General features: G+C 55.5%; 2 protein-coding genes and 3 long non-coding RNA genes across 10 annotated transcripts; 3 read left to right on the top strand and 2 right to left on the bottom strand.

Annotated features, from left to right (window-relative positions):
- Positions 1-356: 356 nt before the first annotated feature.
- On the bottom strand, positions 357-50,152 carry CERK (ceramide kinase). Its single transcript, XM_081796298.1, has 17 exons — positions 50,126-50,152; positions 48,773-49,175; positions 25,423-25,536; positions 24,975-25,097; positions 19,641-19,766; positions 17,966-18,029; positions 17,543-17,688; positions 11,723-11,797; positions 10,263-10,415; positions 8,142-8,247; positions 7,401-7,477; positions 6,586-6,791; positions 5,759-5,967; positions 2,736-3,957; positions 2,428-2,676; positions 1,944-1,995; positions 357-1,842 (listed from the first exon to the last, which is right to left on the bottom strand). Exons 1-14 carry the CDS (start codon positions 50,150-50,152, stop codon positions 3,885-3,887), a joined length of 1,902 nt encoding a protein of 633 aa, XP_081652424.1. The 3' UTR covers positions 357-1,842; positions 1,944-1,995; positions 2,428-2,676; positions 2,736-3,884.
- A 1,116-nt stretch (positions 50,153-51,268) lies between these two features.
- LOC132677246 (uncharacterized) lies at positions 51,269-58,149 on the top strand. The gene is made up of 3 exons (XR_013556598.2): positions 51,269-51,750; positions 52,734-52,939; positions 54,483-58,149. It is a non-coding gene; the product is annotated as an uncharacterized LOC132677246 (long non-coding RNA).
- Positions 58,150-60,824: 2,675 nt separating this feature from the next.
- On the bottom strand, positions 60,825-74,615 carry LOC132693579 (uncharacterized). 4 transcript variants are annotated; one of them, XR_013556597.2, is made up of 4 exons: positions 74,430-74,615; positions 71,723-71,869; positions 70,872-71,009; positions 60,825-64,682 (listed from the first exon to the last, which is right to left on the bottom strand). It is a non-coding gene; the product is annotated as an uncharacterized LOC132693579 (long non-coding RNA). The 4 variants fall into 4 exon arrangements; XR_013556596.2 differs by lacking the exon at positions 60,825-64,682 and adding an exon at positions 66,746-67,250; XR_009616877.3 differs by lacking the exon at positions 60,825-64,682 and adding an exon at positions 68,469-69,172.
- Positions 74,616-74,672: 57 nt separating this feature from the next.
- TBC1D22A (TBC1 domain family member 22A) lies at positions 74,673-395,091 on the top strand. 3 transcript variants are annotated; one of them, XM_078449286.2, is made up of 13 exons: positions 74,673-74,896; positions 96,114-96,170; positions 96,970-97,298; positions 102,854-103,030; positions 160,201-160,271; positions 172,391-172,519; positions 175,422-175,484; positions 194,666-194,780; positions 256,887-256,996; positions 277,751-277,826; positions 305,697-305,824; positions 359,534-359,629; positions 394,557-395,091. In XM_078449286.2, the coding sequence occupies exons 1-13, from the start codon at positions 74,835-74,837 to the stop codon at positions 394,683-394,685; spliced, it is 1,542 nt and encodes a 513-aa protein (XP_078305412.2). In that variant the 5' UTR covers positions 74,673-74,834; the 3' UTR covers positions 394,686-395,091. The 3 variants fall into 3 exon arrangements, with proteins under 3 accessions (XP_078305412.2, XP_078305413.2, XP_078305414.2); XM_078449287.2 differs by having other exon boundaries at positions 74,674-74,896; positions 96,970-97,271; XM_078449288.2 differs by lacking the exon at positions 102,854-103,030 and having other exon boundaries at positions 74,674-74,896; positions 96,970-97,271.
- A 149,478-nt stretch (positions 395,092-544,569) lies between these two features.
- Positions 544,570-551,269, top strand: LOC132695447 (uncharacterized). Its single transcript, XR_009617815.1, has 4 exons — positions 544,570-544,668; positions 545,249-545,483; positions 549,775-549,832; positions 550,748-551,269. It is a non-coding gene; the product is annotated as an uncharacterized LOC132695447 (long non-coding RNA).
- The last annotated feature ends 12,687 nt before the right edge of the window (positions 551,270-563,956 follow it).

Consider the following 563,956-nt stretch of genomic DNA (forward strand, 5'->3'; position numbering starts at 1 on the left):
CTGGGGAATTTTGTGTGGGAAATGATGGAAGATTTAGACTTGTGCAGACCCACCTCCCCAGCGGTAGACGCAGTGGATGGGGTTCTGCTCCCGGAAGCGGAGAGGAGGGCACACCTTCTCGAGGGGAAGTTTATGTCCCACTTTTAGCGGGGACGGGGCGGGCGGGGGGCAGGAAGCTCCTTCTGCATTTGCGGCCCGATGGTCTTCGGCTCAAAACAATCCTATGCCAAAGTGTGTGTCGTGTGCGTCCCCTCCCCTCACACGGACAAAGGGAACAGCACACTGCAAACAGTCACCTCTGTGGAGGGGCGGGGAGGGGAGGGGTCAGCCCATAAGGACACACAGGGACTCTGGGCCTGGCCGGTAGGTAACACCGTCGCTCATTTTATTCTTGCTCTTTAAATTGTACATTGGTGTTTTCACAAAACATGCTCCGCTTTGAAAATAACAGGAATTTATAAAAGAAAAAAAAATTCTGCCCGACGTAACTTTATTTCTGTCTTCTCAAACGTGTCAGAGCAAATATGCCATTTTCTAACCTCAAAACCCGCAAGATTAAAAGAAAATGAAGCCACCTCTTCCATCGGTCCTGCCCCCGTTACACGAGATTGTACAAGGAACAAAGTCGAGCCTGCCCGCCGAGCAGGTGCAGCTTCCGAGGTTCCTCCTTGGTAGTCAGAACAAGCGGGAAACGGGTCAGGGCATAACTACCGCCACGGTTTTCTGCACCAATGAGTCACACAGGAAGTTAAAGCCTAGACTAATCCTAGATGATCCTAAGTCCTCACTAACCAGCTGTCAGTTCTGACGTGCACATGTTCGGGCTCCGTCTGGGGCCTTCGTGAGATCAGAACCCCCTGCCCACATGGGAATGTCTGGAAAGTACTTCCATCCCGTGTAGAGATTATCAAGGAGTGCTGGGGGGTGTTCACACAACCACACGCACCCTAAGAACCGTCCCAAGGCCCGTGATGTCGGCACAAGGTCAGCCCCTCCGGGAACCGTGTGGCCCGCTTTCTCGGTGAACGTGAACTGTGGACTCCGGCCTGGACTGTTTTTCTAAAACCGACAATGGACTTCAGACCAGTACTGTTTTAGGAAACCTCAAGTAACACAATCCACAGAGCGGCTGTGGGCGGCCGGGAGCCCCGCTGGGGAGGCCCTCGCGCCCCTGCTCAGACCTGCCAGTCCTGGGTCTGGTTTCTTCCAACCAGCAGCAAGCACTGAGAATTAGTTTTCATACCCAGACTTTTCACCCACCCGCTAATCATTAAAACATCGGATTCGCACAATCGCTTGATAATGTGATCTTATTAAAATAAAAAAGCCAGTTAAAGCTACCCTTTTTGTCTGACCTGGGATTGAATGATAAAATAGGAAATTTCATGTATACTTCAAAATATAAATGCTGCAAGTAAATTCTAAAAATATATGATGTCTGTTAATGCTAAAATGACTACTTGTGCCTACGTGAGGTCAAGGGCACTCGTAAAGCACATGACGGCTTGTGAACCGCCTCTTGTAACAGGCTTCCTCTCTCTTTGCAAACCAGAGTTCAAGCCTCATCTTGTATTTCAAATAAAGCTATTTTCGATGCATCTCCCATATAGCCAAGCATAAATACAAAGGAAATGGGGCCACAAGCATGCACGAGGGCCACCCTAGGACCGGTGGCCATGCCTGCAGGGAAGCGCCAGCCACCTGTAGGGAACCCCCGGCCTTTGCAGGGAACCCTGGCCGCCTGTAGGGAACCCCCGGCCACTGCAGGGAACCCCTGGCTGCCTGTGAGGAACCCCAGTCACTGCAGGGAACCCCTGGCTGCCTGTAGGGAACCCCTGGCCGCTGCAGGGAACCCCTGCCGCTGTAGGGAACCCTGGTTGCCTGTAAGGAACCCCTGGCCGCTGCAGGGAACCCCCGGCCACCTGTAGGGACCCCCCGGTCACTGCAGGGAACCCTGGCTGCCTGTAAGGAACCCCCGGCTGCTGCAGGGAACCCCTGGCCTCCTGTAGGGAACCCCTGGCCACTGCAGGGAACCCTGGCCGCTGCAGGGAACCCCTGGCCGCATGTAGGGAACCCCCCGCTGCCTGTAGGGAACCCCTGGCCACTGCAGGGAACCCTGGCCGCTGCAGGGAACCCCTGGCCGCATGTAGGGAACCCCCAGACGCCTGTAGGGAACCCCCCGCTGCCTGTAGGGAACCCCTGGCCACTGCAGAGAACCCCTGGCCGCCTGTAGGTTGGAACCCCTGACTGCTGCAGGGAACCCCTGGCCGCTGCAGAGAACCCCTGGCCGCTGCAGGGAACCCCCGGCCCCCTGTAGGGAACCCCCGGCCGCCTGTAGGGAACACCCGGCCGCTGCAGAGAACCCCTGGCCGCTGCAGGGAACCCCCGGCCGCCTGTAGGGAACCCCCGGCCGCCTGTAGGGAACACCCGGCCGCCTGTAGGGAACACCCGGCCGCCTGTAGGGAACCCCTGGCCACTGCAGGGAATCCTGGCCGCTGCAGGGAATCCTGGCCGCTGCAGGGAACCCCTGGCTGTCTGTAGGTTGGAACCCCTGGCTGCCTGTAGGGAACCCCTGGCCGCTGCAGAGAACCCCTGGCCGCCTGTAGGGAACCCCTGGCCACCTGTAGGGAACCCCTGGCCACCTGTAGGGAACCCCCGGCCGCCTGTAGGGAACCCCTGGCCTCCTGTAGGGAACTCCGGCCACTGTAGGGAACCCCCGGCTGCCTGTAGGGAACTCCGGCCACTGTAGGGAATCCCCGGCTGCCTGTAGGGAACCCCCGGTCACTGCAGGGAACCCTGGCTGCCTGTAAGGAACCCCCGGCCGCTGCAGGGAACCCCTGGCCGATGCAGCTCCAGCACTTCAGCGGAAAACTATCTAAAATCCTAACCCTGAAGACACCATTTACACTATTCTGGCTGAAAAGGACAACAGTTTCAATAAATATGTAGAACTGAACGTGAAGAAAAGCTCCAGTCGGGACCACATGTATAGACCCGGGGCCTGCACCAAAGTAGCCCCCGGGACTCGGGAGCCCCACCGCCAACCAGGGCAGGGTGCCCGGATGTCAAGTGAACACAGCATTCACAGAGTGAATTTTTTCCTACTGCGTGCCAGCTTTTCTCCATGCCACCCCCCGCCCCCCCCCCCCACCGCCCAGTGTGGCCATAAAGCGTTGGCACCTAGCCGTAAAACCGATGCCGTCTCCAGGACCCGTGATTGTTCCTGCTGACCAGCCGGATTGTCCCAGAAACACGACTGTGATGAAAGCAAGGACCTGGGTTTTCAAGATAAAGTGCCACTCCTGTCTGTGTCCCCACAACAGTGCTGCACTCGCGAGGTGTCCCCGAAGCAGGGCTATGTTGCATTGTAGTTGCCCGGGACAGAGAGAGTCCGGAAGTTTCCTAAGCAGAAGCTCAGATGAAGGCAAAATGAAGGCGACCGACTACTTTCCGAAACCCAACCACAAATAACTACAGAGTAAGTCGTGCGATGTGGATCAGCGAGCGGGGAGACCCCCATCCGGATGGTGTGACCGCACATTCGCGGTCCCTAAACGTATTGGGCAGAGCCACCGATGGGCCCTTTGAAAATCTGCACCGTCGGCGTTGTTAAAACCTAAGAAGCCAGCGCCCCCAAACTGGTAAGTGCCATTGGCTGAGAAGAAGTTACGTGAAACGCAGCCCAAAGAGTCACGTAGAACCGAAAATGCCAGGTATGTTCACAATATTGTTGACGAAGGTATTTTTCTAAAATCAAGATTCAACTATCAAAAATAAATTTCTAAATTTAAATGTGTATATCAACGTAATCGGTCTGCAGTAATTTTCTTAAATAACGGTCACGGTTCCCAATCACGGCAAGGCAGGTGATGCGTGACAGCGTCTCAGCTCTGTGACTCTTCCTTAGGGTTTTCCTCGATTCCTCGTGCAAAGAGACGAACCAGCTGGCAGTGGACCCTGCAGAGACAAAGGGCGCCGTGTCACCCCCAGGGTCCCCCTGACCCTTGGCCCCACTGCCGGTCAAGGGTAGAGGTGGGGTGGGGGTCTCATCCTGGCTGTCTCTGGGCCCAACCCTGTGGTGACAGGGCAGCTGAGGGCAGCCGAGGGCCAACAGAAAACCCAGGCACCTGTAGACCCCGCTTTAGCAAAGTGACAAATCCCTGGGTGACTGCTTTCTCAGCTTCCAGGCCACGGAGAAGATTCCGTGCAGGGCAACCCCCCTTGTCCAGGACGTGCGGGATGTTCAGTCGCCCAAGAGGAGGGGGCCCCACACCAGCCAGAGCCCAGGGGGCTGAGGGGTGGCCGAGGTGCCCTGGAGACCCCCGCCTTCCGCAAGCACCAGGACAAGAGGAGCCAGAGGGACTCAGCGGTCAGCGTGGCTGTCCGGTCCCCACCGGCAATGCCTCCTTCCCCAATTATTAATGACGTCACAGCCCCCTCTGAGATGTTCAGTAATAGGGGTGCCTGGGTGGCTCAGTTGGTTAAACACCCAACTCTTGGTTTTGGCTCAGGTCATGGTCCCATGGTTCGTGGGTTCGAGCCCCACATCAGGCTCCGTGCTGATGGGTGTGGAGCCTGTGTGAGATTCTCTCTCTCTCAAAAATAAATGAACAAAAAAGATTTTTTTAAAGATGTTCAGTAATAAAAACCCCATAACTAAGTCACCTACTGCTCAAGGCATAGTGATATTTATCGTGATATATAGCATATATTTCATAAAAGAATGCTTTTCCTAATTTTCAAAGTATCCTGTTTTTCCAGTAAATCCCAAAGCCAGCATCAAAAATAATTCTGTAACTTGTAAAATGTGTTGACAAAAGCCGAATCCTGGCGGGCTTCCCTGTGGTCCTGTCCCCGCCCCTTCTCCTGGGATCTGAGCTGGGCAGTCATGGCCACACTGATCGCGCGGTGGCCACAGGAGCAGGTGCGAGCAGACGTGCGCCTCGATGAGGCTGAGGCTGCCTCTCCTGACGGCCTGGCCGGATGCTGATGCAGGAGGCTCGACACTGCACATCCCACGGGCTGAAAAGCCATTTAACATCGGGATTGTACACAGCGATGTGCACGTTATCGGAGGTGTGGGTGCGGGGCTGCAGGCCCCTCCGTGTCGCCTCCCACGTCGTCCGCACTCTGTCGTCAAGGAGCGCGTGGCCTGGCCTCCGTCAAGGCGGCTAGGCTCGGCCCGACATGTGCAGACAGCACAGGACCCTGGAACTTCACTCCATTTTTACACCTTCACCTCGTTCAACAGCCTGATCGACAACTTTCTCCGCACTCGCGCTCCCTCTGGGCGTGTGACACGTGTCATCAGATGGCAGACCGCCAGCCGGTCTGCAGAGGACCCCCTGCCCGAAGGCCAGCGGCCGGAAGAGCGCGCCTGGTGCCTGCCCCCCGGAGGCCACGAGCCAGAGTCCAGCGCCGGCCGCAGACGGGGCTCCCTGAGGCCGGAGGGGCTCCCGGTGGACCCGGTGAAGGCGGACGGCTTGTGTGTGTAATCAGGAGAACAGAGAGAAAATGCCAGAGCAAAGGGACAGAAGCCGGTGCTGGGGCTCAGGGAGAAGAGAAGATGGCGACACGGCGGGGGGCGGGGGGGGGGCTTGGGAAATCGCGGGAACCGTCCACACGCGGGCATCCTCCCCAGAGTCCGGTGGCGGGGTCTCGGGCGCCGGCTGCGTGGACACGCGCGCGCGTTTACAGTGCACCCTCACGCTTGCGGTCCTGGGGCCCCTGGAGGCGCCCTCGGGCCACCGTCACTCACCGGACCTCGATGGCGGAGCTGCTCAGGACCTCCCCGTCACAGTTCCACGAGCTGTTGGACACAGAGCAGCAGCACGGGGGGTGGTCGCTGCAGATCTGCCCGAAGCGCGTCTTCCCCCTCTCCTTGAGGTCGCTGTCCTCGTCCTCCACGTGCTTCGATACAAACTGGAATTTCCTGACGCGATAAACTTCGACAAAAGCGAAGTCAAACTGCAGAGAGACACGGAAGGGGCTGGCGCTTTAACAGGCGCTTTTGCGGGGGAGGCCCGTCCGTGCCCGGCGCGCCCGCAGCTCGGACACGAAGCGAAGGCCGCCGCCCGCCTCCCGGCGCGTCCACGGCGACCGGCGCTTTCTCAAGATTCTGGGAGTTCCCTGGTAGGGACTTGTAGAATTCTTCATCTTTTTAACAAGCACTATTTTGCAAACCACATAAAAATACCATTATGCTAGACCTGAAACGCGATGTAATTTAAAAAAAGGAAAACACATCTTACTACAACCAGAGGCCAACCCACACTTATCTCGTTAGAGTTGGGGTCTGCCGTTGTGTTAACTACAAGGATGCCAGCGACTACGGAAAGGTTTGCTAGAAAGGGGTTTGTGTCTTTAACGAGCTCTCAGAAGGAGCAGACGCTAGGAGCTTCCACTGGGTGAAACGCAGACCAGAAACCTGACCTTGTTCCCTGGGACTCGGCAGCGGGTTCCTACGGCACGGCAGTCAGGGATCACCCGCAGGGACGCTGCCCGCACGGACGCTGCCCGCGTAGACGCTGCCCAAATGGACCCCGCCCGCCAGCGCGGACGGGGCAGGGCGAGCGCCCCACTCACCTGGTCGTACTGGTTTGTGTGCCTGACGAGAAACCTCAGGAAGTTGAACCGGGAGCACTTCCGGATGAGGATGAGGTCGGAAGACCCGTCCCCCAGGTGGGCGGCCGGGGACAGGCCCTGGGGACTCCGGGGACAAGCACAGGACATGTTGGTGGCGTTGATGGCCAGGAACTTCCCGCAGACGACCTTCCACTCTTCCACCTCCTCTGAAGCAGAAAGAGGCATCGCAGACGGCACGTCACATGCGGGCGCGCGTCCCGAGACCGTCCCTACGGATCTCCCGTGGACTGACCCTCGGCCCCAGCACACAGGCCCTGTGCCGGCCGCCGTGCCCGGAGGGTCGCCTCCGAAGGGGCACAGCTGTTCCACTGGTCCTCACATGGGGACGTCTGAACAACTTAGAGCGGGGGCCTCCGAGCCTGGCCTGTCACCCGATTCCGTGTCAGCCGAGAATAACTTTCACCTTCGTAAGTGGTTTACAAAATTCCAGAGGAACAGTATCTTGTGACACACGAAGATTACACGAAACTCTAACGTCAGTGTCCACAGCTAAGTTTCTGGAACGCTGCTGCGCCCACCCCCTTCCCGGCGCCTGGCAAAGCCCACAGACCAGAGTATAACCCTTGACAGGAACTGTCGCCGGCCCCCAGTCCAGAGCAGCCATGTTGCTGCCCGGAGGCGAGCAGAGAGGGACACACGCGCCCACCGACAAGGGGGGGGACGCGCAGCGGGAAGACGCAGCACCCTCAGAGGTTCCACAGCTTAAAACCCCAACACACGCGGCAGTGACCGTGAGTCCGCGGCCCAGACATTACCGGTGTTCTCCAGACCGTACAACGACCTCTTCTGCTCCTCCTCCAGCTGCTGTTTGCTCTGCCTGCACACGAAGCATCTGGAAGACAAGGACGTCACCGCCCTTCCTGAGGCACGCGGCCGCGACAAGGGAGCGCACGCGCCTGGCAGTTCTCCCCTTTGCACGTGAGTTTGAATTCTGCAAGTCAGATCTTTTAAAACGTACGCGCGCCCACGCGTCCTTCTGCAGAGCGTGTACGCGCGTGGCTAAGAAGCCAAGGGCATCCCACACGGCCGTGGCGCTGGCGTGCCGAGAGCCAGCTCGGCTTGGCCCCGAGGTCAGCAGAGCGCTGGCTGGTGACGTGCCAAGCCAGGCGCAGGTCGCTCAGCACAGGTGACCCAACGGTCGTCTGTTCCAGGCGGTACCAAGCAAGCGGCCAGCTCGGAACTTCGTCGTCAGCCTGGGCTCACCGTGCAACGGTGCGTGTTCACGCCAGGGAGATCGGCGCCTCGGCTCGGCTCAGCAGCTCTGCCTCTAACTGTTGTGACCTGTGGCCTCAGATTCTTCATTAAAGAAGGAAAGGGGCTCGGGAATGTGTGGGCCCGGAAGCCGTGCGCTGAGCTACGCTATCGCCGGGCACGCCAGAACCACGGTCTTGCATCTACGCTTAGAAGATACGTGTCCCCGATAGCAGCACACCCCCAAGCAGCCCAGCTTTATTTCGCGCCCTCTGCAATAGAAACACACGGAAGAATGTGCTTACCCAGCACGGCAGGGTTTCCTGTCCCTGGGAGACCCCACTGTGTGCCGCGCTGGCAGGAAAGACACTGTCCCTTCGTAGCAGTGATGTGACAGGAAGGTCTTCAAACCTGGGAACGGAGCACAAAGTAAAGCAGCCCCAGCGTCATTTTCTGGCCATGAGACCACCAGCTGCACCTGTTCCGGGACACAGCGCCACCCCCCCCCCCCGCGGCCCCCCAGCTGCACCTGTTCTGGGACACAGCACCACCCCCCCCCCCCACGCCCCCCGCAGCTGCACCTATTCTGGGACACAGCACCCTCCCCGCGCCCCCCGGCAGCTGCACCTGTTCTGGGACACAGCACCCTCCCCGCGCGCCCCCCCCCCCCCAGTTGCACCTGTTCTGGGACACAGCGCCCTCCCCGTGGCCCCCCCCCCCCAGCTGCACCTGTTCTGGGACACAGCGGCCCACCCCCCCTTGCCCCGTGCCACCAGCGCATCCCAAGACCTGTGTGATGGGAGCGGTAAGGGATCGGGCCATGCTGGGCGCCAGGTCACCAGGGCTGCCTTCAGCGGTGGAGGTCTCTGCCATCAGTGACCCGTCCTGCCTGCCCGCTGATCGCTGCAGGGCTGGCATGTGGCAAAGCCCCTGACATATGGAGATGGCCTCCCCGACTCGGTGGAGGCTCATCAAAGGGCAGGGCCACCTCTCTGCTCCTCCCAGACTGCTAGGCGACGCTCCCACGTCTCCCTGGCTCGGCCGCCCAAGGTCACCCAGGACCAGTCTGGCATCCGGGAAGAACGCGGACAGTGACGGTCCAGGGCAGCACCACCAAGGACTGTGTCCGGCCCATCTGGAGGACTGTGGCGTGCTATCCGCTCTGAGCGGGCCCGGCCGGCCTCGAACCGGCCCCAGCGGGCACGGGATGAACCTGAGCAGCTGACTGGAGAGAGCCCAGCAGGACAGGGGAGTGGGGTCTGAGGGTGCCCTGGGCCACAGCGGGGACCCTGCCACGTCCTGCAAATGTAACAGGGACACCACTCCCCTGAGCAAGATGCCGGGCTGGCGCTGGCCATGGTCACATCGGGCACGACGGGGACACCGCTGAACCCGTACCCACCCCGGCCTCCCACCTGCTCTACCAGCAGCTAGCGTGTGGCTGGGCATCTGGGATCAGCCCAGTAACTACCTGCCCCGTGGAGAAACCCCTTCCCAATGCCCTGGCGCCCACCTTCCTCCCTCTACTTCCTCCGTGGGTGGCACCCTCCCCCCGGGACGACCCTCCAGCTTGGCAGCTGGTGAAGGGCAGGGGCTGGCCGCTCGACCTGCAGAACGGTCTCTCTCCCGGATGGCAGGGCCCCATTTCTGCCCGTCCTTGGACGGACACGTGAGTGTCCCGCTGGCCCTAAAACGGGCCTCCTCTCTGCCTCGAGAAAAACCGCTGAGCCTCTGCAGGTCTCTGTGAGTTCCAGGTGGGGATGGAGACACAGACAGGACACACCCTGCATCCTAGCGGAGAGGAGACCGTGGGCCGGGGTGAGGCCCACGGGCTCGGGAGCGAGCGGCCAGCTCAACAGCAGGTAATCAGGAAGACGGCACGAATCTTACCCAGATTCTTTCTAATCCCTCATTCTTTTTCCTAATGACGGTTCGGGGAGATACATTACTTTGGAGTTTCTTGCGTTTTAATTGCAAAGCGATACTGTAGCTTTGATTTAAACAGGCCTCTGCAGTGCCTCAGACCCAGCACATTACTATCCGTTTCTCTCCCAAGAAAAGGGTTCAGATTTTAATACCTGGGGTTCTTCGACTTAACTTACTACCGACTGACCCAAAAGCAAACCGGAAAGGGCGGTGGCCGGGTGGGTGACAGTCGCCAAGCAGCAGGCGTGCCCACTCCAGACCCCGCCCCCGTTCAGACCCCTCTGGGAAGGTGACACCGCCTGAGGAGAGCGGACGGTCACGGCTTGGCACGGCCGCAGTGCCTTCGCGTCGCTCTGCGATCCCGAACAGGAGAACCGGTCTGTGGCCCTGGGGTGTCCGCCCTGCTCTGCGGGCGCCCGGGGCCCCTCACCAGCAGGGCACCCGCCTCGAACGGGCGCTCTGCAGGCGAAGGCAGACGCCGTGTGCCAAAGCAAGGCTACCTGAGAAGTCGTATCTGATGAGCCCCATCCACCGCTTCTTCTCACTGTCCTTGATGACGTCCCCGTAGAAGCCATAGCCCAGCAGGGACACGGAGTAGCGCAGCAGCGTGCTGTTGTGGTGAACCGAGGACACGTCCATGGGCAGTGAGTCCCCTGCGGGAGAGACACGGTCCCCTGGCCACCTCCACACTGCGCCTCCTCAGCCCCTCGACGGCACGGGCGGGCCCAGAAGCACCCGAGCGACTAAGACGTGCAACACACGGAAGGCGGCCACGGGGACGGTCTGCACGTGGGCCCTGGGTCTCCTGTTCCTGATTCCGACGACAGGACTTGACTAAAAGGTCCACAACAGCTTTGGGAAGTTTCCCGGCAGGCACGGAACCACAGTGGACCCACGGGGCTCGTTCAGTGCCGCTGCTGGGAAACAGGGTGGATTTGACGGTGAAGAGGGGCCCACGTGCTAAGGAAATCGAGAATGGGCTATGCGTAAGCAGCACTTCCGGGGCCCCGTCGTCAGGGACCAGGAGGGAGCCATGTGTTTGCCGGGCAGGGGCCGTGGCTGTCTGAGCAGCTGGGGCGGCCATTCCCGCCCTCGGGGCCGTGTACACGGGAGCGCAGTAAATGCCACTTGGAAGGGGCATCTCGGGTGCCACGGATTCGGGCCTGGGAAAACCTGTCCCGATGGAGATGAGGGGCTGAGTCCTGAGCAGAAGTGAGAGCAGAGGACCGGCGAGCGTGAGACGTGTCCAGGACAGAGGGTCAGCCTGACCCCGCACATGGGGATGCCGAGGCAGCTGGTTGGGCCACGGGGTGCCTGTGACCCCTGATGGGGGGCCCCAGAGGGCTCTGAGCAGGGTTTGTGGGGTTTTTTGTTTTTTTTTTTTTTTACGTTTATTTATTTTTGAGACAGAGAGAGGCAGAGCATGAACGGGGGAGGGTCAGAGAGAGAGGGAGACACAGAATCGGAAGCAGGCTCCAGGCTCTGGGCCATCATCAGCCCAGAGCCTGACGTGGGGCTCGAACTCACGGACCGCGAGATCGTGACCTGAGCCGAAGTCGGACGCTTAACCGACTGGGCCACCGAGGCGCCCCTATGTTGATTTATTTTTGAGAGAGAGAGACAGACAGACAGACAGAGCATGAGCAGGGGAGGGGCAAAGGGGGAGGGAGACACAGAATCGGAAGCAGGCTACAGGCTCTGGGCCATCATCAGCCCAGAGCCCGACGCGGGGCTCGAACTCACGGACTGTGAGATCGTGACCTGAGCTGAAGTCGGACGCCCAACCAACTGAGCCACCCAGGCGCCCCGGGTTTGTGTTTTTGAAGGACCCCCTATGGCCGTGGGAGGACAGGACAAGGTGGCAGGGAACCACAGCACACGCAGAGCTCTGCTGGCGGGAGGGCCGGGGCCATGCCCAGTGAGGTCCACGAGTCTGCCGCGTGCATGGAAAGGGACCTACCCACGATGATGTGCAAAGCTGATGTCTCCGCGTCATTCGTGCCGACCGTGGAAAAACACACACAATCTGTGGACCCTGAAGTAGAGAGAAAAAAAACGTCCTTCATATCATCGTATTAATTAAACACTCAAGGGGCGTCTGGGTGGCCCCGTTGGCTAAGCGACTGACTTTGGCTCAGGTCATGATCTCACGGTTTGTGAGTTTGAGCCCCGTGTCGGGCTCTGTGCTGACATCTCGGAGTCCTCAGCCTGCTTCGGATTCTGTGTCTCCCCCTCTATGCCTCCCCTGCTCACGCTCTGTGTCTCTCAATCATAAATAAACGTCAAAAAAATTAAAAACAAACAAACAAACTCTAGTAGATTTCCAACTAGGTGGACTCTTCCTTTTGGCCCTGGAATAGATACGGAAATAAAGACGGATATAATCCGTCCACAAAATGAATGTTGGAAATACTGACACTGATTTGTCAGAAACACTGAGACTGGGGGTGCCTGGGGGGCTCAGTCGGTTGGGCATCTGTCTTCAGCTCACAGTCCATGAGTTCGAGCCCCGCGTCGGGCTCTGTGCTGACAGCTGAGCCTGGAGCCTGCCTCTGCTTCTGTGCCTCCCTCTCTCTCTGCCCCTCCCCTGCTTGCGCTCTGTCTCTGTCTCAAAAATAAATAAAAACATTAAAAAAAAATTTTTTTTAAAGAAGCAGGTTTATAGGGGCACCTGGGTGACTTAGTAGGTTAAGCTCATAGCTGAGTAGGTTAAGTTAGTAGGCTCAGCTCATGAGTTCACGGTTCATGGGTTCGAGCCCCACATCGGGCTCTGCACTGACAGCTCGGAGCCTGGAGCCTGCTTCCGATTCTGTGTCTCCCTCTCTGCCCCTCCCCCGCTCATGCTCTGTCTCTCTCTGTCTCTCTGTCTCTGTCTCTCTCTCAAATAAACATTTAAAAACAATGCAACTCTGAGACCGGACTTCCATAGGACCAGCCATCCCCTCACAGAGTCTGCGGAGCCTGTTCCTGAACTGTCCCGGGGAACAGAGCCCCCGAGAAATGCGGGTGGCAGTGGTGGCCGGGCGCGTAGCTCAGCGCTCCGCAGTGAGTATGAACCCCCTGCACATACCAGCGGCCACGAGACCCAAAGGACTCTGCCCTGTGCAGACGCTGCCAGCGGGAAAGCGTATGCAGAGCAAGGACAACTCGGGAAGACCCCGGAAAAAGCCCCGTGGAAGCCTGCCCCCCAACACCAGCACCCGGTTTCACAGAACGCGCCGTGACCCGTCCCTGGGTCACAGGGGCACGGCAGCTGTCACCTGACAGACATGAGGGGACTCCGCTGGCCATGGCGGGCACACGCCTCACGCTGACATGCTCGGCTGCACATTAGGGGTGACCTCGTGGCACCCGGCCAGTGCCTGGACCGCCAGGTCCTCCCTAGGTGTGGCCCGGTTCTAACTGGGTCATAATCCAGGTCACTGTTCTCAGCCCGAGCGGGCGGAGACTCTCCTGGGGTGCTTATTTACAACAGGGTCCTGAACCCCACTCTCCCGAGATCCTGACCCAGCAGGTCTGGGACGGGGCCGAGCAACGCGAAGTGTAACACGTCCGCTGAAAGCCTGGTGTAGATTTCCTAACAAAGGGATGACAGGATCCAGAATGGCACAGTTTCGTCACCGACACCACACCCAGCACAGACCGAGATCCATCGGGAGGAACCAGCGTTAACGGGCAGGGGGGCCTGGACGCCAGCAGGGGCCACGTCTCTGCCCTTGGGCCCCGGGACAATCTGCAGGTCTCCCATCGTAAGTGATGTCCGACGCAGCCGGAAAGTTCCAGGCTCCCGACAGACGTGTCGGGTTGCAAGCACCCTCCGGGGTCTCTTCGAGTAACAGAATCTGGTCCAGTCTGTGATCCGAGGGGAGGCTCTTAATTATGTAATCTACGCTGACATGTGGCTTCTGGATGTTGGTAAGTTATATAAACACGTGCATATTTATTTTTCACCAATCTTAACCTGAAGACTTCAGTGACACCTCGTTCCAAAAATGAGCCAAATACACATTTTTAAATAAACGTTTAAGATTATAGGAGTGACTAATCTTTTTTTTTTTTTTTTTTTGGGACAGAGAGAGACAGAGCATGAACGGGGGAGGGGCAGAGAGAGAGGGAGACACAGAATCGGAAACAGGCTCCAGGCTCCGAGCCATCAGCCCAGAGCCTGACGCGGGGCTCGAACTCACAGACCGCGAGATCGTGACCTGGCTGAAGTCGGACGCTTAACCGACTGCGCCACCCAGGCGCCCCAGGAGTGACTAATCTTAATAAAAATCAACATCAACAGCGTCCACGAAAAGCCTCGCGGTTTCAGACTCGCCCACCCGCTCACTCGTCGTTAGAGTGAAGGGTGCTCGGATAATATAAACAGTTTCGAGAGCACAGACTCCAAAAGACCTAGCTAATTAATTTGAACCATGCCCTGAGGTAGTCCTTCACACCCCCAGAACTTTCCAGAACATCCGCAGAGCCCACTCGCTCCCCTTGTGTGCCCACGGCCCTGTTTACTTTCCTGGCAAGCCATCCCTCATCACAAGAGCTGAGGAGACCCCCACACTCGCCTGCACCTGCAGGGATGTAACGCGTACGGTCGGTGGGGATCCTGCAAGGACCTCCAATAAAAACGCAGAAGCCGGCGTCTGGCTTCTATCCTGCACCACAGCCTATAAACCGAGGCCTCTGAAGCCTGTCCCTGTGTCTGGGCCACCCCGTACAGGGGGACCCCACGGGGGAGCTCCGAGTCTCGAGAAGGAACCTCGTGGGGCTGGAAGGGCTGCGAGCGTGGGACGCCCTCTACAACCACAACAGAGGTGGGCCCGTGCTGTTCCCAAGCTGCCAGAGGCGTCTCGTCTAGGGAGGCGTGGGCGGGACAGGGCGAGGCGACCGGCCTTTCTGGTCAGGCGTCCAGGGTCCGGGCCTGGGCCGGGCTGGGGTGTGGCCCCCATTTCTGGAGCCGGAGTTCAACGCAAACACCTTCTATCCAGGTGTAAGTTGGACGGAAATGTGCTTGTGTTCCAGGATTTAATTCTAGATCCCGCCATCGCCCTGAACGGGCAGGACGCACCTTCTCTCTCGGTCACCCGGGTCCTTTGGGCAAAGAGTGGGGCAGGTGAACACAGCTTCCGACGGTTTTCAGGGATCGTTTTACTAAAAGGTCAGATTTTCGAAGGAGGGGACTGCTCAGCCTCCCGCCTACTTGGGATCCTTCACGGGGCCGCCGCCCCTCGGCCGGCACCTGCCACCTGCCCCTTTCTCCCAGGAGGCCCCCGCCCCCCGAGGGCAGCACACCCGCAGCCAGGCCCCCTCCTGCCCTCACCACACTTCACTCCGGAAGGCCGTCCAGAGCCCCCCGTCTGCAAGGGCGTGGCCCCTGCCACTGCTCGGCTCTCTTCCTTATTCACCCATGTCTGCGTCCCCACAGCCCGCGCACCCGGCCTTGCTCACTCCTGGGCCGCAGCCGGGCCGAGAACGCACGGGCACCGACGGACTGGGTGAACTCTGGCGCAGGTGGAGGGACCCGGGCGCCGGCAGACAAGTCCACGCACACGTCCCGGTCCTCACGGGTGCCCCCAACACCACTGTTCCCTTCTAGTGTTCTGTCAGCGTGCCTTCAACAGCTCGACCCTCGGGTCCGACGTAACTCCCTGGTCATCTCCTCAAGCCTGTGGCCCAGGCTTTAACCAAGAGGAAGGCCCAGCTTCCGGCCGGAAACGCAAGGTCTGGCTCAGCTCAGGCGTCAGGACGTGGTTCTGGCATCATCGGCCCCCCACGCTGAGCCGCGTCCCTCCCGAGGCGCTGGGGCCCCACGGGGCAGCACAGGGGCAGTGACGGGAAGACGCCGGGTGGAGGGTCGGCTGTCTGCGGCCTCGCTAATACCTCCAAATACTCCAGCGGAAAGAGGCTGAATTTAGGAAACATCAGCTCGGGACCCAGAGCGGCTGCAGCGGTGGCCTCCAGCATGCTCTGTCCCGGACCCCCCCACACCACCCCCTCCTCCCGACTGCTCCTCAGGGCCCCCGGGAGCCCCGTCTCGGATCTCCATCAGAACTCTTGCCTCGTCGTGGCCCCTCCCCAGGCTGCCAAGTCCAACATCACGGGGTCACCCTGGCCACCTCCGTCACCCTTGGTTCCTTGGGCTCGCTCTGTGCCCAAGTCACAGCCGCCCACGGGGCCACCGACCAAACCACGGGCGTCCTCCCTAGGCCTCGGGCAATGGCGCCCTGAGCAGAGCGTAGGGGGTGGTCTTCGAGCCCACGCAGACGACACTGCCCACGGGCCCATGAGACCTCTTCCCTCTGTGTCTCACCGCAAGGCCCTCGGGACTCGAGCCCCGTGCTGGGCCCCTGTCCAGGCGCCTCCGTTACCCCAGTCCTGGCACTCCTGCCCCACGGGCCCCCCTCCTCAGCGCACAGCTCATTCCCATCTGCCCCCCGCCCCAGCTGACCCCGTGCACGGCTGGCGCCTCGCCTGTCCCCTCTCAGAACGGCCCTGGACTCCCTGCAGAGAGAAGCCGTCCCGGCCGTTCTCCCTGAACTGTTTCCCCGCAGCGCCCACGCTTCCTCGTGTGCTGGGGGCTCCTCCGTGGGCAGAGGCCACACCCGTCTAGTTCACTGCACCCCAAGGCCCAGGGGGCGCAGAGCCGGCCTCGGTCCGTCCTCACATGCCTGATGCAGCTGCACGGGCTCCCACGAACGTGAACGCTCAGAGCTTAGAGTTTTAGGTATTAGAGCTACTGCAGGCACGTGGTGATAAAAGACATCGAGGAAAAATAGTTTGGCACGTGGACAAACAAAATTCACGTAGCCCAGAGCAGACCACATTCAAAGTCCAAAGCCAAGCCCAACCTGAGAAAACAGCTGAGACCTAAGCGACCGAGAATAAATACGTTTAACACACAAACACCGTCAGCCGGAAAAAGACAAGACTCTTCCTGACTGTAGGGTGGGGCAGAGAGGTCTCTGAGTTCCCACGATCCGTGCCCTTCTGGGTGACCTTGAGACCCCTCATCTGTGGAGGATGGCGGCACCTCCCTCACAGAGCGGTCGTGACCACGGAATTACAGGAATTACATGACGCGTGACATGGGGATATTGCCCAGACCCTGGCCCGCAGCCGGCCTGTGTCAGTGGGGACACAGGGCGGGGACACAGAGCGCAGGGCAGAAGGCGCCTCATCCCCGTGGCCTTGTTTGCAAAGCCTTAAACCAACAATGCCCAGGCTTTGCTTGGCTTAGCACTGTCATTTTTCAAAGAACTAGGCACTTCCTAGAAAGACCTAAAACCCGCTGAGCTATGTCTTTGGGACACAGCCTAGGGACCCACGGGGCTAACAGGCCCGGCTCCCTCCTTCCCGGCCCCCATTGCACGGGCCCTTCCCCCAACCCCAGCGCCCCCAGGTCTGGGCTACAAGCCACTTCTAGAAGACCACCTGCTTTCTGGGGTCCTTCCCTCCTCAGTTGCGCTCTGGGGTCCCAGTGCCCCCCGTCCCCCCACCCCCTTCCCCTGCCATTCGGCAGTCCTTTGAGAGCCAACTGTCCCCCAGCTGCCAGCTGCTGGGCGCCTGTGGGAAGCAGGTGTCGGGGGAAGACAGGACTCCCCCAGGCACACATCAGCGGTCCTTTCCTCCGCCATCAACTGTCAACAAAGCCTTCACCCATGTGCTGATAAAATCCCCAGCTCGGGAACAGAATGAACCTGAAGGGAGCTCCATGCCCCCGGGGACGGGGACGGGGATGGGACGGGGACAGGGACGGGACGGGGACAGGGACGGGACGCCCTACCCGCGGGGATGATGCCGATCCGGAGTGGGCTGGGCACCAGGGCTGCCCGGGGCTGGTTCTGGTCCACGCCGGCGTTCCTCTGCGTCCTGCCAATCAGGCCGTGCAAGACCTCGCTGAACATGCCGTCTCCACCAACGCAGACGATCCTGCAGGGGACACGGGCGTTAGGGTCCCTTCTGCTGTCCCCGCAACGCCGTGCTCTCCACTGCTCAGAAAAAGTTAATCTGCATATGCAGGTAGTAAGACGGAGAAGGAAAACGGTCCACGGTTGTCTCCCAGACGCAGGAGAAGGTGTGATGGAAATTTTCTGCAGTTTCTGGTTTTCTATAGGAAGCAGGTTTACTTTGACAATCAGGAAAAGCAAGGGCAGAGAGCGGACAAAACTAAGACAGGTGGGGAGGGCCTGAAAGGAACCTTACTCACCCGTCGTATTTATCTATGTTGATCTCGTATAAGCTCTCCTTGGCCTGATTAGCACGTTCGGTGACTACGGGGAAAAGATAGTATTTCATTGTACGGTTTACGTTTGAATCTGAGAGTCTGAGTTAACATAAGAGGCAAGCAAATCATTCTTTTAAAATGAGGTCCTAGACTCAGGGGGATGGAGTGGGGGTGGGTGCCGAGCCCAGGCGGAAGCAACCCTCGTTCAGGACGCATTCCTCCGGGGGAGACGCTACCTTCTTCTTGCATCTAACTGCCAACAAATGGTAACTTTTTGGAAAGAGATTTTATAGCTTTTCCTTATCCAAGTTAGCTTGAAATTTTAGAAAATACCAAGACATAAAAGAAAAGAAAAGAAAAGAAAAGAAAAGAAAAGAAAAGAAAAGAAAAGAAAACGTCAGCCCATATCTATATACTCAACGTAAGACACAAAGACACAACTGAAATTGTGCTGTGCGCGCAGACTTATACCCCGGTGTTCCCGGCCCTGACCGTTTTCTTAAGTGAAAAGCTCTCCGTAAAGACCACGTTAAAGGTCCGCCCGCTGTCCCTTCCGTTTCGCCACACTCGGGCAGCGGTACCTCCACGTTTCCTGTCAGCGGGCATTTACGCGGTCTCAGTGTGCCGCTCTTACGGGACGTGGCAGTGCACGCGTGGGCACTTCTGTGCATCCGACTGCCGTCCTGGGGAGGACTCACATCTGGGCTCCTCGCCGACCCCCTAATTTGTAAGGCTCTTCGCCCGCACTGTCAGTGGCTCTTTAACACGCGTGTGCAGACCCCAGAGCACGGGGTCCGGGGAGGAGAACCCCGGCTTCCTGCACCCGCCCGGCGTTGAGAATCTGCACTAAAAACCACATCACGTTTCTTAAAACATCACTCATTGGTGAAATTACTTCTAAGCCTTATCGAATCACTCGTCTTTCTTCTTCCGCGAATCTTCTGTCCGTGATCCTGACCCTTTTATCTTCTTCGTGTTTCTCTTCTATGCTAAGACTGGGCCAGAGAAGTATACATTCTTTGTTTTGTACTGTTCCCATTCTGGCATAGAAAACAACGTGTTTTATTTTGTTTAAAATAATCACATGATGGGGCGCCTGGGTGGCTCAGTTGGTTAAGCGTCCGACTTCGGCTCAGGTCATGATCTCACGGTCCGTGAGTTCGAGCCCCGCGTCGGGCTCTGTGCTGACAGCTCGGAGCCTGCAGCCTGCTTCGGGTTCTGTGCCTCCCTCTCTCTGCCCCTCCCCCGCTCCTGCTCTGTCTCTCAAAAATAAACATTAGAAAACAATTAAAGCAAAAATAAATAAAATTTTAGTAAGTTTTTTTTTTTTTTTTTTTTTTAAAGTGTGGAGGGGCGCCTGGGTGGCTCAGTCGGTTAAGCGTTTGACTTCAGCTCAGGTCATGATCTCACGGTCTGTGAGTTTGAGACCCACGTTGGGCTCTGTGCTGACAGCTCGGAGCCTGGCGCCTGCTTTGAGTTCCGGGCCTCCCTCTCTCTCTGCCCCTCCCCCACTCATGCTCACTCGCACTCTGTCAAAAATAAATAAACATTTAAAAAAATTAAAAATAAATAAATATAATAATCACATAAGATAAAAATCTTGTCTAGAATCATTCTCAAACACACCTACGTATTTAACGGAGAATTTATACCTTACCGATTATTTCGGTGGTGATGGACGCTAAGGTAAACAGTGGGGCCACTTTCCTTTCATATATCCGCTTGCCTTGTCCTTTCCCTCCAAACGGATTAATAAACACCAGTAAATGCTTTGGTCTGGATGCTACAAGACAACAACAATGCGTAAATCACAACGGGTGTGGCAAATACTCTCTCCGAAGTACTGTGTTACTGAACAAAATCAAACCACGATGGTGTGAGAACTCTGAGCAGTACTGTCTGGGAGAAAGTATTTTTAAGTCAAAGAACAGCACGGAAGGGCTTCTTCATCTACGAGCAGGGAGAAGGGCCGGCCTGTGAGAACGGGCTGAAGCTGTGCACATCTGCAAGGTCTCCCAGAAGCCCCCAGAACTCAGAATTCCGGAAGGCGGCAGCAGCCTCGCCTGCTTCATGTTCAGGAACGTGGGTCTGCAGAGAACAAGAAGAAACGGATACACGGAACAGAGCGCCAGGGGAGACAGACAGACCGACAGGCACAGACAGAGCCTGACATGTAGTCCGTGGAGACGGACAGACGGCGAGACACAGACAGCCCCCCGGTCCCTGGTTCCAGTCCCGTCCAGAGAACCTCCCCACGTGGGTCACGCCTGTGCTCTTACAGCAGCTCCCACATTTCTGTTGGGGTCAGTTCAAACAGATTGTGATACTTAAAAACCCAACTTTACTAACAAATCAATCAACGTGGCAAGAAAGTACACATGCCCAAGAAAACTGAAAACCTAAGTCCCCACAGATGTTCCCAACGGGGCCATTCACAACAGCCCCGAGCAGAAATATCCCAAACGCCCGTCGACCGACGACCGACACACCAGTGGTCCAGCTGCACAATGGAATGCTACTCGGCCATAAAAAGGCACAAACCGCTGGCATATTTACCAGCACGGACACATCTCTAACTCATTCCGCGGAGAGCCCGAAGCCCTCGAAAGGCCCCCGCCACACGATTCCATTCAGAGTGATCCTCTCTGCGCTGATGGGAAGGATCGTCAGAAGACTCTGGGGTGACGTGAGTCTCACAGGGAGGGGTGTGGGGTACACGGCACCTGTATGTATGTGTCAACGTCACGGATTTAAACTCACGGTCTGTCCGTCTCGCTGTACGGAAATTCTAGCTCAGAACTGTAAACAAATGTTCATCTCTAATTAGTGAGGCGCCCGCTGAAGTGTTTAAAGGCGAAGCACCCCACGTCCATCACTTAACTCTGAAACTCAGCGAAGAACACTATTAACTACTGGACAGATCCACAGACATCGACAAAGCAGATACAGCAACATGTTAACCACTGTAGAATCGAGGCTTTGGATATGTGTGCATTCACTGTACAATTCTTGCAATTTTTCCCTTCTGTATGCTTGAAAATCTTCCTGATAAAATACTGGGGGGGGGGGGGGGGGATAACACACAGTAGAGAAAATCAACAAAGTCAGAAGTTGGTTCTTTGAAGAGATTCATGAAATTGGTATTAATAAAGCTGATAAAGAAAAAGGGAGAAGAGATAAACTATTAATTACCAAGAGCAAGAAAGGGGACATTATTCCAGAATCTGCACATATTACAGAGAAAGTGAAAGGATTGTGAATAAACTTATAAATTTGGATAGACAAATTTTCTGAAAACAAATACAATTTACCAAAGCTGGCAGAAGCAATAGAAAAATCTGACGAGTCTGATATTTAATAAAGAAACCAAAGTCATTAATGAAAACCTCCCAAAGAAAGCCCAGGCCCAGAGGGCTCACCAGTGAATCCTTCCAAGTTTTTAGGGAAGACCATAGTCCCCAGAATCACATAAACTCTTGCACAGAAGGACCGAGCACCTCCCAGCTCCCCGCACGGGGCCACCAATGCCTGACAGCGAAACCAGACAAGGGCGTGGTCAGAGGGGAGCTATGGGTCGATGTCTCCCCTCAGCCGAGGCGTAGAAATCCTGAACCAAACATCAGCAAGTCAACTCCAGAAATACATAGAAAAAGAGTAACACGTCATGACCAAGTTGGATTTCATAGGAATACAAAGGCATCTGTACAAAGAGAAACCAATGTACTTAACACACGGGCTCCAAAAGGAGACAATCACACAGGCACCCCAACAGATGCAGAAAAAGCATTCATCAAATTTATCAGTTAGTTATGGCTGAAGGAAAAACAAACTCCTAAAACTAGGAATTTGAAAAGAACGTCCTTCATATGTTTTTACCTGTTTTTAATTCCTTTTTCATTTTTACTTTTTAAGAAATCTCTACACCCAACGTGGGGCTCAAACTCATGACCCCGAGATCAGCAGTTGCCCGCTCCGCCGACTGAGCCAGCCAGGCGCCCCCTTTAATCTGTTTTTTTAAAAATCAATGAAAAACCTAAGAAACATCATCCTTGACAGTGAAATGTCGGAAACGGCCCCGAGAACAGGACTGAGACGACCCTCCCCACGCTGGGATCCACACCAGGGCAAAACTGTGAGAAAGAGAACCAAGACGGATGAATGAGAAGGGTCATTACTCACAGCTGACACGACTGCGTTTGAAGAAACTCCAAAAGAACCATCAACCTATTAAGAAGTGGACTTAGCAACGTCACTGGACACAAAGTGGAAATCCGTTCAAGTTCTGCACACACGAGCCAAGTTCGTGGAGAACAACATGGCGGTTCATGGCGCGTGGGGGGAGGGACGCTCCTTCCCTCAACGGCATGGGGTCGAGCAGACATCTGTGTTTAAGTAAACCCTGACCGCTCACCTAACACCACACACCCAAATCAATTCTAGGTGGATTCTAGGTCTCAATGTGAAAGGTAAAACAAGGTTCCGAGGAGAAAGTATCTTCATGGGTCTGGAGTGGACAAAGATGTCAAATGGGACCCAAACTAACCGTAGAGCAAAACAAAACAAAAAGATAAATACGTCTACATGAAAATGAAGGATGTCTGGGGCACCTGGGGGCTCAGTCGGTTACCCGTCCGACTCTGATCTCAGCGCGGGTCTTGATCTCACGGTTGGTGAGTTCGAGCCCCATGTTGGGCTCCATGCTGGGATGAAGCCTACTTAAAAAAAGAAAAAAAAAAGAAAAAAGGATGTCTGTCCATCAACAGACACCAGTAAGGGACTAAAAAGGCAAGCCACAGAATGAGAAATGATGTCAGTAACTCATAAATCCAATAAAAGATTTGGACCCATGACATACAAAGAATATCCAGGTAACATTAAGAAAAGACAGACAAGCCAACAGAAAAGTGGACGAGAGACCCGAACAGCAGACTCCTTACGAAAGGGGATTTCCGAATGGCCCAGAAACGCAGGAGCGTGTTTCTCAGCCTCTTTAGCTATCAGGGAAATGTAAATTAACCCCGTAACGCAAGACTCGTAACACCCACCCAAACGGCTACAATTATTAAGGTGTGGGCAAGACTCGGGGCAACCAGGACTCTCGTATTCCGCTGGCGGGAGTGTCGCCGTCTGACGCTGTCTACTGAGGTGGCACATACGCCCCGGGGGCCACTCGAACCACCAACTCCACTCCCGCACGCAGCCAACGGACACGCAGGCATGTGTCCACACGAGACACGCACCAGAACGTTCAGAACATACAGGATTGTCTGCAACGGCCCACACCGGGGAGCCAGCTCTCCCAGCGACCTGCCACAGTAAAATGGATGAGTAAGTGGTCGGACACGGAGGGCCACGCCATCAAGAGAACGAGCAGCTGACACCGCACGCACAGCGTGGGGAAGCTTCACAAACTGACACTGAGCCAGCCAGCCAGACACAGGAGCTCTGCAGAGCACGGTGACTCATCAGCTGAAGCCGGTCGTTCAGAAGCCAGGCAGTGATCACCCCGTGGGGGAGCGGGGGTGGGGTGCCTGCAGGGGGCCCAGGGAGCCCCGGGAGCTGGCGGTGTTCTGGATGTGGATGCCGGATACTTGCTCAGAGCGCCGGGTGCGTGAGAGCTCCCGGGCCACGCGCTCCGGATCTGGGCGCTTCCCTGCGTCTACACTACCTCCAGTAAACACTACAACAGACGGACACAGAGTTAGCTACAGAGTAGCTGAAGTAACAGAGTCCCGGAATTCTTGTCCACACCAGCGCCTGCGACGGGCGTACAACTGTGTGCGCTTTCCTACCAGTTACACGGGAAATAGGTGCCCGCCGTCCAATGGGGGGCAGGTTCGGCGAACTTCCTCTTGAGGTCTGAACCTACAGAATCGGCCCGAGTCTACAGACTCAGAATCTCAGGAAAGCGAGCAGAGGAAGCAGGAAGGGGGCAGCGGGGACGAGGAGGACGAGTCTGGAAAGATGGAGGACAAGGCGGCAGACGGACGGGGGGCAACTTCCGCGCAGACTCACACAGCGGGACGGCCCTTGTGCTGGGAGATGCGGGGAGAGGTCGGGGGTCACCGGCCCGGCAGCAGGTAAGGGAGGTCACGTCCCGCGGGATTAGATGGCGGAACGCAGAGTACCAAAGGCACCTTTTCGAGCGAGCAAGTCTCTCTGCAGCTGGTGGGCCTTCGACACATTATAATTCGCTTCTTTGATCCAGAAGCCAAATGAATCAAAGAAGACCGAAAACAAACCTACCCACACACGGTTTCTCTTCTACAGTGAAAGAAAGCCTGGACCGAGCTCACAGAACGACGTGTTAAGATTATAACCAAACTCGGGGCGCCTGGGTGGCGCAGTCGGTTAAGCCTCCGACTTCAGCTCAGGTCACGATCTCACGGTCCGTGAGTTCGAGCCCCGCGTCAGGCTCTGGGCTGACGGCTCAGAGCCTGGAGCCTGTTTCCGATTCTGTGTCTCCCTCTCTCTCTGCCCCTCCCCCGTTCATGCTCTGTCTCTCTCTGTCCCAAAAATAAATAAAAAACGTTGAAAAAAAAATTAAAAAAAAAAAAAAAAGATTATAACCAAACAGGACTCCAGACAGAGGATGAGCTGGCATCTTCCGCGTTCCAAGGGGCGACCGACAGACTCGGGGCACAGGTGTGCACAGGGGCGCCCCCACGTCCCTGGCTCACTCCCCACATCCACCGGGAACGTAGCTATCACCCTCCCCGCTTCCCAGAAATAGAACCTGAGGCTCAGTGGGCCCAGGGGCCTGTGCGCGCCCCCCCCCCCCCCCCCGCCACCTCGCGGCCGGTCAGGGAAGGCCATGCTTGGGGCAGCGCCCGGTGCCAGGCTGGTCCCGTAACTGGTAAAGCTGGTATGTTTTTAAGCCACCCCAATTCAGCAGCGCACTTGGTTACGGGAAGGTGTGCAAAAGGCAGGGAAGCAGCCACGATCACGGGGTCCCGCGCGGGCCCCGGCGACCGTGCCTCTCTCCACATACTCAGCTTCTCCAGCAGCTCCCACAGCGTCTGCAGCCACAGGTGACACAGCGGCTCCTCAGCACAGCAGAAGGTCACCTGCGCCCACCTCCAGCGGTGACGTCGGGCCCTCTTCACGCAGTGCACTGCGGAGACAGACAGCGCGGAGGGTCGGGGGGTCACGGAGCACAGCCTCGCGCCCCGTGTGCAGCCTCGCAGCCGGGCAGGGTCCCCGTGCCGCCCCCGCCTTCCGGCCTATGTCTCAGTTCTCCTCACTCGTGTTAAAAAGCAAAGAAAGTCAAAGCTGGTCAAGACATTAATCAAAAGGAGATCTTGGGAAAAACTGCGTAAGGCAGTCTCTGCGAGACCAAGCAAAGAAACACTGAATTTGTCGAGCAAGTGACGAAACCGTGGCCTTCTGGGGCATCTGCGCGCAGTCCCCGGAGACGCGGGACGGATTCGCTCCATCACCTGTGAAAGCGAAGGGCTTCTCCATCTTCTGCCATTTTCCGCGGCCGTAGTGTCTGCCGTGGATGTCCGTTTCTTCGACGGTGATGATCTCAGAGACGGGCACAGAGCAGGCATCTGGAAAGACCACAGCCTCACGTCAGACGACTGCACAGAATTCACACAAACACAGAAGTCCAACCCGAAATGCCGGGAACGCTCTGCTTTCACATTCTCATTAGAAATCCAGAAGTAAAGAAAAGAATCGTATTGTAGGTTTTGAATCGGCGCTAACTGCGGGGGGTCGACGTTACCAGAGGGTGGGGCGGTTCACCCAACAGAATGGAGACCGCCAACTTTCCAAATGATTTCCTCCGCTGCCTTCCCCGGCTGGAGACTGTGCTAAACTCGGGAAAAGAGTCTCGAGACACAGTGTCCTTAGTCTGGCTCAGAGGTCTAACTAGGGAGGAAGCACATGGCAGGAGCCAGGACACCGGGGGTGCCTAGAGGGTGAGGGCCCCTGGGAAGCCAAGGCGGGGGGAGGGTGGGGGCTCTGGAAAGGCCTGGGGGGGTCCAATCGGATGCGGGAGGGGGACCCCTGGGTGGGCCTGCAGAGGACAGCGGCGGATGCTGTCCACCGCGGGAAACCCAGGGAGAGGCCGCCTCCAGGTAAAGGGCCCAGGAAAGCCAAACATGAGCACAGCGGTGGTGGTAGGGGGAGGGGGGGCAGGGGGAGAGAGCAGGCAGTAACAGAAACCAGAGCCTGGGACACTGGGAGGCCAAGGCCCAGGACAGCAGGCCCTGGTCTGAACAGCCTCCGTTCCGGAAGCTCCTCCGTGAACTGCTGTTAAGATCTACCAGCAAGAACGTTATCATCTGCGGTTTGGTCCCAGTGTGGCTATGAGACCTGCAATCTAGCCGAAGCGCTATAATTTCTGTAACAGCCATGTGAGTGGTGCTGCTCTGACACCCCAGGACCTTTACATCGTTGTGAAGTCCTTGCCCTCAGGGATCGGGGTGTAAGACCAGGGAAGGCAGCGTCTGGATGGGCTGGGGCCCCTTGAGAAGCCTTGGGGGGCTGGCAGGGCCGGTCCCCAGTGGGGTCAGAGTGGCCAGGACCACGGGGAAGGGACACTCTTGCAGAGGAACCAGAGGTGGGGCCTCAGAGGGCGGCGTGGGCTCAAGGTGCCTACCAGGCCCCGCTCCCGGACACGGGGGTTGAGCGGGGTGCAGCTCAGGTCGCAGCCCTCAGCGACGCCTGTCGCCCCGGCCTCCCTGCAGGGCACCCTGCGTTCACCCTGCCTTGGCCGGAAGCCGTGGCTCTCTCCTCCCCACTCCCCCCTGCCCCCTCTGTGGTCGGCGTCTGCTCAGGGCAGGGCAACACCTCCCTGCTCATCCCACAGCCTGCCTCTCCACGTCCTCCTGCCTTCCAGCCCTGCCCCGCCCGGCACCGGGCACCCATCTCCCACGACAGGAGTGTCTGGGGTCCAGCTCTGCACGGGGGACAGGCCGGGCCCACGCAGGGAGGAGTCGGGGGCTCACCACTCACGACCGAACGCTCACACGGCGGTCTTCTGAGACCACCGAGAACAAACATCAGGACCTCCCCACCCCCGCACAGTCACTGCGCTCAGGCCCGTCTGGTAAGAAACGGCAGAGAGGAAACTATACGAAGCTAAGTGCGCACAGTAATTCGGACTAACGCGCTTCTTGACGTTCGAACAAACGGCTGACCGACTTAAGAAACTGCACAACAGATGAAGACAACAGTCATGTCGTGCTGGTGAATTAGTAAAAGTTACAAATGACTCACGGGAGAACCCACTGAAAGGAGTCTACACGTTAATAATTCCCAATCCTGCCGGATTGGTTTCACAGACCCGGGGGACCACAGGAGGGCGGGCGAGACGTCGCAAACGCCACCACGCGCTCAGCTGCCGGCCTCTCGAGTCCCGCAGGCAGGGTCACGAGCCCGCTACGCCCCACGCACCAATGACAGTACCTTGGCTCTGACAACCCCATGGGCACCACGTACGGTCCCCGCCGCAGGCCCCACCCCGCCCTCCTACAGAGTGCAGGGGAGACGACAGAGGGCACGCCGTGCTGACGTCGGGGCCGATGTGCAGAGCAGGGGTGCCCAGGGCAGGGCTCAGGGTCTGAACAGACACTGGAATGGGGCCAGGACGCGCAACTCAGAAGGCGGCCTGGGAGAGAAGCAGGAGCCGAGGGGGAGGGGAGGGGAGGGACGGAGGGATGCACAGAGGGACAGGGAGCTTGTGCCTCCGAGGCTGGTGGGGCTCTCACTCGGGTGGGCTGGAGCTCAGAGGGCTCTGAGCAAAGGGAGACCTGGTCTGACGTGGCTCTGCTCCTGGGTAACTGAAATGTGGGGGAAAGGCCAAGGGACAGGACACAAGGGAGCCTTTGGGACGAACCTCCGTGTCCTCTGCTACATTAAGCCTAGTTGCCTGTTCCCTGGGTGAGAACAAGACAGAACTATGAAAGCAGGACCCGCTGTTTTCCCCGAGTATTGTTCTCACACGGACACAGAGGAGTAAACAGAACCATCTTCTCCAAAGAGGGACCGAGACCAACGGAGAAGTAAAAATCCCTGTTATCAGGGAGCCTGGGCGGCTCAGACCGTTGAGCATCCGACTTCAGCTCAGGTCATGATGTCACACTTCATGAGTTCGAGCTCTGCATCGGGCTCGCTGCTGTCAGCATGGAGTCTGCTTGGGATCCTCTGTCCCCCTCTCTCTGCCCCTCCCCTGCTCATTCTCTCTCTCTCTCTCTCTCCCCCTCTCTCAAAACTAAATAACATGTTAAAAAACAAAACAAAACCAAACCCTGTTGTCTGCACACTTCACTGAGGATTGTCAGTAACAGAGTACTGGGTCTGGCCTAGAGGCTGCCCCTCGTGGGAACCCAGGAAGTAGGGCCTGGTGGCCGTGGCCGTGGACCCGGAGGGCGGGCTCTGCCTGGCTACCCGGCCCTGCCAGTAACCACGTTAAGCTGGTAGCGTTTCACGACCGTACGTGAGTGAGGATGACATCATCAGACCCCTAGGGATTTAGGAGGTTAAGTAAGATCAGGGGTGAGAAGGGCTCCCGTCCCCTCCTCTGTGCTCAGCTGAGGACCTGCACTGAAACGCCCTCAACGCAGTGGCCCGTTTCTTTTCTAGTTCGATGCACAGGTGCGAACCACGGGCCGGAGGCTCTGTTCTTTAAAACTTTCATCTCTAGTTAGGAGGCGAAGGACTCCATCAAGAGTCTGAGAAAACAGATAGCACGTCCCTGCAGGACACAGAAAATGTCACCCGGCTTCCGTCCGTCTCCTCCGAGGTCAGTCCCTGGGGGCAGCAGGGGGACCACCGTGGTCCTCCGAGGGCAAAATGCCTCCACGTGCTGGCCCGGCGGGGCATCCCGGCCCAAAAGCGTGTGTTGCGCGCGAACACGCAAAGCGCGGGCAGGAACAACAATAAATCGGCACACGTGTAACACCGGGAAGAGTGTCTTGCAGAGCTTAATGGGAATTTGGGGCACTTGTCATTTTCCACATGATGCTACCATTTCTCCAACGTTCACTTGCGCTTTGCACACTCTCCCGCTGCCTGTGAGACCAGAGAGAAAAGAATGGGCTTCTGTAAGAGTGTGCAGCAAGATGAGGTGACAGGCAGGATGAGAGTCCTGCCTCGAAGAAGGGTGATTTCCTGGCCAGACCGGACCTGGCTGGTGGCCAAGTCGCTGTGCAGCAACGTCCCCGTCAGGACTCACGAGACAAAGACGCGGGGGCCCAGGGCACATGCTGGCTCGTCCCACAGCCTGGCCTGCCCCCTGCGGCGGCCCCCCCCCCATCAGGGACAGTAGTCCCGCCTGACCCGGACCAGGATGTGCACTTTCCTCGCCGACTCACCAAGCATTTTCTGGGTGGAATCACCCTCAGGGTCTTACCCCTCATCACTGAGTTCTTCGAGCTGATCGTGGCCCTGTCTGCAGAGGAAGCAGTGGCCGAGGGTCACGGGAGTCACGTTTTGCTTTATAAAAGTAACATCCTGACGCCTCCTTTTAAAAACTTTTGAATGGGGCTGCCTGAGTGGCTCAGCTGGTTAAACGTCTGACTTCGGCTCAGGTCATAACCTCACGGTTTGTAGGTTCCAGTCCCGCGTCAGGCTCTGCACTGTCAGTGCTGATCCGGCTTTAAAGTTTTTCTCTCCTTGTCTCTCTGCCCCTCTCCTGCTCGTGTTCTCTCTCTCTCTCTCAAAAATAAATGAATAAACTAAAACAAACAACAACAAAAAGCTTTTGAGGGAAACATGCTTTTGGGATAGGTATCTCCAAAGGACTAGAAGATTCTGGAAGCCACAAAACTTCCCCAGACCAGGGCTTCTCACGGGCTGTCCTGGGCTGGATCTGAGCAGCATCCCTGGGCTCTACCCAGGAATGCCAGGGGCGCCCCCAACATTGCCAGATGTGAGCCAGTGTCTCCTGGGGTCACCATCACCCGACAGGGAACCAGTGCCTTGGGGCATCAATGCGCTTAGCAACCTGTTCTTTAAACAGAAATACAGGAGGGGACAAGGGCCGGTGTTGGGAGCACAGGGGAAAGGCGGGGGCCGCTGAGCGCTCTCGTATATCACAGACCCTCGTGGGGTCTCAAGTACGTGTGTGTGTGTGTAGGTCCCAGGGGAGCCTCACACACAACCTTCGAAGCCTAAACCTATCTTCTCTACTGTGCTGCCCCTTTCCAGAAACGTCCTTCCCTGCTGTGTCCCCAAGTCGGTGAAGAGTGCCCCATGCTTGTGCTCACCTGCCCAGCCATCCAGGACCCCTTGTCTCACTTCCTCTCTGCCCCGGGGTGGCTCCCTGCCTGGCCCCTCAGGCCCCCGAGGGCGCGTAGACGCAAATGTCTACGGACGGCACCGCCCCGTCCGAATCTTCGCCGGCTTCTCCCACCAGGTCAGGACCGTGTTCAGACATCCTGCTGCTCACCGTGCAGGTTCATGCAACACCCTGGGCCAGGGGTGCGGCTGTCGGGGCCCCTCCACCGTCCGCCTTCCTGGCAAAGCCCGCTCCCCACACCCTGCCTCCCGTCCCGGCATCCGCACGAGGCAGAGGCAGCACATACTCAGAACGGCTGCTGGAAATGAGCACAGATCCTCCGAAAGGAGCTGGAGATTTTCATCCAGAGCTCAGCCGAACCCTAAAGGAGCCGTGCAGAGACCCCACGGCATCACGGGTCTGCTTTACAAGGCCTCTGCTGGGCTAACTCACCACACCGAGATGGTCTCTTCGTTGGTGACGCTTACAAATGGCTGAGATGGGAAAGGAAGTCCACCTGGGTGGGCACCGCCCTCTAACAGGACTGGAGCCAAAGCTGCGACCCAGCGGGGCCGATGGGCACACGGGTCCTCTGCACCCTGCTCCCGGTGGGGGGGGGGGGGGGGGGGTGGCGGCCACAGCCACCGACAGGGGCCACGGCATCTCGCGTGTTCAGGTGAGACCACACAGAAATCGGAAGCCGCCTGGGTCCACCGGGAGAGCCGGCACGCCCCGGTTCGGGGATGGTTCCCACGGCCGGTGCCATGGTGGGGGGGGGGGTCCCCCAACGTGATTAGAGAGAACAACTGAATGATCAAATGTCCGGGTGCCACCGGATACCTCCTGGCAGCCTGCCAACAGAGCCTGCCTGCGCAATCTTCCGTGGGCTCCCCAGGCCCCGTGGGAACTGTCTCCAGGCCGTGTGTGTGTGTGTGTGTGTGTGTGTGTGTGTGTGTGTGCAGCCGGGGGCAGGGGGACTGGAGGCCACACTGGACACAACAGCCTGCTCATCCCCCGACCTCTGGCCCTGTCTGCCCACTCGCCACTCCTGGGGGACGCTGGGCTGGCACACGGACACACGATTTGTTCTGTGGACACGCTGTGGCTTTAGTCACTTGGTCCCGCCAGCCCAGCTCTGTCCCCCTCAATTGCCCTAAACCTTCCCCAGGCCTCCTGACCTTGCCTAACCTCACACCCTCTTGCTTCAGACGGTAACAGAATGTTCCACAAAACCATCCAGAAGACCTACCCACTCATGATGGCTTGGACATAACTTCCACGAAAATATTTTCCCGTCTCCTCAAACTGAATTTCCCAAGAATACATCGTTATGCCGCCAGACAAAAAAAAGTTTCAAACAAAGGAGGCGCTGTCCCAGGGGCACGCTGAGCTGGAACCCGCATCTATGTCACAGACGCGTCCTGGGGACACCTGACCTCAGTGCCCCACAGCAGCAACTCAACAGCTGGCAGTTGAAGCGGCGTTTCCAACCTGGCAGATGAGTCAGTGATGCTCCGAGAACCTGCATTCCGTCACGGGCGTGGCCCAATCCACATCCTGAGTCGGCGTGAAACATTTCAGAAAGAAACTTCCATCGGGCCAGCAGACAGAAAACTCGCCACGCAACCTGACATGCGGTCGGCAGCCGGCTCGTTCCAGACGCCTGCACCTGCCGCTTCCCCGAGGCAGGGGCTCTGCGTCCGTGCGCCCCCGTGGGGAACACTGGAAACCAGCCCCCTGGCTGTCCGTCCTGGTGCTAATGTGGTTTCAGTTAAGTCTGCTCTCGAGAAGGCTGGATTTGGATCCCAAGAGAAACAGACTGTTTTATTACCCTCTACAGATATTGCAAATTTTGAGAAACAGACGTTCCAGTAAAGTTGATCATAAACAGAGAACTAAAGAGATGCTATTTATTAATGTCAACAGACTCTCTCTCCGTGGAACGGCACATGTTACTTCCGCAGTGAGAGCACTTGCAGAGAGAAAAGCCCAAGGACAGAAAGAGCCATTTGTGTTCGAAGAGTAAAGTGGAGAGATGTGGGTGACGGGTCATTAAACCCAGACGGTCACCGCGAGTTCGTGGGACAAGGGACCCAGGGCAGCGCCGGCTTTGAGGAATCAGCAGAAGAAATATCGGCCATAGGCAATCACGATGTGATGGAAACACACGGGTTTTGCTACAAGCGTTTTCTTCCTTGCGTCCTCCCCCACCCGGGACGCGAAACCGCCAATCGGCACAGTGTCCTCGGAGGTGTGCGACCAAGGTCTAGTTTGGCAACACCCTCAAACGCTTGGAAGTGAAATGTCAAGTCGCATCGACTTTTGCAAGGCTGTCAAAACTGAGCAAGTTCAAAATAAAGGAAAATACAGAAGAGGCACGTTTTCAACCAGATTAGAAAGAGAAAACCATACGTTTTGAATACGTATTTGGTATTTTTATTCTACGCCATTAAACATTTTATACACCGATCTCGGGACAGGACACTCACTCTACGGTCTTCTTCACTGATGATGAATTCTACCACTTGCCCAACATGACAAATTCCAAAGTAGCACAGAATGAACTTACGAGGTTGCCCTGGAGTGCGTAACCCCTAACCAGCGTGCTGGGGAGATACACACGCCCACCACGAACACGGCTACCCGCCTCACCCAGGGTTTCCCACTTCGCAGCCTAAACGCCTCCCCAGCGAGGCCCCCTCCCTTGTCCGCACACACACCCTGCCCCTGATCGCTGTGCGCACACACCAAGGCATATACGCGGTCATCTCTCTGCCGCCCTGCCAGGTCACAGCTCCCTGAGGACGAGCCTGCCGATGTGCCCCCAGGGGTCACCCCCTCACGGGGGCCTGGCGCGGTCTCGCTGTGGGACGCGGACCCACTGGCTCTACGCCGGGGGCCTGGTAACACGGCAGTGAGCCTGGTGGTTTGCGAGTGCAGTTGTGTGCTAAACGGGTACGTGCGTATAATCCCCACAACAACTCAAAGGGTAAATACGGTCCTCGCTTTTCAGACGACTCAGCAGGAGGCCTTGCCCAGGACCCTAACCCTAACCCCAACCCCTAACCCCTAACCCCTAACCCCTAACCCTAATCCTAACCCTTGTCCCAGTCACAGACGGTGAGCAGCAGGCCCGGGACGAGCCACCGAAACGCTGGCCTCTGAGCCAGTCCTGCCTGCCCGCACCGGGTCCCGAAGGGCCCCCACCTCAACCCCTGGGCCCGACCCAGGCCACGAGGGGTGCAGGTGAACAGCCACAAACCACTCAGAAGTCGGCGAGGCGGCTTTTTGCTAAACAATAACTTAGCAGCCAAGTACAGCAACCTGTGTTTGCGTCTTTAATTCTGAAGGACTCACGCTTCATTTGTAAGAACGTCCTTGTAAATACTACACTAGGGTAGGTCATTTTGTTAGGCTTTGCACATTTCATAAATAATCCGTCTCCTCAGCTCCTGTGACCCAGAACCTGCTGGCTGCCACAAGTCCCCCCACTCGCCCTGTCAGCCCTCGGCCGGACTCCGACGCCCAGCCTCGTGCATTCAGTCCATCGTGACATCTTCTAATAATAAAAAAGCAATTCATCTCAAGGGCCACTGGTACTGGCTCAAATATTACAATGATTACAAACTGAAAAAAATGTTCTCACGCAATAAAGTCCTTTTCCAAAATGGCCTGAAATGTTGCAACCAAATCCCGGCTGAAAGTCTGGGCACTTTGCCGACGGCGGATATGATTCCGCTGTGCCTCCCTTCACGGGGAGGGTGGCTGTGTGCTGACTGGCAGTTAACCCTCCCTTAAGGGTGATGAGCGAATGGCCACCACATTCCCAAAGCGGCACAAGCGATGCCCGGGGGACAGCCAGCCCTGTAGCATCCTGGCAGGGCCCCCAGGGACAGCCGACAGGGCTCTGCCCTCTGTGATCTCCCCAGCCAGGTCCGTTCTGTCTGTTCCACGGTGCTCACCGCAACCCGCTCGACTGGATTCGCTCCACAGTCACGACCCCGAGGAGACACCGTGCCTGCTGTCAATCAAGTTCCCGTCCCAAGTTCCCAGACGAAACGGAGCCCACACAGCAGCCTCGCACCCAACAGGAGGGGGACTTCGTGTGTGTCACGGGGGTGGCCCATGTGTGTGAATGCACACACACACACACACACACACACACACACACACAGATGGGGCAGGGTCGTGCCGGTTGGAGCGTCCCACTCAGTAGGGCCCCCGCAGACCCCCAGGAGGCCGACGAGGGACCAGAACAAAAGCAAGTTCACAATCAAGGGCAGAGCTGTGCTCCCCGGCCCCATGTCTCACACCAGGCCCCGTGCAGGAGGCCGCAGGCGGACAGGCCAGAGCAAGCCACTGCACCTGCTCTCGGCACCCAGGGAGCGGCCTGCCATCCCGGGGCAAAGTCTGAACCTGCCTGCGCTTGGGAGGGAGGCAGGTGGTGGTGAGGCCCAGGGGAAGAGTCACGGCCCATGAGCCCCCGCGCACCCACCCCGGGGAGCCCGAGCAACAGGGGCCGCCCCGGGGACCGGGGCCCAGACGTCCGGGCAGGCCGCACCCGTGCCGACTCCGTGCTCGGTTGTGCACGACGTGAACACGCTTCCTTGGGACACCCACTCGGCACACGTTTGCTGAAGGAACCTGAGCTCCAGGACAGGGCGTCCGCCCACAGCTGCCACGGGGACCCAAGAATACCACGCGGACGAGCGGTCACTCTGTCCCTGGCCCTCCTGCGGCCACATCCGGGCCCGCACGCTCTCTCCGACCGTTCCACGTGTCCTGTCCCCGCACGGCTCTTCCAGACGGCGCGGTGCTCCTTGCGGGCGGAGGGTGAACGCCGCTCCACCAGGGCCAAGACCGGCCTTCCTGGGAGTCCGCGGGAGTGGGGACAGCGGCTTTCCCGGTGCCCTGTGTGCTGGCGCCTCGGGACATTCCTCAACGTCTGCTTCGGTCTGACAACGGGAGCGGGAAAGCGCCTGCTGGCACCTCCAGATAACTCGCGCCCAGGGTCACTCCGTGTCGCAGCATCTGGGGAAACGGCGTCTCGGGCGGGCCTCTAACCAAAGGGCCCTGCAGCGACCGGGCGTGGCCACCCAGAGCCAGAAGACAGCGTGCGGGTGTGACGGGGAGGAAGGGCGCAGTCACACGGAGGCCCCTGGGGAGGCAGGCCCAGATGGTTTTGCAGAGCACGGCCGCCTGCCAGCTCCGGCCCGCGGGAGCACTCCAGCGCGTGACCCTCCACGACCGCCCGGGGCGGGCACGATTACAGCCCCCGCCGGGCAGACGGGCAACGAAGCAGCAGGGAGTGACCTGCTGGTGTGACCGCACGACCACGGACCCAGAGGCCTGGCTGCGAGGCTACAGACACGGCCTGGGTCCCCGGGTACCTCCGGGGGCTCTGCCCCCACCGCGGTCGCCCTCCCCCCCCATTCGGCACCTGCCCTCGGCACCTCTGCAAGGCTCCTCCTGACCACAGACTGTCCCCCGGCCCTGCGTGGCGTCACCGGCAGCTGCGCATCAGCTCAGAGCAGGGAGAGGACAGGCTTACGTGGCCTCCACGGAAGAGCGGAACGTGGATTTCTAATGGGGACAAAAAGCACGCGGAGGAAATACAGAAATGCGATCGGTTTCCAACCTCTCTGCGGGCGTCACAGGGCATCTCCCGCAGCATACGTGTCAAGGAGGAGATTTTCCACCACGACCTCGCCAGCGTGGACAAGCTGTGGCCTGCCCAGGGGAGGCTGGAGGGAGGTAGAGGGGACAGACGGACGGACACTGTGTGAGCACCTACTGCGTGCCTGCATGTGCAGGGCCTGTGGGACCCAAGGGCCCCCGCCCACCTCAAGGCCTCAGGCCCGCTCACTGCACACAAGGAGAGGCCTGAAGTTTCGATCTTTACGTGATCGCGACCTGAGTCAAAGTCGGACGTTCAACCGACAGCCAGGCACCCCCAGAGTGTGTCTGGGGACACATCGTGACTAAACAGAGTCCGTCCCCCATTGAACCCACCCTAACCTAGTCCCAGGACCCAGCCTGGGGGGTCACGGTCTGCCTGCACCACGCACATGCAGGGACCCTGTCTGTCCACCCCTGTGGCACCCAGCAGACGCCTGTGGATGCTCGCAGAGGAACCCTCCCTGACAGTCTCCAGCTTCCTCCCGATCCCACCACTCTCCTCACCCTCTTCTGACCCGAAGCCAAGCCCGCCTCCCGCACCCAGCTTTCCCACACCAGCCAGCCCGCAGCACACCGTCCCCAGAGGGACTGTGTGAGCCCCCAAGGGTTCCGGCCCTGGCTCTTCCCCACCCTGTGACCTGGGCCCCGTCCACACCTGTGTGGCCTCTACACTCCTCAGACCCTGGGCAACCCTGGGTGAGCGTCCCCAACCTGTGACCAAAGGACCGAAGCCTCAGGGCCCGGCAGCAGCTGCCCACTGAGGACCCGGCAGATTTCCGCTCCAAGCACCTGCTGTGTCCGACCCCACCGGCTACAGAGGCCAGTTGGGGCCCCAACCCCGGGATCCACACCCTCGCAGGTGGCTGTCTCTGCAACGGGGACAATAGTGAGATCACCCCGAGGGCTGTGGGGAGGGTTTCGTGAGGCACGGAGCAGGGTGAAGGCTCCCAGTCCTGGAGGGGTGGGGGAGGCCCACAACCCGTCTCTCTGTCTCCCACAGATCAGGACTAGGAGCTGGGGACAAGACGGGAGAAAGACAACTCACTGAGAACCCCAAGGGCAAAAGGCCAGAGAAGCCGCCCCTGGAGAGCGAGCGGTGTGGGGCGGGAGTCTCCCTCTCCTGCTGGTCTCTAGCTGCATGCGGACAGCATGATACCTGTCCACCTGGGCACAGGAGCCCAAGCAGGGCAGAGGAGAGGGCTGGAGAGGGTGTCCTGGCTCTGGGTGTGAACAGACACACGCCTGGCTGCTCAGGTGCGGAACAGGCAGGAAGCACGGACGCGCCGTGGGACCCAAGCTGCCACACACCCCAGCACCGGGCCCCAGCCTCCCCCGTGTGACAAACGTCAGCGCGGCTCCCCAGCAGGATGGCAAAGGCCTCGAGCGCCAGACTGACGCAGAAACCCCTCCCACCGCATCAGACGCCCTGGGCATCCAAGCCCAACCTCGCCGAGCACCCGTTCAAGAAAATTCTCCGAAGGGTTTTAACAGGACTCACGGTCCTACAACAGGATATTGAAATGTCTGGAATACAGATTAATCAACACACCAAGAACCAGGAAATGCCGACATTCTCCAGGGAGAAGACAAGGCACGCCCAAGCTGAGGTGGCCTGGATGCTGGAGGTCGGGTAATGACTCTCAACTTGCCCTGGCAACCCTGCTCAGCGAGGTACAGCTGAGATGATCGGAGAGACAGCAGTACTCGGGAGAGAAAAAGAAACCACCTGAAGGAAACAAATGGAGAATACAGCATTAAAAGTACAGTATCTGAAATAAAAAGTCCACCGACGGGCTCAGTAACCAAATGGTTAGGATACAGCAAAGTCAGGGGAGTTGAACATAGGTCAGTAGGAATAATGCATTCTAAAGAACAGAGAGAAAAAGTATTTTTTTAAAACTTTATTTATTTTGAGAGAGAAAGAGAGAGAATAAGCAGGGGAGGGGGCGGGGGGGTGGGGAGAGAATCCCAAGCAGGCTCTGCACCATCAGCGTGGAGCTTGACATGGGGCTCAAACTCATGGCCCTGGGATCATGACCTGAGCCAAAACCAAGAGTCGGACACTCAACCGACTGAACCACCCAGGCGCCCCAAGAAAAAGTATTTCTAGAAAATGCACAGGGAACTGTGCTTCTGAGAATACGGACTAGGTGCCCTTTTCCCCGTGCCTCCTCCTGAGTCAGGTATGACAGACGGCAGGACTCTGGAGGGTAGGAGAAGAAGGGAGGCTCTGGGACCGTGGGACCCAGGGAGGGACCCAGGGAGGGACCCAAGGAGGGACCCAGGGAGGGGCCCAGGGAGGGACCCAGGGAAGGAAACGGTGCTGAGTTCCCTGGGTTTTCCTTCTGCCTCACACATCTGGTTGAAGAATCCCGCAACTTGGAGACGCCAACGGGCACAGGCACAAAACTCCAGCAAAAGCCAGAGGACAAGGGAAAGGACAGAACAACAGCATGACAGGAAACTTCTAGACCAGAACGGCTCTACTCCAGGAAACACACAGAAAACACTGGCCCCACCTGCACACACACTAATAAAGGCTGACCAGGAGCCTGGACTTCCATGGAGGAGTTCACGAGGTCCCCCAGCGCTCCCAGCCAGGGTGATGTGAGAGAAACCCACGTAGGCAGCTGGAATGTTCATCCAGCCAGCTGGTAACAAGCCTCACTCCCCCAGGAGACAGAAAAGGAGCTGGACTTTACCTCCACCCGGCAGGAGCCAGGTGCCCTCGGCCTCCTTGCTGGGATGGTGTCAGAGAAGACACAGTGGGGAGTCAGGACTTTGACCACCCACCCAGATCGTGGGAGACCCCGTAAGGAGTAGTCGCAAGGCATCCCACCCCTCCCAGCCGAGGAAGTATCAGTGGAGGGCTGGTGGGGGGCGGAGAGGACCCCCACCTCACCGGCAGCAATGAGGGACCCCTCCTTGGTTGCCAACAAGGCCAAGGGGAACCTGGACTTCTTCCCCCACCTGGCAGTAACTAGCCACCTCTTCCCTGATGGAGCAGTGTCAGAGAAAGCCAGCTAAAAGAGAAGATTTAAATAAGATCCAGTCTCATTACGTCGTACAAGAATGTCCAGGTTTCAATAAAAAATCAGTCACCACAGTAAGAACTGGGAAGTTCTACAACTGAATGGAAAATGACAGTCGCTAGAGGCCAACACTGAGATAGCACAGACACTGGCAAGCACTGTTTGAGCAGATGAGAACATTCCCTGAGCAATTACACATGGAAAGCCAACGAAGGCCTACAAAGACTCGGCAAGGGAAGAAAAGATAAAAAATGAACCAGACAGAAATCTGAGAACTGAAAAATAAAAACACAATAACCAAAATAGAAAGCAGGGGGGTAGACTTGAACACAGAATGGAGGGACAGAGAAAAGAATCAGTGAACTGAAAGATAAAATGATGGAAGTTACTCAATTCGAACAACAGAGAAAAATAGTTTTTAAAAAGTGAACAGAGCCTTGGAGACCTGTGAAATTATAAACAAAGATCTCATGGTTGTGTCACCAGTGTCCCAGAAGCAGAGAGAGATGGGTTTAAAAAGTATTTAAAAATAATGGCTGAAAACTTCCCAAATTTGTAAGACATAACTTACATAACATAAAAGACATAACTTACAAAGAAAATCAAACCAAGACACATCACAAACTTCTGAAAATCACATCATAGTCAAAGAAAAAATCCTAAAGTCAATGAGAGAGAAACAGCACTTTACCTATAGGGGGAAAAGCAATTCAAGTGACAGTGCATTTCTCAGCAGCAACCATGGAAGTCCAGAAAGAAGTGACAAAATATTCTTCCAGTGCCAAAAGAAAAGAACTGTCAACCCAGAATCTTATACCCAGCAAAAATATCTTTCAGGGATAAAGGAGAAATCAAGACATTCTCAGCTAGAGGAAGACCAAGAGAACTTGCTGCTAGCAGACCTTTCCTGAAGAATGGCTAGAGGAAGCAGAAAAGAAAAAATATGGACGGATCCCTGAAAAAAAGAAAGAGAAAGAATATGGTGAACAGAGATAAAGACAAATACAACAGAATTTCCTTCTCCTTTTTTAAATGTTTATTTATTCATTTTTGAGAGAAAGAGAGAGAGAGACAGAGAGAGAGCACAAGCTGGGGAGGGGCACAGAGAGAGGGAAACAAAAAATCTGAAGCAGGCTCTAGGCTCCGAGCTGTAAGCACAGAGCTTGACATGGGGCCTGAACCCACAAACTAGGAGATCATGACCTGAGCTGAAGTCGGACGCTTAACCGACTGAGCCACCCAGGTGCCCCAACAGAATTTCCTTCTTTTCTTGACTTTCCTAAATGATGTTTGAGGATTGAAGATAAAATTGTAACACTAATGTGGTTCTAAATGTCCGCGGAGGGAAAAATCAAGACACTTATACAATAAAACAGGGGAGAGTAGGGTGATGCAGAGGTAAGCTTTCTATATTTTACCCAAACAGGTAAAATGACAGCACCAGCAGGCTGGGGAGAGTTACATTTACATAAACCAACACTGGAGACAACCACTCAGAAGCTACACAAAGAAACGCATTAAAAAAAACAATACAAATTGGGGTGCTTGGGTGGCTCAGTCAGTTGAGTGTCTGACTCTTGATTTTGGCTCAGGTCATGATCTCATGGTTCACAGGCTTGAGCCCCTCGTCAGGCTCCATAATGACAGCATGGAGACTGCTTGGGATTCTTTCTCTCCTCTCTCTCTGCCCTTCCCCCTGCTTATGCGTGCGTGCATGTGCACTCTCTCAAAATAAATAAATAAACGTTTAAAAAAAGAATACAGACTGTGTTCACTTCAGCAGCACATACACTAAAATTGGAACCAAAACAATACAGATATTTTACAACAATATAAAACTAATAAAGATGTATAGATAAACCAAAACCTAATTCTAAAAAAAAAAAAAATTAAGTAATCCACAGGAAGGCAGGAAAAAGAAAACAGAAAAATGAAAATCAGAAAGAAAAACAGAAAACAAAATATAAAATGGCAGATTTAAACCCTAACATATCAAAATTTACATTAAGAAGACAGAGATTTAAAAACATGACTTAACTGTATGTGGTCTAAACTCACTGCAAATCTACCAATGGAACAGGTAGAAAGTAAAAGGATGGAAAAGACACACCATGAAAACATTAATCAAAAGAAAGTAGGAGTGGCTTATTAATACATAAAGTAGACCTCAGAACAAAGACAATTACCTGAAACAGAGAGGCATATTACATAATGAAAAAGGGTCAACCCCAAATGAAGACATAGCAACCTGAACATGTATGCATCAAACAACATAGCAGGAAAATACATAAGGCAAAAACTGACAGAACTACAAGGCAAACTAGAGAAGTCCAGAATTATAGTTGGAGACTTCAACAATTGATAGAACAATGAAACAGAAGATCAGCAAGGATATTAAGAACCAACCAACACCATCATCAACCAATAGGATCCATCACATTTCTCCAACACCACCCCCCCCCAACAATAGCAGAATACACAGTCTTTCCAGTGCCACGGAACATGTATCACCATAGACTACATCACTCTGGCACGCTCCTTTGTTCTTGTGCTACTTCAAACTTTGGTGGGGTGTAGGCAGGTTTGTGTGAAACTGGTCAGAGAGAAAGGAAATAGACCAATTTTGATGCCCAAGGCCAGTCTGCACAGGGATGTACCATTTCTCAGAAGAAGGATGGGCTTTCCGCTTACAGAGCAGGGCATGGTGGGACCAGAACCCGAGTGGGTGTGTTTCCCAAACTGCAGTATCGGTTCCTCCAGATGACTAGATCTGTTCACTTGTTTGTTTTGAAGGATAAAATATTTTTTGTCATCTGGATCAGCTGCTTTTACAATACATCACATGGTCATTCCCTGTTCACAAATAATGATTTAGAGCAGGGTCAGCAAGCTGCAGGCCAAATTCAGCCAGCTGCCTGCTTTTATAAATAAAGTTTTATTGGCACACAGCCACGTGAATTCACGCACACAGCATCTGTAGCTGTTTTTGTGCTAAACCAGCAGAGCTGAGGAACTGTGACCCACAAAGCCTAAAACATTTGCCATCTGGCCCTTTAAGAAAGCATTTGGAGACCCATCTTAGAGCAACAGATAAAAGTTAACCTTGAATAATCTCCGAAAAATTACCATTTTTACGACCACGTTCAGCTACTGACAATCACGGTGGCAAGGGCCTAAGGGGACACTTTGGGAAGGCCTGCTGTTTTCTGACATCCGCTAAGACTGCAAAGCTGCGCCCCTCTTCCTATAGAGGCTCGTACCCAAATCTGGATTCTTTTTTTCTGAAATAGGTAGAGAGGATTGCCATTCATTCCCTCTTCAGATAGACTGAGATTCCTCCATATCGAAATGTGCAGGTCACTGGCTTTATATAATCTGACCATCTGCATTGCTCGTGCCTTCGCAATGGGGCACAAATAAGATTTCCACAGCACACGCTGGGCGGGCATGGACCGCGGAGAATTTGTGGGCTTTGCACAAACTCTTCTGATTCCTAGTCACTCCCCATGGTTTCAAACCCACTCCCCTTCAGAGAAAAGCAAGGGCTGGCTCTTGTAAGCAAACAGAGCAACAAATCACTACTGGAAGCCCCCCCCCCCCCACCTTTTCCTGCTGGTGGGACCCGCTGTGTCTGTGTCCCCCACCCCCCTTGCTGCTCAGCGGGGAGCTCCTGGAGAATGGGGTTCGGGGGCGAATCCAGAGGACACAGGATTCTGCCCTCCAGGAGAATGCAGGGGAGGAGACAAATACAAACACAAATGTAAAAAGCCCAACTCACCACACAAAGCAGAGGGAAATAACTAGCAGAGAGGTACAAACCGGGCTGTACGAAACTCAAAAGAAAAAGATCGCCGAAGGGCAAAGTCCCAGCAGGGCCAGGCCTGGAAGGTAAGATTCAAACCCGGAAACGGGAAGGAAAAGCCTCTGGCAGAGAGAGGCGGTGCTGAACCAGAAGGCAGCAGGTGGAGTGGGGACCATGGGGTCAGATCTGGAAGCCTTGAACGCAAGCCCAGCACCAGCAACGGGCGGCCCGTGGTGCCACGGAGCCGCGCACATGGGAGACCCTTCTAGAAGAGCAAGCACCAATGGCCGTCTCCGGCGTGGAATCAGAGGTCGCCAGAAACTTGGAACCGGGGCTCAAGAGAAGTCAGGATGCAGAGAAAGCACTATGTCCGCGCGACGCCGATCACGCCGACTGCGAAGTCAGGGTGACTGTAGGAGTGAGGCTCATGAAACGGCCAAAGGCAGAAACCAACTTCACTGTCGGGAAGTCTGTTATGCAAAAATCTGGACCGTTAGAGAAGAAAAATTAAGGGGAGGGGGGTAGGAGTAAAAAATATTAACAGCATCCTAATAAACAAAGAGAAGGTATTATCTTCTGAAGGATGAAAGACAGTTTGTTAAATACTAGTGTTCTTCCTTGAGGTGACTGATCAGATGTGAGATGGATGGGTCACGTAATAGATCATTTTAAGAAATATTTTCAAAACATCGCCAGATGAATCTCCCAAAGCGGCTCACACACCCGTCACAAGTGGCTCCGTTCTTTATGCCGCTTTGGCTTCAGTATCTACCCAGATGCTCGTCACCCAGCCCTGAATTGTTTACTTGTGTGAACGGCCTGTATGCGTTCTCTGCAATGGATTTTTAAAATCAATTTTTATACGTTTAAATGTTTTCTTGGGGAGCCTGGGTCGCTCAGTCGGTTGGGCGTCTGACTTCGGCTCAGGTCACAAAATCGAGGTTCATGCGTTCGAGCCCCATGTCGGGCTCCATGCTGTCAACTCAGAGTCTGGAGCCTGCTTCGGATTCTGTGTCTCCTTTGCTCTCTGCCCTCCCCCCACTCATGCTCTGTGCCTCTTTCTCAAAAATAAATAAAAACATTAAAAAAAGTTTTTTAATGTTTTCTTAATTTTCACCGTCTATCATATTTGTTGCAAATAACATCCCCATCATTTTTTAAATTATGGAGTCTTACCAAAAATATTTAAGATTTTTATTTATTGAAATAATTCAGATTTTTCTGTAGGCATTCTGGAGTTCACCTTGGTTAGGGAGGTCTTCCCACATTCCAACACTGTAACTTATCCTCTGTTTTCTTGGACTAATTTTTTACATGAAAATCTTTAATCCATCCAACTCTGATTTTGAGGAACTTTTACATTATCAATGAATGAAAAGGGCATTTTGTAATGTTCATGTAATGAAACACTGCACGACAAAGAAAAATCATGTCTTTAAGATATGCCAGCTCTCTGTTCCTAAATACACACCCAAGAGAAAAGAAAGTATACACCCCCCCAAAAGGACTTTTATACAAATGATCAGCATCTTTATTCATGCAGCCAAACACTGGAAATGGCCCCCAAATCCACACAGTGAATTAACAAACTGGTTTTACTCAGACAACACAGTATTACCTTGTGATAAGGAGGAACCGACCACTGATCATTGTGAGTGCAAAATGATTAAGCGAAACAAAGAAGCCAGAGACAGGAAGGGCACGTATCACATGATTCCACTTATAGGAAATTCTATTAGAAGTCAAATCCGTCCCCGGTGATAAAGCAGGGCAGAGACCGAGGGATGGGGCACAGAGGAAGGTTCTGGGGTGATTCGAAGGTTCTGTATCCTGATAGGGTGATGTTTCGGCAGGTGCATACACTGATCAAAATTCCCCAAACTACATCCTTAAAATGTGTGAATTTTACTGTATGCAAATTATACCTCAATAAAGTTGACCTTATATATTAAAAAAAAAATTTATTTTAATGTTTACTTATTTTTTTTGAGAGAGACAGAGACAGAATGCGAGTGGGTTGGGGACAGAGAGAGAGGGGAGACACAGAATCCAAAACAGGCTCCAGGCTCCGAGCCATCAGCACAGAGCCTGACGCGGGGCTCGAACCCATGAGCTGTGAGATCGTGACCTGAGCCGAAGTCTGCCGCTCAACCGACTGAGCCACCCAGGTGCCCCTAAATATTTTTTTATGTTTATTTACTTTTGAGAGAGACAGACAGAGAACGAGCCAGGGAGGGGCTGAGAGAGAGACACACACACAGGATGTAAACCAGGCTCCAGGCTCCTGGCTGTCAGCACAGAGCCCCACACGGGGCTCAAAGTCACGAACCACGAGATCATGGCCTGAGCTGAAGTCCAGTGCTTAACCGACTGAGCCACCCAGTCGCCCCAATAAAGTTGACTTTAAAAAGTCATATTTTAAGTGAGTAAATAATACTATAGAAAACATTCTACACTATATTTCCCCAGCTTTTCTTTCATGCATATTCACATAGACAGAAACACCAAATAGTATTCACTGCCTGAGGGTAAGACTAAGGGTAGTTTTCGTGTGCGTGCCTTTCTGTCTGTGTTTTCTAGATTTTAAACTTTCCGTGTCTGTGGCTTACCTACGTTTTGCCTGGCACTGCACAGGCAGTATTAGAGACACGCTTTATAAATACAGCAGTGACCCGACCAAGGAGCTCACCATCAGCCAGGTGGGGCCATTGGGAAGAAGGAGAGGGTTCTCTTCTCCTCCAACCATGGAGCACCAGCGGTGTCCACCCCCCACCACAACCCCCCGGGACACACACACACACACACACACACACACACACACACACACACACTCTCCTGCCAGCCCTGACCCTAAGGGAACACATTCAGAGTCTGGGGGTATAACCCAGCTATAGCTACAGTCTGTTTCAAGTTCAACTAGCACGACCCCCTTTGACACACGAGGTCTCTGCCCGGTTTCCTGTTTTCAATCAGCCCCACTTCCGACCAGGCTGGCACCCAGGAGCACTTGCTCTCACGGCACGCGCCCTTAGGGGCAGTCCGCTCTGAGACCAGATAGCTCTGTCCCCCAATTCCCTTGTCCTCACCTCATCCTCGTCTCAAACACCGGGCCACGGAGAAAAGAGCACGTGCCTGGATCAAACCCCCAGCTCCCTTTTGTACACCTTTTGCCTCTGGGAGCAATCAGTTCACGGCTTCCAATTTTCATGCCTGAAAACAGGAGTGACAGGGGCGCCTGGGTGGCTCAGTCGGTTGAGCGGCCGACTTCGGCTCAGGTCATGATCTCACGGTCCGTGAGTTCGAGCCCCGCGTCGGGCTCTGTGCTGACGGCTCGGAGCCTGGAGCCTGCTTCCGATTCTGTGTCTCCCTCTGTCTCTGACCCTCCCCCGTTCATGCTCTGTCTCTCTCTGTCTCAAAAATAAATAAACGTTAAAAAAAAAATTAAAAAAAAAAAGAAAACAGGAGTGATATTCTCGAGACACAAGAGGATCGGGTGAAATGACCCACGTGGCCGCACCCCGCGGCCCTGACGCGCCTCCCCTCTCTGACCTCTCCTGTGGCCTGGTGCACGTCCTGACCCTACTGACCTCCGGCATGCAATCATCTGCCACGGGCCTGCTTCCCTTTTGCGGGCGCGGAGAAGCAAAGAAAACCCAACGAGCTGGCACAGCAGTTTCTGTGCTGCTCACCCAAGGCGGTGGCTGGTGTCGGAAAACAGCGACGGAAACAGGCCTCCTCCTGGAGGAAGCCCCCCCGGCCAGGGCGCCCGCAGCCCCGGCCCCTCCAGGGAGAAAGCTCCAGACGAGCCCGCACAGAGCGCCTTCACCCTCCGTAGATGCAAAACAATACCTCTCCCGAGAGAGAGAACCAGCAGCCAGCAGACCGAAGGCGGCACGGCCCCCACGCAGGCCCAGAGTCTGACCACCGGAAACCAGCTGGCGAAGGGTGGCTGGCGCTAAATGCAGGCAACGAGGGACTTCCCACCTGGACAACCCACGGGGGTGGGGTCTGTCCAGTGTCCACGCGGCGCTGAGGCTTGATGGGGCCACACTGCCAGTGGCTGGCGGGGACCAAGCTCACGTGTGGACCACCTGGGGGGACAGTTACTTAGATGCCCCATAGCTGGGTCTCTCCACGTGTAAAGTACGAGAACACCTGCCCGGCTGGGGCTGTGTGTGAACACGACACGCGTGGAACGGCAGCGCGATGGCCGCACGTAAGGGACCCATTCTCGAGCCCAGAGATGTACACAGATGCTCAAAGCCCTCGGGGCCGGGCCAGGCACCGTTAGAGCAAGACACGGGGCCCTGGTGGGTGGTGCAAAGAAGCCCCGGGGTGATACCTGATGCAAGACATTTCTCCCAGAGGGACATCAGTAAGATCACACAAGAGTAAACTCTCAGACACCCAGCCAGAGACAGGCTCTCTGCAGACAGTGCTTCCGGTGACCCCAAGGCCGGAAACCAAGTGTTGGCCATGGGTCTGAGGCCGCCCTTGACCTCGGCCTCGCCTGTTTCGGCTCGGCCCACCCCTCCTCCAACCCGTGAGCCTCGCAACCTCAGCGTCAGGAAGCACCTGGAGCACCCCAGGGTGTCCCAAACTCTGCCCACGAGAGAATCTGCCACCCCCATCCCCAATAATCAAAACAATAAATTGCTGTCTCTTGTGCAGTGACTTCAGTGGACTGCAAGCCTGGACTCTGCTGCCCTCACTCAGCTTACATGCCTCACGCACACCCCGCCCTGCTCGTCCCCCACTCCTGCCTGACCGAGGCCAGGAGCCCCGGAATTGAGCTCCCTCTGTTCACTCTCAGCGGATCCTTTAAGAATGTTAAGCCGGATAAAGCCCTCACAGCCAAAGAGGAGTCCCATGTCAGCCCCTGGGATACCTTGGGCTGACATCCACCTCCCGCCTGGTTTTAGGGCCCTTACTCTTCTTCCCACCTGGACAACCTCTCCCCCAGGTGCATGGGTTTCTCCGGCTCTCTGCTCATATGCCGCCACCTAAGTGAAGGCTGCTGGCCCCACCCATACCCCGGTGATGGGCCTCCACCGGCCGGGGTCTTCTCCTCAGACACACGTGCCCCTGCAGGTGCACCCCTCTGGCTTCCTTCCAGGGAAAATGACCCACTGCGGCAGGGACTTTTCCACAGGCACTGAGCCAGGGCTAGGATACCACCGCACCCTCCCCAACAGGCCCCGGATAACACTTGCACAAGAGAATGAATGAAGTGGAACACACCCACACTGGCCAGCCCGGGTTTCTGGGCCTTTGAAGCCTCCCCCTTCCCACTGTCCAACACAGCCCTCGGTAATCCTCCTCCTCCCTCTCGGGATCAAATGACATCTCATTAAGCCTCTGCCCTCCCTCTGCCAGCAGACAGCTCTGCCAGCGAGCCCCTGGTCCCTTCTCCTTGGGGAGAGTGTCCCCTGGGCCGGGTGTGTCCTTTCCATTTTTATCCAAATTACACTTCTCCGAAAGGAGAAGGCCTCTGAAGGTCATGTGTCCAGCCCGCTGTACCAAAACCCACTCCCACCACGCCTCACCCCCCCCACCCCCCCGCCCGCCCCAGCACATCCCAGACGGAAGGCCCCGAGCCCTCTCCTCCACTCTCTACAACAGCAACCCCCTACCCTGCAAGGCTGCCTCCCGGGTTTGGACCCGGGCGAAAGAAAAGCGTCGGTCCTTGGGTTAAACCGAAACCGAGCGCGGCGCGCCGGCGCCCCTCGGGATCCATCCGTAACCAATCTCACCCAGAAGGTGCCCTTTGGATATCTGCGGGCCCGTCTGCGCGATGCGGCCGCGATCGGGAGACGCGTCCCGGGCCGCAGCCCTCCCCGCCGGGGTGGCATCCGCGCGAGGGACCAAGGGCGCCGGGTCTCCGGCCCTCCCCGCCCGCACCGCCCCGACTCGCCCTTTGTCACGGGGTCCCCAGAGCGCACAGCCCCCCCAGGGCGCCGGGACGCGCCCCCGCCCCCTCCCCGGCCTCCCGCGCCCCCCCCTCCCCCCTCCACGCCGGACCCGCGGGCTGCGGCGGCGATACTCACCCGCGCCGGGGGCGCCGGCTCCGGGCCCCGGGCTCCGCCACCAGCGCAGCAGCGCCCGCGCGGGGTCCAGGCTCACGGCGCAGCGCTGCCGCTTCACCCACAGCACCGAGCGCAGCGGCTCCGCCGCCCCCATCGCGCCCGTCGCCCGCCGGCGCCGCCTGCTCGGCCGGGCGCGGCGCGGGGCGGGGGCGCGGACGCCGAGGGGCGCGGGACCGTTAGCGGCCCCTGGAGCCCGACCGGGTGGCGGCGGCGGCGGCGGCGGCGGCGGCGCGGGGGCGGGCGGGGCGCGCGGGGCGGGCGGCGCTGCGTCACCTCGTACGCAGGGCGGCCGCTGGGACGACGAGGGGGCCGGGCGGGGGTGGAGGGGGCCGGGAGGGGGCAGGGGAGGGGGGAGGGGAGGGGCCTAGGGTACGAGGAGCGGGGCCGAGGGGTCTTGGGAGCTGCAGGGAATGGGGGACCGAGGAAGGGCGGAGTGGGGGGAGAGGAGGGGCCGGGCGTGGGGAGAGGAGGAGGCCTGGGGTGCGAAGGCGGGGGCCGAGGGGTCCTGGGAGCTGCAGGCGGGGGGGACAGGAAGGAAGGGGCTGGATGGGGGGACAGAAGGAGGGGGCCTGGGTTGCGTGGGCGGGGGGCGGAGAAGGGGTCCTGGGAGCTGCAGAGTGGGGCCGGGGGGGACCGGGGAAAGGCCGGGTGGGGGGAGAACAGGGGCTGGACGGGGGCAGAGGAGGAGGCCTGGGGGGCGGGAGGGGGGGTGGACGGGAAGGGTCCTGGGAGCAGCAGTGGGGGGACGGGAGGGGCTAGGCGAGAGGAGAAGAGGGGCTGGACAGGGGATCGAGGAGGGGGCCTGGGGTGCGAGGAAGGGAAGGGAGTCGACCCGGGGGCCGTCTCTAGGGAGCGGGGAGCATTTGGAGGGCGCTGGTGCTGGTCCGGGAGGAGGTGGCTTCCCTTTGCGGCTGGTCTCTGGGTCCGGGTCACAGTTGCCGCGTGCAAGGAACTCAGTAGCCCCTCCCTGGCGGGTCGTAAAGACAGGCGGGGTCTGGGTGGCCCTTCCTCCCTTGGCGCAGAAATGCTGCCTGGGCCGTCTGCGGGGGCGGCGGGCAGGCTTGGCCCTCCAGGTGAGCCCAGGGCACCTAAGGCCATTCGGGATGCCGTGTGGATGGGCGGCTAGAATTTCGGCATCTGGTCTCCTCTGGGATCCCTCGTTCTCTCCAGAGCCGAGCTGGCTCTATCTTCCTCCTTGGAAGTAAGCTTGAAGGCCCGGACAGGCACCCATAGGAGGTGCCAGCCCTATTGCCCCCCTCCCCCCACCACTCAAGTTACCACCGTCTCTGCTTATAGGCCCAGCTCCGGGGTTACCGGGAGGCAGGCGCTGCCCTCCCACATTCCGGAGGGGGACACTTTTAGGCTCTGGGGGACTCAGCGGTAAGGGAAGAAGCATGTGAGGCAGGCATCTCCCCCGGGACCCGGCACATCCAGGCTGAGGATGGACTGCCCCTGAGGAGGCTTGCTGGAGGAGGTCTTCCTCCTAAAGGCCTGGGAGAGAGCCGGGCGGCTGGGGGTGGACAGACGGCTGAGCAGGTCCAAGGATGGGGAGGTGCCCTCCTGACCTCTGTGCCCCCAGGGTCTTTCCCTCATGGCTGGCCCAGCTCAACCCTTCCTTCTCCTGCGTAACCCTTCCTTCTGCTCACCCCTTCCTTCTCCGTGCGGGCGGCTGCCGCAGCCCACCCCAGCAGGGCTCTGGGCCTGTCCTCATAGTGTGTCTGCTCCTCTCCACCCAGCTCCAGGAGGACACGGACACGTGTCTCCCCATAGCCCTAGCGCTGAGACGGTCCCAGCGTGTAGGAAGCACCGGTGTTTGTTACGTGCACACATCTGCCCCAGGTTCACCAACCAAGAAGCTGTCAGGCAAGCTGAGTAACTTGCCTGAAGGCACAGGGCTCAAAGTGACAGAGGTCTGACTGCGGGGGGGCCCAGGACAGCCATCTGCCTTTCTCTCAGCTCTCCCTGCCCAGCCCCGTGTCTCCTTGGCTCCTCCTGCAGGGCCTCCGCTGCAGATGGCGGAAGGGTGGGCCACCGTGCCTGTGCTTGGCACCGGGTGGCCCCAAGTCAGGTATGACCCCGCCGGCTCCCTGTGATTCGCTCCTCACCAGGAGCCCAACCCCCACCCCCTCCCAATCCAGACCAGGTGCAGGGAGAGAGGGTAGGGCAGAAGGCGGGGTGTGAGTCCGAGCCCCACCCTTGGGCAAACCGTGCCTGATCTCCAGCCCGGTGGGGTGGACGAAGGAAGGCCTGCCCGGCCTCCCTCCCACGGCTGCTCCTCTGAGGCTCAGGAAATGCGGATGGGACGCTGCTCTGGAAACCCTGCCGCAGGGCCTGCCGGGGCCGGTGTCCCAGCTGCAGCATGCGAAGGATGGCAGGGAAGTGTGGGTGGGCTGTATGCCTACCCGTGTACGTATACATACATGGGTATGTATACATACGTGGGTATGTATGTGGGTGGGCTGTATGAGGCTGTATGGCCTCGGAAATGCCAGCCTCCCTCCCAGGGCCTCCTTCTGTGGCTTCTGGGGGCTGGGTTCCTCCTGCCCCTCCCAGGTTATTTATTTAGAGACCCTTTAATGCCACACATCAGCCGTGAATTCAGGCCCATAGCCAGAGATGACTGGGGCCCCACCTCTGCAGGGTGGAGGGCAGGGGGGGCGTGGGATCAACTGCAAAACACTGACAAGGCCTGGAGGAGGGGCCTCGGATGTGACTGTTTGGACACAGGGCCTTCAAAGAAGTAATTCAGGTAAAAGGAGGCCACCTGACTGGTGTGCTCACCAGAGGAAGTGTGGACACACGGGGAGACCAGGAGAACTCACACGCGTTGGGTCCGCCATACGAAGAGGCTGGCGGCCTATGAGCCAGGGAGACAGGCCCCAGAGGAAGCCAGCACGCCAGCACCTTGACCTTGCGCTTCTAGCCTCCAAACTGAAACTGTGAGAAAATACGTTTCTCCTGTTTAAGCCGCGCTGTCCGTGGTGGTTTGCAGCCCCTTCCGCCCTGGGGGGCCTGGAGTTCTGGGGCTGGCGAGGAGGGACCTGGCCGGGGCAGGACCCCTCGCTTGTATGCAGGGGAAGAAGGAAATGCAGCGAAGGCCTAGTTGGCAGAAGACAACGCTTCCTGCAGTCGGCTGGGTGAGAGGAGTGCCGGGCAGGGGGTCAGAGCCCATGTGAGCGCTGTGTGCCCGTGACGGTGAGCGTAGCACTGGGGCCCCGAAGCAGGTGCCAGGCCCCTGCTGTGTGCTAAGTCCCGGTGGGGCTGGCGCGGGCGAGCTCTGAAGGCACCCAGCAGAACAGCCAACGTGAACCTCCAAAAGGCCAGGGCGACCCAGCCCTTGGCACTGGGGCTGTGCCCTCAGCCCCCCTGATGGCCTCCTGGCCCCCTCTCTCACCTCTGTCCTGGCAGGAATGCCTTTCCAGCGCTGGCCCAGATGCCGTGCCTGTAACGTCTGCCTGGGAACCCCCTACTCGGCCTCTCCTTTGCCCCCCCTCATGCCACAGAACCCCCAAGCAGCTCACCCCGTGAGGCTTCCACTCAAGCTGCCCCTCGTGTGGCCCCAGTCCCACGTGTGGTGCTGCAGGACAGTGTTGGTCCCCAGGCCGTCACTGGCCCACTGTGTGCATGGCTGGCCCCAGCCCTCCACGGGGGCTAGACATGCCCTGGATGCCAGCGAGGCCAGAGGGCATGCACTCAGCCGCTCAGACTCTGCCCTACCACCTGTCCCTGTCCCGGGTCCGGTCCGCAAGCTTGAGCTGCAGACATCCTGAGCAGCAGCGGCCAGCACCCACCACCCTGTCCACCGGCCGGCCCCTCCTGGCCACCAGCACCGTCTCCCACAGAGCCTCTGACCTACTTTGCCCGTGTCCCAGAAGCCGCCGGCCTCCTTTACTGTGACACAACCACCTGCTTATCTTTCCAGGCTTCCTCCCCAGGAAGTCAGCCACGTGACTTGGCTCTGGACTGCTGCTGGGTGGGGCGGGGGACACTTGCCCCCGTGCACACCGGCTGCCAGGAATGCCGCCCTCTGCCCTCCGCCCTCAAGGAGGGGCCTTCCAACTATGGCCTGTCGAGGCCGATTGCCTGGAAGACACATCCTGGGCCCAAAGAGGCCTGAACGCGTAGAGGGTAAGCTGATAATTTACAAAACGTTCGCCCTCGCGTTGCACACACACGTGACCCAGACAGTAGCGGCTAGAAGTGGGAGTTAGTTACCCCACTCCACAGATGCAGAGACTGAGACCCACCGAACTAACCTCACCTGTTCGAGTTATACAGAAAGGGAAACGGAGGGGTGGGTGCTCCAGGGTCCCACTGGTGTGGGAGAGTCTGAAACATGAGAACAGAAGGCCCAGAGGAGCTGCAGCCGGCACCCTCAGCAGGCATCGCCCCCCACCCCTGCTCCGGGCGCCCCGGTGGGGCCTCTCTGTTCCACCCCCCGGGGCATGCCGGACCTGCCCCCCGAGGAAAGCCCGGAGCAGGGCTGGAATAGAGGGTGGCTCTCAAGGGGTGGTGGCCACAGGGTGGATCTGAACTGGAAAGCCTGGTGAGGTGGGGCCGGCCGGCCATAAAGAATACCACAGGGGGCAGGGATCAGGACTGCTGGCATGTCCGGGAGCTGTGGGGAGTGCCACAGCAGGGGGAGGGCCCCAAAGGCCGGGCTCGGGCTCGGTCTGGATCCTGTGGGCTCCCTAGGCCTGCCAGGGTGACCGCCTCCATTGGCGGGGTGCCTAACACTTCCTGGGAGCCTAGGGACCAGGGTCAGGGGGCTCCAGGGGCCGGCAGGGGACCTGGGAACGGAACAGGGCTGTGGGGCCCTGAAGGCCATCCTTGCATCCATGCTGTCCCGATGGGGGGCAGACCAGTCCGCTGTCTCTGGGGGGTGCTGTTGCTCAGAAGCAGACCCTCCCAGGGAAAAGGCTGGCTCCCGTCGGGTGAAGTCTGGGGCAGTTCAGGGTGGGAGATCCCTCCTCTCCAACCCTGAAGCCAGAAGGAATGTGGGCATCCCAGTGGGCCTGAGAGTCAGCTAAGATTGTTGGGGAGGGTGGGGGATGGGGTGGAGGGGAGGGGAGCTGAGGCTCAGGCAGTGAGGGCGTCTTTCACAGGCGAGCCTGCCTGCCCAGGGCCTGGGGTCAAGTGTCCACTTCTGGCTGGTGCAATGTGGCCTTGGATCCTTTTGGGGGGTGCAGACTTGGAGACAGGTGCCGGGGAGAACCCCCGGGGTGGCACCTGTGACCCAGGGAGGAGCCCTGGTAAGGTGGAACAGGGGTTGGGGCGGGGAAAACCTGACCTTGTGCCCAGGGCTTCAAGGGACAGAGCAGAAGCCGTAAACTATGATTTTCAGACAGATAAGGAGAGGCGGAGAGTTCGCTCTCGCAATGTTTGTCTTTTTATATGTGCGATCTCTGAAGGAATTGAGAGGGAAGGAGGCAGTGATCTGAGCAGTGGGGGTGGGGGAGGGGCCCTGGTAACTCCGTAAACGGGGCCGTGGTGGGGGGGGGGGGCAGGGCACAGGTGGGTCTGGGGACAGGAGAGGGCAGAACGGGGCTGCTTTTGGAGCCTGCTGCACGGCCACCGCCACAGAAGGAGAAACATGCTTCAAACGAGCCCACAAAGGTATAAATAACACCTTCTGGAGGAAAGAACAAACAGTCTGTGTTCGATCCAGAAGTTTTGCAGCCCGGACACAGAATAGAGAACTGAGTCCCCAAACGAAAACATGAAGGAAGAGAGAGAAGAACGATCCCTGGAAGCCTCGTGAACCGCAAGCCGATCTCAGAGGACTGCTGCAGTCAGCTACTGTGGGGCCAAGGCACACCCCCTGAGAGACTGCCGGGCAGCGAGGACCCCGTCCACGGACGCACAGGCGGGGAGGGCGGTGGGGAGGATGAAGGTCAGGCCAGGGCTGGCCCCTCATTCCATCTGCGTAGACAGAAGCATGAACACCAGGGAGGAGAAAGTGACCAGCCTGAACCTCGGGCGTGACGTCTGGACCCTGGGAACGGGGTCAGCTCAGGGCACCTCCTTACGGGGCACTTCCGACGGGGAAGCTGAGGCCACAGCCTCTGAGGAGGTACAGGAGTGGTTCAAGCTCACTGAGCCCTGCTGGGTGCCAGGTACCCCACCTTGCAAGCTGAACCAGACAAGAAAAGGAGGGAAGTTCCGCCTGAGTCTGAGGGCGCCTAGCAGAGGGTCCGGCCTGACCCAGGGGGTCAGCAAGGCTTGGGAAAAGCGTGCAGAGTTGAGCTCCGGAAGGAGAACGAGGGCACACGGGATTGGTAAATTAAAGTCCTAATAGAAGGGTGCATCTCACAACTGCAGAGCTTAGCCAGGGAACCGGAATCATGGAGCCCTGTGGCGGCAACAGAGTCTACCTTTAATGGATACCTCACTCTGTGCCAGTAGGGCCCCCGGGGGACCGCGTTTGTGGGAGATAAAGCCAGTGGTCTCATTTTACAGATTGGGGACTTGAGGCCCAGAGGGGCAATCTGCCACAGGAGCTGGGCTTTGAGGCTTTGTCTGAGCCCAAACATGCAGCTTGTTGTGTCTACGGGCAGGCTCCCAAATCAGGGCGGGGGCCAAGGGTGGGCTGGCCCAGGCTGGGCTGGACCACTTCGGCGTTTTGATTGTTTTAAGGAAAAGTTACTTAAGAGACAACCAGTGCCAGAAGGACACTCTGACCCTCCTCCGTCCCCCTGAAAGCGGGAAATCCATTTCCCTCTTGGCAGGTACGGTCCCTGGACCAGGAGGTAAAAAACCACCCTTATCACCAGAGATAAGAAATCCAGGGCTCAGAAGGCTGTCCGCGCAGCGCTCGTTACTTCTTGCTAACGTACTCCCCCAGACTCCCCCAGAGTCTGTTGAAAACGCCGTCTAACTGCAGCCCCCCCAGTTCCATTTTCTTTGTCCTGCCGATTCCTCCCAGGTTTACGTCTCTCTGAAAAGCGTAAGAACTGCCCGCCTCGGTCATTTCCTGAAGCCTCAATTTCCTTACTGGGCCTCCCTGCGCACGTCATAAAACTCTGGGGTTTTTTTTTCCTGTGAATCTGTTTCCCGTAAATTTGATTCTCGGTCCAGCTGGAAGGCCTCGAAGGGCAGAGGAAGAATTTTTCCCTCCCCACATGAGAAACCGAATCACGACAGCAAGATCTTTTTTTGTTACGGAAACATCCAAGAAACCCTCAACCAAATGAAAAGATAAACCAGAACCCCCTTTAAATGGTTTCTCGGGTGCCCTAATAGCACGGGGCCCAGGGCTTTGTTCACGTGGTGGGGGGAAGTGTCCCCCACGTGGGGCATCTTCTCACCAGGCTGCCATTCCTAGGTGAGGGGACAAGGGACTTTGGCAGACAAACCACATCTAGGGAAACTTACAAGGCTTGTTATCTTATCTCCAAAACTCCTTACAGGAAACTCCTGCGATGAGCTGACATTAAAAATTCCATCTAGATCCGGGGCACCTGGGGTGCCTGAGTGGCTCAGTCGGTTGGGCCTCTGCCTTCAGCTCAGGTCACGATCTCACGGTCTGTGAGTTCGAGCCCTGCGTCGGGCTCTGTGCTGACAGCTCGGAGCCTGGAGCCTGCTTCCGATTCTGTGTCTCCCTGTCTCTCTGCCCCTCCCCCACTCATGCTGTGTCTGTCTCTCTCTCACAAAAATGAATAAACGTTAAAAAATATATAAAAAGTTGCGTCTAGGTCTATTAGGAGCATTGTTACACAGCCCAGGAAAGACAGAGTGTTCCCACAAAATTCCTGGAACTGGTTGGTCTCTCTGCTTCCATTGAGCATCCAAAGGGATCCTTTTTAGATGGAAATCCAGATTACGTCCAAATCCCTCCCTGCTGTCTCCAGGGCTCTCCTTGCTGGCTTACCTCCTCTCTGCACCTGGTTTACCGTTCCCCAGCCAAATCCTCTCCCTGATATTTCTTGAACAGCCAAGCATGATCCCACCCCAGGACCTTTGAAAGTGCGCGTTCCTCTTCTGTCAACATTCTCCCCACCCACAACCTCAGCCGGTTGCACGGTCCAGATCTCCCTTCGCTCCTGTCTCTGCTTAAGTGTCAACGGAGGAGGACATTTCTCTGGGGGAGAGACCCTATGAGACGAGTAGGGGGCTTTGGGGGAGCAAGGTACAGAGCCGGCCAGTCCTCCTATGACTGGCCTCCACCTGCTGGATTCCAAGGAGCCCTGTGGATTGGGCCTTGGGACTGGTTTTATCCACATGCTTCCTTCCCAGTCCCTAGGAGTTCATTCCACTGCACTTCCCTTGCAAGAGTCTGGCCTTTGTTCCTGCAGATGTCACAGGCCTGGTGTCAGAGAAGGGGACAGAAAGCCAGCAGAGCCTGGCACGGTAGGCAGGTCAGACCCGCCTGAGGCTGCTGGAGACAAAGGTGGGTGGTGAGGCTCGGAAGAGGCATGGGAGGTGGCAGGTACAGGCTGGGAGGTCTGGGAGGCCAGGGGCCGCATCCTTTTCCTCCTTGCGTCCTTGGTGTTAATACAGAGCAGGGCCGAGTGTAGCAATTTGCTAAGATGTTGCGAGCGAGTGAAAATGCAAGCACAGGAGAGTCAGTGGAGCAATTTTAAGTTGAGGCAAAGGTGAGTTCAAAGCAGGGGTTACATGTAGAAACACTGGGACAGACATTAGGGAATGGTGGGGACTGAGGCAGACCAGACAGCAGATTGTTGGAAGCTCCCAGAGAAGCCAGAAACCACATTTGTGTATGTGCGTATATGAAACCTTGTGACTTTTATTATTTTATTATTTTTTTAATGTTTATTAATTTTGATGGAGAGAGAGACAGAGAAGGGAAGGAGCAGAGAGAGAGAGAGGGAGAGAGAGAGAGAGAGAGAGAATTCCAAGCAGAATCCCGCTGTTGGCATAGTGCCTGACGTAGGACTCGAACTCACGAACCGTAGATTGTTACCTGACCTGAAATCAAGAATTGGACTCTCAGCCGATGAAGCCACCCAGGTGCCCCGAAACTTATGAATTTTAAATGTTGGCAACTAATTCCAATCCAAAATATAAAACACTAGGCAGGAAAATAAAACCCAGATGCAGACCAGAGGCATTCAGAGACCAGCCCGTTTGTGACACCTGGCTTGAAACCACAGGAGTTAGGCTAGACATAAAAGGTTATTAGTTGGGGTGCCTGGCTGGCTCAGTCAGTAAAGCGTGCGACTCTTGACCTCGGGGTTGTAGGTTCAAGCCCCACGTTGGGTGTAGAGACTGCTTAAAAATAAAGTCTTTAAAAAAATGGTTATTATTCGTTGATAGAGACTGATGAATACGTAACAGTATGCATATATTCCCAAACAGTGAAGAAACAAAATCATAAAGAAAAGGGTTCTAGAAGTGCGAGGAGAAAATAATGGCATGAATGTACCTTGTGCATGTGGATCCAGCCAGCACAGGGGCAGACACGCTTAGTGACAGGCGCAGAGGCCCGTCTTGCTGTGGCTCAGACTGGCTTTATCAGGAATAACGCTGATAATCTGACCTGTTTTTGGCTTCTGCGTCTTGTCTCTCACTTGGTTCTGAATGTGGAGGGGGTGTTCTTTGCCAGCCCCCCACATCCCAACCCCTGCCTCTGTGTCTCCTCTGGGTAGAACTCATCGCACCTTCCGTGGGGCACACTGTCTCATCATAGACTTCTATTTCAGCCCGAAAACCTGCGTCCATTCATTTATTTTCCTTCTCAGGGGTGAATTCCTCAATGGCAGATACCCCAACGAGCTGCATATTCACTGGGGCCCGGTGGATAAATCTCTGGGCTCTCAAGTGCCACGACTGATTAGTGATGTCTGTCACGGGTAGGGAGGGAGCTCCCCCACGGGAGGCTGTGTTGGGTCAACTCCCCGGAAAGCTCCGGGGTGCAGAGTCTGACGGTGGCCTCCGTAGAAAGGCTTTCACGAGACAACAACAACCGTGGCAAGACTGAGATCTGAAAGAGCCTCTATCCGGAGAATCATGGATGAGATAAATCAAACCTGTATCCTGTACCAAAATCAAAGATTTGCAAATGGCCAATGGGCACATGAAAAGATGCTCAATATTAGGGACATGTAAATCAGAACCACCGTGAAATATCACTTTACGCGCACTGGGATGCTGCGGTAAAAAAAATGGGAGCTAACAGGGGTTGGTGTGGACATGGAGAGATTGGGGTCCTCGTGCATTGCTGCGGGGAGGCAGAGGGGGGCAGCTCCTGAGGCGGCAGTTTGGTGGCTCCTCGAAACAGCAGTAAACAGAGTTACCCTACGATCTGGCAATGATCTGAAAGCAGGGACTCGAACAGGTACTTGTAGGTACGTGTTCACGGCAGCACGACCACAACAGCCAACGGTGGAGACGACCCAAACATATGCCAACAGACGAATGGAGGGACCAAATGTGGTGTATCTACACGTGGTGTGATCCTGTTTAAGTGAAGAATGCCGAAGAGGCACATCCATGGGAACGGAGAGTAGAGGAGTTGTTGCCAGGTCTGGCCCGGGGGACTAGGGGAAGCCTGTTGGTGGGGACGGGAGTGATAAAAACACTCTAAAACACACAAAAACGCGAATTTCCTAAATGTCACTGAATTATGCACTTTTAGTTGTATTTATTTTTTTTTTAATTTTTTTTTAACGTTTATTTATTTTTGAGACAGAGAGAGACAGAGCATGAACAGGGGAGGGTCAGAGAGAGGGAGACACAGAATCTGAAACAGGCTCCAGGCTCTGAGCGGTCAGCACAGAGCCTGACGCGGGGCTCGAACTCACAGACCGCGAGATCATGACCTGAGCCGAAGTCGGCTGCTTAACCGACTGAGCCACCCAGGCACCCCTAGGTATATTTATTTTTGAGAGAGAGAGAGAGAGAGAGAGAGAGAGACAGCAAGTGCACTACTGGGGGAGGGGCAGAGAGAGAGGATCCCAAGCAAGCTCTGCATTGTCAGCGCAGATCCTCACGTGGGGTTCAAACCCACAAAACTGTGAGATTGTGGCCTGAGCTGAAACTAAGAGTCGGATCCTTAACCTTCTGAGCCACCCAGGAGCCCCTACACTTTTTTTATTTTTATTAAGTTTATTTAAGTAATCTCTACACCCAACATAGGGCTCGAACTCATGCCCTGGAGATAAAGAGCTGCCAGGCGGCCCTGAATTGCATACTTTAAATGGTGCTCACGTGAGCGGTTTCAGCTGTGTTTTTCTGCCGCTGGCATGGTGGTTGGCAGTGAGGAGCCCTGGGGTCCCCGCCTGGCTGTGCAGGTCCAGCGGGGGGCCCAGCCAGGGTCTGCAGCTGATACTCCAAGGGCTTCCGTGACTTCCGGAGCCCCTCTGGCCCTCCCCCCTTCAGACCAGCCAACAACCCACCCGGCCAGGAAGGCGCCCCACCGGGCGGGCACCCAAGGTTACGCAGCCTGTCCCGGGGGAGCGGCTCCCCAGGCCTGCCTGCGACGTTCCCCACCCCCGCACCCTGGTGAATCTTTCCATTTCGAGTGGGCGGTCGTCCCAGGCTGCCCTGATCCAGGTTTCGTAGCCTCCCCCAGGCATGCAGCTGGGCCGCTGGGCCCCTGGGCCCCAAGCCGTCCAGCTGGGTTCATCTCGGGTGGCGCTGGCTGGGTGACCTCATTAGGGTCTGGAGCAGAAATAGAACAGGCAGCGCCAATTAGTGGCTGCACGTGAGCCGCGGGCCGGCAAGTCCGCCGCAGCCTCCCCGCACGTTTGTGGGTCATGGAAAATTCCACACGCAACGTTCTTGCCCTGGTAGGTGGGGTGCTGAGGGAGCCCCGCCCCTGGGGACACACCCAATTTTGCCTCCTGCTTGTCCACAGGCCAAGGTTGAGGGTGCGTGGAGCAGGGGAGGCGCGACCCCCAGAGACCCTGATTCGCTGGGGTGGGGGGCGGGATGAGGGCCTGCACATCCCCGCTCTCCCCAGCTGATATGGAGGTAGGCGGTCCTCAGGCCGCTGGGCGAGGCACAGTGGGGTCCCGCCTCGCCCCGTCCCACCCAGGGTCAGGAGGCCAGGCCCCGAACCTGCTCTGTACCTGGGCCTGGGGGCCACCTGGTCACCGCCCAGCCCCAGAGGCCAGCTGGCGTGTAGCTGCCTGCACGGGGCCTGGCGGAGATCCTGGCTCCGTGTTGCTGCTGCTGCTGAGAGCCAGCCTGTCTCTCTGGGCCAGAACTCTAGCCTCTCGGACACACAGGCAGCTGGTGTGGGGGGAGCCCTGGCTGGGTGCTGAGGGACATCTTCTGGCCCCGGGCTGCTCCGGTGGCCAGCCAGGCGGCCTTGGGCCATTCCCCTTGCCTTGCTGGGCCCCACTTCCCTTCAAAGTACACATGGGGGCCAGAGAGACTCTCAGGGTCTTTCCCGCCGACACGGGGGCCTTGGATGTGCTTTTCTCTCCCAAAGGCTCCCCCACGTTCAAAGGGAAGCATGGGTCTCAGCGGTCAGGGCCCCAATAGCTGGGCCTCCCTGTGGACAACTGCTTGGGGAGGTCAGGAAGTAGAGTGGTGTTTCTTGGGATTGCCCCTCTGGTTTTCTGCCCCTTTAGCCCCTGCGGTACCCAAGAACCAGGGGTGGGAGCCTGAGAGAGAAACCCCTGCATTTGTACCCCCCTTCCTTCTTCTGCGGCGACTGCACCTCTCTCCCCTTGGTTCTTCCTCCCCTTTGGGGGGTTGCTTACTCTCAACAGTGGAGGGGCCAGTAAGCCCACACCAGCTGGGGGATCAGGGATGCCAGGACCCAACCCAATTCGGCCTTAAATATATTGCTGGTTTCTGAGCCTCAGCTTGCCCATCTGCAAAATCGGGGCGCAGAAGAGACGTGTCTGAGACGCCAGCCGGCTCTGACACCCTAAGGCTCCCAGCCTGCCGCTCTCTCTGCACGGTTTGTGACTTCCCTGGAAGCCGTAAGCAGGAAGGGCAAAGTCTCCAGGTACACAGAGCCTGCTTTGTCGGCTGCTTAAACTCCTGCAGGAAAGAATTCACCCTTTCATTACGCTCTTCTTCCAACAAGGAAATGGGCTTAAGCCAGCATGACCATGAGTCATAGCGTGAATCCAGATCCACGGGCAGACATTTAAAGGATGCTCCTCTGCCGGGCTGCCCCACCCATCCCCACCAGCACCACCGGCCGCAGACAGCCTCCCAGTCAGGGTCTGCCTGTCCCGCCAACAGCAGGGGCAGGAATTTCAACAGGAAAAGTAGGTCTGTGTTGTGTGTTGTGTGTTGTAGTTGAGAGCTGGGAGGAGTCCGATCTTTAGAAGAGGTGCATGGAAGAGTGATTACACCCCCATTTCACAGTTGTGGAAGGTGAGGGCCAGAGAGAGTCTGGCTGTGCCCGTGTCACACGGAGTGGGGGCCGCCTGACCCCAGCCAGCTCTCTGGCTGCACCTGGAGTCACTGCCAGGTTTCAGTGAGTGATGCCAGACCCCCCCAGGGGGATGCTCAGGAAAGGAGGGGAGACGAGCCTCGCAAGCTGTGGGCCCGGGCAGCCGGCATGGTGCTGGGGCTGCAGGAGGGGGCAGGGCCGGGAGGCCGGCACGGCCGTCCTGGGTGGCTCAGACACTGTCCAGGCCCTCCTTCCAATTTCCCTGAACCTTCAGTCCCTGACACCCCTGGACCCCTTGTCCCTCCCCCTGGGCCACCTGTGGATGTGATGACTCAAGCCTGACTCTCAGCTCCCTGCAGCCTCTGCTGTGCCTCAGGCAGGACTGTCAGACTCCAGGTGTGGCTGAGGCGGGCAGCCCAGGAGGAGCCTCTGGGGTCAGTGGTTGACAGGATGACCGAGGAAAGCAGGAAACAAGTAGGGCAGGGAGGGGAAGGCATGTGCTCGGCCGGGAGCCAGAAAGCCCAAGAGCCCCCCCCGTGACGCGGGGCCACAGCCCCACTCTGACAGCTCCCAGAACCGAACCCTGGGCTGAGAGCTTATGAGGGCAGCCCTCCACCATGCACCAGCCATGCACCAGCAGCTTCTCCGAGGCTTGAAAGGACAGAAGGTGCCCTTCAGTCTCCCTCCTTCCTTCCTCTTGCCCTCTCTCCCTGACTCCCCACCTCTTCTGTGTAGCTCCTTCCTTTCTCCCTCGATCTTTACAAGAAGCCGGTGAGGCATGCAGGATGGGATTATGGCCCCATTTTGCAGATGGGTAAGATGAGGCTCCGGCCACTTTCTCCACCTCCCTTCCCTCTGTATCCTACCAAGGTAAATCCTGAACCAGGAATAACATGTTTGGGCCTCAGACCTTCCTGAGTGGAGACACTTCTCTTAGACTGGTCACCGATATCTATAAACCACGTGGTGCAGCTGGGGAGGAAGAGCTCTCCCGGCCCCACAGCCATTGCCCCTGGACCATGGAGCTGGGGTAGAGGTCCAGGAAAGGGGGGAAGGGTTTCAGGCCCGTGGGGCCGGGACATTGTGGGCCTAGTTCTTGGCGTCTCCATTTTCCTCTGGTCACTTCTACCCGGTTCACTTGACAAGCACGTCCTGAATGCCCAGCCTATTGCCACTGACCAATTGGCCCAGAGACGGCCAGGTCAGGTGGAGTGGGAGGTTCTCGCCCACCAGGGACCCCGCAGCCAGAGGGATGGGGACTGGTCACAGACGCAGCCTGCTCTAGGGGGATGCAGAGGAGGCGTCTCGGGGGCATCGGGGCCCCGGGGGTGTTACCAGCCCGTTGGTTGGGAGGGTGCATTGTGGACCACCAGAGACCCCGCCCTGTGCCTGCTTGGCTGGCCTGGGTTCTGCCCCTGCCCGTCAGAACCCTCTGCACACTGCTTGTCGTTTAAGGCTGGGGGTGGCGGCCCCCCGTCTTGGCCTCCCTGGCTGTCCCTGTGCCAGGGGCACAGAGCGGGCTGAGGGTTTGGGCTCAGGTGTCCCTGGGCCTGGCTCCCACAGGACTCCTGGGACTCTGTCCAGGCATCTCATTTCAAATGCGGATGTGTTCCTCTTGACCAGGCACCTCTCCAAGCGAGGCTTACGCATTCCTCAATTCTGGCCTCTGCTCATTCCTGGCTGGAGGGTGGCCCAAGTCTTTCCTCCACTCTGCGCCATCTAGAGATGGCTGGTAAATGGTGCAGCGAAGGGATTGGCCGCCTTGCAGAGGCTCCTTGCTCCCTAGTGTCCGGGAGGTTCCCAGTCTTGAAGGTCCAGGTGGGCTGGGAGCCAGGAGACGTGGGACACCCGGGCTGAAGGGGTGAAGGGGGCGGGGGGTGGGAAGTCGGAGGCAGCCCGGAGGCACTGAGTGTGCTGTAGGAGGGGGACAGGGGAGTTCCTGCACTGAGGTCCTCCCGGTTGCTGCCCAAGGCTGTCCCCTGAGGTCTCGCCTCTGCTCTGCCTGCTCCATGCCTGGGACACTCAGCGATGGAGGGGCTGAGGCACGGCAGAAGTCCCTTGGACGGTACCCTGGGGTCACTTCACAGCAGCTCTGTCCTGGCCTCGGCCCCTTGGGCAGGTGCTGCCTTCAGATATGATACTAGGGAGCCTAACTTCCCTAGAAGGGCTCACCCTCGTCCCCCCGCCATGTCCCAGGGGATCTGGTTGAGCAGCCACTCTCCTCCTTTGGAAGAACCAGCCACATCTGCAGGCCATCCCGGAAGTAGAAGGATGGCAAGGGGTGGCGGGTGCAGACCCCACGGCGCCCCCTGCCCCTTATCTCAGAGCTGGGCAGATTAATTTTTGTTCAGTTCACTGAGCACCTGGGCCGTCAAGAACAGATAACTGTTCAGGAGCCCCGCGGAGCACTGAGCATGACAGGAGTGTGTTTCATGTCTGTGTTGGTGCATCTCTGTGCTCTCTGGTGGGCACAGTCCCTGCCCCTTGGATTGCTCTTCCTCCCTGTGCACCTGCTCCCATCGAAGTTTCTGGAATGTAATGTTCATCCCAACCCTAGAACCAAGAGGAAACGTTTATTAGACGATGGGGCAGGACAGCAGCCTTTGCAAATAGTACTTTCTGCATTGAAAACTTTGAAACCTTAAATTCAGTCCAGCGAGCGTGTTGGGAGCGGCTGGGACGATCAAGGCACAGTGTTGGGGGAACGGCGTGCCAGACCGCACCTTTTGGGACAGACGTGCAGCAACTGTAGGTGTGACACGTGACTGTTCCCGTTTGCTGAAAAACGCTGCTGAGTGGAGCAGGCCCACAAGAGCCGGCAGGAGGCATTTTGCGGTTTAGCGGAAAATAGGTGGCAGTTAATTAAAACGTAAAAAAGTGTATTTATTTTAAAAAAACTGGACTGTTTCCTATGGATGAAGTTTTGGGGTGATGGTTGGGGGGGTCTGGAGCCGGTGGCCAAGAAAGAATTCTTCAAGATATCTTTGGTGCAAAAAGGCGATTTTATTAAAGCACAGGGACAGGACCTGTGGGCAGAAAGAGCTGCACTGGGGTCGTGATGGGTAACTGATTGTATATCCTCAGGTTGGGAGGGGGGCAGGGATAGGGTAGGTCTGTAAGGAATTTTGGAAGCAAGGTTTCCAGGACCTTGAGGGGCTGGCTGTTGCTAAGGAAACACCACTTTTTACCGTCTAGTAGAACCTCAGTCATGAGACCCTTCAGATGTAATCAGGGGGCCATAAGCTTAGAGTATGAATGCCAGCATATACCTTGGGGGAGCTGAGATAAAGGAAGTTTCCAAAGGAATTTGTTTTAAATGTTTATATTCATTTTTGAGAGACAGAGGGAGGCAGAGTGTGCACGGGGGAGGGGCAGAGAGAGAGGGAGACACAGAATCCGAAGCAGGCTTCAGGCTCCGAGCTGTCAGCACAGAGCCCAACGTGGGGCTCAAACCCAGGAACAGTGAGATCATGACCTGAGCCTCAGTCGGATGCTTAACCGGCTGAGCCACCCATGCACCCCTCCAAGGAATTTTTATTTGTTAAAGTAGACTTACAGGGTCCTCGAGGTTGGGGTAATGATAAGCCAAGATTCCCTTTCGCCCCCAGCCGAGTGTCATCATCGAGGCAGCTGAGCTCCTAGAGGGAGGTCACTTTGCCAGTTTCAAGGACTTGTCAGTGGGCTGCAGGCAATAAGACAATTTTAATTTCTCATTTGCCTTAGTTTCCCACATCTCTGTGGCAAGCACTTAACCCCTGTCCTTGGTTGTTGGGCGGCCAGGAGTGTCTGAGGAATATATCACACAGATGCCACCTGAGGGGGGGGGGGGTTCTGTTAGCCTGTATTTTGCCCTCAGCTCGCCCCAAGTTCCCTCATCACTGTTGGGGTCTTTTACTTGCGTATTTATAAGATTTCCATATATTAACACTGTGTCAAGCATGGTACATACATTTTGTCCAATTAAAAAATGTTGACAAATCAGTCAACATCTTTAGGTGATCAAATCAGTCTGTCAACGTGGGTCCTCGCTTGGGTGGCACAGTAGACTTTGGGGTTCCTCCCCAGCATCCACGCCACCCCTCCCTTGTTGGGAAGCAGTCACAACATTTGGAAGGACAGACTCCCATCACCCCTTTGGGGTAGACCATGCCAATGGTGGTGTTCCCTGGCCACAGCGATTGGCTCAGGGGTAGGCACATCGTCCAAGTGGGCCTACAGAGGCATCCCGTGACCTCCAGGGGTCATGGTCTGGCTGTTCAGTCCTTCTCCAAACTTCCATTCACTTCTGGGCTTGTTCCTCTGCACAGACCAAGGACTTCCCTTTTCAGTGTAAACCCACCCGAGCCAGATTTTCTTTCCTCTTTCCTGCACCTGCCAGCATCCTAACTCATGCGGAATTCAGCCCTAGGAAGTGGGGTGTTGCTAGGGGTAGACCCTAAACTCTAGAAATGGCCAAATTGAGGGAGGGAGGGGGCAGGAAGGAGGACCCCTCTCTTTCATGGGGGTAAAATGGGAACTTTTGCTAGATGTCATGAAATATGGTCGGCCAAGTCATGGCCCCCAGAGCTCTCTGCATCCTCCCCCCCCGCCCTGAACCTGTGATTGTTACTGCATATGGGAGCTTGCAGGTGTGATTAAGTTAAAGGCCCTGAGATGGGGTGATGGCGCTGGGTGATCTGAGCAGGTCCTCGAGAGCAGGGTCTGGGAGGAATTGAAGTGAGAAGAGAGAGGCTGGAGCTTTCCAGATGGAGGCAGGGGCCACCAGCCACCCATAGTGGGCAGCTGCCAGAAGCTGGAAAGGCAAGGAAGCAGGAGCCTCTGGAAGGAATGCCTCCCTGCCGACACCTTGACTCTAGCCCTTTGGTGAACCTGCATTTGGACTTCTGAGCTCCAGCACTGTGAGGGAATAGCTTGCGTTGTTTTCAGTCACTTAGCTGGTGGTCCTTTGCTCTGGCAGCCCTAGGAGATCGGTACAAGCCAAACTGTCCCCTCCTCACTCAGGCGCGCGGGCTATGTCCCTGGAGACTGCAGCACCAGGAGAGTCAGCCGGCGCCCTCACAGGGTGGAGGGGCCGCGGCCCGTCTGGTAAGCTCCCGAGAGACACATCGAGACATCGTAAGCCTGAAACTGGCCCAGGTGAAGGCAGAGAAGCCAGAAGATACAAGCTGGCTGGGAGGGATCCTTTCTGCTCCTCCAAGATGGCCAGAGGTCCAGAACCCCAAGCCTTCACTCCAAGCCAAGCTAATGCCAGCTGAGAAGGCAGGCTGCTGAGTTAGCAGGGAAGTCCTGGGGCGGGGGCCAGGAGGACACCCAGCCCGGCCCCGGGCCTGTCCCCAGCACCTCCCCAGAAGCGTGACTCTGACCCAGAGGGCATGCCCTCTTTTTATGGGGTGCAGCTGGGGCGCAGTGCGCAGCAAGGTGCATACACCCGACACTTCAGCACTGAGGCTATCGGTCCCGTGCCCTCGTAGCGGAGACCATCAGACGGTGGGTGGGTGGGGCGGCTAGGCTGAATACCACACCCTATCGCTAGGAGACAGAAATTTCTGGTTTAAATTCTACCCGCTGGTAAGATTTTGGGCTTTGGATCCCAGCCCTTGGACTTGACCAGAGGCAGAGTGACTGAACTTTACCAAGATTTTAGGGGACGGGTATTGCTGTGGGTCATTTTGTACTGGGCTCTGTTTCCTTTTCTGCAAGGCGGGAGGTGTTAGTGTTCAGTGTGTAACTCAGTCTGAGGTCATTTGGCCACAGGAGGCCACATCCGACCCCAGCAGAGAGAGCGTCACATCCACCAGACGTGTGGTGGTCACTCAGACTGAGACTCAGCGGGCTCCCTGTGGGGGCGGGCACTGCACGCTGGCCGGCCATCTGCGAAGGTGAAGTGCAGGGGAGAGGAGGACGGGGGGGGGGGGGGCTTATAGGGGGAGGGGGCTGCAGGGGGAGGGTGGTAAGGACCGGGTGACAGAAGGGCTGACCCGCAGTGCTGTGTGTGGGCACTGCTAGTGTTCTCAGCGTGCTCTTGTCTCCTGTCTCTGCTACACAGAGGCAGCTGGGGGCCTTTTCTGCCTTTATGGGGTGCAGCTGGGGCACAAAAAGTGAGATTAGAGAGACAGGGGAGAAGGCAGCGGGACTCAGACACTTTGCAGCCAGCAGAAGAGGCTTGGCTTTCGCAGAGGGCGATGGGGTCCCTGGAGCATTTGGGACAGGAGACTGCCACGTTAGGACATCAGGACGTGGGCTGCAGAGGTGTGCAGAGGTGTGTGGGTGGGCGGGGAGGGGTGGGATGGGAGCAGGAGACCCTGCTGTCTGAGTCCCAGGTGAGGCTGGGACCCTGGAGGCCCTGCTGTCTGAGTCCCAGGTGAGGCTCAGGGCCCTCCTGCCCCGGCGTCTCCCCCGCCACCCCCCCATGCCCTTGACCTCTCCCGCCTTGAGGGGCACCGACTGATACTTCCCCAGCCAGTCGCCCTCCTCTCTGCAAACAGAAGCTGGAAATTGTCGTGGGCTGGGGCCTGTAGCTCGGATGGGCAGTGACTCCTCCCCTGGCCACACAGGGGAAGTTCCAAGGAGTCCGGCCAGCAGTCCGCTCTCCCTAGTGATTGGGGCTGACTTAGTTCTGGCTCACAAGGAAGCCGGCTGGGGGGACTGCCCTTCCTGGATAAAACAGGACTTCTGGAGAGATCTTTTATCTTTTTATTTTTTTTCTTTGGCCTCCTTCCCTCCCTTTCTGGCTGGGATACTGGCAGGAGCACATGATAGATGGAGTTGTGACACCATCTTGTGACCATGAGGCAGCAAGCCTGAGCTTGGGGACATTTGTCTCATCTGAGACAGTGGACTTGAGGAATTGCTCCTGTAGGAGGCTTACTGGGGGATGGGTAATTTTTTGTGTCAGTTTGACTGGCCGTGGGGTGCCCAGATTGAGTATCATTCTGGGTATATCTGTGATGGTGTTTCCAGATGAAATTTGAATTTGAATTGGCAGGCCCAGCAAAGCAGACCCTCTTCCCAGCGAGGGTGGGCCTCAGGCAACTCCCGATGGCCTGAAAAGAGCACAAGAGGGAGGAGGGAGGAGGAGGAGTTAGGCTTTTTTCTGCCTCACCGCCTGGGCTGGGATTGATGTCCTCTTTCTCTGCACGCACACTGGGATTACACCACTGGGGCTCCTGGCCGTCCAGCTTGCAGGCGCTGGGTCGTGGTGCTTCTCGGCCTCCATGATTGTGCAAGCCAATCCGTCATAATAGATTTCCATTTACGCCCCACCCCCGCCTTGGTTCTGTTTCCCTGGAAAACCCTGACTAGTACGGACAGTGCTATGCTGACGATGTACTTGGGAGCCACATTGGTCAGGGAGGGAGGGACACAGGGCAGGACTGGATGAGCAGAAATTGAGCTACATGCAGGCACAGTGGCCTCATCTGGTCCATCCTGCCCGGAGATCCTGGAGCCCGGACAGCCCTTCAGGGGTGGCTTGAGCTGAGGACAGAGGGCTAGGTCTTTGTCTCTTCACACCGGCCAGTCACCACGCGTGTGGGATGTCCTAGGGGTGAGGCAGCTTCCTCGGACAGAGGACAGATGGTCCCCAGGGAGCACTCAGCTGGGCGTGGGCAGCACCAGCACTATGGCAGTGGGGACGGGGTACCTGGGTCCTGGACGTGCACCCCAGCGTCCCCTACATCCCTGAGTGGCTCAGCCGCTATAACATCGCAACAGCTTCTCCCCGCTGGCCTTTTTGTGGGCAGGAAGCAACGTTCAAAGCACCGCTAGGCCAGCGTCCCTTTACTTTTGGTCGAAGGCATCATCCAGGGTAAGCCTTGGACCTTGGGGCACTCCGGTGAGTGAGAGAGAAAGGAGGCAGAGGGCACAGCCTGAGCAGTGAAACGGGTGTGCAGTGACATGACTCGGCCCCGAAGCTTCCCTCCAGCAGCAATGGATGCCACACGTCCACACTGACGGGGGCGGAGGCTGACACCCCCCCACACCGCCCGTCTTTACTCGTCGCTTTCAGTGCTGGGAGCTGATCGCACGCTCTGTAAGATGGGAGTCGCTGCCACTGTCCTCCAATATCCATCCCACCATCATTCGGTAACAGAGCTTAGGATAGGTGGGAACGGACGCCCAGCCAGACCACACTGCCTGGCCTCCCCTGCATGTAGGGTCGTCACGGGGTATGTGAGTGGAGGCAGTAGGGGACAGCCATTCATGGACATGTCCTCTCTGTGTGGCATCTGACCTGTTGACAGGAGGCTCTGTGCAACCTCATGCTGGTGCTGGGGACCCGCTTACGGCAAAGGAGGTGGGGGCGGTGAGCCCGTGGCTCTGGGACCCATCGGTCCCCTAACACACCACATGGCCCAGAAGCTGCTGGCCCAGCGGAGCAATGAAGCTGCCTTTCAGCTCAGAGTTGATAGCCTGTGAGTGGGGGCGTCTGACATGTGTCTCCTCTAAGTATAGACTTGGGTGCGGGAAGCAGGGGGTGGAGGCAGGAGTGGGTCTGCCCACCAATGCTGTCTCCAGGGGAGTTTGTCCGGTTCTCACAATCCTGACCTCTTCTAGAGGGCGAATGCTTCCAGAAAGGGATGTGGTAAGAGTCTGATTCAATGTTGGGTCACGGCTCCTTGTGCCAGAAGACTAGCAGGTCAAGAAAGGGGTCTCCTCGCGGCCACCGGAGGAGGTAGGGATCCTGCTGCCTGGGGACGGGGGCGGGGGCGGGGGCGGGGGGAGAACACGTCTGGCACCTACCTGAGCCTGCCTCTCTGCCCAGTTTTGATGGTATGTGGACAAGCACAGCAGCCGTGACCTGAGAAGGGTGTGTTGGCCGAGGTTCTAAAGCCTCTAGATGAGAGATGAGAGTCCGGGCCAGTCCACCAGGTAGCTCATCTAGAACAGGAGAGATGCTACTCGGTGGAGGGAACCCACAGTGGTGAGGGCAGAGGGGCAGGAAGTGGAGGCACAGGGTGAGCAGCTGCTGTGGCCCCAAGATTGCATCAACCTTCCTCTTGTAAATTTCCACAAAAGGGAGCAGCCAGAATCCTGGAGACGCTCTTCCGACGGTGACCCCTGTGGCTGGTGGGTCTGAGGGGCACCAAGGTGGACCGTGGTCGGCATTACGGCGTGCTGCCCAGATTCGCCCCTCAGAACGAGGGCTCTCATTCCCTCCGTGGCTGGGAGTATAGGCTGCCGATGGCCCAGAGAAGTCCCTCCTGGGGAGCTGCCGTCAGCTGTGGGCTACCCCCTCCCTGGACGCAGCCCCGTGCAGACTGGCTTGTGCACGGTGCAAAGGCTCCACCCTCTGGTCTCAGTTCAGGACGTCCCTGTAGGGCCAGGTGGCCCCTCACCAGTCAGCCTCTCCTCCCCAAGCAGCAGCCTGCATGCAAGGGCCTGTCTCTCAGGGAGCCCAACCTGTGTTTCCTAGAGCCTCACCGAAGCCTCGCCCGTTACCCAGCACTCTGGTCTTGTCTTGTGTCCCTGCTGCATCAGTGACGCTCCCTCGACCTGGAACCACTCCTTGCATTTTGTCCCTTCACCTTAAACAGCAGTCACAGATCTGATCGATTGTCCTGACCCCGCCAGGCCTCCCTGTGAACACTCACCACTCATTCATTGTTGCACGAATGCAGGCTTTTCCAAGAGTCTGCTCACAGACACAGCAGTGGAGGCTCCGTAATCATCACGTGTTGTCAATCCTTTCGTCGACATCCAGAGAGTCATAAATAATATAACAGCTGAATACACTCCATCTGCCAGAAGAAATAAAGCGTGATAATAGCATTGAAGCCCCCTGAATGCCTTACTGATTAAAGTCCCCACCAATACCCAGAGGAAACCACTCTCCTGAATTTGGTGTTTAGCATTCTTTTAGTTTAAAAAGATGGCGTTAAATACCACATGCATTCACGTTCAACGTTTTTTCACTCAATGTTGTGAAACTCGTTTATGTTGATGTATTTATAGTTATTTTCTTACCATATAGTATCCTATTGGGTAACTATGTATCATTTATCAATTCTCCTATAGATTACTTTATGATTTCCTCCCTCCCCCCAGCAGTTACAATGAACGTTCCTGTCTTTGCACACATAGGCGAGCTGCTCTGGGGTGCACACCAAGATTGGAATTGCTGGGTTGTAGGGTATATGCGTCCTTAGCCGCTAGAAATTGCTGGATAAGCTGTCGAGAGTTAGTGAATCAATTTCCACTCCCACCAGCAGCGAATCAGAGTTCATTCCGCACTGCTCACAAATCCACATCCTCACCAATTTGGGCACTGACAGGTTTTAAGTTTTTGCCCATCTGTCCGGGGTGAAATGTCACGTCCTTGGTTTTAATTTCTTTTAGTCTAAATCTTAGTGAAAGTAAGCTTCTTGTGTTCGCTGCTCAGTAATTATTTGTTGCACAAATGAGTACGAAAAGCTCCACTCATTCATTCTGTGTTCACGCATCTGTCCTCTGATGCCTGCAGAGACCCCATTCCTACACCCTCCATAGGCTAGACTTTGGCTTACATACCTGGCCTTCTGCCAGACGCTCCTTTCACATCCTATCCCTACCATGCCCTCTGGCCCAAAAATCCATTTCTGGAGCTTGTCTCGTTGCTCATGATGCTGACCTATTCCTGTGACTTTGCCCTGGCAGGTCCTCCCATCCCCTTGTCTGGAGACGGATCTGTCCTCTAACCTACTGCTTGGCTGAGGCTGAGGACTTACCTCTGTGACATCAACCCAGTTCATCCTCAACCAGTCATAAACCTAGGTTGCAAACAGGCTGAACTCTTGCTCTCCTGTTCCTGTCGTGGCACTGCTAACCCTTTTGCTCAGTGGGTCTTGAAGCCTTCATCAACCTTGGTGTTGGTCTGGCTCCTTCTCCTAAGAGATGTGAGGCAGGAAAGCATCCTCAAGCTACAGGGATAACCGATCTAAGATGTCATAATTGCATCCAACCAGTTGCTAACTACTGTCCATTTTTCCTATGTAAATTCTACTTCCATCATCTTTGCCCTGGCACCTTGCAGACTCTTGCAACAAGCTGGAAAAGCCGCTGAAAACCCCTAAGGTCTCCAGTGATGTCTGTAGGGGACCCCTGATACTGTTAGGAGCCAGTCTCCTGGGGGGATTTCTGAGGCCTCGGGGCTGTACAGCAGGGAGAAATCCCTGGGGCCTTCCTGAGCTCCACCAGTTGAGAATCCCAAGAGACTGCCTGAGGCCGTGTCAGGAAGGAGCCCCTGAGGATCCACTGAAACTTTATTAGATCTCTGGAGATTCTCCGAGGTCGTGTAAGGACAGGATCTCCGGAGGGTTCATCAGGCTATGCAGCACAGGGGTCCTGAGAATCCACTGAGGCTGTGTCGTCAGGGGATCACCAAAGATCCATTGGGATCGCACAAGGGAGAAGATTCTTGGAGAGTTTCTGTGGAGACTAAAGGGGATCCCTGGAGAGTTCCCACAGTAGTCATTCACCCAACAAACATTTCTTTTTTATTAAAAATTTTTAAACATTTATTTTTGATTGAGAGAGAGGGTGAGCAGGGGAGACGCAGAGATAGAGGGAGACACAGATCCGAAGCAGGCTCCAGGCTCTGTCTGAGGTGTCAGCACAGAGCCCCATGTGGGGCTTGAACTCATGAACCATGAGATCACGACCTGAGCTGAAGTCAAGAGCCGGACGCTTAAAGAACTGAGACACCCAGGCGCCCCCAACAAACATTTCTAGAGGGAGAAGACACAGGCCCCACCCCGCAGGATCTCACAAGCCACCTGTGGAGACAGATAAATGTTGCAGGCCGGGTGCTAGCAGCTGCGAACAGCCCCGCTATCGCCAAGACAGGTCTAAGCCTCAGTGTGGCCAGAGGGAGAGAACCATTCTGCTCTTCCAGAAGGAGGCAGCCAGTTCCCGGGGGTGGTTGGCGCATGGCTGAGCACGCACACAGAGCACCTTGTGCAGCATCTTGCGCTTGGCAAGCGCAGAAGCAATGTTGATTATCGGCAAGGGAGGCAAACTTTAATCAGAGAGCATAATCAGATTTGTGTTTCACAAGAGAACTGGCGGAGGCGTGTTAAGGGGCTCCCCAGGCGCAGTGCCAGTCTGCAATGCCAGACTCCTTGGTCTACGGCCAAGGGAAGGTAGTGCTAGCAGCACAAGCAATTTCACTTTCCGGTGGCTACGTTAAAACAACAACAACAAAAAAACGTTAAAGAAAACGAGAAAATAATTTCAGCAATATATTTTACTGGATCCAATATACCCCAAATATTATTTCACTATGGAATCAACGTGAGATTATTTTCCCTCTTTGCTTCGTACCGACTCTGAAACCCCGGGCGTATCTTTCTGCGCCGGGCTCAGCGCGCCACCCCCGCCGTCTGGTCCAGCAGCGGAGCCTGGAGGCGGGCGCGGGTGCCAGCCCGCCGCCGGGACAGCACACGCAGGCCCACAAGCCACCGCCACCGCCACCTCGCTTCCTCCCCGGCGTCGCCCTTTAATGCCGTCAGCGCCCGCGCCGTGCGTCACGCGCGCCTGGGAGGGGGGCGGGACTTCCGGATGCGCGGAGGCACAACTTCCGGAGAGAGGCGGAAGAGCCTCTGGGCTCTGGACTCCGGAGTCCCGGGACGTTTGAGGGGCTCCCCCGGGGTACAGGAAAGGGTCGCCGGGGTCGGCCGGCTGCATTCCAGGTGTCGGGGCCGTGAGTCCGAGGGATGAGGAGGGGCCATGGCCAGCGACGGGGCCAGGAAGCAGTTCTGGAAGCGCAGCAACAGCAAAGTCCCGGGCAGGTGGGTGTGACGGGGAGGCCGGGTGGGGGTCAGGGGTCAGAGGTCAGGTGGGCGCGTCGGCCGGCTGGGCTGCGGGTGGAGTCGGGGTCTGGGGGCGGGGGTGACCTGGGCTGGGGGAGGACCGCGGGGGAAGTGCGGGGCGTTGGGGAACTGGGGGCGGGGGGCCGAGCTTAGGGTCTGGGAGGCGACAGGGGCTGCGCGAAGCAGCTTCGAGGCTTGAAGGGAGGAGGAGGGGGAGTCGCCGGCAAGTTTGTCCCGAGACTGGCAGTCTCCCTTCTGCGAAACTGCCGGGCTCCCTGGGCAAGTCGAAAGGCACCGGCTCGGGTCGTGCTTCGAAGAGTTCGGTGGAGTCCGGAAAGTGGCCCCGGGCTGTGCTCTCTGGGACGTCGGTTTCTGGAGGGGGCGTGGCGGTTTGACCCACTTGCGTGGCCTTCTCGTCTCTCTTGCGGACGACTGCTTTTGCCTTGAGCAAGGATTTGCTCAAGTGGATTTGGGACTCCCTGTGAATTTCCATGTATCCCACTTTCTGGCCTCAAAACCAACTCCTTTCTCGAGTCAGCAGCGGGAAGCAAATTTAAACAAAAATGAAAACAAAAACAGAAACAAACAACTGAAGTGCTTGCAAAGACCTGGGTGCACCCTGGAAGCTGTACAGCTCCAAAGTCCTGGTTGGCGTGTCACTGATCCCTGGCCGGGGCCCCTAGGGGACGCGAAGACGTGACGGGGAAAATGCTTGGGATAAAATCAGCCGCTGGTGAAAATAGACTAAACAGATTTCAGGATTTCTGAACACGGTTTATTCCATTTGGAAACTAAGGTCTGACCTACTGAAAATGAGGAATGTGTGGTGTTCGAATGACTGCATGTGGAGCCATTTATAAGCACAGCTCATCTGTAAGTGTTGTATTATAGGCACTGTTGTTCGTAAGCTTTGTAGTTCATTGTGTTCAGTCAGAAACGTGTATTTTTAGAGCTATTTGGGAGTTGGTAGAAGTGAGTTACTGTTTGCCCTGGCCCAGGGACTTGGGAGGGGATTGATCACCCGAGGCGGCCGGAGATCCTGTTTTCCTCCCCAGGGCTGTGCTTGCTTGGAGCCTGTCAGGGTCCGAGATGATGTGAAAATTCTGCGATGGCAGAGAATAGGAGGTCCCAGTAGTGACAGAGGCAGATGCTCTGGGACGTGGAGTCCAGGGAAGCTGAGCCACGTGCAGGAGAACTTCTGTGTCCCTTCTGGGTCTTTCTTGAGGCTTTGGTCTGAACAAACTCTTAACGGCCAGCTGAGCTGTAGGAACGTGGGGCTGCTGTGTGGAGTCGTAACGGCGAATACGCTTTGGATTGGTGACTGTCTCTTGGTCATTTGTCCTTGCATTGGTTGTAGCAGTGTCCCCCTCCCCCCAGATTCCTCTCTCTCTGGAACCTGGGAACGTGACCTTGTTGGGAAAGTAGCATCTTTGCAGAGGGACTCAAGTTAAAATGGGGTCAGAGTGGATTAGAGGGAGCCCTTGTCCAGCGACTGGTCTCTTTCACGGAAGAGGGCAGTTTGGACGCGCGGGGAAGACGTAGGGAAGACAACAGGGAAGAGGAAGGCAGACGTGGGAGCCGTGAGCTCACAAGCCCGGGAATGCCAAGGCTTCCTGGCAACCAGCAGGAGCAGGAAGAGGCGAGGAAGGGTCCTTCTGTGAGGATTTTAGACAGAGTGTGGCCCTGCCAACCCCCTGATGTTGGACTTGAAGCCTCCCAGACGGCCAGGATAGATTTCTGTCGTGGTGTGATGGCCACAGGCAGCTAACATGCCCCCCTCGGCTTTCTTCGTGAGATTCTGTGTTACCGAAGACAGGCTTTCGTCGCCCTTGGGCTCTGGCGCTGTGCTGGGTCTTAGGCATTTTGGAGAGTGGCTCCCTCGTCGGAGTTTCAGCGTTGGAGTGGAGTCTGGGAGAACTGCCAGAGGCTGTGAGTGCGGAGGGCAGGGCACCGAGGAGGGGTTGGGGCCCCTGGCAAGGCCTGCCCAGCCGCTGCGCGCCCCGTGCCTCCCAGGGCCCTGCTGCTGTTGCCGGCAGCAGGCGTCGCCCAGGTTTGCCCTCTTCCCTCAGCGGCTCACCTTCCCGTGGTCATCACTTGGCACACACTCGGGCTTTGCCTGCACGGGCACAGCGCTGTCAGAGCTCCTGGCGGAGTCCTGTGGCTCTGCCCGTCCTGTCCGTGGTCCCCATGATTGTCTGACGCTTTGAGTGTGGACATGAGCCCAGGGAAACTCCACGGAGGAAGAACAGACTCACCACCCAATACAGGGCTGTTAGGGGGTCATCTGTACGGCACAGCCCTTAATGTCCCTTAGTCATGATCCCCTCCTCATGCGTCCTTGTGACAATAATGGCTGGTGGCCACGGAGCACTTAGTGTTTGCCAGGCAGTTCCTGGTGCCCCGCAGTGTTGCATCTCCTTAGTGTTGTAGAGTCACAGAACGGTGCTCTGTCCTCCAGCTGACGCTCCCTGGGGGCAGGCTTGGGTTAGGGCCCTTGGTTGTATCCCCCCCCGAAGTGCCATGTGGGGGAGCAGAGTAAGGCCCTTTATAACCCGACCCCTGCCCAATTCTTTAGCCACATCCTGCAGCCCTCCTTGCTTTGACCTTTGCCCTCAGCGGTGCGGACAGGCTTGCAGGTTCCTTGGTGTACCTGCTGTGTGATGCCTCGGTCGGTTTCATGCCGTCAGAGCGGACCAGAATGTTCGTTCCCTCTCTTTCCTCCCCTTTGCCTGGCTTATTCAATTTTCTTAACTTTCAAAGTTCGCCTCCAGCGTACCTCCTCATAAAGCCTTGTGTGTTTTCGTGCAGCCTGGACCAAACCTTTCGTGCGTCAAACCCAGCATTGTTGGTATGGGTTCTTCTCTGGACCGTGCGCTCTGCGAGTCTCACGACCGTGCCTTGCTCCCCTTTGCATTGTTAGTGATGATTGATGGCGGTTGATTCGAACCTCCTTCCAGATTAACCTCGAGGGAATAAGGGATTTGGGCAGGGGCTCACGCTGCGCGAGAGGTGGTCTTGCCGGTAGGCGCCCACTCTGCACACCTTGGACCGTAGATTGTCTGTTTGGCTGGTGCTTTCTTAGGGATTTCTCTTCTGGTTGAGGCAGGATGTGTGATGTGGTGGAAAGACCTCTGGCTTGGTTCTGTGGTCCAGGTTTAGCCTATTTTTCCTGTTACCTCTGTGTGACTTTGACCAGGTCATGTCACCTCTGGGGCCCTCGGTTTCTGCACATATAACCTGATGAAGCTGGGTTAGACTTAAGTGGCTGGGACCTCCAGGCACATATTTGTTTGGTCTAGTCCGATTCTCACTCTCTCTCTCTCTCTCTCTTTAAAAAATTTGTTTTAAATTTTTTATTTTTGAGAGAGAGAGAGAGAGAAAGAATGAATGAACAAATGTGAGTCGGGGAGGGACAGAGAGAGAGAGGGAGACACAGAATCCGAAGCAGGCTCCAGGCTCTGAGCTGTCAGCACACAGTCCCATGCAGGTCTCGAACTCCAGAACCATGAGACCACGGCCTGAACTGAAGCCGGACACTTAACCGACTAAGCCACCCAGGTGCCCCTCGTTTGATTCTCTTTGATTCTCTTTGATGAGCGTGAGAGAAGGCCTCTTGGACCAGCTTTGAGAGTTTGAAAATTTGTTCATTCACCAGGTATTTGTTGAACCAACACTCTGTGCCAGGAACAGGTGCTAGAGATACACCAGTGACCCAAACAGATCTGAACGTGTGCTCTCACAGGGCTTACACTGGAGCAGGAGGGGCAGAGAATAAATACCATGACTGCATTAGGGGAGAGTTACCCCAGAGAAGACGGTGGTTGTTACTGAAATGTACAGCAGAGAATTGGGATAGACCCTTCGGAGGCAGGCAGGGAGAGTGGGGAGGGTCTCACAGTGACAAGGTGGCTGGAGAAGCCCTCACCGAGGAGGTTGCATCTGAGCAAGATTTGCAGGAGGTGAGTGCACAGGCCCCTTGGGTGGCTGGAGGACCGTGGTCCGGGCAGAGGGCGAGAGAGCGCAGAGCCCCCTGTCAGGAGTGACCCCGGCGGGTTTGGGACGAACAGGGGGCCTGATGACTGTAGCCGAGGGAGGAGGCAAGAGAGTCACGGGGCACGAGATCTGGCTGGGGGTGGGGGCGGGTCTCGTGGTCACAGCGAAAAGACGTGGACTCTCAGTCTCTTGTTCTGAAGTGGGGACACTGGAGGGTCTTGGCAGAGGGGCGGCTGGAGCTGCCTCTGGTCTGGCAGGATCACTCCGGCTGCTGAGTGGGTGGTAGGTTAGGGGCCAGGAGGGCAAGGGCAGCGGCGGGGAGACGGGTTAGGCTGCTGGGAACACCCGGGTGAGGGATGACGGTGGCGCGAGAAGGATCAGTAAGTGGGTGACGGAAGGTTCAGTCTCTGACTCTCCGGGGCCGGTTCTTTCCGGGGCCGTCGATTCGCTTGGCTCCCGCGGGGTCTGGGTTGCAGTTGGCATTCTCGCCACGCTTCGCTTGACATGCCAGGAACTCGTCGCACGCTGGCTGTGAGAACACAGGCAGCCTTTCAGCGTGGGCCCAACGCTCGCTGTCCCGGCTCTGCAGTGTGCTCGGCTCGCGGGAGGGCGTGCGGGCAGCTGGGGCCTGTGAAGGGTGACATTTGTGAGTGGGATGGCGGCAAGCAAGGCCCGGTTTGAATATGGCAAGGCTGTGGGTGCCTGGGGCGGAGCTGGGGCAGAGGGTGACGCGCGGTCCAGCCGCCACAGCCCGAGGAGTCCCTGAGCCCGTGAGACGTGAGCTCCACGGTCATCTTCACGGGCCACCGTCACTCATCAACTGAGGGGAGGATTTGTCGGGATCACCCGTTCATTCAGAACGTCCTTCCACGTGCCAGGTACCACGCGGAACCGAGAGAGGTGGCTCTCAGGCCGTGGGCGAGGGAGACCGCACGTCAGTTCGCGCGGTGCGAAGGGCTTCGAAGGCAATCCCGGGGGAGTGTTTGCAGAAGAGCGGGACACCGCGTGAACGGAAGGCCGTGCCCTCCCGGGGGAGGTCCTGCCTAACTTGAGGTGGCGCCAGCCCGTAGAGATGCAGGGATGTGGGGGCGGGGGGCGTCAGAGCACGCCTGCTGGGACGGGCGCGCTGTAGGGACGCCAGGGGCCGGGGAGCGGCACACCGGGAGGGAAGCACTGTGACATGAGCCTTGGGAGGGGTGTTGATCCAAGAGCCGTGAGGAAGCACCGAAGGGTGTCGCTACGGTCCTGTCATCCTCCTTGAGGAGAGGGCGAGAGGGTGAGGGTGAGGGCAGGGGCTGCCGCTGGAGTCGAGTACGTGGGCTCGGGTCCCAGGCTGCAGGCGGGGCTCGCGGGACGCTCTGATGGCCTCCGTGTCGGGGGCTGAGGTGTTCACCGGGGTTCTGGCCAGAGGGATGGGGTGTGGTTGGCAGAACAGTGGTCCCCAAAGGTGTGCACGTCCTCCTCCCTGGAACCAGGAACCTGGAACCAGGTCGCACGGCAGAGGAGAGTGAAGGGTGCACATCAGCTGACCCAGAGACCGCAGATTCTTCTGGATGACCTGGCGGATCCAGTGGGATGCAGTGAGCTCTTCAAAGTGCTCAGAGTCAGCAGGAGATGAACTCTGGTCTGCGGTTGCCAGCTCTGAAAACGGAGGAAGGGGCCACGAGCTCGGGGGGTGTGGTGGCCCCTGGAAGCTGGAGCATCCTTCTCCTGACAGCCAGCAGGAGCCCCATACCTCCAGCCGCAAGAAACTGGATTCTGCCAACAGCCCGAATGAGCAGGGAGTAGACTCTCCCCAGAGCATCCAGAAATGAACACAGTGGCCAGCACCTAGACGTTAGCCTGGTGAGACCCGCCTGGGACTGCTGACTGTCGGACTTTAAGATAATAATCGTGTGTGTTTAAGCCGCTGTTTGTGCGAGTTTGTTACGGCGGCCACGAGGGCCCCTAAGCGGGGAGCGGGAGGATCAGAGAAGTGTGCTGGGGGGATGCCGGGTGGGAAGGGCTGTAGGTAGCCCTCTGCACCTGCCCCTGCAGTCCTGCCCTTGAGTGTGGCCGGGTAACTCCACCAGTCTTCGAGGGTGGGCTGGCCCCTCTCCGGCAACCTCTGCAGAGTGTGCTTAGCGTCAAGGGGCTGGAACGAAGCTGGGACGGCCCTCCCTGCGTCTTGTGTGCTCTTGGGTCCCAGACTTGGCTGGAGGCCCTGCCTCTTTTCCCAGAAGCTCTGAGCTGCTGCCTTGACCAACTCTTGCTTGTGTTTTTATTTTTCTTCGTTTATTTTATTTAAAGAAATAAATATTTTTTTTGATGTTTATTTTTGAGAGACAGGGAGAGTGAGAGAGAGACAGAGCACGAGCAGGGGAGGGGAGAGAGAAGGAGACACAGAATCCGAAGCAGGCTCCAGGCTGTGAGCCGTCAGCACAGAGCCCGACGTGGGGCTCGAACCCACAAGCTGCGAGATCGTGACCTGAGCTGAAGTCGGACGCACAACCGATTGAGCCACCCAGACGTCCCTCTCTTGTTTTTAGAAACCTGTTTATTTCCTTGTTTGCATTTTTGTTTTTGTTTTCAGCGTCTATTTATTTTGAGAAAGAGAGCGTGTGTGTGCGCACAGGAGGGGCAGAGAGAGAGGGAGAGAGAGACTCCCAAGCAGCCTCCGCACTGTCAGCGCAGAGCCCAACGCGGGGCTCAGACCTACAAACCCTGAGCTCATGACCCGAGCCAGAGTCAAGAGTGGGACGCTCAACCGTCTGAGCCACCCAGGCGCCCCATCCTTGCTTGTATCTTTGACGTGGCCATTTGGACCGCGTGCCTGCTTATTCCTCTTTTTCTGTGTTGCAAGGAGCGGGGGAGTCTGCCCCGGCGGGGATTCTGTCCCGTGGGCGTGGGTCTCTCTGGTCTCTTCCGGTGCAGAGTCCTGTGCACAAGTGGGTGGGTTTTTGCTGTGTACCCGGTTCGTTTTGATTGTGTCTTAGCAGTCCTCTGTCGTGTTAGTTTGTCTGGAAATGTTTTGAAAAATAAATTTGATGTGAATACATATTTGTCTACTGCGGCGAATCTAGACTCTTATGGGTTAATTTTAAGTGAGGCCAGAAATGATTAAAAAATAAATAAATCCCTGATGATTTTGATTAAAAGTTAAAAAAAAAAATGAGAACAGAGGGAAGTCTCCCATTCCCCGAGTGCCGTGAAGGCGTGGTTGGAGGTCACGGGTGGGAATGGGTAGAAGGGCCCCGGGAGCCCGTCTCTCTGGTTAGGCAGTCCCCCAGACCGCCCCGGTGTGGCCCTGCCCTGCGTGTGGTGCAGATGAGGGCAGTGGTGTCGTGACCCGGGCAGAGTGGGCGACACCCGGCCCCCCTGCCCCGTCCTCTCCGGCAGCCCTGTCTGGTGACCGCTCCTCAGACATGCACGACGTCAGTCTGGCCCTGCGGGCCCTTCGGGGCACAGCGTGGGTCCCGCTCGGGGCTGGGCCGCACACGGGACCCTGCAGACCTGCGGGTGGGGGGAGGCCCCGCGCCCGGCCCCGGGAGCGTGGACGGATGTCCCAGGGCAGGGTTTCGTGCCGCACCCCGGATGGGGTGGCGTGGGCCTCGTCGTGACCGCGGCGCTGGTGCCCGGCCCCTGACGACGCAGCCCGCCTTTGGGCCTCCGCAGCCGGGGGATTACGGACTGGGAGCTGACCGCCACTGCCGCCTCCGGGCCCTGCCCTCCCCGGCTCTCTGGGGACCTGGTGCCCGCGCTGGGACTCGCACGGCTCGGGGCTCTGCGGGAGGGGACAGCAGACGAGATGTGGCGGGGTCAGGAGGCCCGGAGGGAACGGGGGGCAGCCTGGGTTCTTCCCATTTGTGGGACTTTCATTCTGAGTGCCCCGGTCTTTCTGTTCCCCTGTTCTGACACGCCGTTCCCTCTTCTCTGGGGGTTAGCGTGGAAATTCCGGGGTGCTTGCTGAGGGCTGTCAGCGAACCCAGCTGGTCCGAACGGCGTGCCGTCTTCCTGCAGGTGTGGCACCTGCACGGCTGGGGAGCACGCACGCCAGGCACCGAGACAGCCCTGCCCGCGTTGGCCTCTCCGCGTGGACAGCAGTGCTGAGGGTGGGTCTGTCCCAGGCCCGTGGCTCTGGGCGTGTCGTTCAGGGCAGAGTCCTTTCTCCTTCCACGGCTCCAGACGTTTCTGGGCTCCTGACTGCATCAGCTTTGTTCCCCAGGGCGCCTCCCAGGCTGTTCTTGCGCGTCCTGGGGTGCGTCCTGGCCCTGGGGTGCGCCCGCCGCCCCCGCTAGCCTGGCCGCCGTCCGCTGGGGCCAGACCGTCTGGACACAGTTCTTCAGTGTGCCGCGTGGCGGCTCTCCCTTGTTCCTGCCCACGCCCGCTGCGGTTTTGAAACGGCCCTTCTTTCAGTGAACGTTTGTGCTGAACCAAAATACAGAAAAGGGCTTGCTGGCTCTAAGGCTGACGCCCGGAGGAGACGGGCGGCGTTTAGTTCCTGCCTTCCGCACGGGCTCCTCAGCCAGGGGGACTGGGATCGTCAGAGGGCATCGGGCATGACGTGCGTGGAGAGGCAGGGCGGAGGACGGGGTCTTGGAAAGGGGACGGGTCCCTCGGCGCCACTGTGGGCCTCGGAGGCAGGACGCAGCGTCGGGGGTGCCGGTGCGCCCGCTTCTCTCGTTTTCTCGTGAGCCTGTTGGCACGTGGGGAGGCCGCCCGTCGGCGGGGCCGTCCCTGGTGCTGCTGGGGTGGGGGCCTGGCGCCACCTCCCCTGTTCGGAGAATAGGCTGCCTCCGTGGACCGCAGCCGCCCGTCACTCTTCAGCCTGGCTGCCGTGGCGTGGAGCGGCCGGTGACGGCTCGGTGGCTGTGTGCCGCGTGTTGTTTGCTCTTTAGAATTACGCCCTCTCTCGGATTAGTTTTCTGTCCCCAAACCAGTCACTAGAGCCGTCGTGGCGTTTTAGGTCTCGGCCAAATGTGACTCCGTGAACCGCCCTGACGTTCGGCGGCTGTGACAGGGTCGGTCGGGCCCGGGGGGGTGCGCGAGCGGGTCAGCGGGCGTGCCGAGGGAATGTGCCCTCCTCTGTGGAACCTAGCGACTTGGTCAGGTTTGCAGTGCCTCATCGTTCGGACATTTGTGCGATGAAGCACGAAATGTCGCAGGCGGTTTTGGGATGCCTTCTGTGTGCCCACCAGACCCTGCAGCTGCGAGGCCGGCGTTTGCCGGGGGGGGGGGGCCGGCCCCCAGCCCGGAGCCCGTGGGGTGTGGTGTGATTCCCGCAGCAGTGTGGGCACGGGAGGCACCTGCTGCTGGAGGGTGGAGGTGACCTCAAGCTGGACCTTGAGGGACCGTCACTTCCTCTGGTCCCTTACGAGGTTGTGCGGGTGCTCTGTAGACACGGCCCGGGGCCAGCCTTCTTGGCAGTGAGGGGGCCCAAATGAGGGCCCGGGTGAGGGAAAGGCGGACAAGAGCACTCCCGGCGGGCACCTGATGGACGGGGACGGACGGCCAGACGGAGAGCGCTGGAGGCCAGTGCTGTGACGGGGGTACGCTGGCCCCAGCCGGGGGTGGCCATGTGGGGAGGGGCCGGAGGGGGGCAGAGAAGGTTCCGGTTGTTCCCCGAGGGCAACTGGAAGACCTCGCAGACTTTAAGCTGGGGAGCGAAGCGGACCTCTGACTGGCAGAGCCGAGGCTGGCTGGGGGCAGCTGTAGCTCTCTCTCGGGACAGTGACAGAGGGGAGAGTGTTTCAGGGTCTAGGGGGACGTGGAGACGGTCTGAATGCGGGTGGCCTGCTTGAGGGAGGAGGGGAGGTGGCCCTCGAATCCTGGGATAGCCGTTGGTGGAGAGTGAGTCGCAGAAGGGGTTGGTGACCTGGTCCGGAGAAGAAACGGAGCCCTGATCCAGGGCGGTGGGGACGGCGGGCGTCCCAGGGAGGGCGTGAGGGGGTGCAGGAGGCAGGGGGGGCTTGTCCGCGTTCCTGCCTGGTTGGCGCTGGGTGTCCGGGGCTGGACACTGAGAAGTGGGTGTGAGGTGTGGCCGTCGGGGCACAGCTGCGCTTTGCGGTGGACCCGCTGATGCGACGTGGGGAGCGTGTGGCTGGGTGGGCGGTGGTGCCCAGAGGCAGCGGTTTGAGAACCCTTCGCCTGCGGGTGGGCAGGCAGTGTCGGGAGAGGGCGTGGTTTCTGGTCCAGTGGGAGGAAGGCAGGACTGGGGAGTGGAGGTCAGGGACGCGCAGAGGAGTCCAGACAGGCTGGCAGGAAAGGGGGTGCGGTGGCGTGGGGGGTGGAGAGAGCAAGCTGGAGGCCAGGTGAGGGCGGGATTGAGGGGAGCAGCCGCGAGGGGACGGGCGGGGAAATGGGGCTCAGTGGGGGCTGCCACACTGCCCTGTCCTGCCGACCCCAGAGCCTTCTCCGTCCTTCTTCCCATTTCTGATAAACGCACGCTGCTTGTGCTTCGGTGGAGGGATGGTATTGGCTCCGGGCGTGCGACACAATGATTTGACACAAGTGTGTGTGTGCGTGTTGTGAACCCGTCACCACAGTCTGTCCTTAACGTTGGTCACCACGCATGGCGACAGATTGTTTTTCTTGCGATGAGAGCTTTTAAGATTTACTCTCTTGGCAGACCCTTAAAAACTGCGAATAAACTGAGGGTTGATGGGGGGCGGGAGGGAGGGGAGAGGGGTGATGGCACTGAGGAGGGCACCGGTTGGGATGAGCACTGGGTGTTGTATGGAAACCAATTGGACAATACATTTCACATTAAAAAAAAAGATTTACTCTCTTAGCAACTTTCGATTATGCGACACGGTGTTATTAACTACAGTCCCCGTGCTGCACGCCATGTCCCCAGGACTTACTGATCTTGTCACCAGGAGATGGAACCTTCTGCCCACCTTCCCCCCTTTTCCCCTGCCCCCCCCACCCCCGGCCCCGCATGTCTGACAGCCACCAGCCTGTTCTCTGTACCCATGTGTTCGCATAGTGCTTTTCTCTTGTGAAGGAAAATTTTACTGTAAACATGCTCATTTCCAAGATCTGTTTCAAGAGACGTCCACGAAACAGCTTGCTGATTGGCTCAGTAATTGCCCAAGTCCCTGCTGGGTTTTGGGGGCCACAGGGAGCTTGACAGGAGACAAGTCTCTGTCCCTTTCTCAGGGGACAGAGCGGAGTGGGGTGGCATGGTCGTTGGTGGTGGGACAGCACAGGAGATGCTCTGGTCTGGGTCCGTGGGGCCGCGTGTTCCCTCCACGGGACGGAGGGTTTCAGATTGTGCCGCGGGGGCGGAGGGACATTGTTGCTGCTGTGTTAATGGTGCTTCCTACGTTTTCCTCGGAAGCCCTCTAAAGTTAATTTCCTTGGAAAACTTACTTCTTCTGAATATTTTATAAACCTGGGGAGCATCACTGTGTGTTCGGATGCGTCTGATGGTAAATCAGTTGCTAATTTAGTTCGTATTTCAGAAAGCTGCTGGTGAGCGCAGTGGGGGCACTGAGCCACGAGCCGGGGGCCGGCGGCCGGACCTGCCTGTTGACTTTACATGTCTGCGCCCCAGGAAGCATTTTGCCCTAAATGCAGCCATAGGATTTGTCGTTCACTTTCTGACGCTTAGGACATTTCTTTCCTCTCATGCTTCACTGGCTCAGGGCCATTTTCACCCACTGCGTTTTACATTTTTTTTAAATATATTTTTAATGTTTGATTATTTTTGAGAGAGAGAGAGAGAGCGCGCAAGAGAGAGAGAGAGTGAGCATGAACGGGGCAGGGGCAGAGAGAGGGAGAGAGAATCCCAAGCAGGCTCCCCGCTGACAGGACAGAGCCTGACATGGGACTCAAACTCACGAACTACGAGATCATGACCTGAGCCAAAGTCCGATACTTAACCGACTGAGCCACGCAGGCACCCCTCACCCGCTGCTGTTTAACCTTTCATTGAGAAAATGCCGTTCTGGCCCTGTTCTGTCTGTTTTGTTTCACAGCCGAGGCCTTGGTGTAGGGGGTCCACGTTAAACCAGAATGCTGTTTGCCAGGAAGCGCAGGAGAATCACCTTTTTTTTTTTTTTTTTTTAATTTTTTTTTTAACATTCATTTATTTTTGAGACAGAGAGAGACAGAGCATGAACAGGGGAGGGGCAGAGAGAGGGAGACACAGAATCTGAAACAGGCTCCAGGCTCTGAGCGGTCAGCACAGAGCCGGACGCGGGGCTCGAACTCACGGACCGCGAGATCGTGACCTGAGCCGAAGTCGGACGCTCAACCGACCGAGCCACCCAGGCGCCCCGAGAATCACCTTTTTGTCAGAACCTGGAGGCCTCGCGGCATTCCTCCTTCCTCCCTGACTTCTGCCCTGGGACTTTGAGCTCATTTCCCTATTACCTGTGTTCTAGCAATTGTCTGCCATCGAGGCAGGAACAGGTGCGGGCTGTCACTGGCTCCCTGGCATCTTTCTAGCACCAGTGTTGGGCCGGACAGTGTTTGCTGAGTGGCTCGAGTGAAGTGTGCTCTCGACGTGAAGACCAGGCCCGAGCACCTGGCTGTCCACAAGCGGGCCCCGGACCGCCCTCGATTCTGGTTTTTATTAAACTTTCCCTGAACTGTGTCGTAAAGGCGGAGAGGCTGAGTCCTGAGGAGCCTGCACTGATGTCAGGGGCCCCGTCTCTTCTCTGGGCCTCCCCCTTCTGACCAGTGTCCCCAGCCTGTCCTCACCCGTGACCGCCTCCGACGAGAGGCGCCCCTCGCTGCCAGCTCCTGCCTGCGGTGAACCTCGGCTTCACCCCGTCTTCCTCACCTGCCTTCCCCTGCCTGGTGGCTTCCAGCGGTGGCTTCCGCGCCTCATGCAGGAGGCTGTGTTGGGAACTGGGGGGTGTTGGGGGGGGTCCCCTTCGGGCTGCCCTCCCCGGCATCTCTCCACCCGTGTCTGGGCCGTCTCTCTCACCTGGATGGGAGCCTCGGTCAGGCCACAGGGTTGGACTCCGTGACACTACGTTCGTTCTGTTTTTCCATTTGAGCATCCTTCCTGGCCGCTGGGTTGTGTGGTCATCGGGATTCATGCCCATCCGCCCGGAAAATACAGCTGTGGCTCCTGCTGTTGTCTGCTGGTCACACGTCCATCCTTCTTAAGTCTCACTGTCTTAGTCTGGGGGTGACGCCTGGTGTCGTTTTCCCCTGAAGCTGTGGCAACGTTTGGTTCTGTGGCGGTAGCCTCGCGGGCCTGTGTTGTTCGGGCCTGTTCGGAGGTCTGTGGGTGACGCTGTAGGCCGGGGGCCCGTGCGGGATCAGGCCTCCCCCGCGGCACAGCCACCTTCCTGGGCATCCGGTCCGGGTGGAGGGCCCCGCTGGTTCTTCCCTGCCCTCCTGCCCCCCTCCCTCCGTGCGGCATCTCCACGGAGATCTCATCGGCACGTCCTGTATTTCCCCTGCTTAAAGCGCACAACGCAGTATTTTTCATCGGTTTACGGAGTACGGCCACCGCCGCCGTGAACTTGAGATTGTGAGCTGCACGCGCGCGGGAGCCCCTCGCTCACTAGCAGTGACGCCCCCTCCTTCCCCCCCCCAGCCCCTGGCAGCCACAGGCTACTTGTTTCTGTAGATGTGCTTCTTCTGGACGTTTCTTGCGTTTGGAATCATGTGAGGTGCGGCCCTCTGTGACTGGCCTCCTTCACGGAGCGCGTTTTCGGGGCCCGTCCACGTCGGAGTGTGTGCGTGTGTTCGCGCTACACGCCTTTTGGTCACTTGATCGTGCCCCATCGTGTGGGGGCGGCCCCGCGTGAGCCCGGCGCTTGCCCACTGACGGGCATTTGGAGTGCTTCTGCGTTCTGGCTGCCAGCAAGAGGACAGTCACAAACAGTACTTCCTTTGTGCCCACGGACGTTTTCATTTCTCTGGGCTGCATTCCTCGGAGCGGAAACCCAGGGTCACGCGGCAACTGACCTCGGAGGACCCCCGGCCTGTCCTCAGAGCGGCCGCCCCACTGTGTATCCTCTCGGCAGCGCAGGAGGTTCAGAGCCTTCCCGTTCTTGCCAACGCTTGTGTCCCCTTCCTAATTTTTGCCAGCCTTCTGGGGTGACACGGTCTCCCACTGTGGTTTCGGTTTGCGTTTCTCTGACGACTAAAGCTGTGGTGCTTTCTTTTGAAAGGCTTCTGTGCATCGTGCAGCCAGAACAGGGGTGGCCGGGCGGGCCTGGGGCTGGCCAGGAACGCGTCCTTGAGGAGCGCTCCGCCTTCTGGCCCTCTGGGTGGCAGAGACGGAGCTCCTGGCAGCCTCGCGGGGAGCACGCCAGGCCCGCCACCCGGTGTGAGGAATAAGCTGTTACACGTGTAGAGTTGAAGCCACTGGATTCTGTCCCTGGACCCAGCTCCCCTCTCCACTCACCCCTACCCACTGTCACTATTCTGAATTTGTTTTCCTTGCGCGCGGTAGGAGTTTTGACCACTCGTACACGTATCCAAAATGAGTTTCATTTTCCGTTTTTAAAACTTTGTATAAACGGGGCGCCTGGGTGGCTCAGTCGGGTAAGCGTCCGACTCCAGCTCAGGTCACGATCTCGTGGTTTGTGAGTTGAGACCCCGCGTTGGGCTCTGTGCTGACAGCTCGGAGCCTGGAGCCCTCTCTGCCCCTTTTCCGCTTGAGCTCTGTCTCTCTGTCTCTCTCAAAAAGAGATAAACATTAAGAAAACACGTTCTGTAAATGATGTCATACTGTCTGTATCCAAGTTACTCTTCACTGGTATGTTTATGAAGCTTACCAACCTGATGCTTGTCGTTCTTCCTGTCCGTTGTGGCTGGTACTCCTGTTAAATGTATATGTTCCCGTTTGCTTATTCGTCATTCAATTGATCATGGACATCTAGGGTTTTCTTAAATTTTTCTTTTCTTTGTAGTATCACCGATGTTGTGGAATCTGTCTCCCGTGTCCTTATGCCAGGGTTTCCCACGGTGTGTACCTGGGAGTGGCGTTGTCGTGTGTATCTGCTTTTCCTCAGGAATCACTAGGGTCCTCTCTAAAGCAGCGAGTTACTGTAGTGTTTCAGAGCAGTGCAGTTTATTAAAAAGCTTATTGGTTAACATATTTTTTAAAGAACAATTTCATTATGTGAAATGAGGTGGGTATGTTAGCTGCTATTTTTTCTTTTAAAATGGTTTTAGCCGAAGCCTGTTTTTCTTTTTAGCTACGCAAGAGCAGATAAAAATGCAATTTTAATAAGATAAAAAGTGATGCCTTTTAATCTGAACCTGAACTTTGTTGGAACATTTTCTGCTCACTAAGCACAAGTGGGGTGCCCGTGCAGAATTCATGTGTGTGCGCTGTCCCGGGAGGGGAGGGGCCCGAGGTGTGCGGTAAAGGGCAGGACTCGGGGGAAACGACGTGCTCGCAGTAGGCCGAGACCACTGCCTGCTGGCTGTGAGCTGTGTGCGCGTGTTGAGACATAGGGAGTGGTTCAGGGGAACAAAGTGGATTGAGGGTACTGGTGGGTGCGGTCTGTGGGTCACTCTGTGGCACTCAGGCCGCTGTCATCCATGGCCGGCCCCTTTTCTACGTGTTCTTAGGTCTGGGACGAGGGAGCTAGAGCTCAGCAGTTACTGGGTTAGCACTGTGCCGGCTTGTCCTTATTGGACCTAGGACTTGAACCCAGGCCCTTTGATTCTAAGACTGGAGACTGACCGACTTTCTTTTTTCTTTTTCTTTCTTTCTTTCTTTCTTTCTTTCTTTCTTTCTTTCTTTTTCTTTTCTTTTCTTTTCTTTTCTTTTCTCTTTCTTTTTCTCTTTTCTCTTTTCTTTCTTTCTTTCTCTTTTCTTTTCTCTTTCTTTCTTTCCTTTTCTCTTTCTTTCTTTCTTTCTTTCTTTCTTTCTTTCTTTCTTATGTTTATTTATTTTTGAGAGAGAGAGGGCAAGCGAGTGTGCACTGGAGGGGCAGAGTGGGGGGGAGAGAGAATCCCAAGCAGGCTCCATGCTGTTGTGGGGTTTGATCTCATGAACTGTGAGATTGTGACCTGAGCCGAGATCAAGAGTTGGACGCTTACCAGCCTGAGCCACCCAGGAGCCCCAAAATTGGAGACTTTGTACCAAGGTCAGGGAGGCCTCCAGGATATTTCAGGAAAGGGACCGTGACCGTGACAGAGAGGTTGTGTTTAATCCAGGCAGGCTGATAGGTTTCCTTGAAAAGGAGCCCACGGGTTCTGTCAGGGATCAGGGTCAGTTCATTCATTCAGACCAGTCACAGTGGGGATGGCTCGTCTCTGTTCCATGGTGTCTCAGGTGTCACCGGAAGGTCCAGCGGCTGGGAGGGAAATCAGAAGAAGGCTGGTCACTCATGCGTGTCGCGGTTGATGCTGGCCATCTGCTGGGACCTCACCTCAAGCCGTTGGCTCTGGTGCTTACATGTGGGCTCCCCCTGTGGCAAGTCTGGGCTTCTTCAGAGCATGGTGGCTGGGTTCCGGGAGAGAACCCGAGAGAACCAGCTGGAAGCTGTGTTGCCTTTCAAAAAGATGATATGTTTATTCAGATTCACATACAATGCCGTTCACCTGTTTAAATTCACATGGGACGGGGGCGCCTGGGTGGCTTAGTCGGTTAAGTGTCCGACTTCGGCTCAGGTCATGATCTCGCGGTTCGTGGGTTTGAGCCCCATGTCGGGCTCTGTGCTGACAGCTCGGAACCGGGAGACTGAATCGGATTCTGTGTCTCCCTCTCTCTCTCTTTCTGCCCCTCCTCCACTCATGCACTCTCTCTCTCTCTCTCTCTCTCTCTCCGTCTCTCTCTGTCAAAAATAAACATTTAAAAAATTAAAAAAAAATTCACATGGGACACCACTCACTCATTTGAAGGGTGAGATTCAGTGGTTTTGCAGTGTATCCAAAGACTTCCCGTAACCATCACCACTGTCAATATCAGAGTGTTTATCACCTCAAAAAGAAGCCCTGTACTCTTTGGCTGTCACCCCAGCTCCCCATCCCTCACCCCAAGCAACCACTAACCTGCCTTCTGTCTCCATAGATTTCCGTTCTAGGCATGTCACATAACTGGGGTCATGTAATAGGTGTTTTATACGACTGGCTTCTGGCACTTAGCGTAATGTTTTCAACGTTCTTCCTGTAGCGTCGGCACTCGTTTCATAACCAAATACTATTCCGTCGAACAATGTTCCGGTTCACCACGTGTTTGTTCTCATAGAACATTATAAATGCCAATTCACTTTTTTATCTTTGTAAGTAAACTTCAACGTTCTTAAGAGTTTGTAGTGCTGTGTGCTTGTCTTTGCCTGCCTGGGACTCCCCGTAATGCCCGTCACATGGTGGTAGCTTTCAAATGTTTATTAAATTCTGCCGAAAAATTTTAGGATATAAAAGGGAATGATAAAAAAAATTGTTTTCAGTGTTTATTTATTTTTGAGAGAGAGACGGAGAGACAGCACAAGCAGGAGAGGGGCAGAGAGAGAGGGAGACACAGAATCCGAAGCAGGCTCCAGGCTCTGAGCTGTCAGCACAGAGCCCGACGCGGGGCTCGAACCCACGGACCGCGAGATCGTGACCTGAGCCGGAGTCAGACGCCCAACCGACTGAGCCACCTAGGCGCCCCTTTTAAAAGGGAATATTTTATGTAATTGAAGTGCTGTGCCACAGGCACAGGAGTGGAGGAACGGATGGACGGCTGAAAAAATGACCCAGTATAAATGCCGCATTTCGAAGATGGTGTCCTCAAACCAGTGGTGAAAAGGATAGGTTTTTGACAAATTGCATTGGAACAGTTGATTATTTTTTAAAAACAGTTTTCTTACACAGTACATAGCAAAATAAAAGAAATTCTAGGTGGCTGAAAACTTAAGGGTAAGAAACGAAACCATGAGGATACGGTGGAATACTTACGCCCGCTCGGTAGGTCTGGTGGCTGAACGTTCCTGTGCTTCCTAATTCCTAAACCCGTGGGAAGCCCTGACCCCCAGAGTGAGGGTGTTAGGAGGCGGGGCCTTTGGGGGGTGGGGAGGTCCTGAGGGTGGAGGAGTCCCACGCCCACCGGGGTGGGATTAGGGCCTTTATAAAAGACACCCCAGGGACCTCCCCTCCCCCGTCCCCTGCCCCTTCGCCTGTGCCATCGCAGCCAGCCGCCTGCCGGGTGAGGACACAGTGAGGCGGCACCTTCTGCAGCCCGGAAGTGCTTTGATCTTGGACTTCCGGCCTCCAGAACCGTGAGGAATAAATGCCTTTGCTTATAAGCTGCTGCCCCATGTGTGGTGTGTTTGTTAGGGTTGGAATGGGCTGAGACAGTGGGGGTGGGCCTTTGTTTTTAATCTTAGAGTGTGTGAGCGAGGAAAAGAGGTTGGGGGCTGGGGGAGAGAGAGAGAGAGAGAGAGAGAGAGAGAGAGAGAGAGAGAGATTGAGAATCCCAAGCAGGCTCCACACTCGTCATGGAGCCCAACACGGGGCTCAATCCCACGACCCTGGGATCATGACCCGAGCTGAAATCAAGAGTCAGCCTCTCAACCACCTGAGACCCCCGTGCCCCTGGGGTGGTCCTTTTGGGGTATAGTCGTCAGAGCAGAGCCCTGGGTAAAGCATGAAAGTGAGGTTGACTTACCAACATAGACCTTTGAGCTTCCACAAACCAGGCAGACGGATTTGTCACCTTGTCTGTCACCATTCTGTTCTACGTTCTGGCTTTCTCTTGCTGCTGTGACAGATCACCACAAACCCATTGGCTTATAATACCCACGAATTATCTTACGGTTCTGGAGGTCAGAAGTCTGACCTGGGGTTGGTGGGCTAAAAGGAAGGTGTTGGCAGGGCTTTCTGGAGGTTCCAGGGAGAAGGCGTTTCCTTCCTCTCTCCGGCTTCTAGAGGCTTCCCACGAGCCTTGGCTCGTGGCCCCCCTTCACCATCTTCGTAGTGAGCAGTGTAGCCTTGATCTGAGCATTCTTCATGGCCTCGCTCCCTCTCAGAGGGCGGGAAGGCTTTTAAGGACTCGTGATCGGATCGGGCCCACCTGGCTCGCCCAGGCTACACCCGACATTTATGTGTTTGATTGCGTGTGCAGAGCCCCCTGTGCCGTGTGAGGGGACACATTCACAGGTTCTGGGATTACGATGTCTTTAGGGGCCACTGTTCTGCCAGCCACACTGCCTGAATGACAAGAAATCCTCTGTTTCCAAAAAGGTTTTTAGGGTGCAGTAGGAAGACGGCGAACGCCCCCTTGGAACGACGGACAAAGGGCCCGAGTAGGCGGTTTACTGAATGGAGTAGCACAAGCGAACAAAAGGGTTTCAAAATTGTTTAACCTTCTGAATGACTGGGGGGACACACAGGCAGCGTTGGGAGCCCTTTTCTCCCATAAAATCGGCAGTGATTTGTTCGTCCCCCCGGCTGCCGTGTGGACAGTACGCATCACGGTGGGCAGCGCTTCGGTTACGACGCGGTTATGCGGTGGGACAGCGAGGTTAAAGGTGATGCTGTCCAGGGAGGTGGAGCGGGCATGGGTCACCTGGCGCTCATTCTGCTGTTACCACTTTTAAAACCTGTCAAACGTTGGAAGTAATTACAGGTTTACAAGGAGTGGCAGAGAAATTTGTGCCCTTCTCATCACGTTTTTGAATCTGATAGGGCGCATGTATGTTTTTGCACGTATCAAAGGTCAATATAAGGTCATATATAAGGTCAATAAATATAAGGTCAATAAATGCATTTACGTAAATTGAAAGGTAACGATACGGGGAAAGGGTCATGGCATGTTGCTGAGCGAAAAAGGCTTGCATTCTGCCTTTAAAAATGAAAACATTGGGGCGCCTGGGTGGCGCAGTCGGTTAAGCGTCCGACTTCAGCCAGGTCACGATCTCACGGTCCGTGAGTTCGAGCCCCGCGTCGGGCTCTGGGCTGATGGCTCGGAGCCTGGAGCCTGTTTCCGATTCTGTGTCTCCCTCTCTCTCTGACCCTCCCCCGTTCATGCTCTGTCTCTCTCTGTCCCAAAAATAAATAAAAAAATGTTGAAAAAAAAAAAATTTAAAAATGAAAACATTCTTCTTTGCGTGAAACGCCCCGGCGTCTGCCTTTGTTTTTGCGTGTGCGCACCGCCGGCCGGCTGCTGTGTCAGTGTTACTGTGGTTGTCTCTTGCGTGCGGACGGTGACAGGAGGTCTCCCTGCTAGCGGCTGGAAGAGCGGGCTCTGTTTGTTTCATTTACGTAAGTGGGAGCCCGAGGGGGGCGGACGGGTGGACTGTGCTCTCTCATCTCCCTGTTCGGCCGCGTTCCGGGCTGGTCCGTATCTCAAGGTTGTTTCTCACCGTGGCACGAAGGCCGAGGAATCTCGAGGCCTCCCGCCTGAGTTCCAGGCAGGAAGAGAGGGAACGGCTGCGGGCCAGGGGTGTGTGCCGTGAAACCAGGAGGGGCTGCGCTACCTCTGACTCACCTGCGCTGGGTCACCTGGCCTTCCCGGCTGGAAGCCCCCCCGGCCCAGGAGGAGGGGGTGTGGGTCGGGCTGCTCAGCTGACCACCCTGCTCGCCTGCCATTTTCCAAGTTTATTCTGATGAGCCGAGGAGTTTTACGATAAGACTATTACGTCTTTAAAAGACTATGTTTTTTAATTAAAAAAATTTTTTTTAATGTTTATTTTTGAAAGAAAGAGACAGAGCGTGAGCAGGGGAGGGACAGAGAGAGGGGGAGACACAGAATCTGAAGCAGGTCCAGGCTCTGAGCTGTCGGCACAGAGCCCGATGTGGGGCTCGAACCCACGGATCGTGAGATCGTGACCTGGGCTGAAGTCGGACGCTCAACCGACTGAGCCTCCCAGGCGCCCCTACAAAACTACATTTATCTTCTCTTTGTAATTCTGCGTTTTGTCTTTAGACAGAGTGGTACCAGGTGAGAATTTCCAGATGGGCATGTGGTCATCAGGGCTAAGTCCTGCCGGTGGCACCCGGCCGGAGAGCAGAGGCTGCCGGAGCTTTGGGAGTAGCCCCCAGCCCTCCGTGGCCTCGCCACCGGTGCTGCCTGGGGCCCCGGGCCGAGGCCCATTTGCAGGGCGGGCTGAATGCCCCGTTGTTTGTGCGTGCGGGCTTGTGTGGCAGCATTCATCCCTCCCGGACGGGCCCTTGGGACCCGTGGCAGCTGATGGAGAGTTGCTGCCCTCAGGCTCGTGTGTGGGTCGCTGGGAACTGGTCCTTTTCCTGAGTCAGTGGTGGGCTCTCGGGGAGGCGGAAGAGAAGCTAACCGGTCTCCCTTCTCTTTTTTAAACAGCATCCAGCATGTGTATGGCGCCCAGCACCCCCCCTTCGACCCACTGTTACATGGCACGTAAGTGAGGCCTGGACTCAGGCTGCTTTAGGCACGCTCTTGGGCGCCGTGGTGGCCCTCCGGCTCCCTGGGATTCCTGAGGGGGAGGCGAGCGGTCTTCCCTTCCGCAGACACGCGTCGGGGCCTCGCACGGCCCGTCCTCTGGAGGAAGGCAGACTTGGAAGCCCGGCCCGAGGTGGGGGAGCCTGTGCGGGAGAGCCCGGGGCTGGCACCCCCTGAGCTGGTGGGGCAGGGCCTGGCTCACGGCGGTGGGTTTACTTCCTCGCCCTTGGCCGCACTCTGCGTGGCCGCCTGGGGCCTGCTGTGCCCCTGGGTCTGGGCTCTGCCCCAGAGGCACGCGAGAGGCACTGTGGCCCCGCAGGACCGCGCTGTCCTTGTTTAAGGACCTTGTGGAAGCTGTGCTCTCTCCAGGTCCGCGTACCAGAGGCCTGTGTTCTGTGGACAGCCTCCCCGGGAGGTTTGCAGGCACTGGCCAGCGGGAGGTTTGGGGAGCAGGTCTGAGTGTCCTTACTGTGCATTGCTGCGTTTGCTCCCAAATCGGTTCCGTACGAGGGCCGAGGCTGCTCAGCGTGACTGGCCCTCAAAAGCCTCTCCTTCCTGCCGCTAAATCCTTACGAGTCTTCTTCTGGATGCTTCTTTGGATCGTGTTTGCTTTTACCCTCAGCTTTACCCTCAGCTCAGCTGAAGCGGAACCCTCACGTGTGCACTGTCCCACCGGGGGGCTCCTTCCTGACGGGATCTGGGGGGGATCCTCTCGGGCCTCCGGGAGGACAAGCAAAGACCTGCCTTTGCTTCGCAGCCTGCTCAAGGCCACGCCCAAGGTGCCCACCACACCGGTGAAGGCCAGGAGGACCAGCACCTTCCAGGAGTTTGAGAGCAACACCAGCGACGCCTGGGACGCCAGCGAAGACGACGATGAGCTCCTGGCCATGGCGGCCGAGAGCCTGAACACCGAGGTGGTCATGGAGACGGCCAACCGCGTCCTGCGCAACCACAGCCAGCGGCAGGAGCGCCGCAGGCCGCCCGAGCCTCCCGCGGTGCCGAGCGGTGACCTCCGGCTGGTGAAGTCCGTCAGCGAGAGCCACACATCCTATCCTGCAGGTGGGATGGGGGCACCGAGCAGACGGGGTGCGTTTCTGAGAGAGAAGGGGCCGGAGTCCTCTCCCGGTGGGAGATTAGGCGGGTTCCGTTCTGGGTGCGGCAGGAGCTCCCTGCGTGCCCGCGGTGGACTTTTCTTTGCCCTCCCAGCTGAGCGCTTCTCTCCTCCGAGTGCGGGGGCAGGGTATGTGGCTTTTGTGGCTGGTCGTGGGAGACGTGGCTAGTGCAAGGCCCCGGGGGACCCCGTCTCCCTCCTAAGTGCACCCCGGTTGTTCCGGGGGTGACATTTGCAGCCGAGGGGCCAGGCTGCTGGCACGTTCAGAGCCTGCACCTCTGTCGGCAGCTTCCAGCGATCCCCTGCCCCGGGTCAGGTACACATGGGCGTGGGGCTGGGGTGGGGTCCGGGCTTTGGAGTGGTGAGTTCAGGTTATAAACTGAAGGATGGGATCGGCGTGTGTCTGGTACCCTGTGCCTGGCTCTCCGTGGCCTTTCTCGAGATTGCTGTGGTTACTGTGGTTCTTTTTGTTTTCGGGGGCCTGTGATGTAAGACAGCAGGTATTTGACGAGCTTCTGGGATGGTTCAGGCACCGCTCTCAGGGCTTGGGAGCCCCCAGGGGAGTCCTTGCCCTGGAGCGCGTTCTGGCGGGGGGGACGGACACCGACCTATTCATGATCGGCAAGGAGGCACGGAGTGTGCGGGGAGGTGACAAGAGCCAAAGGTCAAAATAGAGGCGGGGCACGGTCGTGAGAGCAGGCAGGACCCTGGGGCGGAATCACAGGTGAGGCCTCGGGGCGCCTTTCTGAGAAGGTGCGGGAGGGAGGCGTGGGCACCGGCAGCAGAGGGGCCAGTGCGACCACGCCCTCACTGGCTCCCCCTCCCAGGCTTGTCCCCATACGCTGGTGAGGGCGGCCTCAGGTTTCCCTTCCGGCACACCCGGAGCTGGTGTCCGTACCTGGCCTGTCTTCAGAAACCCTTCCCACGGGTTGATTAACTTTTGAGATGCCGCAAGTCTCCTTAGGTGAGAGTGTGGTGATCAGTTTGCATATTGGAATCTGAACTATTTTTTTCTAAAATAGAGTGAACTTCAAAGTATTTGAGCCTGAACATGAAAGTCCGGGTAGGGCTTCCACAAGTGGGTTGGGACTCCCTGTGACCGATGGACCGTCCCTGTGCGCCCTCGGCCTGCGTGCGTTGACCGGCTCCTGCATGCGCACCACCCCCCCATGCGCACTGACCGCCCCCTACATGCTGACCGCCCCCTGCGCTGACTGCCCCCCACTAACCCCCCCCTGCACTGACCGCCTCTGCACTGACCGCCCCCGCACTGACCACCCCCTGCATTGACTACCCCCTGCACTGACTGCCCCCTACGTGCTGACCACCCTCTGCACTGACTGCCCCCTGCACTGACCTCCCCTGTGTGCCGACCGCCCCCCATACTAACTGCCCCTGCACTAACCGCCCCTGCACTCACTGTCCCTGCACTGACCACCCCCTGCACTGACTGCCTCCTACGTGCTGACCACCCCCTGCACTGACTGCCCCCTGCCTTCTGACCGTCCCCCTGCGCACCCTCAGCCTACGCACCTCTTGCTGTGGGCAGGCACCCCGTGCTCCTCTGCCCTTTGCTGTGCTGATGTGAGCCATTGAGGCATCTTCTCACGTCTCGGGGGCCTGGGTAGAGCCTCTGTAATACCCGCCGTCCGAGCAGTTGCTGGAGGGGGCCTCAGCACCCCAGAGATGTGGGGCCGGTGTTGGTCAGTGGGGTGGCTGTAGCGAGAATCCCATAGACCAGATGGAGTATGAACAGAGTTCTGGAGGCTGGAAGTCTGAGATCAGGCCACCAACATGGTTGGATCCTGGCGAAGGCCCTCTTTGGGTGCGGACGGCGGTATCCCCACGTGGGGGGGGACCAGAGGGGGAGACCCACCGTCTTGTGACTCTTACGAGAGCGCTAATGCCACCGTGGGAACCCCAGCCTCCTGACCTCCTCTAAACCCGATCACCTCCCAGAGGCCCTTCTTCCTAACACCATCCCGTCGGGGGGCAGGACTTCAACGTACGAACTTCGGGGTGCAGAGCATTCAGCCTGTGGCCACGTGCACGGTTGGGTCCAGCCAGGGTGGGGGGCCTTGGCGTGGCCGCCTCCTGTAAAAGCCACGTGGAAGGTGCTCCTGGCGGCTCGTGCTGGGGGCGGGGGCCGATAACTGCAACTGCCCCCTGCCTCCCCCTGCCTCCCTCTGCCTCCCTCTGCCTCCCCCTGCCTCCCCCTGCCTCCCCCTGCCTCCCCCTGCCTCCCCCTGCGTGGGAGTGCAACGTCTTTCCTTTGTCTGCTCTGGGTGAAAACCCCCGTGTCACGATGGCAGCCGGCATTCGTGGACTGTCCGCCATGGCCACGTGGCAAGGCCTGTGGTGGGCCCTCATCATGGGTGGACCCCGGCAGACTCTGCAGCTGCTGTAGGAGCGAGTTTACGGGGGAGGCACGAAGTCACACGGCTTGCCCGGAGTGGCGGTCTGCGTGGTGTGGCGCAGGGCTCAAGCCCCTGGCGTCTGACTCCAGGGCCTGCCGCCAGCCGCCGGCCTCGCTGCCTAGGGTGGGGCCTGTCCACCGGCGAGTCCAGCCCCAGGGGACTTTGCTGGTTGTGGCATCTGGGGCAGGGAGTGGCTGCTCCTGGCGTGGAGTGGGCGGAGACTAGGGCTGGCTGCCCCCCCTCCCCCAAGCCCCCCGCACCCATACGCAGTGCCGAGGTGGCCTCTTAGGGCGCTGACCCCCCCGGGGGGCTGGCAGTGGCGGGCAGAACCCATGGGCCTGTGTCCAGTCCCCTTGGTGGCCCGTTTGTCGTCGGGATGGCTCACTCTGTGTCCGCGCCAAGACGGACACGTCGGTGCTCGTTCCTGCTCGACCGGGCCCCGCCCGGAGGTGTCGACTGGCACTGGTGGGAGTCTAGTGGGGAGACGCGAGGAGGTGAGTCTTTCACCTCCGAGAGCGGGACGGGGCCTCAGAGTGGTGGATGGGACCCAGAAGCACCCGGGTGTAGAAGTCCCGGGTTTGTCTTGTTGAGGAGGGCCAGGGGCATATCATGGAAGGTTTCAGAGAGGAGGTGAGATCCGTAGGGTTTCCGGGAGGGTGAGGCTCCGGGCTCTGGCGGGGAGGTGCCGGGTCGGCTGGCTTCCCTGTGGGGTCGCGTCCGTCTTCACGCTTCATCTGTATGCTTTGCGGGTTCCCCAAGGGCAGGGACCATGTCCCACTCCCTTTGTTTCCCCTTGCTGTACCGGCTCATTCCGTAAATGTTGCTGAGGTACGCGGGGCTGTCCTCGGGGCCTGGTGACCACGTGCTGTCCCTGCCTCCACACCCCGCCCCACCCTCGTCCCTGCATGGGCCACACGGCCGCTGTTCAGGTGAGGGACCTGTGAATTCCATGTGACGAGAGTGTGCGTGGCGCGGTGCTGTGCCATTGGGAAAGCCCGGGACGCTACATTCCACGGGGCACGGTCTGCTCGGAGCGCTGCTTGTCCTTGCCACGGCCAGCATTCGTGTCGGGCGCCCGTGCCTTTACGGCGCGTCACCGTGGGGCACGCACGTCACCTGCTCAGTGTCTGCCCCTGAGAGACGGCGGCCTGAAAATTCAGTGCTGTGCCGCGTGGCGCTCTCAGGCTGGCCTTCCCGGTGCCTGTTCTTTACCTCTAGGCCGTCCTGCCTTCCTGAGCAAACACCTGAGAGATCTAGACCTGGAGTCAGGCGCGCTTGCTTGATTTAGGCTGCCGCTGGCTTCGTGGCAAGGTGCGTGTCTGCCGGGAAGGGGGCACGGCCAGGTGAGGTCTGTGTCGGTCGCTGACCGTGACTGAGCTGCGAGCGGGTAGTGGGTGGGCCCTGACTGGTGAAGGTTAGACCCGCTCCGAGGGGCCCCGGAGGGGGGAGGCCGACGCGTTTGCCACTCACGGTAGCAGGGGGACCTGGCTGTCGGCCTTCCGGCTTCCTGGGGGGACCTGCCGTCGCTGTGCCTTCCAGACCCCACCTGCCCCATCGTAGAGTGACCGGATGTGTGCTCCGTGCAGGAGTCAGTGGTCCTCACGTATCCTCAATGTGGGGCTTGAACTCAAGAACCGTGAGATCGTGACCTGAGCCGAAATCGAGAACCAGACACTTAACTGACCGAGCCACCCAGGTGCCCCTTGTCACGTGTCCTCATAAATCGCACTGATCCTGTCCGGCCGCAGAGGAGTGAGATCAGCACGCTTAGTTCTGCGATAGAAGGGGGACTGTTCTCTCTGCCCGTTGTTTTTCCTAAAGAATCATGACACGTAGCTCGGTGATAGATTCTGAGGGTGGCGGTGTTGGGGGGGGGGGGGTCTGAACATCCCGCCACTACCCTCCCCGTTCCCTCCCCCTGCAGAGCCCTCCCCGAGGTGGGCCAGCGGGACGCCTCCTGCAGGTGAAGGGTCAGCCCTGAGGAGGGGCCGGGAGGTGCTCTCACCATGGCGCCCACTTCTGTGGGCTTTTCTGGAAGCCTGACTGGGCCGGACTCTGCCCAGAGGCCGTGGGCCGCCTTGCTGCCCCGTGGCCTGAGGGTTTCTGTGTGAAGCCTTCCCCATCTGGGTTTTTAGGGTGATGGGTCCGCTCTGCCGACGGGAGGGACAGTGGGGGTCCTCCAGTCGCTGCCAGCAGCCGGCATGCACGCTTCACGTGTCTGTCCCTGGCCCCATTTCATTTCCTGGAGCTTATTTATCCCTCTGCTTTAAATCTCATTTTTGGAAGGTGTGAACCCTCGATGGTATTTAGACCTGGGGGTGTGCACCCGTCACTGCGTTTGCTCGTGGGCCCCTGTTGGTCCCGGTGGCTCTTTGTGAGTGGCCTGTTGGGCCTTGGGCTCTCTCCTGTGGCTGTTCCCGGTCCTGGCTTGCTGGGTTTCGTGCACTGCTTCACCTCGGTCCTGTGCGTCCAGTCGCGGGGTCGCTGGGCCTTCGCGCGTGGTGGTAGGTACTCTGGGTGAGGGCCAGGCAGGCCCGCAGCCACTGCCCCTCCCCTACGTGTGGTGGGCTCTTGCTTCCTGAGCTTTCTCTTGGTGAGGGTCCCTGCCCCACCTCCCCCATGGGGCGTGGGGAGATCTGGGAGTCCTCAGTGCGTTTGTGGGCCTTGTTCCCCTCCACGTGTGACTCGGTGGTTTCCTTCCATGCTCAGGCCCGGGGGACCCGCATCCTTGCTCGGTGTCAACAGGTCCTCGGGCGGTGTCGCCTGGTACGCCTGGCAGGCCTGCTTTGGAGGACCCTGACCGTCGGTCTGCCCTGAGGCACGTTTTCTGGGCATCACCATTTTGCCTTTGCGTGGGCATGTCCGTGTCGCCGGTGAGGTGGCCGGGCGTCGTGGGCATCCTCTAGTTTCATTTCATTGCCCAAGAAACCCGGGTCTGCACTGCCCGGTGACGGGAGGAAGGGACAGCGGTGACACAGTGGCGCTCACCGAGGGAAAGTGGCACAGGTGGGGCCTTCTTCATGGGGAATGGCTGCTGGGGCGTCCGGGAGGCCGTCCTCACCCCCTGCGTGCGCGCACTCTCTCTCTCTCTCTCTCTCTCTCTCTCTCTGCAGAAAGTGCCAGCGACGCCGCCCCTTTGCAGAGGTCCCAGTCTCTGCCGCACTCGGTGACCGTCGCACTTGGCGGGACGTCAGACCCCAGCACCCTCAGCAGCTCAGCGTTAAGTGAAAGAGAGGCCTCCCGGCTCGACAAGTTCAAGCAACTTTTGGCCGGTCCCAACACGGACCTTGGTAAGTCCATCACTGGTGGAGGGCGTGTGGCTGTGCCGCGTTCTGGGGTTACCTCGTGAGGACGTCTGTTTGTGTTGTCCTGCCAGCGAGTCCCGAGGAGGAGAGTCGTTTGTCCTTATGCTTTACTTTAGACGCGTTTCGGTAACTTGCTCCCAGCGCGGTTGATCTGGGATTTTCTGTCCTTTCTCCTTTGTGCTCCCGTGGAGCTCCTTCGGCTTTTGGAGCCACTCTCGTTTGCTCCGCAGGACCAGCCAGGCTGACGTCCCCGCTCTTCATAGTGTTCATGGGGCGCAGGGGTGGTGACCGGCGTCGTGACTGCTGCTGACCTCGCACCTTCCTCTGGGGGCTCAGGGTCGGTGTGGTGTGTGACAGGCCGTGAGTGCTCGTGGGGGGGAGGAGCCAAGGCAGTGCTCGGGGGGCAGGCCAGCAGGGGACAGTGCAGTCCCAGCCTGGTTCCCGGGGGCCATGGGAGCCGCGTGGGGGCCATGGGAGCCGCACGGGCTCTGAGGCACGCTCTTGCCTTGAAACCTCTCTGCTGGAGTTCACTTGCCTGCCGCCTGTGAGCTTTCCTTTGTACGTCTCGTCTCTGTGGAGTGTCCCTCCGCATGGGGCGTCTCGCTGGATGTGGGCGCTCTCCGGAAGGCGGGATGTGGCCGCCGTCATGAGATGGCTCATAGCTGGGCAGGTGCCAGGGTGGCTGGCCCCGGGGCTGGCGCGCCAAGGCGGGCGGCGTCCCACTCGGCCAGCAGGTGGCGCACGAGGCACGCGGCTGGGCTGCAGGGCCTGGGGGAGGCCGGGTGGGCGGAGCCTGGAAGCCGAGCGGCCCTGTCCACCAAGGTGCTCCCCTCTGCGTGCAGAAGGGTTGTTCCCCTGCACACAGAAGGGTTGTGTGCTCATTCTGTTGATGGCTTTGTGCGTGCACGTGTCACACATTCACGCAGCACCGAAGAACGTGCGGCGGCATGCCCGCCTCCCCCACCGCCTCTGCCTGCCAACTTCTGGGCGCCATCTTCCAGACACGGTGGAGGCACGTGATGTTTTACACTTGCTATTTTCATGTGATTTCAGATTTGCAAAAAAGTTGCAAGAGCGGTCCAGGCGACACCCACGTTAATTCCCCAGTCGTTTGCATTTTGCCCCTTTTCGTTCTGTGTGTGTGTGCTTGTGTGTATGCGCGTTTTTCCCAAACGTTGGAGTTTGAGTCTGTTGGACGCATCGCATCCCTTTCCTCCTGAGAACGTCTGTCTCTGCGTGTTTTCCAAGCGCAGAGACTCTGGGTGTAACCACAGCACTGTTGCCAGAGTCGGGACATCGCACGTCGATACGGCGCTCTTCTCTCCGCCACGGCCCACGTTCGCATCGTGCCTGTCGTCTCGGCGATGCGCTGGCTGTCTTCTTCCTCGTCCCTCATCTCTGGCGGCCTGGAGCAGCGTCCCAGCCTCGCGCCGTGTCCCCGGGTGTCGGTGTTTTGGAAGAGGGCAGGCCCGCTCTTCCGTGGTGTCCGTCAGCGTGGCTCGTCTCGTTTCTGCGGGTGAGATTCGGGCCCGTCGTTGGCAGGAAGGTCACCTAAGAGGTTTGTGGTCTCGTCGCCATGGCAGGAGGCCACCACTGGCTTGTCCCAAGTGGATGAGTCCCGTCCGGTCACTTGGTTAAGTTGGCGTCTGTCCGTTCCACTGCTGGAAGGTTCCTCTTTTCCTTTGCTAATTCAGAAGTAATTTCTAGAGAGAGACTTTGGTGTCTGCGCATTTGCACGACCAGTTTTCTTTCTTCACACGCGTGGTAATGCTGCTCTGCCCACGCCTTTGGACTTCACGGTGTATTTCCTGCGCTCGTGCTGACGGAGCGCCCGGCCTGTGCTCTGCTGTGCGGCCTGCCTATCTGTGGTGCCTCGGGACTCGTCACTGTGCCTCGTCACTGCTGTTACTACAGTGGGCTTGGGGACAGCCTGTCAGACCCCACGCTAATGACCGGGCCACTCGTAGAGCATCCCGGGTGTGGGTGCGGCAGAGGGGAGCCTGGCAGCTGGGCGGCCGGGGTCTAGCCCACCACGGGGCGTCAGGTGGACCTGGCGCGAAGGAGTCCGCTCTCAGGGTTTGAGGATATGCCTTAGCCACTCGCTTTTCTAGCCCGCCAGCACAGCTGTGCCCCAGAGGCGGTGCGGGGAGGTCGGGTCACGGAGGGAGGGTGGGGATGCTGAGGACACTGCTCTCCGGCCCCCGGAGGGAGCGAGCCCGGTCCTGCCCCCGCTGTCCTCGTCGGTCCTCCCCGTGGCGCTGGTGGGGCCGGGTGTGCAGATCCAGGGGACGATGTGTGTGCGGTGCCCGAGAGCGTGCCCGCACGGGATGGATGCCGACCGGTGTGGTCGGTGCCTTGTTCTGGTTCGTTTGCCTTGGGCCGTCTCCCTTTAACTTGATTTTCCGGGCACTGACGTACTGGTCACTGTGTGGTCACTGACGAGTCAGGGTGGTTTGCTCACGTCCCCCTGGTTGAGTTAAGCGGTCTCTAACAGTAGGCGGCGAGGAGGTGGTCGGTGAAGACGAGCTAGGTCTGACGGGAGGTGCAACTCTGGTTCAGGATCGGGGCCCCCGTCAGGCTTCTCACGGACGTGGTCACGGACGCGGCTTGGGGAAACCAGAGTCCTACTTAGGAACAAAGCGGTCACGGCCTGTCGGCAGAGGGGCCGCGTACGGGCAGGATGAAAGGTTAACATGTACGAATGAGATTCTTTTGTTGGGCTGGTGGCCTTCCGAGCTTTTTCTCTCTTCAGCCTGCTAGTTAAGTATTAAATCTAACACCAAGAAGCTAAAACCACAGCTTTCAAATTTAAACAATTACTGGATTGGTGTGTAGCGGCAGGAGAAAACACAGCCAGTGAATTGCCTGTTTTTATAAGGCATTTAAGATAGCTTTGGAAGACAGTGGAATATATTATCTTCACATTACATAAAAGACATAAGTGGCAAATATTTGCCAATGTTGGAGAAGCAAATCACTGATGTGAGAAGTGCCCACAGAAATGATTCTACCTGCTGAATGTCATTTCGTCGGCGGAGAGCTGTTTCTCTTTGTTTAGCTTGTGCTCGGTTATGAGCCTGGGGATGAAAGTAGCAAATAGAACTTAACAGCTCATTCTGCTCTTAGCATTGACTCAATATTTACTTGTGCAAAAGGCTGCCTGCTTTGAAGCCCGAGAAAATGACACTTGGAGACGTTCGTTTTTATCGCGTGCGGCTGCGTGGGAGTGGGATCGGGCCGTGTGCAAAACACGCGGGTCCCGAGGCCCGCGGAGCCAGCGCCTCCCGGGCGTGGGGCCTTGAGGTCAAGGGTGTGAGGCGCCCGGCCCTGGCACTCCGGGTGTTCAGACGCGAGTAGAGAAGGAGCGAGGCCGGGTGCCCGGACTCGTAGTTCCAGTGAGCACTGAGGCTGGCTCGAGGCTGGCGAGCGTCCGAGTAGGAGGCAGGGAGGCGAGGCGGCTGTTGGGAGGAGGGGGTCTGTGGAGCTGTTCACCCCGGAAGCGAGACTTGGAGTTAGCTGTCCCCACGGGGCCTGGGGCTGGAGGACAGTCCCGCGGGGCCGTGATGGCGGGACGAGGCAGTTCAGCCCCAGCGTCAGGCCCTGACTGCGTGACTGGAGAAACGAGGTCCACCCTGCGGGGTCTTGTGACCAGGAGGTCATTTACGTGAAGTGCCCGCATAGTTCACTCGAGTGCTCTTGGTGTGGGCGCTGGGCAGAAACAGGGAGCCAGACCCCCGGGGCCCCGCTCTCCAGGAGCTGACATTCCCGTGTGAGGAGACAGGAAGGCGGGCACACACACACGCACATTCAGGGCGCTGGAAACTACCAGAAGGTGCTAAGTGCACGTGGAGAACAAAACTGCCGAGGTAAAGGCTGGGTGCTGCTGGAGATGAGCGGCCAGCAAAGACCCTTGGGAACAGGCTCTTTTGTTTCTTCATTTCTTTATTTAAAAGTTTCCTTATTTATTTTGAGAGAGAGAGAGAGAGAGTGATAGCCAGCCGGGGAGGGACACAGAAAGAGGGGAGAGAGAGAATTCCAAGCTGTCAGCATGGAGCCTGACATGGAGCTCGAACTCACAAGCTGCGAGATTGTGACCTGAGCCAAAATCAAGAGTCGGACACTTAAACGACTGAGCCCCCCAGGTGCCCCTGGAATAGGCACCTTTAAGGGAAGGTCGATTTGAAGGCGGGGAGGGGTCTTCCAGGGGCAGCCAGCTGCGGGACAGGGCACCCAAGCCCTGAGGCCCAGGGCCTGGTGGGGGAGGGCTGGGAGGGGGACAGAGGCCAACAAGCAGGAAGGGGCAGGTCCTGAGGGTGCCGAAGGCACAAAGGAGGAGCTCAGCATGAAGCCTCTGGAAGGTTTTGAACCAGGGGAGCAAAGCTTGGCACGGGGCATCTGAAATTTCTTCCATGGAAGAAAGATCCACGGAAGATTTCCAGGCAGGGTGTCGCCAGCATCCTGGGGCTGCGGGTGGGTCCTTGGGCAGCCACTTGGGAGTGTGGAGGGGTAGGGAAGAGATCAGGGTAGTAGACTTGGGAGGGGGCCGAGGCTGTGGGCTGGGGGTGCCGCAGGGCTGGCGGAGGGGGGTGCTGGCGCCTGGTTGGACGTGAAGCCGGGTAGACTGGGGAGCAAGGCAGGCCCAGACTGTTATGGTGGGAGCCTAGGGCTGTAGGAGGGGGTGGCTGGTACACACAGAGACGCGTTGTTTCACTGGGGACACAGAATCAGGTGCTCATGAAACAGAGCCAGGGAGAGCAGTGTGTCCAAGTAACTGCCCACGTGCTGCCGTTTTGGGTGCTTTCTTTGTGCTGGTGCAGCGCTCTGTGCGCGTATCCGTACGTGTGGACGTTCCCCGGCTGGCGCCCCGTGCGTGCGTCTGTACGTGGGGACGGTCCGTGGCTAGTGCTCTGTATTCCTCCATGGGGACGGTCCCTGGCTTGGCAATAGTTCAGTTTACTGTTTCCAGACTTTACGATGGTGCCAAAGCGATGCGCATCCAGTGGAAGTTGTACTTGGAATTTTGAGTTTGATCTTTTCCTGGGCCAGCGATCCGCGGTTCGCTCCTCTCGTGATGCTGGGCAGCGGCCACGGCTCCCGTCAGCCTCTTGATCGCGAGGGTCAGCGGTGGTCCGCCGACGACCGTTCTGTCCCTCACTTTCTGCACGGTGTTCGAGCAGTTACACAAGGCGGTCAGCGCCCTGCTGTGGACTGGGCTTTGCGTTGGCTGGTTCTATCTCACCGTAGGCTGATGTGAGCGGCCGAGCACGTTAAGGTGGGCTGGGCTAAGCGGTGGTGCTCGGCAGGTTAGAGCATTGAATGCAGAGACGAGTCAGAATGTGTGGCAGTGGCCCTGACCCCGACGTGCCGGCTCTCTGCTCCGGGCGGGTCTGGCCCTGGTTGGCAGCTGAGGAGGTTGAGACTTGGGTGCAGCAGGCGGGCCCCGGGGCCCTACGGTGAGGTTCTGGGGGGTGGGAGCCGGTCCCGATGCAGGCTCCCCCCGCACTTATTCCCGGTTAGCGTGGCCACCGGCCTTCTCGGTGCTCTTCAGAGGCCTGAGGGAGAGGGGTCTTTTCATTCCCCAGGGCCTCCTCAGAGAGCCTGGGGCAGAGGGCTTGCCCTGGGTGCTGCGGGATGACTGCAGGCTCTGTGGCAGGAGGGCGCTTCTGCTCTCCCGGGTCTTGGCCGTGGGCCGGCAGTGCCCCGCATCGCCCTCTGGTGGCCAGGCACCGGCCCTGCAGCCGGAGCTGCGTCGCCGCAGCAGTGCACCTCCGAGCAGCGTGTCCTCAGGGCGAAGGTGGTCTTGGGGATCTTGGGAAGGCTGAAGGGTGAGAGGGGCAACAGGAGAGCTCCAGCCAACTCCGCCTTTCCCTGGAGTCTGCCTGGGGAGGATGACACTGGGAGCTACCCAAGAGCAGAGACCCCGCGGGGCGGGGGGTGGGGACTAAGGGCCACCTAGTCTTTGTGGTTTGTGCAGCCTCCTGTAGCAGTGACTCTCTGTGTTCTGTGCAGGCCACCCCAGCCGCGCGCTGGTCTCAGACACGTGCTGCTTCTCCCCCCTGCCCTGCTCCTCTCCTCCCCTCCCCCCTTCCCCCCTCGTCTAGCTCTGACCCATACCACCCGCACCTCATCTCTCCTCTCCTCTCCTCCTGCTCCTCCCCCCCAACCTTGGCCTCTGCTCCTGCCCCCTGCTCCCTCGTCCCTCCCCTGCTCTTCTCTCCCCGCTCCCTCCCCCTCTCTCCCTCCCCTCTTCCTTCCCCCCTACCTCATCCCTCCTCCTCCTCCTGCTCCTCTCCCCCTGTCCCACCCTGCAGCCTTCCCTCCTCCTGCCCCCTGCTCCCTCATCCCTCCCCTGCTCTTCTCTCCCCGCTCCCTCCCCCTCTCTCCCTCCCCTCTTCCTTCTCCCCTACCTCATCCCTCCTCTTCCTCCTGCTCCTCTCCCCACCTTCAGGGCCTGACCTGACCTGGCCCTTCCTCTCGGGCCTCCCCGCCTCCCAGGCCTCGGCACCACCGTCCCTCTGCCCCGGATTTCCTCGTGACTCACTTCCTCCAGGTCTCTGCTCAAGTGTCACCTCGTCACGTGGATCTCTCGACTGAACCGTGGGCAGCGTCTGCCTGGTGCCCTCGCCCCAGAACGCCTCACCCGCTGTGGCGCCTCCTCAGCCGGCTCTGCCTTCCCGCAGAGCACCCTTCGCCCTCGGCCCGCTGAGCGACGGCTGGACGTTTCTGCCCTCCCTTTGGGCACACCTGGTCCCCTCCCTCCGCTTTTGTTCCTTGAATTACTCAGTGACTCCCGCTATCTGAACGATGGTGCCGCAGCCGCACCACACGTCCTGTCACCGCGGGCAGCGTTCCTGCTGCTTGCCCTGTCAGTTCCACCCCGCCTGCCCTTCAGAGCCTTTGCCCCGCGTGGGCCCCGCTCTCGGCCGGCCGTCCTCCCACCCGGGTCGGGGGCCGCACGCCTCCTCCTCGGCCTCGTTTCTCCACCCTGGCGCTTTTGTGAGCGTCACTAACACGGTGTTGTGGGAGGTTAGAGAGATGGGAAGGAGGATAAAACCGACCGGCAGATTTGCCACTGTGGGGGCCCCTGGCGGCTCGGTCAGTTGAGCGTCTGACTCGGGCTCAGGGTGTGATCTCCCGGTCCGTGGGTTCGAGCCCCACCCTGTCTGTGCTGACGGCTCAGAGCCTGGAGCTGCTTCGGATTCTGTGTCTCCCTTCGTCTCTGCCCCTCCCCTGCTTGCTCTCTGCCTCCCTTGGTCTCTCAGAAATAAATGAAAAATGTTAAAAAAAATCTCCACTGTGCCCGCATGCTGAGCGTTGTGGTCTGTGCGTCCTGCCAGCTGCCGAGCTCCCCTGGGAGGTACTCCCCACGTCGGCTCCCCGTGTCATCGCGGCCTTGGGACGGGAGCACGAGGGCCCCGGGGACACGCCGCCCCCGGCGTCCTTCCTCCAGGCCACGGGTCCGCCGTGGGCTGCGCGTAGTGGCACCCCGCTTGGAACAGACCAGACCGAGTGTGACGCGGCGAGAGACGGTACTTCCTGCAGGATCGCGAGCAGAGCAGACCCGCAGTTTGACAGGAGACCTCTCCGGGCTCGTTCAGGGAACTCTGTTCAGTGACGGTTTTCTGTGGGTGATCCTAAGAGCTAATGTTAAAAACGCGTTCGTGAGTCTCCTTTACAGACTTAAAAGTCAGTCTTTCACACGTTTGTCTTTTCACTCCGATACCTGGCTTTGTAGGGTTGGATGTTGGCGGAGCGCGTGACGGGGGTGAGGCCGCGGGACCTGCTTCCTCTGTGAGGGTGAGCGAGGGGGGCGGGGGGCCTACACGCAAGAACCGCTGCTTGCGCTCTGCAGCTGTGACGCAGCCCCCCCGACCTCTCTGCCTCTCATCGCGGCTCAGGTACCCGTTTCACCGGCCGACGCGGGGTGCCTCGCGTTGAGGGCTATCAGTGAGCACTTGCGTCGGCTGCGGGTGACAGAATCAGACTCGGGGACTTCGAGACAACTGGGGTTTAGTTTTCTCCACGTGACGCGGGGGGAGGTGGCTTGTTGGCGTTGGCTCGCTGCGTTGTCATCAGCCATCGAAGCCGGGGGCGGCAAGATGGCGGTCACCGTCTCGTGCGAGGTGAAGGGCGGTCACCCCAGCACCTGGATTCGTATCAGGAAAGCAGAGTTTGGCCAGAGCTGGGTCACACGTCGACCCCTAGCTGCAAGGGACCCTGACAAATGAGTATCTCGTGCGGCTCAGCCGTCGGCACTTTGAAAGTGGGGTTCTGGTAGCAGGAAAGAGGGAGGGATGGGTCCTGGGTAGACAGCCACCCCCGTGCGTCGCTCAGATGGATTTGCAGGTTTGCGTCACCTCCCCGGATGTCTAGTTCCCTGAGGTCAGAGGCCGTGTGGCTGGTACCTAACCCTGTGCCTGATGCACAGTAGGCCCCAGAAGACCTTACAATTGTCTCACGCGCTATGCAGAATAGTGGGTGTGGAGGGAGCCGATGGGCACACTTTGAAGTTCACGGGCAGACACAGCCTTTAGAACGAGCTCTCCCCCGCCCTGAGTTTTCCCCAGAAATGGAGCGGACACTCTGAAGGGCCACAGGCCATTGCAAGCGGGGGTCTAGCTCTGGAAACGGCAAAGAAAATGACGTTTTCGTTTTACGATGGTTTGTGCTTTCTGGAGTCTGTTACGAAAAAGAACGACCACCAGCGGGATGAGAACTGGTGTGTGTCGAGCCGAGCCGAGCTGAGAAAAGAGCCGAGCCGAGGACGGTTGTAAAAATGCGTTAACTCAGGAAAACGTGCTGATGCCTTCGGACCCCCTGGGGCTCAGGGTGTGAGGGGGAGCCGTTCCCCGCGGACGGAGAGGTGACGGAGCCTGAGTGGGCACAGCTGGGGTCCGTGGCAGGCGGGTCACAGCAGGGTCTGGAATGGCGTGTGCCGACTGCGGGCCCGGGAGCCCTAGCGGAGGACTCGTGTCGCTCACGGCCCTCGGCCCCAGGTGCTGCTTCGCTCCGCCTCGCAGAGGCGGCGGGCTTCAGGGCTTCGGTGCGTTGAAAGGAGGGAGTCTGGCCCTCGCTTGGCGTGATGATGCCGTGTCTGAGTCCGTTCCGGCCACGCTAGCGGAACACCGGACTGGGGCTTCTAATGACAGATGTCTGTCTCTCACCGTCCCGGAGGCTGGAAACCCAGGGCCCAGGTGCCGGTCCTTACGTGGCCGCGGTGGGAAGGGGGCTCCCCGGGGCCTCTTGTGTAGGGACCCTGACCCCACCCTGGGGCGTGGCCCTCAGGCCCTGCTCGCCTCCCAGAGGCTCCACCTCTAGACCCCGTCTTGCTGGGAGCCAGGATCGAACATGTGAATTCTGGGGCCACCAGCAGCCACTTTGCTGGATGAGACGCAGCAGTGCTGGGTCACTTGCCCACGGAAGTACCTCCCCAGTTTGGTGGTGACCGTACGTGATAGATGGAGCTGGCGGCCTCCCGTCAGTCCCATTTTGCAGACGAGGAAACTGAGGTTCGGTAAAGGAGGAGGACGTGCCTGAGGTTAGGGCTGACTGGTGCCCGCGGTCCTTGGGTTTCTCACCCGGCTCCCTTCGCCCTGCTTGCCGATGTGCCCATGGTGAGCCCCAGGACACAGGACCTCCCCTCTAGACATGTGGTGTGGGAGGAAGTCATACAGGGTTAAAGAAAGAAAACAGGAAGAAACATCTGGCGAGTGGGAGCGGAAGGCTCGGGAGATGAAGGATAAATCAGTGCGGCCTTGCACCTGGATTTACTGGGGAGAGGAAGTTGAAGTTCAAGTCGGCAAGAGTAAGGAAGGCGCTGGGCTTTGTGGAGGGAGGCGAGGAAAAGCACCTTTATCCTGGATTTATTGTGGGAGGGGAACGTTGCCAGTATGGCTCTGGTTTGGTTTTTAGCCAGCTCTTGAGAATAATATAAACGGAAGGCTTTCTGGTAAAATCTTAGACTATGTGCAAATTGGTCCTAAAGGGAAACAGTTCAAGTTTGTTAGAACGCTTAAAAAGCCAATGTCATTTTCTTAGGATAAGTTACTCTAAAAAAATTAGGTGAGGATATCTTTTCAAACCCACTTTTTTAAAAAAACTTTTTAATGTTTTATTTTATTTTTGAGACAGAGAGAGACCAGAGCAGGGATGGGGGAGGGTCAGAGAGAGGGGGAGACACAGAATCCAAAGCAGGCTCCAGGCTCCGAGCTGTCAGCACAGAGCCCGATGTGGGGCTCAAACCCACGAACTGTGAGATCATGACCTGAGCCAAAGTCAGGAGCTCAACCGACTGAGCCACCCAGGTGCCCCTTCAAACCTACTTTTAAACCCATGATGTAACTCGTGTGTCTGTCCAGGGTCCTAGAAGGGAGAGTCGGCACAGCACGGAGGGTGAGGAGCCCACCCCCCGCCCCCCCCCCCCCCCCCCCGGCAGCCTGCCACCCGCTGCTGACTCAGCACCTCAGCGACAAAGGACATGGAGAGCAGGGCCCAGGCTGTAGGCCCCACGAGGTCCCCTCGCGCTTTGCCGTTTGCCAGCAGAGCGGCCTCGGCAGTGTTTTCAGGCTTCTTTGACTTTACTTTCTTCACCTGTAAAATGGGTACAGCGACCCTCGTCTTGGAGGCTTGACGTGCTAATCCCCAGAGGTGGTGAGTGCAGCGCCTAGCACGCGGTGGGCCTGCCCTCCTGCCTGTGCGGCTTTTCTTCTCCCTCTGCCTCCTTCCCCCACTGTTGTCTTCCCCACTGAGGCCGGGAGGATGCAGGTCGATTTGTTACCTTTATTTCCAGTTAATATTGTATCGTAAGCCTCTGCCATGTGGCTCAGTCTTCATAACCGTTGTTTTTAATGGCTGTATGATGTTTTAGAAATGATCTCTACTTATAAAGGTTTTATTAAAATTGTGTATCTGTCTAAATCAGCATTTAATTTGTATGTCTAATCAAAACCTAGGCGTTTAATGTAAGTATTCAAAACACATAATATAATTTACGCTAACAGAATCGCTCTTTGGTGTTCTGGACGAGAGGAGGGGTAAGAACGCACAAGAGTTTGTCACTTAAAGTTTGGAGACTGGTCATGTTTAAGTTTTTGTTTACTAGTCTTAAATTTTGTTTTTAACATTCAGTTTTGAGAGAGAGAGAGACAGGGAGACAGAGAGACAGAGCATGAGCAGGGGAGGGGCAGAGAGAGAGGGAGACACAGAATCCCAAGCAGGCTCCAGGCTCCCAGCTGTCAGCACAGAGCCCGACGTGGGGCTCGAACCCACGAACCGTAAGATCATGACCTGAGCTGAAGTTGGATGCTTAACTGAGCCACCCAGGCGCCCCAACTAGTTTTTTTTTTTTTAATTGAGAAAGCTACATTATGCAATGTTAAAAAGCCCAGGTTTGCCCCCGAGGGCGTCCATGACCGATGGATCTCCTCCCCCCCGCGCCCCCACCCCCTGGTGCCACAGCCCCTCCTTGCTACCTGCTTTCGGAAGCGTTCCGTGCGCGCAGGCAGCCGTGCAAAGGCGTGTGTGCGGGCTCCTCCCCGGTTCTTTCCGAAGTACGAGTGGAAGCGTGCTCACCTCCCGGCCCTCTTTCTCACCGCGTGCGTCAGGGCTCCTGAGAGCAGGGGGGGTTCAGCGCACGCCCAGCCTTCTCTCCCTCCCAGATGGCAGAGCGCAGAAGGATCGTCGTGTGTTCAAGGAGCACGTTCTTTCTCCCAGTTGAGCTGAACTCCACGGAATATACAGAGAAGCATCCGGAGGCATGCTCGGTAGCGTTCGGCGTGTTCACGAGGCCACGTTACCAACACCTCGTGTGGTGTAAACACAGAACGTGTAGTCAGTCGGAGTTTTTTGGTAGAACGGCAGTGACGGAATTGGGGATGCTTTGTTCTGTCCGCTGAAGAGATGGCTCTGCCACGGCCCTTTGGGTCGCCCTGTTCGGTGTACCCGTGGTGAGGCGTCACTCGCCCCGGGATTAAGTTACGTCCTGGAAACAGGAATCATCCGCCCTGTGACTTCGAGCCCACATGCGGGCTCCCGGGCCGGCTCAGACGCGTATGCCTTGTGTACTGGTTCTGGGATCACAGGAGGCTCAGACCCGGGCTCAGACCTGGGTGTGCGGTGGAAACTGTGGTCCAGGGTGGGGGGCGGCCCTTGCAGGTGTGGGCCCCTGAGCCCTGTCGCTGCCCTGTGTGTCGCACATTCTTGGTGCACGGAGCCCTCGCAGCCGGCGGGGGTGGCAGGGCCTTCCCGTGTCAGAGCGAGTGCCCGGTCAGAATTAAGCCTCGACTCTGACTACGGAGTCCGTGCGCCTGCAGCTCGTGGGGCCTTGGGTCTCGCCTGGTACAGCGGGCCAGGGCTCTGGGACGGGTCACAAGGTAGCCTGTTCACCTATTTTAGGCCCCTCAGGGTCATTGCTGTGGTTGGGAGATGACCCCCAGGTGACTTTTTACACGCGTTTAACAACCAGTCTTCCGGTGGCATCTGAGGATGGGGGAGGTGACGCCCGTGCTTCTCCCAGGGCCGCAGGGCTGCTGGTGTGCGTGCAGGGGCCTTCCCGGGGGTCCCCTCTGTCCTGTGCGCTCCGTGTCCCGTGTGCGGACGGTGCTCTGACGGCCGGCAGAGGCGTCTCTCTGACCCACGTGGGCCATGATGCTGTGATGCATCTTGTGACTGTGTGTTTACAGTCTTTCCCACAAGCAGAAGGTCAGTTCTTTGGAGCTAGGTGGCTTCTGTGGGAAAAAGACCTTTTACGCACTATTGATCAAACCCTTCCTTTTTGTCGTCCTCCCCTCAATACGCTGGTTGTTCTAGAAGTTTATGATGCGGAGAAGGAGGAAATATGGAATCAGAAACGGGCATGGGACCCCTCCACCTCGTGCCCTGGGCACGCCCGCTGCCTTTTCCTGACCGTGGGAATGCCCGCCATCTCTGCTTTGAGGCTTACACCCTTTGTCCTTCGGTTTTGCTCCCGTTAATGCCTTTTGTAGAAGATGTGGCCTATTGAAGTGTGCTTAGCAGATGTTTGTTGGAGGAGGTTATAGTGGGGTTAGGTGATTTGAACTTGCTTTATGGAGTGTAGCAGCTGACTGTCACTTCTTGGTTGGCCTGTGGAGGGGAAGGTTGACCTTAAGGAGGGGCGATTTTATCCCCGGTCTGCTGCCGAGGGGCTGGGGCAGGGCCCCCGCATCCCCAGGCTGTGGTGTGACCTGTGATCAACCTCGGTGACCTTTGGCCTCTGGGGAGCGCGTCCATGCTAGGTTGTGTATCAGGGTCTGGTCGCTCGGCTGTGGTCCAGGACGTGACTCGTTACTGAGCTCCGCGTGTGCAGGGCAGTGAGTTGACCTCAGGTTCCTACGGATGCTCGACAGTGGGCGTCTGGATATGCGACGTGCTTGTTTTGGCGGGGTGCAGGTGGTCACTGAGGCCACCGTGGAAAGGCTTCGGTGCCTGTCACCGGGCCGGCCAGGGAGGCCGGTGAGGAGGTGGTGGGGGGACAGAGTGTGCTGGCGCGTCAGAGGCCTTGTGGGCTCAGCCGTCCTGCCCTTCATCCAACAGAAGTTTAGGGGACACTTGGCAAGTACCAGCTCCCTTGCTGGACGGTGACGTCCCTCCACTTGACGGCTGTGTAGGATCCCGAGGGCCACGTCTTGCCTTGCGGGTGTGATCTCAGTGGCCGGAGGTGGGACGAGGCCGCCCCAGGCTGGGGGACGGGTGCGAGCCCGGCCTTGAGGGAGGAGGTGTGGAGGTGGGGCAGTGACGACTGCGCGTCAGCAGAAGCCACACGGCCACCTGGACGGGGCTGCCTGCGGTCCCCGGCCGAGCCGTGTGCGGCTGTAGCGGCCGGGCGCCGGGTCTCAGGGACCGCAGAGGCGGAGTCACGGCGTCGGGGGCAGCCGGCCGGCACAGCGCGTGCGCGAGGCTGGGTGTGTTTGAGGGACCTGTGTTCAGCCTGCCGCACCGCAGGCTGTCGGGTCTTGGAGAAGGCGGTAGCAGTGCCAGGTGGGGCCCCGGCTGGGAACCAAGGCACGCGGTTCTGGGGCAGCCCCGGGGCAGCGGGAAGAACACGGGCCGTGGAGGGGAGGGGCTGAGAGCCTGGGTTCAGATCCCGTCTCTGCCACCGTCAGACCTTCTAGTTGCTTGTTTCGTCCTTGGCCTCAGTTTCCTCCTCAGTGAAGTCAAGGAATCGGTGCGGCTGTCGCAGAGGTCGGGAACTCTTGACGCGTCGACTGTTCTGTGGGTAATTGGGAGCCATGGGAAGTGTTTTGGGGGGGAGTGGGCTGATCAGAACCGTGCTTTGGGGAGGTTAATCTGGCTTCTGTTCCTCTGTGATAATCGTGCTGTAGGGCTGCGAGTGACAACGTACGGGTGACACTGAGATTCAGCAGCAAGTGAATTAACCGTGCTTTGAACCGTAGCTCTTTGGAACTCCCTCGTGCTGTTTGTGGGTCTGATGGAAGCTTTGGCTCCCCTGCCCTCCTCCTCCTCCTGCTTTCTCGGGGCACCAGCCCTTTCTTCTCTGCACACCCTGTGCTCACAGCAGGCTCAAATATAATGAGGCTGTTTGGAGCCGGCTGCTAGTGGGGGATCGACATGGGAATGTGGGAGCGTCATGTATCACGAGGATCACAAGGGGCCCCTGTGACGCTGGCTGTGCGGCCCACTCTTGTCTGTCACCGTGTTGGATGCTTGGCCTCGGATCCTCCTCGGCCACCCTGGCCCAGCGGGCGGGCCCACCCCTGCCCAAGCCGCGGGCCGCTGTCCTTCTGGCGGCCCCGAATCCCGCACGCCGTTTGACCGGCTCGCGGGGGCCGAGACCTAACGTTTCCGTGAGTGTGGATGAGGAATGAGCGGAAGGCACACCGTGGTTTCGTTTTAAAGGTGCAGCCAGGTGACTCGGTACTTTGGAGCGAGTTTCTTGATCCGTGTTTTATCACAGCACTGTTGTCAAATTTGGAAGTGCCACCAACTTACGTTTCCTAGTCCTCGTAAACTTAAATTTGCCTGTTTCGACCTTCTCTTAGCTTTGATCTCTTCTTGCTTTGGTTCTTTGTAAGCCATCTGACAGTTTTGGTGGCGCTCAGCACGTCAGCATGTCCACAGCGGATCCTGCTGGCGTGGGCACCCCCCCCCCCCGCTGCCCCGCCACTGCCCACCCCCCACGGCCCCCCGGTGCTCCCCACTGCCCCGTTCGTCTCTCCAGCAGCCCGGAGCTCTTTCTGTGTGCCCGTCGCTTTCATTTGGTTGTCCCTTTACTTTAATGACCTTCTAGATCAAACTATTAAATACTTCACTGAAGTACACTCTTTTCATCCATTTATTCATGGTTATTTCCTCAATAAAATATATATTGAATTAGTAAGACGAATTTTCTTATGTGTGCCAATTCTATCAGAAGTCATTAAAACTTTTCTAGATTTGGACCTTTTGTGCTTGAAAATTCTATCCCCATTACCTAAACCAAATACTAAAGTGTAAAATCTATTTAGCAAAGTCATTTTTTGATCTTTAGTATGTAGCATTTAATTTATAGTTATTTTCAATGAGATTTTAAATTTGCTTTGGCTAGTGTGCCTTTTCTTTTTTTTTTTTTCTAGACCGAGAAATCCTATTTTCATTTTAGCTTTTTATCGTCTCCTCCATCTTCCTTGGGTGGAAGAAGAAAATAGTGAAAATTATTTTTGATTATTTTATCCCATTAAAATACATGGTTGTACCAGGCTCGGCAGACAGAGCCCGGAGGCTCCTGCTTCAAGGGGAGACAGATGGGTTGCAGATACTTACAGTGGAGTGCGGACAGGATTGGGGCGTGCGTGTGCGTGTGTGTGTGCACGCGCGTGTGTGAATCCTGTGGGATGTAAGGAATTATACCTGGGGTTCCAGCCCGCCTGGGAGCAGGGGGTCCAGAGGCACCGGAGTAGCTGCAGGGAGGGGTGAGCCTCCCCCACCCGAGGAGGGGCACCTCGTGGGCAGGGGATGGGATGTGGATACTGAGGCGGCATGTGGGAAGGTGCCTGGGTGGGCACCTGAGGCCCAGTGGCACAGGCGGAAGATCCCCGCAGAGCAAGGGCTGGGAGCCTTGGAGGAGCCCGAGTGGGCAGCCCGAGGCTGGTGTCGGTCTGTTCTTTTCTGGACCCTTTGCACATTCAGATGCATTCAGATGGCTCCTGGTCGTCCTTCACTGGGTGTTCGAGGGGCGGGAACAGAGCGCGATCTGGTGGAATATTCAGTGTGTTCATCTTTGATATTGAGTATAGTTTAAAATAACAAACGTCCAATGTTTAAAGTTTAGTACGCGCAGCGAACGATGGCCAGAAAGAAAAGCGCCTCGGGTGAGGTGTTCAGTGGCCGCCGTGTGCCGTGGGTGACACTGAGTTGTGTCGGGCGTTTTCTCGTCTTCTCACCACGAGCCTGCGAGGTGGGGGTGGCGTTCCCCTGGTTCTGCAGGGAGGAAACCGACTCGGGCTGGGACACGTGCCTCCGCTTGCTCGATCAGCCCGCACTTAGGTGTGTCAGGGTGTCGAGGGGCCGAGCGTCGTGTCTCCTGGGACGGGATGGCCATGACGACGCGTGTGTCTGTCTCTTCCTTTTTCAGGCCTGGGACCCAGCGGTGCAGCTAGCTGGGCATCGCACTGTTTTTACTTCCCGTAAACGATATCTTTCCCCTTGACACCAATGTTCTCTGAAAGCGCGGCTGTTAATGGCTGTGCTGTGGTCATTAAGTACGGGCGCTGCCTCCCTTCGCTGGCAGGTGAGGCGTTTCTCAGGCCATTTCTCTGTTGTTTGGGCATTTCGCTCGCTGTCGGTTGCGGTTTTGTTTTTCACTGATTGTCATGACCGGCCCCGTGAGGAATGTCCCTGAGTCGTGGCTCTGGTCACCTTCCGTGCTTCCCAGTGGAGTCCCGGGCCGGAGCTGCTGTCCGTGGGGGAGTGTCGTGGGTCACGGTGTCATCCTGCGTGGCCCTCAGCCCCCTGATGGTCCCGTGTGGTTCGACCGCATCGCCCGGCGCCCTTCCGTTTCATCCGCATCTGCGGCCGTGACTTGAGGTGCCCGGGACACAGGAGTTTGTGCCGAGCCTCGTGCTGCTCCTCTCAGAGCGCGCAGTCCTACCGCCTCACGTCTCACGGGCGCAGGTGGTTCCGCTCCAGCCTTTCTGGGTCCCTCCCTGCTCTCTCGGCACTTTTAATACGTTTGCTGCCCTTTCTGAATCCGAGTAGCCACTCACTCCTTCCCCAACCCATCCTCTCAGTCATCTGCTCACCGGTTTACCCACTCGTTTCTCTGGAGGACCCTTCCTAAGCATCTACGTGGTGCCCGTGAGAGGCTGGGGAGGCGCACTGGACGTGTGGAGGGGCTGGGCCCGGGAAGGAGGCCCTGGGCCTCGGGGAGGCAGGGGTGGAAGGCCGAGGGACGGGGGCCCCGCGAGGACAGGGCCCTGCAGGGAAAGGTGTGGAGCTGAGATGTGCCCGCGGCTCGGGGGTCCGGTGGGAAGGTCGGCTGAGCCTGGGGGTGTGCGGGCCTCGTGCCCCTGTGAGAGACGAAGCGTGACAGCCGGCTGTGCCCAGCGCTTGCAGGGAGGGCTCTGGAACAGGGAAGCCGTTCGGGGTTCCTCCTCAAGCTGTGTCCCTTCCCTGCTCTTGGTTCTTTCAAGATGTCCAGGTTCTCTGCTTGGTCGCGCCTCCCTCTCTCACCTCCACAGGCCGCGCTGCCCCTCCTTCGGCGCGGTCTCCTGCCTCTCCCACGACCGTCTGGGGCCCCTCTGCCTCGGTCTCACACACCGGTTTGGGGGGGGTCTCTGGGGAGGCTCCGCACAGGCCTGGCTCAAGGCCAAGCTCTGTGCCGTTTCGGCAAACTGCAGAACCACTGTGGTGGTCAGCCACCTTTCCTGCATCTCAGACTCGAATTCTCCACTGTCGTCAAGGCGCCGAGGGAAGCTGCCGGTCTCCAGTAAGATTAGGTGTGCTCTGTGCGGGACTTGGAAGAGAAGCAGTCCCGCTAGAAGCTAACCCCAGGATCACAGCATCGTCGGCGGGACTGGGTTTTCAGTAGGGCCTGTGCGATGGGCAGCCCAGTAAGGAACCCAGTTAGTACCTGGCCTCAAGAGGCCGGCGGGTGAGGCAGCCGTGTGGCAGGGGCCGGGACGACATCATGATCCCCGAGCGTCCCCAGAGGGGCTTGGCCGGCATAGGCTGCGCACGTGTTGAGGCGGAAGGTGAGTGGGTCGGGCTGGCTGGCAGAGGTCGAGGGGCTCAGACAGGTCTTGGCCGGCTGGTGGGGGCTCAGAGCTGCATCCGCCCGGGGCACACGCACTAGTCACTGTCTCCTGGGGGAGCTTCAAACAAAATACAACACAGCCAGCCCCTGGCCTCTCCCCAAGGCGGACCTCAGAGTCCTGGCTTGTAACTACTGCTCCGGAGCGAGGGTATCGGGAAAACCGGTGCCAGGAGTTTTCAGACTGTACCTGGAACCTTTGTGGCCGCAGCCGTGCGGATCCGGCTGCAGTAGGCTCTGGCCGGTGACAGGGCAACACCGAACCTCAGTACTTGACCGAAACGCACCCCGTCAGCGGTCACAGTTCGTCAGAGGTGTGGTAGAGAGTAGAAACCTCGTGTTGAGATAAATAATACATCGTATTACAGAAAATGGGAAAGTGCAGGGAACCGCTGTGGAGAGATCATCACCTGTATCTATGTCAGTGGTCCCTCCTCCTCCCTCATGTGGTCATCGTTTCTGTACCTCCCCGCATCTGAGCTCACCTGTGCAGGGCCAGTCCTCTCTGGAAGGTCAGGGCGGGGCCGTGAACTCTCGGCGCGTGGGGGAAGCCACGCGGCGGGATGCCGGGGCCCTGGCCGTGCTGCGTGAGGTGCAGCCTGCAGCCAGACAGCTTGGCCTGAGTCCTGGCCCCGTGACGCTGGGCTCACTCACTCCTTGTGGGGAGCTCTTAGAATGATACCTGGCGCTGAGTGCTTCGTAAATGTTCGCTGTGACAGTTATTGTCATTGTCATGGTCACTCACGGCTCCCCTCCCTGTTCCCCACGTCCTCGATTTAATTTAATCAGCCGACTGTACCTCTGGTCTGAGTACCTGCTGTGCACCAGGTGCTGCTACGGTCCGGGAGTGCGGCGGTGACCGGGACCAACAGGTGCTGCCCCCGGGGAGGCCCACCTGCACAGGGGGGAGTGGGCCGTGCTGCTGTGACTCGGGGGACACAGGCGTGGGGGCCGGCAGCACCACCCAAGGGACAGGTGCCCCGTGAGCCGCATGTGCGATGCCAGAACCGCGCTGAGGACAAAGGAACAGGTGAAATTAATTCTAATGATAGATTTTATTTATCAACCCGACATACACGAGATATTATCTTAACACATTACACAGTTAATATACAGTCAGTATAAAACTGTGAACGAGATAACGTACACTCAGCTGTTGGTGCTGCTTGAAATCTGGTGTGTTTGTCACACTGAGAGCACGTCTCAGCTGGGCCACCTTCCAGGTGCCCAGTGGCCACGTGTGGCTCGAGGCTCCCACCCTGAGCACCCAGGGCTGGAGCGGGTGGAAGGACGGGCGTGATGGTGGCCGGGGTCCCGTCTGGTGAAGTGACGTGAAAGGTGTGGACTCGATGGTGCGGAGTGGGGCTGGGCGGAGCAGGTCGGCCGGGGGGTGGATGTGCGGCTCCTTCGGGGGGGGCTCGTGAGGCTGCACAGATGGCCGAGCTGACGGGCTGGAGGCGGTGGGTGGGAAAGGCCGTCGGGAGTGCTGCCGGGGGCCAGGATGTTCACCGAGATGGGCGCCGTGTGGAAAGAAGTCGGGGCTCGGATTGGGGCCCGTGGAGCCCGCGTGTCTGTGCCGGGCTGGGATGTGCGTCCTGCCCCACCGCTCCTGCCCCTGACCGGCGCGGGGAGCACACTTCTTCTTAAATAGGCATTTGTGTGTGTGGCAGGCCTTCCAGGCGTTTTGGAGTCTCAGGAGGTTCCCGTAGAGCCGCGTAAGTCACCAAATTTGCTGCTAAACATCTCTGCGCCCCCCGTGCCCCAGTTCTCTGTACCCCCAGCGATTTCTTCCAGCTGCTCTTGCCTCCCCAGGGTCCGGTTTTCTGCTCTGTCCAACTCTTGGCGTCTGTCGGCCTGCTTCCCCTCCCTGTGGGCTAATTGTCCAGAGAGGGTCCCCCCTGCCCCCCGCTGCCCCCCCCCCCCCCCCACCCCAGGCTCCAGTGTGGCACACGGGGACCAGCGGTGACTTCGCCTTCTGGCCTGTGCCTCATCTCCACTAGATGCCGACGTGAATTATGTAATCCTGCCTTGCTAGAAAAGATTAGGAGTTGTTTTAAATAAAAATTGCCCTTACGTGACGCCTGGGTGGCTCAATTGGTTAAGCGCCTGACTTCGGCTCAGGTCACGATCTCACAGTTAATGTGTTCGAGCCCCACATCCGGCTCTGTTGTCAACGCAGAGCCCGCTTCAGATCCTCTGTCCCCCTCTCTCTCTGCCCCTCCCCTGCTAGCTCTTTCAACAATAAATGTTAAAAAAAAATTGCCCTTACATATTAAATACGTGATATGAAAAAGCATTTTTACTGTTTATTTATTTAAAAAGTTTACTTAGTTATCTTGACAGAGTGCGAGAGAGCGTGTGCGCACACGCTCACACACACGAGCAGGGGAGGGGCAGAGAGGGAGAGAGAATCCCATCGGCTCTGTGCTGTCAGGATGGAGCCTGATGGCAGGGCATGATCCCACGAACCATGAGACCATGACCTGAGCTGTGGTCAAGGGTTGAGTACTTAACCGACTGAGCCACCCAGGTGCCCCTGAAAAAAGCATTTTTATTTATTTATTAAAAGAATTTATTTTATTTTATTATCTTATTGTTTTTAATTTTTTATTTATTTTCTACAGAGAGAGAGGGAGAGTGAGCAGAGGAGGGGCAGAGAGAGGGGGAGAGAGAGAATCCCAAGCAGCCTCCTCTGTCCGTGCAGAACCTGATGCAGGCTTGATCTTACAAACGGTGACCTGAGCTGAAACCGAGTCGGATGCTCAACCATCTGAGCCCCCCAGGCACCCCTGAAAAAGCATTTTTTAAAACAAAAGGTCATCTAGGCTGTGAAAGACTTTGGTGTTCTTTCTTCATTTAGCAGTAAGTCACAGCTCTTTTCCGTGCTTAAATATTTGCCTGCAAGCAAACCTTTAATAACCTCTCAGCGTCCTGTCATTTGGATATACCACAATTTATTTGGCCGCCCCCTATTGTTACAGATTTGCTTTTTCCAAGTTTTCCCCCCTAAGTGCTGCCTTAAATATCCCCATGCTCACATCTTTGCTCTCATCTCTGGTTTTTTCTGGGGATAATTACTGGATGTGAAATTATTGCTTCAAAGGATATGCCTATTTTTAAGACTTGATCAAGTTTATTTTTTTCACATATTACGGGCCATCTGTATTTCTGCTATCAGTGTTCCGAGCTGCTCTCTCTGGGGTGGCGTTCCTGAGAGGGCTTTCCGTGTCCGGGTCATCAGCCTTCGGTTGTGCCGGCAGGTGGGTGGTGGGAGCCCTGGGGAGCGGTCAGGCTGTGTGCCCGCGGGGCTTAAGGCCCCTGGCATTTAGTCCTGATGACGATCCTGCCAAGTAAGCCTTACCAGGCCCGTTTTACCGTGCAGACGGTGAGGTTCCGACTTTTCTTGTCCAAGGCCACGTGGCCAGGCTGCAGTGGAATCGGACGCGGCCCGCGCAGTCTGGCTCTGGGACCCTCTCTCTCAACCTCAAGGCAAGTTCTGCTTCGAGGGAAGGGCAGCCTGAGTCACCATATGCCTCCTACCGAGAACTGCAGTGTTTCTTGTTTACTCTTCATTTAATGTTTCTCCGCGTTCCACTTTGTGTTGAGGAAGAGGCCCCAGCAATTTTTTATTGCTTTTTCTGCCCTTTTGGACACCGAGTCGATGCTCTTGCAGAGAGTCCGGGCCCCACAGATGTGCCTTCAGCTGCGTGCTGGTGCATTTATAGAGTGACAGCCCAAGGTCCCACCTCTGCCCCTGGGCTGGCTGCCCTCCCACACGGGGTTGGGAACGCAGCTTGCGGGCTGCTGGGGAGCTTGAAGGGACAGAAAGGCTGCATCTCCTTGATGCCAGAGGCTGGACGCACATGGCGCTGGCCCGCGAAGTCTGCTCGCGCATCGTAACGCGCGTACCTGTGTTTGAACGTCGAAGGTGGTGGCCGGCGCCGTTTCAGAAGGGAGGGAGGATGACAGGCGTGTACTGTGATGGGCTTGTAGGAGGGGCTCAGCCCGGCTCCCTTGGCAGGCGATTTCTCTAGCCTGCTGGATGCTCAGTGGCTTTATTGAAAGACAGCACACCACCTTGAGTCCTGGTGGTTTCAGAGTCGGAGTTTCTGTTCACGGAGTTTCCTGAAATCCCTTGATGTGTGAACGCGCACACGGGGTGGGTCTGCCTGCCTTTCGTCTCTCCCATGTAGGTGTCGAGCAGCTTCTAAATCCGGAGGCGTCTGTCTTCGAGGCTCGTCCCCTCCCCCTACTCCGCCACACGCCCCTCTCCCCGGGTGTGGACTGATCCGGGACATTTCCATGTGGGAATCGTAGTGAAAGGAGCCTCCAGCTGTCGGTCTCTTACTGCCCTGACCTTGTGTAGCTAAACCCCGGTGCTGGGCTTGCACAGGCCTGTCCGTGCCATCCCACACGGAGTCCTTGGGACTGTCCCTCCTGGGCCGCCGAGAGGTGTCCACCAGGGGGAGCGGGCCGCATGGCTGGGAAGGGGGCGCTGGCGTTTGCCCGAGTCCACCGCGGTGTCCCGAATGGCTCCTGGCTCCCGGGCAGGCTCAGAGGGTTGTTGAATGAGTAAATGAAACCACAGAGCCGCTTTCAGCTTTGTGTGTGTGTGTGTGTGTGTGTGTGTGTGTGTAAGACAGATGAGCTCACTGTAAAATCTGTTTTTCTTCCTTTGCCAGAGAGTCATCAACAGAGACTCTTTTCTCTGTCGTGTTGTAGAGTTGATTGACATGCTTCTTTGTGCCTGGAAAGCAAATTATGTTAAAATGTTCTTGACGATCTATTTATAAGTTTCACGATTCAGCAGCACTATTTGGTCATCGTCTGTGTCCTTAGGTGTCCTTCCTGCACACCCGCCGCCTACAGGTGCGCGAGGCCTGCCGCTTTCCGTGACCCTGCGCCTGCCCTCTGGGCTGCAGGGGGTCGGATCTCGTTCCTTCTCCGCGTGCTTCGTCGTCGGGCACACCGCGCTGTGTCACCGCCTGGGGCTAACTGAGTCTGTGTTTGCCGGGCTCGTGTGCAGGCTGTGAAGAGGCTGGGGAGAAAGGAACACACCGTGTGTCCCCGTGGTGAAGCTTTTTCCCCATGGCTGCAGATCGGGCCTCTCAAGCGTGGCCCACCCCCCTCTCCGCCCCACGTCGCCCATTCCCGAGGCTCCAGCTGCCCGCAGCCCCTTTCGAACCTCATGTTCTCCTTTCTCAGGGAGCTACATCTTGGACACCTATACTGAGTGTTATAAGTGACAGCCTTCTTACGTCAGAGAGAGGCCCAGCTGCCAGCCGAGCATCCGAGCGGCACAGGCGGTCGGCCTGCCCTCGTTTCTGCCCAGACACGCTCGTCGGCGTGCTCAGCCTGCGCGGCCTGGCCGGGCGTGGGGTCGCGGCCTCAGGTGGGCTTTGGAAGCCTGGTGGCCCAGCCTCCCCGTGCAGCTCCGGGGCTCTGAGAGAGCCGGCCCGAAGTGCCTGGGTCTGCAGCCCGACAGGCCACTTGCCGCTGGGGAATCAGCGGAGCTTGGCCGGGATTTGCTGCCTTATCTGCACGGGTCTCGGATCAGACCATGTGAGCATAGTTACAGCTGCTCTGCCGTTCATCCTGCGAATCGGGTGACACGGGCACCCCCCCTTGTGCCTCCCCTCCTCCCGACGACCCCGTCAGTCATTAGGCCAGTGCCGTGCTCAGGACCGTTGCCCCGGAAGACACCCTACGGGTCTTTCCTGTGACTTTCATAGCCTTTCACTGAGAGTAGAAGCACCTTGGGGGTCGGGGCCGCCCTGGGCTCCTTGTGACTCTTAAACACAGCGTGGTTCTTGTATGGCCCATATTCCGCTTGTATTTTCCTCGTCTGCTTTTTTTCTCCCATAAAGATTATTTATTTATTTATTTGTTCATTTTTTATGTCTTATTCTCAAGTTAGCTAACATACAGTGTGGTCTTGGCTTCAGGAGAAGAACCCAGTGATCCATCTGTTACACACAACACCAGTGCTCGGCCCGACAAGTGCCCTCCTTCATGCCCGTCACCCGTTGAACCTGTCTCCCTCACCCCAGCCCACCCCCATCAACCCTCAGTTTGTTCTCTGTATTTAAGAGCCTCTTACGTTTAGTCTCCTACCTTGTTTTAATATTACTTTTGCTTCCTTTCCCTTGTGTTCATCTGTTTTGTGTCTTAAATTCCACACGTGAGTGAAGTCCTATGATATTTGTCTTTCTCTGACGACTTATTTCACTTAGCATAATACCCTCCAGTTCCATCCATGTTGTTGCGAATGGTAAGGTTTCATTCTTTTTGATTGCTGAGAGTATTCCATTGTGTGTCTTTGTACGTGTATGTAGATATATATATATGTACGTACGTGTATACACTACATTTTCTTTATCCGTCGATCATTCTGTGGACATTTGGGCTCTTTCCATCCTTTGGCTATTGTTGATAGTGCTGCTATAAACATGGGGTGCATGTGCCCCTTCGAATCAGCACTCCTGTATCCTTTGGATAATTACCTAGTAGTGTTATTGCTGGGTCGTAGGGTATTTCTATTTATTTAAAAAACATTTTTTTTAACGTTTATTTTATTTTTGAGAGAAAGAGACAGAGCGTGAGGGGGAGAGGGACAGAGAGAGAGGGAGACACAGAATCCGAAGGACGCTCCAGGCCCCGAGCCGTTGAGCACAGAGCCCGACGCGGGGCTTGAACTCACGAGCCGCGTGATCATGACCTGAGCTGAAGTCGGACGCCCAACTGACTGAGCCACCCAGGTGCCCCAGGGTAGTTCTATTTTTAATTTTTGAGAACCTCCACACTGTTTTCCAGAGCGGCTGCACCAGTTTGCGTTCCCACCAGCAGTGGGAAACGGGTTCCTCTTTCTCCGCATCCTCGCCATCATCTGTTGTTGCCTGAGTTGTTAGTTTTAGCCATTCTGACAGGTGTGAGGTGGTATCTCACTGTGGCTTTGATTTGCATTTCCCTGACGATGAGTGATATTGAGCATCTTTTCGTGTGTCGTTTGGCCACCTGGCTGTCTTCCTTGGGAAAGTGTCTATTCATGTCGTCTGCCCAGTTTTTCGCTGGATTATTTGTTTTCTGGGTTTTGAGTTTGGTTAGTTCTTTATAGATTTTTGATACTCTATCTGGTATGTCATTTGCAAATATCTTCTCTTAATCCATCGGTTGCCTTTAGTTTTGCTGATTGTTTCCTTTGCTGTGCAGAAGCTTTTTACCTTGATGAGATCCCCCAAAAGATTTCACTTTTAAGTGATCTCTACATCCGACCTGGGGCTCGAACTCATGACCCCAGGATCAAGAGCTGCATGCTCCACTGACTGAGCCAGCCAGGCGTCCCCTTGCCTTGTCTGTTTTTAAGATTGTGTGGAGATGAGAAAGTATTGAAGAGGGAGCAGGCCAGGAGACTTTCCAGGGGACTGTTGTCCTCTTGGACATTCATGTGCTAGTTTGTTTGTTTATTTATTTAGAGAGTGCGAGTGGGGGGAGAGGGACAGAGGGGGAGAGAGAATCCCAAGCAGGCTCGTACTGTAAGCGCAGAGCCCAGCGTGAGGCTTGATCTCGCAACCCTGGGATCAGGACCTCTGCTGATATCAAGAGTTGGATGCTCAACGGACTGAGCCACCCAGATGCTCCGTTCATGGCCTGGTTTTTTTTTTTTTTTTTTAACATGTTTATTTCTTTATTTTTGAGAGAGTATAAGCACAGGAGGGGTAGAGAGAGAGGGAGAGAGAGAATCCCAAGTAGTCTTCGCGCTGTTTGCACAGAGCCCTATGTGGGACTTGAACCAACGAACTGTGAGATCATGACCTGAGCTGAAATCAAGAGTCGGACACTTAAGTGAGCCACCCAGGCGCCCCATGACCTCGGGTTTAATGACTGTTTCTTCCACAGCTCTGCCCTGGTCACTATAAACCTGCTCCCGGCCGCTGTGTGCACTCACGTGTGTGCTGACTCTGGCCTGGACGTTTTGGGAGTCTCCCAGCTGGTCTTACTGTGTCATTCTCCTCTCTCTACCCATGTTCCACATGTGATCTTTTTACCGGTCTGGCCACGTCAGCTTCTGCTTAAAAGCTTTGATAGGCTCCCCCCAGGAGTGCAAAAGTAAAGGTCGAACTTCCAGCCTGGGCCTCTCTCTCTGGTCTGGGCCACCCTCTCTGGTCTGGGCCTTTCTCTCTGGTCTGGGCCACCTTCTCTGGTCTGGGCCACCTTCTCTGGTCTGGGCCTCTCTCTCTGGTCTGGGCCTTTCCCTCTGGTCTGGGCCTCCCTCTCTGGTCTGGGCCTCCCTCTCTGGTCTGGGCCTCCCTCTCTGGCCTGGGCCTCCCTCTCTGGCCTGGGCCTCCCTCTCTGGTCTGGGCCTCCCTCTCTGGCCTGGGCCTCCCTCTCTGGTCTGGGCCCCTCTCTCTGGTCTGGGCCTCCCTCTCTGGTCTGGGCCTCCCTCTCTGGTCTGGGCCTTTCTCTCTGGTCTGGGCCACCCTCTCTGGTCTGGGCCTTTCTCTCTGGTCTGGGCCTCCCTCTCTGGCCTGGGCCTCTCTCTCTCTGGTCTGGGCTACCCTCTCTGGTCTGGGCCACCTTCTCTGGTCTGGGCCACCTTCTCTGGTCTGGGCCTCTCTCTCTGGTCTGGGCCTTTCCCTCTGGTCTGGGCCTCCCTCTCTGGTCTGGGCCTTTCTCTCTGGTCTGGGCCTCCCTCTCTGGCCTGGGCCTCCCTCTCTGGTCTGGGCCTTTCTCTCTGGTCTGGGCCTCCCTCTCTGGTCTGGGCCTCCCTCTCTGGTCTGGGCCTCCCTCTCTGTCCTGGGCCTCCCTCTCTGGCCTTGGCCTCACTCTCTGGTCTGGGCCTCTCTCTCTGGTCTGGGCCTCCCTCTCTGGCCTGGGCCACCCTCTCTGGTCTGGGCCTTTCTCTCTGGTCTGAACCTGCCCTCTCACCTCATCAGGGGCTGTTCTCTGCCACTCCCCTTACCTCCAGCCACGCGGGCTCATGTTTGCTGTTTGGATGTGCTGTTCACACGCACACACGTGTGCACGTGCACACACACCCACACCCTCACATCGAGTGCACATGTCCGACCTGCTGGGCCCTGTTCTGAGTGTTTTTTACGTACCGTAACTTACTCTGTGCTCACAACAAACTGTGCGTTAAGTGCCGGTCATCCCCGTTTCGGAGGAGGAGCCCGAGGTGCTGGGGTAAGTGGGGTCCCCAAGGTCGAGTGCTCACCAAGCTCCCTGACCGGGACCAGAGCCAGGGCAGTGTCCTGTTCCTGTGCAGTGTGCAAGCGCCTTGCTCTGCTCACGCAGTTGGGGTCCCCCACCCTCCTCCCTTGGCCGCCCGCCTGTGCCCCGTCCGGTCCCAGAGCAGGTGGCAGCCGCCCGGCCCGCCCCCCCCCCTCCCCGCCCCGGTGGAATCACCGTGCGGTCAGCGGCCCCGCGCTCTCGCGCTTTCGGAGCTCACAGTCCACGTGGCCAGTAGGTACTTGGGAAGCTCAGGGGGCGTTTTGAGGTTCTTAAAACACACGCTTCAGAGTTGACCGTCCCTGCTGGCCTGGCGAGAGCAGGGACCTCGTGAAGAATGTTTTGCCACAGCCTCTCTTGTGCTCGGCTCTGTGACTTTGAGGAAGTCACCTCTGCTTTTGCTGCTGATTAGAGACCAAACTCGTACAACTGACTTACTAGTAGGGAGAGAATACATCTACTTAGCGTTGCTGCCAAATTAATACTGTATCTGGAAGGCCAGAGAAGAGCCAAGTTAAGAGAATCTTCCTGCATAATTTATGAAAGACTGAGTCATAAAATAAGCATTTACAGTGGCCTGTTTGCCCGAGGTAGGGAGCGATAGCGTGGCCATCATTCACAGCGATGGAGCTGGTGGCGTTTATGTGCCTCCACAGGTCTCCTGGCTCCTGTGCTCCTCATAGATTGCCGAGGTCATCTCTGGCCTCTCGCTCCAAAATTGGCTCTCTTCCTGTTGGGGGACCAGAACCTTGAAGTGCAGGGTTGTGTGCTGAGACGGAAACGATTTTGCAAAACCCGAGCGTGTCGGTATTTCTCAACAGTGAAGCGTTAGGCAAACCCCCACAGGTGAACGGATACAAACCCCCTCTGCTAGGCACCGAGGAAGGGTGGGGGAGGAGCACAAAGAGCAGTGACACGGGCCCAGGTCCCGGGGCGCTGCCGGCTGCCTGAGGGACGGGCTGTATAGCTGTCACTATGGATGCGGCGCCTTGGGTGATGAAGGGGTCCGGCACGGGGACACTCGGGTGTGGGGCAGGGCAAGGGCGACAGGGTGACGGCACAGGTGCACTGGGGCAGGAACTGGTTCACACAGGTCCTTGGTTTCCAGCCCTGAGAGTCTGCCCCAGAAGCTCCCCGGGCCCCTTCAAGCTTTTGCCGGGATACAGCATGTCCTGTCTGCTCACGTTCCATTGGCCAGAGGGTGGCATGTGGCCAAGGCCGACCTCAAGGGACAGGAGCGTATAATCCTCACGGGGAAGGGAGCCCTCGGGAATTACGATGCAGCCTGCCAGGCAGCCTGCTGATGAATTTTAGGAAGCTCATTCCGGTGGCGGCGTGGAAGAAGGTGTGCAGAGGTGAGGCTGGATTCAGGGTGAGTCTAGGCAGGGAGTGACGAGGGTCACGCTGTCCTTGTGGGGGCGGCGAAGAAAGAAAAGACTCGAGAGGTGTCTCAGAGGGAGGTGGCGTCACCAGGATGTGGGGGCCGCGGGTGAGCAGTGGGGTCGTGTTGCTGGGTTTGGCACTGGTCGCTCGTAGATGATAGACGGTGGAGGGCGAGGTCGTGGAGTGGCACAGGCAGGGGTGAGGCACAGCGCTGGCAGAGTGGCCCGCGTGTTTGTGGGAGGACAGACCCGGATGTTGAGGACCGGCTGTGGGGGCGGGGGGCGCTGTTTTGGGAGTCCTGCAGAGGATCTCACTTGGTTTCCAGCAAACTCCGCAGAGTAGATTCTCTTGGTCGTTGTCATGTTTAATAGTTGAGGGAACGGAGGCTCACGGAGGTCAAGGAACTTGCCCCGAGGTCATCCGGCGAGTGACGCGGAGTCGGCCGTTAAGCCGCGTGTTTGGGGTACAGAGCACGCGTCCCCCGCAGCAGGCCGTGTTCCTTTTCAAGCGGGACACTCCTAGTGTCCTCTGCTTCAAGATCATATCTAGTATATAATGAAATTTTGTTTAGTGCAGTTTTTCAAGTGAGTTCACACCCATGGTCTGATTGGAGAAGTAATTAGTATTCAGATTAGAGCTTACCAAACAATTCTCTGATATTTGAGCATCAGCAGAGGAGCAAAGCAGAACTGTGTTGTGATCTTTGATTTATAGCTGCCTGGGCCCAACAGGCTCTGGGCAGAAGGCTATAAATAAAATTAAAATAAATGGAAACAATGCACCTATAAATTGTGTTGCAGGAACCTCCAATTGCCTTTTAGAGGAAATCCCCAATAAAATGCTGTTTGGCAATCCATTTGGAAGAGAAGGGGCCATAGATCATCGTGGCAGAGAGAGTCAGGAACGTGAAGGACAGGGGACGGCGTTGGAATATTTTAAATATGGAAATCAGCTGACCACTGAAACTTGCCGTTCAGTGCTAACCGTGTCGGAAAGTCCTGGTAGTCAGTCGAAGGCACAGGATTTCGAGAGGCAAGCCGGTATTTCTGTCACTCCTTTGGTTTTTTCAAGTCAGCCTCTGGGCTTGTGTCCTAGAGGACGGCGGAGGCCCACAGAGACGCGAAGCTTGGGACTGTGGCCGGGAAGGCTGCGCTGGAGGCAGGTGCCCGGGGAACCTGGGGTCAGGCGCAGAGGAGGGGCCGAGGCTCGGGGCACGAGAAGTCACCTGGTCCCCCTTTGGAAACCCTGCTGTGCTCCATTTAACGGAGGATCAGAATGTCACAGTCTATGCAAAAGGGTACGTTCTCTCTAAGAATAGGTCGTCTGTTTTAATGAAGTACTGAAATATTTTAATAAGACTTAAAAAAAAAGTCTTTGGGCTCGTTCTGCATAGTTACATAAATAACCACGTAAAGGAAGTCTATCTGTATTGCCAGTTTCTAGATTCCCAGTGCTGACGACTTACGGAACATGTCACGGAGTGGCTGCGCGACGGCTTTCTCACCGGCCACGCGTTCCCAGGCGAGCGTTTCGGAGCCCGCCTGCCCTTCTGGGGTGTGGCGGGCCCTGCGGAGGGTGTGCGGGAGGGGGGTCTTCTCTTGGAGAGCTAGTGTGCGTGTGGACAGCAGCCCCAAGAGAACGAAGCACACGGGTGGCCTGAGACCCCACCCGAGTGAGAAGGGGCCCCCGGGGCTTGGCTGGACTCGAAGAAGGGGCGCCGGATGCCCGTGGAGGCCGTGGTCTGAAGCTGGCAGGTTCGAGGGAGGACACACGTGTGTCCGTGTCCCGCGTGTGTCCGTGGGTGCTGGCGTGGCGGTGCTCAGAGTCCCTGTTTGCTGTGGCCGCTGCCTCGGCTGCCGGTGCTCGTGACAAGGCTGCCCCGTGTGGACTTGAGGGTCACAGCTCGGGCCCCGCCGAGTACGTTCCTCAGGTTGGCGAGGTGTAGCTGACACCAGTACTGGGTTCGTCTCGGGCGTACGGCACGCTGACTCCACGTGAGCGTGCGTTGAGGGGCGGTCGCAGGCAGGCTGGCCCCCGTCTGCCACCGTCACACACGGGTGTGGGGGTGTTACTGCGTTCCCGGTGCTGGACTTCGTATGTTACTGCTGGAAGTTCGCACCGGGCCCCACTGTAAGTGTCCTTGACTGTAGGCGGACAGCTCACAGCCGGAGCGGCCTGGGGGGCCCTGAGGCAGGCTGCCCATGAGCTCCCGAGGGCCTTCCGGGGTGGGCGGCGGAGGGCAGGGTGGGCTGCACGCTCCCTGTGGTCACTGCCCTCACCGAGTCCTACGGAGCATTCCTGTGCCGGGCCAGCGCTGCCCCTCCCGAGAGCTACCCGTCCCTGGGGCTTCTGGGCCCCCGGGGGGGTGGGCAGTAAGACTCAGGGAGCCACCGAGGAAGGCAGAGTGCTCAGAGAAGGGAGGAGAGGTGTGGCCAGAGGGGTCAGGGGACGGTTTCGGCTCCTGTAGGAGGAGACAGCGAGTGGTGTTTCATCAACAGTTGGCCGAGGGTGGCTGGAGGACCGAGTAGCCTGGTTTGGGGGGGACATAGTGGCTGCATCCTAACTGGACACAGCCCCACCCCCTCTGGGTGGACGCGGCCCTGCCACAGAGGGGACCTGGGGTGCCGTCTCCCCTCACTGCCTCTGCCGGGTGCCTTCACACTTGTGTTACTCGTATTTTATTCAGATCGCGTCTCGATATTCCTGGTGCCCCTGCAGAGGGCTTCCGTGATGTCGTCATTTGGCCCATCAGTTTGAGACAAGCACGGACGGACTTGGAAGTCACGGGTCTAGGTATTTTCACTGCAGCTTTTCAGACTTCTTGATCCGAACCGTGCTCTGCCAGTTTTACATTTTCTGGCATAGTCACGAGCAGCCCAGAGCCGAAATCCCAGGCTCCCTTCTTCTGGGTCACTCGAGACAGAGGACCATTCGGATGTGGAACGTTATTTGGCCAAAATGCAAATAGGCTGACCAGTCGTTGGGTTTGGGCCTCTATGGGATCCAAGACGAGTAATTTATTTTTAACACTTTATTGTGAAACATTCAAATGCAGAGAGAGGCTGGAAGACTTGTCATCGATCACCCATGTAAGCCACCCTCTGGAGCGCGTTCCATTTCTCTCCATCTGTCCATCCATTAATCCATCTTTTAGAAAAACGAATTCCAAAGTAAGATGTTCATGTCATTTCACCCCTAAACACTTAAGCATGTGTGTCACTAACTAGACTGATTGATTTATTTTTGGAGGTAAAAGTTACGTTGTGAAATGCTGAAACCTCAAGCACAAAACTCAGTGCGATCAGATTATAGATTTTCGCCCTCACCCCAGAAAGTTGTCCAGGTGTGTTTTTTGCAGTGCATAGACTGTACAACCGCACATGGCAGGCAGCCCTGGTGGGTGAGCGTGGAGAGGAAGGCCATGGTGCCTGGAAGGGTTTGCGTGCGGGGCTGCTGTCGGGAACCGAGGGGCGGCGCGGACGCTTGCCTGTGTGCCTGCCCAGTGCTCCAGGTGAGTTGAGCCGTGCCTGGGGCGCGTGGAAAACAAGGGGCCTGAGTGAGGCGGACGGCACGTGCTGAGGAGACAGGAGGCGAGGACAGAGCAGGGAGGGGGCTGGCACCCCTGCGGACCGGGAGCGTCCACGTGGCCTCGCGGATGCTTTGTTGGTGGGAGATGCATTCAACCCCGCCTCCTCTGTGGGGTCACTGTGCATTTCGAGACACCCCTCCGTCCTTCCTGGTTCTGCAACTTTGAGCAAGTGCTTGACCTCTCCAAACGTCCTTTGTGTGAGATGGTCCGTGGGGCGTGGGCGCACGGTGTGCGGGCTGGTGGCCATCCCGGCAGGATGAGGGGAGTGAGGTCCTTCTGTGTCCCTGCCTCCGTGTCCCCATCTGTCAAGTGGGAGTCGCGATGCTGCCTGCTCCCTGGGCTTGCCCTGAGCGTTACGTCCACCGAAGCGCATGCAGGCTCTTAGAGCGGTGCTCCGTGTTAGCTGCCGTTATTCTTGTTACCCTTACACGCGGTTGGATAGTGATGGCGGTAGCCGCCTGGCAGAGATCGAGGCGACAGTGGGTATGAAGTGACCGGCTCTGTAAGCCGCTCGTCCGGGGGCCCTTGGCTCTGTTGTAAAGCCGTCCTGCACGCCAACCACGTCCTGTCGCTGAGCTGCAGAAAGGCATCCTTGTTATCTGCACGCGAGAGAGCTCACGGTGTGGCCGTAGCACGTTGGGGGTGGAGGCTCTGCACCCAGTCGGAAGTGATTTGGTGCGGAGAGCGTCATTGTTGCAGGCTTGACCCCTAGACCCTCCTGGAAAGGAGTCAGGAGCGGGGCTCTGTTGTTCACCATCTGCTTGTTCTGAAGGGAAGGGGACTACTGTTGACGGTTAAAGGAGGACGGGTGGGGAGTGGCCTGGCCGACCGGGGCGTGTGGCAGCCTACCTCTCTGGGATGAAGGAGGCCAGACTCCTTCGTGTTTCTGCAAGTAGATCGCGTCTCGTTCCGAGGAGCTTCGCCTGTGAGAACCACGCTGGGTTCTCGGGAGGACGGCAGCTGCTTCCCACCCCTCGTAGGGACAGACGTGCCCGGCGGGCATCCGGGGAGGTGGGCCGGCCAGTCCTGGGAGGGCCGTGCGGTCTCTGTCTGTGAGAGCGTAGGCCCGGGCGGGGCTGGCCGGCCCGGTGCGGCGTGTGCGCGTGAGCCCGTGCGGGGACGCGCTGGGGACAGGCTGGGTTCCGCGCTCTTCTCGTACAGCTACACGACATGCCGCCAGGAGTGCTGGGGCCTGCCTCTTCCCCGCCCCGCCGTGGCCATGCCACGCAGGCCGTGGCCGCTGGGTCCTCTGTTCGCTGCTGCTGAGGGCAGAAGCCTTCCTTCCCTCCCCTCTTTCTGAGAAGTTGATGAGCTCGTGTGACAACCCAACGCATACCCATAAAGCCCTGGGGCCTCCCTTTGTTTGTAGGTCCCCGGATGCTCATTAAGTGCTAGCCACAGTCACGGAGCTGGCGCGGGAGCCTCGTGAGCCTGAGTCTAGTGGGTCATCGGGTGCATAGCCCCCGGCGGGTGGGCCTGGAGGTGGGACGGGGCGGGCAGGGGACCTGGCGGAGCTCGTAGGGGGCGGACGGTACACCAGCCCAGCACTGCCAGAACCGGCCAGGCGCGGGCGGGGCCGAAGGTCTGCGACAGGGTTAGGTTGGGCCGGATGGTTCCGCGTGGTTCCCGAGGGCCCTGTTGCTGAGACCTTACCTGGTCGTAGGCTTTAGGAAGTTCCGCTCCCACTTGCCGGCACTGCCGCGGCCGACGGCTGAGCACAGGGAGGCAGGACTCCGGTCTGAGCCACGTGGCAGGCTCGTGGCCCCGGCGTGGCTGTAGGCCGGGGAGCTGTAGGAGAGCTCTGGTTGGGTCCCGGCCCACCCTGGGGGCGCGGCGGCCTCGTGTGGCACAGCCTGTGTTGCGCAGGTGGCTTCCCGCAGCCACACCCTGCTTCCTGAGCACCTGCGCTCCGGAGCCCTCCGGTGCCCAGGCGCCCCGCGTTCCTGGCCTTGGACTCCTGCCTCACCTTCAGACGGCTCCCTGCTCTCCGGACATGGCCGTGTTGGCCAGGTGAGCAGTGCCTTCAGGTTGCTGGGCAAGGAAGAGAACAGCGTAACAGGGAGATATGCAGAGTTTTAATTGAGGAGAAAACCCCAACTTTCTAATGTCAGCTGATTACGTTCATGTTTCTCTTTGCTTCAGACTTAAGGACGTCTGTGCTCAGGCACACAGTCGTGTCTGACGTTACTCTCTGTCTTCTGCTTGTATTCTGAGTAAGCCTTTTGTTCCATTGAGAAGATTAAGGGCAGTATTTGGTTGAAAAAATTTTAATGAAGCACCTAACAGAGCTATTATTCATTTTTGAAACAAGTTGCTGTGGTTACCATAGTAATATTAAACCTTTTATTAAATATTTTTCTTTTGAGTCTGTAGTCAGTTTTTGTTAAATGCTGATGGGGGAGCTACAGATCCACGGACCTGGCATCTGGAAAGAATTTTCTAGCTCCGTTGAGTTAAATCATTCAAGGAATTTATGTTATAGGAACATAAAGCTTATAAATCTAGTTTATCATATCTATCATTTAATTGTTCATGCAAGCCAGCTCTTCATGTAGCGATTTACAGTAATCTCAGTGAAATAACAGTTTTGTGTCACAAAATGAATAATGCACGCAAAGAGATTGTTGAGCTCCTTAAAATCATTATGCTCAAAATATTGGGCTCTTTTATTTGAAAGTGATAGAATGACGATCATGGACCGGTTGCAGGCTGGGGGCTTCTGAGTCTGTCGTTCTTGTGCAGGTGGGTCGCCAGCTCGCAGGACGGGAAATCGGGGACGAGCCGTGTCGGGGAGGACCGTGCACCTCACTGCCGTTCCCCCGAGAGCGGGCTGTACGTGACCGAGGGTGCCGGGAGGGTCGGGGTGCTGGCCTAGAGAGCGCAGCTGTGTTTAAAACAGGAGGTGCTTCTCGGCACCCTTCTGCCGTTGGGTTTCTGTGCAAGGCGTGAGCCACGGAGCGCGAGCGTGGAAATCTGGACGGCAGACTGGGCCCCGCGTGTGTGTCTCAGCAGCACGCGCACGTACCGCGTTTCGTTGTTTTGTTGTTGTTTGTTCCGCGACGAGGTGACGAGCACCAGGTGCCGTGGTCTTCCGGCTGCAGGGACTGGCGAGCGAGGGGAGGGCTGTCGTCGGTAGCCTTTCTCCCTCGCGCGCATTTCCCACTGGGCGTGGCGACGTGGCCTCCTTGCCTGGGTCCGAGACCTCTGAGCAGATAAACGCTGCGGGGAGTGTGGGGGTCTCAGGAGGCGGCCCTGGGGCCTGCGGTGGGGGCCGCATGTGAAGGGAGAGGCTCTCTCCTCGGGGAACCCGAGTGTGATCGGTCACTGTCAGCAGGGCTGGGCCACCTTTACCTTCTCTCACACTTTAAAACAGTCATCTTACGGAAAATTTCAGACCCACGCAGAGGTCGAGACAGCAGCACGCTGAAGCCGGTACGCCTGTCCCCCACGTTCCCGGGACGCTGCCACGATGGCCTTATCTGGCCCCTTTGCCTTCTCCTCTTCCTTCGCTGGAGTGTTTTCAGCGCGGGTTCCAGACATCATGTCATTTCACGTGTCTGTGCTTAGGTGTGTATTCGCCCCTCCCCACCCCCCCAAATATGCTCTTTTAAGACCATAGTGTGGCGGAGCGGGCCTGGTGGGCAGGCGCATCCTCCGCGAGTCCCGTGTGGGTTCCAGGGTCCAAGGTGGGCGGTGGGGGTCCCGGCCTGCCTTGGGAGGCCCTGAGCCGCGTGGTCTTGGGTAATTGGGGTTGGGCACGAGGCTTCACAGTTTGGAAAACCACTTCTGTTGGTGAGTCCTTCCTTGTGTTTGAGACCCTGGCTCGGGTGGGCCTGACCGAGAGGCATTGTTACGGCTTGTGGCTCTGCTTTTGAGGTTTGTATTATCATATTTGAGGAACGTGGTAGGAGATACTGCCTTGTGGGGGTGGGGGGGGGGCTGGCAGGCACAGTCACCGGACGGAGGCCGTCCCATGTGGTTCTGAACGTCAGAGGAGCGTCGGTCTGCAGTGTCTGCCATTGACGTGGCTTTTTATTACCGCTTTTGCTAGTTTAGGGAGAGTGGGAGAGAGGGAGAGGGAGAGAGAATCTGAAGCAGGCTCCACACTCAGCACGGAGCCCGACATGGGGCTCGATCCCACCACCCTGGGATCACGACCTGAGCGGAAATCAAGAGTCAGAAGCTCCGCTGACCGAGCCGCCCGGGCGCCCCTGCGAGCGGCGTGTCTAATAGGTTCCGAGGTGTCAGGATGGGTTTGGTCTCCGGTGTTTGTCGTTTTCCCCATTTCTGTTTTTCAAAGATACCTTCAGACATCGGGGTTTATCATGAGCGGTGGCCTTATGCTGCCGCGTCTTTTCTCCTCACCGTCTCTCCCCTCCCTCCCCCACGCTTACGTGACCCTGGGGAAACTGCTGGGGTCTCCTCTCCATCTTCCCTCCTGCCTGCCGGCTGCGCTGATGGAGTCTGAGGTTTCTGTTTGCCCAGGTAGGCCCTTTGAGTCCTTTGTCACAAGACGTACCGGATAATCCTGTACCGGAGGCGGCCGGGCTTGGTGTGGCGCCCTGTGTTTGCAGAGGGGACGTGGGGTTTGAAATGCAGTAGGTTTAGTTCCAAATGGACGTTTGTAGGGGCACCTGGGTGGCTCAGGCAGTGAGCGTCCGACTCTTGGTTTCCGCTCAGGTCGTGGTCTCGTGGTTCGTGGGATCCAGCCCCGTGTTGTGCTCTGTGCTGAGTGTGGAGCCTGCTTCACATTCTCTCTGTCTCTCTGTCTCTCTGTCTCTCTGTCTCTCTCTCTCTCTCTCTTTCCCTCTCTCTCTCCCTCTCTCTCCCTCCCTCCCTTCCTTCCTTTCCCCTGCATATGTACATGCTCTCTCTCTCTCTCAAAACAAAAACAAATGGATGTTTATATATAAAACATGAGAAACTATGTAAAAGGATCTTCTGATGGCACCTGGTGAAGCAGAAACTAGCAGAGCATCCAGGGGGCTCTCCAGGGAGCACCCATGGGGGGCCCGGAACACTCTCCCTGCGGAGCACGTTCTTTTTGGGTCTGGATCCCATCGTAGGGTGGCCGAGGTGGGGAACTAGCTGGGAGTGTGGATTTGGTCTAAGTTACTTGGAAAAGGAGCTCTGCTGACCGAGTCGCTCTGAGGCATTTTCCTTTGTCTTCAGCTCTGTGGTTCTCACCCTGGCCGCCTCCCAACCCGCTGTGGGGGAGGGGCTCGGAAGAGTTTTCCGGGGGAACTGAGGCCCGCCTCCTCCCCTGAGCATAAATCCCCTGGTAGCAGCCTCCCACCACCCAGAGAGCAGGGAAGGCGGGATTGCGACCGGAGGGCAGCGAGCAGAGAGCCAGCTGGAGTGGACTCTGGGCCCACAGAGTGGTCGAGACCGCCTGCCACGAGTTCAAGGCTGGGTGCGTGTGCCGGCCGGTCCTCGCTGCACGGTGGGCTGTGGGTCCCCGGGGCAGTGGGGGGTGGACCACTGGTTTGCAGCCTGTGCATTAGCTGTTCAGACCCAGCTACAGGCCCTGGCACAGGTATTTCTGGCCTCTTCCTCGGTTGGCATGGCTGCACATGTAGGGTGAGGTTTATGCTGTTACTGTATATTACCTTTTTATCGCAGACTGTTTCTGTTGCAAATAGTCGTAAATATCGTTACAGTCTTGTCTGCACGATGACGTGTTCCCCCAAGTACACACACACTTGGGTTGCGGGGCTGAGTGGTTTGTATTTTCCCTGGATGTTTTCCTCCGAGCGTGTTTCAGCCTCCTGTGCTCACGGCTCCCTTTCCAGACTGGCGCATCTCCGCGGCATCAACGTGGCGTCGTTGTGTAGGACCCCGGTGGGGACCCTTCCCCACTGAATGCCCTCTGCCGCCCCAGCTGGCCGGATTGCTTACCCTCGTGTGCACGGTGGGGGGCGGCCTCTCATCAGGCGCTCGTGGGGGTCACACACCGGAGTTCGTGCATCATTCTAGGCGGGGGGCGGTGGCGTGCCTTGTTCTTGCGGCGGTGGAACGTTCTTTCTTCCGGGACACAGGCCCTGTCTGCCGGTCCTCCCCATGGGTCTGGCTCCGGCTGCCCGAGTGGAGGCCTCTGTCCATGTGGCACGTGCTCCCAGATTGTGGGTGGCCCCGTGCTACTCTGCTGCCCCCGGGCTGTGACAGCAAGGCCTTCTGCTAACCCGGCTTCCCACTGGCCCAGACCCAGTTCTGTGAGTTTCCTGAACTGACCTGTGGGGGCGAGTGGGCCCGTCTCCTCCCTCCATGTGGCCTGTGGCCTTGGACGCCTTGCCTCTTGGGACAGCTGCCGTGTGTTGTTGGCCTCTCTGAGCCTGCCGTCGTCTCTGTCAGAGATCAGTTCCCAGGTCATCATGCTGGCCGGGGCGGCCAGTCCAGATTCAGCCGCCGCGGGCAGCGGTGACAGCCAGAGCCGGGGCTCTTTGTTGTCCCTGCCTCTGCCCCCCAGAGGCATCTCTGTGGACACGATTCCCATTCGACCTCTCCTTGTGCGTTTCTTTGAGGCTCAGCAGAAAGTTATGAGGCTCTTCTGGATTGTTCTGTCTGAAGTTGGGACCCTTTCTTCGGCTGCCTGGAGCTCGGTGGTGCAGGCCCCGGACTCCTGCTGTCCTTGTTTGTCCAGGCGCCTGTGGGCAGCACCTTGGAGGGCCTTTAAGACCAAGAGCTTAGCAGGCAGACATCTGCGGAAAGCTAGAGCCGAGGGAAGGAGGGCTTGCCCCTCGGTGGGCGTCCTTTTGGGTTTCCGGACCCCCCCCCGCCCCGGACCCTCCCCCCAGGCTCCCCCCTTCCTACCTTCCTCCTTGCCTTTGTTTCTCTTGGTCCTTCACACCCCACCTGCGCCCTGGTCACGTTCCAGCCGGCTGATGGTGGGCGGGGTGGGAAAGGTGTGCTGTAGGCCGAATGTTGTGTCCCCCCAAATTCATATGTTGAAAACTTAATTCCCAGGGTGATGGTGTTAGGAGGGGGTACACTGAGAGATGGTTAGGTCATGCGGGTGGGGGGCTGAGAGCTGGTTAGGCCATGAGTGGGGACCCCTCATGAATGGAGTCAGTACACTTATGAAAAAGGCCCATGAAACCTCCCTTGGCCCTTCTGCCATCCCTGAACTGGGGAGAATGTCCTGATATTGGATGTCTAGACTCCAGAACAGGGCAAGTACGTGCCGTTTATACAGGACTGTGGTTTATCAGCCCCCGGTCTGTGGTGTCCTGATGGGGTCTCCTGAGCACGCCAGACGTGGCAAATCCAGGATCTGAGGCCCCTCCTGCCAGAAAGGTGCCCATCACCTCACCCTGGAAGTGTGGGCGGAGGGGGTTCTGAACGTTTGCACGATGTCAGTTCAGTTCCACCGGGGGTCTTCGTGCCCTGCACCTGTGTGACTGCACCTGCGCGGCCGGCTCTGATCTCTGCCAGGACTTTCCCTCTGGCTGGGAAGATGTCATCTGGGGGTTTTGGGGTTTCACTTTGCAGCTGCTTCCTGTTGTGGTTTGAGACACAGAAGCGTTCTGGAAGTGCTCTTCTCCTGCAGCGTGGATGTGACTCCCCACTTTGCCGAATCTCCTCTTCTGGCGGTCCCCAAATGTGCGGCCTTTGCCCAACGGTGCCGGAGAGCTGTGTGGGGGCTGTTAGGTTGGTTCAGTTTCCCGTTCTGTAGGTGGAGGCAAGGAGCCCGCGGAGTCCGTGTTTCTGCAGATGTGGACTGAGCGCGACCGTGGCCTGCGCTCTTGCTCTCCGGGCTCCGAGCTGCGGCGCTGGATGGCGTGGTCTGCTCAGAGCGGCCGGGTGCCGCGCTGGGGACAGGGCAGCTCCAGAAAGCCAGCGCTGTTCTTCTGCCCGAGCGACGGCTTTCGCAGCCTTCGTTTTGACCTGAAGCATTTTGCCCCAGAGAGCGCTTCTTGAAAAGTGTTCCTCCCTGGATTTCTGTGACCCCCGCCATCCCTGAGGGCTCCCCTGTGACTCCATTCTGCTTGTCCACCTCTAGCTCCGCGCGTTGGCCAGAGTGCGCTTGTCAGCCCGTGTCCCGTAATAGCCTCTCCCTTGATCCGGGGTCCCGCACGCTCGTGAGCTGTAGTCCGCGTCTGCCGTCCTCTGGGGATGCCCCCTGCGGTACCCTTGCGCTTCCTCCGTCTACAAGGCGTCGAGTGCCGTGCCGTAGAAAGATCGTGCCCTTGGGTTTAGAGTCTGGCAGCTGGGCCTCGTCCTTTCATTTGTAAAACGGGGCCGAGAAGAAGCTATCCGGGCGCAGCCCTGCTCCGTGGCGCCCGCAGCTGTCACCGAATACTGCTTCTGATGTGCTTTCTGTCTCCTCCTCTTCTAAACCAGCTAGCCTTCCCACTTCCGGTTCGACTCAGAGCTGTCCCTACCGTCTTTTACCCGGGCGAAATTTGGGGTCCTTGTCACACCGTCGTCTCTCTGTGTCTCCGTATCTACTGACGCATTCTCATTCGTGCAGGAGATTCCTGCGTTCTTCCTTTCCATCTTTCCTCTTGTCTTTGACGGGCCTGCTCTGGTTCAGACCTTTATTATTATCTCTGCCTCCTTGTCTCCCTCTTTCTCTGTGACACGTTCCGTGTACTGGCAGGAGGCGAATCAAATTGAAACATGGCTCTCCCTCGACTTGAGCAGCTCCCTGCTGCTTCCAGGACAGAGGTCAGACTCCTGGTATTTAACGCCCTTCGTAATCAGACTCCTAATTACTTGTTCATCCTTTTGCTCCATCCAGACGGAGGAACATACTGATCCCGGACCGTCGATTATTAATCTCTGCCTCAGACTCATGAATAGTAACTCTTAAAACGTATGCCGAAGTACCAGATTGTCTGACGGTGTCCCACAGACAGCAGTACAAAGCAGCTAGTCCAGAAGTGCAGTAACAACAGCTAACGACAGATCACCTTTTCCTCCTGGAACGTGTCTTTCCTCCCATTTTCTTTGATCTCGGTACCCCAGGAAGCCTGTGCTGCCCAGAGTACCAGAGGCAGCACCTGAACACAGGTTGATCACAGCCCAGAGATATTGGAGGTGCAGGTTCACCCCTGTCGTCCTGGCAGAATTACTCATGTTCGATTGTTATTAATTACGCCCTCAAGTGTCTACCTTAAACCGTGTATCACATGGTCGCCCTGCCTCTGCATAATCATAACGAAGAGTACTTCTGTCCTCTCGACCCCCGTGTTTGCACCTGTGTCGGAATGCGTGTGTGGTGACGTGCCCATCGCAGCGGCTCCTCAGACTTTCCTAGAGCCCTTATTCCCCGCCCGTCTCCCTTGGCAGGTGTAGGCTTTCGTACCGTTAGTTACCTTTCTAGCTCCTGGTCTGTGCAGACGTAATGGAAGGAGTTAGGAATACAGGGGTGTGTAAGCTAGAACCCCTGTCCCTGGGGAGCCCGTGGTCAGGGTGCCGACAGACTCGGACCCAGGTAGAGCTCGTGCTGGCATGAACGGAAGTGAGTGCCCAGAGGAGGAAGGGGTGAGCGCTTTGGTGTGGTGGAACGGCACGCGGGCAGGCTGGGAGCCAGGGCACGATCCCGGGACTCGGTTTCACGGATCAGCACCAGGCATAGCCCCACGTTCTAGGCGAGAGCACCTGGTGGTACCAGGCGAGGGCCCCGGCACGATGACGCAAGCCTAACTGTGCCACGCGGGCTGGCAGGGGTTCCCTGTCACTTTGCGACTGTCCCTGGGTCTTTCACTGCCATCGGAGCCTTCCTTCTGGGCACTAACACGTGAAATTATATGCAGGGGACGATGGGATTATGTTGCTTTGCCTTTGTAATTACATTGCATACTTATCTAAAATTAATTGAGCTTATCACCGACAAGACTGTCTTCAGCCTTTCTGTGGGCTGCATCCAGCTTCCTGTCTGGTGGATTCCTCAGTCCTGTGCGACGTTTGGGGGTGTGCTCCTGGCCTTTGGGGTGGGGGGACTTCCTTGGCAGAGCTGGGAGGGCACCCACCGCTCTTTCCTGCCTTTCCTTGAGGGTGTTTGGTCCAGGGGCTCCTCCAGAGTCAGTGAGCAGGTGCAGGTGGGACGGCGGCCTGGAAGGGGTCATGAAAACCTCAGGGTCCTGACCAGACGCATCCATCCACGTGGTGAGCAGCTCTCCCGGGGGCCTCTGTGCGGCGGCCCCGTTGACATGAAAGCCTCGTGGCGTCTGAACGACTGTACTTGGTGACCCCGGTTTTGTTATTGACCTTTTGCCTTAAGAAATGGAATAATCTGCTGCCGGGTGGTATGACTGGCAAACACTGCTGACCGAGAAGGGGGTGGAGCTGAATCTCATCACGTGTGTGTGTGTGTGTGTGTGTGTGTGTGTGTGTGTGTACATTTCAATGCAGGAATTAATAGGAGGCTGAGGGTCTGTCTCCAGTGGGTCTGCTGGAAAGCAGAGACGCAAACGTCCAGCTTCTAATTTGCTTTGAAAGGATTTAGATTTTTAACATCAAATAGCAGTAGCCTTTCCTTTAATGAAATGCCACGCGACCCTGGCTGTGGGATCAATGGTATTGAGGGGAGAACGGGCCTTGGGAGGCCTTGTGAAGTGACAGCAGGTGACTGGGCTCTCTTTCAAGGGCGGGGGCGGGGGCTGGCTCTGGCCACAGGACACTCTCCTTAGTGGCGCTTTGCTTCTCCTTGCTGTACATCTTGAAATGCCACTTTTTCCGTCAACATTTTTAATTTCCTGTGGGTAACCAATGGATATAACTCTGAGTCCATTCTCTGCTTTTGGACATTTATGTCATATATTTTTTTAAATTTAGAAACAATGGTGCAGTGACCATCTTTATGTGTAAGTATTTATTTGCATTTTGGGTTATTTCTTTGGGACAGCTTCCCAGAAACGGCGTTTTGGCAGAGAGGGTGTGGGCAGTTTCAGCGAGGCCAGGATGTGAGCCGACGGCCTCTCTCCTGTGACACCTAGTCACAGAGTTGCCTTCGACCCTACCTGCTCTGCGAAGGCTACAGCATTTCGCGGGTTCTACGGATGCCTGGGGCCCTCAAACAGAGGCCTCCGTGGGCAGCACTAGGCCATGGCATCCTGTGTTAGGTCAGTCTACAGGCGCTCGCCAGTGAGGAACAAGAACAGAGTAACACAGCCACTTGGGAGGGCCTTTGCCAGGTTTTCAGTTGGTGGAATGAGGTGGGGGGTTTCTGGGAGGGGCTCTCGTCGCTTTTCCACCATCCTGCTCTCTGCGGAGTGTGGGGGGCCTTCCAAATTCAGGTCTTTCCTTCCCCAGTTCTGCTCAAAAATCTACACGCCAGAATCCATGATTATCCTCCCGCAACAGAGCCTCCTTTGTCCGTCTTCTTTAGAAGGCAGTTGGGGTTCTAAATAGCGTTTAAAGAATTCCTTATCAAAGGCTCTTTGAAAACATTTTTATGGAGATATAATCACCTGCCATACAATTCAGCACTGAAGTGTATGACTCTGTAGTTTTTGGTTTGTTTGTAGAGCTGGGTAGCTGTCACGACAGTACACGGCAGAACTCAGAGAGAAGCCCCGTACGCATCGGCAGTTGTCCTCCTCCCTCAGCCCCAGGCAGCGCTGGTCCGCTTTCTCTCTGCGGACTTGCCTGTTTGGACATTTCATAGACAGGCGGTCCCCGACTCAGCGTGGTTGGACATTACGATGGTGCCAAAGCGATGCGCATCCAGTGGAAGTTGTACCTGGAATTTTGAGTTTGATCTTTTCCTGGGCCAGCGATCCGCGGTTCGCTCCTCTCGTGATGCTGGGCAGCGGCCACGGCTCCCGTCAGCCTCTCGATCGCGAGGGTCAGCGGTGGTCCGCCGACGACCGTTCTGTCCCTCACTTTCTGCACGGTGTTCGAGCAGTTACACGAGGCGGTCAGCGCCCTGCTGTGGACTGGGCTTTGCGTTGGCCGGTTCTATCTCACCGTAGGCTGATGTGAGCGGCCGAGCACGTTAAGGTGGGCCGGGCTAAGCGGTGGTGCTCGGCAGGTTACGTGTATTAAGTGCATTTTCAACTTGTGATATTTTCAAGAGACAGTTGGCTCACGGGGGTGTAGCCCCTTCACGGGTTGAGGAAGATCTGTAAGTGGAATCATGTGACCTGTGGCCTTCTGAGAATGACTTCTTTTATTTAGCGTAATGTTCTCAAGGTGCTTCCTTGCTATAGCGCATGTCCTGCAAGGTTCTTTTGGTAGAGTAGTACCCCCTTGCATGGACAGGCCACGCTTTCTTCGTCCATTCATCACTGGATGGCGCTTGGGAGGGTTTGCACATTTTGGCTGTTATAGTACTGCTCCCGTGAGTGTTTGTGGTCACGTTTCTGTGTGGTTGTGGCTGTGTCCTCCTTTGTCTTGGGGATGCAGCCAGAGCGGGGCTGCCGGCTCCTGTGGTGACTCAGTGGCTGATATTGGAGGAGCTCTCGTTTTCCCAAGTTGCTCGCTGTGGCCGTCTGAGTGGGGGTGGCTGGCGTCTTAACTGTGGTTGTCATTTCCCTGATGACTAATGATTTTGAGCACTTTTTCTTTTCTTTTTTATTTATTTTGAGAGAGAGAGAGAGAGAGAGAGAGCATGCATAGCAGGGGAAAGGCAGAGAGAGAGAGAGAGAGAGAGAGAGAGAGAGAGAGAATCCCAAGCAGGCTCTGTGCTGTTGATCTCATGACCCTGGGACCATGATCTGAGCCGAAATCAAGTGTCTGGTACTTAACTGAGCCACCCAGGTGCCCCTGAGCACCTTTTCATATGCCTTTTCGCTGTGTGTATGTCTTCTTTGAAGAAATATCTGTTAAATATTTTGATCCATTTTCACTTGGGTCATATGTGTTTTTATTGACATCCAAGACTCTTGGCACTGAATCTCCACTCGTTGGCTGCCTTGAGGATCAGGCTGGGGGGCTGGCGGGGGGGCTGGCTGGCTCCGGGCCAGTCAGGCTGTTTCTGCGGCAGCCACCCCCGCCCCACCCAGCTGGGCAGCAGGCCCTGTGCGTCCCTGGTGTAGCCACACAGGGCCTGAGTCCCGGGTTACATGTTTGCGGTGAAGTGGTCACGGGTGAGCATATTATTGTTGTAGGCAGGCCTCGAGGCATTCCAGCTGCTTCCCCTGCTGATTTGCTGGAGGAGAACTCTCCTGCAGGAGAGCAGTTGAGGGTGAGGACGTGCTGAGCTGCGGAGTGGGTCTGCCCTGCAGGGCTGGGCAGGTGGCCTTGAACTTTGCAGATGGGAGGGCCAAGGAGGAGCAGGACAGGTACCGCCCCACCCCATGAGGGGAGAGTTCCTTTCCTGGTCTCCCTGAGAAAGTGACTTCTGCTTTGTAGGACTTGTTTTTCCCACTGTGAATACATTGGGTCCCTTCACTGATGTGAATTATAAAAACAAGGGGAAAGAATTCTATTGTCATCCACTCCTCATGGCGGTACTAAAACCAGCAAAACCAAGCAAAGGACCAGAGGCAGATGAGATTACCAGAATCCTTTCTGATGTAAACACACAATCCTGTACCGCATTCCTTTCCAGTTCTGATGTGGCCCGTGTCTTCTAGCGAATAGAATTCTTCCTGGAAATTTGTTCCAAAATCCCGTGGGGAGGAGTCCCATTTCGCCTGGCAAACGTGCTGGAGCACCTGTGAATTAGGCCGTGAAGAGGAGACGCACTCTGTCTATTTTGTACGTTGGACGAGTGCTCTGTGTGGCGGTGGGGGGTGGGGGGCGTGAGAGGAAGGTGGTTCCTTGGGGGAGGTGTGGCCAGTCCAGGCCCCGCTTCCTTGGAAGAGCAAGTAATAAGCTTCATTTTTAGAAATGTGTTGTTATCTTATTTAAATGGACTTAACTGTTAATCATGGTGCAGCGTCTAGAATAAAAAGGCATCTCTGTTTTGGTGTTTCAGTCCTTTTTAAGCATTTCTGTTTCGGGGGTTGTGAAACGGAGCGGCACAGCCAGAGTCTAGAACGCAGCTGACCCGCCGTGTATTTTCTTGCCAGTGGCTTGCAGGCTTTTCTGTCTGTGAGCAGAGGAGATGGTGGGGGTCCCCTCTCCCTGTCTTTTTCAGGGCTTTCAGGATTGTGGCCACACTTTACCTCTTGATAAAAGAAAGTACCAGGAGGGCACTTTCTAATACTGTGCCAATTGTGCAGATTTTCACAGTTGAGCTGTATTTATTGCCTTTCTACTCTGGAAGTAGAGGGGTTGGCGTCTAATCCCCCTTCCCCTCAGGGTAGTTAATGTCACAGTTTCTGGGAAATTGGGATTCATTGTGCCGTTCTGACCGTGACTCGGGTTCCCGACTGAGCCATGAGGACCCGTGGTGTGTAGCTTTCTGTTTTATCCGCAAGTTGTTAATCTGGGGGGTGAGAAGGGGCGTCCTAACCGCCTCCTGTGCCCGGGGAGCAACCTCCTGCTTTTCGCTGCCACCCAGCCCTTTCTGGGGGTTCCAGATCGTGATTGGCTGCCCCCTTATTCCGCCTGTCCTCCCCTTTGCAGGCGGTGGATTCAGCCTTCCCTGTTCTGGTAAGCTCCCACCCTGGCCTCCTTTCCATCTTTCAGATTCTTGACGCCATTTCTGGCTTGCTCTGTCTCGTCTTTGTTGTAACCTTATTCCTTTACTGTAGTGTTGGTGAGGTCTAGGGTGGTGGCAGTTAAAATCTACCAGGTTTCAACTTGGCTTCAAGGTGCCTCTCAAGCAGCAGCTCCCTGGGAGTCTTTCCTGATGTCTCCCTTCTTCCAAGAAGAGGCTGCCTGTACCTTGGCGTCCCACGTCACCTGCACACCTGGATGGGGTAGCACCGTTTAACGCTTGCATTGCTGATTTCTTCCTCTTCCTCTACATGCCAGTGAGCCCCTGGAGGGTAGGAACTGGGTCTGATTGTACTCTCTGAGGCTAGCTCAGCTCCCGGTTGGTGGTAAGTGGCGATCGATGTTCCCTGGGTAAATAAGTGTGTATAATAGACTCTGAGTAGGGGCAGTGTCTAAGTGGCGTTGGCCCCGGAGGCATCTTACACAAAGTGGGTGCTCGATAATTGTTGATCAAGTGGGCTGATTTATGAGACTTTCCTGGACTGTGGCTTCTGGGAACAAGAAATGTGCTTGTTTTACAGACCCTTTTGCTGGTGACTGCTCAGCTTTTAGATTAGATTCACATTTAAGCTTAAGTGATTGTAATGTACATGCATTTCTTATTCTTTTTTGAGATGTTTATTTATTTTGAGAGAGAGAGAGAGGGAGAGAGAGGGAGAGAGAGAGAAAATCCCAAGCAGGTTCTGCACTGTTGGTGCAGAGCCCAACATGGGGCTTGATCTCATGAACCTTGAGATCATGACCTGAGCCAAAATCAAGAGTCGGACGCTTAACCGTCTGAGCCACCTAGGCGCCCCAATATCTTATTTTTATTCATTGTTTCTCCCAGCTTTTATTTCCATAGAAGATTTTTCCAAAATTAGAATTAAAACTAGTTAAACAGAGATGACTGTTAGAAAGAAAAATAGCTTTAAATTCTGGCTTTTCTGGAAAAGGTGCTTATAATTACGAGTTCTTTGCATATACAGTTTTGTGACAGATTTCTGGTTCAGTCTCAAATGTGATATTTTACCTCCAGTTAGGACGAATGGCTCCCACTTGCTTCATGGTTTGGGTTCACATGGAGTGCTGACTAATTACACCAGGAAGCATGGCAGACGACTCTTCTTGTGCTCGTGGAACATTGTCACCATTTCCAAATGCCCTCCCGTGTAATGTCTCTGCTCTTTGGGAAAATTCTATGACTTGGGTGAGGGTGTTACTTTTAATTTGTTCCGTGTTTACAGAGGAAGAAATGGGAGCTCAAGAGATTAGAGGGCCTCTCTGAAGCCACACTGATTCTTGTTGGCTGTGCTGGGCCTTGAACCCGGGTCTGCTGAGTCCACAATCAGTGTTTGTTCTTATGTGTTTCTCTGCTAGCCGTTTGCTTCTTTTGGTCATGGGGTGTCTTGCTGTGGCAGTTTTCTAAGTGGGAATCTTATTGAGAAGTAAAGCCTTATGGTACACATGAACATGGAATTATGATATTGGTGTTTTCATAAGAATATTACAAAATTTTAATTTTCAGAAAACAACAAATTCACTGTTGTGGAAGGAAGACATGCTCTTTATTTCTCATTCCCTTTCTGCTTATTACAATTTTTCTTACATTTTAGTTTTCTCTGTTAGAGGATTAGTGGTTTTATAATCTGATTCTGAGAAATACAGCGATAGCTAAAAGGAGAGCCAAACACAAGATTTAAACAGGAAGACTCAGGCAGTTGAAATAAAAGGTGGAAACAGTATTTGCCATGCAAGTAGTAATCATAAGAAAAGTAACTTACTTATAATAATACCAGAAAAAAAAAAATCCAGAGAGAGAGACAAAGAGGGATGTTTCATAACGATAAAAGATTCAACTCATTAAGTTGATGCATCTTTCCTAAATGTATGTGCACCCAAAACTACAGCTTCATAATACATGAAGCAAAACTTGACAGAAATGAAGAGAGGAAGAGGCAAGTTCACTGTCATAGGCAGAAATTTTAGCACCCTTCCCTGAGTAATTGGTAGAATAGGTAAATTAAAACATCAGCAAAGATGTGGAAGATATGAATCACTAAAGATGTGGAAGATACATACCGCTGTCAGCCAACTGGATCTCCCTGATTTAGCCACCACATGTGGATGACTGCATATACCAGCTAAAGAATGCACATCTTTCCAAGGACATATGGCACATTCACCAGATACACCATATGCTCTACCAAAGCAAGTCATAGTAAATACTGAAGGATTGAAACAACACCAAGTTCATCTGACCAGATGCTTTAATTTAGAAGTCAGTGTAACAAAAAACTACTCAGGAAATCCTCAAATATTTGGAAATTGGTCAACGTACTTCAAATTAACTCTGGATCAAAGAAATCACAAGGAACATGAGAATCTATTTGAACGTAATGATAATCACCATGCATATGAAAATCTGTGTGTTGCTAGTAAAAGAGTGCTTGGAGGGAAGTTTGGTCTTTAAATGTTTATCTTAGAAAGGAATCAAGGTTTCAAATCAGTGATTAAAGCTTCCACTTTAAGAAGGTAGGAGAAGAGGAGGAAGTTAAACAACACCAAGTAAAAGAAGGGAAATAAAACAAGGGTGGAAATCAGTAAATTGGTAAGTGGATAAACAAGGGCAAGAATCAAGAAAATCTGGTTAGTTTTTTTTTTAAAGACCAATAAAAACTTCTAGTTAGACTTGATCGATGGAAAGAAGAGAAGACACAAATTACCATTACCATGTTGTACTGAAAGAGGAAGCATCACTACAAATCCTACAGACATTAAGAAGATAATAAGGGTGTATTATTTGCAACTTTATGCCAATAAATTCAAGAATTGACATGAAATGGACATAGTACTTCAAAGACATGACCTCATAAAACTGATAGCAGAAGAAAGGGAAAACTTTAATATCCCAATGTCAATTAAAAAAATTATAATAAAAAAGCCTCACACAAGGAAAGATCAGGGTCAGATGGCTTTCCTGGCAAATTCTATCAAACATTTAAAGAGGAAATAATACCAATTCTCCAGAAGCTCTCTCAGAAAAGAGAGGAGGAGAAACCTTCTCAGCTCATTTTATTAAGGCATCATAACCCTAATACCCAAACCTTATAACAAAGGCATTGTGAGAAAAAGAAACTAGAGACCAATATCCCTGATGGCTATAGCCAAAAAGTTCTTCAAAAATACATTAGGAAGTTGACTCTTGCTTCAGTCCATGAAGGATTAGCTGCCAAAGGAATTTCTCCCCTGTTGTAAACAAATAGAAACTTAGACCAATAAACTGAACCTGGGGAGTCAAGGAGTCAGGAAGGGGGTTCTAGGAGGCCAAGACAGACTGCATGGGACACAGTATTCCACAGAGACAGAGCCCACATATCTGCAGAGGGGTCCCATCCAGTCCTTGGTGGAGTGCTGGCCTGTTCATGGATGGGGTCCAATCCATGAGGTGGGGGAGAGAATCCTCATGAGGCAGTGAGTTGAATAGTCCCCAGAGCTCATACAGGTGCTGACTGTTGGGTGTTGCTGGCTGTCACTTGCTGCAGGAACCTGGAACTGAAAAGTCACTCTCTTTAGCAGCTGAAGCGGGGGGGGGAGGGGGGGGCACCCTGTGTGCTCAGGACCTGAGCACTCTGTAGGGGCCTAGTGCAGGAGAAAAACGCTCCAGAGGAGGTGCGCACTGAAGAAAACCCAGCACCCACACTTGCTGCAGGAGCTGCGTGCCAGGGAAGCAGCCTCTGCAGGAGACTGATGAATGAGGCATGTGAGAACTTGGGTGAAAAAACTCCTTTCTCCTTTAGTGTCCCTCCTTCACTCTGTACTGAAAAGGATGATGTCATGCCAGCCAGCCAAGGAGAAGTATTTACAAGACCCAGTTCCATTATCACAGAGGCAGTAAATTGCTAACTGGCACATCTGGCATTAAAAAAAAAAAAAAAGGCATGCCACGAAACAGGGAAATAGGACCTGGAATCAGAAGAAATCTCTGTCATTAGAAACAGGTAAGATTATGAACGGTTCAGTAAAAAGATGGGGAAAAGATTTCAAGATACGCACCATAGAAAGTATAGAAATGGCCAATAAGCTCACGAAAATCTGTTTAACGCTCAACATCGTTAGTCATCACAGAATTGCTAATTAAAATGTAATGAGATGCCTTTAATGCTTACTAGAATGGCTAAAATTAAAGACTGACAGCACTGAGTTTGACCGGGATGTAGAGCAGTTAAAGTTTTTATACATTACTGGTGGGAAGCGTAAAATGGTACAACCATTTTGAAGGACCACATGGCTTTTTTTTTTTTTTTTTTAAATTTTTTTTTTCAACGTTTATTTATTTTTGGGACAGAGAGAGACAGAGCATGAACGGGGGAGGGACAGAGAGAGAGGGAGACACAGAATCGGAAACAGGCTCCAGGCTCTGAGCCATCAGCCCAGAGCCTGACGCGGGGCTCGAACTCACAGACCGTGAGATCGTGACCTGGCTGAAGTCGGACGCTTAACCGACTGCGCCACCCAGGCGCCCCACTTTTTTTTTTTTTTTTTTAACCAAGGTAAACACGTATCTGTCGTATGATCCGGCAATTCCACTCCTTCACGTTTGCCTAATAGAGATGAAAACAGAGACCCACAGAACACATGTCCACAAGAATGGTCATAGCCGTTTTTTCACAGTGGTGAAAGCTTGTGAATAAACCAGCTATCTGTGAATATGGAAGCAAATTGTGGTATATTCATAGAGTCGATTAGTATTTCTGCCATTCTCGCAAAGAATAAACCACTGGTACGTGCAACATCATGACTCTGACGTGAGCAGATGAAGCAGAGCTCGAGCAAGTACCTCCTGTGTGTACTATTTATGTGAATGTCAAGATCAGACAGAGATAATCTATGACCAGAAAGGAGCTAACTTGGAGTGGGGGCAAAGAATTATAGAAAAGGCTGCTAGAAATGTTCTGTATCTTGTTTTGGGGGGGCTACATTCATCCTTTTTTATTGCCTGTAAATTATATGTCAGTTAAAATATGGGACCCCACTCGCCCAAGAAAACCACGTCTAAAGGGGGTAGAGGAAAGACTTGGGCGTTCTTCTCTCCAGCACTTACCACCAGGCTATTGCAAGGCACTGCCTCAGGATGCGCAGGAAGCAGAATCGTGGCGTCTGACCTGCAGGAACTCGTCAACCACTTCTGGGAGGTGAGGTAGATGCTCAGATACGGCACTGAAGGTGGGCCGTTAGGTGCCCTGGCTCCAGTTGTTCCTGGCACCCATGGAAGAGGGAATTGGGTGTTACTGGAGTGGAGAGGAAGGCTTCGTAGGTCTGGCAGAGGTGGAGCTGGTCCTGGGAGGTTGGGTGGATTTTGAAAAGTCGGAGGTAAAGTTGGAGATGCCACGGGAACTTTGTAGCTTGGTAGGAACACAGCAGGGTACACACTGAAAGGCACATCTTCCACTGTCCTTGAGCCATTCTCTGAAGGCCTCCCCCCGTGGCTGGCTATGCTTCCAGGCTCCTGTGTCCACCTACAGAAGCACTCAGGGTGTCTGCCCTCTGCTTTCTCTTGTTCTTTTTTTTTTTTAATATATTTTTAAGGTTTATTTATTTTGAGAGAGAGAGAGAGAGAGCGCGCGAATCTGAGAGCATGAGCAGGGGAGGGGCAGAGAGAAAGGGAGAGAGAATCCTAGGCAGGCTCTGCCCTGTCAGCACAGAGCCTGACGTGGGGCTTGATCTCATAAACTGTGAGGTCATGACCTGAACTGAAACCGAGAGTTGGACGGACACGTCACCAACTGAGCCACCCAGGCTTCCCCCTGTTCTTCCATCTCCACAGACTCACTCCATATCCACCCAGAAAGGCGTCCATTCTTTTCCGTGGCAGTGTCGTCGTCCAGCGTGTGGATGTAACAGTGTTTTAATCATCTCCCTGTTGAGGACAGACACTCTGATTGTTTCTAGTTTTTGTTACGACAAGGCTCCAACGAGCACCCTGTGTGTAACCCCTTGCACACGTCCCCGTGGAACAGATTTCTTCAAGTGAGGTTGCTGCTCAAATGTTACATACCTTTAAAACGTGACCAATAGAAAGTTCTGTTCGTATGCACTCCGACCAAACTATAAGAGAGTGGCTATTCACCTACAGTCACATCAGTACGGGTATACTCATTTAATATTTTATCTAATTTGCGACAAATTTCTTGTTCTAATAATGTAGTTATTTAATCACCATTGAGATTATGTGCCTATTTTTGTGTATGTACTAGCCACTTCTATTTCCTCTTCCATGAATTTTCCAGTTTTGTGTAGATTGATCATTCTCTTGTATGTATTCTTTATGTATGAGTGATGTTAACTTTTTTGTATGATACGTATGTATTTTTCAAGTCTGTCTTTTTTTTTTTTTTAACATTATGGTGTCTTTCATTGTGCAGCCATTTTAAACTTTTGTACTGTTAGTTTGTCAACCTTAATTATAGTTCTAGGATCTGTGTTTTGCTTGGAAGGCCTTTCTCCCATCTGAAAGTAGCACAATATTCCTGTATATTTTCTTGTATTTTTATCTTTCCTTCACATACATGTGCTCACACGCACACACACATGCACACACTCCATTCAGGTCTAAGGATTTTTAATGTGTATTTATTTTTGAGAGAGACAGAGCATGAGCAGGGGAGGGTCAGAGAGAGCAGGAGACACAGATTGTGAAGCAGGCTCCAGGTTCTGAGCTGTCAGCATAGAGCCTGATGTGGGGCTCGAACCCACAAGCCATGAGATCATGACCTGAGCTGAAGTTGGACACTTAACCGACTGAGCCACCCAGGCGCCCCGGTCTAAGGATTTTTAATCATTTGGAATTTTTTTTAATGTTTATTTATTTTTGAGAGAGAGAGAGAGAGAGAGCGAGCGCGTGCAAACAAGGGAGGGGCAGAGAGAGGAGGACACAGAATCCAAAGCAGGCTCTAGGCTCTGAGCTGTCAGCACAGAGCCCGATGCGGGGCTCGAACTTACAAACCATGAGATCATGACCTGAGCTAAATCGGACACATAACCAGCTGAGTCACCCAGGTGTCCTTGGAAATGTTTTTGTGGTAAGATACATGGTCTGATTTCCTTTTCTGAAAATAAATGCCATATTGTTTGGACACCATTGACTGATGGGCCCCTTGATCTGAAATGCTGTTGTAATCATAACTAAGTGCAGGTTTGATGTGAACCATTCATCGGTTCCATTGATCTCCCCAGTGTCTTAAGAACTGTAGCTCTCTTACACATTTTCTTGTCTGTTAATACAAGTCCGTTCGTGTTATTCTTTTTGGAAATCTTATTGGCTGCTGTTAAGCATTTGCTCTTTCAGATGAACTAGTGCCAGCGTATCAGGTTTTACAGCACACACGGAATATCCCCCTGGGATTTTGTTGGCTTGCGTTGACCTTAAAGAGTTTTTAAGTGGTGGTCGACAGCACTGTAATATTGAGGCAAGATCCAGCAGTGTGTTCGGTCCCTGCTCTTCTTCCCCTGTCCTCACCCGAGCCGCCGTCCCCCCTACACTGGGCTTCATAAGCAGCCCACCAGTGTCCCTCTGGTCTCTTCTTCACGCCGTGGCCACGGCTTTGCATTAGTTCTTTCCTGGACTGAGAATATTCCCCTTCCAGCCCCTCTTCCTTCAGTAATGTCTCCTCATCTGTGGGTCTTTCCTCAGTTGTCATCTTCAGGGAAACCTTCCTAACAAGGTAGAATTTCCCACCTGTCCTTTCACCTCCCAGCCCTTACCTCTTGTTCTGAGCCCAGTTGGAATTTCACACTTGCTCTGTCCTTGGGGTGGAGGTGGGTCCTCTGAGCGCAGGGCTTTGTGTGTTGTTCCCTGGTCCGGAGGAGGTGCTCATTAAATCCTTGTTAACGCCAGTGAGCTTGGTGTTTTCCTCCATTTCTTTAAGTAGAACCTCACAGTTTTCTTCATATGCTATTCTCCATTTCTTGTGAAGCCTTATGCCTGCAATATTGTTTATTTTGTTGCTGATGGAGAAAAGCTGTTGATTTTAGAATGTTCTTGTATCTGCCCGTCTTGCTGAACTCAACCCTCATTCCCGCCTCTCTTTGCTGGCTTTATCCTCAGGCCAGTTGGGTGACAGTTGGCTGTAGCCCCAGCCTCACATCTGACCCTAGCAGTCTTCAGAGGGAGCAAGAGAAGGTTGCCTCCAAAAGGTTTCTGAAGAGCCAGGAGGGGCTTTCTCCTCAGCTTTGCTCTGCAACAGCCAGTCAGTTCCAACCTTGGGGTGCTGGGTTCAGCTTCCCTCAGGCTGACTCCCCTCATTACCAGGGCTGCGGGGTGGGGTGCTGGTGGTCACTTTGCACATCCGGGATTCCGCTAGAAAGGTGGAGGGGCAAACAGGCCCTGGGCGAGGGTCTACACTGGACGTCTACCGGAATGGTCCTGTGACTTTCCCATCAAGCCAGTTTAACACCTTTATAGGTACGAGATTTCCCGACATGGAGCCGTTTTATTCCTGGAGTTTTATTCCTGTGTGTACTGTCCTTTGAATACCTGGCTGTGTTTTGATCTGCGAAGATTTGTTTTGGACCTTTTGTCCATATTCATGAGTGAAATTTGTCTGTGTTTGCAGGAAGCCTTTCTAATAGGGGAAGTTAATAGAGTGGAAAGATTCTGGGCTGTGAAGGTCACTGAGTTCCTGGGCCCCTGTGGCCGAGTCCCCCGACCTCTCCGCTCCTTGCCTACCCAGTAGGGTCACAGCCCTGCTTCACTCAGGCTGTGGCAAGGAACAAATAGCGCCTTTGAAAGCTCCTCTTACACACTGACGCTTACACAGACTCAGAACTTGGCCTCACATGTCTGTTCAAGGCACCATTTTTGTGAGTTTCCTTCATGAGGAGACAGGTTCAGAGAACATTAGCAACGGAGATTTCTCTCGGCTTTCTTCATATAAACCATAATCAGAAAACCAGACTCGTGCAGGAGGAGAGGCCCTGGGAACATGACTGGTAAACATTACATTATTGGTGTTCGGATATTAGGTTCCTGCTTTTCATAATATCCTCAGGGTGCGGGGGAAGATTCGATACTTTCTGAGATTCTGCTGTAAAGTGCAAGTTATTGCTGGTACCGTCGCCCAATTATTCTGTACTTATTTTACTTAGACTTTAGTAATTGGAAAAAGATTAGATGTCAGGACTTTGTATTTTGTTGATTATATTACCAAAGTCTCTTTAATCGTTTCTTTTATTCCGAGTATTAATCATGAGCTCCTAGCTGTTAGGAGAAGAGCCTGATGGTAGATTCGTAACTTAAAGGAGAGAAATAATTACTTCAGTTTCAGTGGGACTGACTGAGTGTTGATACACCTGCAAATTGAAATGTGTTCTCTATCCATTCGGGGCACGTGGCTGAGACCTTGGGGAGACATAGAAGGTCACGTGGAATTCAGGGGCCGATCTCCCCACCCGCCCGGCCCCTGCTGTGCCCTCTCCTGCCCTCCGGAGGCTCCGGACATGTCCTTGACCAGCCCTGCCTCTCTTTGGGTATTTGTGATGGCAACAGTGACTTGTACTAGTCTACTTGGAAGACTGTGTTGTCCTTGATGTGTGCATAACATGGCTTCACCCTTGATCGGTGCTGTATGAACACAGGCTTATCCCCGTGAAATAATTTCTTCCAAAAGCAGTCTTGGAGCCAAGCGCCTTCTGTTCTCCAGCAGTAAATGGTGGGAGTGAGACAGAATGCGGGAAGGACGGGAGAGCTCAGAGGGTGGTTAAGTTGGGGACAGGTGTCGGTGGTAGGGGTACAGGGAGACGGAGGGTGGGAGGGAAGGAGGGGGCATGTGGACTCTGGACTCACTGCTCTAGGGAGGAAGGTGTGTGGTGCCTCACCTGTCCCGGCGAGACTGTGGGGACACTTGCGATGCGTTTAGCAAACATGTACTCTGTGTAACTTAAATGCAAACAGGTGACACTTAGCTCTGCGGGAATAGAGGCGACTTTGCGTCTCTTGTATATTGAGAACAATCATTATCTGAAATCTTTATCACTCAGGTTTGTTCTGATTTCGTTTATGGGGCCTCATACCCCGCCGTAACATTGATGGAATATGTTAAAGCCCCGTGGGGAGTTTGTGGACTGTTTGTAAACCCTGTTTTGTCTCTTTGTCAACAGAGGAATTGCGGAAGTTGAGCTGGTCCGGAATCCCTAAGTCGGTTCGTCCGATTACCTGGAAGCTGCTGTCGGTAAGTCTTCCTGGGGCTGCCTGTCCTGGCGGCCAGGCTCCAGGCGTGGCCCGTCGGCCGCCCAGGCACGCGCCTTGCCTTTGTGGCAGTGATCCGGGCCTTTGTCTGAGCTAAGGTGACATTTTCCATCTTTTGCTTAATTTCAAGCTTGGTTTGACAAGGTTGGCAGAAAATGAGGAGAGGTAATTATTTATGACAGCTGTATTCTTTTTCTCTGATTTTATTATTCTGAAAATCTGTAATATTTTCAAACGTGTGATATAGAAAGGATTGAGCACAGAAGACTGTTTCAGTTCTGAGGAATCCATCACAGCGAAATAGGTTTGACAAAGGTGGTGGGTTTTTTTTTTTTTTTTTTTTTTTCTTTTTCTCTTTTTACGTGTTAGTGGGGATGTTAGACGTAGTCTGCGTTTCTGTGATGGAGGCTGGGGTTCTGGTTCTAAACTGCCCGTTGTGGAGACTCCTGGAGGAGGTCAGGTGGACGGGGTGGGGGTGGGGCGGCCGCCAGAAGATTCCCGGTCCTTCACTCGGGTTAATATCGGAAGTGAGCTGGGCCCTGCTGAAAGCTTGGGAGTAGTTTATAGACAGCTTTCTTCTCTTTCCCTTTTTAAATTATTTTTGGAGTTAAATCAGTGGGGAACTCTAAGTGTTTACTCTAAATTGGGTTTGACTTTTCAGTATTTAAAAGACTCTTTCTTGCTAATGAGTCTTCATAAATTTGCAGCTTAGTACCTCGTAATCCTAAATGCAGATACAGCTCTCAACAGTGAATATTTATTGATTAAATATTCTCTTGCAATTAAAATTAGACCTGCTACAATTGCTCATGTTTTTGTTTGGTGTTTGTTATTTTAAGCATTTGTATCTACTTTTCCAAACGTCCTCCAAGATAGGTTGCAAAGTTTTGAGATTGAACTGTGGGAAGTTTTGATGAAAACACGTTTAAGACCTAATGGTACAATTTTGTATTTAATTTAATTTAATTTGCTGCCTCTAGGTGGAAAGCCTTCACGAATGCTTCTGTCCCCTTCCTTTCCTTCGGTTCTCAGTCTGCTCGAGTCGTGGTTAGATACCCTGTGGTCGGAATGGGAGGGAGGGTGTAGGTGGGTAGAGTCTGTAAGCGGGAGTGTCAGGAAAGCCAGGGAAGGAGTGTGCGGGCCTCCTCGGGCATGTGTACCGCGTAGCCGCTTAACTGATGACGGGGCCCCTTGCCTGGAGACAGAGGTGAATCAGATAGTGGCCCTGCCACTAGGAGGGGTTAGGGCTGGTCAGGGCTGCAGCACCGTCTGGGACCGTGTGCTGCGGGGTGCACGGGGCTCAGGCGGTCAGGAGCGGAGTGAGCGCCCAGGGAAGGCTTCTCGTTTGCAGTCTCTGCAGGTGCTGTGAGGTGGGAAGCTGGGGACCGGGCAGGACAGAGATGAACTTGGCAGTTCTAGACCTCTTTGGGTTTGGGTTGATGGATGAGTTAAAAACAATGTGTGTGGGGGGGTGAGTGGGCAAAGCCGGTCCTTCCAAAGTTGGGGGGGGGCACCAAAAAAGGGAGGGCAGTCCCAGGATAGCGCAGACTCACCTGTGTGGCAGGCCAGGCTTCTTGTGGGAGCTTCTGGAACATCTTGAAGGGTGTGTCAGGGTCCTTGTGTGTGTGTGTGTGTGTGGGGGGGGGGGGGTTAGATGCAGATGGGATTGGACAAGCAGGGGCCAAGGTGGGCAGGCTCCCCAGGAGTGGCTGGGATTGGTGACGAGTAGGGGCCAAGGTGGGCGGGCTCCCCAGGAATGGCTGGGATTGGATGACCAGGGGCCAAGGTGGGCGTGCTCCCAGGAATGGCAGGGAGAAGGCTCGGATGGGGCAGGGAACCGGGGGCAGCCAGGGACCAGGAGCGGGTGAGTCCTGAAGGATTTGAGTGAGGGGTGAGTCGGCTGTGTTTCTGGAATGGGAGAGTCAGGAGTCTCTCGAAAGGTCTGTTGGCTGGTTCCTTCATTGATTTGATCGTATTTACCGAGCACTTTGTGGCTCTGGCACTGTGTTGGAGCTGGGAGATAAGGAGAGAAAAGGACCAAGTCCCTGTGCCTTATGGAGCCTGCGAAAAAGAAGAGGAGTCCCTGCCCTCCTCTGTCTCCCCCAGGGCAGACCGGGGTTTTACCGCACGGGAAGGATCCTGTTCTCTCAGGAGTCTGGGCCCCCAGTGCTCTGCTCACCCTGTGTCTCAGCTTGCTTCACAGCACTTACTGAGTGCTTGCTGTGTGCCAGACCGTGCACACGCGAGAGATGCTCGCAGATGCGGTGGTCTCTGGGTGCAGGACCCAGGAGCTGGTGGGTCCGTATCGCGAGCAGAGCCCGGTCGGGAGGAAGGGTGTGCCGGGCTGCTCTGGGTGCTTGTTGGAAGGAAGAGACGGACAGCCGGGTCAGGGAAAACCCCCCGGGGGCGTGGGTGGAGGCTTTGGGGGGCCTGTGGCCGCTGGAGCAGGAGCCAGTCGCTGCCATGGCACTGTACTTGTCACTCAGGGAGCGTGTGCTCACCTCGACTTTGCCGTGCGCTGGGCCAGGCAGGCGGTGATGTCATTCAGCCGTCACGTGCCCACACACGGTCCCTCTGGGGGTGACGACGGGCTCTGGGAATCCAGGTTGAGGGGTGCTAATCAGACATGGGTGTGGGTAGGTGGAAGGAGGCCAGCATCCTGGGGGCTGTCGTCTCTTCGCCTCGAAGCGCTGACCCAGGAGCTGCCTCGTGGGCCTGTCCTCGTCTCCCAGTTACTCCCAAGCGCACATCATCGGTATGTTTCCTGTCCTGGGGGATTTGGGGAGCACGGCGCAGGATGCTGACCACTCACTTCTGACTCAGCAGGTGTTTCCCACGCGTCTGCCCTCAGCCGGCAGACCCTTTGCAAGTGCTAGGTCACAGGAGCATCTTGGAAAATGGAGGGGAGAAAACCCAGCAGGCACTTCCGGGCCATGGGGTACAGGGAAGTGTCGCCCCAGTTAAGGCCACTTTTCAGTCTGTCTCTGAATCAGAGGCTTCACATTCCACTCTCCTGGGCCCGCAAAGTGAATCAGAGCCTTGGGGTGTACCCCGGTTTGCACCAGTTCCAGCCTACCCCAGGCCGGGCGGTGGGGGTGGGGGGTGGCGGCTGGGACCTGGTGGCTTTGGGCTGCCCTCTTGACCTGCGCTTTTTCGTTCTGGGTGCACATCAGTGTGACCTGGGAGTTGGGGAAACATTGGTCTCTGGGTCTCGCAGGGTTGGAGACGGCCGCTCTAGGACAGGTGGGTGCCATGTGGGACAGGCACACAGGGACCGGCTGGGACCTGCACCCAAGAAGGCAACACGCCTGGGCCGACGTGCCTGGCCTTGACCAAGAGCGTCCCGGAGGCCCGACTGGGGCCCAGGTGGGGTCCGGCTTGTTCCAGCCCTTTTGCTTCCGGGACCCTGAACCCAGGATTGAGGAGAATCTGTCGTTTGTCTCGTGAGCAAAGACAACCCAAGCTGTACTTGAATGTGAACCTACTTCCAGACCTGGGAGACGAATGACTTTTTTCCCCCAGGATGTTCACGACTTGTCGCTACAAACCAGGATTTGTCCTGGTGGCTTGTTGAAGAGCACGATTCTTAACTGATGAGTAGGAAATGGTACTTTAACAAAGAAAGATGGGAAGCTTGGCTCCTGTCATTTGTGGGGGACTGGCATATACTCTGGTCTAGAAATACCAGGAAGCCACCATGGATGCTATTTAACATTTAAATTCCATGCAAGTGCGGCTGTGACTTTTTAAAAATTAGCGCTGTCAAAAATCATATTTTTTGGCTCATTTAAAAAAAAATAACTATTTCAGAAACATCAAACAGAAACTAATTAAACATTTAACATTTACGCTAATGAACAGGATGGTTAAAAACGAGAAGTGAGGGGTGCCTGGGTGGTTCCCTTGGTTAAGCACTGACTTCGGGTTCAGGTCACGATCTCCCGGTTCGTGGGTTCGAGCCCCACGTCGGGCTCTGTGTTGACAGCTGGGAGCCCGGAGCCTGCTTCGGATTCTGTATCTCCTTCTCTATCTGCCCCTCTCCTGCTTGTGCTCTGTTTCTCTCTGTCTCTCAAAAATAAATAAACATTTAAAAAAAAGCCCCAGGGGCGCCTGGGTGGCTCAGTGGGTTAAGCGTCTGACTTCGGCCCAGGTCACGATCTCACGGTCCGTGAGTTCGAGCCCCGTGTCGGGCTCTGTGCTGACTGCTCAGAGCCTGGAGCCTGTTTCAGATTCTGTGTCTCCCTCTCTCTCTGACCCTCCCCCATTCATGCTCTGTCTCTATCTCAAAAATAAATAAACATTAAAAAAATTAAAAAAAAAAAACAAAAAAAACCCCCAAAGAACCCAAGAAGTGAAATGCTGGTGTCATCATGTCTCCTTGCAGTATGTTGAGGTCGGTTTGCACGTGAACCTGGTGGGAGGGAGCGATTGGATGTTTGTGTCACTGGGACGGTTCCGACGTAAGTATATGCGTGTATTGTTTTACATTTATGATTAGTGTTTTTATGGCATGCTAATACGGCAATTAAGTTTTCCGTAGTTGTGTCATTTAAAATTCATTGCGTACTTGAACATATTTCGTTTGCATAATTTCTAGTCTGGCTTAATTATCGAGAGGCCTCAAGTTGCATATGTGTGTTTTCCTTTCGGAGTGAGTGTCAGGAGTGTGTGCGGGGCTTTTTATTGCCCGTGCTCCCACCGTGACACGCTTGCCTTTTAGAATTTCTCTTCCAGTAGTGAAGTTAGAATCTGGGGGTTGGGAGAATGCTCGAGTCCTCGTGCACGGCCACGAAGAGTCCTTCGGTGGCACCGCATGTGACCGCTGTAGGGCTGCCCACGCCGTTCCCTGGCTTGTACCCCCCGTGGCCCCGCTGCCCTGGCCTGGCACACAGGGCCTGCCGCCCGGCCACCACGCGCCTGCCCGCGCTCCTCACCCGCCAGGGGCGGAGGCAGCCTGGATACAGTGCCCCCCGTGTGCCCTGTGCAGTCATGTGACCATTCTCAGGGCGTTTGCTCTGTCCCTCCACTCTGTTGTCTTCGCCACCACCAGTGCCAACCCCAGACCCACCCAGACCGAACCCAGAACTGTGTACTGGCCGATCCTGTTTTTCATGAGGTCTCTCAGACATCCTCCTCCCTGGGCGCCCGGGGCCGTGGCCGTCCCTGGGGAGTGGTGACATCGTTCATTCGCTCAGCGAGCCTGCACGGGGAACCTGTGGTGCGCCCCTCGGTGTTCTGGGCGTGGGGGGCCGGAGTCCCTGTGAGCACGGGTCAAGAACCCCCTGCGGGAGCTCGAGAGACAGAGTAAGCGACATCTCTGTGTCTGAGCGTCTCTGAGAAGCTGAGTCTGGAAATACCTGGAGCCCGGGGAGGGAGGCCGAGGTCAGAGTGCTGACTCAGACGGGGCGGGGCAGGTCTGTGGGGGAAGCGCTGTCTGAAGACGGGTTACCCGCCGTAGCGTGGTCGCAGCGCTGACCAGACAGCCGCTGGAGGGAGCTGAGCTCCAGTGACAAATTGAGGCAGCCGCAGCCACGTGTCTTTGGTCCGGTGGATACGGCCTCGGCAGGGGAGGTGCTCAGGGGAGAGTTTTTGGGGACTCAGGCCCTGGAGAGTAGACTGGAGGAGGTGAGAGGCCAGCCTTGCTTCCCCGGGTCAGGGGCTGCTCCACGTCTGAGGCCTCTGTCTCAGCTGCCCAGCCCCTCCTGAGCCCTGGTGTGGAGGGGGGAGGGTCTCGGGCCCAGGGAACAGGGTGCAGAGAGAGGCCACAGGGGCCGACGGCAGCGCAGGGAGGGCGTCCGCCTCCGTGCAGGGGCGCGATTCCCGGGTGTGCTGGTGGGAAGGTTGAACTTGCCTTCCCGTGGGTTCCTGGGGCGGGCACGAGTGCAGGGCTGCGTTCAGCATCTCTGCTTCCCGGAGCCGAGCCCAGGGTCTGAGGGTCCGGGACACAGGCAGAGCCCAGGTGTGTGTGTGTGTGTGTGTGTGTGTGTGTGTGTGTGTACGTGTGTACATGTGTACGTGTGTAGATGACCCCGCGGGGTGGGGACCTGTTCCTGAGTTTGTGCAAAGTGAGCCCGGATCCCCCGAGAAGGGCAGCATCAGGTAAGGGCCTCTCGGGCCTGGCTTTGGCTGCAGTCCGTGCTCAGGCCCTGTAACTCGGCTACGGTGACCATTCTTGAGCCTTTACTCTTCCGTCAGTGACAACACCGCCAGCCCACCCACCAGGCAGGATTCAAGGCAGTGCTCCGGGCAGCTCCGCGCCTGGTGAGCAGTTGGGCTTTTTCTTACTCAGCTGTGGCCGTGGCTTCCTGGGGATAGGAATTGTTCTTCCTGCCAGGTGATGGCCACGGGGACTGAAGTCACAGTGAGGTCAGATGGGTGCGGTCACTCCTGGTGCTTGCCAGGAGGATGGTCTCTGACATGACGAAGCAGTGCCCTTCCTCGGGTCTGGCCATTCCCCCTGGGGTGGGAGGCCCCCTGGCAGGGACAGGGCTGGGTCCCCGACAGGGAGAGCGCCCCGTGCCGCATGGTGCCGTCAGAAGAGGTCTGACTGTGGAGGCGCCCGGGGCGGGCGGTTTCTCACGCAGGACCTGCGGCAGGGGTGCTCCGGGCACGCCTGGCACTCCTGTGTGCGCCTGGGTTATCGTTGCCGTCGCCGTTCCGAGTGTGTGAACCCATCTGCCTTTAGAACAGGAGCATCTCTCGTCTGGCCAGAAAGTAGAGGCACGCACGCGGGAGCATAGCCACCCATGCTCAGCGGTAGAAGCTCCCACCGTCGGGGTTCCCTGTGTTGTCAGCGGGACCCTCTGGCGAACCTGCCCCTTCCCGACCTGTTGGAGTTGAGGCAGGTGCCCCTCGTCGTGCTGCTGAAGGGCGGGGGCTGGGCTCCCAGACCGGAAACTGCTGCCGTCCCTGGTGGGTTGCTTGGGAAGAAGCATCGGGAGCCTTCAGTATGCCCGGTGTGGCCTTGGACGAACAGCTTGCTTGTGGGGATTTTGCCTCAGGAAGAAGTCAAACGTGGCTCAGAATACCAGACAAGGGAAAAGATTGTCACCCTGTTCAGAACGAGGAAGGTTGAGCATAAACACGTGCAAACACAGGTACATATGGCGGAAGGCCTTCGGGTTGGCAGACTTTCTGGAAGAGGCTGGGTGGCGGTGTTGCAGGGCAGATTTCAGCGCCTGGTGACTGCTCAGCTCTGCCGATGTAGAACACCAGCAGCCCCGCATGGTTCGGACCCGAGGACAGCGGTTCCCAGCGTGCTGTCCTGTGCCGGCCCTGCCGGAGGCCACTACTTAACGACGTTGGGGACACGGTCGTGATTTCAAAGTGCGATGTGTACGCATGGCAGGTTGGATGAAGGACATTTTCTTACAAAGGGCACGAGAAGGACTAATCATAAAAGATTAATAAATGGGGCCACATTAAAGCTAGGAACTTGCCTTCATCAAAAGACATCATTAGCGGGAAGAAAAGGCAAAGCACGGGGAGGAGGAGTAGAGACTTACGGAGGACTCCCCTGTGGAGTGTGACGTGCCTGCAGATGAATACGACCCAATAGAAAACCAGGCTATGCTCGTCCACGCGTTTCCCGGGTGTGGACGCAGAACAGCTCCGCCAGTCTTCTGGGAAATGCAGAGCGAAGCTACCTTCTTTTTGTCTTTTTAAAGTTTATTTATTTTGAGAGAGAGAGTGAGCGCACATGTGCATGAGTATCAGAGGGGCAGAGAGAGAGGGAGACAGACCCAACCAGGCTCCACTTAGCACAGAGCCCGACTTGGGGCTTGAACCCATGAACCTCTAGATCACGAACTCGGCCGAAGGTAAGAGCTGGATGATTAACTGACCGAGCCACCCAGGTGCCCCAAAGCTGCCTTCTGACAGAGACCACTGCAGGCCCATCGGGATGGCTGAAAAGAAAAAGTTTGTCAACACCGAGTGCTGGCAAGGATGTAGAACTTGCCACAATGCCTCCAGTGGGAGTGTAATCACTTCGGAAAATTCTGCAGCAGAACTTATGAAAGGTGGGCATGGCCAGTGGTTCGCCTCTTCGGTAAATATCTAACAGAATGCACGTCATGGGCCGTGAAGGGCAGGAACGAGAATGTTGAGAACACAGAGTGGGAGCAGTCCACATGTCTGCTGACGGTAGCATGGGATTTGTACGCGGGAACGCACAACAGTGAAAGCTGTTCTTAACATCTTCCAAACATGAGTGAGCTTTTCAAATGTAATGTTGAGTTTGAGCGGCCAGACCGAAAAAATGATTCCATTTGAAGAAGGTTCAGAAATAGGCAACATTTACCCGGTGTTAGAAGTTAGGGACTTATTAGCTCCGGGGAGGAGGTGAAGGACAGTGGTTAGGAGGCTCCCAGGGGCCTCGAGCCATGTGTGGTTATGATAATTCCTCCCGCCGTTTGGATGGCGTGTGCTCGCGTGTTATATTCCAGTATGTGTTTATGGACAAGAGGCTTAACGGTGTGACCCCGGTGTGTGAAAGCAAATGTATGCAGGAGTGTCATTGAGAATCGATGCTCCTAGAAATGCCTCGGGGAAGCAAAGGGGACGGATGTGCTCGCACGACTGAGAAGACGTGGTTGGATTCAGGCCGACCTCGTCAAGGCCAGCGACTCTCCCAGCTCAGCTCTGCAGGTCGGCTCTTTGTGACGGACCCACAGCCTGTGGTTCTCCCGCATGGCCACAGGGCAGCTGCCACAGCTCCAGTCTCTGCACATTCTCCCCGATTCGCAGGAAGAAGCAAAGAAAAGCCGTGGGGCTTGCCTTCTGTGCCTGCATTGGGTCCCCTGTCTGCCTCTGAGCCTGTCAGCCCCTGTGGCCAGTGGGGTGGCCCATCAGGGACGCTCCTGAAGGAAGGGGTTGAGAACAGGGATGTGTGGTTCCTGGAGGATCTTCGGGGCTCTGTGGAAACAAGGGAGGTATAGATGTTCAGCAGCAAACACAGGTCTGCTGCAGATGTGGGAGCATCTTAAAGGCGGAAAATACCACGTGGGATTTATTTGTTCACTTGCTCATACATGAATTCACTTAATGAAAATTTGGCTGCCACGTGGCTGGCGCGGTGAGGGGCTGGCTCTGTGGGGGTCTCGTGCCAGGAGCAGCTGGAGCCCTGAGGGACCAGCCTGGCCTCGGGGGTTGGGTCAGGCGTCCTGAAGGAGTACCGTCGAAGAGACGCTGGAGGGATGAGCAGGAGGTAGCCAGGTAAAGCTTCAGAACATCCAGGGAAGAGACCAGGAGGAAATCTTTCCTCTGTAGGACAGAAGAAGCACTCAATATAAAAGAAACACTTTGTAAGTTGGATTGCATGGAAATTTAAAACTTAGGCTGTTTGAGACAAGGAGGCAGGGCCCAGATTAGGAGAATATAATCTTAATGTGTATTCGCTTCTAGAAGACAGAACCGTAAAACTCACTAGGAAGATAACCTGGTTTAAGAAATGGGCAAAAGATTTGAACAGACACTTCACCAGAGAAGAGAAGCAGTGGCGGCTGGGCACGTGGGAAGATGTTGAACATTGTTAATCATCGGGGATGTGCGATTAAAGCCACTCAGTAGAATGGCTGATATTTATTTTTTTAAGATTTCATTTATTTTATTTTATTTTATTTATTTATTTATTTTAATGTTTATTTATTTTGAGACAGAGAGAGAGACAGAGCATGAATGGGGGAGGGGCAGAGAGAGAGGGACACAGAATCCGAAGCAGGCTCCAGGCTCCGAGCCGTCAGCACAGAGCCCGACGTGGGGCTCGAACCCACGAACCGTGAGATCATGACCCGAGCCGAAGTCGGACGCTTAACCGACTGAGCCACCCAGGCACCCCGATTTTATTTTTTTTTTAAAGTAATCTCTATACTGAGCCTGAGGCTTGAACTCGCAGCCCTGAGATCAAGAGTCACATGCTCTGACTGAGCCAGCCAGGCACCCCCAGAATGCTAATATTTAAAGATGGACAGTACAGGGTGCCTGGGTGGCTCAGTCAGTTAAGCATCTGACTTTGGCTTGGGTCACGATCTTGCGGTTCATGGGTTCAAGCCCCACATCCGGCTCTGCTGACAGCACAGAGCCTGGAACCTGCTTTGGATTCTGTGTCTCCCTCTGTCTCTGCCCCTCTCCTGCTTGTGCTCTGTTTCTCTCTGTCTCTCAAAAATAAATAAACATTAAAAAAATTAAAAAAAGAAACCAATTTGACAGTAAATTTCATATATTAAAAAATAAAATAAAATAAAATAAAAAAAAATAAAATAAAAAAAAAATAAAAACCTTTGGATTTAATCAAAACAAAACAAAAAAAAAAAAAAAAAAAAAAATTAAAAAAAGAGAGGCACCTGGGTGGCTCAGTCGGTTAAGCGTCCGACGTCGGCTCAGGTCACGATCTCGCGGTTCGTGGGTTCGAGCCCCGCGTCGGGCTCTGTGCTGACGGCTCAGAGCCCGGAGCCTGCTTCGGATTCTGTGTCTCCCTCTCTTTCTGCCTCTCCCCCACTTGCGTTCTGTCTCTTGTCTCTCTCAAAGATGAGTAACTATTAAAAAATTAAAAAAGAAAAGACGGGCAATACTATCAGAGAGGGTGTGGAGCATTTGAAATTCTTATCCTCTGTTAGCTGGAGTGTGAAACCACATCATCTCTTGTGAAAGGTCTGGCAGTTTGTTAGGAAACGAAACGTGTACATGCTCAGGGAGCCAAGGCTCCACTCCTAGGTGTTTAACCACGAGAGAGGAAAGCTTGTAGCCATAAAAGCCTTGTACGAGAATAGTAGCAACAAGCTGTATTCATAGTAGCCCCGAACTAGAAACACCCCAGACGCTCGGCAGGAAGTGAGTGGCCAGCAGGCCGCGGGGTCTCCGTGCGGTGGAGAAGTGAGCCGAGGGATGGGTGCCGGTCCCCTCGTCAGTTTGGAAAAATCGCAAAGACGCCAGGCCGAGCGGACACAAAGCGCGGGTCCCCGAATGATTCCATTTGCGTGACGTTCTAGGCCAGGCCGGGGCGGTCCGCGAGGAGTCGTGCGGCTCCCTGGGCTCTCCTGGTTGAGAGGGGGATGAGCACAGGGGAAGGTTTTGGGGAGACAGAGATTCTCCACGTCTTCACGGGGGGGCCGTAGTGACGCAGCTGTGTACCCTTGTCAGATGTCATGGAAGGGTTTACTTGAAAGAGGCACATTTCATCTTACGTGTGACATGTCGGTAATGTTGATTTAAAAAGCAGAAGCAAAGAGGGGCGCCTGGGCGGCTGTCGGTTAAGTGTCAGACTCTTGATTTCGGCTCAGGTCCTGATCTTATGGTTCGTGGGTTCAAGCCCTGCGTCAGGCTGTGCGCTGACGGTCTGGAGCCTGCTTGGGGTTCTCTCCCAAGCCCTCTCCCTCCGTCTCTGCCCCTCCCCTGCTTGGGCTCCCTCTCCCTCTCCCTCTCAAAACAAAAAAATAAACTAAAAGCTAAAGAAAGCAGAAGCAGCGAAATAAAAAGCACGTACAACACCGACAGTCTGGCCCTGGAGACTGGGCTCTTCGTGACCACCCTGAGCCGCCTGGTCCTTCTGGGTTTGAGTTCACTTTATGTCCTGGGATTGCGGCTGCCAGTCGCCCACGAGTCTTTGGAGAGAGGAGGAAATCTGCATGAGCGACGATCTCTCCAGATGTGCGTACGTGTGTGTGTGCGCGCCCACACATGCACATGCCTGTGTGTACGTTGTATGTATGCATGAGCACACACGAGCACCCGCATGTACTCTGGTCAGAAGACCGTGCAGACTTCCGAGTTCTCTGAGGCTCGCGAGCCGTTTAGAACCAGAGGTTCATCTCAGTCCTGTTCTCGAACAGCACGGAGTTCAAGCCTGGCTCCCGTCTGACGCCCACTCCTGTGGCCACGGGTCAGGTTTGGCGGGCGTGGTGGAGGCTGTGAGCGTCTGAGCCCGAGCCGCCCGTCCGGTGCCTCGGAGGCCGCCTCCCTGATGTGCTTCGTGTCCGTTTCCGCTTACCGTCCTCGTCCCCCTGTTTGGGAGCGCCACACCCAGTTAAGACCCTTTGGATTTCACACTTTGTGAGTCGGCATTAACCGTACCTACTTTTTGTTCTTGTTCTTTCTCTCACCCAGGGTTACCTTCCTGCCAACGTGGAGCGAAGACCAGCCACGCTCCAGAGAAAGCAGAAAGAATACTTTGCGTTCATCGAGCACTATTACGACTCCCGGCACGACGACGCTCACCAGGACACCTACAGGCAGGTGGGCGCCTGTCCCTCGCTCCACGTCCCGTGAGGGGCCCTGGCCTGGTGATGGTTTGCGGGAGGGGCTGTTTGCTCTGGCGCGTTCCTAACCGGGCCACGGATTTGTGTTTGCTGACGAATGAACAAGTGACGGTGTGCTCCTGCTGGTAGTGCTTTGCTCATCTCCGGTTCCTTCTATAAAAGTGACGAGGATGTTTTTAATTGGAGTTGCAGAGCGGATGCCCGAGGTCCCCTGCTGGTGCCCTGACACGTGCCTCGGGAGCCGCCCGGCCTTTCTTGTGTCAGAGAGCTGCTCTTGGGCCCGTAGGACCCGGACAGGCATGTCGCTGGACCGATCAGAGGAGGAGAGTCTCCGTGGGCTTTGTGGGCCCTGACTCTCTGGGGCACGGAGGGGTGGGGTGTGGGTAGACGAGAGCTGACTGGGCAGCTGGACTGGGGGGGTGCAGTTCATCTCCAGCAAAACGTGTAGCCAGGGTATCATTTCTGCTCCCTCGTTGAACACAAAATGGTGTAATTATGGCTTCTTGAACAGTTGACAGTGTGTATGAGGGGAAGAACCCTTACATTTGATTTATAGTTCAGAGTGCATTCAGAATTTGCTGTTAGAAAAGCTCATTGAGGACTTTGTCATTCTTGCTGTCTTTGTAATGTGTGAAATGCAGAATGGTTTGTGCTGCATTCATTCATTCGTTCATTCATTTTTGCGCTGTGTTTAAGCAAAAAGGTGGTTCTTAACTGATAGCTCTGCTTCCTGTTTCTTCAGTCAGCTTCTGACTTTCCCGAGACACGTTCGTACTGAATATTTCCTTTTGGAAACCCTCCTTCTAGGTGAAGGAGCCTTGCCGAATCTTTCTGCCTCAGGTACGGGCTCTCCACATCTCTTCGTCACTTTGGTGTAGATCTGTTACACACGTCCCAAGACAGGCCTTCCCTCTGATTGGTGACCAACAGTTCTTTAAGGGAAATGGATTCTGAGAAGATCTTCCTCATGGAGGGGAAATGGTCGAGCTTGGGGGGCGAGCGCCATGCGAGAGAGCAAGGACCCGGGAGAGGCCCTTCTGGGGCGGGGCCCTTGCCTCTGGCTCCTTGGCGCTCCAGGGCGCAAGGCGCTGCTTGCCTGGCACCCTGAGAAACGGATTTAAGATAGATTGCACTTGGATTTGGTTGGGGCAATAGTAGCTTGCCTGCTTTCTCTTTCTACTTCACTAATTCTAGGGAATGGTTCCACTTGGTATTGTTTTGGATGTGTTTTTGATACATTTTTATTCGAGGAAAAGACTTCCAAAGGATGACACCTAGCATCTATCTGTGAGATTTACCAGACTGTATTCTGTTACGAATTTCTTGAGGGAGAGTTAATTAAATACAGGTCGCATGTGTCTTTATTCAGTTACGATGATAGGTAATAAAAAGCTTCTGTGTTGTTGTGAATTCCCCAGATGTTTTTGCGATAACATCGCGGAGAAAACCGTAATCCGCGGCAGTGATGTCGGCTCGCTTTGCCGCCAAGCAGGCCCGCCTCGCGTGTCCAGCCCCTTCCCGTTGGCACAGACGGCAGGTGTAGGTACGGTGCCCACTGGCCCGCCCACCGGAGTGTGATGGCACGGGAGCCGTGTTCTGAGGGTGGCCCTTGAGGGCGCCCTGGGGCAGGGGACGTGGTCGGACTAGGGTCGTCTGGCCCCCGGTCTGGACTGCACCCCTCCCTCTCGGCACTGCCGCCCGTAGGCCCACGCTTCTTCCATTCCTCCCCGTGTTGCTCAGGGGGCGTGGGGCTGATGGTTTCCTCCGGGCCGTCTCCTGCCCTCTCTCGCTTTCCTGCCCGCTGTCCTTCAGTGCCGCCCCGAACACCGAGTCCACTGGCCCCCGGGCCCCTCCTGGTCCTCTCCCCGGGCGGGTGCTGCCGATGGGCTGCTGGCGCCCGGGTTCTCGCCGAGGGAAGGGCTCCAGGCAGGGACCCGTCAGTGGGGAAGCAGCCGCCACGCCTCGCATCGGCGCGGTTGATGGCCTCCACCTCAGGTGGTCTTCACCAGGGAAGCCTCCGGGGGATGTGGCAGGCACCTTCTAGACAAGGATGCTGGGCCCCGGGCCTCAGTCATGGTGCCCAGGCTGTCGTGCCCGTGAGGCAGAGCGAGGATGCTGTCCTGTTCCCGTGGATAGTGGAGTCCTTGTGGGCACGTACTGACGGGAACGAACCTGAGCATTGGCTCCTTCTCGGCATTACGATGTGCACGTCTTCCTTCAGCCTCTGTGGCCTCCTCCTGGGTGACTGGGGACGGTGACGGTGTTGGCCAGGGGCGGACGTGCCCGTGGGACGTTGGGAGCCGGCCCGTGGCGCCAGCTCAAGCCCCGAACGTTCTTACTCGCTGCTGCTTGGACCTGCGGGTGTCGTCGTCTGCCGTGTCGGGGGCTTCGTTAAGGCTCTCGGGTCAGGCGGCGCGCAAGCAGGGATCGGCCGATGCTGGCAGAGGTTTTTGAGTGCTTCCTTTGAAAAGTGCCCCGGGTCCCCACGGACTCTGTGAAGTGGAGAAAAACGTGGCCTGGGCGCCAAGAAGAAGCTGTCACGGCCGAAAACTCGTCCGCTATTGATGTACCTGAATTGCTCCCGTGTCCGAGGCCGGGAATCAATGTTTGCTAATTGCTATGGATTCTGTTACTAAATAGCCGAGGGCCCGCTCTCTTCCTGATCGGGCAGCACGTGTTTGCGCGGGAAGCGTCGGCAAGCCCTCGTGCTGGGCCCGTGCGGCTAGAACCTGCCCCCTCGAGCACTCGGCCACGGGGGAGTCGGTACTTTCGGGGCGGGAGCGGGTTCGAGTCCCGGGTCAGTTCATCGCCGATGAGCACTGCTCTTACGCCGACATCTGTCACCTTTGGAAATAACACCTCTCTCCCTGCATCCGCAGATCCACATAGACATCCCTCGCATGAGTCCGGAGGCGCTGATACTTCAGCCCAAAGTGACCGAGGTAAGAGCCAGGATCGCAAGTTCCTGTGGACGGTGTCTCCCTGGGTCGGGGCGGTGGGTGCCCTCGGAACTAGCGACGTGGTTTGTGCGGTTGGGGTGCTTTACCCACAGCCCCTGTGGGGTGGCCCTCGAGAATGTAATCACGGGCAGGAGTCGCTGTTCTGTGTGTGGCGTTGACGCGTACGGAAGACACGGGTAGGCGTGCGTGCAGTGCGCGCACGTGTCCTTCCCCACCTGCGGGGAGAGCCCCACTCACGTCGGACCCGTGGCCTTGGAGCCGCCCACGGTGCCTACCCTGCTCTTGAAGGGCCCCCGCGACGTGAGCGGCCCCCTGACTTTGTGATCCCGTGACCTCAGCCCGTGTCCCGTGGCCTTCTCTCTGCAGCTCGTGTTTTTCTTCCACATCATTTGCTAACATTCAGCTCATCTGTGTGTCCTCTTGGGCGATCGTCCGTCAGTCAAATACTGCACACTTTCTGTGGCTTTTTCCTGTCGCCGGACGTCTGGCTCGTCTGACGTGTTGTGATCAGGCCCTTCTCTGGGGCGTTGAGAAGTAGAACGGTTGTGCTGGGGTGGGGGTGGGGGTGAGCCCGGGAGCCTGTCAGGCCTGGTGTCAGTGTGCTCCCGGGGGAGCTGCCCTCCTCAGACGCTCGCCTGTGGGGTGTTCGAGTCCCGCACTCCGTGTCCATGCTCTTCGTCCACGCACCGCATCCACGGTCAGCGTCCATGCTCCTTGTTGTTCTAACTCTTGTCCACACTCCTCGTTCCATGTCCCCCTCACTCTGGTCCACGCCTTGTGACCACGCCCCTCGTCCTCCTCATTCCTGTCCCGCCAGCGGGCCTTCTCCTCCTGGTCGTCATCTCCATGTCTCTCCTTACTGGTGGCCGTGATCTCTTCCTGTGTTAATGTTTCCGTGGTCCCTTTTCGGGGGGGTGCTGCCCTCTGTCTTTTGCCCATTTTTCTTGTGGGCGGTTGATCTAGTTTTTTATTGGCTGCCGATCCTAATGTGTTAGGGATTCTAAATCTTTGTCAGCTTGCACGTCACACGCGTCCTCTCCCATCCTGTGGCTGCTTCTCACTTCCTTCTGGGTGGCGTTGACGACCGGAAGTTCTTCGTTTCAGTGCGGCCGAACTTCACGGCCCCTTCATTTCTGGTTGGCACTGCTGTGCCTTTCTTGAGAAATCTACACGTACCTTGTGTAGTCAGTCCGCTCCCATAGGTTCATCTGAAGCTTTGCTCGTTTGTCCTTCACACTCCCGTTTTTCATTCGTATGTACTCACCGGCTGCTTACAAGGTGAGGTCGCCCTCCAGTGAGCTCTCCCCTGAAGTGACCTGTCAGGCCCGGCCTCAAGTGTGGCCTCCAGCTTGTCTCCCCGTGTTTGCAGCGTCCCTTCTGGTGTGCGTCCTCCTTACGCCTGCATACGTGCGTCTTTGTTCTCTGTCTTGTCCTAGAATTCAAGGGGTCTTCCCTCGACACCCACCTGCCGGCGAGTTCAGCCTCGTCCCGAGTCCCACGGCTGCCGGGGCCCTGGTGCCCGTGGTCCTCTCCAGGCCTCAGGCCTGTGCGCTCCCACCCGACTCTCACAGTCAGACTCCCGGGACTTGCTTGTTCCGTTTTTGTCTTTACTGTCTGTCTGATGCGCAGAATCTGTAGATCAGATGGGGGGAATTGACGTCTTTATGGAATCCTCTTTGTTGTCGTGAATATGCACCGTCTGCATTTTTAGGCCATTTGTGACGCCTTTCAGTGTACCTGTAAAATTTGTCCCGGGAAAGGTCTTGTGTGTGTTTTATTAGATTTATTCTTAGTTATCACATTTTTTTGTTACTCTCGTAAATGGTATCTCTTTAAAGTGGAATGTTTTTTACTTACGGTTTGAGACACTTGTTTGCGTCTTGAGTGCTCCGGCAAACACACTTTTAAACTCTCCTGTCTCTTATATGCTTAGTAAGTTTGTTGAACGAAAATCCTGGATTATGAAAGCAGAAGTGCCTGTGGATTATAGCACACAAAAGGAGAGAATTAGTTTCCCACAGAAGCAGGCGTCTTGAGGCGGTTGCTTTTGATGGTCCTTCTCAATGGTTGTGCTTAACCGTATCTGCAAAACGAGGGAGAACATATCATGACCTCTTTTTTACTTATTTTTTTTAATGGAAAATAGAGTCTGCCACAGACCTTCGGTTTACCGTCATTTTTATATTTTTCCTACCACTTGACACGTCGCTCGTAGAGGAGAGCTGGCAGGGTCGTGGCGGCTCGGCTCAGAGGGGTCTGCCGCAGACAGCAGGCGGCCTGGCGGGACGGGGGGTGCGTTCCTGTCTCCCGCACGGGCTCCCCCTGGCGGTGAGGCGGCTTTGCCGCTGTGCTCGGCGTCACCCCCTGGGGCCCCGGCTGCCGCTGTAGCTTCTCCGCACCGCGTTTCCCTTCCACGTGCAGGAGTGAGGAGGGCGCGCCCGTCCCCTTACCGCTCTTCCCTAGAAGGTGCTCCCGGTACCTGTGCTTCTGTCCCGCGGGCCGGAACTTAGTCACGTGGTTGTACTTGACCGTCTGGAACCGGGACAGCGTGACTCGGATTTTAGCTGGTTCGTGTGCCTCGCTGACGTCTGGGCCTTCTGACCGCCCAGAAGAAGGGTTTCGGCACATCCCCCATCTACCCACACTTTCCTGTCCCTCCAGTAGGGGATGCGCAGTCCGCTCGGTTCGCCACCCGCCCCCCTCCCACACAACTGTCCGCTTCCTCCTGTGGGCTTTCTTGAGGTCTGGTGGCCGGACAGTAAAGTGTACCCATTGTAAGTGTGCATTTAGATTGGTTTTGACACCTGTGCTTGGGACTATGACAGCCCCTTGAATCACGATAGAACACTTCCATCACCCTGCAAAGTGGGCTCGCTTCCTTTGCTGTCAGCCTCCTGTCCCCACCCCTGCCCGTGTAAGTCCTGATCTGCTTTCCGTGTCTCTGGAGCTTTGCCTTTTAAGAATTGCGTGCAAACGGAATCCCACAAATTCCAGACTTTCGTGAGTGCCTTCTCTTAGTGCTTAGACGCGCGTGCACGTTGTCGCACTGCTGCTGGGTAGGACGCTGTTGTCGGACGTGTCCTGGCATGGTGACCCGTTTGTCGGTTGGTGGACACCTGGGCTCTTTCCAAGTGTGGGTCTTCACACAAAACAATGTGCTACAAACCTTTGTGTGGAGATCTGGTGAAGGCCCCTGCTCGCCCTTCTGCGGCGAGGACCTAGGAGCAGGGTGCTTGTGTGGTGTGAGTGGGTGTGTGTCTACTTCATTAGAGACCGCCAGACGATTCTCCAAGGTGGCTGTGCCGGTCGGCGTGCCCGCCAGCGGTGCGTGGGAGGGCTTGTGCTGTATCCTTAGCGGTACTCGGTACCGGCAGGCTTTTTAATGTCAGCCGTTTCCTGGCGGGCGTGTGATGGTACCTTGCGGGCTTATAACTTGCCTTTCCCTGGTGACTGGCGTGTGTTGTTACGTGTGCTGGTTTGCCACACGCGGGTCTTTGATGGAGGGTCCGTTCCGTCTGTTGCTCGCCGTTGAATTGCTTTTAGAATCTTCAGCCTGCCTGTTCTCTGGGCTAGCTTGGCCCGGAAATCCCTGTTTTATGGGAGCTCAGCTAGATTCAGGGGCCTCAGGCTCGCCTACCTGCCGAGAGGGAGGCCTGGAAGTGAGCAGAGCGGATGGAGTCGGGCTGGATGGCCGTCACCCGGTGGTTCTCGGCCAGAGAGCAGAGGCGCAGCCTCGGTCGGGGGGTCACCGCCCCCCGCCCGTCCCCACGGTGGAGCGGGCCCCAGGGGACAGCAGGCCTCCGCGGTGTCTGTTTCGGCCGAGCTCTGGTGCGAGAGCTGCACGTGCCACAGAGCCAGCTGCTCCGAACAGCTGACCGGATCCCCATCTCTCCCTCGCCCGTGACCCCTGAGGGTCTGGGTCCCTCTGGGCCTTCAGACCTTACCTGGGAGGTTGCCTCATCAGACGCTCCACATGCCCGCAACGCTCTCCTACCCCATTCACGCCTGGTGTGTGCGGCCTGACTGCTTGTTCGTGACGCCACTCGCTCACCCTGTTTGTCGGCTCCCGGAGAGCAGGGCTGGGGCCCTCGCGGTGACGGTGCCCAGAGCATCTCCTGGAACCTCATGGGAGTCAGAAGATTTTGTCGAAATTGGTAATTACTGTTTTCATCCGATGTCATTGTTTGAAAGTAAAATTCGTAAGTTTTTGGCTGCTTGTTTTTTTGGTCTCCTGTCCGGTGTTGAGCTCACTCAATCTGTTACATGAAAACACACAAGTTCTGACCTGTGGGCCCGTGGCTACCATGGAGGGTGCAGTGAATTTATTAGGGGAATGATATTCAAATATCCCTATTGGGCCTTTTCTACTGATAAGTTTACCGTCTACCAAGTGACTTTTCCTTCGTGGTTATTATATTATCTGCCCTCTGGTTATCTGCTTCTTAGAGCAATGTCACAAATTAGGGAAATAAGATGCTTTTTCCAGTTAGCCACGGAGAAGCGATGTCTCGTTACATTTAAACAGACGCGGAGGATAATGAAACATGCAGGCTTTTAAAACCACATTATTTACGTGCAATTCTTAGAATTAGCGTGACGAGCTTTCCATGGCCCTGAAGGATGGGCATTTTCTAGGCGGCAAATAGAAGCAGTCGTTCAGAGTGGACTCTTACTGCGACCGTGCGCTTGGCGTAGACTGATTGTGCCTGGAGCCGCGTGGGCCCGCCCACAGCAGGGCCGGTGGTGGCCGGGAGGAAGACCGCCTCTGGAGGCCCCGGAGTTGGCTCTGGGGCCACATCGAAGTGGGTTTCTGACGCTCGCATCTGGAGGACCACTCCTCAGCAGCCCGCTGTGCTTGGCCGGCCCCCTGACCCCCGACCCCCGTCTCAGCTGAGCAGGCCAGCCTCACCTGCTCCTGCCCCGGTGACCCAGGAGCGCCCTTGTGTCTCCCGCTCCAGCCCCCGGGCGGGGTTGTGGCAACTGCCCTTTCAGAGTCCCTGTCCCGTTAGACCACCCTCGGAGGGGCGGCGGCCTTCACGCCCGTGGTCTCCATCCCTGCTGCCCGGCAGGCATCTGCTGGTGAGAGTCAGTGCATCTGTGAACCGTCTGCTGGGATTCTGGCCACGGCTGAGGCCCCCGCTATGTCTGCTAGGACCGCGCAGGCTGTGAGGGCAGGACCCGGGGCCCTTGTGTCCCCTGGTCCCCGCAGCCTGGTGCTGGGGCAGCGGATGAGCGAGTGGCACAGTAGAGCACACGCTCGTCACGTGTGGCCGTTCTGCAGGTCCTTCCACGTGCCAGGTGACACCGGAGGGTCCTCACGGCCTGGATGCGCGTGGGTGGTGGTTGGTGTCCCACCTGTCCACGGCCTCTCACCCCTCGTCTCTTTGTTCGGGCTCCTCACTGGGCCTCTGCCCGCCAGCGGTGGGAATGCGGTTTGCGAGAGCCCAGGGAGTACTTGGGTGTTTTGTAATCAGTCCACCGAAGTCTCCTCGGACATGTTTTGGGAATCGGGTCCGTAGATCTTTCTTCTCCTGTCTCTTTGTTTTTCTGGTAAAATCTACCAGTGCAGAGGGATTTCTGTAACGTTTATGTTCACATTTAAGGAAATAATGAAACATTAACGTGTAGGTGCCCACCGTTAGCTGAAGAAAGAGCAGGAGCTAGCATCTGTGAGGTCCCCTCTGTGTCCCTCCCACACGTCTCCCGTCTCCCAGCCAGTGACTGTCTTCCTGCCTCTCTGTATGGTTTTATCACGTGTTTATATGCGTATGCATGTTTTTGCCCTTTATGGTTTTTATTTTTTAATGGGATTATTCTAAGTATATGTGTGGTTGCCCTTTATATGGCAGCATTTGGTGTTTTTTTTTCTTCCCCCCGCATTTGAGAGAGAGAGACAGACAGACAGACAGAGTGCAAGCAGGGAAGGGGCAGAGAGAGAGGGAAACACAGAATCTGAAGCAGGCTGCAGGCTCCGAGCTGGCAGCACAGAGCCCGACGCGGGACCTGAACTCACGGATCGTGAGATCATGACCCGAGCCCAAGTTGGACCCTCAACTGACCGAGTCACCCAGGCACCCCAAGACAGCATTTGGTTTTAAGCGTTACCCGTCAGTGCCTGTGGTTGGAGGTCACTTCTCAGTGCTGTGTTGCATTCTGCTGCTCAGTCTGTGCACTGAGCCCTCCAGTCTCGTGTTGCTCGAGCATTTGGGCCAAGTTCATCGCTGTGTGTTTTCTCAGGGCGTCGCTGTGCACGTGCCTCTGTGCGTGCGTGAACGCGTGCACCTGTGTGTGTGTGTGCACGCGCGCGCGCGTGTGTGGAGAGGCCCCGGGGGCGGGTGCTGGGATCGCACTGGGTCACACCAGGCGGTCGTGCTGGGGGAGTGTCCCATGCTGACCCTCACCACCACATGGGACTGTAAGGCCGGGTCCCCCGCTCTGGCCAGGGGTAGGAGGTGCGTCCCGTTGGGCTTTTCACTTGAACCTCCGTGAGTGCGGATGAAGTGAAGTATTTTTTCTTCGGTTTCTTGCCCATTTGTGTTTCTTCTCTGGTGAAGTGCTTCTGTTCCCTGTCCCTGGGGTGCTGGTGTCTGGTTGGTTCTGCCGACGGAAAGGAGTTCCTGATCTGTTCAGGGCGCGGAGTCCGTCGTGGGTGTGGATGCACCCGGGCGCCCCCTTCAGTTAGTGGCTTGTTCTTCACTCGTGGTGACGAGAAAGTCTGAATTTACCGCCGCCCGTTCCCCCGTCTTCTCCTTTACGCGTATATGCTTGTTTGTGTCCTAAGACCTCTTTTTCAACCTCGAGATTTCAGAGAAGTCTGAGCTCTCTTCCCAGAGTTTTGAAGTTCTGCCTTTTACATTTAGCAGCACAGTCTGTTTGGAATCCACTCTGCGTGGTTCGCCGCGGTCGGCTGCTTTCTGAGCACACGTCCCTCCAGGAGAAGCCGCCCGCGCCGATCAGCTCTGTGCTACATCAGAATCCCGCACACGTTGGGCTCCTTCTGGGCTCCTCTGGGCCGCCGCTCCGTGTGTCCATCGTCCCTGTTCCGGCTTCCTCCTGTCTAGGTGTCCTGGTCTCGCTGTCTTGCTGTCTTGCAGGCCAGGCTGCCCGAGCCTGGCTGTTGTTTATGGGCCTTCGTATAAATGTGAAATCAGCTCGTTATAGCTTCGTGTAAATTCTGGAAGTCACGCCGAATCTGCCGATCAGTCGGGGAGAACTCACATTTTGTTTCTGTGTTTGTTTAGCTCTCCTGATCTTTTATTTCTAGACAGTGTTCTTTTTCTTGTCTTGCATTGATACTCTCTAGAAAGGCTGTTGACTTTTGTCAGTGAACCTTCTACCTGGCAAGTCTTACCTTGTTCCCCAATTCAAGTATTTTATGTGTAGATGTGGTTGAGGCTTTACAGAAGTTAATCGTATTACTTTGTGAATAATGGCAGTTTCTTTTTTTCTGTTTTGCTATATATTTTTCTTTATTTGTTTTGTTTTGCTGTTTGTTTTTATTGTTTTTTCTTTTTTTTTGCTGGCTCAGACTTCTTACCACAACCAAACACAGTGGGGGAAGCAGGTATCCTGCTGTCACTCCTGGTCGCGTTGTGCTGACTTGGGATATTTTCTCTAGGCATTACAGGTGCTCTTTATCACGTGAGGGATGGTGCCTTGCTCGTGGTTTTAAAGTCACAAATGGTGCTGAGGTTTATCAATTCCTTTCCCTGTCATCTGATAGGAGAATACATTTTTGCTCCTTTATCCTCTAAATGTGGTGGATTTTATTCCTGGCCTTCCTGGCACTGAGGCGACTGATCCGAGGTAAACGCGGGTTGTGTGGGATGGACGGGTTCAGTGACTTCAGGAGCAGGTAGGTGGCCGTCTCACGGGCCACCCTGCCAGAGGGGAAGTCTGGTGGCTCCTGTGTTTGAAAAATGCTTCTTTCTGACTGGCCCCCAGTCACTCTCGCCGCTGTGACATGTGGCCATGTCGTGTTGAACGTTTGGTCAGGTGACAGTGGCACTGTGATGTTGTGTTTGACAGTGTTGCTGCTTTTCTGTCCTTCAGTTTTGAGCGTAGTGAGATGTCTGGGTCGGCTCACCTATCAAACACCTGCCTTGAGCACAGAGCGTGGGGCATAAATCGTCACATTTGAAGGAGGTCAATGTCGAGTCATTCAAACGCCACACCATTGCTGGCTTTGGTGCTGGCACCATTGCTGGCTTTAAGAGAGTCCTACGTTATTGACCACGTTGCGGCAAATAATCAGGGGCAGTCCTGGTGTATATTTTACGTGATAGGTGGTTGTCTTTTATTTATTTTTTAAAATTTTAATTAAAAAATTTTTTTTAATGTTTGTTTTATTTTTGAGAGAGAGACAGAGTGCAAGCAAGCAGGGGAGGGGCAGGGAAAGAGGGAGACACAGAATCCGAAGCAGGTTCCAGGCTCCAGGCTCCGAGCTGTCAGCACAGAGCCCGACTCGGGGCTCGAACCCACGAACCGCGACATCATGACCTGAATGGAAGTCGGACGCTCAACCGACTGAGCCGCCCAGGTGCCCCAGGTGGTTGCCTTTCAATGCTCATTTTGGATTTGTCACGGGCTCTTACTTGGTGTGTTCATCAGGTGTTAGAACTCACGTGGGGGCGGTGTTCCTTGGGTCGTGTTGCAAACACTTGCCTTGTAATAATTCCTTCTTTCTGGGCCACGTTGCTCCGGGGTTTCCGGGGACGCGGCCCCCGCAGCTCTCCCAGCACAACTGCGGATCTGCTGTTGCTCTCTGCCCAGAAGTTATCTCCACGGTGCTTTCTGTGCTGTGAAGTCACACAGCTCACGTCTATAGTGCCGTGTTTTCAGATTTCTGAAATCAGAGTTTTGTGAGTCCTCGTGAGCACAGCGACGTTTTCCATTTACGTGGATTTCATTTTGTAGAATGCAGAGTGGCTCGGCGCCCCGAGCGCCCCAAGCGCTGCCCCGGTCCCACCTGGGGAGCCGTGGAGGGAGCCGCAGGTTTGCAGAGTGGAGCCGGGCAGCGCTGCCCTCCCAGGAAAGGTACTTCCAAAAGTACCTAAGTTAAAGTTGGAACTACTTTTAATGAATTCCTGCTCTGTAACAAAGACGAGAACATCAGGACCGTGGGCAGAACTTGAATAGCCTGTAAGACCCAAGGCGTGTTCATTGTTTTTTTAAATTTTTTAAAATTTTTATTTAACATTTATTTATTTTTGAGACAGAGCATGAATGGGGGAGGGTCAGAGAGAGAGAGGGAGACACAGGATCTGAAACGGGCTCCGGGTTCCGAGCTGTCAGCACAGAGCCCGACGCGGGGCTCGAGCCCACGAACCGTGAGATCATGACCTGAGCCGACATCGGACGCTTCACCGACTGAGCCACCCAGGCGCCCCGCAGGGCGTGTTCATTGTTAGAGCCGATGCAGCTCGTTCTGGTTTCACCCAACATCTCGGTACATGGGGCATCCTGCCTTTATTGTCCTGTGGCAGGTGATACCGCCGCTGAAGCTGATGGCACGACATTGACTCCACATTTACTCGGGCCCGTGTGCTGTGACCGCCTCTCTCCCCCTCCCCGGGTGCTCCTGCCTGCCCTGCCCCCGCTAGTCCTGTGCCAGCCAGTGCCACCTTTCTTGCCACAGCCGCTGGCAGGTCACCCGGCCCTCTGGCAGACCACGCTGTGGGGCCGTGGCCCCCTGAAGAAGTGCCGGGGGGTGGTCCGTGTCCTCAGCATCGTGCCGTCGCAGGGCAGGGTGCCTGAAACAGTAGAGACGCCATCAAGTCCCCAGGAAACCCGGCGTGTGTGGTGCCGAACGTTCTTGCCGTGCATGGAGTCCGGGAAGACAGCCCCAGGGAGGGTGCTTTGTGGGGACGCTTGAATTTGGAGGTGAATTGCTGGTGGTCCCCATTTCCGAGTTCTGGGGAGCGTCCATGTCCTGACCTGGCCCCTCAGAAACCTTGTGGGAAGAATGTTCCCAATCCCAGCCGGGGCCGCCCTGCCTCCCTGGTGCACCCACCTTGTGCAGGCAGGCAAGGCAGGCCTGGGCTGGGGTGCCTGTGGTCCGGCAGTGTAGACGGGGCTCTGCCGGAGGATGAGCTAGAGCCCCAAGCCCAGCTGCCTGGGCACGTGGAGGGAAGCTCCTGTGGCAGTGCCCCGCGGCCTCCCTGTGCGGGCCCCGGGGGCCGGGCTGGCCGGGCGCTGGCTCCACGCTCCTGAGGCCGCTGGCCAGCTGGCTGGGCCTCTCCTCCCGATTCCTGGCTTGGCCCCTCTGGCTTTTGATCCTTGATTTTGGTGAACTGCTGTCTCTTCTCGCTTTTTGCCCTGGGGGACTTCGCACTAGCTCTGGCCTCTGGGGGCTCCTCTGAGCCTGGGCCCCGGGGGAGCTCTGGGGAATCGGGCTCTGTTGTGGGGTCTGGGGCAGTGAAGGGTCTGGCGGTGGCCTGGAACGACCTATTCTCCCGGCACCTCCCTCCTTAGGGTGGGGTGGCGGGGGGCATACAGGAGTCATTTTTCCTTGCGGTTGTTCCGTTGCTGTTGTGGGGGCGCCTCGGTAGAGGATGAGACACGAACGTCCCTCACAAGATTTCTCTCGGATTCTGCTTTTAGCTGAGACCGTGTGAGGGAACCACAGGGCGCTGGGGCTGGAGAAGCCGGCAGGAGCGAGTGCCTGCCCCCAGCTCGTCTCCAGGCCCGTCGGGGGCTGTGAATTCAAGGGAACTGGTGCTTAATCTGTACCCCTTTGAAGGGTCATGTTGTGAACTTTGAAAGCACCTGCTTGGGAAAGGTGATAGGAAGGCAGTTCCTTGTGATATCTTTGACCAGCCTGAGAGCAAAAGCTTGGAAAGGGCTCCACGCAGGCTTTGAACAGGAACCGCAGGTGTTTGATGCGGGTTAGGAGCCCGCGGCCCGCGGCGTGGGGAACGGGGTCCTTTTTCCTCGTGACTCGCCCTGAGCAACGTCTGATCTGTGGGCGGCTCATTATGATGGCCATCAAATGGCAAAATATTTTCGGGGTGACCCTCAGAGGTCCGGTCCCGATGTGCTCACGGTCACGTGCGCTTTCCTGGTCTGTGAGGCGGTGATGGATGCTCAGGCGGGGAGCACTGTAGCTCGAGCCATCACAGATCTTGTTATGAGCTGGGCTGAGGTCGTCGAGGTGAGCTGTCGGTGGGGGGGGAGGCAGTGGGGGCGCTGGGGCCCCGGGCACGGGACGATGTCAGGTGAGTTGGGGAGGGAGTTCTGAATGATTCTGAATGACTTGGACTCAAACCTGTGCTAGTTTTTGTGATTTTAAGCGAAAGCAAAGCAGGGGTGCCCGGGGGCTCAGTCGGTTGAGCGTCTGACTCTTGGTTTTGGCTCAGGTCGTGACCTCATGGTTTGTGGGTTCGAGCCCCATGTTGGGCTCGGCGCTGAGAGCACGGTGCCTGCTTGGGATTTCTCTCTCTCTCTCTCTCTCTCTCTCTCTCTTCCCCTTCCTTGCTCATGCGCACGTGTGCGTGCGCTCTCTCTCTTTTTCTCTCTAAATAAATAACTTAAAGCAAAGGAAACTCGTAAAGTGTTTTAAGGCAAAAAAAAAAAAAAAAAAAAAAAAAACAAACAAACAAACCAGGATAAATCCTAGTAAGAAGAAGGAAAGAGAGAAAGCAGCCCTCAACCCGATAGCTGCACATGTCGTGTCTGAGGAGGCCTTGGCGGCCCGGCCTGTGGTCGTGGCCTTCCTCCCTGCATGGCCTCTGGCGGGCGAGTTAGTTTTGCTGTCTGCAGATTTAGGTCTGTCCCTGGGGTCCTGCAGCAGCCCTGTCTCCTGGGGCCACTGGGCCCCTGTCCCATTCCGGTTTCTGCAGCCAGCCCCCCTGGATGGGAGTGGGGATGGGAGCCGGAAGGGGGGGGCCTGCCCACTGCTGGAGCCGGGGGAAACTCTGCGGTGTGGCTGGGTTCACGGGTGTGCCTGGGGGCCCTTGGGGGGGGGTGCTGGGATTCTTGCTGCCCCACGCTTCCTGCAGGCCCCCTCTGCCCGGCTGCGTGGCGCCCCTCCACACGACACCGTCCTCAGCTTGCAGGCGGCTGGGACTTAATGCTGCTCTGGTCCGGATCTGTGGGCTCCCAGTGGCACCAGACGTTCTCTCTACGCGGAAATCTTTTCTGCATTATTGCAATTAACGGAAAGCTTTTCCTTGGGGGTCTAGACGAGGCTGATCTGTGTGTCACCTTGTAAAAGAGATGCTTCTGCCTGCCACCGTAGAGGGATGGCTGCCGTCTGGCCCCGCTGCCGGCGGGATAGGGCGCGTGGGACCGGAGCTGCTGGCGAGGGCTGGTGCGGGACCTCGACTTGCGTGGCTTCCTGGCGTGTCCCTGGCGCGGCAGGACAGTCTGACGGGATGAACAGACGCTGAGGGACGTGTAGGCCAGCTGTTTACCTTCTCTTCCCCCTTTCTTGCCGAGGAAACATAAATCCGTGTTTTTTTTTTTATTTTTTTATTTTCTGAATTAATGGCTGTTCCAGGGAAATGGCTCTGGGTGCCACTCTGTAGGGACAGCAAGAACTGGCAGTGCTCGCCCAGAACAGACGCCGGTATGTGGGTCGCGTGAGCCTCCTCGTGACCAGGGGACGTGACTCGGTTGGCGTGGACGTTGGCGTGGACGTCAGCGTGCGCCCAGCACCGCGGTGGCCTCTCGTGCCGCTGTCTGCAGTCAGGCCAGGTGGGCCTGGGGGCGGCACGTTCCCTGAGCAGGAGGGTGCTGGGCGCTTCCCGAAGGCGGATCTGGTGCCGAGGGGGCGGGACCTGGTGCCGAGGGGGCGGGACCTGGTGCCGAGGGGGCGGGACCTGGTGCCGAGGGGGCGGACGTGGGCGCTTTGCCTGGCACTCACCTGGCGCAGCCTCCACAAGCCCCCACCTTGACTCCTGGCTCGGAGACGGGACCGTCTCCCCATGAGGAACATGAACTCCGCGCACGGGACCAAGCGATCGTGCGCGGAGAGATCTCTGTGACTCGGCTCACTGGCTTCGGAGCCCTGTGCTGTCCCCTGCCTCTGGGCGCGCCCAGCTTGGCGCTCTGCCCCTCCTCCCTCCTGAAGAAGTCGTCATCGGCCTTCACTTCCCTGTTTGCCTGTCGTCTCCTCTTCCAAGCCCGCCGGCACCACACGCTGCCCGCACCGCTTCCCCTCGCTGGGGCTGCTTCGCGCCTGAGTCCGTTTCTCCTCTCCGACAAGCGGGGGGCCCGAGGTCCCGACTGGCTGGCCTCTGGGAAGCTGGGTCTGGAGCATCACTTGATGGAGACACGGAAGGGAAGGAGCTGGCCGAAATCCCGGGCTGGCCCGAGCCGTTACCGGAACGGGAAGGTCGGCGCTCATCAGCGGCACAGGCTTTGGAGAGCAAAGGCACGCGGAGGGTCAGATTGAAGGGTGGGGGGACCCGGATCATTCACGCCTCCGTGAGGCCAGCGAGGGTTCTAGGGTTTTCCTCCGTGCCTGTCACGGGGCAGGACTGAGGGCACAGCCGTGAACGGGATGCGGGAGGACCTTCCTCGGGGGGGATCCCGCGGAAGTGGGTCGGGGCGCAGGCTGGGAAGAGGGGTGCTGTTCTGGCTGGGCTGGTAAAGGAAGCTGTCTCTTAGGAGGCGGCATTTGAACTCACACCTAAATGCTGGAGATCGGGGGTGCCCTGGGAGGTCGGGCTGCGAGCAGGGCGTTGCGACAAGTTCGAGAGCAGAGGCCGCGAGGGGGACAGAAGTGGCGGCTTTGGCGAGCGAGGACCCAGTGGAGGCGATGAGGTGGGGGAAGGGAGGGGCAGGTCAGGCTCCTTGGGGTCACGGCCAACAGTCTGCATTCACCCTCCCCGTCTTGGGCAGACAGCGTGACTGACGGACGGACGGACGGCGTGGCCCGATGTGTCAGCAGCTCCCTCTGCCGCCCTGGGGGGTGTCGAGTACGGGGTGTCAGCAGGGAGGCCAGCCGGGAGAGTGTCACAGGGGACCCGACGTGAGATGACGGCCCCTAAGCTGGCGGCCGTGAAGCCGAGAGAACGGGCTGGGGCCGGACGCTCTTCGGAGGCTGCTCTGGGGGTGAAGCCACCAGGAGGCCCCTGCTGTCCGCGGCCTCTCGGCCAGACCTCTGGGGGCAGTGACGGCCTGCGTGTGCTCAGTGGCGAGCCGGATTTGCGTCCGGTGTCCCAAACCTCCCCGGGCGGTGCTCTTTCGGGATGTTAGCCTGCCTGACGTGGTGAAAGCCATTTTTGTTCACGACTGAGCCATTTGTCCCTTTACTTACACGTTACCGGGATTAAAGCCTTAAAAGTATAATTTGCAGGTTATCAAGAGAGATCAAGGGGAGTTAAATCTAAATAGTCCGAGCTAACTGATGGCTTTCCTTGATGGGAGAGCTGAGTTCCTAAAATGTCCCCCCCAAAGTGATACAAATACGGAGCACTATCCTCAAGGGTGTGAGCGTGTGGGCCGGCCCGCGTCCCCGGAGCCCGCACGGCGGTGCAGATTGGAGGGCCGGGAGGGGCGGGGGTCGGCTCCTTCACAGACGGCGCTTTGGGAGCCCTCGAGCTGCGTGTTTGTGTCTGAGCGGCCGCACTGTCGGCTCCCGCTGCCGCCTCCCTCGTTCGGCCGTGTTCGCCGGGCGCGTTTGCCCCCGGGTGCTTTCCTCGGTTCCCTCACGCGGTGTCCAGTGGAGCCCGGTCCGTCTCGGGACGGCTTGCTCGAGACTGTGCGTGAGAGAAGCTTTGGGGCTGAGTCAGGAGCCCGGGCCTGCGGCTTTCTCAGTCCTCCCGTGGCCGCCGGGCTGGGAGTCACGAGGAGGCCACGCCAGCTGCCTGCACGGGTGCTGGGTGCCCTGGGACGCCTCGGGTCCCTGCACGCACCCTGCTGGGCGGGGCTCGTGGGGCCTCCGCACCCACTTGTCTTCAGTGCCTGGGCTGCCGGGGGAAAGCGTGCATTCGTGCTTGTGAGCAGGTTTAGGGGTGTGCGCGTGTGCGTGAGAGAGAGAGGGGAGAGAGAGGAGCTCTCTGAAAGTGTGGGGCGGGCTTAAAGGGTGGGAGGGCTCCCGTGCTGATGTCACCACCTCCCAGGTGAGGCTGCAGAGCAGGAAAGGAGATTCCTGCGTGCTGAGCTCTGGCTTCTCCTCCAGGCCACACATGCGCACACGCGCACACACACACACACACTGTGTACCCGTACATGCATGCCCATGCACCACACACCTGCGTGCACACACGTACCACATGCCCATGCACACGTGTACATATGCACACGCACCTCACACCAGCGCCTGCACGCACATGCGCCACATGCAGGCACGTACCCCCTATCTGTGCACACACACGCGTGCACACCAGGCCCCTTTAATGACCAGGTCCCCGCTGGGCCTTGGGCAGGTGGAAAGCAATTAGATGCAGTTTGCTCCCCAGGGGCTCCTACACCTTGCACGCTCTTTTCTTGCTAAACAAGTAACATTTTTTGATGTTTTTCTCCTGTTAGATGTACATGTGAAAAAAGGTGTACCGGTGGTGGCATTTCATAAGCCTTGCGAGGCCGCCGTTTAGTTGCACTTCTGGCGTGACCCCTGGCTCTGCTGCTCTGGGTAAAGTGCTCAGCCCGTAGTGCCTCAGCTCTCTCGTGTGTGTTAGTTGTCTGCCCCTGCGTCACAGCATCGCCACAAACCCAGTGCTTAAAACAACACACACTTGTTCATGTCTGTTGTCTTATGGTTCCTGTGGGTCAGGAGTCTGGGCGTGTCTTAGCTCGGGGTCTCCCCGGGGGCCAGTCAGGTGATATCTGGGCTGCCGACTCACTGCGGCTCGACTGGGAAAGGACCAGCTTCCAGACTCACGTGGCTGCCAGCAGGATTTGGTTGCTTGTAGAGCCGGGGCCTCGGTTTCCTGCTGATTCTCGGCCGCCCTCAGCCGAGAATGGCCCTTTCCATGTGCGGCTCTCAGTGTGGTAGCAGGGAGAGCGTCTCCTGGTGGGATGGGTTGTGCTCTCAGGTGACAGAATTGTGCAAAGCAAGTCACGGGGCTGTCCACACTCAAGGGGGTGAGGTCACACCAGGAGGTGGGGGACACAGGGCCATCTTGGGTCTGTCTGCCGCATCCTCAGAAAGTGGGGGAGTAAGCATACCCACCTCCAAGATTAGGGGGGCACTTGGGGCACCCAGGGGCTCAGTCGGTTAAGCGTCCGACTTCGGCTCAGGTCACGATCTCATGGTCCGTGAGTTTGAGCCCCACGTTGGGCTCTATCCTGTCAGCTCAGAACCTGGAGCCTGCTTCGGATTCTGTGTCTCCCTCTCTCTCTGCCCCTCTCCCACTCACACTCTGTCTCTGTCTCTCAAAAGTAAATAAACATTAAAAAAACATTAGAAAAAAGGACTAGAGGGGGATTAGAGGAGCTAACTGAAGGTGGTTGGGATGATGAGCATTTAATAAACGTTAGCTACTATCGCTGTGAGGTTGCTTTCTGAAGCCCACATACGCACGGTGGCATTCGGGGCCGTCCCCAGTGGCTCCTTCCTGCCCTCCTTCGCCCTCAGTGGCCCCCAGAATGCACTCGTGTGTTTCTGCTCTGTCCGTCTGTGCAGACCATACCCTTGTGGAGTCCTTCCATCCACGAGTTTGTGGGGCTGACGCGGGTCATTTGCTCCCAGCCCGCCTCAGGCCTGGCCGTCGTGTGACAGCCACAGAGGCTTTTGCTCCGGCCTGAGGCCTCTGACCTGGCGGGCACTGCAGACACGGCCCCTTGCGCTGTGTGGGTGTCCGTTGTGGGTGCCCCGGCTCCTCTGGAAACTTCTTCTAGGGCAGGCTGACCTGTCTCTGGGTGCCCTGCGTAGGGGACAAGGGCCACGTCGGCAATGACTGACAGGTGGCCTGAGCCCCATCCTTGGGTGCCCCTGGGGCTGTCTGCGCAACACCCTCTGCAGGGGTGAGGGCCAGAGCAAGTACAGTCACCTCTCTCGGCCCCCTTGCCTCACCTGTGGCTCTCAGGTTGAGGCTGACCAGTGAGCTGGTGGTGGGAATGCACCTTCCCCGCCAGGCCTTGCGGTTCTTGGCCGTGTTGTGACTGAGCACGCATGCAAGCGAGTTTCCCACCCTGCTGGTCATCTTTGCTAGAACTTTCCAGCACGGGATAGAAATCTGCCAGTGAGCTGTACGCATACTTCTGGGTTTTCTTAGCGAGGAGAGGCCTAGCTGGCCTTCACGGCAGCCCAGCTGGCCACACGCTCTGTGTGCTAAAGTGTCGTAAGTGTGTCCCGCTTGGCTGTTCCCGCTCGGCTGTTCCCGCTTGTCCCCGTGTGGCCTGAGCTGCTGGCTCCGGGCCCTGAAGCAGGCTTCCCGCCCAGTGGTTCTGGGGGCAGCCGAGTCTCCTCACGCTGGTGTGGTCTCTGTGCCTTGGCTTCCGTAGCCTGTCCCCACCCCGTCCACGGTGAGGAAAGGCCACGCACAGTTGTGACGCCGTCTCAGGCTTCCCTGGTGCCCGGGCGGGGCTGTGACTGCTGAGAGGTGCTAGGGTCTGCGAGAGGGGTCCTGTCCCGCGCGGACCCTGCTCCGTGTCCGTCCTCTGTGCCACCGCGTGGACTCGTCCCGCGTTGCTTCCAGCCTCAGCGGGTGATGTGCCGTCGCGGGAGCACGCGTCAGCCCTCTGGTGTCCGCGCAGGAGAAATGCCGGATGGTTCCGTGGGCCAAGCGACTTTTGTCTTTTGCTCTTGTTTGAATATTCTTTCCAGGTCTCCCTGGAAGGCTGTTGGTGTAAGATGGAAACCGTGTGTGAATGCGTGTGCGTGAAGGTGTTACTCATTCGGCAGACATTTATCTGCTGCCCAGGGGGACGGGCTCCGTGCCGAGGTGCCCCTCCACTTACGTGGAGTGGGCCCCGTGGGGGGCGTCCCAGGGTGGGCCCTGATTCCAGGGCCAGCTGTGCTGCGCGCTGACCGTGGGCCCTGCGTGAGGAGACTTCCCCGTCCCGGTCCCGGGCCCCCCGCTGCAGAACTGGCTTGGTAACTTACCCACCTGGGGACGTAGACCACCAGGTCAGTGATGTCCAGGCGGGACAGGGGTTTGCCTGCTTGGGGGCAAAGCTTGTTCTTGTTCTGCGGGCTCGACTTGTTTGGAAACGACGCGGCTCATGCTTGTCATGCCTGCGCCCCACGCCTTCGTAGCATGAGGCCCGTTCAGCAGTTCTCTCCTGTAAGGAGAGAGAGGGGGCTCAGCTCCTCCTGTGTCCTTGGCCTGGGTCCTCGAACGGCTCGTGGGAGTGTGTGTGAGGGGGAGCTGCCGGAGTAGGGCGTCGCGGGTGGTGATCGCTTTCCAGGGGTTAAAAAAACCTCTATTAAAACAAAAATCCCCGAAACCAAGCGCGTGGATACAGAGAACGGATCCGTGGTTGTCAGAGGTGGGGGTGGGGGCGAGATGGGTGAAGGGGCTCAAAATAAAAGAAGTCACGGGACGTGATGTGCAGTGTGGGGTCTACAGTTCCAGTGCGCTGCATACGTCAGAGATGCTAGGAGATCTTAGGAGTCTTATTACAAGAAAAAAAAACTTCTAACTATGTACGGTAACAGGTCGTTAACCAGGCTTGATGGGGTGAGTGTTTTGTAATATTTACAAATATGGGGTCACCGTTCAAATATTATAGACCTGGAACTAGTATAATGTTATACGTTAGTTCTACCTGATTTAAAACGATGTGTTTGCCTTATGAGGGAAATTCAGAGCATTCACCCACACAACTCCCTCTCCCCTCCCACCTCCCTGCCACACTCCCTTCCTTCTCTCTGTCACCCATCCATCCAATGTGCACCTGCTTCTCATCCCCCCCTCCCCACCCTCCCCATCCCTACACCACCAAGGGGGTGCTCCCTGAGATGGTCCTGGGCAGCCACGTGTCCCCTGTGCCCACGGGCGTGGAGGGCCAGCTGTCCCCTGTGAGAGTCAGCTCGTGCGGGAGGGCAGCGCCTGGGGGTCGCCGACAGACGGCAGTTGCTTGTGAGTCGGTAAGATATTCAGATAAATTGGAATTTTATGAAAAAGTCAAGAAGAATTAGTATTTTTTAACATTTTTATTTTTAATATCAGGGAAATATTGGCCGTGTAGCTTTTGAGTGAATGTGCATACATTTTAAAGTGTCTGACGTGTTTACTTTTGGCTTTACCACCTGTTCAATTTTCTTGCAGATTTTTGAAAGGATATTGTTTATTTGGGCAATCCGTCACCCTGCCAGTGGATATGTTCAGGGGATCAATGACCTCGTCACCCCTTTCTTTGTCGTCTTCATGTGCGAACACATAGGTAAGACCACATCATGATGCTTTCTCTCACAGGCATTGACCATGAACTTTGGGGGCCTTACCGTGTCACTGTGTGTAATTACACCCATATTGAGAATTGCTGTTAACGTTATAATGACAGCTAATAATGGAGACTAATAGTTCTCTCATTTCTGCCAGCTTTAAAACAAGTCTCTAAATCCACTTGCTTAACTACTGGAGACGTTAAGATGCAGTTTTTATCATTGCCATGATCTTTTTTGATAATACGTGAGGAGAAGCGCGATCTCTTTGAGCAGTGTGGTTTTGTTCTGATGGCCAGAGCACCGCCTTTCAGGGTGTGCATTTGAGTGGATCGGGTCAAGGGGATACGATGGTAGTCGAGTGTCCGGCTCACAAGCCAAAACCTGGGTGGACCCCCTTCCATCACGTTCTGCGGCACACTGTCTCCTTTCTACCTTTGATCTACCAGTGACGGCTCGTTTTATGGGAAGTTTAACGACATGCAGATCAGCCGGTTTAATGGAGACCTAGGTTGGGTGATGGGGTTTCTCTTTGAGGTGTGCGTATTTTTCTCCCATTTATGTTACAGCGGCCAACTGTAATGTAACCTGCTTTGAACATATGTTACGTTAAAAACAAAATCGTGATTAGAACCTAAGTGCGGGATCGATGTTTTAATTTCTCTGTGGGTAAGAGATAGACAAACACCGAAGGAGGGATTTCCTGTTTGGTTATAGCGTTTTTACTTAAAACCGATTTTTTTTTTTTTTTTTTTTTTCCAACGTTTTTTATTTATTTTTGGGACAGAGAGAGACAGAGCATGAACGGGGGAGGGGCAGAGAGAGAGGGAGACACAGAATCGGAAACAGGCTCCAGGCTCCGAGCCATCAGCCCAGAGCCTGACGCGGGGCTCGAACTCACAGACCGCGAGATCGTGACCTGGCTGAAGTCGGACGCTTAACCGACTGCGCCACCCAGGCGCCCCTACTTAAAACCGATTTTAATTTGTCCCCGCACGAACCCTCGTGACTTGACGTTTGTCTGTCTTTATGAGATTGTGTGTTTAGCCACTTCAGTCTCCAGTGTGCTTCAGATGCTCGTCGTCGCTGTGCTCTGAGAGATGAGGTCTGGCCGGGAAGGATTATCCTCTCAGGACGAGAACGTGCCCATTCAGTGCATTTTATTGCAACCTCTCACACTTTGTTTGAGTTGCTGATTGCATAGGAGGACTTTCCATTGCTAAGCGACTAATGAGAACAGCCTCCGCTCCCTCCCTAATCATCTCTTAAGTAGGGGAGAGGCCGGCTGCAGAGAGCAGAGAGCACTCGCCTTCCTGCTTCTTACTCCCTCATTTGACAGATAATGAAAATGTTCCTAATGATCCTAGAGCAGTAGGACCTGTCGGTAGACTTCGGAGTTGTTAATTGAAAGAAGAAGTTCAGCTGAGATGTGATTAGAGAATTGATATTCTGTGCTAAATAGACCGTTTAATTAATGTGGTAAGTGAGTTTGTCTTAACTACTTTACCACCAACTTGTGTCGTAAGACCCGAGCGATCCTGTCTGCATTTGCCTGAATTATCAGCGAGATAGGGTGAAGGGACATGGGATAATCGTCTGGAAGAGAGAGGAACTGGGGAAAATGGAATTTGTGTCCTCAGTTAAGCTCAGAGAGACTGTGCCTGCCTTCCTGTACCGGCCCTCCCCCCACCAGCATACGCACGCGCACGCGCACACGCTGAGTGGATGTACAGGGTGGTTTTGGAACCCTTGTGTGAAACACACCATTCATTTCTGGCAGTTGACCATGTCGTTAAGTGCACGTACTGGACTTTTGGGTCCTGGCTTTCAGATACGATTGGTGGACTTGAGTCCTTTTAGGTCTTGCCGCCCAGGCTTGAGAGCGTTCATCGTGGCGGTCCAAGCGCACGTCTCGTTACCGTGTACAGCCTCATGTCTGTGTGAGTGGCCTGGAGCTCTGCCCAGCAGCCTCCTGGGCAGAAGTGCGGCCATTCACAGAGACCTTCCCGGAGCGTGTGCCGCAGCGCTCGTCTTGTGCAGAGCACCGGGGTGTGGAGACCATGTCCGTCCACGTCACCGGTGTCACGCGGGCACCTTCTGGCCCTCTGCGGGGTGGTAGGGATGCGGTTCCCTGCCCCCTTGGAGCCCGTGGTTCCAGCTGGAAGACAGGTTTGAAATGCGTCACGAAGACATCGAATGAAAACGATCAGATCTTTATGTTGTCCCGAGGTGCCAGGGGGTGCAGGCTAGGGGTCGGGGGAGCCCTCCCAGATGGTGACATTCCCAGTGCGCCTTGTGGGATGGGCAGGGGTGTCCTGTGGAGAGAGTGGCGGGGGTGCGGTGGAGCGGCCGGAGGAAGTGGTGTGATCTGGGGACGGTGGTGACTGAGGACAGACAGAGCCACTGGGGGACACTGGAAAGTCTGGGTGAGTCCCAGTGTACAGGAGCACGGGCGAGCCCCCGGTGGCATGCAGCTAAAGGGTGCCGTGCTCAGGTCCTGTCTGGCCTCGTCCACTCTGGCCATGGGGAGGTGCTCTGGGGTGCTCGCAGGCGGGTTGGGGGGCGCACACCGTCAGCCAGCGGGTTGTGTGCTGTCTTGTGGGGGGTTTTAAGCAGGTAAACCTTAGATACTGCGCTTACTGAATATCTTGAAGCTAAGATTTTTCCTTCCGAGGGTGGAACTTGGTGACAGGATCCTGTGGCTTGGATTCCTGAGCGTCCCAGCAGGACTTTGGGGTCAGCATCCTGTTCTAACACGACTGTCAGACTCTTGAAGTGCTGGTGGCATGGGGAGTAGCCGCATGTGACCGCCTCCCAAAAGCTGCACTTTACTCATTTCTCGGGGTGGGCCTGTGTTGCTCTGGTCTTCCTCTCTTCTGAGCGGAACTCTGGGAAACGGTCCCTGTTAACCGAGGGGATGAGAAGCCCTCTGGTGTGAGATCCGTCCAGGGGCCTCAGGCTGTGCCGGGCAGCACTGCCAGGCCTGATAGGAGCTGGACTTTTACCCTGGAGTGTTTGTTGTGGGTCCCCAGCTCCGGGCCCGCTGTGCACCTGCTGGTTCACAAGGGAGGAGGGGAATCTGACACAGAGCTCCAGTGACCGCGATGTCCCAGGCGGGGAGCAGGCATGGGGAGCAGCATGCGTCCTGACTTTGCAGGTCCTGAAAGAGAGGGATGGGAAGTGAACGGCAGCTTGCACATCTGGGGCTGACAGACGGGCTCTGATTTGGACCTGGGCTCATCAAGTAGATCGAGTGCTTCCTGGATGTTCTTGGCAGAGGGTCGGTTCGTCTTCATCAAGAGGCCGGCCAGGATGATGAGGGACAGGAACAACTTGCAGAGAGGAAAGAAATGCTCAGGGAACACTGGAAAACCGGAAGCAAGGGGGGAAGCAGGCGCAGCCTGCATATGGGACGGCGTGGAGGTGGTCCAGTGGCCCTGACTGGTCTCACGGGGCCGTCAGTGCCACCCTGGGGTGGATCAGAGACCCATGCCACCAGCTGAGGTCTCCTTGCGGAGCACCTCACGCCCCTGGGGAAAGGCGGTTTGGTCCCACTTTCAGACGATACACATCCCCAAATGCAAGTTTAGCACACGTACATGTGCACGCTCACACAGGCACACACAGACACGCGTGCCCGTGCACACACACGGTGCCCGCCGGCCACAACCTCTCCAAGTAAACGTGGAACAGATCCTTGACTACCTTCGAATGGGCCCATCGTCTTGGGCGGGCTCTGGAGGTGCCGTCAGCCTCAGGAAGGAAGGTTGGGGGAGGAGGTCAGGAGGCTTCTCATGATCTCAGAGGTAGGGGTAGCAGGGTGCAGAGCTCCTCCAGACGTGGAGCGTGGTAAATATAGACGCTTAGGCGGCACCAAAGCCAAGGGGCTCCCCGTGAGTGGGGTGTTGCAACCGGAGTGTATAATGTGCTCAGAACAGTCAGTCATGGAAGAGGGCTCTGTGCCAGGAAGGTTTGGGAATTTATGAATTTAAGGGGTTGAAGCCTCAGGGGTAAGAAGCCATAGGCACACGAGTGCTGGGTTTGCTGCACGTGCGTGAGCCGTTCTAGGTCTGAGCCACGGCTGGGAGCCCGGTCTTGCAGATTGCCTCCGTGACCCAGAGGCCTGGCGGAGCGCACGGGGCTGTCCAGCCCGCACCCCTGCTAGGGGTTTCGCCTCCCTCCTGAAACAGCATGGGACACGTTCTTGTTGTACCTTTTGGAAGGTCACTACAGCTTTGGCCTTAGTTCAGGTCCCCGAGGAAGGCAGGTGTAGGGTGAGGCTGAGAGAAGACGGGACAGGGCACACAGCGAGGCATCGCGGGCTGACGGGAGCGGGCCCAGAGGCAGGCCGAGGCAGGGCCGGCCCCGTGAGGCGGTGAGGGTGACGCAGAGGGCGTGGGGGTGACTGGAGCAGGGGAGGAGAAGTCTGGCCTGTTCCCGGGGTCCCGGGCACCAAGGGGGATGTGCTGTCACTGTCCCGGACAGGCTGTAGCCCAGAAGCAGGTGGTTGAGAGGCGAGACGACGCCTGTGGGCTAGGACACGTCTGTCTGGAGCGTGGGAAAGAGGGTTGCGTTGGTGGCGGTACTGGGAGTCGTTGCCCTGGCGTGGCTGCTGAGCGTCGCGGGTCTGGAGGTGCTTCTCCAGGGGCAGAGCCGCACGTGGGACCTGAACGTGGCGGCCGTCCTGCTGTCCCGCGGGGAGGTTTGCGGCTCTTTCCCATGAGGGAGTCTGGCTGCCTGGGTTCAGAGCCGGCTTCTGCCCCTCACCCGCCGCACGGGGCCTTTGTGTAGACGCGGGAACTGGGGACGGAATGGCACCGATTGCCGTGGTTGCCGTGTGGCCCGAGCGAGTTCCCATGTGAAGAGCTCAGAGCCCCGGGTGCGAGTGCTGCGTGTCCAGGAAGTGTGCTGCTGCGGCTGTAGTTGTCGTGTCCCTTCGCTACCTCGGCCCGTGGCTTTCCTCCTTGGGTCCACGTTCCGGGGACAGAAAGGGGGAACTGGTGAAGGACACAGGCCAGAGGCCAAAGGGCCCTGTCAGTGGAGCCTGTCGGTTCCTAGGGCCTTCCCGAAACGGCTCTGCTGGCTGCAGGGGTGCTGCTGAGCGAGACTCTCGCCGTCCTCCTCTGGAGGGCAGGGGACGGGAGGGGCAGCGGGACAGGCGGGGATGTGTGTGTGCCACGAGGGACAAGGGGCGGTGGTGGAATCAGGGAAGAAGTGGTTTTAGAGGCAGGAAGGAGGCCTGGGGCGACGTGTCCCCCAAATCAAGGGAGGGGACAGTTTCAGGGAGGCAGTGGTCCGTGAATTCCGGTGCCACTGGGGTGCAGCCTGGGGACTGACCGAAGGGCCGGCCGGTGAGGGTGGTCTGCCCAGACCGGGCCGCAGAGCGGTGGCCGGTCGGTCTGGACACAGGTTGAGCGCCCTGCGCATGGGAGTGGCCGAGCGGGAGCCCCTCACCAGGAGCGTTGGACGGGGTCCTCCGCGGGCCTGTCACGTCCTTGGGTAACTGGCGGCTGGCCTTATTGATCTGGAGTTGAGCTGCGACGCTGTGTCGGGCTCCGGTGTGCGGCACGGCGATTTGGTATCTGTGTGGGCCGTGGGATGATCACCGCCGAGGGTCTGTTTGCCTCCGTCACCACAGACGGTTCCAGAATCGCTTTTGCTGGTGATGAGATCTTTTCCGTCTCTTGGCATAGCGCCTTTCAGATAACGCATCATAGCGTCAACTGTGGTCCCTGTGACTTTATTTCGTGGCTGGACGTTTGTACCTTTGACCCACCCTTCGCCCATCCTGCCCCCGCCCCTGCCCCAACCTTCTTTCAGAGAACTTTTCATCGTGGAAAGTGTTCACATCTGAAGCTCACAGAACACTAGCTCGAGGGAGCTCCACGTACCGTCTTCTGGCTTCGAGGATCGTCCGCGGTCCACTTTCCTTGTGTCCTCTGCTTCCACCCGCCCCTGACCCCCACCCAGTCACTGCTGTTACTCCTGTTCCCTGACCCCCACCCAGTCACTGTTGCTACTTAAAAAACAGCTTTATTGAAATATGGTTTCAATACTACAAAACTCACCCACCTTGAGTGAAAAGTTCAGTGGTATTTAGAATATTCGCACAGTGCAACTATCACCACAATTTAAGAATATTTGCAGCATCCTCTACTGACGGGGGCCGCTCCCCGTCTGCCCCCTCCGCCAGCCCCGCGCGAACGCTGATCTGCTTTCTGCCTACGCAGGTTGCCTCTTTTGGACGCTTCGTGTGAATGGAATCGCACGATGTGGGACGTTCAAGGTCCACACGTGTACCATGCGTCAGTCCTTCAGGCCTTTTTGTAGTCAGATGACCTCTCCTTATACTATAGGACACATTTTGTTTATCCCTATTTCCACGGATAGACGTTTGCGTTCTTTATTCTCTTTGCTTATTGTGAATAACGCTGCAGTGAACCTGTGCGTGCAGGTTTTAGACTGAACGTGTTTTTGTTTCTCTTGGCTACAGACCTTGAGGTCATAGGGGCTGTGCCATCTGACACCCCCGCCCCCCTCCCCCCCGCCAGTGTGGGAGGGTTCCCGTGGGCCCACGTCCTTGCCGCCACCGGTACTGCGTTTTATTTATCAAATGCGGTGGACGTTACGTTATGTCCCCTACTCCCGCTGACCACTGGGAGTCCCTGCCGTGTTCTGTCTCCTCTCCTCGGAGCCCTGTCGGTTCGGCTCCTTGAAGCAGGGACTGTGTCTTCTGGGCACCGTGCTTGGCACAGAGTGCAAGTTCAGCACGCCCCGTATTGAGCCGGGTCCCTGCGGAGTTCTGTGCGTTGGTTGGGCAGTTAGAAAACCCGCTCTTCGCGACAAGGGCAACCTGTGCCTCTGTCTCTTTGCAGCTGGGCAGGGAGGGCTGGGGAAGAGGGCCGGGGAGGGCTCCATCCCTGCACTCACCCCTCCCACCGGAGGGGGCGCTGCTTGGCTTGGGGAGAGTCTTGCACCGGCCCGGGCCCCACTTCTGTGGAGTCACGGTGGAGGCACCATGTCCGCTGTTCAGTGACTTCCCGTGGTGAGCCCTCCTGCACGCCGCCTCCTGTCCTCGGCTGGGCCTTGGGGCCGCCCGCGCCTCTTCCCTGGGCTGCTGGTTGGGAAGCAGATTCGGCTCCAGTGTCTTTCCCTCTAGGTGTGGGTCCACATGTGGGTCCTGCTGGATCTGCCCGGGGGGGCGGGGGTAGGGCTCCCCTGGCCATGAGCCTGAGCTGTGTTTTTCCACCTGACCTCTGGGTTGCGCCCCTGATGGTGGCTTGTTACTGACTTCCGTGGTTCCTGTGCCTGTGTGTGTCCCTAGCAGGCGAGCACGGGATGGGACCGGCCTGCATCGGCCCTCCGGGGTACCGGCTGTTTGGGTGTCGTTCCTCTTTTTTCTGTGCCTTGTAATTGCATAGTCAAGACTATATTGTATATAAAATTCTGTTTTGTGCTTTTTCCCCATTTAACCTTACAATGAGCTTTCCCTTATAGTATTAAGAAATCTTTGTAAAGATCATTTCTACCTCTCGCACATAATATTCTATTGAGATAATACAACATAATTCATGAAACCCTTCTACTGTTGTTGGACTTTTTTTTTTCTTAGGCTGTTTCCCTCCAGGCATGGTGTAATTTTAAAGTACAGCCTGTGTTTTTTCAAGCTGCAACCGTCATATTCCTTTCAACAGAAAACGTCAAATTTGATTTAAAATTAAGAACCATCGCCTCACCTTGCCTTGTGCAGTTTAAGCACATTCAGTTGAAGTGTTTGCAGCAGAGCAAAACCCAAGCAGCAAAACCCAAGTAGCATCACCCCCCCCCCCCCCCCCCCCCACACACATCTGTGCTGTTATGTTTGGAAACGGTTCTGGCACATCGGATGGACACTCAGGCTGGTTGCTTACGGATTGGGTCCCGCGGGAACAACGGGCGGGCGGCGTCTTGGACGGTGAGGCGTGTTTGTCACTTGGTTCTTAGTGTCAGCACTTGTAAGCTCTGATCAGCTTGATTTTGTGTGTCGTCTTCTCTTAAAAGAAATTAAAGCAAGTGTGGGAAGGAACTGGAATAGACAGTGTATTTACTTAAGAATACTGAGAACGTGTATTTTTATATTCCCATATGTAAGTCAGAATCTCAGAAGTATAGGTGGTTTTTCAGCCTGTTAGTTTTTCCCAGAGAAGAGGTTCAGCACGCGCTTCGAGGGGACCAGGGTGCGTGGGGCTGGACCTCGCGGACAGCAGCCGGGAAGCGAGTCCCCACAGCCGCCCGGGACACGTGGGGTTTGCGACTCACTGAGCGGTAGCAGTGTGGCCATCCTCTTGCCTGTTTCCACTCTCAGGGTGTGAACTGGGCTGTAGTGACGATGGGGAGAAAGTTGCTGCTACTGAATTAGTTTTGGAAATCGTTGCCCTGACTTCCCTTGTTTGCATTTGAGTCTTGTCTCCTCGCACTTCGGTTTCTCCACACGTTCCGTGAACCGGAGCGGCTGCGAGGCGTGCCTCCTGCCTGGCTTCCTTAAGTGTTCGTCGTGGCTCGGGTACCTTGTGTCCTCAGTTGTTCCCAGAAACCGTCTGAAGATGGGGTTTCCTGTGGCAGTTCTGGTTCCAACGTGGGGGCAGGGGGCCCGGGAACCAGGCTGTTAGTCCCGGAAAGGGGAGGGTGTGCGTTTTGCGGCCCCTGCGGTGACGATCAGGTGCCAGGTCCTTGCAGAGCCTGTGACTCATGTGGAGTCCTATTTTCTATGTAGAAACATGTTGATAAATTAATGGATTTCTTGTCAGAAGTTAGAAAACTCAGTAACAGTGTGGGTCCACGTCCCAGAAGCTGTCACTGGGACATTTGCTAATTTCTTTATGGTCTTCTTGTCAGTGTCCTTTTTTTACACGGTGGCAGTTATGTTATGCGTGCACATTTTAATATTGCTTTTTGCTTAATATCTAAGCATTTTCCAAAGTCACTCAACTTTGTTTGAAGTGTCCTTTTCACAAGTAGGAACACACGACTTTCAGTAATGGGTGGGGAACGGGACAGAAGGTCAGCCAGCAGCTAGGAGGAACACGAGCAAACCGGACTCCCGCTAGACCTAACAGCGGCAGGACACACACCCTTCTCAGGCGCACGCGGAACAGACCACGTGCCGGGCCATAGAGCGAGCCTCGGGATGTTGGAGAGGATGGGGGTCCTACCGAGAGCGCTCTCTGACCTTAGGGACACTCGGGTGTCAGTAACAGCGGGCAGTGTGAAGAGACTGACATGGGAATACGCAGTGTGTCAGAAAAGAGATCATAAGGGGACTTTGAAGCACGTCCGAGATGAATGAAAATGAAGACACAGACGTACAGGACGTGGCGACAGTTGGGCTTCAAGAGAACCTGTGGCTCTAAGTGACTATATTAGAAAGAACATCTCAAAGCACGACCTTAACTCTTTAATTTTAGAAAGCATGAAAAGAAGCGCAAACACGCTGAAACAAATGGAAGGAAACAAAGACTAGAGCAGAAATAAGTGAAGACTAGAAAAACAGTGGAGACGATCAACCCCAAACCGAAGTTTTGGGAAGATCCAGAAATATCCACAAAGTGGGCATACTGTTGGCTAGACTGGCCGAGAAGAACAGAAGGACTTGTACCGCTAAGGTCATGAGTGGTCTTTTTAAAAATTTAATTTAATTTAATTTTTATTTTTTTATTTGATTTTTCATTTTTTAAAACTTACATCCAAATTAGTTAGCATCTAGTGCAACAATGATTTCAGGAGTCGATTCCTTAGTGCCCCTTGCCCATTTAGCCCATCCCCCCTCCCACACCCCCCTCCAGCAACCCTCAGTTTGTTCTCCATATTTGAGTCTCTTATGCTTTGTCCCCCTCCCTGTTTTTATATTATTTTTGTTTCCCTTCCCTTATGATCCTCTGTTTTGTCTCATAAAGCTCTCATAAGAGTGAAGTCATATGATATTTGTCTTTCTCTAATTTCACTTAGCATAATACCCTCCAGTTCCATCCACGGAGTTGCAAATGGCAAGATTTCATTCTTTTTGATTAGCGAGTAATACTCCATTGTGTGTGTGTATGAGTTTCTTTATCCATTCGCCCATCGATGGACATTTGGGCTCTTTCCATACTTTGGCTATTGTCGATAGTGCTGCTATAAACGTTGGGGTGTGTGTGTCCCTTTGAAACAGCACACCTGTATCCCATGGATAAATGCCTAGTAGTGTAATTGCTGGGTCGTAGGGTAGTTCTGTTTTTAGTTTTTTTGAGGAACCTCCATACTGTTTTCCAGAGTGGCTGCACCAGCTTGCATTCCCACCAGCAGTACCAAAGGGTTCCCCTTTCTCTGCATCTTTGCCCAACATCTGTTGTTGCCTGAGTTGTTAGTGTTAGTTAGCTATTCTGACAGGTGTGAGGTGGTATCTCATTGTGGTTTTGATTTGTATTTCCCTGATGAGGAGTGATGTGGAGCATTTTTTTATGAGTCGGTTGGCCATCTGGATGTCTTCTTTGGAGAAGTGTCTATTCATGTCTCTTGCCCATTTCTTCACTGGATTATGTGTTTTTTGGGTGTTGAGTTTGAGAAGTTCTTCATAGATTTTGTATACTAACCCTTTATCTGATATGTCATTTGCAAATATCTTTTCCCGTTGCATCGGTTGCCTTTTAGTTTTGCTGATCGTTTCCTTCGCTGTACAGAAGCTTTTATCTTGGTGAGGTCCCAGCAGTTCATTTTTGTGTTTGTTTCCCTTGCCTCCGGAGACATGTTGAGTAAGAAGTTGCTGTGGGCAAGATCAAATAGGTTCTTGCCTGCTTTCTCTTCAAGGATTTTGATGGCTTCCTGTCTTACATTGAGGTCTTTCATCCATTTTGAGTTTATTTTTGTGTCTGTGTAAGAAAGTGGTCCAGGTTCATTTTTCTACATGTCGCTGTCCAGTTTTCCCAGCACCACTTGCTGAAGAGACTGTCTCTATTCCATTGGATATTCTTTCCTGCTTTGTCAGAGATTAGTTGGCCATACATTTGTGGGTCCATTTCTGGGTTCTCTATTCTGTTCCATTGATCTGAATATCTGTTCTTGTGCCAGTACCATACTGTATTGATGATTACAGCTTTGTAGTATAGCTTGAAGTCTGGGATTGTGATGCCTCCTGCTTTGGTTTTCTTTTTCAAGATTGCTTTGGCTATTCGGGGTCTTTTCTGGTTCCATACAAATTTAAGCATTGTTTGTTCTAGCTCTGTGAAGAATGCTGGTGTTATTTTGATAGGGATTGTATTGAAGATGTAGATTGCTTTGGGTAGTATTGACATTTTAACAATATTTGTTCTTCCTGTCCAGGAGCATGGAATCTTTTTCAATTTTTTTGTGTCTTCTTCAATTTCTTTCATAAGCTTTCTATAGTTTTCAGCATATAGATTTTTCACCTCTTTGGTTAGATTTATTCCTAGGTATTTTATGGTTTTTTTTTTGTGCAACTAACTGTAAATGGGATCGATTCCTTGATTTCTCTTTCTGTCGCTTCATTGTTGGTGTATAGGAATGCAACCGATTTCTGTGCGTTGCTTTTATAATCTGTAACTTTGCTGAATTCATGAATCAATTTTAGCAGTTTTTTGGTGGAATCTTTTGGGTTTTCCATGTAGAGTATCATGTCATCTGCAAAGAGTGAAAATTTGACCTCCTCCTGGCTGATTTGGATGCCTTTTATTTCTTTGTGTTGTCTGATTGCAGAGGCGAAGACTTCCAATACTATGTTGAATAACAGTGGCGAGAGTGGACATCCCCATCTTGTTCCTGATCTTAGGGGGAAAGCTCTCAGTTTTTCCCCATTGAGGAGAATATTAGCATTGGGTCGTTCATATATGGCTTTTATGATCTCGAGGTATGCTCCTTCTATCCCTACTTTCTTGAGGGTTTTTATCAAGAAAGGGTGCTGTAATTTGTCAAATGCTTTCTCTGCATCTATTGAGAGGATCATATGGTTCTTGTCCTTTCTTTTAGTGATGTGATGAATCACATTGTTTTGCGGATATTGAACCAGCCCTGCATCCCAGTTATAAATCCCGCTTGGTCGTGGTGAATAATTTTTTTAAAGTATTGTTGGAGCTGGTTGCCTACTATCTTGTTGAGGATTTTTGCATCCATGTTCATCAGGGAAATTGGTCTATAATTCTCCTTTTTAGTGGGGTCTCCGTCTGGTTTTGGAATCAAGGTAATGCTGGCTTCATAGAAAGAGTTTGGAAGTTTTCCTTCCATTTCTATTTTTTGGAACAGCTTCAAGAGAATAGGTGTTAACTCTTTCTTAAATGTTTGGTAGAATTCCCCTGGAAAGTCATCTGGCCCTGGATTCTTGTTTTTTGGCAGATTTTTGATTACTAATTTGATTCCTTACTGGCTTTGGGTCTGTTCAAATTTTCTATTTCTTCCTGTTTCAGTTTTGGTAGTGTATATGTTTCTAGGAATTTGTCCATTTCTTCCAGATTACCCATTTTATTGGCATATAATTGCTCATAATATTCTCTTACTATTGTTTTTATTTCTGCTGTGTTTGTTGTGATCTCTCTTCTTTCATTCTTGATTTTATTTATTTGGGTCCTTTCCTTTTTCTTTTTGATCAAACTGGCTAGTGGCTTATCAATTTTGTTAATTCTTTCAAAGAACCAGCTTCTGGTTTCATTGGTCTGTTCTACTGTTTTTTTTGGTTTCGATAGCATTAATTTCTTGTCTAATCTTTTATTATTTCCCATCTTCTGCTGGTTTTGGGTTTTATTTGCTATTCTTTTTCCAGCTCCTTAAGGTGTAAGGTTAGGTTGTGTATCTGAGATCTTTCTTCCTTGTTTAGGAAGGCCTGGATTGCTATATACTTTCCTCCTATGACAGCCTTTGCTGCGTCGCAGAGGTTTTGGGTTGTGGTGTTATCATTTTCATTGACTTCCATCTACTTTTTAATTTCCTCTTTAAGTGCTTGGTTAGCCCATTCATTCTTTAGTAGGATGTTCTTTAGTCTCCAAATATTTGTTCGTTTCCAAATTTTTTCTTGTGGTTAATTTCAAGTTTCATAGTGTTGTGGTCTGAAAATATGCACGGTATGATCTCGATCTTTTTGTGCTTACTTAGGGCTCGTTTGTGTCCCAGTATATGGTCTATTCTGGAGAACATTCCATGTGCATTGGAGAAAAGTGTATATTCTGCTGCTTTAGGATGAAATGTTCTGAATATATCTGTTAAGTCCATCTGGTCCAGTGTGTCATTCAAAGCCATTGTTTCCTTGTTGATTTTTTGATTAGATGATCTGTCCATTGCTGTGAGTGGGGTGTTGAAGTCTCCTACTATTATGGTATAACTATCGATGAGTTTCTTTATGTTTGCGATTAATTGGTTTATATATTTGGGTACCTCCACATTTGGCTCAAAAATGTTTGCAGTTGTTAGGTCTTCTTGGCCTGTAGACCCCTTGATTATGATACAATGCCCTTCTGCATCTCTTGATACAGTCTTTATATTAAAGTCTAGATTGTCTGATATAAGTATGGCTACTCCAGCTTTCTTTTGTTGACCATTAGCATGATAGATGGTTCTCCATCCCCTTATTTTCAATCTGAAGGTGTCTTTAGGTCTAAAGTGGGTCTCCTGTAAACAGCATATAGATGGATCTTGTTTTCTTATCCATTTTGTTACCCTGTGTCTTTTGATTGGAGCATTGAGTCCATTGACATTTAGAGTGAGGACTGAAAGATAGGAATTTATTGCCATTATGATGCTTGTAGAGTTGGAGTTTCTGGTGGTGTCCTCTGGGCCTTTCTAATCTTTGTTGCTTTTGGTATGTATATACACATAGATATCTATAGATATATATGTATGTATGTATATGCATATATGTGTGTATATATGTATTTTATATACATATATCTATAGATATCTACAGATATATGTATATAAATTTTTTTTTTCATCTTTTCTCCCCTCAGAGAGTCCCCCTTAAAATTTCTTGCAGGGCTGGTTTAGTGGTCACAAACTCCTTTAATTTTTGTTTGTCTGGGAAACTTTTTCTCTGTTCTTCTATTTTGAATGACAGCCTTGCTGGATAAAGAATTCTTGGCTGCATATTTTTCTGATTCAGCACACTGAATATATACTGCCACTCCTTTCTGGCCTGACAAGTTTCTGTGGATAAGTCTGCTGCAAACCTGATCTGTCTTCCCTTGTTGGTTAGGGACTGTTTTTCCCTTGCTGCTTTCATGATTGTCTCCTTGCCTGAGTGTTTTGTGAATTTGACTATGATATGCCTTGTTGATGGTTGGTTTTTGTTGAATCTAATGGGGGTCCTCTGTACTTCCTGGATTTTGATATCTGTGTCTTTCCCCAGGTTTCGGAAAGTTTTCTGCTATGATTTGCTCCCATAACCCTTCCACCCCTATTTCTCTCTCTTCCTCTTCTGGGACCCCTATGATTCTGATGTTCCTTTTTAATGAGTCACCGATTTCTCTAATTCTTAAGTCGTGCTCTTTTGCCTTAATCTCCCTCTTTTTTTTCTGCTTCATTATTCTCTATAAGTTTGTCCTCTATATGGCTGATTCTCTGTTCTGCCTCTTCCATCCTTGCTGGCGCTGCGTCCATCCGTGATTGCAGCTCAGTTAGAGCATTTTTCATTTCATTCTATTTTTTTTTTTTACTTCTTTTATCTCTGTAGAAAGGGATTCTCATCTACTTTCGACTCCAGCTAGCATTCTTATTATCATGATTCTAAATTCTGGTTCAGACATCTTGCTTGTATCTGTGTTGGTTAAATCCCTGGCTGTCGTTTCATTGTGCTCTTTCTTTTGGGGTGAATTCCTTCGTTTTGTCATTTTGAAGGGAGAAAAGGAATTAATGAGGGAGAAAAATTAAAATTAAAAATATAAATTAAAAAAATATTAAGATTAAAAAGTTAAAAACACACACATCTACACATTCAAAAATAGAATAAATGATGGTAGATCCTAGGTGTGTTTTGGTCTGGGTGTTGAAAGTGGTTTGACAGATTAGAGAAAAAAATGGGGGGGGGGGGGAGAAAAGAAAAAAAAAGAAACTGTTTGAGAATTTGAAAAAATGAATACACTGAAGTAGACTAAAATGAGATGATGGGGTAAAATAGAATATGAAAAAATATACACAAAAGTAAAGAATATAGTAGAAAAAAATTGAAAATATTTTTAATAAAAATGAAAAAAATGAATTTTTCTTTATTCAAGAAAAAAGAAACAAAAAAGATAAAATAGATAAAGAAAACGAAAAAAGGAAATCGTTTGAAAATTTGAAAAAGTGAATACATTGTAGTAGACTAAAATAAAATGATGCAAGTAAAATAGAATTTGAGAAAATTTACGTAAAAGCAAAAAATATAGTAAAAAAATTAAAGAACAACATTTTTAATAGAAATTGAAAGTAAAAATGAAGTTTTTCCCTTTCTGCATTCAAGAAAAAGAAAAACAAAAAAGAGAGAAAAAGAAAAAAAAGGAAATCGTTTGAAAATTTGAAAAGGTGAATACACTGAAGTAGACTAAAATAGAATGATGGAAGTAAAACAGAATTTGAAAAAATTTACACAAAAATCAAAAATATAGTAATACAAATTAAAGAAAAATATTTTTAATAAAAATATTGAAGATAATAATGTTTTCTCTTTCTGTATTCAAGAAAAAGAAAAGAAGTATAAAAGAGAAAAAGAAAATTGAATAGATGGACCTGCTAACAGATTGAAGTAGGACTGAAATTACTTCGTTTTCCCCTGGAAGTCAGTCTATGTAGCGCTTTATAGTCCATAAAGTAAGCAGGCGGTGAGACTTGTATTCTTTTTTTTTTTTTTTTTTTAAATTTTTTTTTTTTAACGTTTATTTATTTTTGAGACAGAGAGAGACAGAGCATGAACGGGGGAGGGGCAGAGAGAGAGGGAGACACAGAATCGGAAGCAGGCTCCAGGCTCCGAGCCATCAGCCCAGAGTCCGACGCGGGGCTCGAACTCACGGAGCGTGAGATCGTGACCCGAGCTGAAGTCGAACGCTCAACCAACTGAGCCACCCAGGCGCCCTGAGACTTGTATTCTTGAACAGCGAAGTTGGCCCACTTGGGCTGGGCTCAGTGTAATGGCTCCGCTCTCCACTAGATGGTGCTCCCAGCCTACTGGGGTGGATTGTTGTGGCGCTCCTAGGTGCTTATGCGCATGCGCGGGAGCGGTGAAAATGACGCCACCCAGCCACCCGGTCTGTTCTCCCAGGTCAGCACTGGTCCTCTGTTGTCAACTTTCGTCCACCTCCCACTTCTTCACTCTCTGTAACCCGGCCCCAGGCAGCCCCTCTCTCCCAAGTTTTGTCTCAGACGTGGCTGTTTTTCCTGGCCCCTTCCTTCTGAAGGACTGCGGCCTTGAACCGCTCTGCCCCTCTGCGGGAGGGTCTCACCCAGCAATGGCCGAGTGAGCAATGGCCTAATGTTGGCTGCACCCAAGAACGCCCGCTGGGCCCTGCTTCTGCCGGTTCCCCGAGACTGCGGCCAGGTGCCAGCCCGTCCCAGAAAAAGCTCACGAGACAGTGTAGCAGCAACGTTTCAGGGATTATGGGAAATCACAACACACATCTGGCACCAGGCTTCACCCTTAACGACCTTGTTCCGGCACCAGAGAATGTGGCGGCCTTCTGGGGTCTGCTGGGACCAGGTGGTTTCAACAGTCTCCACCAAATGTCCTTCCAGCAGTGGAACCGCTTCTCCCCGTGTGGCTCGAGAACCTCCCGGACCCCACTCTTTTCCTGGGGATTCGCCCTTCCCACCAGAGCACCACCAGGTATCGAGCTGTGGAGTTGCAGCGTTTGCACTCCCTTTGTTTGTAGTCTTGATGGAGTTTAAACCCTCTCCTTTCTCCTTCCTTTCTTCTGTTTTAGTGTAGTCCCTGCGACTGTTTGCAATTTTCCACTTTCTCTCCAGCTGCTTTTGGGGAGGGGTGCTTTTCCCGTATTCTCTCCCCCCTCCCCGTCCCCAGTCTCTGTCCTCTCTCTGTTCACAAAAGCACCTCCCTTCCTGTGCCTTCTCGCTCCCCAAGTTCACCTCTCTGCACTACGTGCCTACTGAGTTCTGTGGTTCAATTTGTGCAGATTGTTGTGTTAATCCTCCAATCAGTTTTCTAGGTGTGTAGGATGGTTTACTCTTCGCCTGCTGTATTTCATGGACGCGAGACACACAAAAAACTTCCATGCTGTTCCGCCACCTTGGCTCCTCCCCAGGTCATGAGTGGTCTTAAACACAGCGAGCATCGAGGGGGTACTCCGAACAGTTCTCCAGGTTAGGTGATGTAGGTGTAACGGAGATATGCTTAGAAACACACAAAGTACCAAAATTGGCTGTGATGGTTAACTTTGTACCAACTTGACTAGGCTGTGGTGCCCACTTGTTTGGGTAAACACCAGTGTAGACACTACTGTGAAGGTATATTTTAGATGTGATTAACTTTCAAGTTAGTAGTTTTTTTGTTTTTTTGGTTTTTTTTTAATTATATAGTGAGGGAGAGAGGGAGAGGGAGAGGGAGAGGGAGAGAGAGAGAGAGAGAGAGAGAGAGAGCGGGTGAGTGCACACACACAAGTTGCAGAGAGGGGCCAAAGGAGGGAGGGAGAGAATCTTAAGCTGGTTCCATGCTCAGCATGGAGCCTGACTCAGGGCTTGATCCCATGACCCTGGGATCATGACCTGAGCTGAAATCAGGAATCGGACTCTCAACTGACTGAGCCACCCAGGTGCCCCCAACTAGCAGTATTTGAATAAAGCAAATTATCTTGCTTGACGTGGGTAGGCTTCACCTAATAAGTTGGAGGGCTAAGAGCAAAGACAGGGAAGACTGAGATTTCATGAAGAAGAAGAAATTCTCCTTAAGACATAGAATGTGTCTGAGTTTCCAGCCCACTGGCCTGTCCTGAAAATTTCAGACTTGCCAGTCCCTATAATTATGTGAGCCTATTCCTTAAAATAAATCTGGCTTTCTCTCTGTCTCAATGTGTGTGTGTGTGTGTGTGTGTGTGTGTGTGTGTGTGTGACTATGACTGTGACTATGTCTATCAATGTTAGTATTGGTGTATAAGAGCAGTATATATGAGGTTGAATTACTAATTTAAAAACCACACACAAAGAAAAGTCTAGGACCAGATGACTTCAGTGGTGAATTCTGTCAAATATTTAACAAAGAATTAACACCATCCCTTCACAGACTCTTCAAAAATAGAAGAGAGGGAACACTTTTCACGTCATTTCACAAGGCTCCTATTATTCTGATACCAAAATGAGACAAAGACGTCACAAGGAAAGAAAACCAAAGACCAATATCCCTTCTAAAGTTGGATGTAACTATCCTAGGGGTGCCTGGGTGGCTCAGTCGGTTAAGCGTCCGACTTCGGCTCAGGTCATGATCTGAGGTCATGATCTGTGGGTTCGAGCCCTGCGTCGGGCTCTGTGCTGACAGCTCGGAGCCGGGAGCCTGCTTCGGATTCTGTGTCTCCCTCCCTCTCTCTGCCCCTGCCCTGCTCACGCTCTGTCTCTGTCTGTCTCAAAAATAAATAAAGTCATTAAAAAAAAAAGTGAATGTAACTATCCTCAACAAAATACTGACACACTGAATGTACCAACATCATAAAAGAATTGTGCATCACAACCAGTTGGGATTTGTCCTAGGAGTGCTTCGTTGGTCTACCATGTAAAAATCAATGAACGTAATACACTGGATTAACAGAGTAAGGGACAGAACCCACATAATCATCTCAGTTGAGACAGAAGCAGCATTTGACCAAATTCAACACCCTTTCATGGTAAAAACTCTCAACAAATTAGGAAAAGAAGAACTTCCTAATAAATAGCATGCGTGAAGACCCCACGCTTAACAGCGCAGTTAATGGGAAGGACTGAGATGGGGAGTAGGACGAGGGGTCTGCACTGTCCACTACCCTTCCATGTTGTACTGGGTGTGGCCCGCACAGTTCAGCAAGAATATGAAGCGAAAGGCACCCAGAATGGACTTGAAGTATAACTACCTTCCTTTGTAGATGACAGATCTCGTATGTGGGACATCCAAAGGAACCCACTAAGAAACCATGGAAGCTAATACAGGAGTTCCGCAAGGTTGGAAGTTACAAGATCAGAATATAAAAATCAGTTACATGTCCACACACTTGCAGTGTAAAATCCAAAATAAAAATATGAAAACAATTTCATTTACATTAGCATCAAGTTGCATAAAACAGGTATTAATTTAGAAAAAAAAAAGTACAAGATTTGTACTTTGAAAACCGTAAAACACGGTTATAAGTTATTAAAGGTTCAAGTAAATGGACAGACATCCCACATTCCTAGGTGGGAACCATAACAGTGTTAAGGCGGCTGTCGTCCCCAAACTGATGCAGAGGTTCAATGTAATCCGTGTCAAGACCATAGTGGCTTTTTAGCAGAAAATGACAAAGTTATCTTTAAACTTATATGGAAATTTAAGGGACCCAGAATAGCCAAAACAATACTGAAGCAAAGTTACCGATATCGAGGGGTACCTGGGTGGCTCAGTCAGGTTAGCATCCAACTTCGGCTAGGTCATCAACTCACTGTTTGTGAGTTCAAGCCCCGCGTCAGGCTCTGTGCCGACAGCTCGGAGCCTGGAGCCTGCTTCGGATTCAGTGTCTTCCTCTCTCTCTGCCCCTCTCCTGCTCATGCTCTGTCTCTCTCAAAAATAAACATTGAAAAAAAAGTTACTGATATCAAAACTTACTACAAAGCTACCATAATCAAGAAAGTGTCATCCTGGCATATGAATGAACAAGTAGATTAATGGAAAAGAATTGAAAGTCTGGAAATAAACCTTCGGATTCGTGGTCAGTTGATTTTTGACAAGGATGCCAAGGCAATTAAATGGGGGAGATGGTGTTTTTCAACAAATGTTGTGGGGACGGCCAGATCTCTACTTTCAAAAAAAGAAAAAAAAAAAGTTCCGTTCCTGCCTCTCACCCTATACGAAGACAAAATGAATTGTAGACCTACGTGAAAGAGCCAGTGCCTCAAAACTTATGAGAAAACATAGGTTAGATCTTCATAACCTTGTTGGGTCATGGCTTCTTCGACACGACACCAAGAGCAAAGTGACTAAACAGAAGTGCCAGCATTTGGACCACACCAGAATGAACACTTTCGTGCTTGTAAACAATACTCTCAAAGATAGTGAAAACACTTCTTCAGAATGGTAGAAAATATTAGCCAATCGTCTATTTGATAGGAGACTTGAATCTGTAATAACATAACAAGGAACTCATAACTCAGTAAGAGAAGAATCCAGTTAAAACACGAGCAACGTATTTGAACAGACGTTTCTCCAGAGAAGATACGTAAATGGCCAACAAGGACATGAAGAGATGCTTGGCATCGTTCGTCTTTGGGGACTGGAAGTCACACCAGAGTGAGAGAGAGAGAGAGATACACATGCCATTTCATACCCGCCAGGGTGGCTAGAATCACAAAGAGAAACAATGGCAGATGTTGGTCAGGATGTGGAGGAATCAGAAGTCTCTTGTGTCGTGGAGGGGAGCGCGAGGCTGGTGTAGCCTCTCTGGCACACAGGGGGACATTTCATCGAGGAGTGGGGCGGAAAGTCGCCCTGTGACCGGCCCAGACGGTCTCATGAGAGCATCGTTCGTTACAGCCGATGGAAACGAGAAACCAGCCGCGGCGTTCATCAGCTGATGAGTGCGTCAGCGGAGGGCGATCCACCCGGGCTGTGCACCCTCACTGAGCAGGAGAAAAGCAGGAGGCAGCGACTCGAGCTGGAACGCGGGTGAGCCTGAGCACAGCCTGCTCCGTGAGCCTGCCTGACAGGGTCCACACAGAGCAGGAGTCCACCGACGGGAGATGTTCGGAGTAGCAAATTGATAGAACGTAGACACGTGGTTGCTTGTGTCTCGGGGACAGGATGGGGGGGGACCGGGATCGACTTTTAATGGGTACCTGGTGGAAAACGTTCTAAAAGTAGGTGTGACGGTCGCACAGTTTAGCGAACTGACTACAAACCACGTGAAGCGGCTGTGTTGTGTGGTATGTGAGTTGATTCTCAGAAGGCTCTTTAAAGAGACAGTAGAGAGGCCCTGTCGTCGTCTGTCTGGGTTGTGATGACAAAATAGCAGTGGGGAACTTCCGGCGACAGAAATGTATTTCTCATAGTTGTGGAGGCTGGACGTGTGCGATCAGAGTGCCAGAGCGTCTCCCTTCCGGTGCAGGCTTCTCTCCTTGCTTGCCAGCCGACGTCCTCTCTCCTCGCCGTGTCCTCCCGTGGTGGAAGGACAAGGGCGCTCTGTGGGGCCTTGTAGAACACTGATCCCATTCGTGGGGGCCCCTTCCTTGTGACCTAAGCGCCCCCCCCAGAGGCCTCAGCCCCTAACACCTTCATCTCTGGGGGCCGGGATTCAACGTGTGAATTTTAGGGGGGCAGAGACCTTCAGACCATAGGGGGGCCCTTGTTCCCGTGAGAGGGGATAGGATAGCTTGGTTGGCAGTTTTGTGTCGCCGAGCATCTGTGTGGTTTCTGCTTTTTCACTGTCATTGCGAACAATGTAGAAACTTCAAATTCTTTAAAAAATTTGTTTATTTTTAAACGTTTATTTTTGAGAGAGAAAGAGAGAGAGAGGCAGACAGAGAATTCCAACCAGGCTCTGCTCTGTACAGAGCCTGATGCGCAGCTCCAGCTCATAAACCGTGAGATTGTGGCTCAAACTCACGAACGGTGAGATCATGACCTGGGCTGAAATCAAGTCAGATGCTTAACAGACTGAGCCACCCAGGCGCATAAATAAATAAATGTAAATAAATTCTTGATTGCATTTTGGATTATTTTCTTGTCACACACTCTTAGAAGAGGCAGTTCGCATCATGGTTGCGGGTATTCCCAAGTCTTGAGAACGTTTGTGGGGCCGTTTACCAGGAAGCTGCTTGAATGCCCAGGCCCGTCTCACTCTGGCTGTGGGGTGTTCTGAACATGAATTACTAATAGTTCCTTGATACGATAGCTTGAGACAGGCCCTGCGTCTCTGTCTGTGTGCTTACACATGCCCTGCATTCATTATAGGTTCTTTAGTATTTACACGTGAGCCTGTTCGACACGGGCCAGAGCTCAAAGATGTTAAGTGACTTGGCGAATTAATTGCGGAGCCAGGAGCAATTAATACACTCCAGTATTGACATTTGAGGTTCCAACCTGCAAGAATCTTATTCAACTGGACTCATTAGCAACTCAGGAAACACCAGGGCGTGTGTGTGTGTGTGTGTGTGTGTGTGTGTGTGTGTGTGTGTGTGCAGGTGTGTGCAGTGAAACAGCAGTTGGGGCGGGTGGGCACCTGGTGCCTGTGTTCCTTGTGCGTGTGTGCGTTTGTGTTGCACAAGCCCACGCTTGCCCAACAGCTCCAGGTGACTTTGCACCCCAGAGGGTTTGCCCCCGGGCCCCTGAAGCACTCGTGTGCCCACGCGGACGACTGGTGGAGTCCACTGGCGCAGTTTTGCCGGAACTCGGTGGGTCTGGAAGCTGTGTTCTAGAATCAGCCAGGTCTCTGATTTATTTGCACGCGGCAGGGACAGACGCCGGTGTTGCTTGTGAACGGTGAAGTGGAACCCACACTGGTCTGGGTTCCCCTGGAAGAAAACCAGCCCTTTCTTCGGCGTTTGGGCCTGTTTCTGGGACCTTGCTTCACATCGGCTCGTTCCTGGCATTGTCCTCGCCTCGCCTCGCCGCCCAGGCCGACCCAACCTAGCCTTCCCCCCGTTACCCAAAGCGGTGGCTTGCGCAGCCTTGTGTGTATGCGCTGGTGATACCTGGTGTTGACGGAGCACTGGCTCTGGGCCGCGTGTTTCCGTCCGCAGTGGTGGGCGGGGTTTTCAAATCAAAACCACCTTCGAAGTCGCTTAAGTCCCTTGCACTAGGGGCCTCTGACGCTCCAAATCTGAGAATTGATCCATCTTGTTTCTCCTTTCACTGAAATGAGGGAGCACAGACCCCGTAGCTTGACCGGTGTGGGGTCACCCGGTTAAGAAGGGGCCCTTCCTCTTGCGCCCTCCCGCCTCCACCAGTTTCCTCGTATTCAACTTACCATTTAATTCACGTCACCGTGTGTCTCTCTAAGTTCTCAGGACGGCCTTCTAGGGTTGGCATTGCTGCCTTGAGTTTAGAGACAGGTGTGGGGAGCCCCTGCCCCACCCAGCAGCTCATGCTGGTGGCCCCCGGCCTGGGACAGCTTCCCGGGTTACGGGGCAGCCCAGGTCTGTTCGGAGCCGGCCAGGGGGGTGCTTGGTGATATGAGTGTTGTGCCTGCAGCCGGCCGTTTGCTCAAAGGGCTCCTTCCCCGACTTACAGCTGTCCTGGTGACACACTGCCAGATCCTTCCTCACTCCAGGGTATGGCCCTCAAGGCCGAGGTAGTGGGACTGTATCCTTGTCAGTTGGGGCCTTTGTACAGCCTTTTAAAACCCTTCAGGGAACGGGTTCTGTGTCCTTCCCACGGAAATGCATTTTCACATTTTTAAAAATGAATTTCTCTTCATTTCCTGTTTTAAACTGCAGTCATTGCTGAAGTGGTTCTGGCCAAGAGGAAAAGAAGGACTGTGTGCCCTCGTAATGCAAGGGTGCGTGATCCAATAGCCAGGACCTGCGGTAATCCGGCCCAGTGCCTTGGGCAACTCGTAAGGGTGAATTCACCCACTTCGCAGGCAGCCCAGGGTAGGGGGTGAGCCGTATGCTCGGGGTGGTGGTGTCGTTGGCCGTGCCGGGGGGGGTCGTCCCCCAGAGGGACAGCTGGCCCCGGGCACCGCGCCTCAGGAGTTTCAGGGACCCCATTTCCTGGGCCTGGGCTGGGAATCCCCGTGTGCGTCGAAGCCTCGCGTGGCGGCGTGGACTCACTGAAGGCTTTGCCACGTACATTGGAAGGACCTTGTCCTTTCTCCCACAGACAGTCGTGTCCTTGGATTTTTATGATGTGCTCCGTTAGAATCGGGGACTCGCGCGATAGTCCCTGTGTAACACACATCAGTTGCTGTCCTCTTGCTGTCGGTGCCCCGACGTCTTTCCAGTTTATCAGAGGTTATTCGGAAATTACCAAGACCATTTTCAGGGCAAGTTCTATTTTCTTGATGGTGGCTTACCAAATCCTTTCACGTGTACGTACCTGCACGCAGAGCTGCTGGCGGGGTGATACGGCGTCCTCAGCGTGCTGGGTTTTGTCCTGTGTGGCCCCGGATGGTGGGCCGCAGTGGGGAGGCCGCCCTGGAGGGTGCCGGCTGAGGGTCAGGCCGTAGAAGGGATCCGGGGGTCCGGGTCTGTGGTGGGACGGTCTGTGGGCAAGGCCTGGGCTCCACAGGGCAGCCCGAGGGTACCGGAGCGGCTGACCAGCCAGGCAGGTTTATAAGCAGTTGGCAGGTGCAGTCACCAGCACTGTGATGGAGCTCGATTTTGAGGGGTGGTTTTACTCGTTCCTGGCTATCGCATGTTATCTGTTCTTTTTATTTTGCCTGTAGAAGTTTCTTTGGGATTTGTTGCAATTGATGGCCTTGGGTTATGAGATCCTTATGATATCTTCTGTGACCTATTGTTCTCTATGTTTCCAATTCCCGTCTTACAACTCAGGGAAAAAAAAACAACAAGAAAACCCTGCTTGCAAATTGATTAATTGTGAAGGAATACCTTATTCTGATATGACTTCTTTCCAGACTCATACGTGTGGGCATTCGTGAGTGTACAGAAGGTGCCTGAGCTCTGCCAGCCCGAGCGAGGCTCGAGGAAGGGCCGTAAGCGTGCTGGTGATGGGTTCACCGTGGCAGGCGACGGTGTGCTGGTCACTTATCACTACGACAGGCGTCCTCGTGGGACCCGTTTCGCTGTGAGCCTGGCAGGCTGCCCGAGGCCACCCATCAGGTGCCCCGCGTGACCGGGCCGCCACCCTGGACTGGTGCTTTCCGCCGGTTCGCTGCCCGTCACAGCAAAGCAGCAGAGCGGCTGGCGAGGACCGCGGTGTGGCCTTCTCTCTGCAGTGATGTTCCCGAGTGACGCTGGCCGGGGCCGTCCGCTGCCCACGCACTCGGCGTCCGGCGTGAGTGGCGCGCTTGCTGGGGAAGGAGTGTCTGGCGCCCGGGCTCCCCCACGTGTCTGTCCCTCCGGCCGCTCTCTTGAGGGTGGGCGTTCTCGGTTTCCACGAGTGAGGCCATGGTTTTAGTGCCCTTTCACGGCCCCCTTCTCGCTCCGCGTTGTTTTGAGAGGGGATGTTGGGAGACGGGCAGTTTGGTGGCCACGCTGTCCTTACCTACGTGCATTTCCCCCTCCTGACACTTTTATTTCCTGCCCGAGGCCTGCCAACCTCCCATTCCCGTCTTTGAGCCCCGAGCATCCGGCGCCTGGTCGAGCAGGCGGCCTTCTTCCCAGGACCGATTTCTCCAAAGAAACGGGTCAGACACGATTGCAGCCACAGCATCCCCCTGGACAGTGAGCAGGGGTCGGGTGGGGACCAGTTAGTCCCCGGGCGCCGGGTCACTGTGGCAGGCTCAGGTGTGTGTGTGTGTGTGGGGGGGGGGGGGGGGCGCTGTGTGCCCTCCGCTCTGGGTGTCCTGCAGGCCTCCCTGGCCGGGAGCTTTCTGGAACCCTCCGGAAAGAACTCAGCCCGGGCAGGCAGCGCGAGCGCCTACCCAGCGGGCCCGTGGCGGCCTTCAGGCCTCGTTTGCTGACCCCTGCTGCCAACAAGGCCCGCAGACAGGCGGACAAGCGGAGCGTGAGACAGGCCTGAGCTAATTATGGGTCTTTCTGTCGGATTCCGGACAGGGGCTGTCAGGTAGCCACTCAGCCCCGGCGATGGCTCCCTGAACAAAGAACAAAATGTGAGGAGGGGGTCTTGCCCGCGGAGCTCTCTGGCCGTGGATGCGCAAAGCCGGCGGAGCAGAAAGTCAGTGCTGAGCTCTTGCCGACCTGCCAAGAGAACGCGTTACCCTCTCTGCCCCTCACAGGCCACTGTGCACTATTAGGCTCGACTTAGGGACTGTCTAAAGTTTTGTCACATTCTGCAAGCGTGTGATCCTCCCCCAAGATTACTATTTACACCTTACGAACAGAGCGTGGGGTGGTTTCGAGGGGGCCGAGTGGGGTTCTCTGGTGGACCTGTGATCAGGGCTGAGGCTGCAGACGTGTTCTTTAGTTTTGAGGATGGGTATTTAACCTTCTTCCGTATACCTGTTTCTGGGTGTAACTGAGCATTTCAAGCTATTCGTAAGGTTTGATATTTGATGACTTCTATTCAGAGATCAAGAAGAAAATGTACTTATTTTTGAAAAAAGCAAAATTCGTCTTATCACAAAAGTACTAACTAGGTCCGTTGGATCTTTTTATAAATCGAAGACATGGTGTTAGATCTTAAGGATCTTAATTTTTTTCTGCATCTTAAAACATTTTGCTGTTTATCATCCTAGGAGTTGTTTTATCACTATTCATCGATTATTCTTAGCTGTGGTACAACCAAGACTAAAACAGGAAGAGAATGGAAGAATAAGATGGAGTCATCTAGAAGAATCATGTAGTAGTGAAATAAACCATCCCTTTAATATGATCTTTCAGTTTTCTTATTGTGTCTCCCAGATGATTACAGTATCTTTCAAGAAGGTATAAGAGAAGTCTGGAGGCATTTTTGTAGTCTTTTTTTTAACGCTTTCATTGAACATAGAACACTTATTTATTTATTAAAAATATTTTTCTAATCTTTAGTTTTGAGAGACAGAGAGAGACAGAGTGTGAGCAGGGGAGGGGCAGAGAGAGAGGGAGACACAGAATCCGAAGCAGGCTCCAGGCTCCGAGCCGTCAGCCCCGAGCCCGATGCGGGGCTGGAACCCACAAAGTGTGGGATCACGACCTGAGCCGAAGTCGGACGCTTAACCGACTGAGCCCTCCAGGCGCCCCTGCACGTAGAGCATTTAGAATTTTTTGTTTTCCGCCTGTCGTGATGAAGAGGAAGGCGGCAGAGGAAGACCCTTCCCTCTGTGCCGGGAATTGGAGGTTGGGTGCGGAGAGGCGGGGAGCACCGTCTAGACGTCCCGGCCACGTTCAGTGATGGCCTCTCAGGTGCAGGTGTCCGTGAGCTGATGCTAGAATTCTCAGGACGTGAAGGAAGCGTGCTTTCTCGTCCACTTAGTCCTTCAGCAGGAACGACTTCATCACATAATATTCTGTGGCAAGTGTGAGGACGGTCCCTCCTGCTAAAAAGATATGTCCATATTCTTCTATTTTCCATGATTTCTGTGGGTCTAACTTGGGTGTCACTGACAAACTGAGGTGATTGGAAGGGGAAAGAGGAAGCCGTGTAAATGCAGAAAATCACTGGCTGATCACTCTACTCACTCGGTGTCCACAAGTCAAAAGTGAAAATTCTTGGCAGTTGTGCAGCAAAGAAGGTGGCCGTCTTCTCTTCAACAAAATTGAAAGCCACAACAACTTCGAAAGTATTGAATTTTGAAAACAAATACCAGGAGACCTACAGGCAACAATCCGGTAAGACCTTTCGGAGATGCATTTGAAATCTCGGGTTCTGATTGGGTTTGAACAAAGCAGGTGAAAGAACCAGAAGCCGGGACACGTCGGGACCTGTGGGAGAAGACGGTGGGACCTGGGGCCGTGGTGGCGTTTCCACGGGGTAAGAGCAGGACGAAGCACGAGTTCCGACGAGCGAGGCGCCGCGGGGGAGGAGTCTGGACGTCGTCACCGGTGTTTCTGATACCGGCGTTACCGCCCCGGGCCTGACCGGGGTGAACAGTTGCTGCTTGCGGGGGAGATTGCCTGTTTCGCAGCTAGGAAAGCGTGGGGAGACTTGGGCATCCTGTGTTTAGCATCACATTAAGATTCATACAAAGGTTTTTTCCCCTCCGTCTTTTTTTAATTCTGTGAATTCTTTGTAAAAGGACTCAACAATGCGGAAAAATGAAAAGGGTCTATTGGACTCCGATGACGAATGATGGGTACGTTTCCTGATGTGCTGTGGGTTCCTGGAGGGCCTAGTGAGTAGTCTCCGCGGGGTCCCCTGGGGTGTCCGAGAGCCTTCTGGAAATGTGGATTTAGAGTCACTGCAGGTCAGTGTCAGGTGGGCTTGAGGCCTCTGACGTGGCCTCCGATGTGGCCAGGCTCCTGAAGGCAGTGGTGACCCCCGGTCCTTGTTTCTAAGACGGCGAATGGCAGAGAGGGCTTGTGTCTCCTTCCCGAACTCAGGTCAGAGCTGGTGACCCTTTTGGCTTTGGAGGACCCGGGTGGGTGGTCCTCTGCAGACAGGCTACTTCCTGTAGGGTTGGGGCCTGTGTGTGCTTTGCAGACAGCCAGCTGATTCTTCACAGTTAAACACTGGTGTCGTGCTAAGTTAACTTACAAAACCCGGACCTGGATGGTCGGCCCTTTCTCCCTCTTCTTCCCACTCCCTGGAAGAAAAAGGAGACCTTAGGATTGTTTCAGCAGGAATACCCACTCCGGGCGTGTCAGGGGCTGTGCCCAGTGTGGTACGTGGATTCAGTCTGGAAAAGGATTCCGTGTTGCAGCCGGGAGAGCCAGACTCATTAAGTGAAGACACCCGGCCAAGGTCATGGCGCCTTTCAGCAGGTTGGACTCCAGGCCTGGGAGGAGTCAGGGGTACTGTAGAGCTTTCGTTGTTCCCTTTTTCATTTGGAAATCAGGCTGCTCTGGATGCTGGTCACGTTAAATATCAGCAATGGAGCCAGCTTTGTTTTAAATTTGTTTTGAGCCGTTTCTTTCCTCGTTCTTTATAAAGATGTCTTACTGACTTCTGAAGGCCCCAAGCATCCCCACCGCTGCTGGTCTCTTTGGGGAGTTTCAGGGACTCTCTTGTGGGTAATTAGAAATGGTTACTCTGTTCACACTCGTGGCTGCCTGGCTATGCCATTAATGTCAGGCGTGTAAGGTCGGGCTTCAATAATAAGAATTGAATAGTATTCAAGAAGGATTCAAACGACATTAATATTTAAGAGGCTTTTTGGATCCAGAAAGCGCCCATGAAACCCTTCTGGATATAATGTATACAGCACATGTCAATTAGGAAGACGGACAGGGCACGCTTGGCTCCCCGTCCGCAGAGGCTTACTGCGAGCGCTCGGCCCGCCAGCCTCCCAGAGGCGTCCTCGCCGACAAGTCGTGCTTTCTCTTCCTTTGCCGCTCCTGAATAGATCTGTGTCCCAAGCAGAAAGGAGAACCAATTTAATTACTTATGAAACTTTTCCTTAAGGGCGATGGAAATATGAGGAAGAAATGAAGTGTCTGTCATTGGTAAGTTTATTTCAGGGCCGAACATGAGACAAATTCATTTCATTATGAAGATTAGGTGTCCGTTGGTTGATGAAAATGCAGACAGAGCGTGCACACAGAGGTACGTTCACCCAGAACCGCAGGGTGGGAAAGCTTTGTGCTTCTGGGACGGAAGGCGAGCGTGAGTTCTGACGTCGCCAGGAGAGTGGCGTTGAACAGAAGCCAGAGGACGTCCGCAGGTGTCAGAGCAAAGGAATTAGGAAGCTGATTGTAATTAGGAGGAGAGACACGTCCTCGAGGGGAGCCGCCTGCCTCACTTTCGGCGGAGGCTGACCTCCCAGCCTCCCCGTGGGCCCCTGTCTCCGTGTGACTAATGAGCCTCGTCGCCCCCCGCACCAGAGCTGGCAGTGGCGGGCCGCCTGGCATCGACCCCGTGGCCCTTAGCCGGGCACGGGAGCTGCTTTGTGTTTTCTCTGCAGGCGACACAGCTTTGCAGTGAGCCTCCTTGAACACAGACCGGCTCAGAACAAAGTTGTCTCGTAGCTGAGGCTTTAAATGTCCACCCGTCAAGGCCATCGGAGTGGGACAACGGAGTTCACCACTGGCTGGCCAGGACCGGAGCGGGACTGGGATTGAAAAGGGGACAGTAAATCAGCTCTTCCTGCCCCCTGCTGGTGTAGGCAGTCCGGTCTGGTGACTGACTGATCAGTCCATCCACCTACTTGCCTACACAGGCACCCGGGTCTCTTTTAAGGTGTGTAATTCAGTGGCTTTTAGCGCATTCGCAGAGTCGCGTGACCATGACCTTTTCACATCTTAGGAAAAAACCCTCATGCCCATCGGTGGTCAGTCCCCAACCCTCCTTCCCCCAGCCCCTGGCAGGTTCCAGTCTACCTTCTGTCTCTGTGGATTTGCCTACTCTGGGCGTTTCGTACAATGTGTGGAATTGTGCAACACGTCCCCTGTAGCGACTGACCTCTTGACCTAGGTCGTCTGTTTGAGGTTAATCCAGGTTGTAGCGTGAGTCAGAAAGCCAGGCCGAATACTATTCCACGGTATGGGTAGGACCGCATTCTGTCCATGCAGCAACTGAGGGACGTTTGGGTTGTTTCCACAGTTCGGCGGTGACGGGTAGCGCCACCGTGAGTGTGTAGGAGTTGTTTGTGTGGTCGCGCGTGCTCACTTCTCTTGGGCGTATCCCTGGGAGTGCCGTTGCGGGGTCCGTGGTGGCTGGGCGTGCACACGGGGCGCCGCCAGGCTGGTTTGCAAGCAGGTCGGAGCCCTTCGTGCTCCCCCAGCCGTCCTCACCCGCACTCGTTAGTGTCTGTCTTTTCCATTACCGCTGTGCCAGCAGGCCCGAGGGGTGGCTGGTGCTTTTGATTTGTATTTCCCTGGTGACGAGAGTGTCTTTTCATGTGCTCATTAAAAACATTTTTTTAATGTTTTTTTAAATTTATTTTTGAGGGAGAAACAGAGAGGGCAAGCAGGGGAGGGGCAGGGAGAGAGGGAGACACAGAATCCAGAACAGGCTCCAGGCTCCGAGCTGTCAGCACAGAGCCCGACACGGGGCTCAAACTCACGGACCGCGAGATCGTGACCTGAGCCGAAGTCGGCCGCTTAACCGACTGAGCCCCCCAGGTGCGCCTCAATATAGTGGCATTTGATGCAGATTGGATTCATTTAAAAATATTTTTAAAATTTAAATTCTTTCACTAACATTAAAGTCTACACACTCCGTGCTCTTTTTGGTTTTTAAAGAAACTTTTTTCTTTCTTTTTTAAGATTTTTTTATTTTGAGAGAGAGAGTGAGAGCAGGGGAGCAGTAGAGAGACAAGGAAAGAGAATCCCAAGCAGGCTTCGCGCTGTCTGCACAGAGCCCAGCACGGGGCTCTGACTCACGAAGCCTGAGATCCTGACCTGAACTGAAATCAAGAGTCAGATGCTTAAGCAAGTGAGCCACCCAGGCGCCCCTAAGCCAACTTTTTTCATTCCTTGCTTTTTAACCTCACAACTTGCAGGAATTGGTGTCAGATTTTGTAAAATTAAGATACCTTCTTTTTCGTTATTATTACTTTTTTCTTTTTAAAGGAAAACATATCTCAGATACAAAAATTTGATTTATTTTCTAAATCCCCAAAACTGAAAATATAGGTTGTTTTGTGTTTTTTTTTTGTAGTATAGGTTGATTTTTTAAGATCAGGATATACATTTGCATAGAGAAGATTATTTGTGTCATCTTGTGCCTGAGGCTGACTGCCGGACAGCTTCGGAGGGAGAAGCCACCTTGTCGAACTTTACAGCTTCGTGCTTCCAGCAGCTGAGTGTCCTCAGAATCCGCGGGTTGGCTGTGACTTTGGTTTTAAAAGTCAAAACAGTTCCTGTCTTCTGGTCTCCTTGCGATTTCAGTCAGTTCCATAGATTTCCACGAAGTCCCTCCCGGCAGTCACATCTCAGTACCGAGACGTGTTGAGTCGGGGCCTTTACTCTGAGGTAGTTTCATTTCAGGAGGGATCATTGGTCCTTTACTGTATTCAGTTGTTCAGCAGGTCCTGAGAATCAGAGATGGCACTGGTTGTGATGGTGGCCGCAGTGACGGTGGAAGCTGACCTTTACTTGGCACTTACTTTGCTCCAGGAACTTTTCTTTTTAAGTAGGCCTCACGCCCACCGCAGAGCCCAGTGAGGGGCTTGAACTCTCGACACTGAGATCAAGACCTGAGCTGAGGGGCGCCTGGGTGTTCAGTCGGTTGAGCGTCCGACTTCGGCTCAGGTCGCGATCTGACAGTTGGTGAGTTCAAGCCCCGCGTCGGGCTCTGTGCCGACAGCTCGGAGCCTGGAGCCTGCTGCGGATTCTGTGTCTCCCTCTCTCTCTGCCCCTCCCCCCTCTCGTGCTCTGTCTCTCAAAAATAGTGAATAAATATTTTAAAAAGTTATAAAATTGGGGCGCCTGGGTGGCTCAGTCGGTTAAGTGTCTGACTTCGGCTCTGGTCATGATCTCGCAGTTTGTGGATTCAAGCCTCACACGGGACTCTCTGTGCCGACAGCTCGGAGCCTGGAGCCTGCTTCAGATTCTGTGTCTTCCTCTCTCTCTGCCCTTCCCCTGCTCGCGCTCTGTCTCTCTCTCTCTCAAACGTAAACATTAAAAAAAAAAAAAAAAGATCTGAGCTGAGATCGAGAGTTGAACACGCAACCTGTTGAACTACCCAGGTGCCCCGTGCCAGGCGCTTTTGCAGACCTTTCCTTGAACTGTCTCACTCCTCCTCAGGTCAGGGCTGCTATCCCCAGGTTTCAAATTTGCAAATCGAGGCACGAAGAGATTCAGTTGATAAGGGTCTTCATCTGATGCTCAGAGCTGGCGTCCGCACCCGGGCTGTCTCCTGCTTCCCCGAGGGTATTTCTCTCTCCTGGGGAGAGGTGCAACCAGACATCTGAGATCAGAGACTCCAGGCCACCTGGGCTGCGTCCTGGGCTCTGGATTCTTCCTCTGTCTCTTCTGCGGGCCCGCGTGGGGCCAGAGTTCATAGGGGTTCCCTCTGCCAACGCCCAGTCTTTATGGATGACATTCTGACTTCTCGCTTGCAGGGGTGGTTCCTGCCCTCCTGCCGGGCTCGGGGGTTCTGGCCTTCAGCAGGAGGGATTGAGGCACTGAGGAGGTGAGTAACTCGTCCACACTCCTGCAGCTCAGACCTGGTTGCAGCGAGCTGTTTCTTTTTGCTGACTGTTCTCAACACGTTACGTTAGATTTGTTTTTCTGTTGAGTACAGCAGAACTGTGACCCAAAGTACTTCAGGATAATTTTTGTCCCTGGTCGAAGCCACACCACTGTCCCAGGCAGTTCCAGGCCTGGTTTGAAGGGCAGTGTTGTTCACAACACCGTCTGACCTTAGGCTCTCAGTCACCCTTCAGAGGGGTGGACACGGCTTCCAAAAATGAGGGAAGGCGTGTTTTTGTTGAATTTACCGACCCGCTCCGTGGAGGCATTGCGGTTCACTTCCTCTGTCATAGGCCAGCAACATCCTCGAGCGTGCCGTGGAAGCTGCCTCCGTGGCCAAGCCTGTGTGGTGGGTGCCTGCTCGGGCCGCCGTGTTGTGGACACGCTTCGCCCCAAACGTTCCCATCCTGACCTGCAAAGAGTGTGCCAGGTGGAAGAGGGAGCGGCCAGAACATACAGACGTTCCTCCCCCGAGACCGAGTGCGGTCAGTGAGGGGCTGGGGAGACAGTGACCCTGACGTGCTGGGGCCTAGAGGTCTCCCACCCTGTCTACGGCTCAGTCAGGCCCTGGGCACCTAAGGACCCTCTGCAAATGGAGCTGTGCCGTCAGAAAGCCCGGTGGAGAGCAGATGACAGCATTACGATGGCAGGGACAAAGGTCGCCTCGCTGTGCTGGCCCGCAAAGCGCTCAGTGCTGCCCGGGAAGGGCCTCGTGGACGGCGGGCACAGGCCCTGGTGGTGGGTGCTGTGAGGTTTCACAGGTGGTTTTCGTTTGGGACGAATGTGTTTCATTCACGCAGTCTGCGCCCTGTACCGCTTTGTCCCCAAGAGCACAGCACCGAGAGCGAGCCCTGGGTCTCCTCTCCAGCTTTGCCTTCACATGAGCCGGTGGGGCTGGGTCAGGAAGACCACGTGTGGCGGTCCCCAAGGCTCTCCTGAGGCGTGATCACACCCCTGCTCTTCGGCTGGCGTGTGATGTGGCCCCAGCGCTCCCTCCTGAGCGGTGCGTGTCTGGCGCCGTCCAGCTGTGTCGTCCTGTTCTGGGGTCTGCGTGAGACAGTGGCCTTCCCCAGGAGGAGTGGGCCTTTGTCAGAGCACTTCAGGCCCAAGGTCTGCAGGCGCTGTGGGGCCGTGAGTGCTGTGCGGACGAGATGGTGTGACCTGCCAGGTTAAGGGACCCGTGCACCAAGTTAGGGGTGCTGCGGGGCGCTAGGTCCCTGACGCACGCCCTCTGTGGGTGTCTGCCCAGTGAGTTGACTTTCTGTAGGGGATGCTGATTAGTGCCCAGTTTAAGAGGGGTGCACTTGCCATATCAGCTGGCTGTCCCCGGACCATCTGTTCTCCTGGGGTCGTAGCGCTCTATGGACGCGGTCCGTGGACCCTCCTCGGTTACGCTGGGCTTAGGTGCGCGAGTTTGGACCGCACATGCTGTCTGAGGTCATGGTCCCCAGCGTGCCGCGGCTCTCACAGGCACGGCCCTCCTTTAAGAAGCTGTGTGCGTTACCCGGGGGCGGCGGGGTCTCTGGGATCAGTCGCTTCCCTGACCTCACCTTACAGGCGGAGAAGAAAGGGCACGAGTGGGTGCATTTACCCAGGTGGCTGTGGGCAGCGCGCAGGCAGGCCTCCAGGTCACGGCATCCTCGTCGCAGTGACTGAGTGTTACCACATTTTGGGGCCTTGTGGAAGCCGTGTCTGTCGTTCACCATTTGTCCACCTGTCTGTCCGTTACGTTGCATCTCCTGGTTTTCTTCCGACGTTGACTCCACCCCTGTTGTGTGCAGCTCTCTCTCTCCCCTCTCTCCCTCTACCCCTCCCCGTCTCTCTGTGTCTACACAGGCATACAGATTGACCTGTGTCGGGCTTGGGGGTGGCCGGGGCCTCCTGCCCAGGGAACACGGCCAGAGGTCACGACGACGAGTGACCCTCTGCCTCCTCAGCCTGTTCAACAGCGTGGCTGTTCTCTCTGGCAGTTCTGCCAGTGTCTTCCATTCCGTCGCTACGTTGGGGGACCTGCTTGCTTAGATCTTTCTCCTCAAGAGAGACCCAGAAAAATTACCGGGGCTTCAGACTCCTGCTCTCACCTGATAAACTCGCCCTTTAGTGCCAGCTGCGGGAGAGGGATGCTCTTTGTGCCTTGCGCAGGCGAGGCGTTCGGAGCCGCTGCGGGTTGTCTAGGAAACGGGCCTGTGGAGGGCTGCGAGGAGGAGGGGCTGGAGCTCCAGCACCAACGAGGGAGAGCGGTGAGACCGTGCAAATACAAGTAACGAAGTGCTCATCCTCAAACAGAACAGTGCAGGTGAAAGAGGGAACGAGAAATGAAAGCTTTTTCAGCAGAAGAGCTTCTCGTTATCATTTAACCCTGAAATTGACAAGGCAGATGCCATTTTTGCTTTGCTTCCCGCGCGGTTGGTTCTGTTCCAGAACAAGACTTCCGTAAGGAAGCAGGAGCAGGTTGGCCCTAAAGAACTCTGGAGTAGCTGCCTGTCAGCGTCCTTTGTGCTCCCAGCTCGACTCTGCAGGAGTCCCCACGCTCGGTCTTGCCCCCTCGCAGTTTGTCGTCCACACGCTCCTGTCTGTGGGGCAGGGCCACCTCCGTCGGCCCCGGTCACAGTTGTGGGCCCCTGGCCAGACGTCCACCTCCCGCTACGTGCCAGTCCACACGGAGTGTGCGAGTCTGCTCTGTGGCGGTAGTCGCTTGGCTTGGGACTCCTTTGATGGGGTACGGAGGACATCTCCTCCCCGTGACCTGTGTCTTTGTGGGTCAGAAGCTATGACTTCTCAAGAAGAAAGGGAGAACCGTCATTTAAACTGAGCCCGTCCCTGCCACCAGGAGACCCCGTGAGACAGGGGAAGGCTCCTTTCTTCCCGGAAACACTTCTGTCTTGCAAACACTGCTGAACGAAGGCCTGCAGATGGGTTCCGGAAGTCAGAACATCTGGGAGATACACGTCACGGACGTGCTTCCCTCGTACAGGTTCAACCTGATGTGCCGGCCCGACAGACAGACACCGGCACGTGTACGTAGGCACGTGAGACTGGGCACGGTGAGCGGTTTGTCCGCAGTTCACCGAGGGAGCGGGTGCCCTGCAGGGAGTGCGACACGGGAGCCTTGACACCGAGGACTCTTCCCTGGCCCGTCTCGGACCTCAGTGAGAGGGAAGGATAGGTCTCTTCGTAAAGCATGGTCTCTAAGTGAGTCAGTTCTCATCTGCCGTTCTGAGCAACGGTGACGATTCTGAGGTGGCCCAGCCGGCCTGAGGGCCCACACAGAGGCCTGTGTGGCCAGAGAAGTGATCGCCAAGCCGTGATGGCCCAGGTCCTGTGGGATGTGTGAGCCATTGGAAGGGCATTGGGTTTTGATCCGGAAGAGAGTGGGTTCTAAAAGAGTGTGAACGTGACTTCCTCTGTAACAAGGGAGGAGCCGTGTGGATCCCCTGTGACGAGGGAAAAGGGAGGAGCTGGGTAGATCCTCCGTGATGAGGGAGGAGGGGAAGCCAGTGGATCCGGGGAGAGCGGCGAGGTCAGGGAGCTCACCCAGGTGCCGGCTCGGAGCACGGCGGTTGGATTTGAGTGGTTTGGAGGTCGACCTGAAAGGGTTTGCTGGGAGGTGGGATGAAGGTAAGAGAGCATGTGGTTGCGGATGCCCCCACGGATCCCCGCGCTCGCGGGACGGATGGTAGCGCCGCTTCAGGGAAGGTGGCCAGGGAGAGGCTCCGGCTTTGGAGAGACATGGGGAACCCCGCCTTGGATGTGCCCCGCGGGTCCACGCGAGGTGAGTCTTCTAGAGGCTGATGCGAGCGTGCATGGAAAGTCATGGAACAGCAACCCCTGCAAGGCCTTGCCTCTCTGTCTGGTTTACGGCGCAGGTTTGGTATTTCCGCCCGTTCGTGTTCCCGTGAACACCTAGGATGGGGGTTTGTGGTGAGGGGTGTGTGGGAGCGCACGTGCACATCCGTGGGCCAAATAAGTTAGCGAAGTTCCAGCCCCGATCATTCCTGCGCGCGGCCAGGGCCTGCCCGCCCTCTGCTTCCCCGCCCTAGCCTTGCCGTCTGCCAAAGAGAGGCGATACTTCTGGCTTTTCTTCTTGTTGGGAGGCTAGTGATTGAGTATGGTGCAGTGCTGGGAAGTCTTTGAAATAAAATCACAGAGTGCGTGTGCACTATTATTATAGCTCTGATGGTATTTATATTTAAATCATTATGATTGCAATAATAATACACCATTTTGCCAATAAAACACAAAACCACTTCAGAAGAACATTCTGAAATGATAGCATTTTCTGGGGCCGGGCAGCGGCATCTAATTTTGGGTCTCCACAGTTGGTTTTGTGATTCATGTATTATGGATTTGCAGAGAATAATCCCGGCTGGGCGGCCCTGCCCAGGGCAGTGGGCGTGGAAATGCGCGGTTGGTGCGATTGTACCGGGAACAGGGGGACGTCAGCATTGACACGGCAGTATTTCACTGGGGCTGGGGACTGTCACCACCCTTTGATGCTGCCTTTGCGCCCGCAGCGCTTGACTTTGTGACAGTGCGTCCTGAGGGCCACCTGCCTTTTGTCAGCTGTCCAGTGAGGCGGGGATGTGGGGCGGGCAGGCGTCTTAGCCGTGACTGATGGGCTTTCTTTCGGATCCATACCAAGTTCATAAACCTGATTTATAACCGATGGACGTGTGCTGCTTGGAGCACAGGCTGGAGTGCAGAACCGTTTTTAGTGGGAAGTGCTCCGGGGCCCGAGACGTGCAGGTGGTGACGCTGGAGGCCGGCTGCCCCCTCCCCTCTCGTTTCACTGGGAATCGCTCTTGGCTTCTCGGAGTTGGACCAGTTATCGCATTTAGCTGGAATCTCCGAGGAGACAAAGAGGGGAGAGGAGGCTGTTTAATATTAATTTTGGAAACTGAGCCCGCGTCCTGTGGGCGTCCAGTGGGGCCGTCGCCACCAGAGGCTCAGTGATGTCACTAGTGACCGCCCCTCCTTGACCTTTGCAGCTGATGTGACCCTCCGTAGCTTGTCCTTTTGCTGACCACTCCCTCCTCAGAGCTTTCCCGTTGGCCAGCTCAGGATGGCGGTCCTCTTGGCCTCCCCGCCCTGGTGTCCCCTAACCCCTCCCCCCCCCCCCCCCCCCCCGTTGCCTCAGTGCTGGGCTGTCAGAGTCCTCTCCGCTCTCCTGCTCCACTTGGGTGGCCTCTTGCCTGTTGGTGGCTTTACCACTCCCATGTTGTCCGATGTGGTGGTTTTTGAGCAGGTTTTGGAACCTCCTGAAATGATACCAAGTACCCCACGTTTGTTTTTCTGGAGAGGGGAGGCGTCGTTTTCGGCAGGCTTGGATGGGGGAGGGCTGGCCTGCAAGCTTGAGACCTAGCGTTCTCAGCTGCTAGATTTTAAATCGGCCCCAGCTCTGCTCCCCTGTGTCCCCTTGCCTCCTGGGCCCGTCCTGCTAGGTGCAGGAGTCGCAGTGTGCCCTTGGGGACGATGCAGCGTGCCGTCCCACACCTGCTACCCGCCGGTGTCCTTTGGCTCCGAGCAGCTGTCCCGTGCCCCATTTGGACACCTCAGAGGGGCCCTGCCCTGCTCTTTCCCTCCCCCCTCATACTGTCCGGGTCTTGCCCATCCTGATCTGACTGCTGGATCGGGACCTTCTCCTTACCTGTCGCCCTGCCTCTGGCCTGGCTTCTCAGCAGCTTGGCCTGGCTTCTCAGCAGCTCGTCCTGGCCCGTGTTCCCAGACAAGCTTTCATCCTGTGGGAAGGGGCATGACCTGCCTCAGCGGCCCTCACTCCTCCTGGTTACACGGCCTCCGGGGCTGTCCCTGCGGTCGTCAGGTTGTCACCCTGGCCCCTCCCGCTGGTACACCTCCCCTGCCAGCTTCCTGGCCCGGCTGTGACAGTGCCCCCCTGGGTGCTAAAGGACCCAGGTGGGGACAGCTTCCGTGTGCAGAGCCACCCGCACCCTGGGTGCACTCCCCTTCTCCACAGTGCTGTTGCCCTCAGGGCGCTGCCTGGGACCACGAGTGTCAGGGAGGCCCCCAGCCCTCGTGGGTCACTGTCTTGGTCCCACAGCCGGAGGCCCAGATGCAGTGGGACGGCTGGCCCGACACAGGGCTCCCCTTGCGTGCCTTCCTTTAGATTGAGTTCTTTTTATGAGTCCGTATTATCTCCTGGGTTGGCTCTTTACTTGCATACATGTCTTTTTAATTTTTTTTTTTAACTTTTTAGAGCTTGTTCTAGGGTTTACAGTACATGTTTTCAACCTGTCACAGCCTAGCTTCCAATAATACTTTACCACTTGATGCACAGCGTGAAACTTCACAGCATCGTGCGCCCGCTTCCTGTCTCCTGCCCCACGGGGCTCGTGTGTGTATGGCCCGCTGTCGTAGGGTTTGCTTGTGGGAGTTATCGTTTGTTTTTTTACACAAACTTTAGATTTTAGAGCAGTTTTCGAGTTGTAGAAAAGTGTAAAAAATAGTCTGAGAGTTCCCTCTGCCTGTTGACCCTGCTGTTAATGTCATACCCGAGAACATTTGTCTCAACTGAAGAATCAATATTGGGAGATTATTATGACCTATATTTAGATTTCCTTGGTTTTTTCTCATGTCCTTTTCCTGTTCCAGGAGCCCATCCGGGAAACCACGTGACATCTGATTGTCATGTCTCCTCAGGCTCCTCTAGCCTGGGACAGTTTTTCAGATTTTCTTGGTTTCCAGTGACCTTGACAGTTTGAGTACTTGCCAAGATTGGTGTGCATTGTCCCTACATTGGGGTCTGTCTGATGCTTTTCTTGTGATTAGACTGGGGTTATGGGTTTTCGGGTGGAACGATGCAGAAGGAAAGTGCCCTTCTCGTCCCATCCCGTCAAGGGCACGTGCTATCAACATGATTTATCGCTCTTGGTGTCGACCTTGCTTGCCCGGCTGAGGTGTGTTTGTCAGGTTTCTCCACAGAAAAGTTACACTTCCTTCTTCCCCTTTCCCTCCTGTCCCCTCTGGCAGGCGGTCACAATGCACCCACACGTCCTCCTTCGTGTCCTTGAGGGTACAGTGTCTACACAAGTTATTTAGAGTTCTTCTGCAAGAGAGATTTGTTTGTTTTCCCCATTTGTCAATTGATTCAACCATTTACACAGTCTGGACTCATAGATTCTTGTTTTACGTTTTGGGTGTAGTCCAGGACTGTGCCGTTTTGTTGCTCATACTTGTTTTTTTAATGTTTATTTTTGAGAGAGAGAGAGAGAGAGAGAGAGAGAGAGAGCGAGCACGAACAGGGCAGAGGAGGACGTAGGATCTGAAGCAGGCTCCGTGAGCACAGAGCCCGACGTAGGACTCAAACTCACGAGCCGTGAGATCATGACCTGAGCTGAAGTCAGACGTTCAACCGACTGAGCCCCCCAGGTGCCCCAGTTACTCACGCTATTTCCAATTTGGGCCCTGGGTGTCCTTTCTGTTGGCGCTGGGGCCCCTCCGTGCACGTGTGGTCGTCCTCCCAGGGGCCCGGCTCCTCCGATCGGAACAGCCTCCCAAATCCAGATCTGTGTGTGTGGTGTGCCCGTTGTTAATTCTCTTCAAGTAGGTTGTAAGGCTGGACAAATAACCTGTTTTCATTTACCCCCATCTTTGTCATTACCCGTCTTCTTCACGTCTTTGTGCAGCTCTGTATTTCTACCTGGTATCATGTTTTTCTTCCAGAAGAACTTTCTTTAGCCCTTCTTGTACTGTGGCTTTTGTTTGTGTGAAAAAGTGTTGCTTCTCTTTGTGACTGATGTTTTCACTAAGTAGAATTCTGGATGGACATTTGTTTTCTTTCCCTCCTATAATGACATCATTCCATTGTCTTTTGTCCTGCATAGTTTCTGTGGGAAATCTGCTGTGATTCACATTTTTGTTCCACTTGCTAGAAATTCATAGAACCCCTGGAAGTTAGCCAGTGCCGGTGCGAACATTTATCGAGTGCTTACTTGGATTAGGTGCTTTGTTTCCCGTGGCTCTGCGTGTGCGCGTCTCCCCAACCCCCTCGACAGGGAGGTGTTGCCGATGGCGGTAAAGCTCATAGGAAAGAAGCCGAGGGTTGTGGAGATGAACGGGTCTGCTCACGGCTGCTTCCAGGAGACACGGGGCCTGGCTGCCCGACCCCCGAGCCTGAATCCTAACCAGCGCACTCCATTCAGACCGTGCAGAAGCTTGAGGAGCAGACTGAGCTCATCCGCGTCTGGGTAAAATGCCATTTCCGTTCTTGGACGGGCTAGGGCATTGCAGTGTGGGAGATGGGCCTGTGCTGCATTCCCGCTCAGCTTTTCACAGGCTTTGTGACTTTGTGTGTGTCCTGTGGCCTTGCTGGCTTTGCCTTTTCACCTCTAAAATGGGTGAGGGTGGCCGGCTGCCGTTTGCTCTGGGTTAGGACTCAGTCGTGTGGCCTGTGGCACGTCAGCTGCATAGCGCCTGGCTCTGCAGTCAGCCCGTGGAGGGTCTCTTTGTCGGGCTTTGCTCAGGGCACATCGGTTGAATCGGTGAATTGAGCGTTTGCTCAAACCACTTCGGTTTCCCCGTTCGCGGCCTAGAGTTGCAGCTTACGGTGCACGGCCCAGCGTCCTGCCTCTCACAGCACCCTCCGATCGGCTCCTCCTGCCGTGCTTGCCTATCCGGATCGTGGCCCTAGCAGTGTCATTTCAGAGCGCACAGAGTGGCTTTCTGTGGTTCCTTACTCAGATACAGAGTGCTGCCCCAGAGCCGTGACCACGGGCGGGCCCCTACCTTCCTCCTGCCTCGTACCTTCTGCCTGTAGTTCTGAGAACCTGCTTTGTGGTCATACCAACCTCAGGGCTCCTGTGAAGTGTACTTCCTTTGATTAAAACCTTACTTCCTAGAATCATCTGTATTAAAAAACAACAACAAAACCCCATAGACCTCATTTAATAGAAAATACCTCATAAACCATAAAGCCCTGGGTAAGCATTTGACGTTTTCATCTGTGCTCCTGTGTGCCTGTCTGCTCCACAAACATTTTCAAGTGCTTTCCCTGGGCTGAGCACCACACCGGGCCCGGGGCCCCGGTTCTTGGGGAGCTCCCAGTACCCCAGTGTCTGCAAGCAGATTGCATGGTTGCCCTTCACTACCGGAGAGACAGTGTGCTTGCTCTGGGGCTGTGAGTGGTGGGCGGGGCAGCCGTCCAAGGAGGGTCTCGGTGGAGGAGGAGAAAGGCGTGAGGCAGACAAGTGGCACCCGTGAGCCCTGGGGTCCCGGCATGGGGTCCTTGCTGGTGGCTGGGGTTTCCTTGTGGGGACCCAGGGAACCCATGGGACAGTAACTACTCGGGAGATCAGTTGGTTGGGTGCACATACCTTAAAAACTCTGCCTGTTTATCATTCAAGGCCTGAATCTGTGGGCTCCCTCCTCCATGAAGTCTGCCTAAGCCTCCCTCCTCGGAGGCCAGCGGTCTGGTTGCCTCTCTCTCCATCCAGCCTGCAGCCAGTGTACCTAGGGCACCTGCAGGCTGTCCCTCCCCAGGTCTTTGGGAGCCTGCACTTTATTAGGCAAGACCCACGCGAACACAGATAGCTACACGATTACTGGATGACAATAGTGATAGAGATTTTCCAAAGGAGAACAACAGGCTTGTGTGGGCTTGTGTGAATGTGTTTAGTAGACAGGGGGGCGTTCAGTGAGTCCCCCAGGCTTGCTGAGTCCCGTCCCCACACTGCCGGATGTCACCAACACCGAGCAGGCAGGGTTGTTGAAGATGGATGGCCGCTGGCCGCGTGTGGCCCAGCGCGTGGCATCTGGGTCGTGATTGATGAGGGGAAAATAGCATGGTCAGTAGTTAAGTCTTGCCTTTTGTCTCAGTCATCTCTCACTTCTAAGTCCCTTGAAGGGAAGCCCCTGTCTCTGCACCTGCTGCAGCCCCAGGCTTGGGGTGGAGAGGGGGAGTGTGAGGCACCAAGCCAGGGGATTGGAGGAGGGGACAGGCCACAGCAGCTGGACCGGGTTAGGTACTAATGTCTGCCTTCAGCTGACTGGCTGGACAGGACTGAGGTGGGTCATCTACATTGCAGATCTCATTGAAAATAATACTGTGCAGTTGAATACAGCAACTCCTGAATAATTTTTGCATAAGTTAGAAACATGTTTCAGAATGTTCTATCCAAGTGAGATGGGGATGACTGAGCCCCAGGGAAGGGTAAGTAGAGCATTCTGGAATATCTAAGGAAGAGTTTCTGATCTGCTTTGGGAGCGAAGGGGTTATGCTTGTAGTATTTTATTGAACCACAAAATGTTATTTATAACCCATGTCAGGGGCAATTAAACTGATTGATGATTAAGAAAGTTTAATAGTTGAATAATAAGATGTGGTTCTTGACAGCTATTTTTTCTCGTTTTGGAAGCATATTTTATGAGTCTAATAAGGGTGTGGAGGATGCGCTGTGGAATATATTGTGGTGTAATTATGTGGCGGTGATACAATATTCCGGGTAGTGTTAGGTGCTACGTTACTTACAAAAATTAAAATACCAATTATGGCTTTTCTGATTCATTATTGAGGTGGTGTGTTAATTTTGACTTGCCCCAAGCAGGGTTAATTAGTACCTATTGACATATTTGATTAAAAGTCCCCTAATGTTGAATTGAATAAGAAAGGTCAAACAAATAACTTGTTTTCTCTGGCCACCCCGGCATGGTTTCAGAACCTTCCAAGAGCCTACCTGAAGGGTTTGCTTGGATTGGTAGCTCCCTCCGCACCCTGGGGCCACTGAGGCCACTGAGGCCTGCCCTCTATTATTAAAGCGGCCCTTGCCTCTCTCCTTGGTGCCTGCCAGGGTTTTGTGTGGTTGTTTTTCTTCTGTGGATCCTGAGAAACTTAACAGAAACCCATGGGGGAGGGGAAGGAAAAAAAAAAAAAGAGGTTAGAGTGGGAGAGAGCCAAAGCATAAGAGACTGTTAAAAACTGAGAACAAACTGAGGGTTGATGGGGGGTGGGAGGGAGGGGAGGGTGGGTGAGGGGTAGTGAGGAGGGCACCTGTTGGGATGAGCACCTGTTGGGATGTTGTATGGAAACCAATTTGACAATAAATTTCATATATTGAAAAAAAAAGAACCACTTCTTAACGTTTGTAAAAAGCAGACGTATGGTTAAAAAATGCTTTTTAGAAAAAGCAGAGATGTTACAAAGTCGCTAACACAATGACTAATAAACTAAAAGTGTAGCTTTGTAAGTAATGAAAATGCAGATTGAACCAAGGAACGCAGTTCTATTTTTGTCTATCAAATTAGCCACTACTAAGAAGGTAATACTCGGTGCTTTCAGGTGAGGTGAGATTGACACCCTGTAATCTTCCTGTGGAACTTCTCTGGGAAGCACTTTGGCGCTCATTGGAAGGCCTGGTCGGAAGGCCGGTGCCTCCTTGTCTGCAGGAAGTAGGGAGAGATGCCGGGGAGACTGGCGTGTGGGAACTCACGCCGTGGCGTTTGGTCCAGTAGGAGCTGTAGACGGCACCGATGCCCAGCCTTCAGGGGAGTTCCAACCAGTTGTGGGTCAGCGATGTCCATGCAGGTTTAAATCTGACTTCCTAAGAAATGCTTTTTCTTTTTTAATGTTTATTTTTGGGAGAGAGAAAGAGACAGAGTGTGAGCAGGGGAGGGGCAGAGAGAGAAGGAGACAGAATCTGAAGCAGGCTCTAGTGAGCCCGATGAGGGGCTCAAACTCATGAACGTGAGATCATGACCAGAGCTGAAGTCGGATGCTTAACCGGCTGAGCCACCCAGGCGCCCCAAGAAAGGCTTTTTCAAGAAGGAAAAAGTGACCAGGGTATGAATAAAAACGATAGGACAGAAAGCTTTATAGGTAGTCTCCATTCTGGGTTATTAAAAAAATGTGTGTACATATGACTATCATGGACTAAATTGTTTTCCTTCCCCATATTCATCTGTTGGATGTCTAAGCCCCAGAACGTCAGAATGTGGCTAAATTTGGAGAGAGGGTCTTTACGGAGACAGTTAAGGTTAAGCGAAGTCATAGAGTGGCCCTAATCCAGTATGAATCGGCCTTGTAAGAGGTCAGGACACAGACACAGACAGGGACCACCCTGTGAAGACGCAGGGAGAAGAGGGCCTCCTGCAAGGCGGGGAGGGACCAGCCCTGGTCACTGTGGGACCTCTAAGCCTGCAAGGTAACGAATGTCGTGTAAGCCGCCTGGTCTGCGGGACTCTGTACGGTGGCCCTCGCCACCGAATACAGTGACGTGTACCAAGGGGTCAGCGGTGCCCGCGTGGCGTATTGATGGATGCTTCGCCCTTCCTTTGCGTGCTTTTCTGTGTCCTCCGGATTATTTACAAGAATCAAGTGTCGTCACAGAAGCGTTGTTAGGAAGGTCGCTTCCACGTCCGGATCGTGAGCTGGAGTGAGCTCCTCTTTTGGAGGCCAGCCTGGTCACCCCTGAGGGGGACTTGCCCGGGGTGTACGTCACGTCTGCTCCAGCCCCGAGGCGGTCTGATCCTCAGGGTGTGGTGTCGGGAAGGCACGCGGAGGCTGTTGTCCGCGGGCCAGGCCGGCGCTCCGTTTGGCGAGGTGGCAGGTGGCGGCACGGCCACCAGATGGTGAGCGCGGCCCAGTGGTGTGAGGGAGGGTCTGCCGGGCTCTGGCGGGGCGTCGCTCCCCTCCCCTGTCGTGTGAGGGCTTCGCGGGGAACCCTTGTGCACCCTTGAGCTCTGGCTCTCTGGGAGCTGAGATTTTCTGAGATTTACATCCTCTCGGTTGCCGAGGCTTGGAGCCGGACCCAGCCTGAACCGGGTCCCAGAAGGATGCCGGGGGTTGGTCCGGAGGAGAAAAAAGGAAGCCTGAGGAGGCGGGGCCGCACCGGTGGGGCCCGGGAGGTGAGGCGGGGCAGTCGGGGGCTCCCTCTGGCATCTGCAGGGAAGCATGAACACTTCATGGGATGGTCGCGGGGGGACGGGGGGAGTGGTCTCCAGCTTCTAGCCAGCCATGTGGCCGGTCTAGGCATCGAACGCCGGGGTCTGTGGGACCCATTGAGAGCGCCCGCTCTTCGCCTGTGCACGTGACAGTTTAGAGACAACGAAGGCCTGGCAGTGGAGGCCACAGTCGCTCTGTGGGTGCTGATGTGGAGCCCCGGGGAGGCCGTCCTGCCGGAGGGTGGCACGCGCCCACGCCTCGGCCGAGGGACCAGCTTGCCTCCGCCAGAAAGGGCCGGCCGTCCCTGTGAGGCGTGGGCGGCGTCCCTGACAGATGCTGGAGACGGGCGCTCTGTAGAAGGAGCTCTGTGCCCGTCCCCCCACCGAAAGGGCCCCCACAGCTCCTGCATCCCCGGCGGGAGACAGTGCTGTGATGTGGCAGGGCCGTGGGAATGCCGGGACACGAGCCCCCAGAGGTGGTGGTGCAGTGCGTGGTAGCTCGTCAGCGGGTCCTGAGGGCACCGCGCGAAGGCCTTGCAGTTCCTTCCGTGTCTGTCCGTGCCTGGGGTCCCCTGGGGTCCCCTGGAGCCAGAGGCTTTAAACCCAGATTCGGTCTTTCTGGTTCCCTTGTGGCGGGGGTCTGGGGGCCGGCAGAGCTTGCCACCCTGGCCCTCCGCAGCGCAGTGCCCGTGGTCCCACTGTGTCGTCGGGTGGGGGTGGGGCCCTGGCCGTGTCCCGCGGGCGGCACTCGCGCCGTCGGAGAGCTGTGATTTACGGGCCGTTGGAACTGGGCACGCGTGTCCACTCGGCGTGGCCCCTGCTCCCGCCATCAGGTCCCTGCGGGGCCCCGGCCACCAGCTCTTCGTGTGTCGGCTGCGCCATGTGCCCGGGCCCTTCCCTCGGGGTTCCAGGAAGACAGCACCTCATGGCCCCGTGCAGCCCCTGCCCCTCCTTTGACTCCTCCGAGCGCGAGAGGAACAGTCACTCCTCTCTGGTGACCAGAACCCTCTCCTGCCCTGGCCGGGCTTCTCGTGCACCAGAGCGGCAGCCGCGCCCCCTGAGCGTTTGGGCTCTTGCACGAACCCCACGGAGAAAGAGGATGCTTTCCTTTGAGCTCCACCCCGGGTCACTTTTTCCACCTGACTGGAGTGTGGAGCTTAGTTTTTAATTAAGTATGAAACGAGATCTGTATCGGCTGTGGCCCACTGAGGCAGCCCCACGATGAGAACGTGTCCTGACTGTCCCCTGCTACCCACCCCGCCCCCCAGCCCTCAGCCAGCATTTTTCTGCTGCTCCTTGCACTGCAGGGCCTGGGGGTCGTGGCCTACCCTTTCCAGGTCATACGATGAAACAGTAAAGGGAAGACGGCCCGGAAGCTATGTGAGTGACAGGTGGGGCATTGGCTGGGGCTCCCGTATGTCGGTTTTGTCACCGTCTCTGTCTGCGGCCACCCTGCCAGGAGGGAGGGGACAGCTGGGAATGGGTGGTGGTGGGGAGGAGACGCCTCGTGAGTGGGGGGGCTCCTTGGACTCAGCCGCCTGGGGGACGTGCACTGCCCTGGAGGATGGGTGTGGGCCGGTGCGGCCACCCCTCCCCCGTCTGCGAGGCCTGCGGGGGCCCAGGCTGTGCCCCTGTGGCCACACACAGGCCGGGGGCCTCGGAAGGGAGGGCCCACCACTTCACTCCCCTACCCCTGGCCTCTCTCTCTAGCGCTGCAGCCGGGAGCTCACGTGACCCTGTTCCTGCGCCGCTCGGAGCCGACCAGGGCCCCCCTGTCCCCACAGCCTCTTTCCTGAGCATCCTGGCACCGTCACTGTGCTCACTTGTGCTTTGGCGCATTTGTGTGGTATTTTAGTTTTCTGGCGTATTTCAGGTCTTAGGTCCTTTTGAGCATCAGCATGGCCTTGGCCTTTTCCGATTCCCTCATCGTATTGACCTGAGTCCACGCGTGCCTTCGGATTTCAGTTGGCTCTGTGGTCCTCAGAGCAGACTTGCGTTACTTCGCCTTCCGGCTCCACCCCCGGGCACCAGATGCCTCCGTGATGTCCACAGTCTCCTTGAGCACTTGTCTGCCCACACGCGGACCGTGGAGGGTGGTGTCAGAGGCTAAGACCAGGGTTTGTCTCCAGTGCCTGGAGAAGGAGAATCCCAGTGGCAACTGGCTGCCGGGGACCGAGCCTAAGACAGGTCGGGCACCTCGACTGCTACTTGTGATTGAACCGGTTCTCTCCCTACGACGACTGACAGGAGAGCCGGGTGGCCCGTTTCCTGCTCGTTGGCAGCATATGTCGCTGTGACAGAGGTTGAACGAGATGCAGCGTTGGGCCAGAAAACAGAAATCTGTTTTCTCTTGGCATCTTTGTGACACTTGGCTCCAGGGCCCTCCCACTGACCTGTGTGCAGGTGCGGGCACAGCACCCGGTGAGTACCCTGTGCCCCCCGCTGAAAACAGCAGGATGACCCTCTCCACCGAAGAAAATACATGTTGTCGAAACAACAAAAAACTCACGCCTCCTCCTTCCTAGCCGGAGGAGAATCTCATACTGTCAGTGGGAAATGGCCAGAAAGTGATTCAACACGGATACAGGCCTTTGAGGCTCTGCTGGGGGTCTTCGCCCCTTCACTTGCCCAGAAGCTAGTGCTGGTTGGGGTTGGTTCACCTCTTATCCCAGGTAGTGTTCGTGCTGAGTCCTGCCCTCTTCTCTGCCCTGGAGAAAACACATACTGGTCAGTACACGAGAACAGTCTCACTTTCAAGAAGCCGGTGAAGGATTTCAGAAAACATAGTGGATGGCCGTCGGGCGTCACCTGAGTGGTGCGGACCCGTGCTTGGGCTCGCCCGTGACCGCGCCCGGCCTATCGCCTGCAGACCGCAGTGGGTGTCTGTGACATCGTACCTTCACACGGCAGTCAGATCTTTAGGTCTGAACCACCCGCTGTTAGGCCCAGCCACTGAGCTTGTACCCCCGTGACACAAATACAGAAACTGTGTGAGGTACAGCGTCGGAAGTTGCCAGATTGCCCCAGGGTTTGTAACATCTGGTGCTGCGTCCTCCATCATGCGTCTTCCAATCCAGGTACAGACAGGACAAAGAAGCCCGAAAGCCATTTCTCAGGCGGTGTGGTTGGTGGGGACCCAGAAGGCTGTGAACCCGGCCCGTCGGTCAGCGACAGTTTTGCGCCACAGGGGCTCCGCAGGCAGCAGGCGGGCTTGCTCAGTTCACGGAGGGCTGACGGTGCTGGGGTCTGGGCACCGTCGTCCCTCCGCGATGGCCAGGGAACAAGTGTGTGCCCCGCAGAGTTTGCTGGTCAGACGGGGTGAGTGTGTGGGGACCGTGACAGGTTAACCCGGCGCTAGTAATGTGGGTCGCTTAGTCTCTTGCGGGTTTTCCACAGCGACTGGGCTCCTGCATGTTTGGTGAGGGGCCCAGGTGGAGCGCACATGCCCGAGCCCGGTGGGTGGCCTGGGGGAGGTGCTCTACGATGTGGTTCTGCCCGTGCGGAGTGTGCTTTCCCGAAGGAGGCACGGGTGTCTGAACCCCAACCAGGGAGGGCCCTTCCCGGGGTGAGGAGAACCCTCCTCCTGCTCTGTGTGGCCGCCACTGGGGACCAAGTGAATCAAGAATGACTTCAAGGAACAGTCACAAAGACACTTGCGGACACAAAGTCATACTTCACCGCAAAATATAGAAATGCACAGTAAGCCTCGTTCTCTTGAGCTGTTTGTGCCTTTGCGGTGAGCGGAGATGGGAGAGATTGGTGGGGACGGTGGTCTTGGAGGACGCGGGCTGTAGCATGAATCGCGAGCCCTCCTTGAAAGTGTTCCCCAGTATCTGTCAGGAGCCCTAAAATGCCCTTACTCTTTACCTGCCGATTTCATTTGACATGTCTGTCTCGAGGAGCTGATTCTCAACGTGGATCACATCCTTCCTGAATGAAGGACGCTCACGGGGCATTCCTTGCTGTAGGAAGGGCCTGCCGCGAGTAGGGCTGTGGCCCGCTCACGGGGCAGCGCTGGTTCCACAACCTCCTGCCCACCTTCCTAAAGCAGGGCTCCAAGTAGTGTCCACAAATTGGAAAACTCTCATTACGAATGTCAGATCTCAATAGCATACAAATTTATCTTTGCAGGGCAACTCTAGTCCTGTAAAAGCTGAGCGAAAAGTACGCGCAGAAAAGATCGTAACGCAGCCCTGGGCCCCGCTGTTCCTGAGGCCTGGGTGCTCGTGCTGCAGCCACTGTGTGGTGGTCTCCCGGCCAAGTTTGTTGGCTCTGAATGGAATGGCCACGGAGCCTCAGTTCCCAGTGTGCTTTCTTTTTACCTTGAGGGAAATAGAAACCTCCTGGATGCAACGTGCTCTGTGGGCTCCAGCAGGAGGGGCTGTTGAGAGCCCACTGTGATGCCAGATCTTCGGGACTGGAGTGTGGGCGGCGGTTGCTGGTAGAGGGGGGAGGGGACCCCTGCCCCGCCTGCCCCCCCCCCCCCCCCCCCCCGCCTCTGCCGCCGTCGGCTGCCGATTTCCTGGCAGGTGCCGAGGCGTTGCCTCTGCTGTGGGTTGGAGCCCTGGCTCGGTGGCGCCTGTGTAGGAAGGCCGGGCAGCTTGGGACACACGCTCTATCCGCGGGCTTCTCAGGGCAGGCAGGGGGCCCGCGGAGCTGTGTGCACATCAGCCGACTGTCGCTTACTTAGCAAGGGGTTTCTTTGTTGGCCTTTTCCAGAGTCGTGCCTTCTCGGCCTGCGGCGGCTGCGCAGGCCCTCCTGACTCCGGTGACCTGTAGCATTCGTGGCGGCCATCAACCGGGGAAGGGAAGGGCCCCATATTTTCAATGAGGTTGGCATGTTCTTTTCAGGGGGACACGTTTCTTTTTTACTGACAATTCAGAGTCACACAGTGGATACGGTTCTTTAGAGCAGGAGTAGGTTTCAGAAAAGGCAAGGAAACATCCCATTTTGCTCTGACCTCGTGGTCCGGTGTGCAGACCGCGCGTCCAGATTTTGTTTGTCGGTGCCGCAGGCCCTTTCCATGGTAGTGTTCCACCGGTTGGGATAGTCACAGTGTAAGCAGTATTTTACTCCCCGTTTATGGTTCATTTGCTGGCTGTAACACAGAGGGAAGAATGTGCTGAAATGTATTAATTCCTGATTGATGGGCTGCCAGGGCATTGCCAGGGCTGCTGAAATCGTGGTTTGCCAGCCTGGCTCCTGGCAAGGCCGTGCCTGGGGAGTGACCACAGGCAGCCTTTACACAGGCGTGTGGGAATTGCTGCGGGGGCCATGGCCATAAACCTCATTTTAGTCTTGGTGCGTGAAAGCCAGAAGCTGGGCACTGGGGAGGGCCACGCCCCCGTCTAGCTGTGAGCTGGGTCAGAGGACTCCCAACTGGGGTGTAAGTAGCATGAAGGCACGAGTGGGGTTTGGGAGTTGATGTGTCTGAATGATTTATCGAGGACCAAGCATGGACAGTGAAAGCAGCTTAGTCTTTTGTCAATGGCCCCAGCCGGCATTGCCTTGTTGGAGCTGTCAGCGAGAGCTGGAGCGTCCATCAGTTAGAGCAGCGATCTCTTCCAATTAGCCGGCACTCTCAGATCCTACATCATCTTCGCAAGAAAGGTACTTGCAACATGGCTTTGTGCAAGGGAATTTCTTGGCTTCTTGCTGTGTTATTGCCCGTAAAGTGTGATGGCATCTTACGCAAGTAACCTCCCATTTCACCATCCAACTCGGGGGGCACACGGGTGGCCTGCTGGTTCTCATTTAGCACCAGGACTCGCGCCTCGGAGCCCAGTCCCCAGCCAGACTGTGAGCCGTGCACGCGAGGGCCGGGCCATGTTCCGCCACGTCCCGCTGCTCCCCTCGCACGCCTGGCACACCATCTGGGCTCAGTGGAGCTCGTGGCTTCTCAAGGGCTCTGACGTCCTCTGTCAGGTGGTTTTTCAGAACCCGTTTATCGTTTCCTTCACAGACGATCTGTTTCCCATTACTGGTATCGCAGTGGGTATTTTATTTTATTTTTTTTAACGTTTATTTATTTTTGAGACAGAGAGAGACAGAGCATGAACGGGGGAGGGGCAGAGAGAGAGGGAGACACGGAATCGGAAGCAGGCTCCAGGCTCTGAGCCGTCAGCCCAGAGCCCGACGCGGGGCTCGAACTCACGGACCATGAGATCGTGACCTGAGCTGAAGTCGGACGCTTAACCGACTGAGCCACCCAGGCGCCCCTCGCAGTGGGTATTTTAAACGTTGACAGTTGACCAGTTTATGAAACAGGTGAATGCTGTACCTCATTATATGTTTTTGAATGTGTTTACGGCTAGTGCTGTTGACCATTCTTTATATTCTGAGGTGATTTACTTTTATAAGTAACTTTGTCGGGTAGTTTTCAGCAGGCTTATGTGTTTTCTCATTGCATAGTAATTTTTGGTAGAGTTTTCCCAAATGCAGATGTTTCCCCAATTTGTTATACTTTCTCATTCTTTTCCTACTTGACATCATTTAAAATTTGTATGTGGTGACGTAGACCCGTTTTCCTTGTGTCCCGGGCTTTTTCCTCGAGAGGGTTTTTCTCACCTGCGCACACGAGCAGTCAGGCGTCTCTGGGGCTGAGACTGCAGTCTGGCTGTCATCATCACCCTGGGTGAGATGTCTGCTCACATGTTTGGGTGACATTTCAGCATGGGGAGCACCCCACATGCACCCCTTGACCCCCCTGGAGGTCGTGCACCCACGCTTTCAGGAACGCACAGTCTTGTGCCGGTCAATCTTTCTTTCCATTTGGCTGCATTATTAATGGTCTGAGTGAGACAGCATTTTGCTGATTGATTTAAAGACCCATTTATCCTTCGAGGAATTATTTTTGACTTAATTAGGTGAAGGGAGTAAATCAGTTTAATGGGTTGATTTATGATCAGTTTGCGCTCTCAGATTATCATGACTCAGGCAAGCTTACTGTCTGTATAAATGTCTGCCGTCTGCCTTCTGAAGGATGGGGGTCTTTCCGGTCCTCTGATGGCAACACAGCCCAGGAAGAAGGTAGCCTGCCCCTTTCTACGTGTGTTTCTTTGTGTCCCTAAATGCTGTGACTGTATGTGACTGAGCACTTCCGTCCTGTGATCCAACGGGAGGTCCCCAGCGCCTCTGGCGGCCACTGCGGGCTCTGAGGACGCGCGTGTCCGTGGAGGTGTGGAGTGCGGGAGGCGCGGGGACGGGGTGAGGCCCGCGCACCGGGACGCTGGGCTCACACGTGCATCCCGCTTCTCCGAGACACCGTGTCTGCCGTTCTCCGAGGCAAGCTCAGCAGCCGGCAGAACTTTCTGGGGCCGTGTCACGTTAGGAAAGAGTTTGGCCTTCTTTTCAGAGAACCCTGGGCTCTCGGAGAAGGGCAGCGGTTAGAGCCTGTGTGTCGTGCGTGATGATGTTTGCGCGAGCACTCCCTACAGTGTGGACACTTGTTGATCTCAGCGTTGTCATTGGTAGAAGTGAGTCATGAGTGAGACTTGCTACATGGTCTTGAATTCAGCAGTAATTTGGATTTTTTCTCTTAACTGGAGAAATCAGGATTAGACTCTTTCCACCCGTTGTTTATGGAATCCCTCCTTCCTCCACCGTGAGCTCTTGGCTGGGTTCATTCACGTGCTCAGCACATGTTTATCGAGTACCTGCCGTGCGCTGGGCCCTCGCGGGGGTGCTGGGGACCTGGGGAGTACGGTTCTGCTCCCAAGGGACGCTTCCCGTTTAGCGTAGGGGGAGCACGAGCAACCACCTGGCGTGTGGGGGTGCAGCTGGTGACCCTCGTGCAGGAAACACAGAGGACGGTGGTGCACATGCTGGTGTGCCAGCGTGGGCCTTCTGTCCTCTTCTGTCTCATGGTGGGGGGCTGATGGGCTCTCTGGCAGTCTGTCCTCACCAGAGGGGCATCGGCAGGGGGACCCAGACTCTCCTTTGGGCCTCAGTAGTGGTTGGGGTTTGTAGACTCTGCTTGGGAACGTCTCCACCGCCTCTGGCCTGCTTTTGTTCCCACGGCACTGACGCCAGATGGGATCCCTTCTCTGCCCGCACCCCTGCTGGCAGACGCCCGTGTGAGGAGTTACCCTGATGCGCACCCATCTCCAGGGCTCCTGCTTCCCTCCAGCAGGAAGCCCAGCTCTGGGGCCCGGCACCCGGGGCTGCAGGATGGTGACCCTCACGAGTTGTTCCTGCCTGGGTCACGGGGACGCCCCACGGGTTTACTGCCTGGGTCTTGGGGACGCCCCCCCGGCGTACTGGCTCTTGCCTCTCCCGCCTTCCCATACGCCGCCTTCTTCCCCTTCCTGGGGAACGCTTGATTCCACCATCTTTCAAGGCTTAGCCCCAAGGCCACGCCTGCCAGAGCCCTGCCTGCCAGGGGGCGAGGACTCTGCTCTTTTGAACCTGCCGTGCCTCCCACCTGTCCCTTGTCACACTGCTCACTTGCCCTGTGGCCAGTTTTTCATTTACATCTCTCTACAAGTAAGTGGTCACCAGGCATGGTAAGTAAGCCCGGTAAACGGAGAATGGTGAATCAGGAGTCAGTGGGTGAGTGGATGTGTCCCCGGCTTCCTCTGGGCTTCCTGGTAGCTTGTCCTCCGCCTTCCCCGAGCCCGGCTCCTACCGTGCAGGTCCTCCGCCCATGTTAATACGGCCCATCGGTACTTCAGCCAGTAGCATTTCGGGCAACAGAAACTCCTCCTCGCAGCGTTATTAAAAAGTCAAAGATCTAGTCAAGCCAAAAGACTGTTGTGAAATTAAAATTCTTCCCTTTACAAAAATGACATTACAGAAGCAAGGATCATTAAAGAGACAGACTTTCCCTTCGCTGTCTGCCTCGGTACCCACGCAGGTGCAGGTACGGTCAAGGGCGCTCCTCTGCGTGGAGCCGGTAGCAGGGCGCCCCCTATGGATGGAGGGGCAGCTGCCCCCCCCCCCCCCCCCCCCCCCCCCGCCTGCAGTTTGTGTGTGGGGCTGGGGACCCCTGACTGCGGCCGCATTGGGGTGGAGGTTGGTTCTTGTCGTTGGGGCCCGCCTGGGGCCTGAAGACTGATGGGTGGGTGTGGCCACATCATGCCATCTTGCCTGGCCTGTAGTGAGCGCATCGTCCTTGGTTTGTCCTTGACTTGTGACCATCGTCTGCTGCTGTCCCATCGTGCGCTGACTGTATGTCTGTGGGCTACAGGTTTTCATCCACATAACAGAATTGGGACTTCTGATGGTGGCTTATTCGTAACCTTGAGTTGAACATTCTTTATATTAGCATTAAACATTCGTAGTGCTGAAGCAATCTGATCATAACATCAGTTGTTTTTGCTGAGCCACGGAGTTCTGTGAATTTACAGTCTTGAGTTGCGGTACCGCTCTTACCATAGCAGGACTTTCCCCTCCGCCTTGGAACCCAAGTCTATGTAATTAAGTGCTAAAACCTCCATCACCAAAGTGTCAGGGTTTCAAATTTAAAACTCCCAAGTTGGGCCGTGCGAAAGATTAGACCGTAGAGTGATTCCAGCGAGCTTATGAAGTAGAGAGTATTTTTGATTACCAGTTAAGCTCCTAATTACGTGAAGAGGTTTATTGCAGGGTTTGTGCGATGCGGGTGATTAACGCAGTCATAACAGCCCCGGTGTGCTCCCCTCCCTAACCTGCGCTGCTCACCAGCAGGTGCCGGCTCTCACCCGCGGCTCATGCTTTGTGAGGCCGGCGGCCACACTTACCTCGGTGATCCATGCCGTGGGGTCCCTTGAAGTCACGGGGTCTGTGTAAATTTGAGGGATTTCTCCCTTTGTGATTACCAAGCCGCCCCGTTTGGTTCACCGCCAGGGAGAGCCTGGCCGCGTGCCGGGCCTTTTTACTTTCTCGTGCTCCCTGGTCATTACAGGATCCCAGCCTGTGCTACCGGGGCCGTTTCCGGGACCCACGCTGATGTTTCGGGGAGGTGGGCAGGCGTTGTCGTGGGAGCGGAGCCTCTGAGGAGGGAGTCCCCACGCGACCCAAAGCTCCAGTGAGCCTGTGGTGGTGACAGGCTCTTTTGCCCACCACAGGTTTTGTGACCAGGGGAGTGCTGTGGTAGCTGTGAGGTTGTGCCTCTCTAGAGTCATAGAGGCACAGGTTGTCAGTGAGCGGCGACGGTCCCTCCCTCTCCTTGCAGAGTCGGAGGCCTCCGTCCGTGTCTCGCCCTGCCTCAGTGAGAACGAGAGGCTGACCGTGGTCGGCCTGACTCCGTTCCTGGCCAGGCTCGGCTGCTTCCTGGCACGCTGGTCTCCTGCAGGCCTTTTGTCAGGTGGGCATGCTCACCTCCGCAGGCTGTTTCAGATGCTGTGGGCCTTGGCATAGGAGGACACTCTGCAGACTCTAAGAAGCGCTCCGTGCCTCGGTGGTGTCGGGCGCCATTGCTGTTGGTGACCAGCCTCATCACCCACATCCTTAGTTTGAGCCCATCAACCTGCCTCTTACTTACCCGCTGACCCTACCAGTTCTCTGGGTGTGGAAGCATGGACGAGAAATTTCTGCTTTTTGTTTATCCAAGGTAGTTTTTGGATATTGCAAGGTAGTACTTATATCCCATCGTGGTGTTTTCCTTACCAGGCTGAATGTTCTCCATTCTTTTACGAGTTCCTTATACCTACCCAGCCACCCACCCACCTGTCCATCCACCCACCCAGCCACCCAGCCGCACATCCACCCATCCACCCACCCACCTGAAGCACCCATCCACCTACCCACTGAATCACCCTCCTACCCATCCACCCACCAATCCATCCTTCCACCCAGCCAGCCACCCACCCATCCATCCATGCACCCACCAAACCATCCATCCATCCATCCATCCATCCATCCATCCATCCATCCACCCACCTACCCACCCACTCACCCACCCACCCATCCATCCACCTACCCCCCCACCCACCCACTTATCCACTGACCCATTCACCCTTCTACCCACCTACCCACTAATCCATCCATCCACCCAGCCAGCCAGCCAGCCACCCATCCATGGACCCACCAATCCATCCATCCATCCATCCATCCATCCATCCATCCATCCACCCACCCACCCACCCACCCACCCATGCACCTCCCTACCCACCCACACACTTCCCTATCCACCCACCCATCCACTGGCCCATCCAGCCACCCACCCACCCAGTCTTATGGGATAGTCATGACTGGCTCTGGATGTGCTAATTGTGCAGTGCTGTTCACACTTTGTAGGATGGGAAGTACTGAATGCCAGCAGGTCCCCTCACCCTAATCATTCTGACCCCCAAATGCTCCACAAGCTTCTCGGAGCACTTAGAAGGACAGTACCACCACTCTTGGGAACTTCTTCTCTAGGGATGTTTATCTGTAGAAAAGATAGACCTTCGTGAAACCATCCTCGCTGCTTAAACAGTATTTTTCCCCCTATTACAAAAGTCGTAAGTGCTATGTGAAAATTTGTCGCTCTATTTATTCTCTACCCTTCTGTAAAGAGTAAAGAGTGGTGGTAGTTATCCCCTCCCCACCTTTCCCGGGGGCACCACAGTCCTGTCTCTGGCATCCTTCTGAGCAGCGTTCTCTGCATGAGTGTATGTACGACATGCAAAGGCGGGAGTTTTTGATAGAAATGGCGTTGTTGATAAAGATGGGATTATGTTACAAATTGCGTTTTCAACAATAACATGGCAGGGTAGCCTTTTCAAAGAATTTATTTAAATTGTCTCTTAAAGCCTTTTTATGACTTGAGAAGGCGAGTGAGATATTCTAAAGTAGACGGCTGTTTTACATCTTGTGCCTTCACGTGTAGTTGTGGTCCACGTGAGGCTGCTGACCTGCCCCGGGCTGGCCGGTGCCTTGTCTGAGTCCCCAGGTGCCACTTGGGTGAGCTGGGGCCATGTTGGCCTCCCTGCCGCCCGAGGCTTGGGGACCAGAGCTTGCCCCTTTCTCAGCTCGCGGCCCGTGGGGTGCAGGGCTCGGCCCTGAAAGGTGGTGTGCGGACAGCGTGGGAGGAGGACTGGGTGGTGCTCCCGCGGTGTGGCACGTGCTGGTGGTGATGTTCGTGCTCACGGGACAAAGTAGGACACAGGGTCTGGTCCAGTTTCAAATGAAACAGGGTGGCCTAAATTCCGTTAATTTCCGTCACGTGTTGGGCATAAACATGGCTCGCGAGAGTCCGCGCCACCCCTCCCTGTCCTCCCGGGGCCTGTGGTACCACCTGGCTGGGAGAAGGCCGTGGAGGGCGTGGAGGGGCCAGTCCAGGGGTGCTCTGTGCGGCACCCACCTCCCGTGGCAGCTGGCAGCCTCCGGCAGCTTGCGGGCTGTGTGGCGTGGGTCAGGATTAGCCAAGCCCAAATCCACGTGGCCCAGAGGGCTCGGCACCCCAGAGCCCCTGCTCTGGCCAGGCCCCTGCGGTGTGGTCTGGGGCGCCCCTCCATGTGACAGCAAGTTCTGCTTGTTCTCTTTTTTCCTTGAATGTACCATTTCCTCCTTTGAATTGTTTCTTCTTTTGAACGGTGGGATTGCCCGGAATCCTTCTACTCCCGTGGTTTCCTCTCGTTGGCGATCTCAGCGGGCAGTGCGCCTGGCCTCTCCCCTGTCACTCGGCGTGGCACACGTTTGGGGGCGACGTCCTACGTGGCACAGGCTCCATGGCTGCCGGCCCCAGGGCTCCCCGGTGGCTCCCCGTTCAGGTTCCCTCCCCGCCTGGTGCCCCTCCTTGCCCCAGGGATGTGGAGACAGCATGCCCCGGGGGAGGCATGTACCTTTGGGTTAAAACCTGTCACAACCGTTGGCCATTTTGGGGTCTTGACTCAGAACCTGTGTCTGCCCCGCAGTGGTGAGGCTCCCGGGGCTCACGGTGGATGGTTTGGTAAGTTTAGTGTCCCACCGACAGGACCTGTCTAAACGTGCTGATTTTGCTCTTGGTGTGGTCCGGGCTGTGACCCCAGAAACCGCTGGTGCCCGGTCTCCTGCGGGGACCCCCAGGGGCCGGCAGTGCCAGCCTCGGGAGTTTCTGTAGTCGGCTCTGACCCTGTGACTGCGGCGTAGGGCTTCTGGAGTGTTCTGTGCCGCCCTCTGTGCCTTCCCCCATGTGGGCGGGTGACTTCCCTGGGCGGGTGGACATTTAACTCACTGTGATAATGAGGGTCATTTCCATTCTCTGAGCTTTTGGAAGACAGATCGGCACAGGGTTTCTCTGGGTTAAATGCCGTTACCTCATCACCTTGAGGAGTAACAAACGGCCCGTTGTGGGAAGTGACACGTAATGAGGCTGCCCAGCCGACCTGATGTTGGATGAAGCAGTAAGCCAGCTGAGCAGACCAGAGAAGGGTCTCCGAGGCTCGTGCGCGTCAGCCTGCCGCCTGTGCCCTGTGCCGGGGGCCCCGCTGCCCTGGGAGCCAGGGGAGGGCTGGAGGCCAGGCAGGCTTTGTTTCCCTGCTGTGACAGCTGAGGGGACATCTCGGTGCTTTGAAGGCCCTCCAAAGAGAGACTGTTGAAGGCAGACATCTCAGGAGGAGTCCCCTGATGATCGTCACGGAGCCTGCTCCCGGGACTGGAAGGTAACGTCAATCTGCTCTAGTTTGGTGGGATGTTGGATTGATTCCGCCCAAGCCAGAGGAGGCCACTTACACTCGTGCCCGCGAGCTTGATCTTTCAGCAGGACGGCGTCATGTCGGGTAGACCTCGTGCGCTTGGCCAGTGAGCCCCGGGAGACCCAGTTTCCTCCTCTGTAAACAGGCGGAGCGGATGCCTCCAGACGTCCCGAGCCAACGTTTCTGCGGTGGGGCTCCGTCGGAGGGTGTGCTCAGGCCAGACGTTGGCCTGCGGGGACAGCCGAGCGTGAGGCCAGGCGCCTTGCCGGGCCGTACCGGGGTGAGGCAGAGGGGTGCCCGGCTGTGGGAGGGAGAGTGTCAGCCCCGCGGGGCAGCTGGGGACAGTGCACGTGTCACGGGCACGTGCAGGCTGGGAGGAGGGAGCTCAGAGCCGGCCCGGCCAGCCTGGGGACTCTCCTCAGCACATCCTGTGTTGGGAGGGGCTCTGGACTTGGTGGGGGGGCATTGCCTCTTACTCATCTCTGCACTCCAGGCCCTGGCGTGTAGGGACAGTGCCACCGCACAGAGATCACTGCTGTGTGTTGTCGCATGACCCCGGTGTGGGGACAGCCTGGTGTCCCACAAGGGACAGGGGTGGGCAGTGTGGCTCATGCGTGCATCGCAATGTTGTCCTACCCAAAAGAGGACTGAACAGAAGGCTGGCACAGGCTGCGGCCTGGATCCGCCCTGGGAACTCGGTGCTGAGTGATAGACGCCAGCCGCACGGCCCCTGTGCTACGCGGCCCCGTTACCTGAAATGTCCGAGCAGGAGGACCCACGGAGGCAAGGCACCGATTGCTGGTTGCCAGGCGCTGGGGGAGTGCCTGCACATAGGCTTGCTTGGGGGTGGTTGAGAATGTTCTGGAATTACGTGGTGGTGACGGTTATCTGACTCTGGGAGTACGCTAAAACCCACTGAATCGTGTGCTTTAAAAAGGTGGATTTTATGGTACATGAACCGCGTTTCCATAAAACAAACCCCAAACCAACCAGAACACAGAAGGGCTTGTTGAATGAGCGAGGGAGTTGAACGGGTGAGGGGGACGGAATGACCGTCTGGTCACAGTCCCTACACACATGCTCCTGGGCGCCCCGGGGACTGAGAGCACGGTTGGCCAGGATGCGTCCTCATGAGCGTGAACCCTGTGGGGCCTGCCTGTGGAGACCCGCGTGGCCCGCGTGGAGGGCCTGGCCTGGCTTTGGCACCCGGACCCAACCCCCCCCCCCCCCCCCCCCCGGCCTGTTTTTGCCATCGTGAGTGTCACTGCGAGCAGGGAACGAGTGGAGGGTGGTTCCGGTGGCTCTGGCGCGAGGCGAGGCCGTGTCAGGGAGCCTCCGAGGAGCCGCTGCTCGAGGCCTCGTGCAGCGCGAGCCCCAGCGCCCTCTGGGAGCGAGCGTGGCGTCGTGGTGCCGTGGGGGGTCGCGGACGCCGGCTCTGGGCCGTGCCCGCTGTTTGCGCCCCGTTTCCAAGGGTGCAGCGCCGGTGATAACAGACGGGTGACGGAGGTTAACGAGCTCGTCCGCGTGAACAGCGGAGAGGAGCGCCTGGTGGCCAACACCTGCTCAACAGGTGTTAGCAATTATTACTCTTATAATTATTGTCATTTCTGCCCACTTCGAACTTTCTAAATATATTCTCGGTGGAATTGCTTCTTTTCTTAAAGATTTGCCTTGCAAGGATGCCGTGCATGTTGGCAAAATAAAACAAAAGTAAATAAAAAAATAGAATACTCAATTTTTGAAACATTTAGGAGTTTCATGCTGGAGGATAGCAGTTTTTATAAGGATCTGAAATTAGTCCTTTCAAACTTCTGATAAACCATTTCAATCAGGCATCTGTTTTGCATTTTAAAAGTTTTTTTTTAATATTTAATTTTGAGAGAGAGAGAGAGAGACACCAAGGGCTCGAGCGTGTGAGTGGCGGAGGGCCAGAGGGGGCGGACAGAGGATCCGAAGTGGTCTCTGTGCTGACAACGAGCCCAACGCGGGCTCAAACTCACAAACCGTGAGCTTGTGACCTGAGCCGAAGTCGGACGCTTAACTGACTGAGGCTCCCAGACGCCCCACGTTTAAATTTTCTCTCTGGGTTTTTTACCCTCGAAGAGAGAGGTTGCTCAGAGCACCGTCCCCTGTTCTGCACACACATCCTCCGCTGCTTCCTGGGTGTTCGCCTGCAGCACAGGGGCTTCCGCCCAGCGTGGCTTTGGAAACTCTAACCTTGGAAACCTGGGTTTAGAGAAATTATTGTCTAATGAGTACGTGACTGTGTGAGAAGCAGGATTTTAAACACCTTAAGAGAAAACTTTCAGATCTGTGGCAGGAGTAAGTAATCTATTTTAGGCCCTCTCTGATTAGGATGCAAAATGCCTGAGAAGCAATAATTTACAATATATTAATTATGTTAATTAATTGGAGAAGACTCAGAATATTAATTACCTGCAGCTAACTAGGTGTTAAAATTGAGAACCAGTAGGTGATGAGGGGGAACACTTAGAGGCGTGTAGCTGGAGCCGGACAAATGGGCCCCGGCCCGACCTTGGGTCTCAGACCGGCCCCGCCCCTGCCCCTGCCCCGCCCTGTGGCGTGTGTCCCATGGGTTAACTGTCTTTTCCATGCTTCCCGGCCCACAGAGGAGGAGGACGTGGATGCCGCCGACGTCTCCCGCGTGCCCACCGACGTGCTGCGTAACGTGGAGGCCGACACGTACTGGTGCATGAGCAGGCTGCTGGACGGTATTCAGGTGAGCCCCTGCCGGCCCGGACCCCAGGCAGACGCCGCTCCGGTCTGAAACCAGGGCCACCGGGAGCCCTGGGCCTGCCACCTGCCTCCGTGCCCGGCTTGGCCGCTGCTCCCCTCGGAAGCCTCCCTTTCTACACCCGGGCGCGTGTCTCCTCTGCGGGGTGACGGCTCGTGAGAGACCCCGTGCGTGCGCATCTGGAGACGGTGCCAGCAGCAGGGCGCGGCAGGGCTCCTAGAGGGTGGGGCTGTCCCCTCGCCTGCAGAGTCTGCTGCCCGTGACGCCCAGTGGCACCAGCACCAAATGTAGGTGAGCCGTCCACACGCTCAATGAGCCGTTTCGCCGTCCACACGCGGAGAACTGGATTCAGGGCCGCCCGCCCTTCACAGGGCACACGGTTTAGGCCTCAGCCTCTCCCCTGTTGCCCTGGGCCTAGGAGCAGCTGGCCCTGAGGGGTCTGATCGTCCCAGGAACCGCAGCTGGGCCTGGTCCCACAGGAGGCGCAAGCTGCCAGAAGCCTGCCCCCCGCGGTCGGGTCTCTGTGGACTTGGTGTCTGTCAGACCGATGGCTGGGATTTCCCCAGAAAGGCTGTGGGTCTCCCCGTGCTGGGGGTGGTTTTGGGAAAGTGGTTTGGGCGAAGAACCCCACGCAGAGCAGGAATGAGGACTGGGGCCTCTCGGCGTCGCAGGAAGTGGCCGAGGACACGGACCACGGCCCGTCTTAGGCGCGTTGTGTGCCTGCACACCTTTCCTAGATGCGTGCTTTGTGCTGGGTGCCGCACGCCGCCCTGGGGAGGGACGGGAGTGTCAGGCTAAGGCCTCCCCGGAGCTCAGTGTGGGACACAGGGTAGACCCAAAGGGGTGTCGTGAGGATATTGAGACGTGTGCTCCTGAGGACCCGATTCGGGAGGGCAGTGAGACCTGGAGGGTGACGGGGGCGGTGGGGGAAAGGCCGGAGCAGGGTTTGGCTGCTGGAGGTTTTCCGAGGGACCCCACGGGCTAGGTTCATCCCAAAGACGGCTGCCCCAGGGACGGAGGCTGTGCGGGCGTCTGCGCGCTGTGCCGGGACCCCTTCTGTCACAGCTGAGTAGGGGCACTTCCACCTGAAGAGAGAAACTCGTGGGGTGCGCTTTTCGGGCTGGGCTTTCCTGACCGTTGTCGCGGCGCCGTGCCCGACGCCCGTACCTGCGGAGGCCTCAGCTCGGCTGCTGGCTTAGAGGTGGTCCGAGTGAGGCTCCCACACGGGGGGGCCTCGAGAGTGGGGCCCGAGGCTTAATTTGAGTGAAGTAGCCAGAATGATTGTGCTGGAGAGGACAGCGTGGGTTCCCGTTACCTTTGATGACCGCGGAGTGACAGAGCGGGGGAGGGTCCTGCTGCAGTTGAGGACCAGGAGCCTTGTTTGCATCTTGCGGAGAAAAACCCGCCTGCCGTGTTCTGGCCCAAGCATCGATGTATCATTTCCCTACATTGTTTGATGTTTTCATATGTTTTGGTCTTTTTCCCAAAACTGAAGACATTTTTGTCCCTTTTCGAAAACAGATTGAATCATAATGTGAGACTTTATCGATTTCAAATGTCACTTTTCTGACCTTGAGGGATGGAATTTCTGCCATTTAAATGCAGGATCATCCTGTTTATGTTTGTAAATAAAGTCAGTTCACCCTGGAAGCGACACTGGCTTTTCATTTCTCACCAGAGGCTTGCTGTCTGATGAAGGGGCTTCTCGGCAAGGGTGGCCTGTGCACGTGCGTTCACCACGCTTCGCAGGCCGACGGGAGCCACGCGACCCTCCTGTGGGCAGTGTCAAGGGGCCCGGTTACCAGCCCCAGGGGGCTTGGGGAGATGGGTCATTCCCTGAGTTGGGCCAGCTCGACTGGGGGACTGTTTTGTGTGTGCTGGTGCCCCTGCTCTCTCATTCGTACGAGTGCGAGGGTCTGAGTTGACAGGAGCGGGAGGAAGGACGGACCGAGACATGAGCGCCCTGAGGGGCTGGGAGCTTCTGTCGCTACCCGACCCGTGGCATCACTGGCTTCCGCTGCCCCGCTCCCTCTCTTGCTCCTGGACCTGCCCTGTCCTCGTCACTCTCTGGAGACGCGGGGGCCGTTTTCCTCCAGCACCTTCTCGTCCCTTCACTGCTCGGTTGTCGGATTGAGAACACCGTGGGGCTTTGTTAAGTGCAGGCTCTCAGCTTGGTTCCCTGCATTTTAGGAAGTTGTGTGAAATCCACAGGCCAGAGAGGCTGCAGGGACGCAGAGTCGCTGGGCCAAGTCGGTGCAGCGGCTCCCTCACCAGTGATTGGGCTTCCCGTGATCGGTGGCAGTCACAGCGGGACAGGGGTGAGGCAGTGACGGCCCAGCGTGCCCTCGGTGGTCCTCGGCCTCACAGCAGAAACGATGTCACAGCCCTGAGAGAGCCCACGCAGAGAGATCCCTTGCCAGGGATCAAGGAGCACGTGTTGGGACCCACATTTGAGCCCTGAAGCCTGTGGTTTTCTACTCTGCTGTATGACCGTGTCCAGCTAGAATCAGGGGAAATGACTGCCGTCGTGCTGGATAAGTTCTAGAGGGCAAACGCCACATCTGCTCATTTTTCTGGAGACGTAGCTGTGGTTTGGCTCCCCTTGGGGCCTCGGTCTGAGACTCTGTGCTCTGCATTTGGCCACGGCGTGACACACACCCGCCCTGTACAGGTGCCGCACGCCGTCGCCTACCTGCTGTCCCCGTGGGATGTGTCTCCTGGTGGCCAGGGGTGCGGCCAGAGGACTGCCGATGGAGGACGGAATTCTAGGGGTTCCGGGGGTGGGGGGTGGGGGCTCTGGCCCCAGGAGGACGGCAGACCAGGACCAAGGAGACGCCGCTCGCTCCCAGCATGTGCCTGGAGGCGCTGGGTGATGTTGAGCCAAACTCGGCTGAAATGCGTAGACTCACTAGACTCCTCGGTGAGGGGAGTCCTCCAGAAACGAGGAGTAATGACCCCACCGGTGGACGCTAGTGAACTTGAAGTGAGTTATCAGACACGGTAACGCCTGAAAGTTTAGGTGTTATTGCCCTGGCCCGGTGTGCAAGTAAGACAGAACTTCTCGTGTGTGGGGAGTCTGGGTGCTGCCCAGAAACCGAGGGGACACAGTTCTCCTGTCGAAGCTCTCCAGCTTCGTGTCTCAGTCTTTTTTGTTAATTTTTTTTACGTCTATTCATTTTTGAGAGAGAGAGAGAGAGAGAGAGCATGAACGGGGGAGGGGCAGAGAGAGAGGGAGACACAGAATCTGAAGCCGGCTCCAGGCTCCGAGCCGTCAGCACAGCACAGAGCGGGGCTCGAACTCACTAACTGCAAGATCCTGACCTGAGCTGAAGTCGGACGCTCAACCGACTGGGCCACCCAGGCGCCCCTCGTGTCTCAGTCTTAAAGAGTCCTGAATTGCACAAAGAGCTTTTACCCCCGTGGGTTAATTCTCACAATCCTTAGTGTGTTAGAAACTCAAATGGCGATAATTTGAAAATATTTATTAGTTTATCCAAAAATAACAACGATGAACGCGTTACATGCTGTTATAAGTAACGTATCTCTATGATGAACTAACGTTTTCACAATATAGCTATTTGGAGGACAGGCACTGTGTTTCTTTGTGGTAAGACTCTCTGTAACGTGACTGAAGACCGTGGCATTCTCACGTGTGCTTCCGTGCTCAGTCTGTTGTGATGTGTTGTTTTTGATGGGACTGTGTGAAAACAGCCCAGCCGCACACAGGCAGGTCGTTGGAGGAGGGAGAATTTTCATAGTCCTTTCCGACGACCGTGGACGTTTTCTCTTTAACACTGTGACGCGGCTTGTCAGGTGGCAGCTTCCTAAGGTAACTGCCGTGTGACATCGGAAGCCACATCGGTGAACGTCTTGTACCAAGTTACGTTAAAATCCATCGGCCTGTCCTGCACTCTGAGCGGATGTTTTGCCCGCGTGCGGTTCTGTGACATCAGACGTTGGCCATTTGGAGAAGGTCGGATGTTTGGGGTGTGCAGATCTGGACGCCGACACGCTCCCCCACATGGCGTCAAAAACTCCCGCCTGTTGTATTTACTGACGTCTTATGAGAAGATCCTGTTGAACACAGAGCAGCCAATAAAAGTTCTTCAAAATTCTGATTTGGGCTTAAAAGCTCAACTATTATTATCGGCAACAGATACTGTAGATTGTTTTCGTTGAAGCGACAGTCTTTGTTCATTCTTGAGAAAATGTCTGCCAAAAACCCAAGTTTGAATAACCAGTTTGCCTGTTAGTCATTTTTTGCTAGTTAAAAAAAAAATGACGTTTCTTGAAAAATGTATCTAATTCAGCTCACAGCCCACATAATTGCACCAGGTGCTTTTTGGGGAAGAAGTCACCATTCTTTTGGTTTTCTGGTTCTTCCCGCTTTGCCCTGTGGAGTTTGGAGAAGATGTTTACTCAAGGGTTGAGATTTGGTGCGATTGATCATAAAATTAAGAACTTTTCCTACTTCATCAAGGACATCCTTAAATGAAATTGCCTTGTATTTATCTTTTTCACCGAGAGCTGTTAATTATTATTAACAGCAATAATAATTGCTGTTATTAGGAACGCAGCTTTGATCCCAGAGACCACTTGAAAGGGTCTCCGGGACCACGACACTTGGCTGGCCGCCCTGGAGAAACGCTGCCCGAGGGGCCGCCCCGCCCTGTGGTTTTCCCGCAGAAAAGCCCCCTGAAGACCAGCTCACGATAGAGAAAGCATGAGACCCAGAAGGCGTGTGCCGCACACACACAGCTGGCACCGTGATTCGGAGGAGGGATGTACCCCAGGGACCTGACGTCGACAACAGCCATGGGAACAGAACCGAAACACGTGGAGCTTTCAAACAATGCACGTGAGGAATAAGGCTGCGAAGAAACAGATTTTAAAAAAGAGCCCAGCAGAACTTCCAGCAACCGAACTTGCCGTGGTTAATGTTCAAAATTCCGTAGATACAGCAGAAGAGAGGATTCGTTAATAGAATGACAAGGTGCTGGGGTGGGGGGGCAGTACTGAGAGAGGGCACGGATTTGGAGGAGAGGTTTGGGCACGAGAGAAGGAACAACAGTTCAGGAATGGGAAAACACGCTGCGGGAGCCTCCTTGGGTGGCTGGTGGTAGCCGGGAACTTTCCAGCTGGAGGAATTAAGGTACCGCACCTGGAGAAACGAGTGAAGCCGCTAAACACGGGAGGTCAGAGAAGACATTACAGGATCAGCCGGCGACGGACAGGTGATTCGCTTGGGCGGACGGTTCGATGGGAAACAGGCCGCATCTGGAACAGCAGAGGCCACAATGAGGCGGGGCGTGTTTGGTGTCCTGGAGGAGAGTAGCTCTGAGGCCAGCTTGGATTTACGAGCGGGATCCAGCTCCATGCCACTTATGAGACCCTCACCTGAAACCTAGGATTACACGACGGCAGCAGGGAAGGGGTTGGGAGAAACACCACAGGTCAGCACTAACCAGGATAATAGCCAGCCAGGCAGTGGCGTAGCTCTTATGCAGCTATTAGATGAAATAGATTTTAAGGTGGGAAGCATTATTTGGGATAAAGAGCATCACTGCCGAGGGATAAGCGGATACATGTACCGGGGAAGACGCGATCCTGAACGTCCGCTTTGACGACATTTTGCGCGTGCGTGTATGTAACTGTATCTTGTGAGTATGTGCGTGGAGGGCCGGCGGGGAAGAGGAGAGGCGGAAATGAGTAAGGAGCGCTAGAAGACGCTGCCCGTGTCAGACGCTGTCTGAGTTGTTTGCATTTAACTGTTCGTTACCTCAGTTTCCCTGCAGCGTGTCTCTGAATGTCTCTCACGGTGGGACTGGTAAGTTGCAGAGTTGGGCTTCAGACCCTCGCAGCCTGGCGCCAGGTTTCCTGCCCCTCAGTGACTGGCAGGTCAAGCGGACGAGAATTTGAAAGATCACGGCATATTTGCGCCACGGACTTAATGGGTTGAGCTACTGGCCACGTGTGGAACATCATACCTCCATGCACAGCGAGCTCGCGTTCTTACAGCAGGCGTGGCACGTGAGAAAAATGGCCAGCTGGCTGTTACCACGGAGCACTGGGTGGGGAGATAGGCGCTCCTGCTGGGAGTGGACTCATCGGACTCCCTGGGGAACAGGAGAGCGGGCCCGAGTCCACGGCTGGGCAGCTGGGTCGGCTTTGGCAGCTCTGAGAAAGGCCCATCATTTGGTCGTCCCAGGTCATTTCCTGCTCACCCGTTTCTGACGGTTGGCGTCTTCCACTAGGTTTTGTTGAGAGCACGTTTTTTCGTTTGTTTGTTTTAAATGCTTATTTATTTTTGATAGTGTGAACAGGGGAGGGGCGGAGAGAGAGGGAGACACAGAGTGTGAAGCAGGCTCCGGGCTCCGAGCTGTCGGCACAGAGCCCGACGCGGGGCTCGAACCACAAACTGTGAGATCGTGACCTGAGCCGAAGTCGGACGCCCAACCGACTGAGCGCCCCAGGCGCCCCGAGAGGATGTTGTTTTTATTGCGGGGCATTGGTGCTGGGAGAAGAGAAACACCCTCAGGGACGGTGTGTTGGGCCAGGTGGCGGTGGGACGGGCAGGGAGGGCTGGGCCAGGGGAGAGCGCCGGGCAGGCTCTGCAGGCCTCGTCCGCTGTGGTGCCGCCGTGAGCACCGTCAGTGGGGTGGGGGCGGTGGGGTTCCACGCTGCCTCCTTGGGGTCGCTGGGGAGGATCTGCGTGTTTCGGGGGTTGCTGTGACGGGGGGGTGCCACTGGCAGTTGGAGGGCAGGTATCAGGGTACTAACCGTCAGGCAGGGCACGAACAGTCCTGCCCGGGGAGGAACCTTCACAGTACCCCATTAAGAGATGCGACGTGGAAAGAAGGCTGGGTTTACAGTCGGCACATCTGGGCAGATGTCTTCGGCTCGTGTGACCCGCTGGTTACTCTGATTGATGGTTTTGTCTCGAGAAGCGGACGCAGTTATGAGGAAATCCTCTGTCTGCTGGTGAAGCGGGTGGCTCGGATCCGCCCGGTGGAGCGTGCCGTGGGACGTTTCCACAGCGCGGGAGGGTGGCCCGGGCAGGCTGGGCGCAGACGGGGGTGCCACCGCGTGCCTCTTCTGTATCTTCTCGGCTTCAGTGGTGACTGTCCTCAGCGCTGGGACTGTCGCCGCGGGGTCCTTCCTCAGTCGTGCAGTGGCTGTGATTGTAAACGCCTTTTCGAGATCAGATGTTCTATTTAGGGAAACGCTCCATTTCATTCTCCTCCTCAGTTTCTCTTCTTCCACAGCCGGGCTTCTTTCTGCCCCTTTCTGCGTTGTTGCTCTTGGTGGGCCTTGTTCTCCGGGCGCGTGAGGCGGCCGGCCAGGGAGATCTGCTTTTCGAAAATAGTCTGGTGGGCCATTATTCCTTACAGTGGCTCCCCTGAGTGTGTTTCCAGCGGTCTTTGAGATCGGTGGCCAGGCGTGGGGGAGGCGTTTTTGGCGTGGCTCATAGGAGTCCGTCTGAGCCCCTCTGGGCCGATGGGCAACCTCTGTACGGGGGACTGCCTTCCGGCACGATGCGGTGTCCGTGCCCAGGGGCCGGTTCCGGACGTGGCTGTCTGCTGGCGGAAGCTGCTGGCGGGGCAACGCGGCCAGGGAGGCCTTCCCGCCTTTTGGGGGGATTCTCCTTGTGCTTTTACCCGTGTGTCTTTTTTTTTTGTTTGTTTTTTTTTTAAGTTTTTTAAAAAAATGTTTTATTTATTTTTGAGAGAGAGAGCATGTGTGCAAGCAGGGCAGGGGCAGAGAGAGATGGGAACAGAGGATCCAAAGCGGGCTCTGTGTGGACAGCAGTGAGTCTGATGCAGAGCTTGAACCTGCAAACTGTGAGATCATGACCTGAGCCGAAGTCAGATGCTTAATGGACTGAGCCACCCGGGCGCGCCCCCCCCCCCCCCCCCCCCCCACGCCGTGTTCCCATCTCACTAACAGCACCAGTACCGGGCTGTCGGGAGCTATTGCTTGTTGAATTACGGCTTCCCTGTTTGCCTCCCCTGGAGTCACACTATTACTCTTGGATTCATTACTTAACAGGACAGCTTTTTTGAGTAGAAAGGAACTGTTGCCTTTTATAATTAGTCATTTACATTTCGTATCCTTGGGGAAGAATCATTCAATTCTGAGAACTGGTTGGTGGCACGGGGGAGTGATGGGGATGCTGGGGAGAGGGACCGCATTATCCTGGAACTTGTCGGAGAGAAGGCGGGGGAAGCCTGTCAGGGAAAGTGACGGCCCCAGGGGCTGCGGCGCATTCTGTCCCTCAGATGCAGCCATTGTGCGCCAGCTGTTGGCGGGAACACCAGCGAGGAGAAAAGGGACAGACGTATCACGGGAAAACAGAGCGGGTACGGGGAGCCCTTGGAGAGCTTCATGCTCCAAGAAGGAGAGGGGCCCACGACCGGCTTGGAAGGTGGCCCAGGATCCTTAGAAATGAGCTTTGACAGCCAGAGCCCGGGGTGGCCAGAGGTCTGGGGACATTGTTCTTTCCCAGCTAAGCTCAATGGAAACCCCAGAAGCGAGGGGCTGGTCTGGTGCCTGGAAAGGTGGCCGAGGGGAAGGCGGTCCACTTGGCCCTGATTTGGTTCCATTTTCTCCCGGAAGGAGCGGCAGGGCCGTCATGCGGAAGGACGGAGAGGCGGGCCTCGTGCCCAGCCCCGTGGAGGGAGGAATGAAGAAGGTGGCCCTGGTCCACGTAGACGTGTTCCTGTCTCCAACACTAGATGAATCATGCTCCGTGTGGGGGAGAATCTTGAGAGATGGGATTTTAGAGCCCTCGCCGATAAAATTGAGAATTCTTGGCAACATTCTGGAAAGGGTTATTAAACAGAGAAGACTGTGTTGGTTACTGGGCTGCAGCAGAAGATTCATTAAGAATGAGTCATTGAGCAGCAAACAATTTAGAAATGAAAATTAAAAAAAAAATTCAATTCACAATAGCATTGAAAAATGTAAAATCTGTGTTGTTGCCTGAATGAATAGTTCATCCCTTTTAATTACCAAGTAGTGGTTCCCCGTTCGAAGAGATCCCGGCCTGTGTGTCGGCCCGCCTCTCGGTGCAGGCCGAGGCTGCTTCCGGCCTTTGGCTGATGCGAGTACACCTTCTGTGAACATTCGTGGGCACGTCTTCCTGCTTGGCGTGCGCTCCGTTTCTCTTGGGTCAGCGCCCAGGGGTAGGCTTGGCGGGTCATGCTGTGGGGGTGTACTTAGGACCCCCGGAGGGGGCCCTGCTGTCTCGCACACCCAGCAGCGGTACATGCGAGGTCGGGCCGCGCCTCTTCTCAGCAGCACCGTCCTTCTCTGGCTTCTCTGCGTGTGCTGGATGGCGGTCTTCTGTGAAGTTACGTGCGTGTACGGGGCGCCTGGCTGGCTCCGTCAGGGGAGCATGGGACTCTTGATCATGGGGTCGTGGGTTCAAGCCTCACGTTGGGTGTAGAGATTGCTTAAAAATAAAATCTTAAAAAAAATTCTTTTTAAAAAAGATATGTATGTGTGTGTATAGAGAGTGGGGGGGGGAAGTGGGAACGTATTTTCCCCAGGTTGGTGGTAGATCGCTCCTTTTTTTTTGAAAACGGTTTTTCATGATCGGAAAAATGTAATTTTGGCGAAGTCGAATTTATCATTTTTTTCTTCTTTGGTAATTGTTTTCTTTGTGTTCTAACTAAAAATCCTTCCCTACTCCCAGGATGCCAGGGTATTCTCTTAGGTTTTTCTTCCAGAAGCTTTATAATTTTTGGTTTGACTTCAAGGTTTATCATCTAACTTGACTTAATTTTTCTGTATGGTGTGAGGAAGGCATCAGAGTTTATTTTTAAAATGTAGGGTATCCTAGTTTCCTAGTTAACGTAGCACATTTGTTGAAAATAGTTTCTTTGCCCCCAAAATAGATTGCTTTGGTACTTTTTCTGCAAATCACATGATTGTGTAAGTGTGTGTGTATTTTTGGACACTCTTCCTGTTCCGTTCTGCTAATGGATCTTTACGCCAGTACATGCTGTCTTAATTACCGTAGCTTTTCTCAAAGTCCAGTAGAGAAAGTCCTCCAACTTTGTTCTTTTTAAAATAAATTGTCACGCATATTTTTGCTCCTTTACATTTTTATATAAAGTTTACCGGCAGCCACTTCCTACCAAGAAAGCCTTAAAAAAGCAATAGGAGCTGGGGTTTGAATGGGATTATGTTGAATCTATATGTCAATTTTCCCAGAATTAATAGTATTAACTATATCGAGTCTCTTAACATAGATAGACATGTTAAAATTTATCCTCACAAACATTTTGTGGTTTTCAGTGTATCTTGTTAAATTTGCTTCCAAATAGGTTGGGGTTTTTTTTTTTTGTTTGTTTTTTTTTTTTTGATGCTACTTTCAGTGGTATAACTTTGTTTGTCAATTTTGTTTTTCAGTTTTTGCTGCTAGTATAAACCAATACAATTGGTTTTGTAACCTGACATCCTTTTCTAGCTAGTATTGTTGCGTAACAAGTTGCTCCAAATTTCTTGACTTAAAGGAACTGATTTATTTTGCCCACAAGATGCTTTTGGTCAGGATTTCAGTTAGGGCATGGCATGTAGTGCTTACCCATGTGCCACAGTGTCTGGAGTCTCGGGTGGGAAGACTTGAAAGTCGGCACAAGTTGATCCCTGGGGGCTGGAATCACCCAAAGTCTCACCCATTTACGTGTGAGTATCTGGTACCTGGGCTTGGCAGGGGGGAGAGGGGGAGGCTTGATACAGGGGTGGCATGATCACATAATAAAAGAGCATGTGGGATAGGAGACACTGTCGTGGTCACTTTTGGAAAATGTAATGTGCCACACCTTTCTGGTGATCTTGCTAAATTCACTTAGTCATTCTAGGAGCTTTTTTGGTAGATGCCTTAGGAGTTTCTCTGTTCACAACCATGTCATCTGCAAATAAAGAGAGTTTTACTTCTTTCTATATAACATACATGGCTTTTCTTTTTTTCCCTTTCTTGCCTTGTTGCATTGTCAAGGTCCTCAAGTGATGAGAGCAAACTTTTTTACGTCCTCCCAGATACTGGTGGGGAGGGTGAAACATTCAGGCTCTCAGCATTAAGTCTGATGGTAGCTGTTGGCTTTTTGTGGATGCCCTTTTTTGGGTGGTTGCTGACAGTGCAAATTCCACAGACAAGGAGTCTATATTTTTAATAAGCACCCTGGTTTATTTGAGGAATACTGGTAAATAATGGAATAAGAGGTTGAGGACAGAATTCTTAAAATCTGATAGAAGAAGATGAGGACAACAGATTATAGTTTGCTCTGCTGAGTCTTTTAAATTATGAATTGGTATTTTGTCAAGTGCTTTTTCTTCTGTTGAGATGATCATGTAATTTTTTTGTTTATTCTGTTAATGTCGTAAAGGGCCCTAATTATTTTTTAATTATTAAGCCGACCTGTGTTCCTGAGACAAACCCCCCTTTGTCATATTAGCTTTTCTCTATGTCTCTGGATCTTCTTTGGTAATATATATTTAAAGATTTTCACATCCCTTTTCACAAGGAATATCGTTTTCTACTTTCTTCCCTTCTAATGTCTTTTTCTTTTTTCTAATTAAATTTTATTTTTTAATTAAAAATTTTTTAATGTTTATTTATTTTTGAGAGAGAGAGACAGAGTGTGAGCAGGGGAGGGTCAGAGAGAGAGGGAGACACAGATTCCAAAGTGGGCTCCAGGCTCCGTCCGAGCTGTCAGCACAAAGCCCGACGCGGGGCTTGAGTCCACGAACCGTGAGGTCGTGACCCGAGCTGAAGTTGGACACTTACCGACTGAGCCACCCGGGCACCCCCTCCTTTTTTTCCTTTAATTTTTTAAAATGTTTTATTTAAAAATAAATTTTATTTTTAAAAAATGTTTTATTTATTTAAAAAAACTTTTTAAATGTTTATTTATTTTTGAGAGAGAGAGAGAGAGAGCGAGAGAGAGAGCACAAGTTGGGGAGGGGCAGAGAGAGAGGGAGACACAGAATCCAAAGCAGGCTCCAGGCTCCAGGCTCCTAGCTGTCAACATAGACCCCAATGCGGGCTTGAACCCACAACTGCAAGATCATGACCTGAGTCGAAGTCAGTCGCTCAACCGACTGAGCCACCCAGGAGCCCCTTAAATGTTTTATTTATTTTTGAGAGAGAAAGAGAGACAGAGAGAGAGACAGAGAGAGAGTATGAGTGGGGGGAGGGCGGAAAGAGAGGGGAGACAGAGGATCCGAAGCAGGCTTTTGCGCTTGACAGCAGTGAGCCCACGTGGGGCTTGAACTCACGAACTACACATCATGACCTACTGAGACACCCAGGCTCCCCATCTTTTTCTTTTTTAGCATTAGGGAAATGGTGGCCTCATGAAGTGTTTCTATAATTTCTGAAAGAGTTTGTGTAAGTTTGCTATTATTTCTCTTTTAAATATTTTATAGAATTCAACAGTGAAGCCATCTTGGCCTGGAACTTTCTTTGTGGGCAAGTTTTAACTATAAATTCAATTCCTGCTTTAGGTAGGGCTCAAGATTTTCTAGTTATTTTCTTGTCAATTTTGAAAATTTGTGTCTTTTAAGGAATGTGGTCATTTTAAAGAAATTGTCCTTAATTCTTTTTTTTTTTAATTTTTTAAACATGTTTTTATTTTTGAGAGAGAGAGAGAGACAGAGCACAAGCAGGGGAGGGGCACAGAGAGGGAGACACAGAATCCGAAGCAGGCTCCAGGCTCTGAACTGTCAGCACAGAGTCCGACGTGGGGCTCAAACTCACATTGGGGTCATGATGTGAGGTTATGACCTGAGCCGACGTCGGACATGCCGACATCGGATGCCCAACTGACTGAGCCACCCAGGTGCCCCTATACTTCTTAATTCTTTTAATGTCTAGGGGAATTATGGTGCTATCTTTCATTCCTAGCGTTGATAATTAACTTTACTGCTACTTGTTTTGGGATCTGCCACATGGTATGCCTTGGTTAACGTTTCATGTGTCCTTGGAAAGAACTTGTGCTCTGCTTTGTTGGGGGGAGTTTCCGTAAATGTCAGTTGGGTCAGGTTGATTGATAGTTAGTCTAGTCTTCTCTGCTTTTACTGATTTTCTGTTTACTTTTCCTATCCACTACTGAGTGAAGACTTTTGAAATTTCCAACTACAACGATTGATTTGTCTCTTCTTTAGTTTTTTCAGTTTTGCTTCACATTATTTGAATGTCATTTATTAGATACGCACATGTAGGATTAGGCTTTAGGTTTTCTTGATGAATTTGTATTTATTATTTTTGTTTATTGCTTAACCTTTTTTTTAAATGTTTATTTATTTTTGAGAGAGAGAGAGTGTGAGTGGGTGAATGGCAGAGAGAGAGAGAGAGAGAGAGAGAGAGAGAGACAGAATCTGAAACAGGCTCCAGGCTCTGAACTCTCAGCACAGAACGCGATGTGGGGCTCAATCTCGGGAACAGCGAGATCATGACCTAGGCTGATGTCGGATGCTTAATGAAATGAACCACCAGGCACCCTGTTTATTATTTTTTTAAAAATGTTTTTATTTATCTTTGAGAGAGAGAGTGCATGCGTATGCACGCATCCACGGGTCGGGGTGGGGCAGACGGGGGGAGAGAGGATCCCAAGCAGGCTCCACGCTGACAGCAGAGAGCCTGATGCAGGACTTGAACTCATGAACCGTGAGATCATGACCTGAGCTGAAGTCAGACACTTAACTGACTGAGCCACGCAGGTGCCCCTATTTTTGTTTATTGATATGAAATTCTCCTCATTGTTTCTGGTTGTGCTCCCTGTGCTGGAGCCCAGTCCCTCTGATATTAATACAGCCATTCTGCCATCCTTTGTCTTAGTCTTGGTGCGTCTTTCTTACCCCTTTGCTTGTGATCTACCGGCATCTTCTTGGTTAGAGTGCATTTCTTGTTCATTACTTACAGTTGGATTTGCTTCCTCTTTTTAAGTGTGTTTACATACGTTCATAGGATGTTTCCAGTGTAATTATCTGTATGGCTGGTGTGTAGGCTGCTATTCTGCTCTTTATTTTGTATTCATTTTTCTTACTTCCTCCTTTTTTCTACCTTCTTCTGGATGAATTGAGCACTTTTAAAAATTAGTAGACTTAAAAAAAAGTTAACGGACTTTATGTTTTAGAGCAGTTTCAGGTGTACAGAAATACCGAGCAGAAAGTACCGTTCCTGTGCACTCACCACCTCCTGACAGACACGGCTTCTCCTAGTATTAACGTCTTGCATTAGGGTGATGTACTTGGTACAGCTGATAAGCCAGTGCTGGTTTATCATTATTAGCTAAAGTCCAGAGTTTACGTCAGGGTTCTCTCTTGGTGGTGGACATTCTGTGGGTTTGGATGAATGTCTAATGGCACGTGTCCACCATTACAGTATCACATAGAGTGGTTTCTGTGCCTTAAAAATCCCCTGTGCTCCAGCCCTTCACCCTCTCTTCCTCTCAGACCCTTGACGACCGCTGCCCTTTTTACTGGCTCCGTGGTTTTGGCAGAATGCCAGCCAGTGGCTGAAGGCGGGCATTTACCATCTTCCCCGTTTTTGGAGTGGCTGGCAGTGGGAGCACTGGCCGCCGTGTCTGGGCTGAGGGAGGGAGCCACATCTTCACCACTGTCCTGTGACCGGTGTCACCGTGGAAGGGTGGGTCCAGGTTCTTGAGGTACAGTGATGACTCATTTAACATCCCCAGCGCCTTGTGAAGGGGCCCTTCCTCTCTCATTTGTAGATGAGAAAACCGGAGACCAGAGGAATTAAGGTCGCAGGAACCAAGGGGGGAGTTGGCCTCACATAATGGACGACGCCCCTCCACCTGAGTGTGGTCTCCCGGGGCGCTCCGTCCTTGCCCTCGTCCTTCCCCCCCTCTTCTCGGAGTGTGTAATGAGGACACGGAGGGTGTAAGTTTCAGCATCGCCTCTAAGCTTGCAGGGACAGCTAATGTGATAGATGACATAATCAACATTCAGAATGAGTGCAGCTGCCTGGAATGCCACCCGAGAACCAATCAAGTGAGCGAGCGCAGAGCAATAAATGAAAAGCCCCACGTTCAAGTTCAAAAACCCAACCAGTCGTGCGGGTCGTTGAAAGCAGTTTGGATACTTCGGGGGGCCTGCGTCCAGTGAGGGGCCCTGGTCGTCCTTTGGCCTGGATCAGGGCGGTGGTCTCACACCTGACACCCCCACGTCCGCTCTGCCCCTCGCAGCCACAGGCGTCTTCCAGAATGCGGATCTGGTAACCGCGGTCCTCCCCATGTCTGGGTCCCTACCTTCGTTCCACAGCTCTGCTCCCACGTGGTCTCCCAGCCTCGGAATGGTCGTCTCCTGCCCCACCACAGCCTCCCCTCTGCCCCTCCAGCTGTACTGGCTGTCATATAATGAGGACTCCTTGGTCCCCTCCTGGGAGGGTGCCCTGCTCTCGGCTGCTGCCAGGGCCGTCCTGCACCCTGCTCCCTTTTTTCTGCATCTCTGCTCAGGCCTCACCGTCCGCCTGGCCCCCAGGAGAGGCTCCCTGTTCTGCGCTGTGATGGCAGGAGGGACTTCCCGGATCACAGTGAGCCCGTCACATGCGCTCGCATGGCCTCTGTGACGATCATTTGCTTGACTCTTCTCTCTCTGTGAACAGAAGGGCCCTGTTTTTCTCCCCGACTGTGTCTCCCCGAAGACCACCCGGAGGTTCACTGCCTCCCGGGACTCAGTACATAGGACTCAGGGCCCGGCTTCCTTCCAGGGCCAGCATGTAGAGCAGAGCCAGCCAAGCGGGGGGTGGGGGGGGGGGCACAGAGGCAACAGGGGTAAGCTTCCTCGTGGCCTGCCCTGGTGGAGGTTAACGCCCCCGGCGGCGAGTCCTGGCGGCAGGTGTGAAATGTCCTCCAGGGAGCTTGTCAGAGACTCCGTGCTGGCTTCTCTTGAGAGCTCGTCACCTGCACACCCTCTGCCTGGCATTTTTCAGAATTCCAGACTCTGGAAGGAACGCAGTTCAGCATAAGCTACACTGTCAGTTGAGGCACCCTGGGCGTTTCTTCCTTGTTAGGGAATGATGGGAACACTCCCGAAACACTCAGGCACCAGCCGAGGGAGGGAGGGCTGGCCTTGCACACAAGCCTGTCTGAGGACGGCAGTCCCATCTGTGCCGGGACTCGGCGTGTCGCCTGGCCCACGGCAGGATGCAGTAAGTGGTTCCTGGGGCAATGAAGGCGCCTACAGTCCGACACCGTGGGGCCGTGTATCGGATGCTGCATCCTTGCGGTAACTGGGGTGACGTCCCGATGGGCGAGCGCCGAGCGTGGCTGTGGCTGCCACATTTGCTGTCTCACCTGTGTGCTGCCAGGGCCCCCGTGGGACACTTTGTCCGAGGCTGTGCCAGATGGCCTGGGGGCGCCAGTAAGAGGTGAAGGTCACAGAAGTCTTTCAGGCGGGTGTTTGGGGAAAGGGCTTGCCGAGTTGTTTGGGGGCAGGTCCAGGGGGGTGAGGAGGGTGACATGGTTTCAGAGTAAGAGGGAAGCCAAGTTCTGGGAGGCGGACCAGGAGGCGGGGCTCTGGAGGCGGGGCTCTGGAGGCGGACCAGGAGGCGGGGCTCTGGAGGCGGGGCTCTGGAGGCGGGCCAGGAGGCGGGGCTCTGGAGGCGGCCAGGAGGTGGGGTTCTGGAGGCGGGGCTCTGGAGGCGGGGCTCTGGAGATGGGCCAGGAGGCGGGGCTCAGGAGGCGGGCCTGGAGGCAGGCCAGGAGGCGGGGCTGGTCCAGGGCACAGCCCCTGTCAGGTGCAGGCGGGGTTCCTAGCGCCCCTGGAGCTGCGTGCCTCAGTAGGTGGGTGCTGTTGGTCCTTCCAGCTGAGCCCCTGTGAATTTAATTTTCAGCTCTTCCCTGAAGTGCTCCTTCAAAACATGCTATTCTCCTTTTCTCCTGAAGAGCACAGGAAGTGCTATTTGTTATTGCCAGAGTGTGAGGTGGAAGGTAGCAGCAGATGCGAGGGCCCCCCCGTGTGCGCCTGCTTTGATGGTTTCTTGCGAACGCATACTTTTCCCCCTGTAAACATTCCCCAAGAGGTCACTGTATTCCTCAGACCTTTCTTCCTCCCGCCAGTAAGTTTTGTGTATTGTATTCTTTTTGAAAGACATAGAATCAGATCTCAGTTTGGAAGGGTATGAATGTTTGCTTTTTGTGAAGGGAGTGATATCATTACTGTTCACGTTTCTATCAATGTGTAGCATCTCGTGTGCCCGTTCACCGCGTCACTTAGCAGATGTGTTCTGCACAAAGTGCGTGTGCAGGTGTGTGTTTGGACCGGGTGCTGGGGGTGGTGTCCTGGCCTTGAGCAGGCAGAACCCGGGGTCTGATCAGAGGCTCTTTTCCTGTGGGGTCTTGGGCTGCGGGCACCCCCCCGGGAGGGCATGAGTGCCACGTGCCTCCCAGAGGGGCTGTTACTAGGGTCGCAGAATATTCCTCTCCCCGTACACCTGGACAAGCCTTCAAAGGCTGCCTGGCTGCTGAGTGGGGCCATCCACAGCCTGGGCCCCCTCCGCTGACCGATGTGGTCTCCTCGCTGGGTGCTGCCCTCCGAGCTCCATCTTGTCATCAGGGTCAGAGCCTGTCTGAAGGCCGGTCTTCTCTGCCTGTGACTCAGATCCAGAATGCCAAGCCCCTGCCCCATCAGTCTTTTCTGGTCCTTTTAAAATACAGATTTTTTTTTTTTTTTTTTTTTTTTTTAATTTTAAAGGCTCTCAGCCGTTCTTCTTTTCACGTTGTTTGGATTTCCAAGAAAACCTATCTTCCCTACCTGGGTTTTGAACAAATTGAGAAATAAAACAAAATAGTGGCAGATGGAGACTGAGGAATACCTTTTATTTCTTCTAAATGAGAATCTTGAAATCCTATCTCAGTGTGAGAGCCAAATAAACTGGCCGACTGAATCCCAGGCTTACTCAGGCTTACCCACCCCGTCGGAGCCGACCGCCCACGCGGTAGAGCCACCCTGGGGCGCCGAGTGGAGAGCTTTCCTGGGGAGCAGCCTTCCTGGGGGACTAGCTGGCTCTGAGCGGTGGAAGGAGGGCTGAGCCCACAGCCTGTCTATTCTGCTGGGCTTGGCTGCCGGGCTTAGCAGTTGAGAAGTTGCCTCTTTGCAGCGAGTGTTCTGGGGATAGAGACCGTGCAGGAGTGGCTGCGGCTGAATTCCCCGGAGGAGGGGAGGAAGTCCACGGCCCGGCCCGTGAGGACGTGCCAGCTCGAAGTGAAGCTCCTGCACCTTCGACTGTTCTCCTGGGACCCCTGGGGGAGGGTGTTGGAATGTGCCCTTGATGACTCTGGAATTTGCCAGAACTGAGCGTTAACGAAATGATCCGCAAGGCGTCAGAGTCACTCTGCAGTTTCTTCCTCATCCTGAACCATACCCAGGTCTGCTGTTGGCCCCGGCTCATCAGAAGTTCCGCTGGGCAGTTGGATGACAGCCTATAGACTTCCAACCAGGCAGTGCGCTCCAAATTTGAATATAAATTTCCTTCTGTTATCCAGTTTCCAGGGAGAAATGAAGTCTTGAAGGCTACCCCTTGCAAAAGCTCAAGTCCAAGCCCCAAATTTCTTTTCCCTGTTACGCTCTGTCCTTAATGGGTGTTGCTGCGTCGGGACGTGCACGGCTCCTTCAGGCCCAGGAGTCCTGCTCATTAAACGGGAGTCCCTGACAGGCCTCACTTCTCCAGAGCTCAGGGTTTAGCAGGACACACAGGCCTGTCACCAGATCTTGGAGACGGTCATGCCAGGCACCCGAGGGGCCCCCTCGGGGCCCCCTCGGGAGCGCCCATGTTTTGTGCCTCGGTGTTGCTCTGGGTTAGGTCGGTGCACGCAACTCTTCGTGGTCTTGCCCTCGCAGAGATGCCCCGGCTTGGAGCCTGGAGCCTGTCACTCGAAATCCACTTGGGGGACATCGCCCGGTGAGCGATCAGGGCCGACTCTGTCCATTTTCCATGTCCATGGGGAAAAAACCCTCACTGCCTTGTAGGCACTTTTTTTTTTTAAAAGAGAGAGAGAGAGAGAGAGAGAGAGAGAGAGAGAGCGTGAGCAGGGGAGAGGGGCAGAGGGAGAGGAAGAGAGTCCTAAGCAGGCTCCACGCTCAGTGCAGAGCCCAGTGTGGGGCTTGAACTCACGACCCTGGGATCATGACTTCAGCCCATATCAAGAGTCAGACGCTTAACCAACCGAGCCCCGAGGCGCCCTTCATCCTTTTATTTCAGTGGGTCCCTGGGGCCCCAGTAAAAAACATCGTCCAAACCTCCCGTATCCATTTCCTGTTGCTGCTGTAACAAATCACCACAGGTTTAGTGGCTTAAAAACAACACAGGTTATTTATTATCTCGTGGTTCTGGAGGCCAGGGTTCTGATGTGTGTCTCTTGGGGCTAAACCAAGGTGTGGGCCGGGCCGCATCCTTCCCAGAGGCTCCAGGGAGAACTCATAACCTTGGCTTTTCCCAGCCGGCGCCCTTGGCTCCGGCCCCTTTCTTCATCTTCAGAGCTGCCATGGCGGGTCGAGTCTTTCTTGTGCTCACACAAACTCTCCTCCTCCCCTTCTACTTGTCAGGACCCCATGACCACAGTGGGATAACTCCTCATGGTCAGTGGATCCACACCTCCGTGCCCTTTGGCCGGCTCTGGACATGGACCTCTTTGGGGTTGTCTCTGCCTTGCCTGTGTGTCCCCGTGTGAACGCTTGTGCCTGTGGGAGCCCAGTGGCTCTTCGGAGGGTGACCGGAGGCTGGCTGGGGCCCCGTCCTTGTTTCTCGCGCCTCTGGTGCCTTGGACCCGCCAGCCTTTTCCCCTGACCTGGTTTCCTGGTCAGGAAGGCCTAGAAGGCAGCATTATTCTCACGGTATGGATGACAAAACGAGCCCCGAGAGGGGATGTCGCTTGCCAAGGCCACACAGCTCCTGAGTAGTAGAACAGGGCTCCCTTTCCAGGTCCGTCTGACCGAGGACTTGTCCCACTCGATGCCTTCACCTTCTTCACCCGGCTTCACTAAGAATGGTCTCGCGCTCACACTCTCCTCGTGCAGTGGCTGTGTCGTTGGCCCTTGGACCGTGGGCATGACGCCAGCACCGTCGGTACCAGCCCGGCCACCGTTCCGCACCTGCTCCTGCGATGACACCGAGTCCCTCCTGCCCGTGCACCAGCCAGGCAGCGGCACCCAGCATGCACTTCTCAGGGAGCCTGTTTGTTCACTGTGTGTTTAATGTTTACTTATTTTTGAGAGAGACAGACAGAAAGACAGAGCTTGAGCAGGGGAGGGGTAGAGAGGGGGGGAGACACAGAATCCGAAGCAGGCTTCAAGCTCTGAGCTGTCAGCACAGAGCCTGACACGGGGCTCGAACCCACAAACCGCGAGATCATGACCTGAGCCGAAGTCGGCCGCTTAACCGACTGAGCCACCCAGGCGCACCCCTCCCCGCACCCCCCCCCTTTGTTCATTTTAAATGTAAACGTCTACATTTACATAAAGAGATGCTCCAGTGAATACCCCTGAGATGGGTGTGCCCACCCTCTGATGTCAGGAAGGGGCTGGACCCGACCTCGAACCGGATTGCGCTGTGTGTTGGCCTTGTGACGCGGTCTGGTGTGTAACACGTGAGTCTAGTTGGGGAACTCGTTCTGCTGTGAAAGTGTTCACCTTTGCTCCACTGCCTTTTCCCCCTCGGAACGTGTGTTTTATTTTCTACCCATATGACAGCCGCTGTTATTTTCCCCGTAGGACAACTATACCTTTGCCCAGCCTGGGATTCAAATGAAGGTGAAAATGTTGGAAGAGCTGGTGAGCCGGATTGACGGTAAGCCCACTTCCTGAGCACCCACCTCCCTGAGGGCCATGCGGGGTGGGCGGGGGCGGGGGGAGGTGGGCGCGAGGCTTGGGGCTCGGGCTTGGCCCCCCGGCCCGGGCGATGCTGTCCTCACTCAGCCCGTGGGGCCCGGCTCCCCCAGGGCAGGGCTGGGCATTCTTCTGGGCCAGAGCCTCTCCCTTCCCATGATTAAGGCGACGTAATCAGAATTCAGCGCAGGCACTTTGCAGGGAATAATGAGCGCGTACCAGAAGCGGGCAGATCTCACTCCTTATTAAGCCCGATGATTGTCATAATCTGGGCGACAGCATGGTTGTTTACGGCTGTCCTTTGGCACTCTGTTCCCTGCCTTTGTGCATCATTTTGCTACCAAGGATGCTGGCATAATTTCTCCATGGAATCCAATTAATTACCGAGTCTGGAAGGAACATCTTTAATATTATGGAAAAATTACAGTGTGTGCTCGGCCGTTTTAGATTATGTTTTCATATTTAAGTGGGGGCTTTGAAATACTTTTTACGTTCATTCTTTAAATAATTTCCCCTATACATCATAGGGGAACTGCCTGTGATACTGCAGCAGCAGAGTTTAATGAAATGAAAGTTGGGAGATAATGCCTGCCCATCCCGGGCATATTCTCCTGACAGCTTGTTACATTAACGAACAGAGCATTAATGAAGTGATACCGAGCAGAACCGGGCGTGGATTTGTGACGCCAGCCGGTCAGCGGTGAGGTACAGAGAAGAGAAAGGCTCTTTCATGAAGAGCCTCACGTGAGCTTTGCAGGTGACTTCACCGAATGTGTCGAGAGATCGTACTGTGCTTAGGATGTGATGGGGTGGTGGGCGTTCCAGCCATCACCCCCGGAAAGGCACTCGGTTTGGGGAACTGTTGGATGACATTATAAAATGGGGTCATACAAGTTACAAACTCCATTCTGTTCCTTGGTTGAATCTGATTTTCGACGATGGATCTAATGGTTATTACCCGATTTCCATACGATGAAGTTTTTCACGGTTCTTCCAATGATACTTTATTGATTCAGTATATTTAGCTGCTTTCCAACCTGTCTGTTCAAAATACTGTTTCCTGCTTCCGTAACTGCACTCACTCTTAACCGTGTGACGAGATCTCTGCGAGGTGGCTGGGTTTTCCCCACCAGCAGCTTCCCGGCTGCCCCCAGTCTCCTTACGTTCTTGGAAACAGGATTTGCAGTGGATGTGAATTGCACATCCTTAGCAGCTTCTTCTCTTCTTGTGTCCCTCGGAAGCGTATTTTATGCTTTCCTGGAAGTTGGAAGGTTGTATTTAGTGTTCATCTGTTCCCGTGCTGCAGTTTGGGGAGACACTCGGATTGATTTTTCTCCGTCGCTGTGGTTTAGAAAGAGGCCCGTTGCAGATTTTCTGGAAGATTGTTTGAAAGAGCAGCAACGGTGACCAAAGGAATCCCAACCAAAGGTGTGCTTTTTCGTTAATCACATTTTTCAGCATAATTTCCGAGGAGGGCACTTGATCCAGCGGTTTTTTTGTTTAAAGGATCAGTTCTTCATGACAGAGAAGATTTGTTTACATAGTAGGTAACACCATGTAGCCTATCTGCAACTGTTGCTCTGATGAAACCTGAAATCCCCAGATGACCTGTAGATACCCAGGCTTTCCAAGCAGGAAGTGCACATGGTTGGCAGAGGTCGGGCCCTCTGGCCGGTGGGCACCAGGACCCTCACAACTGCTCGGGAGGAGAACCTGCCAGCCTCAGCTGCGTGAAGGTCACCCTCCCCCCGTTTCATTGCTCACCTCTTAGAGAGAGAAATTGTGGACTTGGAACTTTTGCAGGGACTGTAAAGATTTTATGAAGGGCAGGATGTGTTAGGAAGGCAAAATTGCTTTAAAAAAAAAAAGCTAATGCCTCATTTCTGCATTTTGGGGAAAGGACGGTGTTTATTTCAGAACTTTTTGGCACTTTGGTGAAGGAGCACACCTACATGGGCTGGTTGATTAAGAAGGTGAAGTTAATTACACGGATAAAACTGGAAAATTCAAATTCACCCGGTGGCGGTGGGCCAGACGATTTCAGCCAAGCTGCCCACTGCACAAACTGGAGAGGATTTGTTTTAAAGCTAGCAAACAAACGGGGAAACAAGAAAGAAAAGAAGGAAGGAAAGAGAAAGAAAGAAAGAAAGAAGAAAGAAAGACAGAAAGAAAGAAAGAAAGAAAGAAAGAGAGAAAGAACATAAAGGAAACGTTTCTCAAAAGCATTGAACTGCCAACAAAAAGACAAAACTTGCTGGCTACATTCTAAGAGAATTCTGGAGCCCGGAGAGATGAGCCCAGCACTGAAGGCTGCTGTTATTCTGGGGGCATCTGCTAATCTGGAAAAATAGTCCCGGCTGGAGTTGTTCCTTTGATATCTCCTACAGTGAGTGAGTTCAACCCAAACCCTAGCTACCCAGGACAGAGAATATGAGAAATGCCTGTAACTGTTCTGGGACCAAGCAGAGGGGCCACGAGGGGAAAATTGGAATCGGTTCTCATACAGTCTCGTAATCTTGGTTCACGTCACCTGGGAGGACCAGGGTTGTTTGAACCTCAATCACGGTACTTCTCTATGGAGGACTCACAGTGCCTAAGAGAAGCGAGGCAAACTCTTTCCTGGAGCAAGGTCCCAGAACTGAATTCTTTCATATAATATGATGTGCATCCAATCAAAGCTTATCACCTATTCGAAACTCCTTAAGTAAGTCCAAGTAGAAACAACAGGTAACAGAAACTGGTCCACAAAAAAGGTTGTGCTTTTGTAATTCTTAGGCATATACCATGAAACCGTTATCCTTACTCTGTACAAAGAAATAAAATCAAGTAAGCTTGAAAGCTTGAAAGTGTCTGCAGGGGAATAGGAAACTGTATAATTTTGTCCGAGAGACTTGAAAAATGACCAAATAGGATTTCTGGAATTGCAAATGTGATAATCAAATTAAAAGCTTAGTGGTTAGAAACAGATAAAGAGAACATTAGTGAACTGGAAGGTGGTTGGAAGGAAATAGCCATAATAAAACCCGGAGGGTAAGAATATGGAAATCACAGAAGGCAGGAGATGTAGAGGGTGTGGGCAGGAAGCCTGATGTACATTTGTTTGGAGACACAGGGGGAGAAGAGAGAGAATGAGTAAGACTTTGAAGAGATGGTAAGTTGAGATATTTTCCAAAAGTACCGAAATGCACCAGTTCACAGACTTAAGAGACCAGTGGATCCAGAGGAGAATTACTAACGGGAAAACTGCATCCTCATGAAGTTTAATGAAACTAAAGACAAAGTCGTAAAGCATCTGGAGAAAAGTTATTTTCTAAGAACGGCTATTTGAAAACTGACTTCTCAACAAAGATATGAGAAGATAGCCTCAACGTGCTTCAAGAATGTAACTCTAGAGTCTTCATCCAGCCAGAATATCTGTCAGGAGTGAATGGGGAATTCCAGAAGGCCACCTGCCTGCGCTGTTTTGCGCTACCTCTGAGAAACCGTGCAAATCAACACGCGCAGCAAATAAAAGCACACACAAGCTACTCTTGCAGCAGAAGTAGAACTCAGATCCCCTGTAAGTGGGTAAATCATCGTCCAACCTCAGCCTGTGGGGAGGGGCAGGTGGTCAGTGCGAGAAGTCTCTGGACAAAGGAGAGGGTTATGGCACCTCAGGAGAAAAAGAACCACCGTGCCCTCTGCTTCTCCGGGACGATTAGATGTGAACTCTCACACACGGTGTACGAGTGCACGGCCTGGCTCCAGAGGTGCATCGAGAACGCACATTGGCCAAGCCTCTAAAAATCCGGGTTGGGTGGAAGCCGAATGTCACCGTTACGGTCACGACAGGCTCACCGATACCTTGTGAACAAACAGCCTGTACATCTCAGCAGCCTAAACAGTGAGCGCATCCCTTGTGGCTTGGCCGGAGGTCCCGCGTTGTTTTCACTCTGGCACTCAGGCTGAGGCTCAGCTGCCATCAGGAGTGTTCCGCCCAGTTCCCGTGATGGAAGGAAAAGCATTCTGGGGAGGACTCACAGGTGCTTAACGCTTCCGGCAGTAAGTGGTTCCTACAGCTGTGCTGTGTCTCGTTGGCCGAACCAAGTCATGTGCTGTGACAAAAGTCAGGGGCAGAGGGAAGCGGAGAGCCCAGTGCCATGGTGGACAGAGATGCGCGTGCACCAGCACAGACGTGCCCACGGGCAGGAGCACGTGCCCTCAGCGTGTCTGTTCCCTGCTTACCACGTGATGTTTGTACGTAAAAGCATAAGTTCACGCCAATTATTTAGAAATTTGCTGCTGTAATAACGAACAGAGGTTAACACTCGTGCAGCGAGAATCTCAGCACGCGAAGCACCTTCGGGGATTTTTGCCCCACCTCACACCTAGCATGTACGTGTATTTGAAAGAAATGTCACATTTTTGCGGCATATTCAGATGATGTGCCTTGTGCGTTTATTGTCCTTATGTCCATTACCTCTGATGGCAACTTGCGAGAGCCCACGATCTCCAGTGAACCCCAAGTTCGGCCTCTGCGCCCTTCCAAAGGCTGCATTCAGAGCCCTGTGGCCGAAACCTGGGGGCAGCCGCACCGCGGGCTTTGTTGTCACGCATCTTTGTGTTGTAAGATGATATAAGTTGTTTTTAATGTTTATTCATTTCTGAGTGAGAGAACACAAGCGGGTAAGCAGCAGAGAGAGAGAGAGAGAGGGAGAGGGAGACACAGAATCCGAAGCAGGCTCCGAGCTGTCAGCACAGAGCCTGACAAGAGGCTGGAACCACAAACTGTGAGATCATGACCTGAGCCAAAGTCGGCCGCTTAACCGACTGAGCCACCCAGGTGCCCCTGTCATAAGATGATATAAATGAAATCCTTGCCACATCTTTTGTTTAAAAATCTAAGGGAGAGCCTATGTCATTATTACAAAAGGAATATTTCAAGATACACAGCATTAGCAGGTTCTGGGTATGTCCGTGTTTGTTTTTTTCAGAAGACTTAAAATCAGATCCTAGAGAATTGCTTCATAGATTAGTGTCCCGTGGGGCGCAAAATGGGCACAGAAAGGGAAGCCAGGGGATCGTTCCTGGTGATGGGCTGGCCTTAGGACAGAGCCGGGACTGTCATCCGCCCTCCTGACGGCCCAGAACTCCTTGCTGTCCCCGGGGCCCTGGGTCTGCTCGGCTCTGCTCTGAAATTGTTTCCAGAGACAATAAACCCAAGAGACCCCAGTGGGCCAGAAGGAGGAGAGAAATCTGGTCGTCATTCAGCCAGTCTGAGCCAAGATCTTCGGCAGATGTCGGCCCAGAGATTTCCATCTTGGGCGTTAGGCCTGTCTCCAGGCTGCTCGGGAAGGCCAGAGCCAGCCACCAGAAATGGCCCCGCTCTCGGCATTCTGATCCAGACCATGCCTTCTTTCCTTTGGTGAAAAACAGATAAATCCTTCCTCCTACCTGGTCTCAGCAGTGCCAGATTGAGCACGTGAAAGTAAGCGCCCGGGTAAATTTGAATTTCACATAAATAATACCTTTTTTAGCATAAGCACGACACCCACTGAAATTCAGATTTCACTGGGCCGCCGGTATCTCCCCGGGCAGCTCTATGCCAGCTGAGCTCAGCGCGGGGCCACATCAGATCGAGACCCGGTCCCGAGCCCCGGGCTGCCTGTGCGGCTGGGGTCACTGGTGGTGGTGAGAAATCCTGCCTTACACAGGCTATCTGGGCTATCTGAAATTAAAGATACGTGCGTGTACGCGCACACACACGCCCTCACACGTACACACCTACGTCTCCCCCAGGTGTGGTTCCTTCCTGACGTGGTTACTGTGTCAGTACTTTCCGGGTTTCTCTGGAGCCCTGCTGATGCTCAGCACACGTCCCCGTTGCCCGCCGTGTCAGAGCAGGGCCCGCTTTGTCCTCCACCAGGAATCGTCCCCTGAGCCGTAAGCCGCCGCGCTCGCTGGACTTGACGCTGCAGATGTGCTGATGCCGCCGGCCGCTGGGCGGTTTTCACACGCAGTTGTTCTCCTCCGTTAGGTTCGGTCAGTTTCTGACCCCCGAATTGTGATTCTCTGACAGGCTGATCTAGGAGCCCTGGACCGCCCCCGTGAGTGAGCCCACCGTCGCGCAGGGGCTCACTGCCCTGGGGTGCCGGGGTTTTCCTGTGCGGTCACTGTGGACGTGACCTTTTGAGATCCGCTGGCCCAGGGCTGTGCAGGACGCGTGCCGTGTTGACCCGTGTCAGTCGAGTACAGGCGGTCTCGGGGGAGGCCCGGCCTCTCCGCCTTGAGTCGCTCAACCGGATTTGCCCTTCGTCCCTGCTGCCGCGATGTTCTGCCGGGAACAGCAGCTGGATGTCCAGGCGCGGCTTCCAGACCCTTCACAGGATGAACCAGCCCCCCTCCTCCGGCAGCTCCAGGCCGGCCCAGGCGGACCCTTTGCTTTCCGTCAGTCAGTGCACGTGGTCCCAGCTTCCGCTCCGCTCCTGGCTCTCGTCGTGGCCTTTGCCTGAAACCGTCTTCTCCCCCTGCGGCTTCTGTCCCCCGCAGCCAGGGTCCTAGCACTCCCTCTGAGCACCACGCACACAGAAAGCGGCCGCAGGAGACGGAAGGAGTTTGCTGCGTGGAGGGGGGTAGCCGGTGTGGAGCGAGTGCCAGACGGGACTTCAGGGAGCCGAGAGTAGGGCAGGTGACCAGTGCCCGGAGCCGGAGATCGTGGGGTGCAGCCTGGGAAGCACTTTGTGAATCGTGTGCTCGGTGACCCCACGTGCCTGTCATGGAGGGGAGTCTGCAGGAGACCCCCCCCCTTGGGCCGGAGCCTGGAAAGTGTTGCTGACGGTCCCGGGAAGAGGCCATACCAGCCCAGGCCCAGGGCAGGCCTGAGCTCCTGGGTCCTACAGAATTTTCTCCTGTGGGCGCCTTCAGGTTTTGATCTGTCACTGAGTATTCCGAAGTGTGCCAGCACTGTGCCACCACCAGCCTGCTGTGCACAGGGCACTCTTGGGGGGTGTGGACCGTGTGTCCAGAGCTCTCTGCAAGGTGTTCGTGCTGTGGCATGGGGGTTGCATGCTCCTGGTGGCAGTGGCCAAGTGTCAGAGGACAGGCATGTTGTGTGAGCATGAGGGAGAGGCAGAGGGTCCCTGCCCCTTCCTCTTCAGATTCCAGCCAGAGGGACCGGAGACCAATGGCCAGCAGGGTGTGGCTTTGTGAAAGGGGCCTTGGTCACTCCCGCAGTGGCTCCCCCACAGTGTTGGCCTGGGGACCCTGCCTGGGGCCTCTGCCTGGGGCCTGAGCCAGGATGGGTCTTCTCATCCTTTCCTTGGATCTCCTGTGGCCGGTTGGCATGGGGGCTGGTCTGTAAAGCAGACCCTGTGCCCATTTGACTGGTCTGCTCCCACAGAGGGTCTCGGCACCTCACCTGGTCGGAAGCTGCAGCAAGGAGGGGGCCCGGATGGGCCGGGGTGGGGCGCGAGTCTGCAGGCCTGAGCCTAGAAGGCAGCCTGTCCTCCTGCCGGGGGCTTCCTGCATGAGAGCGGGAGCAGGGCGAGCCCTGGCGCTCTGAGTGGCCCGTCCCTGCTGTGGGCACACGGAAGCCCTTTGTTCGGGGCGTGGTTTTTGGTGTTTGGAGAGGAGCAGGCAAGCTGGGGCACGTGAGTGGGCGCATCCCCGGGGGTGAGCAGGCACACACGTCTTGGGGGGGTGGCATGCGGGCACACACCGAGTGGGCAGGTGGGCACACCCCCGGGGGGGGCAGGCTGACCTCCAGCTGCAGGGTTGGACGAAAATTAGGTCCCACAGTTTTGGTCCCCCGGCGAGGGGCAGATGCTGGTCCCGAGCAGCGTGGGAGGCCGGTGAGAGGCCTGCGGGTTAGAACAGGAAGATGGGAGAGCCCCGTTGGGGCTTCTGGGAAAGAATGCTTGACCACCCCGGGTCCTCCTGACCGCTGGTTAGCAAGTGTGTGCCCTTGGCGGCTGACCGTCTCGGGCCCTGGCTCCGGCTCGTCCCCCACGAGCCCTCAGCGCGCCCGGACGTGGAGGCCCGTGTGCTGGAAGCCGCGCTGGGCGTCGGTGGCCACCGTCCCCACTGCCATCTGTATTCACTGCCTCGCCGTGGTTAGGAGCGGATGGGCTGACGCTTCTTCGAGTGCTGGCAAGTGTGATGTGGGGGCTCCGCTTGGCCCCATTCACCTCGTGGGGCAGCCAAGGGCCCTGTGTGCACTGGCTCCCTGCGCGGGCCCCTCCGTCTGGTCCCTGGGAAGCCCGTTAGCGAGACGACACAGGCCGAACCCAGGAGACCGAGGGTGGCTGTGGCCATCAGTATTTTTTAAATTGTACACTTCCGCCCCGAGGGAAGAAGATGCCAGAATGCGTCCTCAGAGAACAGCTCTCCCTTCGTGGGCATGGCCTCATCTGCTTGTACGTTTCCCCTGTCCTCTGTGTTTTAATTTAGGGTAAATGTGATTTTAATGAAATTTCTCTGAAAGCTGTCTTGACTACATTGTAAGGTTAAAATTGACTTATTCTTTCAAGATAGAATTCAGTTACATCTAGTAAACTAGATTCGGCTTTATTACCATCCAAGTGAAAATATTTTTATTACTGCTACAAGGTAAGCAGTCGGAGAGCAGAGAATAAATCAACAGCGCGGCCCCGGCCGTGGAACCTTCGGCGTGCGACAGTGAAAAATAACAAGCTTCCTCTCCCCCGCTCGCGTCCTCATTAGGCCCCGGGATGGTTGGTGTGAACATTCGCAATGATAGCGATATTTCACCGGAGACACGGGAGCCTGGCGACCGGCAAGGCACACGTGTGGCGGCAGTGACGTCGGATACGGGGGTCGTGTGTTCGCCCAGCGAGGCTGAGTGTGCCGCGTGGGGCCGCGTCCCTGTGCCCGTCTCCCTGGCTCGGGCCAGGACTCTGTGCCCGCACCTGCTGTCTAACTGGAGTATGTGCCCAGGCTCTGCTTCAGCCTCTGTCACACACCTGAGCGGGGCCTCCGCGGTTGCTAACGGTGGCCGGCGTCTGTTCGGTGGCTGCCGTGGACCAGGCTACATCCTCGGGTTTTTACCTGTGTTACCGTATTGACTCCTCACAGTATCCTCCAAAGCGGTGGGGTACCGTCCCCGCTGTGAGAGCCAGGGCCCTCTCGGCCGCACCCGCCCCACAGGCTGGGTGAGCTCCATCCAGCTCCGTGTCCCCTCCAGCTCTTCCTGTCCTGGGTTGGCACTCAACACAGAGAGCCGTCCCAGCTCTCTCCCATGTCGGACCAGCAGTGTCCTGTGGGCCCAGAGTCCTGCCTGTCCCTGCCTGCGCCCCAGGATTTCCTCGGGAGCAGCAGCCTGCAGCCGTGCCATGGTGATGCCTGCCACCAAACCACCCCCCCACCCCCCCGCAACTCGCACGCGGCTCCTCTTAGGACTCCTGGCCAGCGTCTGGTGCCATCGGTGCCCCACCTGTCACGCCATCCCATGGAGGAGGTCGGAAAGTCTGCTGTGCTGTCTCTAAATAAAAAGTGGGTCCCTTCTCCTGGGTTTGAGCCTGTGCTGGAGTTCTCACCCAGAGATCCCAGCAGGCAGCACGATGCCCGGGGTGCAGACCGTGCCCACCTCGTGGTGGTGTGCTGACGGATAAAGTGTTTCCTGTAGCATCTTGAACATGAGGGCTCCCGCGGTGTTCGAGGCTTTGAATTGCTTCCATGTGGTCTTAGGGTCGAACTCTTGGTTTGCAGAGCGGATGTTTGTGGGGCGGTGGGTGAGAGCGGTCTCTGGGTGCTTATGTACTCACGGGTCTCCCCTGTGGCTCTCGTTCTGCCTGAGACTCTCCAGTCCCTGTCCTTCTTCCCTTTAACTCATGGAAGGGGGATCTGGGGTGTGGACAGGCTCCGTAATTTGTGCCACACGACCGCAGTGTAATTGACTGCTGGTGATGTGACAGGAAAATACTGGGTGTGTGGCACAAGTGACTGGGTAAGAGCTGACTGTCTCGTGATCATTGAGGTTTGTCTCGCTCGATGTAAACGTCCCCCCAGTGGATGGAGCCAGGCCCTTGCTTTCCTGTGACCCGCTGGCCCCTTGGATTTATTGGCTTCTCCTGCTAATTGACCATCATGCTGGTTGCAGGGACGGTGCTTTCTCTTTGGAGGACCCTTGATGTGATAGATTTCCCACCACCCCCAGAGGTTGTCAGTTTCATCCGGGGAGGGGCACCCGCCAGAACTTTGAAATACTGAGCACCACCGTGAGACACAGGAGCCGAGTGGCCCAGGGACTCAGAGGGTCCCTGAGCTCCGAGCCCCGCAGCTGTCGCAGCTGGAGACCAGGCAGGTGCCGGACCTCCTCTGCTCTGCCCTCACCCGCACCTGCCAGCTGTAGGTCCCAGCTCCCCCCCCCCCCCCCCCCCCCCCCCACCGCACCACTGTTGTCTCTGGACCTTGGATTTGGGCCTGTAGCCCCCCCTGCCATCTCCTGGGCTGCAGTGATGTGTCGGGAGAATGGGGCTGCAGACTTGTCACTTGGGGACCCTCTGTGACCCCTTCTGGCTTCCTGCTCTCTGTCCCAAAACCTTGCTGCCTCCGGCCCTGTGTGTTTTCCTTCCCATTTAAGTTTGTTTTCAGGTGTTACCCCTGAATAGGTAGAGAGGGATTTACTTTCTTAGAACTAAGGGACACCTCTCCTCCCACGTTTGGACTGCAGCGGCCCAAGAGGGTCTTGGAACTAGGGACCTGAGAACAGAGGGGTTAGCTTATTTTTAAAGAACTTCCTCGATGTGTGGATAGGTTTTGACAGCTGAGGGCACTCTGTCCTGTGTTAGAAGTTGCTCTGGGAGTTCTTTCTTCCAGGCCTGCCCTCAGCACGGAGTCACAAGACTCTCCCTGTGCGGGGCAGGGGTGGGGGGGCTCCGAGATCATGTGGCCACACCACCCAGCCTGCCTTATGGCCCCTGGAAGCCATCGCCAGCCCGATGTTGGCCGGGCTGAGTGAGGGTGGGCCAGGGAGGGGTCTACAGCTGTGTTTTCAGCCTCCCTTTCACGGGACAGTGGAGGCCGAGCCGACGTGGCGGCCTGAGAGACGCCGTCTCTGTCTGTTCTGTGCTGTCTCTGTGGCTTTCCCAGGCCTCTCCTTCCCGGAACCACTCGGAGATGCCGTCACTGGATCACCAGCATCGCCGTCAGCGTTACACTCTCAGCCGCTCGAGCGGGGAGCATGTTTACACCGGGAGGCGGTGATGGCCAGCCAGCGTGTAATGAGATGCAGGCACGTGAGGCCTTCTGAGCTCATGATTTAGATGCTTTTCTCCTTAATGATGATATCTTTGTGACCCCGCATCCTGAGATTGATGTTCCGGGTTTATTGCCAAACTGAGACTAGTTAATTAAATTGTAAGTAGAGACTTCCAAATAAAGCGATTCTCCTTGACCTTAAGAAGAAAAAGTTGTCTTGTTTTGAATGTAGGCCATCAAATCTGGTTTTGAAATGATTCCCCAAAGTCATTTTTGTTCGTGGTTACGGGTTGCTGGGGAATGGGAGTGGTTTTATGTCCCTTAATGTAACGGACCAGCGTCCCTCTCAAAACCGGGACCGGAGGCAGCCCTGTGGTGGGGCATTTCCCCGCCGGCTGGATGAGGACCACGGTGGAGGCCACCTTCGCCACCAGCTCTTCCATAAACGGCAGTGGAGCACTTCCTGTCTTTACTCTCCGTGCCCCCCCCCCCCCCCCCCCCCCCGGGGCCTCCACGCTCGGCCGTGGGTCCCTGGTGGGCCCAGCCTTCAGGGCCGGGCGCTTCCCCGTGTGCCCTGTGGCCCCTCTTGGCCATGCACCCCTGTCACCGCACAGGGGACGGTGCAGGTGAGTATGTGCCTGCAGCTCACAGCTCAGACCTCCCCCCCTCTGCTGGGTCCCCCCGTCCGAGCCCTGGCTTCACCTCTGTGGAGGAGGTCCTTCTGCGTTCTGGATTGTAGGGCAGGATGGGGAGGGGCGGGGGCTGCTGCCAGGCAGGGGGCGTGCAGGCCTGGGGCCATCCAGCAGCTTCTTACAGACGCACACTCTGTGGTGAAGGCCACCGCTCCCGGGGTCCACGGCGCGGCCGCTCCCGGGCTGCCGGGTGATCCGTGCCGAGCGAACCGCTTCCTGCTTTCTGCAGTGCTGGCGTCGGCTTGAGCTTCTCAGGTCCCCTGGGGAGACGCCGCTTGTGTGTTTCCGTCTCCTTCCTCAGATGTTTCTTTCTGTCCCTTCTCTTGTACTTGCGTATTTGCCGCCTTCTGTCACCGTGAGGTCCTGGCAGGAGGAGGGGTGGATGCAGGTGCTACTGTCGTCCTGGTCCCGGACGGAGTACCCTCGCTCGGCTGCCCCCCGCATCTGGCCAGATGTGCCCTCAGAGGGCTCACCGCTCACTCAGCTCTGCCTGGGTCCCCAGCGCGCTGCTGAGCAGTGCACGCTCCGTATCCCGTTTGTTCCTGGCGGCCGGTGAGGTGGGAACTTAACAGTGTCTCCACTTGACCGTTGGGGAGACAGGGAGGAGCATGGAGTCTGAGCCACGCAGATGAAGGGTGGGGCCTGTTGAGTTTGGACCCCTCAGGTGTTGCCCTGTGGCCGGTGAGGCGCCGTGTGTGTGCGTGTGACGGCTCCAGTCTCTGGGTTCTGCCGGGAGAGGACCCCCCCCCTCCCGCCAACAAGGGTGAGCCGTGTGCCGTGGGTGTGTGTAACTGGGATCCTGGGGCGCTGCAGCCCCTGCCCCGTGGGCACGTGCTGGCACAGGGCAGGAAGGTGTGGACCAGCGGTTCCCCCCGTAACGCGATCGTGCCAGGGACGTTGGAGGTGCGGCAGGCCGTTGCTCGACAGAGGGGAGACGCGGCCTTTCTGGGCGTTCCAGGACTTTGCCGTTTCTGAAACGGGCACGTTCGGGTTTGTTGCTGGTTTGTTTTCTTTCCAGGGTGTCTGTTGTTTTCAGCTCTTCTGTTGCTTCCTGGTGCCGACACTCAGATTTTGGCAGGAATCCGTAGACGTGTGGGAGGGAGCTTCTGGGGACACGTGGGGCAGGCCGTCCCGTGTCCAGCGACCTTCACTTTGGTCGCGGGCTGAACGGGTGTCTGCTAGGGTGCTATGAGCTCACACTTCTGTTTGTGGTGAGAAGTGACCGGCGAGGAGACCCGGACAGCGCGGCTCTCCCTCCGGCCCCGGGCCTTTCCGCGGTGCTTTGGGTGCCTGTAGGTGAGGATTCGTTTGGGCCGGTCACCACCGGGGCTGCTGGCTTGTCCGCTTTCCTGCGTTCGCTGGTTGCCCTCCTGCCGTAAGGAGAAGCTGTCCCCTTTCTCCCGTGCGTGTGTGTTTGAGCTCGGGGGTCCCGTGTTCCGCCAGCTTGCAGGTGTGTCCCATAATAAATGATTTTGATGCTCAGAATTTCCCAGCTTGTCGTAGGAGGTCCTTTGGGAAACATCCCCCTGAATAGGAGGGGACCACAGAGGAGCTCCAGCGTGGGAAACCATGGTTTGTGTGAGCACCCCGTGAGCGTGTCCTCTGGCCGTGTGGGCGGGGGGGAACCTGGGGTGCTATGGCTGGTGAGGGAGGGTCGTCTCTGCACCGGCGTTGGAGGGGGGGATTGGTGCTGTGGCCATGTCTCCAGCGGCTGGCGGCAGGCAGGAAAGGTGCTCCCCGAGAGCCTGGGGGGACGGGGTCCGCGGGTGTCTTCTGAGAGGCAGGGTGGGGGCGGCTATGGGCACCCCCTCTGCCTGCGGCTGGTGTCCCGGAGGCAGTGGGTGTCAGGGCACAGGAAGTGATGCGAGGGACCGTTCACGCTTCTGTGTCACCGGTAAGAGAGCAGAGAGTAAACTGCAGCTAGCTCCTACTCAAGGCAGTGGCAGGTAGCTAGCATTTTTCGGGTATCTGGGGTAGGTTTCCAGTACTAGGAACAGGGGCAGACTCCTTCTGTGGAGGGGATGAAGGGCCTCTTAGGGCTTCCACTACCACGATGGATAAAACCCTCCCTGGAACGTATCTTCTTTGACAAAGTCATTTTAAACACGTTCTGGCTATTTTTTAAGAAAGGGTGTGGGGGCGCCTGGGTGGCTCAGTCGGTTAAGCGTCCGACTTCAGCTCAGGTCACGATCTCACGGTCCGTGAGTACGAGCCCCGCGTCGGGCTCTGGGCTGACGGCTCAGAGCCTGAAGCCCGCTTCGGATTCTGTGTCTCCCTCTCTCTCTGCCCCTCCCCTGTTCATGCTCTGTCTCTCTCTGTCTCAAAAGTAAATAAACGTTAAAAACAAAAATAAAAAAAAAAAAAGAAAGGGTACGGAAGTCAAGTGCTTAGGTAAACTTGGCCTGCTTGTTGTATATCTGCTAGGGTTCTTTTACCAAGTTCACTGCTTAGTATCTCGTCAGCTTTGGGGTTGTTCATGAATACTGAAACAGAACAGAACAGACGCAGCCCTTGAGCCACCACCGTGTCAGGGCAGAAAATCAGCCCCTGATGCCAAAATCAGACTGCTCCACACGCCCCTGCTTCCCGTGGACCGCGGGCTCCTGGCCTGGGCCTGGGCACCAAGCTGTGTCCAGCGCCATTCCTGGGAGGCTCAGGGGCCGGGCAGGCCAGAGCAGGGCGCCCCCCAGGGCCGTTGTGGGCTCCCGGGCATGGCGACAAGGGCCGGGCATGGTGACACCGTGGCTGGTCTTCCTGCCGTCTCTGCCGTGCGCAGCTTCCCTGCACCAGTAACGTGGCTGCAGTCACAGGCCCTCAGCCTTGGGGATGGTTTGGGGAAGTGGCTTCCTCCTGTATTCTGTCTGTGCCAGCGCCCTGGGCTCGGCCAAGGCTGCTCGCCTCCCGGCAGCTGTCATGCCTCAAGTGCAGTTTTTTATTTTATTTTATTTTATTTTATTTTATTTTATTTTATTTTATTTTATTTTATTTTATTTTATTTTATTTTATTTTTCTATCTTATTTTGTTAATTTAATTTAATTTAATTTATTTTTTATTTTATTTTATTTTTTATTTTATTTTATTTTATTTTTTATTTTATTTATTATTGTATCTTATTTGTTAATTTAATTCAATTTAATTTATTTTTTATTTTATTTATATTTTATTTTATTTTATTTTATTTTATTTTATTTTATTTTATTTTAAGTATTTTTAAAAAGTGTTTATTTTAATTTTGAGAAAGAGAGAGCAGAGAGGAGGAAGGGACGCAGAGGATCTGAAGTGGGCTCTGTGCTGACAGTAGAGAGCCCGTTGTGGAGCTTGAACTTGTGACCTGTGAGATCGTGGCCCAAACTGAAGTCGGACGCGTCACTGACTGAGCCACCCAGGCATCGCCTCAGGTGCGGTTCTGACCGTCATCTGGGGACGCCCACGACCCTGCATGAACGCTGGGGCTGCCGTTTCAATGGAGTCTGGTGACACTTGGTGGGTGTCCGCCTCAGGAGGTGCGGAGGAGGCACGCTGGATATCAGGCTTCGGTTCTAGACGCGCTTGAACCGGGACACGGGTGCAGCCTGGCGGCGTTGCCTCGGTGTCTCCCGCCCACGGGTTGTCGGCATGAGCAGTGGCCTTGGCGGTGGGCTGGGAGAGGGAGCCGGAATCGTGTGTGCACGAGCCTGGACACTGGGCCCCGGGGCCCCGGTCCCTCACCTGTGTGTACGTGGAGGGCGCGAGCACGCGGCGTGCTTGGCTGTCTGTCCTCCCCCCTCCCTCCTCCTGGCTCCCCACCACTTCCTGTGGACATCGGCAGCCCGTGTGCTCCTCGGACACTAACTGCCCTCACGGTCCCGGTCAGCACCCCTCCCCGCCTGGTGCGCACGTGCTAACGTGGGGAGGCAGCGCCGAGGCCGCGTCACTGAGCCCTCCGAGTGGCCGCCCGGTGAGCCGGGCACCTCGGCCCGGCTCCCTTCTCTCCCCAGGGCTCCAGGGGACCGGCTGTTCCTCTGAATGGGGACGCAGCTGACTTCACACACTCGGCAGGCGTCTGTGAAATGTCCTCTTGTGCCGCGTCCCGGGTGTAGGCGGGTGGGTTAGCGTCCTTTGGTGGGGAACTTGACCCGGTTAGACGGCGGACTGAGAGAACAACCTCGCGCCAGCTTCCTGGTTCTCGCGAGCTGTCGGAGGGGCGTCGGGGGGCCTTGCGGGAGGCGGACGCCGGCGCCCAGGCCTGCGAGGGTGTCTGTTGTAGTGAGCGAGGGGAGGGCGGTGAGCGGCCACAGAGGCGCGTGGGGACCTGTAGGCGGTCGCGTGGGCAGAGGGGATGGCGCGGGGGCCGTGGCGAAGACGGCGCGGGCAGGGCGCGTGGCAGCGGGCCTGTGCCGGCCCGGAGAGCCGGTGTGCATTCCCTCCCGGCTCTGGGCTCGGAGGCGCTACGTCGCCACGCGGCCACGGCAGAGAGCCTACAGATCGGTGCCTCTTACCCCGAGAGCCCGTCCTTTACCGCGTGATACGCCCCTGATGTGGGCGAAGAAAGGGAGCCAGCTCAGGACCTTGGCCCCTTCAGAAGATGTTTTCGCTTCACGGGGAGCTGTTGAAAGGTTTTACGGAGTGGAGGAATGTCATTAGGATCGTGCCAGGAATGTGGGGGTTGATGGAGTTGGGGTGACCGGTTGGCCGTCTTCCCTGTGGCTAACCGGACTGCGGTTCCCGCACGTATGCTGTGGGTTGCATCCCGCTACCTTTAAACGTACACGTTAGATTACGGACTGTTGATTGTCTTTCATTTATTCTGAGCGACAGAGAGTGAGTGGGGAGGGGCAGAGAGAGAGAGAGAGAGACAGGGAGAGAGGGGGAGGATCCCAAGCAGGCTCCACACTGTGAGCGTGAAGCCCCACGTGGGGCTCGAACTCATGAACCGTGAGATCGTGACCTGAGCCGAAACCAAGAGCCAGACGCTTAACCTACTGAGCCCCCCAGGCACTCCATGAGCTATTAATTTTTAAAGTGTTTGAGTGAGACTACCTGTGCTCTGCTGTTTTTTTTTTTCTTGGTAAGAGTATGAGCCAGAATAAATATGTTGTGCTTATATATGTCGTTCGCTTGTATTTTCTTATGTATTCGTGTCTCTATCCAAAGGCGTAGAAGGAAATGCCTTCTTTTCCTCAGAACAAGTCAGTTTCCTCAACTAGATTCTGGTCCTCAGTGCTGGCTTATGACAGGGCAAGTATCTGGGCCCTAGAGCTTGCCTTGGAAAGGGTTTTTCCCAGAGGCATGCCAGGATCATCCATTCTATCTGTCGTTCCTTTTGCTTGACGATTAGCCTCCTGCATTTTGTCCTCTCTCCCTGTTCAATCCACTCACCCGGCATGTAACCATCTGTCCAGCCATCCGTCCACGGGAGTTCGACGAGCTCATCCACGAACTGGGAGTTCAATGAGCTCCCCAGTCGAACAGGTGAGATGGCCATGACAGCCACCACAGCCACTAGAGTGCCGTCTGTCTCCTCGCGAGGTCTGTGGGCGACCCGGCGGGGTGCTGAGGCGGGGGAGGTCAGAAGAGGCTTTGGGAGGGCCGTGGTGCTTGAGCTGCATCTCAAACGTGGGCAGGCACGGACCGCTCGCCAGCCTGGGCTTGGGGGCTCGCGGGTCGTGGTCAGAACTCCGGTGCTTTTGTGGCAGGTTCTAAGTCTTAAAATGCACCGTGGTGGGCAGAGTACTGAAGCTCCTCGTCTTCAGCTTCCTTGGGTCTCGTCAGGCTTTCCTTACATATTGCTGATGAGACGGTTTGCAAACTGTTTATGAGCTGAGTGCTCGTTCAGCTCAGAGTTTATTTCTTCTCTGCTCTCTGCCCCCTTTGAAACAGGGCCTTGCCCCTTGGCTTGGAGGGGGAGGGCGAGGAGAACCTTCCCTTCTTTCCTGACTCACTGCCACGGCCAGGTTACCGAACTGCAGTGGAGGGCAGCCCTGGCCCTCCTCCTCGCTGCCCTGCTGGGAAGGGGATGTGGGGGCTGGTGTGCCATAGGCTCCGACGGGTTTGCTCCTGGCCAAGGCAAGTGCAGTGAGTGCACGTGGTGGACGGGTCCTACGGTGACTCCCGGGGAGCCTGCCTGCTCGTATCCACACCTCTGTGTGATCCCTGCTCCTGGGTTTGGGCGAATCGTGTGTCTCCACAGAGTATGGGGTGGTGGGCTGTCAGCCTGCGGTTACGTTACATCACGTAAGACTCCATTTGAGCAGACTCACTAGAGACTTTGCTTTTGCTCTTGAGGCCCGCGTCCAGTCGGAGAAGCTCACGTGGCAGGGATGTGTGGGTGGCCTCTGGCTGACGGCCAGCAAAGAGCCGGGCCCTGAGTCAGAGCCCTGCAAGGGAACGGATTCTGCCAGCACCCTGAAATAACTTGGAGGTGGGTGTTACTTTGGTTGGGCCTCCGGACGAGAGCGCGGCCTTGTGTAGCTTTGGAAAGCCCCGAGTGGCGGAGCCCGCCAGGTCCTCTCTGGACTCCAGAGCCACAGGGGCCGTGAGATGACAGATGTGCGCTGTTTTCAACGGGTGAGCGTGTGGGGGTTTGTTACGGAATCAGGAAACTAACACAGTGAGCAAAGCAGCAGTGCCGTGGGCTCCCTTCCCCCACCTTCCATGCAGCGCTGGGGTTGAGGGCCCGTCTCCCTCACTTCTGGGTGGCTCTGTGCCCCACTTCCCCTCTGTCGTCAGCCTGGAGCCCAGAGACCCTCCCGGAGGCTTTGTGCTGCCTCGACTGCGGGGGCCAGGCCCGGCACCCCCTGTCGGCCCATCACATCTCGGATGGAACCCGGGGCGGGTACTCTTCCTCAGTGTCCTCACCGTGTCCCCATCTAGAACCCCGTACGCGTGTTGGGTGGGACACGGCCAGGCCCCTCCAGCTCCCGTCCGTCTGGTCTGCTGTCCACTCGCCTCCTCTGTGCCTGGGCCGCCACCGATGTGCACACGTGCACGACAGGGGTGGCCTTGCGGGGGGTTATCAGGCCCTCAGTGCTCTGGGTGCCCCGGGGACGCCGCTCTGGCATCTGTGTCCTTTCCCAATAAATCAGGCTTGTTGTTGCTTTCTGATAGGAAAACAGGCCTTCGTGGAGAAGCCTGTGAGCACATCTGTGAGGTGAGAATGATTTAATGCCTCGTCGCTTCGATTCTGAGTAGCTCTGGAAGAACTTGTATTTTAGATAATGTTACTGTCAACAAAATATGCCTTAATACCTCTCTAAAGATGGAAAGATAGCATGTCGTGGTGTCACATAAACACTGGTTTCTACATCCTGCCGGGAGGCGTAATTTCACTCTCTGCTTGTGTGCACGCTGGGTCCCCGGGGTGGCTGGTGGCGTCTGTGGCCGGGGCCTGGGAGCGTCTACACTCTAGCCTGTCCTTGTGCTCACGCGGTGACCGTGTTAGTCTCTCCCACTCCGGCATGGTCCGCGGCCGTGTGGGTCTGACCCGCCTTCACCCCTGCCCTCTCGTGGAGCGCGTAAGAAGATAGTAATCGTGTGGCACGACCTTGATGTCAACGCCAGCCTTGGAGAAGTTATTTTGGGAAAATGTGTTTGGCCTCTTTCTGGAGGTCTTTCTGGATCGCAGCCTCCGGGCATTTGATGCTGGCAGGAGTATTTTGTTTGTACCCCAAGCGCAACTGCGCTTCTGTCATTAGCAGACCCCACAGGTTCAGGGCTGGCTCAGTGCTGCCCCAGAGGCTCTGCTTCAGACACCAGCTGCACTTCCATGGTCCCTAGGCCGCCTGCACTTCTGAGCGAGTGGCCTTCACTTCAGTGGTTCCCGTGGCTCCGACGGTCCACTAGGATGACTCACAGAGCTCAGGAGAGCACTATACTTGGCAGCGGTGGTTTTACTGTGGAGGGTAAGGTCAAGAACCACGGAATGAGCTTGGGGAAGGTCCCCGTACAGTCACGGAAGCTCGGCTGGGGCCGGGCGTCCAGAGCGTACTGGGTCTCCCCATAGTGCTACCCACCGGATCACGGGCCCCGTGTAGACGCAGTCTCCAGCTCCCGTCTTCTCCCCATCGTCTGGCTGCCGAGGGTCCCACTCAGTCCCCATCCTGACGCTGCCGAGGGGTGCCCTCACCAGAACCCCTCTCGTTAGCGTAACGGGGACACCCGGCCCCGGGGGGAGTCCGAGGACTTAGAGCCTCCCTCCCGGGAAGGGGGCGGGGGCCAGTCCCGCCCCTTCTTATTACGGAACACGGAGGCTTCCCTGACCAGGCGCGTGGTCCAGTCTGTGAGACGCGCCGCGCCTGTGGTGTGTGACGTTACAGAGGCGCCCTTGGGAGCCCAGCTTCGTTGGCTCTCGTTGGCCTTCCGCGTGCTCCCCGTTGCTCGTGGAGGATGAAGAAGGTGTAGAATGGTCACCCCGTGGGGTGGGACCCGCTGGGATCCCGGGTTCTTGGCACCGGAAGGGCCGGGGTTGCGTTTTCTCTCTTTACCCCATCAGCACGTGCCTAAGATGGTGTTAAATGGTCTAAATAAATCTCAATTCCTATCAGCCTCCATTCCAGTTTCTGAGGTAAAAAGCGGCCCTTATTGGCGTGCGGCAGCGTGCGCTCAGAAGGAGGATGGTTGCCCGACAAAGCGCGCCGCGTGCGGGGATACTGGTCGGCTGGCTTGGGGTCAGGTGCCCTCCCCACGTCCCCCTTGTGCACCTGTGCCGCAGGGCTGGCTCGGGTGTGCCCTTCCTGGCATCCCGTCCCCCGCCTCTGGCCACACACGGGGCGACGGCAGCTGCTGTGCCGGGACCTTCCCTGAGAGAGTGCCGTGAGGGAGCGGGCCGTCTGGAGGAGAACCTCGGGGCGCTGAGAGAGAGCCTTCAAGAACTTTCCAGAAGCTGACCTGGGATTTGAACCCAGGCTCTCCTGACTGTAAGCCTGAGATCTTAGCACTCTTCCTTAGTGTCTGGCTGAGGCTCACCTGCCGCCCAAGGGAGAGAACAGGCCAGCAGCCCAGGCTCCGGCCACAGCCTCCTCCCTGCCCCTGCCGTGGGGCTGCAGGACTGTCTGCCTGCAGGGACTTGCTAGGGAGTGTCCTGTGCTTGCAGGGTGGAATTGTAGGTCCCGGGTCCCACTCTGTTCCCTCACTTCCCCCGTGTGCCCACCCCACCCCCTTCCAGCTCATACCCTCTTCGGGGCACCTCTGTGGGTGTCTGTAGTGGGGAGCCCTAGGCCTCTCCTTCATGGACGTGGCCCGTCCAGGCCCACCCCTGCTGCCCTCTGCCTCAGCCCCTTCCTCTCGGCCGAGCCCCCGGACCCCTGCACAGCAAGGCCTGGGTCCTGTGGCCCGTGGATGCGGCCGGGCCCTGCCTCTGTAGCATTAGCACAGACCAGTCCTGCAAACCGGGAGGGTGGTGAGCCAAGGGACTTCCTGGCTGCAAAGAGGCCCATGTTCACTGCCAGGTGGCTCTCGTTTTGTTCTCTCTCTCTCTTTTTTTTTTTTATCTGTTTAACTGATGGAGAATTGAAATCTTCCCCCCAGATCAAAGCCTATTCATGCCTTGCCTGGCAGAAGCGTGATGTATTCGTGTCTGTTCTCAGCTTTGCGGAGGGGTTTTGAACGGTTTTCTTTGTCAGGTATCTAAGTGTGAGCAATTATGCTCACTCTTTGGGCAAATAAATCTAAGTAGTGTCTGCCCTGCATAAACAGTATGTGTTTTTTATGCCAAGTCAATGGGATACGTGTTTTTTTTTTTCCTCTTTAGCATAAATCCTGGAACACAATGCGTTTGCATAACTTATTTTTATTTTTAATCAAGAAGGCAAGATGTTTCAGTAGAATTTCCAGTCTGTAGATCTGCTGTTTCAAGTGCTGAGGACACTGTCCTGCAAACACCGTGGTGGCCTCCCTGCATGTCGCTGTGACAGGTACCTTCCTGGTGACATGACAACAATCGCAGTGCCCTGGCCTGCCATGGAGGGTTTTAGGAAGAAAACGTTTTCAACCTGAAAGATGACAATAATTACATCTGCCTGCTCATTCATTATATGTACACTCTTATTTCCAGTGAAATGGAAAATTTCAAATTCAGAATTATTGCTAACCAAATTACCTTTATCAGTGACAGAGCATCTGCTCACAATTACTTATAAAATAGGAAAAATGAAGCTTTTCAGCATATGCATTTGCAGCCCCGACGTATATAAATTGAAAGCAACGCGGAGAGTTCAGTTGTCCATTTTTTAGCACCATCCAGCCAGGAGGCGGCCCCCGCCAGGAGTCCCACGCGTGCGAGCGGGCTTGGGGGACCGTGGTGGGCCCACTTTGTCACCCTCCGTGACGTGCTTCCCGAGAACCACCCCTGCATGAGCAACGTCTCGTCGGCGGGCCGGGTGCTCCTGCCGTGGGCCTCACGTAGGCCATGCCTGGGGGTCACGACCCCCCAGAGCTCCAGGGGCTTTGCCTTTCCAGCTCCTGTTGGGAGCGCCGAGGCCTCCACCCGGCAGAGAGGAGGCCGGGCACTCCTGGGCATGCGGGGTCGGTTATTCTGACAACTGCAACGGACAACTGTCAGATTCAAGGCTGAATTTATTTTGTGTCTCTCCTCCAAGCTGCTGAGCTCTCAGAGGTGAGGACGCAGGTCTCGTCTGCCCTGCTTCCTCTTCCACACAGCCCGGGTATGTGGGCTGGGGGGATCCCCGGTACATTTTCCCTGAAAGAGCTGATGGGTGACGAGCTTTTGTTCTGGAAGGACTTTGCATCTTTATGGGGTTAGCCAGGTGGCGGCAGGTTTCTGGCTGTTCCCGTGGTCTATGCTTTCCCAGATGGGCCAGGTCGTGCTCTGTAGAGAGCAGTGGCTGTGCCCCCGGTGCTGGTACCCGGGGACACAGGGCGAGTCCCTGCACCCATCTGGCAGTGTGGGGCCACTGCAGGACGTGGGGTGGGGCAGTCCTGAGTCCTGTCTCCGGCCCCCTGCTCCTTGCCCGCATCCGTGGGCACCACCCAGCCGGCCTCTGTGCACTCGCCCCCGGGTCAGGGTCCTGCGGGCCTGGCCCCTTCGGGAAGGGCACTGGTCAGCACTGTCTGGCTGCGATGGGCTCCTCTGGGCCGAGCCTGAGACCGGGCCCGCCACTGTCTGCGTCTTGTGGGGAGGGGGAGGAGGACTTACCTGCAGGTGGGGCCCCAGGAGGAACTCACTGTGGAAGAGAAAGGGTTAATTGTTAGTGTTTACTTAGGTTACTTCAGTGATAGATGTTCTGCAAATAGGAGTTTAGTTTTCCAAATCTGTTCGCTTGCCAGGTCACATTAAAAAGGTGTCCCCTGCCTTCTGGGCACGCTTTTAGAGCTGTTTCCCGAGTTTGTAAACTGGTGACCTTGTCCTTCGGCATGCTGGGTGTGCCACGGCAGAGCATGGGCCTGGCTGCGGAGGCCGGGGCTGTTCTGCCCTCGCTGTCGTGGGCGGCTTGCTTCCCCAGCTTCCGTCCTGTCCGCGTCTCCCGCGGGTCTCCAGCTGTGGCCATCGCTGCCCCTCATCGCCGGGCCTCGCTCCGTGTGCACACGTGGGCCCAGACACGGTCCCCGTCCTACAGGAGGCCAGGGTCCAGGGCAAGACCCGCTGGTGGTACCCCGGGGAGAGCGTGGTGATGACCCCTCATCGGTGCCCGGGGCTGGATGGCCCCTCCGTGGACAAACCACTGTGTTACTGGGCAGGAGCAGAGGACGTGAGGCAGTGTCTGAGCGTGTGGAGACCCGTCAAAACATAATGTGAATCCGCGTTACCGAACTCGGAGTCGGCATACCTTCCCGACTTTTAACACGTGACCACTGCACTGCTGTGTTTGCTGGGGTTTGGGCTGAGCCGCGCCCGCAAGGGTGGCTTGACGGGGGCAGGTGGGCTGGCCGCCATGCGTCGGGGGGCCCCAGGCTGCCGACCGGCTGCGTCACGGGGCTCTGTCCCGTGCCGGTGGACGAGGCGCTGGCCATGTCCCTGTAGAGTGGCAGGCTGCAGTGGCCAGTGGGACCAGGAGCCACCAGGCGCCTGTCCCCGGAGCGTCTCTGGGCCGGCCTCCCTCCTTCTGGGCCATTTCCAGGCAGCGGTTGTGTCTGCCCAGCCTGCTCTCCACGCTGCCAGCTGCACACGCGGGGAGGTGACGCCACTCTGTGTGGACGAGGCGTCTTCGGTAAGATCCCAAGTTTTCTAAACTGCTGGGTTTTCAAGTAGTTATCATATTTGACTTTCACGGTGACCAGAGCGCCCGTGTCAGTGCCCCGGGCCGCGGCGGAGACTGGCCGTCAGCTGGCGCCCTGGGGTAACAGGCAAAGGTCAGGCCTGGATGGAGGGGCCGCTGGCGGCCCTTAGAACTCTCCAGAAGCTTAGTTCTGTAGCTGCTGAGAACTGTAGGTTAGAAATCATTCTTCAGTTCTTTAAAAAGAGTAGCGTCCTGTCACGTCTCGAAAACGCTCCTCGACACCGTGGCATGAGGAGCAGAGGCAGAGAAGGAAGACTGCAGACTGGGGCTTCGTCCATCGTGGTCGGTCACATTTTCTCCCCGCACTCACGGTTCCTTCACTCACTCGATCATCTGACAGACACAGAGGGCGCTTGGGGACAGCACCTGCCCCGGAGTGGGCATGTCCCCTGAGCAGTGAAGCCCCAGACGGCACGAGAAATGTTCCCCTCGGGGTGTTTGTAGCACCAGGAAGGGGGGGGGGGCGGGTCTCAGAGAACTCTCCAGGTGCTGGGCACGTGAATAGCGCTGCACTGGGCAGGGACGGGGTGGGTGGCAGGAGGAGGGCAGTGGCATGAGCGACACGGGGTGGCCGGGTGTCGTCGGGCGGCGTCCTGGCATAAAGTGCTCCTGAGCCGACAGCCCGGGAGACGGTTACCCCTTCCCGCCGGCGGGCTCTTCTCAGTGACAAGCTGTGACTCCGTTCTGCCGGGGAGGCCCCGCCGTGGACCGTTTGCTGGCCGCGTCACCTCCCCCGGAGCAAGTGGACACTTCCCTCTGGGAGTGAAATGAAGTTTGTGTAAAACCAGCCGTATCTAATAAGACCCAAGTCGATTAGAAGAACACAGTTAGGTAGACCACAGTGTGGCACCTGTGCGTCGCACCTGCCCCGCCCCGTGGGGGGACTTCCGCAACCTGGACCCCGTGCGAGAGGCTGAAGCCCTGTCCCTCTGAGCCTCGGGGCCCCTGGGAGGGGTTCTTCTGGAGAGCTGACGAGGACAGCTTCCCAGATCCCACCTGGGAGGTTCTGGTGGAGAAAGTTGGGAAGGGTCTGAGCACCTGTGTTCTAACAGCCACGGAGGTGAGGGTGACGTCCAGCTGTGCGGGGGCCGCGGAGGTCACCCCTGCTGCACTCAGGGGTCAGGCCAACCTGCCTCTGAGCTCCTCAACTGCCTCCCCTCCTGGGCTCACCAAGTGCCCAGGACGGGGGGACGGGCCTTGTCTGTGGGTCAGGGGGCTCCGAAAATGGAGCTCCCGGGGGCCTAGTGCAAAGAAGACAGTTCACTGAAAGCTTAGATTTTATGCCAAAACTAACGATGATGATTGACTTTATTTCATAATGCTTATTTGTTTGTTTTACTGGGGAGAATATCCTTGGAGATTTCTCAGGGTGATCTGTTCTTACTCCCCTGACCCGGCCCCTGCCGCCTGGCTCCCTGGCCCACGTTCCGTTCCAGCTCCGCGTCCACAGAAGTGTCCTTCTCAGGCTTCCGAGAGGGAGGATGGGTGGGGCCAGTCGGGGGGGGATGCGGACTTCCCGTGAGCTTGCCTGGGCTCGTGCCGGGACCTCTCCAGAGACCAGACCCCAAACCAGCCCCTTCCCTGCCACGTGAACTGCCCTCCAGGGGGAGGAGCCCCGTCTGCAGGAGCCGAATACTGCGGGGAGTGGGTGCCAGCCGCCGGAGCCCCACGCCCGGGCCTGCCCTCTCTGCCCGCTCCCTGGCCTCGGCACCCTGGGCCCGGGCCTGCCCTGTGCGGTGCGCAGAGCCCTCGGTCCCTACATCTGTCCCTGAAGAGGCAGCACGTGGCGGGCTGGGGGCCCGTGCGGTCTTCCCACTGCCTGGTTCCCTCGGCCTCCTCCCTGGCACCTTGCTCCCAGCCGGCTGCAAGGGCTCGGGGGTGAGCCTGTGCGGTTCTTACCAGCCCCGTGCGATTAGTCACTGTCCGGTTGTGACCGCTCTCACAGCGTGCCGCCGGGTCTGCTCCACCGCGTGCCCCAGCGGTTTCCCCACACCCGGCCGCAGGCGTCCCTCCTGCCTGCCGCATCCGACGCCCAGGCGAGTTTGTTGCGCTCAGCCGGGACGGTGCTGGTTTGGGGTGGGGTGTCCCAGTGGTGCCGGGGCGGGAACCCGGGCTGCCCGGAGCTTCTCTGCGGCCAGCCTTCCTCTCCTGTAAGCGGGCGCACCTCCCCACCAGGCACGCACACTTCAGCCGGAGTCGCCGCCTGTGCGATGCAGAGGCTCTCAGGACAGGGTCCTCTCACCCTCCTGTCCCCTCCTTTTTTTATTTTCTTTAAGTTGATTTATTTTGAGAGAGAAAGCAAGCACGAGCGGGGAGGGGCCGAGAGAATACCAAGCGGGCTCTGCACTGTCAGTGTGGAGCCCGATGTGGGGCTTGAACTCACAAACCACGAGCTCGTGACCTGAGCTGAGATCAAGAGTCAGACGCTTACCTGACTGAGCTCCCCAGGCACCCCGTCCCCTGTCCCCTCCTTTTTGCCTGGTGGTTAGGAAAGCCTTTTCTCTGCAGTATTGCAGGTTACCAGGAACACGAGTAAAGACAAACCAGTAAGCAACAAAACACGAACACTTGTTTATTTGCCAGTTCTGGAACTTTCTTTGGGAGGACTGGAAACCTTGTCAGCTTTTTACAGGGTCACTTCTCGAGGCTGGTCACAGGGGGAGGTAAGCCCCAGAGAGAAAGAACTTGCATGTAACTCAGGAGCTCAAAAGGTGCGTGCAGAGAGAGCGCCTTAAGCAGTACTCGGTGGGCCCTGATCGAGCACAGTCAGCGTGGGAGGGTCTCCCTGTTCCCAGCCAGGACCCATTAGGTGGTACTTGGCTGTTTTAGGAAACAGCACAGGTACTTCCCAGGCCCCTCAGGGTGGAGCTTTTCGGGGCAGAATGTTGGGAAGCAGCAAGGTCACTGTGACCCCAGGGCCTTTGCTTCTCGCAGTGACATCACCAGAATTCAGGGACCAGGGAGCTTCACGGAGCTCTGGAGCCTGTCCCGCAGGCTGCTGACCACTCGGCAGAGATGTCCGCTGACCACTGGGCAGCACAGGGGACCGAGGCTGCAGAGCAGGACGGGAGGAGCCATTCGTGGCCGGTGGGAGCTCGTGCGTCAGGGAAGGGATGGTTGGTAAAACCTCGTCCTTCTGAGAGGCCAGCTGCCTGGAGTCCAGCCCCAGCCCTGGAATCCAGACGCACCGGCCTAGAGCCAGGCCCGTGTCCTGCTGGCCCCCTCTCTGGCCGGGTCCCGGAGCAGGTGGGGCATTTGCCTGGGACGAGCTCGAGGTGGTTTTGGGAGCCGGCGGGCTCGCCGTCTCTCTGTCCGAGTCCCTCCTGGGACCGTAGCCCGGGTGTGGTGGACTCGCCCCGGCTGGAGGAAGCGCTCACCTCGCGCCCCGGAGCGTCTGCTGACCTCTCACGGCAGTTTCTCCTCCACTGGGGGGGGGGGGGGGGGGGCGTGGTCCTGCCCCTCTTACTGGGGGTGGGGCACCTGCCGCATGGCTCCCAGGGGGCCCAGCAGCAGGGGACCCAGGAGCAGGGGACTCGGGAGTGGTCCTCGCCGCCGTCCCCGTGCCACGGCGGCTGCCGCCGCTCACTTTCCCGGAGCAAGAGTCCATCTAAATGGCTTCCTGGCTCCCTGGGGACGAGGCCCGGGTGTCTGGCGGTTGGAGGGGGGGGCTCTGAGGTGGACCCCAGGGGGCTCTCGCTGACCGCCTCGGGGCCTGTGTTTGTCTCGTGCAGAGCAAGTGCACCGGCACCTGGAGCAGCACGAGGTGCGTTACCTGCAGTTCGCCTTCCGCTGGATGAACAACCTGCTGATGAGGGAGGTGCCCCTCCACTGCACCATCCGCCTGTGGGACACCTACCAGGTGAGCTGTCCTGTGTGCGCCCGCCCGCCCCCCCACTGCGCTCCGCCGGGGCCGGTGAGCTGCGCCTGCTCTTGCCCCTCGGCATCTGCTCGGTGAAAGGCGGTCTTTCGAAAGTCCGTCCCTGGGGTCTTGTCGTCTGAATCGACGCAAAACCGGGAGGAGCTTCCCGTAGTCCTGTCTGTAGCTGAACTTCATTCCGACCGCGCGGTGACTGCATCCCTGGGGCTCGCGAGCGGTTACCTTGGGTCCAGATCCCGGGGTTCCGGCGGGCTCTGTGCCTGAGCCGCAGCAGCGGGGAATGATCACACTCAGGACTCGCGCGTGGTCTCCGTTTTGAGTTTACTCGTAATAAAGATTTTTTAAAAAAATCACTGACAGATTCAGCGCAATATGAAATTTTCTCCTCTCCACCGATTTTGATGGAACTCGTTTCTTCGGGAGATTGAGTTTTCTGGAACAAACCACCTTTGTTCCCTCGAGTATCCCCTTGCTTATTCTAGCACCTTTTCGTCTCGTTGGAGATGTTTGCCGAAGCCGAGGCCGCGCCGCGGGGCTCACACGCCCGCTGTTCGTCATCACTGCAGATGGCAGGAGCCTTACGTGACCGGGAGCGGGGTCCGCGGAGGCCGGTTTCTTCACCGAGAGGCAGGGTGTTTGCTGCCGTGGGCGACAGCCCTCCGCGGGCCCCGGACCGGCAGGGGGGTGGGGTACCTTCGGAGACCGGGAAGGGAGCTCCCCTCGGTGGCTGCTTTGCGGGCAGGGTCAGTCCCGGCCGGTGGGCTGGGCTCCGCCGAGGGAGCCTCGTCCGTGGACATCCGTGACCGTGTGGGCAGGAGGCAGGAGGCCTTAGAGCTTGTCCTGCCCTCCACTCCCCTTCCCTCCATCGAAGGGGCCTTGGTGTGGACCGTGCGTTCTTCCTGTGGGGTCGGAGCCCCCGTGCCTGCCGCCGTCCTACTCTGAGCCCGTGGTCACGGGAGTCCTCAGAGTTCTGTCCCTGACGGTGGTCCTTGTGCCCCACGCGGGGCCCGCGACCGTCTTGTGGTTCTGAAGCCCAGCATTTGGACTTGGCCGTCCTTTCTTGCTGCTCGCATATTCTGGTGATGCTCGCTACGGAATTTAGGACCACTCAGCCGCTTGTGTGCAGACGCCCCACTTCGGTTTTACTTTTCTGGGGACCCGGCAATTACAGAGTTTCTGGCCACCGACATTTGCTGGGACATAAAGCCTTCCTTGGGCTGTTTGGTTAAAGTGGCCATCAGTCTGGTGCTATTAACTGGGTCTCAGCAGCATCACAGGAAACAAACTTAATATCCCGTGACTTGGGAACGCTCTCCATTTGTGATGGGTTAGGCTGTTGAAGACCCTGCCTCTTCATTAAACACCAGGTTCCTTGTAATACTGTCCCCATTACAGATAAATTAGGTATGAAGTCAATTGTGTTTTGAGGAGCCAGGAAATGGATCTGCGCGTCCGTGGTCCTGCGCCACCTCGCTAAAACTCCTAATAGGTATTAAAACTTTAAGCACAGTTGTGGCATCTTTATTGAGTTAATTTTCCTGAAATTAAATTTTGTCATGAATTGACTCATTTGTACCGTGGACTCATTCTTGAACTGACAGTACCCTGGTCATAAACCTTTTCATATCTTAAAAATTGGGGATATTTCTATTTTACAGGCCCAAGTAACCATGAAATTGTATTGCATCTTTTGGCAATGAAAATACATAGTAATCACGGGATGGCGTTCGGGCGATCACTCTCCCCTAAACTGGGGTGTTTACTAGCTGGGCCATTAGAGTAGCTCTTTAACCCTCACGAGGGAGCGTGAAGGCCTCCGGTGTCGTGTGTCCGTGGAGGGTCTGGAGACACCTGCTCTGTCCAGGCTCCCAGCTAGGAAGTGGCGTGCATGTGAATGAGGTCAGCATAGGCGTGAAAACAGGCATTTAAACAGCACAGACGATCCAGAGCCGGCCGTGCCAAAGGGAGGTGGCCCCCGGGCCCCCGCCCCCCGGGCACGTCGCACGTTGTCGGAAATGGTGCTGGTGCGGGTGACTGTGGCCGGAGGGGGCAGCGGCCCCCCGGAGAGCCCGGCCGTGGGAGCGGGTTGCTGGACCTCTGGTACTCGGCCGCCAGCTTTGCCTCTGGCTCCCCAGCCCCGGACTGTGGAAAGGAGGTGTCCCGCCCTTCCCGCAGTGCTTGGATGCTGACGACTCGGATGAGAGAGGCCTTTGCCCTCGGTCTGTAGCCGCGGAGGGGAGGTGGTCAGTCCCTAACCCGTTGGGGCCAACGATCTGCCAGGCTGCCCCCTTGTTTTGTTCGGTCTTCTCTCTGACTCCCTTCTCTTCCCCAAGCCAACCCCTTGGTCTGCGCCTGCCAGGAGGCACGTCGGCTTTGCTCTCTGGGACGAGGGCAGACTCAGAGCTGGCGGGGGTGGGGGTCGTGGGGGGGGGGTCCCCATTCTGGCAGCTCCCGCACCCTTCTGCTGCGACTTGACAGTGACGTCGGGAGCTCGGCGTCCTCCCGCGGACCGCAGGGCTGGGGCGGGGCGGGTGTGCCAGAGAGGGAGGACGAGCTCGCACCCCACCGGGTGGGGCCGAAGCTGGAGCAGGCTCCCCAACAAAGTACGAAACTCGAAACCTAAAATCAGGCCTGAGTCCCTGATGACGTAAGACGGACTCGTGAGTAAATGAGCCAAGAGACAGGTCTCCGACGCAGAGGATTCCAAACACGTCCGCGGATACCGGGCCCTGGAGTTGCTGGGGCCGAACCCCCTCCCTCCGCGTGGGCCGTGCACACGGGCTCCCCCCCGGAGGGCAGGGTGGACGGGGGTGGGGGTGGGGGAGCCTCAGCCAGGTGACCGAGGCAGACACCTCGGGGATCAGTCAGGCCGACCGACGGCAGGCGCCCTGATGGGGAGGGACGAGGAGGGCCCTTCACCTGTGGGCTTCCTCCCGAACCCGGGACCCCAGTCCAACCCCGAGCAAAACGTCAGACGGATCCTGAGTCACGTTCTGCAGGGTTCCCGACCGGTACGCCTCAAACCCGTCAACATCACGGAAACCAAGGGAAGTTGGGAAAATGGCGTCAGCCCGGAGAAGCCCGAAAAGGCAGGATCACTGCACACGACGTGTCCCGGATGGGATGGGATCCTCGGACAGCAAAAGGCACGAAGTAAAGAAGGAAACTAACCGAGTGGAGCGTACACTCGACTTAACCATTGCGGGCCCGCACGGGCTCTCCGACGCCAACAGCTGTACCAGACGGTTGTGAGCTGCTGGGTGCAGGTTCCCTGTCCCGTCCTTGCCGTTCCGTGCCATCCCTGGGCACCTCCCGGCTTCCTGCAGCTCCAGAGGTCCTGCCCGGCCTCCTCGTGTGACCTGACACCTCCCTCGGGGACACCCTCCAGAGGGGGCTGTCGCCGCCACAACCGGCCACTGCCGACCGGCCACGGCACGCGTCCGTTCTCTCCGTGGTGGACGACCCAAGTCGGAGAGCAGGGTGTCTGCACAGGTGGCTCCCGTGCGAGCTGCCGTCCTGGCTCACGGGTGGCGGCCTGCGCACCCCGTCCTCACGCGGGGAGAGCGCTCTCTGGCCCGTCTTCCTCTTGGTAGGGGTGCCAGATTAGCAGATCAGGGCCCCCTGTGGCCTCCTTAACCGTACTCGCTGCGCAGAGGCCCTGTGTCTAAGCCCTGTCCCGCCGCGGGTTGGGGGCCTGCAACCTGTGAATTTGGGGGAACACAGTTCAGTCCGTAAGGTGCCCCTTGGGGGGTTATCTGGAGCGCCCCGGGCGGACGCCTGTCATGTGACCAGGATTACCGCCGTCCCCCTGCCGGACTGTCCCTGTGGGGCTGCAGCCTTGGGGCTGGGCCCCCACCGCCCACCCCACCGTGGGCCCGGGCCCTCCCTGCGTTAAACCTCCGGGGTGGATGGGTTGGTTCTTGGCAAGAAAGCCGCTCAGCTGTGCTTCCCTAGAGCTCTCAACTCGGGGGACCCTCCCTGGTAGAGGGGCCTCGAACGATGCTTCCCTGGTGCCCTGGACGTTCCAGCTGCGCCGCCGCCCCTGGCTTGTTCCCGTCCCTCCTCGGGGCTGCTCCAGGCAGGATGTGTGCAGCACCCCGGCTCTGGGCCCCCCTCGCTCACCGTCTTTGGATTTCACGCACGTTCTCTGGAATTGCTCACCTGTGGCAAAACGGCACAAACGTGGCTTCTGTCTGTGACCCTGGCGGGCCGAGGACTGTGCTTGTGGCTCTGGGCCCATGGGGCGGTGCCTTCTGAGGCCCAGGCTCCCCTCAGGCCTCTCCCTGCAGTGGCAGAGTCCCGGGAGGGCACCGAGCTCGTCTGCACTCCCTCTCCACGTCCCGGGGTCACACTTTGTGTTGGGAGACTTGTGGGAGCTCCTCCTCTGGCAGGTCCGGGGACAGGAGCTGCCATTGTGACCTAGCCTGGCTGCCCCTCCTCCCGAGATCCGCGGAGGGGATGTGCCCTGTGGGCTGTCGGCCAGAGTCCCTGAGCCCCAAGACACAGTCTGGGGTGAGCTGCTCCCACGCATCTGCCGGGCTCATGCACCTCCCTGTGAGCACGGTGTCCACCACAGGGGACCTTGCCGGGGACGGGACGGGCCCAGAGCAGTTGGCAAAGGCTGGTTTCCCCAAGGGCGGAGACCAGAGTGGAGTTTCCAGCATGGCATTCTTGTGTACTAAATGACTTTCTGATGTGCTTTAGCTTTCCGGGGTCTCGTGGCTCCATACGAATTTTAGGATTGTTTTCGGTTTCTGTGAAAATATCATGGGAATTTTGATGGGGAGTGCAGCGAATCTGTGGATGGCTTTGGGTTGTGTGGGCCTTTTCAGGGAATTAACTGCCCAGTGCGGGAGCGTGGGGCACTTCCCATTTGTGTCATCCTCGGTTTCTTCAACCATTGATTTACAGTTTTCAGTCTTTTGCTCCTAAGTATTTTATTCTTTCTGCTGCCCTTGTGCATGGGACCGTTTTCTTAATTTCTCGTTCTGATAGTTCATTGTTAGGGTAGAGAAACGCATCTGATTTTCATAGGTTGACACTTAACTTGCAACTTGACTCAATTCGTTTATCCAAAGGAAATGAGACCAGTGTCTCCAAGGGATCTGTGCACCCCCACATTCACTGCAGCATCATTCTCAGTAATTGTTCTCAATAACCCGATGTGGGTGATCACGTGCATACAGGTGCGGGAGCCTGGCCCCGGTGGCGAGGAGTGGGGAGGGAGGCGCAGGGAGAGGGGTGCAGGGAGGGGAAACCCTGGTGTGCACAGAGCCAGTGGGAGGGATTCCGGAGCAATGCGTCCAGTAGAAGGTTCTGGGATGATGGAAGTACCTGGTGGGGTCACCTCTAGACATAGTGGCTTATTCAACTCTTGGAAAATGTGACCGAGGAACGGAATTTTTAGTTTTAATTTCTCTAAGTTTAAATCGAATAGGCCCACGCAGTGAGTGGCTGCCTTATGTGGGGTGCAGCTCTGGGAAGGGGGGCAGGGTCAGTAGGGCATCATGGGGAGCGGGCAGCTCCACCTGGAAGGCCCGTGGGCACTGGGTCAGTGGAATGCTGCCCGTCGATGGCTGTAGACAGGTGCACTTGGGGTGGGGTGGGGGGGCAGCTTGTGTTGAGGTGACCTTCCCATCTTCCGAGTGGTGTGGCTGTGCGGGTGTGGGAAGGGGGCGGGAGGCAGTGGGCAAGGCTCAGTGGGTGGTGGGGACGCCCCCTGCCACGGGCTGGGGTCCTTTCCTCCCTGACGTCCCGCAAGGCCGATTCAGAAGCGAGTGTGCCGCCTGGGTGTGTCCTGGAAGGAGGAACCCCACAGCTGGGGTCGAAGGGCTGGGTCCCCGGGGGACATCGGGGCTCTGGCCGGTCCTCGGGGAGTGACCCTGGGGAGTGACCCCTGCAGAGCCGGCCCCCGGGCCGAGGGTGTGTTCCGGCCAATGCCGCTTTCCACCCGCCGGCCCCAGCACCGCCCGGTCTCGTGGGCAAGTGTGCGTGGCTCGGGGAATGGCTCCTCTCCTCCACTGAGGCCGGAGCCGGCTTTGGTAGATGGGACTGGTGCCGAGCGAGCCATCGGAGGCCTTACGCTTCCCACAACCTACTGATTTTGTTCAAGACAAGGAAAAACCTCCTGTCGGGTGAGTGTTGCAAGATGACTTCGTTTACCTTAAGGCATTTACTAAATTCCTTCCTCGCGGTACCCGAGGCCACCTGAATTCTAAGTAGGACAGCCTCCACTGCCCACACGCCCAGGGGCGTCTTCAGTCACGCTCTTCACGGGGCTGGCGGCAAATCACGCGCGAGGAACCGCGGGGTCTCTCCAGGCTTCAGATCCGGTCACTTGCGTGCTGTCAGCCTTAGGTCGCGACCTCCTGAGGCAGGGCCACCACACACAGCCGCTCAGAGCAGGCCGTGCCGGTGCTCGAGGCCCAGGCCCCCAGGCACCCGGGGCACACGTGTTCAGGGAAGCGGCACGACCGGGTCCTAGGGTGTTTTTAATGCCAATAAAGCACCCAGTGGCCCACCTGCGGCCAAATGGATCTGGGTCTTCTGGGAAAAGATCTGTGTGGACGTGTCACATGGGCCCTCGGCTCTGGCAGAACGGCCTCTCTCCTGAGCGCAGCTCTACCCTGGTAGCCTTGGGCCGGTTGCTTCCTGAAGCGCGTGTTGCGAGATCACCGTGGGGATCCGACGAAACGTTTCCCGCCGGGGGTCGGTAGGGCGTCAGTCTGTGTTTGGGCCTTGGGGTCTCAGAATTAGGGGACCGAGGCCCCACCTCCCTTCACCGTGAGCCGCGGTTGGGTACCTGCCTCCTGCAGACTCGCTCGTGCCCCAGTGCCCAGCATGGCACCACGGCGAGAGCGGGGCCCAGGTCGGCGTCACTCAGGCAGTGTGTGGCCGGAGCCGTGCCCAGGAGCCAGGACCGCTGCCGTGAGCCCATGTCTCCGTGGCCCTGGCCAGGCCCTCTGCAGCCCACTGAGCCACGGGGCGGGCGGAGTTTACAAAGGGACGTTGGCCCCAAACCCTGTGGTAGGGGAGTGCCGTGTGAGCCCCTGGGTTCCGTGGGCCGGCCGTGCCGGCTCGGGCAGCGGGGGAGGGTTGGGGCCCCCACCTGCCCACTGCTGCGAGGGGCCACCCCAGGGCCCTGACGCTCCTGGGTACGCGTCCTGAGGTGGCTCTGATCAGGACACTGCCAGGTTTGCTCCTGGGACATCCTCAGGGCAGTCGGCCCTTTTGCCTCATTTGAGGTGAAATCTTTCCAGCGTTTTGGTTTTCTGCTGCGTGGCCTGTGCAGTCCTCGCGGACCCTGGAGAAGGCGCATCGGAGACGGTGAGGGGCAGGGCCTCCCTGAGCTCCAGAGGACGTGCCCGCATCTCTGAGGAAGAGCTCGACCTTGCACCTGGTGGGTGCCCCCTGCCTCATCCAGTCAGCTGATGTTTGCTGAGCACCCGCCCTGGGCCTGGCCCTGTTCTCAGCCCTGGGGACACAGCGATGGAAAAGACGGGCCCTGACCTCAGGGAGCCCGCGTCCCAGCGAGAGAGCCTGGCCTCCGGTTGTGAGACAGTCGCTAACGCACGCCTCTGCTGAAGGTGTACCAGGACGCGTGGTCCCTGGGATCGTGCAAGCCAGGGTGCAGCGAGGGCATCGTGGGCCCTGAATGGGATCTGCTCCCGTGGTGAAGGCTTCTGGCAGGATGTCTCGGGGAAGGAGGAGTCCTGAGAGCCCAGGCCTGGACGGAATGAACGAGAAGCGTGTGGAGCAGGAGGGCCGGCGGGAACAAGGGCGCGTGGGCAGCGGGTGTGCAGGACGCGGGGTGTGGAGGAAGGGCCTGCTGGATGCTGCCGTGCCACAGGCAGGGGACAGCTGTGGCTTGGTCATGAAGGGTCACTGTGGAACCGACGGGAAGATACCGATTTGCAAACCAGGCACTGTGTGTGATTGGCCCTCACGCCAAGGATGCGTATCTGCTGACGACCTACATCTGTCCATCTGTCCGACCACCAGTCACTCCTTCCACTCGTCCACCTTCTCCAACGTGAGCCCTTGTTTGCGTGGGGTCTGACGTGGACCCCAGATCCATTGAGATGTCTGAGCGGCATCTCTGCCCCTAGGGGTCCATTGCCTGGTGGGGGACACGTGCTCTGCCAGAGGTGATGAGGTTGGGGACTTGGGGACACCTCACTCTGCCCAGGGGTATAGAGCAGGCTTCCCAGAGGACATTTCAGCAGGACTTTGAGCTGAGGACAGGGCTGGGCCCAGAGCCGGATGCCAGGAAGTGCTTGCCGATGGTAGGAGCGGATTTGGAGGCTGAAGACGTGGCTGGGCCCAGCCTGCTCTTCGGGAGGTGTGCTGGGTGTGGCTGCATCATGGTGTTTGGGTGTCGGGGCAGAGCAGAGGCCGCTGCTCTCAGCTGGGGCCACGGGCAGTGGGTGGCCAGGGTGGGGGGGCGGGTCTGGGTCCGTGGTCTCATCCACAGGCTGCTGGGCGCTCGAAGCTCTTTTCCCGGAGGATGACTTAGCTTCCGCAGCCTGGGTTCCCGCCCGTGAAAGAGCTTGGTGCTGGTTACTGTGGCCAGTCTTCCAGCCCTGCCGTCATGGGCACCTATTACTGTGGCTGCACCTGCAGCCCCACCTGTCATGCTTGCCTGTCGAGTAACCTCTGGTCCCACCAGCCCCACCTGTGGGGAGTCCCCTTGCTGTACTGCGGGCCATCCCTTCAGGGCAGGGGTGTAGATAACCAATTTGTTGGTGCTGGGGCCTGGTGCCCTCCCACCGGGCCGAACTCTGGGTGGATGAAGCCCAGAGACCCAGAGGGAAGAGTGGGTGGGGCGGTCCAACCGAGCGATTTCTGGGGGGGGCGGGGCAGGTGGAGGCTGGGAGGCTGGGTGAGGCTGGGGCGGGCATCCCGGGGGCTGGGTCTTCAGGCTGTGGCTGCCTCAGTGATCGGTGCCCAGTTTCAGTCATGCACAGGGTTGCCCCTACACCTTTTGTCCTTTGTTCCACGGCCTGGTCTTTCTCCCAGGGGTCCTTCTGGACGTCTTCTCCCAGCCCCTTTACGAGGCTGCCTGAGCCCCTGTCCTCCAGGGTGACTGCAGCAGGGTCACTGGCCACACCCGGGGGGCGGGGGGCAGGCACACACTCTGAGTGCAGCCCCCGCGGGAGCGCCGCACTGTGGGCCAGGCGACGGCCCTTGTTGGCTCTCCTGAACCTTCCGGGGTGCCTCAGCGCCGATTCACAGTGAGCCAGGTGGCATTGAAGCTGATGGATTGGGTTAATCTAATAAAACTGGAGAAGCAGGTCTCCTTACAACATACTTTTTCATAAGCCCATTAAGATTTGAGGTCGTAAGCTTTTCATGTCTGCCCTCCTCCGGGAGCAGGCATAGATCACTGTCAGCTGGGTGAGGATTTAGAAATGAGAATATTCAGCAAGACTGTGCTCACCGCTGATAACTTTGCGGGGAGGAGCCAGGAGAGGGTGTCTCTGCTCCTTCGGTGGCAATAAAGTCAGCGTCCTGGGGATTTGGAAGTGGCGTTTAAAGAAGTATCTAGAATGTCTTTAGCGACTCAAAGACTTTCATTCTTCATATTTCAGTCAGGTTGGGCTTTATCGGCTTATTCCAGGCTCGGGGACTGAGGAGACGATGTCTTCCTTCTTCAGTACTTTGCTCTGGCACAGTTGGCCACGTACGTGGGGCCCGAGTCTGCTCCACCTGCTTCCCGGGAGCAAGTGGCTTTCTGGGCGGTGGCTCGGGACACCCAGCAGCTTCCACACTGTCACTGACCTGGGCAGAGAAGTTTGCTCTGTATTTTAGCCTCTGAGGGCTAACTTTCATAACAGATAAAATCTTCGCTTGTGGGAGGTTACGTAAAGAGTGACTGTCGTGCATCTGCCCGGCGGCAGGCCGGGCAGGGCAAGTCCTTGTTGACGGCCACGCGTTCACCTCTGGAAAGTGCTGTCGCAAAGTGGCAGTCACGTCTGGAACTGGGGTGAGGGACAGTTCCTGGGGGGAACTGGCTCAGTGGGGCCGAGTGCGTGGTGTGGGCTGGGAGAGCCCGGGCCTGCCAAGTTTGAGGAAGAACCGGGGGCTTTGCATGACGTAGTGGGAGTCAGCAGTGTGGTGTTGCCTCCCCACCTGTCCCTCCAGGTGTCACCAGATTCTCTGGCCCCATAGACAGAGGCTCGCCGAGCACCGTGCTGCTCCGTCCTTGCTAGAGATCCGTGTGTCCTGTCACTTCCTTTTGGGGAACCGTGGACCACCGGGTCCTAGCCGGCTGTGGAGTCATTGGGACAGGCCCCTTGGTTCTTGAGTGACCAGTTTGGACACACACACAGGTTGACCCGGAATGCCTGTGGAATGAATGAATGAATGAATGAATGAATGACCCAGACCAGCGGGGAGGGGGCTCCCACCTCCTGTAAAGAGTGAGGCAGGAGAAGGCGTGGCTGGGGAGGGACACCCTGGGACACAAGGGCCTGGCGTTGGCATTGGACGTGGTCTTTGTGGCTGTGGATGGGGAACTGGAACGTGTGAGTAGAGCTAACAGGGCTTGGTAATCAAAATGTCCCTCTGCTGGAGCCACGGGTGACCCAGCCTTGTCCAGGCTTGAGCTCATGAGGAGGCCGAGACCAGTGACACTGGCAATCGCCAGGACACTCCAGCCCCGAGCCCGGGTCCGCACATGCCCAGAGCAGGGCTGCTGGAGCCCCACGCAAGGTCACACCGCGGTAACAGCTTGTCACAGCCTCACTGAGCTCTGAAGGGATATGTTCGTGAATATTTTATCTGCAGTGTGACTTCAAGCAACCTGTCTGACTTCTTAGGCCTCTGGACAGAAGGTTCTGGAAAACCAGGGGCTGGAGGAAATCCACAGGGGCCTGGCTTCATCTGCCGCTCGAGGTCCTCCTGGGGCTACTGGCCAAGGGAGTGGGCAGGGTGTGTGTGTGTGTGTTTGTGGGGGGGGGGGGTCCGCCAGCCCCATGGGACGGCCCCTTGTGCCCAAGGCCATGCTGCCCTCACTACATGCACAGCCCGAGTTCTGCCGTGCTTGGGAAGGGGACGACTGTGACATGTGAGATGCAAATAATACACTTGTGGGAACGCTCCTGAGTGTCTTACTACCGGTGGTGTAGACGATGGTCCTTCAGGACTGCAGCGCTCACTTGCGTGGGGTGTGTGCTCGGTGCCAGGGGAGAGAACACGGGAAGTGTCTGCCTCCGGGGAACCTGTGGTCCTCGGGCCACCCCGACCCTCAGCACTTAAGACGCCTCTCTTAGAGCAGGGCCGGGAGCCGGTCCGGGGGGAGGGATTTGTGCACGTCCTCATCGGAGGAGCCGTGAACTCTGTGAACCCCTCGGCCCTCTGCGAGCTGACTATGCTCCGTCCTCATCCTCCGCGTCCTCCACCTGCAGGGGGGCCCATCCGGGGCAGCAGGCGTCCGCCCCACATAGCCTAGTTTCAGTCCCCGTTTTGTGTGGAGGACGTAACGGGCCCTGCAGTTGTGACCTTGCGCCTTCATCACCCCACACCCTCGTCCTCCTTGGGGCCCAAGTCAGGTTCTACCTGAATCGGGGTCTCCCGAATTGCAGTTCTGTTTGCCAAATAAATGCCCATTTGTGTCAATTTCCAGCGAGTTCTTTCTTGGCTGTCACCCTCTCTTGCAAGAGGTGCTTGGCGAGCACAGGGTGGTGGGACGAGATGGCCTCTGGCCAGTGAGGAGGTGGTACGGTGCTTTGGGGGTCCTGTCCACCCTGCCTTTCTTTCCAGCCCTGTTCCTTCTCTTCTTTGTGTTCGGAGGGGAGTGGAAAAGTGTCCTGCCCTGCCATCTGTTCCAGAATCAGTGTCCTGGGCTTGCTCAGTGTCCTGGGCTTGCTCAGTGTCCTGGGCCAGGGGGACCACAGGCAGGGCTGTTCCTCTGGGAACCAGCACACGACACCTGGTTCCATGGCTTTGGTGGGCGTGAACTGGAGACAGGTGGCGGGGCCCTCAGTGCAGCAGTGGGCCCCCCCAGGACCGTCGGGGTCCCCGTGACCCCTGAACAGTGTATCAGCAGGCCCCCTGTCACTTTGTTACCGCGAGCCTCTGCAGGCATACTCTGAATTCTCATTTAGAGTCACAGATGCCCTGGGGGAGTCGAATCTGGGGTTAGAGTAGGATGCTTTTAATGTGATAACTTGTCTCTATGAATGTTTATTTGGAACAGCGCATTCATTTTGAGTACTTGGGCTCGCTGGGTAATATCATATCACTCGTGAGCGCGGGCGTGGAGCCACTGACCCTGCTGTGCTCTCCCCTAGGACACCTGTTGGCCTGTTGCCCCTGCTGCTGGCTGGGAGTGTGCGTGTGTGTTTGTGTGTCTGGGTGTGTGTGCACGCGCACCTGTGTGTGCACGTGCGTGCCCCTTAGGACTCTGAGCCACTGATAGGCGATGGGCACGCTGGCAGACTGTGGGAGGGCCCTGGGGCCTTCGAGATGAGGGGCCAGGAGGGAGTGAAGGGCGGGTTGGCTCGACCTCTGTGGAATGAGCCGTGTCTGATGCTGGCGGCCAGTTCCCAGCACCACTGACGGCCCGCCCCCACCCCCACCGCTCAGTGAGTGGCCCTCTCCTCCGGAAGCTGGGCCTTCCCTGGCCGGAGAGTGGGGTAGGTCCTTAAGAGGGACCTGCAGGCAGCCTCCAGTGCCTGTTGTCCACCTGTCGGGGATCCGGAGAGCAGACAGCCATCGAGAGACCCCCGGGAGGAGGGACACCTGTGTGCACAGGGGAAGGTTGGAAAGCTGGTTTGGGTGAATTCGTGGCGTCTCACGAAGCTAGTTCCCGACCGAGGACCACCACGCGCCTTCTGCTAAATCAACTGACAATGTGACGTGTGCCAGGCACGTGGTGGTGTTCCTGCGCCTCACCTCCTGTGCTCGCACGCCTGCCAGGGACACCCAGAAGGAGGCCCCGAGGGCCGCACGCAGGCCGTCGTGAGAGACGGAATCGTGAGGTAAGCCTCACACGCCGGGGACACAGACCCCGTCAGCAGATGCTCCTGGAGGCGGCCTTCCTGCCGGGTCACAGAAGAGGAAACCGAGGCTCAGAGAGGCCCTGACCCGTCCTCGGTTATTTGACGAAGGAGCGAGGAGCCCCGGTGTGAGCGCCGAGGCTCTCGGGAAGCGGCCGTCTCTGCTCAGAGCCTGAGTGGCCCCAGGTTCCCAGGCTGCAGGCGGGGCCGCCCGAGTCCCGGGCGCAAGCGGCCCCCGGTTTCGGTGCCGCGGCCTGAGGGGAGAGCAGGAGCCGGGGTCCTCACCGAGGTGACATGGGCGCGGCCGGGCAGAGAACAGCACGTCCTTGGGAGGGTGTGGTCCGTGGCGAAGTCTCGCCTCGTCGCGCTGGCCGCGGGTGGATTCGCGGGCCGCGAGCAGCGTCAGACTCCCGTTTCTCCTTCGCGGGAACACCACCGGCGTCACGAGGACGCCCGTGTTCCCTGGCACTCGTGCCGCCGTCGTGCCAGCTCCCAGCCGCCGCCTCCGTGCGCCGGGCTCCCCCGCTGCATTATTCCTACTCCATGGATGCGCCTCTCGGCATCCGCTCCGGAAGGCCCTCTCGCGGCCCCTCCGTGGCCGTCGCCCGCACGGCGGGAGGCTTTCTCGGAGGCAGCGGGGCGCTCATTGCTGTGCTGGCGTGTGCGGCTCCACTTCTTCGAAGGCCCGTGGAATCCGGGCATCCGTCTCCCCTCGCTGATGTGATAACAGAAAAAAGACGCTCTGCCTCTGATTGAAGTCAAGTAGCAGGGCCAGTGGCGGGCGCCTGCCCGGATTGCTGATGAGCGCTCTTCCGCGGGGAGGCTGGGCTGGGGCCTCGCGCACGGCCGCGCAGTGGGGGAACGCCCGCCCCTGCCTTTGTAAGGGGGGGAAACGGGACCGTGTCTTTGGCACAGACCGGTCTCCTCGTCCTCAGAGCTGGTGTGGTGTGGACGGGTCCCCTCCCTCCTGGGTGATGGGGCCGGGGCGGGTGATGGCCTACACCGCCCGCACGGACGCCGGTGTGGACTGATCCCTTGTCTCCGTCTGGTCCTGGGGCCTCCTGGGGCTGGAGCTCCCCCTCTAAGGGCTCTTCCCCACTGGGTGCTGTCAGTGTTGGAGAATGTGGTTAAGGGTAAGCTGGCTCCGAAGGCACGGCGGATTTGACTTCACAGCGGAGCCTGGAGCCACGTCCTTCAGGACGAGCCCACTGGTTCCCAGTCCTGAGCCCAGCGCCCTGTCCGACCTGGAAGCCGGAGACAGGAGCTTCATTCCTGCCCGTGTCCCCTGTCACCCACCCCTCTCTCCACAGCCCATCTCCCATCCAGCCACCACCGTGGCTCCCGGTTGGACTTCCTGCAGCCGCCTTGGCCCTCAGTCGCTGGCTCCCAGGACGCCAGTCTGGTCTGTCCTCACTGACGGCCGCCTCGGGGTGTCTGTCTGCTAGGCCGGCCTGCCTGCTCTCCAGCCCCTGCTGCAGGCCGTCAGGGCTCCCCACCCAAGCCCGGCTGTTCAGGGGGTGCAGTTCAGGCATTCTAGAGTGTCTGCAGGTAGGTTCCGGTGTTCGTTGTGGGCGCGGCTCAGACTCCAGTAGAGGAGCGAGGGGGGCTTTGGCTCCGTGTTCTGTCCCCTCCCTCCCAGCTCTGGTTCCCTCACCCTGCGGGTCCATCAGCCTTGTCTCCTTGCCCCAGAGCCCCTCAGCCCCCTGTCCCACCTCCCCTTCCCGTTCTGTGCAAGCTTCTAGAAGCTTTCTAGTTGTCTCCTCCATGTATAGGAGCCAGGCCACGTCTGGACTCACGTAGACCTGGGTCCGTGTCCAGTGCCGCCCCGTTGTCTCTGGGAGAGGCGGGCACAGCCCCTCAGCTCGCCGTGTCTGAGCTTCCTTACCTGTCACGCGGAGATGGGACACCTGGCCAGGCAGAGCGCGGCTACACGTGACAGGGCAGGCGAGCGGTGGAGACCCCGAGCTCTGCAGCTGGGCAGCGGGCATCCGGCCCCGCCGTCGCTCCCGGATGGCGCTGGCCCCGCGGGCTTCCCTGAGCGCCATCGAGGATTGCAGGCCAAGGGGCCGGGGCAGGAGGACCTGCTCACTGGTGCTGAGCTGGTAACCCCACCCTTCCCGCTCCTGTCTGCTCATGGCCGTGACCCCCACAGCCTCTCCCTTGTCTTTGCACTTCCTGACGTCTCTCTGCCCCCTGGCCCGCCTGCCTCGAGCCTCTGTTCAGTTTGCTGCCAGAGCTACGTGTTGTCACGTGAGTGTGCTTCAGAGCAGGGACCGCTTCCTTTACAGACAGGGGACGGGGCCCAGAGACGGGCTGTCCTGGGAGACGGGGCAGGCCCTCTCCAGCTGGGCTCCCAGGGGGCCGGCCTCGGTTGGGTCAGTGTCTAGGCCTCAGTGTCCAGAACGGCATCCGGCACGGGCGTGCTGCTCTGTCACTGATTGTTAAGTGAAGTGGCGTCAGGGACGAAACACCGAAGACCCAGTGTCTGTGCCCGAGTGCCTGCCGGAGGGGGTGGGGGGGTTAAGTGGTGGCGTGGCTGGGGCAGGTGGACGTGGGTCCGAGGGAGGTCAGACCACGGGGTAGGCTTTCCCCGCCAGCTGTCCCCTGCATTGCATCACGAGGGAACACCGGTCACACCGGAGTTGTGGCGGCGCCCCGGCATGGTGGTGGGTGTCCCACCCGCCCGCCCCTTGTCCTCTTTGTGGTCGTGCCAGAGGCACGGTTGAGGCCATCTTACAGAGGCGGAGCTCGAGACTCAGGTTAGCGCTCTGTCCGGAGCCACCCAGCTGGTAGGTCGCAAAGCCGGGAGACGGGTCTTGCTCTGCGAGTGCCCTCGCCGCCTGTCACCTGAGCTTGCCGCTGGAGTCCCCGTGCACATCCATAGTCCGCCAGCACAGGCATGTTCTCGTTGGATACCCGGAGCTCCTTCTGCTCGGAAGGCGCTGGGGAGAGGGTGTATGAGACAGGTGAGGGAGGAAGACAGTTTCACGGGTGATTCTCCTCTCTCTCTCTCTCTCTCTCTCTCTCTCTCTCTCTCTCCCTCTCTCTCCCTCTCTCTCCAGGTGGATTCTCCCTCCCTCTCTCTCCCTCCGTCTCCCCGCCCCCCCCCCCCCCCCCCATACACACTGACTCACGCTCAGCTTTTGAGAAACCCTGGTCTCCTATCTACTTTCTGTTGAAATCGCTTGAGCTACACATATAAAAGTGTTTTGCAAATATTTACCCGAGTGTTGAGTTTTGAGCGTGTTTTCACTCCAGCACCTTCGGCAAACCCACGTGCCTCACCTGGAGGTGCTTGCTTACTGCTGGGATTGAACAGTAACCGATTTCAAAAGACTCCAAATCGCACATTTCCCGCGAGGTGGATTTTCTCCCTGCCTCCCGCCGGTGCGTAAGACTCAGAGCCCCCGGCTTCCTTCGTGAGCTGGTTTGAATGATGTGCAGGTGCCCTTTGTGTCCAAGCCCTGGGAGCACCCGACATGGTTTCATGTCGAGCGCCTCTGTGGCCGAGCCCGTGTGTTTTCTGGCAGCAACAGGAAGGATCCCGTATTATTTCAGAAGAAGACCCCCCCCCCCCCCCCCCCCGCCCACCGTGTGCCGCGTGTGTGCGGCTCTTCTGTGTTTCGCTCGTGCTCAGCTGCAGGAGCATTCTGCTCCCGGGGTCAGGGCCCTGGAGGCGTGGTGCGCTGTCCGACCTGCAGGGAGCTGGTGCCACATGGTGTCCGCACCCCGAGTGGGGCTCTGGGGGCTCGGGGATTCTGGAGAGAGGCGCCCATTCGGACAGGACTGTGGCAGTTTGTGCCACCCTTATAGCGAAGACGCCGGGAGCCGGTTCCCCGTGAGTTTCCGGCCAGTGCGGAAGGGCTCCCTTAAGCTTTACTGCCGTGGTTCAAGGTTTCTGACTCTGTTTTCGGGAGAAGTTGCTGATGGCTCGGCGGGCAAATAATTGCCAAATTACGTAGCAGGGAAATGCTGTCGGGGCAAACGATGCAGCTATGAAACGGCTCAGCAGCCTGGGTTTTTTGGCCGCTTTCTGATAAGTGTGAGTCTCACCTCCGTCCTGGCATAGTGCCCCTCGAGATCTTTGGGGCGTGCGAAGGCAGGTTGTGGTGGACTTTTTCCCAAAGCCCAGGGCCCCGTCTTTGCCCACTTGAAACATACTCGCAGCCTCCAAGGTGACATGATCCTTTAAGGTGACCGTCAGAGTCTGGAACGTCGCTCCTGAAAGCACAGCCTCACGCTTGTCTGCGTCTCCAAACCCCCTCTCCCCACCCCCCCAGGCCTCCGGGCCTGACATGCTGTGTGGGGTCCTCTCGCCCGCTCTCAGGTCTTCCGGGTGAGTAGGGCCCCTCCTCCTCCTCCTCCCTCTGCTGTCTCCTCTGCCTGCCGTGGCTCTGGCTCTCCGAGCCCTGGGAGCCCCTCTGGGGCGTGTGTCCCGCCTGCCGCCCTGATCGTCGCCCAGGCTTGGCCCTCAGGACCTTCCGTGTGCAGCATTTCGCTCTGCCCCCTAGAGCCTCGTACGGACGGAGCCCTTGCAGCAGCGTCTGCCGCCTTCACTCTCCGTACTTTTCAGATTTGCCCGTAATTTTGCCTCATGAACGAGTTTGTGCCTTTTAATTGCCGCGGGATCCTTGGTTGTGAAGGATTCTTCTCCAAAACCGCCGGTGTTGTTTCCTCGTGTACCTCCCAGTTGGGAAGTGTGTCAGGGTACGTTCTCGCCCTGGCCGCGCTCTGGTGGCCTGGACCTGCCGGGGCAGGTGCTCCCTCTGGAGGCCCCTCCCCCCCCCGCCCCGGGCTGGAAGCCACCACCATGTGGGCGGAGGGAGAGGGAGACCCTGGTGGCCCTGCGGCTCCTGGACCAAAGCTCCCTCCGGCCTGTCCTTTTGCTCTGTTCACACAGGCGTGCACGGTGAGGTCCCCACACCAGTCCCTGGAGATTTCTGTTGCTGTCACGACAGAGGGTGACAGGTGACAACATGATACCGAGGTGGGGAAGGGCAGGGGTCCTGCGCGGGGCTCCTGCCCCGCCTGCCCTCGGGTTCCTGGAGCGCCCCTAGTTCGGGTGCCCGTCAAGCGGGCCCTTGGTGCTCCCCCACCTCGGGGATTGCGGGGCTGCTCCCCTTGCCCCCACGCTCTCCTCCTCTGCCCTCCGCACCGCGGCTGAGCTCACCCCATGCGCCCCACTAGCGCCCCCTCAGGCCACACCGCAGTCCCCTGCCCTGTCACACAGCCCCCTCCCGGCTCCCGGCTCTCGGCTCTGTCCGTGCTGTCCGCTGTCACATGGTGGCCCTGGCACAGCTCCCGGGGGACCCACTGTGCCCGGCGGCCCCAGGGCCCGGAGCGGCTGCCCTTGGATCGTCTGCTGCGCGCTTAGCGGCTCAAGAGCGCGGCTGCTCGGTTTGCTCACAGATGGCACGGTTTACGCGGGGCTTGGCAGGGACGGCTCCACTGGGCATCACGTGGGGGCTGCAGAGGCCATCGGAAGGTGGCCCGGCCACCGGCTGGCAGGTGAGCGCTGGCCCCACAGAAGTCTCCACAGGGCCCGTGGCGCTCGGGCTGCTTCACAGCCTGGCGGCCGGACTCCGAGGCGACGGGGTGGAGACCATCCTGGGGACTCACTTGCACAAAGACCAGGGAGGCACCCCGAGTCCAGGGAGGGACAGAGACGCCTTCCTGACGAGCAGCGGCAGCTTTCAGAGAGCGGGCGGCAGGGATTAAGCTTCTGGGACGGCGGCCCCCGTGGCTCCCGTCCCCGGCGACCTGTCCCCTTTCTCACCCCCCCTTTCTACTGGAAGGGCCCCCGTGCCCCTGTGTCCAGGCTGTGTGACAGCAGGGAGCGTGTCCTCGGGGCCTGCACGTGTGTCCTCGTGCCGAGCCGGCTCCTGGGACCAGGTGCTTACGCGGCACGGCCACGGGTCGTGACGCTGACGCTCAGGTTCTCACAGAGGCACCTGCGGGCCCAGTGCAGCTCTGCGGCTGTCCTCACACGGGGTAAAGCTGCAGACAGAGCCGGGCCCGTCTGCCACCTGCCTGCCCCCCAACCCTGAGGGCCCAGCGAGGCCTGAGGCCTGAGCTCTTGGAGCCTGGCCAGCCCCACCCGCCACCAGGAGCCACCAGGAGCCACCAGGAGCCAGAAGCCGCCTCAGGCGCTTTGGGCCCCAGGCACTTTTCTGGGGCAGGGTTTCTGCAAGTCAGAGCTGCCCTCCCTTCAGCCACACATTGGCTCCCCGCTCACTGGGGAGGGTGGTGGATGGAGGGTGCAACCCAGTTAATGATCCTTCCCTGCAGACTTTCAGGGAGCCTGTGATATGCTAACGTTGGCCTGGGGCAGCTCTGGGAGCCGCCTCCCTTGGTGCCCTGCTCTGTGACGTCGGGGTCCTGGGCGTGGCAGCTGCTGGCACGTCTGGCTGGCGCACCATCTGCTCCAAGCTGTCAGCCCGGCCTGCTCGTGGAGCTGCCCCTCCCTCCCTCCTGCTCTGGACCCACAAGCCTCTGAAATGCTCTTGGGAGGATGGGGGGTATGGGACAGACCCCTCCACGACCGTGGTGCCCGTGCGCCTGACAGACGGATAGTGCGGGGAGGGCCGCGGGCATGCTCGGGAGGGACAGCTACACGTGCCACTCAGCCTACGCGACCAGCCTCTGTGGGGACCCCTGGAAGTTTTGGGGAGCACACTCTGAAGGAAGACTCTGGGTGTCCTTCGGGTCAGGCCTGAGGAGGTGGAGGACGAGGTTGGGGGTCACACGTGTGGTGTGTCTGCTTCCTAGGGCTCAGGAGCAAGTACCACAGACGGGGTGGGGGGGGGGGGCGGGGCTTGGCTGCTCTCGTCGGGAGGCCAGAGCCCTGACAGCAAGGTGTGGGCGGGCTGGTGGGACCCCGCTGGAGCTCCGAGGGGGACCCCCTCCCAGGCCTCCCTCCTGGCTCCTGGTGTTGCCGGCAATGCCTGCTGTCCTCGGCTCGTAGATGCACCGTCCGGTCCCTGACTCTGTCATCACAAAGCGTTCTGTGTGTGTGCGCGTGTGCGCGAGGGTCTCCCCCTTCGTACAGGGACGCCAGTCCCTGGACCGGGACCCCCCGATCCAGTCTGACATCCTCTGAACTACGTCTACAAAGACTGTGTTTCCCACGTTAGGACCCGGTGATGTCTTCTGGGGGAGCACACTCAGCCCGGGGGCAGGCAGGGCTCTTGTGGCCGGAGTGGGCTGGCTGCGGGGTGGGGCGCAGCCGCCGGGACCTGGCCGTCCTCTTCTGGCCAACGCGTAGGGCAGACCCTGTCACCACGCGGCCCGTCACCCGGCGCTGGGCGGCCCTGTCCACGGGAGGCCACTTGTGCTTTAGTGAACGCAGGATCAGCAGCGTCGAAGTCCCTGTTGAATGTCTGTGCAGATTGAGCTGTTTGGCCCCACATGGTTGATGTCAGCAAGGGTTAAACGGTTCAGTCTGATCCATTTCACCTGATGGCATTTTATTCTAAGTATAGAAATGGTAGAACACGTTCAGAAAAAAAAAAAAAATCCTCCCTTTTTAAAATTGCTGTCGTTAATGGCTTCGGGGCCAATCTGGACCCGGCCTGCCCAGCAGTGGGGCAGAGCTGGGCCCCCTTTGTACCGTCACCGTCCCCGCAAGACAGGATCCTGAGAGCGCGTGGGTATTCCTAAGCTGTGAGACCATCACCGCGAGGGTCTTTTGTTTTCCCTTATACTCGGGGTCTCTGCCCTGTTAAGGTCACGTCAAGAATGAGCTTCTTTTAATTAAATTTCACAAAGAATAAATGTTAACTCTAGAAGTGTCTTTAACTTCTTCTCTGCAGCCGACAGTGTCTTTTGAAAACTGTACTGTATGCCTTAATCTCCGTCATCGTGAGGAGGCAATTCTGAAGGATGCATCGACGTTTTCTTAAGTGAGAGGAACCGCAATCATAAATTAGGGTAGTTTTGAGGTACATTTGTGAGCTTTAGGTAGGGTTCCTACTCCACCTTCGAAACCGTGTGTGCACAGACGTGGTTTCTGCCCAGTGTTGGCCCTTCTCCGACAGAGCAGGTGAGCCGAGGACTCCGGGGGCTCCTCCCGAGGGGCGGGGTGAGAAATCAGCCACCTCGAAGGCTTCTTCTTCTGGCTGTGGTTCTCCACGGGGACCTAGCCAGGCCTTCCAGTGAGACGGGCTCACCCAATTGAATGGACCCCCCTTGTGTTGGGGCCGAGACATTTGAAGGTCTGTTTGGTCTCTTCCTGATGTCTCCCTCTAGCCGAGTGGAGGGGAGGGAGGAAGAGCCCACGGCTGCTCTGCCTGGAGCCCTGCCCTCCTCGGTGCAGCCTTCCCTTCTGTCCCGTCTCTGGTCCCCTCGTGCCGGGAGGAGCTGGTTTCAGTGAACGTCTTCGGGTCCTTTGTCCTGGAGACCCGTGGACTCCTTGCCGCTTTCAGAATCCCACTCGGATCTTCCTGGCCAGCGGGACATTGCAGAACCTGGGACACATCCAGGAGCCGTACCTGGCGGACTGTTGGCCGTGGGGACCAAGGAAAGGAGGGCCCTCTTCATGGGCCACGCCGTGCTGTGTGCTGTAAGGAGGCCGATGGAAGGAAAGACATTTCTTGAGACCAACTAGGGAAGGTGATTGACCTCAAAAGATTTGTCACTGTGACGTGCCAGCCAGGGACCTAAGCCAGTGGCATTTAAAGAAACTGAGACATACGTCGTGTAAAGCACACGGTCACTCCCAAATCATTGTTGGTTTTGTTGAAAAGAGAAAAACTCCACAAGATGCACAAGCCAACAGCAAGGACACCTCACGCTCTGCAGGAAGGCGTGCGGCACTCAAGTCCCCAAGTGTACGGGCGGCAGAAGGGACTAGGCCATCCTGGTGGGTTCCCTGGGGTGCCAGCCAGGCCGAGTTGGGGAGGCTGGAGAGGGTTGACCTGCTGCACCCCGGAAGTGTCACGGCTCAGTTGACAGAAAGGAAGCTCGCTCAGGGTGGCCCCTCCCTTCTGTCCGCACTGCTGTGGTGAAGGACTGGCTGCAGAGGGAGGCTGGGGCGTGTGGTCCAGGAAGAATAAATTTTGGTAGAGCGCTAACCGTCTCCATCAAAAGGTCACCTGCACATTGGTTCCCAGGATCTCAGGGGGCCAAGCTTGCCTGGGGCAGCTGGCCTTTGAGTCTTGGCCGCCTGGGAAGCTTGCCGTGGAGCAGGTGTCTCCTCGGGCGGGTGGCCGTGCCCGACCTCCGAGGACACCTGTGTCTCTGTGCTCACTGCCCGCCTCTTTGCTGGTTGTTTTCATGCAGTTTCCGTGGTTGTATCTGGGTAGGTGGGTGTCGAGCTTTTTTTTTTTTCCCAGATGTTTTGAATTGGGACAGTACTATTAATAAGCAGGTGTGATTCTAGTAAACCTCCCCCCATTTGTGTCCATGTACCTGGCTTCTCTCATCTTAAAGGACTTGTCCTCATCACTTGTCTCTTTCCCAGTACTTGAGAGGCAAAAGGAAATCATCCTAACGTGAATTCTGGTGCCAGCTCTTTCAGGCTTTGTTTTTCGATTAATAAATCCTGCCTCTTCCTCTGTTCATCCTAGTAATGAAGAGGCAAAGGGAGATGGGGCCTGCCTGCAGAGATGGGCATTAACACACAAAAGGACAGAGGGTCTGTCCGCCCTTCAGGATGACTTCCCTTTGTGCGAGCACACTGAGCTCTGCGGAGGGAGCTTGCCTCCCTACGTAATGCCAGGCCTTGGAGTTGCTCTGGGAGGGCCACACCCACCCTGCACAGTGTGATGGGGAGGTTTGTGGAGTCCCCAGGGGTCAGGCCAGAGGGGCAGAGGTGCTCCCCACTGGAGCCAGAGCCCTAGGAAAGAACCAGAGCCATTCACTTAAGAACTCGAAGGAAACAGACACCTCACTGTTTTTCTTTGTGTTTCCCCAACCGAGCGGTCCTCTTACGGCTCTTCTGGGTGAGCCTAGGGTTGCAGAGGGCCGTCTGCCAATCTTGTCTCTCTGGAGCACACTTGGCCATCTGTCCGTCTTGCCCGGCCATGTATGTATGCCGCTCTGAGCACCTCTTTGAATATTTGGACCAGCCCCAGCGCTACATGCTGGATGTGAACAGACAAACGAACTGCCTGCTGCGCGGAGCCTCCTCCAGTCGAGTGGGAGACAGAAGTCAGCGAAAAGTGCCAGGCGGGGATGTCCAGAGAGGGACACCGGCAGACCCTGGGTCCTGGCTTTTGTTTTCTTGGCAGGCCAGCAGAAGGCCGGGTGCCCCATGTGGATGTCAGGCTCCCCGCCCCGGCAGGATACCTGCTGACCACCGGTCCTTCACTGGGGACAGGAACTGGCTCGCCAGGGCCCTCCCTCACCCCCTGCCAGCGTCTCTGGAGGCCAAGCCGATGTCCATTACGCTGGGCAGTGAGGACAGCCACCCTTAGCCAGGGAGTTGTGGTTCTTCTCTGAAGTCTGTACAGCAGTCGACCGGGACACGGGACGTTGGCCGACGCAGGGGCCCTTCCCACGGGGGCCTCGACGCAGCCTTGAAGCCGCTGTGCCCCGCAGCCTCCCCTCCAGGTGCCGGGGGTACCTGCCTTTCATGGAGGACCTTTCCTGGGCCTGAATAATCCCAAACCATTTCATCAAGTGGAATCTGCGGCCGGTATTTAAATACCTGTCATCTCTCTCAAACCCTGGGGCCAGAAGCTCCAGTGGTTGCTCTATTCACGGACTCATGTTGCAGTAAAATGTGATAATTGATGAATATCTGTGGAAATGGATATGATTGTGTCCTCTTTAATGAGCTAACAATTTCATGGCGAAATCTCAGCAGTGCTATTGTTTAGAATAAAGGAGATGTGCAGATGAGGCCAGGGCTCAGATTGTGGTGTAACAATGCTGGCAGCCTCTTTATTGGACCCATTAATTAATTCCCCATCAGCCAGTTTCCCTGGGAATGAACTGGAAAAATAATTAAAATGATACATGAGGTAAGGAGTTTAGAAATTCAAAAGGTGAAGGCGAGAATTAGTTTAATACATAATTAGACATATTATTTGTGACTGTACATTTTTTTAAATGTGGTTCACTGAGGCAATAGGGTCCTATTTTTAGTCTTGATAGCTAATAAATACCATTTGGGGCTGTTTTTCAACTCATAAAGGCTCATAAATTTTCTTAATGACATTAAGTGCCTAATTATATTGTACATTGTTAAAATAACTCCTATTGCAAAATCTAATAATACAACAAAAGTTGCAAAAGCAAGTTTTTAAAGGAGGTAATTTGACCAAATTAGCAAGTGAAATTCTGGGTGTTTAGATGAAGTTGAAAGAGCTTGAGCAAAAAACCCACAGGTTCACATCATTTTCCCGTCATTTTTGTTGCCCGTGTGCCCGGAACGTAAACCCCGAGCACCAGCCTCCTGTCGGGGCGAGCGGTCCGGGTGGAAGGCTGCCCCTCGGGGCCCAGGCCGTGCGCCGCGGAAGATGTGACGGAGCATCGTCCCTGCCGTCACAGCTGGCGTGCGCCAGCCCCGGCTGGCTGTGTCGTCGATGGCAGGCTCCCCGGGTGGCTGCTGGATTCTTCTGCGTGGTGCGAGCACATTGGCGTTCCGGCAGGCCCGAACCCGGGTAAACAGCGTCCCCCAGCGTGCGACCCCACCGTGTCGGGGGACCAGCGGGGACAAATATTTCCTAAGGTTGTGGATATTAAATTTGAATTCCATACTAGAAGTCAGCCTCCCAGACTATCGGAGGAAGAATAACAACCGCAGGAAAACAAACAGAAACCACCGACAAAGCCCCCCGCGTGCCTGTCGCCACCGTAAATACTCAGTGCTCGTCGTTAGCGGGTGTCACCGAGCCATAGCTGGCCAGGGGCAGGACACTGTCTCCGTGTTCCACTCCGAGCTCCTCTCATCTCTGAAGGGATGTTGGCCGATGCGAAGTCTCCCCGCTGGGAAGCCGTGGCCACAGGCCAGCGTTCAGAACCCCCCTTCCCGCGGGCCCTAGTGGGGCCACGTGCTGTGTGTGTGGCCCTCAGCCGGTCCCTGTCTCCCCTCAGCCCCATTTTGGTGGCAGTGCAGAGCCCCCCCCTTCCCCAGATGCTGGACACTCGTGGCCTCCCCGAGGTCTGGGCTCTCAGGGCCTGGCCGCACCCCGTGTTTACTCTTTGTGTTTAAAGTCAGAATTGAAGTGGGAACCCCTCGCTCAGGGACAGAGGGGAGCGCTGCCATCCGTGCCTTTTCGGTGAAACCCTGCCCGTCCGTCATCCCGTGATTTGATCCACCCACCCAGAAACACTTGCTCCTGCTTTATGGCTGTGGTTTGTGGAAGCTCCGGGAAAGAAGAAAACAAACAAGCCGGTCCCAATAAATAACAGTTATTTCCTCATTTGAATTTCTGAGTCCGGGGAGTCAGTATGATGCAGGCATTAATCTTCCCGTTCTTGAAGGGGAGGAAGATTTCTCACCGTGCGTCACGCTGGGTTGGGATGAGAAGCGTGTGGTGTCCCTGGCTGGGCTCAGTCCTCCCCGGGGACCGGCTGCCTTTTTGTCTTGCAAATTATGCACAGCCCTGTGATGGTCTTTAAGAGTATTATTGTAGAAAACTTCCCATTTCCGAGTGGGTGTAAGCATGTCGTGGATATTCGGAGGCTCGTTTTCCCCTGTCAGCCCTCTGAGTGTGCTCAGGGAGGCGCGCTCGTGCCGGGTGTTCCGGCAGTTGGGAGGGGAGGGGGCGGACCGGTGCCTGGAGAGCCTGCTCTCGTGGGGCTGCGGGGCCTGGACTTCTTCGGTCTCGGCTTCCCCTCAGCCAGGCCCCGGCTTCTCCCTGGTGGCCGCTTGGCCTCATTCACTGACTGGGCAGCACTAGGCAACTGTGTGATTCTGAAGATAAGCCCGTTAAGCTTTTTATCACAGCGCTCTTGGCTTTTAGCAGTGCAGTGCCTGGACCCACATTTGGCGGAAAGCGACGCACCAGGTCAGGTGAGCAGGGTGGCCTTCCGCCGTGCTTCAGAGGCAGGGTCCCTTTTCCTGTGCGTGTACGGCACTTTGCCGGGTGGGCCCTGTTAGCGCGTTGGCTGTGTCCTAGCGCCGCTGTGTTCACACCTGCCACGTGTACGAAGCCGGCTTGCACGGGGCCTGGTGTGCTGCCATCTGCTAAGGGTTGTGTGAGTGGATGGCGGGTGCCTGGCCTCCCTGGATCTGAAGCTGTCCTGGCCTCCTTGGATCTGATGCACCTGCTGTCCTGGCCTCCCCGGATGTGATGCACCTGGTGTCCTGACCTCCTCGATCTGATGCGCACCTGCTGTCCTGGCCTCCCCTATCTGATGCGCACCTGGTGTCCTGGCCTCCCTGGATGTGATGCACCTGGTGTCCTGGCCTCCCCGATCTGATGCACCTGCTGTCCTGGCCTCCCCGATCTGATGCACCTGTTGTCCTGGCCTCCTTGGATCTGATGCACCTGCTGTCCTGGCCTCCTTGATCTGATGCACCTGGTGTCCTGTTGTTCACTTGTGAACACCTGCCAGGACTGGTTTTGGCAGAGGATAATGTGGCCCTGTCCCCCAGCCATCGCCACCCGGCCTCTTGGAATTACATATCGTGGTTCTGCTTTGGCAGACCTAGCCCTGCCCTGGCAGCGGGGGCCAGCAGGGAGCCATCCTCTGGTGGAGGACTCGCCCCACATTCCTGCATGAAGGACAGATGGCTCCAGGCAGCTTTTTGGTCTGGGGTTGGATTTGAGTGTAAAACTGAGAAGTCCCAAATTTATTAAAGGCTTTCTTTTGGGGTTGGAAACATGCAGTAGATTTTCTATCCCTCTCAATTCTCTCTTAAAATTTAATGCTGCCATAAAAATGATGGATAACAAATTATTCCAGGAAAAATGATACTGAAAGACTCTTCTAACTATTGGAGCAGAAGTATAGACTTGGTGCAGAAATATATGTGACCCAGAAAACTCACAAGGAAATAGGAAATCATGTATTTTGTGGAAAGCGCAACCACATAATGCTGTTCCAGTCTGTAGAAAACAACAATTTTTATTCAAGATCTTGAAGTGCTGAATCTATTTTGTGCTGTTGGCACCTCTATTAACATAGCAACACCGTGCCTTTCTGGAATTCATTACGCCGCCTTCCCCACTTGGAACAGTGCGGGATCCCAGCAAAGAAGCAAGAGAGACCACAGCCCATGATGGATGTCAGAAAGGTCCCATCTGATAACCTGTGTCCATTACTCACTCAAGCATTCCTTGGTTCTCCCAGCGCATCTTTCTACAGAGTTCCACCAGTACGGCTTTGAACTATGTGAACCTGTGGTTAAAACCACAGATGGATGGGCCTGGGAACCCCCCTGCCCCCCCATCAAAACAGAAAAAGGAAAACGCCAGTAATGCTGGTGCCAGGGAGACCCTAGAGCCAGACCACAGGCTGCACCAGTAGAGGGAAAAACAGATGTGAAAAAATCAGACACAGGCACTCATGTCCCATGGCAGGCTGAGGCCGGTTAGTGCAGGGTAGCAGTCCTTTATTCCTTGGTAGGCCTTGGGGACACCGCTTTATGGCAGGTCTTTAACATACATAGTATTAAAATGACTCAGATTTGACATCCTTATTTTTATTTTTGTTTTAAAAAAAAATTTTTTTTTTAACGCTTATTCACTTTTTGAGAGACAGAGTGTGAGCAGGGCAGGGGGCAGAGAGAGAGGGAGACACAGAATCGGAAGCAGGCTCCAGGCTCTGAGCTGTCAGCACAGAGCCCAACGTGGGGCTTGAACTCACAGACTGTGAGATCATGACCGGAGCTGAAGTCAGACACTCAACTGACTGAGCCACCCAGGCGCCCCGTCATCCTTTTTGCTTTCTCTCCGCAACAGTGGAAATGATGGTCCTTCTGATGCCATTGCCCTCGTCCCTGGTCCCTGGTCCCTCCAACTAGTCATCCAGGCCAGGTCGTGGCTTAGGTGGAGACTGAGATCGCAGCCAGAGGTGATGGCCTGTTTGTTCCTCTGACGAGTGTCACCTCATCTTTTAGGAGAACTTGGGAGAAAGGATGGGCCGTATCTATGACTTCTGGCTGGAGGTGTCACCATGACAACTCAGGAGGAGTTGGAAGCAGGCACTTCACTAATTTCAAATCTTAACCCTTCCCAGGCAACTCTGAAATCTTTTCTCTGGAGAAAATGGGCTCATTGTGAAACTCTCATTGCTCTAAGCTGCATCCATTCAAGTGCATAATTTACTTTTTGTGTAGGTTTAGAGAAACAGAGGCACTCTATCTAATACCCTTTCTTGAAACATTTTAATGTTAGCTTCTTTAGAGTGCTCTTCGACAGCCGGCTTCTCAGGGAAGAGGCCAGACTCTGTAAACAGTCCTGTCTCAATCCTGCTGTTCTGTCGGTCCTCTGAGACACGGAAGCTGCATGCCGCCCAGACAGCTGTCCTGCCTTCCCGCCTGATCGCCTTGGCTGGCAGTTCTGTGGACCACCAGATAAAGCCCAGACAGCTCAGGATGACCGTTTGGGATTGTTACCATCCAGCCCCATTCATCAGGAGACTCACGAGCATCTACTCCAGGTTAGGGCCGGGGCAGCAAAGAAGAAAACATGGAGGCGAGTAAGGCACGGCCCTTGTGACTCAGCCTCCCAGGCATTAGACTCGAGAGAGAGGAACTCTCAAGAGCCAGGTGCTGACTCCAGAGTTGGGGGCGAGGGGGACGACTCAGATCCCTGTGTCACTACCTGTGTGGGTTAGAGGCAGCTTTATAGCACGCAGAGCTTTAAATATGGCATATCACATTATCCTCAGAACACCCAAATGCTGCTAGACTATCAAGAACATAACGTGTAGGTGCATGCATGAAAGCTTGCGGGAAACTCAGGTTGTCATCAGAGGCCCAAGTAAGAGGTGGTGGGGGGGTGGGTACTGGTCTCTAGGCTTGGGTCTATACCCTTGAGACAGGGTCTAGATCCCGTGCCCCTTATGGGTAGGGGGTGCGGAGCTAAGGCACTTAAGTCAAACCAGAGCACCGAAAGGGCTCTTGGACAAAGGGTGAACTAGAAAAAAAAAATCCATTTGCTAGTCCTAGGAGACACCTGGAGACACCTCTGTCTCAGCCTGGTCTTTCGGGTGGGGATGGGGGAGAGATGGTCTTCCCTGTTAACTTTTTTACCCATTAGCATTTGAATTTATAAATTCAGTGATTTGGCCCCCCACAAGTGGGATAATTAACATAAGAAGACATTCAGGCCCATTAATATTACTGGAACGTGTAGCACAGCTATAGCTGGAGGTTTTAGTTTTTCTGTTCCTTTCAGCAGGCGATAAAAGGAATAGACCAAAAATCATAGATGCAGGATACAGGAGACATAAAAATGTCAAGCGGCTTGCTTGTCTTGTTAACACTCCAACAACTAGAGGTAACCAGTAACATTCTTGTTAAGTATGTAACGACCAGTAACCAAGATAGTTTACCTCTCGGACCATGAAACAAGTCCAAAAATTTAAAAGGATTGAAATCATACACTCTGTGTATTATCTAACCATAGTAGAATTCAGTACAAAGGATGCCTGAAAAGCTCTTGAGTTTTTGAAAAGTGAGCAGCACACCTCCAAAGAACCCTTGAGTCAAAGAAGTCAAAGGGAAATCAGATAATACTTTGAACTGAATGAGTAATGAAGTTATATCTGAATTTGTGGGGTGCAGATAAAGCAGTGTTTAGAGAGCGAATATATTCCTGCAAATGCGTACAACAGAAAAGAAAGATTTAAATGGTTTTAGTTTCCACCTTCAGAGGAAATTAATCTTCAAGTAAGCAGAAGAAAGGAACCCAAAATGAACAGGGCAAAAATCAATGAAATAGGAAATGGGCAAGCTATAGAGGAAATAAATAAGCCGAAAAAAGTTGGTTTAATGGAAAGATCAATAACACCGAAAAATCTTCCGCTAGGCAAATAAAAAAAAAAAAAAAAAAAAAAGGAAAAACTGGCCAATATCATGAGTAAAGAGGGGACACCACTACAGATCCTACAGATATTTTAAGTATAATAAGGGAACATTATTAAAAACTTTATAATAATAAATTAACAACCAAGATGCAATGGACATGTTCCTTGAAAGCTACAATTGATCAGACTTTGCACAAGAAGATATAAGAAGCCAGAAGAGCCCTGTATCCATTAAAGAAAGGGCATTAGTAATTAAGAACTTTCCTACAAAGATGACTACAGGCCCAGATGACCTCTGGTTAATGTTCAAACATTGAAGGAAGAAGTAATACCAGTCTTACACAGATTGTTTCAGAGGGTGACGGAGGAGTGGACATGTCTCAGCTCTTGTCAGCGTAACTGAGATACCAAAATGAGACAAGGGCATAAGAAAAGAGAATTATAAACCAATATTCCTCATTAATACAGATGCAAAAACCCTTGACAAAGCATTAGCAAATTGAATCAAGTAATATGTAAAAATGACAGTGCATTGTGATTAAGTGGGATTTATCACAGGCATGCACGGTTGGTTAGACATTCAAAAATCAATCAATGTCATCGATCCCATTAATAGAATAAAGGAGAAAACCATATGATCATGTCAAAAGATGCAGAAAAAACCCTTGATAAAATTAAATACCCCCCCATGAAACGAACTCCCAGTAAACTGGAAATAGAAGGAAGCTATCCCACTGATGAAGGACATCTCCAAGGTCTTGCAGTTTACCTCATATGTAATGGTGAACTTGGCAAATGCTTTCCCCCTACGTTGAGAACAAGGCAAGAATATTTGCTCTCGCCACTTCTGTTTGATACTATACTTGAAGACCTAGGTAGGTAATAAGGAAGGAAAGGAAACAAAAGGTATGATTGAAAAGGAAAAAATTAAACTGTCTTTATTGATTGCATGTGTAGAGAATACTAAAGGTTTATAAATTAAAAAAACTAATAAAGATGCTAGATACAAGGCTAATGTGCAAAATCCATTGAATTTCTATATGTTCGCAATGAACATCTGGAAGATGAAATCTAGAGACCGTTACCATTTATAGTAACATGAAATTCATAAGAACAGCCTGGGATAAATGTAGCTAAAAATGCTTACCTTTACATTGAAAATTGCAAAACATCGCTGAAAGAAATGGAAGAAATATGTGGTAAGATAAACCATGTTTATGAACTGAAGGACTCTTACTGTTAAGATATTCTGCCCAGATTGGTCTTAGGAGTTAATACAATCCCAGTCAAATTCCTGTGAAGCTTTTTCCCTTTTCTTTTCTTTTCGTGGAAACTGTCAAGCTTATTCTAAAATTTATATGGAAATGCAAAGGACCTAAGATAGCAAAACTTACAAAATTTAGCAGAGGAAGAACTAAGTTGGAGAACTTAACCCTTTGATTTCAAAATATACTGTAAAGCTACAGTAACCAAGACAGTGTGGTTTGAGGATAGATAATAAGATAATGGAACCGTGTAGAGACCAGAACAGTTAGGAGAGGGATGGGGAGGCCGTGTTTATAATACACATACCTGAGGAAGGACTCCTGTCCTGGATGCATACAAACGCGTGTAACTCAGTATCACCGAGACACAAATGGACACAAGATCCAGACATATTACAACAGAAGGTAGACAGATGGCCCATAAGCCCTTGAAAACGTAGGCAACATCATTAGCCACCAGGGAAACACAGATTAAACTACAGCGAAGTGCCATTACTCCGTACGTACCAGAATCGCTGAAATTAAAACAATGGACAGTGCTGAGCATTGACACATACGTTGAAAGGTCTTCTGCGGGGCTGGGGGAGATGCCAAGTGATAACCAGCACTTTGGAAAACCGGCAGTTTCCTGGAGCACTAAACATGCATCTACCCTCTGATTTAACAACTCCGTTCCTGGATGTTTACGCAGGAAAAATGAACGTTTATGTGCACACACTCACACACACACACACGAATACTTGTGCAGAATGTTCGTAGCAGCTTCATTCACATTAGCCCAATCTAGCGACAACTCAAGTATCTACCAGCCGGAAAAAGGATAAAAGGATGACAGTTGGCCATTCAGTGACCATGTGGATGAATCTTACAAATATCATGTTGACCAACAAAAGCAAAATGCCAAGAGTACATGAGGCCTGAGTTCATTTAGTGAAGTTTTAGAACTGAGAGAGTTAATCAGCACTGATAGAAATCACAACGGTTTCCTCTGGTTTCCCCCAGCAGCGCAGGATTCCTGGGGGAAGGGCGGGTTCTGTGTTGATAGGGGTGTCGATCCCACTGGTGCGCTCATTTGTCAAAGCTCATTAAACGGTATGATTAGATCTCTGTGTCCCACCTTATATAAATTATACATCAACAAAGTAAAAAAAAAAAATTTTTTTTTTTTAAATACTGGCTAAAAATACTTGGAATCCAAAAAACAAACCAGAGTCAAAACACAAACCCAGACTAAGTGGAACACTGGGACCCCCTTTTCAAATGTGTTTTCTTTGATCTTCAACTTGCAAGTCCTTCTCAAGTAGGTGGGACAGAAGGAAAGTTCACCCCCGGCAGTGAGGCTAAGGGGAGAGCCCTCTGAGAAAAGGGCTAGTCCTCCCAGAGGGCTCTGTCCTCAGGGTCAGGCGGGTGAGCGCCCACTCCTGCCCTGCTCCAGGGCCCTCGAGCTGAGCTCTTGAGATCAGCTCAGGTCATGATCCCAGGTCAATCCCAGGATTGAGCCCTGCATCAGGCTCCATGCTGAGTGTGGTGGAGCCTGCTTAGGATTCTCTCTCTCCTTCCTCCCCCTGCCCCTCTCCCATGTGCATGTGCGTGCCCCCCACCCCCCACCTGCCCCCTCCCCCTCTGGAAGAAAAGTAACAGCCAAGGATCTAAACAGTATAATTTTTATGGTCGGAATTAACATTTCTTTACCAGGAACCCAGAGAGGGGAGAATAGGTAGACTTTGGAAGAAATCACACTGCCATCCACATCCACGCACGTGCACGCAAGTGGGGGCATCCCACGTCCACACCACGGGCACTGGCAAATGCCCAGTGCTAACCACATGACGTTTTCATCTGAATAGTAAAGTTACAATCAGGTGCATGCATTAAAAATTTTCAGCACACTGGTGTGCCCTGAGAGAAGCGTGCCGTGACTTAGTGGCAGGTGTCAGACAGCTGGCTGCGAGGCGCACGGCCACAGGCCAAGGAGCTGGTCCCTGTCCCTGGCCTGTGGGTCACAAGCGTAGCCCCTAACTGGGTAAAGGCCACGTGGGGTCTCTCTGTATTATTTCTTAGAACTGAGTGGGAGAGTGCGGCTGTCTCACAGTCAAGTCAAAAAGAAAACCGACACAGTCCCTCATTCCTGGGTAGTCAGCGTCTACGCAGTGGTGTTTGTACGGGCATGATGTTGTCAGGGCTCACCAAAGGCGAGCCACCAGCCTGTAAGCCAGGAGGTGTGTGAGGTAGGAGACGCCTTGGCTGGTCGAGAGCAGGGACCCGGTGACACCGGACGCCGTGGTATTTGGTGCTGTCCGGTAACCAACACGTGCTTTGACCTGTTGCCCCAGGAGTTACCCAAAAGGCAAGTTGGAGAAGGTACAAAATGCTGTGCCCGTGGGCCTGTTCACTGTAGCACCTGCGAGTGAGGAGGGAGGCAGGTGGTCCGTGGGCCGCTGGTGAGCTTTTGGCTGTAGTATTTACCGGAAGACAGTACGTGTGGTTTTGCATCGTTTACCCGCCGGTTGGCTGCTTGGGAGAATAGGAGTGCGTGTGCACTCATGCGCGTGTGTGCGTGTGAGCACACACACACACACACACACACCCCTTTCCCCAAGCACACTCGCGTGTGCTTATGTTACAGACTAACACATCCGTGCAAGGATGAACCCAGAGCCCGTGGGGAAGGTCTGGCCTTTGCGGGGAAGGTGGGACACGACGGAGGGCGGGGATGCAGCCTGGCTTCTCCAGATGGGGCGGCTTTAATTTTTCACCCTGCGGAGTTATGTATTGCTTTACGTAATTGTGAACCCCAACTAAACCTGAATAGGAAAGCTGTCCTTAAAAAGCAAGAACAGAATTAAAACTTAAAAAATGAACCTAACTATATCTCGAGTTGGTGGCTTAATCACAAAGCCTCTCTGCTTCAAAGAGGCTTTCAAACAGTTTGAATGTTGGAGTGTGGAGTCCTGTTAGGATGTGTCTGAAGCACGAAAAGAGTTACAGAAAACCTGTGAAACTCTACTCGGTAACCAGATTGTTAGTAATCATGTTAGTGTTGTCTTGAAGCTAGTCCTTATATACATGTGCATTGAGATACGTATATTGCACTAAAACGCACCTATTAGGATAAAGCCAGTAAGTAATTACGATAATGTCGTAGGAGCTAAGATTTTTAACATAAGAGAGAATCAAGCACAGAATCAAAGGAGGAAGAGCCCTGTAATCTCAACTACAAAGACTCGGCATGAACCCATGCTGTGTTCCTCTCTTTGAAAGAAGTAGGAGCCTATCGTGGAGCCCTCTTTGCTGTAAATTATTGGCCCAGTGATGAGCTGGTGGGAGCCCACACCCCGCGGAGTCTCACTCCCTTCCCATTAGCGGGAGCTGGGCCTCCTCAGGAAAACCTGACAGGGGTCTGGGGCGGGGAGCGTTTCAGGAGGCGTCTGGAATGTGTAGTCGTGAGGGAAGCAGGGGGCCTCTCAGAGGAGGAGGAGGACTCCCAGCTGACGGGCTCCCACTGGCCGGTTGTGGCAAGATTGTCAGGAAGAATTAGGACGGCAGCGGCCTGAAGCGCCCCGAATGTGGGAGAGTCTGTGGCTTCGTCGTGATTCCTGCCTAGAACCTCACCGGCTGGCCTTCGGAGGCCGCCGGGGCTTTGCCTTGTAAACAAAAGGAAGATTCGAGCAGGTGTGGTGCTTTTCAGCTAATCGCATAGTTTCTGAGGGAAGAAGTGCGACTGTAGATGCAGAGGGAACAGGAGAACCGCACTGTCACCCTCGTGAAATGATGGGTGGGGGCGGCGCTCACCAGTGGCCCCAGAAGCCGCTGGAGCTGGCTCGCGGGGGGCTCTGTAACGGATGGATGCATCCAGCAGCGCCTGGACCAGCTAATCAATCATCCCATCACAGAGGGGGGACCACAGACACCGTGTGCCTCCCGATGTGAAGCGCGAAGGGCACACTCTGCCATCAGTTCTTGCAAAACACATCACGTCGGACTCCTGTCGAGCCTCCAGATCCAGGTGCCTGCTGGCAGGAAACACGGGGAAGGGGACAGAGGCCCGTCCTGCCACGGGAGCGCGGCTGCCGAAGCCAGAGTGTAAAACACCCACAGGACAGCAGGCACAGAGGAGGAAGAGAGGGAGGGAGCCCAGACATTTCCGGAGACCGGAGACCCTGGACATCAGAGGCCCGCGTGCACTTGTTTGGGGCCTGATTGGAACAACACAGCTGTGAAAAGGCACATGCCCTGGAGATGAAGGGACAGCATCTTAGGGTCTCGGCTGGGGCCCCATGGTCAAGGCCAGACCAGCAAGAGGAGGGCACCCAGGTTTATTTACTGTAAGTTTTACGCAGCACAGCTGCCTACATGGGGAAACGGAGGCCTGGAGGAAGGGTGCAGCCCAGTGTCATGTTCAGTTTGATGAAGGGGGGGGTCATACAGGATAGCACAGGACAAAGTGGGGGAGGCCTGTTCGACCAGGTTCCTGTCCCTGGTCCGCAGAGACACAGACGCTCCTTTCCTCCAGGTGGAGGGAAGGGACCTCTCTCGTGAGGGTCTAATGAAGTCCCACTTGTGGTAAGGTCAGACGGTCTCCATCCCCCTCCCCCCCCCCCCCCAAGCTCCTGGTGCTTGTCAGGCTCCTTCAGCTTAAAATCCATGCTCGGCCAAGGTGCCGCATCCTGGGGTGGTGTGCCCTGCCCCCCATCAGGGACGTGCTCCATTGCCATGGGGAATGACCGTTTGCACATGTGGTAATGGTCTTGTGATGAGGCTTCTAGAAATAGCCCCTAGCTCTAACAGAAACTATTTGTGGGTGAAATGTGATGTCTGGGCTTTTCTTTAGAATTTTCCAGCAGCATGTGGGCAGAGTGGGGGTCAGCAGAGGGAACAGGCTTGGCCACATATGCTCCCGGTGGACCCCGAGGGGTGCATATCAGGGTTCTTATTCTGTGCTTTCTACTTTGGGGGATTTTTGAAGAGTCTTATTTTAAAGTGTTTGTGAAAATCCCACTCCCTACGTTCCCTCTGTGTGTGTGTGTGTGTGTGTGTGTGTGTGTGTGTGTGTGTAGGCCTTGCCAGGAGAGGGAGCTGGGAAGGAGCAGCAGGGCCTAGAGATGTCAAGCATCCCGTGGGCTCGTCCTGGGGCTCCGACAGCTGGACTGACTACTCGGCATACTCCAGTGCCTGTGTCATTCCCTTACTTTATCTCATAGTCTTTCCACTCTTGTATTTTCTGCCAAGTCTGGGGATTCCCTAGAGCGTGGCTCGGAGGTGAATGTGCATTCTTTTGGTTCACGTTAGTCGCAGAGTGGCAAAAGTCTTACCGTCTCATTGGCAGAGGGGCAGGTGTAAGGAGGGGCTCAGGGTTGGTGGCCTGAGACCCTCTTAAACGTTTAGTCATGGGTGTGAGTGGTTGGGGGGCGGAGGGGGGGTGCTAGGAGAGTCTGTAACGTAGCGCTGGAGCCTAGCCCTCCCTCGTTATCTTTATATTTATCGTTTTCCGTTTACCCGCTGTGTGTGGACGCACCGTGCTGGCTGCTGGGGACACCCAGGTGGAGGGAAGGTGGGTCCTCATCCCCAGAAGCTCACAGCCCAGCCGGGTGGCTCTTAGACCTTGGCTTGCGTGCCCGTCGTCTCAGGAGCTTGTGAGGAGTGAAGGGTCCCGGGCTTTGCCACTGAGGGGTTCTGCTTCTGCTTCTGCTTCGTGTCGAGAACGTTTGCTGGTCCACCCGGGCCCCGTCCGCCCCGCAGTGCCAAGCACTGAGCGGGCAAGGGACACCGGCGACGCTAGGCCCGGCCGCCGGGAGCTCCGTGTTGGCGGGGGTGCGTGTGTGAGGCCCGCCGAGCCCACGTCCTCCCTTCTGTCTCCGGCACGACCTCGTGGTGGGTGGCAGTGGCCCTGATGTGTCTCTTCCCACGTGTCCAGGTAGCTGAGTCGCTGGGGAATCCCTGTCAAGGATACTGAACACCTGACATTTTGGACCAAGCAAATGTCCTTGGTTGCTTTGTGGTAGGAGGAGAGTGACTCCGTTCCCCCGCCGGGTGGACGCGGGTCCTGCGGGCCCTCGCCTGGAGCTGGCAGGTGTCGGCCGGGGGCCAGGCTTCCTTCCGCTCCCTTGGCTCCTTCTCCTCTGTATACTCCAAGGATGGGACCTGGAGAAGCCACTCCTCCTACGGAGGGGAGGCAGCAGTGGCCCTTTGGGAGTGGACTCGTGGCGTGCCACCTCCCGCAAGCCTGGCCTGGTCCGGGTCTCGGATGCGGAGGCCGCCCTTGCCAGCCGAGGAAAGGGAGGCCCGAGGGAGGCGGCCGTTTGTCTCCTCTGAAGAATCTCAGTGGGAAAGTGCTCTTGCGTCGTCGGCCTCGTCATTCTCTCTGGCATGCAGGCGCTGGCGCTGGGGACCCCGGGGCGCCCTGGGCAGCGGTGGCCCCGGGGCTCGGCTCTGGAGGCGGGAGGTCTGGGCTGAGCGGGACTGCGACCGGACGGAGGCTCAGGAGGGCAGGCCCCGGGACAGCAGCCTGCCCGAGTGGGGACGGAACGCTGGTCCCCACCCCCCTCCCCGGCCCAGCCAGCCGCGCTCAGCCGCTCTGACCGTTAACGCTCCTTGGGTCAAGTTCCGTCTACAGAGAGGACTGAGGCTTTGAGTTATTAACTGCCGTGATGTCATTTCTTGCTTCAAAGAAAAAATAATCAGGACCCACAGCAGGCTGTCTTTCCTTTTACTTTGCCAGGAACGTCCTTGACAAATGTAAAAGATGGTCGAGTTCATCCGCTTGGACAGGGCTCAGAGATGTTCCTGGAGTGTCGCTCCCAGGCCAGACGGTGACCCGTGGCCTCTCGGGAGGCCGGGTCCCCAGGTGTTCAGTGTTTAAATTCGGGACATGGGAGGGGCCGTGGCAAGGGCAGCTGAGGTTGGTGGCAGAGTAAATCCGCCTCCCAATGTGGTGCTGACTCTGCCCCCCACAGCACTTCAGGGCCTGTATCATTCATGAAGTTTAAAAGGATGTCTTTGATTCTGTCCGTAGAGGAGACAGGGCTTTGCGGACAGCTCAGTCCTTGTGATGTGAGCTCCTGTGTCGGTGGTGACAGGCGCCCCTGCCTGTGCTGGGGCGGGGCCTCTGTCCTGACACCCGCCAGTGTAGTTAAATCAGGCTTTTTGCCGGGACTCTTAACCCATCTTTGCTGGCGTGCCTGTTCTGTGCTTAGGGAGCAACCACTCTCTTTAAGGGCCAGAAGCAGACGTGGGTTGTAGAGAGCAGGTGGTAAAGAGGGGCAGAGAGTTCCAGAACTCTCTCCCAACATCCCTGGAGAGAATTCTTGCCTGTGAGCTTTGGGCGTGTGCAGCTCTTCGGGGAATGTTGACGCTTTTGTTGATTATTGACAATCCGGACCAATGGTTTGGCATTTGAAGAGACCTAGGAACACAGCCCTGTACTGAGGAGTGTCTTTTTGAAGTTGAAGACAGACCTTGGTCTGGGCGGCCGTGAGCTGTGATGGTTGATTCAGTGAGTCAGCCTGGCCGGGCCACAGTTCCCAGCTATTTAGTCAAACGTTGTTCCGGACGGTGCTGTGGAGGTGTTCCTGGATGGGATTAGCATCCAAATGCAAGTCCAGATTGGTGGACTTTGAATAAAGTAGGTCACTGTCCACAGTGTGGGCGAGCCCCCATCATGTCATTTGAAGCCTGAACAGAATGGCGACTGGCCTCCTGAGCAAACAGCAGTCCTGCCTTCCTGTCCTCAACTGCAGCTTTGGTTCTTCCCGGGGCCTTGCTGCCACCCTCCCCAGCAGATCTGGGCTCCCAGCCCCTTCTATCGCGTGAGCCGGTTTCTTAGAATCGGTCAGTCGTCCAGTCTCCGTGTGTGTGTGTGCACGTGCGTGTGCACATATCCTGTTGGTTCTTTTCCTACTGACAGTGCATCAGCCTAAGAATAAATGCTCATTAGGAGCTATAGAAATGTCCCAGCATTTTGTATTATTTTCTGTTATTTGTTTATTATTTTACTACATGGCTTTCAAATGTTCATTTCAGTTAGGAATTACGGACAGGCTAGAGCAACAGCCCACATCCCAGAGCTAGGAGGGACCGTGGGCCACGTCCCGTTCCCAGATCGGCCGTCCAGAGCCTGTGCCGGTCGGGTCGGCATCCCCCCGGGAACGTGCAGAATGAGCGTGATTGGCCATGACCTTTGTCATTTCACCATTTGGAATGTTCTCAGACGTGGACAGACACCTGCCAATAAGTATCTGGCGACAGATAATAGAGATTGGCATAGAGATAATAGATCAGTCACTTGGAGGCTGGCTGGCTGGGCACCAGGCTCGTTTAGGCTTCAGGCTTTGGCTGCGTAACGAAGTGTGATTTACGGTTCCGTCACCAGCCCATGCCCCGAGCCTGGGGGTGTGGGTGCGAATTTTAAAACGGCCGTGCTCCGCATGCCTGGTGGGTAATTGTGTATGTCGTGCGGCGGCCTGGCGATGAATATTTCAGAGGAAATCATAGCAGAGAGTTTGCTTGCATAGCTGAAGCCGGTGCACTCAAATCTGAGCAAAGAATGGAAACAATTCCTGTCATTCGAATGGCCTCAAAACTACATCTACATAAATACGTGTACGTAGGAAAATCTCCTGACACCAGAGGGCTATTCGTTTTTATTTCGGTGCCAAAAATTATAAGGAAGGCTTAATGATGCAATTAAAGGTGAAAAATTGTTCCCCTTATCGCAGTTTCTTGGTTATAAAAAGTATAAGGGAACCTGTTTCGTTGCCTTATTTTCTGCATTTCAGAAAGTGTGTGCCACGTGTCGGTAATCCGTGTTTGGCAAATCGTGCGGTCATTTTGAACTTCCATTCTGTCATCTCGTAAGCAAACACGAGGCCCGTGCGGAGCCTGAAATGCAGTTTTAAGAAACTCCTGATGTGCGGGGCGTCTGGATTTCTCTCTCTCCTCCAAGCGGTAGCCGAAAGGGGACAGGCGCTGCTTACCTTTGAGCGTCTCTCGAACATTAAGGCCGCTTCGAGAGAGAGCAGCCGTGCGTGCGAGGGGCCCTGCTCTGGGAAGGACGGAAAACAGAAGCGCTGAGAGAAGGTCATGGGCAAGACAGAGCAGTGAGGGGCTGCCTCGCGCCTGTGCGCGCGGGCCTGGGAGGAGACGCGGGGTCACGACCCAGGGACGGGGCTGCACCTGCAGCCACAGAGTCTGGATGACAGCCTGGGGCCCCACACTGGTCAGGGACATGGAGGTCTGTGGGCCTGCACACAGAGGAGTCTCTCTGGAAAAGACCATCTCCAATTAGTTCCTGGTCCATTTCTCTCAGTACGAAAGATCTTAAATGTACGGAAAAGTACGGATAACCCTGAGGAATACCTACTACCTAGCTTGGTCGGACCTGCAAGTTATTTTTTTAAATTTTTGTTTCAGATCTTTTATTTCTGATTTAGAGGTCGAAGGGAGCCTATACCACTGAATCTCCCTCTCTTCCTCTCCAGAAGTAACCACCGCTTTGAAGTTGATTTTATCATTTCTAAGTATCCTTTAGTATTTTTGCCATACGTTTGTACGTGTGTCTGTAATAAATAATACGTAGTATCCCAATGAACATTCTGAAACTTTTATAAAAGGCATCACACTTAAAAATTCTTTTGCAATATGCTTGCCGTGTTCCACTTCCTGTTTTAATATTGACTGAATTTGGCAGGTGTAGCTGTGTTCCACTTTGCTCATCCTTTGGAGTTTCACGTTCTGTGAATGTGCTATAATTCACCATTCTCCTATTGAAAGACCTTTGAGTTACTTGGAAGTTTTTTTGAAATTGCAAACGGTGCTCCATCTAACATTTTTGTACACGTCTTCTCACATCCGCCTGTAGGAGATGCTCCGTTTAAGAAATTTCTGGTTTACAGGATGTGGACGTCAAGACGTTACCAATTTGACTTCCAAAGCGGCTGCACACACCCCCTCCCGCCCGCCACCAGCATTTGCGAGAAGAATCTCTTTCAGCTCATCTTTTCTCCCATTCTCTGCGTTCCTTGTAATTTCTAGTTTTTGCCCAAAAACCATGAACTGACTTCTCACTTTTACTCGTTTTGCTCTGCGTGTCCCTGTTGCAGTGAGTATGAACAGCTCTTCCTGTTTTTACTGACCAGTGTTCATATCCTTGACTCATTGTTTTATGAGGTAGTTTGTCCCTTTATTTTTGATTCTTAGGGAGATATTAAAAAATATTTAATATTAAAAAATAATGTTAAAAAATATGTATGTATTTTTCTGGGTACTAATCATATACCAGTCATATATGCACTCCAAATATCTTTTGATAGTCTGTGACTTGCACGTTGTCCTTAATTATAGTGCCTTTGTCAGGTACCACTTTGAAATATTTGTGTTGTCGAATATATTGATTTAAAGAATTTGTGCTTTATCCTTGTCAGATTTTGCTTGGTAATCCACCTTGAATTTAGCTTCGTGTATGGCGTGAGGTAGGGATCTGATTCCGGTTTCTTCCGTGTGGATAGCTAGTGGTCTCAGTGCCACACTGGATAATCCATCCTTCCCTTGTTGATCTGCACCATCACTCCTCCGTCAGGGAACACCCACGTTAGCATGGGCGTCGTCTCAGTCCTCTGTTCCACTGGCCCATCCGTCCTGTGCCCAGAACACATGGTCTTTCTCAGCCTCACAAAGCATCTGGATATCACACGTAAATCTTCACCTTATGTGTAATGTTTGGCGTTGTCTCGCTGTTCTCGCTGTTCTCGGCCCTTGCCCTTCAGTGTCAGCCTTAGAATAAGCCTCGTATGCCACAGAAAGCTCTGGAGTTTTTGTTAGAAACACATTGAATTCGTAAATTAAAGTGGAAGTCAATGGACATCTTTTCAATACTGAATCTTGTTGTCCATGAACCTGTATGACTCTCCTTTAAGTAGCTTTTCTCTCATGTCTTTCAGAGAACTTCTGCATCTTCTCCGTTAACCGCCTGCACTTGTGATGCGATCTTGGGTGCCCCCATCCCTGTCCCCGGTGACGGTTCTGCAGGGATGGGATCCACACCCCCAAGGGCTCCCTGCCTGCCTGTGGTTTTGGCCCGTCTTAATGTCCTTTCACCAGCTCTGCCTGGTGTTGGGGGGGGGGGCGCAGCACTGAGAGCTGGGGGTCTCCCAGGAGCCACATGGGCTTTCTTCTCCACGCAGCTTTCTTTGGGAGCAGGTTCTGAGGCTGGTGTATTAGACTCTGTTCACCGGAGGCAGTGAGATCTTAGAACCTGGAGATTCCAGCCGTCTGATCCGATTGAATGGGATGTGAGTGTTATTTTGGTCATTTCCAAGTGCGTCTGGGCTCTTACATGAATCGTCTTCCTCAGCTGGAGAGATTTCGGATTTTTACAAGGATGTGTACGATTACTAGTGTTTCTCCTTGACCTCCAGAATTCCCTCTTCTCAGAATCCTGACTTTATTCCAAGTGAGCATTTCAGGAAGAAACTCGTTTTCTGAAGAAGTAATGGGCCACCACGGAGCCTGTCCAGACGGAGCCCGGCACTCACTTGTGGCTGTTCTGTCGGCCTGAGGTCACCGGGCTCCGTGCCCCCAGCGGGGCTGCACGGTGCAGGGACCAGACGCTTTCTCCGGGGGTTTATGCGGCGGAAGTCGTGCATCCCAGGAGCGATCAGGTGCCATTCCTCGGCGGTGGCCTGGAGGTCCCTCAGGTTCATCACCTTCTGATCCTGCCCTCACGGAGGTGGGGACGGGCCCCAGGGAGTCCTGCAGTTGCAAGTGACGTGCTGCCTGAGTGCTAGGACGCCCTGCGAGGACAGGGCGGGTAGTTGTGGGGGCACCCGGTGAGCACGGCTCTGACCACAGTGGGGAGAGGCCCACGACCACAAGTGTGGTCAGCGGCTCGCCTGTGATTTGTCCGGTTTGTGTCCAGGGTCCAGACCCTGTGCCGGAGGCTTCTTGAAGATGGACGCCTTCGGCTCCCGTCCCCAGCAGCGCAGGGTTCCGGGGCAAAGCCCTCGAACACCTGGACCGTCCCAGGGGGCGGGGTGGTGGGGGGGGTGGGCAGAGGTGGAAATTCAGCTCTGAGAGACTGGGAGTCCTGTCGGCCATGAGCGCCGTGTGTGGGTAGAGCAGGGCTCAGGTGGTAGGCGGACCGTGCACAGGGCCTGAGGACAGCATAGCACCCGCCCTGCCGAACAGAACACGACCCGATGTAGCGAGGGCCAAGGTGCCTCCCGACCGTGGCCCCTGTGGTCAGGGGTGCCGCTCGCAGCTGGCTCGGTCGTGTCCGCAGCCCCGCGGTGTGACCCAGGCGAGCCGCTCAAGGTCTCTGCCCGTCTTCTCATCTGTAGGAGGGGAGCCAGCGCGGGCTGGGCACGGGGCCGGGAGGCAGGGCAGCAGACAGGAGTGCAGGCCCCAGAGGAGGGGGACACGAGCTGCCGCACCTGATCTGGCAGTGGAGAGGGGCTGCAGCCGGCCAGAGGCCCGTCCCCACTCACACGGTGTCCCCAGGGCCCGGGGAGCCACCTTCCAGAGCCTTCCCTCTTGGCCAAGAGCTTCCCTGGCCCAGCACCCTGGTCATCCAGCCCCTCCCCCAACCTCACCCAACCCCCCAACCCCCCCCCCCCACCCCGTCCCCTGAGCCAGGGACGCCTTTCCAAGTCACATCGCCTTCCCTTCCAGAGCTCAGCTCCTCCTTGGGAAATGTCTGGCCGACCCGCTGACTTTGCCCCGGTCAGGAGGGCCCTGATTGCATGCATCAGACCCCGAAGGTGGTGGACACCCCTCTGTGCTGAGTGGGCTGCTGCCACTGAGACCCAGCCTCCCGACCGTGTCCCGGGGGACCGACGGTAGTGCGTGCCTGTGTTAAGCTTCGTGGAAGCCGGAGCTGGTTTTCCATTACGATACGAATTTTTTATTTATTAATTTGCTATTGTGATATAATTTACCGAGTCAGCAAAAACAAGTAATCCACTGAAGCAATGCTGTAAAACTCCGTTTTCCCCTAGCACAGTGCCCTCTGGAAGTGTGGCTGTTCGGCCTTCTGCTGGACCCGGGGGGTCTTGTGGGGCTGCAGCTGTCAGAGCCTTGGAGTCCCGGGGGGGCGGCCCTGGGCCCGCCTCACACTGACGTCCGCATTCCTTTACATCACAGGCCCTTAAGCAAATTAAGTGTGTAAACAGGGTTCCTTAGAGAAGCCTACGTTCTGGAGCATCCCTAAGTAGTCCTGGAAACCTTCTTTTCTCAGCATTGCAATGCTGATTAGCAGTCTTACAGTCGGCAGAGCCCTCATGTCTTCTGTATGTGGACCAGTCACCTCCAGCATCTGGAAAGAAAAAGGCGTGTGTCTTTAGGTTTGCTCCCAGAGGCCCACCTGCCCGTCTCCCCGGTGCATCCAAGTGAGTGGGTTTGGGTGTGTGTAACTTCATACAGTCGTTGCTCCTGCCGTGGGGCTTGTGACAGAGCTTGGAGGGGAGAGGGGGCCACGGAGAGAAGAGGCCCCTAGGACAGCGGGAGAATGGTCGGGTGAACAGGAGGGACAGTGTGGCAGACGCCCCCTGGGAGGAGGGCCGGGTCAGCTGGCTGCTGGGAGACACAGGAAAGACCTCGAGGAAAGAATACGGCTGAGAAAACTCAGCCAGTACCCGCTGCTGGGGTAGCAGTGTGTGCAAAAGTGGGGGTGAGGCTAGAAGGGTCTGGTGTTTGGGGAGAGATCGAGAGGGTCGAGTGTCAGGCAGGAGGTGGGACAGGGCCCGTGATACCAGAGGATTGTGGCACGTTAAGTAGTTTGGACGTTATCCTAAAAGCAGCGGACGCTTAGAAACCACACTTGTGACGAGACAGGAGTCCGCTTGGTTAGAGAGGGTGGCCTGGTTACAGGGGGGAGGCAGGCTGGAGGCCCAAGTGCAGATGGAAGGTCAGTGGGGCCACGGAGGCTTTAGCAGCATTTCGCCAAGTGTGCACTGTTAGTTGGTTTCAGTTCCAACACGGACATTTCGCGTATTTATTTATTTTTAAATGTTTATTTATTTTGAGAGAGCTCCCACAAGGAGGGGAGGCGCCGGGAGAGTGGGAGAGAGAATCCCACGCAGGCTCCACACTCAGCCCAGAGCCTGATGCGGGGCCTGATCTCACGAATCCGTGAGATCGTGACCTGAGCTGAAATTAAGAGTCAGATGCTGAACTGCCTGAGCCCCCCAGACGCCCCTCCCAGCACAGATATTTTTAGTTTTAATAGTTACGTTGATTTAAAGAAACTAATGGGGCAGTGCGGTGGACTTAGGTGTCACAGAGCACACAGAAGCATGCTGGTGTAATTATTTTTTGTCAAGTTAAAAAAATTTTTTTAACGTTCATTTTTGAGAGAGACAGAGCATGAGCAGGGGAGGGGCAGAGAGAGACAGAGACAGAGTGTGAAGGAGGCTGCAGACTCTGAGCTGTCAGCACAGAGCCCAATGTGGGGCTCGAACCCATGAACGGTGAGATCATGACATGGGCGAAGTTGGGCACTTAACTGACTGAGCCACCCAGGTGCCCCTGGTGTAATTGTTAAAAACATAACCACAACGGAAAGGATGCTGTCATTGGCCAGAAATCATGAGAAAATGGAACTCCAGAGAGAAGAGGGAAGACATCAAATCTCCCCAGGGGATCCTGCCAGTTAATTTCTAGGGTCTGCAGGAGGGTCTGTGTGAGCCGCAGGCCAGAGACAAACCCCTGGAGACTGTTCAGAGACTAAGCAAGTGCTGGTGTTTGCCTTTCTTGGCCTTGGCCATGGAAGGCAAAGAACAAAGAAAGGAAATACCTCCCTTCAGAGATGCCACCATAGTCCGGGATTCATGTGGGTTTGGAGCCCTAATTTATGTGACTTACTTGTCCTAAAGTTTCAAGCGGAAAATTTAGTTGAAAGTAATCTTGAGATAATCGTGTCCTTAGGTTCAGGTAGAAGTAAATACAATTTTTTCCCCCAAAGAAAACCATTTTTGATGCAAGCTTCAAAGAATTCCAACAGATAAAAGTTCCCGGCATCTTAAGCTCGAAAAGGGGCAAAACCACGAAGGAACAAGGAAGCTGGCCACAAAGAGCAAAAATTACCAGAGAAAACAAACTTCAGAGAGACCCGCAAAGACTGCAGCCTGTAGGGTTATCTGGGATGTGCGTGACCGTAAGCTCACTGTGCCCAAAGTCGTGGAAAGGAGCATACCAGACACAAGAACGAGGAAATCTGTAAGGCACGTTCGAAAATGGGCTGGACGAGCCGCCCAGGAATTGTGATACGTCGAAGAGCTGCCCAACGAGCCAGAAAGTACCTCTCCCAGGGAGACCGAGCTCAGTGACACAGAATAGTGAGACGATCCCGCCCCTGCCCGGTCCAGCTCCTGAGAAATTAAAGAGAATGCAGAGGGGCAAGGGATGATGTCCCCAAGATTGATGGGAGCCCCCAACTCTGGGGACTTGGAGTGACTGATGGATCTCTAGCGGGACATAGAGCGTATGGCAATGGGAATTGCAGAACTCCCAAGACCGAGTGTCTCACAAGCAGGCAGACAGAAGGGTTAGGTTTCCTGCGAAGGAGGGACAGGCGGACTGGGACATCAAACAGCGGAGGCCGGATGATGGTGCGGTAACATCTTTAAAAATGAGAGCCGACTTAGCCTGCTGTATCCAGCAAAACTACCTTCTGGGAAAGAGAAGGATGTAAAGACATTTTTAGACAAAGGAAAACCGACAGGGGTCCCTACTGGAAGACCTTCTCGCTAGTGGAGCTTCTGACGGCCGTTGCAAGAAGGATAGTGATTTCAGAAGAGTCTAGATGCAAGAAGGAATGATGGTCCGAAAAAGGCAAGGTCATGAGTAACTCTAAACACTGCTGTATACAACAACAACGAAAAGGATATCTGAACTTGTAATGTTACAAAGTCAAGGTAGAACTGGAGTCTTGGCCAGTAAGAGCATCTTGCAGGGGGACGTCTCCGGTGTGCCTCTAGCGAAGATACTCCTCACTTGTGTATTGCTTGGGAAGGTAATAGAGACCACGAGTAATCTTGGACCCCAAGTTAAATATGCACGTTAGTCTTTGTAGAGTAACTATTAAAATAATAGGAACAGTTCAGTAACTTCCAGAATAGTTGGGGCTGGGGCTTTGGCATAAAGGCGGAAAGTAACTCAGTCCAGTTGTAGACAAGAAAGAAAAATAAAAGGAAAAGTGGAATACGTACACATTTCAAAATAAGAGGATGTAAATTAATCTGAATATATCAGGAATCACATTCAGCAGGGACCCAACTCCACAGGGACCATGTCTGGGTTTTTTTCAAATCCAGTATCGTACTAGTTATAAGAGAAATATAAAGACACAGAAAGGGTACAAGTAAAGGGTGAAAACCACATGCCAGGAAAATCACATCTCAACAACTAGCAACAAACTATCAGAAATTAAAATTTTTAGTGGCGCCTGGGTAGCTCAGTCAGTTAAGTGTCCGACTCTTGATTTCGGCTCAGGTCATGATCTCACGGTTCGTGAGTTTGAGCCCCGCGTCAGACTCTGTGCTGACGGCATGGAGCCTGCTTGCAATTCTTTCTCTCCTTCTCTCTCTGTCCCTCCCCTGCCCCCTGAATAAGTAAACTTTAAAGTTTTCAAAACACCATTTTTATTTTTAAATTTAATTATTTATTTTTATCAGGTACAATTACCATAGTGTTATGTTAGTTTCAGGTGTACGATATGTTTCAGCAATTCCGTGCGTTTCTCGGTGCTCTTCGGGATAAGTGTGCCCTTCATCCCTTTATTTCGCCCGTCCTCCCCTCCTCCTCCCCTCTGGCAGACACCAGTTCTTTGCATTCGAAGTCTGGATTTTTGTCTCTTCTTATTCTCTGTTGTTCTTTGCTCTGTTTTTGAAATTCCACGTGTGAATGAAATCATGTGGTGTTTGTCTCTGACTTACTGCACGTAGCATAATACTGTCTGGCTCCGTCCGTGTTGTGGCAGGTGTAAAGATCTCATTCTTTTCTGTGACCGAATAATATTCCATCGTGTATACATACCACATCTTCATCATCTGTTCCTCTGTCGATGGACGCTTGGGCTGCTTCCGTATCTTGGCTGTTACAAATAACGCCGCAATGAACATAGGGGTGCCTGTGTCTTTTTGAACTTGTGTTTTTGTTTTCTTTGCAGAGCGGATTACTGGATCATCTGGTAGTTCTTACTTACTTTTTGAGGAACCTCCATACTGGTTTCCACCAGTTTGCATCCCCACAGTGCTCTAGGGTTCCTTTTTCTTCACGTCCTCGCCAACACTTGTCATTCTTGTTTTTTTTTTTTAATTATTATTTTTTTTATTTTAGCCGTCCTAACCGGTGTGAGGTGGTATCTCACTGTAGTTTTGACTTGTAGTTCCCTGATGCTTAGTGATGGTGAGTGTCTTTTCATGTGTCTGTTGGCCATCTGGATGTCTTCTTTGGAGAAATATCTATTCAGGTCCCCTGCCCATTTTTACTTGGGTGATTTGTTTTTTTGTTTTGTTTTGTTTTGTTTTGTTTTGTTTTGTTTTGTTTTTTGGGGTTTTTTTTTTTTTTTGGTATTGAGTTGTATAAATTATTTATATATTTTCGATTTTAACCTCTTATCAGATATGTCATTTGCAAATATCTTCTCCCAATCAGTAGGCTGCCCTTTTTGTTTTGTTGATGGTTTCCTTCTCTGTGCAGAAGCGTTTTATTTTGGTGTACTCCCAATAGTTTAATTTTGCTTTTGTTTCCCTCACCAGAGGAGACATATCCAGAAAAATGTTGTTATGGCTGATGTCAAAGAAACTACTGCCTATGTTTTCTTCTAGGAATTTTAGGGTTTCAGGTCTCACCTTTAGGTTTTTAATCCATTTCGAGTTTATTTTTGTTCAAAACACTATTTTTTTAATAGTGTCAAAAAATATCAGCTGCTGTGGGAAAATCAAGCAGAAGACGTTTAACAGATCTGTATCCTGAAAACTATAAAACATTGCTAAGAATAATTAAAGAGCTAGGTCATTGGTAAGCTATACCATGTTCATGAGTCGGGACTCTCAATATTGTTAAGATAATAATCACTCCAAATTGATATATAGATTCGATGCAATTCCAATAAGTCCTAGCAGGCTTTTTGGAGAAATTGGCAAACTGGTTGTCAAGTTCTTGTGGAAGTGCAAAATACTTAGAAAAGACAAAACCAACTTTGATGAAGAACAAAAACAATAGAGGAGTAGCACTACCTGGTTGTTAACTCAGTGGACAGAGCATAGTCTTTTCAACAAACTACCGGAACAGGTAGATATCCGTGTGCTTGCACATGGACTTCCGCTCCCACCTTATGCCATATGCATATAACATATGCAAAAGTGAACTCAAACTGTATCACAGACCTAAATGTAAAGCTTAAAACCATTTTAGAAGCAAACCTTTATGCCCTTAGGTTAGGCAAAGATTTCTTAGAAATGACACCAAAAGCAGTATTCATAAAAGAGCAAAGTAATAGATGAACTACATCAAACTTTAAAATTCATGCTCCTCCAGAGTCAATATCGAGGGTAACAGACGAGTTATAGACACAGAGATGTGTTTGTAAAGCACATAGCTGATCAAAGACTTGTATTTAGAATATATAGAAAGTTACTCAAGTCTCAACAATGAGAAACAAACAATCCATGGGAAAAACTTGGACGCTCCACCAAGAATGTCATATAAGCACATCAAAGGTGTTCAGAATCATCAGTCATTAGAGGAATGGTAATGTGTAAATCAACACCATGGTGAGATCCTACCACTTGCCTATGAGAGTGGCCAACATTAAAAATACCATTTCACATGTGGCCTCTGGGGTGACCGCCCCGGAAGGCCACCTGCTGCTGGTGGGGCTGTGCAGCGGTGCAGCCACTTTGCAGATAGTTTGGCCGTGTCTTCTGAGTTAAAATACTGCCACCGTGTGATCCAGCCCTTCTCCTCCTCGGTATTTATCCCGGCAAAATGAAGGCATCTAGCCATAGAAAGACTTGTCCACAAACGTTCACAGCAGCTCAGTTTGTAATCAAACCGGAAACAACTTCGTGTCTATCAACAGGCAGACAGCTCTGGCGAACAGACTCTCTAAGAGAGCCGTGTTTCTGAGCAGTTACAGGCAGTGGCCACGCGGTGACATGGCCACATCTCAGGGCAATAGTGCCGCGTGCAGGTAGCCAGACAAAAGTACATGCCATATGGTTCTATCTGTACAGAAGCAGGGGAAGGGTAAACTCGTGTGTAGGACAAAAGTAGGTCAGTGATTGCCTAGAGACTGAGAGGGACGGAAGGAGAGATCACAGAGGGCACGGGGAAACTTGCGGGTGATGGATGTGTTTCCTCTCTTGAGCGTGACGGTGGTTTCACAGGTGTAGACACGTATCGAAACCTGTGCGATATTATACTTTCAATATGTAAGTTTATTGTATGTCAGTTCTACCTCAAAAAAAGCTGCCTAAAATAAACAACCCGACAAGAGTAGATGTGTAGTATGGTCGCACCACACTCCTGTCCCCCTCTCCAAAGGCTTAAAGGCAAAAGCATTGGTTGACATAAAGGAGATCGTGTATATTGATATTGTTCAGTACACCAGGAAGATAATACGGTTGAAAATTTGTATGCGTCTGATAACGTGCTTTCCAAATACATAAAACAAAGATCGGCAGAACCTTGAGGAGACATCAAATCCGGTGTTGTAATGGGATTTTTAACACCCTTCTGTTATTGATAGTATGTAAGATGACAAAATCAATCAGGATTTATAGGAGATCTGAGCAACACTATTGATTAAATTTATCTTATGGACACATACAGGACATTGTATCCAAGAACTCCAGAATATATACTCTTACACACACCTGGTGACGATAGCTGGCATTTACCTACTATTTACTATGTTCCAGGCGTTATCCTAAGTACCTTACGTTGTGTGATTTGTTTAGTCTATAATATTTCACAGATGAGGACACTGAGGCACAGGAAGGCCAGTAACTTTGTCTTGGTCACACAGCTAATTAGTGGCAGACCCAGGGTTTAAACCCAGGCACTCTGGCCCAGTCCCGTTCTTGATTGCTCAGTGTGCTGCCTTAGGGGGTGTGTGTGTGTGTGTGTGGAAACTAATTGTCCTCCCCTCGCAAAACCAAATCTAAGCAAACAAAAGAATCAGCATCGTGTAAATCACATTCTCTTATGACACAGTTGAGTTACAAATCAATGATCAAAGGAACCTAAAAAGACAAAACAAGGTAAAAACGAACCACATATGTTTATAGATTTAAAAAATGCTGATAAGTAAGCTATGATTGAGGCAAGTAAATCACAAAATGAGGGAGAAATTTCTTAGAAGTTAAGGATAGTAAAGATACTATTCAGCTGTGGAATATAGCTGAAGTGGGGCTCATAGAGGAAAGTTTATAGCCTTAAATGCTTGCTTGTGTCGGAAATGAAGAAAAGCCGGATATTAACTAGCTCATCATCTGTCTTATCTTAAGAGAAAGGACCAAATGACCTAAATGTAATTCGAAGCCACTCTGCATTTGTGTATGTTAGAAAATACCGACAACAAAAAAACAGCAACTCAGTAGAAGAAAGGCTGTAATGAAGATAACAGTGGACGTGAATGAAACATATAATATTAGCAGATGTAAAATGGAACCAGAAGGTTGCTTGTTGAACAACACGAAAGTAACGGACTTTGAGCAGGATCTAGAATGGAGAGGAGGAAAGGCCTACGTAAACGTGGTATTAAGAACCTCCAGCAGGGGGCGCCTGGGTGGCTCAGCGGGTTAAGCGGGTTAAGCTCAGGTCATGGTATCGTGAGTTCAAGTCCCGAGTCGGGCTCTGTGCTGACAGCTCGGAGGAGCCTGCTTCGGATTCTGTGTCTCCCTCTCTCTCTGCCCCTCCCCTGCTCATGCTGTCTCTCTGTCTCTTAAAAATAGATTAATCATTAAAAAACTTAAAACAAATCTCCAGGAGGATGCCCCAGTGCCTCTCTTTCCCTCCTTCCTAACACACGCTAGTCAGCCCTCCTGTCAGCCCCTCTGCATGGCCACGGCCAGTACTCCTTGTCCCTTGCTGTCTTGACCCTTGACCCTCTCACGTTCCTGTGTCTCCTCCCACCCCTTCCCCCCACCGTGTATGTTTCCTGCCTGGGCCACAGGCCAGCCGTCTGCACTCTGGACTGGACGCCTGACGGGTGTCTTCGGCTCAGCACGTCCACACAACAGACTCACAACCTCCCACCAAAACACTCCCACAAACTGCCACAAACCTGGCCTCGCCTTGGGAGATGGTAGCTTCCTCCTTCTGGTCGTTCAGGCCAAACACGTTGGGTGTATCCTTGATTCCTCCTCTCCTCGCCCATAGTGTCCTTATCAGTAGCATATTTTCATGGCTCAACCTTCAAAACTTTTCTAGAATTTGATCTCTTCTCCGAAGCTGTGCTGCTACCCCCTTGGCCTGCATCACTCACCCCTCTTGATTTTATGATTTCCGCGGTCTCCTGGCTGATCTCCGTGGGTCTGCCTTTGCCTACCCTGCCGGATGCCGAGTCTGTTCTGCGCGCACCAGCCAGAAGCATCCTTTGGGAGCACGGTCTTTCCTCTGCTGGGAGCGTCCAGAGTTCATGAGAACAATCCAGTGACCAGGGCGGCCATGGGGATCTGGACCTTCCCCCAACGGCGGCTTGTGCTTGCTCACCTCACTCTCCCCTGCAGCCACGCTGATCTCTTCACTGCTTCTGGAATGTGCCGGGCAGTCTGGAACCTCAGGGTCGTCTCGTTTCTCCCCCCACCCCATCCACGTGGCTTTCCCTTCTTGGGTCTGTGTTTAAATGTCACCTTAGGTGATAGATCAGATCACTGTATTTAAATTGCAGACCAGCCTGCCCCTTCCCCAGTATTTCGCACCCCTCTTCCTCACCTCACTTTTTCCAGAGCATGTCACCATCTCTTACCTTATTTATTTAGTAAACAGGTAATAGGAGTCGTGCGGGTATCACACGGGAATCTGTGGCCGTGGCCCCTTGAAAGCCAAGTGTTGGGAGCCCCGATCCGGGAGTTGACCGTGCATGCCTGAACTAAGGCCCAGGCACGGAAGGAGGGGCCGAGCTGAACCCACAGCGGGCAGGGGGGCGTTGGCCGGTGAGGAGCCTCCCCTCCCCGCCCCCACTTCCAGCGGGCTTCGAGTCCCTGGTAGCGCCCTCGCCCTCCGAGGAGCGGGGGCCACTCTTCGGCCACGGCCAGTGACCGGCGTCCGAGGGCAGGTTCCCTCCCCGGGTGGCTGTGCAGCAGGAGCTGGTCTGCCTTCCGCTACTGCCGGTCGTCCTGTCAGGAGGGCCAGCGAACCACCGGCTCCTCTCGGAAGCCTGTGCTTATGTCAGGGAGGCGGGAATGTCAGAATCACGGCCTTCGGGCTGCGTGAGCCTGGCCTGGGGTGGCAGCCGTGGTCCTGCCGGGCACTGACCGCCCCCGTGTTCTCTCTCGCAGTCCGAGCCCGAGGGCTTCTCCCACTTCCACTTGTACGTGTGCGCTGCTTTCCTGGGGAGGTGGAGGAAGGAGATTCTAGAAGAGCGGGATTTCCAGGTAAGTAAATGCCCTTTCGGGGGGGCCTGAGCTTGATCCTGTCTGGGAGGTTTAGTGAGCTGAGTCCACAGGGCTGTTTGTGCCAGGGCTTTGGGCCGGGCGCTTGTGGTGAACCGCTGACCTGCTGTCGTGGGAAGGCTGTCACAACCAGGAAAGCGCGCAGACCAAGGTCACCCGTGGTCACCCGGGGCCCACGCCACACCGTGCGTTCAGAGATGCCGCTGTCCCCCAGGCTCCCGGAGGCCCTTCCTGAGCCCGTGTGTATGTGTGTCCTCAGCAGTGGGGCCCCAGGGGCGGCTGCAGGGCTGTGATGGGTTAGGGCAGGTGCTGGCCCACGAGCAGACAGCCTGGGCACCTGGGCACCGGGCGGCTGTGTGACCCTGGCACGTCGCTTAGCCTCTCTGGGCCAGTTTCCTCCATGACTTAGTGGGAGCCACAGTGGCACCCGTTCATCAGCTCTGTGCTCGGCTGGTCGCTCTGCGGGGGCTGAGTCCCCGGCCCCTGTCCCCCCCCGAGTGGGCCTCCGTGTGCTGGCCCAAGTACCATGGTGGGTGTTGGCCCCTTCACAGGGTGACCTCCGCTGTTACCCAAGGTGCTTTAGTCTTCCTGCCCGGTGACCCAGGAGGGTGGGGCCTCTCGGGTACACTGAAGAGAACGGCGGTGGGGACCCGGGACCGGGCTATGCCCCAGCTGGCTGGGGGTCCCTCTCTGGCCACTTCACCTCCTTGGGCCTCTTGTCTTTTAGGCGAGGGACAAACTAGGAGGCTCCGCGGTCCTAGGTCACAGTGTGGTGGCTCCGGGCTGTCTTCGTGGCCTTGTGGCACCCTGGCTCCCTGTGGGAGGTTTGGGAGAACAGTGGGGCTGAGCCGCCGTGCAGAGCCCGCTGTTTATCTGAGGGAGAAGCGCCCAGCTTCCCTGGGGCCCAGCGGCCGGCCGCGGTCTGACCCTGGCCGACATTCCCCGAGTGCCTCCTGGAGAACAGCTCACTCATGCAGGTGGCCGGGGCTCACGGGGCCGACCGCGTTTGGGATTCTCATTGCTGCCCTAATGGGGGCTCTGCTTGCCCTGGCGGGGGAGGCACAGCTCAGAGGGGTGGGGGTTGATGAAGCCGTGGCGAGCCGTGCAGGAGAGTGTGCTAAGGTGGGAGGCTCGTCACCGTCCCGGAAATCACTCTCCAGCCCCAACCGTGGGCAGCCCTGAGCCACACGTGCCTGAGAAATGGCCCTCGCCCCCCGGGACTTCAGTTCTTGCTAGGGAGAGGGACTCGTGACAGGTGAGTGACCTCACACGAGGGGCTTTGCCACCCGGCCCTCCGTTTCCTGCTCCCCCAGTAGGGACAGTGCCGCCAGGATCCCCTTCCCACAAGTGGCTCAAGTCTCAGAGACTGTGCCGGGCAGCTTGTGTTCTCATCCTTATGAAGTGCCACGAAGGGGTTGTTGGAGGGCTGGGACCCCCCCCTGGGGTCGGGGGACAGCAGGTGGGAACAGCCCTGGATGCGAGGGACCTGAGCCAGGTCTGGGGCGGGTGTGCGGCCTGCAGCTCGCTGTTGGGCTGGCTCCTGCCCCTCCTCGCCCCTGACCCCTTTGGGCCTCCTGTCTCCCCACCCCTCACACAAGAGCCCGCAGGAGGGGACTGTCCAGGTGACCCCAGGCAGCGGCTGTCCTGGTGCCTTGGAAGAAGTGACACCAAGTCCCACCCTTTGCTAGCCCGCCATCTTTTATCAGTGTTTCTAGGAGCCCCGTGTGTTTGTGGTTTGCTTGCTGGCCTGTGGCAGTCAGAGGGTCTGCCTGGGGAGTCCTGCTCACTGGCCGAGATTCGTGGGGCCGGGAGACGAGCGGAGCCTGGGGGAACGTGGGGAGCCGGGGAGGAGTGGGGCGTTCATCCTCCCCCGGACTCGTGCTGGCCGTGAGAATGTCACAACGCGTTGTGGAGGGTTGAACTGAATGGGAAAGGAAACAAGAAAACAGAAAGAGCCTTTGGAGTCCCAGGGAGCACGGGAATTGGGTTTGCAGTTGTGACATTTTAGGAGAATGCCTCTGTGTCCATGGAGGACAGCCTGAGTGACGGAGCCCAAGAGCTCCGGGCCTCCAGCAAGAGAACATCCTGGAGGAAGGCGTTCCAGGCCCGCCCTCCCTGTGCAGAATGGTAATTTGGCCCTTGGGAAATAAGTGTTGCTTTAAGTTATTTCCATAGGAACAGAATCTTTTCCTGAGGAGGAAGCTTCCCAGAAGCAAGGCAGAACCCCCGCAGTGTCACCAGGGCCCCCCCCACCCCGCTGCGGGTGCTGGGTTGGGGGGGGGGGTGAGACAGCCTTTGCCCCCGGCTTCAGCTCCCCGGGACTTGGCCAGGCAGTGCCGTTGGGTGCTGTGCCTTCTGAGGCTCGTCCAGGCTAGGGATGATACCTTCTGGAGTGGGCGTTCACTCCTGTCCTGAGCCTTCATGCCCTGGAGCTTTGTATCTTCCTGGGGGACCGGCCATCGCGGCCGGTGACCCTGTTTCCCAGCCGTCCCGCGGGCGCCAGAACGGGCCCCTTTCCGCAGCTGCCTGTCCCCATCCTGGCCGGCCGCTGAGGTCCGAGCCTGGGTTCTGCCCTCCTTTCTGCCTTTTCCTCACAAGGTTCTGTAGGGTCTTAGGGGTGGAAGGAGCTCCCTGTGCACAGCCTTCTATCCCCTGGCCAGGCACCTGGCAGCCCGTCTCTTCCTAGGCCCCTGAGGGGGCTGTTTCCCAGCAGGAGGGCCTGTTGCACAGAGAGAGCACAGCCGAACCCCCCCCCCCCCAACCCCAGCCCAGGTCAGGCACATGTGGCCGAGTCAGCCGTTGAAGGGCCGGCTCCAGCACGTCCAGAGTCTTGGAACCTGGCTTGGCTCCCACCGCAGAGGCTCGAGAGCTGCCCCAGGACTGTAGCCTTGCCTGTGAGGCACGTGTCCCCCTCGGAGCACTGACGGGACATGTGGCAAAGCTCCAGGCGGCAGCTTCCCTGGGATCTCTGGCTGGTTTATAAGTACAGCGTTACAGAGAGTTGAAGGTCAGCCACTCTAGAAAATGATTTTCTTCTCACCCCCAAAGTCTGAGCTGCGTGGTTCGGTGCCCCAGGACCCCAGGGGTCTGAGCCCAGCCCCTTGTAGCCCCCGTCCCTCTGGTCCTCGCTCCCAGCCAGCCGTCCCTGCCTCCAGGGCATGGCTTGCCCAGCCAGGGTGTGGCGGAGAGGGCAGCGTGCAGCCGGGCCGCTCTGGTCCCGCTGGCCTGGACGGTGACCCAGAAGCAGCCTTGTCCTAGGATGCTCTGTGACACGGGGAGTCCTCCCCAGGTAGGAACTGGCATCGTTGTTTTGATTTCGAAGAGAGCGAGTCCCTTAGACACACGGTGGCCGTGTGCAGTGCTTTTTAAGAGGGAGGAGGGTAGTTAGTTAAGTCAGGGTGAGCAGAGTTGGAACTTCCCAGTGGAGCCACGGCCTTCTCGCGGGTCCTGACATGCTTAGCGATCTGCACGCGTGTCCAGTCCGTCAGTCCGCTGCTGCCTCTCTGCCGGTGGATGGCGAGCCTTGTTAGCAGAGACGGGAGCCTGCGAGCGCAGGGCAGGACCGGCGGAGGCTCCCACAGAGAGGTGCTGAGTGTGAGTGGATGCCTGGCTGTGCCCCTCAGCGGACGTGAGAAGGCCCGGGTGCTGCACAGCAGGTGGGGGTGGGAAGGCCCGGGGTGCTGGCCTGCTGGGCTTGGCCCAGGCGCCTGGTCCTTTGGCTCCTGTGGGTGGCAGGTGGCTGCCACGTGGGACCGGGCAGGACCAGGTGAGTGCAGCGCCCGTGGGCGGGGCCTCCATCTGTTCTGATGTTCTTGGTCCCGATGGATGGTCCAGCGCACCCCTCGCGGCCCTTCCTCTGGGCCAGGTCCTGCTGTTGCCCAACTCCGTTTCTACCCATGTGTGTGGGCTGCATGCAGCTTCGTGCGGGGCTTGGGACAGGGGCCCGTGGGGCCGGAGCAGGAGCCTGTCACGGGGATAGAGCAGGGCAGGGGCTGCAGCAGAGGGCAGGGGCCGCCACTGGACATCCTGTTCTGCAACCAGGAGGAAGTCGATGAAGCTGGTGCTGAGTGTGCAGGGGCCCGGGGGTCCCAAGACGAGCCTGAGAAGGATGGAGCCGGGAAGGCCTCCTGGACTTTCCTAAGGCGGGGCGCTGTCCGGAGGGCAGGGGTGCAAGGACCCGATTCAGCGGGAGAATGACTCCGGGGTAGGGGAGCAGACTCGGTGAGGGGGCAGGTGGCACAGGAAGGACTCAGGCTGGCAGTGTTCCCATCGGGCTGTGAAGGGGTTGAACGGCAGAGAGGATGGTGTCCTATGTGGCCAGAGCGGCGCCTCTGCAGTTAGAAATCGTGGGGCAGAGACTTCTGGGAGCTTGGACACAGCGCTCGTCCGTGAAGGTCTTGATTTGTGCGCTCTTCTGTCTGTGCGCTAAACTCGAATTTAAAACTTTTATAAAACAGAGAATTGACACAGCAGGCCTAGGAGGAGATGCGGTGGATCTGAGGAGGGTGGAAATAAGGTTATTATGAATCTGGATGGCAGAACATAGGGGCGGCCCGAGGGCTCCGGGTGGGGTCTAGCTGTGTAAGCCACAACCGTGTCTGCTTAGTTTTTGCGGAACGTTCACAAAGTGAACCGTCCGACCTGCGCCATAAAAGTTGTCAAAATCTGAAAAGCTGGAACAATGTGGGCACTAGTCGCTGAGTATAATCCTTTACAACAAGATACTAACAGAGTTAAAACTGAATCATCAGGCATTTGGAAACTGGAGAGGCCGCTCGAGAAGAAAGTGACCCTGTAAACATAGAAGAGCTTTAAGAACATGTGTGATGTGACGTGTGGGGCTTGACCATGGCCAAAATGCTTTAATTATATAAAAACAGTAAAGAAAAATACCCTTTAACTCCAGAAGTTAGATATGGAAAGTGAAAGTCAACATACGATAAAGGTGGTAAAGGAATTATTGAGTGAACATAGCACCAATGACGGGGTCAGAAAATGGAGCTCGTGAGTAGAATTGAGAACACCTTACTTACAGGGGGGCCTGGGTGGCTCAGTGGTGAGCATCTGAGTCTTGATTTGGGCTCAGGTCATGATCTCATGGTTCGTGAGTTCGGGCCCCATGTTGGGCTCCACAGTGAGTACAGAGCCTGCTTGGGGTTCTCTCTCTCTCTCTCTCTCTCTCTCTCTCTCTCTCTCTCTCTGTCTCTCTCTCTCTCTGTCTCTCTCTCTGTGTCTCTGTGTGTGTGTGTGTCCTTCCCCTGCTCACACTGTCTCTGTCTCTCTCAAAAATAAATAAACTTAAAAAAAAATCTTACTTAGAAGGCATTTACAAATGTCAGTCCAGTGGACCAGCCTTCCTGCAAACCCAGATATGTGGGTGATACAAACGTTCTCCTGCATTTTGGGAAGGGAGACAGCAGAGATTTGGGGGGAGTATAAAATGCCAGAATTGCTGCAAAATGAAGTAAACGACAACAACAACAACATCCTTGAATGGACCCATAATTTTGGGATAAGTTCCAACATTTTCAAAAGTCTTACCTTTAAACATGGTTCTGAGGCCAAAACCTGTCTTCCCGAGCAAGTTCTTTCCAACTCTCGAGAAACCTGTCGCCGTGTGGCCTGTGACCCGCGGACTTGCCTATGTGTCACAGAGCTCTAATCACTGCTGCCCTGTGTCTGTGTGCCCCCCCGTGTGTGTCTGCCTACGGGACTGACCCTGTGAAGCCGTGCGGTCGGGGGCGGCGGCCTCGGTCCCCGGCACAGCGCCTGACCAGCGAGGCACGAGTGTGAACACGGGTTGAGTCAAGGAATTCTTTATTAATAGGAAAGAACAGCACCTGTGAAAAGGAAATTAGAATCTAGTTTCACTTGCATGTAATACAAACACAAATATGTTTCGTAAAGCACCAGCATATTTAAACCATTGATACATTAAATAAAAACATTCCGTGAAAAAGTTTTCCCCCCCAGGAACATGAAATGGTTTGCTGTTGATAAATCTGCCTCTGTCACGGGTCCCACACACGTGCAGGGCTTCATTAGAAGGGCTCACGGGCCTCAGCGTATGGTCCTGCTCATGGCTGACATTTGTCACCCAGCCCGGCAGAGATGCGCAGCTGGGTCAGTGGGGGGAAGGCGCCCCAGGAGGAGTGGAAAGGAAGCCGGGTGCCTGCTTCGTCCTCCCCAGGAGCCACACAGAGCGTGCTCCCCGTTTCTGCCCAGAGCCCAAGGTTTCTACCGGGGCCAGGTCTCGGGGACGCCTCTGCCCATCAAGATTCTGGATGCCAGGAAAGCTGGTGTTTCCCGAGAACGATGTGCAAGGAGTGTCTGCGGGCTGGCACAGAGCCCCAGCTTTACCACAGAGAGATCCTCTCCAGAGCCACGTTCTCGATGCCAGCCAAGGGTCAGCCCTGCAACCAGGCCCCTGGAGACCCGGCTCTGCTGTTCCTGTTCTTCCTGCTTGCTGCTCATGCGTCCTGGCAATAAGCCACAGGGTCACTCACGAAACGTAGCAGCTTCTCCTGCATTTAATAGAAGGAAAAACAACAACTCAGCTCTTACTAAAATGGAAATAAAAGAATACTTACCTTAACATGCCAAAGACTATCTGTAGACCGCATCCAGCAGTACCCAGGGGATTCGAGGGACAGTCCCCTCTACGTGCACAGCACACCTCCGCGTCTGTGATACGACGGGTACGCGTTCAGCAGAATCTCCCTGCTCCTGCCCCACCCACTGCGCAAGCTCACACACAGACGCACGTGCCAGCGAGATGAAAAATAGGAGTGAGCCAACACTGGGGTTTGCTCTGTAGACCCTGCTAGTTCCCGCTGGGGGCAGGCACGGAGCCCAGCACGGAGCGGAGGGGAAAACCTGGGGTCCGAGCAGGCGAATCAGAAACCCTTTGCCTAAGCGAGGACCCCTGAACTCCGGCAAGTGAACCAGAACAGACAGACCTGGAGGTGTGGCTTTTGCTTGTCTGAGACGCTTTTCATAGAGCAGGAGTGAGAGAAAAGTGTCCCGGCGATGGGGTCACTCATTCTACTTTTGTGACGGAAGCACCTCATGCTAAAGCATTAATTTAAAATGGCCAGAGTCCCAGGTGCCTGACTTGCAAAAAGTGCCAGCTTTCTGTAGAGTGACACGTAGGAAGCACAACCTTGGTAAATGTCCGTCTGTCTGAACCACCGTCAACAAAGTGAAAAGCAGGTGAGAAACAGAAGAGCTCACAAACAGGATCAAGACATCTTCCGTGTTTGTGATACGCAGAGAGCTCACGCAAATCAGTAACGGAATGACCATCAGCAGTCAGTCCACAGAAGAAATTATGTAGCCGGCTGGTGAACGTACGTATATCTTCCAGTCGTTACTAAGGAATTGAAAAATCAAACAGATGCTACCTGCCAAATTAGCGGTGCTCTTTAAAATGCACTTCATTAAAACTGATGAAGCTGGCGAACCAGGCGTGTTCCTTCCTTCCTTCCCATGGGGATGTGATATGCAGCCTTTCTGGGGAGCTGTTAGTAATTTATGGCAAGAGTCTTACTTGGGCCCCTGTAATTCCCCTTGTTTATGATTATGGGAAAACAAACCGTCTGCCTCCTAAATGTCTAGTGTTAGGAGGAGAGTTCTCTAGGTTAAAGTACTTGGTTAGAATATTCTAGAACTACCAAAAGATCTTGTCTTCAAAGAATAGTTACTGTTGTGGAAAAGTGCTCCCCGTGTATTCCTAGCGAGGGAGAAGCACGATGGGAAGTTACACACGTTTTATATGCAGGGCGTCTGCACTGCTCATGCACACGACCTACACGTGTACACGTAGAAAATACGTATATACATTTACATGCTCATATACGGATAAAAATGACCGCGATTTTGCTTGTGTAGTGTGCACAGAAAAAAGACAGAACAAATCACAGTGCTAGCGTTTTTTTTTTGTTTTGGTCAGTGGAATTGTGGATGTTTTAAGCTTCTTGTTTGAACTTTAAAAAAATTTTCCATATCCTCTCAATATGTGGTCAACATGGCTTTTCCCCTCCGGTTAATTCCTGAGTTAAGGAGGTGAGACCCCCCCCCCCCCCCCCCCGCCTTGGTGAGGTGCCCAGCTCAGAGCCCGTGTTCTGTGACAGATGTCAAACGTCACCTTCCTGAGGCCACAGCAGGTGTCCCTCCATAGTGGGAGCCTGTGTGCTCGCGTGTGTCCCTCAGCTCACACACGTGTGCACATGCAGACACATGTACACACGCACACAACCAGGTGGTCCTCAGAGGCGAGAAGCGCGTCCTGTCCTCTGGGGACCCTCGGTGCCCATAGGTGCCTGTGTGCGGTAGGATGTGAATAAATGCCTCCTGAAAGGAGGGCCGAAGGGAGAAGGGGACGGGTTGCAGGGCTGCATGAAGAGCAAGGTGCGTGGGCCCTGGAGCCAGCCCCTCCCCCCACCACGGTGGCTCAGGCTGCACATGGGCTGTGAGAGTCCTTTCCCTTTGGCCAAGTTGCCACAATGGGCATTTCTTGGACCGCTTGGTGCAGCCCATAGGTCACTCTTTTTTTTTTATTTTTAAAAATTTTCTTTTTGTTTTATTTATTTTTGAGGGGGAGAGAGAGAGAGGGAGGGAGGAAGCATGGGAGGGACAGAGAGACCGAGGGAGACACAGAATCAAAGCAGGCTCCAGGCTCTGAGCTGTCAGCACAGAGCCTGACACGGGGCTCGAACTCACAAACCGCGAGATCATGACCTGAGCCGAAGTGAGACGCTTAACCGACTGAGCCACCCAGGCGCCCCTAGGTCACTCTTGAAGTCTGTGTTTTATTCACTGGACCAAGCTTCTTTATGCCCTGTCGTCTGTCCCCTTCCGTGGAGGCGGGTTGGATGAGGTCATCTCTAGTGGCCGTGCGGGATCCCTGTGCAGGCTGGACGGGTTCCAGTACGTGACTTTGAGCCCTCCCTGGGCATCCCCGCACTACTGGGCCTCTGCAGACTTGGGAGATCTGTGGGCAGGAAGCAGCTGGGAAGATGTGCAAGGCGTCTGTGGGGTGGCTCTGATTTACAGGGACAGACGTGCGGCAGTGCCCAAAGCCCAAGCCTCACGGAGACCGTGGGGCCCAGCGTGCGGGAGGGGGCCAAGGGTGCCTGGCCGCTCGCCCGTCCTCTGGCCTCAGATGCGGGTGCCAGTGTGCCCACCTCCACCACAGCTTTAGGAGAGGCCTCGAAGTGAACACTTCTTAGCCCCAGCTTTTGTGCACTGGGACCCCGGGCTCGGAAAGTCAGCGGCGGCTTTAGGATTGTGTGTGGAAGCAGGTGGAGAGAAGCCGCGCTCCCTCGCTGGGAGGGCTTTTGCCATCTCCAGTTCTCCTCTCCAGTGCTCTCACCCTTGGACAGCCACCCATAGGTGACCGTGGGGTCCCGGCCCCTCCGGGAGGCCCGGGAGCGTCCCATGGAGTCCTGCTGGCCTGGGTGACCGTGGGGTCCCGGCCCCTCCGGGAGGCCCGGGAGTGTCCCCATGGAGTCCCACTGGCTGGGGCCTTCAGGAGGACGGGGCAGTGCCTTCGTTTTGGGCCGCCCCGGCTCTCCCCTTGCTCTGAAACCAGGGAGGTCAGAGCCAACACGGACTTTCGGCCTTTTTTCCTCCCATGTGGGGCTGCGGCCTTCTGCCCTGCACAGTGCCTGGTGCCTGGTACCAGCGGGAGGACGCTTGCCGTCTGACAGGGCGTCTGTGCACGTTGGTGGCACTCCTGTGCTATTCTGCACACCTTCGCTTAGAGTTGTAGCATCCCCTCTGACGGGCCCATCGCCATGGATTCCCTCGCATCCCCGACAGCCGCTCACGGGGCGTGGAGATGGCCCGGCCCCCTGGGCAGGGGGTCATGTCTTTGTCAGACCAGACTAATTTTGCAATGCCGAGTGCCCTTGGGCGGGTTAATTCTGTCCAGTTTGCATTTCATCCTGTGTTCATCTGAAGCAGCAAATGTCACGAAATGCCAAAGTACAGATCAATTGTCTCTTTCTTTATCATTTCAAGACATTTTAGAGACAAAATTAGGTCAATTGAAAACTAATCTTCGAGTGCCACGTGTGCTCCTGTGGGCGGCTGCTGCGTGTGTTTAAGTGTGGCGTGTGTGTGGTCGCGTGCGGTGTGGAGTCATGCCCAGGCTGGGGCGCCCAGGGAGGCGGTGGGTCGGCGAAGGGAGAGTCGTGGCGTCTGACCTCAGTTGCCTCATCGGCAGGGGGAGGTGGAGGCCTCCCACCATCTGTGCTCGCGGGCTCGCTGGAGGGGCGAACGAGGTCACGGACAGAGGAGGGGCTTGGAGCCGCCCCGCACCCACACGCACCCTCAGCCTCTCTTACAAAGCCGGGGGGGGGAAAGAATTGATCTCGTTCTTTGTTGGTCTGTGAGCAAAAGAGGCTTTTCTTGTTGCACATGGGGGGTTTTGCTTAGTCATGAAGGAAACTTCCCTTTACCTCCTGTGGAACCTGTTTGGGGTTCTCTCCGCACGAAAACCCCGGAGGAAGGAAGGCCCTCCTTGTGCGGGATTCTGCTTTCCCTCAAGGCCGAGCCGAGGCTGAGCCGCACCCTCGGGGTCATCAGGGCAGGCAGCACGGCCGGTGTTGGGAAGAGGGCACGTCGTCCTCCACGGGGACGCTGTGAGTGGCAGGGCCTCTCTGGGGACATGCTCTTCCCCGGACCCCTCCCTGAGCTGCGCAGGCCTGGACTCAGATCCCTGATCCTTGCCCACCCGCCTGCCCGTCTCCCGCCGGGGCGTGCACTCCTCGGCTCCCCAGGGCTCCTTCTCAGAGGGAGCACCCAGGAGGGGCGGGGGGAGGAGCTGGGGTCCTGTCCTGTGCCATCCTGTCCACTCCCGTCCCCGTCCCGTCCCCCATTGCTGTCGCTGGGCCTTGCCTGCCCTGACCTGCCCGGACGCTCCTCCCTGATCATTTCCCATTTGTGATCGGAACTCACCAGGCGGTTTTTGAGGGAAATGGGAGTCAGCACGAGACTGGAGAAAATCGATTTTGTCCCATGACAATCCCCAGATGTATCTATATTTTCATTAAATCATCTCTCTGCGGTGGGTTTTGCTTTCCTCGTGGGATTGAGCTGCTGGAACCAAGCCCTCGAGCCCCTGCTGGGCCTGGTGGCCGCAGGGCAGCCCCCCCACCTTGCACCCCAGCTCCTGGAGAGTGAGCCCAAGTGTCAGGCCAAGTGTCCCTCCGCATCCAGGGCACTCGGGTGTGGGGGCTCCACGGGTGCCCCAGGCAAGGTACGTAACTGTCAGCCAGAGTATAGACGCTCAGTCCTTACCTGACGCCCGCAGAGCGGGGTCGGGGTGCGTCCTCACTCACCTCTCTGCATTGCCCAGCTTAAGGCTCATTCTGTTTTCTTTCTCTTCTCTGAGATTCTTCCATAACGAAAGCTGTCGCCTCTTAGGAAGCGGTGCTCAGACTTTGTACTGTGGGTCCTGTCGTTGACGGGTCTCTGCATGCTTTCTGAGAGCCGCGTGTCCCTGGTGTTGGGGGTTTAGGGTGAGCGTTAGCACAGGCAGAGGGCAGTTACACGACCCTCCTTGCAGCTCAGGAGGCCCCGAGAGCCCAAGGAGGATGGTTTAATCTAGCAGTTTCCCTTCAGGATGTGGCAATCCCATAAATCCATAGAAATTAGCCAGCAGAGAGGCTTCTGGGCCTGAAAGTGGAGGGGGGTGGGGCGGGACTGTTCCCAAGCATTCTTGCCCCCGGCACACACCTCTCTGGTTGGTTTTTAGTGTCCTAAAGCTCTTCAGGTTGTGCCCGGAAGGGAGAAAAGTTCTCAAAGGCTCTTTCCGCAGAGCGCCCCTCTCCCCACCTCCTCCCAGCTCCCGAGGAGGCCACTTTCCTCCTTGGAAGTGGTTGCTTTTGTGTTTGTGTTTGTCTCTGCCTGTCTCAGCGGCTGTCTCTGGAGTTTTCAGGTGTAATGACTTTCTGCAGCAGAAAGACCTGCCTTCTTACCCTCCACAGCCCCCAACTCTTTGGGACACTCCTCCTGGGGGGCGTGGGCCAGACCCTGACACACACACACACACACACACACACACACACACACACACACGCACACATGACCCCTGGGGACCCCCCACCCCGGGGGCCTCAGCCAGACCACACAGTCACACACACGACCCCTTGGGGCCTCACTCGGGACCCAGTTTGGATGTGAGCCTGGGGCGGGGCGGCCACCACGGTCTCTGGAGGCTGTGTGCACTCCCTGGGACTTGAAACAAATTGGGCTCCAGGAAGTGAAATATCAAATGTTTAGTTGAGTCTGTGGAAAGTAACATCCTGTGCCCTTCAGTAAGTGTTCAGCCGCGTAGTCTCGCTCACACATCTGAGACCTGAGCGGAGACTGTGGGTTAGATCCGTCGTTCCACGGCGGGCCCCAGGCGCACACAGGACTTCTTGGAGACCACGGCCAGTTTTCACTGGAACAGGCCACTTACGGCTAAATGATTTCTAAGCAAGATTATAAAACTCCTTCCGTGTTTTTATTTAAAAACTGTTTCATGTGGATGATGGCTGCATTTTAGTATGCTTATGAGGGGTGGGGCTCCTGAACAGTCCTTGGGACAGGTCCTTGGATAGCTGTCCCAGGGCCCCCCAGCCTGCGTGCCAGACGTTGGGGGCCAGCTGCCTGCAGTCCGGGTTTCGGGGCTCACTGAAGGACACCTCTGAAATCAACGACAGGACACAAAGCTGAGTCCTGTCCTGTCCGTGATCTCTCGCTGACGGGGCAGAGGCTCAGGCCGACCGCCCAGTACAAGCACCCCGTGCCCCGTCATACACCCCGGGCGCCTTCCCTGGGTTGTCGAGCCAACCCAGGAGCCTGTGCTGTGCTCCCTCCTCCCCTTCCTCAAAGGAAGAATCTCTCGCCTAGTGGAAGGTCTCCTCTCAGCCCCACGTCTCAGCCCCTTCCCTCTGGGCCTGGAATGTGGCCTGTGCCCACCCAGCCGGGCCGTCCCAGCCTGAGCCGCTCTCAGGGGGGCCTCCCCGCAGGTGAGCTGGAGGGCAGCCGACACCGTGGGCTTTGCCAGTGACTCGCCCTGCTCGTTTCTGCCTGTGAATTAGTCTTGCCATTAAAGAAAAAATTACACCCACCATTCAAATCATTAATTGAAAGGCCCTTATTATCTCATTAATGGTGTTTGATATCTGAGCCAGATAAACCGGGAGAAGCTCGTCTGTTCAGTCCCTGAAGAAATGAAATCACATCACGGGCCTTATTGAAATGTCTCCCTCTCAGCCGTCAGGAAGTCCGTGCCACAGCGGTCTGTTCGTGGACCCCCGTTCGAGTCTGGCACAGAAGTACCGTTGTGCGGCCGGGGCGCCCGCGTGACGTGCGTTTGGCCACTGGTGTTCAGGAAGGCGTGCCCGGCTGCGGTGCTGGCTGTGAACGGCCCCTCTGAGTTCCCCAACCGCGTAGACGCCTTCCTCCTCTGGGCGGTCTCCTAGGATCAGTGGGGTTTCAGAGAGAGGCCGAAAAGAGGGAAGGGGGCGGCCCCAAGGCTGACGTCACTTGCGCGGTGCGTGAGGCTTCTGCATTGACCTGGGATGGACAGGAAATCAAATGGGAACCACGGCCCCTGAGAGCCGTGTCCCCGAGGCTGTGTCCTCTTGCTGAACCCGGGGTTCGCCGGGTTGATTGCCAAGCTCCTGGACCTTCTTTGTGTAAAGAACCCCTTATGCCCCGTGGCGGTTCCGTCCCCTCCCCCGCATCTTCTCTGCCTGTCTAGCCATGTCCTGCGTCCTGGGTGCCCCAGGCCCTCACACGGGGGAGCCGTGGTCTGTTCGTCGCTGACCCGGTGCTCTGGCAGCGCTGGCTCAGCCTGAAGAGACTGGACAGGAAGACCCATGTGTGGGCTTCCCCGGCAGCTGGGACTAGGCCGTGGAAAAGGAAGGAGTGGGTGGTTTTGAGGTTCTAAGATCCTCACCTGCAGCGGAGGTGACGCCCAGCGAAGTGAAGGGACCAGGAGGAGTGCGTGGCAGCCGGGGTCCAGCAGGGCTGGCGCTCCTTCCTGGCTCCCGCGGTCCCCCACTGCCCACCTGCCCCCTCCAGCCCCACTCCGTGGGCCCCGGCCCCAGTCCCCAAGGTCGTGTTTGGGGTCCTTCCTGGGAGAGGTCCATTTCAGTTGGCAGGGGTCCTCTTGGGTTCAAGCTGTAATGTGCCTTCCTGAACCCAGAGCCTTGGGCCACTCGGGAGTCCTGGGCTGGACCCTCACGGCCACCACCCCCCGTGAGACCCTGAGTGGTCATTTAGCTTCTCCCAACGTAACCGACTCTAGTGAGCTGCTCAGATAGTGATGATGAACGGGCTCCTGTGGGAATCCTTCCCTCAGGCCTCGAGGTGGGAGCTGTCATTGTCCAGCTGAAGCGATGACAGAGGGCACACTGGCCCCTTTCCGCCAGAGCCCCGTCACGGAGCCCCAGGGGCCTTCCGTCGCTACAAGTCACCTCTCAAAGCGGCCTGTGCCCCTCAAGGGTCCACCATGAAATAAACACGCTTGGCCGCGGGGTCCTGGCCGAGGCCTCGCCCCGTGTGCAGGCATGAAAGGTCCAGGAAAGTGAGACAGGGCCACATGGGCCGGACGAGCTGGGGGATTGCCTTCCAGTCCAGAAAGCCCTCCGTCTGCACAGGGAGGTTCATTTTGTTACCTTCATTAGTTTGAGGATTTTCAGGGCAAACACGATAGGATTTCTCGATTCAATTCTGGGGTGTTTGTTTTTTTGCGATAAAGCACACGGAGGAACTTGCATTGATATTTAATTCGTCTTGCAAAGAGGAAATATTTGCTCCTCTCTTACTCAGTGCGTCTGATTCTCAGCTGGGCCGGTGAGGCTGGCGGCATCCAGCCAGGACTTGGAACGCTGTGGACGCCCAGCCTGGGCCTGTTGCTGCTGAGTCGCGGCGCCCGTGGTCCCCACGCTGCCCCTCACAGCCCCAGGCGGGATGCTTGCCGGCCTTCATCAGCGAGCTGAGACCCCCACCACGCCCCCGTCTTCCCTTCCCTTTCCTGGGGCTCCGTGTGACTTTGGGGGAACTGCCCCTGCCCCGAGCCCCGCACCGCGCCCTCAGCCAGCCTCACGACTGAGACCAGGTTGCTTCTTCTCTGCGGCTCAGTGCGACCACCCGTCGGAGGATGCCAGCCCCCTCTCGGTCGTTGTTAATGCAGACGACGCGGGCGCTCTGCCGAGTGCGGTCGTCAATGTCACAGCCACCTAATTGGATTCCGGATCCACTGAAACTCGGAGGCTCAGGGTCCCCAGAGACACGGCAGGGAAGGAACTGTGTCAGCAGAGCCTGTCGGGGTCACTCCCCGCCCCTCACTTACTGAGAAAGGATGGCCCAGAGTTACAGCTTATGAAAGTGACTGTGAATGTATCTGACCTGGCCCAGTGCTCGCTGTAAGCCTTGTGCGTCTGGTAAGGCTCAGGTTCCTGGCCCCGGGCACGCTTCCTTCAGGGACGGGTCAGGCAACGGACGGGGTTACCTGTAGCTGGGCGCCCCGTGTCTGACTCTATCCCTTTGGGGGACTCCTGAGTGCCTTCTCCCACTGACCTGGCCGGTATGTCCTTGGAAAGCCTCCCTGGGGGAGGGTTTTAGGGGACAGCTCTGTCTTTCCAGCTGCCTTGTTTGGCAGAAGCCTGGGACACACACACAGCTGGCTCAGTCTGCCTGTCCCCCCTGGCAGCCCCATCTGGATTTGGGCCCTTTGACTTAGCCCAGCCTGGGTAGGCCCTGGGTTCACAGGGCTCAGGGGTTGTGAGTTGCCCCGTAAGGGTCCGGCTCCAGCGTTTCCTGATAGTGGGGTCACTGCCCTCTTGCCCTAGGCGGGCAGCATCGGGCCCTGTACTCACACCGTGTTCCCACGGGAGACTTCGCAGAGGGCGAGCGCTGTGACAGGAGTGAAACCGCCTCTCCCAGGGGTCTCAGGGTGACGAGCCAGCCCCGCGGCTGCAGGACTCCCTCACCTGCCCCCTTGCCGCTTCGGAGGAGGCCAGCTTCCTGGCACAAGGGCCCGCGGCTGGGGGGCCTTCGCAGGCGGTACGTTTGCATCCAGGCGTTGCTGTGGGAGGAGCTCCACTGTCGGTGGCGTGTTTTATGTCTCCAGATAATCCCGTTGTGATAAGCCTAATTCCTGCCCGAACACGCATACCAGCCTGTGAACCCGTCACAAAGTCAAATAATGTGACATCTCCTATTACGTTATCACTCTCGATTAGGATCTCTCTTAAATGCCAGCCTGCGATTCTGTCTGCGCTCCCTGCCACATTAGCATCTTTTTATAATCATCAGATGACACCTCTCACTCTGGAGATGGGTCGCCCCAAACGAAGCCCAGCAATTTTTAACGCGACTTGTCCTCATTGGGAGCGGTGGGCGTAATTTTCAGCAGAAACCGAGCTGTGTGTATTTAGAAACCAATTGGGAACATCAGATTGCTCGGGCTGCGAGTGGTGTGTCTGAATCGCCTCTTCTGTCCTAGGGCTGCTTCCCACTTGGCCCTGCTCATTGTGAGACGGATCTCCTCGGGCGTGGGAAGTGCCACCGGGTGGGGTCACTCCAGGAAGTGGGCTTGGGGGCCGGGCCTGGGGAGGGTGCTCCTGTCCGCCTTTCCCCCACCCGCAGCCCCGGCAGGCGGGGGAGCCTCAGTCCTGGGGAGCGGTGAGGGGGTCTCCGGTGCGGATCTGGTCCAAGCCCGGTGACGGGCCGCTTGCCACGTGCTGGGGTGTGTCGGCACCAACCTCCTACAATTGCCAGCCGGCAGGCACGCCAGGCAGGTGCTGGCCTGGAGGGGCCCGGGGTTCAGACTCCAGCGCTGTGGGCTGAGGGCCTTGATCACATTGTCTTGTTCTCACCGCCCCGGCCTCCAGAGTGAGACCTAGGGGCTGTCCCCTGCTTTGGGTGGCTTCTGTGGAGCTCACTGTGCTTTTTGCACGCACACGTTTAATCCTTGAAACAGCCCTGCCAGAGGGCTCTTGTCCCAGATCTGGAGTCCGGAGAGACCCCTGCCTGGCCAGGGTCACACAGCAGACTCTGACTCCAGCGCAGTCCCGCTCCACACCTGGGCCCTCCTGCCCTCAACCAGCACCTCCTGCAGCCGCTCCCGGCCTCCCCAGTCAGAGGTGGGCCTCAGGATTCTGCAGAAATAAATGGACACAGAGGAGATTTTATCAAACACCCGTTTCAAGGGGCACGACTTTTCCTTTGTTGCTCATGTTTAGTAGTGGGGGGGGCGTTCTTTGAAAAGTTGGATCTTTTGTGGTGTTTCCCCAGAGGAGGGAGGGAGGAAGGAAATGACTTGGCTAATGCCTTAGATTAAAGACCACACATAGGACTCAACTGGGTACGACTCTGTGAATGCGACTAAATTTTCTGTTTTACACAATGGTTGCTGGCACGTAATGTGTTCATTTTTATGTATCAGTTTTATCAGTAACGCTAATTGAACATAAGCAACATAACCTTCCTGTGCGCTAGGCCCTCTGCTGGGCACTGGGAATGTATCCCTGAGTCTGCCACAGCTGTGGCCCCATGGGCCTCATACTAAGGTTGGCTGCTCGTGGAAGCAGCTAGCCTCCAGATGTAGGTGGGCAGGGGGGTGGGAGATTGAGCCATGGAGCCTACTTTTAGTCCTTGCCAGAAGTTTTGTGTATGTCTCCATCTGTCCACCTATCTGCCACCCACCCATCTACCCATCTACCTATCTATCCACCCACCCATCCATCCACTCATCTACACATCTACCTGTCCATCTACCCATCCATCCCTCCATCTACTCATCCATTCATCCATTTGTCAGTCCATCCCTCCACTCATCCACCCATCCATCCATCCCTCCATTCCTCTATCTATTCACCCATCCATCCACCCACCCATCTCTCCACCTACTCATCTACTTATCCACCCATCCCTCCATTCCTCCATTACTCTATCCATTCACCCATCCACCCATCTCTCCATCCACTCATCCACTTATCCATCCATCCATCCATCCGTCCATCCATCCATCCATCCATCCATCCATCCATCTCTCCATTCACCCATCCATCCACCCATCTCTCCATCCACTCATCCACTTACCATCCATTCATAATCCTTCCATTTTTCCATCCTTCCATTTCTCTATCCATCCACCCTTCCATCAATTCACCCATACACCCATCCATACACCCATCCATCCATCTATCCATCCACTCATCCACTTATCCATCCGTCCATCTGTCCATCCCTCCATCCATTCACCCATCCATCCATCCACCCATCTCTCCATCCACTCATCCATTCCTCCATTCCTCCATTCCTCCATCCATCCACCTGTCCATCTACTACTTTATCCACCCATCCATGCACAAGTCAACATTAAATTGGACACATGCCCTGCTCTTCTCAGTTGGGCACTGTGAAGTTTGAGCCCTTTGGGGCCTAGGCTGTCTAAGCCTTTGCCCTCAAGGATCTCAGGTGATAAGGGCCATGGTTGAATCCTGCGTAGATCCTGAGGGTGGCTGCCTTTTGGAGATGTTGTAAGGAACCATACATACAGCTCCCCAGAAGAAGGCGCTGGAGGAGGAGAGTGCTCTGACCCAAGCCTTGGCCTCCAGAAGGACCTCTTTTCCTGGAAACCCTGGCTCTGTCTCCCCAGGGAGGGGCACTGGGCAGGTGGTCACAACCAGGAGCCACCTATGTCCATGCCCCCACCCTACCCCAGCCAGCTAACTTGAGCTGGGCAGTGTCTCCTCTGTCACTGAGGACCTCAGTGGAGCAGATTGGGAGGCGGGGAGAATCTACTCTGTAAACACCTCCGTGGATTGATGAAGATCCCCTGTAAGTCTGTAAATCGCAGGTCTGGAGTACTTGGCAGTGATCCTTTAACATTCTTGAAGAGGCTAGTGTCCTATTAGCAGACTGTGTGCGGCCAGGGTGTTCCTGGAATCAGGGTGTCAGAGCCCTGCTGTGCAGGCTTAGTTTTGAACTGCTTCTGGGAATATGCTTGCCTTTTGAATGTGGCCATCAGTGTGCCTCAGTGGAACAGTCCAGAGCCCGGGACAGTGGTGATGCTGTGCCTACTGTATGGAAAGTAAGGGATCTGAGTAACAGCTGGGCCCCTGGGAGCACAGAGTCCCCTCCTGCTCCACTGCCTGCCGTGTCCCCTGGGGACCCTGTGCTTCAGACAGATGCTCATAGGCCTGTACGTGCACCATGGGGCCAGCCCAGCTACTGAAGCACGAAACCCTGGTTCCTGCCCAGGCGTAGGTCCTGGAGACCTGGCGGGACCAGGGTAGGGGGCGAGGGGGAAGCTTAGGGGGCCTGCAGCGTGCTGGAAACATGAGGGGGACCTCCTGTCACTCAGTGCCCTGCACCACACTCCCTTCCGGGCCTCACGCAAGTCAGGCCTTCGGTCAGAGACTTCCCGAAGGCCCCTGGCCTGCCCCACACTCCTGGTAAGGCCGGATGCCCCTGGACGGTGGTGTCCTGGCACTGTGTCCTTACAGACAGGAAGCACAGAACCTTCTCACACATCCAGCTTGAGGATGCTAGGAAATATCAGTGCCTTTGGCTCTTCTGTAGAAAGAGAGCCTGGCCCCCATACCGCCGCACCCCCGCACCCCCCACTCTGACCTTTCTCGCTGGGCCCTTTCTCTCCGGCCTTCGGAAGCTGTCGGCGTGTTGCACCGGGGTGTCAGAGGCTTGCAGTGGAGCACGTGGTTACCTGGGCCGGAACGGGGCGTTTGCATTCCCAAAGCTCCTGGCTCAGAACATGTCTGTTCATCCTAGGAGGGTCTCTGTGTTTAGGGGCCCTGCGGGCCCTTCTCCTTTGGCAAGAGGGCCCTTTTCTGACACGGGCGCAGCATAAGAAGGGTGAGAGGGCTTCTCTGCATCCGGAACCCACCAGCCCCGCCTCCTGGGCCCTGCCGAAGGCCTCAGGAAACGATGCCAGCCAGGAGGGGCCCCGGGAAGACAGCCACAGGCTGACAGGACCTGCCTTTGCCTGTCCCATGGGCGGTGCGCAGACCCACCCGCCGGCCCCAACACACACACCCTGCCCGGTGTGCTCGCACTCGCTTTCAGGGCGAGGGTCGGCGCCTGTGGCCCTGGGCCACGCGGGTGCTGTTGTCGCCCAGGTCCCTGCAGGGGACGGGGTGCAGGCCTGGGAGGTCCTGTCCTCGTCAGACCACGTGAGCCGGGGGGAGACCGAGTGGCTTGGTGCAGCGGAACCCCGGCCGCGTGGGTGGTGGCTATAAGCGGAACTGCCGTGAGGAGGGCTGCAGATGGTGGGAAGTGGATTCCGCCTGGTTCCGCAGCAGCGCCCTCAGGCTGGCACTGTCGCCATGCCCTCTGACAGCCGGGGCTGGTGAGGCACCGAGGCCACTGGTGCGAGTGAGGGGTAGAGCTGGCCCGGGGCCCCCGCCCGCGTCCCCTGCTGAAGGGCTCCCGGGCAGACTGGGGGGCACCATCCTTCGCGTCCCCGGGCGACGGCCGGGGGCTCGTGCTGGGGCTGACCCAGGGAGGTCAGGGAGGAGGAGGGCGGCCGCTCTCTGCTCAGAGGCCTCTCGGCCGGCAGTCCCGCTCATCGCAGGTGTCGTGACAACCAGAAAGGCCCAGCTTGTTTCCGGAACCCCCGAGAGTGGGTACCCCAGGTGCAGGCCGCTGCTGTGAAAGCCGGCGTGATACCTTCTGTCTCCCCCCAAAGCGTGCCGTTCCGGGAGCGTTGCTGCGGGAAGAGGCAACGAAGAAGACGCAGCGGAAGCCTAGGGAGAGTCTGATGCAGGTGTGTTAGGCAGCTGACGAGAATCTTACTTTGCTGGCAGCTGTCGCTGTCTGTGCTCTCGCCGGCCCTAAACACGCTGTGAACGGTTCCGATTTCTGTGTCCTTTCTGAGTCACCACGTACTCGCACTCCTGATTTTGTACTCACATTTGACCTGCATTTTCTTCTTTAAGAAGCGTGCTCCTTCACAGTCTAACGTGGGTCCACGTCAGCCGTGGGGTGTTCTCTGTGGCACAGAGAACCTTCTAGTGGAGGCAGGCGGAAGCTCTTGGCTCGCCGACCGTGTGGGCCCCTTTCACCTGAGAGCCCAGGCGCTTCTGCGCCGAATCCGCGTGATGGAGCCGTGGATCCTGTGTCTCCAGCTCAGACCCCGCGATCAAGCTGTAGCCTCTTGCTTACGGTTGCCGGATGAAGCACCTGCGGGCGCGCTAGGGGACTCCGTGAGCTCCGTTCCCGGCAGCAGAGAGCCCAGGCCTCGGCATCTTTGGGTGTGGCCGCCACAGGGACGCGCCGCTCAGTGTCCATCCGCCTGGATGGGGCAGTGCCCACCCACGCCTCCCTGTAAGCACTCTGAGATCATCGGTCCCACGGCGTTCCGGATGGGGCTGCGAGCCCACGTTCTAGGACAGGAGCCAGAGGTCTCTTCCTGCTGCGCCTGGAGGGGGGCGGGAGGGGCCTCCCCACAGCCTTCCTGGGGGGCGCACCCCTGCTCACGCACTCCTTCATCCTCAAATACCGCCAGCCAGCAGCCCCCCCGAGAGCGTGGTGCCTACTGAGTATCTCCAGACTGTCCTGCAGCCAGACAGACGGGAATTGGTCAAAAGTGAGGCTCAGGGTGGCGGGAAAAGCGAACCAGTTGTCACAGGATGGAAGAAGTAAAAGCAGGTGATGTCAGATGCAGAGGCGCCGTGACCGTGGCCAGTGTGGGCGCCGGGCGTGGCCCACCGTGAAGACAGCTCAGAAGAAGGCTGAGAAGTAACGGTAAGACCAGCGCAGTGGCCCCTGCATTCACTGGAACCGGAAGCTGCCAGTTATAAACAGAAAAACATCTCTGCCCCTGAAAATTATTTTGTTCTTTTGAAAACTTTCTGTGGCCATCCTTACGTGTCACCAGCGTTTGTGAGAGCTTCACGTGAGCACAGTTCACTGTTCTGAGAGGATCCTGCGTGCGAGCTGGCTCACCGCCCCTGGAGGTCTCGTCAGAGGACTTGCACGTGCACCGTCCGCCTGTGTCTCACGCACGCCTGTGCCCCGGCATCGTGACGCCCCAGGGGCCCGTGCGCGGTGTGCTCAGAGAGGTGGGGGACACACCTTCACCTTGTGTCACAGTCAGGCTGCACCTGGCATCTTGTGTCTCTGTCTTCCACAGACGCTCTCTAGGAGTCTTCTGTTTTCAGCAATTGTGATGTGGTGGGACAGGGCTGGCCCTGCCAGAAGTGCATCCCCCTGAGGTCATGTGCCATCTGTCCATAACCAGGAGGCCCTTCCTGGGTGCCCAGGCCTGGCTGGTTCCTGAGACCTTCTGCAGGGGGCAGGGCTGCAGTGGAACTTGGGTTGGGGGTTGCTCTGCCATGTGGATGGGAAGGTTGCGTTGGCTGGTTTGTAGGGGCTCATTCATTCAGCAGTGGGCTGGGCAGGGGAGTGGTGTAGAGGTGAGGCCGGGTAACCCTGTACTTCCCCCCCCCCCCCCCCACCCAGGGGGGCTCATAGGCCGGGAGCGGGGGCAGAGCTGTCACGGGTGTCACGGGAGCCCCCAGCAGACGAGTGCTGGTGCGTGTGGAGTCTGGGGGACGCTGAGGTCTGCGGGCTCCAGGCACCTGGGCTTTTAGACGTTTATTGTTTTGAGGGTGTGATGGCTTCCCCGGGGGTTTCCAAGAGGGTGGTGAGGCTCATGATGTGGACCCTGGGTGATCACAACCTCCAAGTTCGAGGCTGTTGTGAGCCCTTTGGCCCGGCCCCTTCCCTGTCCGCTCCATAGTGTGGATCTTCTCACCCGCCTCAGATGAGCCCCTTCAGGGTGGGGGCCCACCCCCCGGGGCTGCACCCAGCAGACACCCTGTGTTTGTTTCACGCCTGTTTCCACCTCCTCCTCAGAGGCAGTGAGGGCAGGTCTGCGCTCAAGAGCAACAGCAGGGCTGCGGGCCTGGCCTGCTTGGACCGCCTCCTGCACCTGTCACAGCACCGATCGTGCCCTCAGCACAGCGTGGACACGGCCACGTGGGCCCAGCCCGCTGCCAACCCTTCACTCTGGACCTGAGTGAACACCGGGACCCCTCGTCTGTCCTAAGAGAGTGCGGCCTGGGTCCTGCTGACTTTGTGGGGGGCTTAGCCTGCTGGCTTGGTCATCTGCCTCTCGCATGGCTGTGAAAAGCCATTTTGCAAGTCTGTTCTTCGGCTTCTCATCTGTAAAACGGATATAGTACGTTTCCCTGAGCTTGCTGGATGAAGTGAGAAAAATGTGGGGGGCACCCCAAGATCAGCGTCAGCAGGGGTGTCCTCACTAGTGCATCTCCCGGTCCAGAGCAGGACACCACAGGCCCGGAGCCGGGTGTCCAGGCCCCTCCTGGTTATCCTCACTTGTTCCTGCAGCCCAGGGCTGGGGGTGGGGCCCACCACTCAAGTCAGGGCGTCAGAAGACCAGTGGTCAGAGCCCTTGGGAGCTCGGCCCCCGGGGCCCTGTGAGCTCCCCTCTTCATAATCCCAAGTCGATCGGCGCCCCGGGATGTCAGCAGACTGATTCCAAAGTTCACATGGAGACACAGGACCCAGAGCAGCCCCCACGTTACAGAGAGGAAGACCGTCGGAGGACAGGCGTTGCCTTCTGGGCATCAAGACTCCCCACAAGGCGGCGTGGTGTCCCCAAAGGCAGAACAGACAGACAGATCAACGGAATGGGATCCAGAGTGTGGAAGTGGACCCGTGTAGATACAGTCACCGATCCCTGACAAAGGAGCAAAGACGTTCAGGAGGTGGCACTGAGCAACCAGACATCACATGCAAAAAAACGTGGACACAGACCTTACGGTCTTCACAAAAATTAAAAACTAGATCATAGACCTACGTGTAAACCGTAAAGTTTTATCGAAAACTCCCCGAAGATCGTGGAGGAGGAAACCTAGATGACCTTGGGTTTGGTGATGACATTTTAGATGCAACTCCATGGGCACGATCCGTGAAGGAAATAATTGATGAGCCGGACAGCATTACAATGAGAAACTTCTGCTCCGTGAAAGACGCTGTCAAGAAAATGAGAAGACGAGCCGCAGACCGGGGAGAAAATCATTGCAAAATAGATCTCATAAAGGGCCGCTGTCCTGAGTATGCAGAGAACTCTTCAAACTCAAGAAGAAAACAACCCAATTAAAAAATGGGCAGAAGATCTTGTGCGGACACCTTACCAAAGAAGACGTACGGATGGGAAGTCCGCGCACGAGCAGGTGCTCCACGTGGCACACCGTCAGGGAAGTGCAGGCGACAACACCGAGAGTCGCGTCCGTCAGCATGGCTGGCGTCTGCCTCCCCGACAGCACGCGGCGCTGGCGAGGACGCGGAGCACCGGGGACGCTCGTCTGCGGCCCCTGGGAACGTGGGATGGCGTGGCCACCGTGGAGGATGGCGTGGTGGCTCCTTACAAAGGTGAACGTACTCCTAACATACGACCCAGCAGTTTGCCCAAAGGAGTGGAACACTTACGTCCACACAGAAACCTACCGATGGGTGTTCATTCGTAATAATCACCGGAACTCGGAACCCACCAAGACGTCCTTCAGCAGGTGAATGGACACGTAAGCTGTGGTCCATCCACATGATGGGTGTATTCTTCAGGGCTAAAGTGAAGGGAGCCACCAGGCCAGAACACACAGGGATGAACCTTAAATACACATCAGTGAGTGAAAGAAGCCCACGAAAAGGCCACATGCTGATTCCTGCTCCACGTCACGTTCCGGAAAAGGCACGACTGTGGAGACAGTGAAAGAACCAGTGGTCGACGGGGGTTTGGAGGAGGGAAGGGTGAACGGGGAGCGCAGAGGATGCTCAGGGCAGCGAGACTTCTCTGTGTGACATTAACAGCAGTGGACACGTGTCGCCGTTTGTTCGTCCAAACCCATGGGACGTACAACACCCAGCGCGAACCCTCGTGTGGGACCGCGGACTCTGGGTGGCCGTGATGTGTGGCTGTGGGGCCGTCGGTTATGACAGGCGCAGCATCTGGTGGGAGATCCTGATAACGGGGGAGGCTGTCGGGGGGCCAGGGGGTAGGTGGGGAGTCTCTGTACTTTCTGCTCAGTTTTGCTGTGAATCCAAAAGTGGCCTGAAAGTATTTTTTGAAGTCGATCGCTGTGGCCCAGGATTCACCCTGCACTCTGACCCCTGGGCCTCACCCAGTGTGTCCAGTGGGCCCCGGAGCCTTCTCCGTCCAGCTCAGTTGCGGGGGGTCTGCCAGGGCTCCCTGTGCCTTGGCCCGTCTGCACCTGCGTTATTGGTGCCTCCGTGGCTAGTCCTTCGCCTCTTGGCCTGCCCACTGTGGGCACGGTGCGTATTCAGCAGGCACGCAGCCAGCCCCGTGCTGACCACTGGGCACGCGTGAGGGACCTCCAGTGACCTCCAGGTCCCCGGGCCAGTGCCCCAGCCTCCACCAGCCTCGCAGCCTCCTTGGCTCCCTCTCCTGAGTGGGCCCTTCCCCCTTGGGTCTCACCCCCCAACCAGCTTAGGGTGCTGCGTGCCCTCTGCACGGTCCCTGCGTCCACATGGGACCAGGACACAGGAGACCCCCTCGTGGAGAGTGGTGGACACGCGGCACGTGCCAGGGGTTACACGGTCACCACAGAGCCCCTTCTCGCGTCCTCTCGTATCGGACCCTGCTGTGCCCGGTGAGGCGGATGACCTTGTTCTCCCCAGTTTCGTGCTGCGGGGGATGGGGCCCAGGGTCCCGTGGCGTGTGGTCCCCAAGGGCGGACCCTGGGTGGGCTTGCGGGGCTCACACCGTGGGGGTCAGTCACTCCCCACAGCCTCCGAGGGCCCGGGAGCAGCTTCTGGAGCAGCGCGGTCAGGGAGAAAATGGCGGCTTCCTTCACCGGGAGCCCGCGACGCAGACCTGCCACCTCAGGGAGCCGTCACTCTGCACCCGCTCCAGGTGCCCTGAGGCGCTTCCCGACGTGTGCCCCGCCCTCCGCTCTTGTGGCTCTGGGCGCACCCCCCACGGCCCCCCGGCCTGAGCCAGGCCGGCGGCTCCCGGTAGGCGCGGGTGCAAACGCTGGCCTTGGCGGAGCTGAGCCACACCGTGCGTCTGTCCTCCCGGCCTCCCCGGCGGCGGGCAAGTCGGTGTGAGACACACACCTGAAACAGATTTACGGCGTCCAGCACAAGGAAAATGCCACTTTGCCAGCGAGTCCGAAGTCAGCTGTGCACATCAGTGTCACCACCTGTTTAGACGCAGCCGTTGGAGGTGGGATGTGTTGCCGTGGAATGTGCTCGTGCCCGGGCTGCAGCCGCGGCCCCGCCTGACGGCCCTTCTCCCTGGCGGAGAGGAAGCCTCGGTGTCTCAGCCGCCACCCGGGGCTGAGGAGGGTAGCGTGGGCCCCTTTGTGTTGGTCCCAGTTGAGCGCAGGGGGGTGGGGAGGGCTGGCGGGGGGCAGGGCCAGGGCAGGGGAGCCATGCCCAGTTTGAGACCCTTTTAGACGCCAAGTAGACGCCAGGGCGTGCAGGTGTGCAGCCATCAGACGTGTGAGTTCAGGGCGTGGTCATGGTGGGGGCAGAGATGGGGGGTGACCTTGGCCCTGGGGGACATCCCCTGGGGAGGGCTGCAGGGGCAGAGAGGGCCTGGCACTGAGGAGGGTTACCGAGGACACTGGAAGGTGGCCAGGCAGTGGGAGGGGGCTTCAGGCACGGGGATGCTGGCGGGGCGGGGGGGGGGGGGCTTCAGGAAGAGGGGAGGATCAGGGAGGACCGACACTGGGGGACCACTGGAGGTGGTGAGCAGGCCTCCTCCTGGACGTGCGCATCCTTCCCTAGTGGGCCCTCCGCGAGGACGCCTCCGCAATGACATCTTGCCGTGCCCTGTCTGTGACTAGCCGCCTGGCCCCACGTCCCTCAAGGCAGAATGGTGCCCACGGGAGGAGGCGACTCTGATCGCCACGCCGGGACTTCGGGTACTCCCTGTGTGTGGACAGGACGCCCCTTGGTGAGTGTGGACACGTGAAGCGGAAAGGCTGCCCGGATTGGGGCACTCGCGCCAAGCTCGTGTTTTCAGGACCCAAATTCTGTTTAGAATTCCTTTTTTGGAAAAGAAATATCAAATTAGCTATAAGGACAGCGTGCCTCCCTGAGCCATCGGGGCCTCAGATCGCTCTACGACGGTGTCACCTTCGATTCCGCACCTCGTGGAAGGCTGTCACCAGCGGGTTGGCCAGCCTGGCAGCTGGCCGTCCGTCCCAGCCGGCTGTCACCAGCTTCTATTTTTAGCCCTGGTTTGGTCCAGAACTTGACAGGATTGTCAAACTAATAACTGGATTGTCAAAGAAATCAGCTGTCGTAGGTCAGGGGGTGGGGGTGGAAGCGGCCCCAGGGGTAGCCGGGCGCCGGGGGGCCACGTCGGGCAAGTGGGTGCTACCCAGCCACTTCTCCGTCCTGGAGGTGAGGTGAGGACGTGACCGTGAGGACATCACAGCGTAGCCACCACCCTGGAGAGGGCAGGGAGGCTCCCTTCTCGGGCTGGGTCAGTCGCTGGTGGGGACGCAGGAGAGGACTTGGCGGGTCCTCCCGCACGGGCGGGAGCTTGGCCAGAGGACTGGCCCTCCCGAGCGGTGACTTGCGTGTCCACCGCATGTCAGGTCGTGTCCTGTGTTCTTTCATCTGTTGACGTAAAGGGCACCACGTGGGATGGAGAGAGAAGGGCTAAGACAAAGAAGGGAGGGCCCCTTCTGCAGCCGTGGCCGGTGCCCAGACACCGAGGATCGGGGGGCGGGACAGAGACGTGGTTTACCAGGTCTGGCCCCCCGCCTCCTTGAGGGACTTTCTGGCTCCCCCAGCGTCACCCCACCCACCATCTTCGCCTCCGCCGTCTGACCAGCCCGGGGCTGCAGGGCTCCGGTGAGATGCCCTTCTAGGTTTGGGAGGAGAGTGGGGACACAGGACGGGGCGGTTCCTCCGAGCACCCAGCCCTGCAGGCAGCGAGCGCCGTGTGGTGGTCAGGTGTCAGGTCTGGGGTGGGCAGCCCCCACGCCCAGCCTGCTTGACTCTGCTTTCTGCAGCCTCAGTCTCCCCTGGCATTGGGGGTGGGGGTCCCCCGGGATCCTTGTAGACATGGGGGTGGGTGCCCCCAGGGTTGGTCGTCACGGTCGCCGTGCAGCGCGGTGCTTGGCACAAAGTGAGCAACGCACAGAGGGCAGCTTTGTGGTTGACCGACCGCGGATGCACACGACGGCCCCGGGTGGCCGTGACAGGCTGAATAGCAGTCCAGTCCACGCCAGCCACTGCCACGCCTGCTCCCACAGACCCGTGGGGACACTTGGAGCAGGGCAGGCGCTGTCCCCGTGGGAAGCGATCCTGGCCCCCAGGTGGGCCGCCAGGAGCAGACGCGAGAGGACCGAGGTGGGAGAGGAGCCACGCCGTTCCAGGGAAGATGGCCCAACGGGTCCCGGCTCCCGTGCTCGCCCTGCGTGCTCGCCCCCGGGGGTGCCCAGCGAGGCCCAGCCCGGAGCTCCCGGCGTCCGTTAGCATTCTCCCCATGCCGCCGGCACTGCGGCAGACGCCTCAACCCCTTCTGGTATAATTTAATCCGGGCCGCTTTTTTATGTGCTGTTTTACACGTGTACTTACCAAGAACAGAGATTTTATGTTGAATATGGATCAGACCCTAGCAGCTCCTGCACGGGCAGGAATACAAATGACCTGTCCCTCTGCCGGCTGTCAGGGGCCATGGCTTCAGGGGACCATGACCCCCGACCCCTGCAGTGTGTGGTCCGAGGCGCTGCCCGGGAGCAGGGCGGGCGGGAGGCCGGCTGCAGTGGCCCGACCGGCCCTGTGCTCACAGAGGGCGCACGTCAGCGCCCGGGGGACACGGGTACCGATCCGCCTTCAGCTGTGAGTAGGCGTGGCCGTGGTGGCCTGGTGGTGGCAGCGGTGACAGCATGGCAACGGGCTCCCGCGTGCCAGGCATCGTGCCACCCGGGTGTGCTGACTCCATTCTCAGCACAGCCCTGCGAGGGACTGCTCCTGTGTCCTCCGAGGGGCCGTGAGTAGTGCCCGGGACCTCGGGTGTGGACAGGATGACGGTGACGCGGCCGACGCCTTCCTGGAGCACCTGTTCTGCAGCCGGCTCAGCTCTGACACGCAGGCCCTCGAGCCTGGAGGCGGTCCCGGTCACAGTCCCCACCTCCTAGATGAGGGGCTCAACTCCCGGGGTTGCCGGCCGCCTGGGCTGTGGCCTCGCCTTGCACTATGGGTTCCAAGCCACCCAGGGCCTGGCTCCAGGCGTCCGGCCTGCCTGTGCCTTGGTCTCCTCCCCCAGAAGACTGGCTGGGAGGTGCCCAAGGTCCACCCACCAGCAGCCCCATGCTGCTGCCCTGCGCCCCCAGGCCCCCCCGGGTGACACCAGGGCCTGCCTTGCAGGTGGCCGGAGTGCCCACGCCGTGAGGTTTTCTAGCCAAGCTGCACAAATCGAACGTCGGAATGTGGATGGAAAAGGGAGTTAAACCAATTAGCCCTGCTACCTGACTCGTGTGTCAGCGAGGGACTCCTGTTTCTTCCTTCCCAGTTAAGGGGAGAGATAATAAGGGTCGGCAAATGGGCCCTTTTAGCCCCGTCGTGATTAATTTATTCATCTCTGCAAGTTGGCAGTTTGTGAACCCCTGACTCGAACAGCTTTTAAGCTGACCTCTGTGTGCTCTGTGCCACACACAGGAGCAGGCGCCGATGTGTTCCGCCCTTCCCGCTGTCTGCGGGGGCCTTCCGGTGTGTTCTCTCTGCCAGGGGGTCCCACGGAGAAAGGCGCTAGTCCACGCCATCTGCAGGCCAGGCTGCTCGCCGCGGGTGGGGGGTGGGGGGCAGCAGGCACAGCTGGAAAGTGGTGTTCTTCGTGTTCCTCAGAGCAGGGCCGTCCCGTGGAGCGTCATCCCTGCCATGAGGGAAATCTTAAATTTTCTGGTGGCCCCACAGAAGTGGAGAAAACCAGGTGAAATTAGCTGATGTTTTATTTGACCCAGAAATTGGAAATAACCATCTTTCAACCTATAATCAACAGATTTCGTGCAGACTTCCTACTAGAAGCCCGGAATTTGCTCTCTGTGATGGGTACCTGAGGGGCTCTGAGGTGGCCGGGCTGACGGGAGGCCCTCTTCCTGGAAGTCTGGGGTGCGCTCTCCGTGACGCACACCCATGGGGGCTCAGCGGTGGCTGGTGGACAGGAGGGCCGGTCATGACTGCGCAGGACCGAACGTCATGCATTTCGTAGTCACGTACCTGTGTGTCGCCCGGTCCCCACCTCTGCACATGCTGGCTCAGGTGCCCCTTCAGTCTGGGCCCCTGGGGGCAGAGCTGCTGGCTTTTGCTGCGTTGTGCTGGGCACACAGGCCACGCTCGGTGCGCAGTCACGAGCAAAGGGACGGACGGACGGACGGATGAGGTCAGGAGCGTCTGCCCTTCCTGGGTCCTTTCCTGTCCTTTCTCGCCCGGTGGCTCCTGACTTGCCATTCCAGCGGGAGACACCTGCTTACGCCTCCACCGGGTGCTGGCCACACCACTTCCTCTCTTCCGCAGACAGACCCAACTTCCTGTCGCCCAGGGAGGGCCAGACACCTTCACTGGCCAAGGGGTGTGTTCTTGGGGCCTGGAGCCTAGAGCCCTGTGGCCAAGCGGCCGGGCAGCGTCCCTCCGAGCAGCCCCGGATCTGTCAGCTGCAGGGGGAGGCCGAGGGGCTTGCAGAGAGAGCCCCGTCCAGGTGTGATCCAGGCACAGAGCAGAGCGATGGCTCGGCCCCTGTGTCTGGTGCACCTAACAGCTTATGCTCGGTCGCTCCTTGGGAAGATTTTAAGGTAAATATAACTCATTTTGTATCTGACGTTAGAACTTCAAAATCTGGACCAAAGAGGCCGAGAAGCAGTGTCCTCTCCTGTTCGCTGGCGGCCTCAGGATGACCAGCCTCGGTGCCACCGCGCAGGCTCAGGGCCTCCCCGGGTCCACGGCTGCGGGTCAGCACCTGGGATGCATTTCCTCCCTCGGACATTTGTCCCCCGAACCCGCTGCGTGCCTGCGCTGCCCCTCTGGGCGGACCATCCAGCGAGAATTGCATTTCTTGTTAAACTTACCTGCTAAACTATCTGTGTTTCCCACGGATGATCACTTATTTATCAAAACTGCTGCTCCCGCCACGACCACTCTTACTTTGACCACGAGCGGTGACTGTGGCGATGACGACCGAGTGCTAACAGGGACTGAATCCTAGGAACCACCCCGTAGTGGTGGGTCCTCGCAGCCGCGGGAGACACTTAGTTTGTGCTTTGTACCTACGGACACTGTCACGGGCACTCTGCACGCGTTCACGACCCAGGGAGGGAGGGACGTTCTTGTCCCCGTTGACACATGAGGGTTGAGGTACAGAGTCGGGAGGCTCGCCCAGGGTCGTGTGACCAACCGAGGCAGGACTGGGATCTGAGCCCCGTTGGCGGGCAGGCTCACTGACACCGAGCGCCACCTCGGCCCGGACGTTTTGTTTCAGGGGTACAGGGATGCCTGCACTTAGACGTCACAGAGGAGGCCGGTCACCCCGTGCAGAGGGCCGTGGGGTCATGGCGGCAGCAGAGCGGGGCTTGGACCCAGGTCCTCTGACGGCTGAGCCGTAGCCTGCCGCCCCCTCGCCCTGCCACTTCAGCCCACGCCCCGGGGAGCCTCCACAAGGGGCCAGCCAAACAGGGAGCTCTGGGGGCTTGGGAGGGGCCCCGGCCCACTCTCCTGGAGCCCAGGTATGTTGGCGTGTCACCATTGTGTCCTTCCCGGGACACACATGTAATCCTGCTTTGCACATGGCGGTGTGATTCATCAGGCTGGAAAAATAAAGCCCTGTTGGTGAGAAGCACCTGAAGTGAAAACGTTTGCTGTCTCACGTTAGCAGGTTCCTCTTGGAACCCACCCATTTCCAGGTGGAAGGTGTCCTGTGCCGTGCTGTTTGTGGTGGTGAGCTGCTGGGAACGGCCAGCTCGGGGCTTCTGACCCGCTTCCCCGGGGGCTTGCAACAACACCCCTGCCTGTGCCGGGGCTGTGTGCACCTGGCCCGCCGGTACCTGGGAGGGGGGCACTGGTGGCCTCCGCGGGGGATGGCCTGTGACAGGGAAGTCTGGCTGCCATCCACAGGCTCACGACGGAACGTCAGGGTGTCCGGAGTGCGGGCCAAGCCGCTCATCATCCCGAGAGGCGGGCCGTTATGTCCAGGCCCACCCCTGGGATTCTGGGCTGGCTGTCCCATGGCTCGACCTGGGTGTTAGTGGGGTTCCGGAGCTCCCCGGCTGATTCTGAGGTGTGGACAGGGCTCAGAAGCGCAGACCTCCAGGTGTGCGGGCGGGGCCCTCCCTGCGGACAGCACAGGTCAGGTGCCCACGGAGCACGTGGTAACGGGCTAACAGTGAACGGCAGGTGCCCCGGGGCGCACTCTTGCTGCGGCTGTGTTGACAAGCGGCATCTCACGGAGCACCGGGGAGAGACTTACAGGGACCCGACTCGTCTGATTTCTTAGGACGGCAGCGTCGTGAGCCAACCTTCCTCTGCTTGTCAGTTGTCATGTCTGCTCACAGGGCAGGGCGCTGTTGATGGAGCTCCGTTTCGTCTTTCTGCGGTTTGTGGGACGCAGCCCTTCCTGTCCACCGTTGCTTCAAAGGCAGACCCCCCCCTCCCCCCCCAGGGAGGGCCGGACCCCTGCCGACAGCTTCACGAGCGATGGCCCTTTACCTGAATGATGCGGGTAATGCAAAACAGCTCATGGCCAATAACCGTCCGTGCCTCCCGGATCGGAGCCATCTCTGCCCGATGCATAAATAAGACAGGCCTTTTTAAAGAAGAAATCTGTATTTAAGGACGCGTGTGGCTGTGTTCTTTGCCTCCCGTAAAGGTCACCCGGATAGATTTTTCCTTCTTTAGCATTGCAGGCTGCGAGGCGCTGGGCTTTTCTATTCTCCCTCCATCCAGTGAACCTGGGGGACTAAATTAGATTCTGAAATTGAGTGTGCAGCGGGGTTGGTGAGTTACCGTAATGGGAGGGTATTGCTTCTCACCTCGCAAGTAGCGAGGTCATGATAATATGAAGCGAAGTGGATTAAAAATAAAACCAAAGGTATTTATTTACGACCTGCTCAGAATTGGATTGGCGTCCGTGTAAGTTGCACCTAATGGTGAAAGACAGCAGATTGATGTTGATGTGTCCCTGGGGACATTCTGCCACTGAAATTTGCTCCGTGAATTCAATTTCAAGGCCCCCACAAAGTATCCCAAATGCAACAGGAAATGGGGTTGAGGAAGGGGTAAAGCGGCAGCGGAGAGGCGCCGGCGCAGGGGGGTCCTGGGGGCGGCTCGCGGGCGGGGGAGCGCCCTGCACGGCACAACAGACACGAGGCGCCGCGTGGCTCCCCGCCCGGCCCCTGGCGGGAGCTGAGACACCACTCTGCGGATGAGGAGCCTGAGGCCCCCCACGCCCCCGAGGCGGGCAGTGGCGGGTGTGAGTCCAGACGTGCTGCGGAGCCCGAGGCCTGAGCGCTCCCAGCTCTGGCCTACAGATGAAGGGGTGGGGCTCGGAGAGGAGGGTCCACCCAGGGCTGGGCCAGGATGTGAATGGAGCACCTGCCTCTGTCTCTCTCTCTCTCTCTCTCTCTCTCTCTCTCCCTCTCTCCCAGCCCCTCCTCATGCCTCCCACCCTCTGGTCGCAGCCTTGTGGGGACAGGAGGCTCGGTGGGTGGGGCCTGTGTGAGTCTCCCCTTCGGCAGGCAGGGAGGGGCAGCCCCAGTCTGGGGCCCTCCCTGTGCCCTGTTCCCTGCTGGGACTTTGGAGGAGTGGCACCAGCCCCTTGGAACCCCAGCCACCCTTTGGGCTCACTCAGGTCTGGTCTGATGGGCTGGGCGGGTGGGAGGGACCAGAGCCGGCAGGTATCTGCATGGTGCCAGCCTGCCCCTTGAGAGGGAGTCTGGCCTCCGGCCTTGCCCTGACCCCATGACCCAGGCCCCCATTCCTCCTCCCTGGAGACCCCCCCCCAACCCGGGAAGCCATCCTGGCCACACAGCCCTCCCCAGTCCTGCTAAACCCCCCCTGGGTGCTGGGGCCTGTGCCCCCCAAGACTCACCCCGCCCTTGGTGGTGTCGCTGGTTGCTCTGGCCGAGGACTGTGGTCCGTCAGAGGAGCTGATCAGTGTGCAGGGAGGGCTGCGTGCATCGCTGAGGCCCTGGGCCGTGTTTTTCCTGTCCAGCACCTTCCTCCGTATCTCTGACTCTGGTTTCCAAACCGTGGGCTCTTGAGATAGTTCCTGTGTCCTACGGGGGTGGGCTGGGGGCAGCCGAGGGTCTGCAGCCTGGTCTTTCCTGGAAACAGAGTATCAAGTGAAGACAGTGACAGGGGCTCCGTGGTGTGTCCCCCCCGGCCCACCCAGCAGGGGCACACACCTGTCCATGATGGCCCTAGTGTCCCTGCTGAAGGAATGTCACCGGAGGCACAGAAATCTGGGCCCGAAGTCCACCCAGGCCAGGGGGTAGGGGACCCTACTTCTGGATTCTGCAGGGTCTTGGGCTGGGGTGGCCCACCTGCAGCCAGCACCCCCACCCCCAGCCACCCAGACCAGCACCCGCACCGTGGAGCGCGAGGGGTCCGTTCAGAGAGGTCACAGCTGTGAGGCGTGGGTAGCACTGCCCTCCGCGTCCCAGCAGCATCGCCAAATAGGGATGGGGGGGGCATATGAGGGGCTTCCTCCTGGCCACGGGGCTTGGGGCCTTTCAGGGTACAGAGGGGAGGGGACGCGATTCACGGCGTCTAGGAAGCTGTGAGCCCCCTCTGGCTCATCCCCACTGCTGGCCAGTCCCCACCGAGGGGAGCCCCCGCCCCGCTACTGGTCACCTCCTCTGACCCGGGCTTGTCTGTCTTCCCCCAGGAGCTGCTGCTTTTCCTTCAGAACCTGCCCACGGCCCACTGGGGCGATGAAGACATCAGCCTGCTGCTGGCGGAGGCCTACCGCCTGAAGTTTGCTTTCGCGGACGCCCCCAATCACTACAAGAAGTGAGCCAGGGCCAGCACAGCCGTGGCTGCGGGCCGGTGGCCAAGGAGAGGCCTTGTTGGAGCGGCCTGCCCTCCAGGGGGCTGGCCAGGCCCGGGCGCAGGGGAGGGCCGGGGCCTGGCCGGGGGCGCCTCTGTTGCCTGAGATACCAAAGAGAGCCAGGGGAGGGTCCTGGCCGCTCAGGGGGCCAGAGGTGGGCGGGCATCTCCCTCCCTGTCCCCGGAGCGTCCTTGCCAAATGACCACCTCCTGGAGCCCCCAGGACGCGGCAGCCCGAGAGCCAGACCCTCTGGGAGAGGCCTGCTGTCTGGTGCCAGGGGCAGAAGGAGGTGGTGGCCATCTCATACCTGCTTTGAAATGCAAAAATTCTATTCTGTTGAGTGAAAGAGAATAAAATATAGACAAAATAAGAAGTGAACCGCCCTAACCTGTGAAGTCTCCGTCCCCACAGGGCTTCTGGGCGTTGACCTTGTTCCTGTAACTGCCATCACTTTCGCTGTGGCTGTCCCTTCTCTCTTGGTGAGGCTCTGGCTCGGGAGCAGGGGGGAGGAGCGGAGTAAAGGCCCTGTTTTGCATCCCGTCCTCTTCAAAAGGAGCGCTCAGCCCTCAGGAGCCCCTGTGCTGTTCCCCCGGGAGGTGAGGGGCTCAGGGCCCTGTGGCCCCGGGGACGAGCCACACAGGCTGAGGCCGGGGACCCCGCGCCCTGCGCTGGGCCCGCAGGATGGGCAGGGTTCGGCCTCAATAATCGGAGCTCGTACCACTCGCCTCAGCCTGGCCGCACCTCCCATGTCTCCGGCGGGTTACAGACATGCTTGCTCCCCGCCGTTCGTTGGTCACCAAGCAGAGAGCCCAAGTGCGAAGGTTCTGGACTGGCCTGCCTGGGGCTCTGCGGGGTCCAGGCACACTTCCACCCGCCCCTGCCTGTGCAGGCGTGTGGCTGGCAGGGACGTGGACGCTCCGAGGCTCTGGGGACAACTCCGACCCCTGAGCCAGGACAGACCCTTGTCCTTGGCACCTGCTTCTGGTCCTGGAACAGCCAGGCCAGTGCCCCGTGTTTGCACAGCTCAGCGTGAGGACGCTGCGGGGAGGCTGCAAACGGGACTTGAGTACATACACACGTGTGACATGTGTGTCCTTTTTCTCATTAAAAACATTCCTGGGTCATTACATGTGGTGTGGAAATCAGCACAAAATGCTTTGTGAATGGGAGGTGCTCCCAGGTCAGCAGAGGGGTCGCCTCAGAGCCCCAGCCCCTGGGGTCGGGGGCTCCTCTCCGGCACCCAGCGGCCCTCCGGCCTGCACCCCTTCTCAGCCGGGGCACCCGGTTCCAGGAAGAGCCGCCCGTGGCCGTGTGCAGGCAGCCCCTCCCCCACCCGGCCCCCAGGAACCGCTGTCTTAGCTCAGAGTGCTCCGTGCGGCCAAGGTGTTGGGCCCCCCAAACATCTGCCTCTCGAGACCGTTTGTTCTTCAAACAGGAGGATCTGCGACTTTAAATGAGGTTCCGCCTGGATTTTCCTGCGCGTGTGTGTCTGACCCTGAAGTTGAACACAGGCTTGTTGATGCGTGAGTGCCTGTGAGTCTGAGTAGGTCGGTTTGGAACGATTAAAGGGTGTTCTGTCTGGAATACGATGTGTTCAAAATGGGAATAAAGATGCAGTGAACCCCCAGCCTCTGCCTGATTCAAGGACTCTCCTAGGAGAGCGGGGGAGCCCAGGGACAGCTGAGGGTGGGGCATGTGTGCCAGACCTGACCCGGGCGTGGCACCCACAGTCTTGTCGAATCCCGGGGGGACTTCTCAGGGAGATAGAGTTCCAAGGCAGAGCAGGGGTCAGTCGTACTCGGGTTGGGCCCCAAACCCCAGCCCTGCACCGCTGGGGGTCACCTCCAGGCCGGCCTGGGACAGGAGGGGCCTCCCCACCCTGCCACAGCAGTCGAGTGCCTTCCGGGACCCGGGATGTAGCCATCCCTGCTTCCTGGCTCCCACCCTCTTGGCCCCGTGAGCCCCAGCTTCTCAGCTGCTGTTACGGTGCCCTGTGCCCCTCGGCACCCCACGTCCGCACCTCCCTCCGTGGTGGGGACTCCCCAGGCAGTGCTCTGCTCTATGCCATTTTATGCCGTCCACTGGTGGGGTGGGGTCAGGTGCCGTCCCTGGGTGGGGGGCAGGAGACCCTGCCGGATGACAATGCTCACCCTCCCCCTGTGGCTGAGCGCCGCGCTGAGCTGGGGCTGACGCCCAGACCTTGTCAGTGTGCTCGCGGGAGGGAGACGCAGCGGCCCTCCCCGGTTGGAAGGTGGAAGGCTCCGGTGCGGGTCACAGCTCAGAGCTGGCCACCGCTGCTGTTCGTAGTCATAATTTGTTGGCGTTCGTGGCCTGGCTCTTCGGGCCCACTTCGGGGTCTCAGCCCCCACAGGTGGCTCGAGCCCCGGGGTCCTGAGGTATGCCCCTGACCCCCGTCCCGTGAGCTTCCCCCTGCCAGGCCACCTGGGGAGGCCCTGCCTGTCGTCACTCCTGCCACGTGGAAAGTGCCAGAGACGAGCTCCTGGGACAGCCGGGTCCCAGCAAGGTCAGACGCGCCAGGGAGGGGTGAGGTCCCGGGAGGCAGGGAAAGGTCGGGGTGGAGGCCTGTGCGCCCCAAAGGACGAGCTGGTGGGCAGGGCTTCTGTGCCAGTGCCGAACCTGGCTCTGAGGTGGGAGGAGCCCCCTCTGTGTGTGAACAGGCCGGTCCCGTCTCTGACGTGCCTGGGCCTCTGGGCGCCGTCTGCCTTGAGCTGGACATTTCCCTCTGGGGCACGACCGGTGGGTGTGCGATCAGAGCCACCGTCCTGTGAAGCTTACTCAGGACATGGGCCACCACTGCTCCGTGTCAGGCAGTGGGGGCCCTCCCGCAGCCTCCCCCGTCCTGCCCCACCCCAGTGGAGCTTCTCTTCTTCCCCCCCCACCCCCCCGCCTGCTGCTTGTTGGCACCGTGGGTCATGGCTGCCCAGGGGTCTGCCCCGCTCGTCCTCCAGGCCTGCCTCTCCCTCGTCCAGTAGCCCCTGATTCAGCAGCCGCCGTGTGACCACACGCAAAGGATCTAACTCCCAGCCCGTCCCCTTGCCAATTGGAAGCTGATTGTGCATCTAGGGAAAAAAACATACATATCCAAATGCGTTCCAGACAGATGGGTTTAAACATACAAATTAAAATTCCCTAAAGTGCCCACAAAACAAATAGATATTTTTATAACAGGGAGTGGCCAACGGCTTTCCTAGCGTGACGCCAGTGACCACACAACCCAGGCCGATGCAGCGCGGAGCAGCCGTGAGGACGGCCAGCGCCCAGGCGAGGATCAGTGATAGCAAGCTGAGCAGACACGTGAGACGCTTACGTTCCTGAATACGTACAGGGTTCTCGGAAGTAACTCTGGAAATAAGAATGCGCACAGCACAGAAAGCGGGCAGTTCTCCAGGAGGAGGGGCACAAGAGGTCAGTAAGACGCGCCCGTCAGTAACAGTCGAGTGGGGGGAGCGGGCACGAGACGCGGGGCTCCGTCAGCAGTTGCAGGGCGGCCCTGGGCCGAGCTGGTGGCAGCTTGTTTCGCGACCATGGAAGACCAGTCTGCTCTCTCTGTCTTTATGTTTTTCTCAGTGGCTTTCGTTGTCGCTTCTACTTTTAGACCGAAGTGTAATGCTCGCAGAAGGGGGCACCTCACAGATCTAGTGCCCCGTGAGTGATCCCCAAGCAGGCACCGGGCTCCACAGCTGTGGTCAAGGAGAGCCCCTGGCCCGCACCCCGCACCTCCCGGGCGGGGGGGGGCCTTCTTCCCAGCGTTCACGCCACCCCAGCTCTGTTGTCTGAAGGAGTTGCACAGGATCCCTCTTGGTGAGCGACTCGCCTTTCCCCGCTTTCTGCTTGTGGACGCCGCGTCTGGGGTAGCTGTGGTTTGTTCCTTTCTGTCGCTTTCCCCTTGTATGAATGGGCCACAACAGATTTGGGTTGTTTCCAGTTTGGGGCTGTTACAAATCTTGCTGCTGTGAACACCGCGCGCGTGTCCCTTGGCACAGCGTCCTGCCGGGTGCTCGTCAGGAAGTAGGATTGCAGGGCCGGGTGGTGTATTTCAGCCACTCTCGTAGATGATGGCAGACTCTTTGCCAAAGTGGTTTTCCAGTTTACATTTCCACCGCAGGGCACGAAGGTCCTCGTTGCCCCACGTCCTCACCCACACTTGGGATGGCCTTAGCCGTTCTTGGGGAGGGGGTGCATCGTTTCACTCCCCTCGACCCCGGCCTCCCTCACGTCCCCCGGCTCTGGGCAGCGTCTGTTTCCTTCCTGCCGAAAGAAAGAAAGAGCCCTCCAGAGGACACCTCGCAGCGCTAATATCCTAAGTGCTTTCTCCTATCATTAAAATTCGTCAGACATGATTTTAATGACTGCATAATATTGTGTTGCATGGATTAACATAATTCATTTATTCCCTTACTGTACATCAAGCGGCTTCCAGTTTTCTCCCGTTGCCAATGATGCTGCGATGAACATCTATGTTTCTGAGTGCTTTTCCAGCATGGATTTCTAGTAGAGGTGTCCCCTGCTTTTCAAAAGTTTGCATTACCCCACGTCACTTTTACGAAAAACCCACATTGGTACCTGTTTTCTCTAACCAGAAGACATCCAGAGAGGACTGTCGCTTTTATGAAAAAAGGCAAAAGGGGAAAATGGCATTCAGCGTTGGTTCCACAACGGGCTGTTTTAGATGCAGCGAGAATGATGTCGCCCGGCTCCTTCCCCACCACCACACTCAGCGTCTCAGCATCCGGCTGCCACAGCTCTGAACCATGTCTGTCGGCATCAGTCCCTTATCTCAAGCTACTTTGTGCATCCGTTAGCAAGATGTGCTTACCCTAAGGCGTCAGAAAAGCCTAAGAGGTGATTTTTTTGGGTCTGGGAATACTGAGACATCTTTTCATATAAGTGAATGTTAATTGTCTCTTTCCTTTATGCCACTTTGGCTTGGGGAAGATTTTAGGAATGGTCCACTTTCGGATAGCAGGGGAACCTTGTGATGGGATTCTCCCATCATTGGCGGGGAATGGGTGAGTTGGCAGAGAACCCACGGCCCCCCCATCTTCAGGGACCTGCGGCAGGCGGCTGTGGACCTGCTCAGCCGGGTTACTCGGGAATGTCTTAGAAAATGCAAGTTTAAGAAACCATTTAAAATTTAAGGGTAGAAGGGGTGTGCCTGGGTGGTTCAGTTTGTTAAGGGTCCGACTTCAGCTCAGGTCATGATCTCGTGGTTCATGAGTTTGAACCCCGCGTCAGCCCCTGTGCTGACAGCTCGGAGCCTGGATCCTGCTTTGGGTTCTGTGTCTCCCTCTCTCTCTGCCCCTCCTCCATTGACGCTCTGTCTCTGTCTCTCAAAAATAAATAAACCTTAAAAAATTTTTTTTTTAATTTAAGGGTAGAAATAGAGTGTATAACTTCCAGGAGAGGGGAAAAGAAAGCAAATGAACAAAACTGATCAAGTCCAGAGAAGCTGGGAAAGAGGATCTGGAAAAAGCAACGGGACAATGTGGTAAATAGCATGGGCCATGTAAGTCCACGTAAGCAAGGGGTCATGGTAATTTAAACTCACCTGTGCAAAGAGATTCGCATCATACTTTTTAAAATCCCATAAAATCCAGTAACATACTGTTTACAAGAGATACACCTAGGCACAAAGTTTGAAATAAAAGGATGAAAAAAATTAGTGTGAGAAATATTAACCAAAAGAAAGCATGGCCGAGAATATCTGTGTTCTCCTAAAACGTATTTGAAGAGCATTCACAGGACAAAGGGGCATGTATGTCCTACGATCACAGAGCATGCCAGTCTCTGGTCTGTGTAAATAAAAAAACGTAACCCCATCTGAAAGCAAAGAGCGATACAGCTGTGGACAAAGATCGGCCTTTCCACGGCGCATGGGATGTGCTAACGCACCTCTTGCAGAAAATGTGGACTGAGCAGGGGAAAGTTTAAAAAGGAGAGATTTAAAGAAAAATCATTTTTTGATCTAATAGAATTTTGCTTTCCACAAACAATGTACATTTACTTCTAGCACATGAGAAACACTTACAAACGTTTGACCTGTCACAAAGGAAATTTTAAGAACCCAAAGCCTCAATAGTATACAGGCCCGTAAGTTCTGTCCAGAGTGCAATAATGTTAAAAATCAAAACCAATGAGAGAAAACTTAAATGCCAAAACTCCCATCTACATATAAATAACCTCCTAAAGTATAAGTGGAGTCATACTGGAAATTACAAAACGACAGTAAGAAACTAAAGTAGCGGACTTGGGGGATGCAGCTAACATGGTAATTAGAGGAAAATTTATAGCCTTAAAAATATATTATTAGAAGACAATAGATAACTTAAAAGAATTTAGCTCCACATTCAATTTAAGCTGGAAATAGAATATGGGAGCAAAAGTGCAAAAAAAGAAAAACCATGAAGATTAGCATGATGCAGAAGCAGAAGTTGCTGGAAGAGAAAACAGCACAAATAATGGAAATGAGTAACAAATGGAAAGAACAGAGGAACAGCACAGCTGCACCAGGGTGGGGTCTTGGTCTGCTTTGTAGTTGGTGCATCTCCTGCTTTCAGAAATAGCACTTGCACATTGTAAAGGCTGAATAAATGTTTGTTGAATGAAGAAGAGACACATTTCTAAAGGATATAATCCATATTAGAAAAAAAAAGGCCACTACAGCTGAAGAGACTTTAAAAATAAGCATCAAAAGAATGAGAAGATGGGCGCCTGGGTGGCTCAGTCAGTTAAGCATCCGATTTCAGCTTAGGTCATGATCTCACAGTTAGTGGGTCCGAACCCCGCATTGGGGTCTGTGCTGACAGCTCGGAGCCTGGAGCCTGTCTTCAGATGCTGTGTCTCCCTCTCTCTCTGCCCCTCCCCTGCTCGTGCTGTCTCTCTCTCTCTCTCTTTCTCTCAAAAATAAATAAAACAAAATTTAAAAAAAAACATGAAAAAAAGAATGAGAAGACAAGCCACATACGGGCAGAAAATCATTGCAAAAATCTTTGGCTACACGACAGTTATCCAAAATATACAAGAACCCTTAAAACTCAACAATAGAGGGGCGCCTGGGTGGCTCAGTCGGTTAAGCGGCCGACTTCGGCTCAGGTCATGATCTCGCGGTTCGTGAGTTCAAGCCCTGCGTCGGGTCTCTGTGCTGACAGCTCAGAGCCTGGAGCCCGTTTCAGATTCTGTGTCTCCCTCTCTCTCTGACCCTCCCCTGCTCATGCTCTGTCTCTCTCTGTCTCAAAAATAAATAAACGTTAAAAAAAAAAAAAAACAGCTCAGCAATAGAATGAATAGCCTGATGAAAGCATGGGCTACAGACCTTAGCAGACACCTCACCAAAGAAAATACACAGATGGCAAATAAGTACCTTAAAAGAGGCTCAACATGGTATGTCCTTGGGAAATGCAAATTCAAACAAGACTCCGCCACACGGAGCAATGGGAATGCTCGTCCACTGCTGCTGGGAACGCAGGATGGTTCAGCACCGTGGACAGCTCAGCGGTGTCTTCGGAAACCAAACCTACCCCGCCTGTATGACCCAGCAGCCACTGTCCTTGGTAGTCACCCAGAGGTGTAAAATTATGTCCACACAGAAAGCTACAGATGAATGTTGATTCATAATCGCCAAAACCTGGAAGCAGCCGAGATGTCCTTCAGTAGGTGAGTGGATTCACACAGTGGTCCGTGCAGACAGTGGAATGTTATTTGGCGCCAAAGAGAATGAATTGTGAAGCCATGAGAAGACACTTTGAGGAGGAAGCTTAGATGTTATAAAGTGAAAGAGGCCAGTCTGAAAAGGCTGCGTGTTGTGTGATTGCGTCTATAAGACATTCTGGAAAAGGCAAAACTGTGGGGACACTAAAAAGAGCAGTCGTTGCCAGGGGTCAAGGGAGGGATGAGCAGGCAGAATACGGCGGGTCTGCAGGGCGGGGAGACGCCTGTGTATGGTGCTGTGATGATAGAGCCAGGTCCTGCACTTGTCCGAACCCACAGACCGGGCACCGGTGGGAACTAGGGATGATGGTGCTGATGACCTATCAGTGTGGGTTCACGGGGGGTGTCGAGTGCCCCGCCTGGTGGGGGATGTTGACAGACGCCGTGCATGGTGGGGGCGGGATATATGGGAAGTCTCTTAACTTCCACTTAAAAACTGCAGTAAAAATATGGTCTGTTAATTATTTTAAATCCTAAGCGCATCCTACGACGAGCTTTATACTTGAGAATTTGAAAACCTGGATGAAATGGGCAATTTTCTAGAAAAATACAAAACCTGACTCAAGAAGGAAATAAAACCCTAAGTAGATGAATGCTCACTGAAAACTTGGACCGGGGGTTGGGGTGGGGTCACAGACCTGTCCCTTCACAAAGGCCTCCAGCCCAGACTATAGTACCATAGCAGAAAGCTGCTTTCACAGGAAGGGTGGACCAAATTAGGTAAGCAGATGCTTAGGACTGTAGACCGCTGCACTGTGGGTGAAGCTGCCCAGAGCAGAGCTGATTAACAAAACAAAGGTGCCTTGTTAGCCCTGAGGTTACGTGCTCTGTCTGTCTCATCCCCTAGGCTGGCTAAGATAAACAGACACGGTGCCTCCTGTCTTCCCATCCGCCCAGTGCCAGGATTTTGTTTTGCATTAACCCAAACCCCTAAGCCCCTAAACCCCCTTTCCCTCGCTTCCATGAGTTAACATTCACAGTTTCATTTTCTCTTTGTGCACGTCCATCACCACGTTTGTGAGCCTTCTGATCCTAATAAAAATGGAGCAAGGACCCTTAATTGGGGCTCTTGTCTTCTCCCGGACATTCGCCTTCTCTCGAATGGCGGACATCTCTCGAGCGGACATCCGCTCTCTTGCTGGACAAGAAAGAACTTTAGACTTAGAGCCAACGACAGCCTGCTGGGCCCTACACTGGACCACGAAGCTGCGTTATTGTCTCTTAACTTCTGTGGCCTGGGCAGGGGTCCTGGGTCCTTATGCACCAGAAAAGGCTGGCTGGGGGGTTTTCACTGGGGATTTTCACTGGGGGGGTTTTCACCCGGGGTCTGCCGAAAGTGGAGTGTGGGCCTGGGGAGCCGCTGCTGGCTGCACCTTGACCTTGGCCCACACCCAGCAGGCTGGGGGCAGCCATACAGGGGGCTGTTCGACCGCTGCCTTTGTAGATGTATGCACTCTTCCTAGAAGGTCTGCAGACTGAGAGTTCACAGCACACAGACCCCCTTCTGTGCTTTGGGGATAATCAGCTTTTAGTTCTGCCCGATGCTCCTGCTCCTGTGATTCTGAACTGGACTCAGAGCCCGTGGAAGAGAATGTGGAGGGACGGACATCAGTTTCAGATTGTTCTGGTGAATGGATTGCTCAGTGACCCAAACTGGGGGTAGAAAACAAAACGGGTGACCGTTAAGAAGATACGGAGCCTCCTTGGGTGGGGGTGGAGACATACCCAGAGCTGCCGCCAGCCCAGAGGTCAGGGGGGTGCACGTCCGCAGGCTCGGGAAGGCAGGGAGCTGGGCCTGGCGAGGGGGAGGGAAGCAAGCGACATGAAGGGAGGGGGCCGGCTGAGCGGAGAAGAGAAGTTTCCACAGAGTCCCAGTTCTGTTGGAAATGCAGTGGCGTCTGGAAGGGGAGGTGCACACCTACGGCACATCCGAGAAAGGGCGTCAGGTCGGGTCCAGAGGGTGAGCAGGCCGGGGAGCGGAGGGCCTGTCTCGCTCTGCGGGGCACAGGGGCAGCCACGCCCTCGGGGCCACTGCCAAGTCCACGTGGGAGCATGTCTGGGAGAATCGTGGCCGTCCCAGCAGCCATGGGACCCGACGACACACGTCCATCTGTCTCTGACTCAGGACGTGAGCTGGAGGCAGCCACTGTGGAGGGCAGCTGGGGTCAGCCTGGAAAAGCATAGAAGCCGGCTTGGAAGGGCATCATGTGGTTCTTGGGCCATGCACCCTCGTGCCCTGACACCCGCACTCGGGTGCCCCCTTCTCCCCCAGCCCATTTGTGTTCTCCAGAGCCCAGACCGTGACCTCCATGATCACCTTTTATGAGCTCAGGGTCGCTTCCTGCTGGGCCTCCGACTAGTCCTTGCTCATTTTTAAGGCTCCAGTGGGTCCTGGACTGGCCTGGACCCCAAGTCCAGCACATGGTGACCCTGGAAGAAGGGTTTCACCCAGCAAGAGGCATGATAAGGCCGGCCTGGCTGTCAGGGTTCAGTGGCTGGTCCTTCTACTCAGTAAGCAGTTATGGGGCGCCTACTGTGTCCGGGCACTGTGGTCTGTGGAGACACTGATGGCCTCACGGGCAGGTGTTAGGAATTCACTCTAGGGGTCAAGATCCTGAGGGGCACAGAGCAGAAGGGACATTCGGGGACATCCCAGTAAGTGACATCAGTGGTGTCAGGCCTGGGGGAGCCAGGAGCCTGCGGCTCCCCTGCGGGCCCTTGGTCAGCCCAGTGGAGTTGAGGGAGAGGGTGCAGGATGCAGGCTGACCCTGGCCTCCTGGGTGACAAGTCCCTGCTCCCACCCCAGGCTGTAGTGTCTTAATAAACTCTCAGCGGCCATCGTCCTCATAAGGCTGCTGCCTGGGGAAGCTAATAGGGGGACAGGACCCGGGGATAGCCTCCCTGACCTGGCTATTAAAAATAATTGGCCACCACAACGTGAGGAAAAGTGTATTCTCTCTCAGTTTGACTGGGAAATGTGAATTATTCTCATGTCGCCATAGAAACCAAGATGAGTTCCCAGCCTCTTTTAGATATTTAATTTTGTGAGCCCGGTGATGACCTGTGATCTCTGCAGAGAAGCAGGAGACAGAGGGAGAGACAGCGCGTGTGTGTGCACGTGCACATGTGTGCGTGTGTGTGTGTGTGTGTGTGTGTGTGTGTGTGTGTGTGCAGTTCTGGTGGATCTCAGCCCCTGCCACTGGAGTGGCCGCAGCGTGGTGGCCACAGTGGGGCTTGAGCTCTGGGGTTGGAGGCTGGGCCCCTGGGGTGACCTGCAGTCCTGGACCGTCAGGGGCTCTGGGCCAGGCTCGTGGGGACACTGACTCTGGCCTGGCTCCGCCCACTTTGGAGCAGCTGCCCGCCAGGTGTCAGCCCTGCTGTCTCCACGCTCTCCCACCTGACCCCGGTCACCGGCACCCCTGTTCTCCTCCCCTCTGCCCGGAGTGTCCTTCTCTAGCTGGGCAGTCCCCGCCGGTCTCGGCCACCGCCCACTGTAAAGGCCTTCACGTGGTGGCTCCGTCGTGGACCTGGACAGCCATGACCTGTCCTGCGGTGCCCCGCCCAGCCCTGGCCCTCACACTTGCCGGAGGTGACAGGAAAGGGCTGGCAGCCTCCGTCCCCTCGTCCTGGCAGGGACCGGCCTCGGCCTTGGCCACCCCCAGGCCAGGGCAGCCTCCTAGGGAGGAGCTGGGCGTGAGCTGAAGGAAACGCGCAGGTGCACGCCTTCATCCCGCACAGGAGACCCTTTGTCCACCGTCCCGGACCAAGTGGTCAGGCTTTCCTGCAGGCCACGGGCCACGGGTCTCCTGGGAGTTGCCTGGTTGGAGCCAGAGAATGGAGGCGTTCTCTGGTCATCCCTGAGGGGACCCTCGGAGAGTGTGGAGGGAGGGAGGGACGTCTTGAGAGGGCTGGGTCCAGAATGGGGGGTGTGGTGGGTGGGGCTGTGGACGTGGCGGGCGAGGGTGTGGACGTGGGTATGGTGGGTGTGGGTGTGGCGGATGAGGACTTGGGTGCAGTGAGTGTGAGTGTGGACGTGCTGGGTGTGGATATAGTGGGTGTGGGGGGCATGGGCCTGGTGGGTGTGGCAGGCGTGGGCGTGGTCGGCATGGGCATGGGTGTGGATGTGGGTATAGTGGGTGTGGGTATGGCGGACGAGGACTTGGGTGCAGTGGGTGTGAGTGTGGACGTGCTGGGTGTGGGTATAGTGGGTGTGAGCAGGGACGTGGTGGGTGTGGGGGGCATGGGCCTGGTGGTTGTGGCAGGCGTGGGTGTGGACGGCACGGGCGTGGGTGTGGATGTGGTGGGAGTGGGCATGGGGGCTGTGGGGTTGTGGGGAGCGTGGGCAAAGATGTGGTGGGTGTGGTGGGCGTGGCAGGCATGGGTGTGGACGTGGGCTTGGTAGGCGTGGCAGGCGAGGACGTGGTCGGCATGGGTATGGGTGTGGGTGTGGTGAGAGTGGGCGTGGGGGCCCTGGGGAGCGTGAGCACAGATGTGGGTGTGGCAGGTGTGGGTGTGGACATGGGCCTGGTAGGCGTGGCCGGCGAGGGGGTGATGGGCACCCCCCCCCCCCCCCCCCCCCGGCTTCCCTCGCTCACACCTGTTACCTGTTGTCCGTGAAGGCCATTTGCTGCTTTATTCCAGTTTCAGAGGTTTGGTTGGGAATGCCTCTGGGCTTCTGCTAACTGGCCGTCGAAGAAAGGGGAACATGATCCGACTCAAAAGTCACAACTGTAAGTCTAGATGTTCGAAACGGCGTTGCTAAGTGGCAGGAATGAGGAAGTGCAGTCATGAATTTTTGAGGGGGGAGGGAGGCCGGGGGCGGGCCTGCCCTGTGGCCCAGAGGCCTGTGTCCCCGGGGGCCTGCGGGCCGGGATGCTCCCGACTCCGGGTCTGGTCCGTGTCTCTGTGTCCACAGGCGTTTTCCCACAACGAGCACGTCCACACCATGCAGGAACTGGACAACAGAGGAGGAGAGGGAGGTGGCGAGGCCCCCCAGCTGCAGGTGGGGCATCCCCCCACGGGGTCTCCCCTGGGCTTCACCCTCTCTGGGCCTTTCGAAACCCTCTGGCCGCCTGAACCACCCCGTCAGCCCCACCCGCCCGTCCCCTGTGTGCTGGTCCGTCCTGTCTGTTCGCCCTGCAGGGGTCCCCTCCCTTCCTCATCCTTGCGGGGACGCGGGCGGTGTGGGAGAGCAGCAGCACAGCCCCTGTGGCACCATGTCCCCTGCTCTGCACGGCACCCCCTTTATAGATGAGGAAACCGAGGCACGGGAGGTCCGGCAGCTCACCTGAGCTCACAACGGGTTGCTTCCTCACCCCGTCCCCGTAACAGCCTTCACTGTCCCTGACGTGAACGAGGTCGGGAGGGCTGTCGGGTGGGTGGGTGCCTCATTCAAGGTCACGCATCCAGCACTGGCCGAAAGGCCACCCAGGGCAGGGATGGGGTGAGTGCCGGGACCTGGCCAGCACAGAGTGGCCCCTGCCGGGCCACGTCCACACCCCTGCTCGCTGATTCCATGCCCAGGCCACAGCCTCTGCCCTGCGTGTCACCAGGGCCTCGGGGGCAGGGCCAGGAAACTGTGCTCCTCGCTTTGCGAAATTAATGATTCAGCGCTCCATGTCGCGGGAGCTGTGATAAAGTATCAGCAGCAGTGAGGGTGCCAAACGAAAGAATAAATGTCCTTGATGGTGTCATTGGACTTTTATAGGAAGACTCACTTGTCAGCGGAAAGCGCAGTCTTGTGATGACTGATGTGGCCGTCTGAGGAAGACGCGCGTTCAAGCTTCCAGGGGTAGTAATTGCCCTGCAAGGTCGCGGCGCCCTCTCCTCCTCACCCTTGCGTCCCCCAGCCGCCCCAGCCCTGCGGAAGGGCAGTGGGCAGGGTCGCTGCCACCGACTGAAGGGGTCAGTGAGTTGGACGCAGCTGGGAGTGCGGGTCCGGGGGGCAAAGCTCCCTCTGGCCTCCCTCGTGCACGCCCTGTGCCCAGCCCTGACCTAGGGCCTGAGGAGGCCACAGGCATGCGTCACGGCTCTGCTCTGGCTGGCTCGCGGCCCCGATGCGAATGATGCCAATAGGGCCAGGCACAGGCGCCCCGGGGGCTCATCCGACCTGGGAGCGTCAGGGACATCTTCAGAGAATGGGACGTTTCAGCTGGGCCTTGAGGGATGAGTAGGAGTTTGTTGGACGGACGAGGGCATTCTGGGAAGAGAGAGTGCAAGCAAGGGTGAGGGAGGGACCGACTGAGCCAAGCACGGGGGACAGTGTGGATGTGGGTCGGAGGAACAGCAGGAAAGGCTGGAAACTAGGTTGGGACCAGCCCTTGGGGGTCTCGCGCACGGTGCTCAGGGGTTGATCCCGCAGTGACCCACGCAAACCTGGCAAGTTCAGAGGGTCTGCCTTCTGAGGGGAGGGGCTGCCCTTGCCGTGACCTGAGGTGGGGACGCCTTGGGAGGAACTCTGTCAGGTGGGGCGGGGTCAGTGTTAGGGCCTGGCAGTCGGGACCTTGGCGACACTTTCCAGGCAGGTAGGCGTTGGAAGCCCACCCCTCGGGGCCCGGCGGGGACAGCACCTGGTTCCCGTGGTAGGAGCGCGATTTGGTTCCGGGACCTCCCCTGTGGAGAGGGCCGGTGGGCTGTGATTGGGTCAGGAGACACAGAGCAGCACCCCGCATCAGGCGCCCCCGCAGGGTCTACGCCGCCCAGACCTTTGGAATGCTCGAGCTGCAAGGGGCCTTAGGGGTGGTCTTTGGCGTTGTGGCGATTATTTCGACAAGACGAACTAGTTAGGGAAAACTGACCTCGGGGTTGGCGAGGGAGACGTGTGCCCCGCTGGGCTTCCCGTCTGGGCTCCTCCAGGAAGCCCCCATCGTCCCCCTTGGCACCTGTGGCCGGCCTGGCCCTCCCCACGGCCCCCCGCGCCGGGAGCAGGAGGCTCTGGTCCTCGCTCCACTGGCTGCGGCTGACCTCCGGGGCTCTGGACGCACAGACTGTTCACCCTGGTCAGACAGCCGTGACTTTAGAGACAGCTTCTGGAGAAACAGCCCCAGCCGGGATGGGGTGCTCCCACCGATCCGCCAAGAGTCACCCCAGAGGAGGACCTGTGCTCGCAGAGGCACCGTGACCGTCCCGAGGCCGCAGAGCTGGGCCCAGATTTCGGGACTTGGGCTGAACACCAAGCGGGTGGTCTCTCTCCACACCTGCTGGTCAGACCCCCTGGCTTCAGAGACAAGGCAAGTCCAGGGAGGAGAAGTAATCTGTCATCCTGGGGTTCCTAGCTCCTGACCTCCAGGCAAGCAGACGTTCTGGGCTTGGACGGCTGGAGCTGGTGGGTGTTATGGATGTCAGAGACCCCTGCCCTCCTTGCACACACGGGGAGACGTGGGGAGATTGGGGCTCGGGCCGTGCGCCTGACCCGAGGTCACACAGTGATAGTGTCCGAGGCAGGATGACAGGGCTCTGCCTCTGGGCCCTTAGGCCGTGCTCAGCCGAGCCCTACTGGACCAGGACACCGGAGTCTGGCGGGTGGGAAGGCCTCAGGCGCCCAGCCCTGTCACCCACTTTCCCGTGAACCCCCATGGAAGAGTGGGGTACCCCACCCTCTCCTCCTGGGGCCCTCTGCTGCAAGCCCTCCTTCAATGGGACCATCTTGGGCACCCGGGCAGAGGTGGCTCTGGCTTGGCTCTTGGGGACCCTACTGTCCGATGGCCTCACTCAGCCGGGACAGGCTGGGCCCTCGGCAGCTCTCCCAGCAACTGGGTGGAAGGAAGGAAGGCGCTGTCCCAGGGTCATGGGCCGGGTCGGGTCCTGCATGTGACCGCCGGCCCTCCTCAGTTCCTTCTCCTTCCACCCCCTCCCCCCCCACCGATGACGCACCCTCCTTCCCCTTACCTGCACCCGGGAATCCTGGGAAGGGGAAGGTCCTCCACCTCCTCATGTACAGGGACACCTGTTTACATCCAAGCAGAGAAAGGACTCCTGAGCGCTGGGACATGTGGCTGGGCCTGGGGAGGCAGGACAGAGCCCGGGGCCACGTGGCCTGCCTGCTCGGTCCAGGCCCCGTCCTGCTCACAGCAGCTCAGAACCAGGGCTGGCCACCTACCTGGGGCAAAATTTACCTCCAGTTTCATCTGGCCCCAGATCGGGGTTGGGGAACGGGGGAGCATCGGCAGAGGCCGGGGGCCCAGAGGTGGCTCCAGCCCCCGCTCCCACCCTCACCCCCTTGCCCTCAGGCTCATTCTCTGCAGCCGGGCTCCCCTGAGGGGGCAGGGCCATCAGAGGTTCCTGTCGAGGCCGCCCCCCTGCCCGCCCCCCAGAAGAGTTGTTTCTGCAGCCTGGGGTCCACAAGGCTTGTGGGGTTCCCGGCAGAGATGGGGCAATGCTGCCCTGATCCTACGTGAGGTCACTAATTTGTGCGACCCTGTGGTCTCGTCAGGGAGGACCTGCCATCGAGGCCATCATCATCACCGTCCCGTTTCGGCGCGTGGGGGGCCACGTCCTCCAGCTCCCTGAAGCTTTGGGTCCACCCACGGTCGCCTGGGAAAGCCAGGCTGGCTCACTGTGGGTGGCAGGCTGGGGACCGAGTGAGCCCCCCACGGCCCGGCTCCCTGTGTGTGCATGGACGCCAGGTGCTCCTGGTGGGTTCCCGGGCCCCTCTCCCAGGGCCCTCCTCGCTGCTCCCAGTTAGTGGGTCTGATCCTGGCAGGTGGGAGCATGGAGCCCGGCCCCCAGTCCTGGTGCCCACTCTGCCCGCCCAGGATGGCTCTGGGTTCTGGGGGGTCCAATCAGACCCCCTCCCCCGTGACCTCACTGCTGAGGGCTCCCTGGACCCCAGCGGAGGGGCCTGTGGGAAAGAGAGGAGACGGAAGCTTCCTGAACTCTTAGTTGTCAAGACTCTGGGGCCACCTGCACCCTTTCCGGACGTGGGAACCAACGGCCATCGTGGTGCCTGAGCTGCTGGTCTGAGCTGGGTTTCTGCCCCAGTGTACCTGCTGCCGTCCTCCTGTCCTTCCTCCTGCACTGACTCAGTTCCTTCCTTCCGTCGATGCTCCCAAGACCCAGAGGCCTATCCTGGGTTGCAGCCTGACCCGGAGACACCCTTGTCCCCGCTGTCCTGATTCAGTGCAATAAAGTCACCACGAGTCACAACTGCCTGCATCTGTGCCTCAGGACGGGATCCCCTCCCCTCGGCCTGCCCCTAGCGGGGTCCCCAGAGCCCTGCGCTTCCCAGGCAGCCTCTGCAAGGTTGGGCTGCTGTCGGGGTGCTGCACAGTGGCATGGCTTTGGGGAACCGGCCCACAGCGGCACGTGGTTTAGACTACGTGCCTCGGGCACCACCGTCCCTCGGGCGGATGCGCCTTGTGGGGCCCGAGGGAAAGACGGTGCCAGCCAGGTGGCCTCTGGGGCGTGAGGAAGAGGACAGCGCCCCTCCTGGGATACGTGCAGGGGGCACACCTCTGGGGGGGCCATGGGCGCACATCCGATGCCTCCCTGCGCCCTCATCTGTCGCCAGCACACCCCCGCCAAGCCAGGACTCTCTCTCGGCTGGGCCGCGGCCAGGTCTCCTGGGGCTGGAGTCCTGTCACTGCGTGACCTTGGGCAATGTGCCCCAATTTTCCCATCTGTGGAGCGCATGTCATGGGGTGGCCCTGAGGAGCAGCGGGGTGCCGCGTGGACCGTGCTCCCAGAGCCCAGCTTGCTTGTCCGTCACGACACATGTTTCACAGAGTGGCCAGGGACCTCTTTCAAATGCCAGTCAGAACTGTCCCCTTACACCCAGAAGGTCCTGTATGTGGCCTGGAAGCTTCTGGAAGGCCAGGCCCCTGTGGGCTCTCTGCCTCATCCCAGCCACACCCCCACTCCCACCCTCCCTGCCTGTGGCCGCGTCAGCCTCCACCAGGGAGCCTCTGGTGCTCTCCGGCCTCAGGGCCATCGTTGGGAATGTTCTGTGTGGATTTCAGATGTGGGGGGGTGGGGGGGGAGGGGGCGGTCCTTGGCTCAGACCTCCAGGGCCACCCGCCCTGCACGGTCCTCTCCCTCCCTAGAGTCCTTGTCAGTCACAGAAAGTGCTTTATCCGTCGTCCATCGCTGGCTCCTGTGCCGGTGGTCTGTCCCCCCCTCTCCGCGGCTGACCCCACGGTCTCGGGGCCTCTGTGTCTCCTGATCCCACCAACTTGGCAAAGGGCCCTGCTCCTCCCTGATGAGTGTCGTACCCTGACCCCGAGGGACTACGCCCCCACGTACACCTCTGACCCCAGGGTCCCAGTGAGGATGCCACCCCGTCTTGGAGAAACTGTAGAAGCAGTTACTAATTACCTGCAGCTCGCTGGGCCACGCTGAGATTTACCGCGTCATCTTGGGGCTCCTGACGGCTCTGGCCGTCTGTCCACAGATACGCACGGGGTCGGGCTCACCTGCCCCCACCCACTGTGGCCGTCTCGTGCCCGACCCTGTGCTCAGCTTTCTCCACCAGATCCGACGTGCCCGGCACCGAGCAGGGGAGCTTAGTCTGGACCGTCCCAGCTTGAGGTGAACAGAGTGTCCCCCCCCCCCCGACAAGGACACAGGGGGGCAAGCACAGTCACCCCCACGTGTGCTCTGGCCTCTGCCCCGTGTCACAGAACTCCATCCCCTGCTGCCTCCTGACGAGGACGCCCCCCCTTAACCAGGTGGCGGTGGCCCCTGACCCTTCTTCTCAATGAGGGTTGGCCCTGCCGAGCCCAGCATCAGCAGAGAATCCGGCCAGGCCGGTGTCCAGAGAACTCCGCCCTTGACACCTGACCGAGCTCCCCATCCTTCACCCGGGCGCCCAGGTCCTTGCCTGCCTGTGTCGCAGGTGCCGTGGGGCCAGTTTGGCAAGAACGCATGCTGCCCTCTGGCTGTGGGTCCCCAGTGCCCTCGGGCTCTCTGGCCGCAGCTCTGTGTGGTTCTGTGCGGAAGCCTCCTCTCCTGCAGGAGCTCGTGTAAGGTCCGTCTGCTGTGCCGTTTCTGGTGAAGAATGCCTTTCACGTTATTCGTGGGCTCCTTCCCAGCCACTGCCCCTGCCTGCCCTGTGTCACCGATACCTTCCTCCAGTCTGGGCCCTTCCAGCCGTGCTAGGAAGCCTTCCCTGGCCTCAGCAGTTTCTAGCCTTCTCTGCCCCCTGCCCCCTTTAGAACAGAAGCCCCCCCACCCCCCCCACCCCAGCCATCCTGCTGTTCCTGAGACACACCGGACACCCTGCCCCAGGGCCTTTGCTCTTCCCTCTTGCTGGAATGCGCCTCCCCAGACACCTGCAAGGACTGCTCTTTCCTCTCCTGAAGTTCCTGGCTGAGTTCTGTGAGCGGGGCTCCTTAGTGAGCCCCCGTCCCTGTCCCTGTCCCCTCTGCCCTCTCCTCCACGCATCTGCTGTCACCTGACCTCTGTGTTTGCTCCTGCGTCTCCCCCACCAGAGCGCTGGCCTCACTGTACTCTGGCACACAGTAGGCACACGCTACGTGTTTTCTGACTGGATCGGGTTCTCTCACTTGGGAATTTCAACGGGACATGTGAACCGGAGTCGTTGGTAGCAGGGCTAGGCATGGAATGATCTAGAGAGGAGAGGTGGGGAGAGGTGTCGTCGGCCGGCACCGTGGTCGAGGGAATGAGAAGGCGTCCTTGGTCGAAGGCCGTCCCGGAGTGTCCCCCGGGGCTGTCCAGGTCCTGAGACGCTCTGAATAGTTCCACGTCCAGCCACGGTGACTCCGGGAGCCGAGGAGTCCCGACAGGGCCTCCAGTCCTGGCAGCCTGGCTTCTGTCCCCGGCCCGGCACTCCTGACCCCTTCCGTGAACCAGCTGTCCCTGACATCTGCCTGATTTCCACCCTTGACCCAGCTCCGCCGCTGGAGGCCAGAGAGCCCGGGCTGTTCCTCTGTCCCACGTGACTGCAGGCTGCGACCCCCAGCCCCCCTGACTCTCCTTTCTGGGCTTGTCCGGCTCCACCCCCATGACCTGACTCAGGTCCCCAAGGACCAGCCACCTTGGTCACCACCTGTTTTCTTCTTCCGGGCCTCCCACCTCCTGTCTGATGCCTGACCTGGACCGCGTGCGGGGAGACCCCTTCTACGTGCACGTCGCTAGTGGTTATTTGGTCAGGACCCCCCTCACCCCGGGCCTGCCAGGGTCACTGTGGCCGCTGGAGGGCCCGACTTCAGCATCCCCTTAGTGATGCGTATACTTAGGGGTTTGCTCAGTCAGGACCGCGTGGGGGGCGGAGAAGGACTCGTCTCCCCCCTGGTTATTTTATAGTCCGCCATTCAGCTGGAGTCTTTGCTGTAGAACTCATTAGACATCCGTCAATTACTTGGGGACTTGTGTTCAGGCAGAACAGTTCCTCGTTCATCACTGCTTGGTCTCCATTCTGCCCCATGAGTCCTCCCACGGGGGGGACACGGTGCCGACCCACGGACGGTGGCCCCTGAGGGCGGGGACACACAGAACGATGAGGCTTTGAGCCTCTGGGGTTTGTGGCTTTACTCGTATGAAGAATCTTACGAACAGCCGAGAGAGAAACCACGTTGTGCCGTATGTGCGAAGGGTCGTCTTTCCTAGAGGGGGAGCTCATGGAATCTGGGCTGACTTGTAAACTTGGGGACAGCTGCGGGGTCAGAAACTGGCGAAGGGCGTAGGTGTCAGAGCCAGACAGGTGAAGCTTAAGTGTGTGTCTGACCACCTGCACGGCTTCACGGTGGTGAGGCTGCGGCTTGTCAAACGGGGACGTCGCAGGGCCCCGCCTCTGTCACAGAAGTTGGGGACGTGGTTTGGCACCAGGATTCAGCCTGAAGGGAGTAGAATTGGGTGGTTCTGTGTGTGTGCACGGTGTGTGTGGGGGGGGTGCGTGTGTGTAATTGTGTGTGTGCACCTGAGTGTGATTGTGGGTGGTGGGTGGGTATGCGTGTGCCTGGGGAGCTGGCTGCTTTCACGTTGTGTTTTTATTTCTGTACGTTACTCAGTGCTCATCCGGGAACCGTGCCCTTAGCCCCCGTCACCTACTTCTCCAGCCCCGCCCCCTCCCTTCTGGAAACCACCTGTTCGTTTTCTGTAATGTGTTTAAGAATCTGTTTTGTTTGTTGGGGTGGCTGGTTGGTTTGCTTTGGTTTTGGTTTTTTGCTTTGTCTTTCTTTTTCTTTGTTCATTTGTTCTGTTTCTTAAATTCCGCATAGGAGTGAAATCATATGGTATTTGTCTTTCTCTGACCGACTGATTTCACTTAGCATAATACTCTCTGCTCCATCCACGTCCGGGGAAATGGCAGGATTTCACTCTTTCTACGGCTGCATAATATTCCCTTGTGCGTAAACCGCATCTTCTTTATCCATTCGTCGGTCGATGGACCCCTGGGCTGCTGCCCCCGTTTGGCTACCGTTGATGGTGCTGCTGTGAACATGGGGTGCGTGTGCTTTTCTACTCAGTGTTTTCATATTCTTTGGTAAACACCGTTAGTAATGCGGTCATTCTGTTTTTGAGAAACCCCCTACCATTCTCCACCCGCGCCTGCCCCAGTCTGCATTCCCACCAACCGGGCACGAGGGTTCCCCTTTCTCCACATCCTCGCCAGCACCTGCTGTTTCTTGCGTGGTTGATTTTAGCTATCGTGACAGGGGTGAGGTTGTGTTTCCCTGATGGTCGGTGATGGTGAGAATCTTTTCACGGGTCTGTTGGCCTTCTGGGGGTTTTCTTTGGAAAACTGTTCATGTCTTCTCATTTTTTAATCGGCTTATTTGTTTTTTGGATGTTGAGGTTGATAAGTTCTTATACGTTTTAGATACTGACCCTTCATCGTTTAAGTCATTTGCAAATATCTTCTCCCGTTCCAAGGTTGCATTTTCATTTTGTTGGTTGTTTCCTTCGCTGTGCAGAAGCTTTTTATTTTGATGAGGTCCCAGTAGTTCATTTTTGCTTTTGTTTCCCTTGCCTCCGGAGACGTGTCTAGAAGTTGCTACGGCCAGTGTCAAAGACGTCACTGCCTATGTTCTCTTCTAGGAGTTTTATGGCTTCAGCTCTCACATTTAGGTCTGTGGTCCGTTTTGGAGGTATTTGTGTGTCTGGTGAAAGCAAGCGGTCCAGGTTCATTCTAAGCACGTTGCTGTCCGGTTCTCCCAGCCCCACTTGCTGAAGGGACCGTCCTCCCGGTGCATAGCCTTGCCTCCTTTGTTGCAGGCTAGCTGACCATGTGAGCTTGGGCGTGTTGCGGGGCTCTCTCTTCTGTTCCACTGCTGCTTTTTGCTTAAAAATCAAGAACTACTCCAGCAAGACCCACGGTGCCCTGGGAACGATGTGGCCAGAGCGTTTCCCCGGGTCCTGGCCTGAGGGGGTTTGTGTGGCATCTTACCTCATCTCGTTCTCAGAGGATGCCTGTTGCTGTCCCAGCTCACGGACGAGAGGCCCACAGGGGCAGAGGCCACCCAGCGATTGTGTGAGGCAGCCAGGACTGGAGTCGGGTCACACGACGCCAGGGCACAGGTGCCCCTACGCTGGCGGCTCCCACAGTCTAGAACAGGGCCACCCTTGCAGCGAAAACTAAGTTTGGGTCCATAGGCCGATACGAGTATGTTTATTCACTTACAAGAGGCACACACGTAAGCGTGTGATGAAATATTATAATGGGATGAGACGCGTTTGAGACGCGCTGGAATAAGGAGGAAGTCACATGTTGCGAAAGCACCTTTGCAATTTCCATCTCCACCCAGTGGGGACGCCCTTCTGCTTCCGCTGAAACATTTCACTGGAACGTGTCCTGTTAACGAGCAATGTGGGGGTCTGTGCTTCGCTGTTTGGGGGGATCTTGGCTGAGGATTTTGCGCTACTGCGATTTGAAGGTCCGGTTCCAAGTTTTGTCATTTCTGTACTCGGTTTCATGATCATCGATGATGAAAAGATCCTCACAAGGATCCGGGGGCCAGGGGCGCTGGGGCTCCGCTGGCTGGGCTGGCACATCTGAGTCACGTTCCCATCCTCTTCCTGTGCTGGAGATCCGCACATCCCTAGGACACGTAGCCAGACGGGGGCCCTCGGGGCCTGGGCGGGGGGCGTCTCTGGCCCCGGAGCCTGGTGCCCCGCTGCGACCCCTCCTGGGCCAGGCCAGGCCTCTCCGGGGTGTAGTCAAGGTGGAGGGCAGTGGCGGCCGGCAGGGAGAGACCACGGGCCAAGGCCCCAGCTGCACTTCCCTCTGGGGACAGCCATGCAGGGGCTGCCTGGCCGGTGGGCTTCCTCATTCAGAGGCTGCATTCCTACTTTGGAGATTTATCTGGTCATAAGACTGGACACGTGCGGTGTGGAAGCCCAGGAGGGCAGCGCGGTGGGGTCAGCACGGGGGCCGAGGACTTGACTCCGAGTCCTGCGGCTCTGGACAATTTGCTGACCGGTTTTGCCCTGTTTCTCACCTGTGAGACGGGTGAATGCACCTGCCTCCCAGGCTGGTGTCATAGTGACGGCGACGCCCCTCATGCCATCTGACCTCTGACCTCTGTGAGTCTGAGTTTCTGCTCCTGGCATTCGGGGGCTCCTGGGCTCCTTCCACCCGGACGCCCTGTGACCTCTGGAGCACAGATTTTGGCCTGAATGCCAGTGCCACTGGGGCCGTGGAGCAAGGGCTCGTAGGCAGGGTGGAAGATGCTGGAAGGCTTGGGGAGGGTGCAGGGCAGCGCCTGGCAGGGTTCTGGACTCATCTGAGACCTAGACACTGATTTAGCTGGGGAGGATTTTGTCCCTGGAAAAGGTTTGGGGTGACAGGATGGCAAAGCCACACCCAGGGCAGTGGGGGGTAAAAGCCATGCTCTTGGCGGGGAAGGCAAAGAATATTCCAGGTTGCTCTTGGTTACTTTCTGGCTCCTTTGTGGGCCTTTCTGGACCCTTTCCTTGCCTCCCTCCCTTAGGATCTGGCCTTATTCTTCCAGCAACAGTACAGTGCATGTAGGGCACGCCCACTAGATTCTGGGCTGCTTGTGTCTTCAAAAGCTGGGGACCCTCCTCCCACCCGAGTGTGGCTGAGCTTGGTGGCTTCTAACGGGTGGAATATGGCAGGAGGGACCACGTGCGGCTACGAGGCCTGGCCATAAAAGGCTGTGGTTCCCCTCCGCCCTCTCTCTGGGAGCCCGGGCTCTGGGGAGGTCAGCTGCCCTGTCGTGAGGACACCCGGCAGTCCCGGAGGGAGGCCCACGTGGTCAGGGGTGGGGTGGCCTCCTGCCAGCGGCCTCGGAAGCAGATCCCCACCCCCAGCGGGGCCTCCCGGTGACAGCAGCATCCGAGAGACCCCGAGCCAGAGCCACACGGCCACGCGGCCCCAAATTCCTGACCCTCAGACACAGTGAGATGATCAGTTTGTGGTTGTTTTTAGCTAAGTTTGGGGATAATTGTTACACAGCAGGAGATGACTAATCCCCATAATAAGGAAGAGCTGAGAACCCTTATTAAGCGTTTTCCCTGAGGCAGGGACTGAGCGAAACGGCACGGTCTCTTTTCATCGTCCCCGTGGCCCCAAAAGGGAGCAGATGCTTTCTTTCATCATCATCTTTTCCAGATGAAGCGATTGGGGCACAGAAGGACTGAGAAACCTCTCCAGGCCACACAGCCAGTGAGCGGTGGGGCTGGCGTTTGAACTCGGGTCCAACCAGTGCCGGAGCCCTTGTTCGAAACCAGCAGGGGGGCGCCTGGGTGGCGCAGTCGGTTAAGCGTCCGACTTCAGCCAGGTCACGATCTCGCGGTCCGTGGGTTTGGGCCCCGCGTCAGGCTCTGGGCTGACGGCTCGGAGCCTGGAGCCTGTTTCCGATTCTGTGTCTCCCTCTCTCTCTGCCCCTCCCCCGTTCATGCTCTGTCTCTCTCTGTCCCAAAAATAAATAAAAAACGTTGGGAAAAAATTAAAAAAAAAAAAAAAAAAAAAAGAAACCAGCACGTTATCAGGGCCTGACTCTGCCCAGCACTCCCTCCCCGCCCGGGAGGCGTCAGCGATGGGTGCGGACTGTGGCGCTCCCGCCCACCCAGGGCTGCGTGACTCCTAAGGACAGCAGTTCCCGAGTCTGGAGCCACGAGATGTGGCCTCGAGTGAACTGACAGAGAGCCTGAGTTCCATCAGTCGGTGGGTACCTCGCCCGCCCGTGCCGGGCCTCAGTTTCCCCTCTCTAAGGGGTGGGTCTTCCCCGCAGGGCGGCTCTGGAGACGGAAGGGGCCAGTGAGGGCTGATGGATGACGGGGTGCCAGGCGCCCAGACCCCCAGCCTCGGTCCCTGAAGCTCTACCTCATGACGGACTCCTTCCCCGGGGATGTTGGCGCGGCAGGCAGACAACATATGACCGCTCCTTACACAGCTGTCAGATCGCCCCGAAACAGAGGGCAGTGAGGTCTCCCCGGAGGAGTGGTCCTAACTGTGGGGAGCGCGGCTCGGGGACGACAGGGCAGGCCTGTGACCGGTTGGTTCGGGCTGGCCCGCTTCCCCTTGGGGTTTCGGAGCCAGAGTTCGTCAGCACGGCAGCTGCTTATGTTTGTTCTGCGAGATGTAAGGTATTCACCTCTGTGCTTTCACAAGGCCCCCTGGCTCGCTCTCTGAGGTATCTGCCACGGACACCCCGGGAGCTTGTCAGAGGCCGGTCCCCGTCCTGTGCCCGGCCGCCTGGCCGACGTTCAGGGATTCGGTTTCGCACATCCTTCCTGCCGGACGGGAACGTGTGTCTGAGGGGCCTGCGGTCCACGGGTGGCCCCTGCGGGCTCTCCCGGCGCCACGTGCCTTGGGGTGGACGGGCAGGGACCTTCTCTGTCACCAGGCGGGACAGATTCTCTACGCGTCGTCCGGCCTCTGGACGTGGCCTCCACTCCACGCCTTGGGTTCAGGAGGGAGAGGGCCAGGGTCGTTCTTGGCAGCTGGAGGACAGAGGGCGCAGGCAGAGTGGGACCAAGGTGGACGTGGGAACCGTGGGGGACCCTGGGACAGGGAGGCTGGGGCGTCTGGGGGCTGTGCATGACGTCTCGGGTTTGGGGGTAGGGGGCACGCTCTTCCCGCCCCACCCCCTTCAATGCCTGCTGGCCCAAATGGTGGCCTCAAGCCCTTTCCTGGAGGTGGTGCCTTTAGTGACTGAGACCACGTGTCCACGCCGGGCCCCTGGGGTTCATGGTGTAGGGCAAGTGTGCACTTCCATTGAGGTCCAGGGGCTGAGGCCCAGGGAGGCCCACAGGGGATGCCCAGGTCATGCCTCCAATCCCGTCCAGGAAGCGGGGGCTTGGGGCTGGCATCTTGCTCGTGTCGGGAGGATCATGTGACCTTGATCCTGTCTCCACCCAGGTGTTATCGCTTGGCCCCCGCCTGGATCTGAGCCAGGACCCCGAGCAGGGCCCTCTGCAGGAGCCACGCCCCCAGGAGTCTGTCGGCATGCCTGTCGATGGAGCTGGGCTGGGGCCAGGGCCAGGGCCCCGAGCTGTCAGTCCATGGGGACGCGGAAATGCCGTGGGGTCCAGGTCGCCCCTCGGGAGAGCCAGCAGAGACAAGAGTCCCCCGGGAGATCAGCCCAGGCCTCCTCGGGGCAGGTGGAGACAGGACTCCTGAGCGGGGGGGGGGGGGGGGTGGGGGTCTCTCCTGTGTCCCCCACACCCGCCCCCGCCCCCGCCCCCCTCTCTAGAACGCCCCCCACTTAGCACGCAGCAGGCTGGCGGGGCTCTGCTCCGCAGAGGAGGAGGGTGAGGGGCCAGCGCTTTGGGAATTCAGTGCTCTGTGCCTGTCCCGCAGACCTGCGTCACTCACGGCCGCGGCTCTGTGGCGTGCCTGTATCTCCCCACACCGCGACTCGCTTGCTTATGCCCATCTCACAGATGAGCAGAGTGGGGTCGCTGGTTGCCTCCCCGGCCTCCCTCCGCCTGGCTCCGCATCTGAAGCGTGGCCCGTGGGTGCCCTCAGAGGTGGCCAAAGCCACCTCTGGTGGCAGAAGCCCGAGGTGAGAGGTCCTCGGCCCGTCACTGTGCCGCACCCGTGGAGGGCGGAGAGACTTGGGTGATGCCACTGTGTCTCCTGCTCGCCCCACCTGGCCCTCCAGCCCCGTAGCTGTCAGGACGCGAGGAGCTGTATGCAGCCAGGAGGGCGGGCTCCCTCACCTCCCGGGCCCGCTTCCTCTTGGCTCCGTCCCTCCCGTGCAGCCCACACCTTCCTCGGAGCACGGCAGGCGGGTGTAACGGTGCTGTGCGGGGACAGGTCACGCGCGTCCAGTCCCGGGGACCACATGGCCCAAGAGAACAGGACGCTCTTCTGGCCGCAGCTGAGTGGGCGATTCGTAGGGCAAGTTCTTTAATGTGAGGAGCTGGCCAAGCCTTGGGAATCTCAACCCAGGCTCCTCCTGGTGGTGTTTTCTAGAGCGAGGATTCGTCGCCCAGCACACGCCTTGTCTGAGCCAAGCCTGGGGAGGCTGTAGGTGTTACCGGCTCCGTCAGTGGGCTGGTGGCCCCGGGGGGGAGGCAGACATCCGATGTGTTGCATGGGTGTATACAGTAAAAGCACAGAGTGAGTGTCGGGGAGAAGAGCATCAGGGAAACCTCCAGGGAAGGGGCCATCTGGGCTGGGTATCACATTAGGGGTTGGCACGGCGTGTGTGAGGCCAGGAGACAGGCCGTCATACGTGGCCGGGGGTGGGGGGACAGGGGGCAGCCGAACCCTTTCTCTATTTTATGTGTGTCGTGAGCACTGAGTCAGGTGGGGAGAGAGCACAGGCTGCCAGGGGCCGGGGGCCAGCCCCGTGTCTCCGGGGCTGTGTCCCCACCGCGCTGAAATGCCTTGTGCACCCACTCACAGGCCACGCAGCCCGGATGGATCGGAAGGGGATCTGAACACACTCTTCTTGCTCGCCTGTTTGTTTTACCCGTCTGGGGGTGGGGGGTGGGGGGCCCTCCCTGCCAGCAGTGCCCCGGGGTGGGGGGCAGACGCATTCACCCAACCAGAGGCTAGTGTGAGGAGGTCACGCCTCGTGGGGGACAGTTCTGTCAGCAGACTGTGGGGACCAGGTGAAAAATGCTGGCTGAGGTAGAGACACACAGAGGGGTTGGTTCACAGCCCAGAGAAGGGCTCAGCCCGTCCTTGGGGTCCGGGAAGGCAGCGGGTCGCTGATGATGGCTCCCGGGGCCCCACCGCCAGCCTTCACCTGCAGAGCTGACCCCTGGCTGGGCCCGTGGCTTCCTCTCCCCACAAGAAGGCCCCTCGCTTTGCCCGTTCAGGCTGCCTTGCTGGGGTGGACCCCCGGAGAGGCGTGTGGCTGCACAGAGAGGGACACGGGGCCCAGCTGAGCACCTGCGTTTACAGCCACAGGAGGGACCCCACGCTCGACCCGCAGGACCCCCTTCAGCAGCAGTGAACCGAACACTAAGAATCACAGAGGGCGCGCTCAGGAGGGGGCATCCCGAGCCCAGGTGCAGACGTGCGGGGCACGCATAGGAGTGACGGGAACCGTTAACACAGCCTGGTTCTGCTCCCCACGCTTTAGGGACATCCCCAAGTAGCCTTCCATTAAGGCGAGGAAAAGACCCCGCTCCACACAGGACACACGGGGTAAGTGGCTGCAGAAACGCGAGACTCTCAAACACGCGTGTGTCCACAGTGACGCTGCCTGAGGGTCCGGGACGTTCACTTGAACCCACGATTCCTAAGGATGGCTTTGCTGTCTCCCTGTCCCGCTGGACCTGGAGGCACAGGGGCGTCTGTTTTGCCCCCTGGCCTCCCACCGGCCTCTAGCCTGGGGCCCCTGGTTCTCCTCTGGGCTCTGGTCCAAGGCGCTGGCCACTAGATGACCCTCAAGGTCGCCCCCAGTGCCTGCCCCTTCCTACCGCTGCCCGGACACTTGAGTGCGCCTGTTCCTGGGCCTGATTTCGGGCCATCACCCTACTGGGCAGAGCCTTCGGGGGGGTGAAAAGGTTGGACCGTGTGTAGGAAAGAATCATATGTGCGGGTGGGTGTGAGGGAGCTCGTCGGAGGGCGGCAGCCCGGGGTTGGACCGGACCGTCCAGAGCCCAGCTTCTAGAACCCCACTGCCCCCATCGACCGCACTGTGCATCTGTACCGGCCGTGACAACAACGTGGCCCCAGCAGACTGATTCTGCGGTGGGCACTCGACCCAAGTTCTGCCAATTGGAGCCTTTCCGAGGGGTTTGAGGCAGGGTCTCCGTGTTTTGCCGAGCGTCCGTGCCGAGCGGCTGTGTTTTGCCCCAGTGGCTCTCAGAAGCCACGGGGCCAGTCTACTGGAGAGAAGGACGCACGGGGCGGAGGTGAGAAGATGGGGCAGGGGGGACGCAGAGGGCGTTCGCCCCCCACCCTCTCTCCTCTGCCCTTGGGTCCCACGAGACGCCCCGGGGTCCTCGCAAAACACACTTTTTCAGCTGGGTTGAGCTGTGTTTCTGTTCCGCGTGCCCTAAACATTCCCAGGCGATAAAATACTAAAACATGTATTTCTATCAACTGTAAGAATTAATCAGCATCCATAAATTACCACCCGAATATGACAAGACATTTGGCGTAGTTTTATCGCAATCATTCAGAATTTCAGCTCCAGAATGCTATAAATTTTCTGTCACGTTATGTCAATTACTTTAGGAACATTCTGTCCTGTCTGTTTGGGGGATCATTTTCCAACAACTGCATGAAACCTCATTTTCTCAGTAATTGTTTGGACATAACTGTAAATTTTAATTATCTATCTGCTCACGGCCGTTTCTCAGGGCCGATGTCGTCCTTCCTCCTGTTCCTTGCATTCTGCTGGCTCGCACCCCACAATTATTTTCCCCCGGAAAGGACGGCTTGTGGTACGCCCCCCAAGTCCTTGGGAGATGGGTTTTTTTTTTTTTTTTAATTTCAAAGACCTCTTTTTTGGTCCTTTAATCCCCCATTTAAAAAACTGGCTAGTTCTTATTTCACGGATGCAGTATCCTTTTGAGTCTCTCCGTGGATGCTAATTAGAAATTTAAAATTCCCTTCTGTTTCCTGCATTAATCCTGTTTCATTGTGGATTAGTGGGGCACCAGGTCATTTTGGAGATGTGATTTAGAGGATTTGACTGTCCCGAGGAACCACTTTTGGTGTAGATAAGTATATTTTTACCCGTGTCTGATGAAGTGGACTAAAGTGGCCCTGTTAGGTGCCACTGCACCTTTCTTTCTAACCCAGGGGCCGACAACTTTTCTGTGAACGTTTTCAGCGGAGCGGGCCACACGGCCCCTGCCAGACGCCGTAGCGGGAGAGCCCCACGGGGGGTAAGCAGGTGTGGGGTGCGGCCGGGTGCCCGCAGAGCAGTATCCACCCGTGGAGGGAGCCCCTGTGGCCCCCACCTCTGTTTCACTGGAGCAGTCATTTGCACCTGCTGTGCACGGCCAGACTAGGGGCCACCCCGGTGGACGCAGGGACCCCCAGCTCTCTGTGTCCCCAGCAGCTTTCTCTCTCACCAAGTTCTTGGGGCTTGGGGGTTGTGGATTGCTGTATTTTTATTTTATTTTATTTTTTAAATGTTTGTTTATTTTTGAGAGACAGAGCAGGAGCAGGGGAGGGGCAGAGAGAGAGGAGACACAGAATCCAAAGCAGGCTCTGGGCTCTGAGCTGTCAGCACAGAGCCCAATGCAGGGCTTGAGCTCCCGAACTGTGAGATCGTGACCTCAGCCGAAGTCGGACGCTTAACCGACTGAGCCCCCCGGGCGCCCCTGGACGGAGTACGATCAATTTCAGGTGCACATACAGTGAGTCAACACTTCGTACGTCACCCGGTGCTCATCCCGGTAAGAATGTTCTTCTGTCCTCTGTTTCTAGTCAGGACTCCAGTTGGGATCAGACCCAATCCTGTTTCTGAGACGTTTTGGGAGAAATGACATATTCACAGTGCTCACATCTCCATCAGTTAGCACCTCCTTCCACATCCTTAAATATTTTCTCCTTTTCACTCAAGTACTGAATACTGTTTATTGTGGTTGTATCTGGGTGTTACATTTGTAAAAATCTGTTGCTATTTTGAGCGGAATCCCTTCTTTGCCCCCTTTGTAGGTACTAACGGGTCATTGCTACTCTGTAGGAAAACTATAGGTTTTAAAATATTCATTGAGAATCTGTCATCAACCGCAGGTTGTTTTTTTCTCTTTTGTTGATGGTGTTTCTCTTGGGTTTGCTGGCTGTGTATCTGTGCATCCTTGGTAACGTGAAGTGTCGTTCCCTCCTTTCTGGTCCTTATTAGGTCTGGTTGTTTTTTTTTTGTTGTTGTTGTTGTTAAGATTTTTAAATGTTTATTTATTTTTGAGAGAGAGAGAGAGAGAGAGAGAGAGTGAGTGCAAGCAGGGTAGGGGCAGAGAGAGAGGGGGGGACACAGAATCCGAAGCGGGCTCCAGGCTCTGAGCTGACAGCACAGAGCCTGACCCAGGGCTTGAACCCATGAACTGCCAGATCATGACCTGAACCAAAGTCTGATGCTCAACCCACTGAGCCATCCAGGCGCCCCACTATTAGGTCTGTTTTACTGCTTTGAAGCATTTGCCAAGCTTTAGGAAAGGGCAAAATAATAGTGGTGAAAGTATCTTTCTTGGTCTGACCCGTGGCTTGTGGGGCCGCCTCTGGTGCGTCGTGGTGAAGGGAAGGCAGGTGGCACATCGGTCTCCCGGAGCGTCCTGGTTCCGAAGAGGCCCGGGAGGCTGCAGTGACTGCCCCCCGGGCATCAGTGTGGGGGACGGGCAGGCAAAGGGTTTCCTTGTTGGCCCGTGGACGTGACTGGGGTGTGCGTCCTGGCCAGCTTCCTGTTCTGATAGCCTCCTGAGCCCCCTCGGTTGTGGACACGTCTGTGTGGTGGTGGCTGTGTTCAGGCGGCTGAGATTTCTTCCCTTGCACTGGAGGGTCCCATCCATTTCACCCTCCTGGGGACTTGGATCTGTTATTCTCCCTCCTGAGTCTTCGACCTCTACGTCCTCGGGTCTCCAAAGCCCGTGGGCGCCCTCAGCCCCCGTCTGGTTCGGGACGTCTCATGGGGCTCGGCCAGATAGCTGGACCCCTCCCACACTCTTGAGACCCCTCTCTCTTTGTCCTGCCCTTGCGTGTCCCAGCCAGTCCCTTGGCGGCCCATACGAGGCCTCTGGGCTGAGTCACTTCCGTCTACCTGGACCTTCGTGCGGAGGCTCTCTGGGCCCCCCGCCCCCGGCTTCCCTCGTTGTCCGTCCCTCTGCTCCCACCCACCGATGCCGTGGTGTCAGGACCCCCTGGTGTCCCGCCTCCGCACCACTCATGCTGCCCCCACCCACCCCCTCTCCCAGACAGTTGCCACCCCAGCCCTTCAGCCCCATGGAGGTCATGGCCGTCGGAGCTGTCACCCTCCCACCCATGTGTGCACACACACACACAAACACCTGCGGAGGCACACGCGTGTGTGCACTCATAAACACACAGGTACGCAGACTCCTTCCGGGGACTTCTGTCCACAGGCTCCGTGGGCTCTCTTCCCCCGGGCGCCCCTGTTCTGGGTGGATGGTGTCCTAACCCTGCCTCCGGCGAACGCGACCTCGCGTGGAAACGGTCTCTGCAGACGCGGTCAGATGAAGGTGAGGTCGCTCCTGCCGGCTCTAATCCAGACACCGGTGTCCCTGTAAGTACAGGGAGGTTTGGACACTGAGACTCACAGAGAAGGCCATGCGACATGGAGGCGGAGACTGCATGATACTGTCCCCGCCAGGGAACACGGAGGGTCTCATAGGAGACAGCACGGCCCTGCCTCCACCTTGATTCTGGGCTGCACTGTGAGTGAGCGAGTGGGTGTCCGTTGTTTTAAGCCCCCGGGTTTGTAGTGCTCTGTTATGGTGGCCCCAGGACATTGCCACATGCCTACAGCCCATAGCACTTTCCATCGCTGCCTGCAACACTCGTGCCCCACACCCGCCTGCCTCCACCTCTCCACATCCTCCCGCTGTCTCAGGTCAGGTGCACAGACCACAGGCCTCAGAGCCCGCTGTCCCGGTAGTGCTTTCCTCGGTTGTCTTTACAAGCGCCAGAGTCTGCTCACTGCTGTGCCTGGGACAGAGCCCAGCCCGCCGCACGCGGGGCCTGGCCCCCTCTCCAATGACGAAGGGACTTTGTGCGTCTTGTAGTGAGACCGGCCTGGGGTTTCCTCCACTGTGCTGCTGTGAGGGCTTTGCCCCAAGTGAGATGTCGTCCGACACAAGAGCGGGGGCTGGGCGGGGGTGGGGCACGTATTTAATGGCCTGGGCCGTCTATCTCACACCGGACGGATCTGGTATTTGAAACCATCCTAGAACGATTCAGAGGTTTTTATGCCACGTTTTTACATTTCCTTGCATTGTTATTCTTCATGGAGACACTCTAGAATTTTTATAATTTATATTTTCCTAGGAAAATGTCCCATTTTGTGGTGCGTTCAGAATATATTGACATAAAAGTATATGCAGTGTTCTTATAATTTATGCATTTTTGTTTGTTTTCTTTCTTATTTTCTGAATCACATTTTCCAGACATTTATCAGTTTTCTCATACAGAACAGAAACAATGAAAGTCGTCATGTTAATTTATTGGTACTTTTTCCGGCTTTCCCAATTCAGTAATCTCTTTTCTCCCTTGGTTCTTCCTGGGTCGGTCTTGTTTTGTCTCTAATTCCCATCACATGGGTGTCTGGGTAATTTGCTCGCCAGTCCTGAGTGAGGACCTTTAGGCTTTGAACAAGGCTGCACTGAGTGTGTTTTCTGTGCACGCCCCACACGCAGGCGTGTCTGTGGTCGAAACACTGCTCAGATGCTGTCTGCGTTTCTAATTTTTTTTAAGTTTTCTTATTTATGTTGAGAGAGAGAGAGAGAGAGTGAGCATGAGTGGGAGAGGGGCAGAGAGAGAGAGAGGGAGAGAGAGAATCCCAAGCAGGCTCAGCACAGAGCCCGACGCGGGGCTCAAATGAACCATGAGATCATGACCTGAGCCGAAGTCGGACACTTAACCAGCTGAGCCCCCCAGGCACCCCTGCATTTCTCATTTTAATAGGTTATTTCTTTCTCAGTAGAATTTGTGCCAATTATATCTCCATCAGCAATAGATTTATTTCATTTTAGTTAGCACTGCATTAGCACATGCTCTGTTCCAGGCACATGACAAAGTGTGACTCATGGAATTCTCAGAACAGCCCATTTCACAGTGGAGAAGATTGAGGCTTAGACAGAGTAAGTTCTCAAGTTTGTGAGGCCATGAAACTGAAAGCCAGGCCTTGGACATTCTGGCCCCTGAGCTCACGCTCTGAACCAGCACTCGAGCCGCCTGCTTTCTCACACCCTTATCGTCACGTAGTCCACAAGTGTTTTCATCTTTGCAAATCTGGTAGGTGAAAAACAAAACAAAACTCATGTTAGTTTTCATTTGCACTGTTGTTACTATGAGTAAGGCCGAATGTTAAGGGACATGTGTTTTTCCCTTTTTGTGAACTGTTGGTTCATTTTGGCTGTTGACCTTCTTATTGATTTATAGAAGCTCTTTACATATTAAAGTAACACATTCCTTTTGTGATATGAAATGCACTTATCTTCCTACTCTTTCACCTTTCAACTTTCTTTGCATGTTTTTTATAGTACATAATTTAAAAACATGTAAGTCATTACCATTTTCAAGTTGTGTGTGTGTGTGCTTGTTTTAACATACTCAGAAGGCATTTAAATAATCCTCATATTTTCTTTTAGTACTTTTATGGTGCCAGTTATCACATTATATCTTTGATATGTCTGGATATCATTTTTCTGTAAGATGTAAGGTTGGGATTAAACTTTTTTTTTTTTTCCAGACACAGTTTGCTGTGTACTTCATCTTGTTTTTAAGTAGAATTTCCCACCTTTATCATATAGTAAATTTCCACTGTGTTTAACGTTTTCTTTTTTGATCCCTTATTGATCTTTTATGAATGCACCCGTGCCACAATTTTAAAATTATTATAATTTTAACTTATTTTACTATCTGGTAAGGCTAATGACTCATTCCTCTTTTCCATGATAACTTTTACATCAGCTTATCTGTTTTTTTCAAAACATTCATTGATACTCTTCATGGGGATAATTGATATCTTGATGTTGTCTGGCTTTCCTGCCCCAAAATATGGTACATGTATACAAATATTTGTCATCTTTTGTGTGTGGATTTATTTTAAAATTTCCTTTTTTTTTTCTTAAATAGCATTTGTATGTTTCTTAGGTTTATTTGTAGGTATTTTAATCTTCCATTGTAGCTTCCAGTGAACTTTGTTTTAATACTTAAAAGCTACTGATTTCCATATACCAGTTTCGTGTTCACACCGTAGACAAATTCTTTCTTTATTTTTAGTAGTTTTTCAGGTGATTTTCTTAGAATTTCCAGATATATAATCCTATCATCTGCAGACAAATATAATAATAATATATCTTATTTCTCTGTCTTGTTTAAATTGTGTCACCAAGTATCTCTAGGACAATATTCAGTAAGAGGGGCCATAAGTAGATATCTTTGTCTTGTGTTTGACGGGAGGATGTTTATAAGTATTTTCCTATTAAACTAATGTTGACCTTTGTAATGAGATAAATATGTTTTTATCACGTTTAAGTATCAATCCGGTCATTGTTGAAAGGTTTTAAAAATAAAATGTGGGGGTGCCTGGGTGGCTCAGTCGGTTGAGCGTCCGACTTTGGCTCAGGTCATGATCTCGCGGTCCGTGAGTTCGAGCCCCGCGTCGGGCTCTGTGCTGACAGCTCAGAGCCTGGAGCCTGTTTCGGATTCTGTGTCTCCCTCTCTCTCTGACCCTCCCCCGTTCATGCTCTGTCTTTCTCTGTCTCAAAATAAATAAATGTTAAAAAAAATAATAAAATGTGGATGTTGTGTTTTATTAATGCTGATCAGCATAAATAGTGATGATCATATGATTTGTTTTCTGATCTAGTAATATGTTGAATTATATGAAGAAATGTCCAAATATCGAAACACCCATGCATTTCTGGAGAGAGGTGAATTGTGTTCCTTTCTACTTTCCTTGAATTTCCTCAAGATTTTGCTTTATGAATGTTACTTTTCTGTTTGGTGCAAAGGTACGTGTAGATGTTAGGTATACATTGTGGATAGCATCCTTTATCATTATAATGGGCTCTGTTTTTCTCCCTTTAATGCTTTTTCTCCTGAAATCAGTCTCATCTGGTATTAAGATTTTAAGATTGAGACCTCTGTTTTACTTTTTTGTTATTTTAATATTTACCCCCAACATTTCTGAATCACCTTAAGTGTGTGTGTTTGGGTTTTTTTGTTTGTTTGATTTGTTTATGTTTTAGAAAGAGAGCACAATTTGGGGAGAGGGGCAGAGGGAGAGAGAGAATCCCAAGCAGGCTCGACACCCAGCACAGAGCCTGACGTGGGGTTCGATCCCATGACCGTGAGATCATGCCCTGAGCAGAAATCAAGAGTCGGACACTTAACCGACTGAGCCCCCCAGGTGCCCCAGCGGTGGTTGTAATTTGTAACTGTGCATTTATCAGTTATTTGTAATCATTCTCCGTTTGGTTTAGATAAGCAGTCCTCAAGTTTCAGGGTCCCTTTTCACTGTTTAAAACCACTGAGGACCCCAAAGGGCTTTTATTTCTGTGGGCAACATCTACCACATTAGAAACAAAAACTGAGAACTTTTGAAAATATGAATTATTTCATTTAAAATCACAATGATAAACCCATTACACGTGAACATAAATAACATTTTAATGAAATTTAGCTGTATTTCTAAAGCAAAAATTTAGCAGGAAGCATGGCATTCATTGCTTTATGCTTTTGCAAATCTCTTTAGTATTTGACTTAAGAAGACAGATGGGTTCTCATATCTGTTTCTGCACTCAATCTGTTGTAATGTGTTGTTTGTTTTGAATTTTGAAGAAAACCTGGCTTACCACAGATATGTAATTAGACAAAGGGAGAATAATTTAATACTCTTTTCAGATAATTATGTGTATTCTTCTTTCGCAAGTGGTGTTTTTTAAAGGTTGTCTGCTTTGTGGAATCTGAAACCATATCAATGATCTTTTTGTACTCTGTTATGTTAAGATCTATTTATTTTGTTTTGATTGGGTCATTTTCCTCTCTGTGATTTTGTGACATCATGCATTGGTCATTTGGAAAATGGCCCTTAATTATGCAGACATTCCAGATGTTGGCTCATTACGTTTTACATTATCAAAAATCACATGTTTTAAGCCTAACCGAGGAGATGAAAAGCATGCACACTGAAAACTATCAAACGTTTGCTGAAAGAAGTTAAAGAAGACACAAATAAATGGAAAGACATCCCATATTCATGGATGGGAACAGTACTACCCAAAGCAATCCAGAGGTTCAACACAACCCCTGTCAAAATCCCAATGGCATTTGTTTTTTTGCAGAAATAGAAAAATTCATCTTAGAGTTCGTATGGAACCTAAAGGGACCCCCAGATAGCTGAGAATAATTTTGAAAAATAAGAACAAATTTGGAACACTGATTTCAAAATGTATTACAAAGCTGCAGTAATCAAAGCAGTGTGACCCTAGATTGAAGACAGGCAAATAAACCAATGTCATAGACCAGAGAGCCCAGAAATAAACTCTTGTGTGTATGGTCAAGCAGTCTTCAACAAGGGAGCCAAGACCACTCAATGGGGAAAAGAAAATCTTGTCAAGAAATAGTGTTGGGAAAACTGGAGGTCCACATGCAAAAGAATGAAGTTAGACCCTAATGTCACCCCACATACAAAAATTAACCAGAGAAGAATTAAAGACCTAAATCTACAAAAATCCTAGAAGAAAGCATAGAGAGGAAAAGCCGTATGACGTTGGTGCTGGTGACGATTTCTTGGATGTGACATCAAACTTAAATACTTCTGTGCATCAAAGGACATGATCAACCGAGGAAAAATGCAGCCTATGGAGTGAGAGGAAGTATTTGCAAATCTTGTACCTGAAAAGGGGTTAATATCCAGAATATATAAACAGCACCTCAACCCAACAACAACAAAAGTCAAATAACCCAATTAAATAAATGTGCAAAGGACCTGAGTAGACACGTCTCCAAAGATGATTCACAAATGCCAACAGGTATGTGAAAAACTACCATTTACCATCGGAGAAATGCGAAGCAAAACCACAGTGAGGTATGGACCCACTCCCATTAGGATGGCTGGTATTAAAACAAAAACAAACAAAGAACAAGAACAACAACAGAAGACACACACACACATGTGATGGCGAGGATGTCGAGAAATTAGAGCCCTTGGGTACTTTTGACAGGATTGTAAACTGGTGCCGCCTCTACAGAACACAGGGTGGCAGCTCCTTGTAAACTGAAAAAGAGAACTATCATAGGATCCAGCGGTCCCACTTCTGGGTGTATATCCACAAAAACAGAGGGTGGGGTCTCGAAGTGAGATTGGCACCCCCATGTGGATTGCAGCGGAATTCACAATGGCCAAGAGCTGAAAGCTGGATGTCCACCGGTGGAATGAACACACAGTGGAGTATTTTCTGTGTTAAAAAGGAAGGAAATCCCGTCACACACAAGTGAACCTGGAGGAGGACACCGTGGGGTGTAAACCGGTCACAAAAGACGAAGACTGTATCTGTCTTTCTTCCGCTCGTAGGAGGCGTCTAACGTAGTCAAATTTATAGAAACAGAAAAACAGAGTGGCGGTCACCAGGGGCTGGGGGAGAGGGGAAATGGTATTTAAAGGGCACAGATGTTTCAGATTTGCAAGGTGGAAACCTTCCGGAATCTGTTTCACAATAACGCGAATGTGCCTACTGCCACGGGGCCGTGCACTTAAAATTGGTTAAGGTGGTGAATTTTATGCTATGTGGTTTTTACCTCAATAAAAATAATCACATTTGTTAATATCACCACCGATCCCTTCGTAAAAATCATTTTTGAGAAGCTGTGAATTCACAGTGCTAGTTGTGAGTTTTCTAAAATTCAAATTTGCACGCAAAACTCAAATTTTATTATTCGGAGCAGCTAACTGTCTGTTGTTTCTTTGAATGATGGGCTTACCTCATGCATTTAGAACAAACAAAAAACCTGACAAACACCTGTATCGGGATAACCGAATTTTGTCAGTTGTTCTTTAAAATTTTTTTTTTTTTTTTTTTTTTTTTTTTGGGACAGAGAGAGACAGAGCATGAACGGGGGAGGGGCAGAGAGAGAGGGAGACACAGAATCGGAAACAGGCTCCAGGCTCCGAGCCATCAGCCCAGAGCCCGACGCGGGGCTCGAACTCACAGACCGCGAGATCGTGACCTGGCTGAAGTCGGACGCTTAACCGACTGCGCCACCCAGGCGCCCCTAAAATTTTTTTTAATGTTTATTTTTGCACATGCGAGAGAGAGACAGAGCGTGAGTGGGGGAGGGGCAAAGAGAGAGGGAGACACAGAACCCGAAGCAGGTTCCAGGCTCCAAGCTGTCAGCACAGAGCCCGACGCGGGGCTTGAACTCACGAGCCTTGAGATCATGACCTGAGCTAAAGTTGGACACTCAACCGACTGAGCCACCCAGGTGCCCCTGTCAGTTCTTTTAAATAAAAATTGCATTCCACAAAAAAGGAGCTAGTTTGGCTCGTAACTCAAATATTTGTGCAAGGGCTTTCCCGAAAGACAAGGAGATTGCTCGACACGGCGCAGACGTGATCCCAGTGCTTTCCACCTGTCGTCTAGAGTCTCAGCCGCCTCGGGCTGGCCTCCCAACATACCCCAGACAGGGGGCTTACAAACAGCAGGGTTTTTTCACGCTTCTGGAGGTTAGAAGTCTGAGAACAGGATGCCAGCTGGGTTCCGTTCTCTGGGAAAGATTTGTTCCTGGTCCGTGGCTGGCGTCTTCTCGCCGAGTCCTGGGGGCTCCCTCTCATAAGGGCACCAACCCCATTCTTGAGGGCTCCACCCCCATGGCCTCAGCACCCCCAGGTGCCCAGCTCCTAACACCATCCCTTTTGGGGGTCACGGTTTCCACATTTGAACTTCGGGAGAACATAAACATTCAGATGACAGCACATAGAACGTGAAGGAGATGCACCGTCACTGGAACTCAATACAGTTAACGATTTGCACTGCCCACCAAGGACATGCTTTTCTCTCTTGTGGCCTGCGAGCATGTGGTGACCGACAGTGTGGTGACGGCTGTACAATTCCGTGGCACCAGTGTCCCCAGAGTAAACGTCAGGACTCAACGGGAGTTGTGCCGTCTGAATATTTCCGTCCATGTGTGTTTGCTGTCGAGAGGTGGTGCAAGGGGTGACCTTCGATGCTGAGTCTGTGGTCCCAGGGGACCTCCGCAAGCCAGCCACTAGTCCAGCCTTGCCTGTCGGCTCCTCTAGATGCAAGGACAATTCTGCCCACGATCCGTTAACTCCAGTCTCATGTTTGTGGTTGGAAAGTTATTTATATGACAAGCTGCCGATCGCCGGATGGCGACTTTCTCTCCGGCGGCCGGTCAGCACCGCCCACCGTTCTGGCTTCGTGAGTCTCAGAGCCCTGGTCCGGTGGCACCAGCCGCGTGGTCAGGAGGGCAGCTCTGTAAGACGCCTCAGGACTTCGTCATTTCTGCTTTGAAAAGCCGTGCCGAGCAGATTTCGGCTTCTAAAGCCCTCATCGCGTCCGTGTTTGAAACACGGCATCCGCTGTTCTTTAAACTGAATGATGGGTCTCGAGAGCCTGTAAGCAGGCCGCCCTACGCTACGGGACCGTTTGAAAACATTCTGTGACACGAGACGCGGTGAAGGAAACCAACGTTTATGAAGCCAAGAAAATAGCTCACACGTCTTTGCTTCCTTTGCACTTTCGCCCTGTTACCTCGGAGTGGATTCCTCTCGCTCCGTCACCATTTTCAGTGGTTTTAGGCATCGACCGAGATGATGGGGGCTGCGAACATGAATCTGATCTTCCTTATCAAGCCAACAACCCATTGTTAAATATAAGAAAAATATTCTGCAAATAAGTTTTGATTCTGAAACAGAATATTATTAAATCCTAAAAGAACATGTTTTTGATAAAATTTGGAAAACGCTTTCAAAGAAACTAAAATATTATTGCAAAGCAAGACAACCAAAGAAACAGATTTGACTCAAAGGAAAAGGAAAATCCTCCTAGGAACTGATTAGAGTTGTCCGACAAGAGGCAAGGAGGAGTGAGCTGCCCATCATCAGAAGTAATCAAGCTTTAACTGGACAACCATAGGCTGCATACTGCGGATGAGACTCACGTTCCAGTGGGATCTGGGCTCTGACCTGGGAGGTTCCCAAGCCCTGGGAGTCTCCTTTCTGGGGCCACCAGTACTCTCTAGGTCTCCTCTCCCCACCAGGCTGTCGGCCTTCGTCAAGCCTTCTCCTCCTTCCCGGACTTGCCTCCGAGATTTTGGTTTCCCTCTGACGGGAGCTTCCCGAGTGGCTGCAGGGAACCGGGACGTCAGGTCTTCATCTTCACAGGCTGAAATCCAGCCAGGAATGGAAGCCGCCTGCCAGGGGTGGGGAGGCCCTGGTGGGGACCACTTTGTGCCACAGGGGACGGGCCCGAGTCGCTGTGCAGAGCCCTTTGCACGCCTTACGTCATCAACCATCTCGGCAGCCCCGGGAGGTCAGTGCTCTGTTATCTTTGCAGCGCTGAGGACCGGGGATTCCTGGGATGAGGGAATTTGCTCCTGATTCCCAGCCGGAGGGGCCAAAGCTGGGACTTCACGCTGAGTGGTCTCTCTCTGGGGCCTGTGTGTTGACTCTGGACCCTCCGTGCATCCAGGCTCAGGAGGAGGTGGAATATTCCAGGAGGGAGCACTGAAGGACAGAGCATGCCTGGGAAGGTCCCTTTGGCACAGGGGTGAGGCACAGGGGCCTGCGGGGGCAGAGCGGAGCAGACGGCCAGTGACCCCCGGGGAAGGCCTCATGGCAAGGGGACAGCGGGCTGAAGGGACACTGAGGGGCAAGCTTGGAGCCTGGGAAGGAGCAGGGGAGCAGGGAGTCACGTCATGGGGGTGGGAGTCCCATCCTGCTGGTTAGCGGCTGCTGGTTCAGGGTGAGTTATGCCTCGTCTCCTGTCCCTCACCTGTGACATGGGGCCCCAGAGGGTTATAATGGGCATGAAATGTCACCGAAAGGTGAAGGAGGCAGCCCAGGGGTCGGGAGGGCAGGCCCACGGACCAGGGCTGTCCCCCTTCCGCCTTGGAATCTTTTTTCTCTCAGAACACGGTCTTCCGTGGCAGGATCCAAGCGCCCTGCGTATAAGTGACAGCAACACGGGACTCCTCTTGCTTTAGCGACAAGAAAAACAGCCTTCCTACTCCGAGTACATTTCCATTCAAAATGTGTCGTTGCTATAGCAAAGTTCAGCGGCCCAGAACGCGGGCACATGTGCTGGATGTCCGCCTCTCCCGGGACACGAGGAAGCCTGCTGTTGATGGCCCCGCTGGGGGCTGCTTGGCGCCCGGGCCGGAGCTGACCCCAGAGGCACCACGGGCAGGCACAGTGGCTGAATGAGGGAGCAGGGCCCAAGCTTCAGAACCACTGCGTCCCTCACCTCAGCTGCCTCCTGCGAGTGGACCCTGGATGTTTAGTCTTCCCTGACATTCCCATTGGCCTCGACAGCGGGGGCCCTGAAAACAGTGCATTCGGTACTTTTTCCCTAAAGGAAGGAGTCAAAAGACAAAGATTCATTCTTGTCTTTGACCTACAGAGACTTGGAGAGTAGAGAGTACTATTAGCAACGTAAAGGCGAACTCTTACAGAATTAAAAACAGGATTGATATTTTCAGAATCACTTGTTGAGAATGAAAGCCTAAGATCGCTATGTTAATACATGCAAAGCATTTTTACGAAAAGAAAGAGCATAAGAAATAAACACAAAACCTCAAGCATAAACAAAATAAACATACTCGTTTAGGTCATAAATAGATAAACTTAATGTCTTTACTCAAGAAAAGCACTCTCCCGACCCACCCACCTCCTGATGCCATTCATCAACCTGTCTATCCAGGAATCTGTCCATCTATTCGTCCATCCATCCATCCATCCACCCACCACTCATCCATCCCTCTATCCATCCATCCACCCCCCCAACCATCCATCCATCCATCCATCTACCCATCCATGAGTCCCAAAGCAGGTCCTGAAGCAGTTCTGTGACCCAACTCCGGTCCCACTTTACTGTGGTCCAAGGCAGTCATGACTCACCTGTCCATGCTCCCAGTGACATGAATTCATCCATCCATGAATGGATCTATCAATCCACTTATGAATCTATTTATCATCATTCATCCATCCATCCGACACTTCCTGAACATCCCACTGTGCCAGGCCCCAGGATTCAGAGATGGTTCTTCTGTGCTTTCTACCCTGAGCCTTTCAGAGTGTACTCAGTGAAGACCAATCTGTAAGAAGACATATTAACGAGATACAGCTGGTGTAGTGGGGGGCCAACAAAAGGCATGTCTGCAGGGGAATCAGGAGAGCTTCCCAGAAGAGATGAATTGTGTAAGCTGGAACTTAAGAAATGATTGATTGCTGATTTGTGAGCAGAGGGGGTGGGGAAGAAATCCTCTCCATCAGAGGGAAGAGAATGCTTACATCCTGTGGGCAGAGAGTGTGGAAGGAGCCTGATATGGGCTGGGAATAACAGAAGACAAGGCTGAAAAAGGTTGAGGTTGAGGGACAGATCCCAGGGGTCACTGGGCTTTGGGCTGAGTCTTTTGGACTTTACCTTGTGGGCAGTGGGGAGCTCTGAAGTCTTTAAACATGGAGTGGCCCAATCACGTTTGCCTTTTGTAAATATTTATGGGACAGTGGTGGTGTGGAGGATGGGCTGGCAGAGGCAAGTCTGGAACCTAGGAGGTTGAGAGGAGGTGATTGCAATGGCCCAGGTGAGAGGTGGTGGGGCCTGAGTCATGGCATGGCACTGAGGACCCCAAATCCTCAGCATGTTAGGAAGACACACACATCTGGCAAGACCTGTGAATATAGGTGGTTGCTATGGAAACTTCAGATGTTTCCCTTCCTGTCTGAATAGGGTGGGCTTAGAGCAGGCCAACAACTACGTTGGGTTTTACAGGCATGAAGGTAGAGTAGAGCTGGGCTGCCCTAAATGAATATTGTCGATGAGATGTGTGTCACCACTCCCCTCTGAGTGACATTTCGCCCAGAGAAGGCTATTGTGTCAGGGATGAGCAGAAATGGAGCAGCCCCTTCCATCCTGAGGGCGGGATGGGAAGGCATAGAGTTCATTAAGGCTGTTTAGGTCAATTACCCCAGTGGGATGAATGACCTCATGTAAGTCTGCAATGCAGCAGTCACCTGGCAGCAGAAACGTGTGACTGAGAGGGAGAGCAGAAGAGACTCTCAATTCCAGCGCAGAAGCAGCCCTTTCAGAGCACTTAAGGCAGTCTCGTCTGATGGGTGGGGGAAATAGTAACAACAGCAAAGTAATAGTAACCATGGTGCTGATGGTGGTGATGGTGTTGATGCTGATGCTGATGACGGTGATGGTGGTGATGGTGGTGATTGTAATGGTGATGGTGGTGATGGTGTTGATATTGATCGTGATGGTGACGATGATGATGGTGGTGATGGTGGTGGTGATCAAGATGTTGAAGGTGATGGTGGTTGATGATGATAATGGTGATGATGATGATGGTGATGGTGGTGATGGTCATGGTGATGAACATGGTGGTGATGTTGAAGGGGGTGATGGGGATGATGGGGGTGATGATGATGGTGGTGATGGTCTTGATGGTAGTGATGATGGTGATGGTGGTGATGGTGTTGATGCTGATGATTATGATGGTGATGGTGGTGATATTGATCGTGATGGTGGTGATGATGATGATGGTGGTGATGGTCATGGTGATGAACATGGTGGTGATGTTGATGGGGATGATGGGGATGATGATGATGGTGGTGATGGTGGTGGTGATCAAGATGTTGTAGGTGATGATGGTTGATGATGATGATGATGGTGATGGTGATGGTCATGGTGATGAACATGGTGGTGATGTTGAAGGGGATGATGGGGATGATGGGGATGATGAAGATGGTGATGATGGTGTTGACAGTGATGGTGGTGATGGTCTTGATGGTGGTGATGACTATGGTGACGATGGTGATGGTGGTGGCGATTTTGATGGTGGTGATGATGATAGCGGTGATGACGGTGGAGGTGATGATGATGGTGGTGAAGATGATGGTGATGATGCTAATCATTTTGATGGTGATGACGACAGTGCTGGTGATGGTATTGATGCTGATGATCGTGATGGTGGCGATAGTGGTGACTGTGGCATGATGCTGATGACAGCGGAAGCGATGGCGATGGTTATGGTGAGGTCTACTAACATTATGTTGCGCCTGCTCTTTGCTAGTCACTATCGTACACACTGTACCTAAATTCACTCCTTTAAGCCTCATAAAAGCCCTAGGAGGAGGTATTCTCATTCCCACTTTACCTGCGGGGAACCTGTGGCACAGAGAGGGTGATGTGACTTGCCCAATGTTATGCAGCACACTGGGGGTAGAGCAAGGGCTGGACACCATCCAGCATTCCCATTACCCAGGAGTTTATGCAGAAAGCAGAAGACACGTTGGAAGAAAGTGTTAGCCCTCAGGAGAGGACAAGAAGTGGGCTTTACTCTCAGTGACCGTTGCCTCTGCAGGGAAGGCTTGCGCTTGCTGTGTGCTTAGGCTGGGCATCCCAGGCACCGTGTGGAAGAGGGAGGGAGAGGCAGTGAGGACGCGAAAGCTCAGGGAGAGCTGCCTCAAGCCACATACGTTCTGTGTGTTTCCAGGGGAAGAACAGTGGCTTTTGGCTTAACATAGGGGAAAACTCTTTTCCCTGCAGACCTGGGGTGAGGACCTCGGGACAAGTGAGTTTCCCACCTCAAGAGGTGTGCAGGCAGAGACTAATGGTCATGAGAGCCTCTGCCAGAATCTCAGGGACCAACTGGCTCCTCAGTGAGGACATCAAGGCAGGTCACGGGGTAGAAAGGGTCAGATGCTATGTGGCCTCGGGTAGACCAGTTACCACCCCGAGCACAGGTTCCTTACCTGGAAAGCAGTGCCATCATGAGGATGAGGTAGGGGATGTGGGGGCTCACAAGTATCTGTCAGATGACTAAGTGAGTCCATTCTGCAGAGCCCTGGCCGGGGAATGTCCCCAAGGATGCTCTGCTTCTCTAAGGCCCCCCAAAGGCACCCCAGGCTGAGGGGCTGGAGGGTCCCTCTGTGCTCCCTTCTCAGGGCGTCTGAGCACCGGGGTCCCGGCCCGAGGGTCTCTGCCCGCCCGCTGCACCCCCTGCTGGCCCTGTGCAGTTTTCACATCTCCTGGTTTCTCTGTTCCTCCCGACAGCTGGTGCTGTTTGTTCTGGGTGATTTCCCTTATTTATTGCCACATTTTCGGGAGGCATAGAACTCTGTCTTCCAACCATTTTACTGCAGCCTCTTTAAATGGAAACAATTGATCAGGTCCTTGCTTTTCTCCCTTTGGTTCCAGCCCCTCCTCCCCAGCTGCCCCACCCCACCCCCTCTCTTTCAAGCAGCAATTAAATTTAAATCCCTTTTCTCCAAAGAAAAAAAATTAATCTCAGTTTCAGGCCCAGGACCGCCCCAGAGTCAGGGGGACCTTGCTGGATACATGGGGCCGGACAGGAGGGCAGTCAGCTCTGCTCTTCTGTGGGGTGGCACGAAGCCCCAGCCCCACTCAGGGCCGGGGCCACGTCTAACCAGGATGAGCCGAGAGCCCATAGGTCACAGGGAGTGTGACCAGCATCTGGCTGGAGTCACAATCGTGGAATGCACTTGAAGTGGGACTGGGGGTTGGGGCAGGATGTGCAGGTAGTGCACTGGTCTTTAGAGATGAGGTCGAAATCATTGCCTTGGCAAGTATCAGGCATTCTCCTGATGTGTGAACATTCTCCTGGGTCTCTGAGTTCCAGGCAAGGCACTGACAAGGGGGACGGACATGTCTTTGGCACCAGGACAAGGAGAGTCTTGTCCCTGCTCATCTTTCCCTCTGTGAGCCACGAGGAAGCTAAGGGCCATGTTTACAGTTGAGATTCAAGAATGCTGTGCCCCCAAGCCGTGGCCGACCCCGTGGTTAGGGCCACGTTGCCTGCTCTGCACTCGGCCACAGCTCCCTTCACAGGCATGGACACTGGTTGTTTGCATAATATCCCGAAGTCATAGCGCCCCCTCTCATCTGCCTGGAGCCGTGGTGAGCTAGTGAACCTCTGCCAGGAGGTGCATTTACAAAGGAAACAGAGATGTGGGTGGGGAGTGTTAGTCCTGTCTGGGGGCCCTACCAGTTGGGGATGGCCAAGGAGACCGGCCCTGGGAGGGGAGAGACTGGCCAGGCTCCCGAGGCCCAGCAGGTGGGGGCCCCAGCCAGGGGTGTGCCCGCCTCCTGAGCATGAGGCCTAGGAGGGTGCCCCTCCCCCCCCCCACTCATGGTGAGGCAGGTGCTGGCTTCCAGGCTCTCCTAAAGAACTCCTCTCCAGATGGCCTCCCAGGGGTAAGGGGCGTCACTGGCTCCTGTTCACAGGCATGAAGGTCAGCATCTGACAAGGCCTGTGATGCTTTGAGCTTCGCAGAACAGAGGACGGGAGGAAACCCTTAGTGGGAACTTGTGAGCAGAGCTCACCTTGGCACATAGAGAGGTCCTCCCTGCACTGCCTCTAACTGCCCACTGCCCGCTGCCCGTAAGTGTCCCAGCGCCAGCCCCTTCCTTTGCTGGGGATGGACAGCCGCCCCGGAGCCGCCACAGCCCTGGTCGGCAGGAGGGAGAGGCTGGCAACATAAGGCAGGTTCTGGGAGGGGAGCACAGAGCACAGGAGTCAGCTGACTGGCCTCATTTTATTTTATTATTATTTTTTAAATGTTTATTTATTTTCGAGAGAGAGACAGAGTGTAAGCAGGGGAGGGGCAGAGAGGGGGAGACACAGAATCCAAAGCAGGCTCCAGGCTCCAAGCTGTCTACACAGAGCCCGATGTGGGGCTCGAACCACGAGATCACGACCTGAGCCCAAGTCAGTCGCTTAATAGGCTGAGCCACCCAGGCGCCCCACAACACAAGCCTTTAAATGATCACCATCCAGCTTGCATCAATATTATACCACCTCGAACACAATATAAGAACATTACAACTCTGTAATTCCCTTCAACTCCTTATACCCTTTGTGATATTATTGTCATATATTTTATTTCTTCATGTTATAAACCCCATAACGTCACACTATTTTTGCTTTAAACAGTCAATACTCTCTGTTCATTCATTCTGATCATATCTTCCTTTAGATTAGTTCACACAATCGTAATGAACACTTAAGGTTGCTGTTGTCTGCTAATTCCAACGTGTAGGTCATCTGTGTGTCCACCTGTATTAACTATTGTTTCTCTTGATAATTGGTCACATTTTCCACCAAAAGTCCACCCGAGCTGGGGCTGGCCTCACCACCGGTTAGTTTTAGCTCATCTCTGATTTCAAACGTATTGGTATGGGGTCAGGCCCTTTCCTCTGCAAGGCCCAGGAGACTGCGTTGATCTCTCTTAGCCCTCAAGCCTAAACTCCAGTCTCTCTTGAAGCTTCATGGAGGGACTGATTTCTGTGGTCTTATCAAGATCATGGGGGCCCCTGGGGGCTCAGTCACCGATGGCTCAGGTCATGATCTCGCCGTCTGAGAGTTCGAGCCCCACGTTGGGTGCTGTGCTGACGGCTGTGCTGATGGAGTCTGCTCCGGACCCTGTGTCTCCCTCTCTCTCTGCCCCTCCTCTGCTCACACTCTGTCTCTCTCTGTCTCCCAAAAATGAATAAATGCTACAAAAAAAAAAAAAGAGTTGATCTTGTTGGGAATTCAGCTCCAGCTTTGATTAATCTCAGCTCACCTGGGGATTCAACTGTTTTGACAATAAAGACAGACACCATCTCATCCCCAGCAGGACCCTGGCCCCTAAACGTGATGAAACTCCAAGGTCTCTCTCTGCTTTCCAACCTCACCCCCTTAGCAGGGTCAGGTGATAAGGATTATTTATAACCGCCGGGATCTTTCAAACTTCAGTGTGTCAGTTAAGCCCACAGTGCTTAGAAAGTCTGGCTGGTTTCTCCTTGAGCTTGAAGTCTCTTTGCCTGTGGCTGGTAGAGAGGCATGAGGGTCCAGACTGGGTGACCGCCCCAGACGGGATGGCAAACCTCGGTCCTGGCTCACCTGTGAGGCCTTGTCTTTCCCTGGAATTTGGTTCATTTAGACGTCCTGTTTGGTTTTTTGCTTTGCTTTGTTTGTTTTGTTTTGCCTTTCATTTGTAGCTCTTTGAAGACTTACGAATCACGATCTTGTGGTGTGTGTGGTGGTTTCTGGCTATTGTGATGGAGTAGTGATCATCTTCACCTTCTAACTCAGATGTACTTTGCTGCGCTGTAGTTTTTGGCGCACGGCTGCAAAGTGGGAAGCGTCACGGAGGGGGAGAAGTAGAGGCAACATGACTCGTAAGCAGTAATGGGGTGTGAGGGCGAAGCAGGAAGGAAGCGGTTGCCCCGGGGGCTGCCTCTGTGGGGTCCGTGCTCTGGAAAGCCCTCGAGCCCCCAGCAAGGTAGGGGAGCCGCACCTGACCCTTCCTCGGCAAACCAGGGGCCCCCTGAGGGGCTGTCGTGGTCCCAGGTCCGAATCAACCCCAGGCTTCTGAACCAAGAAAAGAAATCCCTTTTGGGGCTGCGACCCCCACTGAAGCCTTCAGGGCCCCCAGATGTGACCATCGAGAGAATGTGAGCTCCCGATGAAGGCTTTACCAACACACCAGGAGACAAGCTTCCGTGAACAAGAGGCAGCAAAAATAACCGGGAACGGACACGGCGCCCAAGGATTTTATGCACTGGGATTCTCGTGCAGAGGGTTTAATGGACACGTACAAAACGTTTGAAGGAATGAAAGCTGGGATCTGTCGGTGAGAGAATCTGTCACTGATGACCGGGAAGCCAGCCTGGCGGCTGCCAAGGAGACCCCAGGAGTAAGTTTGTTGTCTCTGGAGCTCAGGGACCGAACCCTCCTGGGGTGCCCCGTGGGGCTGGATACGTGTCAAGGGGCGTGGCCTGCCCGCGCTGCCCTCATAGACAAGCCAAGGGCTGAGGAGGCCCACGGGACTCTGCCTCAGAGCTGTCTGAGCCAGCACACCCCTGCCTGCTACCTGGAGGGGACTCTGGGGACACAGCTGTGCTTACGGGGCCCCCACTTCCAAGGCTGGTTCCTTTTACACTGAACTCTTACCGCTGGAGATATTCATCTCTCATGAGCGTCTGGAGACCGCTCTCAAGAGGTCTTAGCCCCGAGTATGTCTGGGTGGAGCTGAGTGGCCACGAGGAGAGAGGGACAGTGCTCTCAGCTCCATGAAGGGTCAGCAGGGACAGTCCTCCAGGCGAGGTCCCTGATGGCCAGCCAAGCTCAGGATCCTGGCTGTGAGTCGCGTGGGCATGGTCAGGCAGGCAGGGGTCAGCATGGCCTAAAGCAGGTCCGGGCTTTCTAGGCTCCCGTGTCCTGGGGAGCAGGGTGTCCTTCCTTGTGCGTATTTCAGCAGGCCTGGGACTAGGGTGAGGTGAGCCAGGCGCGCAGGGTGCCGGGTTCAAGGTCATTCACTGTCTGTGCTTTTTTGACCCCGAGAGGGAGCTCTCCTTTCCACTTTGTGCCCTGGTTACCTCCCTCTCCCGACCCTGGACCCAGCCCTGCACTGGAGTCTCAGCCCAGATGTCCTCACTGTGTGGCCGGAGGGTAGAAGGAAGTGCTGGGGTGAGTGGGGCAGGGCCCCACTTCTTCGTGCGTGGCCCTTGGGGGTCCTGAGCCCTCCTGCGTCCGCCGTCCCACCCTCCACGTGCGGTCGATACCCCCATTTGCCAGGCGTGGGGCGTGCGCCCAGCCAGCACCAGGAAGGCGCAGCAGGTGCGAACAGGTTCCTCAGATGGGGTGACCAGAGCCGGAAGCAGGGTGTGCCGTGTGGGGAAGGGGGCTCCCACCCCGCTCCCCAGGTGAGGAAGCGGAGGTCCAGAGAGGTCGGCTGTCGGGGGGAGGGTTGGTGACCCTCTCAGCAGACCGTGACTGCCGGTGAGGACGAGGGGGAGTCAGATCCAACCAGAATCTCTTGAAATCAGTGGAGACGCGGGCCAGGCCTTCCGAGGACACTGAGGATGTGGCCTTGGGCCGGTTTTCATGTTCTCTGAGACTGACTTTCTTGGGGAGCCGTGAAGAGCCCACCCCAGCCCTGGGGACACCCTGTTCCCAGACTAAGCCTCTTGCCTCGCCTGTGGCTGCCTGAGACGGGAGGCGGGGGCTCGGCAGGTCACGACCTTCGCTACACTCCGGCGGGAGAGCCCAGATTCTGGGGACCGTGCCGTCCTCCGCGGGACCGTGGTGACCACGTTCGCTCAGCTCCTCCGACAGCCCCACAAAGCGAGGGCTTAATCTCAGGACGCAGTCCCGGGAAAGTCTGCAAACTGGCCCCTGCCTCCTCGAGGAGGGAGCCGGGCCTCGAACCCAGGTCTCCCTGGCTCCAGAGCTGTCCTGAGGTCTGTGGCCTGGCAGTGAGCAGGACCCTCCAGGGCCTGATAGGAGGGCAGCGTTCCAGAACAAGGGGGCTCATAAGTGCCACCTGCTGCCTCAGAGCATCAGGGACAGAGTCTTAGAGATGTGTCTCTTCGGTGCCCCCTGTGCTCAGCAGCACCCCGGGCTGTGTCCCGAGGCCCCGGCCCCATTTCTGTGGAGACCCCCCCCCACAGCTGGCCCGGCACCGGGCAGTTCGCTTTGTGCGAGGTTGCCAGACGGGTTTGGGGCTCAGGTGTGAGCAGGTGTGATGTTGGCCAAGCCAGGGATTCAGCAAACCCAATGCAATGCTGTGTCTCGAAGGTTTGAAGAACACAGAGGGAGCGAAAAGCGTCCCCAAGCCCCAGAGAACTGGGGACACTTCCCAGCGGAAGGCGAGGCAATACGGCACAGAGTGTGGGAAATCGGGCTCTGCCGTTTTATCCGTGTCATCTTGGGTGAGCCACGTAACCAGGTGTGCTCTGTTCTGAGCCGTCACATGAAAATCCTACCTCTGCGCTGGTCTGAATTAGAAGTAAGGTCTCAAGGAGCTCACACGGACTGGCCCGGATATTGATATTTCCATAATAACAACGATAACACTAGATTACTTTATTATTTTATTCAGTGCTCACAGCTCCTTGTGAGGAGCTTGACCGCGCCCACTTTGCAGACGAGAACACCGAGGCACAGAGGAGAGAGCGTAGACGGAGCTGGCTTCTGGCAGGGGCTGCATGGGCCCCTGGAGTCCCCGGGTCCTGGTGCCGCCTCTCTCCTCCAGGGAGCATCGTGCCTAACCTGTCCTGGGACAGCCCCGTCGTGGGGCCCTGAGCTCTTGTAGGCAGAGAAGAGAAGAAGAGAAGAGAGAAGAAGAGAGACTGGAGAGAAGGCCGGTCCGAGGACCCAGGAGACGGCGTCGTGGTCTCAGCCATGCACCCAGGAAGAGTCCCAAAGGGGGACCGGGAAGTGTTTTGTCTCCGCTGCCCGATTCGGTCTGGTTCTGTTCGGACCTGTTGGTTGGTTCGGGGCAGGTGCGGGGGCTCCTGGGGAAACAGCCAGATGCGGCAGCTGGCTTGACACGAGCCAAGGCAGGGCCGGCAGGAGAAACATCTCTTCCTGGGCGGTCAGATATGCACGTGGGGCTGAGTCCGTCCTTAAGAGGGAAGCTCCGGGCCGGGCTGATCGACTTCCCGCCAGTTGCTGTCACGTAGAGGGGGGAAGCGAGCTGTGGCCGGGCTGGCGGGGAGGCAGGAACCTGGCCGCGGGGGAGAGTTTGGAGGGGCAGGCGTACTCTCTCCCCTCGGCACCAGCCCGCGAGTCTGATTTATTTCTGCAGAAACGCATTCCAGGGACGAGATGTACCAAATGAGCAGCAGCGAGAATGCAAAGACTCCGGGCCACCCCGGACTCGCAAACGGCCTGTGCTCTGAATAGACCTTCTGTTTGGCGCGGCCAGAACCGAGGAGGGGAATGGGCGATAGACCCCCACTGACGGCTGCGACTAAGTGTCCGTTCTAAGTGCAGCACTTGAATCAAAAATCCGGGTAACTTACTTGAATAAAAACGTGCGTTCGTTCACAACTCTCCCCAGCCTTCCATGTTAATAGGTCATCAATACTCCACGAATGGGTGATCATCTTCGTGGAAAACAGATGCCAAGGGCACGAAAGGAAAATTGTGGTTGTTTAAACTTAAAGAAAAAGAAAAGGTCGTTGGGAAGGGAGGGCTGTGCTCACACAAACAGCCTTCCCTAGTGGTCCCCAGCTCTGGGACCCGGGAAGTTGGCAGGACCACGTGCGGGCGGCTCCTGGGGGGCCCCCGGAGCCCGCCTGAGACCCCGACGGCCCCCTCGCTGGGCCTGACCAGCAGAGGGCGCTCCGGAGCCCAGGGCGCGGGGTCGCACCCCGGGGCTGGGGCTGCTGAGCGGCAGCCACCCCCACAGGGCGTGGCAGCGTGGGTCCAGGAGGGCAGGCTCCCCAGGAGGGGGTGGGGCAGGCTCACGTCCGCCTTCTCGGTTTCCTGTGTTTCGCTGCCCCTGCGTCGTGCTCCGTGCGCCGTCGGTCAGGTGACCAGAGACTCGCTGGATCCCAACTCGCGTGAAAAATTCCCTGTAAGTCTGTACCTGCCACGTCCGGGCCTCCGTTTCCTGGTCTGTGGACGAAGCTGGTGGGACTGGATGATGCATGCATGCATCCGTTCATTCACTCATTCATGGTCCCTCAGTCAAATGAGCCCCAAGCTAGGCAGCAGGGTGGCTCTCGTGTGACGTCTCAGCCCCCGTGACATGGCGAGTGGACACAACTGTGCGAGGCAAGAAGGATGGGTTTCTTTTTTTTTGTTTTTTAATTTTTTTTTTTATTTTTGAGACAGAGAGAGACAGAGCATGAGCAGGGGAGGGGCAGAGAGAGGGGGAGACACAGGATCCGAAGCAGGCTCCAGGCTCTGAGCCATCAGCCCAGAGCCCGACGCGGGGCTCGAACCCACGAACCACGAGATCGTGACCTGAGCCGAAGTCGGACGCTCAACCGACTGAGCCACCCGGGTGCCCCAAGAAGGACAAGTTTCAAAGTCACTTGCTGGTTTCTCATTAGCCTAGTGTCGGTCAGCCTGGCTACTCACTTTGAACCAAGATGCACCTGCTCATCCGTGCAGTCCTTTGACGGCTCCTCGGAGCGCCAGGTGCTGGCCGTTCCACGAGCGTCCTTCAGCTCTGCAGGTGGAGCCGGGAGAGGGTTTCTTGGGCCTTCGTTCCCACCGCCTCGCAGCTCTGAGCCTTGGCTGTGCGGTGCAGGGAGCATCCAGTGGTTTGGCATGAGGACGCTTTGCCTGCTGCACCGGATTCGTTTCCCCGAGCGTTCCTGGGCCATCTGCGTGGGCTGGGGGGTCGGGGGCAGAACCGAAGCTCCAGGCTCCAGGGCCGGGGTCTGTGTGCTAAGCTCCTGGGACAGTGCCTGGTGCCCAGTGGTTGCTTAGTAAACACTGTGAGTGTTTCATTCATCAATGAATGAATGAATGAATGAAAAGACCTGTCCCTGCCTTCCAGACCTTCCAGCACAGAGGAGGGGCCTTGGGACAGTATGATGCAGAGGCTGGGGCTCAGAGCCCATGTGGAACACCATGTGGTGCTCCCATGCCACACGCTGGGGCTGATGGCAGCATTTCAGGCCCCGCGAGCCTTTCTCGGGGTTGAGTGCAGGATGGTTCTGAGCAAGCTGCCATCTCCCGACATATTTGGATTTATTGGTGGTGAATATTTATGTAGTCTGGATACACGAATTAATTAGGTTCTGGTCCCTGCTGCTAAGGCATCGATTATGGACTGGCCCCTTCTTGTTTGAAACAGCGTTTCAACAGCGTTTTCTCCATCCGTGCCGATCTCTGCGGCGAAGGCTGCACAGGTGGGTCCGGGCCGGCCGAGGCCTCGGCACCCTGCTTCCCATCTGGGCCCCGTGTTAGCCCCCTGCGGGCAGCGGAGTCGGCGTCTGCAGGAGAGAAACCGAGGCACAGGGAGGCACATCGGTGGCCGGGAGGAGCAGGGCCAGGGGTCACCACCGAGCCGCCCAGATGAAGGCTCAGCCACCTGCCGGGTGGACGGTCCCCGGTGACTCAGTGTCTCATCTATACGATGGAGAGACAGCGCTTCCTTTAGGGTTGTTGTGAGGGTCCAGCTTGCTTAAAATAAGTCTGGCAGGTCAGTGATCCGTGGGGGCCGACCTCCACCAGCGACCCTCTGCGGACGGAGGGGTAAGCGGTGATGATGGGCTGAGGGCAGTCGCAGGGCACCGGGCTCCAGGCCATTTGTGTTACACTGTCTTTAGTTGAAAACACGCCAGCCCTCCTGTGAAGTGTTAGCCCCATTTTGCAGGGGGGAAAACTGAGGCTTAGGGCTAGCTGGGAAGCGGTAAAAACGAAGATTTAAGAGAATGTCTTGTTTTAAGACATTATCTGGGTGGCTCAGTCGGTTGAGTGTCTGACTCTCGATCTCGGCTCAGGTCGTGATCTCGGCTCAGGTCGTGATCTCACCGTTCGTGATTTCGAGTCCTGTGTTGTGCTCTGTGCTGGCAGTGTGGAACCTGCTTGGGATTCTCTCTCCCTGTCTCTCTGCCTCTCTCCTGCTCTCTTTCTCTCATTAAATAAATAAACTTAAAAAGTTATAATCTGGCTGTCTCTCAGCAGAAATACGGCTGCTGTGTCCTCAGCTATAAAGGCTCCCGTCATCTAGTCTGGGAGCCAATACATAATATTTCAGAGCAGAAACGAATTTCAAGCCAAGTTTTGGAGGGAGTGATCAGTTTTCCGGGGCAACGTCTGGGTTACGTCCCCAAGGAGGGCTGTGACGATGCGCCCTCGTGCCTGTCCCCCCTCACTTCTACATGCTGGGACCCCATCTTCTGGAAGCTTCCCCGGGGGCAGGGCCCTTCTCCCCCGTCACCCGCCACGCCCTCTCAGCAGTAAGGTTCTTCTTTCTTTTCTGATCCGAGGGGGGGCCGTCTCAGGGTGACACTTTGGAACCTCCTTCTGAGGGGAGGAGACGTCGAATGAGTGGTTTCTGGGAGGACTCCTTCGCCCGGAGCATCTGGGGGAGGCTGGTCCTGTGGCCCCTGTGGCAGGGCGGAGCCTGGCTAGCCTCAGCCAGAGGCGGCTCTGACCTGGTGCCGTTCACTCGACTCTGTGACCTCTGCCGGCTGTTTATTTATTTTTGAGAGAGACAGAGCGCGAGCAGGGAAGGGACAGAGGGAGAGGGAGACACAGAATCTGAAGCAGCTCCAGGCTCCGAGCTGTCCGCACAGAGCCCGACGTGGGACTCAAACCCCCACACTGTGAGATCGTGACCTGAGCCCAAGTTGGACACTTAACCGACAGAGCCCCCCAGACTTTCCATCTTTCAAATGAAGAATTCCCATCCCAAGCTGCATTACAGCATGGGTCTGGTAGACACCGTGTGGGCTCCTAGATGACAGGCCTCTAGACCCCACCAGCTTGGTCACCCACATGGGCTCCCCAGCGGGGCAGCACGTGGGGCCCCGTCTGTGCTCCGCAGCGGCCACACTCCCTGCAGCGGGCGGCACGTCTTTCCTCGAAGGGACCGTCAACGTGTCAGCTCCACTGGCAGAATTTGGAATCGACCAAATTATTCCATTTTTTTATGTCATTTTTACCAGATGCTTCAAAGAGAAAATCAGTTAATTTCAATGATAGTTTGATCATTTTCATCTAATTTATGGCCTCGAAGTAAAGCTTTTGAAGTTCCTTCTGTTGCCAGTAAAGCGATGTGATTTGGGGGAAGCTAATGTCCTGGTAAAGACGATGTTCTTTGTGTGTCAAGTGCAGAAACGTACTGTCCCCAATGAAGCCGAATCGTCTACCGATGGAGAAAAGCTGTAGCTGTTGAGATTTGCGAGGGTTGAATGTGGACCCGGCATAACTTGAAATAAACACTTTGTGTGATGAGGTCAACATCAAATAGGAAAGAACCTACAGCTTAATTATTTTTGGCACAGTAGTGCTGATTTTCCGTCTCGTTTTTGTCATCAATCAGATTTAAGAAATGTTGGAGCCTCTGCTCAATTACTTGGTAAATGAACTCAAGGGTCCCATAACGGTGCTAAACTTTGTATGAATAAATCCTCTAAATTTGGAGCGTGGTTGTATAATATCAGCTGGAAATGTACAGTTGTGGCATTTAGTGGATGGAAGCCGCAGAATGTCTGTTATTGACATTTTTTTCCCCCTGCAAATTGTGATCATTGGGTCCAAAGTTTGCAAGCAGGAAGAAGGACCTCGAAATCTATCCCTACAAACACAAGGGGGAAGAAGCATGTTGTCTGGTGAAGTGCAGGATTCCAGGTCGTAAAGTGAAATTCTTACTTAAACTTGGGCACCTCTGGACACATGGGAAGAATCTTTAAATGAAGCGTCTTTGCTTAACTGGGTGAATTCCTGATGTGGGCGGAAATGGAACCCGGTGGGGAGGGGTGGCAGGGTTCACAGCATCTAATTTGGTAAAACATTTAAAAGAGTCACAAATAGGGGCGCCCGGGTGGCTCAGTCGGTTAAGCCTCCGACTTCAGCTCAGGTCACGATCTTGCAGTCCGTGGGTTTGAGCCCCGCGTCAGGCTCTGTCGGGCTCTGTGCTGACAGCTCAGAGCCTGGAGCTGGCTTCGGATTCTGTGTCTCCCTGTCTCTCTCTGCCCCTCCCCTGCTTGCACTGTCTCTGTCTCTCAAAAATAAACAAACATTTAATAAAATAAAATAAAATAAAATAAAATAAAATAAAATAAAAATGAAAAAGAATCAAGAGTAGAGATGATGTATTTGACATATTTTATCATGAAGGACTGTGTCGAAAAGTACCCTGAATGGAGGCAAAAGACGGTGTCTATGATGATGTTTCTGAAATCTTTACACATTTCAATGCAAAAATATTAGGGTTGGAAATACTCTCTATTTAACAGAATTTATTCTGAGATTACCAGTATTTCTATTCCTGTGGAGGTAATATTTTTTAAATTAAAAATATCATGGCCTATTGAGAATGGCCAGTTGGCATGTTAACAATTTAGAAATGCAATTTGAAGACGGTTACATGCAATTTTAGGAAAAACGTAAAATAATGTAATCCTGTTGAAACACATTCTCCTGACAAATTCCACTGACGCAGAATGAAGACGTACATACAGAAGAACTGACTGTAGCTTGTAAACATGTATGAAGAACTTTATTTTCCTGTTTTAATGTTTAGATAATAATATAATTATAGAGTGTTGCTTTAATGTACATGGGAATGTCCTATTTTCATTCTTCCTTAAAATTTATTTTTAATAACAGCTTTTGAATAAAACTACGTTAGGCTCCCCAACATAATGTAGCTAATTTGCTGGTCAGTGAACCTGTTATTTAAATCATACACGCAAACAGGTATGCGTATAACATTGAATATATACGCGTCCGTAACTTAAATAGCAGTAGCCCCATGAAGCCGCCTCGGCTGCCACGTTGTAAGAAAAATCGAGGCTGCGGAAGAGAGCCCGCTTACCTAAGACCGCGTGGCCGCTAAGAGGAGCAACGCTTTGTTGTGTATTTTTTCCTGTGTTACTGTCAACTCTTTTAAAGTGTATATTAATAAAATTTTACCAATCCAACCTTATACCTGTGAAAGAAGAACTGCCCGAGTTTGCTTTGCTACAGCATGGCACCCACGGCTGGCAATACGGCATCTTGCATAAACATGTGTTAAGAGAGTGGGCGTTAAGTCGGTTGAGTGTCTGGCTCTTGATTTCAGCTCAGGTCATGATTTCAAGGTTCATGGGATCGAGCCTGGAGTTGGGCTCTGTGCTGACAGTGTGGGTGGAGCCTGCTTGGGATTCTCTCTCTCCCTCTCTCTCTGCCCCTCCCCTGCTCGTGTTCATGCTCTCTCTCTCTCTCTCTCTTTCTCTCTCTTAAAAAAGAGACAGAGTAAATCTCATAAATGTTCTTACCAAAAGCAAAAGCAAAACAAACCCAAAACAAAACATACGGCAAACAAAAGTCCCATAAGGCCACAGAGGAGCTGAGGGATGTGTTGCATTTTCCCAGGACCCCGACGGTGGTGACGGCCTCACAGGTGTGTGCACGTCCATGTTCTTCCCGTTGTAAACACGGGCCGTTTTTATACTAATGTAGCTAAAGACCCCCATTCTTTTCTCTATCCTCCCCGCATTTCTGTTATTTTATCCTTACTTCTTTTTTCTTTGTTGTCGTCTTTTAATTAAATATTGAGTAAAATCAAGATAGATGGCACCCTGGCCTCAACTATGACCTCAGTGAATTACGACCCTTTGCTGCCTTGGGTGCCCCTCGCACCTGTCGCCTGCCTCTGCCTGAAAGTAACCTCTGCCCTGAGTTCTGTGGCCATCTTCTGCTTTGCTCTTTAGCTGTGCCACAAGGCCGTATCTGTCTACAGTGGTTCGCTTGGTTTTGTGTAGTTTGGACTATACGTAGGTGGAGCAAAAGGCCCGTAGTGGTATCTGAAGCCGCCTGGCCCCTCTGAGGGCCACCTGTCCTGTTGTGCTGTCCACGTGGTTCCTTCGTTCTCCCTCACAAGTGGGTCCTGCTTGATGACTGTGATGTCTAACGTGTCCTTTCGCCACTGATGGGCCCTCTGACCGACTCTAGCTTTGGTTTTTGGTTTTGTATTGGGAACCAGGTGTCCTTGGTCACTCGTGGAGAGTCCCCATGGGATATACCTCTGAGTGTCCTTGTGGCCTAGGTGTCTTTGCCATCACCAGATAAAGGCCAGTGAAAGCTGGGTGACACCTGACGCTTGGTGTCATCGGACCCTTATTTGGAGTGAGATGACATATGGTTGCTTTACTTACAGTCTCATTGTTTTTAGTGAAGCCAATTTCTCTTCAAATGGCCACTGTCCATTCTTTCGAGTATAGCTCTGCTCATGTCGGCTCCTCCCTGGTCCTCCCCCAGAGGCTCCTCCCCGGCCTCCCCCAGAGGCCTCAGCAGCTCCCCAGCTGCTTAAACAATTCATATCCAGGAGTGCCTGGGTGGCTCAGTCGGTTAAGCGTCTGACTTCGGCTCAGGTCATGATCTCACGGTTTGTGGGTTCGAGCCCCACGTCGGGCTCTGTGCTGACAGCTTGGAGCCTGGAGCCTGCTTTGGATTCTGTGTCTCCCTCTGTCTCTCTGCCCCTCCCTGCTCGCACTCTGTCTCTCTCTCTCTCAAAAATAAATAAAGATTAAAAAAATTAAAAAGTCACAGGGGCGCCTGGGTGGCTCAGTCGGTTAAGCAACTGACTTCAGCTCAGGTCATGATCTCATGGTTCGTGGGTTCGAGCCCCACGTCGGGCTCTGTGCTGACAGATTCTGCTTCAGATTCTGTGTCTCCCTCTCTCTGCCCCTTCCCCGCTCATGTTGTGACTTTCTCGCTCAAAAAATAAATGTTAAAAAAATTTGAAAATTCATATCCAGCATTAGGGGACACCTTGTGTTCAGACTGGTCTCTCACTCCCCTCTTTAACTCAGGCGCCAGGAAATGGCCATTCCCCGTGCTCCTCGTTCTCTCTTCCTGCTCCAGCCCTTTGCCTGTGTTGTCTGCTCTTCCAGAAACCCCCTTCCTGAGTGCGTCCCTCAAGTCTCGGTTCGGGGTCCACTTCCTCCAGGAAGCCTCCCTCGAGTCCTCCCTTGGTTCTCCTCTCTGGCTGCCGTTCCCTTTGTCTGCTCAGGCCACGGGAGATTGCAGTCTGGGGGCTTCAAACAGCAGACACTTCTTTCTCGCGGTTCTGGACGTGGAAGTCCCAGACCAAGTCCCGCCGACTGTGTTTCTGCTGGGAGCTCTCCTCCTGGCTTCCTGCTGCCTCTTCACAGGGCGAGGAGGGAGGGAGAAAGCTCCGGGTCTCCTCTTACAGGGACAGGGATCCCATCAGGGGCCTCACCCTCTCAACCTCACTTAACCCGAATCACCCCCCGAGAGACAGACCCCTTCTCCACAGGCAGCCACACCGGGGTGAGGGCGTCACCCTATGGACTTGAGGGGACAGGAGGATGTATCCCCACGGCCGGCTGTGCGTGTTGCAGGTGGCGCTGGCCCACGCCCCGCCCCTCTGGACTCCGCTCACCGGGGGGCAGGGCCTGTCTGAAGCATCCTGGATCCTGGCCCCCAGTGCTTCTCCGCGGGTGTGCTGGAGCCGTTTTTCCCCTCTCGAGGCCACTCTGCGGTTTGGTCAAGGTTGGCTCTGAGGCTCTCACTCCCACTGGCCCTTATCTCATCCATGTGGCAGACAGGATGGCACCTTGGGCCAGTGACCTCCAGCGGCAGGTGTATCAGCCGGGGCGGTGGGCCCGCTGAGCCCCTGGATATCTCATCTCCCTGATTCCCGGCTTCCCGACAGGCTTTGGCGGCTGTGTCCACCTTTCCTCTGTGCATCACCAACGCTTCCAGACGCCCCCATCTTCCCAGCTTGGGCCGTCCCTGCTGGGCTCCCACGAGGACAGAAGGCATGTTAGTCTTGTTCACGGTTGTCTGCGGATGCCCACCCAGCACCAGGGGCACAGGGGCTCAAGTCGCCCCTGCTGGGAGCTTCACAGGAGCCCCCTTGGCCTTGGCGATTGAGAGCCCAGTTGCAGGCACTTGCCCCGCCCACCTTCACTGGAGCCAGTGACCTCACACCCAGCTGGCCCTGGCAGAGGGGCTGACCTTGACAGACCTTGAGGGAAGCCCTGGGAGCGGAGCCGCGTTGCAGCGCCCTCTGGCGGAGGAGCAGCGCACGCAGGATGCCGGGTCCTCCAGCCCCTCCTCGGCCGCTGGGAGGTTTGCCTGCACTGGACAACAGGCGCCTCCGCAGGCAGGGCGGGAGTTGGGGGGCGCCCAGGCTCACCTCCTCCTCACCCCCAGAGCTGGAGCCCCGCCCGCAGGCAGCCCACCGGAGAGGGCACGAGACTCGCACAACCCCGGAGCTGGGGAGAAGAGACGTTTCATCAGGCCCCTTCCTTCCCTGCAGGCTCACATCCTGTTGGAAAATCCTAGTCGCCTCAGAAGGCTCGTTGCCATTCGTGGTGCAAATGGAGCCTGTCCTCCAGGGGATGGACGGGCGGACAGAGGCACAGACAAGATGTTTCACAGGCCGGTGACAGAACGGCGCGGGCGTCTGGCCTTGATGTGGCGCGGGGCCTCCTGGCGGGAGCATGAGCTTTGAGTCCGGCCAAGCGGCCCCCCAGGGCTGCACCGGCGAGTGACAAGGACGGAGCCCTGAGGCGGCTGGCGAGCAGAGGGTGCATCCCGGCCGCCGGCTCAGGCGATGGGCACGCGGCCCTGCCGCGTAGGGAGAGGAGCCGGCGGGCACCCCTCCCCGCCCCGCCCCGCCCCGCCCCGGTGGCTCAGCCGGAAGTGTGGCCAGTCGTCCAGCCTGCGGGAGCCTCGGCCTGGCCGAGCATCACAGTCACCGGAGCGCCTGACCAGGATGCGGCTTCCCGGGGCCCCGGGTCTGAGTCTGATCCCCGGGCTGGGGCAGGGCCAGCGTCCTGGCTCCTCTCGCCTCCCTGAGCCGGGAGCCCTTCAGGGCCAGCCCACGCGTGCTCTCCACTGCCGGGCTCTCCTCACCCCCAGGAAGGAGCTGTCCCTCTCCTGGGTCCCCCCGGCCCCCGCCCCCACCCCGTGGAGCCCTTGTTGTAGGGGTGCGTGTGTGCGCGTGCACCTCTCAAGGGCACGGGCGTGTCTAAGTGTTCCTGCTTGGTCCCTCCGAGGCTAGCAGGGGTCCGTGGCTTTATTGTGCGTGACGTGTGTGTGTGTGTGTGTGTATGTGTGTGTACCTGCGTGTGGTGTGTGAATATGTGTGGGTACGTGCATGTGTGTGTGTGTACGTGTCCTGGGTTGTGATACAAGACTGTGAAGGTGACTGTGTTAGTCTCCTGCGGCCGCTGTGACGGGAGCACAACTGGCGACCCAACGCAGTGCACATCCGTTGTCCCAGAGCCCCTGTAGGCCAGAAGTCGGAAACGCGTCTCGGAGGACTGAAGCCACGGTGGGGCCGGGGTGACCCTAGGCACCTGCGGCTCAGCCCCGGCCCAGCCCCGCTGTGGATGCCGGGAACCTGTGCCCACTGTTCTCGGCCTGCTGGGTGTGGGGGGGGGGGGGGCGTGTTCCCTGAGGCCCCAGCTACACATCCCCTGGCCTGTTTGTGTCCGTTTCCTCCCACGGAGAAGATACTCTATCCTACGATATTTCAGAGCTGCTGTGAAAGCCCCTTCCCGCCACTGCTGACAGCTCACGGCTCGCCGTCCGCGTCGCTGCCGGGTTAGGTTGGGGACCCTGGTGGCTGGGCTCCCCCGTCTCCACGCCCTGGGCATGCCGTGCGGATCGCTAAGTGGCTGCTCGAGGCAGTGAGCCGCGGGCCCGAGCAACTCATTTTCACCTCTAATTTAATTATCGATCAACTCTGCCTTGATGGCAAAAGGGTCTTGTGAAGAGTGATTACCTCCTTGTACCCAAGCATTTGGAGTGTCTAATGACCGCCTCCAACGTGGGCAAACATCCATCCTGCTTTTAATTAACCTAACCTGTTAGAGATGAGCCAGCCTGCTCCCGGCCCGGGAGAGGCACTGATGGGGGAGACGGGCTGCGGGGACCGCGACCCTGCGAGGCACCGATGAGCCCTGATAACACCCTGGAGCCGAGATCCCAAGCTGGCCGGACAGCTTGATGGCCCTGCCCCCATCCCTGTGAAAATCGAGCACATTTGTTGCCTTTACAAATGTGCAGTGCTCACAGAGCTCTTGAGGCTCTCGAGACAGGGGACCCATCGTGTGGCATTAAGAGTCGGGGCCGAGGGCACAAAGCCGCCCCGGGTGGAGAGCGCAGGCTTGGGCTCAGAGGCGAATGTCTTGCTTTGTGGTTCAGCAACCCTGGCCCCCGTGTCTTCATCTGTAACGCGGGTGACAACGCGGGCCTCAGGTTCCCCCGCCCAAGCTCTCCGGCCAGGTAGGGTTCACAGTTCAGATTCTTTCCTCTGGAGTTTGGAAAGGTGGGACAGCACGTGTTACAAATTACTAACCTCGCAAGCAGGGTTCAGGGCAAATACCCTCCCAAATCAGATTTTTTTGTTTTGGTAGCAAAATGTGACCCACTCAAACGAAGGTGGCCAAGAAAGGTGATGATGCTACCAAACGATTTATGAAAAGTCGGTCATATTTTTGGGCTCTTTGGATGTTGAAATTTGGGGGTTCCCCTTGGCCCCTCGATCACCCCCGATTACCCCGGATTATCCAGGTGGGTCTAACGTAATCACACGGGCCCTCGTTAGGAGGAGGCAGGAGGGTCAGAAGCCTAGGGAGGTGTCGCCATGGAGCAGAGGTCAGAATTATGTGGGGTCTCGAGCCGAGGGATGGGGTGACCCCAGGAGCTTGAAAAGGCAAGGGCACGGTCTCCCCTGAGCTTCTGGAAGGAAACGACTGGCCCACTTTGGACTTGGGGCCCCAGAGCTGTAGGACAGTGGATCCACATTTGTGGGCACGGCCACGGGAGCCCGGTGAAGGAGGGTCCAGCCGGAGCCAGTCCAGGCGAGGCAGGTGGGCTGGATCCTAGCAGAACAGGGGCCGGGCCGGACAGTCTGGGGCTGTGGGCAAATCACCTGCCCTCCCAGCCTGCGTTCTCACCTGTGATGGGAGGCGGCTCTGTCCACCCACCGCTCTCGGCTGCTACAAGGCTGCCAGGGCTCATGAATGTTACAGTAGCTTTCCAAGGACGGGGCCCTGTCACCTCCTGGTGCTGGCTGGGATGAGGGCCAGGTCCAGCGTGGCTGGGGCCAGAAGGGCCAGGCTGTTCCAGCACCTTCTGCGGCTGCTGGGCCTCAGCCCTGCTTACCGGAAGGAGACTCAGTACCTCCTCCCAGCTGGAGCTCTGTTCTGTCCAGTCCCGGTCAGTCCGCGGGAGGATTGGGTTTCGTGGCTCCCTCCCCATGTAACTCCCCGCTAGGCTCAGTCAGGCCTCTGTGGGGTGGGCGAGGCCTGTCGCCCAAGGGTCCTGCCTGCCATCACCCCTCTTAAACCAGAGGATGTGCCGTCCAGCATGCTGTGCTGTCGGCCTGTCCCGTCAGGGTTTTGCCTGGAGCCAGAGTCCCTAGACCCTTCCTCGTTCATCATCATGGTTGTCAACTAGGGTGTCTCATCCTGTGGGCGTCTGTCTTCCTAGGCCATCAGGACCTCCGTGACCTGGCTCAGACGCCTTAGGTCATGCTCACAAAGCAGGTGCTCCAGGAGTATCTGTGGGGCGAATGAAGGAGCACTTTCCTGGACTCCCCTTTCCCACTTTTTAAAATCCCCTCGAGTGCCCGAGGGCTGCAGGAGAGGCTCCCCTGGCCCCCCCCCCCCCCCCCGCACCCACACCCCCCTTGGCATAGAGGACTTGCCTGGAGGGTTTTCACTGCTTTGTTCGATGTCGGTGTGTCCCCAGGCCGAGGGCGGGGCCAGCACGTAGTAGGCGCGATGGGTGCATGTGTCGGCTAAGTCATTGCTCATTTGAGACGTGCTTGGCAGGCGCTTGCTTGGGCCCGCGACCGTTGTACGCACCTGGGACACAGCCGTGACCCAAACAAAGACACTGTCCAATCGGTGGACAGAGCGCGGCCGCCTGCCTGGGAACAGTGAGGCCCCCGCGGGCGTGCGGCATCGGCAGATGCTGCCCAAATACAGATATAACTTCTGTTTTATCACTTTGTCTGGTTGTAAAAAGCTACATTTTGATATATTTCCACTGGCTAAAGATTTAAGATAAAATTAATCTGCCAGCTCCGAGTTCTGAGTGACTGTCGGGTTTAAATAATGCCATTTAACAGACAGCAGCAAGTGGCTGTGTCTGCTTTTGCGGGGGGCGGACGGGCTCTCCTGCGCTCCGTCATCCGGAAGCCCTGCCCCCAGGGCCACCATCACAGCCCCCTGTGTCTCCAGGACACGAACCCAGCTTTCCCCACAAGCCATAGCCTGCCTGCCCCCCTCCGTCCGCACTGGACCAGCCCCGCAGGGCCCACGGTGGCCTGCAGGAGCCCGGCCTATCGTCCCGTCCACTTTTCTCCCCCGACCATTTCTTTCTGTTTTTAAACTTAGCACAGTTTTGAATTAGACTTTGAGACGCTGCCACGGAATGGGCGAAACAGGCGAATTTCAGCATCCCCGTTTACCGTTTTTCAGACGAACCCCTTACGGGGGATGCTAACTTTGGTTACCCTCACCGGAAGGGGTCACCTTGGGGAGAATCGGGATCTTGCGGGAACTTTGGACGAAAGGGAGGAAAAGGGCTTGGAGGTGGGCCCGGGGGGAGCAGGATCCGCTCTCGGGAAGTGAGCCTGGGGTTGGAAGGCCTGAGCCACCGGGCCCCGGTTTCCCTGTCTGTCGAAGGTGGTGTCGGAGGGCCAGAAAACACGGAAGGCCCTTCCTTCCGCACCTTCTACGGTCTGTGGCTGCAGGGAAGGCGTGGCCGGGCCGAGCTGAGTTTGCATGTGATGTGTCTGGGCTGCAGGGCTGTCCAGGAACCGTCCTGCCCTCGAGGGGGAGGAAGCGAGTGGAGCACTGGCTCTTCCTGCTGCCCGGAGTTCCTTCTGCTCTGACCCAGTGCGCCTGCAGGGAGTGACCTTGGAAGGCCCAGGCGGGCTGGAGCCCGGTGGGCCCCGGGAGTGCCCTTTGTGCTTTGCCTCCAAACCGACCTGAGGCACAGGGCGTGGTACCCACCCCTCCTTGCTGGCCGTGGACATGTAAGTGGGGCTCAGGGCTCCCGTGCCCGTCCGGGCAGGTGGCAGTGGGACGGGGACCCAGGCGGGAGCCTCCCAGAGGCCCATCTTTCTGTGCCGGGGGCGTCATTGGAGAGAGATGCGTCTACGTGTGTGGGCCCGAGGGGTCCTGTCCCCACCCAGCATCAGGATCATCAGGGACTTCTAGAAAAACCGGTGCCTAAGCTTTATAAGTGCACATGTTCTGGATGAAAACGCCTGCATTTGGGCCCGGAGGTCCGAGCCTTTCACGTCCTCTGTGCGGAGCTCGGAGCCATGGCGTCCTGGCCCGGCTTGTCTCCTTGTCCATCGCTGGGGCCCCGGCGTGCCCTCTGTGACGCCCTGTCCCGGCACCAGGGACATAGAGAGGGAAGCCCCGTGCTTGGGCATCTGACAGTGTTCCAGGGGTGACAGGTAAGCCCTGAAACAGCTGTGATGCAGGCTGATGTGGCCCCGACAGAGGAGGACAATGGCAAGACGGACATCTGGGGGTCGGCAGATACTCTTGTCCACCAAACTCGGGCTCCTCGGCGCCCCGCTCTTGACGAGGCCTGGACGTCGGCCGGCAAGGACAGCAGACTCTCAGCATAAATGAGTCTGTCTCCCTGGAGAGACGTGAAAGCCGGCCGCCACCAGGAGGATCCACGGCTTGTTCCGGCCAACAGCCGAGGTGGCGGCCCGTCTCCCAGACTGTGCGGGCAGGTAGGAGCCCGACTCGGATAAGAGCGAGTTAGCAAACCCCGATGGGCTCCACATGGGCCACCCTTCCTGCTTTTTGTACGCGTCCGCTCATCTGCCTCTGCTGGAGCCTGGCTCGTTCCGCCTCCTTCCGCCTCCCCTCCCTCCATCCCCCTTTGAAACGCCAGGCACCTCTGTACAGACGGAGGGCGGGCTCGGTCCATGCTGAGCTCTCCTTCCTGCTGTGGCAGATGGAATGAAGTCTGCTTTCATTGCCTTCGACTGGTGCCTGGTGCCCTTTGCCCGTGACGGGGCCCAGGCGCCTCTTAGAGGAGGGGTCCGAGGTTGTGGGTCCGGGCGGTGCACACACGTCCTCACGGTGGAAGCTCCGTCCACGGCTTCCTCGTGGAGCCTTGGTTTTCCGAGGCGGTGAAGTCATGATTCCCGGTTCTTACAGCTCAGGCACGGCCGGCCCCAGGCCACCTCCTCTGTCAGGATGGGCAAGAGACCCTACGCCAGCCAACCGGAGTCCACGGGGATTGGCTCAGAGAAGGGCACAGGTAGGCCAATCAGAGTCTGCCCTTGGACCGTTTTCTGGAATAGTTAGAAAAGATGCGCATAACAAAAATTTTAGTGTTAGTCACCATTTATTGAGCACCTCCTGTGTGCTGGGCTGCCTGCATTGTTTGTAAGTCTTACGAGTACTGCGGCCCCTTGGCTCAATTCTGTCTTCATTATAGATGAGAAACTGAGGCTCAGGGAGGTCGTGACTGTCCTGAGACCCTCCGACATTGTTCGGCAAAGCTGGGATGCGATTCAAGCCTGTCTGCCTCCACGTGGCTTTTAGACCCACTTAGTCACTAATGCCACACCCCGGGGTGCCAGCCGGTCACCAAAGGAGAAAGGTCAGCGACACGTGTACCCAAAATAAATGTCTTCAATAGCCATATCCGGAATCTTAAGAACTCCCAAGGCCATTTCTAGGCATTGATCCTGAGAAGAGAACTGAACTGCACAGAGACACACAGGGGAGTCTGCGTGAGTGAGGAATTAGAATCTCCCTACGTGTCCTATAATGAGGACGTGATTACGCAGTTCATGCAGCCAAAGGTGCTTACAATGAGTTTGTAATAACACGGGGAAGCTGCCGGCATATGAAATGAGAAGAACAATAAGGTAAAAGAGGAAATTTGAGGCCGATCTCAACCATACGAAATTACAGATCGAAAGATAGACGTTTTTTTCCTAAACACTGAAATATGCCAATGTTTCTGCAGTGGTTTTGTCTCGGGGTTTTGTCCCTGCTTTTTGTTCTCAGATTCCACATTCTCTAAAACGGGCAGGTCTCGGGTCTAGAGTCCGTACAGAGGAGAGCGTGTTATTAAAAATTCCGGTAAGGAAAATGTCAACAGGATTTTCATTCTCAACTGAGCCGACAGCGTTCAGCCCCCCGGGCCAGAGCCAGATAAACAATAAAGACAGTTTGCACTCAAGCAAGGCTTTCGATTTACAACGTTCCCTCCTATATATGACCTTGTCTGGTGAACAGATGACCTCTGTGTGCTAAACAGGCCAAGCTTTTTTTTCCCTACTTCATTTTCATTTTATTTTATTTGTTACTGCCATTTATGTCACACATTAAAGAGAATGCATAAAATATAAATACGGTTTACAAAAACCTAATACGATCAACACCCACACATCCATCCCTTGGATGAGACCTAGAATATTCTGGTACGTTGGAGCCTCTGTGTGCCCCTTCCCAATTCTGTCTTCCCCCTTCCCTGCCTCACCATGGCCCACCCTGAACATTTGTGGAGCTCAGAGCAGTGATAAAAACACAGCCCCGCGTACCATATGTCAAAATATTTATAAATTATAAATCAAGTTAACGAACTGTTAAATAAAAAATGTTCCAGCCTCCTGCTTTGACAAATATACCTTCATAATAACAAAATTGAAAAAAAATGTATAAAATTATGGGTTATTTTTTGCTAACTGAAATCTGGCAAAATGTCAAAGAGAAGTGAATTTAATTATTATTGCATATGCCTGGGCGTTCTGTTGATGGGCCAATAATGCTTGGATGAGTCATAAAACAAAAACATGCATAATTTATAAATTATCGTATGTTTATTTTTAACGTGTATTATTCTATACAATTTATTTTCCTGCATTCATTTCAGCAATATCACTAATTACGTTGTTATAATTAAGACTTTCACGTAATTTGCATTTTATTGACGGTAATGACACATTGGACGCTCTTTCTTGGGTTCCTGTAGTTCTTAGATAGTTTCTAAAAATTAATTTCAGCTGGAAGAAACTTTGATCCGCCAAGGCGCCACCAGCAGCTGGGGTTGTCGATAGAATTCTTAAAGGAAGATATTGATTTGGAAATTCACCAGATTTCTGTGAAACTTTGCTTATAGCGTTTTGCCGTTGTTATCAGGGGTGCGTATATTACACGTTATCGTGCACACAGTGTTTCATTTCACTGGGGACAGTCCCTACTGGGGAGATCAGTGGGTGAGATCTGTCTGGGGAGCCCAGGGCTCCCCACGTTCCCGGCATCCGGAACTGCTGCGGGGCGGCCCCGTGTTGTGCCATGGTTCAGAACCCTGCGGCGGAGTGTGATGAGCGTTGAGGGGAAGCAGGGTTCTTCCGAAGGCGGCCAAGCCCACCTTGGATCACCACGGGGCCGGTGTCGCCAGGACTCCTGTCCTCAGATCAGGGGATGCTGTGATGGCGAGCACCTTGGTGCTGTCATCCCAGTGCGTCTGTCTCTTGGGTCACACGTACCATTCCAGCTTGGACTGTCCCCCCCAGGCCCCCCTCCCCCCTCCCTTGACGCCCCTCCTGGGGGGGGGGTTCTCTGTGTGGATCCCCTGTTTCCCCTTCTTCCCTCCTTTTATGCTTTGGTTTTGGCTTCATCTCCTGGGAGCTGCTTGAGGAACAGTGAGAGGAAGTTAAAATGTTGACACCCTGTGTATCTAAAAATGTCGTATTTTACCCTCATGCTTGACTGATAGCTCTCCTGGGTAAGGGATTCCAGCTGGGAGTGATTTCTCCGGAGGATCTGGAAGCTCGGCTTTGCTATATTCTGGATTTCAGACTTCTAGGGGGCGGGCGGGTTCGGGGGGGGGGGGCGGGTCTGGACCCATGTTGCTTTCTGGTTCTTTGTATGTGACCCGTTCCTTCCCCTTCCTGGAAGGGGGGCTGAAGGCATCTCAGGTACTGCCCTTACCCGGGGGACACACGTTGCCGTGGACCCGTTTTCTGCCGTCGCGTGGGGCACTAGGTGGCTTTTGCAATTTGTCAGTGATTTTCCTTCCTGGGAAATTTTCATGCCTTTCCAATGATATCCTCGCCTCCGTTTTCTTTGGAACTCCCCATCATGTTTCACGGATGTCACGTTTTCTTTCTCTGAGGGTATTAAGGGCAAAGTTCGGAAACCCCTCTCCCTCTGCCGTCCTCCCTTGCTCCCTGCGGATCTTTTCTGTGTTTGGACCGCTGTCTGTATTCTGTACAGGAGACAGATGTCTGCTAATCCACGACCCTCGGCTCAGAGTTAGGAGTGGGGGCCTAAGGAGCTTCAGGCAGCTGGTACAGGTGGGGCTGGTCAGTGCTGAGCCTCCAGAAGTGCCTGGTTCTCTCGGCGTCTAGCTGTAAGCGTCGAGGTTCTGGACTTCGAGCTGCAGGTTGGGCATTTGCCTTTTTCTCGGGGCAACTCAGCCGCTTACCAGCCGTGGTCTCTTCAGCTTCCGGTTGCTGTGCTGCCCCCTTTCCTGTTCTCTGGACCTCAGCGCTTCTCTGGGGGGCGCCTGGGGGGCTCAGTCGATTGAGCGTCTGACTCTCGATTTTGACTCAGGTCATGATCCCAGGGCTGTGGGATCGAGTCCCATGTACGGCTCTACACTGAGTATGGAGCCTGCTTGGGATTCTCTCTCTCTCTCTCTCTCTCTCTCTCTTTCTCTCCTTTGCCCCTTCCCTGCTCTCTCTCTAAGTAAAAACTTAAAAAATTATCCCCCCCACCACTTCTTTTATTGACATTTCGGGAGAGTGGGGGAGGGAGAGAAATGTTTCCTTGGACTTCTAACTTCCGTTGGTTGCCAGGAGTCGACTTGTTCTCGCTGAAAATACTGGTGAGGATGAGGCGGGTCAGGGCTTTGGTGGCCGACATCGCTGGGACGCAAAGACAGTCTGATGGACAATGCAGAGTGGAGCCAACAGCTAGAGAAAGGAGACAGAGTTCTAACAAGCTGCTGGGTCCAGCCACTCCTGAAGCCATACCACCCTGTCAGTGTCCCAGAGAAGCGAGCCCGTGAATCCTGGGTTTGTGGTGGTGGTTGTTTGTTTAATCTAGTCTGGCCTGAAATTCTGCCACGTCCAACGGAAAGAGCTTGGACAAATACTTGAAGTCTTCTCTTAAATTTCATCTGCCCGCTATGCCCTTTCACTCCCCCTTCCTACCCAGCCACTTCAAACAGCACCTTCTCAGAGAGGCCTATGTACTTAGGTAGCACCCTGGTTGTGTCTCCTGGCCCTCTCCTGACCCCGCTTTATTTTTCAACTCCCCCCTCCCCCACCACTACTAAGCCAGAACCCCTGCAGAGAGGCCACGCACCTTCAGAGACCTGCAAATGGTGTGAAGAAAGGGTAGGTCAGGGGCTGACCATTGACCGCCCACGGTCTACTTTTGTTCATCAAGTTTTCTTGGAACGCACCCACGTTCATTCGGTTGGATACTGTCTCTGCCACTTTTACCCTATAAGGGCAGAGCTGCAGCTGAAATAATGTGTCCCGAAAAGTGCGAAATATTTACTACCTGGCCTTTAGGGAACAAGTTGGCCGGTCCCTGCAGTATATTGTCTAGGTGCACGGCCGTCAAACAGGCCTGAGTTCACATCTCTGCACGACCACCTATGCTGTGTGGCCTTGGGAAGGAGTTTAACCTCTCTGTGCTGTGGTCTCATTGGCTTGCTCATTTATAAGCAGGTGCCTTAATTGTGTGAGCCGAGGCGACCCAGTCTTCTGCTAACAGGTGGGGGACCTGGACGTCCGGAGGCCCTCAGCCCGAGGCGCCAACCTCTCCTTTTGTGCCTGAGTGCAGCGTCCCAGGACACTTGCCCCTGGCGGGTGACATCTCTGCCTCGTTCACGTTGGTGTCCTCAGTGTCTGTGACTTGTTTTCCGAGTTAATCGATGGACATGACCGGCTGGCCAGGACTCCCGTGTCCCTTGCTGCGGGCTCTAGGCCCCCAGTGGGGACGAGATCCCGTCCTCCCCTGTGGCACGCAGGCCCAGGCACATGTTTCCCTCTAGCCACTCACACCAGCAGCACCTCGGGGTGAGACCCGCCCAGGGACAGACCTGGATGGGGCTGTTTGTGGCCTGTGGAGGGGCGGGAGCGGGGCTCTGCGGACTGGGGACCGCCGGCCAGCGTCACATTCACGGCTGGCTCTGAGCGGCACTCGCTCCAGACGGCCCTCCCCAGACAGTCAATTAGCGAAGACCGCACCTGCCTGGATCCCCACCTCTCTCCGTTTTCCAGAGCACCCTGAGCTCTGAGCATCCCTCCCACCTTGACTGCTGGGAGAACATGCCCGTGTGGCTCTGCCTTGGTGACAGTGGCCCTTCCGGGAGACCAGATGGTGGCTAACGGGAGCTTAGGGTTCCCACCGCCTTCCCACCAGCCATGGAAGGTTCTGTCTAGATGCCTGATGCCGTGACTCAGGGGCTCGGCCTCTGGGCGTCCGGCCTGCACAGGGTCCTCGGTGGCGTCCCTGTTCCAGCCCTGACCGCCCCCCTTTATCAGCGCCAGCCTCCTGGGGCCCGTAGTGTGTGTTCCTGTTTATTAGCGTTGCTCCCAGGCAGATGCTGTTCTTTCTGGCTGCAGCCCTCCCCAGCCTTTCCAGAGTGCAGAACGGGTCCCTGATTGCATATGTAAATACGCTTTAGTTATTCTTTGCTGTGTTATCTTCTGCAGCTTTAATTTTCTTATTCTTTTCCCCCAAATAAGACTGAAACCAGTTTAAGTGAAGAAATTATTCATTAAGGGAACGGTGTCAGTGTTTGGTATTGGAACCACCTGAAGTCAATTAGGGACCAACAGAATTAATTATTCTCTCTGGGCTGAAATCAGGAAGTGCGAACGGAAAGAAACAGGTCTCCTTAAGTCACAGCAGGGAAGAGACAGGATTTTAATAGACCCCAGTGGCCCCAGCCTGGGGAACAGTGTGTTATCAGCTCATGCTAAGTGGCTGCGGTAAATTTGAAGCCAATCTGCTGGCCGGTTGGGGCTGCTGGAGGCTGGTGGTCTTTACCACCAGCCCCGCAGGGAATCGAGTCTCAGCTAGGAGTGTGCTCGGAAGGGGAAACAGCATCCGCGCAGCCTGGGGTTTCTGCGCCCCACCGGGAGCCCAGGACTCCCACATCACGCGGCCGGATGGCTCATGAGCTGCTCCAGGACCCTGGGCTGGGATGCAAGAGAAGGGGGGCCTGCACCTTAGGCACAAACTATAACAGGGTTGTAAAACCCAGTCGTCAAGGTGACTAGTATTCCAGTGCCTGATTTTCATAGGTGTTGGTGAGGCTGTGGAGACACAGGAACCCTTGTTCGAACCTTTGCGCTGCGTTGGTGGGAAGGCAAAATAGCGCGGCCACTGGGGAAAAGTTTGGAGCTTCCTTAAAAAATTAAACGCAGAACCACCCTATGACCCAGCAGGCTCATTATAGGTATTTCTCCATAAGCATCAAAATCAGGACCCCCAAGAGACGTCTGCCCGGCCGCGTTCACCGCAGCGTTGTTCACAACGCCCACGAGGTAGACACACCCGACGTCCAGCGACGGACGGAGGCGTGAGGAGGGCGTGGTCGGCCCCTGCGGAGGAACATCAGCCCCAGAGAAGACAGAGGCCAGGCCGCTTGCGAGGACGCGGAGGGGGCGGGGGGGGGGGGGGGAGGGACGCCGTGCGGGGCTGGCTCCGCGCAGATACTGCGTGATTCCAGCTGCGCCACGTGTCCAAGTGAGTCGCACCTGCAGAAGCGGGAAATAGAACGATGGTCGCCCGGGGCTGGGGAGGGAAGGAGCGGGGGTGTCGTTCGGGGGGTGCACACTTGCAGCTTCGCGAAGTGGGTGATCCCAGGGCGCGGCCGCACGCCACGTGACCGTGAGCTTCAACAGGCGTCAGACGGCAGATCTCATGTTAAGTGTTCTTACCACAAATGAACCCCGAACAGGGGCGCCTGGGGGGGCTCAGGGGGTTAAGCGTCCGACTTCGGCTCAGGTCCCGATCTCGCGGTTCGTGGGTTCGAGCCCCGCGTCGGGCTCTGTGCTGACAGCTCGGAGCCTGGAACCTGCAACCTGCTGCGGATTCCGTGTCTCCCTCTCTCTCTCTCTCTGCCCCTCCCCCGCTCGAGCGCTCCCTCTCTCTCTCTCTCTCTCTCTCAAAAACAAATAAATATTAAAACGAAACAAAACCAAAAACCTCCGAAGAAACAAAAATCAAAGAAGCAAAGGGACGTGAGGGCGACGCTCCCGGCAGTGAGGACGTACCTCGGTGGCGGTGGCCGTGTCACGGGTGTGTGCCCAGGTCCACACTGTATCCGGTAGATCTGTGCAGAGTTTTGTGTGTCCCGCCCGCCTCAATAAAGCCGAAAAAACATGCTAAGAACCAAAACTAACGCAAAATAATCCACCATGAATAAAACACCAACATGTTAAATAAAGACGAGCCTAGAGTTGTTAGTTTCGCGGCCCCCGTGTGGGGCAACAGGACACCGGTTTCCACGCAGCCTGGTGGCCGTTGTGTCCAGTGTCACCTGGTTTATCAGGGTGGACGATGGCATATGTGAAGAGGTTGGACAAGGTAGGGCTCTTCCTATGGTCACGTTCTTTGATTGGGGGCCTTGTGTTTCCCTTTCCCACTTGGTCCCAAATGGGAGAGGGTATTTTGGTAAGTGCACGCATTTCCTTTTGCCTCGGGCTGGGGTGCAGCAGGCCTGGCCCTGGGGGGGGGGGTGAGGGACGTGGGGGGTGGGGGAGGGGCTCCCGCATCAGTGTCACCCCTGGGCTGGCCCCGGGGCGGGCGGGGGGCGGTCTCTGCCTTGCTGGCGGAGCAATCTCAGGCCTGCTCACGTGGGCGTGGTCAGGGGTCCTGGGACCAAGTGTCACTGACCCCGGGGATGAAATGACACGGCAGTGGGGGCTCAGCGCAGGACAGTGGCCCTTCCAGCTCCTCTGCTCTCACCGGGCAGGCGAGGATGATATCGTTAGACCTCGGGACCGAGGCGCCCGGTCCTGGCTCGGACGAGGGGCGGATCCTGGCACGGGGGATGCTCGGGAGGGCCTGCAGCCTGAGCCTGGGGGTGTTGCTGGCTTCTCCTGGCCGTCCTGTCACCTCTCACAGAGGTAGGCATTTGGCCACACCCCTGCGGCCTGGGCGGCTGGGATTGACGTGACCTCCGTGAAGCCCTCTGGGGTTAAGTGAGTACAGAGGTGCCCGATCCCTGCACCGGCTCCAAGTTCGAGTTCGCTCTAGGAGGCTGCGGGTTCTTGGAGAAGTCGCCACGGGAGACGGAGGCTGTGGGAGGGGCTGAGGAGTTCATCCCTCCCTGCCCCCTCCCTCCTTGCCTCCCTCTCCCTCCCCTCAGTCCTCCTTCTCTCCTCCTTCCTTCCTCCTGCCTCCTTCACTCCCTCTCTCCCTCCCCCAAGCCTCTCTCCCTCCCCCAAACCTCTCTCCCTCCCTCCCTCCTTCCTTTGGTGGCTTCTGCCTCGTGTTAGGTCCCACCAATCTCCCAGCCCCGGTCTGTCCGGGATGTGTCCGGGGGAGGCCACGGGGAGAGCTCATCGGCACACCCTGGATTGTCCTGGAGGGCACGCTCTACTGGCCACAGAAATGGGCCCTCCTGGAATAATGGGCAGCCTCAGTGAAGGTCTGACCGCCCCCCTCCCTGACCCCAGGGCTCCCAGGCCTTTGGGGCAGGCGTAGCCTGGGGGCGCATCTGCAGTGTGATGTGAAAACCACATTCCCCTCTGGGCAAGGCTTCGGAGGACTTAGCTTTTCAGGACTTTCTTTTGTGTCTTATTTGGGGCTCGGGGAATTCTCGCTTGCGAGGATCTTGTCTGTTTGACTCTTATCAAGAAATATTGGAAGGGGCGCCTGGGGGTCAGTCGGTTAAGCGTTCGATTCTTGGTCTCGGCTCAGGTCACCATCTCATGGTTTGTGAGTTCGAGCCCCACGTCGGGCTCTGCGCTGACAGTGAGGAGCCTGCTCGGGATTCTCTCTCTCCCCTTCTCTCTGCCTCTCCCCTGCTCATGCTCTCTCTTCCTTTCTCTCTCAAAGTAAATAAATCAGCTGAAAAAAATACTGGATGACAGGAAGGATTCTGAGTGACCGTCACTGTCTTTCTGCTATTGCCTGGGTTTCTGTAGCCACTGTCACTTGAAGGCTTTCTCTAAAGGACAAATGTCCATGTCCTCTAAAGGGACAGATGTCTGGAACACAGACACCCACTGGAAGCTGTTAGAACATGTTTGTTCCATGAACAGACCAGGCTCCGGATAAGAAATAGGATTTGGACGAGCTAGTGGAATTTGCACGCTTGGGGTCTGGACTCCAAACCCGATCAAAACTGACTTGGGCCACGTTCGCCCGCTCTCCGGGCGGGTGGGGGCGGCCTCTCTGAACCTTTGTCCCCAGCAGCCGATTATGGAGAGCACGCTGTCTGCCCAACACTGTGCCCAGTACTTTGCACAAAATACCGAGCCTTTGTCATCGTTCTAGGGGTGGGGACCGAGGCTCAGAGGTGGGACGTGACTTGTCCGAGACACGGAGAAGGTAGGTTCAGTCCAGGTCTCGAACCCATTTCTGTCTGACCACAAAGCTCAAGTTCACAGACAACTGTTTTCTTTAGGACGCTGAAGATACTTAGGGCCTTTAGGTGTTCGAAGGAGGTGTCTTGGGAACAAAGGAAACCCCAAACGTGTTCATATCTGTTGAAGTCACGGCCATTCATGCATCCATTTAAAAATGTTCAAGGATATTCTGGAACATTCTAGGCGGTCGTGGTCCGGGTCTGCCACCTCCAGATGATAGGTCAGCTCCGTGACCTCTACGTGCCTCAGTTTCTCCTCTGCTGGCAGGGCCAGGATGGGCAGGTTCTATCTCATAGGAGGCTGTGACGGTTAACCCACTTAGAACAGCCCGTGGTTACTCCTGGGCTGGCGAGTGCTTGGCAAGGGTGACACTATGAACGTTGCTCACCAAGGGTGTGCCTTGCACGCAGACTCGCGAGATAAATCCCTCTCACGGATCAGAACCGGGAGGCCCGCTGATCCTGAAATAACAGCCAGCTTCCTTGTAACTCCAAATACAAATTAAATACAACAAGTATTTTCCTTTTTGCCCTGGCTGCCAGTAAGCTCGGCTCTAGATCTCGGCAACCTCCAGGTGAGCTGAAGTTTTTCCAGTTTTCATCTCTTTACTCATCTAAGGATTCTGAAGGTTTCAAAAGGCCTCAGTGACGATGGTTCCCTATGAGACTCAGCCTCGAGGCCTTGTCAGAAATCCTTGATTGTGCAGATCCTTCTGACATAGGACCGAGTAAACAGCGTGCAGTTATTCAAATTCGGGTGGTTTGCGGACACGGCGGGATGTGCTGACGGCCCGTGTCCAGAACCACTGGAGCCTGCTGGAAACGGAGGGTTACGGCCCAGCTCACAGCCCCAGACTTGCCTCTGGTTTATTTGCCTCTAAATCAACTTTAGAAGTATGTGAACTACCAGGAGGAAAGAAAAGACTTAAAAAGACAAAGTATATTACAGGAAAGCAATGATTTCTCGGGCTATTTGTCACTTCAAGTGCAATGCATTAACAAAGTGCTGTAATAAGGGGAGCTGCTAAAAAATGATTTATTGATACTTTAGACCTGTTAAAACAGGTTAATGTCAATACAATTAGCTCCTGGATCAAGGCAATCCCCTGCAGAGGGAAGGTTGATAAAACAGCATTAAAGGCCACTCCATCAAAGGTGGGGGAGGGGCCGGGAGGGCTCTAACCGCAGGGAAGGGAAGAGACATGGTCCTTTCCGCCCTCGGACCCCGACCCCTCCGTGGTCCCCACCGGCCTGCGCCCCACGGGACCCCACGGGCTGGAGCGGAGACCTTGGGGCGGCTCTGAGAAGTGGTCGGTTTATCTGGAAGGCACGCCGGCTCGGCTATTTCATGGGTGGATAACTCCCGAGCAACTTGGGAGAATACTGAGCAGTCGCTGTGCCGGGAAGTGGGCAGGAGAGACAGGCAAGTCGCCAGGAGCCTTCTCAGCAACGAGCAGAGCCCAGGTAGCCGCGCTGGGCAGGCGGGTCAGGGCCTGGCTTCTCCTCGGGCTGGCTGTGTGGCCGCAAGGGCTAGGCAGGCGGCCGCCTGGCACGGGGTGGGCCCTCGGGACCTGCTGAGCCCTTCAGCGTGCGCCTTGGGTCCCTGGGGCCGCTGACTCGGGAAGCCTGACTGAGTCTGAGCGGCCTTCGGTGTCCTCTGGCTGGTCACCGGGGCCTCCCCACCACTGTGTGAGCTGGGACAACCTCCCTGTCACCGTCCCCTGTCCTCAGAGGGGTGTTTAAGATGGTGGCTTGTCGTCACGAGATAGGAACGCAGACGGCGGTTTGGGGAAGTGTGCAGAAATTTCCATGTGCCTCCCCGGCCTGCCCCGGGCCCTGCTCCTGCCGCAGAGGCTGTCGCTGTTACCAGCTGGGGGTCACGTGTGTGGTTCTGCACATTGTGCCCCTGGCTTTGTTCACTGGACGCACCGGCCCGCCGATGCCCGGATCACGGTGGCTTTCCAGATCGAAGGCTGGGTTCCTGCTTGCTGGGATCTGGTCCCACCCAGGGGCACCTGTCTCCTGGTGGGGGCGGGGCTACGTGGCGGCACTTGGAGCCGCTGCTCAGATGTGACCCAGGGCGCCCCTGCTCACTCGTCATCGGCCACAGGGTCACATGGCCAGGTCTGATGTCGCCGGGTGGGGGGGGGTGTGTGCTGTCTCCTGGGAGAAGACAGACAACAGGCGGGGCTGGTAATTCTCTCAGGGAAGGGAAGCGAATAATTAGAAAGGGTAGAGCATTCCAGGCAACTGTGAACCAGGAGATCTTTCAGATCCGGAGTTGTGACGTGTTTGTCCCAGGACTGCGTGGTGTCCCTCACACGGCTGTGAAAGGGTTTCTTCGGGCTTTTGATCATTTAAGGCACTTTGGATTCTCAGCAGCCAGATCCCAGAGCCCAGAGCTCTGAGCACCAGGCCACCGGCCTCCTAGAGTCCCCGTTACATTCCAGAGAGAGACTTTTGCTCTTGCTACACCCACCGGCTCTGGAGTCGGTCCTGGCCGGGCTCTCTGAGTCGGGGTCTCCCAGCCTCTCGGAGCCTCTGTTCTGAATTTTATGAGCCTGCATCACGAGGTGTCGATTCTGAGCGCACGGCCAGGGTCCTGAGCCTGAGGGGCCGTGACGCTGACAATCGCAAAGAAGGCACGCCAGCGGGCCTGCGCGGGGCGGGGGCGCCCGTGGGGCAGGCAGAGGGCAGCTCGCTCCTGCTTCCCCTGCCCGATGTGCCCGCCGTAGAGGTGGGTGGGTCTCTGGGTTCTGGTGCTGTCCTCTGTGAGGAACGGGTCCATAGGAGGGGCTCCAGGTTGTCACAGCCAGAATTCAGGTCTGGATGTGCAGTGACAGGTGATAGGCTTGGCCCAGCCCTGCCGTCATCCCGGGACATATGCAGTGGGCACAATAATGGTCCCTAAAGATGTTGATGCCTTAATTCCTGGACTCTAGGAATATGCCACCTTACAGGACTTCCCAGATGTGGTTAAGGGTCTCGAGATGAAGAGATAACACAGGAGCATCTGGCTGGGCCCAGTGTCATCACAAGAATCCGTATACATGAAAGAGGGAGGCAGGGGTGTCAGGGTCCGGGAGACGTGATGTGTGTACAACTGGTCACTGCTGGTTTGAAGACCGAGAAAGGGGCCAGGAGCCCAGGAATTCAAGATCGTCTTCAGTGCCGACATTTCGAGTGACCATGGTTCTCTGTCCCTCTCTGTATGTGTGTGTGTGTGTGTCAGGAGAGCGGGCATACAAGAAAGGGAACGTTTCCTCAGTGACCTCCTAGTGCCACCCTTAGTGAGAAGCCCTGCTCCATTACGTCTTTACTTGAGCTACATAATCAGGGTGTCAGATCCATACCTGGCATCTGGGCTGAGTCCATCCAGGGGCCCAGCACCTTCATTTACTCACCCAGCCACTCTCCCATCCATGCATCCATTCATCCAGCTGACCAGCTTTCTGTCCGTCTATCCATTTATCTGTTCCTTCAAGCATCTCGTCGTCCATCCATCCACCCATCTGCCCATCCACCTGTCCATCTACCCACCCATCCATCTACTCACCCACCCACCCATCCATCCATCCATTCACCCATCCGTCCACCCATCCATCCATCCATCCATCTATCCATCATCCATCCATCTGTCCGTCCACCTGTCTGTCCACCTGTCCATTCATCCATCCATCCATCCAACCACCCATCCATCTACTCACCCACCCACCAATCCATCCATCCATCCATCCATCCATCCACCCACCCATCTGTCCATCCATCCATCCATCCATCCATCCATCATCCATCCATCTGTCTGTCCACTTGTCTGCCCACCAATCCATCCATCCATCCATCCATCCATCCATCCATTCGTCCATCCATCCATCCACCCACCACCCATCCATCCCTCCATCCCTCCATCCATCCATCCACCCATCTACCTGTCCATCCATCCATCTACCCATCACCCATCCATCCACCCATCCATCCATCCACCCATCCATCCATCCATCCATCTATCCATCATCCATCCATCTGTCCGTCCACCTGTCTGTCCACCTGTCCATTCATCCATCCATCCATCCATCCAACCACCCATCCATCTACTCATCCATCCATCCACCTATCCATCCATCCATCCATCCATCCGTCCATCCATCCATCCACCCACCACCCATCCATCCCTCCATCCATCCATCCACCCATCTACCTGTCCATCCATCCATCCACCCATCACCCATCCATCCACCCATCCATCCATCCATCCATCATCCATCCATCTGTCCGTCCACCTGTCTGTCCACCTGTCCATTCATCCATCCATCCATCCATCCATTCATCCATCCATCCAACCACCCATCCATCTACTCATCCATCCATCCATCCATCCATCCATCCACCCATCTACCTGTCCATCTGTCCATCCATCCACCCATCACCCATCCATCCACCTGTCTATCCATCCATCCACCCACCCACCCACTCATCCATCTGCCACAGTACATGCATGAAAAGAACATGATTCTAGGGTTCAGAACAATAGGACTTAGAATTCCATTAATTGTGATGATTGTTGTTTTTGTCTGTAAGATCATCTTCCTGGCAAACCCTTGCCCTTGCAGGATGCACTTTCCTGACCAAAGGGTGGCAAGTCCAGTGAGCCCAACTCTCTCTTCTGTGAGTCTTGGGTGAGGGAGGGGTGGTGTGGGGCTGTCTGGAGGCAGTGGGGTGGGATGGGGGTGGAGTTCCTGAGTCCTTGCTGCCCTGGCCCCAGAGTTGCCCTGGGATTCTGGGACTCCCCTCCTCCAGTGTCCTTGAATAAGCTCCCCTCTCTGCCCAATTCTGCGCTGGTTTCTGTTGCTTATGTCCTCACTGACCAAGTCATTGCAGGGGACTGCCCCATGGAGCCCCCCTCTACTCGGATGGAGACAACACACCAGAGGGGGGGTGGGTGCCCAGGAACACCCCACAGGGGCCAAGGGCCGCGCAGGTGGTGGGGGCGGTGTCTCAGATCAGGTGGAGGGGACGTTGGTGGTGCAGAGGAATTTGTAGGAGTGGCTCAGAAGCTAGTTGGGAAAACGCGATTCGGAGGCACAGACTGATCCCGATGTTGACTTACCCTCAGGGAACTTGTAGGTGAATGTTCACGAAGGCAGCTGCCAGGGTGGGCTCGTTATCCAGCTGCCCCTGACAGTGCTGTGAGGGACGCAGGGTGTGTGGAGGGGCGGGCAGGGGACCCCCGGCCCACAGGTGTCCGGGCCTTGCCTCACTGTAAGCAGAGACGGGTCTGAGGCCACGAGAGCCGCTCTGCACGTGCTTGCTGGTGGCACTGACACTCTCCCTGGGCCTGGGGGGGGGGGGGGGTGGCTCAGGACTGGGAGGGACAGGGCCTTCAGCCACATAGGAGACTTTTGTCGGCTCAGGACTGGGAGGGACAGGGGTTCAGCCCCATAGGAGCCTGGGGGTGGCTCAGGACTGGGAGGGACAGGGCCTTCAGCCCCATGGGAGCCTCGGGGGTGGCTCAGGACTGGGAAGGACAGGGGTTCAGCCCCATAGGAGCCTGGGGGGTGGCTCAGGACTGAGAGGGACAGGGGTTCAGCCCCATAGGAGCCTGGGGGGTGGCTCAGGACTGGGAGGGACAGGGCCTTCAGCCACATAGGAGCCTTTTGTTGGCTCAGGACTTGGAGGGACAGGGGTTCAGCCCCATAGGAGCCTGGGGGAGCAGCCACCGTGGCCCCCACTCTTCTGTTCCCTGTGTCCCCAGCTTCCGGGGTGGGAATGGCAGCAGGGATGTGGCTGAGTGGCCCTGACACCCCCAGGCTGCAGGGTATTTCCTCTTATTCCTAATGAATAACAGCTGATCTGTACCCTTGTTCTGTCCAGACTCCACCAGAAAGCTTTCTTCCTTGAATACTTATGACGTTAAGATGCTCTCCTCATAGAAAAGTTTGTGTGGTGGGAAGGACAACAGTGTTGGCTCACAAACCACGGGGTGTCTGTGTCAAACCTCATCACGCTAAGTGCCGCGTGGGCCTCAAACTGCTTTTCATAAAGGCCGCAAGGAGCGTATCACTGTTGTCGCCCCAGTTTTCAGATGAGAAAAATAAGGCTCAGAGGAAATAAACCACCTGCCCGAGGTGGCAGATCCAGTCCCAGGCGGGGCCAGCTTGCAGAATGAGGCATCGCCACGAAAAGTCCCCACTGTTGTGTGCACCGGGAGGGAAATCTGTTACCTGCCACACCGACTTGGGAGAACGCACGCGGAAGCCAGCGGATTCCTGCTCGCCCAGAGCCTGAGCGGGGGACCTGTTATCATCTCAGCTCCGGGCCGTGATGACCTCGTGTCCGTGTGGCCAAGTGCTGGGCCGGCCTGCGGGGTTCCTCATGGATCACGCTAGAATAAGCATGAACGCACAGCCTGGAGCCCGGCCCGGAGCTACGCTCCACACGCGTTAGCTTTCATTGTGACCCTGCGTGTCTCTTTTCCTCTAGATTTGAGATCACGCTGAGTGAACAGTTTTTAGCATGCTCTTCCTTTTTTTCCTGAAACGGAAGTTGGAGGCTGCCTGCTCCTGTCCCTGCCGCCTCCCCTGTGGCTCTGGGACGGGGTGCGCCTTGCCCAGGATGCTTCCAGGCAGGCAGAGGGGCCGGGCACAGCCCCCTGCTGGGAGCACGATCTGGGTCCTGACTTCGGGGCTAGGAAGGGAAGGCACAAGGGGGGATCAGGCCCCTGTGGGAGGAATTTGGGAGGCTGGGTCCTCTCCTCCCGGCACAGGGACCGCGTACCATGCGTGCTGGGCACTTGGAGAACCAGGTGACCAGGAAAACTTCCTGGAGACAATAGCATCTGTGCTGGGGGGCAGGAACCTGGGGCGACTTCAGCAGGGACCCACGGTGCTGTAGAGAAGGTCCCCTCAGAGGGGTTCTGGATGCATCCAAGGCACAGAGCGCTGTTTGGCCTGCGTCTGACAACTGAAGGTGACAGGTGGGGGCCTAGGGAAAGGTGGCTGTGTTCCCACCTCGGAGGGCCTTGAATGGCATGGATGGGGGATTCCTTTCAAATCCCTTTGGCCAGTTGCCATTCTGGCTCCGATTGGACAACCTGGAGTGACCGAGAGGTTTGGTCGGAAGACCAGCTCTTCAGATGGACGACTTGGCCACAGGTGAGGACAGAGAGCCAGGAGAACCTGGGGCACCAGAACCCATTGGGAGACCCCGTCGGCAGCGCCTGGGGGAGGGGAGGCTGGGGCGGGGTGGAGGGCAGAAGCCTGGGATCTCTCCTAGTAAGGGGACCCAGAGGCGGGGGCATGGCCACACCTGCAGGTGTGCCCTTGTCTGTGGAGTGGAGCCATTTCAGCTTTAAGTGCCCTCCACCACTTGGAATGTGGGTTTAGCTCTGGAGAACTCATCTGAAATAGATATTTCTCTCCACTGCTGGAGGGATTTATTGGCAAAACTAGCCATCTATTAACATTATCTGGGGACTCTGCACTGGTGAGAATAGATACTATAAATCTCAGTTGTATAAAAACCCAGGAGCTAGAAGGCTTTAGTGGACGGCAAATGGAAAACTCCAATGAGTTCAGACCTGTTTATTCTACTTAGAGGGAAAGAACATTCTGTACCCAGCCAGGCAGGAAATGGGTTTTGGGGACGGCCACTTAGCCCAGCTGTTGGCCCTGAAACTGTGGGAGTAATCGCTGTCTGCAATTAGAGCAGGCAGCTCAAAGGACCGCATTTTGTAGCCAGTGATGGAGGCTTCTGGAAAAGGCTCGAAGGCTTAAAACTCTGGGCAGGTGGCCGTGGGGGCTGTCGGGAAGGAAGATCCCAGCGGCAGGCCGTTTGTTGAGGCTCTAGGCCCCAGGGGTGGGTCTGATTAGGGCGACCCTTTGGTCCTGGTCTCCCCGGCCTGCGTCTGGGGTGAGCAGGAGCCCACAGCTCGGCCCGTCGGGTCCTCTCTGCCGGCTCGCTGCATCTTGAGTGTTTGTGAGCAAACGTGGAAGAATGAGTGAGCTTTGTCCTTGAGTTCGTTACCTGCCGCGCCCCCCATGCCCAGCACCAGGCAGGGACACCGAATAAAGTAATGGTTCATCTCGGGGTCCTGGGGAGGCGGTCGAGCGGCCCCAGCTGCCGGTGTCCTCGTCCCCGGGGGCCGTTCTGCCCCAGCCCTGCCCCTCCCGCCTTGTTCCGTGCTGCGATGCCCACGTCGCCCCGTGAGTGCCCTCTTCCCCCAATTCAGCATCAGTTTCTGGGCTCTGTGACCAGCCCCTCAGCGGACCTGCAGGAGCGAGGTCCCACGCGCCCAGCGGCTGGACACGGGGTGCTCGAGCAGCGTGGTACAGACGTGGAGGCGTGAAGGGCCCACACAAGGGGAGGAGTCTGCACCCCCTCATCGGGCACCAAGCCCGTGGCGCCAGGACCGGCGCTGGCCGAGCCTGGAGGTGTGCTAACGTGGGTGCCTTGTGACCACCTGCCCGCCTTCCGGTCGCTGCTGGGGACAGTGTGTTTGCGTGCTGGGCAGCAGCAGGGAATGCTGATTCTGCTTATAAGCTCGTGGTGCCCGCCCCGGGCCGGAGGGTCCTGGCAGTGCTCCCGCTGATGAGTCCTGGGAGGTCGCGGCTCAGATCCCGAGACCCCTGCCCAGACCTGGCCTCAGGACTTGTGGTCATTTCAGTGTCCTCCCCGAAAGAGCAATGTGCCAGGCCAGGCCAGGCGCCCTCCGTGGTGACTGAGTTACTGTCCTTCAGAAACGGCAAGAAGGGATCCTTCTGAACTCCTCTGCCTCCCTCCTCCGCCGGGCCTCCACCGTTTCTATGGGCTCCTTTCCCCATCAAATGCAGGCGTGAGCACGGCCACTTGGAGGCTGCGAGACCCTGGTCAGGCACTGCCTCTGTGGGCCTCAGTCTCCCCGGGGCCAGTAGCCAGGGCCGGACTTGCAGACCCAGAATCTCCGAGATCGGTCTCAGCCACAGCGCTCCGCCGATCTGTCCCCCTGTCTTTGAGGGATGGGCCTGCCCTTTCCTGGGAGAGAGGGTTCTCGGAGAGAGGCAGCGATGATTAATATTGATGTGGCTTCAAATGTGAAAAGTTAGACTTAGATAGGAAACAAAAGGGGGGGGGTCACACGCAACCCATTAAACAGAGACTTCTCCTCGGCCTCTCGCCCACTTTGGGGGCAGAGCGGACCTCGTCTGGCTCCACCAATTAATCTCCCCTCACCTCCCTTCGCCGGCGAGCCAGGGCCTCCTGCAAATTGAAGGGAGAGGCGAGATCAGCAGTCACAGACACACAGACCGTCTCCCGTGGTGCAAATGCCAGGGCGGAAGAGGCCCGATCCATTTGTGAGCCCGGGCGGCGGCGGCCCTGGGCGGGAGGCGGATGGCGCCCCGGCTCGGGTGCGGGAACACCTCCGAGTTGAAAGAGCAGGGGCATTTGAAATGAAGGCCAGCAGGCTTCCAGAGTTCAGCGTGAATTTCAAAGGCAGGGACGGCAGGGTCGTGGACTAATTACCTTGCAAGGAGGGAGGTCGAGGGTGCATCGCGGCTCCAAAACGTTCAGGTGCAAAGTGAGGCAGGCAGCCCACCGGGGCGGGTCGCGGGGGCAGAGCGGGTGGTGGCCCAGGCCCTCTCATCTTCCCAAATCCAGTCCTTTGGTGGAAGGCCAGCCTCGGACGCTCCTTCCCTTGGGTCCCAAGTGTAGACCGTGGGTTTGCGAGGGGCCCCAAAGCCGAGTAAGACTGGCCCAGAGGGCGAGCGGGGGTGAGGCTCCATCAGGCAGGCGCGCTGTCCTTCAAATGCACAACCGACCTCACATGACAACACGACGGGGGAGGTTCCCAAATCATGTCCATGCTAGAGATGGGGAAACTGAGGTACAGAGAGGCTCAGCGAGGGCCCTGAGGTCACCAGGGCAGTCAGCGGCAGAGGCACTGTTCTGCCAGAGCGGGCTGACCTGCACCCAGACCACCGAGCAGCACCGCCGTGCCCTGGGGACAGAGTGGGGGCTGACTGTGGCCGAGGGCCATCGGGCGAGGTGGTTCCTGAGGCTGGCGCAGGTGTGTGTCGGGAGCTGGGGGTCGGCAGGAGAATGTTCCGGGCGGAGGGAAGAGTGTGAGGGTGAGCTCCGGTGCACGTGGGGTCGGATGGTGTGGATGGGTCAGGGCCGATCAGAAAAGGCCCAACGTCCCGCATGACAGGCGGGACCTCATCTGGGGCCTGAGGTGCCCGGGGCTCACGGAAGGCTTGTGTGGGGTCCCGGCCGGCCGTGTGCTTGGGGAAGCTCCCCTGTGTCCTCTCAGGAGCGGGGTGAGGCCAGCCTGGGCTGGAGACAGCTCACTAAAAGCTGTGGCCCCGGGGTGGACTTGGGAGGGTTTCAGTGACTGACGCACGAACCCTCGACTGTCCGGGGCCGGGGTGGGCATCCGTATCTGCATTTCACGGCTGAGGAAGCAGGCTTTCGGCTTCCGCATCGGTGAGCTCTCAGCGGGGAGCAAGCTACCTTCGCTTTTAATCACTGGAAACGACGATCCCTTCTTGGTGCCTACAGGTCTTCAGGGCTGCCTGGGCTCATTCACGTGCTGGGGCTCCGAGGGAAGGCTGCCTGGGGTCGGGCCCCCCAGGGCATCTGGCTTCTGGGCCGTCCGATCCCTCGTCCCCTGGCGGGCTGTCCGCACACCGCTGGTCGGGGGCGGAGACCTGCAAGGGTCCCCGAGGCCGGACTGAGGGTATGGTGCTGTCACTTTTGTGGGATTTTGTTGGCCAAAGCACAGCGCCCGCCCGTCTCGGAGGGGAAGGCCGGAGTCCACGTCTGCTGGGAGACGCTGCTAGGTCAAGGGTGGGGGCCCAGGGGGGGCGGGACACCGGGCCGGGCATGTAAGCAGTAGGTTCTCTTGATGCCCAGAGAAGGGACACGCGGACGGGCTTGATCAGGGAAGACTTCCTGGAGGAGGCGGGACTCTCCTGTCTCTGAGCAATAGTGTGTTTTATAAAGTTCATTCCTTTGCTGAAACCCAAGGCTCATTAGGAAGAAACGTGGTGCGGCAGGAGGCAAGCCTCCTCATATCTCAGGCAGATTGCAGGTTCATAATTAAAGGAACTTGATGAGAATCAAGGAAGACTGGTTTCCACTGGGGGCTTAGGGAGTCAATCGCTGGTTTGTGCGCGGCCGTGATGGCTCAGGTGGGGAGGGCTGGGATCGGCTGCGAAGAGGCAGTGAGAATGCGTGTGCCAATACTGATTTTGTCAGCGGAGGGCCACCCGCCAGACATCCGAGAGAGAGAGATCGGAGAGGGCCACCCGCCAGACATCCGGCCTCGCGCAGGGCTTGTCATGTGCTCGGAAGCCTTACTTTCCCTGAGACCTTGTAGCGTTGCCGTAGAGACTGGGGCTCAAAGAGTGACCCCCAGCCCCTCAGGCCCCACAGCCGCCCCTCTGGGACAGAGCAGGGTGCTGACGGTGCTTTGGGTCAGCTAAACATGGCTCCGGGCCCTGGATTCACACACAGAGGTCTTTCCACGGGGCCCGCTTCTCCGTTCCAGTACGATGACTTCCCTGGTCTTGAGGGAGAGGCCAAGTGCTAGGACATGGCATCGGGGTGGGGGGTCTGCTTCCTCCTGACCTCTCGGGGCCCCTCTCTCACACTCTAGAATTCACCCATTTCTGTGTTTTCTACTCTTGCTCGTTCTGCTGCCTGGAGCAATCTGGAACATTCTTTCTAGTCCCTCCCCCTTCTCTCACCCCAGGGACGGCGGGCCAGCAGACCTGACATGTATCCCTGTGCGTGTGCGTGCTCTGGGCTTGCGGCCCCATAGCCGGGCACCCGGAGGAACGGTCCTCGACCCCGCCTGCGTCGTGGAGCCCAGCCGACCGCATAAGGGCCCCCCACCGCGGCCCAGCCTGGTCAGCCATCTGCAGGTGACCTGTGGATCCAGGAGCATGAGACTTAGAGCCTCTGGTGAGAAGCGGCGGAGTTTTGGGGCCATTTGTTGCACAGCAAAAGCTGACTGATACACCTGGCTGCATCCATTTTTTGTTTCTTTAAAACTTTTTAAAAATGAGTTTATTTTTTGAGAGGGAGAGAGAGAGAGAGGGAGAGAGGAAGCAGGGAAGAGGCAGAGAGAGAGAATCCTGAGCGGGCTCTATGCCGTCAGTGCAGAGTCCAACGCGGGGCTTGAACTCATGAGCTGTGAGACAATGACCTGAGCTGAAATCAAGAGTCGGATGCTTAACTGACTGAGCCACGCAGGCGCCCCTGCTTTCGTCTACCTGACATGACGTTCACTTCCTCCAGGAAGCCTTCCCTCATGCCCCCGGGTCTGGGTTGGGTGTCTCCTGGTGTGCTCCCCAGCCTGGCCCTCGTCATGCCGTGTTGCCGTCATTTTCCTCCGTGTCCCTGTCCAGCTAACGTGTAGGCTCAGTGACGGCTGGGACAGCCTCCCTCCCCTCGTGCTTGTGTGTGGTGCTGCCTCCTTGTGCCTCCACCTGCTCGCGGGGCCTGGGCAAGTCCGCCCCCCTCTGTGACCCGTGGGTTTCCCACATGGAAATGAGCACAGCCGTGCCAGGTGACGAGGTGATGTGCCGGCACGAAGGCCGAGACCCTTGACCACGACACTCCCCCCTCCCTGCAACCCCCCCCCCCAGTATGCGTAAGCCCATCTGCACTGTGGGCCCACGCCTGTCTGATGCCGCTCTGAGCCTCAGTTTCCCCATCTGCAAGGTGTGGGGTGACTCCCCGTGGTGGGGAGGGTGCTGTGGGGTCTCTCTCCTCCCAGGGACCCCACCTGGACGTCCTGGCCTCTGCCGTCCCCCCTCTGGCCGACCTCCATGTCCCAGATGCTTCTCGCTGTCGCAGACTGGGCTGTCTGCCCCGGCCCCCTCTGGCCCGGGCATCTCCCCCTCCTGCCCCGCGTGGCCACCCCTGGGCTCTCCTGACTCCCACCTGTGCGAGGCTGAGGGTCACCCCGTGTGCTGGCAGGCCCTGCCTGGCTTCCCGTCTTCAGAGGCTGTAGGTGCGCGTGAGGCTGAGAACACGGTCTGTGCAGGAATGTTCTAAGCCATGAGCACCATGTGGCAGGGGGGTGGCCGCTTCTCACCAGGCAGGGCCTCACGTCCGTTGCCTGTGGACCTGCCACATGCCCCAGCCTGGCCCGTTGTGTGTGAGTCAGTCACCCCGGTCCCTTCCCTGCAGGGTCCTCTGTGTTCTCTGCCCGGCCCCGAACCCTGAGGAAATTGGGGGGGCGGGGGACGAAGGTCACTGTTGCCACTGGGGCCAGCGCCTCCACATGGCCTGGGGTACTTCTTATTGGGACCATGAGGAAAGGGGGCCCGGCAGCCTGTCTGTGCCTCAGGCCACACTCTGCAAAATGGGAGCATGAAGGCCCCTCCTCCAGGCGGTGCCGGGAGAAGTGAAGTCCCGCGTTCACAGTGCTGAGAACCGCATAGATCAGAGGGGCGTGGCCTGTGCTGTTACCTATGCTGTTGAGTGTGTGTGTGTGTGTGTGTGTGTGTGTTTGTGCACACGGAGGCGTGCACGCCCCCTGCACTGAGGGCCTGCCGGTCCCACGCACCTGAGGATAAGTTGTGCTGGGGGGCACGCACCAGATCCTGCTGGCCGTGAGACAGGACACCTGATGGAGAGGCCACTGCTGCCCGTGGTCCCCTCCCCCTGAGCAGCTGGGCCCCGCTGTATCTCAAGAACCCACGGGAGCCACGGGGTTGCTGGCCCGATGCCACCCAGAGACCCTTGCTGTGCTGGGGGCTCCCAGATGAGAGGGACCCTTCCCTCAGGGGAGGCCACCACAGGGGAGGCCAGTGGGCCCCGAGTGTCCCCAGAGCAGAGCAGCGTGTAGAGGGTGAGCGAGCCTCCTGGTGGTGGACCGGGGGCTGGACCTGGGGTCTCGGCCGGCTCTGCCCGGGGCTCCGCCCAGGGCCCAGTCACCCAAGGTGCTGCTCCCGCTAGCGGCCTGGGTCTGCCTTTGGGGCCTGCTGGCCCTCCTTCTGCAAAGTGGTTTCAGACAGACTGAATGGTCATTTTGGGTCAGGACTTTCCTGTTTACTGTTGATGAAACCTTCTTGGGCTATTTGTCCCACGTCACAGATGAGGAAACTGAAGCTCGGGGGCGGCCAGGCGCTTGTGGTCCAGGCGCTGCGGCCGGAGTGTGGTTCACGCCCAGGCCCCGTGTGTCTGCAGCCCACCTTTCTGACCCCAGGCCCATGACAGAGGATTCTGAGCCCCAGTCCTCTCCCGGCAGACACAGAAGACGTGTCTGCACGCCACATTGGGGCAGACCGCCAGGGACTCGGGGGTCAACGTGGAGCTGGGTGAAAACGTCCGTATGTTTTCGTATCATATAATTTTCAGAAAAAAAAAAAAACACAGTAGCAGGAAAGATACTGACGGTTGAGTTTATGTAAAACTTCGAAACAAAATGCTTTCAAAAATTAAAAATCAGAGACTGAGCTTGCCCCACGACCGTCTTACTGTCAGGTTCGTCTCTGAATCGGGCTCACGCAGCTCCTGGGCTGACGTCCTCGGCCGCTGAGAGCTGGCGTCCCGGTGACAGGACCCCAGGCAGCAGCGGCTGCGCACGTGCCCCTAGGTCACCCCTCCCCCGCCAGCGGGGGCGCCCCTGCCTCCCCAGCCTGAACCCAAGAAGCGCTCATTCCTTCCACCCAACTACGCGCCTTCTCCGTGGCAAGCACAACATTGGAATCGTTTTGTGATCATGCAAATGGGTTTCGAATTCAGTTGAACTTTTTCTATCAAATATTTCAAAATCACGACGCCGCTTTCCTCGGCATCCACAGAGGGATGGCCTCCATCGTCCTTCTTTAGGATTCATATCCTCACCCCCACCGGTGAACATCGCGGGTGAGCCGTTTCTCACTTCCCTTCTCCAAAGCTGACGCTTTTGCTCTGAATCCATAAACGTTATCGTTAGACGTTACCGGATTTTCCTGTGGTTCCCGCAGTGTTCAGATCAGTTCATTTCCGTGCTCAGGACGTCAGTGAAGTAAGCTGTGTTTGAAGCCCGTGACTTGGCTTCAGTAAGTCGGCGACGTGAGAACTCAGAGCGTCGGCGTCTATGCTCCAGACCGAGCCCCCCGTCCGCTGAGGAGGAGCGGTGCTGGGGTCTGAGCCCACTGCGTCCCAGGGAGCTGAAAACGGCCGGTAACCACCAGGTTCCCCGGTTTCATCCTGTCAGATCTACTTGCAGACTTCGCCTCTGGGACCTTGAATTCTGGGGTTTTCGAGAGCAGGCTCCTTCCAGTCCCCGCAGCCACGCTGCCTGAGGAGATGTGCTCAGAGTTTCCGTGATGTTTTCTATGTGATCACTGTCCCCTTGGAGGAATTCATCAGCCTCGCTGGGTCCCTTTTCTCCCCCCAACACAGGTGACGCTGTTTGACGTGTGCCCGTTCAGGGAATGATCTCCGCAGTTTTGCGTGAGACTCTAGCTCCTGGCTTGGACTCGATGAGCAGCGTGGGTGTTAGGTATCTCGGTGTCCTACCGTTCCTCCGTGGGGACCCCTCCAGTTCCTGATCAGACGCTGAGCCATTAGGACCTCGGCAGATGGGGATCGGAGGACCCGCTTGACCTGCTCTCCGGAGAAGGAACCGGACAGGAAATCCTGTGTATCAGCCTCGTGTCCCGGACCCCCGTTCTGTTGGATGAGCTGCCCAGGCACCCGAGTCCACCCCTCCCTGTGCTCAGACTCCCAGCCCTCGTGTTCCCTCCAGGGTCTCCTCCAGCCCCCCCACCCCACCCCTCCTTCTCAGGCCCTGTCCTCCCCGAAGATAACCAGCGTCCTGACCTTCAATGCCTGCTCTTGCCCTGTCCTATCACTTCCCCGTCGTCAAATAGGGAAGCGGTTATCCTCAGATGATACGGTTTAGCTTTGCATTTCCTCCGTATTTATGCCAACAAAATGTAGAGTACGCAGTTTCATGTGGACTTACATTGTCAAGATTATCCACAGTGCTGTGCACAGCTGTGATACATGCATTCGCGTTGCTGGGTGCCAAGATCCACGCATCTGTTTTGCTCTTGAAGCACGTCTGGGTCTTGGTGCATCAGTGCACATTTTCCTGTTGTGTGCGTGCCTGGGAGTGAAGTCCCCGGTCATATAGAGGCTGTGCATCTTTAAACTTCCTAGAAAATCCTGTCACTTGCCCGCTTGTTGAGGTCGAGTGGCGTCGTGTGAGATGCGGGGCATTTCTGCCTTCCTTGTGATCGTAGCTCATTGGTGGGTTTTTCGTGATTGCTCATTGGGGTTTTATTTTATTGTTTCAGTGTTTATGTTTGAGACAGAGAGACAGAGCACAAGCAGGGTAGAGGCAGAGAGAGGGAGACCCAGAATCTAAAGCAGGCTCCAGGTTCTGAGCTGTCAGCACAGAGCCAGATGCGGGGCCCGAACTCCCAAACCGTGAGATCATGACCTGAGTGACGTCGGACGCTCAACCGACCGAGCCACCCAGGCGCCCCCTGCTCATTGGGGTTTTAAATGTGCATTTCCCTGGTGACTCACGGGGTCCATTTTGTGCTCTGGCGATGTGCTTTTTCAGGTGTCCGGTCCGTTCTGTTTTCTGGATTAATGATCTTTTGCATTTGTGCTCTTTGTATATTTTGGATTCTAGACGTTGGTAGTGATGTGTGTTGCAAACATTTTCTGCCACTGCTTCTCTTGCCTTTTCATTCTCTTACTGGTAGTTTTGGGTGAGCAGAAATACTTAATCTTTATGTGGCCAAATCTATCCAACTTTTCCTTTATGGTTATTGCATTTTGAATCCTGTTCAAAAATCTCTCCCCATCCGAAGATCATGAAGATGTTCTCCAATCCTGTCTTTTAAAAGCTTTGACATTCACATTGGGACCTCCCTCTGCCTGGAATTAACGTTTGTGTATCCTGGGCGGTGGAGGAGTCAAGCTTCTTCCCATCATGCTCTTCAGAACCACCTTTGCTCTAAACCGAGTGTCCACATACCCGTGGCCTGTTTCTGGCTCGATCACGGGGGCTTTAAAATTAAGTCTTGCTCTGGTAGAGCGAGTGTGCTCACATTTTGCTCGTCAACAAGGTCTTGGCTGTTCTTTTGCTCTTTGAATTTCCACATAAGCTTTAGAACCAGCGCAGCAAGGTCCCCAGAAGAATTTCTGGGGATCTGGGGACGTGGCTGGTATGACACGGGCTCTGTTTGTGGGCAGCATTAACGCGTGTCCTCTAATCAATGCCAATTCCAGCTTCTCCATTTTTAAGGGCTTCTTTAAAATGGCTCAATGATGTTTCAGTTTCCTAAATAAAGACCTTTTACATCTTTGTTAGGCTTACTCCTTCATATTTTTAGCTGCTATTGTACATTTTTTCTTTCCCTGAGCTTTTCTCGTTGCGGTATAATTTGTGTACAATAAATGACACAGGAGATAGAGTAGAGTTCAAGGAGTTTTGACATACGCGTACGCTCAAGGAACAAGATCTCAATCAGGAAAGTTCCCTCGTGCCTCTTTCCAGGCAATTGTCCTATCCCTCTTGCTTAAGCAACTACTATTTGGATTTCTGTCACCGTAGATTAGATCTGCTTGTTTTAGAGCCCTGGGTAAATGGAATTAGTCAGTATTTACCCTTTGGTGCCGCGTTTCTTTCATTCAGTATAAAGTTTGTGAGATTCAGACATGCTGTTTTGTGTATCAATTTGTGGCGTATCTGACTTCTACGAAAAGTGATCATTCCCTTATTGATGGGTATTCGGGTTGCTTTTAGTTTTTGGCCGTTGCAAGCAAGGCTGCTATCCACCTTCTGGCAAAAGTCTTCGTGTGGATGCGTACTTTCGTTTTCTGCGTACGTAGCTAGCGGTGGGATGCCCGGTTCGTTGGATGGAGATATGTTTCACTTGGTGAGAAAACATAAAAGAGTGTTCTAAGCAGTTGTACCGTTTTACACGCTCACCAGCCAGAGTCTGAGAACCCCCCCTCACTCCCCAGCCTCACAGTTTGTTACCAGCCATGCCCATTTTAGCTTTTGTGAGTGTCCAGTGCTATTCATTATCATTTTAATATGCCTTTCTCTGATGACTAAGGATGCTGAGCATCTGTTCATATGCTAATTGGCCACCATATACCTTCTGTAGTGATGAGTCTGGTGAAGTCTTTCATCCATCTTGAAAGCAACTTCGCTAAGTCGCACACACAATAAAATACAGTCACTGTAAGTGGAAAGCTTGATGAATTTTGGCAAATATACGCACGAGTGTAACCACCACCACAATCAAGATACAGAATATTTCCATCACCCCAGGCCCCTTCCTGCTTGTTTTCAGTCAACTCCCACCCTCGTCCCCAGCCCTACACGACCGCTGATCTGCTTTGTGTCACTGGAGATGACTGGAGTGTATATAGAGGGAGTCATACCGTAGGCACTCTTCCCTGGGCTCTTTCACCCCGCCTGACAATCTTAGATTCACCAGGTCATTGTGTGCGTGTTGTATGATCATTCAGTTTTGTGGGTTCTTTTTGTGGTTTTGTGGTGTGTGCTTCTACAGTATCTCGTTGTGTGTTTCAATCACAACTTGCTCACCTGTTCACCTGTTGATGGTCATTTGGGTTGTATTCAGCGTTTGGCTCTTATGAATGGAACTGTTTTGAATATTTATGTATCTTTTATGTATGTTTTTTATGTATTTATGTATGTTATCCTTTATCTTAGGTAAATAATAGGAGTAAAGTTTGTGATAGGGAAGGTATATGATTAAGATATTTCAGCATGATTTCATGCTACCCCCAGCATTGTGTGAGAGGCCGGTTGCATCATTCGGTATTATATTTTTGCCATTGGTATTTGATTGCGCTTTTAATTCGTGTTTACTTGGCGACTAGTAATGTTAAGCATCTGTTCGTGTTCTTATTGACTATTTTTTACTTCTTTTACGAAGGGTCTTTTCAAATCTTTCTCCCGTTTTTACTTCTCTTCTTACAATTGAGTTGTAGGAGTTCCTTACATGTTCTGGATGTCAGTTCTTTGTGAAGATATATGGTAACAAATATCATCTTATAGTCTGTGGCTTGTGTTTTCATTTTCTCTGTGATGTTTTTGAAGAATAGAAATTTTGAATTTTATGAAGTCCAGTTTATCAACATCTCCTGTGATGTGTGTGCACTTTATGTCATATCCAAGAAATCTTTGCTATCTCAAGGTTGCAAAGATATTTTTTCTCGAACTTCTATAGCTTTAGTACTAAGTGTAACTCTATGATCCATTTCACTTAAGGATATCAGATACGAATCTGTTGTCTATTAGTGAAAATATCACGTTTCTTCTTTTCTAATCTGGATGCTTCTTATTTCTACTTCTTGCCTCATGGCATTGGCTCGGACCTCCAGGACAACGCTGGGCAGAAATGATGAAAACAGTCATCCTCACCTTATTCTCTGTCTTAGGGGGAAAGGAATCAGTCTTTCATGATTAAATATTATGTTAGCTGTAGGTTTTGGTAGGTGCTTTTTATTATTTTGAGGAAGTTCCTTTTTGTTCCTGATTCGTGGAGAATTTTTAACACAACTTACAACTCTCACAACTTTTATATGTTGGTGGATTTGATTTGCTAAGATTTTTTAAAAGTTTTTTGTATCTATATCCATGGGAAATATTGGTCAAGAAACATTGGTTTTCTTTTCTTGTAATGTTTTTGTCAGGCTTTAGTAATTGGTAATGTTGGCTTTAGAAAATGAGTTGTGGGGCATTCCCTCTTACTCCATTTTCTGAAAGTAATTGTGTAGAATTGGTTTTACTTTTTCTTAATGTGTAATATAATTCATGAGTGAAGCCACATGGACTTGGAATTATTTTTGTGGATAGATTTTTGTGAATTTAATTTCTTTAGTAGTGATAAGGCTATTCAAGTTTTCCATTTCTTTTTGAGTCAGTTTGGTAATTTGAGTCTTTCAAGAAATTTGTCTTTTTTATCCAAGCTGTTGAATTTACTGACATAGAAATTTTTCATACTATCTTCATACTATCCTTTTAATGACTGTATGATCTATAGTGATGTCACTTCTTTCCTTCCCAATGGCGAATCTCTCTTCTAGCTTATAGTCTTCATCAGCTATACTAGATGTTTATCAACTTAGTTGATTGTTGCTAAGAACCAGATTCTGGCTTTATTGATTTTCTCTATTTTTCTTTTCTCCCCATTTTATTTCTGCTATTAACTTGATATTTTCCTTCCTTCTAGTAACTTTGCATCTTAAACTCTTTCTCTAGCTTCTTAGAGTGAAAAATAGGATAAGTAATTTTAGACCTTTCTAATTTTCTAACATAAACATTTAAAGCTCTTTATTTCCCTCCATATACTGCATTAGCTGTACCCCACAAATTTTGATCATGTCCTTTTTATTTTTATTCATCATAAATTATTTCCCAGCTTCCCCTGGGATTTCTTCTTTGACCCAGAGATTATTTGGATGTGTATAATTTAATTTCAAATGCCTGGGGATTTTAAGATGCTTAAAACTACCTTTTGCTGTTATTGGTTTCTAATGTAATTGTTTTTATAAAATTTCTGTTTTGATATAATTTCCATTCTTTTAAGCATATTGAGACTTATTTTTTAGTCCAGTTTATGGTACACCTTGATGAGTGTGGTATGTGTATTTGAATAGAATGTATACCGTTTTCACTGGGTGGAGTGTTATCTAAGTGCCAACTGGGTCCAGTTGGTTGATAACATTGTTTATGTCTTTGACATCCTTGCTGATGTTGTGGATATTCTGTCTTCATGTTCTATTAATTACTGGGAGAAGGGTGTCTGAAGTTCCAATTATGATGCGGTTTGTCTGTTTCTCCTTTCAGCCCTCTCTGTTTTTGCTTTATGTCTTTTGAAGTTCTGTTATTAGGCGCATTCACATTTTGGGTCATTATGCCCTGTTAAGGAACTGGTTCACTCGTTATCATGAAATGTCTTTCTTTGTCACTGGTAATATCCACCTTACTTATGCTTAGTGTTTTGCATGGCATGTAGTTCCCTCCTTTTACCTTTAACCTTTTGCTGTGCCTTTATAGCTAAGTAGGTGGGTGCAGACAGAATATTGTTGAATTTTCCTTATGCATCCAGAGTGACAATTACATGAGATATATTGTCCATGTGGTTGGCTTCAAACTACCACCTTCCTGTTTGTTTTGACTCGCCCCACTGATCCTTTCTTCTTTTCTACTCTTTTCCTGCCTTCTTTTGGATCAATTAATATTTGTGACTGCATTGTATATGCATCATACGCCGTGTGAGGACCTCACACCAATGTACTTCCACTTGCTCCTTCTGTCATTTTTACAGTAGTTGCCCTGCAGATTTTACTTCTGTTTGTTTTAAGTCTCCAAATATGTGTCTTTCTTTGAAACTGTCCATTTTATTAATTTTTTTTTAAATTAGTAAAAAAGTTTTTATTTTTACCACATGTTTACCATTTCCACCACTCTTTATTCCTCGGTGTGGGTGCACGTCTCCACCTGAAATCATTACTTCACCTAAAGAGGTTTATGTAAGCTTTTAACATTTTAAGTGCAGATCTTCTGGGCACAGATGAAAAGCAGGTGTGGCGGACCGGCTGTGACGCCCAGTCGCTGGCCATTCCCCTGCCTTGTTTATTTTATTAGCCCCATGTAAACCAGAATTATCTTACTCACTGATCTCTTCCGGTTTTGTTTTCTGGCTTTCACGTCTGGACATTTGCTCCTAGGGAGCTCTCGTCTTCCCTGCTCACCCGGCCGCCTAGGACAGTGTGAGCCTCAGAGTTGGTGTTCCACAACAACTTGTTGAATAAATAAGCAAAAGGTTTACTGGGAGCCTGGAGGGGATCGGGGCAAAGTGAAAAGAAGAAGTCTAAGTAACAGGCGGGGAGACAGGAGGTGTAGGCGGGACGGTGAAGGGCCAACCCCGGGCTGAGCTAAGGCGGCTCAAGGTGAAGCCGTGAGCCAGGGACTGGAGGCCCCTCATAATTGGGGAGTGAGTGGATCTCTGAGGTCAGAGATGGGCCCAAAACTTGATGATCATTATAGAAAAGCTGAGCTATTTTCTTTGCTATTGAGTCAAAGTGCAGAATTCTTTTACTTCATCGCCATAGAGGAGAGGCAGAGACAAATCCAGTATGGGAAATTTCATTCAAAATGAGCACTGGGTGTTGTATGGAAACCAATTTGACAATAAATTTCATATTTAAAAAAAATAAGCTTCATATAAATATAAAAAAAATTGTCATAATAATTAAAATCCCCTCTAGATGAAGGGCTCAGCCTCTGATGTCCACACAGGGAGCCAGATTGGAGCCAGAGGCCCCACGGAGAAGGGGATCTACAGACGTGTGACAATGCCTGGTTGGTGGGCGGGAGGCTTAAAAATGCACGTGGTCAAGGCGAAGTTCAGATGCTTTTGGTCCTGAGCTGTTGTGACTGGCACAGTAGAAAGGTACTTCGTCAATTTGAGGAAGCACTCGCTTCTGATTTATGGCTTCGAAGAGCCTTCTAGAAGCTATCCTTGATGGTAACATAAATACCTATTTCCGTACATTCTAGAAGTTGGTATTCGGCCTGCGTCATGAGGGACTTGGCACGTGCAGTGAGCATCAGCCATCAGCCTCGGGAGCTCTTTTCGTGGGAGGGGATCCTGACTCCCCCGCCCCAGCTCACCGAGGGGCAAAGCCAATCCACACGGCTTCGGCCATGTTTCACTAGCGACTCAAAGGGATGTTTTTGAATTTATTCTTCCTATTCACTCTAGTTAATCAAGTCAGGTTTTTTTTTTTTTTTTGAAGCAGTTATAATGTCATGTGGAGAGATGATGGGGCCTTGGCTCAAATTCCAGCCCCTTCACTTTCAAGCTGCGTGACCTTGGGCAAGTCCCTCAGTTCTCCCATCTGTGAAATGGGACAGGAGATGAGCTCCCCCAGATACGCTGTGGGATTGAATGAGTTGTACAGGTAAGTCTTTTAGGACAGTGCCCGGTGTGCCGTAAACATTGCATTACATATCCGTATGTACATATCTGTATGTATTTTCTATCAGGCCCTGTGGCTCGGGCCACGGGATCAAGTTCTCTCTGACGGGATGTCAGGAACAGTCGCTGGTTGGGGCTTTCAGGAGGCTTTTCTAAGGGAAGGCAGACTCAGGGAGCAGGCAGGTGGCTTTCACCTTTGCTCTCCCCTTCTTCACGCCCCAGGAGCAGATGCCATGCGGGGGCGGGGGGGGGGGGAGCCGCCTTGTGACCAGTGGGCAAGCACCTGCTAGGTGTGGGGTTCCCTGGCCGCCCTGACGGAGCGCACGCACTGAGCACCGGGGGAGCATGCACTGAGTGCTTAGAGGGCACACGCTGGCTCCAGCCATCCGGGGCTGCCATCCAAGGTCAAGGTGCTGGCAGGGCCGTGCTCCCTCTCTGTACCCGGGCTTCCCTCTGAGCCGGGGCACCTGCGGTCGGCGCGGACGGGCAGCTGCCAGCTTCCGGGGTCCCCCAGTCTAAGGAAGGAGCCCCACGGGACGCCCGTGTCCTCTGCTGTCATCCAGACAGGATTTGTCAACCCGAGGCCCAGGCCCCCTCCCGGGTCAGGAGCCCCAGCTGCGCAATGACTCTCGGTCCAGAGCCTTCTGTGATGTGTGTGTGTAGTGTGTGTGTGTGTGTGCACGTGCATGGTGTGGGTGTGTGTCTGTGATGTGTGTGTCTGTGTGGTTTCCGTGTATGTATATGACTGTGGTGTGTGTGATGTTTATGTGAATATCTGGTATGTGGTGTGTGTGCACGTGTGTGTATATGTGGGGTGTGCACACGTGTGTATATATGTGGTGCGTGTGCACTGTGTATATGTGGGGTGTGCATATGTGTGTGTATGTGGGGTGTGTGCACGTGTATGTATATGTGGGGTATGCGTGCATGTGTGTGTATATGTGGTGTGTGTGCATGTTTGTGTAAGTGTGGTGTGTGCACACATGTGTATATGTGGGGTGTGAGCATGTGTGTGTATGTGTGGTATGTGCACGTGTATTATATGTGGGATGTGTGCACATGTGTGCATGTTTGGGGTGTGCACGTGTGTGTATATGTGGGGTGTACGCACATGTGTGTATATGTGCGGTGTGTGCACATGTGTGTGTATGGGATGTGCACACGTGTATGTATATGTGGGGTGTGCACATGTGTATGTATATCGGGTGTGTGCACATGTGTGCATGTTTGGGGTGTGCACACGTGTGTGTATGTTTGGGGTGTGCACACATGTGTGTATATGTGGGATGTGAGCATGTGTGTGTATGTGGGGTGTGTGCACGTGTATGTATATGTGGGGTATGCGTGCATGTGTGTGTATATGTGGTGTGTGTGCATGTTTGTGTAAGTGTGGTGTGTGCACACATGTGTATATGTGGGGTGTGAGCATGTGTGTGTATGTGTGGTATGTGCACGTGTATGTATATGTGGGGTGTGCGCACATGTGTGTGTGTTTGGGGTGTGCACATGTGTGCATATGTGGGTGTGCACGTGTGTATATGTGGGGTGTGCGCACGTGTATGTGGGATGCGCTCACGTGTATGTATATGTGGGGTGTGCACACGTGTATGTATATCGGGTGTGTGCACATGTGTGCATGTTTGGGGTGTGCACACATGTGTGTATATGTGGGATGTGAGCATGTGTGTGTATGTGGGGTGTGTGCATGTGTGTATATGTGGGGTGTGCGCACGTGTGTGTATGGGTGTGCGCACGTGTGTGGTGTGTGCACGTGTGTATATGTGGGTGTGTGTGCACGTGTGTCTATATGTGGTGTGTGTGCACATGTGTATATGTGGGGTGTGAGCATGTGTGTGTATGTGTAGTGTGTGCACGTGTATGTATATGTGGGGTGTGCACACGTGTATGTATATCGGGTGTGTGCACATGTGTGCATGTTTGGGGTGTGCACACGTGTGTGTATGTTTGGGGTGTGCACACGTGTGTGTATATGTGGGGTGTGAGCATGTGTGTGTATGTGTGGTATGTGCACGTGTATATAAATGGGGTGTGTGCACGTGTGTGTGGGGTGTGTGTGCATGTGTCTGTATATGTGGGGTGTGTGCACATATGTGTATGTGTGGGGTGTGCGCATGTGTGTGTATGTGGGATGCGCGCACATGTATGTATATATGGGGTGTGCACACGTGTATGTATATCGGGTGTGTGCACATGTGTGCATGTTTGGGGTGTGCACACGTGTGTGTATGTTTGGGGTGTGCACACATGTGTGTATATGTGGGATGTGAGCATGTGTGTGTATGTGGGGTGTGTGCATGTGTGTATATGTGGGTTGTGCACACGTGCATGCATGTTTGGGGTGTGCACACATGTGTATACGTGGGGTGTGAGCATGTGTATGTATGTGTGGTAGGTGCACGTGTATATAAATGGGGTGTGTGCACGTGTGTGTGGGGTGTGTGTGCACGTGTCTGTATATGTGGGGTGTGTGCACGTGTGTATGTGTGGGGTGTGCATGTGTGTATATGTGGGGGGCGTGTGTGGGACGAGGTGTCGGCCCACCAGGGAGCACCGACAGAGCTGGAGGGAGGCCCCAGGGGCCCAGCTGACACACGGGCACACGCAGAGGGACCTTGCCCCACACACGGCGCTCCCGTCCTCCCATCCGACACATCTGCCTTGGTTTCCCCTTCCTCCACCGGCCTCGCTCTCCCTCTCGCCCACACCAGGGGGCTGGGCGGGGACCGGTAAGGATAGACCCCCCTGGAGCGCGGCCGCCCCGACGTGGGTGAAGGCTGAGCCCCTGTGTGCGTGGGGAGGGGGCCCGGGGCCCGCGGGGGCGGCCACAGCCGAGCGGGCGCGTGTGGAGCCCCCAGCCCCGTGCGGCTTGCAGACCCTGTACTTTCCCGAACTTCAGTGTCGAAACTCTCCCCCCTCCGAGAAGCTAAATAAACTCTGACCTGACTGACTTAGCTGGTTAATCTATGTTAAAGCCATCAGAAGCGATTTATTGATTGGTCTAAAAGAGAAATCCCAGAAGGAAGATACTATCAATTTTTCCCAGCAAATCTCAAATGCTGTCTGATAATGAAAACTTCTTCAAGGTAGGACTTGAAAATCGGAATTTCAAACTGAGGTAAAACTGCTTTCCACTATCCTCGTGTTTGAGGAATAAAATTATTTGACGATTAACAATCTCCAGCAGCAGCGGCGGCCACAGCCGCCAGCCCTGTACTTTTCTTCTCTGTCCCCGCCCGCGTCCCAGGGGCCCTGCGGGGACCGGCTCGGGCCCAGACGTGGCTTCGGCCGGTGGGGGGGGGGGCAGGCGTGGTGACCGTGGGGGCCACTGAGGACAGAGCAGAGTCGTGGCCCGGGCGACGGGGCGGAAGGTGGTGCTGGCTCGGGGGGGCCCGGCTCCCGGGGTGCAGTGAATCCGGGGGCCTGCGTGTGAGCCACGGAGACCAGGGCGTGGTGGTCAGGGGGAGCTCGGGCTGAGGAGGGGGCTCAGCAGCTTGGCGTCCGGGCGGCTGTGACCGGCGATGGGCCCCCCAGGCCAGGGCGCTGCCGCTGAGAAGCTGCGTGGGTTCCGTCACCCTGTGCTCCTCCTCGTCCGAAACGGGGATACTTCTCTCTGTCCCTACAGCCGGCGCGGGCCCCACTTAGTCCTCAGGGCTGGTGTCCCCCCGGGTCATTAGGCCTGGTGTCCACGGCCCCTCACGAGTCTCCCTGGAGGAAGTGCCAGAGGGGAAACCTAAGGCCTGAGTGTGGGGCCCTGGGAGCCACGGTGCTGGGGTGTCCGAGGAGATGTTCGACACGTTCACACGGGCAGAGGACCCTGTCTGAGAGATGGAGGACTGCCATGAGGGAGGATCGTTCCACGGGAAGACCGCCAGAAGGGAGGACTGCCACGAGGGAGGGCCGCTCCACGGGAGGACCGCCACGAGGGAGGACCGCTCCATGGGAGGACTGCCATGTGGGAGGATCGCTCCATGGGAGGACTGCCAAGAGGGAGGACTACTCCATAGGAGGATCGACAGGGGAGGACTGCTCCATGGGAGGACCTCTCTATGGGAGGACTGATCCACGGGAGGACTGCCAAGAGGGAGGACTACTCCATGGGAGGATCAACAGGGGAAGACTGCTCCATGGGAGGACCTCTCTATGGGAGGACTGATCCACGGGAGGACTGCCACGAGGGAGGACCGCTCCATGGGAGGACTGCCAAGAGGGAGGACTACTCCATGGGAGGATCAACAGGGGAAGACTGCTCCATGGGAGGACCTCTCTATGGGAGGACTGATCCACGGGAGGACTGCCACGAGGGAGGACTGCTCCACGGGAGGACTGCCACGAGGGAGGACTGCTACACAGGAGGACCGCTCTATGGGAGGACTGCTATACAGGAGGACTGCCAAGAGGGAGGACTGCTCCATGGGAGGATCAACAGGGGAGGACTGCTCTATGGGAAGACTGCCCTATGGGAGGACTGCCACGAGGGAGGACCGCTCCACGGGAGGACTGCCACGAGGGAGGATTGCTCCATGGGAGGACTGCCACGAGGGAGGACCGCTCCACGGGAGGACTGCCACGAGGGAGGATTGCTCCATGGGAGGACTGCCATGAGGGAGGGGCTCCACGGGAGGACCACGTGGGCAGCAGGGGCTGTTTGGCACCAGATCCTGCAAAGTGAGCCCAGAGAACTGCCCAGGATGTGGCAACAGCAGCCTGCTGTGCCCTTGGAGTGCGTCCTGGGGAGGGGCTGATGGCAGGGTTGGGATAGTGCATCTATCGGGGTTCCCTAGGGCACCAGGACCAATGGGAGACATGTGTGCATATCTACACACACACAGATGCACACACACATATATGTACACATACAGACACACACACATTTACGTATACCTACACACATGCATATACCTGTACACACATGTGCATACCTACACACGCACATATATCTGCACACACACATATACCCACATACATATACCTACACACATATATAGTTCCACACATGCATAAATACCTGTACAGACACACACACACACATACACACACACACAGATCAAGGTTGATTTTCAGGAACTGGCTCAGGTGGCGGTGGGGGCTGGCCCGTCTGTAACCTGCAGGGCAGGCTGTGGGCGGACAGAGCCCCTTCCTCCTCGAGGGACCTCGTCTGTTTGCTCTTTAAGCTTTCAACTTGCTTTACTCAAAGTCAGCTAATTTCAAATGTCAATGACATCTACAAATACCTTCACAGACACACCTGGACAGGTGTTTGAGCAGACCTGGTGCCTTAGCCTGGCCAGACAGACACTCAAAATGAGCCATCCCGATGGCGAGTGGGAAGGCCGGCTGGGACGGTAAGGGCCATGCGAGTGCGTCTGTGGGTAAAGGGGACGGAGCTGAGGAGAGTGCGGAGGAGTGGGGGCTCTGGTGGAGAAGAGGGAAGCTGGGCAGGTCTGCAGAGACTAGGGAGGGGGCCACGGTGACAGGCACTGACGTCGTGCTCCAAGGACAACGGGGTGGGGAAGCACACAGGACGGTGTGTGCGCTCCGGGGCAGGGGCCAGGTGGTGAGGGAAGGGCAGGTGGAGGGTTCACGGGCTGGGGGAGCAGGTGGGAGGCCGAGGGATGGGACAGCAGACCCCACCCCCTCTGAGCGGCCCCACACCCATCCCTCGTCTGGGACCCTTCCCAGGCTCTGCCTCAGAGGCTCGGCCGCCCCTGGACTCAGCTCCCCAGCGGGAGCCTGGCGCACAAAGGGGGTTGGGACCCAGGTGTAACAGGATGAGTGACAGTGCACGGGCTCCCCTGTCTGTGGATCGGGCCCCAGGGCTCGTGTGGCTGATGACCGAGCGCAGGGGTGGGTAACCTCCTGCAGGCGGCCGCTATCATCCTCAGACGCCCCTTGGTTTCCTAGCAACCGGCCCGTTTTCTTCTTCCACGGTGATAAGTCTGCAGGGAACCCCCTCCAATAATCATCTTGAGGCCCTTCCCCAATTATTCCCTTAAAACGGAATCCCAGACGCATGTGAACGGGACGGAATGTTTTCTAAGGACTTTGACAGTGTTTAGTGGCATCAGTGCTGGGGATCCAGGAGCGCTCACCTCCTGTCCCATCCGTCAGGCTCAGCTCTGAGGCTTGGCAGAGCCGGCCAGGCGGGCGTGATGAGTGTGGGTGGCCACGGACACCCCAGGGCCGGGCTCTCTGCCGTGGCTAGTTGGAACACAGAGCCTAGGCTCGCGCTTCCCAGGGATCCCCGTCTCCCCTCAGCCACGGGCTGAGTCTCGGGGTCTTCTAACCCACCATCTGGCCACCGGGGGTAGGCGAGTGGGGGACAGCGGCCTGGTAGCTTGGGTGTGTGTTGGGGGCGTGGCCTTGGCTGTGCTGCCCCACCCGCCTGTCATGGAGACAAAGGGACCGTCCCTCGGCTCGCTCACCACAGCCCTGGAGGGAAGGGGCGGAAGAGGCAGAGGAAGAGTGGGTGACGCTCTGGACCCCGCCCGTTAGCGAACCCGTCTGTTAGCTCACCGTAGCCCGGTGTTTCAGTCTGCGCCCCAACACTTAGCTCAGGGTTGCGTGGGCCGGCCCCGGGCGCCGGGCTCAGCTGGGAGGTTCTCCCGGCCTTGATGGGCCCCCTGGTGCGCTTGCGGTCAGCCTCAGGTCCGCTGGGTGGCCCTGCAGCCGGGGTCTGGCACGCCGTCGGCTGTGGTGCCGTCACATCCTCCCCTGTGCCCGGTCCAGGCCCCCGTGAGTCCAGCCCAGATGAGGAAACGGGAGAGCGGCCGCACCACGTGGCGAAGGAGCGTGGGTGTCGGGAGGGAGCTACACGGCTGGTCTGGGAGACCGGCGGCCCCACAGCCCGGCCTGCAGCACGGAGTTTGACCCACCAGACCGGCCACTGGCTCTTTGCTGTGGGCCGAAGGAGAGGGACAGGGCGGTGGTGGCCGTGGGACGCTTCCTTGTGCGATGTTCCGGCCGTCGTCTCCACGGCAGGCGGAACGCTGCGCTGTGCTCCTGGTGCTGGACGGCCAGTCCTCCAGTTCTGGAGGGCCCCGTCTCCACAGGCTCCACGCAAGCTTCTTTCCCGTCGTCAGTTCTGTTCTCAAATAAATCGCAATCACTCAGGAGCCAAGCTGGAGGCAGGGCCGACCCGCCGGGACCCAGCCCCCCGAGTAAGGCTCTTGAATCACTTTGGAAGCCGTTTCCGAGTAATACAAATGGACGTGGGAGCGGAACAGAAATCCCCGCCAAACCCCTGCCTGGAGCGGGATGAAAAGCGAGATTAATCTGAAGGAAGCGGTCAGCACACATCTGCTTGCCCTGTTTCCGATATCCAGGAGGACCAGGGCGAGGGGGGATTGTGTGTGGTGCGGGGCCGTGAGCAGGGCCGCGGCTCGGCCACTTAGGGTCCTGACGCTTCGGCTGGTGGCTTCAGTGGGCCGAGCCTCAGTTTCCTCAGGGCTGACGATGCCAACGCTCGCCTTGCTGGGCTGCTGGGGGCACCATCCCTAACATGCGGAGGGCAGTTCATGTGGAGCAGGGACCGGTGAAAACAGCCACAGGCACCTTTTTCTTTTTTTCTTGTTTATTTGGGCACCTTCTTTCTTCTTTCTTTCTTTCTTTTTAAGTATTTATCTGGAGAAAGAGAGAGAGAGAGAGAGAGAGAGAGAGAGCAGGGGAGGGGCAGAGAGAGAGGGAGAGACAGAATCCCAAGCAGGTCTTCACTGTCTGCTCAGAGCCTGACGTGGGGCTCGAACTCACGAGCCGTGAGATCATGACCTGAGCCGAAACCAACAGTCAGATGCTTAACCACCTGAGCCACCCGGGCTGCCAGGCACCTTCTTTCTGGACAAGGTCTGATGTTTGAGGGACTGCCGGGGCCGTCGGCCAGATTTCGCAGAGGGCGTTGGCGTCTCCTTGGGTCTCACGTACCTCATTTTACTGCACAGATACGAGCACTTACTTCACTCAATACTGCAAGCGTTTTTCTTGTCGCCAGCGCTTGCAAAGTTAAAACATGTAGCTGTGAACACTAAGACTCTACGCACCAGGTGACGTTTTTGACACTGAGTTGCTTTTCATTGTTTGTGGTGAGAGATGATGTTACAGGAAGCCTCCCCCTGCACCTTGCCTGGTTTGGGCGGTGACGGCTCCTTGGCCAGTTCCCAGAAGGTACGAGGGCTTCCGCGATTCTCCGCGACTCTCCACTCTAAGCCCGCACCCGTTCGTGCTGTCACCAGTAACATATGACTGCATCGATGTTCTTGAGCCCTGGCCAGGATTAAGACTCATTTCTCAGTATTTTTAAGTGGATATAAAATGCCACCACGTTATTCTTTCTCAAAGTGTGGTGGTTTTGTGATGTGTCACCTTGGCCAGGTGACCTCCACTTCCTGGAAGTGCTTTCCCCGCAGTTTCCGGTCAGAGCTGCCCCCAGAGGGGTCTTATGTGAGCCCCAAGGAGACCTGAAGAGCAGACTTGGTGGCTCCCATGCATTGTCCCTCACTGGCTGGCCCGTCTCAGGCCCAGGATTGCACCTGTTCCCTCCGACCCCTGGGCTGTGTGCGTTCACGTCCATGATGAAGGGCGCGGCTTCTGAGGACACCCACGCCGCCAAGGTCAGAGGCAAGCAGACGCACGTGGGTTCTGTGCATCCTCCAGAGCTCCAGATCACCGCCCTCTCCCCCGGCCGCCTCCCTTCCGCCGTGCCTGCCCCGTGGCGTGAGCTCCCTCGGGGGCTGCCGACGTGGGTCCCGCGGGTGTGTGAGCTCACATCCCTGCAGTGGATCTACCTTCGCTGTCCCGACGCCTCCGTGTCCCTGTCGCTGTTGCTCTCTGTGTCTCCTCCTCTGAGTTACAGTTTACTGTGTGTTGATGGCACGGGCGGAGCAGGGGGGTGCTCCTGGCCAGCCCTGTCCCCTGCCCCCTCTCCACATGTGACTGTACTGGCCGCTGCTTAGCGGTCTCGGAAAGTCGATGGCGCACAAGCAGGCTTGTTTACACGTGGTTGTTTCACATGTTTATGTGACGTTTTCACACAGGCGGTAGCACATTGCACGCCCCCCCTCTTGCTTCCTCCCCTCGCCAGTGTGTCTGGGAGGTGGAACCACACCGTTAGATGCAGACGCCTCGTTGTTCTAACGGCCTCGAGAATGCGACGTGACCGTTACCAGTGGGCTTGGCCGGTATTTCCTGTCTTGACCTGGCGACAGTGCTGGGGGGGGGGGGTACGTGTCACTTTTACACATGTGCTCATTCTGGGTGGTGCGGTTACTGCTTGAAGGGTGAGTGTGACACTGCTCTTGGGGAGATTTTGCAAATTAGCACACCTTCCTGGACAATCTGCGGCTTTCTCGTCTGCGTCCCCTCCTGGGCTGCAGTGGTGGGGGCTGGAATCTACTTGCCCCAGACCCTCTGCCAGCAAGGCTGTTGTTCAGCTTCTGCCAACGAAGCCGCTGGCCTGGAAATCAGAGGCCCAGCAGGAGGGGTCGACGTTGCGAGGGTGTGAGATACGAGCGTCTGCAAAGGCAGGGGCAGGTTCCGGCAGACGCGGTATTCCTGGATTCCAGAACACTCCGGAAGCTTCCCTGACCTCCACGCTTCCTGCCGGTTCTGTAAGCCTGTAATTGCTGATATTGAATCCCCTCTCGACTCAAGTACGTGGAGTGCACCTGCACAGAAGCGTGCCCACGGCTCTGGCTCCTCACCACGGTGCTTGCCACGGACGGTGTCACTGAACGTGGCCGTGTCCCGCTGGAGAGGGGATCTCACTGTACTTGTTCATTTCAGAAGTGTGTGTGTGAGTACGTGTGCGCGTGTGTGTGTAAGGTTGAACCCTCTTTATATGCTTATTCCCGTCATATTTCCTTCTCTGTAAACTGGGTTCGTACCCTTGGATTATCTGTTGGTCTTTAAAAAATTTTTTTAATGTTTTTATTCATTTTTGAGGACAGAGAGAGACAGAGTGTGAGCCAGGGGAGGGGCAGAGGGTGGGGACACAGAATCCGAAGCGGCTCCAGGCTCTGAGCTGTCAGCGTGGAGCCTGACGTGGGGCTTGAACCCACAGACTATGACATCGTGACCCCAGCCGCAGTCGGACGCTTACCCGACTGAGACGCCCAGGCGCCCCTGTCCGTTGGTCTCCTTTTTGCTCAAAGGGACTCTTTTTCTTTGAAAAGAAATAGTACTTGGTCTGTGACACATGTTGCAAACCCTTTCGCCAGTTTGCAGCTTGCCTCTTGATTTAGTGTCTGTGTATTTCTTGCAGACGAAAGTAATGTTTTACGTACTCAGATTTGTTCTCTTTTATGGAGTCTGGGTTTTGCGCTGCACTCGCTGTGGCCACCACGGCGGTCGGCCGTCAACAGGGACTCTGTGCGACCCCCTACGTCTCCCCGCTCCCTGGAAGCCTGCAGGCTGCGCTGATTGGCTCGTTTTCCCACCGCGAGCTGTGAGGGACGGGGAGGTGTGCATGACGGTCCCCTAGCCTAGTGTAGCCCTGCTTCTGGGGGCCTCCTGCGAGCTTCTGACCGCACGTTGGGAGGCACCGATACCCGCAGCTGAACCACACCCTCCTGTGCTGCGCCCTTTCGCACTGGGGAGTGCTGTTCTGTTCTGTGCAATACCTTTCACCCCCAAATAAATGCTGTCCGCTGTTGATTGCCGTCCCTGCCTGTTTTTAAAATGCCCTTGTCTTATACATTTCTATTTGTAACCTGTCTGCGTCACTTTGTTGTCAAAGAATCTTGGGATTCGGCCGCTAGCTGGGCATCCTTCGGGTTTCGCCCTGCGGTGACGTGCGGATACGTTGGAGGCTTCTCCTTGTTGTATTTTCCAGTTTTGATTGTGCCCTAAGGACATGTTTCCCTACAGGTTCTCCGTGTCCTTCCTCCATTTGCTCTGTTTATTTTTATTATCTGGAAGGACAGGAAGTTTGTTGTGTGGCTGCCTTACACCTGTGGATTTCTATGTCCCACCCAATCCTTTATTGGCCGCACACGATGAACGAGTATAGAGCAAATACATGGCAACTTCCTCTGCTCCTAATTTTATTTGGTTTACTTTTTTTTTTTTTAATTTTTTTTTCAACGTTTTTTATTTATTGTTGGGACAGAGAGAGACAGAGCATGAACGGGGGAGGGGCAGAGAGAGAGGGAGACACAGAATCGGAAACAGGCTCCAGGCTCTGAGCTGTCAGCCCAGAGCCCGACGCGGGGCCCGAACTCACGGACCGCGAGATCGTGACCTGGCTGAAGTCGGACGCCCAACCGACTGAGCCCCCCAGGCGCCCCTGGTTTACTTTTTAAAGTCTCAGTGCTTATTTTCTTATCTTTATACTTTTACACATACAAGTAGCAAGCGACTTACCAGGTCTAGATATATTCGTCTCCGGCTGAGACAGAGGAGGTGCCACTCCTGCAATGCCCTTGTCCTTCCTGTCCCGGTCTCTGACCTGGTAAAACCCTTCTAAAGGGTTCCCGTAGTTAGCATTTCCATTTTCTTTGCTAACGAAAACACATATTTGTTTTCATCTTTCTTTTAGAGTTAAACGCGGTAACGTGCCTGCAGCCAGTTTGTACGCCTCCTGCCTCGCCGTTGGCCTAAGTTGTGTTCCGGTGGTTTCTTCGGGATGGGCTCATTTTAGAGATGTTCCTCTAGATTTTGAATTTTCAAAACATATTTGTCTTTCGTCTTTGTGTTTGAAAGACAGATTGGCTGGCTGTGAAACTCTCGGGTTGCCGTTTCCTTTTTGAGGACTTCGTAGGCATTAATCTCTGGATCCCAGCACTGAGCGTCGTCATGGTAACTTCGGAGGCCGGCCTCACGGTTTCCCCTTCCCCACGACTTGATGTTTTTTTTCCCTTTGGATGCCAAAAGAATTCTCTGTGTCTCTTTAACATCCAGCAGTTACACTACCACCTTTTGCCAGTGTTTTTTCTTTCCCTGAGACACGTACCTCTCGATTTCTAGACATAAGTCCCTTTTGCTGGTGACAATTACTCTTGGGCAATTTGAGGGTATTTCTTCTGTTTTCGTTACTCTGATTCTCGTCTGCAGAGACGCTGTGTCTGTGTATCCCGATTGTCTCTGGTCCGTTTCCCCTTTCCCCACCATTTAAAAACTGCCTTAATTGTTATTTAAATTTGCACTGTGCTGATTAGTAGTGAGACTGAATATTGAAAATGTATTCTAAGTCAGGAATTTTTGGAGCATCCAGTATAAGGCACAGTGTGGGGCGCCTGCGTGGCTCAGTCGGTTAAGTGTCCCAACTTCGGTTCACGATCTCACGGTTTATGGGTTCGAGCCCCGTGTCGGGCTCTGTGCTGACAGCTTGGAGCCTGGAGCCTGCTTCAGATTCTGTGTCTCCCTCTCTCTGTTTTTGGCACGTGCACTCTCTGTCTTCAAAATAAATAAACATTTAAAAAGGCACAGCATGGCTGCAGGAATTGGCCCCTACTTACCGGCCATTCTGCAGTTCCCGAAACTCCAACTCCCTCGCCAGGAACCGGGGTTTGTGGTTCCTCTCAGACCACGTGAGCACTTAGAGCAGTAAATAGGGTTCATTTGCTGCGGTCTTTATAAAGACAACCGTGAAAGGGTTTGCCATCGCGAAAGGGTTTGCCAAACCACACTTGAACAAATTAAATGTAGTTTTCTAGCAGCAAGTTGACATCATTGGACGCACGACAGCCTCCACAGCGTTCAAAGCGCTGCTCTCTCTCCTCGCCAAGGAGCATTTCCACATCTCGGTCCTCGTTCCCGCTCCCCACCTTGACTCTGAATCCCTTGCCGGGCCTCCCGTGCCGCCTGCTCTCGCGACCTCGGGGACACACAGAGGATCTGCCGCGTCCTGCCTCTGGGTCGTTGCCCAGAGCCTTGATGCTGATTGTGGAAACTCCCAACTCCTCTGCAGGGGCCCAAGGTCACACGCTGGCCCCGAGATTTCAGCGGCCCCCCACATTTTGCCCCCGCCTGGTTCCTGTTCAGTGAAGGGCCTGCCCCTCTCCACTGCCTGCTCCATGGACGTCTGGGCAGACACCCGCTTCTTGGGCTCGCCTGTCCGGAGCTCACGTGTGCATCCCGGGCCCACAGCAGCCGCGGGAGGGTTCCGCCTGCTCGTGTGGCTTTGGCAGGTAAATCCGCGCCTTTCCCCACAGCTCCCAGTGAGCCGCCGTGTGGGGGGGACTGCCGTCTGAGGTGTTTCATGAGTCCCTGCGTCCCCACCGCCCCTGGTGGCAACCCAGGGTTTATCATCGATGGGTGAGACGTGAGCCCCCCACCCCCACCCTACTCACCGGCTGCTGCATCTGGTGTCGGCTGCCAGCTTCCAACGACTGCCCTCAAGACACTTGGCCGGAGTGAGGAGGTGCTGTCCTGCCCACCCTGCACGTAAGCGTCTAGAATCCCCATCCTTACAAGCCCCGGAGCGTGATGTTTCGGGATGCTGGATCCCGACTGTGCCCAGAGCGGGCTCATGCTGGGAGGCGGGACAGAGGGGCACGGGCCCCATGTGCGTGGGGAGATCGCCGTCCGGCAGGCAGACAGGTCCCCGGCTTACACGACGCGGTGTGTGGCCTTACCAGGGCTCTGGGGTTTCAGGCCAAGGACGGCTGCTGGGGCCGCTCGTGCGGGGGTGACTGGCTCAGGCTGGCAGAAGGGTGGACCGGGGCCAGGAGTGGGTGAGGGATGCCCGTTCCCCACAGTGTTTGCAGGAAGCCTGAGGAGGGTGGGGCGGGCAGGGGTGGGGGTCCTCCTACTCGGCTGAACGGGGGGCACACACTCCCCGGGTTCCTTCTTTCCCCCCACGCCCGGCTGTGGGTGAGAGACACAAGTGGGGGCGGAGTCAGGCAGTGAGAGTCTCTGGATGTTTTCAACCAAGACCACGGGGACGGGGCGCTCGGAGAAATCCCGCTAACTTGGCACGGCCGGGTGGGATGAGCCCGCCGTGTGGCCTCCATCCGATGGAGCAGCCCCGAAAACCCCGAAGCGTCTCTGGCCTGTGCTGCAAGCATCACGGACACGTCTGTCCACAGATCTGCAGGAAACGGGTCGGCGGGAAAGGAGATGCCCCCTCTGTGCTGACCCCTTGTCCGGACCCCTCCCCAGATACTGAGGTGCAGGAGAGACTCGAGAGAGGCCACCAAAGGGGGGTTAGGAGCACATCAGCTGGGCTCCTCGAGGGAGAGAACATTTCTTCTGCACCACGACAGACCTTTCACATTAACTTATTAGACGGAAGGCACTGAGTCTTGTACACACGTGATTTCAGCCTTGGCAGAGGGGGGGCTGCTAAGCAGGAACTGGGGACTGAGGTAGCTGCCCCCCGACCCTGTCCGTGAGCCGCTGCCCCTCTAGCCAACACCCCCCTGCTCTCTTTCCCTTCCCCCCACCCCTACCTCCTCCCCACAGCCCCCTCCTCCCAGCCCCTCTCTGTGATCGATCCCCTTCCCACTCCCCCACACCCTGCCCCCTCCCCACCACCCCGTCCCTACCCCAACTGCCCCCCATATACCTCCTCCCCCCATGCCCTGCCCCCTCCCCACCGTCCCCTCCCTATCCCCCCAAGTGCCCCCCATATACCTCCTCCCCCCATGCCCTGCCCCCTCCCCACCGCCCCCTCCCTATCCCCCCAAGTGCCCCCCATATACCTCCTCCCCCCATGCCCTGCCCCCTCCCCACCGCCCCCTCCCTATCCCCCCAAGTGCCCCCCATATACCTCCTCCCCCCATGCCCTGCCCCCTCCCCACCGCCCCCTCCCTATCCCCCCAAGTGCCCCCCATATACCTCCTCCCCCCATGCCCTGCCCCCTCCCCACCGCCCCCTCCCTATCCCCCCAACTGCCCCCCATATACCTCCTCCCCCCATGCCCTGCCCCCTCCCCACCGTCCCCTCCCTATCCCCCCAAGTGCCCCCCATATACCTCCTCCCCCCCATGCCCTGCTCCCTCCCCACCGCCCCCTCCCTATCCCCCCAACTGCCCCCCATATACCTCCTCCCCCCATGCCCTGCTCCCTCCCCACCGCCCCGTCCCTATCCCCCCACAGCCCCCCATACACTTCCTCCCCTCGCCCTGTCCCCAAGGCCTCCTCCCTGCAGCCCCCTCCTTCCGCCCTGCTAGCTCATCCCTGCCAGTAGCCACACCTGCAGAGGCATCAGCCCTCCATCCTCGGGCCTGGCTCCAATCTCGCCACCTCAGGCCGGCAGGTCAGGACAGAGACAACTGGATTCTGGTTCTGGTGCTTCAGCTGAGCCCCTGTGGTTGTGCCCAGGGCACGCATCCTCCGGGCCTGGGTGTCCCTGTCAGTATGGCACGTCACCTGGACCAGATTTCCCCCCTTGCTTATTTGCCCCGGATGTCTGCACTACAGAAAAGACTTAGAAAAAAAGAACTTCCCTGTGGCCTGAACCCTGGTGCTGGCCGTGTGCCGGTGCCTTCCTAGGGAACAGGTGCCGTGACGTGATTATGGCCAAGGTTGAGCCACCTTCTTGTTACAGCCCTGTGCTCGGATTCCTGCTGTGAGCTCCTTTTGACGTGAGTGTGTCCCTTTGAGTCCCAAATGGTTTATCCTTGGGTTTCTCCACAGAGGGAGGCTGGGGCTGCGTATCTCCTCCCCCTGGTTTACTTGCTGATATGCAGCGAGGTGGAGCTCACCAGGCCTCAGGAAACCGTGTTGCTGCCTCCATCACCAGGGAGGAAAACCAGTCTCAAGAATCTGAAATTCTGCCTTCAAGCAGACGAGTGTTCCGGGCCAAAGGCATAGTGTGTGCAAAGGCCCTGGGGCTGGAGGTGGGACAGGGGCATTGTGCAGTGAAATGTGGTTGGAATGGCCTGTTGCAGACAGAAAGGGGGAGCATGGGCAGGTAAGGCTGGAGGGGCTTGACCGTGTGGGGCTGGCTGCCAGGTAAAGGTTTACATGTTCGGGGTGCCTGGGTGCTTCAGCTGGTTGTGTCCTCCTTCGGCTCGGGTCATGATCTCACGGTTCGTGGGTTCGAGCCCCACGTCAGGCTCTGTGCTGGCAGCTTGGAGCCTGGGGCCTGCTTTGGATTCTGTGTCTCTCTCTCTCTCTCTCTCTGTCTGTGCCTCCCCCACTCACGCTCTTCTCTGTCTCTCAAAAAACGAATAAACGTTACAAAAATTTAAAAAAAAAAACGTTTATGTGTTTACCCTGAGAGCCCCGGGAGGCTTCAGATGGGTGCTAGGGGGAAGGTCCTACGATGGGATTTGCATGCCTCGGAAAGAACCATCTGGAGGGGTCCACGCCGGTCTGAGGAGGGGCTGTGGCCAGGAGAGGAGGAGGGGAGGCAGGGAGGCCCTACGGGGCAGGACTGGCCTCGGGGAGAGCGTGTCGTTCCATCGGGTGCCTGACAGGTAGGGGGCCTACAAGCGGAGCACGATGACGTCGTGTCGGGTAAGCTGGCTCTGCACTGGAAGACCCACAGGCCACCGTCCGCCTTCAGAACCTAAGTGGCCCTTTGGGAGGAAATTCATGAAATCGATGGCTGTCTAGAGACTCACTTGTGACTTAAGGTCACAGGAGGCCAGAGGCTCACCTGTACCCTCTGGGGAAACCGAGCCACGTGGCGGCAAGGGGCGTGCCCAGAGCCACGCAGTGAGATGCGGTGCAGCAGGTGTGAGCAGCGGTTCCCGGCACCCAGCCCCTTGCTGGTCCCGCCGTCCCAGCCTGCCGGGTGTGCGCCGGCACGGGGCAGGGGTGGGGGTGGCGCCCCTGTCCTAGGAGGGACCCATGTGGGGACGCAGAGGGGCTTTGCTGGAGGAAAGAGGTGACGTTCCCCTGGCCCTCAAGCAATCACCAAATCTTCCTAAGGGATGTTCCTGCTGGGCACCGAGCCCCGAGGGATGAGGGTCACGACCTTTGCCACCAGCGCCAGTGGGGGGATTGGGGTGCTCGGGGCTGGTGGGGCGCCCCGGGGTCAGCTGGCCATGCCCGGGGCTGCAGGGACGTGGAGGGGGCTGAGCCGGGGCCACGGGGAGCCGCCCAGGGACAGCTCTCCTCTCCCTTAGCAGACGGCCAGGTCTGCAAACAGCTGGGAGACCCCCGCCTCCAGGGCTGCCTGCTGCAGGGCGGGCGTGCGCACTTGCCAAAGCGGCCGTGGCCGGGTCCGCAGGGGACTCAGACGAGCAGGTGGACTCTCTCCAGGCCGGGAGCCAGGAGTCTGAAATCTCGCGTGGACAGGGCCCCGCCCCCTCTGAGCCTCCCGGGGAGGGTCCGTCCCGCCTCTTCCGGCTCCTGGTGGCTCCTGGGTTTGTGGCCGGGTCGTCCCTCCCCTCTTTGCTGCCCTCTTCCCCCGGCCTCTCCCTGGGTGAGGGTCCCTCCTCCATCTCTCATCAGGACACCAGTCTCTGAGTTAGGGCCCGTCCTAATCCAGGCGGCTCTTCTCTGGACACCCTTTATTACATCCGAAAAATCCCGTTCCCCAGTCAAATCGCATTCTGAGCCTGTGGGGAGACACGAATTGGGGGCGCACATTCAATCCCCTCCAGGACCCTTCTACCTCCGAGCTTTGCAGCCACGCGTCCCCTCATGTGAACAACGGAAACGTTCCCGCTGTCCCTGGTCGGTCCGGGCCCTGGGCCCGTCACCCCTGCTGCGTGACCGTAGCCAGCTCACTGATCTCCTGGCCTCCAGCCTCCTGCCCTCAAGTCAGCCTCCTCGCAGTGGCCACCTACTTCGGGAAATCACGGGGAGGGCCCGCTGTCCAGGTAGGCGGGCCCATGGTCTGGGTAGGGGGGCCCATGGTCTGGGTAGGGGGGCCCACTATCTGGGAAGGGGGAAGCACCACTATCCGGATAGGGGGGCCCACTGTCTGGGTAGGGGCCCCACTGTCTGGGTAGGGGGGTCCACTCTCTGGGTAGGGAGCCCACTATCTGGGTAGGGGGCCCACTGTCTGGGTAGGGGGCCTACTGTCTGGGTAGGGGACCCACTATCTGGGTAGGGGGATCCACTGTCTGGGTAGGGGGCCTACTGTCTGGGTAGGGGACCCACTGTCTGGGTAGGAGGGACCCCACTGTCCGGGTATGGGGGCCCACTGTCTGGGTAGGGGAAGGTCACTGTCCGGGTAAGGGGCCCCACTGTCTGGATAGGGGGCTCACTGTCTGGGTAGGGGGGCCCACTGTCTAGGTGGGGGGGGTCACTGTCCAGATAGGGGGCCCCTCTGTCTAGGTAGGGGGTCCCCACTGTCCAGGTCAGGGAGGCCCCACTGTCCTGGTAGGGGGGCCCCCACTGTCTGGGTAGGGGGATCCACTGTCTGGGTAGGGGGCCCACTGTCTGGGTAGGGGGATCCACTGTCTGGGTAGGGGGCCTACTATCTGGGTAGGGGACCCACTGTCTGGGTAGGGGGCCTACTGTCTGGGTAGGGGACCCACTGTCTGGGTAGGAGGAACCCCACTGTCCGGGTATGGGGGCCCACTGTCTGGGTGGGGGGCCCACTGTCTGGGTAGGGGGCTCACTGTCTGGGTAGGGGGGCCCACTGTCTGGGTAGGGGGCTCACTGTCTGGGTAGGGGGGCCCACTGTCTAGGTGGGGGGGTCACTGTCCAGATAAGGGGCCCCTCTGTCTAGGTAGGGGGTCCCCACTGTCCAGGTCAGGGAGGCCCCACTGTCCTGGTAGGGGGGCCCCCACTGTCTGGGTAGGGGATCCACTGTCTGGGTAGGGGGCCCACTGTCTGGGTAGGGGCCTACTGTCTGGGTAGGGGACCCACTGTCTGGGTAGGAGGGACCCCACTGTCCAGGTGTGGGGGCCCACTGTCTGGGTAGGGGACCCACTGTCTGGGTAGGAGGGACCCCACTGTCCGGGTATGGGGGCCCACTGTCTCAGTGGGGGAAGGTCACTGTCCGGGTAGGGGGTACCCCACTGTCCGGGTAGGCAGGACCAGAGCCCTTGCTCCTCACTGTGGTGCACCTGCCCCTCTGTGTTGGTCCCGTCGATGGCCCCCACAACGCCTGCCCTGTGTCCCTGTGTCCCTGCCGACACCAGGTGCATGAGCTTCTTGGAGGTGGCCCTTCCTCGGGCCTCAGGCTTTGGAAAAGTCTCTCCTCTGTCTGGGAGGCTTCTCCTTTGTGTGCTCACATGGTGCCCACACATCCTCCAGCCTCAGTTCAGGTCAGCTCTGCCAGGACCGCTTCCTGGCCCCAGGCTCACCGTCCCAGTAATTGGGGTCCGGCCCCGGCCTCTGTGTGCCCAGTGAGCACTGTGTGCACCTGTCCAGGGGCGGCGTCTCCTGGCCGAACCCCCGGGGAGGGCTTCCGGTCTCCCATCTGCAGCCCCTGCAGCAGGACCCCGGAACAGATGAGGGAATGAGTAAGCGAGCGCCCCCATGGGGCCTCGAACCCTCTCAGCATGTAAATCCCAGGTGCTCTGCCCCGCGGAGCCTGGCGGGGCCCCCTCAATCACTCCCTTCCCTGACAGGGGCGCCCCGGGCAGCCTAGTCCCTCCACTGCACGGTAGTTAAATCCTCCCCAAATGTTACTTGCAAAATGATGAAGAACTCGAGAGGAGGGTCTCGGGGAACACGGACCGCAGCCTTGCCATTATCTTTGACGATAAGTCTTTCTTTCTGATGGCAAACAATGTCTGCAGTATTTCATAATTGGTGAAATGAAGAACCCCGTTTTGCCGAGATGTTCGGGAATAACTCAGTTTTAAAGACCACGTCCTAACAACTGGAATGGGCCGATTATTCCAGGGGAATCCGCTGAGAATCGTTGCCACGCGAGGTAGGAAAATGTGCCTGAATTATTGCTGAAACTCTGCTAAGAGATTCACGTCTTCCGTTGCCAGGAGAGACGTTAACGCCCATTTATTAAAAATGTTTTTGAGGTTTTACTTGCTATAGAAGGATTTGTTTTATTTAAGTATGTCCTCTGCAGCACTTTCTGAGACAGGACCATCCATCTGCCGTCCCCTGACTCAGCAGGGGCTGGGCGGCCACGTGCTGATGGAGGGCGGTGGGGAGGGAGGATCCTGGGGCACGTGGCAAGGGAGACGGGCACGGGGGGTGTCAGCAGCATATTTGGGTGAGAGGAGGCACCACCGTGCTCCTGTCACCCGTGGGGCGGAGTGTTCGGTGCGTCTGGGATGGGTCCGTAGGAGTCATGCCCCTCACAGAGGCCGAGATGAGTTGGCACCATAGGAATATGAGACCCTCAAGGGGCCTCCAGAGCCATCGAGTGCTGTCCTGGGCTCTCGAGAGATGAGCAGTTCAGGAGGCTCCCCAAGAGGCCACAGCACGCTGATGACGTGGCCAGGCTGTGCACCCGTGTCCTTCCCACCACGGGGACCCCTTGCTGAGTTGTTTGCGCCCTGGGCTTGGGGGTGTTGGCCAGAAAGGCCTGAGCTGGGAGCTCTCCCCGCTGAGCACCAGAGGGTCCCCTGCTGGCAAGCCCCTCCCCAGCCTAAGCCCCATGACACCCTGTGTCCAAGGACCCTCCACCCTGGGCAGACCAAGGTGACCCCCGCAGCGCCCCAGGCTGGGACCCCCGCAGTGCCCTGGGTTTCTGTTTTATAACAGTTGTCTGTCCAGTAGGTAAAGGGGCTGCATTTTTCCTCTGGGGACCCCTGACCTCAGCACAGTCTGGGCCTCGGGCGCGCACCGGGTGTTGGGAAAGTCAGGGGTCATACCCCGTGTCTCCTTGTGACAGCGTCTAGCTCCTGGGCTGCTGCCTGCTCACTTCTCCCTGCACGGATTAGGAGATGACCCTGGGGTGCAGGGAGGACGCGGGAGCGTGCAGAAGCCTCCCAGGCAGTGGACCTGGTGGCCTGGTGGGCATGGCTCCTCCCAGAGGCAGCAAGAGGCCCAGAGCGAGAAGCCACCTGTCCAGGGACACCCAAGCTGAGTTGCTGGGTGGGAAGGTGCATATCACGTCATGGCAAGAGGGTGTGCTTGTGTCCTGTGCCAAATTCTGGGTAGCACAGACTGGAGAGACTTAAAACGACAGGCCTTGATTCCCTCCCGGCTCTGGAGGCCAGAAGTCTGACATCATAGTGTCAGCAGGGCCTTGCTTCCCGAGGTTCTCTGGGGCGGTGGTGGGGGAGCCCTTCCTGCCTGTGTGGTCACGTGCCTCTCCTCTGCGTCTCTGTCTTCTGCACCTCAGTGGCTCACCTGGACAGTCCAGGACCTGATTACGTTTGCAAACTCTTGTTTCCCAAATAAGGTCACGTTCCCGGGTTCCGGGGATGAGGGTGTGGACACAGCTTTCTGGGGGCCGCCATTGGGCCCGTTCCGGATGGGGTGCTCAGGAAGGGAGGTGCTCGGTGAGGCTGGAGTGCTCTTTGGCTCTGGACAGCAAGGCTCGTGGCTCTTGGAGGCACAGTCAGGTCCCTTCTGAGTCTGACGGCCCTGGGTCATCAGACCTAGGAGCGGGGGCTCGGGATTCTGGGGCGAGGCTTTGTCCAGGAGCACAGGTGGGGGTGTAGGCCGAGTATTTCAGAGAACGGCATCTGCAGGGCAGGGCAGGGGAGGAGGGAAGTGCTTGGGAACGCACAGACCCGGTCCCACCCCGTCTCCACTGTTCACACATTTAGTGTCTCGAGCCTCCATCTTTGTCTCCGAGCTGGGGCCGGGTGGCGGTGTCACTTATGCCCTGCTGTTTGTGGGGAGGTGGTGAGGTCCAGGCTCTAAGATGGCCAGCCACCAATGCACAGCAGGTGCACACACAGACACACAGCAGGTGCACACAGGCTCACAGCAGGTGCACACAGACACACAGAAGGTACAGGGCACAGCAGGTTCACTCAGACTCACAGCAGGTGCACAAGGCTCACAGCAGGTGCACATGGACACATATGGGGCACACGTGTGTTCTCCCTTCTCCTTCATCAAGGCTCCACTGCCCTCCTCGCAGGTACGTCAGGACATTTCCCTCTCCGCTGCCGCATAGTTCCCTCCAGCAGGGTGGGACCCTCCTCTTTGCTGGTTTCCGTATCACCCATGGCCTCCAGCTGCTGGGGGGCAGGGGCGGGCACTGTGGTCTGCACACCGCTGAGTAAAGGGGTACAGGTGACGGGACATGGGCACGGTGGTGGCCGGGACACTGATGGGTGAGCTGTATGGGGAGGGTGTCATCAGGGAACGTGGGTAAAGGTGAGGTGTCACGGCTCTCGAGAGACACTGAGGTCTGGAGAGAGCCTTCCAGGGGGGCTCTGGGAGGGGAGGTGGGAGCTTCGGGGTGGTGTGCAGGATTGGGGCATCAGGTGACCCCGGATCCACACAGAACTCTCCACAGAAGCCCCGTGCGGCTGTTTTCCTGACTCCATCCTCACGGCCATGGTTCTGCAGGGTAGGGAGGGACGTGGCCCTTGTGCCGTTGGGGAACAGGGGCTCAGGGTGCAACTCAGCAGGGGGCATGGGCTGTCTCCCGCCAAGCGGGGGCCTGTCTGCCACTCCTTGTAGGGGCCACTGTGACCGGGGCAGGGGGCCCTGCCGGGCAGACGTCTTTCCCTTCTCCAGACCACGCTTCAACCGGCAGTACAGCACCTAGGAACTTGCTAGAAATGCAGCCTCTCGGGCCACCCAGATGCTGAACCGGAGCTCTGTGATGGGTCTGGGGTCTATTCCCGCCGTCTGGGTGATGCCAACGTGGGCTGCAGCGTGAGAACCCCGACCCTAAGCTGCCTGTCTCTGCCAGTGTCCCAGGGCCTCCTGCCAAGCCTGCTGAGCGGAGGGGCTCTGCCAGCTCCACGGCCAGCTCGGCAGAGGCTCTGCGGCAATTAGCAGCTTTATCTGGAAGAGCCATTCTCTCCCTGTCCGAACCAGGAGTGCTTCTAAGGTAGCCTTCGCCAGAAAACAAGAGCTTTGCGCTTCACGTTGAAAGTGATGCTGGAAAGGAGGTTGGAGGCCTGGGAAAAGATTTCCTAGAAAACATACAGGGGAGGGAAAGTCCAGGTGTGAGGGGTCACTCACTGGCCAACATTCACTGAGCCCCTGTGCTGCGAGGCTCACGTGTTCACAGCGCACAGTAGAGATTTCAGTGCATCCAAAGGCGTCCCTATACTTGAGAACACACGTTAGGGTCCACCTTACACACCGGCCTGCCTGGACACTGCCTGCCTCTCTGCCTTTCCTTGGTGAAGCACCCGTGAGAGCAATACACCTTCAGGTACGGCTTGCTCAGGCACGGCCACCATTCCATTCTACACATTGTTGGCCGACAGCCCCGTTCACAGTGGAGGCCACATGGGCTGCTCTCCACCTGCAAAGAGGCCTTCCTTATTCAGTGTTTTAACAAAATCTCAAACCAATTTCTAAACCCTGAGAAGTTTCCTCCAAACTGTATTTCTGTTTTTTGTTTCTTTTTTTCTTTGAAAAAACCAAAACTTTCGGCCATATTGGACCTGGACGTCCATGGGGCAACATGCCACTGGAAAATAAGTAGGCTGCGCTCTTGAAAGGGGCCCGTGGTGTCGGGGTCATCGTGGTCCTGTTATCTACGGAGCAGTATTGACGGGACTGAGCTGCGGCCAGGATTAGAAGGGGTGATGTGTTGAGGCCCCAAACTTGGTTCCTCAGACACTCTACGTGCTCAGAAAGACACTTCTCTGTCCTCTTCATCTCCTTCCCTTGAACTCGTCTCTGGGTCCGGCCAGTCCGCAGGGCAGACGTGGCCGTGGGTTGGCCCAGGAGCTTCCTGCCCTGGCCCCTGTGTCCCTGTGGTGTGATGTCACAGCTGTAAACCTCCAGGCAGTGCCCCACTTTCTCCTCAAAACAACCCACACCCTTCTCCATGCCACAGGGAGGTCCCCTGCCAGTCCAGCCGGGCCCTGGACACAAACCGTACACGTCCTTTCTGGGCTCCTGTTTGAACCAGCGTGTTGGAGGTATGGCCGCCCCGTGAGCCTGGGCTGGGTAGCATGTGCCCGTGACCCTGGACCTGAGGGGCCCGCCTCCCCCCTGCTCCCCACATACCAGGCCCCGGGCTGCCGTTTGCCCACGCGCGTGGCGCCATTCAGAGATGGACTGGACCCAAAGCCAGAGCACAGAGCAGGTAAATATTTGTTCCAGAAACTCTTGTGATGTCAAGTTTTATCGTAAGTACATTTGGTGACTGAGAGGCCGATAAATCTTGCCGGTGCTGGGCGTCCTCACCCTGGCCTGCTTGTCATTCCGCAGTTGTGTGGCTCTGTCTTCGAGACACAGCCTCCCTCCCCTGTCTCAGCTCCGAGCCCAGCAGGAATCCTCAGACCTGGGAGCTGCCTCCGCAGGGACCCCACCCTCCCTGCTCAGGAGTGAGGCTGCTGTGAATACAAGGGCACCAAGATCCGTTGCTTCTGGGCCCCTCCCTGTCTAAGGCGGAGCCAGGGGCCGGACACCCGCGTGCAGCTTTCACCATCCTCTGGGAAAGGCTGTGCCTCCCGCCTTCCCCTCTCCCGGGGTTCCTGGCCCCCCTGCAGCCAGCAGCACTGGGCTTCCTGCCAAACCCCGAAAGGTTGACCGGGCTGCAGCCCGTGCCTGGGATTCAGGACGCAGCAGCTGCCCGTGACTCTTAGGTTTCTTCCTTCTCTGGGTCTCTCGTTCTCTGGCTTCAGGCTTGCATTTGCTCTGGAAACACTTTGCGGGAACCTATGGGATTCTGGGCCTGTGACACGTAAGCTTTCACGAGCACGGCTGACCCATCAGCACAGCGAAGGCTCACCGCGATCCTGCCGTGTGGATGGCAGGCCGCGTGATCAGGCCCAAGCCTGCTCTCCCGGACCCGACGGCTTTGCTGGGGGAGGGGAGGGCTCCTGGGGTCTGCTTGGGGCCGTCCGGATGCTGGGTGGGTGAGCGGGGTCTGGTGGCCAGTGGGCACCACGGGCGGTCCCTCTGGTGAGGAGCAAGCTGGGTCTACAGCCTGGGGATGAAACGGCGGCCCGGAAATTAGCGATTCTCTGTCTCTAAGATCTGGAGCTAACTTTCCAACCTTTGCATTGAGGACTCGGTGGGAGGAAAAAAAGAAAGCTCGATCATGTTCAGAGTGAAGATGTTTGAACACTGCAGGTCTGGGCCAGGCGTATGGGAGCGGAGAATGCCTGAGAGCCGAGCGGGCAGCGCTGGAGGAAGTGGGTCCGGCCGCTGATGGGGACGACAGCCACTGGAGCCACTGGTGTGTCGGCGGCCCCGTTCTCTGCTGTGTGTGTGTCCACAGTGCATGGTGTCCTGGGGTGGGTACCGGCCTCCTTCACCTAGGCCCGTCTGCATTGTGGTTTGCCTCAGAGCAAAGAACAGGCTGAAGGGAGTTTAAAAAACATTGAAAACTTCCAGGCATGTGGACCAGGGGTTGGCCAATCTGGCTGGTTGGCTGTTTTTGTGAGTGAAGTTTTATCAGAACACAGCCGCACCCACTAGCTCAGGCGTTTATAGGAAAAGCTGGCCAACCCCAATCGAGGCAGGTAGGGAAAATGTACTAAACAGCTATCTATTCTTCCATAAGATTCAAAGCTTTTAACATTTTGCAGTACTGGCCTCGGGCTCTGTTTCTTTTTTTTTTTTTAAATTTTTTTTAAATGTTTATTTATTTTTAAGACAGGGAGAGACAGCATGAACGGGGGAGGGTCAGAGAGAGGGAGACACAGAATCCGAAACAGGCTACAGGCTCTGAGCTGTCAGCACAGAGCCCGACGCGGGGCCCGAACTCACTCGAGATCACTCGAGATCATGACCTGAGCCGAAGTCGGACGCCCAACCGACTGAGCCACCCAGGCGCCCCAGGGGCTCTGTTGTTGAAAGAATGCACACCGCAGTGACACTTGAAGCCCGCCGCTCGCTCCAGAAGCCCCTTCCCCTCCCCCTGTCTGCAGAGGCGTCTACTAACCTGAGCTTGGCAGGCGCTACTCTCATTCTCTTACCACGTGTGTATTTGTACCCACACAATATGCAGTATTGTCCGTTTGCTTGAAATTCCGTGCGGACGGAATCTCCGTATCCTGTGATTTTTTCACACCCTGCCCGGCAGCCCGTTGATTTCCGCTGCTCCGTGGCACTGAGCGGGCCTTACTCCTCCGTTTCTGCTCTGCCGGGTTTTTGGCTGTTGCAGCGACGGCCTCCTCTGCGTGAATTTCCGGGGCGGAGTGCGGTGGCAGGAAGCATCTAGAAATGCAGCGGCTGCGTCGTAAGGTATGTGCCCGCGTGCTGGCCACTGTTAAGCGGTCCACGCTCGCGGGAACCAGGGCCCCTCACGTGGATTACACGCGTCGGCCCACCAGTCTGCACAGCAGCCCTGCGTCGCACAGGCTGTGTCATCCCCGTGTTACAGGTGGGGCAGGCGAGGCCCACAGAAGCTAAGAGCCTCACCTGAGGCCCCACGGCCGAGAAGGGCCAGAGCCAAGATGCAAACCCTAGCGATTCTGCTCCAGGGCCAAAGGGGTAAACCACAGCGTCCCCCACTCTGGAGCTGTCCAAGGCCTCGGACCTATTTTCGAGGGTGCTGCCACCACGAACGCAAGGCCCGATCCCTCCACACCCTCAACAACGCGTGGTGTGGTCAGACCGGCCCTCTGCCACGCGGACAGGATGTCGTGCTGGGAATGACGTGCACTTACCTCCCTGATAGCCACTGCAGACGTCTCATCACGTTCAAGGGCTGTGATGGTTATTTTGCGGATATCAACTTGGCTAGGTTCTAGCATCCAGTTACCGAATCAAACCCCAGCCTCGGTGTTGCTCTGATGGTATTCGGGAGACGTGGTTGACGCCTGCAATCAGTGACTTTGAGTAAAGGCGACTGACCGTGACACCCACACCCAATCAGCTGAAGGATTTATAAGTGAACACCGAAGTTTCCCAGAAAAGAGGAAAGTCTGTCCTAAGATTGCAACATCAGCCCCTGCCTCAGTTTCTAGTCTGCTGGCGTGGCCCAGTGGACTTCAGACCTTCCAGCCCCCATACGTGTGTGGGCTAATTCCTTAAAACAAATGCTATTTATATATCTCCCAGTAGCTCTGTTTCCCTGGAGAAGTCAGATTCGCATTTTCTCCTCCGTGACGTGTCTGTGTATATCTTTGTCTATTCCAGGTTCTGACGGCCGGTCAGTTATTTTAGCTGAAATTGCCTCGCCACGTCCCAGGCTGTGACTTACCTTTATACCGTCCTTCTGATGAACAAAAGTCTCTTTTTTATAGTTTGTGGGCTAGTGTGCGTGCGTGTCGGTGTTAAGAAACCTCATCTGCTCCCATGTTTTCTTTTAAAGGTTTCGGCATTTTCTTTTTACCCCATAGGTCTTTTATCCGATAGAAGTAGGTTTGTGTGTGTTGGGCGAGGGAGGGGCTGCGATGGGTGCAGCCCCTCCCGGGTGTCGTCCAGCATTCGCTACACGTGTCAGGGTGTCACCGAGTCCACACTGTGGGCCTTGGATTTCTGGTCCGTATTCTACAATATTGGGAGAATGCAGCCCAGGGCGGAGGGACCGGCGATACGGTAAAACACTGCCCAGAAGAGGATTTAGATTCGGGAATGTGGCTTCTTAAAGGAGATTTTCTTCGACCACATGAAGTATTTATGCTGCACTTTCAATGTGACATGATTGGAGATCTTAGGGGCCTTTACAGAGACACCGACGCCAGGGCGGCTCTTACCTGGGGACACAGCAATGCAGTCTGCCACCATCACCGCTGGCCCCGGCAAGTCCCCAGTGCAGGAGCAGACGTCCCGAGAGTCATCCTCAGCACACAGTTTCCAGCTGTACTTCCAGCTGGATCCGCTGAGAATATGTAATTTGAACTTACAGAAACAGCCTATTACTCCTGTAAAATGTTTTAGCCAAGCCTCCGGCCTCGTAGTCTGTGGGACTACGTCAGGGTTCAGATTTTGTTTTCTGTACATGAACACTCGTTCCAGCGACATTTACAGAATAATTCATTTGTTCCCTACCGATTTCTGCTTTGCCTTGCTGTGTGCTTGTCTGATATTGATTGGAATGATGTTGGGGCGTTGTATATGGAAAATGGTAGAAGGAGTTTTAAGCCTAGGGTCTTGCTGTCTTCCTCTAGAGGAGGGTTCCAGAATCTCTGGCTAGAAGCAGGGGCACTCAGAAGCAGGGCACCTCACTCCCCACTCAGCGACTGAGCTTTGGAGCTGGACATTTGTCCCTGGGAGGGCTCAGCTCTTTCCCCACTCCCAGGTATGGGGATAAGAGAGGGGCCCCCGCCTACTGATTTTAAGGACCCTCTGTTAATACCAGGTTTTCGCTGGTACCTGGGTCTGTTTACATGGGTCCTGTTTATTTCACTGGCTCATTTTTATGTCCCTGTGCTAATATCTGCCCCCTTTAATGGCTCTGCTCTTTGATGGGACAAATCCCATCCCTTGTTTCGTACTTTCACGTTTTCTCAGCCAGTTCTGAGCTTCTGCTCTGCTAGATGAATTATAAGGTGAGCCTCTCAGGTTCCACAAAGCATGCTGTAGAGGTTTGATTGGGATTGTGATAAAAGTATGCATTGACTTTGCAGAAATGACACCTTCCTGATGACAACCCTTCCCTTGGAAGAGCACACTCCCCAACTTAATTGCATTTTCTTGAATGTCCTGTGTATATTTTTGGTTTTTTTTAATTAATAGAGTTTAGATTATAGAACAGTTTTAGCCTTACAGGAAAGTTGAGCAGACAGCACAGAGTTTCCATATACCTCTCCTCCGTTTTTTCTGTTTTTATTATCTTGCATTAGGGGATACATTTGTCACAATTGATGAACCATTTTCCACGTAGTATTGTTAACTGAAGCCCATGGTTTACACAAAGCTTCACTCTATACTGTCCATTCCATAGGTTTTGGCAGATGTATGATGTCATGGAGTCACTGCTACGGACTCATAGAGACTGGCTCCCCTGCCCTAAAAATCCTCTGTGCTTCTCCAGTTCCCAATCCCTGGCAACAACTGATTTGGTTTTTTTTTTTTTTTTTGTTTTTGTTTTTAAAGATTTTTTTTAACGTTTATTTATTTATTTAAAAAAATTTTTTATTTAATGTTTATTTATTTTTGAGACAGAGAGAGACAGAGCATGAATGGGGGAGGGGCAGAGAGAGAGGGAGACACAGGATCGGAAGCAGGCTCCGGGATCTGAGCCATCAGCCCAGAGTCCGACACGGGGCTCGAACTCATGAACCGTGAGATCGTGACCTGAGCTGAAGTCGGACGCTTAACCGACTGAGCCACCCAGGTGCCCCTGTTTTTGTTTTTTAACTGTCGGTATGGTTTGCCTTTTACAGACTGTCCTATCGTTGGAATTATGCAGTATGCAGCCTTGTCAGATTGGTTTATTTCTTGTCTTATTGCATTAGCTACTACTTCTAGTACAGTGTGTTAATAGGAATGTGGTGAGAGGCAACACACTCAGCCCCTAATCATAGGGCGAGCATCCAGTTTCTCAACATTAAGTATAAATCAGATGTAAGTTTTCTGCAGACGTTGTTGATCGAGTTGACAAAATGCCTTTCTACGCTGAGTCTGTCAAGCGTTTTTATTGTCAGTGATATTTTGAATTTTGTCAGAAGCATCTTCTGTACCTATTGGTGTGACCATGTGATCTTTCTTCTTTAGCCACTTGATGTGATGGTGTGCATTAATTGCATGTGTATCTGGAATGAGTCCTACTTGATGGATGGAGGCTTAGAGTTCTTTTTACACATGGTTGGACTCCATTTGCTAATATTTTGATGAGGATTTTTGCATCTTTGTTCATGATGAATATCGGTGTGTAGCTTTCCTTTTTTTGCAGTGCCTTTATCTGGTTTTAGCATTAGTGCAAAGGTAGCCTCAAGGAGTGATTTAGGAAATTGTCCTTCTGCTCCTATTTTCTGGAAGAAGTTGGAGGGGGATGGTATTATTCCTTGGTAATATGTTTGGTAGAACTCACCAATGAAACCATGTGTGTCTGGTGCTTTCTTTTTGGAATGTTTTAAATTATTGGTTCAACTTATTTAATAGATTTAGATTCAGATGGTATGTTTTCCTTTGTGTCAGTTTAGGTTGTTGTTTTCCTTCAAGGAATTGGTCCATTTCACCTGTGTTATTACCTTGGTGGGTGTAGAGTTATTCATAATATTACTTTACTATCCTGGCATGTCCATGGATCAGTAGTTATGACTCCTCTTTCGTTATTGATGTTAGTAATTTGTATCTTGTCTTTTTCACTTTGTTAGTCGGCCAAAGGTTTATCAACTTTAATGATCTTTTCAGAGAACCAGCTTTTGATTTCATTGACTTTTTCGATTGATTTCCTATTTCCAATGTCAGCAATATCTGCTCTAAATTTTATTTTTTATTTTCTTTTTCTTGCTGTAGGTTTATGTTGCCCTTCATTCTTTAGCTGCCTTAGGTGGAAGTGTCATTCTTGAGTTTAGATTTTTCTACTTTTTTTAAATACACACATCCAAAAATTCCCCTCAAAGTAAGCACCGCTGTCATTGTCTCCCACACATTTTGATAAGTTGTATTGTTATTTTCATTTGGTTCAAAATATTTTTAAATTTCTCTTGAGACTTCTTCTATGAAGATGACCCAGGCATGCATGACATAAAAGTTACTTAATCTCTATGTAAAAAAAAAAAAAAAAAAAAAAAAGGAGCGCCTGGGTGGCTCAATTGGTTGAGCTACCGACTTTGGCTCAGGTCATGATCTCATGGTTTGTGAGTTCGAGCCCTGCGTTGGGCTCTGTGCTGACAGCTCGGAGCCTGGATCCTGTTTCAGATCCTGTGTCTCCCTCTCTCTCTGCCCCTCCCCAACTTGTGCTCTGTCTCTCTGTCTCTCAAAAATAAATAGATGTAAAAAAAAATAAAAATAAAAAGTTACTTAATCTCCAAATATTTTGAGATTTTTCAGGTCTCTTTCTGTTGTTGGCTTCTTATTTGATTCTATTACACTTGCAAGCATAATTTATATGATTTCTGTTCTTTTAAATGTCTTCAGGTGTGTTTTATGGCCCAGCATGGGCTCTGTCTTGGTGAATGCTTCACGTGAGGTTGAACAGAATGTGCATTCTGCTGTTATCGGATGACCTATTCTATAAATGTCAGTTAGATCCAGTTGATTGATGGAGCTGGTCAGTTCAGCTATATCATTACTGACTTCCTGCCTGCTGGATCTTTCCATTACTTGACAGAGGGGTGTTGAAGGGCCCAACTATAACAATTGATTTGTCTTTTCTTGTATCGGTTCTGTTTTTGCTTCACATATTTTGAAGTTTTGTTGTTAGATGCCTACATGTTAATTGTTATGTCTTTTGGGGATGACCCTTTGTCACTATGTAGTTCCCGTTTTTAATCCCTGATATTTTCCTTGCTCTGAAGTCTGCTTTGTCTGAAATTAATATAGTGTCTCTAGTTTTCTTTTGATTAGTGTACATACTGGATCTCTTTTTCCTTCTCTTTACTTATTATTTACCTGTGTCTTTATATTTAAAGTCACTTTCTTATGGATAGCATACAGTTAGCTGGTCTTTTAAAATAGATACCCTGAAAGTCTCTTTTTTAAAATGCTTATTTGTTTATTTTGAGAGAGAGAGAGAGAGACAGAGAGAGAGAGCAGGGGAGGGGAAGAGAGAGAATCCCAAGCAAGTTTCACACTGTCAGTGTAGAGCCCAACGTGGGGCTCGAAGCCACGAACCTTGAGCTGAAAACAAGAGTTGGACGCTTAACCAGTTGAGCCACCCAGGCGCCCCTGAAAGTTTCTCTTTTAAATTTTTTTTAAATGCTTATTTATTTTTGAGAGAGGCAGAGCATGATTGGGGGAGGGGCAGAGAGAGAGGAAGACACAGAGTCCAAAGCAGGCTCCAGGCTCCGAGCTGTCATCACAGAGCCCGACACGGGGCTCGAACTCACAAGTGGTGAGATCATGACCTGAGCCAAAGTCAGAAGCTCAACCAACTGAGCCACCCGGGCGCCCCTGAAAGTGTCTCTTCTAATTGGTGTATTTGGATCACTTACAGTTTAAGTGATTTGTGATATAGTTGGATTAATATCAACCATGTTAGTAACTGCGATGATTAGTCACACTTGTACGTTGCCACCTGTCCCCTCTCTCTTTCACTGCTTTCTATGGTTCTAATTGAGCATTTTGTATGATTCCATTCTCTCTCCTCTCTTGGTGTGGCAATTATGCTTCTTTTTCACGCTTTGATGTGGTTGCCCTAGAGTTTGTGATATACATTTACAACTAGTCTCAGTCTATTTCTAATAACACCAAACCGCTTCATGGCCAATTCGGGTAACTTTCAACAGAGTATTCCCAGCTGTTCCCTCCCATCCTTCATCAAATCATTGTCCTTATTTTACTCATCCTTGTGCAGTGACCACCCAGTATGTTGTTATGATTATTGCTTTGAACAAGTAGGTATTTCCTACTTATTATTTCAGAGCTTTTTCTCCTTATTTTGATCAAATGATAACAGCCTGCATCATTTTATTTCTCTGCAAGGAGCTCCTTTCAGTACTTCGTGCAGGGCAGGTCCACTGTCAGCCAGTTCTCTGGGTTTTCTGTTTGTCTTTGATCTTCCTCATGGTTGAAGGATAATCTCTCTGTGTACAGGATTCCAGGCTCATGTCTCTTCTCTCCACAGTTTAAATATTTCACCCCACTCTCTTCTTGTTTGCGTGGTTTTGTTTTCCCCGAAGAAGACCTCCAGATGGCCAACGGGCACATGAAAAGATGCTCCACATCACTCCCTAGCAGGGGAATGCAAATCAAGTGGAAATCCACTTCTTGGCATTTATCTGTCAAAAATGAAAACACTAATTCAAGAAGACACGAGCACTGTAGCTGTTGCAGCATTCTAGACAATTGCCAAGAGCTGGAAACCGCTTGAATGGCCATCTCTACATACATGGGCAAGGAAGATGTCGTACGTGTACCCAGGGGAATATCAGTCAGCCCCAAAAAAGGAACGAAATCTTGCCGTGTGCCATGCCGTGGATGGATCTAGAGGCTATTGTGCTAAGTGAATAAGTCACACAGAGAAAGACAAATACCATGCGACTTCACTTATATGTGTCATCTAAAACACAAACCAAATGAACAAAGAAAACAGAAGCAGATTCATAGATACAGAGAACAAACTGCTAGTTGCCAGACGGGGGTGGGGGATGGACAACACAGGCGAAGGGGATTGAGAAACACAGTCTTCCAGTTATAAAACAGAGAAGACGTGGGATGTAGCGTACAACACAGGGAATAAGCCAATAACCCTGTGACAACTTTCCTGGTGACGGGTGGTGACTACGCTAACTGTGATGCCTAGTTCACAGGGTCTGTAAGCATTGCCTCACCGTGTTGTACAGCTGCAGTGAAGGTAATGCTGTATGTCGATCATTCTTCAATTAAACAAGAAAATAAAAAAGGAAGGTAAGTACTGGCCAGGGCTCCATGGTGAGCCTTGAAAACGTGATGCAAAGTGAAAGAAGCCAGGCACAAAAGACGGCACATTTTTGTGATTCTCTTGCGACGTAATGTCCAGGTTGGGCGGGTCTATGGAGACAGCGAGTAGGTTAGTGTGTTTGCCAGGGACAAGGGCGGGGCGAGGGAGGGGTGGAGCTGGCTGCCAGCGGGTACTGGGTTTCTTCTCGTCACGATGGAAATGTCCTAAAAGGGACTGTGGCAAGGTTGTCCAGTCCCAAATATGCCCCCAATCACGGAATCGTTCCCTTTACCGAGTGAATCGTGTCCCGACAAAGCTGTTCTATGAACAAGAAACGATATGGTTTCCAAATGATGAAGATTTTTGTCCGTTCCTTCCTAATCTATCGTTTACATTTTGTGAGTTTTCCTTGGCATTTCTTGTTTGTTTGTTTGTTTGTTTGTTTTGTTTTGTTTTCTTGCTTTTCAAGACTTCTAGAACAAGATAAAACAGAAATAGTGGAAAACGGTATCCGTGTCTGGTTACTAACTATAACGAGATGGCTCCTCAAGTGGGCTCTCGGTTCCGGAATGTCTTGACTCCCTTCAGGAAATTGCAGCCTTCTCTTCTTTGCTAAGCACTTTCATCCTGCATGGGTATGAATTTTATCACATGCTATTTTTGTATTTATTTAGGTGATTGTATGTATGCTTTTTTATTCTGTTATCCTTGTGGATCATAATAATAGGTTTCCTTATGTTGAGATGTTTTAGAAGTCCTGTGAAAACCCTGACTCAGTAATCATGTATTATAGAGCACTACATGTGAATTATTGGCACTTTTTTTTTTTTTTTTTTTTTTGGTATTTGTCTCCATTTTTACGTAAGAATGCTTTATAGTTTTCTCCCTTTATACTGTCTTGTCCAGCTTGGGTGTCTGAGTTGGATATATTTCTTTTTTTTTTTTCAAATAAAGAAAATTACCTATGCTAAGATGAACTTCTTTTTGCACATAACGGTGAGTTTTGGCAAATCCATCATCATTTAAACCTTGCAGTGAGGACAGAGAAAAGTTGTGATATCCCCCAAGCTCCTTTGTTCTGCTCTGTTGTGATCAGCCCCTCTCCCTCCTTGCACGCCCTGACCACAGCTGACCTGTTCTCTACCCTTGGTCATTTGCTTTTTTTGGAATGTTGTAGAAATGGGATGATGTGTGTCTTGAGTCGGGCATTGGTCAGTTAACAGAATGTACCTGAGAGTCACCCATTTGTTGGTGTGAATCAAGAACTCATTGTTCTTTTTTTTTTCTTTTAGAAAATTTTTTTAATGTTTATTTATTTTTGACAGAGAGAGAGAGAGAGACAGAGAGAGAGAGAGGCAGAGAGAGAAGGAGACACAGAATCTGAAACAGGCTCCAGGCTCTGAGCTGTCAGCCCAGAGCCCGACGCGGGGCTCGAGCTCAGGAACCGTGAGATCATGACCTGAGCCAAAGTCGGACGCTTAGCCAACCGGCCCCCTCAGGCGCCCCTATTATTTTTATTTCTGAGTAGTATTCCATCGTGCAGGTAGTGGCTGACTCCAGGAAAGTGGCTTCTCGAATTTGCTGCGAGTTTCCCAGACTCCGGATCTGGTTGGAGAAGCCGCCTTATGTGTTTCTTGATCTGCTCGCTCCTGGGAGGACATTGGGTTGTTTCCATGTTGGGGCTGCCCTAAATACTTACATCTGGATTTCTGTGTGACTGTACATTGTCGTTTCTCGTTACACCAACAGATGAGAATGCTGGGTCATTTGGTAACTGTTATTGAACTCTATAAGAAATTGCCTTTTTTCATAAGGCGCCGCCTCTTTTCCACATTGGTTGTAATGCCCACCAGCAGTGAGGGAGGAATCTACTTGCTTGGTCTACGTCCTGACCGCCACTTGGTGCTGTTGTGCTGTTGTTGTTTTAGCTTTAGCGACTCTGGCGGGTGTGATGTGGCGCCTGGTGAGGCTCCCATTCCCGTTTTCCTGCCGACGATGATGCTGAATGCTTTCCGCGTGCCCAGGGCCATCGAGCTCTCTTCTTTGGTGAAATGTCCGCTCAGTGTTCTGCCTGTTTGTCAGTTGGGGTTTTCTTCTTTCTGAGTCTTCAGGCTCTTGCTGGCGTACGGCAGACGCAAGTCTTCTGCGGGACGTGTGCTTTGCAAAGACTGGCTCCACATCTGCGGCCTTGCCTTGTCATTTTTAAAATATTTTTAAAGTTTATTTATCTTATTTTGAGAGAGAGAAGGAGGGAGTGAGCAGGGGAAGGGCAGAGAGAGAGAGAAGTGGAGGGAGCATCTCAAGCAGATTCTGCACTGTCAGCACGCGGCCCGACGCGGGGCTCAAACTCACCAACAGTGAGATCGCGACCTGAGTTGAAACCAAGAGCCGGACACTTAACCGACTGAGCCGCCCTGGTGCCCTTTGCCTTTTCATTCGAAGCGTCTCTTGCCCAGAGCAAAAGTTCTTCGTTTTTGCGAAGTCCGATTTACGTATTTTTTTTCTGTCATGGGTCATGCACTTGGAATCGTATCTGAAAATTCTTCGCCCAACCCAAGGTTGCAAAGATTTCCTTCTCTACCTTCCTCGGGAGGTTGTATAGTTCACGTTTTACATTTAACTCGACCATCCATTTTTAGTTAAATTTTGTGAAAGATGCAACGTGAAATCCAGCGCCCCCCACCCTGGCCGTCTGCCTGTCTGCCTGTCTGCCTTCTGGCCTGTCTGTCTGTCTCTCCTCTGGCATAGGGATGTACAGTGGTTGGAAAGCTTACCCTTCACCCACTGAGTCGCCGTTGCCTGCCTTCTGGACACCAGTCCGCCGTGTTCCTGTGGGTCTGTTACTGGACTCCGTTGCAGCCTAGCAATCAGTGAGAATCTCTCGACTTTGTCCTTTCCGCCCCCGTCCCCCCCACAACCGCTTTGGTTATCTGGTTCTTATGCTATTTCAGGTGAATTTCAAATTCTTAGTAGCTTTTATTCGTTTGATACATTCATTTCTTACAAATAACAAAAAAACTCCTAATAATTGTGGGTTTGGACAATTCTACAAGTTCACGGTTTTGATTATTTTTGGTCTCTTCTGTTTTTCTATGGGATATTCCTTTTTAGTCCCTAGTAAAGCTTTTGCCTTAAATTGTATTCCCTCTGTCTTGCTACCTACCTTCCTTTTATTTAATATTTTACTTGTTAATATTTTTCCATTCCTTTATTTTCCACTTCTCTGTGTGATTTGCATTTAGTTACATTTCTTGAAATCAGGAATTAGCTGCATTTAAAAATCCAATGTAATGTTTTGGGACTTCTTTTCCATGATTTTACTCCTTCTGCATTTACTATGACCACTAACATATTTAGACTTGTGTCCAGATTATTCCATGGTTGTTGTTTTTCATCATTTTCCTTTCTTTCTTTCTTTCTTTCTTTTTCTTTCTTTCTTTCTTTCTTTTTCTTTCTTTCTTCTTTCTTTCTTTCTTTCTTTCTCCCTTCATTCCTTCCTTTTCCTTCCTTTTCCTTCCTTCCTTCCTTCCTTCCTTTCCTTCCTTCCTTCCTTCCTTTCCTTCCTTCCTTCCTTCCTTCCTTTTCCTTCCTTCCTTCCTTTTCCTTCCTTCCTTCCTTCCTTCCTCCCTCCCTCCCTCCCTCCCTCCCTCCCTCCCTCCCTTCCTCCCTCCCTTCCTCCCTTCCTTTCTTCCTTCCTTTTCCTTCCTTTCTTCCTTCCTTTCTTCCTCCCTTTCTTCCTTCCTCCCTCCCTCCCTCCCTCCCTCCTTTCCTTTCTTCCTTCCTTCCTCCCTCCCTCCCTCCCTCCCTCCCTCCTTTCCTTCCTTCCTTCCTTCCTTCCTTCCTTCCTTCCTTCCTTCCTTCTTCCCTTCCTTCCTCCCTCCCTCCCTCTCTCCTTTCCTTCCTTCCTTCCTTCCTTCCTTCCTTCCTTCCTTCTTCCCTTCCTTCCTCCCTCCCTCCCTCCCTCCCTCCCTTCCTTCCCTCCCTTCCTTCCTTCCTGCCTCCCTTCCTCCCTCCTTCCCTCCCTCCCTCCCTCCCTTCCTCCCTTCCTTCCTTCCTTCTTTCTCTCACCTTCTATTGATTAATAGTATTTCCTAAGTTTTTCCCCCTTTGTTGGTTTGGAGGTTATATATTGCGATGATAAGACTTTAGTGTTTTTTCTGTACGTTTTTACATTGTAAACATTTTGAGTGTGCATTTTCCCGGTGTAACACACGTGCTTGAGTCCAGGGTCTCCGTTCCAGCTGGTCATCTGTGAACCCCTGGAAACCGGTTCTATGCAAACGTGCAGACCAGGTTGGTTCCCATTGTTCACTCAAAAGGAAAAAATTTATTATGCCTTGCACGCCAACCCCAGACTCTCGGCCGATTTCCTACAGTGTATCTAAAACACAGAACAGGGCCTAAATAAAACAGAAAACCCTGCATACTGGGGCATGAAGTGTTTGGGCGTCACTTCCAGACCGCCAGCACTCGTTATGGTTTGCTGACAGGTCACTGCTCTGCAGGAAGTAATATGTCTAGTTTATATGCCATTCTGCAAACATTATGTTTGCCATATAGCACAGCAAATAACACACAGAAATAAACACACTCGTTAGAAAAATGCAGACTAACTTGAGGCAGATCCCTGAGGCTCCAAGTCAGCCGAGAATAAGACGTGTGGCAGGCGGTCATGGGCACAGGGGCCGGGTGGGGAGGCAGACTCAGGAGGCCCGTGACGACTCTCCCTGGGGGCTGCTGCGAGACCCCCGAGGAGGGGGCTGGGCACATCTTCAGCGGGGCTGGTGGACTCGTGTGCGGGGAAGAACTGCAAAACGCAGTCGGGCCTCTAGCCTTGCTGGTTACTTTCGTCAGCGTGTTGACACAGGCCTGCAGGAGACATCAGGCTACTTTCTCCTCCCATCACATCGCCCTGAAATCCAAGGTGAGTATTTAGCACCGTCTCCGCACGGCCCTCAGGGAGTCATGCCTTTCTCGGGACAGCAGCCGCCCGGGTGTCTCTCCCCACCCTGGGTGCTTGGTGGCCTTTGAAAACCTTTGTGCATGTGCTTCCAACCTTCTGCCATTTGTGTCTGGATCATACTCCTGGAGATTGTTTTGTTTAAAATGCTGAATTGAGCTTCGAGGGGGATAAACATAAAGAGTTCCGTATAAATAATAGCCGAAAACATTGCCTGGAGAGCTATCTTAGGTCCATGACATTGATGTATTAAACCCAAGTAGCGGTTCCCCTGGGAGAGCACCGTGGGGACGCTGGCCGCAGGGTGGGGGGCAGGTGCCTGTGTTATTCCCCCCCCCACCACGTGACGTGGATCGCAGCACACACGGCCTGCCCATGGGCCTCTCCGCGATCACCCTTTCTGTTACTGTTACTGGCGATGTAATTTTGCCTTTAAAACCCCCAAACCTGCTGTCATGTGTGACGAGTCGAAATTTAGGTCAAGCCATCAATCTGTCTGTGTATCATTAGCGTCTAAGCTCACCTTTTGCCCTGCTTGCTGTGAGCTCCCTCAGGGGCCGTTCTCCCCTTGAAAGGTTCTTCTCTGAAGGGTCTTGTCGTGCGAGTCTTTGGTGGCAAATCCTTTTCGTCCTTGCAAGGTTTCACTTTGCCTTCTTCCTGAATAGTGGTTTGTCTTGGCACAAGATGTAGATTGGTGATGATTTTCGCCTTTTGGAGACACTGGTCGATTTTCTTCTGATCTCTGTTGTGGTTGATAAACTCACTGTCCGTCTACTTTGTGGTCCTTCGTAAGTATCTGCCTCGTTTCTCTGCTAGCTTGGGAGATTCTCTTTTTATCTCGCTGCTGTGGGGTTTCGTGGCCGCGTGTCCGCATGTGGACGGCTGTCTGTTTATCCGGCTTTGTACTTACACTGCAAGTTTGAAGTGAGGACCCCTGTCTTTTCCCTAAATCTGTCTCTCTTCTCCTTCTGAAATGGTGAGCAGACAGTTGTGAGATCACCGCTGACTGTGTGTGTGTGTGTGTGTGTGTGTGTGTGTGTGTGTGTAGGTATGTATAGGAACATACCTCAGCCAACCTCGGATACTGCTGACGGAAGGAGAACCAACCACTCTTTTTCACGTGCCTGTAAGGCACACGCCACGGGTGAGGAGTCTGATCGGAGACCCCCACCTAAGGCTGGGACCCCAAAGGGTTGTAGGAGGAAGTGATGAATGAACCCACGAGACAGAAAACACGCCCCCGAGATTTCAAAGTCCACGGGTGTATGTGCTCAGGTTTACAGTTTGGATTCGGGTCTTGACCACAGATTTTAACTCCGAGTGGTGGTGGGTCGGTAGTACTTTTAGGAGCCTGGTGGGGCCAATGCCAGTTCCCTCTGGGAGGCGTCTCCAATCTAGACTCAGTGTGGTTGCAGGTGACCTTCAGCTGTAACATGTATTCCTATCTCAGACGTGTCCAAGTGTGAAAAAGTGCGTGTGGAACTGGTAACATGCGGTGTGTGCATGTGTGTGTGCGTGCACGTGTGTGTGTGCCCATATCTGCCCATCTGTGTAAATCATTTGCCTGTCTGAGCCATAGTCCAGCTGAGTTCCTCAGCACTCTCTCCAGCTCACTAATTCTCCCTTTAACCCTCTTCTGCCTAAAATGTGTTCTTCTTAACCACATGTTTTATTTCAAGAACTTTCTAATTTCTAAAAACTAAAAAAAAATTATTTTGAGAGAGAAAGAGAGAGAGGAGAGAGCAAGGGTGTGAACGGGGTATGTGCAGAGAGAGAGAGAGAGAGAGAGAGAGAGAGGGAGAGAGGGCTCCAAGCAGGAGCCACGCTGTCAGCACAGAGCCTGGACTTGGGGCTTGAACCCCCAACCCTGGGATCATGACCTGAGCCAAAATCAAGAGTTGGACACTGAGCCATCCAGGCGCCCTTTGCTTTCCTAATTTTTAAAAAATAAACGTTTACCATTATTGCCCGTTTTGTTTTTCTGTAGTTTCTGGTGCTTTTAAAAGTATATTCTCTCTCATTCGCCTCTGTTACTTCTTCAAGCCTCCTGAACATAATTATTTCAGTCTTAGACAAATTGTCCCACGCCACGAGTTTCATCTGGAGTCAGTTCATCTTCTCGTTGTTGGATTTGTTCTCTATCTTCCTGGGGCGTTAGAACATCCTGTGCTGTGGGTGAGGAGTTTGGGCTTCTCTTCCCCACCCCGTTTTTCTTCTTTTCCTTTTCAGCTGCCCTCAGTGGTCCCCGGGGCTGCCCATCCCACGCCCGGTCCTGCGTGGCTCTGTCCGTGGCACGGCACATGGATATCTCTGCTTCTTCTTGTTTCCCAGCCACGGCTCCTTGTTGGGCACACTGATCCCCCCTCTCTGTGTCTCTTTGCTCATCTGCTCATGCAGTTTCGAGCACCTGCTGTGTACCAAGCTCTGTCCTATCTTCCTTCTTTAGTGAAATGGACCACGTCTTGTTATTTATTTGACATCAAGTAGTTTTATGAGTTCTGTTTTCGTTTATGAGAAAGCTGGTGGAGTAGCGTGCATCCCTCTGAAGAACCCTTCTCGCCCCTCTGGTCCCTGATGGAACACTGCTTTCTGTAAGTCACTGTCCTTCTTTAATCATTCAGTGCCTCGTTCTTGTTCAGCACTTCACAGCCTCAAAATGCTTTCTTATTTATCGCCTCCGTTGTCACTTCAGCCAGGCACAATGCCGACATTCGTCCTGTTTTATGAAGGGTAACCGGAGGCTCGGCGAGGTCAGGGTGTCCCAGGGCCACCCCGCCAGCACCGAGCAGAGCAGAACCACACCTCGGATCATCTCATGGTTCAGACCCCTGCATCAGGCTCTTCAGATGGGACTTGGAACGTTGCCTGGGCAGAAGCCGCATCTTCTCTCCTGCTGTCCCTCGCTGGACCTGGAACACGCCTGCGTGTGATGTATTCGCCTAAGTGGGATGTGGAGCGCTAACGTTGGGCGTCTCGGGCACTGGCTGTGGTTGGACCCATCCTGCGGGACTCTGGACCCTGGCCCTGTGGGAGAACAGGTGCCTACAGAAGTGGGTGGGGAGGAATGGGCCGCTGCCAGGCCCTCATTATCGATGATGGAGGATTTATGCCCCAGCCAGAGTAATGGGGCTTCAAGGACCTCTTACATGTTCACGTTCGAAAAATCAGTAGGCATCGATCCCCATTACCGAGATGACTGAAGGCAGAGGTGGTGTTTATTTGGAGTTGTGCTCCTCGCACAATAGCACTTAGATCACGGGATTTTCTGTAATTACTTAAAAATGACAATGCATATTGAGTTAGCGATAAATCAGAGACCATTTAAATAATGTTGTCAAGGATCGAGGAGCGTGAATTCTTTGGGTTTCGTCCTAGCTGAGGAGCCATTGCTTCAAGGGGCACACGGGGTCTTGACATCCTGTGCCATCTACCCCGGGCTCTGACCTCAGCCTGTGGTGCCCTGTCGTCTTGACCTGGCTGTTGTGGGCACAGTGGACAAGCACCAGCCAGAGCCTGGAGCACAGAGGGTGCCGGGGGCAGAGAGGAGGCAGGGCTGGTGCCGAGGGATGTCCCCGACCCTGGGTGGCAGCAGGTGAGGGACAAGGAGTTCCCCTAGGTGACCCAGGTCATGAAGGCTTCAGCCACCTGAGCCTCCTGCCTGGGGCCCAGGATCGTCCCTTGCCCCTCCCTTCTCACTCCTGCTCAGGCTGCTGGTTCGCTTGGGGTGATCTGCACAGTCTGCCAGGAGTGGGGGCCCTGCTCTAACAAGGATCCAGGTTCGCCACCGCTCGGCAGAGCCCCGTGTGGGTTCCAGACAGAGCCCCTTTGGGGCTGAGGGTTCCTTGCTGAATGGGTCTGATTCCAGGGGATGGCGGGGAAGGAGGAGGGAAGAGAGGAGAGCTCCGCAGGCCACCTCTTTAACAGCAGTAATTAAAACCATTTGCCCGTAGGGAACAGAAGTGGTAGGAAGTAGGCGCTGGTTATGGGGGTTCCCGAGCGTGTCATGTGACCTGGGGCTGGGATGTGGACGGGACCTGTTTGGGAACTGGCCTGGATCAGATTGGAAGAAATGTCCGGAGTCTCTCGGCACCTTCTTCTGGCTCTTCCTGTGCCACCGCTGTGGCCTTCTGTCTGGAGCTGTGCACCCCTGTCCCTGTGGCCTCCTGTGGCTCCTCACCCTGATGGCACAAGTCCCCATGGAAGACACGAATTACCCTTGGGCTCAATCCCATATTCCTGGGAATGGGTCAGGGGCCCATCCCCCGTCCGATCAGGACAGTGTTCCATTTACAAAAGGACTGGCTTTGTCCCGTTGCTGTGGACCAGTCATCTAAGGGGGTCCTCGGGAGCTGGCACACATTTTCAAGGGTGCCACCTCACTGCATTACCCAGAGTCCATAAGGTGGCCTTCGTATGAGTGTTACCAGCGGGGGCCAGAGAACTAATTGCCATTCCCAAGGTGAGACGGTAACGCCCCAGCAGGATTTGAACCCACAGCTCCTGGATCCAAGGAGCATGAACCATGTGTCACGGCTCTCCGCCTCCCACCGTGCTGCCCTGTGTTCTAACTGGGGGACTTGGTGCATGCAAAGGGCCAGGGGCAGGCAGGCAGGCACCGCAGGCCGGGCTGAGCATCCCCAGGGTGGCTCTAAGGAGCGCTTCACCTGCAGGCTGGTTAGGTAGGCACGGCCCTCTGTGCTGCAGGTGGGGCCGTGAGAGTCCATAAGACAGGCCCATCAGCAGAGATGCTCCGCACAGGGGTCGGGACGGACGGGGGATGTGAGTGCCCACGCGGCCCAGACCGGAGAATGAGGTAGAAGATGCAGGCAGGCATCCAGAGTGAGAAAGGGCATAAAACCCAGTAACGAGCAAGGTAGGGATTTGTTTGTTCGTTTGTTTGCGTATAAACCAAAGAGCCCAGATTGGCTTCCTCTGTCCATCCTCCTGATGAAGCCGCTGGGCTGCTTGCCCCAGAAATGCTCCCAGGATTCAGATTTCTCACCCCAAAGAATTCAAGACTGAGTGTGCAAGAAGCCAAGAACATTCACATCCCCTCCGTCCCCCAGACGAGTGTTTTCCTTTCCCTGCGGTGACGCCCGGTGTCCGGGAGAGGCGTGGCACTTACACGCAGCTGTCCACTTCCCTCGAGGCATCTGGGCTCCCATAGGCGTGGCAAAGAGCGCTATTAAAAAGGAGCGACTACAGGAAGGTGTAATGGCCCTAAAAATCAAGGTTAATTTTCTCTTTTTGAAGTAACTTGGCTAGATATATATATATTTATTTTGCCTCCAGTGTTCAATTTTCTGAGCTCCTCAAGACTTTTTTTTTTTAAGAGAAAGAATGAGCAGGGGAGAGGGACGGGGGAGGGAGGGGAGAGAGAGAGAAAGAGAGAGAGAGAACGTTAAGCAGATTCCATGACCAGCATGGAGCCTGACACGGGCTCAGTCCCATAACCCTGGGATCATGACCTGAGCCGAAATCAAGAGTCAGACGCTCAACTGCCTGAGCCACCCGGGTGCCCCTCCTCTCTATCCTTCAAGTATTAAAATGACTCTGATTTTGAATCAAGCTCGTTGGTCTTGAAAAGAAAATAACCGTGTGCCACATGGAGAATGAATCCCGTCTGGGACTAAGTGTGAGGACATCTTTCTCAAGGCGACCCCTTCGTTTCTCCTGGCACCGAGGCCCTATCTCCCCTCACGGCTCACCCTGCGCGTATGGAGTCAGAAAGACCAGGTTCCGGAGGGGAGCTCTGTCTGGCACTGTGTGTTCTTTGGCGAATGACTTTGCATTCTGGATCTTGGTTTTCTCATTATGCGATAAAAAAAGGCCTATATTCAGGTCCGCATCAGAGGGTGGTTGGGATGAAATGAAATTTCATTTTGCGCATTTTGGGGAATCCTCTATAAATGTCCTCTCTTTACTAATGACACTAATAATTACTATCGCTACTCAGTGCTCTCTCAACCATCTTTTGGGAACCTACTGTGTGCACGCTCCTGCTCCAGCAGCTGGAGGAAGGAATGGGGTTGAAATCGTCTACTTGCAAAATTTATGGTGTTTTTCGTGCAGGCTTGTGCTCCCGGAAACAAAATCACTACTCGGTACCTGGGACATTGCAATAATACATTTTAATGAAAACTTAATTAATTCGAAATGATTGCTTTGTTGTAAGTAGAAGGAGAGAAAAATCATTAAAAATTGGCAAATGGGAGAAAAAAAATGCTGTTATATAAGCACATAGGAGAGACATATAGAGGTAATGAATATTTCTAAAATAAGAAAATGTTAACACTTTGTAAAGTTATTTCCTTAATTTGGAGGGCTGTTTCAACTTGTTCCCCAATAAAAGTGAAAGAATTGAGTTTTGCGGTTTGTGCAGATGAACGGGGAAATCTATGTAGGCTTTCCCCCCCTTTTAAAACCATTTTCCAGTGGGGTTTAGAGATATGGGTTCATGTGGGGCTTCAAGTGTTTGTTTACTTGGCTTGGTTCTTGTGGGAAAACACAGATCTCAGGACCAGAAGATGAGCTAAGTCGCCTCTGAGTCCCAGGCGCACCACTAGCCGGGTCATTGTTCAGACGTCGTAGGGGCCTCTTGGTTGATGTCTGGGTCCCGCGTGAGCTGCCCAGAGGGGCACCTCCATGAGCGAAAGAGGCAGGCCGCGGGGTCAGAGGTGATGAGCTCCGCCAGTTGAAAGTCCCTCATCCTGAGCGAGTCCCGGGCCCGATGGGAGCCGCAGCCCTCCCGTGTCTAAAACAGGATTGTCCAAACCCAGCAGCTCTGCCTCTACGGCCCACGCCCGGTCCTTCCACTGTGTGGATCTGCCACGTTTGCAGGGGTGGGGGAGGGGGGTGAATGACTTTTGAAGGTCACGGGGTCTGACCCATCTGCCAGTTTTCCTGTGACTGATCCTGCATCATGGGTCGTGACTGATTCTAAATCATTCCCATTCATCTGGCTTCTGTTGGGTCCAGAGCTGTGCTGGTCCATGTTTAACAAGCCAGTCTATTGACGGGGTGGGGGGAAGGAAAGGCTTGATGTATGGCGTTTGCCCGTTTCTGCGGTATAAGTGCCCCCACCCTGGCCGACTGCAAGCTGCCCGCCTGATGTCACGGGATGCTGAGGAGCAAGGAGGTGCCCCAGTCCACCACCGGTCGGGTGTCTCCGGGGGAAGGGAACTCACTCACTGCTGGCTGAGCGTGTGATTGGGCCGGAGAATATCCGCTAACAGTCATTGCGTGATGTGAGCCGGGCTCTGTGCTCACTGTTGTACCTACACGGTCTCATGCCAACATCAGCACGGTCCTGGGATTCGGTTCCTTGGCACAGATTGTTGTGTGACCTGCCCGAGGTCGTGCGGCCGGGAGGAGGCGGACTTCAGTCAGGATGGCCGACTTCAGGGCCCGGGCTTTTCTGGAAGGAGGCCACTGCAGATCTCAGCCTGGGTGTTTTCTGTTCCTGGTAATTTTTCCAGCCTGCAGAAAAGTGCCTTGAAACATTAAGCACGTCCTGTTACGTTTGGTTCTTTATTTTGAAGTCAATTTATCAAATTTCCCGATGATTATTGTGCAGCTCGCAGATTAGTAAACATATTTGTAAACACTCCTTGATGGTGTTTTCTTCACTCTAAGAACTGCAGATATGTGCTGTTTATGTTTTCTTTCTGCTTTGTGTTGGGGTTGGTCCCATTAACAGGCGAGAGTGCAGACATATGGGTCTTAAATAAAAAAAAGGGACTTTCTAACAGCTTTTCTGTGATTAGGGGAAGAAACAGCCCTACGTGAAGGGAGCTATTTGGAGCAGAGAGGTTTTTAATTAGGGCGATATTCCAGTGCTGAGTGACAGAGCGGTTCTTGATTAACAGAAGCCAGGATAGCTTTCCCTTGGAAGGGCATTGACACACACCGGCACGCCAAGCCGATTTTTCACGGAATTAAGCCCTTCACCCAAACTGGCGGAGGCATGAAGCATTTGTCCAACTGAGCACAGTACAAAGTGGTTTGGAACACGAGCAGTCATCTGGAGAATCAGGCCACGTGCATTGCCAAACCGGGCCATTTGTCGTCATCAGCGGCAGCGGTAGGTATCTAGGAGGGTCTGAGTCTGTGGGTTACGCTCCTCAGCCCCGCACAGACTGCCCCCGAGGAGACGGCAATCTCATGCCCCCAGGCCAGGTTTGAGATCAACCCAGCCTCCGGAAACACAGATCTGCAGAGACATCCCTTCGGGTGGAATCCGCCGTCTCCTGGCCCGCAAAATGTCGCGGAAAGGGCATCTCCAATAAGCAGTGACATTGTTGTTTTCATAAAAGCAAGAGCCATTCGTTAAAAGGATTCAAGTGATGTATAAGGAAGCAAGCAACAAATGGCCTGAAATCCTACCGCTCATAAATAATCACACAGTTGGCGGCTTCCCCGGTTACAGACGGCCCCACACACGGCGGCGTAAACCCACGACCATCTGGTTGTGCTCACAGATTCTGTGGGTCAGGGACTTGGACCGGGGGTATGTGTCTCTCCCCCGTGACGTCTGGGTTCCCTCGCTTGGGAAGACCCTGTCGCCTGGCGGTGGCTTGATGGGCTAGACGCCAGAATCTTCTGGAGGTGACTTCGCTGGGCTGTGCGGCGCCTGGGCGGTGGGTGAGGCCTCAGCAGAGACCGCCTGCCACATCACCTGCCCGTGGGGCTGAGTTACTGTGGTCGTCCTTCAAAAGCACACTCTGCCCCAAGTGACCCTCTTCCCAGACAGCCCTTTAGGCACGTATATGGGCGACTGATAGAGAGCAGCATCTACAATGAACGGAGAATCTGCAGATTTACAGATGAAAACACTTTTGTAAGAATGGAAGTATCTCATCGTGCTTTTGAAAGTACAAATTAATAAATTTAACTGCACAGAAGAAAAAGAAAGGGATGTAAAATGCAAAAACCTTTAACTCCAGTTTTTGAAGGGCCAGGCATATTCTCTCCTAAATGATCTAAGAAGAAGGAAATAAATTACAAAACCAATGAAAGCATGCAGTCATTATTTTTTAAAAATACTTCCCCCCCCCCCCCCAACTTCAGTCACTGAGGACTGACTCCCGTGAGGAGACGCGGCGATTCTGGCTTTTATCCACTCCTCCTGCCCCGACCCCTGCCAAGCTCGGTTGCCCATATTGCTTTTCCTGTGGTGGTTTGTGATGCTGACATTCTAGGGCAACCAGTCCCTCCTCAAAGAGTTTAAAAGTCTTAGCTCTATGTTAATATGGATTCAGAGCCTGGTTGTTTCATGGTGCATGTATGCATGCGTGTATGTATATAGGTATACATGTATGTATATGTTTGTATGCATGTACATATGTATGTATACATGTCTGTGTGCACCTGTTATGGTTTCTTTGTCTAGTATTTTTCTTTTTTGCTTCATCTCTTGGTAGGATGCATTTTTTGCAAGATTTTTATCAAGAAGAGCACATAGGTGATTTAGTTCTCAAATTCTTTTTTTTTTTAATGTTTGTTTTTTTTTTTTAATTTTTTTTTTAACGTTTATTTATTTTTGAGACAGAGACAGAGCATGAACGGGGGAGGGGCAGAGAGAGAGGGAGACACAGAATCGGAAACAGGCTCCAGGCTCTGAGCCATCAGCCCAGAGCCTGACGTGGGGCTCGAACTCACGGACCGCGAGATCGTGACCTGGCTGAAGTCGGACGCTTAACCGACTGCGCCACCCAGGCGCCCCAATGTTTATTTGTTTTGAGAGAGAGAGAGAGCACACACGTATGAGTGGGGAAGGGACAGAGAGTGAGAGAATCCTAAGCAGCCTCCACGCTATCAGCATAGAGCCCGACACAGGGCTGAAACTCATGACCAGGAGATCGTGACCTGAGCCAAAATCAAGAGTTGGACACTTAACCGACCGAGCCACCCAGACACCCCATTTGTTCTCAAATTCTTTAATGTTGGAACATGTGCGTGTTGCTGGAGCAGTCACCCTCTGTCGGGGCGGGCCACCTGGGTACACCAGCTCTGTCGGGAGCGTGCAAAGCCCTCGGGTGTGGGGAGTTGCCGTGAAGCATTCTGGGGCCCGCGCACTTTGCGGGGGCCCACTTGCCTGCCTTCTCTCCAGGCTACACTGTGAGGACGGTGGTGCTTTCAAACGGGGCCCTGTGGCCTGAGCCCACGGGGGCAGCGAAGGGGCAGTCGCTGCCTGGAGGGCTGGCCTTGGGCTCCCTCCTGTGTGGGGCTTTCAGCTCCACATGTCCTTGGCCCGGCCCTCCTGGTCGAGAGCTGCTGTCCAAGGTGCTCACTCTTACTCTCTCCCGTCCGTCCTAGCTGCGGCTCCTGGGGCCGGGCATGGAGAGGACAGGCTGGAGGGATCGAGAGCTGAGAGCCAAGCTGCAGCCATCGGGCAGTCTGTCCCCCGCTGGCAAAGGACAAGCCCCACATCCGATCGTGTGGCATCTGGGACCGTGGCCACCAGCTCTGCCGCGTGTGACATTGTGGATGGCATGGTCTCCGTGGGTTCCTCAGGTTGGTGTAGACGCCGAGGCAGGGCAGGATTTAGAGGCTCAACATCCTCTTTAACATGGCCTTGGGGTGGATCAAAAGTTCACCTTCCTGCTTCTGTGTGGCCCGGTTCCCCCCTCTGTGTGGTGGAGATCTTTGTAATTCCCATCTCGAAGGGCGACGGTGGGTGTGAGTGGGCGGTCACGTGTGGGATGCTCGAGGCAGGACCTGGTGCAGAGGAAGGCTTAGACCCCCACCCCAGGGCGGCTTTTGTGTCTCACTTGATGGCTTCCCATCGAGGCCTGGCTCTTCTGCTGGGTTCACAGAGAGAACAGATGTTCACGACGCATGACTCTGTCCCGTGATCGGCCACTCTGGCCTTATTGCTATTCTAAATGATTTTTACTAAGTGTCTCTAACCAGTTACGCATAAAATAATGGAAGGAAAAGGATTCTCATTAAAGAGGAGTTTATTTGGGTTGTAAAGGCAGGGTCTGCTAATTGCACCCTGGATGACACAGAACGAGGCTGTTGGCGAGCACTGATGGAGACAGCGGCCATGGGTCGTGCTCTGGCCGCATCTAAGGCTGGGCACCGTGCTGCCCCAGCACGGGCTTTGAGGGGGAACACCGGGGGCCCTGTCTGCTTGCTCTAGAAGCAGCCTCCGGCGTGGCTGAGTACCAGGGAAAGCCCAGACCCGGGATGGGGGAGCCTGGGGCCTGGGGGGCGGGCAGGGCTGCCCAAGGCACCTCCCCTGGCCCAGGGATCGTCCCGGCTGAAGTCTGAGCAGCCCCGTGGGATGGTCATGACCCTGGTTTCTCTCTGGAGGCAGTAAAGCCGGGGTCTCCTGAAGGAAGGCCTCCCAAGTAAGGGGGGTCGGGGGCCGGGCTCAGTTCTTCACATGGTCACACCCTTCATCCGTAAGGTCAGGGAGGAATCTCTCTCTCAGGGGGCCGAGCCTAGAGCTTGCGTGCAGTAGGCACTTAATAAAACGGTCCTTTGCTGTCATCAGTAGTAACGCGTCCCTGTCCTTCATCCAACAGGTGAGTTCCGAGCTTGCCCTAGGTGCCGGCTGTTGCTTACTTCAGGGGAAGTCCCTGCCCTGTGTCCTCAGAGGCCACGACAGTCAGGAAATGACAGGTAAATGGCCAGATCACGTCATGTCGTTGTAAGGACGCTAGTGATCTGGGTGAGGGGACAGATGGCGGTTTCAAAGGGGCCTCCGAGGAGAAGGCACTTAAGCTGAGACCCAGAGAATCTGGGGGGGGGGGCACCTGTCCCCTTGGCTCTCTGCCTGGGTCACCCGGCTGCCTGGCCACCAGCGAAGGCCTTCCGAGCCCCCTGGCCCTGCAGCCCCTCTGGCCCGGTGCCCAGGCTCTGCCGGGAATCTGTGACTCATCTTAGGACAGAGGGACTTGTTCTGCTCGGGTGGCTTGAAACTTTGCTTTGTGCTGGGGCAGGACCCTCGCCAAGTGGTTCCCCGGGGCTCCTCCAGAAGGTGGGTGTTCCCCATGCTCTTGAGGGTGGGAAGAGGCTGCTGATTCTTGAGCTGGTTCTGTGTGGCTGCGGATCACCTCCGGCCCTGCTGTGTGCCACGGGAGATTCTCCCGGCCCCACCCTTCCTGTGCACACGGTGGAACAGGCCTCAAGAGTGAGCTCAGACCCCCTCGTGCCCCCCAGCCCCACGCAGCTCTGCGCTGACTTCCTCTTGCTGTCCCAGCACCTGCCAGAGGAGAAGCTCACGGTGGGTCCCTGAGATGGACCAGATACCTTTGCATCCCTCGAGGCTTGTGGGGACGTGCTTGAGAAGGGTTCATTCTGCCTTTGCTGGGTACAGCGTTCCACACGGATCCCCCGGATCGACTTTGTTGTGCGTTTCTTCACGTTTTCTCTGTCTTTGCTGCTGTTTCTTGCTTCTCCTCTTAGTTGCTGAGCCACGTATTGAAATACCCCAGGTGAGTGTGGGTTCGTCTGTCTGTCCTTGTAGTTTTGCTCACTGTTGTTTCTTGAAGTTGCATTACTATGTATGTGCCCATAAATTTAGAGTTGTTTTTTAACCTTCCTGGCACACTGACAGTTTTATTATGAAGTGTTTCTCTTTGTCTCCAAATTTCTTTCACTTAAAGTCTACTTTAGTATTAATATAGTTTCACAGCTTTGGTAAGATTTGGTGGGATGCGTCTATGCGTCCATATGGAATACATAGATATAGATATACACATACACATATGTACAGGTGTACATTTAGACTATGTATATATACGTAAGTTACATATGTATATGTGTGTGTGTTTACCCTTGAACAAGTAAATATGCTATAGATATGTGTGTTTCAACACTACACGGGTACGGTTGGGTCTTGATGATTTTTTTATCCAGCACACCATCTTTACTTGACTGGAAGCTTGGTGCAATTGCATTGTTTTGCTGTGATGTGGATGAACCTTGAAGGCATTACACAAAATGAAACAAGAGAGCCACAGAAGGACAGATACTACACGATTCCACCTATATGATGTTCCTAAAATAGTCAGACTCGTAGAAGCAGAGGCTGGAGGGAGGGGGGACATGGGCAGACGTTGTTCAGTGGGCATAAGGTTTCAGTTGTGCTGGATGAATTAGTTCTGGAGGTCTGCTGCACAGCACAGGGTCCGTAGTTGGCAATACTGTGTTGTGCACTTAAATATTTAACTTTAATTTTCAAGGAGTATTATCACTGAATGTGGCATCCTTGGTTGGCATTATTTCCTGTTTCGCACTCTAAGGCTATTAGTCATTTTATCATAGTTTTCATTGTTTCTGTTGAGATGTTGGCTGTCATTTTAGTAGCTGCTCTTTAAAAAAAATGTTGACTCTTATTTAAAACAAACCCTTCTTTGTTTAAGGATAAATAGTTTTGCTGTAATATGTTTTGGTGGTGATTTTGCTTTATTTTTTCCTGGTTGGGACTTGTAGGGTTTCTTGCTTCTGTGTCTCGATGTCTTTCTTTCACTTTGGAAAATCCTCAGCCAGTATCTTTTCACTTTTTCATTCTCATTAATTCAATCTCTTACCTTCTTTTGGGACTCTGACTATGTGTATATGAACCTTATTCCTGTGTTCTTTCTATTTTTTGCCTGTTCTTCTGTATTTTCTATCCTTTGTACCTCTATTGTTTATTCTGGACACTTTGGACATCTATCTTCTATTTTACTAAACCTCTCTTTGGCTGTATCTAATTTTCTCTTAAGCCCATCCACTTAAATTCACTTTCGTAGTTGGATTTTTCAGATTTAGAGTTTCCATGTTTTACGAAAGAAGTTTCCACTTCCAAACTGAACTTTTCAGTGTATCCTTTGTCTGCTTGATCATTATGAACAAAGTCACTTTAAAGTGTACGTGTGACACTGATAAATTATGTGTCTGGTCTCTGTGTTACGTCTTTTGGTTCTGTTCATGTTGTCTTGACTCCTGTCCATGGTTATCGTGTGTCACATGTTGTGTTTTTATTGGTATTTATTTTTTGTTTATTTATTTACTTATTTGAGAGAGAGAAAAGAGAGAGAGAGAGAGAGAGAGAGAGAGAGAGAGAGAGAGAGAGAAAGCAGGGGAGGGGCAAAGGGAGAGAGGAAGAATCCCAAGCAGGCTCAACACACAGCACAGAGCCTGATGTGGGGCTTGATCCCATGACCCTGGGATCATGACCTGAGCTAAACTCAAGAGTCAGATGCTCAACCCACTGAGCCACTCAGGTGCCCCAGATGCTGTGTTTTTAAAGTTTGAAGAAATCAGATACCTTCTTTCAGAGGTAATTTTACATCTCTGTCAGTGCTTCAGCACTGGAGATCTGGGATCTCTTCAGTTCACCTCCGGGTGCTGAGTGATAACACGGAACCCATATCCCCCCAGAAAGTCCGTCTACTTCCAGTTCACCAAGACTAGTGTGTTCGGCCCTTTGGTGTTCCAGCCAAAGCCAGAAGGGTCACCAGGATGCACTTCTGGTGTCCCAGACCTGCAAGGGTGTGAAAGCACAGCTCAGTTGGCCTCTCTGTTGCTCCCTTTGGTTTCAACAAAGTGTCCCCAGGGGTAAGGAAACTACAAACATAGGCTTGACTCCATTTTCTTGTAGATCCTGGCCTGCCAGTTTTCACTATCTTGTGAGTTCTTTAATGATTTTTTGTTTGCTTGTGTGTTTTTTTTAAGAAAAAAATTGTAAAATACATGTAATATGAAATTTGCCATCGTAACTCTTTAAAACATTTTCAATGTTTATTTCTGAGAGAGAGCGAGAGAGAGAGAGAGAGCTTGTAGAGTGTGAGCAGGGGAGGGATACAGAGAGAGGGAGACACAGAATCCGAAGCAGGCTCCAGGCTCTGAGCTGTCAGCACAGAGCCCGATGTGAGGCTTGAACCCACGAACTGTGAGGGCATGACCTGAGCCAAAGTCAGATGCTTAACTGACTGAGCCACCCAGGTGCCCTCGTTTTTAATTTTTAAATATATTGAGGTGTGTTTTATGGCTGAGCACCTGGTTTGTCATGGAGAGTGTCCCATGTGCATTTGAGAGTGTCACTGGTTCAGGTTTGGTGGGGGTGCTGTCTAGATGCCTGTTGGACCTTTTGTTTCTTCCTTCCTTCCTTCCTCCCTCCCTCCCTCCCTTCCTTCCTTCTTTGTTTATTTTTGAGGAGGAGAGATAGAGTCAGAGCATGAGCAGGGGAGAAGCAGAGGGAGGGAGACACAGAATCCGAAGCAGGCTCCAGGCTGTGTGCTAACAGCTCAGAGAACTACAGGGCTCCAACCCATGAACTACGACATCATTACCTGAGCCAAAGTCAGACGCTTAATCTACTGAGCCATCCAGGCACCCCATTCTATCTTAAAGTGTTCGGTTTGGTGGTACTAAACGTACTGATAACATCACACAAGCACCAACCCATCCTTCTCTCTAGACTTCCTTTCATCTTGAAAAACTGAAAATCTGTACCCATGAAATGATGACGCCTCATTCCCCCAAGTCCCCAGCTCCTGGAAACCGCCATTCCACTTTCCGTCTCTCTGGTTTGGATGACTCTAAGACCCTCACCTAAGTGGAATCATACAATATTTGTCTTTTTGTGATTGGCTTATTTCACTGAGCATCATGTTCTCAAGGTTCGCCCAATGGCATAGCATGTGTCTGACTTTCCTTCTTGTATAGTATTCCGTTGTATGTATATGCCATGTTTTGTTTATGCATTCATCCATCCATGAACTTGGGTTGCTCACATAGTTGAGTTCTTGTGAATCATGCTGCTATGAACATGGGTGTACAAATATCTCTTTAAGATCCCACTTTCAATTCTTTTGGATATATAGCCCTGAGTGGCATTGCTGGATCATATAGTAACTCTATTTTTACTTTTATGAGGAACTGTCACTTTTCTGCAGTGGCTGCACCATTTTGTATTTCCATCAATGGTGCATGAGGATTCTGGTTTCAACACATCCTGTCAAATACTTGTTATTTTGTTTTCTTGATGGTGGTCATCCTAATGGGTGTGAGGTCATATCTCACTGTAATTATGATTTGCATTTCCTTAATGATCATTGATGTTGAGCACCTTTTCATGTGTTATGACCAGTTACATGTCTTTGGAGAAATATCTATTCAAACCCTTTGATCAATTTTTTAATAGATTTTGTTGTTGTTGAGCTTTAGGAGTTCTCTACATATTCTGGATGTCAGTCCCTTATCACACATACAATTTGCATATATTTTTCTTCCATTTTGTGGGTTGCCTTTTGACTCTGTGGAGGGTGTCTTTTGACACCCTTTTAGAATTTTCATGGTCTAGTTCTTTTTCTGTGCTTTTGATGTCATATCCAAGAAATCATTGTCAGATCCAATGTCATGAAGCTTTTGCCCTATGTTTTATTCTAAGGATATTATTGTCTTAAGGAGTACATTTTTTAAATTTTTTGTTTGTTTGTTTTGGTTGGTTGGAGTCTGCCCCTTGGGATTCCATTTGAATTTTAGGATGCGTTTTTCTATTTCTGCCAAACATCATTGGGATTTTGATAGGGATCGCATCAAGTCTGTGGTTGCTTTGAAGAGTATTAACAACTTAAAAATATAAGTCTTCCAATTTGTGAACAGGGCGATTGGGGGGGGTTAAGATAATTTATTTTTTCTTTTTATATTTTTCTTTTTAATTATTTTATTTTAGAATTTATTGCTGTTTAAAAAAACATTTTAATTCCGTATGGCTCACATACAGTGTTATATTAGTTTCAGGTATACAATACAGTGATTCAACAATTCTGTATATGACTCAGTGCTAATCAAGGTAAGTGTGCTCTTAACCCCCTTCACTGGCTTCACCCATCAACATGGCATTTTTTATGCCATCTTTAATTTTTTTAGCTGTGTTTGTACGTCTTTCACCTCCATGGTTAAATTAATCCCTAAATATTTTACTCTTTTTGATGCTATTGTAAATAGAATTATTTTTGTATTTGCTCTTTTAGATTGTTCATTGTTAGTGTATAGAAATGCAACTGAATTCTGTGGGTTGACTTTCTGTCCTGCTACTTTACTGAATTGATTTATTTGTCCCAAGCGTTCTTTGTATGCGATCTTTAGGGTTTTCTACGTATGAGATTGTATCATCTGCAGACAGAGAAAATTTTACTTCTTCCTTTCCAATTTAACTATCTTTTACTTATGTTTTCTTGCCTCAGTGCTCTGGCTAGAACCTCTAGTACTTTGTGAAATGTATTCTGGACGTGGGCATCCTTGTCTTGTAAATCATCTTAGCCTTTCGCCATTGAGTGTAAACTTGGCTGTGGGTTTTTCACATACGGCTTTTATTATGTTGAGTGGAGGTGATTTCCCTGTGTTTCTAATTTTTGGAATTTTTTTTATTAGAAAAGGGCATTGAGTTTTGTCAAAAGATTTTTCTGTATCGTATGAGATGAGATGATCATGTTTTGTTTTTTTTTCCCTTTATTTGGTTAATGATGTGTATTACATTGATTGATTTTCACATGTTGAGCCATCTTTGGATTCCGGCAGTGAGCCTGAGTCTCATCGGCAGACCCCCCGGGCATCCCCAGAACATTTCTATAGGGTCCACCCGTTGAGGTGTTATTTGCATTCTCTGTGGTCCTGCATTTGGGTTAAAGTACAAAAACACCTCAATGCCCTTGAATGAATCCTGGTAGTACCTAAATTCCAACTGTAGTTGTTGTGTTCTGTGCAGTAAAAGGAAGCTGTCCGTTTCACTCAAGAACGTCCTTCGTGAGGCAGGAGAAGCTGCTTGTTTAATGTGGTCTCGATCCTTGCGTACACATCGTGTGAATACTCCGTGTGACCGACCGGGAAGTGTGCACCGTGGACGCTCTTACTGCTCACTGAACACAACGGTGCTTGGCTTGTGAGCCAAACTGGTCCCTGTTTTCACCGAGCACCGTCTTTCCTTGAAAGAACAGCTGCCAGACAAATTATGATTCATTGAAACTTGGGTGCTCGGCAGACACGTTCTCAAAAATGAAATCACTTCAAGGAAAACAACTGACAATACGAATTGTAATCATATTGATAAACTTGGAACTTTCAGATGAAAGTTAGACTCTTGTCACACTCGCACCCGCTACCAGGAGCTTGCCCGTGTGTGGGCGCTGGAAGACGTCCCTGGTGACGTGAATGGCGACACTAACACACGTGACTTCCTGAAACCTGTCGACGTGAGGAAGATCTGCCTGGCTCAGCGAAGTGACATTTCCAAACGGTGAGTGTGTGACGTTGTAAACCCGCATGTGACCAGGGGGTCCATTCAGAGCGCCAGATTCAAGAGACTTCCATTTGGTTCTGGTCAGGACGAGGTTTCCGGTTCCTTGGAGCTTCTCAGTTGATGTGAATGTGCAGCCAGGGTGACAGCCGGGGGAGAAGGGTTCCCCCGAGCTTGTGCACTGAGCAAGGGCAGGGCTGGGAAGACTCGGGGTCCCAGGCTCCCCATCAGTAATTCTGGGGACCAAAGAGAAGGGCAGACACGGCTTCCTGTGGAGCCTCACGGGGAGGCCCTGATGGGTCTCAGGGCTGCAGCAGGTGGGGCTGAGCTGGGCAGTGACACTGGGGGACAGGCAGGGCTGGTGGGCCCGGGTGGGGGACGGACCCCAACTCCCTCGGCAGGAGTGGATTCTCTGGCTGGTCTTACGGGGTGGGTGGGACTTGGTACCCATGGACGGGGAGCGTTCAAGGAAGATTGTCCACAGAGCTGAGCCCGGAGTTGAAGCCTGAAGCCGGTCTTGGGGTCAGCGCCGTGGACAGGGTGGGGTGCGTGAGAGAAAAAGGGTGTCTGGTCCAGGGCTGGCAGGTCCTTCCTGAAGCCGGCAGGGCTGGTCTTCAAGATGAAGTGATGTCCCAGAGAGCCCAGTCTCTCTCCCCTGACACAGAGCAGCTCTTGCCAGAAGCTTTAAGCGGCCAGGCCTTGAACGTGGTCTTGAATATTTCATTTGATCATCTCTTTACAAACCCCGTGAAGTGGTGCTGGGCCCTTACTTGGCCGATGAGGAGAACGGGGCTCAAAGCGGCCAGGGATTTCCGGGCAAGCAGCTGAACCTGGACGTGAACCCGGGTTCACCTGGGCCCCCAAACTGTCCCACAGCCTCTTCCCTTTGGGCTGGCCCTCAGAAGGTGGCGGCTGGATTGGAAACTGCGCACCGAGTGCTTCCCGAAGTGGCTGCTGTTGGTTATTTTGGGGACGTGGGGATGTGGCTGGGATTTCGGTGTCCAAAATATCTCCTGTGACACCAAGCCGGAGCCTGAGGCTCTGAGCCCTGGATCTGCTCTGAGCTCAGCCGGGATGAGGGCTCCAGGCGTCCTCAGGCAGAGCTACCCCCACCCCTTGGAGCCCGGCTGGGGGGCTCTCATCCCCTGGCTGGTAGTCTGCGGCTTAACTGCCTCTTGTGGGCGCATTAAGGTATTAATCGCATCATGGTCTGGCTGTGCCTTTCATCTCCTGCAAATAAGTGCAGTGGGATTCGATTTCACGGACAAAGCCCTTAGCGGTGCAGCTGACAGGGGACGAGGAACGCAGGGACCGCTAAGAACATCGATTCTGTCTGTGGTGCGCGTGCCTCCCGATGAAACGTGAATGCGAATGGTGGGACCCAGCACCTCCACACGGGGCCGCCTCCTCACCCAGAAAGGGCTCCTGCTGGCTCAGGGGAAGCCCGCTTTTGCATCCAAGTCTCCACGAACCGGGCCGTGTGGCCTTGGGCGATGACTTAACCTCTGAGCCTCCTCGGGTCCGGGGAGGGTGAACCGGGTGCATGGCCTGTGCCTGGCGGCCAGGGTGCCGTGGTGGGGGGGCCGCCTTTCCTTGTCCTGCAGTCTGGGAAGCTCTGCTCCATCTGTCGTATGGATTGAAGTGTGGAGGGGCTCCCCGAGTGCAGGTTTGTGGCAGGTGCCAGGAGGTCTAGAAAACTGTTGGCAATGGAAGGGCCTGCTCCCTTTCCAGGGTCACTGGACGCAAAGGACGTCCTGCTTGGAAAGGGTGAGTGTTGTGTGGTCAGTGGAATCAATCACACCCCCAAAGGTGCCCGTGTCCTCAAGCCTGGACCCTGTGGAGCTGTTGTCACAGGGCAAAGGGGAGTTACGGTCACAGGTGGAATAAGGATTGCCAGTCGGCTGACCCTGTGACGGATTCCCCAGATGGGGCCAGTGCATCCGGGTCCTTATAAGAGGGGGGGTCGGGCTCAGAGGGAGATGTAGACACTCCACCTGCTGTTGCTGGTTTGGAGGGAGGAGGGGCCGGGAGCAAGGAACACGGAGCCCCCAGAACCTGGAAGAGGCAAACACAGGGCTCCTCCCCGGGAGCCTCCGGAGGGAGGGTGGTCCCGCCAGCACTTTGATCTCAGCCCCGTGTGACCCATTTCTTGCTTGTGAGCTGCAGAAGCACAAGGTAACAAACGTGGGTGTTACTGCAGCAATAGGAAATGACCTGCCCCGGTGGCTGGTCCTTACGCATCCCAGGCTGCTCCTGGAGGGTGGGGGTGTGCACCCTGGTTTTGGCATCACAGGCTTGCAGGGGGCACAGAGCACAATGCCTCCCACCCTGCAAACATCCGGGTGTGCTTGCTGGGCCGGCCGCATCTCACTCCACCTTGCGGGCTGGCGTGGCTGCCCACAGTTTACAGGTGAGGCGGCTGAAAGGGAGCTGGCCAGGTCCCTCTCGCAGCCCCCAGCTCTAATTTGGTGGCTCTGTCCCCACAGCGTCCCTTTTCTCCAGGGCTGAGCTGAGCGCTAGTCGGAAAGCTCTGTCGGGGGATCCCAGGAAGAGAGAAAACCTGAGACGCAGTACAGGGGTGTGTCCCTGAGTGAGACGCTCAGACCACGGGCCTCCTGTGGCCCTGAGATCCCATGGCCCTGAGATCCCGTGGCCCTGGTATCCCATGGCCCTGGGGTCCTGTGCCTCTGAGATCCTGTGCCCCTGAGATCCCACGGCCCTGGGATTCTGTGCCCCTGAGATCCCGTGGCCCTGGGATCCCATGACCTGTGAGATCCCGGAAACCGGGAGAAACACAAAGCAGAGACAGTCTGAAAATCAAGGGCTCCTGTGCTTTCTTATTCAATAACATTAAACAACAATTATTCATGCAGAAGAAAAACTTTTCATGGAGAGTGAACTTGACGAAGACCATAATCACGGGGGCACCAGGTCCCATAAATGTTTAGAATCTTTTCTTAAAGGCTTTTCTTACATTGCCTTATGTGCACGTGCAGCCTGACTGTAGGGCCTGGTCGTGACCCAGCAGAGCCCTCTCGAGGGGCACCCGGGGCCACGTAGCCACACTGTCGTGGATCTGGGGGTCCCGGAATCGAGGCGGGGGTGCGGAGATGGCCTGTGGACTGCCGCCCTCAGGGCCCAGGACTCCCAAGCAGGCCTCGGCCGGGGCGGGGCCACAGCCAGGCTTGTCTGCATTTTCTTGGTCAGACCCGTGAGCTGGCCCCCTGCAGAAGCCACATCCACTGCCCCAGTGCCCTTGGTGGCCACGGCATTCGGAGCCAGCCTGCAGAACCAGAGTCTTTGCTTCAGGAACCCTCTGCCAGCGAGGATAGGCTGCCAGGTGCCGAGGGGCCCTGGAGCTCCCTGGGGGTGGGGGTGGGGGGCGGGAGAGGGCTGGGCTTCGTCCTGGTGAATGAGGAGGGTGGAGGGGCATACTTCCTGACAGGGGGACTGTGGGGGCCACTCGGGGCCTGCAGGCATCTCCCCACGACTAGAGAAGGGGGTCCCCACACTCACGTGGTCCTGTGTCTCATCCACGCGTGGCAGTGCCTTCCGTCCTAGCTCTGGATGGTAGGGAGGGGCAGTGGTTGGTGACGCTGGGCCCGCAGGGCCTGAGGGCTGGAGTGGGGACACACGGGGCCGCAGTCTGGTGGCTCCTGCCAGGGCCCGCCCTCGGTGTTCCCTGCGAGTTCTCAGCCTCAGTGCCAGGGAAAGAGGTGATGTGGGGGGAAAGGAAGATGCACATTGCTGTCTTGAGGTCTTCCACCTGGAGAAGGGAGTCCAGGCACGTTCCTGGGGTTGGGAGCCGTGGTCCCGGAGACCTTGAGTGTCTCTTCGTGGCCCTCAGCATAAAGGAGAGCCTCCTTGCCTGGCCTCCAGACCCTGCTGGATGCAGCCCGACCCCCCTTCTGGCCTCACCCCCCACCTCACCCGGTGCTCTCTCCTCTCCAGCAGCAATGGCTTTCCCTGGTGGGTTGTGGTGCCTCCGACCACAGGACTTTGCACATATTGTTTGTATTCCCTTTCCTCTTGGTCTCACGACTCCTCCCCACTCCTTGGGCCTCCACTCAAACGTTACTTCCTTAGGAACACTTTTTTACCTTCCTGACATGGCCACCCCCTCAGACCTCCTTCCCAGAGCGTTGTCTCTGTTACAACTTGACATCTGTTTGCATGATGATCTGACTGGTGAAGTTCCATGCATAAGGGACCTGGCTTGTTCGGTTGTTTCACTCTGTGTGTCTGGGGGAAAGGGCAGCCATCACGATTACAGCGCCTACCTTACAGCCCCCAGGTGCCACGCCAGTTCTGAGAGCCTTACATAAATTTCCTCACCAACTTTGCAAAGCAACCCCCGGGCAGGTGCCATTATAATCTCCTTTCTAAAGAAGAGAAAAAGGACCATTTGGCTAACCAGGATACCTGAGGTCAAACCCAGTAAACTGAGGCACAGCAGGGCTAACCAGGATACCTGAGGACTTCGACGTGGGGCTTGGATGCACGAAACCACGAGATCATGACCTGAGCTGAAACCAAGAGAAGAAAGCTTAACCGACTGAGCCCCCCGACGCCCCTCAAATGTCATTTTTGTGGCTATAGATGACACTGACGTGTCTCTGCTGCTTGCCATTCATCACTTGTGATTTTGACAGAGAACGTTGGTTCTTGTGGGGACAATGGCCGTCCACCCCAGTGGTCAGGATCAAGTTGGCCCACAGAGCTTTCGAAGCTAGGAGCCTTCCCAGCGCTCATGTCCCTGGTGACGTCCCAGGAGCTCGGCGGGACCCCGTGTGCCCTGCGAAGGACAGCCCGTTCCCCTCCAGCCGTGACAACGCCCTTACCCATAAACCCCTGCTGTGTGCTGACTGGTGCACTCTGCGTTCTTGGCCCTGTTTCCTCCCCAACAAAGGGACCCTGATACCCAAGCACCTGCAGGCGTGGCTGCGATGTCATGCTTTGTGCGATGCACCCGCACCCGTGTCCAGTGTTCCCCTCACGCGTCTTCAGCCACCTTTGGCCAATGCGTCTCCACAACCATCTGTCCCACAAGAACCGCCGGCTGCCCACTGCCCGCTCGGCTCTCTTCACTGCCGTCCCTGGGGAAGCTGAGGGCAGGTGCCCAGAACCAGGAAAGGCTCGGACTTTCGGGGATGGGAGGCTCGTGACTTGGATGGCAGGCTTCCATGGACGCCGGGCAGGCCACCCGCTGTGGTGTCATGGCTAAGGCCACAGGCTCTGCGGGCAGACAGAGGTGAGACTGGGGCTCATCTGTCCCCTCACTTGCCGTGGCCTTTGGGCCAGACAGTCACCGCTCTAATCTCCTTCGTGAGATGAAGATGGTTACAGCATCTGTGTCGGGGGGATGCAAAGGGCTCGATCAGTAGCTGACACAGCAGGCGGCTTCCTGCCCTCGATTCTCCCACGGCCCGTTCTGCCCGGGACTGTCCCACCTGACACCCTGTCTGGTGCCGACACCCAGGCTGGTGCGTGCCAGCTGCGAACCCTGCTCTAGGCAGGCTGTGGCTGCCACCTGGGGCCAGCATGTCCCTCCGCCCCTTCCCGCCCAAGTGACTGCACAGGACACCGGGCTCTTCTGACCAGTTCGTTTCCTGACCAGTGGGATTTTGGATAACATGGTTCACTTAGTGGTAGCGTCACCAGCACGAAGGACAAGGTCACCATGGAGTCTGGGGCTCGGAAAAGGCTGTCTTTCACCCGGCGGGGTCACCCCTCACTCCCAGCGGCCTCCAGCCAGCTCCGCGAGCTCCATTAGCGGGTGATCTGGGGACACAGAGGAAGCGTAGCCGCTCCCCAGAGAGGAGAAAGTGTCAGATGATAATGCACTTTTTCATTTTTGCTTTGAGTTTTTAAAAGACACGTTTGTCTGCTTTGATCTCCAGCACCAGGGAAGAGTGTGCATGGAGTGAGCCCAATCTGGGAGGGCACCTTGGGGGCCCGGCGCTCCGTTTCCAGGCCTGTCTGCTTCCGGAAGGTTCTGGAGAGGCTGAGGAAACAGCCTGTGGCACAAAGTGACTCTGGCTCCCACTCAGCCTTCAGCGCGTGGGTGACCCAGAGGCACTGGGGACAGACACTGTCTGGTGACTCAGGCCTCTCTACCCACCCTGCCTTGCTCATGGGGCCCTTTGTTTCCGAATATAGCCCGAAGGCAGCAGATTTTAAGACTGTTGTCGCTGGAGAGATGGACTGGAGTCGGCCACTCCCCCTCGTCACAGACGTTTCCCTATTCCCTGGTGTCTGAGGGGACTTCTAGCTCACTGCAGACATGTGGCCTCATGTGCCCGGTGTGCCCGCCAGGGCCCTGACCGCACTGTGCGTCTGTCCCACAGGTGAGCTGGCGGCTCCTGCCGGGCAGAGACACTTCCCCGCTGGGAGCACGGGCGCTGGCCGGGGGGTCACCGGTGTCCCCGTGGGCCTCTCATCTGTGACCCTGGATGGACACCTTCTTCCACAGAACTGCTTTCCCCACGGTGTCCCCGGTTGTCGCTCGGGCTGCGGTCCCAACACCGTGGATCGGGAGGCTCGGGCCGCGGACATTTAGCCCAGAGCTCTGGAGGCTGGAAGCTGAGGCCGGCTCTCTGGTTTGCAGACGCCCCTCTTCCCCGTGTCTTCACGTGGCCGAGAGTCTCTTCCTCTCCTTACAGGTCACTAATCCCACGGTGGGGGCCCACTGTCATCTCACCTGACCCAGTTACCCCAAAGGCCCCCCACATCCTAATACCGTCCCCCTGCGGGTTAGGATTTCAGCATATGAATGGTGGGGGGGACTCTCACCGTAACCCTCTCCATTCCCGTCTCTTTGCACGGGCGAGGACGAGCCGTTAACCTTCGCCGGCTTTGGTTTCTAGCGGCCTGAGATGGTTCTGGGCAGGACGTCACCATCCGCTTTCCCCCAAGCCTGTGTAGCCGCGTGATGGCCCTGCTCTCATCTCCGCCCGCTGCTGCCTCCCTTCTTAGCCCCCATCTTGCACTTCGTGACCTGAGCATGAGGACTGTATCTCCCGACCGCTGGTAGGGATACACCCTGCAGGTGCTGGGTTCCAGAAGCTTCTCCATTGTTCTCCACGGAACAGAGCAACCCCAGTTTTTCCTTTTTAAAAAAGCAGGAAAATGTGAATTTCGAGTTCCGGTTTTACTCAATGAACCTCGATTTCTTATGTATGAAAGCAAGGGAGAACACGTCCCCTGCAGAATGCTTGTGAGGACCGCACTCCCCGGCCTCCAGGAAAGGAGCAGCCGTGGTCATGACGCGCGCATCTAACCGGGCATCGCGGCTTCTGCTGGTGCTGTCACCATGCCGTATGCACTGCATATATTTCTTCTGACTTGTAGTCAATAAGGGAAAATGAATTGACATGGGACACCTCCCTTTGCTTCAGCCATGCAGAAATGATGGATAAAATAGAACGAGAATTGTAAATCTGTGCAGAACCTGAAAGCAGGGAAAACATCGATGCCAGAAGTAGATGGGGCTCAAAACCACAATGGAGAATGTGAGTTCCACGCTGCAAGGAGGGTGGGGACAGCTGGCATAGAGTTCCCACGGCATTGGTCTCTGAGGAAGGCTGTCACTTCCGTGAATGGAACAACCAAGTGGGTCCCTGTGCCAGGCTGTGGGTTCCTGATTTTGGAATGACGACCAGGTGATGCATGGAGCCCATATTTCTACCGCAGGAGCTCTGGGGTGGGAAGTCTGGGTTGGGTCTGGGAAAAACGTGTCCGGAGTGGGCAGAAGCCGCTCGTGTCCACCAGACACGAATGCCAAACCACCGCGCAGGGGCACCTCCACCGTCTGGGATGCTCAGGACGCCCACGGAAAACAGTTCTCAGGGAAGACGTACTTAGAATAAAAATACAGGGGACACACAGCACAGCAGCGAATTTGCATTCCAGAGCCACCGATGATAGAGCCGTCTGAGGATTTAAAAATAAGCACGCTTCGGTTTTTCAGCAGGCTTAGTTTCTCAGGACCACATTGGCAAAAGCAGAACATTGCAAAGAGGGGGGACAGGTAGTGTTAGAAAAAGCAGCAGAGGGAAGTTCTAAAAGGTAAAATATAATCATCGAAAGAAAAACAGAGGTTTTTATAGCCTCCGTTCCCATTGCTAAGGCAATTGTCTCAGGCATACCCACAGTTTGCTGTTTCCAGACTTTGGAAATGGAGGAAAAGGTAGGACAGAGCTTGCACCTGTTATCTCTATCGTGAGACTGTAATCTGTTTCAGGGAGATGGGTCTTAGAAGTGAAAACAGCATGGAGCCTTTCTGCAGAGCTCGGTCCAGCCAGGCACGGGGCTGAGCCTTTGACGAGCGTCGGCTCGTTTAGTTCTGCCGACGGTCCTTCCGAGGAGGTCAGCTCTTGCCTGGGCGACGGGTGCGGAAACTGAGACTCGGGGAGGAGACTGCGTGGGTCCGTCACTTGGGACTGGCGGAGCGGGGCTGCAGCCTGGGTCAGAGGAGTGCGGGGCGGGTCATGGGACCCCCGCACTGTCAGCCCTGCCGAGAGACCTCCTGCTTGGGAAGCACAAAGGCGCCAGCCACACAGGCGGCTCGCGCTCTGACCGTGACCGCGTCTTACGTCCCCAGCTGGGTCAGTCTGCCGACAGTGAGAAGATCAGTTCCCTCCATGACCGACTCGGTAACATTAAACTGTTTCGTGCAGGTTTAGTCATTTATTTATTGGCGTACTTTTGTTTTGCTAAGTCTTTGGCCGTGTACCTGCCTCCGCCTGTGAGCCCTTGTGCTCGACAAAGCCAACCCTCTCCACGCATCCCTTTTGGGTGGTATCACTGACTTTCAGTGAAAAGCTTGGGTCCCTAAGGGCGGACCCTGGGACACAGTTCACGCCTGGCAACAGCTGCTGGTGGTCACCTGATGCTCCAAGGACCCCCTGACTTGTTTGTCGGAGGACCCAGTGACATGCCTGTGAGGTGGCATCCATTATGCAGATTGATTATACTTCAGGGAGTGGATCAGGGATTCAGGAGGCATAACAATTGATTGAGTTAATTGTAATTAATGACTCAGGAGCTCTTTAAGAATTCAAGTTTAATTAAAAAAGACACCTATAAGGATACAAAACAGGTCCAACCATCTTTAAATGCTTCTTGTTTAATACATATTTATCAGAAGTCGTCTTTTTGGACGTGCTTTTGGAAAGGTAAGTGAAAGAATGTTCCTCAAGTATCTCTAAGGACGCTCCCCTCCCCACCAAAGGGAGAAGATGGGGTAGGACTTGCGGATACGCACGGAATGTTACGAAGGATGTTGTAGCTTAAGCGAGCTGGGAATCGGGTGACTGGTCATCCGACAAATTGCTTTGAGTTGGGCGGCTTTAGGTAGAGTGGTGGCTTCTCTCCCTGGGCACGCTGGACATCTTATTTCAACAAAGGAAAGAGGTCATTTACGTCCAGAGGAAGGTGGAAGAAGCCTAGACGTTTCTAGTGAGAAGCGTGCTAAAAATCTAAGGTGAGAGGTCTCTACCACTGTGGCCACGGGGGTTCCAAGGCAGCCAAAAACCATCCGGAGACGCGTCCGCGTCCCGCCCTCGAGTCTGCACAGGCTCTGTGACGCTCGCTGGGAGAATAAGGCAGTCCTTGAAGCCTGCTAACGTCCGTTCCTCTCTGCAAGCGTTGCCTTTTACGCCAGGCGCCAGGTTGTGAGGAAGCCCGGCCAGCCCCGTGGGGTCCCTGAGCCCAGGCCTCTCGCTGCACAGACTCACCAGTGGGGCCACAGAGCCGCCTCGGAAGTGCTCCCTCCAGCCTCTACCAAGCTGCCCTGTCTGAGCACGTGCAACAGAGCAAAGGCTCATGGCTGGCGGGCGGTGCCCAAATTACGGATTTGTAAGCAAGGAGAAAGTGGTTTCGGCCTCTGAGTCTCACGGTTAAGTAAATAGATAATAGCAACAGGTAGAAGTAAACCGGAAAAGCAGGGAAATGAGGCACGCAGGGAGCTCCTTTCTTGTCCAAACACATACAAACGTGCTAAAATATAAGTAAATAGTTGCTATTTACTTTTTTAATAAATAAAACACCCTTTTTAAAAAGTCTGAGGATGGGGGCGCCTGGGTGGCGCAGTCGGTTAAGCGTCCGACTTCAGCCAGGTCACGATCTCGCGGTCCGTGAGTTCGAGCCCCGCGTCAGGCTCTGGGCTGATGGCTCGGAGCCTGGAGCCTGTTTCCAATTCTGTGTCTCCCTCTCTCTCTGACCCTCCCCCGTTCATGCTCTGTCTCTCTCTGTCCCCAAAAAAATAAATAAAAAACGTTGAAAAAAAAAAAAAGTCTGAGGATGTAACAGCCGCTGATGCCCGGGGAGCTGGGGTTTTCACACCTCTTTTGGGTCTGGAGTGAAGGCTTCAGGATCTGGCATTTAAAAGGGATCCAGCCTGGGCTCGCTGCAAAAAGCTTAGGGCAGCGGAGGATCTCCTGGTTTAGGAGAGGAAATACAACAACCCGCAGGCGGAAAGACCAGGAACAGCCGCCTTAGGTGGAAACTCGCGTCCCAGGAGTGACAGCCCCTCGCCAGGCTGTGCTGGAGTCTGGATCCACACAGCACCAAGGTGCAAACCCCTGCGATGGTGGCTTGGGGTCCAGACCAAAACAATCTGGAACAGCGAACCCATGATGCGCTCCTAAAATACTGTCCAGATTCCAGGAACCAGCAGAACCACAGAGGGTGAGAACCGACGGAGGACAAGCTGCTTGGACAACGTTCAGAGCACAGAGAAAACCACCACGGTGAGGGGCAGCCGGCCGTGACCATGGGAGAATTCACCCCTGAGGAACTGGACATGATAGAACATCCTAACAGGGCTTTCGCATAAGCACGGTCATAAAATGGTCAAAGGACAAAGAGACGAATTCATAGAATGACAAGAGGGCGTTACTAAAAACAAAAGGACGTCACAAAAGATTTAAAAAAATGGTTGGGATTGTAGCATTGGAAAATCTAGACAAATAATAAACTTTACAAAATCTCTCAATAGGTATTTCACACGAAAGGTGTCCCAGGTCCTTAGAGAGAGAGCGTGGGCGCCGGAAGGTTCGCGTGACCACAGCAGACCCAGAACGCAGCTCCGAGGGGAGATGGGGACATGAGCTCCGCCTCAGCAGCCACGCCTCACGTGTCCTTGACATCCCAGAGCCACGTGTATACATGGGTCCCTCTACCCTTGCCACATGCTAACACTCTCCTCTTGCGTTTCTTTTGTGTTGTGGCCTGCGAGGGTTTTCTGTCTGGAGTTTGTCTTACAAAATATTTTTTCTTGTTGGGATTTATTCTTTATATATTTTTGGAGCAGGGAGGGAGTCTTCAGCTCAATTTGTCCCTTTTTGGCCCAGATTCCTAGCAGAAACACTCTGGGCTGCAACTGTCCAATACAGAAGCCATGAATTTAAATGAATCAGAAGGAAACAAAAAACAAAAAAAAATCAGCTTCTCAGTTGCTGCCACTGCAGGTATGCACTGGCCACGCATGGCAAGTGGCTCTCGTCCTGGACAGTGCCGACACAGGACAGCCCATCGCTGCGGAAATTCTGTTGGGGCCACCGAACGTCCAGGAAGACCAAAAAGGGAAATCGCAAGATGGGTTGTGGACTTCCCCTGAAGGAAGCTTCTGGAACGGGGCGGTGGACTCCCTGCCACCGTTTGGGAGGTGTGCCCTGCCGGGGGCTGCGGGGAGACCCTTGCTCGGGTCGGAAACACAAGGGAGGTGGGTGGCACACACTCTTGGAACCTCCAAGTCCCCAGCAGTGGCAGAGGACGGAGGGGGGAGAAGAGAGAGGGAATTTGGAGCAGCCGTGGGGCCCTCCTCTCCTCCCGGTGAGTGGGAAATTCTGCATCTGCAGGATCTGGGCACTGGGAGCTCCGGGAGCCGTTTCCAGATGTTGCTAAATTACCCCACAACCCACAGTGCCAGACTGCAACAGCACGGAGTCATTTATATGCACACAGATTTCGACATGAACTGCACTTCAAAATTAAGTAGAAACAGAGAGCTACAACGGCTCCTGGGGGTTCGGAGAAAGATCTGGGGCTGAGCACACCGTCAGCCGGGCAGAAGCCACTGGCCGGAGCGGTTTGCCATTACGACGCGGAGGAGACGCAGCGTCTCAGGGAGGCTGTCCCCCACGCCAGGCCAGGCGTTGGCGAGGACGGGGCGCTCCTGGAGGTGGCAGGGGAGCAGAGCAAGGCTGGGGCACAGCGCGTCCTTGCTCAAGGAGGCTCGAAAGTGCAGTCCTCAATTGGTCGAGAAGCGTGGAGAATCAGTCAACGTGGCAAGCAGGGTAGCCGGGCGAATTCCTTTCTCATTTTGAATCACTCGAGTTCCTGGTAAATTGCAGAGCGAGGCCCGAGGGCCCTGTTCATCTAAAGCCGAGTGACAGAGCTCTGGGCAGGGACAGGGGAGTTCCGGGAAGGGCCTGGAGGAGCGCGGGGGGAGCGTAGAAGGCCACGGGGCGGGGGGGCGCCAAGGGGACGCTCCTGCTGGAATCCACGTGGTTCACTCGTTCACTTCTGCCTGGCGCAGAGTTGTGGGGTTTCAGAGACGTCCAGGACCTCTGGCCTCTCCTCGTGGGGTGCACCGTCCGGTGGGGTGCGCGGGAACTAGAGAGCAGGGGGGGAATCTGTGCTGGGACAGCGTGCAGGTGGGCGAGGAGCCGGGTTCTC

The sequence above is a fragment of the Panthera onca genome, chromosome B4 (genome assembly GCF_046562875.1).
Source record: "Panthera onca isolate mPanOnc1 chromosome B4, mPanOnc1 haplotype 2, whole genome shotgun sequence".
Classification (NCBI taxonomy): domain Eukaryota; kingdom Metazoa; phylum Chordata; class Mammalia; order Carnivora; family Felidae; genus Panthera; species Panthera onca.

Bases quoted from the DNA above. Each gene is read 5' to 3' on its own strand.
- CERK (XM_081796298.1), bottom strand. From the start codon at position 50,152: ATGTGGGAGGGCAGCGCCTGCCTCCCG. The intron at 19,767-24,974 runs GTATGTGGAGAG...GTTGTCTTGTAG, and splicing joins GGAGCTGCTGGAGAAGCTGA to CATCCAGACCAAAGCATTTA. The intron at 3,958-5,758 runs GTGAGTGACGGT...TTGTCTCTGCAG, and splicing joins AGCTCCGCCATCGAGGTCCG to GGTCCACTGCCAGCTGGTTC.
- TBC1D22A (XM_078449286.2), top strand. From the start codon at position 74,835: ATGGCCAGCGACGGGGCCAGGAAGCAGTTCTGGAAGCGCAGCAACAGC. The intron at 74,897-96,113 runs GTGGGTGTGACG...TTTTTTAAACAG, and splicing joins AACAGCAAAGTCCCGGGCAG to CATCCAGCATGTGTATGGCG. The intron at 97,299-102,853 runs GTGCGTTTCTGA...CTCTCTCTGCAG, and splicing joins GGGGGCACCGAGCAGACGGG to AAAGTGCCAGCGACGCCGCC.